The 576,716-nt window shown below is 38.6% G+C and overlaps 5 protein-coding genes and 1 long non-coding RNA gene across 9 annotated transcripts; 2 read left to right on the top strand and 4 right to left on the bottom strand.

Annotated features, from left to right (window-relative positions):
• The first annotated feature begins 102,346 nt into the window (after nt 1–102,346).
• LOC124154553 (cGMP-specific 3',5'-cyclic phosphodiesterase-like) lies at nt 102,347–406,675 on the top strand. Of its 2 annotated transcripts, XM_046528363.1 has the most exons (23): nt 102,347–102,436; nt 156,310–156,394; nt 225,681–226,308; nt 258,449–258,993; nt 299,499–299,832; nt 344,830–345,137; nt 349,522–349,770; nt 366,922–367,065; nt 372,912–372,983; nt 383,557–383,595; nt 384,546–384,677; nt 397,434–397,592; nt 398,053–398,155; nt 400,616–400,742; nt 401,156–401,261; nt 401,450–401,593; nt 401,711–401,890; nt 401,983–402,136; nt 403,864–404,009; nt 404,250–404,333; nt 405,048–405,198; nt 405,336–405,403; nt 406,017–406,675. In XM_046528363.1, the coding sequence occupies exons 4-23, from the start codon at nt 258,634–258,636 to the stop codon at nt 406,467–406,469; spliced, it is 3,513 nt and encodes a 1,170-aa protein (XP_046384319.1). In that variant the 5' UTR covers nt 102,347–102,436; nt 156,310–156,394; nt 225,681–226,308; nt 258,449–258,633; the 3' UTR covers nt 406,470–406,675. The 2 variants fall into 2 exon arrangements, with proteins under 2 accessions (XP_046384319.1, XP_046384320.1); XM_046528364.1 differs by lacking the exon at nt 383,557–383,595.
• On the bottom strand, nt 372,919–375,552 carry LOC124154557. Its single transcript, XR_006863955.1, has 3 exons — nt 375,422–375,552; nt 375,177–375,335; nt 372,919–372,990 (listed from the first exon to the last, which is right to left on the bottom strand). It is a non-coding gene; the product is annotated as an uncharacterized LOC124154557 (long non-coding RNA).
• Nucleotides 406,464–441,666, bottom strand: LOC124154556. Of its 2 annotated transcripts, XM_046528368.1 has the most exons (6): nt 441,602–441,666; nt 441,156–441,439; nt 440,657–441,013; nt 440,060–440,331; nt 437,525–437,702; nt 406,464–407,215 (listed from the first exon to the last, which is right to left on the bottom strand). In XM_046528368.1, exons 2-6 carry the CDS (start codon nt 441,234–441,236, stop codon nt 407,075–407,077), a joined length of 1,029 nt encoding a protein of 342 aa, XP_046384324.1. In that variant the 5' UTR covers nt 441,237–441,439; nt 441,602–441,666; the 3' UTR covers nt 406,464–407,074. The 2 variants fall into 2 exon arrangements, with proteins under 2 accessions (XP_046384324.1, XP_046384325.1); XM_046528369.1 differs by lacking the exon at nt 441,602–441,666 and having other exon boundaries at nt 441,156–441,595.
• A 10-nt stretch (nt 441,667–441,676) lies between these two features.
• LOC124154555 (fidgetin-like protein 1) lies at nt 441,677–460,739 on the top strand. Its single transcript, XM_046528367.1, has 13 exons — nt 441,677–441,857; nt 443,350–443,486; nt 444,562–444,843; nt 445,019–445,278; nt 452,284–452,435; nt 452,580–452,603; nt 452,688–452,841; nt 454,220–454,328; nt 454,469–454,586; nt 455,159–455,273; nt 456,328–456,456; nt 457,143–457,334; nt 459,166–460,739. The coding sequence occupies exons 1-13, from the start codon at nt 441,721–441,723 to the stop codon at nt 459,286–459,288; spliced, it is 1,932 nt and encodes a 643-aa protein (XP_046384323.1). The 5' UTR covers nt 441,677–441,720; the 3' UTR covers nt 459,289–460,739.
• On the bottom strand, nt 460,553–480,597 carry LOC124154554. Of its 2 annotated transcripts, none has more exons than XM_046528365.1 (18): nt 480,410–480,597; nt 480,246–480,337; nt 479,832–479,986; nt 479,621–479,751; nt 479,392–479,527; nt 478,858–479,182; nt 478,164–478,345; nt 474,903–475,080; nt 472,022–472,288; nt 470,844–470,953; nt 470,603–470,749; nt 470,160–470,445; nt 468,677–468,765; nt 466,872–467,058; nt 466,013–466,285; nt 464,293–464,417; nt 463,027–463,143; nt 460,553–461,426 (listed from the first exon to the last, which is right to left on the bottom strand). In XM_046528365.1, the coding sequence occupies exons 1-18, from the start codon at nt 480,498–480,500 to the stop codon at nt 461,252–461,254; spliced, it is 3,066 nt and encodes a 1,021-aa protein (XP_046384321.1). In that variant the 5' UTR covers nt 480,501–480,597; the 3' UTR covers nt 460,553–461,251. The 2 variants fall into 2 exon arrangements, with proteins under 2 accessions (XP_046384321.1, XP_046384322.1); XM_046528366.1 differs by having other exon boundaries at nt 478,864–479,182.
• Nucleotides 480,598–483,600: 3,003 nt separating this feature from the next.
• LOC124154552 lies at nt 483,601–508,039 on the bottom strand. Its single transcript, XM_046528362.1, has 3 exons — nt 507,949–508,039; nt 499,537–499,746; nt 483,601–486,018 (listed from the first exon to the last, which is right to left on the bottom strand). The coding sequence occupies exons 2-3, from the start codon at nt 499,741–499,743 to the stop codon at nt 485,050–485,052; spliced, it is 1,176 nt and encodes a 391-aa protein (XP_046384318.1). The 5' UTR covers nt 499,744–499,746; nt 507,949–508,039; the 3' UTR covers nt 483,601–485,049.
• Nucleotides 508,040–576,716: the final 68,677 nt, after the last annotated feature.

Here is a 576,716-nt window from a genome sequence, read left to right as displayed (position 1 = left end):
TATGATAAGGTTTGAAAATGATGCCCTCTCTATTACTCTGAAAGACGTATTGTTTCAATGGTTCACAAAATCTAAGCTAGCGCGTAAGACTTTGAGTCTCGAGTAGCCCTCAAACCAATAACCTTATAAGAGGAATGTTCTTTGTTTGCTCGTATCAGTTTTTTGTATTTTTTTTTACGAATCGCGCCGCCATCAATCTTCTATATTATTTCTACTGTATAGATACCTTTTTCTCAACTTATACGCAACCAAACTCTACAAATGAGGTACCAAAATGCACAGAGTTTATCGGAGAACATGCGACGGCATGTATTACTTCCTAAATATTGCTATTGTTTCCTAAAATTGGCTTTTAAATTATTAAATAAAAACAAACAAAAAAAAATCGGTAAATATTCCTGACGGTGCACAAACTGATACATTTGTTCATTTGCAACAATATCTCGCATTCTTTAAATAACTTTTATCAAAATACGGCTGATTCCACATTCAAGTCTCCTGTTGATACGTAAGTATGAGTCATCATGTGCATTTAACAGAGGATAGTGTAATTTCTTCCAATGTTGTGATTAAAGAGGTCCTCTGACCTCAATTTGTACATGAACATTCCAATTAAATTAGTACATAAGACCCTCCCTTTTTTTCTACATTTTAAAATTAGAAACGCGTCTATCCCTCTGTGGACCTGCATTGAAAAGAGCGGGGGAAGCCCGCTGGGAGCGGGCGCATCACGCTCGTATTATTTTAATTTGAACTCCGATAAATATATTATGCCCTGCATCCAAAATGCTAGGTATCTAGTGGAAACATTGTGTGGTGGCAAATGATCACGTACTAGGTTTACGAGGCAGGCAATAGAAATAAACCCAATCGTTCCCCTCCGTTAGTCAGGAAATTAAGATTAAGAGAATGTAAAAATTATGCATATTATCTTCTCTTTCTGTCAATGATAAATCTAAAAGCAACCAGTGTTAATAATTTATTCTGGACCTCCTCCTTTGACGCTTTACATTTCGGGTAGCATGGATTCCGTACTAATGAGCATACATGTATTCCGAAAACGGTAAAATATGCAGTTGTACCACCTAAATAAGCCTTTTATCATTAGAAAATATCAGTATTAAGTGGATCCCAATCCAATCTGTGTCAAAAGTGTGATCTTTGTTCGGTCGTATATTTTTTTTTACGAAACTCGCACCAAGAGATATTTATCGCGATCACGTAATTTATGATGATTACGTTCTCGGTGAGACTTTCCAAATCAGCATGATGCCGTTAATCTAAAATTGACTATGCGATTCAGGATTTCGTGCAATAGGTGCATTCAATTTCATTTTAATTTGAACATAGTTTAAAATATTATTACCCGTATGGGAGTATACCGTATCTCGCTGGAGCAGTGTTTAGAACATGGGGGTGGTGCTAATTATGACGCCTGGTATAATTAACAGTTTCCGAGCTGAATTAATTAGAAATTTATCGACGTAACGATAGGAATGCTATTCATATTTGCGGTAAAATTGCCTCCCCTTGATAGTGAATTTGGTGCGTTCATCGGATTGTTGTTTTTGGGGGAAGTTTAACCGAATTGTAATTACTACCTACAATTAGTAGTTATAAAAATCATTTGCAGAAAAAATTTACTCCTTAGACTTGAGAAAACAGTTTTGTAATCAGTACAGTTCAACGAGAAACGATCCCATCGTCACGAATGTATATACACTTTTTTTGTTTTCGTTCACTCAGACGGGCACTTGTTACTTACGCTCAAGTCTGGAGTTTTATCTTCCGCGCGTTAATACGACGAACCATTTCTTGAATTGGTATGAGATCCACATCTCTCGAAGGAATTGGATTTTAAACTCTATATTACTGCACCCGGAGTTCATTCGAGGGGAGATTATCCTAGTACTAGATTGTCGGTGGTTCTTTCGTAACCATTTCCCTTCTTTAACCTTCAGAACATTTTTTTGCAATTGTCTGCGCCGTAAGGACCCGTTAAGGAAAAAATACTCCTGAAAAATCAAGTCTCTTCTAATTTTTTTCATTTTTTCATAGGATCTCCAAGAGTAGTTTTCGAAAAACACGAGGGATCTAATTAGGCAGGGACCACTTCCAGACCAGTCGAGTCTTCATCCCGTGTCAGTTTGCACAGTATCTCGGGGTAATTGAGAGTTTTCTTTTTTTTATTAAGTAATGGGAGTTGGATCCCTTCTCGGGCGCTGTGGTGGAAGGCAAGCTAAGCGGTTTTTCGTCGGGAAAAACCTTCTCCGACTCCATCGTCCGGAATGACCGAAGGAATTATGCTACTTCGCTTTCGCTCCGTTTACTACCATCTTGTGGTGGTACTTTTTTGTTAAAAAAAAAGAGAATGAAAATAGAAATAAGCCAGTAATCATAGAAATTAAGTCGTTAATGATGATGAGGGTCTCGAAATCCGTTCTAATGTTTGCGAAAGTAATTTTAGGGTCTCGTACTTTCTAGAGACTTTCCAAGTCAGCATAATGCCGCTAATCTAAAATTGACTATGCGATTAGGGATTTCGTGCTCCAGGTGCTAATGATCGCATCAACTCGGTGCGAACGACTTCGGAAAGGCTGGAAAATATCGGGTTCAAAGGAAAGGTTACCTTTGCCACCGCTTTGATCCCCTTCCCACAACTATAAAATATTATTACGCGAGCCAAAGTTTTCCTCGTCAGCATTTTTCTTCAGCAAGTATATCTAGTGAAAGTGGCGATGGAATTTTTCAATATCCTTTTCGAAAATACTCTAAAATATCATGGCATGCTAACAGAAAAGACCCTTATTTGCGAAAGAGGTCGGAAACCTATCTCCTAAAATGCTTCAGGGACTGTCAATTAATTGCTTACCTTGTTGCCAAGAAAACACGAAAAGTAGGTCTTTGCCTCTCATTAGGTAAACAGAGCACATTCTCTTTCATTGGTAGCGTGTACCTTGCTCCAAAACAAATTCATCGCTTCTTCCAAAAACATTTTTCTTCCAACTTATCAACCTCAGCAGTTTGTATCGCCTTTCACAATTTTGCTCGGTTTTGTTTCATCCCTGCTATTGCTCTGCAGATGCTAGGGGAAAATATTTCCAATCATACAAGATTACTTATGTCCTCAAGGATTAATCATAGAGCTTAATCGGTTAAGGGTAGTTACATGTATCAATTGAAATTTAATGTATCGTAATCAATATTTTTCTGTGGGGTATCTATGTCTTAGGTAATATTCACTAAGGTTTTGAAAATATTTATTTTATCCCGCATTTTTAATCGTATGATGGAGTTATTTCTCGAACGAATGGTATCACTTGGCTATTATAGGAGGCGAAATCAGAGGAATGCGGTGATAAATATTCTTATATAAAAGTTCACATATCATTATAATACATGTTCCTGATTCTTAAAATACGTGAGTGCTATTTATTAATATATATTGTTTCTTATTTTTTTAAATCATGTCGAAATTTCAGACGCTTTTTATAGCTTCTGAAACAAGACCAATGGCGTCAGATTCAATGTTAGCGTGCTTCTTTATTAGCTAGAACTCGTGAAAATTTAGCATTTCCAAACTTTTTGACAAATCCACGTTACTTCTGCTAATTAGATATATACCTCTAGGGAAATTTCTATAACTTTGGCGATAAAGCCAAGCCAAAGTTTGTTTGAATCCCCATTTTTTTAAGGCCTAATCCGCTTTGACTTGATACAAATGTTCTTAAATGATTCTTCTTCCTCATTGGTGTGGGTATTCTATGTAACAAGTGAGAGTTGGTGAGGTTTTAAAAATCGTCTCATCTTTTCAAAATATATCCATAAATCTGAGGGGTTCTTAGGATGAACTTCAATCACTTCCCATCAAAGCGAAAATATTGCATACACTTGACTTATTTAGTGTATTTCGAGGCATGTGTATCCAATATTTTTTTAAAAATTCTCAATAATTTCATTTGATTTCTCGTAAAGAACAATGAGGGTACAACTATGACCTCAGAAACCACAAAAGATAATGCGTCTATTTCATGAATTTCCTCAATCAAAGAATTACCATTCGTTTTCCATTGCAATTTTTCCCCAGATTAATTTTTTTAAATACCATTCGCATTTTGTGTGACATATTTGAAAAGATTCAAATGGAGCGGAAGCAGGCATTATTCTGATGAATATTTGATTTTTTGGAGATTTTCGAAAATATGTCCGAAATTCTTAAAAATGTGAGAAAAATACACCTAAATATTGAAATAAATTGTATATATTATATAGTTGTATATAATAGTGTATGTTATATAATTGTTAATAATTGAATATTTTGATTGAGATATTTTAATGCAAATTATGCGCCTTTACCTGGTAAATATTAAGTTAAGCGTATTGATGAAACTGTTAATAGTAAACCCTGTTGAAGAAATGCTAATGCACGCGGAAGACGACTGCGTGAAGCTGTCAATGCCAAATGATTTTAGGCGCCAGTGACTGCAACCCTCACTTCTCTCCTTTTCCTTGCATATTTCTTTCCTCCTTTTAAATGATAGTTTTGCGTCAGGCTTTGTTTATCCTTCGCCATGACGCTCTTCATTGAACTTACCCATTTCACCTTATATTATTTCCCTCTCATGCTCGGCGTGCTACAATTGTTGAGTATATTTTTTGACTCCTCCACCGTAATCGAATTTTCCCAGAAAACCAACACGCGTGAGGAACTTCAGAATTGAGAATAGAAATCTCTTCACGATTGTTTCACTATGGTTTCAGATATTGTTCGTCTTTTTTATCATTGTAAACAGCAAATTTAAACTAAGTCTGGCGTAAACTGTGCCCTAAAGGCTTATTTGAAAACAATTGTCGTCCCAAGAGCAGATGTTCATTCCTTTTAGAGTTGAATAGGTCACAGCTTGAAAAATCATCCCAGCGGTGGAAGCGCAAGAAAAATTCAACAGCTTTCCCTCAGAGGGCTCCCTTGACAAGGGGACGTTCACGCGCGCGCGTTGAAATTATATTTCCATTAATCCTAAGGGATCATCAAAAGTTTAATGCGAAGGGACTCCAGGGAGCATTAATCATTTTGAAGTTGGGAAGAGAGCGAAGGGAAATTGAGTTGGACAATTGGATGGATATACTTGCATCCGCGGACGAACATTCTCGCGGATTGAGAATGCGCTCTGTACTGCGAAGAGGAGTTTGGCCCGTGTCCAGGGGTGCCGACTTACAAAAAATATTGGGGGGGCCCAAACCGGGGATCTTGCCCCAGTAAATTTTATAAGTAGTGAATTTTAAGTTTTTAAGCCTTATAGAAGAGTCATATGATCAACATTAGAACCCTGATCACTCGAATCTCGATATCTGGACACTCCGGGGAAAATCGACAAGCCTAACACATTTTTTCCTCACATCTGTAACGAATTTTTGGGGGGGCTCGGGCCCCCTCAGGCCCCATGGAGTCGGCGCCACTGCCCGTGTGGAAGATAAAGCTATATCCTTCGAAAATGGATGAAATTATTTGCTCTCAAATGGTGAACGTCTAAGGAAAAATTGCTAATTACATTAATGGGCAGCATTTTCGTATGCATGGTAAACACTTAGATGTAATGAAGGATCTATTTTTTCTAAAGCGCAATTGAAAGCAAATGCTTTTCACGTGTATCATTTAAAACCGTCTTTCCGTCTTTGTTTTTTTACGGTAAATGGGCGCGGTGTAAGGATACAATTAGGCAGGTTTTGCTCTAGATACTCTAATGCGGTGATAATAAAGCCAGATTTAATGTTGTTATTATCATCGAAGCGAACCTTTGCTTACACTGAAGGCAAATGTCATTATATAGAACTGTAAAGTTTATTGTGTCTTTAAAAAAACAAACGGGACCGTTCCATAAAAAAATACAATCCATAAAAGAATCATAAAAACTACATTATTTAGCATGTTATATTTCATTGTGGTTCCATAGCGTGCATATCAATCAATTTCTCTGGGTACCAAACTTCAGCCTTTTCTGTACACGTAGAATCTAATTTATCAGCAAACCGAGGAGCTAACCATCAGAGCTTAACCGATAGTTGCAAGGAACGATTTTATGAAACCGGAAGTTGCAACGGACGATTTTATGGACCGGGAAGTCTAAAAGATTGCTGATCAACTTGTTTTTACTCAGTGACTCATGAGTCATTTGATTCACTCGGTGATTCAATCACTTTGAACGATCAATTGATAACGACCCATTACTAGTGGGAATGCAAACGCTCTAATAATGCCGCGGCACAATTCAGGCGATTGTTAAAAATCAAGTTCGTTTGGATCATTACTCTTTCCATCGCATATGGACCACCGAAACTACTGGCAAGGGAACTCCCTCAAGCGTCGTTCTCGATCAGATCTCGTTCAAATTTTGCTAGTTGATTGGACAACAATGCACCGTTTGTGCTCTTCATCCTGGCAACGGTATGTAGGAGTATTTTTGTGCTGTAGGTTGCATAAATGTAGCCGTTCTGCTGTTACTTTCCGTCGCTAATAACTAGAAAAGGTATTGAGCGTTTGATAAAACATTATTATTGCGGTAATCCGTAGACGAAGTCTTCGCGCAACTGAACAAGCTTCGGCAGTTAGTCCGGAAAAATAAAAAATCAGGTTCCACTATCTTACTTCGGATTTTTTTATTCTCAACCATTAGTAAAAAGTAACTCTCAACAAAGTAAGTCAACAAACCCTTGACTACCAAAGTACATAGTAATTTTTCCGTTGATAAAAAACGGCATTTTCCGCGAAGATACGAAATTACTTATTTCATAGAAATCTTAACAGCGTTTGTTCAGGGCCAGATTTACCGTAAGGCAAAATAGGCACGTGTCTAGGGGCGTCGCAGTCCAAGGGGCGCCTTCTGTTAGGCAATGATCTGTACTGGAGGCGCCTCGAAGGGCACCGCCGTCAGCAGTCTTGTTATGTGGGTTCCGTCTGCCTGCAGGTGCCCTCTTTGCCTCTTTTTAAATATTGTTTAAATAAAGTGTTATAGTTGCATAAAAGTTAAACCGCTTCATGTAGTTTTAATGCAAGATTTTTTTTGTAAATTGAATTGATTATGTTTTCCCTGCATAAAAATCCAAGCATAAACTTCGTTCTGCTGTCAGCCATATAGCTGTTTATTCCTTTTTCCCGAGCCTTTCCTCATGCGGGTGGCTATGCCTTATCATAAAAATCGGGGAGGGGTGGTGGGCTCAAGTGAGGATAGGCGCTCAATGAAGAGGTGCCTATAGCGTAACTTTGGGTAAATCCGTACCTGAGCGTTGGCAATTGAAGCAAACATTACAGCTCATGGTTACCCATTTCCTATCACTTAGAAAAATTTAAACGAGACCTGGCGGTGACACTTGAGGGACTTTCCTTGTAAGAAACGGAAGGCGTTATTTCCATTTTTTCGCTTTTGTATTCGGTCGCTTTTGTGTGTATGTGCGCGGTGCGAGGGGCGAGTGAGTGGGGATACACGTGTATTTAATTTGCGCGGCTGAGAGCGAAATGGTGTTTGCGCAGCAGTCCTCCTTTGGATGAATGAGCGCACTCCGCTCCATTCTCTCCCGCTGAGAACGCCCTCTTATTTGCACGCGGGGGGGAGGGGAGCGGGGGGTTGTGGGGGGGGGGGGGGGCGCCGGGAATTAGCCACTCCCGATTCCCATCTCGATTTTGTCGACAAATCTCTCATCCCGGTCACGTAAGGCCACCTCCCCCCCCACCAACCGGTCATATTCCTTCTTCTCTCGATCCGCCATCAGCAGATATCTCTTCTCCTCGGTTCCCTTTCCCGCCTCTCTTGTGCTAACTCTTATCCATCCACCCTATACTACTCCATTTATCCCAGCTTTTACTCCATTTCTCCACAATTCACCACAAGCCTTTATATCTGCCTCACTCCACACCCAGCCACTCTTGAATATGAATCACGCGATCATATTTTTTTCGGCTAAAGTACGGTAGTTGACGTGTTTGTTATAGAAAACCCTAAATAACTCCACTCATGTCATGTCATGTCATGTCATGGAAAATCACCAATAATGGGGGTTGTTGATGTCGCCAGAAAAAAGCGAGAACACGGAAGTTCATAGAATCTTTTGTACTTAAGAAGAATAAAGAAGTTAAAAAAACAGTAAGTAGTGATAAAATACTTCATTCTATCGCTACAATACGATATAGTATCATTTCGTCAGTTTTTCCTTGCAGTCACCAAATTTAGGATTAATCTCTTGTTTTACATTCTAAACAATACTAGATATGGACGATAGCGCTGCAATAACAATTGAAATACGTGCGATTATAATGGTGATGATTTCATTTAGGGATGGTTACCACTTCTCGCTCATTGCTTTTATCAATTTATTTTTAATTGTTTCTCCATTACTACCATTCCCGAGAGTAACGCTTTCAAAGGCCTTTCAACGTAAGATTTAAACAAATTGCAACGTTTAACGATCAAAAACAGCCATCCTCTGTATAGGGGTAACCAAATCAGGTGGGACTCGAACCCGCGACATTTTGTTGGGTAGGCGAGGATTTAACCCCACTGCAACTGAGTCATACTTACAGGGCCATCAAAGTATACTTTGTCGGTAGAGTAACCTCAATTCAATCACAAACGCAGACTGATGTGATGCTGTGAATTGAATACACAATAAATTTTAAATATCTGGCAATGCGGCTAATTAGTGGAACTTCTGGCTTTTCCGCTTTTTAAATACTTAATGTTATCCTAGCCACACGCCCTATCTTTTATTGTTTTTTTCAATGGATAAAAAGCTGCAATAATGAACTGAGGTGGAATTTAATTATGATATGAAGTTTTCCCCAATGAGAACCGGCGCCTTGGTTGGTGGGAACGTCAATTAAAATGTATATAACGGCGAGAATATTTTTGGACACCTCGTAAATTTAATTTTCTTTCCTTTCCCCGGGAATTTTCTTCGGCTGGGAATTCTCTCCCCGGGCTGAGCTCTGTGGAGAGAGAGATGGTTGGTTGTTCCCTTCACCCTCAACTCACCCCATCTCCTCATATTCTCACCTCTCTCATCCGCTCACCGCCCCCCCCTTTAGGGCGATCGGGTTTCCCCCACGGGCACACCTACGCTTAACCTTTGAGGGAGACAGTGGACCCCTGGTGTCGCCCCTCCCGAAAGAATCTTTCCTCGCCGACGGAGTCGCTCGCCGCTCATTTTTTCGACGTAACGATCGGCTTGCTTTGTGGTTCGAATTATTATCGAATCCGTGGTCGATCGTTTTCCATTCGATTTCGATTGATGACGATACCTTTGCGCTTAACTTTAAATGATGGCATGCTGATAAACATAGGCGGATCTAGGCGGGGGGGTCACGTGCCCCCCAGACCCTTAAAAAATATGAAAGATTTTCAATACGGTCCCATTATCATTGCGTCCGTTTTGTATTACGGGGTATCCTTGTGCCCTCCCAGAACAAAATCCTGGATACAGCCTTGCTTGTGCCCCCCCCCCCCCCAGAAAGAAATCCACCCTTGCTGATAAACTCCTCTCAATTGAAGCCCTCTTTGTAATTGTGCATCTGGCCATCAGTAGAATGAGCTCGAGGAATGCGCTCGATTAAAATATATGGGAAATCACGCAAATTTGATTTTTTTCTCATCCCATACATTATGGATGAGGTTGTGACTCGGAAGATAAATTATTTGGATACCCGACCATAGTTTTTCCTCCTCAAAATGCACTATCCTTTCAATTTAGTTTTTCGAATTTTCCCATTTAAAATGCATGGCTGTGGCCATGCATTTTAAATGGGAACAATAGAGGCCATGTTTGGTGTATGAAAAGAGCCCTAGGAATGCGCTCAATTTAAATACATGGGAGATCACGCAACTTTGAATTTTTTTCTCAGCTCATAAATTTGGGATGAGATTGCTACTTGAAAGATAAACTACCCGGATTCCATACGATAGTTTTTGCATCTCAACATGCACTAAAATTTCAATTTAGTTTTTCGCATTTTTCTATGGTAGTCGGCCTTCTACTGAGAGCTTGGACAATAATCAGCTTCAACTGCACACATGCGCGGTGCATGGAGACAAGCCTACCATTGTTTTAATTTCGGAAAGTAGGCGGTTTTAATTATTGACGATCCATGGCACAAAACTGAAAACAATGGAATACTGGTTGCTATGCAGCACGCATGAAAGTAGCTGAAGTCAGGCTGAATTTTGTCCGGGTCCTGCAAACATGGCGGACTTCCATGTATTTTAAATGGGAGAATTTGAAAAATTCGATTGAATGAATAGTGCATTTTAGAGTGAAAAAAGAATACCGTATGGGAACATACATGCTATTGGGAGTCGGTCATATTTGGGAAGGCCCGGTTGGGCTCATATGCATAGGGATCAGCATTCAATTGTTTTGTATTCAGTTCCATTTATGTAAATTATGTTCTATCGATCACCGTGAGCTATGAAAATGGGATTGTAGAAATTGCCCATCGAATAAGCCAAACTGTAATGTGGGTTAGCGATTCCTTAAGGCTTATGAAATGCTGGAATGCTATTTTGCAATGCTACCACTTGACCATAAAGTGGGAAAGACTTTTAATTAGTTGAGGAGAGTGCTGCGAATAACATCCAACCGATTTCCCTTGGTTTTATTTTTCACAGGAAGGGCAAACTCCTCCGAAGCGCTTTAACTTGCCTTTCCTTTTCACTTCATCGGTCTTTCACCGTGATGTTCCGTTTCGCAGTCGGTGTTAACTGGCTTTTCACGTGCGCTACCAAAAGTGTGACATACGGCCGTAGAACGGGGTGAAAAGAAACATTGGGGTGAATAGAAACGAAACTTCTTTTTTTTATGTATAATCTATTTCCTAGATAACTATGGGTAAATAGCGGCAACTATTACTTTTTTTAGATTGGTACACTTTTGGCTGAAAGTGAAATAAAGGTTTGTTTGGTTGGCAGCACTGGTTCCTGTTTGTTTGTCATGTTGAATTTTATCACGTGATTCTTGTTTTTTAATCCACTTTGAACTTTCCAGGTAATTCAGAATACGTGGTGTTCTTAAAAGTAAATAGCTGTAAAAAACATAGTTTAATTATTCATATAAATGATTCAGGCTTATTTTAAGCTTTAACTTTAACAATATTATTTCAAAAATTATTCATATTTTTTAGGTTAGGTTTTCAGAATTTATGGGGTGAATAGAAACAAATCATTTTTAGTGTTTTACTCACCCCGCAAGAAAATTTTTTCTAAGATGACCGGTCTGATCTCAGAATTTATTTATCATAATTTAATCGAGTTAAATACGGTAATTTACCGGTATTTTTTTCTCTCTATAATGTTTTCAATCTGGTGGGAATCAATAACAATCAGGTAATATGATTTCTCCTTGCTATTATTTATTTCCGTTAAGAAGCGTCAATATCCGTCTCAATTTTATATTAGAGGCAAGACAACGGGGATTTTCGACTCGTTCGATGCCGTTTTAAGTCGTCTTGTTTATGCCTAATGATTTAAGTGTTATCCGTTTGTGAGACCACGGAGACACTTGGAATTTTTTGGACATATTTTTTAACAAAGCATCGAAGTATTTCTTAGCCTTGATACGGCACAGGCAAGGCAAACATCAATTGAAACTAATGACTTTTAGCATATATTGACGTGTTAGCTGTAAATGAATTGCCGTTTCTCATTGCAAATATGTGCTATAAAAACTGGCTTTGCATAGTCTATTTCTACAAGTTAGCGTTCGCTCCACTGCCATAGCTCACCCAGCGCGAATCGTTGTGGCAGCATAGGCGATATCCGATATCTGAAATAGTTTTTTAATTTGGTTGGAAAATGATTGCGTGATCAAATTTTCCCCCTATGGCGTGTGATGTACGCGTCATCGTCATTATCGTGGCAAAATCACCGATACTCCTAATATTCTCCTTTAAATTTGTGAAAATCCTAAAATATTTATTGTCAAGTGAAATTATATTTCCATATGTTCCCAAGCTTTGGCATTTTGGTAAATTTATTTACTTTTTACTTATCGTGCCATCAAAAGTGAATCGCGTTCACTTCGAAGCAATGTGTTGTATCGTTGTAATGAAATTTGATATTATTAAGCCATTTTAACTGGAGGACTACATTGGGCAGACCCCGGTCTGTCTCGTAGAAACATGATGTTTGTTGCCACTTTGGAAGAATTTTTATCTACGAAATTGTATTTGTTTTCAATTGAGCGGGAAGATGGTTTAAGGAATCAAAAGTGAGCTAGATGAATAGCTTGCGCGGAGAAATGTTACCCGAGAGAATTAGCGATCAGGATGGGAGTGTATTTTTCATCTGGATCACAGCTCCACTGCAACCGAGGATGCAAAAAAAAGGAGCGGGGCGAAGACATTTTCGACCTTTTGATAAATGGGATCCGAATGAATACAGTTAAAACTTGCTTTTTTTGTCTTCATTGTTGTTTTGGATAAAAAAAAAACATCGAGCGAGTTGGGATACTTCCTCTGAGATGTCCTTCTTTCACTTTCTTTTACTTACCTCGAGGCGTTCCTTTTTCGTTTTTTTGTTCATTCCCTTCCCACCGAAAACAGAAAAAAATGGCCTCTTACATCGGGGATTTATTATATAGTTAAAAAATTACACATGCACGAATTGGCGTGACTAGGAATATCCTTTGGGAGAGATGAGATGGCCTGGGGCGGGAAAATTAAAAAAAAATGACATGCAGGAATATACATTTTATATAATTTTGGCACTAAAAATTTACATTTAAGCAGATGCAGTTATTACATTTCAAAATTAGGCAATATTTTTAAATAACTTTTTCATTTCTCTGAGGCTTTGTGGGCGGGGGTAATGTATCCCCTCATTCCCCCCATTGTTGCGCCACTGCATGCACGAACAACCATAGGGACCACCTACGCAGGCGGGACTTGAATCCGCAACCTCTTGTTTTAACCTCAACTTTATCCCGCCGCCACCGAGGTCAGCGAACCGTTGATTTAAAAAACCGGAGTTAAGTTCCAATACATTTATTTTGTCATGGGGGCTGAACACGGAAGACACCAGTTCGACCTTTTGAAGCTTGACTCACGCTACCACTTACGCCTGAATCACACGATCATTTTTTTTCGCCGCGAAAGTGATCACTATCGCAATCACTAGAGTGATCACTCGCAAAATGATCGTCGCCGACAATTGTTTTTCGCGATCGCGATGAGGATTCCCATCGCTATTTTTCATGACTCGTCCGGTCGCTTTTTCCGTCGCTAAAACCGTCTCTAAAACCCCATATCAACCGATCAGAACGCATGACCGTATGGAGCGATTGCAGCGCAGCGTTTGACAATTGTGGGAACGACATAGATAGGGTTTTCTTCCGCGTCAGGTTGTTGGTTGATTGACAACAGTTTCGCTGGCTGCCCTGCCAGCGAAACTGTTGTCAATCAACCAACAACCTGACGCGGAAGAAAACCCTGGAGAAATGCAGAGATCAGACCATCGCCGCGGAAACCTACGCTCTAACGACAGATAAACAAACACGCTACATATTTTCGTGATGCTGGTCCTATGACAACGAGCTGTGATATTGGAAATGATGCGAAAAGCGACGGCGGGAGTGACCGCGTGATTCAGAAAAATGATCACTAGAGCGATCGCTTTTCGAGACGGGAAAAGTGATCGCGATAGTGATCACTTTCGCGACGAAAAAAATGATCTTGTCATTCAGGCTTTACATAGCGAGCATTGCAGTCGGTTTCCCTAAATATTTCCACTGCGTGGCAATGAGTGCCGAGCGATCCGTTTTCAAAATAAATGTTTGCCAGACAGTATTCGTGATCGTGAGGAATTGCATTGAAAAGTTAAGAATTTGACTGATAGTTTCATTTCAAATACGAATTTCGGTTAATGGCCGTAGTTATATTTCATTACTTCGAGAATTTCGGATCGTGCGTATTCGCCACAGTATTCGTGATCGTGAGGAGTGACATGGCAAATTTATGAATTTGACTGATAATCTCATCTCAAATATAAATTACGGTTAAAGGACCTAGTTATAACTCATTTCTTTGCGAATTACGTATCTCCCTGCCCGTCAAGAGTGGCAACTTTTGTAAATCCATGTAAATGAACGGTAGGTTACAACATACTTACATTCCGCCTATAGAATCCTCTATCGTAATATTCGTGCATTTATTGATGATTTTTTTCCTTTTAATTTTCGAGAGCCTGGTGTCCTAATGGGTAGAGCGGAAGGCTGCTGATGGAGGGTGAAGCCTTAGGGCACCCCCAATCAAAATCCTGGAAGTGCGAGATGGCCCTGGGAAAGGGACTGCTGCCCCCCCCCCCCCGAACCCCGAATGCGTGATAGGTTCACGCGCCTGTGACTTTGTATGGGGTGATCTCAAGGGAACAAGGCAGTGATCGTCGTTGCACAGTGGTCCGAAATCGGAAAAAGCCGGAAAAAAGTCCAAAATAGCGTTTTTTGAGGTAGAGACTTGAAAATTGACGTATATGCTCAAAAATATTTGATAATCATGAAAAAATAACTTGTTTTTCATAGATATCCTCCGTTGCTAAGATACAGAGGACCAAACACGACCAAATTTCCAAAAACACGCCCGATTTCATTTTTCTTCGAAAAACTTGGAAGTTAAGCTGCTCGTAGAGTTTTGGAAGGATTTTAATGTAGTGAGTGAAAAACATTATATTCCAGTAATATGGTACTTTATCTACATTTTCCATTATTTTTAAATATTTTGGTTGATATCGATGTGGTATAATGTCGCAAAATGTCCCAACGCGTTGGGGATCTTCCATTATTATCGTACCGCGGTCCTCGCTCAATGTTTTGGGAATGACGATTCTCAAGATTCCATGGCACCACAGCAATCACCTCAAACCACTAGCCTTCCTCCTCACCACATATTTCTCTCCCACTTTTCTAATCACTACCACCTTCGCCCTCAATACCAGTGGAACCACACACGAATTCCTGTTATCTCTAAGATATCTACATGAATGAGGTGCCATGCATGCAACCACCACGATGCGCAGCATGGGGCTGGACAAATGAAAAGCAGTTCTTCTTCTTCAATAGGACCGTAAGGGACTGGAATGACCTACCAGCAAAACTATTTGATGCCCTTTCCGAAAAATTTAAATATTTTTACAAAGCGGTTCAAGAAGTATGGACCAAGGGTTTTTTACAATGTTTTCCATTGTTTTTGTATCATATGTACATGTTACCACCAGGCCAGTGGCCTACTTGTAACAATTTAATAATAATAATTGCACACCAGTCATTCAGAATTTATCCTAGCCTTAAAAGGAAACGCGCTCGTTCCCCAGACATACAGTGCGCTTTTCCGAAAGTAATGCAATTATTTATTTTAAAGAAATTTTGTTACAGTATTTGCACTATCACTTTAAATTATTCAAAGCACTGCCCTTGGACTTAAATATATTTTTTCCAGCGACTCTACCATGACCCGTAGGCTCTTAGGAAGGCTTCTTCGGGGATCTCTCACAAGGCCCTCGTCACGACTGATCTGATTGTATCTCCCCTAAGGACGAAAATGGGTTCATTTCAGGGCTGCCTTAATCTGAGGTAACGGAGAGAAGTCTGCTGGAGTGACTTTAGGACTATGGGGGGTAGGGGCAGCGTTTGAACCTCGTGTTTTGCCAGAAACTCGCAGACTCGTAGAGCGTTGTGGCAAGGCGCCTTTAGATTATTATTCAGATTATTAAAACCACTTGTCTGTTTCCACACACGTTTATTTACACCGACCATGGTTTCGGCAACTTGTGCCGTTATCAAGAGGCCTTGATAATGGCACAAGTTGCCAATATACCTTGATAATGGCACAAGTTGCCGAAACCATGGTCGGTGTAAATAAAAGTGTGTGGAAACAGACAAGTGGTTTTAATAAATAATCTGAATATCAAAGATTTCCACCGTATCACGCCGGACACTGTATCTTTTATGCAAGACGCTTTGTCGAGATGGATTTGGAGGTAGCGGAGATTTCCTTTCTCGTCCTGATGACCCTATATCGGAGTCTTTTTAGCACGTACATATTATAGGCAGCATCAATTGTCTGTCCTTTATAAACAAATTCCTTATAGACCACTTCTTTGCTGTCTAATAAGACTATGAGTAATAGGGTGGTCCTTATGTTTCGATTTTTCTAACTTCTTTCGGGACGCCCCCTCATTTTATGCCAATTGGTGTAAAAACATATCCTATAAAATATTATTGCTATTGTATAACGGGGAAAAGTACCGCATCGCACTCAAAAGTTGAGAAATTTTGGTATTTTCGGCTGTTTTTCGGATATGAATGGCGTTAAGAAGGAGCTGGTATTTTGTGAAAAAATGAATTCAGTGCTCATTGAGCACTGAATTCATTTTTTATTTGCTCATTCTTGCTATTTTGGGGATTTAACTCATCCCGGCCCCTCTTAAAGGCCTTAAACCACATCAATACTTGTGATTAGAGCAGAATAGAGTCCCCGTAAGCCTAAAGAATAATTTTGTTTGTATCCTCAAGAGATTTTTTCATTGACGATTCATTTTTTTGTGACACGGGTGATCTGCAGAGGTTTACAATAACTGACGTTCTGCCGCTTCCACAACATGTATAGCAACGAATATGGTATCATTTAAAGCTCAGCGTTGACTCTACCTACTCCAAGTAATTTGATCCCACTTTGACGAATATGAGCGGCTCAGGAAATTCAATTGCACTACTTTCGGAACGCACCCTATAGACCAAGCGCACAGGACAACTACACGGGGGTCAGACACGGGGGGGACAACTACACGTTAGCGTGGTAAGTGATTCATGCAGGTAGTTTGTTTAAACAAATACATATAATAATTTATTTACCAAAAATGCTGAGCCTAATCTACCCAGTTCAAGTCAAGCTATCGTAGAGCTAAACCATTGCAGGAATTATGGTCCCTTATTGTACGCGGGAAAAAGGAATCTTAAATCTATCGGTTCTGCAGTCTAATTCCCTTATCTGATCCAGGTGATCATCTTCACTATAATAATAAGGCTTTCTCAAAATATCTTGAACATCAGGAAAATATATATGTAGAGATTGAGTTTACCGGCATGAACTTGGCTCGATATTCAACCCCTTAGGACGATGGCAGACTTGGTCATCGAAACGTTGGGACCTGTGGCCCAAATATACACCCAGTGGGAAACCCGAGAACTATTTATGCATCAGGAAAAAAGTATTCTTATTGAAATTAGTCCAAATCAGCGCTGTTCCTCATGCCGCGGGACTTTCAATGGCGTCCGTACTACGTGTCGTGTTGCCCGCTCACCCCTCGCCTGCACCCAGTGGTGTCTCTTCCCTTTAAATTTAAATGCCGCTTCGCGCCCCTCATCCGTATTTACTCCGCGAGTTTGCAGCGAGCAGCTTTCGGGAGCGATGCGGTTTCGTACGCTCACGCGATGATGGGAACTATTTCGCCGCTATCGCACCCGACGCTTTCTGGGCCATCTCTCCTTCCGCCCGTCACCAAATGATAAAATCCCACACAACACGCACACCCTTGTATTATTGTGGAAGGTCCTTGTGATTAGAGCCCTGTAAAAGTGACGGAAAATTCGCTGCGGTGGTTTTAGCCTCCTCCTTCAAAAGGTCAAAAATCGGTGACAGTCACAGTAGTAGTTTAAATTCACGGGTAGCTCTGAGCTTTATCGAATTTTCAATTTTTGTCGGATTTTCACCAAACTTAGGATTTTTCACTTATTCAACTTTCTAAAGAACAATAAATATGGACGAAAGCGCTGCGACCATATCTACATTAATGGTTCTAACCACGGTCTTAGAATATGAGAAGGTCTGGACACTCTCCGTTCAGGCATGGTCATTTAATGAAGCCGTTTCCCGTTGAGGCCGGTAGGGGCGCCACCTATCCTGAAGGGCAAGTTTCCTACGTATCTGTATACGATACTTCAGTAATTATGAACTAATTTATGGCAAAAATGAATATAAACACATCGACAGTGGTTACTAGTTAACAAGTTCATATGCACTTAACATCTTATAGCGAAAAATACCTAGAAATCGTTCTCATACGTCAGTATTAATCAAATGGAAGGCGTTGGATTTCAGCTTCGTCTGCTTCCATACCTTTGTAAAATCAGTTACAGCCATAACGAAAGATTGTCAGCAGTTAAAACCTTATGTAGTGAGGAAAGGTATTTTTAAGGATTATTTATAGCTATCTTGTGGTAAACGTTAATATAAGTTGTCATAGAAGCTACGTACGCACCATTGCCTCTGAGCCCATCGGCATGTTTCCACGGCCTTATAAGAATATAGATGTTATTCCTTGCTTTCAAACACTACTAACAAATATAATATCAGAAACGCAAACGGCTTCTTACCAAGGCAGAAGTGAAATACTTCTTATGAAGTGACGTATGTTAATGTTTTTAATCTCCTGAGTCTCGATCAAGTGATAATAATAATGGCAGGGCACAGCAAACCTAAAAAAATGATTCTATCCTAGGGACATTTTGCGGGTATAGAATAGGCATATTTAATCGTTGAACAGGGTGAATAATTTCCGGAAGTACCATTATTACCGTTAAAGGCTATTTTATAACGATGCTTGCCTACTCACCAAAGGAATAATTTGAGATTTAAGGAAGTAAAATACCATATGAAAGATAAGAACGAAAGAGATTTTGCAAATAATTTCCGAATAAACTTCCACGAAAACAGTGCAATGGATATAATCCGATTTGCGGATGTCTGATCACTTTCAGGTGCTGACAAATCTGAAATATTATCCCTCGCCCAAAAATAAGATGAGTAGTACGACAGAAACCACAGGCTAATACTGCTAATACGCGGTAAATGTACTTTTCATGAGAGTTGCACGCACCATCGATAACAGCTGCATTAAAAGAAATCATCGAAAGAGGTATTAAGAATGAAAACGATTCACATTTTTCCAACGTATATAATGTACACACACATCAAATCTACATTTCCAGAATGATTACACAATGCTATTGAAACTGAGATTATTTATACAATCAATGCAAGGTAATGTCATGAAAAATAAATTTTAAGTACTCACAATTTAACATTTCTATTAATTCTTTCTATTACTAATTTCTATTTCTAATTACTAATCATTCTAAGAGATTCGATTTAGTAGGAGAGAATGATGAATAGTTGATGAAAGCCGTCGCACATCTTGAATTTTCTCAGTGTTACTTCATCCCTCCACTGTGAATAACATTGACCACTGGAACAGCAGAACCTGTAATTTAAAATATGTATAAATTTTGGAGCTTTAGCACACCAAAAAAAGGAATCGTACAGCTATTTCATCGCTTCTCAGGGTCCTTGGGGACTCTAAAAAGCGAAATCCCCGAAGTCTTGTGGCCATAACCAGTGGTGCAACGCGGTACCACACACGTCCACGGCATTTTCCTTTTTTCAGTAAATCCGCGATATATATCCATGAAATATTAATGTAGAACAATAATGAAATAATGCAGAAGACTAGCATTCGAAAATAAATGAAAACTAAATCTTAATTAATTACAAAAATGACTATTTCCACTCACCTGTAGTATGCGCTCAACAATACGGAAATTAACTTACCCGCTAATTCTTGCCCTCCAGAATACGTGGCGCCGCCCCGGCAAACGTGCGGCAGGTTGAGGAAACGACTTCAATAAAAGACCATGGGTTCCCAATGGAGTGGGATAGGAAGTGTCATGGGGCTGGTTCTAACATACTTATCCTAATAAGGAAATGGATATACCGTGTGCATCGGCTTTCATATCAGACGACAAATGACGATCGGATCAACTAGCGGCTTAGCAACTCAAAATAATAGTAAATTAGCCATAAACAAACTTTTAGTCTTCAATACAGAAAGCTCGAGGCTTTTCTTTGCAGCTACCGTGTTCCATCGAGGGTCAAAACCAGGCCTTTTACCAATTTATCACCTTGTTATTACGAACTTTCCCTGTCAACTAAAAGGATCCGCCATTAGCCGCAATGCGATACCACAATCTCTGCAGTCTCGGATTGCTCCCTACTGCCATCTGACGTCCAGCTTTAAAAAAGTGAAACTACAAACAATGAAAGCAGAGGGAGCTCGATGGGGCTGGTTAAATACTGATGGTTCTAAATACGCGGTTATCTCTGACAAAAAGTCACGTCTTCAAAGTAGAAGAAAGAGTCTCGCCTTCAAGAGGGCCGTGTTACACCTTGAGGACATTAAATTAACACCGGGGTGGTCGCGTGTTGATTCGTATCTCTTTTGCTGCTTTCTTTCCTCTTATCTGTTGGAGTCTCCCATGTTTCCGTGTTTTTATTTTGCGAGTCGGTTACCGCTATTTTTTTATTTTTCAAGTGTGCAGGATCTCTGGTGGCGGAGACACCGTCGAGGGTGTACTCCTGCTACACTCTCGAGTCTCGCGCGCGCGGTCGAAGGAAAACTGAAATCCCGCGCTGTAATAATTATAAATGTAATGCCTCAGCCAGTTATTTCGCACTTCTTGAGTCCTCGCGTCGACCCTTGAAAAGCAGAAGAGTTGGCGCAGCTCTGCTAAACGGTCCGTCAGGATTGTGAAGGTGCCCATCTTTTGTGTATGTTTAAAACGATCTCCACATCCCTTAGAGCCTCCGCCACCTTCCCAGTGCCAATTTCTTTTCCGGGAAATAACGCAGTAAAAAGGACTCAGTCCTTCAAAACCTAAAAATTAGTTCACTAAAAGTGGTACATGCACGTGTGACCTTCAAGTGCCTTATCTGAGCTTAAAACTTGACATAAATTTGTCTCCACTCTTTCGGGTATTTTCTGCGTTGATGCTGCTGGCGACTACAGTTTCGCCGGCGTTCCATTAGGCGTATTCAGGTCGAAGTGGTTATCGCTGCGATTATTATTGTATTGTCTTTTATTGGTGAGTGCTGTCTCCTAATTGGTCCGCTGTTTAAGGGATCGTTACTGTTTACGCGCTAAAAGAGTAGGTAAAACGTAAAAAATATTTAAATTCAAATTAATTATTGGACTGTCTTGTAAATGCAAATCAAATGTGCAAGTTGACACTACCAAGACACATGAGGGTGTGCAACAATCTGCTCTACCTGGTCGCCACCAACACAAGATAAACAAAGCAAAAACGAAATGTTTGATCCATCCAATGGTAGGCAAACGAGCGCGATACAAATATCTTGGCGGCAACACGTTTCTATGCTTCTTCCAACAGTGATGGAAGTGATATCCATCCTCACGGTCGAAGAAGCTTTTCTGTACAGAAATTAATAGCAAACCAAATAGGGCATGGTAAAGACGGAAATTGGATATTAACCCGCGGGTTCGTGTTCCGCCTGATTAGGTTGCTCCTATTCAAGGCATGAGTGTGCATGGAAGTTCATCATAATTGAAAGTAAGAATACCCTGATGAAAATGCCTTAAATGTGCATTTTTCGGGGGAGGAGATGATAAATATGCTGAGCAGGTAGAGAATAAAATAGGCAATCACTTCTATTTTTTGACAGATGAATGTTAATTTGTCGAAAAAATACGGTTTAACAACGCACTTTGGAAGACCACAAATACCTTGTTAAATATGCAATTATGGTTTTATCGACGCTTCTCGCATGAGCCGTTGTATAGATGTATGTGGATTTTCACACGAGTAACCGAAGTCGATATATCATGCTTTTGGGTCGAAGTGGTTCGAGTGCTGTAATTGAATGATGAATTGCCGAGCATGTTAGCGAATGTCAGCGAGTGAAAACATGGAGTGCTTCACGCGGGGTGAATCACGAGTCAAGTTCCGCCAGGAAGTGCGAGCGAATGGGAGACGCGCGATAATTCGCCGATAAGCGTCATGTGATGGGTTGTCGCCTCCAGGCGCCAGCGAATAGATACGAAATCGGCTTTTCGATGCATCATAGCCTTCGATTCAGTCATGTAACTCATTGACCAACCAGTGGCGGCTCGTGAGTCAAATGCTGGGAGGGGTCCACTCACTGGGGGGGTCAACATTTTTGAATATTATGTGTATTTAAGAGAGTTTTTAAGGCAATCTAGAGACCATTATGACTCACTAATGCACAAAACAATCATCAACACTAAAACACTAGCAATCACTAACTCGATTAACTCAACTACAACTAGGCCTATTTACATTAAAACCATTTACACATAATAAGTCAACTGGTAACCAAAACAAGGTGTTCTGCAAAACTGCAACACCAAGATTATACGGCCGCCGGCCGGCGCAGCGATGTCAATTCACTAGATACGTCGCTCTGCGCATGCTCAGGCGGCGTCCCAAGACTTCCACAAGGCACAAGCTTAGACGCGTCATAGCACCAGCAGGCCCCACCATTACCACTCTCTTCATATAACAGCATGGTGATGGATTGGGACGTTCTGGCCAGCGCCCCGCGGCAACAAATACGAACTTCTCGATCTATATTTGCCTATTTTTCATACATTTTCGATGTATGCGATTGAAAAAAACACTGGTTAGATGTATAACTATAATGGAATGGGTATTTAATTTTTTTCCTTTTTCAAATCTTTGGGAGGGGCGGCGTTCGAGAGTCCTTATGGGCAAGCCGCCTCTGTGACCAACTGAGGAGAGCACGAGATTGAAGTTCTCCCGATGGAAATTACCGCTGACCGAGGTGTCCCGGGTTTTAATCTCGGTTGACGTCGTCGGACACCCCTGTAAAAATAATCCTTGAAGTGCGAGGCTGCCCAGGAAAATAACTGTCTCAGAGTGAGTTCCACACGCCTGTGGCTAAGTTCGGTAGAAGCCCCTGTTTTACCAAGCGATTTCTTACCATATGCGTCTGCTGGAACAACTAATGCCACCCTGGATAAATTATGCACTTACATCTCGCCCCTCACTGAAAATATTAATGCTAATTATTTCACTTAGGCTACATTTACATTGCTTGAGTTAGCGTTGATCAGAGCATGATACGTATGTAATCAGAGCTGAGATGTAATCTACTATGAATAGGGTGCGATTAATCGTTGAATTTGAGTCATTGTTACATTTTAGTTATCAAAAGCGCGCGAGCGAGCTTTAATTCCGCGCGCGCTTATCGAAAGGCAGTTTTAGCTGAATTAAACTCATCAATTAGAGTAAACGTTTGTTGGAACATATTTATTTATGCTTAAAGGTTCCTTCATTAAACATTTTAATCATGAGTTTGCGGAACTGAATTATATTTTTGGCTAGAACTTTGGTTTGACAGTTTGTACTCCCTGCTTGAAAAAAATATTGACAGCAATCGCATCATGCACAGAAGCAATATTAACCCTAGAAGGGCACACTGGGGTCCAGTGGACCCCAGGAGTTTTTTTCTTTGCTGTAACTTTTGTAATGCACAAAATATTGAAAGCTCATACCAATGTAAATTTCCTTTTATATCTTAGTAAAAGTTTCTAGTGTGTGGTGATTTTTTGAACGCGCTTATTGCTTTATAATTTAATGTTGAAAATGGTCTGGGGTCCATTGGACCCCAGTGTGCACTTCATGAAATTTTTTTGAAATTGCGAAAAAAATTAACACATTTGTTTATTGCCTTTTTTGCTGTAAATACATTTGTTGTAATCGTATTTATACGTTTATAGTAATTAAAATCTCATTTATCATTTTTTATCACTTTGGGATATTTGAGGACATCAACTTTTTTTGTGAAATATCTTGGTTTCCTCTTTTGCAAATAGTTTAGGAACTTCGGAGTGAAAGGCGTACGAACAAACTTCAATGGAATTGATTGTAGAGCAATAGTTTTGAACATATATTACTCATAATAGTAAACTATTCATCAAACATTGATGATTGAAATCATTTGGAGATCGAAAGAGAGAGCGAAATTTGGTTTCGGATCTGCCTGGATCAAAAGGAGCAGCGCGCGACGTCAAAACTCCCCGGCAAGCTTGGGAATTACTGTTGGATAGCGCTTTACGAAATAAAATAATGACGCACACAAATGAGGAAATACAACGCCAGCGTCAAAATGTCACAATTCTTCAATCGTACCACGGTGATGTAGATGTTGAGGAGATTGAGGCTTTTTTTGGACTTCCATATTTTTCTGGGGTGCAGAAGACGTGCCACACAAATTTGTATGAACTGTGGTCAACTGAGTTTGGATCTACGTTGTATCAATGCACCATGTCTCTTCACCGATTCCTGTTTTTGCTGTCAACCTTGCATTTTGATGATAAAAATACGAGAATGCAGCGCAGAACGATCGATAAATTTGCACCACTTCGTGAAATTTGGGAAGGGTTTGTAGATAATTGCAAGAAATGTTACACTCCTAATGAGTATTGTACTGTAGATGAACAACTTCTCGGTTTTTTGAGGCCGTTGCCCCTTTCGGATATATATGAAAGGAAAGCCAGATAAGTATGGCATAAAAATTGAAATGATGAATGATGCAAAAACGTTTTACATGGTAAATGCCTATCCTTACATAGGAAAAGTAGTTACCAATCCAGATGAAACTGTTCCGACATATTATGTGCGGACATTGTCAACACTAATTCATGGCACGAATAGAAATATTACGTGCGACAATTGGTTCACTTCTGTTGAGCTTGTAAAGAAGATGCTAAAAGATTATTCAATAACGATGGTGGGCACCATTCGTAAAAACAAGCGTCAAATTCCAGTGGATTTTACAAGAAGCTGTTGTTCAATCTTCACGATTTGCCTTTGACCCTGACATGACCCTGGTGTCTTTCACACCGAAAATAAATAAAATAGTGCTTTTGTTGTCATCTTTTCATTTGGATGGAGCTATAAATGAAGACAATGGAAAGCCCGAGATTATTTGCATGTATAATGCTACTAAAGGAGGAACAGACACATTTGATCAACTGTGTCATGTATATACAACAGCCAGAAAAACCCTTCGATGGCCAATGCGGATTTTCTATGGCATGCTAGACCAAGCTGGTATGAACGCAATGGTTTTTCACTCTCATATTGATAGTAATGAAAAAATAAATCGGAGAACAATTTTGAAAAACTTGGCTTTGTCACTCATCAAACCTCATTTGCATCAACGAATTTTGAAAAAAAACCTGCGTTCTTCAATCAGGAATACTATTGCGGAAATTTTAAAAATTTAAATATCAGCAATTGATAAACCTGAAATACTTCACAGCAAAATACGATGCAGCTTATGCCCAAGGAATAGAGACAGAAAAACAAGAATTATATGCTCATCGTGCCGCGCTCCGATGTGTGACGAGCACCGAAGTTATCTCTGTGTACTACCTGTACTGGAGTGAGAAATTAAAAAAAAGCATTTTTTTCTAAAAATTTATATTTTACCTGTAAAATAAATAATAAAAATGTACATTTTGGAGCAATAGGAAGTCCTAAAAAAATTTGTGAAAAAAAAATTAAAAAAATACACTGGAAAATTTTGTTGTTTTCAATTGTTAATATTAATACGTTTTATGGAAAGAAAAAATATGACACATTTTTTTACATAAACTACACAATGTAATACTTAAGCTGTTAAAACTATTTGTCTGTACATCTAAAACATTCGTAACAGCAAATAAAAGTAGGATTGGTGACTTTCTTAAAGAATTTTTATGTCTTTAGAATGAAAAATATTGTTTTACTTTCATTTTAATATGTTTAAATAACTTATATTTACATATTTGTGTAAGAAACACTTCTATTATTGATATTTACTATATTAATAGTAAAAAAATATCAGGGGGTTGAAATTAAAAAAATTTAAAGTTATGGGGTCCGCTGGACCCCAGTGTGCACTTTATGATTGAAAAAATAAGTGTGCACTTCTAGGGTTAAAAATTTAATCGTGATTGTAGTCTTAATGATTACGTTTTCAAAGAGTAATTTGTAATTGTAATTTACAACAACTTTTACAGCGTAATCATTATCGGACCCAAATAAATTTTTTCTAATCTTTTCCCGTAACTGGAACTAATTTCTTCTTGAGAATAAATGAAAGTTATAGTGGAGTTTAAATTAGTTGCCGTGGTGACATAGGGCCCGAAATCCATTCCTAAGGACTTATATATTTGAAGGGAACTCCGATCCATTCTCTGTGTATCGTGAACCAATCGAAACCCTTATCTAGGATATGCCGTGGATCTCTGCGTGCCTACCATTTAGATAAGGCCACAGTCTATATAGGGTTTATCAATGTAGAGCGTTCAGTAACCAGCTACAGGTATAGGTTTAGAGAAAAAAATCATGTACCGGCTATAAAAAATAAATTTTAAGGGAAGCAGTATGGACATAAATAAATAATGTGGCCTGAAGTAATCTTTCATCTTTGTTCTGACCTGTGACTAAGAGCTAGGGCATCGTAGAATCTTTATAATCGTATTTACAGAGGAGGATAGCATGGAGCTTGTTTGCTGCAAGCTATCGCACGGGTTGTGGTCTTTTCTCACGGGATATCCTCATCCTCTGAATTTGCCCCTCCCTTCCACTATCCCTTCCACTCTCTCTCGAAATCCTTTCGCATTGGAGGGAATTTTCATTTCAGAAATGTATCCGCGTTCTTCAATTCTGCATCCTATAGATTTTAGACTCCAGATTTCCATGGACGAAATTTCCTCTAAAAAACTACTACGGTTTATTTAATAGATAATGAGAATAAGTCGGCAAAGCTGCTCTTTTATTTTGCGGGGATAGGAAAAATTAAATTCAAAGCCAAATTTAACTTATAAATTCATAATGAATTTGTGTGAAATTCCACAAGGTAACGCCTAAATCAATTTCGTTTTAACTATTATTGTAGCAATGTCAAGCGTAGAAATTCACCTGTTCGCGATAAACGTGCTTTGACTTCATTTATTTCATCGTTACTATGTCTCTATGCGTTCCTCCCTTGGTCTGTCCCTGCCATGGCAACGAGAGATATGACAGTAAATAGTAAGCGATCATTTTCCTTTCTCCAAGGTTCTTTCATCTTCAATATCGCCGGCATTTTTCGGAATGTATGTGATATGTTTTGTTAGTACGAATCTTAGAGAGTCCTCCATAAATTAGAAAATAATTTCCGGAACGATAAAGAAACCCAAAATTTCCTTTGATTCTTCCATGCTCGAACACGATTCCCTCGCCCGCAAAGCCAGCAGACATTCTTGACGGAGCACCAATCTGCCTCCTAGATCAATTACCCATCATAATTTGGCGAGAAAGTTTCTTTTTGAGTAATTTTTAAATCCGCCAGGATTTTCCTCCCTCCAAACACAAAAAAACAACAAATGAAAGCATTTATCATTGGTCCACTCTCCTCTCTCTTGAGAGTTGGGGACCGCGTTGAAAACCCCAGGAGGAGTGATGGAGGCACTTTCACGAAGAGAAATAAAAGGGAGAGGAAGGGAGGATTTAAAAAAATAAATAAAGAAAACTTGGGTGTTGGGTGAGAGTGTGTGGTCCTGAATAAGAGGGATTCAGCTCGGAGGAGCGCTCGTAGCGCCGCGCGTAGGCGCGCCGGAGAAGCTCGCACTCTCCCGAAGAGCGACACACGCACCATTGATTTCGTCAAAATAAGCCTCGGCTCGGCAGCACGGCATGCAGAATGCCTCTGCACTACAGCTGTGTCGTTCATGAATGAATCTTTCAGTTTGAACGATTCATTAACACGAGCTGAATGAGTTGAACCTTTATTTTCTGGTGACATCGTTCAAATTAAGCGAAAGCGTTCGTATCGTTCACGATGAGTCCATGGATTTGTTACATTTTAGTGATAGTAATCCAATTGATGATATTTAAACTTTGCCAAATTGAATTTCAGTATCTTCTGGGGTTTTCAACCGTGTCCGTTATTTATATTGCTACTATAAACAACGAACACGGTTGGAAACCATAGAAGATACCGCCATTCATAAATCAGCGCACAACACGTGGAAGCCTTAACAACAACGTTGTTCTCTAGTTTTCAGGGTTTGCTCTCGTCGATCCAAATAATTATTATTTTTTTCCTTATCTTGACCTCGTTTAATTCATGTTAAAATATTTCTTGGAGAGTAGGTCAAGAGTAACATAATATCAATACATATGTACAAAGTTACGTTCTGATGATGGTTTAAAATAAACAGATACATTGGCTTCAACTTTTTTGAATAACATACGTTGATCTACACTCCAAGAAATATTTTAACATAAATCCAAATAATTAAACGTTCAATCCAAAAAATGGTGAATTTCTACGATTTCGTTCATTGTGGACGATTTGAAGAATCGAATCATGAATAAATTCACATGAATCGAATCCTAAAACTGAACCGATACGCAAAACCTCTACTCTGTACCGGAGGAGTAGCACGGCGTGAGGTCCACGGGGTCGGTGGAGGGAGGGGGGAGGGCGGAGGGGAGTGGGGCGGGCGATTCGTATGGGCGAAGGCTTTCTCACGCGTCAAGAATTCCAATCAAACTTTTGAAACGGAAAGGGCGAAAAGGGGGATGAGTGGAGGATTTGTATCCCCGCGTATGCTATACATTTATTTATTTTTTGATTCGAGCGTGAGGAGGAGGAAGAGGGGGGGAAGGAGTTTGTGGAGGGGGAGGGGGATGTGGAGGGGAATAGGCACGGGGCACGGCGCCCGAATACGGCATTGCAGAGGGAAGTCCCCACGGAGAGACAAAAGAAATGCCACGGCGTGCGCGCTTTGCGAAATTTTAATTCGCGCGCGTGCGTAACGTGGTGTTGTTTCTGGAACGCGTGCGCGACAAAAGTGTCGCCAGAAATAACGTTAAAAAATGCTTTAGAAATCCATTAGTAATTAGAGGAGGCCTCTTCTTGATCATCAACATCGCGGATACGTGCCCTTTAGCTTAGCTGGACGTTGATCTCAAGAACAGGTAGTTACTGTGACGTCAGACGGGTTCTCCCCACATGTATGTTTATTACTATTAGTTAATGAGTTTATTGGAGTGTTTTGCTCATGCCGAAAAAATTAAAATGTAATTTTGTAAAAATGTAATGTATTTCTAATTTTTCAGCACAAGACCTACTCCCCAAGAAACTCATCGACTTTTAAATAAGGAGTCAATAAAAAAAAACTCATTTAATTATTATTGCTATCTAACGCCAAATATGAGCGTTCCTAGTTCCCAATGTAAAATATAATCATACAATTCAGATACTTCAAATTGCTTCCTATCGCGTCATTAATTAAATGTTTCTAAGGACAACTTTTTTGCCTAATTGTCTATATCAAAGAGCATTTTTTAAATTATTCTAATCGGTTTTTGAATCGATTATGTAATCCATGTTTCCGCAAAAGGTAATACATACTTTTATTGAATCATTAACACGATGAAAGCTCTCCTCAGACTTCAGTCTCTTTACAACTTTCTTTTTCATTTATTGCATGCAAGTTTAGAAATCAACTTTTCTTTGCTGTTCACGTGACATAATGGTGCAACGTAGATAGGGCTAGCGATACATAGATATTCGCGAGAGCTGGAAGTTCTCTTTGCATTCAATCTTCTCAGCTTTGGCAACCCAGAGTACAAATAAAGAAGTGATAGTCGCTCTAATCCTGTCAATTCCTGCTCCGCTTTAAGAACAGGTTTCCTCATTAACCGCATTTTCCAACATTGAAAAGTATACATCTATGTATCATTAGGTTTTTGAATAAGTTTTAGCATCTTTGTTTTGGCATGGAAATGGTAAAATTAGTATTTTTAGCTTTCCGTGCGATGAGATTAATGTTAATTCTTATCATCATCAAATATTCTTGGGAAAATATAAAAGTAAACATTTATTTAAATAGGGTATATGTCGGTCCAGCTTAACGGTTAAGAGCTAATTTTTCTATGGAAGTAATTGGGAGGTCACGTGTTCTGAATGTAGCCACTAAGTTCCTCCGTTGGAGGACGAAATGTTTGGATCATGTTCTCCTAGAAACTTTTCTCGATTTCCGGGTGGAAGCAAACACGGCGTCTGAGGTTGCCAACTTTTCGCGGTAACTACGACTTTACGTATCATTCGACGCGCGGAATGCAATTGTACTTTTACGTATCGCATTGATTACTCAGAAAAATTATCACCAGAATTTTAACTCGGCCTCTCGGGATGAGAAACAGAAATGAAGCCGTTATGCATTAAACATGCATAAAATACAATGTAATGAGGTTCAGTTGCACATCTTGTGGTACCAGTGAACTAAACACACTGGCATAAGTGAGCCAACCAAAATAAGAGAGGCAAATGATTGACATATCAAATGCTAAATAACGTCATTCATAATATTCATCATCACTGATTAGCAGTACTAAGATTGGTTTTAGGTAGCTCTCCACATAATTCTCACATCAGCTAATCTTTCACACCTAAGTATTAATTCTCTTTCACTCCCTTCTTTGCCGATTTCATTTATTTTATTCGTTGTCTTCCTTTTTCGTTCTTGCCATCCACTTACCCCTCGAAGATAGCTATTATGCCTCAAGATATATCCAATGTGGTTGTTCCGTCTTTTAATGCTTTTACGAGGCTTCTCTTCTCAGTTACTCTTCTTCAGACTTCCCCTATACTTACTCGTCCAGTCCATTTCATCCGCATCATTTTTCTGTGGCACCACGTATCGAAAACCTCAACCCTTAATGTGATTATTTTGCAGTCATTGATTAAAAATTATTAGTTAACGGCCGTACTCTGATATCCTCCGAACGTATAGTATTCTAATACTTTTTAAACTTTAAATATTCCTATTTATTTGGTAAAAAGTCAGAGTACGGCGCGCAAAAAAAGTCCCACGAGCACTCCTTAGGCCATAGGTAACATAAAACACACGTTAATTTCGGCTCTTTTCAGTGAAAAACAAACGAATCTTAATGAATACCGCCTCGTGCCTGCTCACAGTCAGTGCAATTAGTCGGAATATTTACCACAGCCATGGATTCCAATGGTCATGGTCATATAACTCTCGCTGTAACGCGCCCTCTATGGGGAAGTTACGACATTGCTGCTGGGGAGCGGAAAGCCCTTGGTTAATGGTCTCATCAGAATGGACCCATAAATTGACGCTTTATTGCTCATCAATTTAAAAATGAAAAGGGCCAATTGCGATTAGTGATTTTTTGGGAAAAATTTGAGCTCGGAAATTTTTTTCAAATCCTGAAATATTTTTCCATCCTCCTCTCTGTTATGATACATAATTTACTTCTGTCTAAATTGATAACCTATTATTGAAATGCATTATCAGAAATATTAAAGTAGAAATTCAGCACTGGGAAATTGATGCATAAATATTTTCTGAAATTTGTAAATAACTTTATACTTGGTGATAACTGCGCATTGCTTTATTTTCTTAATTGGAAATTTTTGTTCGACCAAGCGTCATCCTTGGGTGCAAATTATTGTATTTGGATATCAGAATGTTGCATATATTAGGATTAACATTTTTTTGTTTACATGGTTTTTACTGAGCCTCTTTTTAGTTAGCAGGAATAAATTACGAAATATTGAAGTATCCACCGAATTACAGTGTCATATTTACTGTAACTGTTTGGTAAAACTTTGGTACATAGGCACTACTTTCGTATTTCGAACCGTGAAAATCTTTTTAACTGACTATAAAAATTGCTCCATTGATTTCTGATTTCATATAGGGTTATTGCCGTGGCGCTCCCTTGGACAAAACAGTGATGTGTCCACATTTCAGCGAGCTTGAGTTCCTAAAAAGTCTTAATGCTAGAAACAATTGTATAGTTGCTTGCCAATATGCTTGTGACGTTACGTATTATACACAGAATCGGGAAACACATGCGCGGAATGAATATTAATTAATTATCCTAATCCATTGCATTTAAGTATTCAATTTTATTTAATGAATAATTTCCATGTAATATTGAGAACTATGCATGTACAGGCATGTCTAAGGGGTGGTAAGAGGTTCAAAATAGGTAAAAATGAGACTGTAATATTAATTGTTTGTCCTATTTAGCTCGCAAGGGGATAATAAACGATTTTAACTTCTCCTGGTGAATACTATTGATGAATTTTTCTCGAGTTCTCAGCCAGGTTAATTCTGTCGTATAGGCCGACGTTTCGAGAGACGACTTGTCTCCCATCTTCAAGGCCGTGTTACTCTTTGAAAGTCCAATTTCACACTAAGAAGGGACTAATCGGACTTTCAAAGAAAGAAACGGCCCTGAAGATGGGAGACAAGTCGTCTCCCGAAACGTCGGCTTATACGACAGAATTAACATGGTTGAGAACCCGAGAAGTATTCATCACAAGAGGATAGAATACTATTACGCAACTGCATCATATACCATTTAGACATAGGCATTTGTATACGGTGTAAAATTTTCCAATTCCAGGGTTTTACGTTGTACGTTCCTAAATTGAATGTCCTCAGAGCAGAGATCTGAAGTTTGCGAGAGATCTGAGTCTGGAGTATGAGGCGTGATCACGACACATTGGGCAAAATGGAAAAGGTATGGATATAAAGCGGTGGCGCTTATGGGTGACGGAGAGATTTTTAAGGAAACATTAGGCGTGCGAAAAAAAGGACGTAGGTGGGAATGTAACACGGCATTTATGAATTTTTCGTGGATTCGGCACAATCACTATTCTCGCTCCCTCCCCGTGTACAGTAAGATAAAAAAAAAGAAGAATCAATGGCTGCCGGAAATTTCCAATCGCCTTCCCTCCCTTCCTTTGTCCACGGACGAGGCCTTCAATATCGCGCGTCCCTTTTCTTTTATTTCTTTTTCAGTGGACGTCCGCGTGCGCGAAAGAGTCTCATTTTTATTTTCCACTCCAGCGCCACCCAGCGTTGGAGGGAAAACGGTTGAAAAATAGTGGAGCCAGGAACGGTGGTAATGGGAGGCGACTATCCGTGCGGGCGCTGCGATTTTTTGATTGAATGCCGTAATGTCCTCGTTAGCTGGTTTTTGTGTAACCACTGTCCGTAGCGCGTTGGCACCTACTCCGTGCGGTGAAGAAATTCGAGCTACATAGGCTTTTAATGCACGGGGTCAGACTATTTGAGAAAGAGGAAGAAATTTAAGCGGAAAATAGGCGTTCAATGACGATTAAAAAAATAATTTAAGCATTATTTTATGCCTCTCTTTTTCGAAAGCAGAAAAATTGATTTTTCAAAAAAAAAAGAAGAAAAATAAAATCTCGCGATGGGGAATGTTTCGCTTCTATTTGGAGAACCGGGCCTGAATATTTTTTTTTAACCGGAGTGTTTTAACATGAGCACAAAATGGGTTTCCAAGGTGAAGGGCACATGGGAAGGGTGAAAGAATGAAATCACAAAATCGTCACTCTTTTGTCTTTTTTTTTGTACCCTCTTTTGGCGTCACATTTTGCATCTGCTCTTTCCCTTATCCACTATCGCTCTCTCTCTCTTTGTCTTTGTATCTCTCCCTTCATTTTTATATATTTTTTTCTCTCTTTCCCCGCTGAACCCAGTCAATTCTCCCAAAAGTACGTTCGTTCCCTTGGGGATGGAAATGGAAAAGGGGAGACGGGGGGGGGGGGGGGGGGGGGGGGGTTACGTACGATAATTAGCATCCATTTGAGCGAAACGGATCGTTTGCACACAAATTTCGGCTCATCATGAAACGCCGCCCCGGATTTTCGATGTGCCGGATGAATTTCGGTAACCTCCTTCCCCCATGGGACCCAGGGCACATGACGTGTGGTAAAAAAGCGGAGAAAACGCAAAAAAGTATGAATTTTAGGAAAATAGCTTTTTTTTACTCACCTCACCGGTAAATTTTTTCAACCTCTGAAATTTAGGCTTTAATCAGGTTTGCGCTTGGCTATAATGTCATTGACGGGAACGACGGGCCTACTTAGCATACACGACCATTATGTTTTAGTAACGGTTAGTTAAACGGATAATTATTTGGTATTCTGGGAGAAAACAATATATTTGCAATGGAAGGAATGAGTGTAATTCTTTTTCATTCTCAGTTGCATTGAGTTGCCACCAGCTTATCTGCGCTGCTTATTTTAAATGAACTGTTGCATCTACGTGAATAGATAGAGTCAATATATTTGCTGTTAAGTCACAGGATAAGGGATAATATTGTGAAGGTGTGGATGTTTTTGAGAAGATATTGAAGCTGAGAATATTAGAATTCGCATTTGTGGGAGATCACAAAGCCATATTTTACTCGGTGTAAATATATGAATGTTAAATCGAAAGTAAAAACCCACATAAACAAAACACTTTTTGAATGAACCTTTATCGGCCAATTATAATTTGAAAAATTAACTGAGAAAGTCTGAGCAGGGGAAGCGTTTACTTTCTCTTCTTAAGCTATATTTTCTGTACATATAAGCCACACGAAAAGGAAAATTATGGTGCGTGCAAATAATACCACTGAAGAAGTGAAGTTTTTCGCTTGAAACTATAAGGACTAGAAGGAAAGGTGGCTCGGTGGTGAGGAAATTTTAACATATCTTTGAAATAATTGCAAGCAGCTGACACTTGTAACCAAGGCATTTTGATTTTTGAAAGATAAAAGATGACGAAAATTTATTGTAGATAATCTTTCGGGTAGTGCCTCGCTGGAAACAAGGATTACTTGTATTGATATGGTCGCTTGGATACTGATCGCAACGTGATGTAAGGTCGCGAGTAGTAAATGCATGAAATTTATTTACAAAATTAATCGTCTTGATTTTTACACAACTCGTGATTTGTTTCACCGAATGTTTTGCATTATTATGTTACAAATAGAATTTCTGCGAATAAACCGCCTTCCCGTATACATTTGAATATTACTGTTATTTCCAATATTATGTTACAAAGTGCATTAGATAGTAGGTAAAGTTTTATGAAAAATTTGATTATGACGAGTGATGGACAAAATTATTTTATTTTTTATAATCATACCTCTGAAAATAGCGCAATGTTGGCCTATTCAGTGGCAGTAAATTAAATATAGCAATGAAACATACACGAAATTCCATGTTCTTTGCCCATGGATAGGGGAAACCTACTCAAGCGATACTCGCTACCTAAGTGGGTAAGATATAAAAACGGAACTTTAGTGTTAACACCTGCTAAAGGTCATTCTTTTTGACTTTTTATTCCATACTAGCGAGAAAGAAATAGTAGGATAGCACAGGTGAAGAGGGAAAAGAGGTTTCCAGCGGGAAAGAGAGAATTATTCTTAAAAAAATAAGGAGAAAACGGGAAAAATTAGTTGGCCACATTTTGAGGCATGACGGCGTGATGAAGACAATCGTAAAAAGACAGGTAGAAAGGAAGAAGGGCAAGAGATGACCCCGAATGAGTTACATAGGACAGGTTATAAAGGATCTAAAAGAGAATAAATATGTCATTATTAAAAAGCTAGCGGATAGGAGCACTTCGCCAAACCAATATTACGATATTCGACTTAGGAATAGTCGTTATTTATGTTTTTCAACGTAAATATGTAGCATGATATTTTCTAAGTTAGCTTAGAAAATATCATGCTACATATTTACCGTTAATTATATGAATTAAGATTTATAATTCAAGGCTTTTGCGATTGCTTGCTTCTGCCTCATTTATCATCATAAGATTTTTCTATAGCAACGGAAATTGTCCCTGTTTATATAAATTTATTGATAATGATATCATTTTACTTATGCGGGGGGAAAATTTTTATATTGGGTATTACTAACGACCATGAACTTAGACGAAATAATATGTGATTCAGCACCCCACGGTTTTGCCCTTATTTATTTTTCTCTGGATAAACGTGGGAAAATTACTGGTTGTAGTACCTATGATACGGAAATAGAATAATTGTATTGAATTCACTGAATATCTAAACACATATGTTTAGCTATTTCGTCATTTACAATAATCACGGAGTCCCAACGGGCTTCAGCTTCGGTAATAGATTTTTGAGTGACATCTCCATCCCAAAGAGCTGGATAAAATAAGTGATCTTTCAATGTTTCCTCAAAAATAGAGGATCAAGTTTTTATGAAAAAACCTGGGAATTGGTATTCTTTATCCTTTTGGAGCGTTGAGGTGAAAACAAATGAGGTCTATATTAAAACCGTTTCATCTGCGGAAGAGTTCGTGTGAAATAATCGCTTTTGTGTCACGTGATTTTGAAAATAGAACGGAGAGCATACACACTTTTCAGCCAAAGAAATGGATGCGTGAATGTAATTTTGGTTGCGTTACTCGCAGGATATAGGATTTGTACAAGAGCAATTCGTGACTTAAGTGCATTCCTTTCCCGTTTCGCAGAATATTGTTCTCGTTTTTGCACGTGAGTTTTATGCAAAATTTGGAAATCAGTTTATTTTATTTTCTTCCATTCTAATGACTTGAATTACTGAGTTTTCGATACATTTGTTTTAAAATGATCGCATGTCTTAACTTCACTGAAAATTCACATGCATTTATTGTTATGAATCATATTCTGCAATAGATATTAATAATCTATCCATAAATATTTTGTCTGCCTACCTGCAGGGTCATCGAATAAAAAATATATCAAACTACTATGTTTACCTTTCCTCCTTGGATTTAATTCATGAATTGTATTATGTTTTTTGTATAAGCACAACATTGTTTATTCTTCCATCAAAATCGAGAATTAGAGCACCTGTGAAGTGAACCTTGAAGATTTGAATTGAATTTACCGGCAGTTTGCTTTAATGTTGAAACTCATCCTTGGCCTTTGTATAGTGAGCTTGATTAAAAGCGCTATTATAAAGTCACTATCTTGTTTGTTTGTTATTCGTTATTTAAGTACTTTATTGACTGCTTGCCTGTCCTTTCGGACAAAATATTTCCACTTCAAATACACTTTTTTATCGATTAGATATCGTCTTAGAATTATCAGTATGATTTAGAAGCAAATAGCAAATTATTCTTTGGCAAATTCTGTTTTTTCGAAGGGAGCATGAGCCGCCATTTTATCAATTTATATTTGTATTAATCGCTTGGCTGCAGCTTAAAGTTTAAGAATTTAATTCTTTCATGACCCTCATAATCTAACTTATCCATCCCTTCCATAGCACAAAGAAATAAACCACAATTCACTAGCCTGTTACATCTCACCTGTGTTTTATGTGCCATCTGTTGGTAAAAAACCACGAAAATCCCTGCATATGATTTCAAGTGCTTATAATAACTTCAGAATGAACTCTTTCCCGATTTTATTTTTCCTGTAAGCTTGATGAAGCTCCTCGAATTTAGCGCCACATTTTCGTATTCTTTAGGTCGTTGGGCGAAAATGGTAACACATCAAGTTGCTAGGGGTGCGCGCGGCAGCGACGGATTCAATTGCGGTTTCTTTTGTGTGAGGGGATGAAGGCCGGACGGCGTGAATGGGATTTTGGGCGGCGCGTAGTGAAGAGAAGGCTGAGATACAGCGGGAGAATCTGGAGAGAGCGAGAGAGAGAAATGAATGTGTTTTTCTCCCCTGGACTCGCGAATGCCACAGGAGGATTACATCCATCACGTGACGTCACTCTCGGAGCCCCCCCCCCCGGAAAAAGGAAGAACCCCTTTCTATTGGTGGAGGAGAGGAGTGCAGTGCTCCCGCTCTGGCGGTCCCACCCCTTGCTCGGCCAGGTCGCTCCTATTTTATCCGAGATTTTCTCTTCCCTCCCTCCTTCCCTCAGAACCCTTACCCCGGCAAGGGTACACATTTGACTCCAGCCTTCACTCCATTTTCCGCTGAAGGGGAAAATCTCTCCACCTACATCCTGTTTCAACTGCGCACGGTTTTTAAACGCTAAACATAACTCACTCTCGGGAGTTCCCCGAGGAGCGATGCCGTGGCCGAAAAAAAAATGCTTTCATTCAGCGTTTTTCAGCATTTCGTGCTTCGGTTTCGTGGTTTTTTGCTCCAGCCGACTCTAATGAGAAGGATTTGAAAGGATGATGGGTAAAAAAATGACTATAATCTTGAAAAAAATAACTGCTACCCGCATTAATTATAGCTGCTCACTATTTTTTAATCTTTTCTTTTATAAAATTCCATCGCTTAGGCTGAGATTTAGGCGATTGAAGTTAAAGGCTTTATTTCACTACCGAAGATATATTAAAACCTCTAGCTTTAAAGAAGTTATTTATTTTATAATAATTGCTTTTTAAAGTTATCATTATTAGTCTAGCACATTTTCAAATTTAGGTCGTAAATTATTTTGATCGAAATTCTCTCAGACAGCTTGTTTTTGAAATCTAATTATGTAACGCTGATCCATGGTAATAAGTTTTATTTTATGTGAGATGGTGCGGGTTATTTCTCTGGCATATTTTACATGCGGCTTACTTCAGGATCATTTGTAAAAAATTTCACCGATTTCAGCGTAATTCATAGTAGACTTGTAAGCTGAAATCGCATAAATTTCAGCGTAAAAAATTGACTTGAATGTAATTTGGACACTGCTATGTCTTCATGATTCATCTTTGTGCTTTGAGATGCGCGACTGCAATAAGTATCGGCATTGTATGTTCCAAAGATGATTGTGTAACTAGCGGCTAGTGTTTTGAATTTGCAAATGACATAAGAAAAAGTGCATCGTATACGGTATGCACTCATTCCCCAGATTAGATTTGTCTTCACTCACTTAGACTCACAGCTAATTCATCAAAGCGAGAGATGGAAGACTATCTTCCTATGTACTTTGCAAATGTACCTGCAAGTTATCAGCACATGGGTACAAAACGATCGACTTTTAAAGTGTAGGTATTGTAGGTGCCATGCAAACCTTGCAATGGATGAACCATGCATGAAAAGTGCCTCAGATTTCATCTCATCCTTTGTGTGAATTTTATTTTTGGGAGAAGTGGAAAAACTTTTATGCAAGATTTAAGTGAAAGCATTACTCGCTTCAGGTATCCCAATACCACGGATATTTTATCAATGAGCATATACTATTTAGGATAAACGTATGAAAATACGAGGTGTATTCAGAAAATAACGGGAATTTTTAAATTTTGCGGGCTTGGAGAATACGTTGTCAATGTTTTTATAATGCTGGTATACATGTCCGTGGAGTATGATGTAATTTTTAACTGCAGTCATTGTTCACTTTGCATGTGGCAGCCCTTAAAATTAGACGTGTTTTTATGAGCTCGGCGAGTTTCGATTGCCAAAAGAAATGGATCAAAGAAAGAAATGTTAACAAAGGTGTTAAGTGAATCTGCTATGAGTAAAACAAGAATTTTCGAGTGATATTATAAGGGTTTTTACGATAGCGGCGAAGAAATTGAAGATAACAAACGCCCCGGACGCCCCATTACACATTAACCCCCCACCCACCCCACAACACATTAAAAACTGAAGAAAGCTCGAAAAAAGTGAAAGAAATGAATCTGAACATCTAATTTAATGAATAATTCATGGGGACTGTTTTGAAGTCGACAACATAAATGTAGATAAATAAATGTATATATTTTTCAAATAACTTAAATTCCCGTTTTATTCTGAACACGTCTTGTATATTTTTTAGATCAGTAAGCATGACACGATCATTATGAATTTAAGTTTTCATGCTCAAAATAGTGAAAAATTATGTTTTGTTAAATATCATTACACATGCCAATTACCTAGTGTTAATATACGCCATCATTCTCGCGTTGTTGATCATATGCTCGGTATTATTTACCCTGATTTTATGCAAGGAGATTTTAAATATTTTACTTGGGAATAGCCAGAAATGATAAATTTGGGTGAAAAATCGTCTTTCTTAAACAATCAACATGCTGGACTTGATTAATTCATTCCTAACTCATATCATATTATATTTTAATTATAATTCTGAATCGCTATTGATTTCAGTTACATTTGGGAGAGATCCATTCTTATTTTTCCTCTTTACTTGTTTAAGGTCTTTTCGTGGTTTGTATACCTTTATCGGAAAATTAAAGGAATTAACGATGCAACCTTGCCTTGTAGCCAATTTCACCCTGATCGAATAAAATTTAATTAAGTTTCTTTTCTTCATATTCTAGCAACGAAAGAACAATTCAAATCTGTCGGTCCATTTGGTTTGAAGATAACTATAATTCCTGTAGTTTTTCAATTCTTTTCGCCTCTCTGTTTAATTTGGTGGAAAAAAATAATTGAGCCAAATCATTCGACGTGCTTTTTTTGGTTTGCTTTTGATAAAAGGTTGGCCAACCTTCGGAAAACATGTGAAATGGAGTGAATGTGAGGTAATTTACATTCCATGAATTCAATCTTACCGTAAATATTCCGCAAAAAATTTTATTTACACCACCGGTTACAGTGAATTTCGCATATCATCAGGTCGAAATACCAACTGACGTAAATACGAAATGATTTGAAATCAGTCATACGAATGAAAATTTTTGTGGTAAATATTTAGTGACTTTTCATTACAAATATGTCATAATTTCACCAGAGAAAAAATAAATAAACTCCCTATCATTTCTATAAACTCCCTAAAATTTACATCGGAAAAAGAAGATCTGCGTACTTTTAAATTGACCCTCTAATTATTAATGTCAGAGAATGAGGGAGTTAAAAACAGCCATCGCCATCTTTTGGCATGGATGAAGCTCTCCGAAGCACGTTAAAAGGTTCGAATTGCGGTTGGGATGGTCGCGTACATTTATATATTTATTGATGAAAAAAAATGAAGGTCGCGCCCGCCGCGAGCTCGCGCCGTCCTCGTGTCGAGCCAGAGTGCATTCCCATTCGTCGATTAAACGCTGCGCCTCGTTCCCACGCCTCCCGCTTCGCTTATGTTTTCATCCGCGGGTGTGTGTGTGTGCGGAGTACAGTCGCTCGGATTTCTTCCTATCGATCGTGTTCGATCAGTCGTCCGTTCCGGACTAATCGCCAATACGTTGACAGCGGTTCCCGAAACACTTCGTTTCCCACGCATGCACTCCATTAAAAAGAGCGAATTTTTTTCAAAACTAGCCAGGCTGGGGTGAAAATGTCCTTTTGGCACCCTTACCTTTTCCCTCTAAAATTCAAATTTTCACTTCGGCCATTTATAAAAGCAGATATTCAGCCTTCTTTAATCCTTTTACTGCCAGCCTATTTCAGGTGGAATGTACGAAGACTGCAAAGGCTATTTACGTGAATTAGCAGCATTTCAGATTTAAAAAAAATTCAGCTACTTAATTTTATTTAATACGCATAGATTTTTCCCAATTCTTGAGATATATCTATTTACATCTTATAACCATAGATAGATTATGGGGGCTTACATAAACTACAGCCATTGTAAAGGCCACAATCACGAAAAAAGTGAAATAATTCGGGCCGATAAATCGGCCCCTGGCAGTTTTCGCACTACCAGCGAGGGCCAATATATCGGCCCGGTGGCAGTAAAAGGGTTAATGAACCTGCCTAGCTATCACAAGCAATATGGAGAGAGAGAAAAACGTTCCAAGAAAAAGAGTTTTTTTCCGACCCTTAAGCTTTAGGAATCATCCTGGGGACGTGCGAATATTGAGCTATCAATTTTGAAGGTATTTGCTGCGGAACATTGTGCATTTTATGAACTTTCGGCAGTTGACTGGAAGGAAGAGGAGAGAAATTCAGACCAATTCATTTTTTTCAAATGTAACGGAAGGTCATAATTTGAAACATTTCTTTGGACTCTTGCCTGAGGATTGCAGGTAAAGCGTGAATATATTTTTTACCTTCAGGTACTTTCGATTAATTCAGTTTTCTAGCTTAATTCGTTTTATCATCAAATACCCACAAATAAGTTTGTTCAAATATTGAGGAAGTATATTCTAATCATTCATTTGCTGAGACTGCGTATCTAATGGGTGGGTTAATGTTTGAGGTTATAGCTGAGGTTCAGAACGCATTCGATGAGGGAGTCAAAATTTATTTCTAGTGCAACATTGCAACTTAAAGTTTCACCATCCATTGCTGACGGGGAATATTTGTGTTCCGCATTGAATTTTGTTATTAAATTTATAAACATTTTATCAGCGTGGTAATGTTTAGACCTGAATATGGCATGTAACATGAAATTCTTCATTTTTATTGTTAACAAGCAGGCCTCCCGGCGTTGTTCGGGGAGGATATTACCCATAGAGGAAGGATTTGTAGTCAAAGGAACAAAGCAGGTATGTTGACGGTATATCGAAATCGATTTCCGTATACCGCGCATGAGATCAGCTAATACCCACTCCACAATCACCCCATCATAATGATTATATTCCTCCATCGATTATTATGTGTGTCCGTATGTACGTTGACCAAAAAAGTCGTGTGAACGCATACCCCAGCTTAAAGAGGATTATTAGTTAAAGGTAGAATGCTTTGAGTTGTTTTCCCTTTGATCGCGTCAAGAGTTCAACCTATCCGGCAGGATTTCCAATTGCAGAATTTTTTTGACGTGACGTAACACACGGTAGTGAAAAAACGAAGCGCAAAGGACGCATCGATCGCAACTGAAAGGATCACTATAGAGTTTGGGAGCATGAAATGCACTTATGTACTCACTTTGGTCTCAATCCGTGCAGCCGTATGGAAACGCATAGTGGACAGGCAAACAGATATCCTCTTTTATATTTATAATATAATATATGCTTTAATTGTTGATATCCATTATAGAAAGCTAAGGTATTTATTTTTCAAGATGTATGTATATTTGACATATTTTATCTGATATTTTTCGCGAAAGATTTTTTATTCAATTTTTCACCCTACCGCGCTGCTATTTCTTCTATCACGCACTAGTCACCCTCAAACCTAATCTGGTGGCTATTTTGAAAGTTCGAGACTGGCTCTCTCAGGGAACGGGGTAATTTGACCTTACATTGCCAGGGCATGACATTCTGCAACACCTGTTTTTATCTCGCTGACACGACTCACTCGTTTCTCCCCTCTCTCACGTGACATCGAGATTGAGTTTTTCGTTTCCATTTTTTACTCAGCGTCCTTGCCCTCACCGCGAATCCTTTATCGGCCCCTGAGGACTGGGGTACCTACGCAGGTACCCATTTTGCATTGACTCACTCCCATCAATCCGGCCGCATTCTCCGGAACGTCCCCACTGAATATTAGTCGTGCTTCAATTAATAATTCATGGCTGGAATGAACGGTAGGTGGCAGGCGTGCACGAAGAGGTGAATCTTCATTGTCGATCGCCGCAGAGAGGACTTCGTTCGATCCAACATCGGATGTGTGACATCTCGGAAGTCGCGAGTGCATGGATTGTTGATTTCGTGCATGTCCCCAAAAAGGGCGACCGGAATAATTTGAGTCGTGTTCGCGGACGTTTTGCTGTGGAAAACGTGGAATATATGATAGTGAACTTCTGGGATAAATAGCAGTTCATGTACAGCTATTTTCGATGTACGCCACATGCAGTACTTGTTGGCTGTTGAATGGATAGTCACCTGCAGTAAAAATACGCACATCGATCAACACATGTATTCGAAGACGTGGCACTTGTAAAAAATTGAAAGCATCACCTGAAGCAGTGGCTAGATAACAAGATAATAATAATAATAATAGTATACTTATCGACCATAAAAGACTATGAGTACTGATTACTCTATCAATACCTTTAAACAAATTTTCATAGTATTGTCATAGCTTTAGAATGCAAGCTGCCGAGGATATTAAAAATAGAATTCTTTTTAACTTCGGAATATTTGACTTGGTCAGTTACATCGGAAGGCGTACATCCAGAATCAGTAAACATAGTCATCAATTTTTTAACGAACCGCTTTTATGACCTTAGCTCCATAATATGTCATCAGCTGCAAATCATTGTGCAATTTAATTCATGACTACCACACGTGGCTTTATTGTGTGTCTAGGATAATTGCTAAACACCGATCCTACTGCAAAATCTAAAATGAAGTTATCCATACAGCAATAAATACGAAGGACCCTTTTTGAATGTTACGTACGACCTCTTTCACGGTTTTATCCGCACTTCACGTTGCAAATATGAAAAAACTTGAATTAATGTGCCTTTCATTCTATCATAATATTTTTCATCTTTTGCTCTGAAAAATTGCCTAATTTTGTTTTTATGAATATGGAATCTTTTATCTCAATTAATTTTCTGAGGAACGCACACCTATCTGGGTATATTTAGGAATGAAAACCAAATGTGTTCGATATCGTAATTATCCGATCGGAGAAACTCTCGCTTTTTGATGCGACCAATCATTAGCAGTTCAATTAAGGCATTATCCTGCATCAAGCACTGCAATTTATTTTGTCATTCATAATGGTGTTTTTCTTTTGGTTGCGTAACTGCTTAATTTTATGGATATTGAAACGCTACGTTGTTCATCCCTAATGATGAGAATGCTGAGATGGATGGTGGGTGAAACAAGAAGAGATTATATATTTATAAGAAGACGTTCATATATTTACAGAAAGTTTTTTTTTTGTCAATCCGTATATGTTCCGTTAATACTGCACCAGCAGTGATAAATAAGGTATCATTTTTAAACGTTGAATCACCGCTTTTTGACAAGAAATACAATGTCACTCTTAAATCTCACTATTAACCCATTAGCTGAATTAAAAGTTTCGATTTTTCCATGTCGATTACACGCACGAGGTATATCGACTCCACGCAATTTTTGTATTCTAAACTCCAAAAAAAAAAAGGTTTAAAACCCCGTTAAATCCATAACTTAACCAAAGAAACGTCACATTAGCAAGAAATTTAAAAAATATAATCTAAGAAGCATGGAGAATTTTAAAAGTTCTCTAAAAGAGGCATTATGTGTAAGGAACTTAAAGAATTAACGTGCGTAACGAATAAATAAAAACTAGGTAACCTGTGCGAAATATTCGCCCCTAGTTACCTAGTATGACAATAAAGGAGGGGGTAAGAGTGGTTGAGATTTGCTGTGGAAAGATTTGCCGAAACAGGTAAAAGACACTGCATCACAGGAAATATTTAAGAAAAGGATTGCCACCCACCTACTTTCTGGCTACCCATGAACACTGATCATGTAATTTAATAATCATTTATCTGCTCATTGATGTGATTAATACCTATTGTTGTGTTAGAAGTAGTAATCTAGTTCTTGTTTAATTTGTTAAGCTGAATTTCCTTTTTTAAGGTTGTGTTATTTATTTCTTGTTATGTTTAATGTTTGTTTTTCTGTTAGAGAAAGAAATTATTCTTTTCCAGTTTTACTATGTTAATTCCAGTTTAATTGTACTGCTCGCCATTTTAACAATTTCTATGTTCCAAAGGAGTTAAGACTCATAGGGAAATAAAAGAGTTAATTATTATTATTATATTGAAACGAAGGCGCAAGAAGGAAGGATGCAATTGTTCGGTCATGTTTAAGGAAAGGATGAAGTGTATGTGGGAAACAAAATTCGAAATTTGCAGGTAGAAGGGGAGAGAACGAGGGGAAGACTTTAAAGAAAATGGAGGGATGGTGTCGAGAATGATTTGATGGAGAAGGGTTTGACCTAAAGGGATGCCCAGGATCGAGTGACTTGGAGGAGACTAGTTAGGGACAGCGATTCCCCAAACGGGAATAACTGCAGGAAAGAAGAAGTTGTTCAGGGTTGCTCTATTGCCTGCGAAGGCAGAAATCACTAAATTCAGGGGGGAAAAAATTATATTCTTGGCTGGTACTGGATTCTTTGAATATTTTTGCTTTGGAAAACTCCGCGTCTAGGAATATGAACAAAAAAAGACGAGTGCCACGAGAGGAATTTTCTCATATTTTTTCTTCAATCGAAGCAGCTCCTCGTGTGCTCCTCTCCGCGTAGCCTTGCGACGGGAGTGCTGGTGGATGGGTGATTCGGAGCGGCGGCTGCAGCGAGCGAAAGCGAGGCGAAAAACCTCCTCGAGTCTCGCCCGAACAAAGAACGCACCCTGAATGGTGGATGTTATCCCTACGCTCCTGCTACTGCTGCCGCCTACTTTCATTTCATACGTATTTCATTTTTTGTGGAACATGGAAGGACTTTCTTTTAATCCGTAGCCCACTTTGCGGATGTTTTTTTAAACGCCTTTCCACTTTTTTTATACGGAGATCTATTAAGGTTCTCTCTTACTCTCTAAGAAAACCTTAATAGATGGAAAGGATATCAGTTTCAAGAAATCGAAATGATGCATATTTTTTAATCATGTGAAGCAATGATAATATGATTGAGGGAAAGGGAAATTAATAGAATCGATGTGTAGCATATCATTCTAGGGGCCCGAAACAAAGTAACCTAGCGCATCCTGAATAAAAATGCAAATATTTAGCTACTGATGAGATAATATTAACTAAGGCCATTAAAGGAGTTCATTAAAAATGATAGTAATTTCAGATTCATAAAAATCAATGTGAAGCGATTTTTCGGATTGAAGGAAGCATGCATTGAAGATATATATGGTTTTTTTTTAGAGTGGCTACTCTTGTAGGAAATCAGGGGATTCCGTTGCATCTGAAAAGTGGCTGGAAAAATGAAATAAAATTGAAAAAAATTATTTCATTTTTCCATGATTTTCTGTGTTTTTGTTAGCCAAAATATGTTTAATATGAATCAAATAAAATCTACGAATACTCTACGGCCGTTTAGCAGTTGAGTGAAATAAATCGCCAAGGCCTTTCTCTCAAATAGGCTAGCAAAGGGAATGCGGATGGAAAAAGGATTGGGTGGGTAAAGTTCTCATCTTATTACGCGTAGATATAGCTTGGAGATCCCATGTGATTCAAATGTTTCTCTCTGAGCGTTGAAATTAAGTTTTATCTCGAAAATTTACTCCTTATTTACCTCTTTACGCTTTACCGCACGAAATCAAATTTCTATTTCATGTAAAAATGAAAATTCGGTTAAATACATATCATCAAACTGTCTGAAGAAAGATCAAAATAGTCTGGGAAAGTCAGAAAATGATTTTTTTTCGTAGCGGTCTCCAAGTTAAATTTGGGGTTTGAACGAGTGGAATCGGGAGGGAATGAAATATAAGAAAGATTGTAGATTTAAAATGGGGTTTGCGATTTTCGGCTTGTAGCCGTGTCCCCCAACATTGTTTTCCAAAAATATTGTGAAATGTATTTTTTTACTACGAGAAAGCAATTTTATTTTATATTTTTTAAAAGATAATTTTCCAATAAATATGAAGCAAGAGTTATGCATGATTTTCATTTTTCTTTTAGGTATTCATGTACTTTTTTGTGATTCCTTTTATATTTACTTTAACTGTGTTAAGTGTTAAAGCGTTTTCTGAACTTTTTCGAGGACCTATATTAGTCCATGGGTCGAATGTTAGAGGAATTTTCATGCTGCTGCTCAGTCAACTTTTTTCAGACTCATTAACCCTACTCAACAACGCAACGCAACCTTATACATATTTCATTATATTCCGTATCATTTTGCGCAGGCGAATTGCTATAGGCACAAATTTTCGTAAATAGCAAATTCTCTGTGTTCTTTAAAACAATATTACTTTACATGGTTGTGAATTTTGAATATATTTACATTTTATAAACATTTTTTCTATGTTTTATCTTCAACTCATCAATATAATCAATTCAACTATGAATGCGAATATATCTGAAATAAACTGTACTTATAATTAATATTGGCGAAAAATTAGTGCCCATACTAATTGTTCGTTAGTTCATTGACTGCTGTGCTTGTTGTAAATAAATTCATCTTCAATGATTCCTTAATTATCCCGTGTGCGGGGACTTCCTTCATGTTTTTACGCAGCTAACCCATAACTCAATGTATCGTAGACCAGTTGGGTGTGAGGGAAATAGAAAAAGGAGAATTCCAGCTCGATGTTGGATGAAAAAGGAGCACGATGGGTAAAGACAGCTACATTTTTGCTCGGGAGATGAGTCGCTCTCGAGTGAACACGGCATCTGCATCAGTTCATGCACGGCTCCTCCGTTGGAGCAGAAACAAGGCCGCAGAATTTCGTTTACTTTCTCATCCACCCCTCGCTCTCATCGTTTCTTTTGCCGACGAAATCCCTCGCCAGCCTCTTGCCTCGAATAGTCGCTCCCAATATTGTGACATCATCCGTCAACTCTGCGATGGAGCGCGTCGAAACACCTATTAACTGCTAGCCTTTGTTTTATAGATCCGCTAGATAATGTGCTCTCATCTGGTGCTGTGTACTATAAATATAAACATCGTTCAAGTTCGCAGTGGAGAATGACAAATATCTTCTATATTATTTCTACTGTATAGATACCTTTTTCTCAACTTATACGCAACCAAACTCTACAAATGAGATACCAAAATGCACAGAATTTATCAGAGAACATGCAACGGCATATATTACTTCCTAGATATTCCTATTGTTTCCTAAAATTGGTTTTTAAATAATAAAAAAAAAACAAAAACCGGTAAATATTCCTGAATTTAACGGCGCACAAACTGATACATTTGTTCGTTTGGATCAATATCTCGCGTTCTTTACATAACTTTTATCAAAATGCAGCTGATTCTACATTCAAGTCTCCTGTTGATACGTAAGTATGAGTCATCATGTGCGTTTAACAGAGGATAGTGTAATTACTTCCAATGTTGTGTTTAAAGAGGCCCTCTGACCTCAATTTGTACATGAACATTCCAATTAAATTTGTACATAAGACCCTGCCTTTTGTTTCTACATGTTAAAATTAGAAACGCGCCTATCCCTCTGTGGACCTGCATTGAAAAGAGCGGGGGAAGCCCGCTGGGAGCGGGCGCAGCACGCTCGCATTTTAAAAATGAGTAGACACTTGATTCGATCAAAAAATCCTGCGTAAATGCTGCTTTCGCGAATAAAGCTGAAAAATATGGTACTAAGCTTGGTACCCTTATTTTTTTGCAGTTTAACTTTCGTCCATCTTGTTTTCTTCCATGAAATATTTGTCTCCGCTGAAATATGAAACTTTCTATCTAATATTTGCTTCAACTAACCCAAGAAACCCGTACAAAATAGGCAAAGTACGTAAATATTAATAATATTAAAATAGCTACTTTTACTTGTAGAATTCGAATGAATAGCAAGCAAGTTATTTTATCCGCTACCATTTTGGCAGTATTTTTAAGCTAAGTAAATATTATATATTCAGCCAAATGGAATTGGGAGAAACGTATTTTAAATAAAGTGATGCTTTTTGAGAGTAACTCATTCCTACTCTCTAGTGAGCAACTATTGTCGGAAATTCATCCTAGATATCGAATAGCTATGGGGTTTTATTTTTCAAGAGATATCTCTCCGTGAGATATTGTTTCTATAGTTGTCGGAACTTTTTTTAACAAAAAATTAGAAAAATTTAAAAGACTCGCTTATTTTTAGATCACAACTGCCTTCTCTTCTGCCCCGATTCCACGGAGAAAACCGATGGTATTGTTTGCTTTCCTATTAAAAAAAAGAAAGACTGAATATTTTCCATCGGTATTCATGCAGATTTCTCTTGAGCATCCCCACATTAGTGGGCATAATGTTCAGTGAAAAATTTCAGAGCAAGAGTTGGGGCACTATTTGCTACGAAAATTATGTTTCCAATAGTAATTTTTCCTTCAGTGGGAAAGAATACTTATGTGAAAGGATGGAGTAGTATTTATATATAGCCGTCTTCAAATTTTCGTAATCATTGCTTTAAATTGCCGATTTGTAATCATGTAGAAAAATAAATGTTATTGTTAATAAAATATTGGTTGAATAACAGTGGGTGATGGTTGGATTTTGAATATCAGGAATATAAAATACGGAGAGCTGCAGAACAGCTTTTAAATATTGCGGATTATTCAACGCCTCTTCATTATGGCATATCCAAAAGGATTCACTTAATACTTTTGTAGTAACCGGGCACTCCGTGCATTTACACTTTTGAAAATCATAATCTTTCGATGATCCTGGAGGGTTCATTCAAGAACAACTGTCTTTTTTTTACAAAAAAGTTTGGAAGTTTTGCATATTATAGTACGCATGCAAAATTATACGGGAAAGAATTTAACTATAGTTATTTTTGACTACTTATTTTCCGGGAAGTTTTGGACCCATATTTTGAAAACTTCTTTTCCAAAAAGAAAACGATATTTTCTGCGTAGAATAAAGCGTAGCGATGTTTCATGTGTGGTACGATGCATTGCCACTTCAAGGTGATAGTGGCGAAAACTTAACTATCGGAATGCGATGTGAAAGGACTTAGATTTTCCATTCTGATATACGATATAAATACAAGCATCGACATGAAATCAACAAGCGATGCGAGATTCCGTGATATGTAAACACTGTAGCTATGTGATGTGTATTCATGGCCCTATAGATATATAAGAAGAGTGTTATTTGCTGTAAGAATTCAATACACGCGGAATGAATAAAATATTTGAATGGAATGAATTTTGGTTTGTATGCTGTACACCGTGTTGCTGAAATTCAATGCAAAGTTGTGCAAGATATCTTTTCAATCGAAGGTTATAATGTTTTTACAAACTAAAGTGTTCTTATTTAAGATTTTCACGTCTGATTTGAGTCTTGCTGCTTTCAGACCACACTCTGAAAGCAATTTTAAGATTCATAAGTAAGAATTCAAGATCCCAAAAGAGATATCTTGAGACGTGCCGTGAGGGTTCAATGCGATCGTGAAGTCATACGAAGTTGAAATTAAAATGCGCCACCGTCTCACTCCAATCTTTCCATCGATGCATCCGTCATGTTCTGATGTGGCATGCAGTGCTCATCGCAATGCGATTTTCTGATTCGTATGTCGCGCCCTCTATCTCCTCCCCCTCATCTTCTTGCGCACCCCCTTCCTCTAACCAATCTTTTGATTTCCTCGCCAATTCCACTTTCAAAGCAATTCATCCCAATATGAATCCCTATTCTCTCCAGTATGTGTCTCCTTCCGTAGAACTTCACTTTAGATTTTTGGTTGAATTAGGGTCGCGGATGTTAGCGGCACTCTCTTCTTGTAAAATTTTCGTCAATTGAGAGAATGAAAAATAGCACGCCCCTGCTCAAGATTTCCACACGAATCAGGTCATTTATTACTTCGCGACTGCTGAAAGGTTAAGGCATCATCAGCCTCGTGGAAAGGTTTGCTCTGCAGCTGTCATATGTTATCTGATTTTCACTTCCATTTTTACGGTAGTGATTGAGGACCATTATGAGTAAAAAATTATTGTGGTTTATTTCAAGCCTGCCCGGTGAACGGCGGTGAAGTTAACATTAATTTTCATGAGAATAAATTTCCCTGGTTTGGGAATCGAACCTTTGGCTTTCCGAGAAATTGCACAGACCACTACGCTATCCAACTTTAAAAAGCTTCGTTAAAATTGGCATGGAATTAATCAATTAATGTGAAAAAACCTAATATTTTAAGTTATTCGGGAAAAATATTTAATGTGCAAAAACCTTTTAGAATGATTTACGCGTTGGTGCAATAGTAGAGATAATTATACGATTATGTTTGGAAAAATATTCAAATGAAACAATTTAAATTTAAAAGTACACGAAATCCTGTAAATTATATGGCAAAAATGGAAATATGTGTACGTACGTATACAATGAAAAGAATCTTCGGGAAAATACTTCTTGAACTTAAATATAAATACTGTTCTTTCAGTTGACTTTTTATAAACTTGGATTTTAATTTTTCAATACAGTCGACTTTCTGTGTATCCGCAGCCATGCTATTTATAATTCACCGGCGTCGACTCTAAAACTTTTAGAAAGCTTATCGTAGTAAATTCGACAGTTCCTACTCATGAGACAGAAGAATATAAAATCTTCCAATGCTTCTCAAAGCATACCTTCAATTGAAGGAACGGGTCTTCATGGGTTTTCATGTTCAATATTTAGCGAGAACTCACATGGAAACACTTTTTCCTCGCTGAGTAGCATAATGAAGTCAGAACGTGCTAGAATAGACGATAACCATTATGACTCGACGATGTAGAAGTGTTCGGTCTAACTTTAGTGATTAATTGAGAAAAAATGAAAATTGGCGGTAATTATTTCATTACTATTTAGAGTTTAAGAGTACATGCTGCCGAAGTTATATGCTTCTAAATTTTGGGGCTAATGCTAGAGTAATTGAAAAAATTTTTGGCGGTGGCAATGCATAAATAGTTGAATGAAAATGAATGTAGTAATACATGAAATAATGGTAGTTTCTCTAGATGCTCTTTTGCACAAGAGTGCCGAGTTGTAATGGAAATTATGGATTACATTATCCTTTAAACAGAAAGAGCGGGAGAGCATTGGGTCGTCGGGTTTTCCAATGGTAAATTAATTTGTAGACCTCATCGCTCACATAAAGAGGCACTAAGATATACACTGTATCTTAAACTATAGGTTTAAAATATGGAATGACTTTTAATCATTTATTTCTCATCTTCCGCAGTCATTCTGTCTTTCATAATTGATAAAATATTATTCCCTCATTGTTCATGATGAATATGCCTTTAGTGTACACATAATGCGAGGGAATGTAATATGCCATTATTTTACAAGTTATAGTACCCTGTGGATTAATATTAAATGAAAGAATTTGTATGTATCTTTTTTAGCTTCGTTTAGCCCTCTGTATGGTTTCCTGTTTTTCTTGCAACGTAAAAATAAATAATTTAGATTATATTAAAAATGGGATAGAGAAAATTTCAATTATTGGACCGAGAACTAGGGTTTGGTGTAATGATACTTTGATCTTGAAACGGTTTTATGCCTAATTTTCTTTTATAAGCTTTCTTCCGCAGGGTCGGCCCTGTCGTATTTAATTGCATACAGGTATGATGCAGCCTGAAGCCAGGAAATCAAGTCCTTGCAGAAAAAAAACTTATCCCCATCCGCTCCAGAAAAAAAACCCATTTTCCTCCTGAGTTTTGTTATTTGCGAAACTTAGTTCTCGAGTGTCGCGAACGAAGCGGATATTTGTGATTTCGCTCCGTATATTCCGAAATCTCCGTTTACGCTGCAGCTGTCATCGAGAAAAATGGAAATTTTCGGATCTTGTGATCGCGCTCGTAAAAAAATTCTCGACAGAGCGTATGACGCTAACGTGTAGCTCAGACGGGTGGCGAACAGTTTACGCTTCATCCGCGAAGTAAAAATCTCCGCCATCGCCGTTCCCAGTACTCCTACGTCTCCGTTAGACGAAATTTATATCGCCTTTCATCCGTTTCTAACGTTCACTATTTATTGAGACATCTTTGATAATTATGAGTACTTTTTTAAATATCGTAGTATTCGGGAATTTATATCGGTGAAATGTTGCGCAGATTATGAGGGAAGAGAGATGAAAATTAAATATTGCAGCAACTGCTACCCAGAAACGTAGAGATATTTATTAAGAATCCTCATATCGTTCGCACGAAGCGATTCCAAAGTATCTCTCACTTAATTGTTTTATTTCTATCCGATTATAACTAATATATTCTTAGGAGACAGATGTTATTTCTATGAAAAAATTAATTTCCAGGATTTTGAAATATCATTCAGTCTAGCTAATATTAAGCAATTGTTATAGCTAGCTATTCTAAGTTGAAAAACTTAATCAATTAAAGATAAAAAATAAGGTTTCGTTATGCTTAATATAGAACCTTTTTAAAAATGGATTATTTTTTATGCCTCTAAAAGTTTATTTTTCATTCAATCCTGCAACTTCGACTTTTGCCTGCTTATGTAGATTAGCACCACTTCACATGCAAAGAATATATTTAACAAAAATTATTGATAAGAGAAAAGGCCTGTGATGAAGGTGAGCTATTTTTATCGTTGGACCCTAAAAGTGGACTATTTTATTAAAATTCAGAAGTTAAGCCGTAAAAAATACTAACCACTTGACAACAGATCAATGGAAACGTTTGAAAATTAGAGCGATAAAAGGAGTCTGAGTGAACCGAGGGCTCAGGTAACTTTTTTTTAAGATTCCCACCTAAAAGCCGAATTCATTTCAGTGATCATAATTTATGAAAAAGTTAATGAATATAACCTGCTTTTTTGGTAAAAATACGTTCTAATTATTTAGGAATGTTAATTAATTAGTTGTATTCATTTTCGAAAAGCTAGGTGTATTTATTATTTGCTCAAAGTTATACGTAAGGCCATTTTTAAACGATGTGAAATAATTTTTAAGGAGAAATGGAGGATCTATCACCTATGAATCGTAATTGCATAAATATGAAACGGAAGGATGCTTCAGAATTGCGTCGTGTCTACAATACAAGGATTCTTAACAAATGGTTCGACGTTTCTGGGTATCCGTTGCTGCAGTATTATCGCTATTCCCTTACACAAAATGATATGTTGAGGATTAAATTATGCATTGTTATTATTTTCGCCTCTGTTATGAGAGCATTTTCTGTTGCAAATGTTGATTCATTTATGCCGCAAATTTGGCTATTCTCACTCAGATAATTAGTGTTACCATTTGATTTTCCTCCTTTACATTTAACCTAATGAATCTAAATGTCGTAAATAGTATATGTAAGTAAAGTGTCTACCACATTCCGCCTATGTTTTTTCTCTGTACACTAGTTGATTGTGAGCTATATTACAGCGGTAGTGAAGGATTACCTGCGAGAAATTTGCATTTTTTTCTGCGAACGGCAAAACAATTTTTCTTTATTCTTCCTCTTCTCTAATTCGTCCTCAAACCTCGTAAACAAAACAATCTCGAGTGTAGTTGCTCTGAAATGGCGATTGATTGACTGTTAATAGCGAAGCTTGATGCATGTTTTTTATATTTTTGGGGTAGTTATCATCCCAGTAGTTGAATTGGTAAAGGGAAAAATTATCCATTCACAGCCGATGAGAGTGAACTCGGGAGAAAATTAAAACATCAATAAATGTCGCGGATGATATGGCGGATTGATATTTTATTTTTGCTCAGTTAAACTTTCCAAGAAATCTTTCCGAAGTTCGTTTTTTCTGTCCAACTTTTATTTCCTACCCATTACTGAGGTACAAATACTCCTCGAATTACCCTTCTGACTTTTAAGTTTTTTCTACATTGGGTACGTGAACCTGGCCACTCCGAATGGGAAACCAGTAAAATAAGCCATACAGGATCCTATGAATTTCAACCTCTCCCCCATAAAAATTAACACCCAGTGGACCCGGGTTCAAATCCCGGAGGTGGCAGTGATTTATCTTAGGCTTTCCGATCCCTGCTGGAGTGCTATATGGGGGGGGGGGGGGACTTAAGGTGCAGGACTCCGATCGTTGGATAAGAGGTCAAGCCGAGGTCCCTTTGTCGCCTCTCGTCAAGAGCCGTTAGCTAATGTCGACACCGGGTTTATCTCCACCCTTCCTTCCCAACCTTTCCCTCATCGGGCAAATGACTATCAGTCGGTTACCTCCTCCAAATGCCATACCGTACGAAAATCCTGTGTCATATTTAGAAAATGACGTGATAACGGTGTATATTCATTCATGCATATATTTCAGTATATTTATGCTTCATTTTCACTCACGGATTTCCATTGGTTTATATAATTGTGTACATCGAAATTTAGCGGCTCTGTTGTCATATAAGCAATTGAATGTCGTTTTCATGTCGTATGTTGACTCATAGAGGTCTCTTTTGATGGACCCTAGAGATATCATGCTAATTTTTATTTAAGTTATGTTATTATAATTATTCCACTCACTATAAGTGAGTTCGAGTTTGAGAATTCATCCAAATAACAATAACTATGTACCCGTTTAATGTATTCTAAGATAATTATCTTTCTTAAAATTGTACTGATTTTGTTAAATAAGCTGTGAGATGCAGCCTCTTGTGTTTCTTTCTATGTAGCCGTGAAGGTGGAATTCATTAAATGTTGGCAAATAATGATATTTTTAATCGCACATACGGACAAACTACACTCAATATTTTTAATAGATAAGCCTATGAATCAAGAGGTCGAGAAGGAAGATGCTGTGTTATACGAAAATTAGCTAAAAGTATCGAAGGGCTTTCATTCCAGCTTCTTATTACGGTCGCATATACGGACGGGTCTTCGGGGCGCTCTTGACCCTGATAGGCCCTCAAAAAATATGAAAAAGGCCTCCTCATCACTCTTTGCGAGGGACATTAGCCTCTTCACATTAGCTGAGATGCGAATTGGAGGGAGGGGACCCATTGAACGCCTTGCGGGGTTTCATGGCGGGGATGCCCGATAAAAATGAAAGGACGCCGCCGCGCCTTTTGTTTCTCTCGCGGCGAGACAGATGACGCTGATGGGAGGAAACGGAAGGACAATGATAGCCAGAGGGAAGGGGATGATGGGTCGTGAAATTGAACCGGGAAAGTGGCCGGCGCATATGGGAGCAGTCGGTGGTGTACTTTCCCGATCGAGTTATTTATCTAATACAGTTTTCCAGGCATTTTCTAGTTCTTATTACCCATATCTATGAATTTGAGTTCTAAAGTAAATTATGGTTGCCATTTTCCGAATGTACATGTTTTTTTGTTTATTGGGGTAGTTTTAAAGTTTTAAACTTTAGCGTTCAAAAACGATTCCAATTACAATTTTACGGTTTCGAATGCAATGACAATGAAGTATAGTGTCCTTCGATTTAACTTTCTTCTAACCTTCTATTTGGTCTATTAAAGTAACGTATATCTAAGTATATTATAATTTAAATTTAAAAATAATAATAGTTCGAGAATATTTTGAATAATGGGCTTCCTCGAAGAATGCAAAATACTGAATTTTGGGATAGGACTCATAATTTGATCACAAGAGTGAAACATTCAGGAACTAGTAACATATAGGACGAGGATTTAAATAAAGAAGTAAATTTCCACAAAATTTTAGTGTTGACCGATTTCGACATTTTTGTTGTTATGAAGCTAAAATAAGCCTCTTTCAAACCTCTGTGTATTCAACCATGAGGTGGAAGAAGAGAATTTAGGGGTGTTTCAATAAAGGTTCAAAAGTGTCAAAATGTACCTTGTTAATGACACAAAGTGTCAAAATCAGGTCGGTCACATTAAAACTGTGTGGAAATCCATTAATGTCTTTCTCATGCCATTGAAATTATACATTTCTGCAAAGTTTTGCCGGATACTCTTACATACGTACCTAATTAGCTGCGAAATGACAATCGCGAAGATGTAGCTGCGTACAGCGCGACGAAGGGGGAGAGGAGGATGAGGGAGGACGTCACACATGCTCGGAGCGCAGCAGATGCGTGGGGGAGAATGAATTGAAAGCGAAGGGAGGAAAAGAAGAGAAGGGAAGAGGGAGAGAGAGAGAAAGTAATAATTGAGAGGAGAAGCTCATGGGAGCCAAGCACGCCAAACGCGGTTGCCTGGGGGAAATCTGCAGCGGAGAACCGCTCTTCTGGTGTCATCTTCCCCTTTGTAGTTGCTGCGGCCCGGGGCTGTTTTGGTAATGAGGAAGGTGGAAGAGACAAGAAAGGCGAGGAAGGGTGAAATGGGATGGAGGGAGGGAGAAGGAGGAGAGGAAAAGAAAAGAAGAAAATATAGAAATAACGTCGTAGCTATGATGGCAAGAGGGGGTGCATTCGAAATGTGGTACTCCTAAAGAATAATGAAGATAAAATGAATCGACATAGTAAGAAATGAGGAAGTGCTAAGAAGAGTGGGAGAAAAGAGAAGAAAGAAATAGTCAGTAGATTAACGGAGGCGAAGAGGAAAAAGAAGCCTCCTGGGAGGGGGGGAAGAGGAGTCTTCTAAAAACGTCAATGAGGAGACGGGGCATATTAGTTGGCCACATTATTAGGCAAGATGGCCTGATGAAAACAATCGTCAAAGGACTGGTGGAAGGGACGAAGGGCAAAGGACGGCCCTGAGTGAGTTAGGAAAGGTTATAAAGGATGTAAAAGAGAAGAAATACGTCACCATGAAAAGGCTAGCGGATAGGATGGAGGCATGGAGAGCTTCTTCAAACCAATGTTAGGATTTTGGCGATTGGTGATGGTGATAATGATGAGAGTAATTTTTATGACAACATTTATACCACCCAACTGGTTTCCACACTTAATGTGTCCTTCTCTCTAGGGTACAACTCCTATGAGTTATCCGTAAAACCCTAAATCGCTGCAACATCCTCATCATCATAAGTCAGCAATCCTGAGATTGGCTTGACGCAGCTCTCCATTCCTATCTTCTAATCGCTAGACTTTTCACACTGATGTAATTCTTGTCTTTTACATCCTAATTAATAATATGACCAACCAGGGGTGGTCTGGCCAGGTCGGCTGGTCGGCGATCGTCGTGGGCCCCGAGCTTAAGGGGCCCCCACAACGCTCGCGTCTATCGTGTAGTGTATCAAAATAAAAGGTATTACAGAGAAAGAATACGAGTCCTAGAACCAAAGTTTTTTTTTTAATTATAAAGTTCTACGTTTTCATTAGTAGCTTCATGTACAACGTACTAAATGAGAAAATATCATATAAAATAAAAAAATAAAGGTGTTAGAATATTAAAGAGAACCTGGCGCTTATTTGAAAGGGCTATTCGAAAAGGTCATTTTTGAGATTTTTTTTAGATTACAGTGCAGTTACATGGAAAAAATTCACTAAATAGTTAATAGAACCATAATACATTATTACATTTCATAAGTTGTGAAATAGTATTTTATTTTTTCATAACTTTTATCTAGGTTTTTTTTTTTTAAGAGCCGGAATAGCGTCAAAATTGATTTCCAGGTATGCTATTTCCTAAAGTTTTCCGGGGGAGGGGGGCGGGATGAGGAGGAGGGCCCCATAATGAGTCTCAGCCGAGGGCCCCCAATCACCCCACACCGCCCCTGTGTCCAACGTATCTCATTCGGGGCGTCCCTTGCCCCTCTTCCCATCCACCAGTCCGTCGAAGATTATTTTCACCAGACCATTCCCTCCGCAAATCCTTTAACCGGATATAATCCTTTAATCTTATACTCTCCACCGTTTTGCGAGGAATAGGTCCCATCATTGTGGCCAAAGTTGATTGTAACTTTCCAGTTAAATTAATTTAAACACAAAACTGAAGCAGTTACCTCATCTGATGATTAAATCACATTAAATTAATCACATTGGTGCGTGTCATTTTGTTAATAATGACCATTGTTAGCGACTCTTATAGAATTTGCGCAAAATAACCATCATAGGTCAACAATTTGAAGATTTTTTCGGTTTGAGCGTAATTGAAATTTTTTGTGCATTTTTCCTGTAAACAAGCACTAAGAGCAATGGAAAACAATCACTGGAGGTTGAGACGTATACATGAACCACTGTTGCCGACTCAAGAGTGGGACCCCCCCCCCCCTATGAAGGAGCCAGTATGAAGAGGACACGGTGGAAGGGATTCATTCGGCGTGTGTAGCAAGTCCCGAGTGAAAACCGCCCGCGGTGGGGGAGGGGAGACGGCTGGCCGAGGATTATGGTCGGCCGGACACGGTGTCCCAATGCGGATTCAAAACAGGGTCTGGCGATCGGTCGACGAGACGTCCCCCGTATTATGTCCGAATTGCGGAGCGACAGACAAGCGATGTCTCTCCGTGGTAACCTGTCTCCCGAGAGCGCACATTCTGGTCTCGCATGCAATCCGTGATCGCGTCTCGATGGCCTCTGACACGATTCGATATGTCCCGAAATAACTCCTATTTCGGTGATGCTTTTGATGGTCGCTTCGTTCCCGACGGATAGAACCACGCTGAGGCGCGGGTATTGTAGCGACAATTGTGATTTCAAATGAATATAATACGCATTGAAGGAAAGAAAAGTAGCTCAAAATGTTACATCTTTTTTTTTAAATGTTTGATGAGAGCCAAGTCAATTAAAAAACCGTAAAAAGAAGCCTTTCCAACATTTCGATTCATTTGAAAATCATCTTCATGGATAGCAGTAGGTGGAAAACCAAATGTTCATTCTAATGCAAGTATGTAACCTAACATCGACTCATATGCAAAACCGCGGAAAATCAAATTTGAAAACTGTTACCTGGACAACCTTTTTAAGTAAGGCACGTGCTGTCACAGAAATGCATTAAAATCTGATGGATGCAAAATTAAAACATAACACTCATAAAAAAACAACAGCAACATTTCCAACTGCAGATGCGTCAAAAGCCATCCCTAGAAAAAAAGGAGTGTTTAGCTCAACCTTTTCAACAATAATTCTCAACAAAAATTCTGATGAGGTGGAAACCGTGATTTTTCGTCAAATTTAATGATTCTTTTTTTATTCTCTTAAAATTACTCATGCGAATGGATCATAAAGCCGTGCTACCATACATTTATGCGCTTTTTTATGATGTATTTTCCTGCAAGGGGAGAGAATTTAGTGAGTCATGCTTTGGTGGCAAAACCTTGACAAGAATATAAATGAAAACAGAGAATATGTCATCAGGAAAATGGGAGTCAACAACTTATAAATGGGTATTCACTGTCCATTTTTAAATTTGCTAAATTGGTGCAATTTCCATAAACTCATGTAATTTCTACATATAAAAAGGATTCCGGTTTTATGATGTGATCCGGAGAATGAAATGAAGGCGATTTAAACGTAAAATAAGTTAATTGTCTATTCACATTCGCCCTGCAGAAATTTTTTTTCTCTCTTTGGAACGATACGCAAAATAAAAAATTTCCACACAATTCAGAAGCAGAAATTTTTGAAAAAAAAATGAAGAATCGTTAGCGATAATATTTCTGGAAGTCACTGTGAAACCTATAAGAGCATCAAAATCTGAGGTAGCGTTGGGGCAGAGAAATGAATGTAAAACCTCCATTTCCATAATTACTGCTTGCAGGCTCCCTTTAGTTCCTGGCCGCCGAATGTTAAATAATAGAGTAACATTAAACCTGGCCCTTAATTATTTATTTAGAAAAAGGAATACTTAAAAAATAAGATGTAGGCTGTGGAAGCGCTCAGTAATGCAAAAAAGCAACGAGTCCTACCATGCAGTAAAATATCTGATTAAATATTCTAAACCAAAAGTGCACTCCTGATGATATACAAATTATCAAGTAATTGGCGACGATAATGAGAGATCAGGAAGATGAACTGAATATTTTGATGACGAGCGCAATAAATTAAGAATTATCCCTAGGGGTAGGAGAGCACGAAAAAAGTCACTCGAAGTGCACCAGTGTTGTTATTTGTAATTTTCAGTTGGGTGCGTTGGTTGGCGACCAAATATATTCATGTTCTATCTGCAACAATACCTTTCTAATCTTATGCTCATTAAATGAAGTGTCGATCGATTTGAAGTCATACTACACAGGCCAACAATGAAAAAACCTTTTTACTGAAAATACCTTATTCTTATGTTTTTAAAGTTGCTGAATCCAAATATGATGGGTTTAAAGTTGTATCAACCACCATTTATTCACATTTTACAGTTAAATTTATGAATCAAGCAATATTTTTAGAATTGAACAGCTTTTTTATAGTTAAATAAAATTAAAAAAGTAGGTCTAATGAACGAAGATTATGGGGGATTACTGTTGGTACTTCACCGAGAAGTTAAGCCAGCGATTCATCGCAGAAAAAGCTACACAAGAAGCTTCAAGGAAAAAAGGGAAAGAAAATGTAGACCAATTCCAGTTGACAAGTGAACCCTGTATTATCACGCTGTAGTAAATACAAACAATTTTATCACAATGTAGTGAACAGTATATACAAACTATTTTATGATAAAACACAGTGTTTCATTGATTTCCCTGTATACCGTATAGGGGTATTAGACTAAATATTAAATACATATTGCTTGGAAACTATGCGTGATATAAAAATACTAAGGCCAGGTTTGGATTCGGCACGTAAAAATCTATGAAGATCAGCTATTAAAATAAAAAAGTTTTCAATCATAATTTTTTTGTTGGCCTGTGTTATTATTCATTTACCCTTAACCAGTGTCTTGTATAAGTTCACGTTAAGAAATAACACATTCCAAAATGTAGGAGAGGAAATTATTTAGCCTAGGAGAAAAAAATATTACCTATAGCTACTCGTTGCGAGAAAATATATAATTTCCAGCTGTTATTAACGGATTGAAGTCGATAATTTAGGGAGGCTTTGATCGCAGCGTGACCGTTCTGAGATCCTCGGAATGAATGGCTGACTATATTGAAAGGAGTTTCCGGAGGCTTAGCGAGCGAAAGGGATAATTACCTGGAACGCAAGGCAGCGAGCCGTCTCCGGATTAGTCTCCAAAGTTTCCCAGCTATTGCTCAATTCTCGAATCTTCCTCATCGTTGTGTAGCGAGGTTGAACGGGGAGGCGGTAACAGGCTGCCACCGACCGTAGCGTTCGGATTAAGACCCTCTCCCTGAAGGAATGGCTCAAGGAGGAAGGGTCCCCCACTATCCTTCTCCAGAGCCCCTTATCGAAATAGGCAGGGAGAGAGAGAGAGCAAAGCGTGGATTGAGAACAAGCCGAAGGGAATCTTCATCATAGTGCACGAAATGCCATTTAATGCTTGACTACTTTAGAGGGATAGCGGATGAAATTTCAGGTGGCGTTTTTCTTGTTCTCATTACTGGTCGCGCCGTGGGCGCGTACAGAAGCTGTCCCGGTGAACCAGGCTCATTGTGTGTAGTGTATTGCTTGCGTTAGCAGAGGCTTTAATAAGTAAAAAAAATTAAAGCATTAATCGGAGCATTTGTTTGACGATTGCATACAGAATTATATGGAATAGATATACAGAGATAGGTACAATAAATGTGAAAAAAAATCCGTTATTTTTCTCTATTGACGAATTCGCTGACCCCACGACTGTAGGATCCAAAATAGTATCAAAGGCCGTGTTTACTGGATGCATTTATCCGTGCGAGAAGGTGGAGTGCAAATGCTCGGAGAGATGGCAAAATTAGAACAGGGACCATTTCCTGGACCTGCATTCGAGTATATGCGCAATTTTGGGTGTTAAACGGTGATGATGAATGTGTTCCATTGGTAACTTTATCTATACACTCGGGTAAACGATTCGTGTAAACGCGCCTAAGAGGTAAGAATAAGGAAATCACCTGTATACATGAATTTTGTGGTGAATAACCCATGAAAATCACATCTAGGCTAGATTAAAACTCGTGGCGTCTAGATATGCAGAAAGAACTTATTGCCACCAATGAGAACAAAAGTTATGGACATTGGGGATATGGAGAGCGCATCCGACGAAGATGACTGTAATCATCCGCCACTCTCCAGTTAAGTGAATCACGTTGTTCTTATTAAACATTGAAAAGTAATTTAAGTGAAATGGAATACAGAAATTTATTGACAATTAAGTGTCAGTAAAGCGTTGTTTTTACAATCCCAACTCCTTGATAAAATTTAGTTAAGCATATTATCCATTAAAAATTTTGGTAAATGGTTTCGATAAGTTTGTGGAAAACAGTCTTGGTTGTGATTTATGGAGGAAATTCAAACGACCGTAAGTAAAAGTGCATCATTTGTGTTGACGAGGAAATTTAAATGGCAGAGCTTGTGGTTAGCTGAGTAATTTTTTAGGTGGTAGCATGATAAACCTGATTTCGCGAAGAATTCCATGCATCTAAAATAGGGCTTAGGAATTGAATGGAGAAAAATATGAATGTGAAGGTATTGTTAGCAATGAGTATATCGTGATATTTATCATATTTAATATCATAGCCGTAGCATTAGGCTATGGCAGTCGAGATTTTGGGAATAACGCATATATCACATATTGTAATATCAGGATGTTCCGCTAGAAACTGGACCAGGGTATTTTCATTAGTTTGAATAAAATATATTAGGCAGAAAAAAATATTTTTTTATGTGAGCGCAGATGTGGAAGTGACGGGCCGAAAAGAGAAGAAATCAGTGCGATTCCTCGAGGACCTCTCAGCGTTGCATTGGGCGAAAAAAATCTCAAGTGTCCGAGATGAAAGTAGGATAGGTTGAATGTGGGTCAAGTAATCGAGAATTAGGGAAAGGCCGGGACGATTTGGGCGTGCAGCGTGCGGGGAATGGATTTTCCGGAGTGCTGGCAGACGGTTGGCCTTATGAAACGTTGAAAAGGAAAAGGTAGGGAGGAAGTATTCGAAGGGATGAAAAGGGCGAAAGGTCGTCAAAATTTTAAAGGAGAAACGCAGTGGATCCAAAAACTGAGGAGCAATCAAATCCACGCCTTTCACGCTACACGCTATCTTTTTCAACGCCCGGATAAGACTAAAAGTATATGCTTATAGGATAGGATAAGACTAAAAGTATATGCTTATCCCAGTCCACGGAAAACAATATTTTTCCAGTATTAATACCTCTACCTAAGGTTATGCGGTATTTGTGAAGTATCGCGAGCTAGGAATGTGAGACTCAACATAGAAGTAGGTGGGCAAAATCTCGAGCAGTTAGAGAAATTCTACTATATTTGCAGCAAATTGAAAAAAAATGGACACACCAGTAGTGAACTATTCTTTGAATCTCGCAATTATTTCGTCTTATAAAAATAAGATGAATAGTATAAATGATTTTTCTTACTAAAAACACACTTCTGGATGCAGTTGGAAGAAAATAACTCAATTATTTGGAGCCATTTTAAACAATGTACTGTATATAAATAAACACTTTAAAATAAGTAAACAATGTAATCTTATATACATTATACTGAATTATTACGTGGAGCTTAACGTGAGGATATTAATAGCTATAATATTGTTATAATCACAGTCTGTTACAATTTACATATGTCATTTGCAACTGGATTTAGCTCTTTGCTAGTTCGACTGAAGTTACCGTAAAATTAGGACCAATTTAACAAACTTTCAGAGTTATGTGGTCATATAAGACACGGTCTCCAGCGTTACTTTGTGGAACTGCTTCATCATAAAATAAAAATGCTTTATTCTATTCCACACTTTATTTTAAACCTGATGATAGCATGATATGCAGAAACCCGGTTCGTGCTATTTACAATACAGTGTGGAATAGAACAAAGTATTTTTTTATTTTACGTTATGTGGTCAGTTAAAACCTATTTTCAATCAAATGTATTTATAATACAATTTTTAGAAGCAAAATCTCAATTGCAAATTTCTCTTAAGCTCTCTATTAAATATTTTATTTTTATTTCAGTTCCAATAGAATAAATTTTGTAGGTATATTCAACATGCATCTTTGAAACTAGAAGGTAATTGTAAAGAAGGAATCAAAGAAGAGAGGAGCGGAATTCAAAATGTCCTTGGTAGAACTGCTCTGCAGCCGACATTCTACACCTCTAGATTCAAGGATAACAAAAGAAAGAGACTTACAAGGCTTGATCCCATGTGAAGTCATTAAGGGTGGAAGAAGTGTCAGAATTGTAGGCGTTGGTATCTATAAATAAGGATGACTAATAATTATTTTAATATAAGAATAGCGATGGTGTAAAGATATCAAGAAATCAATACATTTGCGTTTCCGTGATGAGTTTTTTCTAAAAGTGCAATGAAACGGCAGCTGAAGAGACATATGATACGTAGATGCATCTCTTCCCATTCTGTAAGGAAGCAGGAGTTCCTGAAACTCCTCGATTCCTCATATCAAAAGTAAAGGCGACCCTTAGATTACCAACTGGATTTATTCTCTGAGCTCAGATTACACCATCGCTCAATGATCCTCCCCTTACACTGCCACGAAATGGTTTGTATTCTGTGGTACCCGAATGAATAAGCAAGGAGACGGAAAGCTAAAGTGGGCCCGGTTGGAACACGCGCGAGACTCAGGTGCGACTCGCCGGCATGAAATTTTGACCAGACCTAATCGTCCGTGTCGGTGGGAAGAATATTGCGTGCTTCCCGCGGACACTTCCAGACTTTTGGGAGGGAAGAAAGGTGTGAGGGAACAGAGAGGGTCCAGTTTATAAAATATTACTCGTGCGTGACGCAAGGTGTAGTGGTTAGGCGTTCAGAATTATTCAAGGAAGAAGACGAGGGCGACGTAGTGTGGTGGGCGAACGATGAAGAGAACCGAGGGAATGGCGGGCAGAAAGAAGGACATTGCGCCGCTGGTGAAGCACATGCAAGATGGGACGCAGCGGAAGAGCCTTGCAAAGTCGACCATTTGTCTCCAGGAGGGATGCTCAATTTTGAAGGCGGTTGAGTCGTCAGGATGGATGGGTGGCAAGCGTCGAGGCAGTCGCGATGTTATCGTGCTTGGGACGTACATCACGCCTCTCGCATTGGACGAGGTGGTGCTGACATCACTGCGACGCACCCAGTGCGCTTGAACTAACTTGTGTCTATTGCGAGCCCCAACCTAGTACACTTGTCTTCTTTATTCCGCAAAAATGTTGTAAGATTGCAGGGTTTTAATTTATCAAGGGCCTTTATCCCAGTTCACAACAAATTAACTTGGCGAAAACTGATGTATTATGAAGCGTACGAATTAAGGATATATTCTCTCAATCTCAGCACAAATCCCGCATCAATCGTGGAATATGTTTTATAGTTCGTAGGATAGTTTTTCATGTCTATAAAAATTACCTTCCTTAATAATAGTTAAATTCAAGATAAATTTGAGATTTTCTAAATTAATGGCCATCGTGAGTCGTGTAACGCCATTGTAAACTGTTAAAGACGCCCTTTTTGAGCTTTCAACTCCATAGTTATACCAACTACATCTATATAATCTACATCATACACTGCAAGCCACCTCTGGGGTGTTTGGCAGGGGACTAAAGCCAAGATATCTTGTAGTGCACGGGATTGTAGCGTGAATAAATCTACTAAGAAATTATATTAGATTAGTTCGTAGCTATGGGGAGAAAATTAGCAGTGGAATTAGTTATCTAGTAAAGTTTATACAGGAAATTCAGTTTAAAAGTCAGAAACTTGGTGTGCATGATGATTGGTGCGCTGAGGATTCTAAATTTTAGTGTAATAAAAATATAAAATCATACTTATAAATTACGTACTGAAGAGAAAAAGCTCGGGTTTTCTTTGATATGCGATGGTTTAGAGAAATGGTGAATTTATCCCTAAATAAGGAATTTTGTATTTCCCGTAACTTAGGCTACATGCTGAGATGATTGAAATAGGGGAAAATTATTCATGGCAGTAAACTGGCGACTATTAGGAGAGAGAGCCAGTTTCAAATTCTCGCCGACATGATTCAGCGTGAGTAAATGAACTCTCCAGTTAGTAATATTTGAACTTTTGGTAAATTTCGGAGTTTGCTTCCGTTTTCCTTGAGCTAAAATCCACGAGCTTGGACTCGAAAATAAATTTTTAGAAATTGATCACGATATTTTAGCTTGAATATGTTCCCCTTGTATCTCATATCTTAAAAGCTTACGCATTAGAAAATAAGTAAAAGGTAAAATTTTGAAATTTTGAGCGTTCATTTCCTAGAAATTACGCAATTGGAGGAATAATTAAAGGGCTGCATACCTCCTTCTCGACTTGTCTTAATTGAACACCCATTAAACGCGTAAAGCTAATGCCATCATCTTGAAATTTTCAAGGTAAAATGAACTGAAATTCAAAACTCATCTTCAAATTTTTTTTTGCCGGCCTCGGTGGCGTCGGGGTTAAGTCCTCGCCCACTGACCCAAAGGTCGCGGATTCGAGTACCGCCTGGGTAAGTCACCTCTATCCTGGGAATGGATGGTAGTAAAAATCAGAGTGGACGTTCCACATTTGCTTGTATCTCATATTTTAAAAGCTTACGCATTAGAAAATAGGTAAAAGGTAAAATTTTAAGGAAAGTAAAATATTGAAAATTGTCAATTTCATGAGCCTTGAAAATTTCAAGACGATGTCGTAAATATTTAGCGATTAATCCGTCACAAAAAAAATGCCGGCCGAGCATGAGCGTAAACGTCCTCGAATAAACTCAGACTGGAGAAAATAAACTTCTTGAAGTAAGTATTCGGGAATAGGGTAGTTTCCTTCATCAAAAAAACGAAAGGCATTGATTGCGATTCCCCACCATTAGTGTATTCATAATATAAAAATTATTTGGTTTTAGAAATACCGGATTAGACGAATGGCAATGGTCAATTTTATCCTCATTTAAAAAAGGCCAGATTGGCACCCATGCTATGCCACCCCACGTGACGTCACAGGGATCTAGATTCTATACGAGTAGATAAGAGTTTTACATCGTCTGAGATTACCAATGCATGCATGAGGCACAGAGCTCAGGGAAACATGTCTCAATAATCACCCATTAAAATAACCTTCGGAAAGTTTCCTTCGTTTGATAAGGTATTAATAATCCTTATTTAAGCCAAGCGCTACCAGCTAGCAGGGTACTCTACTACCTGCTAGTATCCTGCGTCGTATCAGCGCTCAAAGCCTCGCTCCAAGGTCACCTCACTTGCGGCAGCGGGAACCAGAACGACGTCACACGGAGTTTTCCCAGCATTCATACTTAGCCGTCGCGTTTTTGCGCGCTTGAAAATTTTCACTTTACATTTAATCGCGAAAAATAGATATCGTCATTTAAAAATCTAAAAGCGTGAAATACGCAGTCCAGGAGTAATAATCTTTCGATTTAGGCAATAAAAAAATAATAGGAAACCACACTATTAAATTAAAATTCCAAGTCGCCACCAATATTCGCTGCTTGCACCCTTGAAGTTTTTAAGACCCAACACTACTCAAAGCCGAAGTGGCTCCGATCGGGAATGGGCGTTCCTTGTGGTAGGCTGAAGACGTCCAGCGCGTTAGTGGTCTCCGAAAGTGGAGCGGTAATCAATCAGGAGGAGGCCGACGCGTGTAGTATCTGCTAGAACCCCGCTGTAACAACCTCGTATCCCGCCAGGCCAGGAGCAATATTCGGAGCGCGAGTGTGTCTCGTGACCTCGGCTCCATCGCTGCAGAATCGTGCCCTCAGCGGACCCCATACACTATCAATTTTCCTTTACGGTCGAACGTTCGGAGCGGTGTATTGATGTTGGGCCGGCTCCTCCCTTCCAATTCTATGGTTGCTGCAAAATTTTTTCTCATTTATAAATCACCTTTCGTGTGAGATAGGATGTAGACATGGATCTCACAAATCTCCCATTTACTGCTGACCTTAAAGATTGATGAGAATTTATTGGGAGAATTTAACGTTTGAAGTTCCTTTTTATGATGAAAGTCTAAGATAGAAGTAATAAATGCTGGTTTTCATCTGCGAAACATTTTTTTCACGAAAATTAACAATACATTTAAGGCGCAAAGTATTATCAAACGGTTTATTACGATTACCTTAAGGTTTCTATGTGTGTGCTGGAATATTAACCTGGGAAGGAAGGGGATATTGAAACCCTTGATAGAGATAGGGTATCAAGCTCATTTTAAGGGAAAGAAAATAGATTTTTAGAATGAAATCAAGCGATTGTGCTGAGCAGCCGAAAGCTATTATATATCAGTGAGGATATTCGGTTGTAGGCACTATTGTAACAGTGGATGCTCTTATTAGCTAGTAGATAACCAATAATATTTTAGTGGAAAATTTTAAAAACTAACCGAAGAGCATTGAAGACTTGTTACGTCATAATGATACTTTTGCAATAATGAAGCAATCCTATGGAATGCCTAATAGGCACCATAGTTTTTGGTAAACTTGGGATAATTTAAGAACATTGATGCATCGTTTTATTTACTCCAGAAAAATATTAAAATTTAATGCACCGCATGTGCCCAGCGCCGAAATATTAAATGTATTAGCCACTGGGATGAAATATTAGCCGCGAATAATCATTTGACCCAGCTGGAACTCGAACCCAGACTTCTCGTTTGCCCGTTTTAAAACTCCTTGTTCGGTAAACCCAGTAAGAAATTTTCCTAAGAGGAAGATGGATTTGCGGTGTAATTGGTAATATACTTGACCTATCCTACCCAGCATATCCAAGGATTATTATTTGAGTATTTCACTATTGGTGCATGTTTTCTAACGTACGCGTGAATGTGCGCGTAATTTGAAAAAGGTATCTTCAAAATTTATTTTAAAATTTTACAAATGTCTTATATTTCTTAAAACAGAATAAGAATAATAAATAAATGTCAATTTATTTATTTATTTAATACATGTTGCTACAAGTAGGCTATCGCCTGGTGGTAACACGAGACTTAATTAAAAGCCTCTAACCTTTGAGCGAAGTAAAGGAACAGAAAATACAAACATAGATTACTACTAACAAATGAAATTTGGACCAAATAACCGTATTTCCAACGTTCCCTAATGAACCACAATGACATCAACCATGAATCGAGGGAAATTTATATATAGCATGCGTGCAAAAACATTCGCCTTAAATAAGACTACAGAACCATAACGGTAGCATCAATTAGTAGAGACCGGGTGGCAACAAAACTTTAACGCTGCCGGACTTGTTTATTCCACTTGCGACATTTTTCGTTTGAGTTGATTTAAACTGGCGTTCCTTTGAAAATACGACCCCTCCACCGTTTGCCCCTTTACTCGTGAGGAGACGATGTTTGGGGAGAGACCCAGTGACGACGATGGTCAGCATTCCTGAGAAACAAGAAGGAAATGAGGTGAAAGGCATCCGAGAGGACCCGAAAGAAAAGAGGGTGATGAAAGGGAGGGGACTTTTATATGGTCCGCTTGAACAAAGGAGAAAGGCACAGGGAATTATTTAAGGGAAGACTGAAGGGACTCGGAGGAGTGTAAAACGCATTTGTGCGTAATGGAAGTGTTTTCGAGGAGGAAATGAGCGTAGAAATCCCTCGGTACCTTCCAAGGGATTAAATAGATCTACACACAAAAAAAACGGTGCAAAACAGCGGATTCCTTGAATTATTCTCGCCAACAAATTGTCCTGGGGAATTCGGGGAGCGAACTATTAACTAGGTCGAAGCCGTTTTTCTTCCTTCACGTTGGCTCGGACCGAGAAACTGAAATCGGTGCGGCAATTGTTAGAAAAAACGTATTTCGAAATCGCTAGCCTTTTGTTAGGTCGCAAATTTGTACAATAAGCACGAATAACCGTGCGTCAGATAGTCTTGGTAAATTTGGAACAATTTAGTTGGTGATCCAAATAGCCAAATTTATGTTACTATTTGCATTTTTATTTTTTTGTGAGAACAACAAAAATTCATAATTAAAAATAAGTTAGCTTCAATAATAAATATTATCAACAGTTTCTTCACCTGTACATATTGCATTATTTGTGCACGATGTTCCCTTTGAAGTTATTTCAGCACGACGCATTTCGATGTAACAGCGACACACTCTAGAGAATGTTGTTGTGACCAGTTGTTACGAAATATTGCAATACTGTCAGTGGAAATATTGCTATGTCTTATTTAACTTATAAATTGCGTCATAGTTTTAGCCTCAGATTTATCAGTTATCAGTTCTACATGCCGCAATTTCTTCCTTCTGACCTTGACCTTGGTTTTTTTTTCAAATCAAGGCCCAACACCCCGAGTTCATTTCCTTTAGGACTGGGAAAGACGGTAAACTACGGAAATTTCAAAAGTAAGAAAAATGGTAGCGTTAATCCGGATTAAGTTGTTCTGTCTTCTTCTCAAGGTTTTCAAAACACTTCCCCTCTCTCACGTTATTCTTATAAGTTCCTCATTACTCAAATGATCTATCCATTTGATCTTCATCATTTGTCATTTTTATCATGCCGTTCATTATTGAAGAATTTGAGCAGAAAAAAAATTGATGCAATGGGGAATTGACTCCAAAATTTACTAACTCATTATCAACCTTGTGGTATTCCATTATAAGTTTTATTGGATATTTCTCTATTACTTATAAAAAAAGTAAAAAAGTAAGTATTAAAAGTAAGTGGTATAAGTAATAGTGAAATATCCAGGAGAACTGGATGTACTCCAACACCCATCTATTGATAGTACTGGTTGATGTGTGGAGTAGCCAAAACAATTGTCACTATCCGCTAGAGGTCGTGAGGTACTATGGCGAACTTGAAGACGAGGAGGTCACCATCGCGTCACGATGGTGAAATAAAAAGCACGAAACGTTGAGACAGAGTCCCGTCGAAGTCGTGCGTGATATGGGCGGCCGACTTGCTATTCCTCACGGGTGCGACGCAGGAGATAGCGAAGGGAGGGGAAGGGGCGTGGGGGTCTCCCCTCTCCCCATATAGAATGCTCCCCACGGGTCCCTGTGGAGATAATGGCTGAGAGACACATGAGGGAATGAACGAATGCTTGGACGGATAATATGAGGAAAATGCAGACAGGGTAAGGAGCTGGCGCCGTTACGGGAATGAGTCATCAGCGGCGATATTAGACAATCTGAAGATATTTCACCGTGCCTTAGACGCTCTTAATTGGAACATGGCATCACCGCGGAGGAATGGAAATATTGAGATGGCTCTATACCCTGATTGCGTTAAGGGTTCTTGAAAGGTGAATCACGAATTATAAGCAATTACTAACTCCAGTGGACGTGCAAACTCAAATTGGATTTTTGGCCTCGCGAATGAAAAATATATCACCAGATTTAATACTAACGGTCAATGTAGTCTGTTAGTTTGTACTAAATTTTTTCTATTCTCCCTGTGTAGCCTCATCGTGTTCTCTCTATTTATAAAAAAACAGTGATAATAATTGTTCACCCAGGAGTCTATATTAAACTATGTTAACTTTACAAATCTCTTCCTAAGAAAACCTCTCCCCCTGAAGTATCCATTTATTCGAAAAAATTTTTCTTGAGGTGTTGTGCAAAATTTACCCTTTGGGAATACACCGATCCTATTTGCAATATATGCAATGGAATTTTCAAAATTTGTCCTGGCCCATGTGGAAATAATTTTGGCGCAGTTATTTTTATTGGGCCATAGGTAAACAAATTCATAACCTCTCTTTGAAAGTATGCCTTGAATTCAACTTAACTTTTCATGAATAAGTCAATACCATTAATTAATTGGCTAATTAGGACGTTTTTGAAAGCGTCAATTATCATGTTTCTTGTAAACTTGTTCATTTACTTAATTCCGGAGTTCACTTGATGGTGAAAGACGACGGTCCTCTTTGACTACCTTCCATTGAGGATACATCAAGCGGTCATCCACGAGTTAAAAAAATGAGCTTCGAATTTCCAATAGTACTCATAGTACCGAAGTCAACGCTAGACTCTCCTTTGGTGATAGTTCCTAAATTGTTTCAGGATATCTCTGTCCTGCGTCATCAAGCGAACTGAAAATTAAATTTTATGGATTATTGGTGTCTTCAATCACGCCATAACTCTTGGCATATTCCAATCCTGCCAGGTGAACGGTGGAGATATTCACATTTATTACCATGAGAATAACTTTTCTTGGTCAGGGAATCGAACCACTAACCTTTGGCTATCCTGGCCACCGTGCAGAACACTACGTTATCTAAGTTCCTTAATCCGGTAACGCCCGAATTAAAAAGTTTCTGAGATTTTTGTGGTAATCATGCATCTTAATGTCTGCTAAATTCTGAGTCATTTGGTGTAAAATTTATAAAGGCATAATTACATAATAAAACCTTTGTATTAACAGTACATAAGGCGTAAGTAAAGAAAATCGAAATGCTTATTCTAAAAATTCCGTTTTTTTGGGCTACTTGATAATTATCAAATTTCAAACGGCTGTAAATGCCTTAATTACAGCTTTAAAACAGGAAACTTTTCGGAAAATGTCACTAAAAATATTCTTATGAGTTCAAAACTCTCAAAAATCTTAATAAATTACGGTAAATGACAAAAAAGTTACGTTTAGCACTGCACTACTAGCCGGTACCATTTGGTACCGCTAGGCGTTAACGGGTTAATACCCATGGCACGGAAAGCTTAAGGTGCGTGGTTAGATTCTTAGTCTAGGGGATATTTTTTTCCTTTGGCAGTTTTGATTTGAATGCCATTTTTGTTTATCTATTGGTGACATTTTGTTTATTATTTAAAATATTTCGAGATCGGACCCCGCATAGTGGTGTGTGGTGATATCTGCTCTCCCGAAAACCAACCTTTCCTCCTCTGCGTCTTATAACTTCCTCCCCGGCCTTCATCTTCTTCCACCGAATCCTGATGGCGCCCCCTCCTCCATGAAGGCATCGTAGCCCGTATGCGAGGAGGCCTTTGTGACGTCCATTCGAAGACTTGGGGATTCCGGCCTCGTCCGCCCGCTCTAATTGAAAGAGTAATCCTGGCGTTAATGTGCGTTGGGTGGATGCGTATGAGAGAGAGAGAGAAACAAAAGAAGGAGGGATAGCTACGTAGATATGAATGCTGGACAGCAGGAGAGGGAGGGGGGAAGGAATTAAGCCCGCCACGTAAAGAATGCGATGCTAAGCTAGGGGACAGCAGCGGACGTTCGCTATGCGACTTGGCTTCGCTGGCCGTGCATTTTTTTTGGAAAACTTGAGGAGGAAACAAGTACGATTAGGTTTAAATACCATATTTCAATCAATAGTAAATAGTTATAAATAAATAGGTGATAACAATATCATTGGTTTATGCCCTGAAACCGGTGTATATGGCCGAAAAATAATTACTCTGATAATGACCGTTAAATAGTTACTATGGCATCATTTCAGTCAGTCAAACAATCAAAATGCTTTATGCGCAGTTCAAATTTTGTATCACTAACTTAAGAATGCCATGTATACTATGACACTTACATGACCTAACAAGGGAACGTAGGTACCCAAGTGCTATCACCAGATCGCGCTCATCGTGTTAGAAAATGGAATTTTACGGGATTGGTGTTTTTGCTAGTGCGTTCAATGGGCCATGGTGTTCAAGATTTCATCAACAGAGAGTATTGCATTTTTACATGTATATGACAAAATTGTTAATCTGGATGTTAAAGAAAATCTTCCAATCACTGGTGAATGTGGTTTATTTCAAGCCTGTTTCGTGAAAGACGGTGAATTCCACAAAATTTCCACGAGAAAACCATTCCTCTGGACCGGAAATCAAACCACGGACCTTAAGTTATACCGCTAAGCGCTTTTAGCGCTGGAATGGGGTTCACCTTTTAGTAGTGGCTTCTGGGAAGCCCATATTCCCCTGCGTTGCCATCAGTGATGGATCACAAGCGCCTAACATCTAGCACCATTGGACCTTGGTAAAAATTTCCATGGGAATTCAGCGACCCGGATTGCGTGGTGGTCTGCGCAGAGGCCCAACATTCCAAAGGTCCGTGGTTTGATTCCGGGTTCAGGGGAATTTTTTTCTCTAGCAATTAATGTGAAAATTAGTTCTGTCCTTGCCGATATCTATGAACTTTTACGTGAAGGATGACCATGTCACTTGGGCTCAAGCAACGTAGGTGGTATCATGCTCTCAGAGAGCTCTCTTTGGTTCGAACAACTGGGGTCGTTTGCACCGGACGTGATAGTGAAAGATTTAACATAGGTCATATAGCAAGAATATTTCATAATTAATGGATTTTGTTCAATTCTCGGTAATTTTTTAAACAAACCAAGCATGTTTCTAAGCCAGCCTCCAGCATGGGAGGAATAACTTCGACAACTATTTAAGAAGATGCAGAAAATACCAAAAATAGTGATTAAGCATAATTAAACGTCTTGAGATAGTTCAAGCCATATTGCCGACGAATACATCTCTCGGTTGGCATCGCATTCTGTGTGTGTGGCAGTCTTAATGGAGCTATATAGCAGAGATAGAGAGGGGGGGGGGGGGAGAAAGAATGGCAGGTCTGGTTTGTGTGAGAAGAAACTGGGGATGGGGGAGAGGGGCGAGGGCCGCATATAGATGGCAGGGGTGGCCATCCGTGGAAGAATGTCGACGCATATGCGTCTCCTACTATAGTGCTCAGCGTGCCGGGTATGGAGAAAAATTATGGGCGCAGAGAGCCGTGACTTCTGAGTGGTGATTACGCCTCACAAATGCAAGGCGTGGATGGGAGCAACTCGGGCAGCGAGAAGGCTAACGTTGGTTCTAAAATCTTAACTGGAAGTCATTGCATGACGCTAGGTTTTAAAGCATAGGGCTAGGCTTCAGCCTTGAATTTTATGGCGTATTCCATAATTTGGAATTTTCAAGCCTCATCTTGGATTCAAATTTTCTTTGAAACTTATTCATCACGACCGTTGTGTTCATATTTTTTCCTGCATTGAATTTTTATGTTAATTTGATATGTTTTGTGCCAGCAGTTCTTCCGTAAATAATTTATTTTAAAATTCGCAATAAATGAAGAATATCGAAGACATCGAAGACTTTTTTGTACAATGATTATAAATTGAATGTTTACAATATGAGACCAGCTTAAACGAGTACTAGAGTTTTCAGAACATACTATGATGACATCGTGAGTCGAATACTTTTCTGAACTCGGTCACTTCATTTGTGTCATTCCATGTGTGCCTCAATTACTGGAGTAAATGGGTTGGAAAAAAGGACTACATTTGGTCAGCAGCATGGCAATTAGGTCTTTTTCCTTAATATATAAGGTAAACAAAACTAGGGTGCTATCAGGTGTGATGATTTTATGTAACCCCCAGGCCATTATATAGTTTGAGCTATTCTTAAAACTTTTGGGTGATAAAATCGAATATTCAAATTATGGAAAACATATTAGCTATTCGTTCTCAAAGTTTCATAAATATATAGCGTTATTTAATGCCATTAGCGAAATACAACATGTAAATCTAGAATATTATTCTCTACCCGAAAAAACTTACTTAGTGCAATCTTTATAGCCAATGTTTCTTAGGAGGCGTTTAAAAATGGAGCACATAAAAAACTAATACCTAGAGTATAGACCAAAGAAAAGTATTAGGTATATGTATATGGTGCAAAAAAGTTGTTAGATAACGTTCCAGGTTATTTAAATCTATCATAAGGGCTTAGCTTTTCATATATTTATTAAAATACTATACTTCTTCTATACTTATACTTTACTTATTTATTTTACTATTAATTAAATGAGGTCAAGATAAGAAGAAACAAATAAAACCAATACCTTTAATGTAAGTGGAGCTTAAGCAGATCGCATGAGCTAGGACTACTTTTGGCTTGCTATCATATTTTACTGAACTCGTTGTCGTGTTTGAAACGTATTAAATTCTTGGAGGGATCAGTAATATTTAGCTTTTAATTGACCGACATATTCATCAAGGTAAGCAGTCGAGAATTCAGTCCTTAGATTTAATTATCTAGCATGTGTCGTACAGCTGAATGGAGAAGTATAGCTACATGTAGTATATGGAGAATTATAATTTTATTCAGCAACTTTATGACTATGAATATGATATACATGTAGGATGTAGAGCAAAATATATGTAGGTTAATGGATTTTTTGTGAATTTAAAAATTAATTTACTGCGAAAACTTGCGTTTGTAATGGCTATATTCTTATCAGCTTTTTTCCTACTTTTACTGTTATCCGTGAAGTGGAACGTCACTTTTAGCTTGCTCGCAAAAAAACTTAGATATTAAAACTGGCAGCATGCCAGATCTGCAAGTCCTCTTAATCTCCCGAAATGAGCAACCGATAAAAATTAAGAGGGGTCGAGCCAGATTTGTGCCATTTATAGTAGGAGTGGAACGTAAAAAATGTTTTTTTATTGTTTGCACTCAAAGGAGGAAAGATATTTTGGCTCTCTCCCTATCGCTTGATTACCACTGGAAACTTATTTTTTTATTTCCTCATTAAAGATGTTTAGCGCTTAAAGGTATTTCCGGTGATGGCTTCAAATTTAACCTTCCAAAGCATTCTTTTCATTCTCATCATTTTACATGGCGACAGATTTCACCATAATAGTGAGCGAAGTGTAAGAATCTGTATATTATCAGAATTTATGCGATACATTTTATTTTATATTTTTACTAATCTGAATTACTCCCGAAATAGCTCGGTGAGGTCTTTACATCGGGAGTTTTAACAATTGATGATCACACACAACCATATTCCGGAAGGGGTAACCTATCCAGGCGGGACTCGAACCTGCAACCTTCGGTATGGCAGAAGAGGGCTTATCTCCGGCGCCACGGTAGCCGACAATTAACGATCATGAATTAAAAGATTGGTTTGACACAGCTCTCCACTCAATTCCGCTCTCAGCTAGTCTTTTGACACTTACTTAATTCTTCAGCTGTACGTGAACATCCTTCATCATATGCTTTATGTATCTCATTCGAAGTCCACCTTTATAGTTCTTTCCCTCCACCTGGAATTCAACAGGAATTTTCATCAGACCATCGTGTCTCATGCAAGGCCGATGTAATTGTGTTGTATTCTACTCTAGGTTTTCAAAATACATCTTTTCTCGACTACTCTTCTTAGAACTGTCAAGTTACTTACACGATATATGCATTTGATCTGCATGATTCTTCTGTAATACCACGCTTGGAAAGCTTCCTAACTTGAACTCTCCTCTGCTTTCGTCGTCCATACCTTGCTCAATAGATATCTTCTCAATAACTTTGGCGAACATGTTGCTGGTCTAACGGTCCTAAAATCCTCACATTTCTCTTCTCTCTTCTTTTCGAGGATATGGCTAATGATGTTCTTCCCGTTGTGTCCACTTTGTGGTTGGTTTTGTGGAGCTAAGTCTTTACTTCTGCACTTCAGTTGAGTTTTGCGAGAATATCGTCAATTCCACATGATCTATTCATCCGTGGATCCTTTATTGTAACTTCATATGCAGATATAATCAACTGAAGCCCACATAGTATCTCTTTTCGACTTCACGTTCCTTACTTATAGGAAATTTCTCGTGTTTCATTTAATTATCCTTTTATGCCTTTGATGGTCTATTCATTACACAAGACTGGCCTTCAATACGGCAATTTGGAACGACAATTGTGGTTTAGCAAGATTGATTGTAGTTATATAGCGTTTATGCACGACCCCGCTATCGTTTATCCCCTATTAATTTCTTGCAGCCCTTTCCCATTACTTGGCCGTCTTGATAAAGGTAGAAACCGCCAGGGGGGGGGGGGATTGTGCAGAACTTCGCGGAGGAGTTTACGACCTCTTTCATTTATTTATTTAATCCTTTTTTTTTCTGCTCGTAGAAAATTCATTCAGAGCTCATTCCCATCAACCCAATATTCAGATACACGCGGGAACGCGGGAATCTACAAATTATAGGGGCGTTACATAAAAATATCTACTTGTCACAATTAGGATAATATTTCAACCTCATATCACTTGGGTATTTTGCATTAAATACCTTTTGCAAGACTGAATCCAAAAATATTAAAACGTTCTGCGTTAAGTTTGAGTTTTGCCTGGTGAACCGAGGAAGTCATGGTGCCTATTCAAATCGGAGAATGCTTAGGTTATTCATTTTAAATATGCCATACAAAATGATTTTTAATGCTTTGCTGGTATATAAGAAAGAAGAAAAAAATTCAGAAAATTTCTTTATTCCTTGAAAACGCGACTTATAACACTGAACAATATTGAAAAAATATTTGGAAGTGCCTCGAAAACATTGGCTGTATTTGTATTCGTGTGTCTTTGATTTATTCAATAGTTAGTTGAAATTAATATCACTGTCATCATATCGTAAAATTGTTAGTTGGGGATACATTTCAGTTTTATTTTTGCTCATCGCAGTTCTGTATGTCTTCTCAACATTTATGCGGCCACCCCTAAATATTTCGTCTTGTTAATGTTTATCTTTATGCAACGCAAACCTGTCAAGGTGGAGGGATTGGTGGTATACGCGCCTGTTGTGTAAACATTATTTTCTCCTTCATTAAGATATAATTAGTGAGTAAAATAATTTCATAATGAGTGGTATAAAGAGTTATGTTGTATTCTAAGCAATGCAAGGCCTGTTACTTTATTCGAGAGAAAATTTTGGTTTTAATTCTGTAGGTACTCTTACCACTTGCAATAATATTGCGTAGCTAATGAACAAAAAAATATTACCAAAAATATCCGCATTTGTTGTATTCAGTATTTAATTTTTAAAATACTTTTGTACGTATTAAACGTATTTTTTTTGAGAGAGAAGGAAATGGTGACTCTGAATGCGAAAAAAACTACGTGTTGAACTGAAATTACACGGAGCGAGCGCGGAAATATACCAGTGCGCTGGATTATTGGGAGCTCAGTCTACGTATGTAGAATGGAGAAACAAGCCTTTTCTCTCTCCATGAACATGGTAAAAATTCCGAGTTTAAATTCAAGAGATTGCAGCCAAAAACGTGAGAAAAACAGGCATCTTTAAACCCGAATCTTCCCTCTAGCTTCAGACCCTTCGTACGCGACCAGGTCAGAGTGGGGGGAGTGTAAGGAAATGAAAATGCATATGAAATTCCTCCTCTTCACCGAAATTCTTCCCGGGGGGGTAAGAGGTCGCTGTGTTTGTGAACCGAAAAAGGGGAGAAGACCGAAAGGGGTGGTGGGGGGGGGAGGGTTAGATTTTTCTTCCGGGGGTGTGAAAGAATCGAACCATTCCGAGCGACGGAAGTCTGGAATTCCGAACACCGAAATTCCACTTCTGGGAAGGATGGATCCATCCACCCCCACCCCTATTTACCCAGCCTGAACCCACCCCAACAGAAAAAACAGTACGCCTTCGCATTCCTAGTCACTTTTTTCTTCAGACAGACCTTGAAGTAATAGAATGCAAGCGCAGGAAAGTTGTAGGAATTATCTATGTACTTATAGAATACAGTAAAAAATTATTTTTTAAAGAATGAGTTAGTATAATCCTACCTCAATAACTTAGTTTATTCCCACTAAAGAGCATCTTCCATCAGGCAAATCCTAATGCTATTAAATGATATAATTTAACCGAGTATCCACCGCATGATGTGGAGTATTATACTATAGAATCCGTTATTAGAATGTTACAAGAAATAATTGAAATGCAAATGAAGAGTATTTACTTTTACTATTTTTTATGTTTAATTTCTCGAAATAATTGAGAATTACGACATATCTGTTGGATAATGATGACGAAAATGTCGCTTGATATTCCGATGGCAATGGATACGTCTCGTGATCCATTGTGGGTGGACATTTCACGTTACTGCGCAGCTCATGAACCCGATCAATAATTTTTGTCGCGAGAGTAAGAGTATATTTCCTTCATTTTCATATTGACGACATTGAACAAGTAAATTCCCTCCCCCTTCCTTTTCCCATGGCGTGTCAGGGAAGGCTGCTGATTGGCTGATTGCGTCGTTTTAATTTAAGCAATTGGTTTACTTCACTTCAGGGAAAATTTCATTCTCATCTTTCCTAGGAATCACAATGGAGAATGCATTTTATAATTTGATGATATGCTTAATTTGATTGATTTCAGAAGCTGACTTTTCCCATGCTAGTGTTAATGTCGAAATTTTTTAGAAATACCGTGATTAAATACTGGCTAATTTTTGAGAATCCATATGATTTAAATGATCTAATGTCTGGTGATTTCCCAGTGAATTGCAGTGAAGATTTCTCGGGTTTCACATCGGGTAAGGGTCTCCATTTCTCCTTCCAATGTTTCGATGAGCGATCTCCCATCTTTCTCAGGGAATCAGGAATCAAATACTATGCTTGGGAGATGGGAAAGTTGCAGATCAAAAAGTTGGAAGGAGAAATGGAGCCTTCTGGTATGACACAGCCTCGATCAGACCTCTCTTTGCAGTAGTACAGTACAGTCTCCGTAATCCGACCTTGCGGTAATCCCTCACGTCCAGTGTACCGGCGTTTAGGGCTGGCGACCTCCCTTCAGTTAATATGATTTCATCAATTTAAATAACAGATTTCATATAAATAATAAGTATTTGTTTTATTTTTTGTAGGTAGGTGTTCGTCAGTTCATAATTTGCATGAATATTTCGTTACGTGACCCACTGAATCGGAAAAAGAAATGTTCTTGCAGAGTCACACTAGTGTCCACGGTTTATTCTGCATTTGTCGACCCAAATCTTTATTATTAATTTAGTTATCTACCTTGACTCACACCCTATGCAGTAGGGAGAGTTGATGTCACTATATGTGTTGCATTGCAAAAGTATTCCTTAAAAAGCTTTTTGTGCATTGAACTTCTTTCTCGTAAGTTTCCAATTATTCGGTGTTTTCGGTAATCCGGCTATGACACGGATTCATATCTGTCGGATTACCAATATCGCACTGTAGTTACTCCGAGTTTGATATCATCAAGGGAAAACATCGTGAGTCACGTGACCCATTGTTGGCAACGGCGCAGCCAACCAACTCACTCCGCGTATTCCACTAGCTGCGCGTCCCTTCCAATGCCATCTCCGCCCCTTTGTTACAACTGCCATGTCCTCGTTCTCCATTCATCCCCTCGGAAGGAAGCGAGCGAGTGTAGGAAGGACGTGACCGGATCAATTTGTCTCCCTCTCTTTTCGATCGGTTTTATCAGCGGTGACGGTGGCGGAAAGAGAGGAAGGGGTGGAGTGGAGAGAGGACTGTTCAGCGTGCACGGTGGAGGCACACACTCTCTATTTAAAAAAAAGGAAGGAAATAAAAGTGGAATGATAAAAAAAAGAGGCCCTATCTCCAGCGAACCTTTTTCTCCCCCCTCCCTTTCTTTTTTCCCGTTAACCTTTCTCTCTCTCTCTGCCTTTTCCCTGCGAGCACTCACGGCTCCCTCTGTTTTCCCCCCATACGAAAATAACCCCTTTTTTTCGTCAACCCCCTTTTACCTTTTTCCACGCTCTGCCGCCACGTGTACCGAAAGGCAATTCATTTCCAATTCGCCCACCTTCCTTCCTCTCTTCTCGTCCCTGGCAAGCTTCCATCCGTCTCCTCTTTATCTTCGAGAATTAGGTTCAAACCCGCCCGGCGCATGCAAAACACAGCCATGCGCGGAGTCAGGGATTGAAGGGTTGAAAAATAAGTGAGAAGTGGAATGATATCTAGCGTTGCATAACTTGAGAGTCACTCGGCGAGCCAACATTGCTGTTAGTGCCATGTATTTCATTGCAAATAAGATATGTGTAGAACGCGTATCATAGACAGTTCTTTATCATGGAGGTGACGATATGGAATCTGAGAAACGAGTCATCCTCCTTGCTATTGATACTTATCGTCAATCTTGAGGTACTATATTCAGCACCTTTAGGTAAAATGTTCAATAGCATATCGCGCATATCAAAAAAAATTATCAGAATTACATGGGCCAACACCATCCCATTAACATAATGGAAATGTAAGCATTGAGTATGTTAAATCGTAAGTCTCGAAAACCGTGATCACGGATATCGAATACTTGGATGCATTGGATATCAGCTATTTCTATATTTTTTCTTTGTAAGCTGACACATGGACGATTTTTAATCGATAAAATACAATATTAATTGCTATAGCATGAAAAACCAATTTATCTCCATTAAAATCGTTCTAAATAAGAGCTTTCTACTCCTACCTACGTGCAGGCAATTCCACTTGCGCTGCAGTTATTACCTCAGAGTCGTAGAATTATAAAATATTTAACCTCAAGGAACGTTAATACTTGCTTTGAAAACAAAAAGTTGGCATCACCCCGTAACTAGTCGATAAAACAGTGTAAAGGTCTCATATACACTATTCCTCATGGCGTAATGACCATCACTCCTCTATTTCGAGCGTTCTCCGCCAGGTGGTGTCTCCCTTGGCTGGAATCGCGAATAAGGTTATGCAGCCACAGAGTCACACTGGGCTCACGCAGTAATATTCGCGTGGATCCCTGAGTGTATGTGAATAACTGGGAATGAGAAGGTAGACGCAGCAACAAGCGACTCACTCTGGTATCCGCACTACGAACTGCTTCTAGTACCAACGGAAGATGTGCAAAGTATTATCAGAAAAACCACTCAACAAAATTGGAAGACTCGGTTGATAACGATCGAAGACAACAAACTTCGCGAAGACAAGTCTGTAACATCTGCGTGGTAGACTTCCGTGAGGAATGTCCACCGGGTGGTAATATTTGTAGCTCGCCTGGGGATAGGCCGTTAACGCATTCGTACCTCTTCATGTAAGTGAAAATTCAGCCCCAATGTGGCCTGATTGTGGTTGCCTATTAACAGTGATCATCTGACGGACTGTGAAAGATATACGGTACTAACGGGTGAGTCAAAACCTCGGGGGAAAGCGAGCTGAAGTGCTAGGAGATAGCCCCGAACGTGTTAATTGTATGTCACTCGACTTATCAGATTTTTTCACTCAACTGAACTCTTTGATTAAATATGATTGCAACTATTTTTAATTCGTTACATTATTTTAGGAGCAGAATTTATTTTTTTATAAGGAGTATTTTTATTATTATTATTTTTTATTACTACATGCAGGCAAATGGTAGCTTAACTTGATAAATTCTTTCTTCCGAGAAGTCTTCTGCCATTGGGTCTACTATTTAAAACCTGTTTCATTACGGTGGTGCAGTACATTCTCAATATGTGGCTCTGCTATTTTAAACGGTTGATTTTAATTGTTGCAGTTATATGCGGATTACTCTAAATTCCACAAAGTTTTCTATTTTTTCTGATTTTCTTCTGTTTCATGAATAGGTCCAATTTTTTTCTTATTCGCATAGAAATTGGTGACCTATCCGACATCTCTTGCGCCCTCATTACCTCAAGACTCGACGGCCTTTCACGACTTAAACCTCCCTACCATTTGCAGTCCTACCGTATCCAACTCAACCTCGTAAGCCGGTAGCACAAAGGTAGCCTGCAGCGATGGAAAAGGGATCAGGGAGAAGGGAAAGCGAATAGAGGGATTGGATCCAAACCTTAGCATTGTTTCCTGAATTTCGTTTTCCCTTTCGGGATTATTTGTATTCCATCAGTTGGCATCTGTCTCGGGGGTGTTTGATGGCTGCGGATTGGGGAAAGATTTGCCATATGCATTGCCCCATTTTAGTTGTATTCTCCGAAATTTCTTTTATTTTTTATTTACTTTTTACATCACCTACGAATTGCTATTTGTTCTTGAACCTTTCTCTTAGCTTTGCAATCGCATGAAACGAGAAAGAATTTTCTGAAAAAAGAAAGAGTCTTACCCGGCTTAGGTAAGAAACACGGGCTCAAGGAAGAAACTGGAGGTTTATGCCCACAGTAAACAATAAAGGTGGTCATTCTGATGAAAAACTTGTGCTATTTACTGCGCGTTTAACCTATATTTGCGATCCACTCCCTTAATTTTTATTACTCTCGTTTTTTCCCCTTTTTACACGCTTTCATTTAACTCACTCTGTCTGTTTGTTTGTATGTTTAGTTCAAATCTCGCAATCGAAAATTCGACCACTTTCCGACTTCCAATCGATCTGAAACTTTACAGGAAGTCGTATTCCCGGTGACAATACAATATTTTACCTCTTTCGAACATCTAAAGTGTGTATTTTGATTATTACAAACGTATTAATTTTAAATATGGAATTTTCAACATGGCGGATTTTTTCGAAAAAAGACTAAAAAGTAGAAAATAAATACTTATTTAAAAAAAACTTTTTAAAAAACACGCTTTTATTTTGCTTGGAACAAGTAATAAAAAAATATTTCAAAAATGGACTAAAAAGTAAAAAATAATTTTTTATATAAATAGTTCAAAGAACCTGGGTAATCCATAATATTTTCACTAATAAATTATTTAAATGATAATTCAAAGAACCTGGGTAATCTATAATGTTTTCACTAAAAATAAAAGCGTGGGGGCCTCATTATATGGTGTCATCAGGTGTGTTCTAGATATAAAATGTAATAGAAATTTAGTGGAGTAGTATTTTTATGTAATGGAGTAATATGTTATGGTGAGGCCCCCACGCTTTTATTTTTAGTGAAAACATTATAGATTACCCAGGTTCTTTGAATTATCATTTCAAAAATTTATTATTGAAAATATTATGGATTACCCAGGTTCTTTGAACTATTCATATAAAACTTTATTTTTTACTTTTTAGTCCATTTTTTGAAATATTTTTTTTATTACTTGTTCCAAGCGAAATAAAAGCGTATTTTTTTAAAAGTTTTTTTTTAAAGAAGTATTTATATTTGAATGTGATTGAAAATGATGGGTCAATATCGGGCCATGAAGCCACTCTACTTTCTGACAACCCTTATTGAACAACTGTACTTAAATTATGCTCAAAATGTAATCAAATGCGGGCGTAACCATTGTGGCAAGGGCAGGATTAGCTTCCCTTCATTATAATTTATGCTGATGATACATTACAAGAATGATTGGACAAATCCAGAAAGAGATTTTAAGCAGCGGCCCTTCCCACCTCTGTGGGTATTACAACCAGCTAATTCGACGATGTTTGGTCTCGATATGAAAACAGTCGTCATATTGTATTAGAATTCAATTATTGGCAACATGTTTTATAAGCCTGTGACCATGTATCACTATTTTTAAGAGACAAGAAAAATGCCAAGTTAGTTCAGGCGGACCGAAAATCGAACCAAAGACCCCTCAGCTGAAGCGTAATATAAAAGATGAAGTAATTCTCTCCCGGAGAATTACTTGCGTGAAATCTTCACGAGATTTCCACAGATTTAATTCGTTGTACATCACCAACGTTTCAACAAACGACTCGCATCGTCATCTGGGTGAATGAATGAATAATTTTGGGTTTAACGTTGGTGATATACAACGATTTCAAAAGGTTTTTATCCCGAGAAGACCTCATGCAAAGCGTAAAGTACTTTTTATCCTTATGGTCTTTATTTAAAAAATTTTAATTAAAAAGATTGGAAAAAGTCAGGAATTAATTTTTCTGGTGATTTTAACATCATTAAATTTATACTTAGAATAATTGCACTTGACGTTGGATTGGTCGATTGGTCTAAACAGTGAATTATATTGCGAATTTTTGTTTCAAATGTGCACCTTTGCGTAACTTTTAGTCCCCTCACTTCCCATATTCGGTAATGATCGTTGTCTCGTTGAAATAAGCTATCGCAAACGAACACAGTAAACCTTTTTTCTATCATTATGGGAAGGCTTCGTGAAAATATGCCTCGAGTATCTTTTCCCAAGGAAAAATTATTGTCAATCACCACGGTTCCGCAGTGCGACTAGCTTAGTCGAAGATAACATATTACAAGGGTAAAATATCCATCCCTCTGCACTTCTACTGGTAAATAATAAGATCACTACCAATGGAAATCTTATGATAGCGGACCGGTCGCAATAGTAATACGAAAGTATGTTCACGACGATATATTATCACCACGATATGACTATATGGACAGTTCAATGTACATAGTAGTATGACGAACGATCGGAAAGTTCCGAGGACAATCAAGAAGTAAGTGTTGCATTTTCATTTGATAAATAAGAAGCGATATAAGGAATAGAATAGTTGATTATATACGTACACTGTTTGAGACTAAGTCCGAAAATTGTCAAACCAAGATGGCGGAATTCTGACCACGATTAAAATTCAAATACAGCTCCTCCAGATATTTACAATTTCCTTGTGCGTGGTTCACGTCCTGTTCTTCTGTCCACTCCGCAACACTCTCGTCAGCTTCACCTGTTTTTCCTATCTGGATTACACTATTTGAAAAGGAGAGACTGTGCCTTTATTCTTAAATAATCCGAAACAAATTCCTAGAAGCCGAATATCGCCCCACCCATTTCAGCTCTGCCTGGAACCAAGAATTTTCGTAACAATGTATCCAACCGACGATGATCGAAGTTCCTGTCCTTGGCAGACTCGCGCAATTTTGTTTTCCCTTCCCTCAGTGGTAGTCCCTTTCCATGGAGCGCAGTCCCTCCCATCTCCTCCCCCTCGCCCCGGCTACTCGACGCTACCCATACCCCCTTCCCCACATATCCAGCGTTAACGCCGGGAAAGTGAAATAGGCGACGCGACGCCTCCTGGAGGAAAAGAGGATCATGGTAATGAAAGCGAGAGTGTCTCCCAGGCTGCTTTTATCTGGCCTGCCCAACCACCACCTCCTCTCCTGCGTCCCTCCCAAAACCCCACCCCAACCAACGCTTTAATTTACCACCGAATTACGAGGTGGTGTGAGGGAAAGATGAAGAATAAGCGATAGCAGATCTTATACAAATCCTACGGTTTCCTAAGGTCCTGTTTTATTTCTCGTCCCCGTGTAATGAAAAAAAGAGGATGTACGTTACCATTTTATCCTCGATCCTTTTAAGTTGTGTGTAGGTACTCCTGTCATAAGCCAAGCAAACGCTACGATATATTTGAATAGTTTTTCTCATTATTGTTAACTACATGAAGCAGCCTTCTGTAAGTCTTCCAAAAATGACGATCGCAAATGCCAAATGATAACAGCGCGTGAATAATTCAAGTGTTTATGCTTAAATTTTTTAATTGAATTGCCTATTATCATTGTTATGAAAGCTCCCACGTTTACTCAAATTTAATCAATAAAATAATAAATTACGAAGTTTAAAGAGGTTTTGTCTCTGAGGTGAATAATGAATTTTTCAGATCATTAAATGAAACTGTAGGAGTATGGTCAAGTATATCTCGGGCGTATTTGTAACCGTAGATTATATCCTGGCCTATAGTCCTGGCCTTATAATTAATTATTTAATGTAGAAAAAAATGACAGAAGAGAAAAAAATAATAGACCAATGAAATGAACCAATCTATTGTCATTCCGATAATAAGACGCGGTGAAAATTTCAATGCAATCATTCCAACTTTGAATTATTAAAAAATTGGGCCGTTAACTTGCAAAATGTGGTATAAGAAAAAGTACATCAAAGCCAGTATAAGAACCTCTGTACATATTTAGATCTCCATGATAATTCATGGCCACATAACTCCTGTTATCAATATATAGAATGATTCACGATGCGCCCAACTTCCATGTAAGCCTTGTACAACATAGCACAACTTCCTTTATTGCTTGAATAGTATTTTTCTGATGATTTGATATTCAAAGTAGTTTCATATTCCCGTTATTGACATTCGTGATCGGGTAGATAAGGGGTAGGACAGTTTTAAGGAAACCGGTAAACAAGGTTGAAAAGTGAGAAGCCAGATCCGTTAGCCAATCTGCTTTGAATGGCGGGAAAGATGTGAAAACAGAGAAAAAATAAATTAAAAGTGGTAGTGGAATGAAAACTAATCCTCAAATCAAAAGAGAGACCAGACCGTAGAAATATGAAGAAAAACAAGATTGTTTGGAACATTTTTTGGGGAAACGGATGGGAAACGCATGCAAAAAATTGTCGTCAGTGTAGCTATCCCCGACGAGAAAGAGAGAACAAAAGAGAGTCGTAACGCAGTCTGATTGATGGAGACGCTTAAGGGTAGGGACCCAAGAAAAAGTGAATCGCGTCGGCCGCTGCTGCGTAGATCAACGCGGATATATTTGTGTGGCTTAAAGAGGAGGGTTTAAGATTCGAAGGGGGCATGTTGGAGTTAAATCTACTTACTACCTTGCGTAAACAGAAACTTTTAATAGGTGAAAGAGTTTTGTTATCTAGGAAGTCGAATTACCAACGATGGGCGAAGCAAGAAAGAAATAATCAATAGAATAGCACAGGCGAAGATGGCTTTCTAAAAAAAGAAGAATCTGCCTACAGCTGTAAGTTCAGATATAATCTTATTGAAACAATAGTAGATGGTAGCGTGGAGGGGGAGATGGGCTAGGGATGGTCCCAGATGAGTTAGGTCAGGTTTTAAAGAATGTAAAAGAGAAGAAATACGTACATGACTTTGAAAAGGCTAGTGAATAGGGGATAGGAATGTAGAGCTGCGACAAAACAATCTTAGGATTGTTGACTTATAATGATGATGGCACTAACTCAATAGCGTGTGGCAGGGGATGTTAGGTCACCAGTCATTACAAAACAATAAGAAGAGATGCTCTTATTGAGTCCCATCTAGCATTTATTAAAGTCCTTTATAAATAAAGAATTCATATACTACCTATACATCTAAAATATCTCTTTTAATTTATCATTTCTGTCTGGTCTAAAGTATAGTAAAGTTCTGAGATTATGTTCTCCGTGTAGATCTGAAATATTTTTAAATAATCCGGCAATCTAAGCATAGCACTAAACCTCCAAGCCTCTAGAGGCTACCAGTCTAATTTCTGTTAAAACTGTGTAACGCTAGCGGTTCGCCTGTAGCATTTTTTGACGAGTCGTACCACTTTCCAAGTCTTTGTATTTTTCCAAGCTCACGGATTAATCCCTTCTTCCTTCCTGACTAATTCTTCTTCGAATGAATCAGGAAGGAAGGCCTCCTCTACACAAATATAAATGCGTGCCAAGGTCTTGAGAGAGAGTACGCCCCCATTCGGAAGAAGGAGGAATGAATAATAGGGAACAGGAGATTGATGAGAGGCTGGTGTAATAAGAGTGACGTGTAGTTTCCTGAAGCGTGATTTTTTGGTTGAGAGAAAGGACACCAGAGTGAGGTTGCCGTGGCGATGAATTGGAAACAGGATGATAAATGGAGACGGAAAGGGTCCATATAGGATTACGCTTTCGTCTTCCATCAGATCAGGAATGAGAAAGGCCATAGTATTTGCGCTGTCGGGATCCACAGTTGGCACATGTACACACGTGTGTCAATTTTTACAGCATTTAAAAAAAATATTTTTATAATAAGGAAGTTAAAAATATTTGTTTATCCAACCTTAATCCCTTAAAGTTACTCAGTTAGATGGGGATAGCTTGTTGCTTCCCAAAATTCAATACATACAGAGTAGGCGGAGTAGATCGATTCCAGAAAATAACCGCAAAAGAGGTTTATTTGTGCATATAGTTTTAAGACTTCCCAAAAATTATATACACAAAAAATTACATTGGTTTCGTACATAGGAAGCTTTTGATATAAAATTCTGTTTCAAAGCTACCTTCCCAGAATGTATAGTTGCTTGTTTGTCTAAAGAAAAATAGAATAGGTTGTAATTAAAAATTACTTGAAGCTCAGATTTTGAATGAATCAAATAGAGATACCATAAATACGAAATAAATAGATAATATCATTAAATAAATGATCTATACTTGACTGTGTAAATAGCTACACCGCAGTCATTTTCAGCTATTTATTTTTAAAATTATTATGGGTCTTCATATTCTCTGGTATCAAGTTATAAACCTTAGGCCCTGTGTGGAGAACTTCTTTAAAGAGGGATATTTTTTTTTGATGTTAATAAAATTTGTCTCTTATATTATGTTTTGTTGTTTTTCAATTTGTATTTTAATACGAACTCTTGAGGATTAGGTCCTAAGTGAAAAATGTATTTTCCGACGTTCGGAAATTTATTTTCCATTGCCAAGGCCTACTATATGAAGAGATGACAGGAACAATACATACAAAAGTGGTCCAGATATTTGTACTATTTTATATTTACGTTAATTTTGATTGTATATATCTCAATATATTTTGCTGAAGCCATATCTGTCAGTTCTTTTATTCCATTTTTTTTTGAGTTTGCATTTATATTTTTTACAATTTTTGGTTCATTGGAATGTTTTTCCAAGAGTTAAATTAGATAATTTAAGAACATAATAGGTTTATAGATGTCGTTAGTATTTTTAAACATTTCAAATTATACAAAAGCAAAATGAACGTACCTACTGCGCTTTGAGCTTTTTTTTCTTCGTTTCTCCGTCGATTCAACGAGCCGCGGGTGGCGAAAGAGAACTGAATCTACAGGAGGCGGAAGGAAGAGGAAGTGGTCTTTTACGGCCCTTATTCTCACGAGACGGTTAGCGGATCCTCCAAGACCAAACACCATTCTTCGCGACGATAAAATCTCTCCGGCCTCCGTCCGATACCTGATAGAACACGCGTTTCGTGGAAATCCTCCACCGTGGTGGATAGCTCATCGCCACTCGGCGGGGGAGCCCTCCCTATCCCATCTACCCCCTGCGCTCTCCCCCGTGGTGCCTGCCTGGCCTCCGACCACGGTTCCCTTATCAGCAATCTTTCTCATCATCGAATATCACTCTCTTCCCCCGCTCCGTTCTCCCCTTTCGGTCGGTGGCTGGAAGCGGCCCCCCACGGCAGAGGTGAGTTGAGTCCCGAACGGGGCGCCCCCGCCTATGCCCCCGGCTAGGAAACTTATATTTGTGGTGAGTGTGAATCGGAAGAAAGACGAAGTTCTTGAGGACGGAAAAAGGCACGCCTACTCAGTCTTCTATAATATTATTACCCAATTGTTTACAACTTTGTTATGTCCTTCTGAAAGAGTTGCCAAGTTTATATCTTTTTAAAATGATGATCACTTAGTATTTTCGAAAACAACTGGATATTCGTTTGGAATGATAGGAATAAAAAACATTAAAATTTCGTATTTTAGTTTGGGTGACTATATAAATCTTGAAATACGTTAATAATGAAGTGAAAAATAAATGCATAAAATTTTAAAACTAAAATCATAAATGTATTGAAAATAATAAAACTAAAATGAATAAACTTGAACTTACCAGAAAATTTAAAAACCATAACAATGAAAAATTTAAAATATTAAGCCATCAACAGGAAACAGAAGAGAGACAACAATGTTTTTTTTAAAGAATGTATGTGCCCTTTTCTTTACCTCCCTTACATCTATTGCTGTTAATTTTCGGGCATTACCATATCTGCCGTGGACGTGAGCTTCCTTGACGCGATGCCATTTTTTCTCTTGTACTTACTCCTGTTCCCTTCGTCTTTGCCCTGTGACGTAATCCTCAGAAAAACCTCCCTCTCACTATTTGGACCTCCCTTGGACTGAATAAAGCATGATCCAGGAACCCTTGCTCTCCCGGCGAGAAGAAGAAGGCAGGAGGGCGTAAGCAGTTATCCCATGGGGACCCGTGCCCGCCTTATCACTCTCTTTTCTCTTCGCTCCTTTCAGCGTGTGTTTCTCCGCTGGGGAAGTTGGCGCCCGATAGCATCGATATATACTTCCTCCTGCGACCAATTTCCGCTCCGATTGGTCTAAACTGCGTTGGTATAAGCGTGAAGGATAACGTTTACAACCCTGAGCTGAAAGTGGAGGGTTGTTTCAGGCTTAATCTAATGCAACTCTAGCATATAAATAAATCGTATATCTTAAATAATTCAAAATAATTGAGTGTAGGTCGTTAGTTTAGGCAATTAAAGAATTGTTTAGAGAGTTTACAATAATTAATCAGCCCTACAATAATTGTTATCTCATGCGATACCTATTTAAAAAATATGAGTAAATGTCAAACATTCGTTTATGTATACATATAAGGTATATTTACGTTTTATTGCTATTCAACCCTGGATCATTAAACCTTTGTCATTTTGACGACACATTTTATTAAAAATACAAAGTTTTGGATAATGTATTTAGCAATAAAAAATTACTCATTTTATGCCATTTTAAATATTTTCCCCCTACACCTTACATCCATTTTTTTATAAATCATAGCAAAAATAATTAAAAAAATATTTTTAGTGAAAGACCTATGACTTAAAATTTTAAATTTATATTAACTATGATAAAACTTTCAGGTAACTGCTTTAAAGCACAAAACAATGATTGAAAGGTAAAAAAATAGCGTCAGCAAAATGACGAAGGTGTAGTGACCAAGTGACTCTGAGTCAGGTTTAGTAATCTATGGTTAAGGACTTGTATTGGTGCTTGTAATTGTATACCCCGACGTCCAGCTGTCGTCTATTGTCATGTGAACAGTTGAATATCGTAGCAACTTATGGTATTTTGGAGGAGGCGGCCAACAGCTGAGGGTATTTGCGCCATGAGGGAAGGGTAGGTAAGGAAAGGTGGAGAGAAACCCGGCGTCGGCATTAGCCTGCTCTTAACGAGAGGCTCCAAGGGGATCACGGCTTAACGTCTCATCCGACGGACGAAGTGTTTCACTTGAAATGACCTCTACTCATCGTTCAAGCGGGGATCGGGCAGTTTCTGAAAATTCTCTACCACAGCTGGGATTTGAACCCGAGCAAAGCTCTAACCACCATACCAGCCCGATCCCCTTGAATATCGTTCTCGTGCAGCAGGTAACATATTAACTCATAGAGGTCTCTTTTGCTGGTTCCTAGATTCACCATGCTAATGATTTTTAAAAGTGGTATTAATATATGCATTCCAGTTGCTATAAGTGATGGAGGATGCATCATAATATGATTAGAAATAATGGTGTACTATATAACAAATGCTTGGTTAATTATCCCTCTTAAAAATTTGTCAAATATGTTTAATAAGCATGACATTGTACCCTAATTTGATGATTTTCCTACGTAACCCTGAAGGCAGAATTCATTAAATTCTGAAGCGTTCGCAAAGAATGATTTCGAAGCGCAGGAGTCCAAACTTTCAGGTATTTTTCATAGAAAAACGCAGAAGCGCCAATGTAATACGACTTTTTCCCATCTGGCCATCGAAAAAAGTATGAAAAAATGATATTTCATGAATTAGTTAAGAGAATATCCATGCTTGCAAATGAGCTCTTTAATGCCAATATCGCGGGATCCTCTTCTGATCAACTGTTTTCTTTCGTTCGGTCACAGTGCATCGCGCCGGAGTGATTTTGTTTTGCTCGGGAAACAGAAGTGGTTCCGTTTCCTTCAATCGCTCCCTCATCGTTAGTGAAGCGTCGTTAACTCTTCCGCTGAGGGCTTATCACACACGACTAAGCGGTGATGTGAAGGAAACACTGCCTAATGACACAGAGATGAAATCTCATCCTCATATTCCTCAACGAGGAGTATGCGCGTCTCGGTAACTGTGCCATCGCTGCAATTTCTCCGAAATTTTTCAATTATTTCAGTGAATTATTATTTGGAGAAATGTTGTTCAAAAATTTCTATATCATTTATCGGCGAAGTCTGCCCAAAATATTGTTCTAATACGACCTTTTACAACAATGATATGCCTTTTATTTTTTACTTGTTTCACGTCTGCACGGTGCATGTTTCAAATCAGAAAATTAGCGACGTATCAAGGATTTAAATATCGTGTTGACGCTATACCTTGATAAAGTGTAAATGGAATCAAAAAATATTTTCAATCATTTGAAAGAGAATTTCGATCGTTGAAATTACCCTGTCAAACTTTGGATATCAATTACAATTGCAATTAAAATTTTGAAATTCGCCAGCTGGCTTCTAATGCATAAAATGTGGATTTTTTCTTTTAACTACTTGAAATACCACACGAAGCAGTAAATTCTCTAGAAAAGATGTCACCTAAGAAATTTTTTTAGTGTGATTACTAGGGGAGCTATTTTTGCGAATTTCGAAATTTGCGAGTTCAGCCAAATATGATTGTGAAAGTGGCTAGATGGAAATATTACGCATATTATTTAGGCTGATTTTTTATCTTTTATTACAAATATGGATACGAATATTGTTGAAAAAAACTTTACTCATAATTCCTATTTGCGATAATACGGCGAATTTAGTAATTACATGACCTAGATTTCAATGGAAGTAGTTAAAATGCATTTTAATTTCTTATCCAAAAATCCACTTGAATACAGTATAATTCGTTCTAAGTAATTTTTCATGAGTGAATAAAGGCCGTTTCTATTTAAGGAGATGAGAATTTTTTTCAGACCTTATGATTTAGTTACTCGCTTTGTTTGAATGAGGGGAACTTTTTCAACTCGCTTCTATATTTGGAGTTGAAGTTTAATTTAAAATATAAACTCGTTTTATTTTCCTCAGCGTCATCCTTCACTTGCAGGGTAGTTGGTAATTTTCGTTGGACTTTACGAATCAAATTCCGAGTCGAGTCAGACAGTTGTTCCAACCAGTTTGGTCCATTTAACTCTCTCTCTCGTCAGGAGATTGCTTAAGAGTTATTCTTTTGCAATTGGCTTGGGAACGGAAGAGGAGGAGAAGGGAGGGGGAGGAGCAGGACTGTACGGGAATTAGTCGGGGGAAGTTTGTAGGGTAGAGGGCAGGCGTAGGGTTGACATGGATATCACGGCCGGGTGACAAGGGATGCGGCCAGGGTTAGCGAATGGAAATGAGGCAAGCCTGGTAAGATGAAGGGGACTTAGAGGACGCATAGAGACATGGAGAATATCATAATAGAAGAATGCTTTACGGAATGTATAGATGTATACAGGTACCTCCGTCCAATCCGGTCTCGATTGGTGACGGAATACTCGCTGAGAATTACAATATGATCCTGAAATGTTCAGAGTGGAGAAGACCCTGTTTCAAATTTGCCTGTTTCTCAAATCTATTAAAATTCATCTAAGGACATGATTCAAAGGAACAATTTTCAACTCCGAGATACCGGAAAATGTTGACATAGATTTTCTTCACACACCCTGAACATTTCAAGATTATAGCACTCAACCATGGTCGTAACTTGAGTTCCGTACCGCATAACCATCGTCTGAACGTACTTTGGTTAACGCGATATCTGTAATTCGCAACGCTGCCACTTAGCCGTAGTCAGCGCTGCTGGCGCGGCTGAAACCGGAATAAGGAAGTAGAAAGAGATGGACGACCGGATCGTTTCGAGTCATTGAGTGCGAAAATGGATCGAGGATGAAGCTTTAGCGAAGATAAGGTGATTTTTAAGGAAGATAAGTGAAGAAATTTGTAGTATAATGCAATTTATTTGGTCATTTACAACCAGAAAAGTTTGAAATCTTCGGCACACGAGGGCAGCACTCGGTTTCCACGGCCTAGAGAATGCACTTTGCTTGTTACCCAGTACTAACCGAAGTGGTATGAACGAAAAAGCAATGATGTGCAGTGGCGCCGACTCAATGGGGCCTAAGGGGGCCCGGGCCCCTCAAAAATTCGTCATGGGTGTGAGGAAAAATGTTTGGCTTATTGATTTTCCCCGGAGTGTCCAGATATCGAGATTCGAATTATCAGGGTTCTAATGTTGATCATATGACTCTTCTAAAATGCTTAAAAAACTTACTTAAAGAACTCACTACTTTAAAAATCTCCCGGGGCAAGATCCCCGGTTTGGGCCCCCCAATCTTTTTTGTAAGTCAGCATCACTGATGATGTGTGAGCAGAAAATCACCGTGCTCTAACGAACACGTCCAACCTTAGCTACTGAAAAAGTAAACAATAAATACAGCAGAACATTTTACCATACTTCTGGGGAATGAATACCAAAATAATAAAAAATGTTGGCAACACGACTATCCAAACTCGCGAGGAATTTATTTTCCGTTATTTCTGAACACACCTCTTGCGTCATCTTATGGGATAATAGGTTGAGGTTTTCCTGGATGTCACACGGCCCTGAGCATTTAAGCACGTGGTCTTTTAAGCGGGACTAGTGGAAGGAGAAAGGGGGGAGAGTTGAGACTGCGGTACGCGGGAAAAAAGGGACGTAAACTAGGTTGCAAACAAATGGAAATTAATCCTGCCGTGTGAAAATGAAGCATCTTTTTAATTATTCATGCATATTAACCTTGTGTCATCCCTTCTGACATGGAAATTCAAGATGCAAGAAAAATCCTTTTGAAAATAATTGTAGATTTTTCACTCGTTCAAAGGCACTTTGATTAGCAAGCACCCCTACCTACCAAAGATTTTAATTACGTTTTAGTTAATCTCCTGTCCAGCTTTATGAGTGTTTCCCCCAAATTCTTGGTTGCCATGAAACAGTAATCCTTTATTCATAAAGCTGCATTATTTAAAGAAAATGTCTCTAAGGCTATAGAAATACCTGAATACCATGGCCTTCACTATTTTATAATCATTTCTTTTAGTAAAGAATTGATTCGGACAGCCACATGGCTTAATTTTGACTTAAGTATTTGCGAATTTCGTTTGTTGCTTTTATTCTGTAAAGTTCATCGGAATAACTTCTAAACCTTCATTTTTTCAAATTTCACTATCATTAAGATATAAATTGACTTCTCACACTCATATCACATGCATTTTTTCAAATTTGCATTAATATTTTTTTCAACTGTTTTAATGAATAGGTACACGTGCAAAACTCCGTAACCCACTTTGTTGGAGCGAATTTTTTGAATGTCGGAAATGGACTGTATGGCGTGGGAAAGATTCATGCACGTGGAAACACGGGTACTCGTGCGTTTAGTACTGAGCCCCTGGGGCGAAAGCAAACCCTAAACGCCCTTTAGCCCGCATAAACAGATTCTAAAGCTGTAATAATTCAAAGGCGGTGAACTCAAAGGATTAATTAGTAGAATTTTCTGCGAAAAGTATCCTTTTCTGGTGCTGAGGGCCTGCATTGGACGTTCGGCGCTGCTTTAAATTTTTCAGTTCACTTTAGGTCTTTCAACTTTTGTCTAGAGCGCAGCACATTCACATCATTTACCCTATGCCAGTCACACAAACTGCTATACCTGCTAATATTTTACAAAGACAATTACAACTGCGGATTTTTTCAACAGTTAATAATAAAGCTGGAGAACATGTTGCTGGAATATGGAGAAGATATTGGATAAGAATCTTATGCGGGATGCAGCCTACTGATTGTAAATCTCTAACAGGGGAGAAATTTTTTGAGAGTAATAGATTAGATTGTTTGCTGAATAGGAGGAAAACGCTATTATTGGTGTGGAAAAGTCTTTTTTTCGTGAGTAATAAGCGGAGAGTTTGAATGGAACGGCCGCTAACGGCTATGTGAACTCCGAAATCTGAGACAGAGGAGCGTAGATAGCTATCAAAAATCACTTTTTGATGAATTTGTGTGTTTTATTATTTAATATTAGTTGTGACTGGATTTATTGCCCGTAAAGTGAGTCTGAAAACGTTTGGCCTTGGAAATAGAACGCTTGCCAAAGACAAGTAAGTCAAGCGCTAAAAATTGTCGTACATCGGGATCATAACTCTATTTCTACCCGGTCAAAGAGCACATACATTTTGATCTGGATTCCGTATGGCCATATCATAGACTGCACTCAGTGTGCGTAGAGAGGAATTAATTTCTCGAGGTGTAACTTCTAAAGAACCAAATATCCTGCATTGGCATTTTTGGTAGATCACGAATCACCCTATTTTATTGACCCCTTAATGAATCTAGAGTAGCATTTTTCGTGTGCACTGTTGCTATTATTGCAAAAGGTCCATCGTTGCATAACCGAGTTCAAAGAATTTTTCGTGCGTCATATGCGTGTATAGACAAACGTCGACAGATGTTGTCCGACAAATGTTGATTGATGCTATGGAAACAGTCCCCTCCCCCTTCTATATTATGTAATCATTAACGGTGCTGAGTAAGGAGAATCGTCTGTTCAAATTTGCACTACGAAATGTAACCTAAAAGTTTCCATTTTTGTCCGCCAGTCGAATCATGGATTGCTAAAGACAGGGCAAGATGAACGTAATATTAGGCTTTCAAGTGTTCGTCAATGACAGCAGAATCAGTTAAAATAAATGTACTCGTAGCTTCAACATTATTTTATCTACCCAGGTATTAGTTAGCTGATCTATTTTTGATGTAAAATAGAGGCTTTCTCAGAAATCAATGGCCGGTTTTATAATGTCTTGTTAATTTTTTTGTGAGATTATAAATAGCAGTTAATGATGGCGACCATTTTAGGCCAAATAATTAACTAAACGTCATTCTAAAGTAGTTGGTTTATTTTAACTTCCAAATATTCTCAATTTAAGGTTGCGAATGCACCATGTTCCGGTTAGAACTAAGGCTCCTTGCACAGTGTACAATGTACACACACTGAGGTATTTTATCGGCCGTCCACATTCCAATAGTAAACAATTGGAGGGCATGAGTGCTTGCACACTGACCGACCACGCACCAGCGGTCAGTGGCGGATCCAGGATAGGAAAAAGTGGGGGCTAAGTGGGGGTAATCTCCCATAAGTACTGGGAGTCCGAAAAATTTAACATTCTATCTAGTGTAAATTGGATATGCAAGGGGGGCTATAGCGCCGTTACCCTCCGCCACTGCCAGCGGTTAGCAGCCGGCCATTGCCATCAAGGTGAAATAATTTGTATTTCTGTAACCGAGGAAATCATCCACATCTACATAATATCCCGCAAGCCGCCTCAATAGGCGTGTGGCGGGAACTGTTGGGACACCAGCCGATTACAAATAAAAAGGAAATGCTCTAACGAAGTTCCGCATAGATTTTTAATAGTCCTCTATAGTTCGCGGGAAAAAGGAATTCCTATGCCTATTAGTTCCACAAAAGATCTCTCTTAATTTATCGTTTCTTTCGAACCTAGAAATACCTACAGTAAGTTTCAAATATGATGTTCTCAGTAGGGTGGGTTTTGAACCCTTTGGCGGAGAGCAGAAGGAGGCAAGCGGTAGTAGGGATACGCAGCGAGGTGAGGGGGGGATGCTTTGGGGTATAAGGATTTCCCATTTCGTGCTCCTTGCTCGGGATTAACTGCCGGTGGGATCCGAGGAGCGTAAGCTTGTTACGCGAATCGGGATGATGGGCACCGCGGCGGAGGAGGCTTAGCGCGAGGCAGGCGCACTTGGAGGAGTGCGTGCGAAGAGACGATAGCGGAGCCAAGGACCTTCAAGGAAATCTCGTGGGTGACGGGATTTCATTTTACGGGCTCTCTTCCCAAATGGAATCCAACCGAATGGAACGAACAGCATTTTGGTTAACCCTCAACATTTTTCCCAAAAGCTTGTTGATGTCTCCATCCTTTTGAAGTATATCTTTCCAGCGTAGGTGAGCAGTGAATATTTCTCGGGCTCCCGCTCGCGTTAAAAACTCCATCGTCGCCAAAATTTTGAAGAGCGCGTTGCTGATCGTCTTTAAGGCATGCATAGAAAGACACGAAACTGCTCTGCCACGCACGAGGCTTTTACGGCAGGGTGATGAAAGGAGCAATCGACCAATACATGCTGAAAACTGTTAAAGCTTCTTTCTTTTCCTGTTTTTATTTTAACCTGCAACGCGTTTTAATACGCTCTACCCTCACGTATGAAAGCAACTGAAACGATTATTTTAAATAAAAATTTCTGGGGAAAGCTTTGACGAAATTAATAAGTATATGGTGAATTACACCAGTTCCTTTTGAATTTTATAAGCTAATGATGGGTGAAGAGATTCCTTCCAGGCGTATGTGAGCACTGAATGTTTCTCGGGCTTCCGATCGGGTTAAAAACTCCATCGTCACAAACTTTCGTCTTTAGGGCAGACTAATGGTGGGATCGAACAACCGGGCTTATACGATTTTAGGATTTCACAGGGGTCAAGCCGGATGTGATTGGTGGATATGCTTAATAATTTTTCATGCCCAAAGCTTCTTTGACAAGGAGTTGAAAGAAACAACTGAGATCCTGCTGACAAAAAGAAAAAAAACTTTAACCGAGACAAGGTTCCAATTCAGCCAATCGTGGACCCAAATCATTTGACGGCGTCATTTAATTTGGGGACCATTATTGTTTACCTCCAGTATTTTTCTCAAAATACTGTTCATGTCTCAACCCTTTTAAAAGGCTTCCCTGGCAAAGTGAAGTTGAAGAATCACGTCTTTTCGTGTTACTCTCCGCGTTGGTCCGTGATACTGGGACGACTGTTTCAATAAGATGTAACAGTTTTATTCAAAAGAGTGAAGTGAAATTTATTAAACTTACGTGAAGAAGCTGCCCTCTACGCAAGCAAACTCTTATCAGAGAATCCACTCGAATAGAAAATCGAAAGACGTGATTAGACAATCTCAACTCTTTCTTATCCAACGTGAAATTAGCATTATCTCCCAAGAATCCGCCTTTTTTTGTGTTCATTTTTTGTGTGAGCAGAGAATTTTTGTTCAGAAGCGGTCCGATCGGTATTCTGAAGCCGATTGCTATCAGACGAAACTGTCGTCACAAACAAATCCCACGCAGTGAAACCTAGAAGAAATGGAGATATCTGCTAATCAATGCCGCGGAAAACTGCGAGCCAAAACGCATGCTATTTATTATTTTCTAATTATTAGCGTGACTTTATGTTAATATTGATGTCTTAAATCATGGAAGCAGCGTATTCTAATTTGGTCATAGAAAGAGAGGTTGAATCGTTAAAGGTTTGAATATGCGTGTTAGAGTTGAATCTTTAACATATTTTTTTCCTATTTTCGTATTTCCGTAACTTGTGCAACGATGGAAAATGTGTCACTTTTAAATTTTGATTTGTCTTTCAAGTCAAACGCATGGGTTCATTAAATGCAATGGTGAAACAAATAGCTACAAAATAAGTATTTTTTTACTTATTTCGGAAACTTAGGAAAGTCACAATTTCTACAATAAAGGAAATCGAAATGGATTTTCGTTCTGGCGCCATCCGCAAAGACATATCACAAACTTTCTGGTGTGCAAATTAGGTACTATGCTTCATGCACTACATCCCACGCCAATTATCAAGTATTACAAGCCACGCCACCTTGGATTCAAGTACGCCTATGATTTTATATGGTTTATCCTCAATCCCTTGCTCTCTTTCTGGGCTATAATTATCCGTTTCCTTTTTCCACTAGTAGCCTATAGCTGAACGTTTTCATATCTCATTGGTACAAACTTAAATAAATTATTTCTCCGTATGAGAGAATCTAATGATTATTTCTTAGTATTTCATCATTTTAACTAACTAATGTCCCGGGTTTGAAAGTATATATTTTTCAAATTGTTTGTTCTTGAAAAGGCATCATTTTTCAACAGCAACTTATCCCTCTAAATTAACTTAGAATTTCGAACCAATCGGTATACACTACAATTTCAGGATTAAAGATGAGGTAAATGTTCTAATATTTATTTATTTTTCTTTTGCAGGATTGTGGAATGGCCCCTATCATCTAGCAAAAGGAGCTCATGTGCTTCAGCCTTGCTGCAGCTCTTTATTCGAGTAGTACTCTGGTGTTGTTCCTGCCCACTGTGAATAACATGGTGAGTTACACTGTGATTTCTCTTTGCCTATTATGCTTTCAGGTAGTGGTTTATCAGAGATGCTCATTGGTAGAATAAGAGTGTCACCCTGAACCAAAATATTTGATGTTCAATCCTGTACTACCAAGTTGTTTCCACAAGTTTTGAAAGCCGTCGTTTGCACCACGTTCCGAAGATTGGGTTTATTCCGTTGAAAACACAGGGTAAACACCCGGAGTAACACCAGAGAGATACTTTCACTCTTGCAGGGAGGCCTACTAACAAATCGTTTAAAATAATTTTTGCATTATTCGTCAAATCTTGATTATTTTAAGTGTTTTTTTTCGATATAGAATTCGTGAAACTGCACCCATTCGTGAGACGCCACTATCGAGCTTGCTCTAAACATATAGATCGGAGATAATGATAGAGCTGAATTTAATAAATTCCTATAATTTGAGCTGGAATTGAGCGTTTTAAGACTTAACAGATGTACATTATGTGCGAAGGCCAAAAAAGAAACCAGTATTTCATATATCAAGTAATATTAAGGAAATTATTTTAGTGTGAAGTCAAATACGTAACTAAAATGAAAGAGATAACCTCGTAAAGTTATCGTTGTGTCCAATAATTCTCTTTTCCGTGATATATAAGTGACTGCATCAAAGCTACAATCAGCTAGTATATATTGTTGCATTATAATTAGCAAAATTATTCAGCAAGGTATTTAAATGCCTCTACATTTGCGTGACGATGAGATTCCAAAAGATCAAGCAATTAAGATACTGAGATCGCTGATATTACCAGGAAAGAGGTTGATATTACATCGACGAAGTTTCAGTGCCAGGACGAATGGGAATTCTGAGACATTCTTTCACTACACTCTCCTTTACAGAACTATATGTCTCCACTTAATTTATTATCAAATCAATAGCTAATGTGTTACCAATGCTATTTTTATAGTTTTCTTCCTTATTACTACGCATTTTATAATGATTGGATCTAAAGCTTGGTATATTTTTAACACTGAGTTAGAGTTATATAGGTAGTTACGGTATGCACCGCTGCTATCGTTTTCTGGGCGTAGGGTATCCGAGTGTATCTAAATCATAAGTCAAGCCACCATCCCATCCTATGTGATGGAGATTTCCAATCCCCCGAATTTATTACCGATCAGAGATATATATTTCAGTATATTCAACCTTCGCAAGAAAAGGATACAGATTTTTCAAGAGTTTGAGGGCAAAGAAAGTGTATAACTTGGACGTTGGCCAGGGTTAGAGAGAGGAACTGGCAAAGCTGGTTTTTGCCCTTGCATTTTTGGCTGTTTTCAAGAAACTGACTTGGAAAATTCATTCTTGAAAAAGCATTGCCATGAACAAAAACCTACAGGGAAGGCTTGTTTGCGAACAATTGTTAATGCATAAAACTGTATATATTTTCTGATCGTGGGAAAAATTTGTGGCAAAAACAGTTTTTCGTTATGGTGTCAATTAGCAAATATGGTTTGTATTTCAAGAGACAGAAGAATATGCAGTATAATTATTGCGTCGATATGTATCCATTTTTACAAATAATTGTAGGTATTTATTGGATTTTTCGAGTCCCTTAACTCCTAAAAAATATCAAAATACGTCCGAATGTAGAAGGAATGCTTTAAATAGCAAAATAGTGAACGCTGTCATAAAAGTATATTTAATGTGATATCGAGTATACGTTTCCCGATTTTCTTTATCTACTCTAAAAGCCTTTTTTTGTGCATTGAGAGCATTATATTCACAACAAAAAATCCCCTTTTGCAGTAGTTTGGTTTCTATTCAATGAGTTTTTCTGGGGTCCGAAAACTACTTAGTACAATTATTGTTTGACATAAGGCGATGTTACTGCTGAGTTTTATTGTGATTATGAAAATTGACGAATTAGTCGTTTGAATGAATTGGTGGCGCTCAGTGAGCCATCAACCCTCTACCTGTTGGTACCTCTGGGTATGTAGAGGATCAGTCAGAGTATGTCTGTACATTTTAAGATTAGCCAGAGGTGAAGAAAATTGAGCGTGGTAAACTATGTGTGCAATTTATGCTTCCAAACTAACATAATGTGACCATGATAGAATGTAGGTCAATTGATATGGTGCATTGGAGGATGAATCCACGGTAAAGTAACTCAAACGCGGTACCTCTGTATTTGAAGTCCAATTTCTGTCTACTTCACCAGTGGCGATAACGAGAGACGAAATAAGAAGGGTGCTTTGGATGGTACGAGGACGGAAGAGGTGCTCTATGTGGTGCTCGGAGGAGGTTCGCAAGAGCTATGGTTATTTTTGTCATGACAGTAGGGAAGTGAAAAAATGAAGGGGCGAAAAACCCGGCGTCGGCGTTAACCTTTATTCAACGAAAGTCGCTAAGGTGATCGCGGCGTAACTTCCCATCTGACGGACGGAGTGCTATACTTTAGGTGCCCTGCACAAAGAACTCAGGTGGAAATTGGGCAGTCTTAAAAAACGATCCGATACCGCCGGGAACCGGACTCACAGGGCGGAAAGGTGCGATGTACGTATTCACTTTAATAGGTTCCGAATTTTGGAGCGAAATGGGGAAATGAGTTATTTTAAAAAAGGGAAACCCGTTTGGCGTGGTAAATGAATGTAAAGGGAAGCTATGTGTGAGAGGGGCGGAGGATAAATGCATCCGCTCAAGATACGTTGAAGCACCTCACTCCTAAATTTTTGGAAGGCTTTTTATGATATAGTTGTCGTGGAAAGATAAAAGCAAAAATTTATAGATACCATCGTAAGAGACCCCGGTAAATTGTGCGATTCTATCGGTATAATTGCACCCACGGTTGCCATCATACCAACCCGATCCCTGAGTTTTTCGAAGCTAGCATCACCACATACAAATTAGGAGTTATTATTATTATTCTAAAACTTATTGGAATCCAAATTATTCTAAAACTATATGGGTACTCGAATACCTGGGTATTTTATTACATTAGGCACAGTGCTACTGCGACGTGCGATCCCTATCCACCTCACCATGACGGCAGGTATGGAGAGAAGGGTGTTTCGGAGGATACAGGGTTCCATCTCTTGTGCCCTTGGAAGGGTAGAGGGAGGAAATCACTTTTGGGAGGAGAGAGAGAGAGAGAGGGGAGGGTGTAGGATGGGGAGGGGAGATAGGGAAGGGGGGTGAGCGGTTCCTAGGGAACGGATCGATGGCCGTTGGCGTTTCATTCGAAAGATGGGTCCCACACTCTTCTCCCTCTCCCTGCCCCCCTCTCTCTCTTCTTCCTCTTTTCTCCCTTACATTCCTTATCCGTTTCCTATTTCAGTCCTCCTCCACGAGCTCTTTCCTGTTCCTTCTATTTTCAGACTCGAGAATATCTAATTCACATTGTATACGGTGCAGAATCAAATTCTTGGGGCAATGAATTTCTCGAGGCTAACTAGGTGCTATTTTGAACATATTTTTTATTTATCCATTCAATATATTGCTACAAGTAGGCTATCGTCTGCTGATAACATATTAATTTAAAAGAAAAAATGTGAAGGTATGTATAAAATGAACCTACCTGCTACAAGCATAGTAGAGGAACAAAAATACACCCATAGGCTGAAATAAATACACTAATACGAATGCAACACTACTGAGAATGAAATTTGAGAAAATAAACCAATTTTATACGCTCCCTAATGAACCAGAATAAAATAAACTCGAAGACCACTAACTCGTAAGAGTTTTAATGGTTGTGGGTAAGAATATAAAACTTTCTTCAGGTACGTCATTCCACTCCTTTACTCCAGTTTGGGAAAAAGAAGGAAATATTCCAAAGCACGAAATGTATCAAGGGGCTATGCACACAGTCGCGCGCACAAATGCACTCCCTGGGTGGGATTCTCCCCACGAAAAATCATTCGGCTACGCCGGCATTTGAAACTGGATCTCCCAATTATCGGTGAAGTTTGCTACCTATTTTGTTCGGTATAAATATTTGAAATCCGCCTTGAAAGAAGATCGCTTGGTATCTGGTAGCATACCGGACAGACAATCGGGAGATTCTGATTCGAATCTCAGTTTAGACGCGAGTATTTTTCATTATGAATTTCACAGTAAGCGGATAAAAGTATTATAAAAACACTAGTCAAAGTTAATTCTACTCGATTCAAGTTCCACTGGTCGAAAGCTCAGATCACTACCCGACTGAGTATATACGGGCATCTTCAAATAGCATGTTAGTAAAAGCTGTCTTTTTTATTCTTACGGACAAAACAATACTTAGGGTCATTTGGCGTTTTATGTTTTTCCCGTAAAGCTTTTTTCATGCATTGGGAGAATTTTATTCTTTGAAAAAAAAAATCGACTTGTATTTCAGTTTTTGCATTACCATTCAGTGTGTGTCTCTAGGGTTCAGACAATAGTTTATACAAGTGTTTTGACGCAAGGATTATGGTGAATTTTCGTGTGTTTATGAGAATTTATAAATTTATCATGTTGCAGTTAATTGTACCCATACAATCGCAATTGTGACCGCGGTCTCCCTGGATGGCATCAATAAATTTGTTTTTTTTTCCTCGCCACAACATCTGCACCATAATTAGTCATTCAAATGATCTGGGGCTTCGTTTTTTGAATGTATCTCCGTGTTTTTTCTTCACCGGATACATTTATTGTCCTCAGATTTCTCCTATTACCTCTCTTTACATCAATTTGAAACTTCAAATGGGCCCCCTGTTATTGAAATGACTCATTATTGCACTTCTTTCCACAACTGGGATTTAATTATGTATAGTGAATACTCCTATCATAATAGGTTCGGACTTTCCTTTTATCTTTCTTCTAACGCAATTCAATTGTCTTGTATTCATCCATTATGTAGTTTTACATTCGTGAGTACCACTTTATTGGGCAGAAAGTGAGGCCCTCACAGTGCTAGGCACTCATCAGGCTAATATCCAATTTATTTTGAACGGTACCGACTATTTGCACACATATTCATTCGCTTGTAATTCTTAAAGTAAAAATAGAATAAGATAACGTTCATAAAATCAACCTAGTAAATGTCAACATCTCCTTTTTTATATTGATGCAATAATTTTCAATTTATATGCGTTATCTTTGAAAAAGGTTTTCTTGATGCTGTGAGCCATTCTTTTACTTGGAAAAATTGAGCATTAAAATTGCTTTAGCTCTCCAGTTAGGTGTAACTGATATCTTTACCTTTTCTTCTGGCTATATGTCACATTCACTTAGTGGTATAAACCAGTAATTGTGTAGTTGAACTTGTTATTATCAGATGTTTAGGATCGAAAAAAGATCAGAAAGATGGTAATTGAATTTTAATAAATTTAATGGGTCTCAATCATTCATAACTCATCAAGATTGTCAATTTCGTGGAATTACACCCGTATTTGGTTGGGCTAGGCAAACGCGGATGATATATCCTTGAAAGCATGCAACCCAATGTACACGTGTTGTATATCCTGCGGTAACGCAACCCACAACACGTACAATTCCCATCTCGAATGTACTGTAAGGTATACAGTTCTTGTCAGAGCGTTTCTATTTCAACAAAACAATTAAGGTAAGATCGCACAAGGATTTGGATGGAAGAGGATTTTATGGGGTCGTATACCATGGCAAGAAGTGGGAAAGGACTTCTGATGTCACTCGTATCTAAATCACTTTCCGATGACAGTTTATTTCCCGTGATTGTATTTAACAGCCTTACTTATGCCATCCACATATCATAAGAGGGATGTTGATCCATTCTTGAAACTAGTTAATGCGGTCATTATGTGACACGAAGGAGTAATCTTGAGTTTCTCCTCACTCTGAGAGCATGTCTGCCCTCTTAATTTTTTCAATGGCCCTATGGATACCTGGATTTCCGTACAATCTTTTATCATTTAAGGGAATAAGTTATGGAGGAGATGAAAAAGCATGTTTATTAAAGAATGACGGGAATCGATTTAGGTTTCATCTTTTGTGGTAGGACGAGAGATCTAAAATCGTTAATGATATCACCGTGTCAAATATTTTAATATCCCGTCTCTCTCTTACCAGAACTTGATGATAACAGCAACGTATTAAAATTATTGAAATGATTTTTTTCTAGTTTATTGGTATAGAAAAATCTTTTATTTGAGAATAAACTTTGACACACACAATTTTTCAGCTCCAAGTATTTTCTCGCAGATAAACGATGGATTTTCATCGCGTCCATTTAAATGGTCAAGGGAGGTTTTCTGATGTTGCTACTATATTCTTCAGAAAGAGCAAGCAGAATTGTCCTTGCAAGTAGCGTTCTTTCAAATAATTAAGCTCAATTTTTATCTTTTCCAAAGTGTATTATTCCATCCCTTCTTCCTCAACCTTCATTTGGCTACAAAACTTAAGAGATATAGTGCATTGAACTTATTAAAATCTTCCCTCCACTTAGAAGTGCTCCACCGAGATTTGGAGCGAAAACTATGCTACTTAAAAGTTCAAAATTCAGTCTCAAAAATGGTCTTTATCCACTTCCAATCAAAACATATAGGCTTAACTTGCCATGTTATGTGAAAATTAACTTATAATTAACGATACTCTGAAATCTAACGATGCAATATTTTTTTTAGCCTACGAAAAATGTTGGTTAAGACCGGTGTACGAGATAAGATACGCGCGTATTATAAAGGACTATGTTTCTATGCGCCGGGAGTCCCCCTCTCTCCAAATCACCACTCACCTGAATGTCGGGCTCCCGTCTATGGCTTCTCTGGGCAGCGTGCGCTGGAGACCCTTCCAGCACGACGACACTTCACCACTACCGATCACAGCCAAAAGCAGGGAACAAAACAACTTTCAACAACTACACTCCCGCCCACACGTGCGCGCAACAAACATCAAATCAAGTGAGTTCCGGTTATAAAGTAGGACTCCTTATGGCGCGACCTACCAGAATGTGAAATGATTGTAAAAATAGGGCATAAGTTGCGCTCTTATAAGTGAAAAAATAGGCACTTCATTTTACTATAATTTTGGCAATCTGAGAATAAATACTCATTCAATACAAATAGTTTAATGTTTGGATCAAACGCTTCAAGATGTACGAAGTTAAAAAATAATGCATTTAATTTTCCTAATATCATCCTTCCTAAATTCAGTTTTGCAAGTCTATGATTGTTATATAATTTTCATCGGTGATTTGGAAAACGTTTTTGGCGATGCATTAATTTTATCCAAGTACATCATTAACGAAACCAAATTCTTTTACAATACCCTCGGAAAGTATAAGTTTTTAAATTTTCTGTGACGGCGTAGTAGCTTGCTCAGCCCCTTCCCGGGGTCAGCCATTCCCCTCCGTATCATCCCTTTTTATCCTTCCCCCCCTCTTCCTCTCTGTTCTCTCCCTCTTGCTTGGCCGTGTAACGGACGGACGGAAGAGGAATGCGTTGTATTTGGGACACGCGGTCGGTGGTGGGTGGGAACGGGGGGAGTGAAGGAAGGGCTGGTTTTCAAGGGAATATGAGGAACAGTGGCGGTTTCTGCGGGAGAGGATGATTTGAGGGGAGAATAGGCCATGGTGAGGGGTGGAGGGATGATAGGAAGAGCTGGATTCCACGAACTGAAATGGTGGATGAGCAAGGAATTCTGCCTTGGAGACGGAGAATGGAGAATTGTTTGAGTGTATTCTGATGGTGAAATGAGGAAACAAGGAGGAAAGTGGAGCATTGGGATGGCACTGAATGAGGTTTAAACGAATGGTATTATAATATTGCCATTTATTATTGGTTAAGCCTTACTACAAAATTAGAAACATACAATTCAATACTGAATAGTGTATTCTGTTTATCTTTTTCTTATAATTTTGTTCCAGCAACTCGTATCATCATCAATCATTATACGAGCCATTAAAAACTCTGATCAAGTATCCTAGGTGATAGTAAGCAAATGTATCTTAAATGGGAAATTAATATTTTAATATGTGTAATTAAAAAAATAGAAAATGTTTTTTGATTAAAAACTAAATATTTGAATGATTACCTTGATTTTATGCGGGATTATTAAAGTAGTGAATAAATGAACTGAAAATAATTCGTAAAAGACACAAAATATACATGCGACTGAGACTGGACGCTCTGAAATTAATTACAAGACTGGTCGTAGACCCTAACACGACCCTCTGCAACGAACATGTATTTATAAAACCTTCTCACCTCCTCTCAGTGTCGCTGTATTAAAATTTAACCAAAATTAAATTTTTTCTTCCAATGTCTATCATATACATGCCTTGATTCAGTCACTTTCTTTGCTATATATTGTTTTCACTATTTTCATGTACTAGCTGCGCTAAAAATTCCTATTAAGGTTATTTTATACTTTTAAGTATTTTTTATATTCAATTATACACGTTATTTTCATAATTATTCATTTATAACTGATGATACTCTATACAGTGCTTGAGCCAAATTATTAGAATAGTGCCAGTTATCGTAACGAGTAGAATACGTCCTATATCCATGGTGAAAATAAAAATTGCTCAAACAGTTTGACCTCGTTTCTTGGAATTTACTGATAGATTACTGAGAAAACATACATTTTTTTAGTTCTTGAGAAGAAAATCGTGAGGAAAAGACGCAAGAGAGAACGTGTCGAAGCCGTAAAAAAAGTATCTGAGCAAGCCATTTGGAGCGAGTGTGATTACCAAAGTTTCGAAGCTGATGAAATTCCACGCCATATTAGCGATCACCTTACTCGCGAAAAATGCTCACCGCAAGCAGAAATTCATTCTCAGCCTACATACTTGAAAGCCTGAACCCCAATCACCTCATCGAACCGATCCTAGGGATATTGGGATGGCAGAAGAAGATGATAATGCCGTTGAATCAGTATCCGTTCCCCAATCCGTCGCTCTAACGAGGAAAATACCTTATGGAGCGAAATTTTTGTTACGACCGGCTTTTAGAACATATTAGCAATAAATATAAATGAAGGACAACGAAAAAATTAGGTTCGTACTTCATGGAAGGAGTAGTTCGTAGAAGAAATTAGCGTGGACTGGATGTCATCTATAATTTTTCTGCAGGACTATAATATATTACCGCGCTTAAGGTTAATTTTCGTTACGCAGAACTTTGTACCAAATCACGAGTGATTCAGATGAGACAAATCTGATGGGAGTATTAGTATGAGAAGATTCATTTTATTTACATCAATTTATTCCCTCTTGATCCCTAACCTATCTCAAGGATTTTAACCTTTTCATCACTGTGTAACCCTAAAACTCTCTCGGTAAGTTTCTTTTTTGTATAGATGACGTTTGATCTAACCACATACGTGTGAAGGGCAATGGTGTGCTTTAGGGACGCGGGTTTCCCTAGGCCACGTAGCATTTCGTGGATTTTCATTAGAGGGTATCTTAAGGCTTGAGCATTTGCTTTTTATATGTACACTGCTGGTGTCCTAACTCCCCTGCCGCAAGCCGTTTTTGAGGCTTTAGGGGTAGCATGGAGATGTAGATGAAGGTTTTTCCCGGAATTTGTAAAAGGACCCTTCAATACACCGTCTCTCTCTTTCCAGGACTTGATAATGCTAGCAACGTATTAAAATTACTGAGATGACTTGAAACATCAAATGCGTCCCCAGCTATTGAAATGACACACTTCTTTCCACAACTAGGAACTAATTATGTATAGTGAATACTCCTATCATAAGAGGTTCGGACTTTCCTCTTATCTTTCTTCTAACGCAATTCAATTGTCTTATTTATATCAGTAGCCCAACACTTGACCATGCTCCGCATTTATTTCACGCACAATTCGCATCTGAAAAATGAAATTGACAAGTTTAATACACACGTGAAATGACAGCCTTTTTCCAAATTAAATGTGTTTTACGGTTCCTATAATAATCGCCACCTTAAGAAAAACCTTGAGTCGAGCTGTTTCTTAACCGCGTTGATTTATTTTTCGGCGTTCCATTCCCAATTACATATTAAACTCACGTTATTTTTCATTTCGGGGTGTCTTCTTCCGCGATTAATGGTTGGAACTTACAAAACCCACAAGAAAAGTTATGAAAAAAACAACCACGGCGCTGCGCATTCCAATTTTCCTCGCTGATTTTCACGTTTATTCAAAACCAACCAAACCTCACTGTAATTTAACCAGCTTCTGCGATATGTTTTATGTGAACGACGCCATTAAATAATGGGTTCTTGAATCTCACGCTTTTAGGCTCCGTACGAATGATTTGCTGCTACTTCTTTTTCCATAAAACGACCTTTAGTCGGTTCTTTATTATCCTTCTCTCGTTATCACTTACTTTCCTCTAATTTACCGCAAGCCACCCTTCCGTTAAGTACACCATGTATCACCGATATGAAAGTCTAAGACTTTCACTGCAATTATATGTTTTATGTAATGAATTTTCTTTCTATTTTGTGTAAAATTATGCATCTGAGGAGGAAATGCGGTGTAGACGTTACAGCTAATGCGATTGTTTGTCACTTTAACCAGACCCATGTTCAGTTTTTTTTTGTCTACATGCCATTTTTGGTTTCTAACCTCTGGCATGCGCGTTTTAGTTGATTGTTGTCCTGTTTTTAATCTGAACAGGCGGTGGAAGTATGAAAAAGGATAAAAAAATGTTTTTTAAAAATAAAATGTTTTGGAGGAATATCATTATAAATACACTGGGAATGCTCTTTACTTAAGATATGGCTGGTAAATGCTTGTCATACTCATAATCATCGTAGATAATTAAATATATCAGTTTTGGAGCAATGAGGATCTAATCAGGCACTAATACTCATTTCGAAAAATTAATTTACCATAAGTTAGAGCGTTATTCCCTACAAAAATTTGTCGACATTCAAATGATAGTACATGTTAGACGATTGCGGTTCGGAGTCAAATCCTGTGCAATGAGTTTTCCAGTTTGAAATAACCATGATGCAAACAATTTTCTGGTTGGTCTGAGTAATTATTCCTGGTAGATTTTATATATTTCATCTGAATTTAAGATGCAAAAGTTTATTGAGAGGAGAAATGTAGGTCATCAAGGCTACTACCCAATTATCGGCGTCATTGGAATTTTAGTGAAAGAAAATGTATTTAAATAGAAATTTTGTGCTTGAATATAACCGTAATAAAGTGAATTAAGTTGACGATGGTCACTTTATAATGGTTTTGAGGACTGCTGGATGAGAATACTTTGTTTGTTGCTATTTAGCCACCCAAGAACGGGATTGCATGCTATTTTGTCTTTCGATTACAAATATAGGAATGATTGCTGCTCCATTTTTTGCCACTGACTTTCGAAGCGAATGAACGTTGGATGCAAACTGTATCTTTTTGATGCATCACCTTTAAAAGCATTGAGTGCGAGCCGAGAACCAAATGAGGTAGCAATCACCTGGGGTGGATGTCAGCCGAGTCACACTGCAAAAGAGAATGGAGGCATGATGAATGAGTCAAGAGATGATGGTGAAAAATAAATAAGCTGATACCATTAACAGGACGAGAGCTTAAGAATTGTGGAAACATTTTAGGAGTAAAAAACCAACTACAGATAAAAGTTAATTGGTTTTATCCATTCCCTTGACTGACTGAATTTCTACAAATTACGGGAAATACTTTCGCAAAATCTTAAACACAATCGCTAATGCTAACTCTGCTAAGGTTTCGAACATTAATTCTTGGAGTTAAGAATATTTTTATCAAAAAGTTGCCTCTAGCTATGGCTCATATGATGAAATACTTTGAACAACTGATTTTATTTTTAAATTTTTATTTGATTCTTAAAACAATAGCAAAAAATATACAAATGCAAAGGTACTTCTTTCTGTGCCACCATGGAAATCAGTGCCTATACATACAAAATCCCAGTTACCATGTGAGTTGTCTTCAAGCTATATGATAAGTATCGTCCGGGTATTTAAAATACCAAAGAGATTCAATTAAAAAAGTTATCTCATTTATGAATAAATTTCCGAATGCTCTCACCTTAATTACGGTATACTACACATTATAAAGAATTTAATGGACTTCTCTAGTTATGATTTTTTGAAATCGCATCTCAAACCTGAAAATACTCTTACCCCATTCTCATCATACAACGTGCGTATAAACATGTAAGAATGAACATTAACATATGTGTCGTTTGACGAAGATATTAAGTGCTGTGGGAAGCATGGTAAACTTAGATTTGTGGCACCTCATATTCTCAATAACCCCGTTTCCAACCAACGTATGTTTAGGTTGAACTCGAATTAAGTCAAGCGGAAAAGAGCCGAAGTCGATGCAAACAACTTTATATTTATGGTAAAAAAATTTGAATAATTATCCGCTTCTTTATTCCATGAATTAATTTAAAAAAAGCATAGATGTCACACACAGAAGACTCACACATCCGCAGTGCAATTTTTGTAATTAAACGTTTTAATAATTAATTAAGCGCAATTAAACGTTAATTAAGCGTTTTGAACCCTTATGTCCAGAATAATTCAGTCGTATTCTACCCTATTTTTTTCTTTTATTACATTATGATTGGCAATTATTAAAGACTGGAATTCTCCAAGTTGCATCAATTTATATGAAATTTATTCTTCCAATTCCACCCAACATCACCTGACCTATTACTCTTTATAAGTTCCTGATTCATCGATTTACATACGTATGCTTTGGCGCAATTTAGCATTTTATCACTGAAAATTTACTTTTAACTCATGTGTTTACAGGATGAAATAAATTTATTTGCAAATTTAGAGGATAATCACCTGCATAATTCCATTAAAAGTCCATGAGGATGCTCTCACGGTAAAAAAATCCTGGAAAACAAAAGGGAATACCAAGTTTTCATCGTGCTAAAATTTTCATGGAACTATTTTAGAAGAGAAGATATCCAAGCGTTAATTTTATAAGCACGGAGGAAAGGTAGCGAATATCAGGTATCAGATAAAGCGGAAGGCTTCGTTTAGTGGAGGATTGTTCATGTTAACTATGAAGAGTAGAACATCTTTCTTTAGATTCCACTGATAGTCAGTTTGACCAATTATTCGATAATTAATTCAAGTAGGCATATCTTTTATCCCTCATCACGATTAGTACTCAGACATTAAATTTAGAGCAGGCCTCTGAACTATCGTGGCTCAAGAATGACGCCACTTTGAACTATGCACAACTAAAATCAAAATTAAACCTTTTTTGAAATACCATTCTGCTCCAGATCAACACTGTTTCATGTCTAGTCGTATATTTAGTAGAAATATTTGCTACATGGAAGACACTCAATATGTTCTGTGGGATGTAATATTTCTGTCGTAGGTCTTTGGTGCATGTTATTTCTTTCTGTTTTTGTTAATAATAATAAATAATTTTATTACTCCACACACAAATTACATGACAATAGCAAAATTGAGTAATTTTAGATAGCCGCGAACCTGTTAGAGGGTACCATCCAAAATAATAATACATTATGCTTTACATATAGTGTAGCTCATTTTTTTACCTTGATAATCTATACTAACAAAGCTTAAGTGCGTGCATGAAAAAACAACTAAAATAGTGTTTATAATTCATTTACATCAATATTTTATAACAATATTTGTTCTACACTTTCTTTAGTGAGAAGCCAAGAATGTGCATTTTGCAAAAACTTTTTCAAAGACTTTGAAATAAAGCATGACTGTGGTAACAAATTAAAAACCTTTGGTCCTACGTACAAAAAACATCTTTTACACAAAGTCATATTTGGTTGTGGTATGGGCACACTTATTTTACGCAGGGTAAAGGGAGAAGGCAGGGACTGAAATATTTTAGAGTTGCCACTTCTAGCATAAAAACATCGTAAGACCTTATAAACATGTAAATGCCTCAACGGAAGCAAACGCAAATGAAGAAAAAGTGGGAAAGATCTTTCAAATCTGTCCTTTTTCAAAATAATACGTACAATTCTATTTTGTAAAAAAACGGCAGGTTTTAAGGAGTTCAAATATGCGCTACCCCAACTAAAAATGCCGTAGCTTAGTCTGGTATGTACTTCTGTACTAGTCTGGTCTTTCTTTTTTTTGTAAAGGATTCTTTTTTTGTAAAGATAAAGGCTTCCAACTGAGCAGTGTCTGGAATGCCATAATTAATCGCTACATCCGCACACAGCAATAACCAGGCAATCAGGGATATAAATAAATAAATAAGTACTGTAAAAAAGTACCATTAAGAGTAAACCCAGGAAGTCGATGGCAGACTCAGCCATTGAAACGTTGGGAGAATTTACCCAATACCACACCCGGTGGGAATCCCGAGAAATTTTTCATCATTACTTCTTTCTTTATTACCGTGACAATCAGAGTCTGAAATAGTAAATCAAACGTAGTGAATGAATCCACTGGTGTTACCCATGTATGTTAATACTTCGTGGCTACACACGAAACTTCCCCACAAGGTGCAGCGACGGATCCTTGGGACGATGCTAGCCGACTGGAACAAGTGAAGGATGGTAAAAGGGATGGCTCTCCGTCTCTCTCCCCGCGTGCGGAAGGCGAAAGGGTCCCTATGGGAAGTGTTATCGACGGAAGATGGATACGTACGTGGCAGAGGTCGTAATGAAGGTCCCCCGGGAGATATATACCTACCCAGCGAGCAAGGGTGGAACTGACCGCCCGGAGGCGTAGGGGGGAAGGGGTTGGAAGAAAGGAATGCCAGACGAGGGAAAGGGGGGATGATGGTTTCGGGGGAAAAATGCACCGCTGAAGACGAAGGGGGTGCGGAGACAAAGGAAGGGAGAGCGGCGCGCAACGTTGTGTGCGATGTCGGTGGCAGATCGATATACTTTACGCCCCCCGCTGTACGAGATTCCGACTTCCTCGACGACCAACTTCTTCGACGCTCGGTATCGAGTTAAGAGCATTCCAATGCCTCCCAGGGGCGTGTAGCCCATCTTTAAATCGTTGCAGGAAATATCTACCCCCTCAGCAACCTACCTCGATGCGAATAAATGATAAAAATGTTTCATACCGCGAGAGAAATGAAATGTAGATATTCGAAGCCAATGATTTGGATGACGATCAGATACTTTATTGCTTCCCAAAGGAAAAAGGCCTTCTCTCCATCTTTAGCTGATAACAGGCAGGAAGGATAAATTTTGAAAATTAATTTTATTGTCGATTGAAATACAATTTGTACAAAACTACAATAACTTTGACATTCTTAGATACAAGCATCCTAATTCAAAATTTATCGGAATACATGATGAAATATAACAATATACAGCACTTCTGAAAGTTATCATTCCCATTTCCATTTGATTGAAAGACGAAAGAATTTTAGTGAAGACATCCCTGTGTGACTTTTGGGTTTATTCTTGTTAACAAAGCACACATAACGCTATTATCGATAAAAATGGTCAGTTGAATATAAATGTGTTTGGGTGGTGCTGTTTATGAAGAACATCCGTTAAACTTTTAGTAACATTTGGTCGTTATTATTGATTCTTATTTATTGAATGTAATGTAATATGGTGCTTGTAACTGCTCAGGTATATCAAGTACATATTTGGAAATTTTATATTGGAAATTTGGAAAAAATGAAAGTCTCTCATATACCTAGAGATTTTTGTATTTAGGTATTTTGTATTTATGATATATCCATAGTCATTCAAATTTCTAGATTTTCCCCCATAAGATAATTCCCGTCGCTGTCCTCAACTTTCCTTCAATATTTCATTTAGTAAAGTAATACACTTTTAATGACGCAGCACTTTCCATCGCAATCCCATTATGCGATTTTCCTGCTCATTTTCCCAGACACTTGATCTGAAAATAACCATTGTAGTAATTAGAAATGAGTGGATTATCTCGGAGCTTTTGATAAAAAAATATAACAAGCAGCATTATAAAAATATGACGTCGAATATTTCGTTTCCTGTTGGTAATCCAGCCGAAACGAAGTACCCCTTTTTGTAAATATCTGGGAGACTTGGAGAAAAAAGCATGCATCTTCTAAGGCGCGGCGCATAAGCTCGGCAAACAAATGTTTCGCGAGATGAGATCTGCGCAAAAGCATGACTCACACTGTTTTTTTTTAATCTGCTTGCGTGGTCGTATAACGCTGTTGCCTCGACTGGAGTCTCTCCACGGAAGATTTATGTTCTTGATCATTGTGTAGTGTGTTCGCGTCGCAGTGGAGAGAGACGTTGTGTTGCGCGCGCGGAAGGAAGCTACCGCCCGTGATGACGCCACAAAATATCTCCCAAACCTTCCGCGGCCGCAATTTTCATTTCGATCGTGAGTGGAGGCAGAGAGAGAGAGAGAGAAAGAAGAACCCTTCTTATAAAGGATTCGATGCACACAGCGCCAACAGCAGCGGAGAAAGAGAGAGGGAGGGGGGGGGGGGGAAAAGCATTTGCAGCGGGCATTCAATTCGCCCGACGAAAACCATACAGGAAATGAACTCGGTGAATAAAAGAAAAAGCGGCGACCATGAATTTTGACGGGCGTTTCTCCTTTAAGCTCCTTTTGTTATGAGTTTGTGTTTTGATTTCACCAAGGCTACGTGAAGTGTTGGAGGTTTCGGCAAATAAGTCAGTTTAAATTCATTATATGATCACCTCGACATTCAGGGGGATCCCCTTCCCAATAAAGGCTGCTGTAAAGTTACTAAAGCATCTGTGGCTTACTTGTCATGCAACCGTACTTTTACTGCGTAGCATCTCTTGAAAGTGGAGGTGGTGATTTTTTATGTAGGTCTTTATTTGTGCAAATAACCCTTCTAAGCTGGAAAAAATCGACTATATTAGATTTAAATATTAATATGATTGTTGTTTCTACCAATGCGGTTGTTCATTGTATTGAAAAAAATACGAGAGAGAGTCATTCACAACAGTAGTGAGATTCCCAGGTGTTTTTTTTCCAAACACAGCTATTGAATAAATGATGGAATATGTCCGGCACTTCGCCTTTCTTTCTCCTCTTCGTCAACCTCACTTTATCCATTCTTCTCCAATACCTCCAGTCTTTTCTCGTCCTCCTTCCTCAGTGTTCATGTTCCCACACCGTAAAGCGCAACAATCTAGATCAGACTCTTCACTTGCCATTTCTTTAAAATTTTACATGACGATCCTCTCATTAGGTTCTTCCTGTTTAGGAACACTTCCTTTCCTAAGGCTTTCTCTACCTGATTCCCTCCCTTCTCTATACATTTTTCTCTAATGTGCTGCCCAAAAACTTGAATCCCTCTATCCATTTAAAGTTTTTGCCCAACTATTTTTATCTTGAATCTCCATAAAACTAAGCTCTATAAAACCGCCTAACCTTGGTCTTCATGTGATTATCTTCATGCCATACTCCTCGCAACTCTTGTGTAACGCACCCACTAGAACCTGCAGCCCCCTTGCTGACTAACTAATTAACGCCTGATCACCCAAATTAATATCTTTTCCTGACCTAATGAAAGTGGTGCGAGGGTGACACGCAGATTACTTTTTCCGAAAATTGATGTGTGATGTATTGTCATACGCTTTTGGCATTAATCACACTAAATTTTGATACAATAATTTATTTAATATATTTTCCAACTCGGTTATTATTCTTAAGTTACAGTCAAGGAGAGAGATGGCCGAAGCCTCTCCTTTAAGTTCAATTAAACTAGTCGAAATGAGGTGGAATAATATGATAATTAAGTTAAATAAACTTTATGGTACCGTCCACTTTTGTATTGCGAACATTCGCGACGTGTTTTGACGCATAGGGACATCATCAGGTCGGTTGGATGTTATTATAATTTAATCGGCCTGGTAATGATGCTATGCTTTGTGAAATTTAACTGTGATGAAGTGGGCAGTGCGATAAGTTCCTTTTAACTATTAAATCATTGAATTTGAATTTTAGTTCACCTTGCGAATTATACACACTTTTATAGCACTGTTCCTATTTTAAAAGAAACATAATTTTCAACTCACTGTTATATTGCATTCAAAGAGGAAGCGATAGACAGACCAGCTTCTTGAATTTGATCAGAAGCTCACCTTGTGAAATATTTACTCACTTTTGGGAAAAATTTAAAACATAAAAGAAAAATCCTCGCATTAATTTTGTCCCACCGAGTCACACCAAGGAGTTGATATATTTAGGATTAAATTGCCGAAGTGGGAGGGTGTGATTGATGAAATGTGGGCGGTACGAGGTGGTGGAGGAGGGGTTGGAGCCAGTGCGGATGGATGGATGGGTGGTTACGCCCAGGTGCCGCGGCCTGGGAAGAGAGGGCGCGCCGGAGAAGGAGGCCGCCTCTCCTGGGGAAAGAGGAAGACCGAGCCACCGGGTGAAGGATCGAAGGGGATTTTTTTCGTCCTTCAGGGCTCTCGTGGGGTGGACGGGAGGGCTTTTAAAGCTCAGGGGAGGAGGCGTGGGAGGAAGAGGGGGTGCTGGAGATGTTTGAATGGGTGGTGTTGCGTGGCTGCCTGTGGCATCATGGGAAGAGGATGATGTAGCGACGACGCCGGGTGGCCGTTCGTTGGGGGCAGAAGCAGAAATGAGAACCCGGAGAAGGATGAGAGGAGGAGCAGAGGTGTTTGAGAAGGCCGTTGAAGGGAGTTGGAGAGGCGAGGGAAGTTCTGAGGGGTACGGAAAAAAGTGGATACTTATATGAATAAATGTCTTTTAAATAAGGATATTTGTCTGGCGAAATAATTATTTTTCAAAAAAGGTACGTTTGGAACAAAAACTTTTTTCTTCAATGCGCGGAAAAGTGTGATAAATAAGAGAAGGATGGCAATTTCTTGGGCATCTAAAGTTGTGTTGCATCACTACCAATTAATCTGGGCCTGCATCAATCTGTGGTAGTTGAAAATATTGTTCAATAATATCACCAACTTTTGACCTCCCTTCTTTTATGTCGTAATATCTGACTTAATGGCATTAATGCGTTTGATTTAATAGCAATAATGGCTAGTGAAAAACTGGTGGTAATTTTCCCATTGGCCGACATTTCACCGATCAGTTGACGTTCCAGAGGGAAAATAATCATGAAGTTAACGTCCTCACTCATTTGATGTATCCATCCTCAGCTTACTTCGATATTTTTGTTACCGGGTGTAGTGTGTTGATGGAGGTCGCTTGTGGCATGGCAGAGGGTGATGTAGCGATGCCTGGCCTGTCATTTTAGCCGCTATGGGCAGAAAAAACGGTAGCCCAGAGAAGGACGCAGAGATGGGGAAGGAGGAGATGAAAAATGAAAAGGGCCAGGGAGAATAATTTGCGTGGTGAAGTGAGCGAAAAATTGCAAGCGATCGTGAGAAAACGGGAAAGGCGCGAACAAAAATTTGAATAGTCACCAGGTAAAGGATTTCCTTCTTGGATGAAACAATGATTTTCTAAATAATCGGCAGGAAATAATCTCCATATTTCCATATGTGAGAATGGGGATGAGTGGTAGACTTTGTATACTAACGAAAGATCGCTTTTCCACGGTGACAAAAATTTCCTTTCTCCTTGGTTCCTATATTCTGCGATTCATAAACATATTTTTAAAGATTTTCTCAGCGAATTCTATTTTACCCTTGAGTTGCTGACCAAGCAGAATGTGGTAGAATTTTCGGCGCTGATAACTGGAGACAAAATTGAGATCATTGAATATATTTAATATATCCATTTCTGTAGTCAGACGACATGCCCAGCAGATGGAGCATATCAAGATTTCGTTCTCGTTCATTTCTCAATTAGTTAATTTATTGGTAAATTTCGATAGGTGTGACGTGGAAGAAATAACTTGCCGTCGGTCTTGGCATTTTACATTTGGACATATCATTTGTGGATATGGAGAGGTTGTTTTCCAGGGTTAGCTGCTGTTTTTACTGATTCATAACGATATGAAAATGACGTTTTAGGTTTTGGGGTTCGGAAAGTTAACCCGCATTTAAACCTGGAACCTTTAGATGGGATTACCTGAGCCATCGAATTTGAGATCATCAGTTTTTTTAAGGTTATGTCAACTGCGAAAAGTTAAGTAATTGAATTGGCCTCGTAGATTTTCTCCTGTAGATCTTCATTTTCTATAACAATGAGTCAAATATTTTACCTAAATTATATAATCGGATATTATGCAATGAAAAAGCATTAATTACTTTTATCTACCTTGTATTGCTACCGATAGATGTGGTTATGACGACATAAAATCATGATATCAACAAATATTTAAACAAATTGCGAAAGTAATCAATTTTATCCATAGTTAGAAAAATTACTGGGGTTGCAAAATTAGAAAAACTACTGAAAAATTACTAAATTAAATAAGAAAATTTACGTCAAAACTTATTACGAGCCATTTCGGCCAAGACACTTACATTGGATGATAATGTCATAGTAAACAAATATCAACGAATTTCCTGACATCGTTTCCTTCTGAATCATATTTTTCTTGGGATGAGAACTCAGTGCAAATGGCATATTTTGCATTCCTGAGCCTCAGTGCTTATACAAAAGTAGTACCATGTATTTCTGTATACTTCATTTGTTTGTTTTAAATATGCTAAAATATTTTTCATACTTCCCTTAGCGTACTTTTTAGGTCCTGGATAAAATAAGTGAAGATTTTCAGCCATCGGGAGACCTGCGATACAAACTTAGAGCATGTTAACAGGAGAAGAATCGAGACGCATCTGCTTTAAGGAGAAAAAAATGGAAACCAAGAGATAAGGGCTTTAGGGGAATCCATGCAGAACGTTAATGGTGAGGCCCTCCGGAGTAGTCGTTCAGGAATATGACGATGTCTTTCACCGAGTTAAATTGAACGAACCTACCTGAACCCTCTCCCTTATCCAATTAATGATAACCAGATCTAGAAAAATGAAGCACTTACGTCCGCAGCTCACTCGTATAACGACCCTAAGTTATCAGATAAGGAAGTCAGTTATCCACAAGGCTAAAAAAGGGTACCCTCCGTGTGCTTCTTCATTTTATCTCAATTCTTTTGTTTTTTTCTTAAAAATTTAGTTCTGTGCTTGCGGGTAGCTTCAGACTATAGATTCCCTTATAATTTTTTTCCACCGATTGGCGGCTGACGTCAAATCTTCTTTTTTTCGCTTGCTGTCTGCCTCACATTGCCAATAACGTGTAAATAGTGATAGTTGGGTAAGCATTGTTTGAAAGAAGTGACTATTTACGCAGTCAAGAGCACGGGTGCAGAGTTATACAATGACGATGAAATTCGCCATGAAAATAATCATTTGGCTTAGCCGGGATTCGAAGCCGAATCTGCCGGTTGGCGATCAGGTAGGCTATCAGTTGTACCAACACGTCCATCGGAAGATCCGGGTTCGAATCGTGGCCAAGCGAAATGATTTTTTTTGTGGCGAATTTCATCCTAGGTGTATATGGTATGGCAGTACAATCAGGGTATGCATAAAATGCTCATTATTATGTTGTTGAGAATTAATTTTGACCGCAGCTTTACAGGGAAGTAATATTCTCATGCGCAATGATTGGAAGAATGGAGATCAATTATAACCTATAGTCAGTCATTCGTGGAAGTTTGAGGTGACGTAGTGATGGTTGCAGCAGCTTTTTAAAGATCAATTCTGAGGCCATGCCAATTAAAGTGGGTAATCTTGATCATCTAATTGAAATTTCAGAACCTAAGTGAGGTTTCTCTTTTCGTGCCTCGTTAATGAGCCGCTACGAGTAATTATTTTCAAAGCCTATTGCTTTAATTATTTATAAAGCCTATTTTTCTGTTGATTTGGAACCGTTGAAAAAAAAACCAATTTGGTGTAACTCACATAAAGGAAAATTATGTTCTCAGATATTTGCAAAGCGTGAATTATTAAACCTCTTATGAATGAAAAGTGAGTCGTTAATTTTGTCTTCAAAGAATCTTGTGAAAATGCTGTGCTGATTTTCATTCTGTCTATGTAAAACTTTAAATTGTGCAATTTGTTAAATAAAATTGCATGTAAATGAATAATTTTATAAATAAAAAGTCAAGTACTAATAAAATAAGGCGAAATGCCTTTTTACGTAAGAGCAATTTTGAATTCGTAAAATATTCATCGTGGAATTAACAATGAGAACTTTATATTCCCAGAAAAAGGAGGGACCATCGGTCAATACTTGTACTCATTACGAAGTTGCCTACTTCTAAAACCCATGTTTAATTAGATTCATTGTATTAGTGAACATTCATAAATATTTATAATTGTCTAAGAGATAACAAAAAGCAAAGAGTGAAGTGGGAGAAAAAAAAGAGAGAAAAGCTTTGGAGTATTTGTGGGGCCCAGAATGTTTATTCTATCGTGTGAAACGAGAGCGAATGATGTCTTAGGGGAAGCTTTGCTGTCCTATTTTATTTTTGAGGGGTGGATGGAAGATGGGTGAACCAACGACAAATGGTTGACTTTAGTGCGAAGGAAAAGCGATGTCCTCAGAAATGTGAAAGAGAATCATGAGAAATTTCTCATGTGTGAGGAGATTGAGTGAATGCATTTTGAGATTCACTAAATCTTCTCCTTTTTAATCTAAAGCTCTTATATTTCTTCTAATATGTTTCCTCTGTAATATAGATATATACTAAATTATTCAAACGGTGTCTCGATAAATAAAATTGATCTTAATTTTACAATATCAATTTTATAATAACTCGCTAGGATGACTCATTGAATTTTTTTCTTTTCCATTATTCTAACCTACTGTCGGCGTCAAAATGATGTGCCACTGTACTTAGCAAATTTATATCTGGGCTTCATTTATTATCAATTAAAAATATTTAAAATGGCGTATTATTCATCATTTTAGCATGTACTGAAGCCCAGATATAAATTTGCAAAGTACAGCGGCACATCATTTTGACGCCGACAGTAGTAAGGTTTTACTTTAGAAATTACTAACCGCTGGCAAGTTTTGTCTTTGAAAAACTGAGCACTTACCTTTTAATTCGAGGAAGGTGATGGAGGAAATTCCGCATTATGAAAGTTATGAAGAGGACCAGGAATCAGTGCAACCATGAACCAATGCATTTGCGCTCACTCTGCAAAATGCTCAACTTCACAAAGCTCCAGAAAGAAAGAATTCCGACTGCGAGGAAAAGGAATCTCTGACGATAGTTTCGAAGGAAATCGAGAAAGTGAGGAGGAAAAAAGAGACAGAGAATAGAGAGAGAGAGAGGAATAGATTCGACAGGGAAATGGATTGAGGGAGAAGAGGGAATTGGGAGAGCAAGGTCAGATGGAATCGAAATGGTCGTGAAGGAGGCAAGGTGAGCATTGGCTCAAGGCATTGGCTTTTGAGGTACAAGGGTTTGCGGAGAGAGAGGGAAATTAGGTGGGGAGAAGGAATCGGATGAGGTACACTCCTGGTGAATGCTAAATGCATTCATTTAAAATATCAAGAGTAGGTCGCCAGTTTGGGCGGTTAAAAATTGATTCTTTGCCAACATTTACAAGTTCCGATACTCTGAAATACTGGCTTTCTTTTCACTCCACATTCCCACCCGCGCCTTTCGTAATAATCACCTACTACACCAACTGAAATTCCGTCTTTCTCTCTCTCAGAGATCACTTTTTTACAGAAGGTTTTCTCGATTTCCTCCCTAATTCTTTCAGTACCATTTCGAGTACTCACCCTTCCCTGGATCTTTCAATGCCCATCAAATCATTCAAGAGACAGCTGCGAAAAGACATCTTCTGAATCTTTTTTTTGTTTAATATCCTTTTTATAGTTTATATTTGTTAAAGCTGCAGATTTTAAGTTGTCTATTCAATGTAAAGGCCGTTTTGGCAGTTTTTGAATGATCCAATAAATAAACATTTCGCATTTTAATGAATTCCATTTCCAGGACAATGTAGAAAGGTAGTTCTCTCCATATTTTCCGGGTTAGCTGCATCGAAGTCGATTTTCGATGACGTTTCGTAGCTTATGCCAGCTACATATCCGTATTAGGTCTGGGTCACTCAGACCTGATCTAAAAATGTGACCTACATAGGCTACGAAACGCTATCAAAAATCGACTTCGACGCAGCGAACCCGGAAACTATCGAGAGAACTGCAATCCAGCGCTGCGAAGCCTCAAGTGGAAATATAGAAAGGGCATCAAATAAGCCTGCATCAGATATCTCATTAAGCTAAATCGGTACAATTTTAAGAGGGGAAATTTATTTAGCATTTTGTTTAAAGGGTAGATCATTTTGCTGCTTCATATTTGGATGAATCCTCCAACACTTATAGTAAGTGGAATTAGTGTAACGAGCGTGCTGCGCCCGCTCCCAGCGGGCTTCCCCCGCTCTTTTCAATGCAGGTCCACAGAGGGATAGGCGCGTTTCTAATTTTAAAATGTAGAAAAAAAAGGCAGGGTCTTATGAAAAAATTTAATTGGAATGTTCATGTACAAATTGAGGTCAGAGGACCTCTTGAAACACAACATTGGAAGTAATTACACTATCCTCTGTTAAACGTACATGATGACTCATACTTACGTATCAACAGGAGACTTGAATGTAGAATCAGCCGTATTTTGATAAAAGTTATTTAAAGAATGCGAGATATTGTTGCAAATGAACATATGTATGTTGGTATTTTATTGGAAAGCACTGGTAGTTGTAAATGAATTAAATGCAATAACTCTTCATATTTTAAAAGTTTTAGTAGTACCGTATTTTAACTTCACACACATAAGGATTGTTAACAAATACAGATCAATAAACAATCTTGGTAACCAACCAACAGAGACAAAACACAACTGAAAATTACAAATGTCAACACCCCCCCGTAATTGAAGATGTGCTGAAACAGCTCTTTAGCATTTCCATCAAATGAATTACAAATTTTTTTTTTTAAATTATTTTTAAACCATGCCTAAACCTCTCATACATTTTTCATGTTTTATACGATTTAAGCCCTTGGTAAGTATGTCAGCTGTCATTTCCTCAGTGGAGAGAAAATCTACGTTTATATTACCGTTTTCTACTTGTTCTCTAACAAAATGGTATTTCACATCTACATGCTTCATTCTATCATGGAAAACAGGATTTTCTGCTAACTTGAGAGCGCTCTGATTGTCCTCAAAAATAGTAATAATTTCTTGTTCCTGAAATAATTCGGAAATAAGATGTTTTAGATGAATAGCCTCTCTAGTAGCCTCGGAAAGAGCAATATATTCTGCCTCACAAGACGATTGGGCAACACATTTTTGTTTTCTACTACTCCAGGAGACTGGTCCACCTGCACAAGTGAAAACATATCCAGAGTATGAATGCCTATCATTTAGATCATTTGCAAAATCTGCATCAGAAAAACCAAAAATAGGCTTCCCAGTGCATTTGTATGTGAGTCCCATTTCCATAGTACCTTTTAGATAACGAAGTACCCGCTTGGCCATCTTCCAGTGTATATCTGTATGCTTCTTATTAAACTGGGAGAGATAGCTAGTAATGAAGGAAATATCTGGCCGCGTGTTGACGGAGAGATACATGAGAGTTCCAATTAATGACTGGTACGGGACATCTATGATATCCTTACCCTTCTCTTTCATTTGACTAACGTCAACTGGGGTCGAAACAATCTTACAATCTTCCATGCCAAAACTCTTTAAAGCATCTTTAATGTATTGTTTCTGGTCTATCTTGAATACTCCCCTCTTCTCATCTCTTGTAAAATTCATTCCCAGGGCATGTTTGATCTTGCCAAGATCCTTAATGACAAATCTCTTCTTCAATTCTTCCTTCAATTTCTTCTTTTCTTTCTCATCATTGGAGAATATAAAGAAATCATCAACATATAATGTAATAATAACTATTTTAGTTCCAATATGTTTAAAGTAGACACAGGGTTCATGTTTTGATTTAATATACCCTATCTCATACAATAACTTGTGAACTGTTTTGTTCCAAGCACGACTAGCCTGCTTGAGTCCATAAATAGACTTCTGTAATAGACAAACCTTCTTCTCTTCACCTACAGCTATGAAACCTTCTGGTTGTGTCATATAGATGGTTTCATCTAAAGTGGCATTTAAAAAAGCAGTTTCGACATCCAGATGTTCAACATCAAGATTCAGTTCTGCTGCCATAGCCAACAGCAAACGGATAGTTGAACCTCTGACTACCGGAGAAAAAGTTTCTTCAAAGTCTATACCATGAGTTTGAGCAAAACCTTTAGCAACTAAACGAGCTTTGTACTTGATGATCTTACCACCATTGTCTCTTTTCAATTTGTAAACCCATTTACATGGTATTACACTTTTATTTGCAACTCGCACTAGCTTCCAAGTTTCATTTTTTCTAAGACACTCTAATTCCTCCATCATTGCTTTCATCCAATGCTCTTTGTCTTCACTTTGCATAGCCTCTTCAAATGTGGTAGGTTCTTTGTCAAAGAAATTTTTTGCTTGTAAAACAACATGATCAGGAAATTGTTTCTTGTTACGTACCCTTTGAGGATATCTAGGACTCTTAGCAGTTTCTTGAACATTAGTCCCAGCTTTATCTTCTGTTGAGTCTGCATTTTCACAAGGAGAATCCAAAAGAATTTTAACAGCAGCCGCAGCTTCATCTTTTGTTGAATCTGCATTTTCATTGTAAGAATCCAAAGGAATTTGAGCATCAGTACTGCTCTCACCGGAAAAATTATTTTCTAAAAACACAACATCTCTAGCATGGACTACCTTCATATAATTAGAAAGATCCCTAAATTTGTAAGCTTTCTTATTCTCACTATATCCTACAAATATATGTTCCTTGCTTTTGCTATCCCACTTCTTGCGTTCCTCCTTTGGAATATGTACAAAAGCTCGGCAGCCAAATACTCTTAAGTGTGTCAAGTTGGGACGCTCACCTGTCCATTTTTCTTCTGGAGTCATTCCTGTAACGGATCTATGAGGTGATTTATTCTTGAGATACGTAGCAGTTCTCACAGCTTCTTCCCAAAATGACTTAGGTAGTCTGGCACTATGCAACATGGAACGAGCCTTCTCCACAATGCTTCTGTTTCCCCTTTCAGCAACACCATTTTGCTGAGGAGTACGGGGTATGGAAGTCTGGTGAATAATTCCTTCTGACTTAAGATAATCTGAGAATTCCCTATTAACATACTCAGAACCATTATCTGATCGTAAAATTTTAATTTTCTGGCCAGTTTGCTTTTCCATGAGGTTTTTAAACTCTTGAAACTTTACTCTAACTTGATCTTTTGTTTTAATGAAATAGGTAAATATCATTCTAGAGTAATCGTCTATAAATACAAGTAAATACTTATTTCCTTCTAATGATTTTACACTGAATGGTCCACAGAGGTCAGAATGAATCAACTCTAGGCATTTAGTCGCCCTTTTACTTTTGATTTTAAGAAAAGGTTCTCGACTCTGTTTCCCTTCTAGACATGCAGTACATACAGTTCTATTTTCCTCAGGGGCGTAATCAACTCCATCAGCTAATCCATTTCTCAGTAGATTCATACCATAGCGGCAGAGATGTCCCAACCTCCAATGCCAAAGAGTTTGCTGAGAAGGGTTAGTTGTAGCAGCCAGGGACTTTTCTGATACCTGTGACTCTATCTTATATAACCCGTTACTGGGAAGAGCAGTCATTAAAACATTCCCTGAAATACTACAATCATTATCATGAAAAAATTTAGCACCTTCTTTCGTAAATACTACAATAAAACCTTTTGAAACACATTTTGACACAGATATAAGATTTGTAGCAAGATTAGGCACATGAACAACTTCAGAAATACTACTAATACTGTTGTTGTTATTACTTTTGTGAATCATGACATCACCTATACTGTCACTCTGCAACTTACGTTTATCAGCACACACAATCTCCAAACCAGAGTTACTTTTAACATTGAACAGAATATCTTTATGAGGAGTCATATGGGCAGTTGCCCCGGAATCCACAAACCAATCATTTTTATTGCTTTGAGCACAACCACCAACACCTAAATCCGAGAATAAAGTGTATTGTTTCTTGTGTAGCTGCTTGTGGGTTGAACTCGATGTCTGTGCCGTTTTCTTGGTCTTGTTTGGACAGTCTGGTTTTTTATGGCCGGGTTGGTTGCATCCATAGCAGACGATACCATCTTGAGAGTTGTTGCGTTTCGGGAACTTCTTTTTCTTCGGAATAGTTCGAGACGCATTGGATGCAAATGCAGTCTCAGTTGCACCATCATTTTTGGACATTTCATTTAAGAGTTTAGTTTTCACCATGTTCACCGTTACTTCAACTCCTGAATTCTCGAGTGCCATTACTAGGGGGTCGTAATGTGAAGGAAGACCTCCAAGCAAAATAGCAACTAAATCCTCATCAGGAATCTCCTTCCCAATATCAGCAAGCTTCTGAGCGGTATCCATTACGGCAGTTAGGTACTCTTCAATGGACGTATAATCTCCGAGGGATAACCGGTACAAAGTCTTTTGAAGGTTAAGTCTCCGGGCAAAACCCTTATCTTCATATGCATCGGCAAGAACTTTCCATGCTTCAGCAGCTGTTTTGCATCTTCTTACATGTATGATAGCGGAATCGTCCACGCACAAACAAATCTTAGCTAGGGCACGCTCATCCTTCCTGGACTTTGAAGCAGCATCAGTATGATCATCATTTGGGTATCCATCAACAGCATGCCACAAGTTTTGATCTATTAAATACGCCTTCAGCTTAAATTTCCAAGTTGGATATCCTTCACGCCCACACAACGGCTTAATGTGAGACGATATACCGGATGCGTCAGACGACATTATGAAGACTTCACTTACTTCTTATAATTTACCAGTGCTGGGCCCATAACCTCTGTTGGTATTTTATTGGAAAGCACTGGTAGTTGTAAATGAATTAAATGCAATAACTCTTCATATTTTAAAAGTTTTAGTAGTACCGTATTTTAACTTCACACACATAAGGATTGTTAACAAATACAGATCAATAAACAATCTTGGTAACCAACCAACAGAGACAAAACACAACTGAAAATTACAAATGTCAACAATGTCAGTTTGTGCGCCGTTAACGTCAGGAATATTTAGTTTTTGCTTTTTTTTGCTTTTTTTTAATTATTTAAAAACCAATTTTAGGAAACAATAGCAATATTTAGGAAGTTTTAGCCGTCGTATGTTATCTGATAAATTCTGTGCATTTTAGTACCTCATTTGTAGAGTTTGGTTGCGTATAAGTTGAGAAAAAGGTATCTATACAGTAGAAATAATATAGAAGATAATAGAACTTAAAAAAAATCTAAGCATGATTTTTCTAGAAAACACCAAAAGAGACATCTGTGGGTCAACATATTTAACAAGAAAACGACGTTTGAACAACTGTAATTGGCAATTAAAACGACGGCGCGCACTTGGTGACCTCAGGTTTTTCCACAGAATCATGAATGATCTCTACAAGTCTATTGACATTCCCCCAATGTTCCCCCGTGTCCCTTCCCGTAAATCACCATGCAACCACCACCATAAGACTTCCTTTCTAAATCTCTCTTCCTTTTCATCTCCCTCCCAAATTACAAAAAAGAGCAGACAAAGCGGTCATGCTAGTGATAAAAATACGTGATATCTGAGTTTATTTATAGAGTGTTTTTTGTTATTTATTGTTTTACTTTAGTATTTAACCCTTAGTTCAAAAATCCAACTTAAAAGGTTTTCTTGACTGTTTTTGGATTTGATGCCAATAAATAAACTAGTATTACGTTATGCACAGTGATTTCCTTTTACCACGAGTGGAACTTGGGTTCAATTTCCACTGCATGGGTAAACTTTTCTGGTAAACCTGTTCTCTGAGTAGGGTCAACGAGTGCAGTGAGCTCTATAGAACCGGCCCTTGTTCCCTGAGCCGCATTTCGTTTAAAGTATGCTAATGCCAGAGGGCATCCTCTCCCCTCTTCAACACTTGACCCTTCGCCCAAAGCCTCATATTTATTCTCCCTGTGTGGGGCACTTGTTCGTGCGAGACAGACTGGAAGTGAGAATGAGGAGGAACGAAATGCCTTTAGGATAGATGGGTGTGTGCGTTTTTTATTGGAAGGAATAACCCTACTTGTTGAAATAGATATGGAAGGTGCTATGGTTCAAAATTGTTTCCCAGCAAATGGTGTGGTGCCACTTGTCCTCTTAAAAAGAGTTCGAACTGTTCTATTGTTGCATGTAATTCCAAGGCACCGCAATTGAAGATCGAAATAATAATCATATTCTATCTTCTTAGATGTTACTATCACGGAAGTTTGGTTGCTAAGATACCAGGACCTTGGAAGCTTTTTCTAGGATATAGGAAACGCAAGGAATGTTAATAACACCGAGCCATACACCCTAGAGGTGGCTTTCAGGGTATTACATAGATGTAATCTTCCATGACTATCATTTATATTCTCCTGGTGAATCGAGTATTCGTTTCTTCATTTATTGGGAATGTTTTTAGAGCCGTTATACCTGATTATTGACACACATAAGTATGCTATATATTAATTTTGAACAGCGTTTATACGGAGCAATTGTGGAGTAGTATAATTACAACACAATCTATACTTTTAAAGCATGCGTATGTATTATCGTTAATTTTAATAGATGTTCATTATTTCATAAGTTATGGATTGTAAGTAAAATATGCTGCATGTGTAATTTTACTTGATCGTTGCGAGGTTAATTTTTTCTAAATTAATGCCTCCGCTGGTAATAAGAATGAAATAGAGTCAACTATGGTTGATATTGTGATATTTTTACACGGAAATCGCCAAACACGACTGCTAAGTATGAAATGAGTTGTTGATCTTTAAAATTTCAGTTTAAGGTAGGTTTTTATGCTAAATCCCTTCAATAGATATTCAATGGCTTCAGGGTAGAGAATATCATAGATAAGGCTAATGTTGGCATCTTCAGTTACGGACATTTCTGTAAGAATTTATTAAATATATTATTATTATTTACTCCAAGCCACGCGAAGTAGGCAGCTGACAGTCTACGAAAACAGTCTCGTAACAGAAAAACTCGTGCTAAGTTTATCTTTAGTGGAGAAAACATGGTGGTGTACTATTATGGGAATTCATTGACTAAGCTTCTCATGCTAACTTCAATAATAAGAGGTAAGCTGCCTTTCCTATCTGGTGTTGTGTAGAGGGCCTTGGTATTCGGAGTTTTGTGGTGGCTATTGTAAAAGAAATAGGTGAATGCATTTTTCATTTGACCCAGTATGCTATTAATTCACTGTTAGTGCACAATATTACTTCACTTAAAATAGAAATTAATTTTTTATGCGTCAAACAAAAAATGGCAAAAGTTTCAGAAGAGAACTTTCGAAGTGTAGTCACGCAGGAATATAAGATTAAAACTGCATGCATGAGATTTAATTTATCACCATGCAAAACGGAATATTAATGCCTGAGTTTCTTTATCTCTAAAAGTGTATGTTTCGCACAAATCTTTAGCCTATTTAAATGCTAATTAATTATCATCCCTTATTGAAGAGATGTGGGAGCGTGGTAGCGTAATTTTGAGTGCTTGGCTGCTGATCGAAGAGTCCTGGGTTCAAATCCCGGCTGAAGGCTTGTGACACCCCCAAAACCAAACGATCGAAATGTGAGGTGACTCAGGGAAAAAACCGTTTCTCCGGCCCGGAATGTGTGAAAAATTCAACACCATTCGCTTAGTCCAGGGTGAGCTCTACCCTCTCCAAACAAAACCAACCCTGAGCGGCTGAATTGCGCAGATGCTTGGAATTGCGGATTTTATTAGGTGACCCTAGGAAGCATGCTTCTCTGGTCTTCTTTCGTACATGACACGGGTAAGCCGTGATGCAATCGTATTGTTTCTGGAAAATCCATCATATCCGTCAACGCACGGTATTGGTTGTTTTCCCACATTTGTTAAATGCTCGCTTTAAAGGCGGCGAAAGTCACCTAAAGACGAAGGTCAACTGGAAGGTTTGGGAGGAAGAAACGGTAGTGGTGTAGAGGGCGCGTGTTGTGCGAGGCGAAGATGAAGAAGGTGGTGTAGGGGAGAAGAATGGTTGGTTGATTCCTCCGGGAGATTTGGAGCACGAGAGAGAGAGAGAATGACTATTTTTCCCCGTTCGGTCGTAGGGAAAGGTTCGGATTATTTTTTCTCTCTTTATTTTTTCTCTTTCTTTTCGCGGCCACCCCATCCATTCATGGGGCGGACCGATAGTTAAAAGGTGGGGGTGTTCGGGCGGTCTCCCTCCCTCAGATAAGACTCCCTTACGAGCCAGCAGGGAATGTTACGGCGCCGTAAAAATACTCCCAGCCGCTCTCGCACCCGCGGGAGATACCTACCTACCTACTGCTCCCACAAAAATACTCCCGTATTTTTTTTATTTTTAGTTCCTCTTCCCTCCGAGCCGTCCCAAAAATATATTATTTTCTCAGCGGCAGCACGGGCGCGATTCACTCGAAAGACGAAGAAGGACGTCGATGTGGTCGTTGGGCCAATTGTTGGACTGGTCCACGAGGTTGGATTCCGAATCCGCCGATGCATGGGACAAAACCAACGATTGTCATGCGGTTATTTTTTACTGTTTACCATATATAAGAAAATATCGAGAGTAGGTCAAGAAAAAATGAAAGACTTCCATAATCTTAGCGTATGCTTAAACAAGAAGGAGATTGAGATTGTCCTGTTTCATGTATTCCTCACTTAAAAACAATCAACCACCATTCACCATTGACTTCTATCTCAAAAGAACAGCATTGCCAAATGTTGTAACTAGAACTGAGCCCTACTATCTGGATGTATCACATTATCGGTCCTTTTCAAAAATCATTTACCGTTGCTGACTTAGGAGCATGGAACAACCTTCCTTAACTAATCAAAGACTCTCGCATACCAACGTACCGGCAGAAATTCAGAACAAAATTATACTTGTTCGTAATGAACCCAACCTAATTGGCAATTTTGACGCTGTAAAATCATGCATGTATCTTCTGTACTGTTGTTGTATTCCTTTTCTCTGATATGTTTCTCTCTTGTGACAGATTTCAAATTATTAGTAGACTAAGGCATAGAACTGAATGCTGAGCTTTAAACTGTTTAAAAAATATTCCAATCGAATGTATTTATCAGAGAAAAAGAAGTTATTATATTGTACATATTCTTTGGAATATTGTTATTCCTTATTTAGGGCTACGAAGAGTGTGTTAATGAATTGAGTTAAGCGTTGAGAAAAGTACGTAATTCTCACAATTATAAAACGTCTGTGTTTCCACTAACAATTTATTGTTGACGACTATTTTCAACGAGTCATTTCTGAGGAAAACAAAAAAAAGATAGCACTATCAATGTGCAGATCATGTTTTGCTTTGAAATTGACGATGTAGTTGCCAAAATAGTCGGCAGGGTGAATATTTACAGAAACCGTGCCTTATTGTTTTTACAACGAGAAAATGCATTAACGTTAGGAAAACGAGAAATGTGCGTAGTGGATATGTTTGGAACGAATTTCTTAATTTTACTTACAATAATGCTCGTTTCAGCTCATATAGCCATCAAGAGGCACAAAAAATCTATTTCCCAGTGTTTCGTATCCGATGATATAGATCTGAGTTGAAACACGTTGTGTGTTTCATCAAATTATGGAAAAGATCTTATAGACTGTAATTCATGGATATCTTCCACTCCATCAAGCCCAGATCTGTTGGTAGGAATAAATCAATTTTATTGGCATAATTAAGTCACTTGCTAACCATGCAATGACAAACTTATGTAAGCATTGTTTCTTTCGTCGGGAAGATGTGAAAACATTGCTCGAGTACTATACTTCCGATCGGTACATGATCGTAATCTAGACTTTCTAATGTGGGTTCAAGAACAAAAATATGGGCTAAGAGAATGATGATGGTCAATTAAATCATTATTGCTTTCTTTAATATATTTCGAGGGATTTCCATATTGTTGCGCTGATTTTTATTTTAACCGTGCATCTTTTGTGCTATCTTCATAACCAAAATAATAATTTATATGAATCCGAAAGACCAAATTTAACAATTTTCCATTGATTGGATAGCTTAAATATTTATTGAGCATGGTGTAGGCCATGGTGGTTGTTCGAGGTGCAGAATAAGTAATCTATGATGAAAGAATTATTTCGATTCAATGAAATGGACGAATACGTCTGAATTCATTACGGTAGCGGCAGGATTCAGCACGAGCGTATAATGACGTAATAACCACGGCATGAGTCAAACACACGGCCATCTGCATCACCTACGAGAACGCCGTCCTTCAGATTAACCAGGCCACCTGGAAGATATCCATAAGAGACTTTGATTTTTCTACGGACGATAAGTGCATACATTTCCACGCTAGCTATGAGATGGTTGGTGACATACATTCAAGATAATTATCCTCCCTTCCTCCAAGCTATAGAAAATTGGCAGAGTTCTTACCTCAATCTCGGCGTCAAGTAGGAGCTCTTGAAATGAGATAATTATGCTCAATAGCTTAAAATGAGAGTGTGCATTTGCCATTGAGATATTTGAGAAAGTAAAAAGGCCACGTTTTTTTGTAATTTTGTTATATTTTCCAGTAATTGTCTTCGTAAAATTCAAATATCTGTTCATTGAATCGAAGAAAAAACTATCCATGAAATCTATGAAAGGTATTAATTGATATTGCACTGCAAATTATAGCATCATTTTATATGATCATCATCATGTCAGCAATTCTAAAATGTGCATTAAACTGTGCACCAGCAAGGGTATGCGAGACAGGGGTAATACCCTGAGGGGTATGCTCTGTTCCCCGTAATTTTTAATGATTACATCGACAAAGCCATCGATGAAATGAAAGAGAAGGATTTGGGTGACAAAATCAGTTTTGATACTTCTTTTTATTTATTTTTTTGTGAGATATGATAACATTTTGAGATTGAATTTACGAATGATTGGTTATAAAAGGTGTTTTTTTCTAAATCAATGACTGATTCCGTCTGAAATATATAAAAAAATAGATGTTGCGAGAAGAGTGTCATGAATATGCATTGTGAAAAGCTAATTAACGGGTCAATGGGAATTAATAAAAGCGGAGATCGAAAAGGGTAATGACTTAAATTAAATTTTTAATGATTCCAATTAAAATTATCTAATGCTCAGCACAGCGCACAAGCAGGGACTGCCGTCTGCTATCTCAGTAACTATATTTTTGATAATAATTTTCTACTCGTTCTCTAAGGTTATATTTTCTTTTGAGCCCTCATTTAGGAAATCTAAGAGATTATGATGATGTACCAATTAGTGTCCTTCATGGTCTTTCATGACCCGAAGTAGTGATTTGATTCAGCTTGTCTTACGATGAATAGGAAGAAGACATTTCACATGTAGATGCAATTTTACGTTTTTTCTATTATATGTCTGTTAAAAAAAGACAGGATAACTGTGAATATCCTAACAAATGCTAATAAGAGTTCAGAACTCTTCTGCCCAAAGCTGAATGTACTCGATATTAAAACTGCGATAGTTGAAAAAATCGTTGGATAATTGAAAAATTGAAAATGGCGTTTCAAAATCGCTTAGCAACTAATTTATGTGACACGTTTTTAATCCTATCCTAATCGAAAGAAAAAACTTAACAAACTCTTCTAACAATGATGCTAACGTAGAGAAAGTGAAGATTTTCCTAATATTTCAACGAAGGAAACAAATCGATTTTTGTAAATAACCGCTCGTATTGAAGAGGAGGAAAAACTGTGGGAGGTTTTGAGAGGAGGAAATGCAACAGAAAAACGCTTCATAGATGGGTGGGGAGGGTAAAATAATTACGGGAATTCTTTGCAAGCCGTTGATCTCCGGAAGAGAGTGGGTTTTTTTAGGGTGGTATGGGTTTAAAACCGTTTAAATTGGATTAGTGAGGAGCCTCTGGGGCATGGATAGGCAGTCTCGAAATGACCTTTTCCCCTTCTCCGCAGTGGCGACGATGGTCGGGGGGGAACGGAGATTCCGGGCTCGGAGCCACGGCAAGTAGAAAGAGTGGATCAGTGGACGGGGGCTTCGGAGCAAAATTAAGAGAAGCAAGCCATGATGCAATTTGAAGCGTATTTGTCCAAAAAAAACAGTGAAGCCTTAAAAAAATTTCATCGCACCTCTTACTCCTTCGCTTGGAACATAAACTTTTACCCATACATCGTCGTTCTTGAAAAAAAAATTCAACTACCTATAACATGGTAAATTAAGATATCAGCAGCGTTATTGAAATCTTTTATTTTTTGCACAAATCAAATTTACAAAGGTTATAGGTAGAATTGTCCTGGGTAATTGCCCACGAAGAAAAATCGGGAGCGATGACACATAAGATTATTTCACAAATAAAATTAACGGTAAATTTTTACAAGAGGTACAATCCGGATTTCGCCTCCAAACCTTCACTTTCCTGTAGTATTTTTGCCTCCTGATTAACGTGGTGACATTCATTCCTGGCGGAAATTAATAGTTTTCGAGATATTTTAACTTTTATGGATAGCGATTTTCGGGTTCTGCGCATGCGCGGCCATATTGGAATGGCGGTAAATGAGTTTCACGGAACATGTTTGAAATTGTAAACAAGGGAAAGATATCCCTAGTGATGGTCCAATACATAACAAAGTGGGAGGTAGAAGTGGATAAATCACTTTCTGGGCACATGTACGGGCTGGTCAACTAGAAAAAAATATCCTTCGAGCTGGTCCAGTTGGTAAAGTGGGTAAATCACTTTCTGGGCACATGTACGGGCTGGTCAACTAGAAAAAAATATCCTTCGAGCTGGTCCAGTTGGTAAAGTGGGTAAATCACTTTCCGGGAACATGTACGAGTTGGTCAACTAGAAAAAAATATCCTTCGAGCTGGTCCAGTTGGTAAAGTGGATAAATCACTTTCCCATGACTCTTCTTATATTATGATGGTAATGTTTGCGCATGCGCAGAAGGTGAGTAAGTGAAGATCGTAAATGGCGGCGCATGCGCAGAACCCGAAAATCTCTATCCATAAAAGTTAAAATATCTCAAAAACTATTAATTTCCGCCAGGAATGAATGTCACCACGTTAATCAGGAGGCAAAAATACTACAGGAAAGTGAAGATTTGAATGCGAAATCCGGATTGTACCTCTTGTAAAATAATACCAAATTAACAAATATTTTATACACAATTGTCCTGCGTAATTACTTACGAAGAAAAATCGGCAGCGACAACGCGTAGCATTACCCCACAAATCAAAGTAACGCAATTGATAAGTATTCAGGACGAAAAGTCGGGAGCGACGAGGCTTACGTCCGAACGTCAACTGTGACGACCACCGAGAGTCTCTATCGGTGGTCGTGCACCGGTTCGCGTCGTCAACAAGAATTGTTGTCCATTATTTGAGTCCCATTGTTTTTTCCCGTGGTCAAGGTGATTTTTTACAATATTTTATTACTTATATTCCTAATTTATTCTTACTTTCACCTACCCGAAAACAGCACATTTAAGGCCTTTATATCAGGAGAGTCTAACAATGAACATAATTGGATTATCACAAACTGCATTATCCAGGATTGGGGCAACTTACCCTGGTGGGACTCAAACCCACGACCTCCAGTTAGGCAAGCTACGGCTTTACCCCACTGCTAACGAGGCTGACAAACTGTTAAACTGCAAAACGTAATGAAGTACTTAATAGCGTCATGGGACTGTTATAACTGTCCATGCATAAGAGGAACCTTACCTGTACCGTTAAACTGTACCATCATGTTATGACCTGTAATTTATATGATATATAGCAGATCATAACTATGATATAACAAGCACTAAAAAAAATTTCTTGGTTTAATTCGTGTTAGTTCAGTACATGAAACAGTTATGTTATACGATCAGTAGACCTGATGATAGCGCTAGGCGTCGAAATAATTTTTGAATAACAACTTTTTGCAATTAAAAATGGAACAGTAAAAAAGTTTTATTTTATTCAGTTTGCAATCCTTGTTATTAACGAAATCAAAGCACTAGTTGTATATGGTTATATAAGATGGTGTACTCCACTCCTTTATTGAAAAAAATCGGGTAAAATCGAACTTCAATAAAAAAACGTAACACTTAAAAAAATGACAATCATACTGCTTATCTTTCGAAGGCATTACTAATTTAAAGAATTGACCGCAGATTATCCAGCAGTTGTTAACAAACTTTGAGGGATAACTCGAAAATTCACGTGAATGAGAGAGAAATTATAAGGGCAATTCGTTTGCTTAAAGCGATATGTTACGATAACTACAGATTTCAGAATGTTGTGAGTGATGATAGCCAATGGACCTTTCTGGAATTCCTTAGTTCTTCCTAGTTAGCTTAGACAATGCAGTGATGGCTATGGAATAGAATTTCGAAGTTATTTGTTTTTATTATTCTACTGCTTATGGCAGGTTTCCATGGAGTTTTGTGTATGCAGAAGTATTCTGGTAGTCTCCCCTTCCCTCATAGGCTCCCTCTTAGGTCTGAATAATGCTCACACTCTATCATTGTATCTATAAATCCTATTGTTTTCCCTCCCCTTCCTCCTAATCGCTAACAATATTTCTAAATATATCAGTAAAGTATAATATATATCAATAGGCTAATCTCGAACAATATTTCTATCACAAAATTTATTTTGCATTCACCGGAGGGAAAAATAATATTTTCTTATCCCATTTCATTGGATACTTGCAAAAGGTCAGGGTTGTATGTCGTAATACGAATGTTTGCTTTGTAATGCCGAGTCACCACCGTGAAGAGAAAATTGGCGAATGCCCCAAAGACATAAAAAAAGATTTGTTTTCCAATTGAGAAAAAAATTAATTGCCTATTCGTGATATGAACTCACGACGGAGCTAAATTCAATGAACTATCCTTTGTTGTAGCAGAAAACGTAGTGATTACCGAAAAAATATTTTTTGTTTTATTTTTTTGTTAAATAAAGAAAATTTGTTAAGAGATGCGTATTGATTTATATTCCCTGTCAAAAATTGATTTGAAATTGGTATCAGTCGAGTGATTTGCTAAAATAATATTCACATATTTTGTTAATCTCCGGTATTATTTCAACAGTTTCGATGAGGGAATGCAGTGAGGAATTTGCGAGTGCGTCGTCAATAAATGCTTTCATATTGAAAATTCTGCGTGTTTTTTTTTCATTCCCGAAGCAATAGGGAGGGAATATAGACGCCTTCGGCCATGCGAATGTTGAACCACACGAAAAATGTCGATTAGTTGAGGCGACAAAAACATTCAAATCTGAAACTGCCTGCGAGAATTTGAATATTTTTCTGTTAAAAGTTAATCTTTGTCTCCGCCGTCCCTATTTATGGCATGGACCACCTCATCCTCTCCCATTCGACTTACTGATATGAAGGAAAGCATTGATGATATGATGTGACAATACCGTAGTAGCCGTAGTGGTGATGCAAATACCATCTGGCCCACAAATTGAAATCAAATCGGTCTGGTAGTTAGTTTGATTGTTGGCTTCCCACCTCGTTGGCGTGGGTTCAAATCCCGATGGCAGAGATTTTATGGAGACTTCCCGATCCAAGATTGAGTACCTTGTGGAAGGAACTTCAGGTGTAGCACCCCGCCCGCCGTTTACCTGTCATCCCCTTAGCAGTGGTGTCTAAGACCAGGCAAATACCGACGCCGGTTTTTTCTCCACCCTTGCTTCCCTAACCCACCCTGATCAGTCTGTCGCTTTCTTCAAACACAAACCATCTGTCTGCTATTGTGTACATCTATGAGTAAAAGGAAATAAGGTTACTGATCGCTATAAAAAATAAAACCAAATCATTTCCTCATCATGTTCCATATTCGTTGAGCGGACAGTAACAGGCATCTATGTACTTTGAAAATGTGGTGACACTAGGGTACGGGAGGAAAGGAAGAATGTTCAGGGTGGTGACGGATGCTTCCCTGTGCTAGATTCCTCGTGTCTGCGGATGAGGTGCTGGTGTCTTTTTTTTCCTGGTGACCTCCGTCCCTATTCCTAGGGCATCCTTCGATTACCATCGGTTTAATTAGAATGAAAGAAAATGTCATGGACCTCACTTGATTATGAAGGAAAAAAATCAAAACGCGCAATGCAGTGGATAACGTCTTCAAGCGGAACCTATTTTTAAAATAACTTTCATTTATGAATTTGATTCATAGTTTTCCGCGGCGTTGATTTGCCGATGTCTCCGTGTATTATGTGTTCCACCGCGTGGGATTTGTCGGTGACTACAATTTAGCCCGTTTTTCAACCGGCATGCTCAGGTCGAGTGGCAGGATGAGGTTATTTCGTCGACCTATATGTGTAGGGCACTATCAGGCAACCCGGCGTTGCTCGGGAAGGATAGTGCCCCGGGAAGTGGGAAACTTGGAATTCATGGTCACATGGCATGGCAGGATTTTTAGGTTCAAGGAAAAAAGCAGGTATGATGATGATGATATACATGCATAGGTAACAACAAGCAATGGAAAAAACGATTTCCGTGTACCTGTACAGGATCAGCTTATACCCCGCTCCACTGCATTTATCGTTATATGTGTGTCCGTAGGTGCGTAGACCTTCTGAACGCATATACCAGCAAAATGATTTGCACCGAGAGGACAAATAGCAGTCTAGAATCCTCTGAGTCACGTTTTCCCTTTAAGTTTGTAAAGAGGTATGCCTACCCGGAAGGATTTCCAACCGTAGAAGTTATATGACGTGATGTAACAAACGGTAATGAGAAAACGACGCGAAGGACGCGCCGAAAGTGGCACAACAGGGTTCAAAGGCATGAAATGCACCTAATTACTAACTTTGGTCGAAATCCGTGCAGCCGTATGAAAATACATAGCGGACAGACAAACCGACATCCTCTTTCATATGTGTAGTTAGATGTTGGTGCCATTTCCTTCACGTTCGAAGATGATTTGCATACGAAAATCGACGATAACAACCTCATCCAGGCACTCGACTTGAGGACGCCGGTCGGAATACCAGCGAAACTGTCGTCACCAGTAAATCCCACGCGGTGAAAACAAGAAGCCATGGAGATACTTTCTATTTACGATTGAACGGTTCGTTTATGATATCTCGCCGGAAACAACAAGTTTAATTTCTCTCATCCACATCCGCCTGAAAGAATCATACAATTTGTAATCGCTTCCCTCACGATTATAATGCGAAATACTGAAAACTAAGGAGGCCCGAGCAGGGAATGGTGGGTAGGATGAATGGGAATGGATGAGAAAGGGTTGTTAAGGAGAAGGGTGGTAGAAGATGAATCAAAGAGAGGGATAGAGAATGCCTCTCTTCTTTCAACCTCGAGGGTGCAAGGAAAGGGTCCTGATGAAGAGAAGGGGTGAGAGGGGGGGTTGAAAGGGCGTCCGAGAAAAGGCGAGGAAATAAAAAGGATTCGGAATGAGGAGAATTGTTTTCAGGGAGTGCAGATGAGGGGAGAGAGAGGCCAGGGGCCTTGGAGAGTGGGTGAAGGATTAAGTGAGGGGGGGGGGGGGGGAGCGATACTCTGGGCTGCGTCCCCTTCGGAGAAAATGCGAAGAGACGAGTGGGTCAAATAAAAAGACCCAAGGAGGCGGGCTAGGAGGGAAGGGTTAAACGAAGTGAGTGGGGGAGGAGAAACGGTTGCTGCGCCCTCCACCCTTCTTTTATTTCATCTCCTAATCTCGATCATTACATTAATCACTATTTCCACCTCCGAATGCCCAAAGTTCCCACGTTATGATTTAAAAATCCCCATCGGTATGCCATTTGGGAGGAGAGGACCGACAGATGAGGTCATTTGCACAATTAGAGGAGAATTGAGAAGGAAGGATGAATGAATGAAGTTTATCTATACTCCTGCTTTCCTCATAAAAGCAAATAAGAAACCATAGGACAATATCTGCTCAAATAATAAAAAAAATGCTTGGCACAATTCTCCTGGCAATATGAACCCACCGAAGTAAAATTGCACGAAGCATAAAATGAGAACATACAGCAATTATCAGAAGAAAGAGAAAAAACCATAACAATAACTCAGATAATTTGTAATAATGCTATGTGGAATATTAGGAGTCCAGTGAGGCCTCCCATCCATGACTTCAGGGAACCAGGCATTTCGTCGATGTGCAGTGAAAAATTTTTATTTGGACAACATTTGAGGGAAAGATCCACAGAGAAAAAAAATCATCCGCCTTGACCGGGATTCGAATCCGTATCCCCCGATTTACGGTCGAGTGCTTTAGTCAGTTAAGCTACCGCGGTGGCTCTTGACTAGTTTAACACATCGTAGTAGCAACACATCAATGTGTTCTATGTCCGGGCCTGCTCTCCGGCTGTGGCGCTGTGCGCACGATTTGGACTGCTTGTGGCATAATATGCTCAGAAGTCCAGCAACCCCTTGTACGGTAGTGTGAAAAAATATCAACAGGATCCTTAGTAGCTTAACTGGCTAAAGCACTCGACCGGAAATCGGGGGATCCGGGTTCGAATCCCGGTCAAGGCGGATGATTTTTTTTCTCTGTGGATCTTTCGCACGATTGTGCATTGCGGGTGACTCCCGTAAAAGTTGGTTCACCGTGGCTAGTCCCGGTATACTTTAAACTATTTGAGGGAAAATTGTAGAGCGTAGCTTAGATAATTTGCGTGGGAGACGTTTGCTAGAGGTTTCTGTAGTCCAAGTGATGAGAGACAATGGGGATTGCAGGCAGCAGGGACCTGAATTAAAAGTGGATTAGGAAGCGGATTACCCTTGGAATGGCATTTCACGGTACATAAAATGAGAGTAGGCGGGGCGTGTAGTGGAAATCCTCCTTTCCTGAGGGTCCCTCAACGGTGAGTGTATCCGCAGGTGGGCGGAACGGTAAACGAATTGCAACGGGGTTGCATCCCACACACCTATCCTGCGAGACCGGAGGCTTTTTTTGTTAACTGTAGTTAAATCTGGAGACCGTAAAAGCGTTTTATGGGCAAAGTAATTGTCGCTTGGACTCATTACTCTCTGGAACGTAGCTAAGGTGATCTGCAATGTTGTCTGTTGGCCACTTTTTTCTTACACACTTAAAGATTCAACCCTATGGTTGGTTTAGATAGATGAGTAAAACTATAAAAGCAGGTGGTTATCAAAGTTCACGAGAAGAAATTTCACACTTATGGTCATATTAAAACGATAAAGGCTGAGAATTATCGAGATTCAATATCGACATCGAAATTCAAAATAGTAAATAGTCCGATGTATCGTAGACTTACCCTTGTGCTCACCCTTAGGAGTCCGAAAACCGTTCTGACGAAATGAAGAAAATTTTACCTGTCGTTGAAATGGCTTTGAACTGTTTGACCTCAAATTTGGTTCACAAGTGGAATATTGATCATAGAGGAACTATTTTAACTTGAAAGATTTTGAACTGTTTGCTCGCAAATTTGTATTGCAAGTGTCATATTTATCGTAAGAGAATCATTTAAATTTGATCGATATATTGGCCACATTTTCTGGGAAGGAGTGTTGCTGAAATTTCAAACGAAAGGAATGGACGAAGAAAATCCCGCAATAATGTCAAAAAGAAAAAAGGTTTTTGTCTTATTTCATGGACGTGGGATTTGGCATTCACCAATTATGTAACATCTCTCGGTACCTCGGATATCACCTGTCGCCCGTGAAAAGGTGAAGAATTTACGTTCCGTCCATGAATGAGACGTAATGGTGATAATCCTCACCCTCTCCTCCGTTTTCTCGCCACTTTTCCACCCATCTCTCGTCATTTTTTCCCCATCGCTCGTCCGCCTGCAATGCAGCAGCAATGGCCTCCGGATCGTCGGAAACCCCCCCCCCCCCCCACGAATGACAGTTACACAGCCATTCGTTACGCTCCGCTCGCGTCTCCTATTGGTCCTATTTATTCCCCCGTCCTCGGGTGTGTCACTGGGACTCGCGATCCTCCGTCCAAATCCGATCACGTCGATGAGTCGATCGCGCGGTCTGATGTTCGTTTTTTTTTTTTTTTAATCCTGCCGTTTCTATCTCTCTCTCTCTGTGTCCCTATCTCTCTCACTCGGATATTAAACGTCACGTTTTCATGCTACCCCCCTATCCTAAACAACCGACCGAGTTGACCTTTTCGAAAAAGGACTTTAATACTCGTTATTTTGACAGTTTCCCGCGGACGTTTCCACTAATTACCCGAGACAAATTGCCTTCCTTTTTATTCACGCGTAATTTTTTTGGTCATAAACTCCCCCCATTTTACCCTGTTGCTATCCGATTCCACGAATGTCAACCGCATAATGCGTTGGATTAAGATGATTACGTGCGCGATATCCCCTAACGAGCTTATTCTCTCAATCAAACGTTTCTCTGATTCACTCGCAAAAAATAGACGATAGTGCGCTGCTGAAACTGATGGATATCTCCTTTGGTGATTTATTCCCAAACAACGATATGTTGTGGAATATTCACTGCAAAATAAGTCTCGTCGCGACTGCGGAAAAGCATTTATTTCGTTGAAATACCTTAAGCCTGGGCTATTTTTATCGTAAATCCATTTCCGGAGAGTTCATTAAAAGGACGAAAGAGAGACGAAGGAGACAGAAGAACAAACACTGAGTTACTGAGTACATATTTAATATTATTTTGTGACATACGCATTACGAAACTCTTTATCTGCTATGTAAGTGTATAGGTATGTTTCAGAGACAAGGATATTGTTTCAAACACTCCAGAAGATTTCATTTCTCTTTATGCAATTGATTTTGAAATAGCTTTACAGAAAAAGTAGGCATTTTCCTGAAAATGTGAGAGTATTTAGCGCTAATGAATTTTTTACTCCGGAAAATAGCTTAGGTTTAAGTATTTTACGGGCGATTAATTAATTCATTCATGCTTGCAGTAACACATGAAAGATGATGTACACAAGAAAGCTTGTTCTTGGATTTTATTCCATCAGCTAGGGAATATCCAATAACTTTGATCGATGCATATTAGAAGCGGAAAATACTGTCAGATACGAAAGCATACATTCGTTATAATGGAATCATCGGTGAATTACATTTCCCTCATGAGTTCAATACTTCCAGGTCTACCAGTTACCCCTTCAAACGACAATGATGACATTTTATGGCGAGTTCCTTGAGAGGAAATTTTGCAGTGATGACTGCGTTTTTGTTGTAATGCATCAACCTCCTTTAGATACCAAGTCTATTTCAACCCATTAGAGCAAAAGTAGATTTAGCTTAGCTATTACACTTAACACACGGTTCACGAATATCATTTGAAACTCATTTATAACGCTCTAGTAAATACGAGGCTAAACTACGGTGTATTTAGTTGGGGTGCAGCTTATAAAAATTCTATAAGATCCATTGTTGTACTGCAAAAAAGGCTTACTAGAGTAATTTAAAAAAATAGCTGTCTTGAAAGTTCCTTTCATTTATTTTGCAGTATAGGTTTGCTTCCCTTGAGATATCTATTTATTTACAAGGTTCTATGTCGATTTTTCATGAGAAGTGGAAATACGGGGTTATTATTATACAACCGTCCTTCCTTCACCCTACGAAGATCACATATTACTTTACCAAGACCTAACCTTACGCTATGTAAACGTTGTTTCTTGTTTATAGGCCCAAAAGTGTATAACTTATTACCTGACTCACGTCTGAAATCAAAAAATAATAACGCATTCATGAAAAATATACAGTCTTGGTTGTTTAGAATGCAAAGTATGGAGGATATTTTTCTTTGATATAATAAAATGTAATACATGTACTTACTTACTTCAATTCAAATGCTGTGCCAGAAATGTTTCCATGTCAGCATGACCCTTTGTAAATGATGGTAGGTAGCCATAACACAGGTTGTCCTTAATGGATACAAAAAGTTACTCCTTTTTATGTAACAACAATTCTCTTAGACTACGGGAAAACAAATAAAAGGGAGTCATGTAATGGAAATTCTAGCCCTCGGTCGTATCAACCGCCGCTTCCGATTTTGCGTCCTGAATACTAATCAGTTGTGTTTGCAAAACGTTTTTATTTGAATTACGAAGTACGAAATGGTACGTGTCGTCACTCCCTCATGTTTTTAACGACTAATTACCCAGGACAATCATGTATATAATTTATGTTTATTCAATTTGTGAAGTAATGGTACGTGTCGTTTCTCCCAAATATCTTCGTGAGTAATTACCGAGAACAATTTCGTTTGTAATTTGTGCAAATTTGATTTGTGTAAAAAAAGAAAAACGCTTCATACTGCACCCATCGCTGCGCTGCGGCCATTTTTGAAAAACGATTCCTTGGTGGCAACATAAGACTTGTTGGCATAACAAACTGATCCCGAAAAAATGATCATTTGGTGGCAACATAAGCAAACTTCAATGGGCCGAACTGGTGTCTCCTCCATGCAGCCCCCTTGACGCGATGAATGAATTGGAAAGGTTTTTTATTTTGATCAACGAGAAAGGAACGCCTCGAAAAAAGGAAAATAAAACGAAAGGAAGAAGCCTTTGAGGAAGTATCCCTACCCGCTCGATGTTTTTTCGAACTCAAGACGACATTGAAGACACAAAAGAGCAAGTTTTAACTGCATTCATTCGGATCTCGTATATCAAAAGGCCGAAAATGTCTTAGACTCGCCAGTTATTTTTTTTTTTTACATCTCCGGTTGCGGTGGGGCTCGGAATCGGGTGAAAAATACACTCCCATCCGGGCTGATTCTCGCGGGTAACATTTCTTCCCGCAAGCGATTCATCTAGCTCACATTTGAATTCTTCCACTTTCCTCTTCCCCCGCTCAATCGAACGCAAAAAACAACTTCGTACTAACGGAAAGGGGAGAGGACCGAACTTCATCCCGAAGAGCGCGACCGCGGAATATAAATCATTATTCCGCAGCGGAAGGAATTTTTCGCATCCGTCTCGGAGCGAGCGAGAGAGAGAGAGCGAACTGCTGAACTTTATGGCCGTTTTTACGGTGAGGTTTTACTCTGGAGGAAATCCTCGGATCCGGGCTTTCCAATCCAAACGTTCAAACACGCCGACGACCTCCCAGGGAGGGACGGCCTTTTCCGTTCTTAGTTGATCAGCTTCCCCGTATAGCAGAACCAATGTCCAAGTTCGATCAGATCCTCGTGAAAGAGGAGAAGAGTCTCATTCATGTGTTTGTTTCGCGTTTCCAGTAATCTAGGGTTTCAATATTAATTCCTATTTATATGTTAAAATATTTCCTAGAGTTTAGAGTCAACGTATATTATGCAAACAAGTTATAGCTTGGTTATAGCCAACGTTTCTAATTTTGACATACCTTAACTTTGTACATATTTATTGATATTATGTTACTAAGGTATTGCCACACCTAGTTACCATTAATTTTGATTGTTTTTTGATCTCCTATTTATAAAAATGAATTGATTTCCATTCTGTCTTCAAAATTAAAATCGGAGAAGAGAAGTGGGAGCTGGTTGTTGTCACGATTTAATATATGCACGGTGCTGTTTTAATCTTAAAATAGAAAGTTTTGTTGTTTATCTGTTTGCAATTTATATGTTTAATTCTCTGAGTTACCATGTGCTATGTTTGTTGTTGATTTATAATATCAAAGTTAGTTGGTAAGAATGCATGTTCTTTTAAGGTTGGAGTTACTAATTTATTTCCATCCAGCCTGAAAGCTAACGAAAAATAGCAGATAGAAAATTGCATCAATCCCGCTCTACGGTATGAACTAGTTCAAAAAGAACGACAGAGTGACTCAAATCGAATAATTTTCCCGTATTTTCATAAGTAAAAGTGAGCACTTAAAACCAATTCAGCTCTCAATGTTAATAAATTGGACTAAGGTGCTATGGTAACCAACCCGCGCATGCCATAGTTATTAAACATCCCCAATTTTTATTCAAAATGGCTTAAGAAATAACTATCGATTGGACGACTCAGTTTTAATAAGCCTTAGAAGGCAAAAATCGTGAAGTTTACACTTCCCACTGCTTCCGGACATGATAAAATAGTAAATGGCGTTCCGAACTTCTCACATGTTTTATTCCCATGTTTATATCCAACGTTTGGATACGCTCTGTTTTATGTTCGACTTACCTATATTTCGGCCTCGGTATGAAAAAAGTCAACTTCCTGTCCGTAACAGAAATAAACTTACACATATAACTGAGAAAAAGCCAAAATTATAAAAATTCACGACCCCAATCATCAGCTAACTGGTCAATGTAAATATATTTTTATGAGTTTATCGATAGCTGACCAGAATTTTAATGAGATCAATTGAGTTATAGATTTGAGTTTGTATTAAAAATATATATTTTAAAAGTTGCGCAACTACTGAAAGCGCAATTATTTTTACTATGGGAGCAAACACTCTACGCCTTGAAATTGATTGTATCCCGAAGTCATTCTCTTGTTATAGCCGTAGTAAAACTAATAAATTTGGCAAAATGCATGAGTAACCTAAGAAATTATTTTATTTACCGAGACGGAAATCCTTAAGTATTCGTGAGTATATATTAATAATTTTACTCCACACACATAACAACTATAATGCTTACAACATATGTTGCGTAATGTAGGTGCCCCTTTGGAGAAACTCCGTGTTGGAGTCACCGAATCGTTTTCATGCGAAAATGTTCTTCAAGTGCGTCACTACACAACCAGACAGCAATATAAGTGCTGGCAGAGCCGCAAAAGAAACTTGCCCGTTCTGAGAAACCAAGAAATCCAAACTTGTATATTAATAAAAACAAAGGAAACATGACATCAAGTTGACTGACACTGCTCTGAACACAAATATGTACCGTTTTAAACTCTATCCAAACAAAGTCGACACACTGTCAACAGCAAACACCAGCATTTCGCACCTCTACAATATTTAAATAATTTTTTTGCACTATTATTAGGATCAGGCAAAGTAAATACATCTTTTGGGTCACAGGAATGAGTAGCTTTGCTTAACTCATTTTTTTCCTGGTAAAGGTGTATTTAGGAAGGAATAGCTACAGACCTCATGCACTGTAGATGTTTTTCTTTCACCACAACGATTATAAAGACCCATTGGACCTTAAATACAAATAAATGCCTCGGAGGTAAAATATTATTTGTTGCGTAGCATAATGGAATACAACCAAGTTGTGGGAAATGATAAGAGTGGAATTGATTGAATAGTTTTACGATAGTGGAGAATACGACAAATAATTAGTTTAGTAATACGATACTTTCGTTCGTTTATCCAGCAAATACCGATCTGTGTACTCACCTATTTTTGGACCACCGTGCACGAAAAAGTTACGCACACTACAACGAATAACTGTTTGACTTCCCCGAGCATTGGCACGGTATTGGACGGTAAACTTATGTCTTTCACGGAAACACAAGCATACACTTACACAAAAGCGGAGAATGTCATTTACATGCGTAGAGGCTTTTGAGATAAGACTCGAACAGAGAAATGTCAACAGAGATACCTGTTATTCGATCAGCAGCTCTTGGAATCGAACTCTGAAAAGAATTATGATCGCCAGAGCTAAGTCTACGCTGTTCCGCCACAACAATCGGCACTCGACCAATCCTGCCCCTCCAAATGCTGAGCTTCAACGGCCACTTCAAATTTTTAATCAGCAGCCTTGAGACATGGCTAACGAGACGGAACGCGAAACTTCGGCTGCCTTAGATTTTGTTACCCGCGCGGAAAAATCCAAGAAAAGTTCATTCATTCGTCACCAACATTGTTTAGAAGAAATGATTGAATATTTTATTAAATTATATACTTTATGTGGTACCGTGTTTTGGAGGTTGAAATTTATACCCTGATCCCGCTTGGGTACGCCATTTCTTTCTCCAGGATATTTGCCCACACGAGCGGTTCGGATAAGAATAAAGACGATGGAGGTCCTTTCGATTTTTTGTCTCCGTCGAGGAGGAACGAGCACTGTGCCCTTGGGGGAGCCAACCGCCACGCAATCAATCAATTAGTTAATCAATCAGCCTGTCTTCTCCTTGAGCACCCCTCCCACCACAACCATTCCTCCGGTCCCTTTAGCACTGCTGCTGCTGCTGCCGTCCTCGGAACAAAAAAAGCAAAGAACTTCACGGACGGAGACATCCTTTCCTACCGTAGAAATAAAAAAAGAAGAAGTAGCGAGCACGTACCCTTAAAACCCCTTGTACATCAACCCCATCTAAATCCACACACCGGCGGATAAGCCCAACCGTGTTCTCTCTTCTCTACCGTCCGCAAATGCCGCCTATGCCTTCCCACTGCCTCCTTTTACCTCCCCGTGACAAAAGCTAATACTGGTCTTTTTTTCTTATCCGCCACACCTTAACTCCTCGTTTCGCCTTCACTGTTGTTTTTTTGGATAATAAAAAGGTAGTACAAACCTTGAGGAAGAAGCAAGGTGTTTTCCTATTCATTCGTTTATTCAGGGAATATCTATCAGCATGTGAACACCCATATTTCCACGAATAACTATACGACTTCACCGCGTGTTGGACCATAAACTTATATCCTCCATGGCTATTCACGGATACATTGTGCGGAAATGGTCAACTACGTTATTTTGATACGATACTTTCATCAAGCGCGATGATTCATCTATAAAACAATTTCCAGTTTTAGTGAGACTACCAATTCTTGATAATTTCATTTTACTCCATGTTTTCAGGTAAGAACACTTAAAGCAGTTCAACTATTTGGACATCAAATTGGAGGAAAACGGATACACCAGTAAGCATATCAGGAAGAGAATTGCATTGGCCGGGTAGGGGATTATGAGAGGATAGTTATATTATAGTTTAAAGAAAAGGCAAATAAAGAGGCTGATCTAGAGAGTAGCGTTATAGTTAATAAGCCCTTTAAGAATTTATTTATTTATCACAATAGAAACAGTTTACATTTTCCTCTTCGCCAATTTTATGAAAATTAGCGTAAAAAACGGCCTTAAAAAATAATCACAGAGAAAATTATTCCGTACCACTCCTAACAATTTGCCTCACTGCCAAGGAAACGGTATGTATTACCTTGTCACTATGCACAATAATAGTCGTCGGGGTGATCACGGTCAAGGCTAACACCAAGAATGACCCAGCTTCCTTGGTGATGAAAACGAACTTCCGAATCAGTTGAAGTGAAGCTGGCCACAGGTCAACACGCCAATCCAATAGCTCCGTGCGAAATACTTCTACGCATGATCGCGTGAGTTGAATTTCAAGTAAAAGGACGGGAAAGGAAAGCAGCGCTAGAAATTTCATTAAAAATTACACCATCAAATATGCTATTCATGCAACCGCGTACACGGCGGTCTACTGAGATTATATAGGGTTCCCTCATGTATCAGGTGGATTCGAGGCCAAAGTGCCTTGACTTTAAAAAGAAAGAGTCATATTTTAATGGGAATATAATATAAGATGTGAAATTCACGTTAGTTATTGAAGTAAGTATCTTAGATTATAATGTGATTTGCGTTACTTTATTGGCGATAAAAGTTAATCAATTTTATGTGATCTAGTTCGAAACTTTGTCCAAAATCGTGTATTGTGCGTCACTTGGTTTCAATTCATTACTATGAATATACTTTTCTAGGAAATGTAAATAAAAATATTTAAAGATGTTATTATTTCACTTGAAAACAGATTTTCGTGAAAACACGTAACAAGTATATTTTCTTAAAAGTGGTAAGGAAATCACTTCTGTGGTAAAACTTCCACTCTGAGGTGGATACTGTCAAGACCGAAGAGATGTTTGAAGCAGCACTTCCCATCGATGGTGGTATGTTATGGTATTTGGAGGAGGCGACCGACAGCTGAGGTCATTTGCGCCATGAGGGAAGGGTATGGAAGGAAGGGTGGAGAGAAACCCGGCGTCGGCATTAGCCTGCTCTTGAAGAAAGGCGCCAAGGGGACCACGGCTTAACGTCCCATCCGACGGACGGAGTGTTGCGCTTGAAATGTCCTCCACACAACACTCAAGCAGGGATCGGGCAGTCTCTGAAAATTCTCTGCCACTGCCGGGATTTGAACCCGAGCTCGCCGGGTGGGAAGCCAACACTTTAGCCACCTCACCAGCCCGAACCCCCGCTTCCCATCGATTGGGGGTTTAATTCCCAAGGTGATCATTTATAATAACTGCAATCAAACGAGTACTAAATATCCAGGTGTACTCAGTGATTTAGTTTTTATCGAATAAAAGTTAAAAATCTGAGAAAAATTCCTAGAATAATGTTTTTTAAAAACACTTTCTGAGGAAATGTCATGCACTCTTATATAACCTCTCCATCCTTGCCATTGTATGCGAGGATAAAATCGTTGTTTTTAAATTCCTATGAGGAACTCTTTTCTTCCGTAATGGCTTCGTGGTCTGGAATCTAAATCTACATCTACACTATACCCTGAGAGCCACCTCAATACTGTTTTGCAGGGGGTAGTTAATCATCAGCATGAAGCATGCAGGAGGATTTCCATATGCACAACATATGGTCATAGAAGTATTCCGTATAATACCAAATATAGGTCCACAATCATGCGAAGGCAAAATTTGCCAACGGTGAGTAATTCATATAGTAAATCCAAACGTGGTTAGAACAAAGTAAAAAGATAAGCATGCAATACGTCACTATAGCGAGTGACGCCGTTAATTTTATTAATCGAGAGACCGTTGCTATTCTCAATAAATCGAGGAAAATGTTACATTTTAAATATCTCTGTCTTGCAGTCTTTATTCCTTATTTTCTTCTATTGATCACGTTTACCTAAGTTCAATGGTAAACGAAAAATATTTTGTACGTCGTCTGGGAAAAAATCTTCTCCGAATTTACTTAGTAAATTTAACATATGCTTTGACCTACCTTCCAGGAAAAATTCCCATTCTAACTCCCCTAGCATATTGGACACTGCACACTTGACCGTAATAACTTATCACGAATCTAGCCGCCATGCACTCTTTGCTATTGACTTCAGCTATTAGTTCTGCTTCATGAGGGTCCCACACGCTAGCAGCATGCTCCAGGAGTCCATACTTACATAACTTGCCAAAGTGAGGTAGCTTATCTCTGTGACCTTTCAGTGGCATTTACCGAGAATTCTTTATAAAATCCCCAGTTTACGGTTGGATTTCCCGCATCCTTCGCGTATGGGTTTATCCTACGAGAGATCCCGAGTGATAATGACCCCTAAGTATTTTACGCATTCATCATAGTCGTGAGTGAAACCGGCAAAACCCCACGCAGATCGCCGGGTATGAAGAATCTATCTATAAATGGCGGGGTGATGCTGCCTACCTTGAATTTTCTCCCCAGATTTTCACGCACATGGTCAATCGAATGGAAATTTTACGCGGAGGGATTGGATTCAGATGTGCGTCTGTGGCCCTCTTCATTAAAATTGAGCCATTCATCCACTTTCATCACCAAGGTAACTGGGGCGTTATTAGCCATGGCCCAGGCCGTGATCATGCCGGTGACTACTGTTGCCGCACAAAACGACTATGTACCCTTTGCAGTTTCCATGGCAGTGGGACTCATAACCTCAAGTGGCTCAGAATAAATGTATTGTCTACTAAAATTAGGCTAAGTGTGGGATCCTCATGGTAAAACAAATATTTGAATGTTTGAAAATGTTCAAAGAAAGGTAGCCAGGTATACTCAAGAGAGTGAATGGTTCGCGAGCTCACTTCATGGAATGGTGAAATGATAGGATCAAAAGTAAACTTATTTATATTCCACTCAGTATGAAATATAACAAATGTTAAACTTTTAAGAGTAAATTTTCCTTGATTATGTCATTTTGGTACTTAAAGGAGCGTTGGGAACTGTGTTATTGGTTGAAATTTCAATTTTTATTGGGTGGTATTCGAGTAAGTGTATTATCTGTTCTTTACTTAGCTCTTAGGCAGATAGGCTTTCCATTCAATTATTTTACTTCTCATGTTACCTCAAGGAGATAGTGTACTTGTATCGATATGCACTAAATGCATAAATTATGTTCTAATGCTTGCGGTATTAATTTTTTCAGGTTTTTTGGGAGACCAGCAACATCTTGCTATGATAGCCATGCACCGCTGCTTTTGAGGAACGCATGTTGCGGCTTTAGTCTGACGGTAAGAAAAGCCTAAATTTTATATTTTTTCTATGCCCTTCGTGTTATTGTGTATTGTATATGGTAACTCTCATTCATTACGAAATTGATACATCGAACGCATGAGACCTCAAAATATTCCATTAAACTTTTGGGTATGTTACTGGCCGTTATTCTGTTTAAATGCTTGTAGATGTATAATTTCCATTTATCGATTATACTGTGCAATTCTTTATTTGATTTTATAGGCATGACATTTCTTCGAAAATTGTTCATAGAAATTGCTGCATTCTTTTAATAATTCCCTCATAGCCATAGTGATACGTATTACATAAATGTAATCCAAGTTGTAGACCTCAAAATAATATAATGCTTAAAATTAATAACCGATCGTCAAAAAATTAAAAATATTAGTGATATTGACGGGTCCAGATTAAGGCGCAGGCTACATAGGCGTCTATGGTGCCAAATATAATGAATACCGTACGAAAAAGAATCATCTCCCCCCTCTAGGCCCCCATTACAATGGGCGTCAGTCTTTACCCGCACTCGTAGGGCCCGCGGCACAGACTGATCATAAGTTTTAACAGGTCCAAATCTGCCCCTACATGTGGTAAGATGGACATTAGTGGATATTTAATGGTGCTTAAAATGTTCTTACGGATACTCCGGTTCGCAGCATCGGTCACCTGATCTGCGACGCCAATAGGGTGGTTTTCTAATACTTTTTTATTGCCTAAATCGAAAGATTGTTACTCCTGGAGTACGAATTTCACACTTTTAGCTTTTTAAATGACGATATCTATTTTTTACGATTAAACGAAAAGTGAAAAATTTCAAGCGCGCGAAAACGCGACGGCTAAGTAGGAATGATGGGAAAAAATCCGTTTGACGTATTTCTGGTTCCCCCTGCCGCCTTATGAGGTGACCTTGGGGCGAGGCTTGAGCGCTGATACGACGCAGGATGCTAGCAGGTAGCTGAGTACCCTGCTGGCTGGTAGCGCTTGGCTTAAATAAGGATTATTAATACCTTATCAAACGAAGAAAACTTTCCGACCTTAGCCAGTTTTAATAGGTGATTCTTAAGACATGTTTCCCTGAGCTCTGTGCCTCATGCATGCATTAGTAATCTCAGATGATGTAAAACTCATATCCACTCGTATAGAAACTAGGTCCCTGTGACATCACGTGGAGCGGAATCGCATTGGCGCCAATCTGGCCTTTTTCAAAAGAGGTTAAAATTGACCGTTGCCATTCGTCTAAACTGGGATTTTTAAAACAAATAATTTGTATATTATGAATACACTAATGGTGGATAAGGAATCGCAATAATTGCATTTCGTTTTCTTCGATGAAGGAAACTACCCTATTATTCTCTTCAAAGGAAGATAGATTTGAATAGGAATGCAGAGAGGGAGTCGGAGTCGTCCTCGCGACTGAGAGTCCGAAACAGGGAGACTGCATAGAGGAGGCCCAGTTCCATCCCACGGAAGGCTGATATCTGTTGCCACTCCGGTCGCATTTTTATCGGTTTTCAAAAATATCCGCGGCGCGGTGATGAGTGCAATGCGATCCATTTTTTCCAATATTTTGCATTATAATATTTACCATTGCAAGGAATAGCATTGAAAAGTTATGAATTTGATAAATAACATCATCACGTGATTAAATTTAGGTTAACTTTCCTTATTATACCTTATTTCCCTGTGAAACTTGGATCAATATGTCCGTCAGCGACACGAGGGGCGACTTTTGTGAACCCATTTAAATGCGCAAAACATTAATTAATCATAATGTTAAAGGTTAAACTTCAACCGGAAGGAGCTTTCCTCAGCTACACATCCTTCCGCCAGATCTCCTTGTTGTGTATGACTCCAGGTATTCTAGCCCCGTCGCAAGACTTTCTCATCGGCCTTCGGAGACTTAATCATCTTCCAGCCATCTTCCTGAGGTCTTGTGTGCCAACTCGTTTGTCAAAAGCTTATACGGGCGTAAAGAGCGTTACACAGATATTAAACGATTCAGGCTGGGAGCTGATAGAGACTCAGAGGGTACCTACGCCCTAGACTTAGATTTCTTGACCAATTGAGAATAGGTATCTTTCAGGGAGACACGGAGAAAATCATTTTAGGTCCCCACTATATTTCCAGGTCTAGCAGAAACGATAAATTAAGAGAGATAATTTGCCGATCGGGTAGGTGTGGGAACTTGTTTTTCCCCTGAACAACAAAGGACTTAAATAAATGTAGGCGGCACTTCGTTCGAACATTTTCCTTTTATAAGGGTCTCGGCTTCCGGGCGTTCCTCCGCGTTGAGTTGTTCATATGTGACGACAGTTTCTCCAGCCATGCTGATGGCGTCTTCAGGTCAGAAACATTATATACAGACTTAGCAACAGTTTCCTTGTCAGTGGCTAGGACGTAACAACAATCAAATTTGACACGTATAAAAGCCATTTTTGAATCTATGATTTCAGTGCTTCTGAGTTTCAGTGCCAGTGTTTCAGTGCAAGCACTTCTGACCTGAAGACGCCATCAGGATGGGTGGAGAAACTGTCGTCACCTATCGACAAATCAACGCGGAGGAACGCCCGGAAGCCGAGACTCTTATGAAGAAACGCCGCGGAAACCTCAGATGAAATTTTCCTTTTTTTTCCTGACGGCTCTTGTCCTAACACCCCTCGTCACACACCTATCGAGGCGACTTGCGGGGTAGTATGTAGATTCAAATGAACCCTTCTGAGTTTTTACCAGAAATTCACCCGATTCATTCAATCAGTGAGTGGAGCATAGATGCACACAGATTCTTGAAAACGAAAGTAAAAGTTTCTTACCCGAATTAAATCTTCATAACAACAGGAATTGGACAAAACAGGAGCAACACTAGCATGTGGATATGACACGAATATAATTTTTTCTTTCCCTTAGTACGGGAGATAACAGCAGAAAAGTGAGACTAGACTTATTCACCCCTTTTCCTTTTACGATCTCTTTTTATATTCCCTCACTGCTTGGTACATTATCACAATATGCATTCCCTATTGTCATCTCGTTAATGTTGGTGAAGCAGATTTGGGAAGCACTTGATCGTGTGCTTTTCTGTGACAAAACTAAAATTAAATTATCAAGACTTAACCCTCTGTATTTCTCTCTACCTTTCTTTTTATAACAACTTCCAGCGCAGAGCGCTTGAGTTTTTTTTATAGTAAAATACGTATGATATCCGTCGTAAAATCACTACTCTCCCCATGTTTTATCAAAAGGAGCGAATCGCTGAAAATAAGTCCCGAAAACACGATAGCAATGGGATCTTTATTACAAATCACTATGGCCCATCGGAAAGTTATGGGACGCATAAACTTCCTACCAATCGTTATGGAGTGAAATAGATTCCATAGTTGTCACATTTACAACATGAGAACGCTGGGGGCTCGTAGAGGACAAGGTGACGCAGTGCGAAATTTGGCAAGGGAACCCGCCCCGCTGCTGGAAACGAACGACAGTAAGAATCGAATCTTTCCTCGTGTGGACAAGCGAGCAATGGGCTCCCTGGAGAGGTTCAGTTTGTCTCTCGGCGCCGCTGGAGAGAAATATTTTGACGAGACCGAGGATAGGGAGTGTGAGAATGGCTGCAAGAGAGAAAGATAGAGAGAAAAGCCGGCCGGGCAGTCAGAGTGCTTTTATATAAGAAAAGAACTATTCGGAGTGACTGAAACCTATTCATAGTTGCCACTTGACTACTGACCCAACCACCACCACGTGGTATATGATTTTGAATGAAAAGCTATGACTTCGTAAAATTCAATGAATTTATTTAACCCTCTGTTTGTCGATGTATCTCCATTTGCCATGCACGATTGGACCTGGCTATGTTAAGAGATCACCACGTATTTCTTTGCACTTCGGGCGAAACGAAATCAGGATTTACGTACTAAACTTACCGTTTATCATTCATTTGCTCTAATAACCATGCGAAACGAATACAAATAAATTAAACGGAACAAGCTTGTTAGAGTCAGTGAATGATTTGTAAATTTAGCGAATACTTAAAATTCGTAATTTATTTCGTCAAATATCCCGCCATTTTTTATAATTAAGTTGAGCTGCTAATTGGACTGCGTGAAAATGTGGAAGGCTGCATTATTCGAATGTCAATTAAAGCTGCGCAGTTGTTCACTGTGATTAACCTGTCTTCGAACATTCCCGAAATTGCTGATAATTCCCCTTTTTTTTGTTGGCACAACTTTTGCCTTACTCTCTCCCTATGGTCGACCACGAGCAGGATATTTAGGCTGCGAATGATCATTCACCTGAAATTATATACGCGGCCCTTACTTCAAGTCTCTGAGCCTTGGGCTTTACACATCCCTATACTGCTAATGGATAAAATTTTGTCTATTTAACTTGTACAGCTGTACTATATTGTTCCTGGTATAGTGAAATTCAGAGTGGCTCATTGCGGTTATCTGCACCAAAAGTTCCATAAAATCTCTAGAAATTGGGGCCATATTTTTGATTATTTTTCACAATCATTGTTATTTTTTTATTAGTCCTGCGGCCGTTTGATTAGCATCATTGCCCCCCCATAATTTCAGAAGTTTTTCAACGGGCCATGAGTTGAAATGAGTACTTATGTCACTGTGAGAGGAGGATCTGAAAGGGTTTTCGCTTCGTTGGTGACGTTATGAGGGGATCGTCCCGTCACCCGCGAATATCGACCGTGACTTGAATAATGTCGACGATAACTCAGGCCATCGAAGTGCCACATGCCCAAACATTATAACAACTGGGTTCCCCTCCGCCCCACGATATGGTTTGTTCAAAGAGGCGGTAGATGTGATGGAGAGGGAGGGGTTGAGAGGTGCATGGCAGGGGATGGCCCCCTTTTCATTTTTTTCTCTCTTTTCGGTGGGGAGAGACAGGAAGGATGAAATATCTCAAGTGCGGTGGTATGATGGAGTGAGGATTTTTGGAGAGTGGGCCCATTCATTGTGTGTCTGGCTACAAGCCCTTTTTTTCTCCCATCAGCGGCAAGAAGGTTTAACTCCACGTCGTCGTTGCTCTTTCCCTTCTATTCTGCACCCTTCTCTCTTCCTCTCTTTGGGGGATGATGTCTCCAAATCCCAGCAGGGGAGACAAGTTCTTCCTGCGGATCAGTATCCATCATTTCTTTTTCCGACGGGAGGCACCGATCCGCACCGTTTACACGATAATTTCTCCCATCCCGAGTGTAATCCCGATAGTAACAATAATAATGAAAAATATTAAATTCAGTCAACGTTAAAAAAAATAATTAGTTGAAAATTTTCATTCTATCAAATAATATTATCAAATTATCCATATCCTGACGCTCCTAGCAAATTATGTGTTTTCGCGGTTGCGGGAAAAAACCGCACGGGTTTAAATCTTGGCCTGTTGCCTTTCATACTGTACGATTTTTACCGTGCAAAAAGATTATTATCAACAGTAGTGGAGACAGGTCCCGCACGACTGAAATTGTCTAGTGTGTAAGTGTGCATTTGTTTACGTGGATCACTAAGCAGAAAGACGATACGGTAGCCGTGTGGCCCCAGTGGCACTGGACGGCTACAATGCGGCTAAAAACCGTGCATGTGTTTTAACCGTACAATCTGAGAGGTCTCGTACACTTCTTCAGTGGACTAATAGGAAAGGGCCCGTGCGGTTTCTTCCCGCTCGGGCGAAAACGTGTAACGTGCAAGGAGCGTGAGGCAAATGTAGCTTCGCACCGTGAATGGGGAGAGTAAACTTTACTCGAACGGAAACTAATCCCGATATTATCCAAAAGAAAGGAATCTCTCTCACCATTTTTCCTCTCCTTTCCTTTGTGGTAATGTTTCACCATATGCTCATCAAAGTCCATCTCTTTGCTCATTCGAGAAGCAGGAGACCTAATCAAAGTCCTTTGGAGTCAGTCAGTCCATTTGCGAATGCATAGAAGTGTGACGCTGCTTCTTGTGTGGGCGATTTCCTGCAGTGGTTTTTTTTCCAATAAGGATGACAGTCAATGGTTTTTACCACGTTTGCTAACATCTTTTGGCACTTGGTAACTTTGTTAGCTTATAATTTTATTTGTTGATTAAACATGGAACTTCTATGTCTCTTTATGTAATTTCACTGCGTGTAATTTCATGAGCAACTTCATTATGTATTTAACTGCATATATTTCATGTTTGACGAGGGGTTAGATGGAAGATGGGACTTTCTATCCCCAATTTCGCCCAATAAAGACGTTTTATTATTATTATTAAACCGACATTGCCGATCCCTAAATCACAAGATCATATTTCCACCTCTCAAAGTGACAGCTCCAGCGATAGCTTTTCAGGGACCGACAGAATGATCGCTCGGCCCATCATTTTCTGAATCACTCATTCATTCACACCGTCCTTTTTTCCATCGCTTATTCCGTCACTTTATCTCATTCAATGAAAAGACATGCGTGGCGTTACAATCGCTGCTAGCGACCGTGCACGTTTTGCATGATTGTGGGTTATTCTTGGATTATTTTGGAAGCTGTTAAGGTATTGAAAAAATGTGTGGAGTCAGGAATAAAAAATAATTGCGATCGGTCCAGTGAGTGTGATGCATCCTCTTAGTTCCTCCTCATTCTTTCGCTTTCTTTTGTCCTTTGCCCTCTTTAGAAATCGCCAAATCCCTAACCATATGGAGAGAGAGCGCTTCCTGTGGCCTTGGGGATCAGTGTCATCACGATCGCGTCGAGTCGAGACTTCTTTCTTTCCCTCAAATTGGCGATCTCCAGAGTGGAAATCGGATTTGAATCGATCACTGCGAAACAATTTCCCATCATCCACCTCTCGATTTCTTTTCCATCACAACGGAGAAGCTGATCAAGTAGTGCTTATTCCTTTTTAGGTTCCTCGTTTAAATTACGATAAGGGTGTATGGAAAACATTCAGTATGGAGTCAACAATATAGAGAATTACCTTCTATCATATTACCTACTATTGATCGCAGAAAACTGCTTGGCACCATAGAGCATTATGAATGATGAATATGAGCAGTAATTAGTACCCAACATTGATATCCTAAGGCATTAATTATAATTTAATTTTACAATCATTGATTTTACTAAGGATGGCGTCAATGTGGCTGGAATTGACGGACTTAAACACTAAGAAAATGATATTTGTATTAGAAGCCATGTTTCTTCTTTATCTGTAGTTATTCCTATTTCCTTACTCGTCGCCTCCAAATTTCTCGATTCTGGGCATGCCTATCCGTAAAAAACTCTTCTCTCTCAAATCATTCTCGGCACATGCCCAAATTTTTATGTTGGCACAACTTTTGCCTTACTCTCTCCCTGTGGTCGAGCATGAGCAGGATATTTTAGCTGCGAATGTTCATTTACCTGAAATTATAAACGCAGCCCTTGCTTGCCTCCGGGCCTTGGTAGCCTTGTAGTTATTGTAGCTATAGTTGTTATTATAGCTATATTGTAGTTGTAGTTGTTGCTCCGGGCCTTGCCTCCATATTCTCTTCGGTCTCCCTATCGTTCTCTTCCTTTCTACCTGCAAATTTCGAATTCTGTTCGCATTCTCTCTTCCCTTCTTAAATATGCTGCGCTATAGCAATTAATTGGTACGATATAACTCGTCCACTTGCCATTTCTGGCCGACTGTCATCTATTTATTTAGTTATCATAAACATAGTTAAAGGTAAAATTCCATATATTTTCCATATATCCCCGTATAGGTGTGAACATAGAGTATTTGAAGTCATATTTAGGGGTGGAAAACTTAAGCGGAGCTACTAATTGGCTGAAGTGAATAAGTCCACACAGGAAATCTAAACGCCAATTAAATGTTGATGGAGAAATATCTCCAAAACAATTTTTTTTGGCTACCTTAGGAAATCATCAACGGTGAGGGGGACGGGGTAAATTCACCGACGGCAAAGCTGTAAGCACAATTAGTGAAGCCCTCGGCGGGTAAACACCTGCTCTTGACACCATCCATGATCAACTCATACTTTAGTATGTCTAGCGTAGAAAAAACTAGCACAATTACGTTATTTAGTAGACCACGGTGACAGGACCTTATTTGATGCCTTAGACTACGCTAGGCTGCGTGACGGGATGGGAAAATTGCTTGAAACATCCAAGTGCGCGTTGGGATATTTACTGGCGTAACTCTGGCTATAAAACGGAACGATCTCGATAGGTACTGTTATCGGAGCGATAGCTAGACTTTACCCCACGGTGTGTAGCAGTTGAATATTCAATAAGGACATCATTCGTGATGACCGTCTCGCACGTTCCGACCCTGACCTGAGTAGAATAGGTGTATTCTCTCCATTAATGAACAGCGTAGGGAAGAAATATGTTGTATTCTATTATCACGGTATAAACATAACTCTTCGCACTTGACACGACTGTAAAATTTTACTTTCAAAAGATATAGGTAGTTTTTTTCCGATAATATTGAATGTCTTAAAAATTGAGAATTTTCACGGAACTCTGATACCAGAAGCAAATACTGTAGTAATTGAAGATAGGTGTCTTAATTCAATAAATTTATCTGTATTACTGATTAAATTATTCAATTTTGATAATTATTCATTGGAATCACGCGCGATGCAATAAAGCGCTCATGTATTGAGAGAAAAATATAAAAAATTATAATATAACTGGAAAAATGTAGGATTCATAGGTTTATAACTTATTGTATAAGCACTTTTTGTATGTATAGTCTGATTTTCCGCCATTTGGTATTAGCTATCATCATATAGCAGTTCACACACGGATTTGGAAAGCAAGAATCTCCGCCTGTATTGCTGAGACTAGCAGCATTTATTCATCCATTCTCATGCCTAATTCGCTCAGATATATTTTATCGTGGCTGCATTAGAATTATTAATTGTTATTCTCAACTTGTCCCTATCATATAAAACTATTCTATCTTGAACTGAATATTCTTCTTAAAATTGATCTGCATTTTTTGAGGTGAGTTTAAACCTAACAGAATATTTATTTGCCTCACTTCCGCTCAATTATTTGACAGTCAATTTGCAAACAGGAGGTAAGTTAGAGTGTTTAAAAAATCCGCAGGAAGTTATAAACTCGGTGTCAATGACACCGCTTGAGTACACGACAGATTCCTGTGCCGTCAGATCACCTAGTATTAGAACCGAATATGCAGCGAATTTTACAGGTCATAAATAGTGCATAAATAGCTACCCCTTAATTGATGAATTGCTTTCATAAAAAATGTTTTTATTAATATTTTGACAGGGTTTGAAAAATTGAAGTAATTACCAACGCAGAGTGGTTTTCACATAAACTCTTGCTCCTCGATCATCATTGGCGACGGAAGATAAAAATTCTTGTCCCATTAGCAGTGAAGGGCGAAATAGTGATTATGTACGCTTTTCCCTTGCATTCAAGAGACGCTGCAAACTTTTCTAGTGGACGGCTATCAAAGCCATTTCATTAACCCAAAAGTTAATGACTGAGAGAGGAATAATGTTTTCTCCGAATATATTTTTACGATCCATGTATGTCATGGATTAAATTTTATATTCAGAGTGACCAACCCCATTCCTGCATTCCTCTCTATATCTCATATCAACGGATAATGCTGCGGTATTTTTTTTAGCGTTTTGGTTGAATATACTGAATAAATATCTAAACAGTACCTCGCAAGCCAGCACTTAAGGCGTTCGGTCAAGGGGTTTTAGGACTCTAGCCGCACACTAACAAAAACATGATATAAATAATAGGAAATGAGGGTAATGAGTCCCACCTAGCATTTATCAAAGTCCTTCATTGTTCGGGAGGAAAACGAACTCGTATACCTCTATTTATCTAAAATATTTCACTTAATTTATCATTTCTTTTGGACCTAGAAATGTCGTGATATTATTACATACGTTTGTTTACAAGAGTCGTCTTCGTCCAAATTCCGTTAAAAGAGAAATAAGATGAAGTTAAATACAATCTGTCGTTTTCCCGGTGTATTTTGTCGTGGTTGGCTATTCTGGTTTCCACGATGATCTGATTGTTGCCGGCATTGACTGTTGCCATGTTTGACGGCGTTGCTGGGCACGATAAGCCCTAATAATGGAACTCGGCACAAGACGTTTCGAAAAGGTGACGCGTCGGCAATCGTTGTACATCTGCATACTACCCCGCAAGCCTCCACAATCGGCGTGTGTCGGGGGGTGTTAGGACACCAGCTATTACAGAAAAGGAGATACGTAAACATAGGAGAAGTAAAAACTACATCAAATATTACCAGTGTACTAATGAGTACTATAATAATCTTTAGTACTAACTTAAATAGCCATTGTTTGATATGCAGAGCGCATGGAAGTTATTAGGAAAAGGGATATTTACAACTTTGACAGAAGGAAGGATGTTGACATACGGGAAAGGTTAGTTCATTGTCTCTTACGCCGAACTCAAGAGGAAACTTGGAAACAAGAGGAAACCATAACGGGACAGAGAGAGCCGTGAGTTATTTATTGTATAGATGCTTCGTATTAATGTGAATCTTAATAATTAGTATTATTATTACTTTTCCTCTTCTCTTTTTGACCTTGTTTAATAACTTTTTATGATATTTCTTGGAGTTTAGGTCAATAAAAACCAAGTTATAGCCAAAGTTTCGATTTATTTAAAATCATCCTTAGGGATATGAAATAGAAAACAAAAAAAACGCGATCGTAACATTTTTATGTAAAAATATTGTATATCGTTGTATGTTGTCATCTTTGTATTTTATATTGTTTCATGTTTTCTATTTCATAGCCCTGAGGATGATTTTGAATAAATCGAAACGTTGGCTGTAACTTGGTTTTTATTGACTTAAACTCCAAGAAATATCATTTTTAAAAATCTTAATAATTATGAGAAATTCTCACCATTTTCTTAATTTTATGAAAATATATTACTACGAGCGTGATGCGCCCGCTCCCAGCGGTCTTCCCCCGCTCTTTTCAATGCAGGTCCACAGAGGGATAGGCGCGTTTCTAATTTTAAAATGTAGAAAAAAAAGGCTGGGTCTTATGTACAAATTTAATTGGAATGTTCATGTACAAATTGAGGTCAGAGGACCTCTTTAAACACAACATTGGAAGTAATTACACTATCCTCTGTTAAACGCACATGATGACTCATACTTACGTATCAACAGGAGACTTGAATGTGGAATCAGCCGCATTTTGATAAAAGTTGTTTAAAGAATGCGAGATATTTGCAAATGAACAAATGTATCAGTTTGTGCGCCATTAACGTCAGGAATATTTACTGGTTTTTATTTTTTTGTTATTTTAATTATTTAAAAACCAATTTCAGGAAAAAGTAGCAATATTTAGGAAGTAAGATAGGCCGTCGCATGTTCTCTGATAAATTCTGTGCATTTTGGTACCTCATTTGTAGAGTTTGGTTGCGTATAAGTCGAGAAAAAGATATCTATACAATAGAAATAATATAGAAGATTTTTGGAAATTATCAAATAAATAACTCAAAATAAAACAAAATAGTTATCCATAGCCATCTCCATATCCAATGTCAAGGATAACTCGGATGCATCACTGTAACTGAAATTAACTACGGTCTGTGATTCAGTTTGTAAAGGGCCCACTCAAACAGATGAAAACTCGAGAAATTCTTATTCGACTGAATGGGGTATTACTGTTACAAATGATGGTGTTTCTTGTGCATCCCGAATTGAGAGGAGCGCAGAATGTCTTTCGCATGGAAGGGTGGAGCACAGTGGAGGACTATTCATGATTATTACTTCTCTCCCGTTCCGGTTTTCGCATGCCTCGCCTTGGGAAAGGGAGCTTAGAAGGTAATCCCCGCGGGGTCTGCCATTTAATTAGTTGTACTGTGCCTCCTTTGAAGTTCACCGCAGTGAGGGTCTAACTAGCAACTGTGTTCTTAGTTATCGTGGCCAAAACAGCTGAAGTTATGGGAGCGCATAGCTCTAACGCTTAACGTTCTGCAAAATTTTATTTGGAGTAACAATTCCGACTTATTATTCTGCGCTTCTTCTCGTGTACCTAACTTTCTTAGGAAGTCGCTCCTCAAACTCCTTTCCGAGATTCTTTTGCCAGCGGAAATCTAGTACTTATTCATATATTTTTTCTTTCTTTGTACATGTTAATTTTGAAGGAACGATTTTATGCTTTGAAGGTGACCATTTGCTATATTATGCCGTTCAAATCAATAAGAACATGGCTTACGGAAAATAATTATTAATTTTAATTTAATATCTTTATTTTGGTAAAATATTCGAAAAAGTTGGCTTTTACTCTAATCTCATCTAAATTTAATCTAAACTACAATCCTTATTTTTATGACGTTAGCAGCGTGCATACTATTCTAGCAAATTAAACGCTTGAAGATCATATTATTTTTGCATGGGATTAGAAATAAATATGACAATTTAAACACTTTTTGTTAGTTGTTTTGAGATTTCGATTAGTTCCACGAAGTAAAGACGATAACAATTAGGAAGCGTAAAGAGAATCTTTGGGCACGTAAAAAGAAATTGTCATTTTGTTGCGATTGAAATTTGACAGCAGATGGTAAATTCCGTCTCCACTAGTGTTAATATTTAATGGAGTGGTATTTACAAAATCTTGCATTAATTAATGGACACATATATTCAAAATAATTTCAGTAATTAAATCAATATTCGAAATATTTGGTTTGGCAAGATGAAGTTTCAGCTCTTGAGTTTCTTTCCGACCTTCGTTCTCTTTTGAGGAAAAAGAGGAAACATATTCTCCCTTTGTACATGATTACTAACCGTCTTTCACGTTGATAATTGAATTGCATCGAAATATGACCGATTTCACCATTTTGCTGGATTAACCTAATTTTGTACTTCCGAGTAGTACTGTAGAACGGGGTGAAAAGAAATATTGGGGTGAATAGGAACGAAACTTCTTTTTTTTATGTATAACCTATTTCCTACATAACTATGGATAATTAGCGGCAACTATTATTTTTTTTTAGGTTGATACACTTTTGGCTGAAAGTGAAATAATGCTTTGTTTGGTTGGCAGCACTGGTTCCTGTTTGTTTGTCATGTTGATTTTTACCACGTGATTCTTGTTTTTTTTATCCACTTTGAACTTTCCAGGTAAGTCAGAATACGTTGTGTTCTTAAAAGTAAGTAGCTGTAAAAAACACAATATAATTATTCATATAAAAGATTCAGGCTTATTTTAAGCTTTAACTTTAACAATATTATTTCAAAAATTATTCATATTTTTTAGGTTAGGTTTTCAGAATTTATGGGGTGAATAGAAACAAATCATTTTTAGTGTTTTATTCACCCCGCAAGAAAAATTTTTCAAAGATGACCGGTCTGATTTCACAATTTATTTATCATAATTTAATCCAGGTAAATACGGTAATTGGCTACCTGCTCAATTTGATTACTTACAATTATGTAACGTCTTTTGTTTATGTATTGAATTGAATCATTATGTTGAGAAATACATTTTTATTTATCCATTACAAATTAAAAATACCATATTTAACTGTTTCCATTCACCCCCGATTCGTTTCAATAGAAAAAAACATGAAATTGAAGTACAGTTTCTATTCACCCCCATATGCGGGGTGAATAGAAACACCATGTTTCAATTTTTTTTCTTTAAAATCAGGTAAAATTTTAAAAATTAAATACTATAAACAAATAGGTCTAACAGAGACCTATGTTTGGACAAAAAATTGTTTATATGGAACAACTACAAATATGCAAAATTTCAAACCAAAGTTGAAAATTGTTTCTATTCACCCCGTTTTACCGCATTCAAAAAAGATCTTGAGTTCTCTTAAGAGCATGTTTAGGTATATTCTATGGTCAGTTGAAGCCTCCAGGCCAAGTGGAAGTTATTGGAATTTGAATGAGATCAGATGATGAAAATTGCATGCATGCGTCTTATTCAGGATGAAATTGTTGTTTTAGGCCGAGACGCAATGCGCCACTTCAGAGCAACACCGTCAAAAAATATATCTACTATATAATTAAATGTAGTAGGTTATAAATTTTATATCCTGAATACTGCCTCTGAATTTCACCGGCTAGTATCCACACCAATTACGAATGTTTCCATGTATGCATATGGACACACGAAAGCTAATTTCGCCCCGTTTGGCCGTGTTGTATTATTACTTAGTCTATTTGCGTATAAACCATCATACAGGCAAAGAATACAATATGTCTAAGCTACTGGATGTAAGATGGAGGCTCTTTGAGTTTCACTTATGAATTCATTATAATTAGAAACACCTTCCATTTATGTGTACTCTATATAGATACTCTCTTCTTTGAAACGTATTCGACCTACAAGGGAGGAAAATGGAAAACCGAGGGGTTTTCGCCTGCTAAAATATAATACCAATTGACTGCTAGAAAGAAATGTATCGCAGCCATCCATAATGGAAGAGGATAGTTCACTGCTAAGTGATAAGCTGTGAGTTTTCAACCCTATGTTTCTTCGCTTAACAGTGACCTAGATTCGGTGCAATAAGAAGTCCAGCATTCCTTTGCTCGCATTCCATGACGAAACAACGCTACAAGTTCTTGCAACAAAGTTTATCGGTTCTCATTGGGTTAACGGTGGTCCTTACTTTGAGCTGATACAGGCATTTTGCAACGCGAGTTTGTGGAAGTAAAAAATCAAGTACTTTGGGGGAGCAGGAGAATAATGGTAGCATAATGGTAAAAATTATTGAGAAATGAAATTAGTTGCCAAAGAAATTCAAAGAATTCAGAAGTTTTTGAAACGACACATGTCATTTTGCTGTCCAAATATAATACTTTTACGTCTTTCCCTTACGTCTCAGCCAATAATTTGCATAATTCACCCCTCCAAAAAAATGCGTTGGCTTCCAGTTTTTGTTTCAGCAAATCCTGCATTGCTCTTTTTGCAATTACTATGAAAAGAAAAAAAATCATTAAAATAACCCGTGCGGCACGGCTATTTTCGGAAATTTGGTGAGTCTTTAGTGATATCTGACTAACGTTTAAGTCTATCACGTCTTTAGAGAATTTCTTTAAGGCATGGATCAGTACACGATATGGTGACGAGATGAGAATATGAAAAAATAAAACTTTGGCTTTTTTATAAATGCCATGCGGAATGAAAGGGCGGCGAGGAGAAGATGGTGATGCGATTTGGTGGTCTGAGGGAAGCCCAGGGGATAGGTAGGGATGGAATTCGGAGAGGCCTCTGCCATGGAGGTATATATACATATATATATATGCATATAAGTCTCATAAGAGGAATAAGAGGGATGGGGGCATTAAAGGAGACGGAGTCATCGTGAAACTTAAAAAAAGGTGCCATCACTATGTGCGCAAGATGGCTAAAAATCGCATTTTTTCTAATTCCTTTGTCAAAGTTATCCTTTTCCTGGCAACGTTTATTTAATTATCCCAGAACTGACGACGATTGCCAACTCTTCGGTTCTACGAGGAAATTGAGGGATCAAGAAAAGACAAACATAGATAGGTAATTAACTGATAAATCATGGCTTCAATTTTGTAATATCCCCAGGATCATTGACATAGACTATTACCCAATAGTTATTGTTACATAACTCCCCATGCATTTACAAACTACAAATTATTATGCTGCTTTCGGCAACCATTTCGACTTCGCTCCGGTTGGCGTTTTCAGGTCGAATAGGTTCATGCCGTGACTGTTTTTTTCGGGCTAGTGCTGTTCCCTGCTTGGCTCGTTATTTGGGTGATCGTTTATTTGCGAAAAATGCTGATAAAGGTGCTGGAAGGTGATATTCATTCCCACGGTGGTTGTTTTGTGTATATTCGAATATCTCAGTGGTATTTCGGAGAAATTTCGGAAAGTGCCAAATTTGAGGGAGGTTAAATTATGTGCAAAGACACATGGCTAACGGTCTCGCCCTAGCAAGCGGAAAGATGGAAAGAACAGCATCTGTATATGAAAAACCTTGAGTGTAAAGGCAAAGATGTAGCAATGAGGATATGAGAAGGGCGTTTAGGATGTATGGTTAAATCCTTCGTTGATTCCAGCCCCACTTAATTCTTCTCAAGCAACTGCAGGGCCACTTTTTTCTAAGCATGCCTGCGGTGCTATATCCCATCCATCATTCTCTCTATTCAGCTTATTATATATTCAGACTCTTTCAACGGGGTTGCCTCGAAGAAAGCTTTAACCTGAAGATCAAGAGATTGATGTGGCGAAGAAATTTCTTGAAAGACTAATGTCAAACTATAGCATCAACAATGATGTTTTACAACTTTGGTGCCTAGGTGTTAAGATGTGAAAATTTGAAAGGGTGCTATTTGGAGTAGGCATTTTCAATACAATGCTCGAGTTCGTGAATACTGTTTTATATCATGAATGATGGGATAAGTTATTGATATTTGATAATTTAGGTAATAATGCGTCAAGTTTAACCGCCAACATTTCGCTATTTTAATTTAGCATCTTCAGAGCCAAGTAAAAACAGTGCAGTGGAAAAAAATGAATTAAATTAAATTAGTAATTGCGTGATAAATTATTAAACGCAAATTAAAGAACCTTCAGTTTTCGTAGCGATTATTTTAGTAACCAAGTAACATTAAGGTGACAAGGTAACAAAGTAAACAAAATTGACCACCCTAATGCTAAATTATTAGCCTCGTATTTTATGTGATTTTCTTCTCCCAAAAAATGTGTAATTCAAGTGCTTTTGTTGCCTTGTATTACTATGCTGATCGAATCGAGTAATTAGATTAACATGGGAAAAAGACTGGATGAATTCGCTTTGTGGTATCCCTGATAGTTTCATACTGCTTTGTCTTCCGAGAAAACCCATTGTTCGGTGATACCAATGCGACATGGCAGACAGATATTTGGAACGTGAAACAGAATTGCTTATAGGGCAAGCACGTGCAGTCGCCATTGAAGAGATAATGGTTGAGGGATGTGATTACACACCGGGAACAACATGGATTGGGAATTAAAAAGTGCGGAATTTAGTTTTGGTAACGGACAGAATCGCCGCCTATTGTGGGTGGTTTGCACGTCCGGAATGAAGATGAACACCTTTAATAAGCACTCTGGGGGCCGGGTCGTTCCGAATATTGAGGTCAGCGACGGAACGGGCGACCGGACGCAGCCAATGGACTCTTTCAACCGGAGATAAACATCTAGAGCTTCCCGCGCCATTTGCGATTCAAAGGGTTGAAGAGGGAGAGAACAATTAACCTCAAACCGCATAAATTTCAGGTAAATGAGTGGGAGAACTTGCTTCTCTAAATGAGGGGTAATCACCCTGATTCATGCCCTTTAAACCCCATGTCTAGCCTTCATCTAGATATTGCCCCGCAAGTCGCCTCACTAGGCGTGTGGTGGGGGGTGTTAGGACACCATCCGTCATGAAATAAAAAGGAAATGGTGAAAAAACGAATTCCCATATCTATCCGTTTGGAAAAATATCTCCTTAAATTTGTCCTTTCTGTCGGACCAGTAAATATAGCGGCGTTCTAATATGATAGTCTGCGTGTCACTTTAAAAGATATCTACTCTCAATTGCTCATGTAATCTTAGCCCAGTGCATAGCCTCCGGGTCTCCAGCCTTAAACGTTTCACTTCTGTGCAACACTTTCCAAATATTGGCAGGAAAAGGAATGCTATAATAACAGAGATAAAACAAAAAGTATTGCGATGAGACAGCATCTCATGGGCTGTTGGTTTAGATATGCAGTTATACGTTACTCGATTCAGGCAATACGACACGAGATACGTTTCCGGTGTAGCTAAATAATCATTACTAGCAGAATAAGTGACCGCGCTGTTTTATTTTTATGTTTCTTTTTTCGCGCATCCATGTAACTATTATTATCCTATAAACCTTCGCTAGGGATCTATGTAAAGGTGTTGAATGTGATCGGAGACTTTTCTGACTTTTCGGGGATTTGGAACGTTTTCGAATCTTTCATTGTTCCTGGGGCTTTTTGTGATTGCCCAATCAATTTTTAACTTATCAAACAGGGAGCCCAAAAGACTCAAGTACGAAGTGACATCGGCAAAAGAAGACATTTGAATGAACAAGTTTCCCAAGCGATCTAATGTCGCAATTTTGAGCCGTAGAGTTTCAAAAAGTTAGACAACGTCGTTTACCAACTCCAAGAAGGAATACGTGACCCATTTTTTAAATAAAGTAGACAAAAGGAAAGCTACTTTGCACAAGCCCTTCGTCTACACAAAGCAATAGTAACCATCGATCACTATCGCTTCAAAGGTTGTCAAAGGCTACCGTCCGCAAGAAGGTTGATTCTCAAAAGATGGGCTTAATGTAGATGCTTGACAGATTCTGAAAGCAGTCCAAATACATTATTTAGCATAACTTTCATTCAAAAAGGGACTGTGAAGGTGAATAAACATAGTCCTATTCATGCACGAACAAAAGCTCGAATATCACAGTTTCAGAATTAGTCGGTAGAAAACTTCACGAAGCTTAAACGCGATTCTGTGTACCGCAGTAAATACGGATTAAAAAACTGAATATTCGGGTAAGTATTGCAGTAAGGTTTTAGTATAAATGTGTGGTTTTAACAAGGGGGGCCCTAGAAATTGCCCTGTTTAGTTCTCGGTAAGAGGACTTACCGACCGAAAGACAAACAGTGCCGTCGCGTTTCAGGCCCTGCCCTGGGGGAATTGCAGTGATATTCGCACTTTCCTCCCATCCATCGCCTCCTCAACAATCACGGCGATACTAACCCCCATGGGCAATAAAGTCCCGAGCAATTCCACCTCTCCACCTGGCAATCCGACGCTTAGCGCGTCTGATAACAAACAGCTTTGACCGATGCAAAGGACGCTTCGGGATTTTTCTTAATTTGATGTGCGAATTGATTCAATTCGCTCCATATTTTAAGAGTTGAGAGCATATATTGAACATTTATGCAGAAATTGATGCGGGAAAGGGAATAAGCTAGGATCAATCATTTGGGTTTTATGATGTAATGCGTTTACATCGAGAGCCATCAATGAAATCAGATCAAAGGCATGGATTTGGGTGTCTATATCCACGGAAAAGGTATTAGTGTGCTGTTATTTGCTGACGGCATAGGAGTGATAGCCGAAACAGAGAATGATTTTAAGAAGACTTTGATAAATATGGAAAGGACAGTGGCCTGATATCAACTGAAAATTGACAAAAAAGACAAAAATAATAGCATGCAGCAAAGGAGAGGAGACTTGGACAAAAATTAGACTAAGAAAACAAAAGTGTCAAGAGGTGAACCTTCTCTTCAACTCTCATTGACTACTACTACTCACTAGAAAATTCATTAAATACCTTTATTCTTTTGCAAATGCGGAATGCAAGAATAAGCAAAATTCATCATCATCATCACTGGTCAACAATCCTAGGATTGGTTTGACGCAGCTCTCCACTCAGTTCTCCTATCAGCTAATCTTTTCACTCCTACGTATTTCTTCTCTTTCACATCTCTCTTTACTTGTTCCATATATTTTGTTCGAGGTCTTCCTTTTCCATTCTTGCCTTTCACCTGTCCTTCGACGATTGTCTTCATCAGGCCATCATGTCTCAAGATGTGGCCTATAAGGTTGTTCCGTCTTCTTATTAAGGTTTTCATGAGGCTTCTCTTCTCTCCTACCCTTCTTAGGACTTCCTCGTTACTAACTCGGTCGATCCATTTGATTTTCATCATTCTTCTGTAGCACCACATTTCAAAGGCCTCTATCCTTGCTTTCTCCGCTGCGGTCATTGTCCATGCCTCACTTCCGTATAGGAGCATACTCCAGATGTAGGATTAAAGGAGGAAATTTATGGTAAATATTTTAATGGTGCCTTTACACACAGTGGACTCATATCCATGTGCCCTTAACAAAATTACATAAAAAAGTTTGCATAAATATATTTACATATCGACTGCAAAACTATCGGCCTCCGCTACTCCAAGAAATAGAATGATCAAACGTTTTCCTTCCTTTTGGTTTTATTCGTCAACTGTATTCATTCATGCGGGAAATACGAGATACATTTTCGTCGAAAGGCGAATGTAGGCGGAAGAGTTGAGAAAGAATATTGCTCCATCTTTCCCTGGGCGAGAATGCGTAAATATAAATACACAGCAAACAAATATTCACGCAGGGGAAGATGTGTTCATATAAAATAAAAAGTTGTTTTTTTCCCCGCTTGGGCGCCTCTCCTTCTACGTTTCCAAGTCCTCCCCGGCCACCTCTCCCGCTCCCGCAGTCATTTATTTCATTTCCTCTTCTGTCGCGCACCGGTTGCGCCTCTTATCGCCCCCTTCGTCCTCACCCCAACTCCACCCTCATTTAAACGTGACAGCAAAATGGCCTAAGGTGTTTCGAGGAGGCGACCTACAGCTTAGGCCATTTTCGCCATGAGGGAGGAAGGGTAGCAAGTGAAGGTTCGAGAGAAACCCGGCGTCGCCATTAGTCTGTTCTTAACTAAAGGCCCCAGGGGAATAAAATCGTGGGTTCATAAATCCAGGTGCCCTCAATCGGTTCATTCGCGAGAATGGGGCAATCTTCTCATTAATTCTTTCTTTTCCAATCTGGATATGCTTTGAGCAGCACTTGGAAACCTGTGCTCAAGACTATACAAAAGGCTAGGCAAAAACCATCACGCCAGCCAATCAGAGCATGCCGCTGACGACAGCCAATCAGCAGTCACCTGACCACCAGAGTGACTGTATATGCAAGTCAAAATTCTCACTCGACACTCAAACCCTCTGCTTACAGATATATGGAATTATGACCCATCAATTCCAACAACATACAAACTGCCTCAACAAATAACTCGTCTATGAGTCTTTCCTATGTCTTTCCTTATTGTAATCTTAGTTAGTTTTTGCATGTGCCTTTTCAAGAATTTTTGTTTGTAAATAAAATAAATAAAAAAATGCTTAAAAAAAACAAATAATAATTCAAAAAATATACCTGATACTTGCAAAATGAAAAATAAAAATAATATTATCAAAAACCAACAAAAGAAATATATAAAAAAATAAAAGTAAGTACAAAAAATGAAAAAATGTTCAAAAATCATTTTTAAAAAATTTAGAAATTAAATAAATAAATTTTTCGTAATTGTATTAATTGTTCCTGTTAAAAACAATGTCTAGATATCAGTTTCCGCTAACACAAACACAACACTACACGCACAACATATTCAATGGCGCAAAGTATTTATTCAACTGTTTACTGGCTGGTTATGGTGATATGGTCACCGGTACAGCAGGTTAAACGCGCCTTCGGCGCGGCCAACTGATGAGATCACTCGACACTCACAGCCTTGAGGACGATGACCGAGTCGGACATCGAAACGTCGGCAGATATGGAGTCCCTGACCCGGTGGCGACCCCGAGAACTCTTCACTAAATTAATTCTTTTATTTCTAAATCCTCTAACAAATCTCCGCTGAAGCTGATGGTTTGAGGCTGTACGCGACGCGACACGAGAGTATTAAAAAGTGGACTGTATTTTTCATTATGCGCCGGGAGTCCCACACCATCCAAAATCACCACTCACCTGAGTGTCGGGCTCCCGTCGATGTCCTCCTCAGGCGGCGTCGGCTCGAGATCCTTCCGACTTGACGACACATTCACAACTGCCGTTCACGGCCAACAAACAACCACGAAAACAATACATTTAAACAATTAAACACGGGCGCCCAACAAACAACAAATCGAGCGAGTGGCGATTAAAGCATAGGACTCCCAATGGCGCGAACAGAGGCGTTACTTTATGGAATTTAGTTATATTCAATGATTATTAAACCATGTTTTTCCACATAAAATATTAATTAGATCACTACCCTCGAAACCATGGTAGTGGTCTAATAAATATTTTATGTGGAAAAACATATTTTAATTTTCATTCAACAAAATCTCCGCTATCGTCAGGATTTCAACCCGAACCCATAGGGTGGACCACACCATCCCGATACCCCTTAAAGGACTCAATCATGGCAAAGAGGGAACTGAGGATGGGTGTTGTTGGTTGTCGATACTGGAAAGAGGAAGAGATTGGAAAAGGATCGAGTTCTCCTGATGTCTTTCACACCGTACGTCCAGAGGAGAATAGAGGAGCATGTCAATGAGAACCTACTATGAGTTGACCACAAAGAAAATATTGAGTGAACATTTTCATGCTTAATATACAAGTAATCACGTGTGAGGGTGGACTCTACTACCGAGTAATTTAAGTATATAGGGAGTAGCCACGGTGATAACTGTACGGAGTCACCCGCAATGCACAAATTGTGCGAAATTTCCACACTCGCTCTCTGGCTATGGCGCAGTGCGCACGAATTGGGGATTTCTAGTCGCATAAAATGCTCGGCAGTCCAGACCATCTTGTCCGGTATAGTCCAAAAACTCCCACAGAGGGGAAAGACGCATGTGTAGCTTAACTAGCACTTGTGCGGAAAACGGGGGATCCGGGTTCAAATCTCGGTCAAGGCAAATGAATTTTTCGGTGCAGAATTTTCGCACGAGGGTCAAGGAAGGAGGGAAAGTCAGGGAAATAAAACTTGGGACTGCAAGTCATGGAAATTCCAAGAAAATTAGATAATGCATCAGGAACTGATCTAAGGTTTCCTTATGTTGTATCATTGCTTAGAGTATATATCCTTGCACTACTCCTGATAATGTTACAGGACACAGTGATTTTGGTACCCTTTAAAATGGGAGTATCCTTGTTTATGCCCCAGTCAGTCTCGAAACAGGTTGGGTTTAATAAATGCTGAGTGGAAATTATTAAGTCGTTATTATTTCCATCGTCATGACAATATTTAAAAAAAAATTGAGCCAATAACTATGGAATCAGAATTCATTGAAGCTGTTTCGTGTACAAAATGTAACATATGACCCGTGGAAATTGACCTTAAGTTGAAGTTAATTGAATCATTTGAAATATGGGTTCGCTTTTAACGGAATAAACGCAGGCTTCTGGCGAAGGTATTGTCCTGAAAAGTTGATAAAACGGGAAACCCTAAACCGCCTACATTTTGTGTGTACCCTCTCCTCCAATCATGCTAGACGAAACCCTCAAGTGATCCGATAGACCTCCGGAGGGTCGACCCACACGGACAATATCAAAAGGCCTCTCGCTCTGTGCTTGCCCTTTTGACTCATTCGTATCAAGCGCAGCCGAGGCCTAATGTGGCTTCCCACGAGTCATATAGCGAACAAATAATGCACACACAGAACACTCAACACGGCCCTGGAAAGCGGCGCGCATTATATTTATCGCTGTCAGTATGTTTCTCTCTCTCTCTCACGTCTGAGGGGAATGTGGTAATGAAAAAAAGAAGATAATTCTGTGAGACTGGTGCATGTTTTATTCATCCCTCTTATAAGCACTGCAATGTTTCCCTCGTGTATTTGCTCCCCATCGTATCCTCGCCTCCTACTTTACTTTGGCGCCTTGTCGTGAAAATGCAAATTTAGTAAAAGGCCCACATGTAAGCGAAAGGGTTTCGCTTTAATGTCGGATGGAAGTTAAAAATGTTTCTCCTACCTGTGAATTTATTTTTTTTTTTACCGAGTGAGAGTTTAAACGCGAAGTGGAAAAGTGTGAGTGGAAGGTGGATGAAAAGAAGGAGCGAATCGACATTTTCGACGGAGAGAAAGCGTGCGAAGGAGGCCGCGTTCATTTTAACTCTTGAATTGAGTTATTATTTTTTTTTCTCCTGCGGAATCGAGGCAACTGAAAAGGCGTTCGAGATGTAATGTGCGACAAGGCCTCCATTCGAAGCCAGATAGGCATGAGGGGGCAAGGAGGGGTAAAAAGTCGGGTGAAAAAATTGCACCCAACATCCACGCTTGATATTCTATTCTATGACAGATTTTTTTGTCGTATGTAATAGCCTGCAAATAACTATAGGTTGCAACTTGCTGTAAAAAGTTTTTAAACTGATGCATGGCTCGATTTTTGAAAAATATTTTAAACCTGAGAATTGAATGCGTGAATCAATTCGTGAATAAATACAATATTAATGAGCGTATGAATAAAACTATTCAGTTTTTTGAGTATGATATTTTGATAATAGTTATAAAAATCTACACAACTGACGCCCTTTTAAGTTTATACAATTCTTAATTCACTCACAAGCTATTGGAACAGTAATCCATATCCAAACAGAGAAGAATCCATATTACCTTACTAAACATTCAGTAAAGTCAATTTTTTATATTGTCGTTTACTGCATAAAAAATGCACAACGCTAACATTAGGTCGATGCGTAGAAATGGTATATGAATGTAAATGTGAAATTGTATTAAGTTGTACGTCCCCGGTAGGAGGAGGAAAACTGGTGGCTTACGAGAGGGTGGTTAGGAATGGTAGTTAGAAGTTGGAAAATCTGTGAAAGCCAGCGAAGAGGGTTGGGAAGTAGTGGGATAGCGCATTAATATAAGGGATGAAAAGAAGCCCGCGGGATAAAGTGAGGATGCAAGGGGAATGAGAGGCGGGCTGGAAGGGTTTGGTGGTTTTAACAGAGAGCCAAGGGCGAAGAATCTGGTTGCCTTGGCGCGCGGGAAAATAAAGGATGCCAGTGGGAGATGGGGTTATAATTCATCCGTTAAGAGGGCGTGTATCTTCCGTCGCACTTTTTCTCTTCTAGTGACGCATTTGCATTAAAAACTCATCTCATGCGATTATAAGTATTTTTATTAATCCCGATCTCAATCTTCTTAGCAGCTTAGATTACTTTGAACGGAGACACGAGATATAAACGTCGTAGCATTGCGTAGAACCCCATTTTAAATAAATAAATAAATAAATGGTAGAACTCTTCCCTTTTATCAAAATGAGCTAAAAATTTCCTACTGACATGGATTTACCTGATTTTTATGATTGCTTATAATTACATCTAAGTGTTTATTGTTCTGTTAAACTTATTCTTTCGCCCTGATGACGAGAACGAGTTGCCCGTTGAAACTGATGAAACTGAAAAATAAAACGGCAGATCTCTTCCTTTTCATCCAAATCACCTGAATCTTTTCGACTGTCACTGAGCATCCTAACTATTGTGATTGCTTATAAATACATCTCATCGTTTATTGCTCTGTCAAACTTATTCTTTCACTCTGATGACGATGAACGAATTGTCCGTTGAAACTGATGAAACTGAAAAATAAAACAGTAGATCTCTTCCCTTTTAATCCAAACGACCTGAATCTTTCCGACTGACACTGAGTAACCTGACTATTGTGATTTGTTATAAATACATCTCATCGTTTATTTCCCTGTCAAACTTATTCTTTCACTCTGATGACGATGAACGAATTGTCGGTTGAAACGTTGGTAATATGCTACAAATTAAACCTGTGGAAATCCCGATTATACTTCACGCAGGCGGTAGGGAACGTTATTCTTTTCTTTGGAATGGAAGGGGGGGGGGGGAGTGGTAATGGAGTAGGAGAGGCTCGAGTTCCCACGGCGTCCGCACGAGCATGCGTGGGTGGGAGGGGGCGCTTTCCTCCGCAGTTTCGCTCTCTTTTACGGCCCTCTTCTCGAGGCTTGATTATGACTCGGGAGCACCGTCGTCTTCGCCCCTGCGCCACGGGTTAAAACCTTGCGAGGGAACTCGAGCAATAAAAAGGTCCTGCGGAGGGAAATGGTTCGCGTCGCTCTCGTTGGCGTTCGTTGTTGTAGGCAGGCAGATGTTTGTGGGCGCGAATTTTGCCGCTTCTTTCAATCATGCGTTCCCGGCGACAAAAGAGCCTACGGCGTGGCATGGTATAAGACAACCTCTCGCTCTTCAAGAATCGCGTGTCGCTTTTAATTGGCTCCCTCCACGGAGTAAAATATCTCATTGCATATCTCCGAATTTAACAAATGATTCGCTTGCCTCGTTAATAGTTCTTGGACATCGGGTTAACACGTAGTTGGGTGAAATATTACAAATTACATGCCACTTCCATAATATGAGATCGAACTTGAGATATGAACAGGATTGTGTTAAGGAAGAAGGAAAATAAGGAAACTCCTGGAGTTGTCAAAATCTCGGGGCAAGATTAAATAAGGATGTAGTTAAATAATGAGAAAAAGGGGCCGCAATACTTTCAAATATGGCTAATGTAAGACAAAATTTTTTAATATGCCATTGGTCTATGATAGGTCATCATAGACCAAGACGCAGTGATCAAGTGAGGGGATAACAAGCGTTTAAATAGCAATTTTTTACTAATGGTAATGGGAATACGAAAGGGATTTGTGTAAAGGCCGTATCACACTAGCGACTGCGACCGCCGCGGCGACTGCGACTGCGGCTGCGACAGGCCCGTCGACCAATCAGAGCGAGGCTGTCGCAGCCAATCAGAGAGCTCTATTTCAATCTCGCACGCTTGCGGCAGACGTGTTTGTTTTGGTTACCGTAGCTAGGGAAGTTCAAGAAGGCTGTGAGATAACGCTGAGATAATTTCGGATTTTTAAAGTGAAGATGGAAGCCCAGCATATTAAATATTGGACCCGAGTACACAGGTGACTAATAATGAAGTATGTTTTAACATATTTTAGGAACAATTTCAACAATTGCTGCTCTCTATCCATTCTTTGGGCTTTCGTAAACAAAGAAGCCACAAGCAGAAACGTTCATACGTGCGCATGCGCGACCGTGGCGTCGGCCGCAATGTGTGATGGGATGCAGTCGCAGCCGAAATCGCGGTAGCAGCGGCGGTCGCAGTCGCTAGTGTGATACAGCCTTAAAATCAGCTGATATGAGGTATTATTATCCTATTAGGGATTTATTTCATGTGATGATTCAACGAGAGATTGTTAGTATCAGTAATTCCAAAGTTTCTAACTGTGATACTAACTCCAATACCCGCGTCACCGAATTAAATGTGGGAGGAAAGGGTAAAGTAGATTTTTCCATACATTCTAAAGTTACTAAAAATGATTACCTGTGTTTTGGAGGAGTTGAAAATGTTAAAAATACAGGCAATGTTTGGAGCTATAATCTCCTCTTTACCTCATTAACCCATTATAACCCAATGTTGCTTCTAAGCAACGTCAAAAATGTATATATAATATGCTCTGTTTACGCATTCTTTTGTATTGTTAATTTCAATGACGAAATATTCACCTGCCACGATAATGAGGAACTTGCATGGGTCGTAGATTGCTCTGAAAACTATTTTGAATAAGTCAAATGGATACATTAGCTCGCAAAAATACCTTCAGTTTCTCCATTCAACATCAAAAGAAATAAAAAAAATTGCATTTAAAATCGAGAAAATTTTCTCTGAGCCGACCACTGCGCGAAGACACCCGAGCGTTGCCGAGGCCAGGCGTGACGTCATAGGTGCCTAAACAACCGTAGGGAGTAGGGAAATACGCTGAGCGCATGGTGTAAAATTTGTTTTGAGGGAGTATTTAGCCGCTCATCGTCACTTTCACGTCGAATTCACAGCAAAACAGTCTGCACACAATCCACATGTGAGATCACGAATCGGTTCCGCTGCCAACACACACACAAGCTACAACCTATTTCAATAATATAGGTAAATCCATAAACAATATACTAGCATATACCATAAAAATATAGTGGGAAATAGGCAAATACTCTTATCAAAAACTGGATGTCACTATCACATTCTTATATTCATCACGTACAACTTACAATAACAGAACTCGTTATGATGAATACAACTATTTATTCACTGATTTAAACCCTTAAATTAGCCAACACAGGTGACATTTCTCACTACTATTCGTTGAAATAATGGAATAACAAACTTCACACACAGTTTTTATTTCAATAGCGTGATCGTGAAATGTCATATCTACGGTGAACAACGGAGATTAGCACGCCACTGACAATTTTTACACCACTGTTAGACATTTATCGATAGCGTAATAGCACTTTTTACAATTCAATCACGATGGAACACTAATAACTCTTGGCCGATATTTTTCAACCTTGTCAAACTTTGTGCATTACAACCACTGGCACTGTGATTATTAGCAGTAGCTTAACGGGAGATGTCACGTTGAAAATAACACTATTTTGGCACAAAAATGTTCCTAGATGTCTCCAATCAGCGAGCAAAAGTTGCATTGACTGGAATTCACCCCATAATACATGCACAGACAGTCCTAAACGACGAATTCTCCGGTACCTACGAATAAACGGATGAAGTTATTGTATATACAAGCTAAGCGGACATTAGTAAACATCAAAATCGTTCTAATTACATACTTAAATGAATGATATGCCGTCGATAACATCAACTTACAATTAACGTATCCCCCTTCCAATGGCCGTGGCTCAGACTCCTACAACGATGTTATTTAGGTATTATCAAATGTTTGGTTTAACTGCTCCAGTTTTATATTTTATGCCTTTACTCAGATATTAATATTATAAATAATGCAAAATACGAGGGCTTCCAAGCCTCTATCGTCGGATATTTATCTTTAAATATAAAATAATCAACACGTCTAACAAACGAAGCTCTCACAACTGCTGGCAACTATTACAAACAATCACAACAATAGCTTCGCGTGATGTTTAGGCACCTTTGACGTCATCGAGGCTTCGTCGGCAGTGGCTTGGGGGGTGAGGGAGTTTTTCCCGCGCTTTAAAATTCGTTATATTTATCATTAAATATCTCGCGAAGGAAAACTCAGATTTACATGCGGTTTTCTTTGTTGTATTCAGAAAATAATTTTCTGTCCGCCTATGAAATAAAAAAAATTCATGCAAGTTCCCCATTATGATTGATTGAAAAATTTTCAAGTTTTCATAATGAAAAATCTTGAAATTTGAATTTCCCCAAAAGTAGCTCTGGGTTAGAAAGGGTTGTGGGCCTTAAAAGGAACAGTAAGTCACCCAACGAAACGCCGGAGGTTCAGTAGGTACCTGACCCGGTGCGTAAAGCGAGGGCACCCTTATCTATTTATAGCCTTGTTTGTCTATGCGACTTCTGCTCTATGAAGCTCCCGGAAGTTTTCGCTCCAAGTCGCATGGTTTGAGTTGCCTGCTCCGTTTCTTGGAAACTGGCGAAATGAGTTTTCGAAATTTCTCATGGAAATGTTTATTTACAGTATACTTTATTCTCCGTCCGCTATTTTCTCGGAGAAGGCCTCGCCGCGACCACTATGAAGGCATGGAATATGCGGAGAACCAATATCGTGGCGCAATATACCCATCACGATGATCTCAAACAACTTCACTCATAAGATAGGAATATTTAGCTTCTGAACTGAGATTTTGAAGTAGAGGCGAGATTCATACCTTAAGAAAGCATTCATCTGCTGAGTTGTTTTAAATTTATAACTTGCGGATAAAAATCTCGACAATTAATTTTGAGATATGCATCTCGAGCGAAACTATTGGAAAATGGTGTCACTTTAATTTACTATATTAAGTTGTTCTCTGGGTCCATTGGGTAAAAAAAAGAGAACCAAAGTTTTTTAAATTAATGAAATTATTATATTCGAGGCCTAATGATAAATTAATATCTACATCTACATACTTCCCCGAAAGCCGCCTAAAAGGCGCTTTGCAGTGGTGTTAGGACACCAGCCATTTGCACATAAAAAGGAAATGCTGTAACGAAATTACGACTGCCGTCTATTAAAGTCCTTTATGGTTCGGGGGAAAAAGGAATTTGCATATCTAACCGTTTGGCAAAATATATCTCTTAATTTATATTTTCTGTCGGACCTGGAAATAGGGTGGGGCTCCAATATTATATCCTCCGTGTCGCTCTTAAAGATATCCATTCTCAATTGTTCAAGCTATCTAAGCCTAGCGCGCAGCCTCCGAGTCTCCAGCGGCTCCATGTCTAATTCGCTTAACATCACTTGGTTACGCTGTCTGTACGCCCGTAGCAGTTGTTGACAAAACGCGCAGCCTTCATTTGTATTTAATTCAGTTCACGGATTAAATCTTTCTGCACTGCATCCCATATGCTCGCTGCATATTCAAGATGCGGTCGGACGAGTGCGAAATAGCACCTTTCTTTTACTTTCCCATCCGAAAATCTTTCCACAATACGCTTGACTAATCCTAATTTCTTCAGGGCTATGCCGAAAATATTCCTTATGTGTGTTCCCCACGAGAGGTTCGAGGGTATCGCAACTCTTAGGTACTGCAATTGAATAGGTATGTTGAATGAAAGAATTTGGAAGGAGGTTCTTTCGTTGGTAGGTACTTCAAAATTTCATCAGCAATCAGAATTGGTTAGGCTTTGTCAGCAAAAATGTTAAAGCAACATAAAATAAAAGGTATATTTTAATTTTCGAGGTGGTATGGCCCCCATTTTATTTTCAAAAAAATTATGCACAAATATTTTGGCTGTGATTTAGGTTCTACCAAACTAATATTGACTTAGGTTTCTACTCACTAGGCCGTAAGGACAGAATTACTGGCGGCTCATAACGCCTATCATCAACGGCATCATGCTCAATTTGTTTGTATTTTTATTAGGCCTGATCTCAACGGTCTCTGTAGCATCAGGTTAATTTTAATCGATGCATGGGGTAGAAATTTAGCGATGTGTGGAATCTCATTTAAAAGAAAATAAATATGATAGAGCTCCTCCTTTTTGTCCGGAATACCTAGATATTTCTGGCTGATCAGGCAACCAGATTGTTGTAATTGTTTATGGTTACATCTCAACGTTTTTTGTTGCAGTTAAACTTATTCATTCACCCTGATGCCGATAGACGATTTTTCGGTGATATAAAACAAATTAAACCGGTGGAAATCTCGAGAAGACATCACGATAGAATGTAGCCGAACTAGGTTAATGCTTTGTGATTTTTGCTCGCTGCCCCCGAATCAAAGGGTAATTACGTCACCAGATGCCCCTCTTCTCTCCAAGGATATAGATTCTTCGCCTCCGTGTACTATCCGGAGGCAGCCGTCAATATCCCCAGCTCCATCACAGGCTCAATCTTCGCATTGGTCCGCTCACTTACCCCCTCGTATATTTCTCCCGGGGTCGCTCGCTCGCTTGCTCAATGCCTGTTGCCCGTAATTTATCTTCGAGACGTCCTTCACAATTTATCACATTTATCCCAATATTGGATTTTCTCATCCCTTCCCAAACCCCTCCCTCCCTCTCCTCCCAAGCTTCCGAAGATTTCTCCTCGAACGGAGCATGAAGCTTTGCCATTATATTTAATGATTTCACGGATGTGCCTTTCCTTATTCAACTCTTTCCCGGCTCGGCGATTAGTCTCTCGCTTTGTATTGATTTTTGTGCGTTATGGAATTTCTTATTTTTCTTTTTAATTTCTTGCGACGCTTTTAGCAAAGCTGGAGCCGCCATTTTCCTCTTAAATTCGACTTGCTTCAGGATTAAGATTTTGATACGTATTATTCCATAGAAAATGTCACGATTGAAGGAATAAAATATGTATTTCAAAATTTTATATTGAAGAAAAGTCAAAGAATTTGGAGTCACAAATGCACCAAAGAGCAAAATGTGGTGCGGAGATGTTAATAGAAATATGTTTTCAACTTGCAATTAGCTTCGTCGCTCCTTTTCCAGTGTACTTTATGTTCGCAGACGCATTCATTGTATTCTCTTAGGAGGAGGCGACCGGTAGCTTCGGTCATTTGCGCCATGAGGAAAGGATTGGAAGGAAAGATGGACAGATATCCGGAATCGTAATTAGTCTACTCTCAACGAAAGACGGCAAGGGCACCACAGGTTAACGTCCCATATGACGGCCGGAGTGCTGTGCTTGAGGTGCCCTCCACAAAGAAGGGATAGCACAAACAGAGTAAGATTATGGGGTATATGATGACCACAGATCATAGTGAACGGTTTACATGGATTTCATCATTTTAATTAATTTTCGGAATTAAATTCTATTCGCCTGTGTCCGCATGAGGTTTTTACGGTTGGTGGAACACTTCATCTCGACTCAAATTAAGCGTTGAGCTAATACGAGGCATCTTTTTAAGTAAGTACCGTTTTGACATAAAAAACAACATGTAAATTTTTTCAAAAATAATTTATTAACTTGAAAGGCCATACTTTACTTTTCTACATAATTCCCATTACTATTGAGGCATTTATCGTATCTTGGGACCAGCTTTTGTATGCCATCGTCAAAGAAGCTTGCCGCCTGATTAGACAGCCACTGCTTCAAGGTCGTTTTCACTTCGTCATCATCGGAATGGCGCTGTCCCGCCATTAAGGGTGTGTTGCTGGTCGATTTTTTTACTTGCGGCGACACAATCAATGCAACAGCGTACTGTGCGACTTTACAAAAACTGCGCCGCGCTATTCAAAACAAAAGGCGTGGCATGCTAAGTGCAGGTGTCGTTTTGCTCCACGATAATGCCCGTCCACGAACAGCAAATCGAACACAAGACCTTATCACTTCTTTTGGCTGGGAGCAATTAAACCACCCTCCATACAGTCCCGATCTAGCGCCGAGCGACTACCATTTGTTTATGCACTTGAAGAAGCATCAGGCGGGTCAGCGCCATTCCGACGATGACGAAGTGAAAACGACCGTGAAGCAGTGGTTGCCTAATCAGGTGGCAAGCTTCTTTGACGATGGCATAAAAATGCTGGTACCAAGATACGATAAATGCCTTACTAATGGGAATTATGTAGAAAAGTAGAGTAAAGTATGGCCTTTCAAGTGAATAAATTAATTTTGAAAAAAATTTACTTGTTGTTTTTTTATGTCAAAACGGTACTTACTTTAAAAACATGCCTAGTATAATGCATACGCAATCCCCGCTGAGCGCAAAGGCTGAAAAGACTTTGAGAGCGTTGAATCCCCATTATTTTTTTCTCCCATGTATCTCCACGTGCCTTCCTTCCTCTCGCCTTGCGGGATCCCTCCGTGGGATTAATAGTGAATGAGGATTCCTGAGGGGTTCTCGTAATTATGCCTAGAGGGAGAATTCGTTCCGATTCGTAAACGCAGGGCGTAAAAATTCACTTGAATCTCTTCTAAAATGTAGCGGCTGTAATGCACATCAGACACGTGCGCTAATCCACTTTAAAGTTTTTACTTTGTGCCATCGTCTTCAACATGGCCACAAGTCAGCTCATACAATCAGCATCGGCTTTCTACTGAAGTATATGCGCTTAAAAGGTGGTGTTAAAATATCCTCTTTCAATGACCAATTAATAAGCCGTGTTGACCTACATAATGTCCCGCGAGCCACCTCTTAGAGTTTTTGTCTGGGGGCGATCAAACACCAGCATGCAGAATGTAAGAGTATCCCACCATGCACAACATAAAAATATTTCGCATGATAACAAAAAATACGTCCACGTTCATGCAAAGGCAAAACTGGCCAACTGTCAGTAATTCCTATGGTAAATCCATGCAAGGTTAGAACAACGTAAAAAGATAAATATGCTATGAGTCGTCCTAGCGAGTGACGTCATTAATTCCATCAAACAAGACGCCGTTGCTATCCGTGATAGTATCATCATATTTCCTCGTCTCCCCGCCCTTATTTCAATTCCCCTCACATTTCCCTGATTTCTCGCATCGCTGTAAACCCTGTTATGTACTACTTCTTGAAAATCTACAAAAAATATCAAATATTCCTCGAGATGATGAGCAAGTGCAATTGTCCTACAGCAAAAGCGTTACGAACTTGATATTGTATATTTGCGATGGCATTATTTTTCTTGAGGGAGCAATGGTCATCGATGATCCTAAGTGGCACCAGTTTGCCAACGATTGGCTTATAATTATGTAAGCTTTATCTGGGAACAAGTAACATCGAATGTGGGAGGACCATGCCATTAGGTATCAATATTTAAAATAGGCTGCTTTGATATTGAAATAAAGTCAGAGAAATTTATAAAAATAGGTCTTGAAATCCGGAAAAAGGTGAGGGAAATTGGAAATGCGAGATTCCTGGGAAACCTGCATACCCAAATAAAGGTGAGAGCACAGTGAGATTCATGGGAGTCTTCGTTTCCATGTATACCATCTCAAACTCTTAAGTTAACTAAGACATTGAAATATTTTTTAATATAAACACACACGACACGTTACGTTGCTGCAGCAAAATTTTCAAGTGCTTTTTGCTGTGACAACGAAAGGTGTCATGTGAAAATATATTCAGAGGTAATATTGCAATGTCTTACTTAAATAATATTAATAACTATCTCCGCATCATGCCACATATCATACTAGATGTCACACTATACTTGAAAGTCCCCAGATGATGTGAAAAGGAAAGGAGACGTTTTCTGGGAGACAAAGAGAATAATATGAGGTCTGGAGAGAGAAAGAGGGAGGTGGAGGAAGGGAAGAATGCAAAAGAGAGGGAAGGAAAAGGCGGTGCAGAAGTGGAGAAAGATCTTACGATGGGAGAAGATATTACACTACTCGAGGAAAAAGAAAGGAGATGACTGGAGATATGACAGGGATGAGGGGACGGAGATGAGGGACGGAAGATGGCAGCGGAGAAGGAGTGGTTGAAGTGGTGGAGGGTGGAGGGAAGAAAATTTAATAAGGAAACAAAGGAAATGGGGCGAAAAAAAGCCGGCGGATGGCGTGGAGAGCTTGATGCGTTTCGGGAGGGTCGCATCGAGAGGTCGAACGGGACAAACGAGGGTTGATGGGCGCAATGGTCGGGGGACGCACGCCTCTTGACGTATTGGCCGCGTGGACGAGCAACCAAGTGGCTCTAAGGAAAGGACGCAGAAATCGAATGAGATGGAGGAAATGCCGTGGAAGTACATATATAATTTTTATTGTATTATTATTTTTCGTGCTTGGGACAGCCTTTTATTTGAAGATGACAGGATATTGAGGTAAAGGGAGCGAATATCGAGATATATTGCATGGATGATTTAACACATCAGCAACAATCCATTTTACAATGATTATTTAGAATTTTTGCTGGACAGAGCTTCTTTGAAACCAATAACTCCGTAACTGTCAACTCAATATGAATTAGTGAAGCAGCCTTTTACAAAAAGTATTGGGTGGTTATCCCATCGTAAAGTCTACTGATGTCGATGTGATGAACTAAATATGAAGTGTGCTTGTGATCGTTGAACCCTCACACATTTCTTGCTATGTAGCCTTGGTGGTGGAATTCAATGAATCAGAAACGTGGACATGGCAAAATAGAATGATTTTTTACCACCTAAACTATGGTAAAATCGATATTTGAATTTTGTTTAAAAATACAGTCTCTCTTGCCCGCATTTTGTGTACCATCATGTACCTTTATTTTCATTATCCATATATTATCAAAAATGTAAGGAATCTTTCTCATAAGGAATGATAATATCTTTAGTAAATAATATAAACGGTAGTAAAATTTGTGTGTAAATTAATACTACATATTTTTATTTTTTCGCAAATCATGCTCACATATAATTGAATTAATAGATAAAAGAGTTTTCCAATTGTAATGGAATCTAGTCTAAATAACTCAATAAACCTCTTTAGAAATTGCACTGGGCCAAAATGCTAAAGATACTGCTAGATTTTCCCCCTGCGGGAATTTTTACAATTTCATAAATTGTCTCTTTTCATCCACTCAATGAGGAGCCTTGGCTTTGACTGACTCCCAATCGTATGGTCAAAGAAAGTATGACACATGAACTTGCAATTGCCAGTTTCTGAGAATCGAAGACGATCTAGACTACGTTTATTTGTGGAGATGTTGCAATTTGATAAGATAAGTTTTCCAGAAAATAGGCAACGGGATGTCTTATGAGGTACTTAAGCTGATTTCCATTCTTCGCTTTCATCGGGACCGACTTCATTCTCTGACTATTGATAGTGAAAATAAAAAAATGTAGGTTTCTTGAAGTGTCTTTAAGTGGTGATTTTAATTTACTCGAGTGAGGAAAAACAATATTAAGACGGGAAATTCTTTATTTCAGTCTAGTGGGAGTGTTAAAGGGATGGAATATTACAGTCTACAATTTTTAGATAAATTCTCACCTTTGAATGCGCCCGTAGTTCTGCCACAGAAAGTATGAGGCCTTAACTTGCAATTACTAGTTTATGGGAATTGAAGGCGAGCTAGACAATGTTTTTTTTGGTAATTTTGCCATTTTATTATCAATAGATAAGTTTTCCAGAAAATTGGCGAAGGAAAGTCTTGTGAGCTAGATAAGCGTATTTCCATGCCGTGCTTTGATCGGGACTGATTCACTTATCGGTTTCATGTTCTCACCTTTGAATGTGTAAATAAAAAATATGTTGGTTGCTGTAAGTTAGTAATAAATGGTGCTTTGAATTTACTCGAGTGACATAAAAAAATAGTAAGTTGGGAAATTCTTGATGGAGTGTTACAGTGATGAAATAATACAGTCGAAATTTTGTAGATATATTATAATGCATCAAAGGAATTGTATAAAAGAAAAACTTTAATGCCACTTGACACCATTTTATCTTTCTTGATCTCTTACATATCAATATGGCCTCTTTCACAACAATCCTTTGTCTTTCCCTCTGTAACCAAGGCGCCAACTTAACGAAAAACACTAAAAAATAAAATAGTAAACACATCAAACAACAAATGAACTTCAGAAAATGAAACACATAAAAAGAATGGAAGCGTATAATATATAAAAGCATTTATAAAAGTGCTGTCGGTCATTCAAAGTACATGCATCAGTTCTCACCTTTTCAAATAAGCCCCTTATTGGCCTCGTTATTTTGGGGAGAACATAGCCATTTTCAAATCCCATTTGAGATCGTATTAGAAAGTCTGTGCGTTTCGTCTGAGGAGCGTCGCCCGAATTCCCACGAAGATTCGGGAATAGAATTGTGCGATGAAAATAAAAAGGTGGAGATGTTTTTCTTAGAGGCGGGGTGAAGGGCAGGCGAGGCGAGAAGAAGCAATCTCCTTAAGTTTGCCCCTTCCATTTACCACCCTCCCAGCGCTTGTCGCTGTCACCCGCTGAGACTTCAATTTCTTTCCGATTCGCAAATTGCTTCCAGAAATAGCTCTAATATCAAAAGGGAAATAAATGGAGCCTCTCCCCTGATTTAGATTCATCTTCCACAAGACCCCAATTTTAGGTGGGGTGGATAAAGTTCCCAGATTCAACACCTCTTTCACGCAAAATGAACGATTTTTAACCAAGATGGGTCACTACAATTTTTTTCTACATGTTTAATTGATTAATACATCGTTAATATGGAATATTTTTGGCACCATGCTCGAATAAATAGGTCAAACATTTTATGTTATTGTTATGCTGACAGAAATCTGAAGTTATATCAGAACATTGTAGAAATTTTGGACTAGAATTGTATATTTAATAAAGCTTAATCAATGTCAAAGTTCATCTTGTGATAAAATACGAGTATTAACATATGAAATAGCACCTATTATATGTTTGCTCTTCTTAAATTTTGTCGTATTTGTCTCTCATTTAAGGATTTTTTTTTCACGATGTATTGCAGATATTTTGGTAGTCCCCTAAGTGCACTTCCACTTACGCTTCACAGATTTTGGAAAATAATGTGTACCGTCAATATTCTTGCATCGTGATTGAAAAAATAGGTCAAAATATTTTGTTCTGATTGTGCATTGAAAACATTTTGAAATTATATCAGTAAATTGAAAGCCCAGCCTTGTTAAACGGTTGCTTTTTTATCGTGGCCACTATTGCAGGATCTTTACATTTTTCACTCGCTTCCGTATGTTCTTAATCCTCCTATTACTTTTCTCATGAAATGGTCCTAATGCCATTCAAAGATCTTTGTTTTTTTTAATTGACACCAAGAATGGAATTCGCCATGAAGGAACCATTTGATTCAGCCGGTATTTGATCCTGGATGTCAAATGCAGTGCTTTGTTTTAAAAAGTAATGAATTCTCTTTTTATTAGTTTATCAGGCACCCAACTTCAGATCCGTGCAGTCGGACTGGTTATAGAATCCTATTTCTGTTTTTATCCTTTATTTGAATTAGGGGGCAGCACTGATACACACTTATTATTTTCCTATTAAATTAATATGATAAATAACTTGCTTCACTACCATAAAAGGACATATCTTCATTTTCAAGTTATCGCTCCTGTTTCCCAGTGGCTACTACGTTTCTTTATGACCAAAAGATCCACCTTGTGTTCCCACTGGTAGTGCAACCTTCTGGAAATTGGAAGAATCTGAGATATAATTCCAGTTTGGCAATATTTTTTGTATGTCACATTCTTCAAGCTCCTCAATTTCTGGCTTTTTTTCATACTTTACCTTAGTTTCTTTGCATTTTCTAGTGTTTTTTGTGTCCTTTGTTTCCCATTTTGAGAAATAGTATTGATATGGCTACTGGCGCTTTACTTCCATTCACTAGAGTAGGTAGTGAAAACGGATGGATGTTTGTAGGACGTATTTCATTTACCTCACATTGGCGCAACATTTTCAGCCAGGAGTTTGCTAAAATTTTCCCAGTCGAGAATATGAAATGTTTCCATTAAATCTGGATCCAGCTGCGAAGGAGAAAGAGTAAGGAAACGAGTGAGACAAGGGCGTTCTCTGTCTCCAGTAATCTTCCATGTTTTCATTAAGAAAGTTATCATCGGAATGAAAGAAAAAGCTCCAGGAATGGAAATCCACGGTGATAACATTAGCATGCTGCAAATTGCTGATGACGTAGCAGTCATAGCAGAGACTGAGAGGCACCTGATGATTTTTTTAACTATGGAAAACATAGTGACATGATATAAGCTGGAAATCGATGAAAAGTAGGCTAAATTATCGATCTGCCGTAGATGAGAGGAGGCGAAGACTATCTTGAAACTAGGAAACCATAAACTTGAGGATGTAGAGGAGATCTGCTACTTGGGTAGCCGAGTGACCAGTGATGGACGGAGCAAGTGTGGCGTGACGTTTTTGAACCAGATGTTCCTAATGTTCGCTCTGTCAAGAACGAGAACTCTTTCTTCCTGTCCGTGAGAAAAATGAAAAACTCCACAAAAAGCAAACAAAACGAAATTTCAGAATCAATTAGGAAATTAATTTTCAAAAAGTTAAACAACGAGTGAAGCAAAAAATAACATTCGAAAATGACGAACCTTACAAATGATAAAAATAGTAAAACTCGGCCGGTTTGCGGCAATTGTGGACGAGAACTTTTTACAACGCAGGTTGAAACGCAAGAGGGAGACTTGGATCAGTTGGGATTACATCGAGGAAGGGAAGTAGGTCCTCCGTGAGTTATGAAAGGAGAGGAAATTAGGAGAAGTGTTGCTTCCTTGAGGTGTCAAGACAGCGGAGTGAGGTGGCACGGAGCTTTTACCGGCGATGATTGGCTAACTCCCTTCAACTGAGATATGGAGAAGTCTTCTCAGAATTGTCCGGGTGGGCTGGAACTCCGGGAAAAACCGATAGTACGGCAACACAAAGGAGAAGGGTAGTTTGAATAATGCCACAGAATTTAGGATTTAAATTTCATAGGAATAGGCTTTCAATGTTTATTTTTCTGGCTCTAAGAGCTTTTTCTTGGATTGTTTCCCTAAGAATGCGTATTAAATATAATAAAATATCTATCCATATGCATAATTTAGTCATGTCCGACTTCTTGAAGCATCTCGGCCGAAGAAACTTTCCAGCCACCAGCCGTAATGCTTTATCGCCGCTCAAACAGAAGGAAATGGTGAATCGTTCCATGGTCATCTGTCCGCGTTTGCATTAAAGTTTGTTAATTGCATAGGATTATGATGAAAAAGGTTAAAAAGGCATTTAATAATGTCATATCATCCTACTTTTAGTTTAACTTTTTGTGAAGTAATCATTCACTATTACTATTCTTATTTTTAAATGAAAATATTTTGTTGTATTTTAATTGAGTGTTAATTCCACATACATGGTTTTGTTTCTTTTTGTCTTTTCTTTATCTGTGAACGCACTCAATATGTACTTTTATGGATAATTTTATGTTTACACACTCCAGCCGGCACCTGCTGACAAGCCTTGATTGGCTTAGCAGGACCGTGAGGATATATTGCTGCTAATGTTATAAAAATCTTTTTTTTGTTATATTGGTTAAAGCAATTGTTTTGAAACTACTGCTGTTATTATCATTATAACACATTATTTATTAATATGTTAAATCCTTGGCAATAAAGCAGAGTTTGTAAAAAAAAAAATGAAATGAACGTGACAAACAACACAATCAACTGCTATAGAAAGGTCCTATCTTCGTTATTAAAGTTTTCACTCCTTTTGGCCAGTCCAATGGCTGCTACGTTTTTTTATGACCAAAAGTTCCTCCCCAATACTTCTCCTCTGGAGAAATATACACAAGAATTTATCGCGCGTCGGAGAAAGTTCAGCTCATTTTCTCATTGCCTCGCCAAAAAGTTATATCCAGCCCAACGAAGCAAAGTCGACGAAAGGGAGTGAAGAAAACGGCCACTTATGACAGCTTATATAAAAACCCTCTCGCGCCAACTTTCTTTACTCCCTCCTCGGGAACAACCCTTCGAGAAGATAATTCAACAGTCATTGTTCGACATAGGGGTGGAAAAGATTCGACCGAGTCTGGAAAACAAGATGAATAGGCAGAACGAGTGAAAGAAGAAAATAATAATCATAATAAAAAAAGAAGTTTTCAGTCGAAGAAAGTTCGTTTCATTTTGGAAGGGACACACATTTTTCTATGGACTTTTCTTTGGGATACTCGAGCGGTAATATGCATGCATACACACGTACTACAAAGCTCGCGGGTGGAAGAATGAAGAATTTGCGATGTGGTGTGAAACCTCTTGTGGGGAGCCGTCGAGAACTTTACTTGCGGGATGCACCGAGAATTATTGCCCTCTAGTCCGACTGCGGGAGATTTTTTTCAACAGCCAAACAAGCTTCTTTGGTGGTTATGCTGTGTTATGATGAGTTCACGAGAGGAAAAATCTTTTCAACTAATGAAGACGTGTTGGAAGTCTATGCAAAGAAAATTCGATACGAGCCGCAGCGTAGCGAGACGGAGTTTACGTCGCAGCAAAAAGACCAGGGTTATTCTGGTTCTTTCTTCGCTACGAGTTAGGTACAGATGTGATAATATTATTGAATGCAAGCTGCCATGTGAAAACGTGTTGACAATTGGTGTTTTTTTATCCAAATTTAGCGTAGCGATGTTTCCACCAATGGCAGTAGTCGCCAACATCAATATGAACAATTGTCTGCTTCATTAACATCGATGTCTCCCAATGACTGTATAGATTCATTATTTCCTTTGAGAAGCAAGTATAGGAATGAATAAGTAATTGCACCAACGCCAAAGTTTATCCCATAAAAAGGAAATTTCAATACTCGTTACAAACGTTTTCCGCGAACGGTGTACGAAGGGGTAGCCTGAGGCTTTTTTATAAGAATAAAAAAATGATCAGTGATCATTCACGCATAATTGTGTTCAGGTTGAAGTCAAGAATTCTAAGGTATTTTTGGTGCATCTCTTCACTCACTTCTCATATGAGTCATTCTTTTCAAAGTTACGTAGTACAGTGGACCCCGCTAATCCGAACTAATTGGGATCGAACCCTGTTCGGATTACTTTAGCGAACGCAGTTCACAGGACCGCGTTACTGGACAAAAAGAACTATACTGTACAAAACAAAAGGTTAATTTTATTTTAAATGAATTCGCCTCGGAGCTATTCGGATCAAGCGAATGATTGGATTAAATGTGTTCGGGTCAGCGGGAATCCACTGCACTTCTCTTTTATATGCTTCATCACTTATTCCAAATGTGTCATGTAAAGATTTTCATTACCACTTTTGCCATCCACGTGCCCTTCGATCAATAAAAATGTTGTATTATCGTCTTCATTTGTCAGCCATGACTCCTTATGTGGTTATTCATTTGTTCCGTCTTCCTCCTTCGGTTATATCATTTGATTTACGTTTTTCATTGGAAGTATTTGAAATCCTCTAATATGTATGTTTGTCTGCCCGCTATGCGTTTCCATACGGCTGCATGGATTACGACCAAAGTTTGTAAATAGGTGCATGCTATGCTCCCAAACCCCGTAGTGGTACTTTCAACAGCGTTCGATGCGTACTTTGCCTCGTTTTCTCATTACCATTTGTTACGTCACATCATACAACTCATGCGATTTGACATCCTGCCGGGTAAGCACACCTCTTGACATGAAAAAGGGGAAAACATAACTCAAAGGATACTAATTTTACATAGTAATCTTCTTGGTGCAAGCCTTTTTGCTAGGATGAGCTGGTCTACGCAGGCGACGCACACATTACGATCAATGTTGTGGAATATGGTATAAGGTGATCCCGTACGTGGTGTATGGAAATCGTTTTTTCCATTGTTTACTGTTCACCGTCTTACTTCATTCTGAGTTCAAATTTCCGCACTTCTCTGGGTACAATCCTCCCCGACAACGCCGGGTGGTCTGAAATTCTAATATAATTCATCGAATAACCTTTTTGACCTCTGTGGAGGATTTTCACGAGTCGACCGCTGAAGAGGCGATGGATAGTATGGGCGGGACTGAAGTGCGGCGCCGTTCGTCGTCATAGCCGATCGTCCCCCGACAGAACGTGTACGGGAAGTTTCACCGCTCGCTTACCCTTATTCGACGGCGCCGTGAGGCCCCTCTGCGAATAGAATATTGAACCTCCGCGCCGGCGTTTTGCGATTTGGCTCATTTAGGGGGCACTCTGAATTCACAGCAGTGTTCGTCGTGGAACTGGCCAAGCACCATTGGACGTCTCTTCAGCACATTAAGCACTTCCCGTGGCCTCTCTCTTCCTCCATCGAATTATTCCCTGCAGCGCCTTCCTTGGGAGTCCGACCGCGCGTCTTGAGTAGCCGAGGATTAGAAGAATGATAGTTACAGGCACGAATGTTACGATTGCCACAGCAAAATGCTTGTAAAACTAGGAGTCAATAATAGTAATAATAACTAATAATTAAGTAATCTATCACAGCTTTGGCAATAAACAGTGATAAATACAGCATCCAAGGTTATATTGACGAAAAGAATTTTATGGTTTTACGATGGCTGAGAATGATCATCAAATGCTGAGCGTATGCAACCCACGTGCCACCCAAAATCTCTGCCTGGGGTGCCGCGCGCTCACTAATGGTGCGATATCCCGGAAAAAAATGGCAGTCTAACGACTCGTTACATTACCATTACATTATCATACCATTAATGTATGTATATATTAATGGTAACTAAGTTCGGTAATAACTTAGTTACCTACTATCAATGAACAAATATGTGCAAAACTATGGTATGTCAAAATTCTTGTGCATTCCCTTCTCATTTTTTAAGTTATGACGGTTTTAAAATAAACCGGAACATTGGCAAACAACTTTTTTCATTATATGACCTATAGTCCAGGAATTTTTGATCATAAATTAATTATATAATAATGGTTTCTCTTAAATTTAGTATTACGGATACAATTATCACTGAATTCCCCAAAAAACTACACAATTTGACATTTTTCAAAAATCATAAAAATTACCGTGCATCGCGATTCATCGATAGTCATCGATCATCGAATCCACTCCATTCTGCGATCGTAGAAATCGTAGATCTAGATCGTAGACTGCAGCTCCTCACCACAAAATCAATTTAATAAATAAGTCATCGTACAAGCCAACTCTAAATAATCACGTTTCAATGCCGCTCCAATGTCGACTTTCTTTACTTCACCATTGAATGAGAATACTTTGATATTGGTGCCATGGATTTCGTTCGACCGTAAATCCTTCACCAGGCTGTTCCCGCACTGATGAGTTCTTGTTGAAAACACCTGGTGATGCTGAATTTCCCCAACCAATATTTCGGATCGTGTATAAAAATATCCAATACATTTCTTAGGGGCTTCCACGTCGCCTTATGAATGTGAAAATGATTGTTCAGGTTCTCCAGCACGAAGACATTTTCCCTCTTGTTCTTCTCTTTTTTATATTTGGCGAGCGGGATATCGTGAGGTGGGAGGTAGGAAAAAGCCTCTTTTCGCAGAAGTGGAAGGAATATTTGAAGTCTTCTGAATCTGGGAAATAAATGGGACCCTACCGAACGGAATCAGGTGTTCGGTTGGTTCAATTTAAATTAAATGTGCCAGCTGAAAATCTTAGTAAGATGCGAACTGAACACTAGCTGAGCATTGACAATGTTTCCCCAAAAAATGCAATATCCACCGTATAGAGTAATGCCTCTATAGTTGGAGAAATTGTTTGGAGGAGAGTTAGAATAAATTCATGTGGTCAATTAAATTCTCTCACGGGTTGAAGGACTAGTGGGCGCATTTTGCTTAAAGATTGGATCTTAAACCTGAATCATACGATCCTTTTTTCCATCCCACAGAGTAATAGGTTCAAGCGATAAGTTTTTAGGGACCAAAAGAGCAGGGATTGCAATCGAAACCGAACGAAAATCAAAACCAGTAAAATTTCAATAGTTTCGTTCCCGGGAGCGAAATGTAGAAACAAAACAAAATGGATTGGAACCAGTGGAGCTAAACTCAGGGTCGAAACGAAATCGGAGTCAGAACTACTTCGGGTCGAAACTAAAATAAAACTCTGGGACGAAACGAAACACAGTATCGCACTGGAGGGACCACCGGCTTCACCTTCGAACAGTTTATTTTCGACGCACACACCGGGTACGAAGTGTGGTTGATTGTAGAGAAGAGGTTCGGCCTACTGGCATTAGGTGCATGGGCCAATCGTATTATACCATTAACAGGAGGATGGTGAACACCAACTGGCCATTCGATTTTTAAGCTCAATTTTTTAGCCTCCCTACACGTGTGTCAAACGTAATGGTTCGAAACTATTCCCTCTTATCCCCCTCCACTCAACTTCTGGGATCGAACATAACTATGAGCAACGAAGTTTCGATTGATTTAGTTTCTTCCCCGGGAGTAAAGTTTCGTCTTGGGTGGAAACTAAACTCATTGGTGATTTTAATAGTTGCGTGTAGGAACGAAACTAAACTTAGGCCTCGTACTTTCTTTCGTTTCCCTCCGGGTCGAAACAAAACATTTTCGTTTCGTTTCACTTGCCATCCCTGCAAAAGAGTAATCGCTCGACCCATCAATTTCTGAATCACACGTCCTCTTTTGCCCACCGTCCCCTTTTACATCGCTAATACCGTCAATTTCCTTATTTGTAGCTTCCATTCGATCAAGATCCAAGCGTGGCGTCACAATAGGGTGGTTTCCTTTTATTTTTTTATTGCCTAAATCGTAAGATTATTACTCCTGGAGTACGTATTTCACGCTTTTAGATTTTGAAATGACGATATCTAATTTTCTCGATTAAATGAAAAGTGAAAATTTTCAAGCGCGGAAACGCGACGGCTAAGTATGAATGCTGGGAAAATGCCGTGTGACATCGTTCTGGTTCCCGCTGCCGCAAGTGAGGAGACCTTCGGGCGAGGCTTTGAGCGCTGATGCGACGCAGAATGCTAGCAGGTAGCAGAGTACCCTGATAGCTGGTAGCGCTTGGCTTAAATAAGGATTATTAATACCTTATCAAGCGAAGAAAATTTTCCGACCTTAGCCAGTTTTAATAGGTGATTATTAAGAGACGTTTCCCTGAGCTCTGTGCCTCATGCATGCATTGATAATCTCAGACGATGTAAAACTCCTATCTACTCGTATAGAAACTAGATCCCTGTGACGTCACGTGGAGTGGCATCGCATGGGCGCCAACCTGGCCTTTTTCAAATGCGATTAAAATTGACCATTGCCATTCGTCTAAACCGGTATTTCTAAAATCAAATGCTTTGTATATTATTATATGCTTTATATATTTCGTTTTCTGTGATGAAGGAAACTATCCTTTTGCTGTTAATGACTGTGAGTTCTGATTGGCTGAAAGACGGTACCAGCGATGGTTTCAGCGATGGAGAAAGGGCCGTGACGAATGAAGGTAAAAGGGATGGAATTTATACCCTTGAACCATCGCGGAAAATAACTTTGTTAAGTGGTCATTTTTCCGCCATCATTGTAGCGATCGCGGGAGATATCGCTATGAAGGGACGAAAAAAATGATCGCGTGATTCAAGATTAATTAGCTACTTCTTGATGCATCGAATGGGGAGAATTTTACTGTACGAGATTTATCTTTACTTTTCTCTACTGCGGTTGAGAATTGGTGAATGTTCCGGATGCACCCCTTCGGGGAGATTGGAAGTGGGGCAGGGGGAAGGAAGAGAGGGGAGTCGGGGGAGAGAGAGAGAAGAGAGTGGGGTGGGCAGGGTTCCCCTGAGATTGGCTCTTTTGCCCTTCTTCCACCCCGATGCCACATCCTCCTTCTCCACATCAACTGTTCCTTATTATTCCCTCGGGTAGTCTACATGGACCAGACATGATACAACCAACAGAGAGGGTGATCGGTTCGGTACATCCTCTAGACTGTTGGCTTCCCATCTTGTGGTATCGGGTTCAAATCTCGGCGGCGGCGGATGTTTTTTACAAACTTCCTGATCAGTGCTTTAGTGCTTATTGGAGGGAACTTTAATAGTAATAACAATAATTACAAACGTTTATTGTCGTGATGGATTGATATTGTCGAATCGTCATGGTGATCGGTTTGATATGGCGGCTAGATTGTTGGCCTCCCACCCAGTGGTATCGGGTTCGCATCTTGGCAGTAGCGGACATTTTTTACACACTATCTGGTCCGTAATTTAGTGCTTAGTGGAGGGCATTTTAATTACAATTACTAAATACTTTTATTGTCGTAGACCCAGGAGCTACTGAAGACTTTACAGAAAGAAACATTCAGCTTTCTTATACAATTAAAAAAAAAACAAATAATAAATTCCAAATAACTGCAGCTTTAATATTACATAAAAATAAATCATTGTACATAAAATATGGTCACAACAGCAACAGTATCATACAGTTAATATTGAAGATCTAAAGCTTAAATAATACATTCAGCAGAAAATAAATCGTAGCTTCCCCATAGCATCAACAAATTCCACTGAATATACAACTTGATATGAAACATGAGACAGTGATGATCTTGCAGCAGAATGGAATTTGAAAGAATAAAATCGGCAAAATTTTTAAAGGATAGAAGACAAAATGTCTGCACCGAGAAACATAATAGTATGCACTAAAGACATACCACGCCAGTTTGCCATTTACAGTAATTCCACATTTACTCTCACACAGGATGAATTCACAGATAATACATACATAGAGTATTTTTAAACGTTGATTAGTGCCATGTAATGTAGGTCTTTAAAAATTAAATGCAAAGTTGTTGGCAAACGTTTCCCTATATTTACATATGCGCATTCAGCAGGTTTTTTTTCAATGAATATGATTTGTATAATGTAAACATCATTACAGTACATTAAACAAATCATATTCATTGAAAAAAGCCCTGCTGAATGTACACATAAAAATATACGGAAACGTTGGCCAAATATTTTGCATTTAATTCTTGAAGACCTTCACTCCATGACGCTAATCAACGATAATACATAATATAATTAACGCAGAACGAAAGGAAAGGGGGTAGGGGGAGGATATTGGAATGAGAAGATGAGGGTGGTTGGTTGAAGCTGGCCTTGAGCTTTCGTGTGGGAAGATCCCAAGGTTCATTATCGGAATTTGAAGTCGCTTCGCTGAATGTGGAGGCACCGACCAACCTCCTCCCCCCGAGTAGCAGTTTTGAACATCGGCTTTAGTCGGGCGAGATCATGCGATTTAATAAGCCTCCCTCTTCCGGTGATTCATGGGTTTAATACAATCTCAGCTCTGCGTTCACGTGTTTAAAGGCGAGTCCGCTGGCGCGTGCATCTCCGGAGATAGCGAGGCGAGCGCTCCGCCTATCGGATTCCTTTTTTTTTATCTCGCTCACAAAATAGGTACCGTGAGAGTTTCGTCGAAGTTTCGTGGATATGGGACTCCTGAGGCGAGACTCGATGCGAAAAGAGCGTGGTCCAAGCTAGGCGCTGATCGTATTTTTCTATGTGGTGGCTGTGAAAGAAGTATGGAAAAATTCTGGCGAATTCTTATTTTCTGAAACATCCAAGACTGGGTTCTCTCTCTTTTTAATCAAGTCGGTCGGAAAACTTGTTGTATATCTTTTTGCTTGCATGTATGCAGCGCCTACTTTTCAGTATAGGGGGCAATAATTATTTATCCGTGAAAATTTGCGGTGAATAAATTGTAGGTAATTAAATATTCTCTCTCGTTCCTGAAAACTAAAAACAGTTTGATCTATAAACTCTGCTCTATTCATGAATTTTTACATTCATAAATTCACCTGCCGAAATTGATTTAGTTACGAAAATACTCTAACAAATTAGCTTCAGTGGAGGAATTTTGAAATCCTTATCCTTCCCATCGAGAGAAAAACGTAAACATGAATTTTAATTCCTTTAAATTTCATTTTGTAGACATTTTTGGAGCTATAAAATTTTATCACTTTGCCCGCTTTTTCTCCGTCTTACCTAACACAAATTATGGGAGCGTGGTTACGTTTCGAGGGGAGAAAGGCACTCATTCTTAACCGTGGTTATAATTGTAACCCGGGTTAGCTGACAATGCCTAACCTGTAACACGCAATAAAAATCCTAGCAGCAGCGCTAGTTCTTTGATTCCAGCTAGTCACATGATCTGTCACGCTTCCACTCATTGGGCCATGACATTAATGTCAATATTTCCATTCTTCACCGCCGTGTTTCTCGAAAATACGATCTTGTTGCGCGGGTTAGTTTTGTTCCACCTGGAACGCTGGTTGAGTAACTCATCAATGTCCAACCACTGCATTATTTACGTAGTGAAAACAAGACATTACCTGCCACTGGCGCCAATAAATCTCTGGACGGTGCAGTGCTGTTTCTCTCGACTGAATGAAGGGCCTGGACAAACAGCAGCGTATCAGCCAAAGTGCCAACATTCATGACTCCATCCGGAAGCCACGAGGGAAAATTAAGCAGTCGCCGTTATGAAGCTTAGGGAGCAACGGGAATCATCCTGTTGTTGATGCGTAGTTTTCCGCGGCGTTGACTAGATGATTTCTCCATGCTTCTGGGTTTCACCGCGTGGATTTTCTTTGCGACGACAGTTTCTCCGGTATTCCAACCGGCGTCTTCGGGTCGATGTCGGGATTCAATGTTTGGTGACTTATATGGTGCATTCTTGGCGCCAATTTTTCATGCTGTTTCACGCAGACGACGTCGGTTGGAACACCGGAGATACTGTCGTCGCAAAGAAAATCCACGCGGTGAAACCCAGAAGCACGGAAAAATAATCATTCTGTATTTCTGAATTTAACCATACTTTTCCCATTTCAATAAGAGTACATTTTAGGAGCAGCAGTAGCTAATGCAAAAATGGAATTTGTGACTCTTATAATGTTCCTTCACTTCCAAAAATTCACGCCAGTTATGATGAAAAATTTTGATTGAATTACTACCTGATTTAATTAAGAAAGACCTTATACCCTCAGTTCTAATATAAGGTATAAATAATATAGTACCAGCAAAGAATAAGAACAAAATAATGCTCCATGAATTCACTCCATAAGAGAAGGAATAGAAGAATATCTTACTAAAGCACCAGTTTAAGTGACTGATAACGCCACTTTTTTATTAAGGTAAATAAATTGCATGAAGTGAAGTAAAAATAGTTCAATAAAGTATTATTCCAACACCACTCAATCTCATAAAACCTACGAGGATTATTCCACCTCGATTCAAAATACCTTCGTCCCTTAGCATATCAGATTTCGATGAAAAATTCTATATGAGTCCGTATTAACCTCAGATTCAACGTCACGAGAACGTATTGCGAAACAAATATTGTGAGTTTTATGTGAATTTTAATTTTTTCGCATTACTGCCAAAAGATCGTGCCCTTAATCACATAATTCATTCTATTTCATCACTAAATTGCCATAGATCCATGGTTTACGGCTTATTTAAAAGCTAAGACTTTGCGTAAGACACTGAGTGTATGGTGAAGTTCGTTAAGCTGCTCCCTCTAAAAATTGTTTTTAAACTTTTCTAAAATACTCCTTCTCAAAACTTTTATTCTAAAATCTAGACTCATTTGCCTTACTATATCAAAAATAAAATTCATGGCAACTCATGAATTATTTTTAGAAAATATTTAAACATTAAAAATTTTCTCCTTTGTTGCTTGAGATTGGATTTTCAGCGGTCAATACGTTGACCTCGTTTTTATGATAAAATAAATGCGTCACTTTAAACTTGGTAAAGAAAACATCATAAAAACAAAAAGCTCTGTTAGGAAAATTACGAAGAGCCAACGCAAAATGATGAATAGTTTTCATATATCCGATGACTTTCTCATCGCCAACACTGAAATGTGGATGAAATCCCCTTCCTAGTGATTTAAAAAAATGTCTAGGTGGAGTAAATATTGAACTATTTTGTTTCTCTACTGTCCAATCAATCATAATTGTTTTTACTCCTGTCTGAATTGGCTGGGAATGCTTGCTCTCGCTTCAATCACAAGCGTTTTCAGTGCCCTGAATGGAACTTTGATAAAAGGAGCATCACGGTGATTGGTGAATGGCATATTGATGAATGGATGGATGATAGTTAGTGTACTTTCCCGTCGTGAGATGATCGAGGTGACGTGCTACTCTTGGGTGAACTCATTAATTATCTGCACCCGCTGATCGTGCGAATGCATTATACACTTGGACCGATGCCAAGTTTTTTCAATGCCAAACCTCGTTACTAACGATCGATACCCATGCCATCATCTATCCGATAAATTTTCAAAGTGCTTTCATTTTCGTGAACAAAGATGAGCAGCCAAAAGTGTTACATGATGAAAAATTGACATTATTGAAATAGCTTTCTATTTTCTGCCTTAATTGTTGATCTATCTGTGATTATAACACCGGTCTCGGAGGCGGGAGGGGGAGGGGGGGATAAATTCCTCGGCTGCCAAACCGAAGAGCGCGGGTTTATTTCTCTCGTGGGTAGTCCCTAATCTAGGGCATTGTCCTACGTTCTTATTCGTTGCTTCCTCCGCTGCTAAGGCCTTAACAGTTCTACAGAATTTCAGTGTTTTTCAACCGTATGAATGAATAATGATGTATGATAATGTATGAATGTATGACACTGTATGAATGAATAATGCTCGGGTTTTGCACTGGATGTTGATTAGGATGTGTTGTTGATCTGACATCGTTATCAGGGCTAGGGTCTTTGGAGAGGATTGTTGACTCAGCTTTCGAAGCGTTGGAACCAGTTACCCATAGCAACGCCCGGTGAGTAAACCGAAAATTATTCCTTCAGCCTTAACTGAGGTGTTTCCAGGGTGGTGGAGACAAATAAATGAATATTTGACCCTGTGAGTCCTATTAAAAGATAAAATGTAAGTTGTACCCACATTAAAGACATCTTAGGAGACAGTATTTTCATAGTCAACATCGAATTCATCTATACCTTGATAATATAGCCTTCGCCACATATTCAATTGCCAGTATTTTTTTACTAGTATCGAGGCAGAAGATGGCGAAAACTACAAAAACATGTAAGTTTTATCGAAAAATGCTGTCGAGCAAAGGTACTGATAGTCGCGGAAAAGCGGATCGGACTTCATATCATGTGTGATCTTCCATCGCTCACGGAGTGTGTAGCCAACGCTCTAGCTGCCATAGAAACAGATCCCGGGGAGAAAAAAGTGATTCAAAGCACAAAGAAGAACAAATGAAAATCGCACTCAGCGTTCTTTCCCTCCAAATAGCATGCCATACCGTACCAATCGCGAAAAATATTTATTTGTATCGGATAAAAGTCAATACTCTATATTCTCGACGTTGGAATCGGTGTAAGCCTAATTATTTTAATTAACAGCTGAGAAGCGCGGAAGCGTACGTCTCCGTGTTAGCGAAAGGAAAAAAAATAAACCTTTCTGAGAGGGGGATGGGAAATTATTTTTTGTCCATCCACAGGTGAGCCCTCTGAGGCTGGATACTGTTCACTCTCCGTTTAATTGATGGCAGGACGACGAGCGATCCAGGAAATTAATTTTTATTACTAATTTTCGACATTTTTTTCGCCCTCTCTTTTACATGCATATTTTTTTTGTCCCTCACAACTTTTATGTCTCCCGTGATGAGAGGCCCATGTCATCGAGTGACGAAAATGCTTGTTGAAGAGTGGATTTTGCGGGATGTACTCGAGAGATTACGTAAGCGGTTCACTTTTATTATTTTTTTTGTTCCGACCCTGCGTTCATTAGAATATATATATTGAATATGTTTTTACACCCCTCGACAAAATATCCACCAGATCACTCTTTTTTTACTGATTAACATCCTCCACATCGAGAACCGAAGGTTTTTTGATAGAGATTATTTCTGTAGTGAATTAAGTAGGAGAAAATGGGATTTAATTTTGTGTTTTTTTCCCTCAATTACTATGCTTATCATATGGTCATAAGGATGAAATGAAATACCAACGCCATGAAAATAATACACCCTCAATTGCATTTTTTCAGGCATGGATTCGTGGAATGTATGATTTATTTTAAAATAAAAGTAGTAACTCTTGTTTTTCCACGGAGATTTATAGCAACACGACTTGTTTCGAGGAGGATTGCTACCATCAGGCACCTTGGTAATTCAAGCGATCGAAAGACATTTGAGTGGCAAATAAACATGATGTCTCCCATTACCAATGTGCCTGATGATGACGATCATCGTAGCAGCTTAGATCGTAGTGAGTTTTGTAATGGCTACATGTGGAAAGCAGCAAATGGCACCCGATGTTCCGAATCTCTAGGCAACAGTCATCCTTAGGACTGAGTGAGCCTGTGAAGTCTGGAAAAGTAAGGAATTTTCATATTTTAGTGGCTAATAGGGTGCCTCGTTATTCCCATTTCCTTCTCCGAGCAAATCGTATCATCAGGTAAAGCGGCCTTCCTTCGTCGGCCTACCTTTGCCGGCCTCGGTGGCGGCGGGTAAGAGTCATCGCCAGACAAAACAAAGGTTGCGGGTTTGAGTCTCGCCTGGGTAAGTTACGCTTATCCAGGGCATGGATGTTTTTGCACGCTTGATTGTTAAATGTTATCAAAAACCCCGATTTGAAGGCCAAATAGTGCTGTTTTCGGGGGTGTGGAGATAAAGAAAATAAATAATAAAGTATTACCATTTGAAAACTAATTTAGGAAGCACATTAGGGTGTAAGGAAGCCTTTTATGTATATGGAGGGTAGCACGTTATAAACAGAATAGAAAATCCTCAATAACTTCTAATATATAAGTTGTCATGGAAAAAAACAATAATTGTTGCTCTTGTATAGTTGTTGTTGTTGCTATTGTTGTTGTTGTTTTTGTTATAAGTAGAATAGAAAACCCTCATTACCTTCTAATATAAAAGTTATCATTAAAAAACAATAATTGTTAACAAACATTGTTGTTAATTTTGACGAAAGATAGAGTTTCCTAATTTTTGTACGTCAAAAGATTAAGAGGACGAATAAAGAATGTGAATAAACTGTTAGTAGTGATAAGAAAATTAATTCTATCGCTGAATTACGATACAGTGTGGTTCCGGAACTGTGTGCTGAAGTGAATTCAGCTTCGGTGGCGGCGGGGTAGAGTCCTCGCATGCCAATCCTAAGATCGCGGTTTCGAGTCCTGCCTGAGTCCTGAAAAGATGGTTTTTCTGCATTCTTTCGGCATTTTCCCTGAAATTTCAGGAGTTGCGAGAGACAATAACATTCTCTACTGCTCTTTGTTCCGAGGGGAGTGGCCACCCTGTTACGAGAGCAACATAGTATCTCTGAGCCATCAGTGGAATTGCGTTGGACACAGCTACGGTATTAAATACTTGGTATATCTCTTTATAAAATAATAATAGAATAACTTTATATTTCCATTTTTCTTATCCAGGATATGAGTGTTTGTGATCGTCCCACGTTGCTATTCGTTAGATTCCCCGGATTTAGGCCTTAAATGCGCTGTTTTCGGGGCAATGAAGATAAAAAGGAGGAACACGACCTGAGGTCCCGAAAATGCGGGGGAAGGTCAATAGCGATTCCTTGATGTTTGCTCTCTCGATGAAATTTTGACGAACAATCTTTAAGCTTCTCCAGTGTTTGGGGTTCGGGGGTGTTTCGGGGAGAGGAAAAGACTGCCGATGTATAAATACATCGGAAGCAGAGCGGGAGTAAGCATCAGGGATATCAGCGGCCAGGGACGCCACTGGTTGCCGCCAAAAGTGAACGGGGGGGAGCCGAGAAGGGATGGCAGCATAAAGATAGGCGGGCATCGTTTGGCGGGAATGGGGCCGGAAGAAGTAATAAGTGGCCTTGTGGGGAACGTTTCATGCCTTCAAAAAAGATTACTCGATCTCCCTATAAGCGCTCAAACCACCATTTTGGTCTCTCTTCAGATTTTTCATGCACTTTTAGGGTTCCCAGTTGATCCCTGCGAGAATATTGAGATCAAGGCCGTGAAAGAAAAAACCGGCATACTGCTTGCCTTTTTATATTCGTCTTACTAGGAAATGCTATTTTTCCCCTCGATCAAGAACTTTGGCGGTCGCAATTTTTTCTGAATATCCTCCAAATTTCTTTTGTTCTGACCTCTCTGATAAAAAATATTTTGCATGAATTTTCTCAATTTGTTTAAAAAAAATTTAATCTATTAGTTAAAATGTTTTATTCGACATGTTTTCATTTTATAATTAATGTATAATATTTGACCACTCTTTGTTTATTTTACCACACATCTTTAAATAAGCCTTTTAAGCCATTAAATGAGTCTTGAAAATGTAAAATAAATTTCCGAAACCTCGGCAAATATTTATTTTTTTATAAATGATCTGAATCTCAAGATTATTTATTTAAATATCCTCTATGTTCGTTTCTTAGTCTAAACACACGGAGCCATGTTGTGGGAAAAACTTTGGTGGCTCTTTCATCATTTACACTCCGTTTCCTTTTTTCTATTATCACTGTCCGCACTGGCTGACACCACCTCGAATTTGATTTTTTTGATACTCTCGTACATTAGTGTCTCAAAGCGTGGTTCCTCTTAATATTGTGTTGCAAATTTTTATCCAATTATGTAGAAAAAATTAACCTTCTTGAAAATTAAGTTGATACATCATATTAGAGTTTTATTTTTACAATATTCAAATTTCAAAAAGTTAAAAAAAAATTTATTCCTCTTCTAAAGGGCTGATGGGAAATTAAATTCATATTTATTCAGACTTCAGACTAAAAATTGGCATGATTTCTGAAACTCAAGAATTCATCCTACTTTTGGGGGTATACTCTGTTAGCAGCGGATCGTAAAAAGAGCTTGTACGCGTGGCTGATGGTTCATGAATATTACTTGATATCACTACAGAGGCATCAAGTATAAGAAATGAAGACCACTCTTTCAGTCTCATACTACTTACTTCGATGCTCGCTGCTGAAACTTTTATCCCTATTTGCTTTTGAATACCTCTACTTGTTCACGTTGTTAGACATAAACAAAAAATGTTCAAATGTTAGTATTTAATGTCTGACAATGTGACATTTAAAAAAATTTATAGCTACCAGCCAGGCAAAAAAAATGTTTTAACTTTTACCAGACTCAATAACTACTCTCAGCAGAAGTTTTTCGTCCGTCTAATATAAAAGTGATAAGGCTCTGATAAAAGAAAGTCTTATGAGTATATTTTTTCACAGAAGACTATAAGGTATTTTTCGGTGGGATTTATCTTATGGTAACTATCACTAATTTTTTCAGTTAATATTCATACCAGTACTCTCCTATCGGTGATTAATACAATAGCTGACATCGTAATATCGTTTTCTAAGTTAATAAATGTTGACACTTAAAATCTAAACATTTTAGATGCATATAAATTCTTTCAAATCTAGCATTATTATAACCAGATAACATGAAACCTTATCAAAAACATGAAAGACAGCTTCATTTAAAGTTTTTAAATGTTTTTTTTTCTGACTAAATTTTGTTTATCGCTGCCTAGTTTTCCACCTTATTCAAGCTGCTTGGGAATCAATTTCGCTGAAACTTCAGACGCAAAAGCACTTATCTTAGGTTAAATTTCAAAATCATAATTTTCCGGGAGTAAAGTAAAATGGTCGCGACTGAGAATGTGTTGAGGGTCCACCAGTCAAAAAAAGTGAGGGTAAGATATTGGAACACTAGGGTTTCTAATTTACTAGGGCTAATTTTGAGCATGGAATTGATTTGAAATTTTTTTTCTATGAGAAAAAGAAATAAGTAAATTTGCTCTCAGGTGAAATATATCGGGTTATCTGGATGGAATCCCGAATAAAAATATCTAAATGTTACCAGCAATTTTGAAAGAAATATTTGGTTACCATGGAAGGAATTCAATTGGCGCTATTTCAATTTTTAAACGAAATGACTGCTTCGTTCTGTGCCAGCGTATTGCGAATTTTGACAAAAATATGTTGAACCAAAATTACGAAGAGTTAATAAAATCATTAAGTTCCTCGTTTGATAAAGTACTGTCCAAATGAAGTTAACGGGAGTCATTTAGCTACCTCATCAGATGAATGTATTAATTCAAGTAAACATCAAGAGGTACTCTAAGCATTTCGCCACTCCAACCATGAATATTATGCAAAACTTTATATCGGAGAAATAAAAATATATACTCCAATCATTCTTAATTTAATAATCGGTAGAGGAAGTTTCTACGGTTTACCAGCATGCATTCTAAACTTATGTCTTGTTTCCCATACTTTTGAATGTTTCTGCATTAATCTTTGTAGCATTATCTATGAGGCAATTGTTGTCCAAATATGCAGACTAATTTTTTCTCGCCTAATCTTCCATAGAATATTTTGATAAAAACTTCGTTACTTACATGGTCTCCCGCTATATTGCATGAAATTCCAACTGAATGGCAGGGCCCATAGTAAGGGATAAGGTAAACAAGGATATAATCTTTAAACAAATAAAAAAATACGCTGGAAAACATTTTTTATTTTCGATATAAAAGGTATTGAAACCTTTGTAATCCAGGCATTCACGTGGGTCAAAGAACGCTGAGCTGCCTTGTCCTATCGTTGCCCTGAGGTCGTAAGGACAAATCCCTGGTAAAACGGCTGCGTGCGTGGCGGTCCCAATGAGCCATCGAATTTCCTGCCTCTGGGTTTCGAGTCGTCCTTTGCCCAAAAAAAATGGCTCATTATTAAATTCCCAAACCCACGCCAAAACCAAAATTCTGCCTACCGCGTGGAGAGTGCTTTTTCCAATGGACGACGATAATGATACTCAAATAAGATATCATAAATGTCGCCATCTTCGCGACGCTTTCTATTTTTCTTTTTTTCTGTTCTTCTGCTCTAACCTCGTCCCGGGAATTTCCCTTCTTCCCTGGACACAAAAGAATATTTCGGGCTGACAGGTGAAGATGAGGAAATGATGGAGAGGGAAGAGACGAGCAGGAAGGAAGAGTGAGTGAAAGAGAGGAGGGGGCGAGCGCCATATCTTTTTCCATCGTCCCGTTATCTTTAATGAGGCAAAAGGGGACGAGAGCTTCAATGGCGCTAGTGTGCACATTTCTACAGAGAGAAAAAATGATAAAAAAGTAATTAGAATGAGTTCGGGGGACAATATTTTTTTTTCGTATTGCTGGTGAATAGAGTAGGGCAAGGATGTCTTTTGTGTGCGAGGAAGAGAGAGAGAGAACACAGTATGGGAGAAATGGGGGAAGGAATTGAATTGAACAAAGGACGGAAAAAAATACTTTTCTTTTTTCCTGCCTACTTTATCCGTCCTCGCGGAACGCGCTCATTTCCTTGCCGTGCAGGATCGATGTGTGACAAAGGTGTCGATGGTAGAATGGGAGGAAAGGCAAATAGCATTTCTCTGCTTCCTTTTTCTCCACGTTCTTCGTCACCCCTTCTTTCTCTGTTCGCTTCGCCCGCGCACTTCGCTCCTTTCCCGGAGACGAGAGGTAGGGTGAAAGTGGAGGAGGATCTCAAGGAGGGTGGAAAGTCTGGATACACCCCTTACATATATATATACATGCACAGAGCCCATCCCTTTCGTCCCCCGAGGAACGGTGAGGGTCTTGGCAGCTGCGAGGAGTCCTATGGGCGCTGAAATAACAAACTCCCGTGTCCCACAAGGCTCCGGCCTTGGACCGCCCCACCAACTTTCCCCTGGAGTCTATTCTTCTCTTTTCTTAATTTACCTTTAACCCTGGGTTAGCGAGTGAAACCCTTAGGGCCGATTTTATGATGTCTGGTAAACGCTAATCATAAGGTGATACAACTTTACCTAGAGGTGGTTGAAAGTTATAGTTAGCTTCTGTACAAGATCAGACTTCAAGCTAACTAGAACTTTTAGCCACCAAAAGGTTAAGTCGAAGGCTGTATCATCTTATGATTAGGGCTGACCAGACTATAAAACCGGCTCTTAGATACGATTTAACTTTATAGTATTGCCATTCACTTTATATATTTTGGTGCCGTGATATTACCGTGTTAATCCATCTCGTCGTACTGTTCACGTTTATTGTACTTCCGGTTCATATTTTTTTCCTATATGAAAGGTAGCCGGTTAAGTAAGGTTTATGAATTTTACTTTTTTTTGCATAACATGTACTCGAAACTCAGCATTCAACAAACTGTCAATTGCAATCTGAAGTGAAAGCATACATTTTTAGGATGTCCTTGATTCATATTCAGGGGTAGTATAACAAGTTTAAAAGGATTAAATTCAATTTTATGCCCTTACATCACTGTATAGGTGTTTTAACCCGAAAATATTACGTTACAATACAGAAATTTCATTCAATGCGGATAAAAGCATCAGCCACTTTATCCCGTAGTACCCTTATAGCCTGACATTCGTTTTGGGAGAAGATGGCATGGTGGAGTAAGTGATAGCATACCTGACCGGTAATCGGGATTTCGGGTTCAAAAATGATTTTTTCATCGTGAATTTCATCCTCAAAACTATATTAAAAATCCTCGTAATAATCGTCATTGGGGGAACCTGTGATCATTGCAGACATTATTATTACTATTATTATTATCGTCATCATCTTCTTCTCTTTTCCTCTTTCTTCCTTGCAAGGTTTCTTCACAATGAACGGACCAGGTGAAGTTCAAGTGAGTTTTGCGCAGTTAATCTATACATAGGAACCGTTGGACAATATGACAGGTGTCCATGATGACTGAATTCTTTATTATTTTTATTCTATAGTTTATTAAGTCCGTTTTACGCGGTGTTTCCTCAGAGTGCGCCTTAAGCGCTCTTCTTCCCCAACATCCATAACTTCATCCCTCTTCTGTCCGCCCTCTCCTACCTCCCCAGGGAGGGAGAGGTGAAACCCTGAAGGAAACACACCCCTTCCTCGATACCCTTTACTCCAAAGGCTATACCTTTCTGGTGGTGTACTCGGGAGCTGGCGCGCCTGGTAACTTAAACCCTCGGGAAGGCACTCTTTGAAAGCTATCTCCTTCCCACTGTCCCCTCCTTCACCTGTGCCACCTCGCCCCCTACCCAACCTATCCTGCTCCCCCCATATACCCTACTTTACCCTGTGAGACGCCATGGTGAAATCCTTAGACCTGGAGGACCTGTACAGGGCAGGATATCAAACTCCAGTATGGGAATTAGTTTGGGGTTTGGTCGATTTAGAATGAACCGGAAAATCAGCGTGAGGCTTTGGACCGCACAGAGTTGTAGTCATTTATTACATGCGCTTTTCTACCGTGTTTTTTTTTGCAACAAATTCGATTCATGGGAGAAGGCATCTTTGGATGAAATAGATCATGGATGAATTATAGTACTAACAAGAAAACTCCAAAAAATGCAATATCCTTGCATTTATTGCCTCACCTAGAAAATGTTTACTCGAAGCTATCAAATTCGTCTATCTATATAACTTCGTAATTCTTATTTTGGCCCATAATATTCTAATGTAGCATGGAGAATGTTTCAGATACTGTATGAAGCCCACTGCGTGAGACAGAGTATTTTCTTTTACTTTTTTGTCAGGCCTATTAAGCGCGAATGTCGGCATTCTTCTATTGTATCATCAGCAGCCTTGAAGTACCGCAAACCGGATACTGTTTACCTAATAGGCGTCGGACAAAGACGGTATTTGTAACGCCCTCGTGTTACCTATAATTTTACGCACTTCAATGAATATGTACACAATGTATGCCATGGTGGAATTAGTTTTTCGGATTTAGCGGCTTTTTTTTATTTATTGAAGTCTTACTCACTCACTCAGTGTATCAACCCATATGTGGTTTTGAGAGGTCAGGGTAGAGTTCAACTCGAACTAAACCCGGTGAATTTCCCGCATTCAGGATAGGATGGCAGTTTCCCTGAACCAATTCGCATTTCGAGGATTTTGATTGTGGTTGCGTTGGATTGTGTAAGGGATTTGGACCCGGGTCCCGTTTCGAAGCCTAATAAATGATGTATATCGCAGGAGATAAGAATATGCATAATACGAGTGATGATACTGTTAAATTGTATTCCACATCTAACCAGCCCATTTGAAGAAATAAATAGGGGACAGAGAGTGAAATTGAACCGTGTATTTATGAACGAGGGGATATTAAAAAGCATTATGGATAACGAGGAAGGAAGCGTGGAAGGTTGATAACGGGAGCAAGTCTATGATTGGGGTGAAAATCGAGTTACCGTGTGCTATAATGGTGTTATATAAAACAATTGATCATAAATTGAGCAAATGCGTGGACTGTTCATCAGTCAACAATCCTAAGATTGGTTTGATGCAGATCTACATTGCGCTCTCCAACCCGCTAGCTTTTTCATAGTGACATATTACTTCCCTTTTACATCCTTTATAACCTGTCATATGTAACGCATTTGGGGCCGACCCTTGCCCTTCTTCCCTTCCATTTTCACCAATGAAAATCAGAGATACACGCAAAATAACTCGTATTTACGATTTCCGTAGAATCACTTTAATCAATTATCCATGGGTATACCTGAAACATTATATTATCTTTGGTAGAACGAATGAAATTTAGAAATTTTCATATTAATATTCGTGAGTGGGGCACCTGAGTGATTCCGTTTTTCGAACTAACTCCCTTAACTAGCCTACGCTTCAATTACATATTCTGTGAAGAGAAATCACCACTAAGGTTTATCGATTAGCTATTTCTGGCATATTACCTACTCGTTATATTCGTATTATAGTGGTATTCCTTACATCGCTTATAAGTTTATAATCCCTGCCTCCATTATAAGTGTTTTTATTAAGCCTGATCTCAATGGCCTCCTTAGCAAGCCTGTCCCAGAAGATGTTGGAATGTAAATAAATTTGGCACCATAATATTTTATCTTGTGATGCCTATTAATGCAATGCTCAGCCACAGTAGAGTTTGCGGGCTGTCCAAGTCTAAAATACCTCCGATGCTCCCTAAGCTTGGTAGCCATCGTTTCACCAGTCTCTACCTCGCACAATTGGCCACATTCGCAAAAAATTTGGTAGACGCCAAGGGTCGTTGGCCCATAGTTTTTTTCACCTTCGCCAGTTGGTAGAGTTGAGTAATTTTTCATTAATGAATCCTTATAAAACCATTATTTCTTCGCTTTATTCAATGGGTCTATGGAGTTCCGGACGTCTTGTTTCGCGGAGGACTCATCTTGGCGTAATTGGGGCGTCGAACTCTGTGCGACCCTCGGTGCGCCTCTTGAATTCGTAATCTGGGATCCACAGACCCTCCCTGCTTTCTCCCCTCCCACCCCAACCTTCCAGTGCTAATAGCTTTAGCCGTCTACGCGCAAATCACTTAAGCTGCTTCCTCGTCCTCCCCGTTTCCGGAGGCTGCATCCACTCCCTTCCGAAGCCCATACGTTTGAATTCTTCCCGATCGCGTCGCTAAGGACGACACGCCGTTTAAAATGGGCACTGTAATCTCTTGGCATCGTTTTTTTTAATACCGGCATTTTTTTCTTTAAAACATTGCGTAACGATGCGATATTTTTATACAGGGTTATCATAAAATGTTGGTGCGATTTTGAACATTGTTTAATGAGAACAGAATTACATACAGTTTATGTTCCATTTTAAGTTTTAGAATTTGTCGTCTAAAAACAGATTTTTTACGCATTAAATAATTCAATATATGCGCTCTTAGTCGCTCGACAAGAGAGGAATCCGGTTCTGACATTAGTCTAATCCTAATAAAAGGTTCCAAGGGGACCACGGCTGGGCCACGTCCTAAGCAACGGGGTGCTGCAATAGAAGTGTCCCCCTCAAGGCACTTCAGCAGGGATCGATCAACCTCTGAAAAATAATCACAACCGCCGGGATTTGAACGCGGAACCAATGGGTCGGAAGTCGGTACTTCAGGCGTAATCTAATTTTGACGCTAAAGAGGACACATTTTTAAACATAGAATAATAATTTCACAAAACTATTTATTGGCGAAAAATGGATTAACAATTTAATTTTTTCGGAAAAGCGACTGACACTGATAAACCGATGGTTGAAATTGTTAAGAGAACGCATATCTCTTATTTGACTGGCATTTTTTATTTATGTTTTGCTAACTAAAAACTCAAGCTATCATCATGAAACACCGGGGATATATTTCTTGTCAAAATTTTCGTAAATATTTTAAATGATGCAAACCTTGCCTTGTTATTTAATCATATGTAAAATTTTGTGCATGATATATGCTAAAAAGTTTTACTGCAATTTTTCTCAATACAATCCGAAAATTTCAAGATGATAGCCAAAATTTCAAACAAGCGTTACGTAAGGAAAAAAGACAAAATGTGATAGCTTGAGCGGGTTTGATGCATCCTCTTAAAGAGCTCATGTTGTTAGAAGGAGGCAAATATGTTTCTCACGAATGGATGAAATTTTGGGAAGAATATATATTTTATACTTGATTATATCAAGGCTTATTTTAAGCGTTGCGGATTGGATCCATACTGTAAAAGAAAAGTCGATTAAATACGGTCATTTGTCGATAAATGGTGTAATCATGGGGTAACATTGGACTAGTTCCATTCAAATGCTTAAATCCATCGTTTAATTATTTGGAGTAATCAGGAATTAGTTAACTTTCCTCAAACTTTATTGAAACCCAATCGGTGTCAAAACCACCTCTTCATTATTAACAGTAAAACTTCAACAATTAGGGAATATTTTGAAGTCGTTGGTTTTTTATGAATTATGTGGAAAACTGCAAATTTTCATATCTCTCGGTATGGCAACAGTGCTATCACAAAATGTAGGCCCAACATAGTTGAATTGATGAATGTGTTCATAGTGCACTTGATAGACATTTCTTGTTTCGTATATACCATGACTGGAATCCTTGTCGATCAAGGTAACCGTTTCCTGTTTTTTGTATTTCGATGCAAACCCGGACGATCATATGAAGAGGTAGGTACATTTTTTGGTTGTGTTAGCACTAAAAACTACTACGAGTAGCATAAACTTCACAAATAATATCCATTGGGCCACATCTTTGTCGCGGTGAAAATGCATGGAGTCCACAGGGGTCATAGGATCGTCCTATGACCCCTAGAGCGGGTCTGAGACGATTCCTTCTCCATTAATCCCGGTAGGACATATGGAAGCGAGGCTTGGACGTTGACAGCAGCAGAGAAGTCAAGAGTGGAAGTATTCGAAAAGTGGTGCTACCGAAGAATGATGAAGATAAAATGGATTGACCGTGTAAGTAACGAGGAAGTGCTAAGAAGAGTGGGAGAAAAGAGTAGCCGTCTAAAAACCTTAAGCAGAAGACGGGATAACTTAGTGGGCCACATTTTGAGGCACGATAGCCTGATGAAGACTATCGTTGAAGGACAAGTGGATGGAAAAAAGGGCAAGGGACGGCCCCGAATGAGTTACATAAGACAGGTTATAATGGATGTAAAAGATAAGAAATATGTAGCTATGAAAAGGTTAGCGAATAGGAGAGAGAAATGGAGAACTGCGTCAAACCAATACTAGGATTGTTGACTAATGATGATGATGAGGGCCACCCATGCTATATTGATGGAAGGATAGGAGCCAGACGAGCGATAGTCCACGTGATGGTGTCACATTAAGAACTCAGTTGGGATGGGCGTGGAAAACCTTACCAACTATGTAAACCTATCTTAAACGATGGAACGTCGAATCCAAAATCCGACCTGAAATGGCCAATGTACCAAATATTATTAACGCCACAATGTGAATCTTTGCATGAATTTCGCTTGAACTTTTATTATTGAGACTTCAAAAGAAAAGAAAATAAAGGCTGCATACTGCAAAACAAAGAGATTTAAGTATTCATTCTTTCCTCGTACTATTAAGGATGGCAACAGTGTCTCGGTCAATAAATATAATGGCGTCACTAGCTTATACAATTCATTGCATGTTTTTATTTTTACATTATTCCTAACTTGCATGGAATTTTTGTTGGAATTACTAACTGTTGGAAAGTTTTATGGATGTCCACGTATTTTTGTTACCATTTTTATCACCGTGTGGTGTGCATGTGGGGATCCTCTCGCATGCTGTATGGTGGTGTTTGGTGCCCCCTGCCAAACGCCCAAGAGGTGGCTACCAGTTTCAACACTGCCTATTCATTACAACGAGTGAAACTCCAGCAACAAAGGAAGCTTGACCTGTAGATATATTTATGCTCATTTCTATCCCACGTGATCCCAAACGGGATGATATCCAGCGCTTCACATTGAACCAGCGTCTAACTTCTCCATACGAGAAAATCGGTTGCGCCCCTAAGCCGGGTCTCCGCGCGCCTCATAGAAGCGACACCATTTTTCCTCATCACCCTCTCGCCCCTTTAATGTTCCGAGACGAGAATGGGCGACCTCGCCGCTCGGATAAGAGACGATTTTTCCCTCCCCCACTGTCTTTCTTACTGTCCACTCCAAGGATATCGCCTTCCCCTTTTCCTTCTACATACGCGCACCCTCGAACAACCCTTGTCCTTCGGATTAATACCCTTTCTTTGCTCCTTTCGCTTCGTAAACTCGGTTAGAGTCCAGGCTCACCCAATATCAGCCTTCCCTCCAACTGATGTAAGACATCCGCATTTATGCTGCTCAGACCGACACGATGCATCCATTAAAATTATCGAGTGCAGTTCGTCATAATTGGGTGATAAAAATGTTTTTGGTATTTTTTTGGAATTTCATGAATTACATCTTCTGGGCAGCATATAAGGAATTACAAGAGGGTACAACACCTAAATATCATTGCTTATTTATCAAAATCGATGCCATTTTATAAAGGATAATCGCCAAATAACTTGTTATATGGGTGCATAATCATTTCTGCTACATATTTGGATGGATAATTTACTACTTATATTATTATAGTATTCTACCGATTAAGGTAGGTTTCCATGGAGTATTCGAGAAGTGATCCAGGAGCCTTTCTTTCCTTCCAGCACTGCCTTCTTTAATTCATTGTAAGGCCTACTCTCTTTCAATCTATCCAAAAATCCTATTCTTTTCCTTCCCCTACCTCGTATCCCCAACATTCTACCCTCCAACACCATTTTCAACACACCCTCACCGCTAAGCACTAACTCCGTCCAAACCTTCTGTCTCCTGCGTATCTCATCTAAAATCTGCCTCTCCTCGCCAACCATATCCAGCACTTCGTCATTCCTTTTCCTCTCCGTCCATTTCACCCTCTCCATTCTTCTCCATACCCACATCTCGAATGCCTCCAATCTTCTCTCGTCTTCTTTCCTCAGTGTCCACGTTTCCGCACCGTAGAGAGCTACACTCCAAATCAAACTCTTCACTAACCTTTTCTTTAAACTCTTACACAACGATCCTCTCAGAAGCTCCTTCCTGTTCATGAACGCCTCCTTCGCTAATGCTATTCTCTTCCTGATGTCCTTACTACTGTATCCGTTTTCCTCTAACGTACTGCCTAAATAGTTGAATTGCTCAACCTGCTCAAGTTTTTCACCACCCACCTTTATCTTGAGTCTCACATTTCTCGCTCGTGATGCTTTACAAAACCGCATAACCTTAGTTTTCTTGTGATTAATCCTCATCCCATACTCCTCGCAACGTTCGTATAACGCATCCACTAGAGCCTGAAGCCCCCTCGCTGACTGGCTGATCAAGGCTTGGTCATCCGCGAATCTAACTGATTTGAACATCATTCCTCCCACTTTTATCCCAGCTTCTAACTCATCCCACGCTTCCCTTACCATCTCTTCAGCGTACACGTTAAAGAGCAGCGGCGATAGAGGACAGCCTTGCCTCACACCTCGGCCAACGCTTGCCCACCCAGATTCTCCGTCCGCTATCCTCAATTGCGCAGTCTGGGCCATATACAGATTACGAATCAGTCGTCTATCCCTCCAATCTACACCTATTCTCTTGAGAATATCCATTAACTTTACCCAGTACTACTTATATACGTGGAATAAGCATAATATAAGCCATGATTTTTTCCATGAACCACTAAAAGAGACCTCTATGAGTCAACATTTAAACGTTGGCAAAGAATAATTTTAAAACTGACGACCTACATTCAACATGTTTAATGGATATTAAAATCAAGAGGTCGAGAAGTAAGATTCTGATGTGATGATGGTGAGCGTCGTGGCAAGCTGTGAAGGCGGATTAAGGAGTGCGGATCATGTATTCTGGGTCTGGTAGTGGCCCCAGAAATGCAGAGTTCCGTTGTTCAAATCCTAGCCCGAGGATATTTTTTTAGGATCGTTCCGGTATCAATAGGGTAGTTTCCTTCATCAAAGAAAACGAAAGGCATTAATTGCGATTCGTTACCCACCATTAGTGTATTCATAATATACAAATTATTTGGTTTTAGAAATCCCAGTTTAAGCGAATGGCAATGGTCAATTTTAACCTCATTTGAAAAAGGCCAGATTGGTGCCCATGCGATTCCACTCCACGTGACGTCACAGGGACCTAGTTTCTACACGAGAGAATAGGAGTTTTACATCATCTGAGATTACCAATGCAAGCATGAGTCACAGAGCTCAGGGAAACGTCTCTTAATTATCACTTATTAAAATTGCCCAAGGTCAGAAAGCTTCCTTCGTTTGATAGGGGAATAATAATCCTTATTTAAGCCAAGCGGTACCTGCTAGCAGGGTACTCTGCTACCTGCTAGCATCCTGCGTCGTATCAGCGCTCAAAGCCTCGCCCCAAGGTCACCTCACAGGGCGACAGCTGGAACCAGAAATACGTCACACGGACTTTTCCTAGGATTCATACATAGCCGTCGCGTTTTCGCGCGCTTGAAAATTTTCACTTTTCGTTTAATCGCGAAAAATAGATATCGTCTTTTAAAAATCTAAATGCGTGGAATACGTACTCCAGGAGTAATAATTTTTCGATTTAGGCAATAAAAAAATAATAGAAAACCACCCTATTGCCATAACGAGAGTGAAGTTCACGGAATCGGTCCGATTAATGCGAGGTGGAGGGCAACTGGTAACCACCACATTACCTTCCCTGGATGATAAAACGTTGTATTGAGAAGATGACGTGATTGTATCCTTCCTGGTTAAATATTCCCCCGGTGGTAAATAATCCCCTGATTGAATCTCCGGGTAGAAACTGCAGTGAAGAGTACATCAGCCTAAGGAGTCACTTAGCTCAGCGTAGACACTCAGCGTATTAATTACCTGAGTGGATTCCCGAAATTAATCTATACCCGGATATTCACGACTTACACCGTGAAAGTAATCCGCGATGGTCTAACCACTCAAATGGAGTGTCGAGTAGTACGGCAATGACGGTGTGAGGATTGGATATTTTCAGGAGGCAGGTCGCGTGTAAGCTCTTTTGAAAACAGTAAATGATCTATTGAATGCAATTTTTTCGATCACTGTAATTCCAGAGAGGAAAATACTATAGTATCACATTTTCTTTAAAAAATACGCGGATCAGTAATGGAGTTCATTATATTATAAATTTGGTGCGAATTTTGGGTATTCCCTCAGGCTATGAGTGGTTTCACCCCACCATATATCCACCTCAACAGCAAGCCCATATCGATGGCTAAGTTCTAACAACACGTACCTCAAAAATAGCAACTTTTCAGGAGAGCCGAAAAACGATCAATTTTTTCTAATTGTACGCCAAAATCAAAAACCAAAAATTCATAAAACTGAAATAGAAGCATACATTTGCCAACAAAGGTTAGTTTTTTGCTTGAATTTTATTTTTAACATTATTACATTTTCTTTAAGATGCCGGTGTCAAACCGGCCAAATTTTGAGATACGTGTTGTAAGAACTTGGCCATCGATATATTGTCATAAACATGTTAAATTACAAATTTTTAGGCTTGGAGATGAAAAATTTTCTAGCTCAATCTTTCTTCTTGGTTGATTTTTTGACATGAGCCACTTTGCCGTTTATAAAACGGATTATCAGTTTTTATTTTCACCTTATTTTCTCGATTACGATCAGAAAGTAATGGCTTTGATGTCGTATTAATAATCCACTAGCGCTTAAATGCAAAATAAGGGTTTTTTAATTATCAGCATACCACTGAAGGAGAAGCATGGTTTACTCTCATCGCGCCTCAGTGACGTTGATGTATCAAAATGTTAAAATATGACTTTGAATATATATATCTGTCAGTCAAAAAGTATGTATTTTAAGAGAAGAAGTAGGTGTTATACATTCTTGTTTTCCGGTAAAATTGTCATCTATCGCAGCTGTAAACTTATTTTAGTGTGCCCGAATTTTTTTGTATCCTGTTATTTCGCCACCTTAAATTTTTGAAGCGGAGATAACTCTCAATTTGTTTTTTATGTTGGGATTAATGGCAAACATATTTATTTCTTCCCCCATGTTATATTTAACGTTGTGACACAGTACTTTCCAAGATGGCAATATATTTTTAAATATATGATCTAAGAGCGTAGTAGCCTAGTGGATAGAACGCTCGGCTGTTGATCGAGGGGTCAAGGGTTCAAATCCCGGATGAAGCCTTTGAACGGCCCCAAATCCTGGAAGTGCGAGGTGGTCTAGGTTAAGGATCTGGTCCCTCTATCTTGAATATGAAATGAACACGCCTGTGTTAGTTTGTCGTGGACTTCACTGTGGCCTATTCAAAGCGAACTTCGGTTTGAATCACAAAACGATGGTCTACCTTCCAAAATATTTCGTCTCAGAACAAGAAATAATCTTGCATTCAACATAGCCAACAATCATGTTTAATACAGCAGCCCGAGCGCGGATTCGCATACAAGACTCCTCCCCACCCCATACAAGACGGAACGGCGACCTCCAAACAAGGGCTCAACCCCTGCGAACTTGTCCTTCGTCGCTCCATTTTTTTTCGTCCCCTCCCCCCTCCGTCATCCCTCCCTTCTAAACAGTTTCCTTCTTCTTCCACAGGTGGCGCCCGGAGCTGTTCTCAACGACGACCCTTTCACGCATCTCTCCCGCGGAGGGTGGCCCACGTGAGGGAGGAGAACAGCCTCCTCCCACCTGTCGTCCCCCGACGCCGCACGCATCGCCACCGTCTTCTTTTTTTTTTAATTTCGCGACGAGATCGCTGCTCGTCTTGTAAGCTATAAGGTGAAAGAAGAGGATAGGAGGCTCTCGCTCCCGTTTCGTGTCGAGCTACCAGCTGCTGACTGCTTCCTCTTGAGGAACTTTGTTTTTTTTAAGTCGAGGTATCCCCTCCGGAGGTATCTCTTGAGATTTCTCCCATAGTGCCCAGTGGAGAGTTTTGGGAGTGACTTAAGTTGGAGTGTAATATAATGGGTGCATGTGGCCCCGTTGGTGGCGGCTGGGGAGGCCGCAGCCGCCGCCCCCACCGCCCGCTGGACTTCCGGGGGCCGCAGGCGGAGGCGGGGGTGCGGGGGTGGGACGATGCGTCGAGGCGCTTGGGGGCGCCAGTTTAGGCGCAGGCCCCGCGCCCCAACTCAGCGCGAGAGCGTCCGAGGAAGCGCCCTTCGTCTTCGAGAGGCAGTGCGCTCCTCAACGCACGTACTCGGAAGAGGGAGACGACACCGCGCAGGTAAGGAATATGGATTAACACATGGTCTTATGCAGGGGCGCAGCTAGGAATTAAGGATGGGGGGAGGGGGAGTTTAAGGTGCAACTAAGGGTGAGGGTGTGTGTGAGGGTACGGAATACCCACCAGGATAAGCGGCAGGTGCGATATTAATGAATTGCGGAATTTTAAGATAAATGGTTCAAAATGGTGAGTTTTACGGCTTTCTGAGTGATATTTTATTAATCATTACACTATTCTATTAGTAATATCAATCCAATTAAGTAAAACGAGCGTGCTGCGCCCGCTCCCAGCGGGCTTCCCCCGCTCTTTTCAATGCAGGTCTACGGAGGGATAGGCGCGTTTCTAATTAAAAAAAGGCAGGGTCTTATGTACAAATTTGATTAGAATGTTAATGTACAAACTGAGGTCAGAGGACCTCTTTAAACACAACATTGGATTATTAAATTGGAGGGGGGTATATCCCCCTTAGACCTCCCCCACTGCTGTTATATATTTAAATTATTTATGTGAAATGTACTACGTTTTATGATTCAGCATGAAGGAATTTCACGAAGTCACGCCTCAGACTATCCATTTTTGTGATGCTGTTTAATTCTAACCTAATCCGTATATTAGTTTATTTTTTAAGCTGGTATAAGTAATCCCACTTGTTGGAAGAGACGGGTGCGAATCGTAATTCAATTACCCACACCTACTCTCTGTAAATAAGATGCATAGTATGATAATAGTAAAACTAGAAGGATAATGAAGGGATATTTCCAGTTTTACGTCGTCGAAAAAATTGCTTTTCCAAAAGACTTAATCCTTTTTTATGCTGGTAGGAAATGTATTTTACTACATTTTGACACTATTACCACTCAGTGTAGCAATTTGACCACAGAACGTTATGAGAAATCTGGTTTATGAATGCACTACCAAAATATTTGAAATGACAACTTAAGTAGACCGCGGGAGCGACGCTTCTAAATATCATCGAAGTCGCAAGCGGATATTTTTCTGGGTATAAATGGGTTAATGCATGTCGGATCGAAACTTTAGCATTCTCCCCAGTTTGAAATCAGATGTCCTTATGAGGAAAAAGGATGCAGAAAAACTTATTTTTGCATAATTTTACCTTTTTTCATCATGAATGGGGAAGCATGGTAGCGTAGTGGGTAGAGCGGTATGCTGCTCACCATACGTTTACGGGTTGAAATCCCTAGAGGAACCCTTGGACAAATCCTCGAAATACGAGGTGGCCCAAGGGTGTATCGTTATTCAAAATCTTGCTTTAAATGTATTTAGTCATACATTTGGTGGCAAACGGGTGACAGCTCACTCATTTTATGCCATATTTTCAACAGGAGATAGGGGTGATTTTTCAACCTATGTAGCACGGAGAAGGCATTCGGCACCACTGCCGCAGACAAGTTATATGCCCTTGAGCTCGTAAACAAATGATTGAGTAACGGAAAGGGAGAAACTAATAGCAACATAACTAATATTTGGTTTCATTTTCGAATTAATTAGACTGTAGTACAATAGAATAGACATATATTAATATTTTCACAACTTTTTTAACGGAAACTGTTCCCGTTTTTTAGGGTGATCGAGAAAATCACCAACACAGGTACACGAAATACATAAAAGTTGGAAACTGAGAGCATATTAAGCAAAGATGTTTTTTCTATACTGCTCTTAATTTCGTATAAAAGTTAATGACTCGTTTTAACTGTAGAGTCATAGAAGCTGGTGCTTAGCTCGACCACTCTAAAAAGGGTATTTTTCCCGTTATGACTGAGATAATAGTATTGAAACGCGTTTCAAATATTAAAATGCGGCAAAATAAAATGCAGTGCCTAAAGAAGAGGTTACTCTGTTTCGAAATGCGGATGGTGCCTATTTGACATATTTAGAGAACCTAACTAACAATAAGCGTAATATTTTTATTTTCCATAAATGATATTACAAGGGCAGCTTGGAGTTAAGAGGATTCCTCACTCAGTGATTTAACTCGTAGGTTGGCATGGATAGGTGAGGGTAGAACTCTCCCTGGACACTTTGTCTGACGTGTTACATCACAATCGTGGTAGACCTTTGATCCTAAATGTGCTGATTTGATTTTGATAATTCATTTTGCATTTCACTCGGTTAATCTACTTTTAATTCGGGATTTTGCCGACCACACATCACATCACCTTTTACTGATATTTTGGCGGCGCCAAATGTGAAAATGAGAGCGCGTATTTAGGAAAGAAGCGATTAATAACGGATCATCTCCCAGTAACACTTGTGACTGGATTTGCATTAAAACTCAAAACGGTTGCATCACGATGTACAAGTCGTCCCAGCTGCGTTATTTCATGTTTTAAATGTTCAAGTTGAAAGAATATAACGAGATGTAAAAGTTAATACTTTTTCGATAGTTCCTCCGCAACAAAATCCTTTTTACATTCTGCGATAACGCCGATTAAAAACAAATGAAAAAATGCATCACACGAGTATTTACTGCATTCTTTATATTTCAAAGATTTGTTTTCTCTCAAGATCACCCATTTTTTGCTCGATTTTTTTTATTTTAAGTACCAAACTTCCATGTCATTTACAACACGAATTCGATTTTTTGAATCTTTGAAGCTTTTATTGGAAAAATATTTTTTCAATATAGATTTCGGTCCCCAGGTCTATTCCATTATTACCTATTTAATTCTGGGTGGTGGGCAGTAAACGTTTGTTGGAAGTAATAGTTTGGATAATTAAAATAATTGATTGCATGTGATGTATTTATTCAGATCACTGATTCTGAAGCTGCGATAGAATTCTCAAAATTTCAAACCATGAAAACAGAATTTTTTTAATGCATTTAAATAATTTATTCGGTAGAATATTTTTCAGTTACGCAAACTTGTTACTGGATGGTGCAACAATTTTATGATTCGATCAAATAGACTATAAATAAAGCTACAGTTGCTGGTGGTGTCCTCCTTTGGCCTCGAGTTTCAAATAGTGAGTGATGTCAACTAGAAAATATCTAGAATATCCTATCCACAAATTGGCGAGCAAAATTCATGATCGGTCGAATTTGATTACCACTTAACGAATCAGATTGGAAAAAGTAATTTTATTTTACATTGCTTCACCAGGTACTTTGGTTATCGAGTCGCCCTTGGAAGCCATAGAGCGAAAGATATTTTTTTCTTAAGTAATTACTGAGTAATTCCATGTAAACGTGCATTCGTTCACCTTATGTACAGCTTGCATCAAATAACGTCGAATATTTTGCAAAAAAAAACCTCCAAAGCATTCGCGTTATACTTGAAAAATTAGGCTATTGGCGATTTTGATGTGGGCCTGCGAAATGATTTCTACCTCCGCATCTCATTGGATTAAATCGTACCCCATTGACTAACAAAATGTCTTCACCCCTCACGAGTCCAATCGTTGGGCTAACTTAACTACGGTTGCTCATTCATGCGCCCCCTATCCCGTTTTTCACCGCATATCCACCGATGGCCCTTCTCCAGGACGCTGCCCCTGCTGTGGCGTTTCCGCCCTGCCTGCAAACCGTCGCATTTTGGTCAATTTCCAATGCAAAGCAAGGAAAGGCGGCCAGGGGATTCGGGAATGAGTTCAGGAAGCCCTTGCTTTTGAAACCTCTCTCACGCGGGCGTCGAAATGTCTGGCCTTCCAAGCCCGGCGTCGTCGGCCGCCGATGAATGTGGATGAGGCTGGTCTCCGTCGATTATAATCTTCAAAAGGGAGCCCAGTTACCGAGGAGCATCGCGGACATTAGCATCCCCAAAAACTGAGCCCGTGGGTGGCATGCGATGGAACTGGCCCGAGGGTGCTGAATATGCCGTCCGAAAACGTGTCGGCGATCTCTTTTCCTTTACATTATTCAACGTTTCGGAAAACGCAGCCGAGTTGTATGAACTTCTATAAGGGCTCCCACAAGGGCAGAAGAAATTCATTGCCAATTCTGCAGTGCTTTTAATAAAATCAGCATTGATGTAAGAATGGGAACTTTGTCTAAAATATAAACAATATTTACAAAACTCAGGATGGTATGATATTTGGAGGAGGCGACCGACAGCTGAGGTCATTTGCACCATGAGGGAAGGGTATGGAAGGAAGGGTGGAGAGAAACCTGGCGTCGGTATTAGCCTGCTCTTAACGAAAGGCGCCAAGGGGACCACGGCTTAACGTCCCATCCGACGGACGGAGTGTAGCGCATGAAATGTCCTCCACACAACAATCAAGCAGGGGTTAGGCAGTCTCTGAAAATTCTCTGCCACTGCCGGGTTTCGAACCCTGGCCCACCGGGTGGGAAGCCAACACTCCAGCCACCACACCAACCTGATCCCCCAAACTCAGAATGTTTTTCGTGCTTCCTCTCGGGTTATAAACTTCATCGTCGCCAATTTTTCGTAGAGCGCGTTGCTCATGACCATGAGGGCAGTCTGACGCAGCGGTCGAACAAACGGGCTCATATACGATTGTCCAGAGATCAAGCCAGATGTAAATGCTGGACGCTTCTGATAATTGGGTTCCATGAATGGCTGAGTTGGAACGCTTGGTCTCAGTTAAAACATTTTTTCCACTTTATAAATACAATTTACTGTTGGATGCATCAAAATTTTCAAATTTTTAATGATCTTTTCGGCAAAACATATAAAAACGTTTGAAAAGTAACTTATATTTTCACCGTTCCGTCAAAAAGACGTTGGGTATAGGTTGTAAATATAGGTTGTCAATTTGTACATTGTAGTGAGCATTCAGGCAACAATTATAAAAGCGTAAAAAATGTGTGTGTAATAGAGATCGTTAGTTATAAAAAATTGATGTAACACTATACATTTTTTTCATACCTTGAAGATGGTGGAGGAGTTCGTCCGTGACCTTTTGATGGGTTTTGAGAATTTTTTGGAAGCAATTCCCCATCAAGACTTTTTACCTTTTTCCCGCGAAAAATTTGTGTTGAATAGTTATATTAAAATGATAGGTGTGCGTCAGCATCAAATTAAAGGGAGGCTGAGAATATTTTGCAACATTAACAGCCCATTTGATACCTTTATTCCATCAATTGAAGTACCTATTTTGCTTTAATATAACAAAGGAGAGGTGGAAGTTATAGTTGGACCGCATATTGAGGGGTGAGAGGATTCAAAAGAACGTGGTGGGAAAAAAATCGTGAAAGGTGTTAAAGAAACGTAATACATAGATGAGGTAAAAACCTTTTCCATTCTTTTTGACTAAATATGGCTAATTTCATGGCATAAAGGCGCTGATATTTTTAAGTCAAACTTAGGCAATATTTTATACCGTCTCTTTCTACGGGCAGATGAAAATTAGTGCCTCGTTACGACATAATGTGACGACTTCCCGGGATCAAATTGCATTCTTCTTGATCCTTCTTGACAGCCCTAGCAGGTGCGGGGCTAGGGGCGAACCTTCAGTGCGGGGCCCTTCACTTAAAATATTAAACTCTATACCCCATCTACAAACTCGAGCATTTTGAATTCCTACCACTCTCTGGCTAAGTATGTGTTCCCCTCCCAATTTCAGACTTCGTAATTACGCCGTTATGATACCATCATTTTTCAAAATATTATTTTTTGTCTAGCACGGACTTAACAATACAGTAATAGTTGAAATTGCGTTTTCTAAACTATCGTATATTTTTTTTCACGAACGCGGGGCCCCCCAAAGCGCGGGGCTTCTTGACCTGGATTTGAACCAAATAGAAGCGTTCCTTTGCATCATGCAGCATTCATTTAATTAAAGAGCTTTTTTATCCCTCAGGAATTCGAGGTTTATGTCATAGGCTAAGAAAAATGTGTGTAATACTGAGCGGATAGGGGGTTTTGAAAACAGGGTAGAATTTTGGGTAAACGAGGGAGAGGAAGGGAAAGAATGGTATTTTTAGATGTAATGAAAGGGCCTTATTATAAATTGAAAAAGGAAGTCAAATGGAGAGATGACGGAATGTCTCTTAAAAATTCTATGCAAATCTACCTTAATCGGTAGGTAGACTACTTCAATAATAATCTTAAGTACTTAGAGTAATATCCGGTTTTCAGCATGATCAGGTGTTGATCAGTTGGTCATCAAGAGGGCTGCAGGTTCTAGTGGGTGCATTATACTAGAGGTGCGAGGAGTATGGCATGAGGATAAATCACAAGAAAACGAAGGTTAGGTGGTTTTATAGAGCATTAAAGTAGTTGGGAAACTTAAACAGATAGAGCGATTCAAGTATTTGGGCAGCAAATTAGAGAAAAGTGGATAGAGAAGGAAGGACATCAGGTTGAGAATTTTGTTTGGAAAGGAAGCGTTCATAAACAGGTTATGGAAGGATGGTTATTTAAGAGTTTAAAGGAAAGGCAAGTGAAGAGTCTGATGTGGAGTGTTGCGCTTTACGGTGCGAGAAAATGGGCACTGAGGAAGGAGGATGAGAAAATACCAGAGGTATTCGAGATGTGGGTGTGGAGAAGAATGGAGAAGGTGAAGTTGACGGAAGTTGGAGGAAGAACGGCGAAGTTCCGGTCATTTTCCCTGATTATTCAATAACTTGTTTGAAACAACGTCTGAGAATCTTACTACTGTTGTGTATGACTCGCTCTCGTATATATCAATACAGTAAACACCTACACGGCCAGGAACAACAAGAATTTTAGGATTAAAGTGTAACGCATTCATTTTTTTCAGCGTAGTATGGTTATTTGCACGAATAAAGGACTACATGAAAAATGGCCTCATGGACTTTCAAGAGATGATACGCCGAGAAACTACAGCGGCATCACAAGTAAACCACAGAAGCTTTATTACCTTTACAGCAACATCTATCGGGAGGAAGTATCCCCTTGAACGTAGAGGTGAACCTATTATGAATTTAACTGACTTATTTGCCCCAAAACTCCAACACTTCACGTACCTTTGATGAAATCAAAATAGAAACTCATAAAAAAAGGAGCTTGAAGGAGAAACACCCGTCGAAGTTCATGGTCGCCGTTTTTCTTTATTTACCGAGTTAATTTCCTGTGTGGTTTTCGTCGGGCGAATTGAATTATCGCCGCAAATGCTTTTTGCGAGGGAAGAGTGCCAGAAGACTTCTTAAATACTCCGTAGAATCCTACTTTAATCGGTTGAAGACTAATAAATAGTGGAACTATATACAATGCGCCAAAGTTATTTTTACTTGCAAATATAAGAATAAAAAGGCGTTTAACTTGTAGCTAATAAATTCGTATGTGTTGAGTTGTATGTCAGCGTATGGTTAATTTTCCTACAGCTGCATTCTGAAAGGTGTCAAATCTCAATTTAGTTAATTACCTAGGAACACCCTGGGTGAGATCCAAGCCTAGATATTTCACAGATGACTGAAGTTAATGAGAAAGCGAGGTCAGGACAGGGGTAAGGCCTCGTTTCGTTACACTGACCTATAAATTTGACTTTCACTCACTGGAAGACGAATCTGTTGATAAACTCTCTCCTGCCCTTACTCTCTTTTAGGTTAAGATCCAATAAAGCCCTTTGCAATATGCGTAAGGTATGTAGATGCTTTAAAAAAAGAATGTGGTCATAGAAAGTCCCTCACTCACACTAGTTACTCATGCCAATGGCTGGAAGGAAACACTACTGTGGTGATGGCAAATGAATATAGGTGAATAGAAATAAATAGTAAAAGTATTCACAGAAACTTACTTTACATATGTTGTTAGCTATTCTGGCAGATATTGTGATAGATATAATCTGGGGTCGTATACTCGGCATCCTTAAAAAAAACAACTTAATGAAGTTGAACTTAGAATTTACTCCGAGGGCACTAGATCAATGGTTATTTGTAGAAAAATTTTGCTAGTATTACAATCAGAAGCAAAATGTCAAATAAATTTAGTGTTTACTTTGCAATTCGCTCAATAATGTTTAAAAAATCTAAAAAAAATACCAAAAACCAGCCATATTTCCTGCGATATGAGAAAATTATTCGCTGAAATACTAATATTGAGTCTTTTAAAATTTGGCCGCCAAGGCTGGATTTTTAGGAAAATTAGAAAAAAATGCTTGCTCTTTAAATGTGGATTTGAATTAAAATTACCGAAGACGATTACCATTCCGAGATCTTAAGTCGTTATTTAGAGGAAAACAAAACTCGTTAAACATGTCATATGATACAGCCCTCAGCTGCGAATGATATTTTTGAAGTAAAGTTTTTCTGTCCGGAATTTTCATGTTCGGGTGTACCACGGAATGAATGAGAACTATTGCATGGATTGAAAGAATCTGGAATGGACATAAATAAGGCTGAACATAATGACGAGCTATTGAAATCCATCCCTTTGTTAGTACTCCGTCTCATACTTCGTCCTGACTCGAAACATAGATGGTGCTTTTACGGAATTATTTTATTTTATTCCTAGCATAGTTTCACAACTTTTGGTAGAAATGTACCAAATAGCAAATAGTATTCACATAAATGGACATCAAAACAGCATTCCATACTACAGTTCACACATCAACACATGGGGAAAAATGTGATTTACCAAATATCAGAGCGTACCATTTCAAGATAAGAATTCAGGCGATCCATTTCTTTTGTCACTAAGTTTGGTTATCGTTTAAATTAGTATTGCAGAAAAAATACGTATCTGTTCAATGTAAATTCCATCTCGCATTACCTATCTTTGAATAAATCGTATCATTATTCGTCATAAGCATAGAACTTTTGAGTAGCACTTATGCCACGAGGCTATAGTCCTACGAATTTCTTGACCAATGCTACAAATTGAAGGATATCATCTGCTATCTGGATAATTCTGCTAAATACCTTGGTAGCTTTAGCTAAATTTGAAGGTATAAAAAGATACTACGAGAACAGCCCACCCATTCATTGAGTGCAAAAAAGAAAGATCACGCAGTGATGTAACAGAAACCTAAGCGTTATTAGTGCTAGGATTTGCTAAAGTCCATTGACTCTGTAATTGGTCTTTTCTCTAAAAACTAATCTCATTTCATTCAATCATATTTTTTGATGTTCGCGCTCATGTGCAAGCTATGTAATGAATGTTGTGTGCAATGAAAAAAATGACATTTTAGGAAGAAGACTCGAATCGATGGGATGAAGCAAGATAGCATTCATGAGTTTGGACCGCCCTATCTCGTGAGGTATTCTGGGAAAATTACACTTTACGGCTTTAACCCAATTTGAGGGTGCCGGGTGCAAATAGCAAAGTGCCGGTAGGCAAAAAATGAATACTGTCGTGGATGGCGAAGGCTCTCTCATGGAAATGTGGCCGATTTAGTTCCTTGGCTCTGAATTCTACCACGCTTGGGGAATGTTTTCTCGGGCTAGTAAGGTCGATATAATCATTTTAGTCAATGTGCCACCGTTGGTGAAACATTTTACTAGCTCATATTACCACTTCGTACTCAAATAGAGTACGAAATGGTAATATGAGTGTGGGGATGGGATTATTTGAATAAATGAACGAGAAAGAAGAAGAAAGGGAAAAAATAAATCAATTCAAAACAGGCGGCAAAAAAGCTTCAAATATATTTACTTATGTTGATATATAGCGGAAGTCAGAATCGGTAGGGTATAGTATTTTGAGGAGGTAACCGAAATCTAAGGTTATATGCTCAATGAGGGAAGGGTATAGCGAAATCCTTGCTCTTAACGAAAGAAGCCAAGGGGATCACGGCTTAACGTCCCATTCGACGGTCGGAGTGCTGTACTTTAAGTACACTCCACGAAGCACTCAAGATGTTACACATAGCTTTAAAATGACTTAGCCACTAACTATGTATCCTTATACTAAGTAATTCTGCCATATGAGTTATATTTTCCCCGAAAATACTAATGTTTATGGCTGCATAGCAACCTGGAAAACAAAGTAATTCACCTGGAAATCTCAAGTATTTTTTTTCTCTAACAGTGGCCACCTTGAGTAGTATCTTATCAGGCAGTTTTTGATAAATCTCTGCAATCGCCAGGGTTTGAATCCGGACCCACAGGGTAGGAAGCCAACGCACTAGCCACCACACCTATCCGATCCTCGGAAAATAGAATCACTGCACCCAGTGTTCCTTAAATATTTGGCTTAATTCGTTGCTTCGCTTTAAACGAAATGGAAATACATACGATAATTTACAATATCATTTGACCTCATGAGCAACTAATAGATTTTTACGAGCTGCCAGGACTTAATGTGCTCAGATTTTTACGAACCTTCCGTATTAACGCTCATTTATATCCCATGTGCTACCAGACGGAATACTCTGTGCCTGTATTCATGTTAATAACGATATTAATTTCCAATTTTGACAATTTGTCACTTGCATGCCAGTCTTCATTCAATTAGATGACTTAATACGCTTTCCTACGAAGTTATCATCAAAACGGTTCCTGGCATTCATCATATCATTAAAGCAGTTCTCCTGTCATTCCCGTGAAATTCAGATTAAAGAAATGAAAAGATAGTTACGTAGATGGGAGTTTGTCTTGTCACCCTTCCTCGTAAATTTTCATTTTTTCGCCTTTTTTATTTCAGGATCAGTTACGTCATAATCTGGTGCCTTATGGTAGGCTTACATCGACGATAAATGATTAGAAAAATCTCTTAGTATCGTTTTAGTACGGATTGGAAATTTTAATCAGGTACTTCTTTCCGCGCATCCAATAAAATGAAGTCTGAGATAGTGTTAGCATAACAATGCAACCTAATGCATATTTTTTTCGTAACGAACGAGGTAAAATCCTTTCTAAATTTTCTTAGCAGCACCTGATCCTTCACAACTTTGAACAAACGCCTTATTTTCCTCGCTCGATAAATTTTGGCTGTCTTAATGAGAGGACGCTTATGAAAGAAGCGAAATTCAAGTAAAGTACGACAGTTTACACATTCTAAGGCCCCGCTCACCGTAAAAGTCGGAAATCACCTCCGTTATCTCATTTAACAAGGTCGAAGCAATAAACTGTTAAGTTTTGGAGCATAATATGGGTAAGGTTTCAGACCAGAATCAGCTTCCTCGACGGCGTGTATCTGCCGGCCGAATGCCTAAAGTAAATATTCAACTCACACAAAATCTTTGAGCTTAATTAAACGAGATCTTTGAGCGAGTATCATCAATGTGATTGCGCAATCTCACCCATTTTTAGATGTTTTCAGGCAACTATAATCACACGTTTTCGTCCGACCTTAATTATTTAATGTCTTTAAAAATCTAGAGCATTAAATAAAATGTCCAAAAGTCTGGATGCACAAGAAAAACCGTTATCATCGTAACTGCGAAGTGTGTCCAAAAAAAATGTTTGCGTTGCCATAGCTCAGTAACTAAGGAATTGCGACCCCATTTTTATGGGCCAAAATTGCTTAAAATTGTCTCCCCTAACACCTCCTGAAGTGTTGCATTATCCTCCTGAAACAATCTGTATGTTATGATTAAAATATTTTGCTCTTTTTCTCTTCCGTTGTAATTAAATAATCTGGTTTTATAATAAGTATGAATTTTCGTACTTTTCTCACGTTTAATTCACGCTGGTGTCATCAGCTTTTAGTGGTGATCATCTTGTCAGTTGGAAGACGCATAACGTTTCCGATATTTTTTTCCACGAAAGATAATGTTTCATAATAGGAGAACTAAGACGAGAGATTCTGTGAAAAACGATCTGTAATTGAAATTCATCCTAATGTCAAATTTTACATCTCCACACTAGATATGATGTAAAAAATATTTTCTGAGACTTTGGAAACCTTCAGTGGTGTAAGTATTCAAAATTATGTGAGAGTACGTTTCGAAATAATTACAAAAATTAAATAAGTCAAATATGATCAATTAAATGATGTTGCACTCTTTGTAGGAAGTGCACATTCCAAAATTAAACCTATTCCTCCTCTTCTTATTTTTAACCGTAGGCCTTTTTTCCAAACTTCCCCAATTTCCATTCTTCCTCTCCAGTTGAAATAACTTTAATCCTTTAAATTATTGTATCCATTATTTGCAAAATGGGCTGTTGATGATACAAGTGAATGTAATACCAAGGATTTTGAACTAGGTTAATCCAAGAGGAGCCGTAACATTTACATTTAAAATTGCCTAAAATACTTCGAAAAACTTGACATTTACGTTATGACGCTCTCTTTTTTGTAATGTGCAAATAGGACAATTGTACTTTCCGCGTTTGGCATATTCAACGTGGTTTCCACCCCCTGATGATAGTGAACGATCTTTCTATTTATAGTTGGTTGCCTGTCTCATAGGCACATCTTAATTCGTGTGCTCCTCGTATTATCTCGCTAATTTTTGCAGATCCACATTGATATCAGGCTATAACACTGATTTCTTCATTACTCGTATGGTGCATTTTACACCAGATGTTCACTAATCTTGGCGCTTGGTTGAAATTGACTCATTACGCGCTGTTTTCTCATCGAGAAGGTTATGATGAGATGTGTTTCCACTTTCCCGGAGACCGAACACACTCTCTTTCCTACGGTTCATATCTCGGTCTTAAAACGGGCCCACGTTATCGGCAAATAAAATCCTCTTCACTCTCGTCCATTCGGTCATTATATACGCTCGGCAATTATGACAAAAAATATGTCCGCAACGTCGTGCGCGAGGCCGTAATTTTCATCGTCCAACGTAGTTTCCCTCGTGGGTTTCCCAGCCTCGATGTCGTCAAAACGAAGGTGAAATTAAGGGGTTGCTGTCTGGAAAGGAGGGAAGAGAGAGAAAGAGTAATGTAATGGGAGACAGTATGCGTGGGGTTGGGAGTGGTCGCTTATTTAGGCCTCTTTACTCTCCTCCCTCCCCCATTGGCTGGGAGGCGTGTGAAGGCATATGATAGGGAGGGGAGGGGCGTAAAACGGAGGTAAGCAATCTCTTTAAGTCCTCAGAGCTCTTTATAATCCAAGGCGAGGTAATCAAGGCGCATTCAGCAGGGAGAGGATAACGGTGACAATTCCTTCCTCGTTAGCTCTCCTCGACACTGAATTAGGGTCTGATTCCTCGTGGGATACATCCACATCTAAATAATGCCCTCTAGGGTGTTTGGCAGGGAGTGATCAATCATTAGCATGCAAGAGGACCTCCACATGTACACCACACGGTCATAAAAATATTGAGCGTATAAACAAAATATATACGTCCACATTCATGCAAAGGCAAAACTTGCCCACGGTTGGTAATTCCTTGGGAAATTCCCTTCCTGGGAAAACCCATGCAAAGTTAGAAAAATGGAGGAATAAAAGCATGCAATGAGTCGACCTAGCCATTGACGCCATTAGTTTTATTTATCGAGGCACCGCAGGGAGCCTTAATAGTACGAAGAAAGATTGACATTTTATGTCTCTCTGTTTTGCAGTCGATTCATGGTTATGGTTTGAGGAAGGTTTGCATGGAGGTTTGAAGAAGTATTCCGGCCGTCTTCCCTCCATGCATGACCTTCCCTCTCAGAAACATAGGGCAGGTTATGAAGGATGTAAAAGGGAAGAAATACGTCGCTATGAAAAGGCTAGCGGGTAGGAGAGAGAAACGGAGAGCTGCGTCAAACCAATCTTGGGATTGTTGACTAATGATGATGATTTCGATTATGTATTAAGGGTGGAGATAAATGCTAATAACTACACCCTTGAACTTAATGATCCAGCACCTATGAAATAAGATAAACACATCTGAAAACAAGTGCGATTCTTTGTGATGATACTGAACATGTCCTTAAATATTTTGAAATAGCTATTAAAAAAATACATTCAAAGGCCATTTAATTGCCTATGGTTTTCCCGAAATACTATCTAATGGAACACCTAAACAGATTCTAAGGAAGTTTCTCATCCACCCATTATGACCGTATCCACCCCCTATGGGGGCTGCTTTTCAGTCAGCAATAAAATATTCAGATTGCTGCAAGCGTCTCACAAATCCTATAATACATCCACGGCCTTAACTGGGTGCATGATGTTGAGGGACAATGTTGAGGGACAAGTGGATGGCAAGAATGAAGCAAGACGACATCGAATAAAACACACGTAGCAAGTAAAGAAGAATATGAAAGAGAATGAATACGTTTGTGTGAATACATAAGCTTACAGGATAATTGGGTGAATTATTTATTAAGGTAGGTTTCCATGGAGTACTTAAGAAGCCTCCCCTTCCTTCATGAACATCACTCTACAATTCATAATGAGACCTATTCACTTTCATTCTATCAAAAAATCCTATTCTATTCATTTCATTCCCTCGTTTACCAAACGTTCTACCCCCTAACACTGTTTTTAACATCCCCTCCTCGCTCAGTACTCGCTCCATCCATACTTACTGTCTCCTGCGTATCTCATCTAGAAGCTGGCTCTCCTCACCCACTATGTCAAGCACTTCGTCGTTCCTCCTCCTCTCCTTCCACTTTACCTTAATTATACTTCTCCATTCTTCTTAACACCTACATCTCGAACGCCCACAGTCTTCTCTTCCTCCTTATTAATTCTCCATGTTTCCGCACCGTGAATCGCTACACTCTAGATCAGACTCTTAACTAGCCTTTTCTTTAAACTCATGCATAACGATTCTCGCATGACCTCTTTGGCAAATTTAAAATAAATAACAATATTTTCGTTTCCTCCTTCTTCTGTTAACCTTTAAGTTCCCTCCATGGCTTTTACTTCATGTTTCACCCCATCCCAATTGCCTCCGGGGGGATCTGAACTCTTCATCCAAATCTTTATTTACTTTTTAACCTGCAAGCCGACTCAATAGGCGAGTGGCTGGGGATATTAGGACACCAGCCGTTACCAAATAAAAAGGAAATACTCCAACAAAGTTCCACATAAAATTTATTAATGTCCTTGATTTTTCGTTAAAAAATCGAATTCTCATACCTCGCTATTCGGTAAAATATCTCTATTATTTTATGGTTTCTGTATGACATGGAAATATAGTTAGCTTCTAGTTTGATGTTCTCCGTGCCACTCTTAAAGATATCTATTCCCATTTACTCAACCATTCTAATTGTAAGCCCATCTAGTCTCTAGCGGCTCCCATCCTATTTCGCGTAGAAGCTGAGTATCTATTTTTCTTCTTTCGTAGCAGTTTTTAACGAATCACGCATCTTTCCTTTGTATTTTATTAAGTTCACGGATTAAGAATTTCTGCTCCTTTCCCTTACGACCCTATAAGATTCCGACGTTGAGTTTTCATTGTTTAGGGCTCCATTATTATCTTCGCGGGCGTTCTATCTTCTGAATGAACTCCCATTCTTCCCCTTCCGCATCGTCTGCGGCCGTCGTCTCCGCGGCGTCAGCGCGTCTGGACGCCTTCAGGGCGTGAAGGTCACACCAGTTCACCTTTTTTCCTTTGCGAGACTGTCTTTTCTGCAAAGGGGATGGGAGGATATAAAGGAATAGTACGGAAATTTTAATGCAGCGGCAACGGTGTCGTTGAAATATGGACAGCATTTTTATCAATTATTTCATTTGTTACCCCCACCTATTATTCTGTTCAAATAACCCAAAGAATATTCCATAAATTGTTGCCTTTGATTGGAGGTGGGTCATGCCACATATTATACAACGCCAACTTTGAAATTCAAAATTATTTACCTTCGCCTAGAGCTAATTTAAAATTATATAGTTTACAGTATATTATTTATTTCATGATTGTTTTTTATTAGAAAGATTCACTTTCATCTTACATTTTTGATGCCTTGGTATGAAATCACATAAATGCCAGAGTGAGATAAAAAATTTGAAGGTAACATATGTTATCCACTCATTAAATGCTCTTGACCTAAGAATTTATAATGATCTGTGGACTTGTATATTTTTACAATTCCCCTTACTTTAGACTCACCGTGGTTGGCAATCTATAGTTGGATTTATTGCTTTTAAACCATCGCAACGAAAGTTGTCTCTGTCTTGGAAGGTTACTCGGCTCAACAACCGTATCACATGGCTGTCGATGTTTCTATAACCGAGTCGGATGTGTCTTCAGGACATGACTTCCAACGTTCGATAACACTGTCGTCAGACCAGAATATGGGTACCGAAAAGTCTGAAGCCATGTCGGCATTTTTCTCATCCTTCTTTATTCGCCCCATATATACTATTCGAGGTCTTCCAATTCCGTTCTTGTCATTTACTTGTCTCTCGACGGTTGTCTTCATCAAGCATCAAGTCTCATGATATAGCCGATAAGATTGGTCCGTATTTTTATTAAGGTTTTCACGAGCCTTCTCTTTTCTCTTACTCCTCATCGCTAACTCATTCGTTCGATTCATATGATCCTCATCATTCATTTGCAGCACCACATTTCGAAAGCCTTAACCCTTGACAGATACACTACTGTGATTATCCATGCCTCATTTCCATTGAAAAGAAAATATAAATTATGATAAATTCTTGCGTGTGTATAAGTTTGAAATTTCCGCCTTAAGTAGATTATCTTTTTTGAGGAGTACTCTCTACGCCTGGACTGCTCTACTGATAATTTCTTTCTTGATTCTTCCATCGCTAGTTATTTTGCTTCCCAAATGAACACTATTAAGTCACCTCTTTCAGTTTATGTTTGCCTACATTAATGCCAGTCTTGACTTCTTCTTGTTAACAAAACTTTTATGTTCTTGGCGCAATGAGTCACTCTTATGTTAAAATTCATTATGTTATAATAATATTAATAATAATGTTAAAATTTATATACAGCATTAATAATTAAATATGAGTCACTCTACCCCTCTTCTTGCATGTTAGCATTTCGCTTCCATTTTGAAAAACTCTGAGAGGCCCTTAATTTAAAATATGAGTCAGTCTATCACACCTCTTGCATCTTCGCATTCTTTCGAAATCCTTCCTAGAATCATGATTCAACCCGGTTCAGCATGGTGGGAATGTGTGTATAAGACATTGTTAATGGATCTTCTGTTCCTTTACCTGTGTGCGTTTGTCGAGCTTGAATGCTCGGACGAGTTCGTCTCCACCCTTTCTAGAGAGAAACAGCGTGAGGTGGTGAGGAAGAGCCCCCTCCAATTCGCATATCATCCCCGCGCTCCGCGTTCCTCCATGTCAGTCGACCGAGGAAGAACTAACTTCCTCGAGCTGCGGTGCTCTTTTTCACAATGGTTTACGTCTGAGGAGTTTGGTGCGCCAAACGACCCGTGCGCCACGTGCGGGAATTGCGTCTTCCTGCGGAACTAAACCTCCCCCATCTATCCGCCTTACACGGTCGTCGCGTGATGACATTGTGAACCTTGGGATTCCTGAGTACCCACCCGGTTCAAGTGAGAACGGGGATATCCTTGAGTATTTTCAAGGAGAAAAAAAAATGAGAACCAAGGTCCTCATATTCTGCGGAACTTAAACGCGTTTTTCTGAATGAAATAGCGGTAGTTGCTACGTAAGTGGCTATCATAATTGATTTTTATTTTTCGTCGTCAGTAATAGATATTTTCATGCAATTTCACCATACTGTGTATGTAATGAATATTTGCACTGAATAAGCTAATTAATTAGTTCAGAATGATTTTCATCTCAAAAAATTAATTTAACCTTCACCAATGTCGTTTCAAATTATACACTTTAAGTTCATACCTATTTTTGAAGTTTTAAATAACTCTCTTATAAATTAAAGAAATGCACTAAATACCCTGTCTTTATCATGATTTATTAATTTCTTATAAATATCTACAATACTAGTCAGAGCAATATATGTCTATCTGTATAAAAGTTTAATATCCGTCGGCACATACATGTTGGCAACGATTTTTTGGGAGCTAAAAATCATTTTTCTGAAATCGCCACGCATATGTCTCTGAGATTGAGTCTTCAGGTTTAAACGTTTGAGATAAGTTTTCGATAGCACCTGTGCGTTGAGAATGAATTCATTTTATGTCGAGTTACACCGAATATTTGGCAATTCAGTCACTTCATAAGCCTACAGCGATTCGCGCAAAAGGTCTTTTTAGCTTTGAAACTTTAGCTTAATGGCTTTGCTGACACACGCTTCTGCAATAGTATGCGTCACTTCTCCGGCTGACGATGTTTCTGAAATGGAAGAAGAAACGTTGGCCATTCTTACTGACGTGGGTAAACTATCTTTTGGATATTGAACACCACCCGTGAAAGTTTTTATAATCTCATCATACTTCGAATCGGTTCGTAGCTCGTATCCGTTTACGTTCGGTTCGTATGCCATCTCATTTCGGAGTCCTTCGTGCGCCTCTAATACTAGCAGTGAAACTCTTGCGCAGAGAGGAGCACGGTGTACGACGATGCGATTACGCGGCAGAGAGTGCTGTCGAGGCTCATAATCAGAATTCATTGCGATGCGCGAGTGCTTACCTGACTGACTCGGGCCTGCAGGCGGACGGATGAACAACAGCGGGAGTCGCCCGGGGGAACGGGCGCTGTCCATCGGGAATAATGAAAAGAGATAGAGTAGGCAGCGCGCGCAGGGAGATGGGAGCATGTGTATGGGTAGATTAGTGCATTTGGAGCACGGGGCATGTTCCTCTTTTGTTCAGACCGAGCGATCGATGAACGGTTGACTCTTTCGCACTGCATGCGTAACTCTTGACGCAGGCAGTTATCGATAATTAAATCTCTCCTACTTCGGTGGAAAAGTTTTGATAGATTTTCCACGTTATAGGGTGAATTCTTCCATTTTCAAAAGCTCTATATACGTTCATTAATAACAAAAAGTTTACGAGAAGCTGGTCATGCAATAGTTTTAATGAAAGGGTAGTGAAGAGTCTGGTATGGAGCGTAGCGAAATGGATAAGGAGAAGTAGACGTAAAGGAGGAGGAACGACGAAGTGCTGGACATGGTGGGTGAGTAGAGGCAGCTTCTAGATGAGATACGGTGGAGACAGTAAGTATGGATGGAGCGAGTACTGAGCGAGGAGGGGATGTAGAAAACAGTGTTAGGGGGTAGAATGTTTGGTAAACGAGGGAGAGAAATGAAGGGAATAGGATTTTTTTTATAGAATGAAAGTGAATATGCCTCATTATGAATTGTAGAGTGATGTTAATGAAGGAAGGAGAGGCTTCTTAAGTACTCCATGGAAACCTACCTAAATAAATAATCTACCCAATTATACTGTAGGCTTATACGTTCACACCTACGTATTCCTTCTCTTTCATATCCTTCTTTACTTGCTTCATTTATTTATTTACGTTAGGTAATTTAATAATCACCTCATATAATATTACGGGAGCCAGCATGGGAAGCAGAACGCTTCATGGTCACCTTTTCTTCACCTCTATAATGTATTTTATGGCATTGAAAAAATAGCATTCCCAAAAACCCAAGGGGTGAGCGGTGTAAAAATACTATTTTTTTATAGAGGGACAAGAATTTTGAATTTTTTTAATTACCTAGGATCAGAAGCATATCCATACTATAATAGCTATTGTTCAATTCATGATGGAATAACGTTAGGGACTGTAGTTACCATTGCATGTTAGCAGATAGCAGATACTTCATTTAATTTCATAGGGTATGAGAGTATTCGTTCATAATAGTAAATATAACTACCTACTACTAATTTGCTAAAAGTAAGAGAATTAAGTTAATAATTTAGTTTAAAAAAAATAAAATCAAGTTGTTACTGAAACCTCGGCGTATAGGACCTCTCCTGGTAATCCGATATAAGATATTTTTCAATTGAAACATAGGACGAGGGACTGGGTTGGTGTGGTGCCAAGAGTTCTGGTTTTCCACCCTGTTGGTCTGGATTCAATTCCCAGCGGTGGAAGCGATATTATTGGATCCACCCGATCCCTTCCTGAGTGCCTTGGGGATAGCACTTTGAATGCAGTACTCCGTCCGTCGGATGGGACGTTAAGCCATGGTCCCTTGGCACCTCTCGTTAAGAGAAGTCCAATGCCGACGCCAGATTTCTCTCCTCCATCCCTCATTGCGTAAAAGACCTTAGTTTACGGTCACCTCCTCCAAATACCGTATCAACATATATAACGAGAGGGCTATTTTTATTGCTATTTTCATTCCATGCAGCGGCATGTCATTGTAACGACGGCTCGCCCTCTGTATTCCTCCCCTGTACCTCGCCCTCTATCTGTAACGAGTCTCGTCCCCGTGGACCACATCCCCGATTTCCGTCGTCGCATTCCCGCGAAGTCCTTTTCAATGGCTGTTGCAATGCCGTCGGGATGGCGATCTCACTTTTTTGCTTCCTTTCGTTTCTGGATCGATCCGCGGTGTGCGTCTGTGTGTGTGTGTGTAGGCACGAGGAGGAGTTTCGCTCGAAGAGTTTGGTGTCGATTCTAGGAATTCAGGGCTCAGAGAATCTTCGTTTCTTCCAAGGTCCGGGTTTGAGGTCAGGTCCTTCCCGAGTGCCTCCATCGTAACTGCACTGGGGCCGTCCAATTTCAGCGCTGAAAACCCTGGACTATCCGGCTCCCAATTATCCGATGCATGGATTATCCGATATATTTTATTCACTGTATACATTAGATTTCAAAGTATGTTCTGGAGTCAGTCCTAATGAAATAGACAAAAACCATTAAAATGATTATGAAGACGTACACAAATGTGTGTGCCCTGAATATTTTCCACATTAGGAATTAAATTGCAATATTCCTGTCGCTTTCATATTATTCTCCATTATCCGTGATTTTCAATTGTTTGGGCCTATCTTTACGCTCATTAGTACGGAAAATCGAGATTTGACTATAGGTATTCCACTATGGAGTTGCATGAAGGATTTTTTATCGATAAGCATCACTTAGTAACAATATCTTATATTAAATCATCACAATTAAATATGCCCTATGGATTAAATGACGCAAGATATCTTTAGCGCATCTCATTAGCAGCGCATGAAATCCATATTTCACCTGAATTACGTCTTGTCCACCATACAGTCTTTCAAGAGGAAAACTGGGGTGGAAAAATAAAAAACATATGAATAGGCATCTAAAACTATGAATTAACCGTGATAAGTGCATCTTTTTATTTACTCCGTAGAATAATTCTACAAGTCTGGATGAATCGTTCGAAGTTCGCGATGGCGAGATACTGTCACGTAACGGAGAGAATGCGCGGCATTAAAACGTGACGCGGAGGTGGAACTCGATGCGGGGGGATTATACTCCTCCTTTTTTTTATTATTTTTTCGTTCGTCGTTCGACTCCAAATGGTCGCATCAGTGTCATTCCTCTTCCGTGATTTGGAATGGCTCCTTTCGCAACCTGTTCAGCTCACGATTGTCCAAATTCCCGCGACAATGTTCGTAAATTCTTCCGATATCATGCGTTCCGGTTTTATGTCGGATATATCTCCGTCATGGGTCATCTGTCTCGTGGATCGTTCCTGCAACCGTGTCACAGAGGTCTGTGTCCTCCTTTGCGGGTAATTTCATGCTTCTACCGATCATTCTGACGCGAAATGAGATCGCTGTGTCTCGTCGCATCGTTGGAATGACCAGGATCAATACGGGGAATTTTTCGAGAAAGCCGCGTAGAGAACTCAGAATCGCAGGAATATGGGGTGTAAAATGAAATCACCTCTACGCAAACAAATAAAACACTGCACTTTAATATGGCCGTCTACGTCATCGCACTGTCAAAAGAAGCCGGCTTTTGCGTCGCTTTTTCGTGGACGAAGCAATTTCGCCAGCGTCAATTGGCGCTAGGTGTGTAATATAGCCACTGTGGAAGAATCCACGTTCCATAAATGCTATCGCATCAAACCGAACAACCATGCAGTTGATGGCAACGTGAAAATCATTCAAATGATACCCGATACTTCTTGACCTGAATTTAATATTCAGGCAAATTCAAGCGTTTCTTTGCTTCATGCTGCATTTAGTTAAGTATTTAGAGTTTATGTTTCCCACAGGAATTCAACGTTAAAGTCATAGGTTAAGGAAAAGGTTTCGACGAAATTTTTCATTTTCATTCATCTTCCGTCGATACTTTGACTGAATCTAAGTAAAATAAGCTGTTAAATCGTGGAAAACTGAAGACGTGGCTTTTTTATATTGTATTTTATAAGAAAGTAACTAATTTGAAACAGTCATCTAAAAACTGGCTAACCTCATTAAGTAACAGTTAGTATCAGCAGCTGTGCAGGATTGATCAAAACTTTAAATGAATTGTAGCCTTGGGTAAGAAATTCAGGGAAAAATCGTGTCGAATAATTGTGCTAAGACGCTTAATTTTGAGGATAGTGCCGGATTTTACCGCAAAATAAATTTCTTGAAAACTTCCATAAGGAAAACTGTAATTTGATGCTGCAAGCATCCAGATAGGTGGTGTTAAGCCAGGGTCCCACGGTCCGTTTTTCCGTAATGTATTCATGAAAAATCATGAGACGTTTCAGAGTGACAAGGCGCAAGTTTGCAAGCAAATATTTGGGGAATATCTAAAGCATAGAAAATCATTAAATTCCTCATTCAACTCGGTCTCCACGTCCATTACCACCAAATCCGTTCTCTACGTCCTACTCCCACACCCAGTGGTGTAACTAGGAATATGCTTTGGAGGGGGGATGGGGTGGCCTGGGGTGGAGACCCCCAACCCCTTTTTAAAAAATGATATGCCTGGATCATTTTTGCACTAAAAATTTAACTTTAAGCGGATGCAGTTATTAAATTTCAAAACTAGAAAATAGTTTGAAATAACTTTTTTATTTCTCTGAGGTTTTGGGGGAGGGGATGTATCCCTTCATCCCCCCCAGAGTTACGCCACTACCCACACCCTTATCATATGGCCACATCTGCATGGAAGATCCGCACACACAAATTCGGACCTGAAGCCTTGATATCAATACACAACTTTCCCTCACTGAACGAATGTCATTGTGTGTCCTCATTTCCCTGGAGACGGTGACCAATTCGCGAGTGGAAACGTTGGAAACCATGGAGATAATGACTCGGATGGAAACTCGACAACAATTCCTGGATAAAATTATGAAATTTAAGATCAAATATTTACAACGGCCTAATATATATACTTTTAAAAAATTCAATATGATAGCATAATTTCTAGCAAAGTATTCCGTCACCAAAAAAAAGGCCGGTCGATCAGCAGGCATGCGTCCTTCTAACATTCATCTGGATCTCAGTGAAACAAATAAGAAAAATACTCGAAGAGGAGCGTAAAAGGATATTTATTTGTTAGTATTACATCTCCTCAATATATCCGGCGGGTAGCCGTCATTTTTCAGTCGGGTCGTCAGCCGGCGGGTACGAGTTGTGTCCAGATAATAACGGGAATTTTAGTTATTAAAAAAGAAATTTAGTGATTTCTCTACATTAATGTTGTTGCCTTCGGAATTGTCCCCCATTAAGTATTAATCAGAATATATGTTCATAACTATGTTTTTCACATTCTCCGTCTTTTCATCGCTTGTTGTTGTGCTGGGGCGTCCTGAGCGTTCATCACCTACAACGTCTTCACTACCATCTTAGAAACGCTTATACCACCCTTAAATCCTTGTTTCACTGATAGTAGACTCACCATAAGCCTTTTTTAACGTGTCATTAACTTTTTTACACTTTATTTGCTGATAGCTTTTTGCTTCGCAATCATTCTTTTGTCCATTTCTCTTAACAAATAAACGTCGACGATCTCATAGTATCACGTCTAAAATTGGCGGCTGCCACAGACAGTGTAAACAGTGAATACAGCTGAAAACGTTACCATAATTCATGAGCATGTTTACCAACATGATTAAAAAATAAAAATCGCACTTTCCAAAACAGCGAAATTTAAAAAATTCTTGTTATTTTTTTTTAACACGCCTCGTATATCCTGCGAGTGAATTCAGCTCGAGAAACTCCTCCCGTAGCAAGGATTTCATATGCGTCCGTGAAAAGGACCGCGCTGAAAATATGAACTATTCAGTACAAACGTGGCGTCGATCCAGAATCCTTTACCGCGAGCCACTGTTTCCGGTTTTCCGCGGAATGCAAGCTGCGCTCCTGCCTCAAAGTGTTTCTGTAGGTAGGTGACCTAATTCCGCCGTGGGTGCAAAGTCTAATTGAGGTTTCCCGTGGAGTCGAAAGAAAAAAAGGATTAGATTTTAAAGACTTACCTTTGGAGCAGGATTCTCTTTAGTAGGATTTCCACCGCTGTTCTTTTTTGTGGCAAAGTGGATACATCTGTTTCAGGGCCCTATCGTTGTACGAAGTGATTGTTGCACACAGCCACACTATTTCTTTATTCTTCCGTTATTTTATAGGAAAGGCTATCTTTTTAACGTATTGCTTTGCATACGTTGTTCATCCCTTTGATGGAGTAAAAGAAAAGAGCTGAATCATCGAATTAATAATTACCTCCTATAATCGTGTTCAGAATTATATTACTGTCACTAGTTTAGGATATAATCTCCAGTGAAGTTCTCAAAACATTTACGAATCGAGAATTGCGTTGGCTATATTTTCTCACTCATTTCAGGTGATAGCTACACGTGTGCGTTTTTTGAATCCCTATTATGCTATGGTAATTGATTTTTTCAAGGACCTCCTCAAGCCCGTAAATTTTAGGTGCTATAGTTATTTTATGGTTTGGTCGGCTATTTTTTTTCGCGACAAGAACTAATATTGTTTTCTTTTTGTGTGCCGCAATGAACAAAATCATAACCCTGTTTATTGTTGCTTACTACATTAAGGTCAGGTAAGGTTATAATACCAAGAATATGCTAGAGATCTCTGCATTTATTCAGGGTTTCTTGAATCCCTATTATGGATCTGATAGGTGCCTTCGACCTGAAGACGGTGGCAGGATAGCCAGCGAAACTGTTGTCTACAAACAAGCTGACGGGGAAGAAAACCCTGAAGAAATGCAGGGATCAAACCATCGCCGCGGAAACCTACGTTCTAGCAATATTATAGAGATTTCAAAATTTTATTTTTAGGCAGGTCTAGGCAAATATATTTTTCAGAAAAAAATATACTAATAAATCATTGATATAGCACGTTATTTCATTTTCCATCCTTACTAACTGGTTGTAGTTCAACTTTGACTTCAGGCATTAAAAGTTTCTTTAATCCAATTTCCCGGAATCATAAAACATGAAATTTTCTCCTGAACCGCATGCATATTTTAAAAATGATATTGATATTCTATCGCCTGACAATCTCCTATCCTATTACAAATTATTTTTTGAAAAATCGAAAATAGAGACTTATGCATTATCATCGGATCTCACTCCATTTCCCCACCGGAAACTTTGGCGGGTTCATTTCAGAAATGGATGCAATTATTTTTAAAATCTTTTATGACTATTTATTGCATATTCACGGGGGAAGAAATTAATCTCCCCCGGCAGTCATTTCTCTCATTCTATTCCATCTATTAAATTCGTCCAGAATGAACGCCTTTGCACTTATTATCCGATAAATTCTAATCTTCTTACCTCTTGAGATATTAGAAGTTTCCTGCTCCACCTCTCCTCCTCTTAACTTATGGAATAAAATATCGAGTTCGAATTGGAAACGCCGTTCCTTCTTCCGTCATCAATCCACCTGTCTGCCCCCTTCCACCACATGCCACGGCGCGGAGGAGACGTCAGTATTCAAACTTGGCGAGGCCGTTCGCCGACGGGAAGTTTACAGAGTTCAAGTAAAGTCTTCGACGCCGTCATGCTTCCCTTCTCGCAAAGTTTTTAGCTCCTCGAATACTTAATTTGGCCGTCGACTACTCTGGAAGGGAAGACGTCTGACGCCCACTTCACCCTATACCTATGTACCGCTGTCTCTCCCTACTTCCCCGAAGCGAACGCACAGTTTTCAACGCATCCTTTCCTTCGACTGTCTTTACTCTGTCGCTTTGAAGGTGCGACGTCGTCTCTGCACGGCTCTTATGGGTCGGTAAGATTGGAATGAGAAAAACTGCGTGATTTAAAAACTGGCTTATTGAAAAAAATTGTAAAAAATTAAATCGAAAACCAAAATAAAAAGGCAAAATAAAAAAGATTTTAAGATAAACCAATATAAAAGCAATATAAAATTTAATAAAGAGGAGTTAAATAAGCTTTTCATCACTCGAAGGATAGGGTAGTTTCCTTCATCAAAGAAAGCGAAAGGCATTGATGGCGATTCGTTACCCACCAGTAGTGTATTCATAATATACAAATTATTTGGTTTTAGAAATCCCAGTTGGGACGAATGTTAATGGTCAATTTTAACCTCATTTCAAAAAGGCCAGATTGGCCAAAAAGGCCACTCCACGTGACGTCACAGGGATCTAGATTCTATGCGAGTAGATAGGAGTTTTACATTGTATGAGATTACCAATGCATGCATGAGGCGCAGATCTCAGGGAAACATCTCTTAATAATCACCTATTAAAATTGCCTATGGCCGGAGAGTTTCCTTAGTTTGATAGGGTATTTATTAATAATCCTTATATAAGCCAAGCGCTACCTGCTACCAGGGTACTCTACGCTACCGCCATGCTCGGCAGCAAGCAGCCTGCATCGTAGCGGCATTCATAGCCTCGCACCCAGGTGGCCTCACACAACAGAAGCCAGACGTCACACGGGCTTTTCCCAGCATTCATTACACTTAGCCGTCGGGTTTTCGCGCGCTTCAAAATTTTCACTTTTCATTGAATCGCGAAAAATAGATATCGTCATTTAAAAATCTAAATACGTGAAATACGTACTCCAGGAGTAATAATCTTTCGATTTAGGAAATAAAAAAATGGGAAACCACCCTATTAAGTGCGAGGGTTGTTTAGGTTAAGTAGAGATGAGTGTGGAAGAGTCTGATATGTCAGTAATGATTGGCACCCACGCTTCACCCTGCGGAAGATGAAAGCTGATTACTTTTTATAGCATTCTATACTGTTTTTATGTATGCTTTTAAATAATAATAATTATTACAGTAGGCTGCATTTTCCGGGTTTCACCGCGTAGTGGTTGCGTTGGTGACAACAGTTTCTCCTGCATTCCAGCAGGCGTCTTCAGGTCGAAGTCACTTCGACCTGAAGACGCCTGCTGGAATGCAGGAGAAACTGTAGTCCCCAACGCAACAACGACGCGGTGAAACCCGGAAAATGCAGCCTACTGTACCAGCGCACCGCGGAAGCCTTCGCACCAATAATAATTATTGTATTTTTTAATAACCGATTATGAAATATAAAAAATTAAAATTTGAAAAACAAAATTTCGGAATAGACTAGGCTTGAACTCGTTTCCTCCGACGTCTTTCATTGTCAAAAGTTCGAGAAGAAACTGACGCCATTTTTTGATAAAATTTTTAAAAAAGGCTGCCCGTGACCTTTCCGTTTCTGTCACCGTCCATGCCTAACAATCACAGAGATGCTTACTCCGGACCGAAGTTGCGATGATATACTGGAGTATGCCATTTTCCGCAGTAATTGAGTTTATAATGAATATTGCAGATATATCTTATCCCGAATCCCTCACATTCATTATAATACCAATTACGGTAAGCAATCTCGTTGCCACTGTGTTATCGCCTAGAAATCGGACCCATCCAATTCTCGAGCAACATAAACAAATAAATAATTGGTCGAGTAATTATTATTCAGCCTTGGAAGTTCAACATTTGAGGATAAAACTGAGAAATAGCGATGGAAAAAACGCGAATATTATTACAGAGATAGATAGGCCTTCAATAGGCCTCTAAATGTGTTGCTACTCACCAAGCAATTAAATGGGTTTACACAAGTCGCCACTCGCTTCGCTGACGGGCAGAGCGATCCTCATTTCACGGAGAAACGACCTTTTATTAGGGCTGCTAATCCTTAACTGTGTGATTTGTAAAATACATGACTTTACAATGCGAATGCGACACGCGATTAAAAAAAAAGTACGTAGAAAAATTGAGAATAAATGGATTGCTCTCACCTTATTACCGCGCTGCAGAAATTTTTGAAAACTGACGGGCTCGAAGTGGCAACGAAAAACTAGCATCAACGGAACGGGCTGGGGTCTTTCTGTGTAGTCCCTTAGACAAGTGCAATCGAATATAAAACCACAACACTATATATGCTTATAGGGAGTTGGAAAGAGTGGAAGCATATAACTCGCTGGAACAACAACACAAGAAAATTAAAAAATATAATAAAATGGCTGTTCCTGAATTTGAAAAACGTCTTTTCTCTTAGGTATATAAATTTTTATGAGAAAAAACTCACAAATTTTACCATTATGTAACAAACTGAAAAATTCAAATGGGGACCTCGTTTCGATAAGGCTACGACCAAAGCTTTTGAAGAATTATTTTTTATGAGATTTTTGGGGAGGTGCTGCAGTAAATCTAAAGACTTCGCGTATAAAACGTTTGTTATAATAGAATTAGTCAGTTTGAGAATCTCATCTGAAAGGGGATATCAAACAGCTGACAAAAATTCAGCGCATAAATGCAAGATTTGTAATAGAAAGGTTTAAAAGGAAGGCAAGTTTTAAGACATGTAAAAAAAATTGGCCTTGAGATCATTATAGTCAAGGAGGAGAGAAGAATGAGTTAAGGTTATCTATCAAACATATGTGAATAAAGTGATCCTAAGTGGAGTGTTCCATAAAGCAGGTTAAAAATACCTAGATATTTGGCGAAGAAGGATCATAATTTTAAGCTAGAGCCTCTGAGGCAGCTCACAAATACGCTGAAATTTTCCTTCCTACCTTGGGGAATAGAAGACTATGATGGTTTACCGGAGGAAATATGGAAGCCCTTCCCAATTAACACTCGGATTTTCATGACGAGAATGAATTGTAAGGGCCTTTTGTGTATAGCATTTTATATTTTGGAATTTATATATTTTTGGGTTGTATTTTACCACCCGACCACATGGTTGACTTGTAACATTTTTTAAATAATACTAGTAATAGTAAAAAAAAAGTTTATCATCAAGTAAAATAGAGCTTGTTGTTTAATTGATTTTTCAGTACCTCAGATAACATTGAAAAAAAAATAGCCGGAAAAGTAACTAGTAGGTACCAAGATTTGGCAGGAGAAATAAAAATAAAATGAAACTTGAAGCAGGATTGCGGGCAGGCAGGTTTCATAGCACTTGTTGTAATCTGTGCTAATGGTATCGCCCCATAAAATTTCAAAATAGTTTTACAATAAACAATCTGAATCCAAATACATATATTATACTGCAAGAGGCCATAATAATTTCAACTTGCCAAATTGCGATAACATTTCTCAACTAAATACAACAGAAAAGAGTTTTTCTTCCCCTTAAATATGTTAGAAATGGTAATAATCCTAGCTTTCACGTACCGCTCACACTTAAAATCGAGAAGACAATTTCCGGAAATCTGAGAAAGAACCAAGAATTGGTAATAGAATATAGAAGTATATCTAACAGGTTTTCATAACGCTTATTAACATCTCTGCAACCAGTATCGTCCAAAAGTAATAAAAAATAGTTTTAAAATACTCTATCTAAATCCAAATACATATATACTTATCCAAATTCCAAAAGGCCACAATAATTTCAACTTCCCCCATCACGAGAAAAGTTTTCAATTCACCGCAAGAGTAAAGAGTTACCTTGGTAATAACCTGTACTCTTTACAAAACAATTAATGAATACCGAAGAAAATTAAATGAAAAAGATAATAATCTTTATTAGTGTCTTGGAGTGTAAGTTTATAAGAAATGAATGCAAAATGTTTGGCCAGTGTTTCGGTGAGTATATTTTTATACGTTCATCGGGCTTTTTTATATTAAAAATATTATTCCTTGCAAAAGAAAACCTTGATGAAGGTATAAAAACTCACCGGAACGTTGGCCAAAGATTTTGCATTTACTTCTTAAATACTCACATTCCAATGCACTAATCATCTTTAAGAATTGAGATAATGAGTAAGAATTAAAAATTCAATTTATTAAAATATAATCTATTATCTAAAATATAATTCTATAAAATATTTTTTTTTAAATATGAAAATATTATAATGATTGCAATAATGAATAACGAAAGATTCGTAAACAGTAAAGATGCGAAGTGGGAAATCTCCCGTTAACTCCGAATACCGTTGTGCAGAATTCGAGTCCGTCCGTGTTGATATGCGCCCTTAACAGAAACGGCGAATTTTATATTCCGAAGGCGCGGAGCGAGCGGCGATCCTGCTTTTCCCGTTCGATTGGAGGATTAGCCGCGCGCTGGGGCGCGGTGGTTAGGAGGTGTTCGGAGGTGCTTGCTGCTGGTGTGGTAGAGAGAGAGAAAGAGATCTGGACAGAGAGGAAGACAAATGAAGTGGGCGTTGCGGTGGTTGTGGGACGGTTTGAACTAGAAGAGTGAGTGGCTTCGGAAGGTATCGAGGGGGAACCGTATCCGGAGAGGAAGATTGATGAGAGGAGGAACCTGAGGTAAAAAGGAGCGAAAGGGGAGATGAAGCACCTACCTACCTCGGACTCGGCGGGAATTGATTGTGGGGTCACATGTATTTAACTCTTGTGCTTAAACTCGAATTTTTTTACGCTTGTGTATACCGTGTTATCCGAGTGCTTAATTAGATAAAAATGGAAATATTGGTATAATATTTATTTTTTCTGTATATCTATATACGTAAAAGAAGATATCTGTTTGTCTGTCCGCTATGAGTTTCGAAACGGCTGCATAGATTGCGACAGAAGTTAGTGCATGAGTGCATGTCATGCTCCCAAATTCCATAGTGCTACTTTTAGTTGTACCCGACGCATCTTTTGCGTCATTCCCTCATTATAATTTGTTACGTCACGTCATAAAACTTCTGAGGTCGGACATCCTGCCGGGTAGGCACACCAATTGACGTAAATAAAAGGGAAAACGTAACTCAAAGGATACTACACTCATCTATTGATCTTCTCAGTGCAAATATTTTTGCTGGAGTTCACTCGACGATTTAGATCTATGCAGGTGCGTGCACATAGCGATCAATGTTGTGAAGCGGGGTGTAAGATGATGCTGTGAGCGGTGCGCGGAAATCGTCGTATCTATTGTTTACTGTTCAGCGTCATCCGCTCACCGTCTTTCTTCAATTTTGAGTCAATCATTGGGTGAATGGGGGGGAGGGGGGGGAGTCAAATTTTCCCACTTCTCCGGGAACTATCCTTCCCGAGCAATGCCGGGCGACCTGCTAGTATGTTATACATGGATGGAGCTAATATTAATTTTCAAAGAATGTTCGAGAACTGAGTAGCCATTTTGCTGGAAAAATAATGGCCACGTGCCATCTTCCTATTGCACAAGGCTAGAGAAGTTCAAGCCTTTGACCATAACATGTGCGGTATACTGAAATATTGGCCTCCTCTATTAGATATAAATTTCGCAAATTGGCGTTTTTTTTACCTTTATAAATATGGTTATACCTGTGTTCTATGATTATAAATTCCCAGAAGAATGTGAGGGAGATTATTATGAAAAACTTTGATAAACATGACAAGTGGATATTTCCTATTCTGATAAAGATAGGGTGTGTGGAAATCCAAGCCAATTATAAGGAAAAAGTCTTCTCGCACCAGGCAGAATAAAATTGCCATAATTGGCATTAGTATCGGCGGAAATGTAATCGTGAAGTGGGGAAAGATCAGATCAACTCAGCTCTAAGATGCCTTTAAACTGTGTTTGCTAGATGTACTTACCGGTGCAAGTTAGTGGCTGGAACAAATACTCGGGGATGCACGAAATTTGATTAGGAGCTATTTATTGGGCAATTATTCGTGTATTTCCGCTTTTTTAAGTATTTAAACGGTGCAATTTTGATGGTGAATGTGTTGACACATGTATCCGCGCGGGTAAATGAATCGTGTAAACACACCTCGAGAATTCTCTTACGCTCATTATTGTTTTATAAATATTAAGTCTTGATGCGTAGGTCCTTTTATATAAAAAATATATGTGACTAAGTTTCAGAATTTATTTCCATTTTCAAGGCTTATTCTATGATCAAATGAGAGATGTAATAAGTACAAAAGCTGATCTAGCATTAAAAATCAATTTTGTATTGCAAAAACATCAAATATGTAATTTTAACAAATTCATTTAAAATTTAAAAAATTCAAAACATTTCGTGTGCATTTCATTTAAAAAAAATAATAAGCCTTGAAAATGGGAAATAAATTTCCAAAGTGCCGGCACATATGTTTTTTATTTGAAAGGACCTATTTCATTTTTATTAGAATTAAAAAAAGGATGCCAAGAAGAAAATAAATATGATAGTTATTGTTTGTGTTACTTTTTTCCAGGGACCCAGTGTCCCTTGCATGGACGCCAACTCCGGGTGCTGCCGGAGCCATCTGCCCGCTTCCCTGAGTCCGAGTAGGGTGCCACCAGTCTTGGTCCAATCCTCGAGAGAAGGAGGACAAAAGCAGTGTAATATAAGTTCACTCGGAAGGAGAAACCGCACCGTCCATCTTCCGCCCCCACAGTCATGGACGAGAAGGGATCGGCCGAGGTGGAGGGCGAGGGTGAGCCGGAGGAGGAAGGACTTAAAGGGTTGAGGAACATAGGCAAGATGGTGGACGGTGAGGTGAACAACATGGCCGACGGTGATGCCGCCATGATGGCTGACGGAGAGGCAAGCAAGATGGCGGGTGGCGGCCATAGCGATAAACAATGCAACAATGCCAACGAGCTGGTGGACGGTGTTGAGGACGGGGAATTGCCCTTCGGTTGCAGGAAAGGTTCCGGGACGTCCCCAATAGAGGGAGCAGAGATCGGAGGGACCGCGGAGAACGGCTGCATAGTCCTCACGAGGCCCGAATCCAAAGGGTGCCTCCGACTGGATAAGGTAAGCGCACTCGCTTTCAACTTTCATCCCTCGAAAGATGGGTCGCCCCACTCAATTTTTATCATTAGAATGCTGATTTCTCCCTTTCCAGGTTTATCTGGAGTATATAACGCGATTCACTCTAAGTGCATTTTCGTGGCAATTCTAGTGTATTCCTCAGACGACTAAACTTTGCCATCTACTGACAATAGTAGTTTCCGCCTCCTGGAGTAAAGGAGTGACACTTTGAAAACTTCGCATCAAATAGGAGTGCTTCTCAGCGTGGTTGAAGTGTATTTCTCGTTGTCGAGAAAAATATGATTCACGCGATTCATGATCTTGTTTATTTGATTAAATGGCTCTATTTGAATCAAACATCTGAAAGCGGATGGGAGTTTCGAATTTTATTTAAAGGATAACGGTAAAGCGAGGAAATTTATGGAAGTCCTGCTGCTTTTCGTGAAAGTATAAAGATTAAGTTGAATCAATCTCACTTTCAATAGGGTGGTTTCCTATTATTTTTTTATTGCCTAAATCGAAAGATTATTACTCCTGGAGTACGTATTTCACGCTTTTAGATTTTAAAATGAAAATATCTATTTTTAGCGATTAAATGAAAAGTGAAAAATTTCAAGCGCGTGAAAACGCGACGCGTAAGTAGGAATGATGGGAAAAAGTCCGTGCGACGCATTTCTGGTTCCCCCTCCCGCCTTGTGAGGTGACCTTGATCGAGGCTCTGAGCGCTGATAGGACGCAGGATGCTAGCGGGTAGCTGAGTACCTTGCTGGCTGGTAGCGCTTGTCTTAAAAAAGGTTTATTAATACCTTATCAAACGAAGAAAACTGTATAACTCCTATCCTCTCGTGTAGAAACTAGGTCCCTGTGACGTCACGTGGAGTGGAATCGCATGGGCGCCAATCTGGCCTTTTTCAAATGAGGATAAAATTTGACCCTTGCCATTCGTCTAAACCGGTATTTCAAAAACCAAATAATTTGTGTATTATGAATACACTAATGGTGGGTAACGAGTCGCAATCAATGCCTTTCGTTTTCTTTGATGAAGGAAACTACCCTATTGTGGAACCAATTTCTTTCCAAAACCGTTTATGACTCTGTAGTGTGGTGGTGTTTGAAGAAACAGCTTAAAAGTTCAGAAGCGTTTTGAAATAGCATAGGTAATGGAAAAAACTGGCTGCCACTAAGTAACATTGGGGGGCTGCGGATGTACCTAAACTAGTGCTCTGGTGAACCAATTCAAAGAATTTCCCTTAGTTCAGATTTGAAACCAATGAGGTATGTCATGCACTGTCAAAACTTGAAGGGTTCGAGATCAATTTATTTTAGTTATAATTTATCTTTGAACAAGGATCACAACGATTTTCCTCGTTGTGTGATAAATATAAGAATAGTCGACTAATTATTAATATTTCCTCCCATTTAATAGTTGATATTGTTGCATCTACATTTTCTAATTATAATTAAATATATTTCCTTTTATAATAAAGTAAATTTTATATTCGTCCTTGGGACATGAATTCTTATTTTACAAGATATGTGTGAAATCGTAATATACATGAAGAACGAACTCGAACGCGCATATTGTCTGAAGAAGACTCCACATCCAAGTGATTTCATACCCGATTTATGTGCTGGTAAGCGAATGCTGAGGAGTGGATGGGCCCATGTGTTTCGCTGCGCGGCCGAGTAGTGGGAAAGCTGGCGTGAATATTTTAGAATGCCTCTGGAGGAGATTCCACATCTGCTGCTCTAACACTCGCGAGATGGGATGGTATGCAGTGCCCACCACCTGCCGATTTCCTCGGTCGAAATACAACCGCACTTATATTTTCTCATTCATGTGAAGAGTCTGATTTGGAGAGTAACGCGTTGCGGTGCGGAAACATGTACACTTAGAAAGGAGGAAGAGAGAAGACTGAAGGCATTCGAAACGTGGGTGTGGAGAGGAACGAAGAAAGTGAGGTGGACGGAGAGGTGGAACGACGAAGTGCTGGACGTGGTGGGTTAGGAGAAGCAGCTTCTAGATGTTATTACGAAGTATGGATGGAGAGAGTAGTTAGCGGGGAGGGGATTTTGAAAACAGTTCTCGAGTGAAAACGCTGAATAAATGAAGGAGAGGAGGGTAGAGAATAGGTTTTTTAGATTTAAGCTGCGTGATAGAGCATCCGATCGGCATTTGGAAATTTCTGGGTTTGAGTTCCAGTCAGGCCGCATTTATATCCGATAATAACTTGCTGCAAATCACTGATTATTGGAGAGTGTGGTGGCGCTTGGTAGTATGCTCCAAATATTCGGTATCTCTAAGACCGGAATATACTGTATGAGCATTCATCTACTCAGCATTTCTTAATTGATACCATATTATTATTAAAGTAAGTATTCCACCGATTGGGTTAGGTTTCCAACGATTACTCAAGAAGTATTCTTGCAGTCCCTTCATGGACTTGCCTCTTCAGCTCACAGTAAGGTGTACTCCATCTATCTGAAAATCCTATTATCTTCCTTCCTCTCCTTTTTGTACCGAATATTCTACCCTCTAATACTGTTTTCGACATCCACTCCCCGGCTCCTCCTCCTTAACTGGCTAAAGTACTCGGCCGGAAATCGAGTGATCCGGGTTCGAATCCCGGTCAAGGCGAATGACTTTTGAATGAATTTTCGCTCAATTGGTGCATTGCGGGTGACTCCGTAAAAGTTATAACCGCGGCTAGTCCCGGTATACTTAAAAAAAATCCACTCCCCGTTTAGTACTCGATCCATCTATAATGTCTGTCTCCTCCGTATCTCATCTAGAAGCTGCGTCTCCTCACACACCATGTCCAGCACTTCGTCGTTCCTCTTCCTAACCGTCCACTTCAACTTCACCATTCTTCTCCAGACCTTTTACCCGAATGCTTCCAGTCTTCTCTTGTACTCCTTCCCAAATGTCCATATTATCGCGCCGTAAAGCACTACACTCCAGATCAGGCTCTTCACTAGCCTTTCCCTTACTGTTTTACGTAATGACCCTCTCGGAAGCTAGTTGACAAATTTAAAATAAATGTCAGTTTTTTCTTTACTCTTTATATTTTTCCCTTTTCAGTACCCTCCATGTCTTTTACCTCATATTTCGCTGCATCTCAATTGCGTCTTCCTCACAATTCCCCTCACACACACATCTCAAACGCCTCCAGTCTACGGCGCATGCCACATCTATATCTTTCAGCTTCACCCGTCAGATCTTGTGCCAATGTATCATTTCTTCGCAGACGCCTGTTAGATCTTGGCTCCCATAATCTTCCGAATGAGTCTCGTGGCATAACGTTTGCGGAAGAATGTTTAAACATTCAGCGACGCCCCGGATTTCCTCTTCGCTCGAGTTGCTTGCTTCTGCCAACCCTCCCTCGCCTCCCTTCATGAATAAAAACCTTGACGGAGACAAAGACGGCGAAAGAATGATGGTGATGTACCCTTCCTCTCCAAACCCCGCCCCCCCCCCCCCCCCCCCCGCGAAAGTATAATCGGGGGTCTTTCCGCCTTCCCTCCTCGCCAACCCCTTCCCCAACCCCCCCCCCAAAGTCAAACTAGCCCCATCTTACGTTACTCCTTATATATTCCGGCATTTTTGTTTGAGTTCCCGTCCCAAAAACTTGCCCGGCCAACCAAGACTCCAGTATCTCCTGGGAAGCTGTGGGGCCGTGTATTTACAGAAGCGGGTTACCAGGCGCAGCCAAGGACGATTATGATGATGAGTTATCTCGGGCGTTTCCAAGTTCATTTCCTTGGATGCGGCGCCATCTAATTAATCCCAGCCACCACGATCCGCCTAGAGGCGTATTTGAGTTGACTCCAAGTGCTCTCCAAGTCTTAACTCCGGCGTAAGTAAAGTCTGAATAACACCATCATTTTTTGGTCCTTCACGACCGATATCTCCAGAGACCGGTCCAATGATGTCAGGAAAATGACCGTTTCACGCAGTGATTTTTCAGCGATTGCCTCAGGGATGGAAATTACATCCCTTTTTACATCACTCGGCACGTCTCTCTTTCCGTCGATGAAATAGTCGCTCATACCGTCTTTCATCCAATCAGAACGCACGGACAGCGACTGTAACGACACGCTTGGTTTTTAATTGAGAGACAGTTGTAAGTAAATACAGAGAGGTACGGTATACCTAAGCGATGCCAAAGGGACAGTGGGAATTAACAAGTGATTCAGAAAGCGATAGGTCGAGTGATCACTCTTTTGGCCTTTGAAAACCTGTCGCTCGATCTGCCACTCTGAGGGACGGGAAAAATGTTCGTGTGATTCAGGCTTAACACTAGCATACCGGGAAATTGGAATACCCCAAGAATGCCGGGATGGTGTCATTATGACACCCATGTTCTTATAGCAGTGTTATGTTGCAGATAATTTTTTCTACGTCGCTAGTGTTAAAGCATCATCTTCATTGTAATATTTGTTTTTTGTTCCTTAATATTTTCAAAAAAATAATGTTCTTTGTGTGTCGTCGTGTGTAGTATATATAAAAGTGTGTAGTGTATAAAAACATAAGTGTCGTCGCGGTAAAATTTGGTTGGTTTGAAGGAAAATCATTCGCAAATAGAGCGGAATATACTTATCTCACGAGCTAATAAATTTTCGAAAAAATTATAAACAGCTGATATTTATTGAAATTATGCAAAACATAAACAATCATGAAGGTAATATATTATTCTAAAATACTAATTTGGCTAGTAATAATCAAACTGCATCCGCGAAGCACCTAAACCGAACGAAGAAATGATCAAATATACTGGGTGTCAAACTGACACCCTCCGGCATTCAAGGTAAATTTGATTTTTTTATGCCGGAAAAAAGAGAGAGGGGTATCCCTAACACTGTCGTCTTATTGAGCCTTAAAAATGATTAAAAGTTACGAAATATTTCATTCTACAGCAATCTTTAAAGGCCAGCTTTTTAAAAAATGTTCGCGTAGGGTATCAAAATGAGACCCTTCGGCATTCTAGTGTTAATTAATCTCAGCACCGATCGCACTCATCCGCCTGGAGGCGTGTTTGAGTTGAATCCAGGCGCTCTCTAAGTAGTCTTGACTCTGGCGTAACTAACACAATTTCCTCCTCCGTGCATCTTCTTGGCCGATGACGGTTATATCACTTTTTTCTTTGCCCTAGTCATGGATATCCCCATCGGAAGTACCTCTCATGCAGTGCATTTTCCTACTATGCTTCCGGAGAGATGGGTAAAATTAATGGGAAGTTTTGAAGCGTGGAGCTAGCGAGAGAAATAGATCTCCTCTCTATTTGCCAGAGCGTGTCCGACTTGGTGTTTTTTTTCGGAGCACGATTTATTACTGAGATGGTGTGAATTGAGTTGGGCAGTTTATTCTTCCGAGTTCGCCATGAGTCCTCATTTCTTCCTTTCAACTTGCGGCGACTTCCATGGATTCGGAAATAATGCGGTATCGCTAAAATGAGTAATGACCAGTCGAGTCATTCCGCTCAAGTGCCTTAGTCGAGATATAATATTGATTTTTATTGTAACTCAATTATTCTTCTTAATTATACACGATGTTGTTGTCTCTTTTAACTCAGAGTCCTCTAGATTGCTCTCTCAACACTACTCTCTCATCATGTCTTTAACTTATTTACTCGCTTAGCTCGCTGGGGGGGCTCTGCCCCCCCTAGGCCCCCCCGAAAAAGGCCTTCGGCCTGTTATGCTCACTGTGGGAGGTCTTACACTTTTTGTTTGCTACTTGTTACTTAAGGATCGTTTACTTTTAAGCTGGCTAACTTAGGTATAAGCAATATTTCCACTTTCACGTAAAACGAGCGCATGGTACGTAGGCTACAATGTGAATGTAAATATTTATAAAGAGAAACGTTTTTCTGAGGGGCTAAAAAAGTAAAATAAATTTCTACGAGTTTCTCTAACTTATTCAATTCAAATACAAAAAACGTTGAGACCACGTTCCACTGTAACACCCAATGCATACGTAATATCATAACATAACGACTTTACGAATTACAATGAAAAACACGTTTATTAATTATTTTCCACAAAACAACCAAATTCTTGATATACGAATAAGATGTAACAGCTGTTCCCCTTCGTAAGCGAATTACGTTGGGACTGAATATCAATATCTAGAAACAAATGCGCCTTAGCATGAATTGGGGCTAGTATAACGAATTTTATCGAAATATTATTTATCGTGATCGTGAATGATTTCACTTCAGAAATGCCTCTATTTAAAGTTTTAATGAATCGGGATACACAAATATCTCAGCTTTAATATCCAAAACGCAATGCGCAATAACTCTGGTGAGAACGGAGTGAGTAACGGATCACAGCCTTTGGTTTACAAGACATTGTGAATGTCAAGATTTCGATAATTTTCACAGTTGAATAACTTAGTCACTCAAGGAAACGTGATTAACGCAAGACAAATAAATGAATAAGAAATACCTTTATTTGCACTTATCTTCCATATTGTATTATTCACTGCCTATTCACTCCTGCAGCTCACGGATAACATTGTACATTAAAAAGGAAATTAACGGAAAAAAGAACGCAAACAAAAATAAAAAGTTATCACCATCACAAAACACGATAATATAATCATTTTTACCAACCTATATTATGTAAGACTTGTTTAAAAGTCTTTCTACTACAATCGTGTATCGCCAACAAGATACGAACTATAGTCAACAGCACGAATCATATTTCTAATATGGCATTTAGAGCACTTGTTAACTTTGAAATTAATAACCACCACACTCTCGATGCAATATACCAAAAACAACAACTAATTACTTACCTTACATTTCTCCGCTTTTCATTTGAATGCGCTTTGATTTAAACAGATGTTTGTTCTTGCGGAAAGAAGACGCAAAGAAATAGACACTTCAATTATTACTTTCTTAATTTCCTACCTTATATTTATCAGTTTTTCGTTTCATTTTTATCTTCTTTCCCAATTTAGCTCCTCTTGTTTGCATAAACAAATATGTTACTATGATAGTTCGTTTGTATGACTGCCGCGCCGCCATTGGAATTTGGTGGCCATTTTTTGAACTAATCCTCATACACTCAATTTTATATGAATAGACGGATAAATAATTGTAAATTTAGTGTTTTCATAATTTTTCCTGGGGTTTCAGACAATTTTAGAGGGGGTCTTCATTAGACTTTTTGCCGTATCTCGTCTCGTTCACCCCAAACATTTGTATACGTGAATGAATGAATGAATGAGTGGTCGTTAAGGGGCTTCATGTTATATTGATTCAACTGCACTGGTAACTAGTCAACAACTTTTTCTTACCCTTGACAACCCTTTACTTATTTATAAACTTCAACACTAAATGTTGTTGATTTAAATTAACATTTCGTTAAAATAATTACTGTTAACTTCGACAATTTTAGTGGAAAAGAATAGCTCCATTTCACTTTGGAAATTTCTGTCGCCTACTTTTTGTTTTCGATGCATAGTCACTACTCCCGCCCTGAGGGATGCTTCACGTTGAAGGCGATCATCATGAAGCCTCCAAGCGTTCATTTTGTATTGACGAATGAAAGTGACAACGTTTAGAGAGCTGATGGATCTCCAAATGAATCGTGCAATGAGAAATTTATTCTTTGAAGCAGTGACGAGAACACGAATGGAATGTGCGGAATTCCACATAGGGGAAAGATCATTCTCCCTGTCCGGGATTCGAACCCGCATCTCTCGAATTGCGGAGGGGACTGACGTCTCGGTAGCTCATCAGGCTAAAGCGCTCGGTCGGAAATCGAGGGATTCGGGTTTGAATCCCGGTAAACACGAATATTTTTTTCTCTGTGGAATTTCGTACATTTGCGAATGGCAGGTGACCCCGCAAAGTCAGCACCGTGGGTGGACCCGGTAATACTAGAACGATGGAAATGAACAGATTCTGTGGAAGTGAGCTTGGATTTGCGATCTGAAGGCACTCTCTTATTGAACTTCTGAAAATATACTCGTGTTAGTGTAAATATGTGACGTAATCCGGATTGGAGCCAAAATTCGGATGTAGGTATAAAATAGCCTTGCTGGACGGGATCAGAGACGCTGTTGGAATACATCAAGCACACGTTAGTAAACACTAAATCGTAGGGATGCAAAAAACTACTCGTCGCGAAGATTTCAAAGCCCTCATGGAATTAAATCATTAACATTGGTGTGACCAATTCGGAGTAGATTTAAAAAAGGCAAATGCCATATTAAGATGCAAGTATTCCTATAGGGACACTTACGGGAGTTATCCCGGTCGATTTAAATTTCGAATGGTTGTTTTCTATTGGTTATTAATTCTGCCGGATTTGTTGTGTTTGGAATATTTTACTCCGACGGCTCACTTGGAGGGCACGTATCATCTTTGGAGTGAAAATATTCATAGGCAACAAATTTCGATCGTGTTGCAGCCAATCGGAATCAATCAATCGGATTGGGGTGCTCTCATAAAATTAAAATAGCTATTTTTTTATATGTATCGATAATTAAGTAGACGTTATTATGGTTTGCAAAATATGACTTCATAATTCTCAATATTCTTGTTACTACAGAGGTTCAAGATTCGCGAAAATCACTAAATTCTTTCGCGCTACAAAAACGTCCTGTGACGTCAGAGTGTGAGTAAGCAGCTTCGCTCCATGGCAATTACAAACAGTAACGACCATAAAAAACAGCTACGACGATACTGATTCATAACATTAAGGGTGTGTCAAAAACAGTTGCGAATGCTTTTAAAGACTTTTAGATACACGTATTGCGCGATGGCTGACTCCGACTTCGTGAAGGCGCATTCTAGGAACATTTTGAAGGTAGATTAATTCATGGTCACTTATTTCTTCTCCGGCAATGAAGATTTCGCGGTGTTGAGAAACCGGGAAATTGTAACGTAAGATAAATTAAATAACTATCTCGTTCGATAGTAATCTAGAGCTCGTTTTGTATCTCATTTAACTACTGTCACTTACTCATTGCTTTTAATGTGTACTGGGTGAATATTAGAATATGTGAAGTCAGCGTTTTGAAGAAAGAAAACGGAATATGCATGACGCCGATTTGCTTAGCATTCCTAAGGTGTGGAAGAGAGACAATCGTTGATTCAGCAGTTGGATTGGTTAAGTGAAAATATATTTGAGCATTTGCATGGTTAGGGCTAAGGTGACACCAGAACGTGAAGTGAGAACAATAATCTTATACAGTAGAAATCGCCGTTGATGAGGAGGGTGAAAAATTAATAAGCGCTTTATGTTAAGACTTTGCTGCATCTTCCAGTATGCACACATTCTTCAAACCTGTCAATAGGGTGGTTTCCTATTATTTTTTTATTACCTAAATCGAAAGATTATTACTCCTGGAGTACATATTTCACGTTTTTAGATTTTTAAATGACGATATCTATTTTTCGCGATCAAATGAAAAGTGAAAAATTTCAAGCGCGCGAAAACGCGACGCGTAAGTAGGAATGAAGGGTAAAAGTCCGTGCGACACATTTCTGGTTCCCCCTCCCGCCTTGTAGGTGACCTTGATCGAGGCTCTGACCGCTGATAGGACGCAGGATGCTAACGGGTAGCTGAGTACCTTCCTGTCTGGTAGCGCATGGCTTAAAAAAGTTTTATTAATACCTTATCAAGCGAAGAAAACTTTCCGACCTTAGCCAGTTTTAATAGGTGATTATTAAGACATGTTTCCCTGAGCTCTGTGCCTCATGCATGCATTGGTAGCCTCTGACGATGCATAACTCCTATCCTCTCGTGTAGAAACTAGGTCCCTGTGACGTCACGTGGAGTGGAATCGCATGGGTGCTAATCTGGCCTTTTTCAAATGAGGATAAAATTTGACCCTTGCCATTCGTCTACACCGGTATTTCAAAAACCAAATAATTTGTGTATTATGAATACACTAATGGTGGGTAACGAGTCGCAATCAATGCCTTTCGTTTTCTTTGATGAAGGAAACTACCCTATTATTCAGTATAAATATTTCACGTTGACTAATGATAAATGAACATGTTTTGCTATGAAAAAATAAATTGTAGTGAGAAAAAAATTTCTGAGAGATACATAGATTATTCTAACACTGGGGCAAACAGTCTACTGGCACCACGTTAACGTTTTGTTTACTGGACTCTGACGTCACGTTCAGCCAACATGGCGATGGGTCGTTTGAAGCGCAAGATTACTATACGATATTAAAAGTGGAATTTTGCAAATAATACGCAAGTTAGAGAAAAACTGCTTTCACTATAATTTTTTGCGTGGAGGGTACTTTCTTATTGCATAATCATCCATTTTCAGTGGAATTCCCCATTCCGTTCAGTGCCAACCACATCCTCCCGGTTTTCACACGATTTCCTCAAATTAAAGTGCTGGAGATTGGCTACACAGCGGTTGCTTCTTAAAAAATATTCAAAAAGTCCTCGATTTCAAGTGAATATTTATTTCAAACTACTGCATGAAACAAGTAACTTCGTGCGCGGTCACGTGCTTGGTTGCAAGTTATATACACCAATGATGACATTAGTCATAAAAAAATTTGGTTTAGCCGGGATTCAAACGCGAATATTCCGATTGCCGGTCGGATTTGCTCGACCTTTATCTCCCATAGTGCCATATTGTGCACTTGAGACGTCAAATTTTTGTGCGGTAAAATCCAACCTGAGATTCGCCTTGGGAGAAGATGGCTTAGTGGTGTAATCGATGACCCAACGCAAACGGAGCGACTATTTTGTAACCACAGTAGGGAATGAGTTGCGTCTGCAACCAGTTTGCAACTGAAACAAAACTTCTGTCCGCACACGGGTGTAATGACAAAGGGCTGGTTGTAAATCAGTTTCATCCATTGTGCAATCAGTGAAGTGTTTATTTAGTGCGGTACGTGTTGTTTTTTAGCCCTTGCCTTGGCCGTCAGCGCTTACTACCACAGAGTCAGGCGAAGAAGACGTTGTGAACTATTATCAATACCAAAGACGTTAGATAGTTTGTGTTTGTTTAGGACTTCATGCTTCTCTACTGCTCCAACGAGCTTCATGTTGAGTTCTTGATCATTAATTTTGAGATCGACACTATACGGCCGTCGAAATACCACCAAAACACCACGTGGTCTAGTGCAACTGAAGTCTGCAATGCAACTGCAACCGCGGGTCCACGGTTGCATGTGACTGGTTTCAGACTGGTTTGAGATCGTAACAGTTGCAAAACAGTTGCAAAACAGTTGCGCGCGCAACTGGTTTGCAACGATAGTTGTAAAACAGTCACACCGTGTGCGCTGGGCCTAACGGTCAGGTGTGACTTTCGTTGGACTACCAAGCCACATTCTCCCATGTTGAATCTTAGGCTGGGTTTTTCCGAAGAATAATTAGATCCGCGTTCGAATCCCGGCTAAGCCACATGTCTTTTCGTGGTGAATTCCATCCTTGGTGTGCATAATTATTTTTTCTTCCTTAAAGCTTTGGTCAATTTGACGTCCAAAACCACCATGTTACGAATCAATCTCCTGCATTCGGGTTCACTAACTTGGAATGCGACACTTGAATAGCGGGCACGTGGCTGGCCGGACTCCGACCGCATCAGTGAATCCTCGACTCACCCCCACTTGTCTACCGCTCCCTGTTCGATATCCGCTTCTGCTATTTCCCCCCTCGCCTTCATTCCATGCAGTTTGCATCCCTGCGGGAATAGGTTCTGTCCATCGCAGACACCCATTTCCTCGTCGAGGAGTGAGGCAGTCAATTTTTACCGACGTTGTCGAAAAAAAAGGCGAATCCTTCGGCTATACCTCCCTTGATCGATAAACAGGTTTACTATCGATGTGCGCGTCAGCTAATTGGATGGAATCACGCCGTCCGTGGGCTGAAAGGAAAACCTAACCGAATCGGGGTGCATCCAGGCCCGTTTTCGGCTGATTGCACGTCCTCCCTCTCTCTCTTCTCTCTCTCTCCGTGTGTTCAACCGCCGCGAACGTATTGCCGTGACCTCATGAATAATCAGCGCTCATTAATTGCTTCTAAATTAAACCCCGCTGATGGGATGGGAGGAAAAACGTTTAAAAATTCGGTTAACGATTTAAATTCACCGGGAAACACCTAGATAGAGTGCGATACCTCTTTTTTTTGGTAAAGCCTAGAATCCGCGCTTGCTGCGATACTTTCAAACCCAGAGAATGCATTTAATCGGAGCTTCCTTGATTGCACCCTACTAATCTGAAACTGTACACCCAAATTTTCAAATTTCGATTCTTATTTAAATTTCATGCTCAAATATTGAGATGAAATAAGGTTCCAAAAGAACATATGCTCATGACACCTTCACAAATTTTTGCTCGCGATAACTAAGAAAAAAATCGATTATAAAGCCGATAACAAGCAACAACAAAAACTACCATTTCGAAAAATAACGAATTTTAAATTTTATCCCAAAGTATATTATTATCAATTGAAATATGACGACATAAGATGATGAAAATGAAATTTTTGAGGATAGTGCAGGTAGAGTGATTATTTCATCAAATGTATGGATCCACATTCCCGTTTGGTAGCAACAAGTTCTTTAATATTTTTAGAAATACGAGGGAACTGTTAGCATGAATTATGTGGCGGTAAATGATTGTGATTCAGGCTTTATGCTCTAAAAGGATCCCACCATCTGATACCGATATATTATGATCAGGAACACAAGGCCATATCGCGTTTTCCATTTGAATCTCTTCTCAAAGCTAAGGCTAAACAGCTCCTTTTTGGAACAATTTATTACTGCGCGGTTGTATGAGTCACGGTTGTAAACTCTAATTGCACCATGAGTTATTATACTTATCTGGTTCCTCGCAATTAAACTTCGATATTTTTTCAGCATGAATGAAATGTTGGCAAAAAGCCATTTCTGAGATGAAAGATGCTTTAATTTTTATCAATTTAAAAAAAAGTAGAAGCACCTACTAATTCCAACGTGGCAATATATGCGCTTCCTATTAATTGTTTATAACAAATAAAAAGCCACCAGATAAAACTATTGATCTGATATAGAAGCAATGGAATGAAAGAGCATAGAGTAATCTTTGAAAACACAAATGTATCCCTCAAAATTGGTTTTGAGAAAGCCAACGCCGAGAGTTCAATAGACATGTAGAATCAGTCTAAAGGAATTTTTTCATGCTTGTAATCCGATTCGGTGGCCCATTTCCTTCTGTGATTACGATGGAAGTCACTCTTGGATCTCGAATGGAGCTCTCTGTTGCCGAACGAACTTCACTTTGCGTGAATATTTATGTCTCGGTTCGACGAAAATGACCTGTGAAGGTTAAAATTGAAACGAGAGAGTTCATCCAAAGGGAATAAGAGGAGGAGGCACCAGTCCATCCCATAGAAAGTTGATTTAGTTACCACTTTGAGCGCACTTTAATCGGTTTTCAAGAATGCCTTCCGCGCTTCAGTGAGTGGAGAGCTATCCATATGTTCTCAATATTTGCAATATAATGTTAACAATCGCGAGGAATAGAATGGACATTTAATGAAAGTCCTCCGGTTTCCATGGCGTTAAAGTTAAGTCCTCGCCGGCCAAACCGAAGGAAGAGGGAACCTAACTTTCGATGAACAACCCAAATTATAGGTTATTTCTCCGAGAAATTTGAATCGCTCTGATAATTAGCGGCGCAAGTGGCGACTTTAATAAGCCCATTGAAATCCGCAGTGGGTGATATCGTATGTAGAGGCCGAATGGAGAATCCTCTGCAGTAACATTCGTGCGTTCATCATTATCGCGTATCTATGGAGTAACGAAGTGCAGTCATGAACGACACTAGAATTATTTAAGGTCTCTCTCACACAACTTGACAGTATTATCGGAGCTCACTTCTCAATCCTTCAATTTTCATATTTATCACAAAGTGGTCAAAATATACAGTTTTCACAAATAAATTGCTTGAAATTCTTTCAGAAACCGGAGGGGGTTAAATTTTGCCAAACGCATTGGTGTGGAAATTTGTCTTTTCCCCGAGTAATTATGGAAATGCCATGCGAGACTCAGTACAAACGTTTTATTTTTATTTTTCCTTTTTCATGCCTGGTGATCTTTCTTACGCCTTCCGCCACACGCCCGTCAAGGCAGCTTGCGGGGTAGTGTGGAGATGTAGATGAATTTTTTCATATGCACCAGAGGTAGAAAGGAACATTATTTTTAACTTTTTCTTGTTCTTTTGGCTTACGGTTGATGTCCACTCGCCTATTATGGCAGCGTGCGGCGTGGTATGCAGATGTAAATGAATTCTTACGCCCGCACCAAAGGTGGAGAGAAATTTTGAAAGAGACGCCTGACCCTGTCTCTTGCCGGGACTTTCTTGACCATTAGAAACGGTGCTGCTGTTTTTCTCTTTCTTTTTAGTCATGCATCGCCCGGGAGGAATACGTATGGGAAGCACGCAAAGAAATTAGCATAGTAAATTGTTCGCTCGTCCCGCTAACGTTCCAATGTCCCGTGATGCCATTATGCATCCAAGAAGTGGCTAAGTTGCATCCGTAATAACGCTCGCCCTTTTGTGGTGCTAATGTCATTGCGTATTCATTCACGTCTCGTCGGCGACCGACGACCGTGGTCTATTACCCCCCTCAATGCCATGCGGTGTATTTTTTGTAATTAATGATCCAAAATGGTCATCGGTGAGACATTTTCCTCCATCGTGGAGTGCCAAGTTTTTTTCCATTCGGAAAGGCCAAGAATTAACGAATAGGAGAGAGTTTCCATGAGATCTTCGCCAGCTAGGTAGACGATGGGTCTTTAAACTACCTTCGAGGTCATCTAGGTACTAAATTTCTACCGAGGGTAAACTAGTCTTCACTATTCTTATGTTGTAATTTTTGAAGTTTTAGTGGGCTATAAAAATATAATACCTCGTTGTAGCTCCTATTTATCATGTGTGTGGCTCCAATTTAGGAACGTGTTCTTTCCAAGACTTATTAACATTGTAGTAAAACTTCAATGGTATGAAACAACTTTTCAACGCATTACAGCACTATTTCCGACAATAAACAGTAATTATGTATCGAAAATTGGTTTTTTGGATTGAAAAATATACTGAACTCAAAATATTTCTTTTAGAAATTTGAGCATGCAACTCCTACTTAATAGCGAATCATGCTACTACGTAACTAGTATGTAGTAATACCATACCCAGTTGTTTCTCTTAAGGGTAACGTATGTGATTTTTGGGGCTAAAAAATTGAAAAAATAAATCATAAATTCAACCTCCTTTAAACATTTCTAAGCACGCAACTCAGCCGGAGAACAGGTTGTGATTTCATTTGTTGATATTGGTGCATCACTGAGACTCCCACAGAAAAATTGATTCCGGATTAGGTTTGCTCAACAGTCGTATAAAATGCAAAATCATGAGAAACGTTGCAGAAATTTGGAGTGTTACACAGTATAGAATAATGTTGCGCGCTACTCTGTGATTGGAGGTATCTTTTCCACATAAATCGCAGATATCTATGCATTGAAATGAGACCTCTACGTTTATTAGCCGCGATGAATTTCACGAGGAAAACTTTTTCTCAAGAAAGGATTCATTTACAAGTGGAAGAAAGGTCGCAAAACTTTTATGGGGCACTTTACTTAAAATTGGAATGGATTGCTCGTAAACACTTCCCACGGATGCGGTCGCAACGCAAATTCTAGACCATAAAAAAGTCGTCTCCGCGGAGTTAGTACAAAAGGTACCTCCCGCGCTTCAAAGCGTAGGACGGGGCGAAATTAGCTTGGAAATGCCTCTCCCGAGAAAGACCAGTTTCGAAAAATATAATCCCTCGTTTGCCCAACTGGCAAGTGGATTAATGAGGCAGGTGAAGATCTCGAAAAGGACTCAATGACTTAGAAAATAATTTTCCGCTTATTCATTAGCCGTTGGGAGTAAGACAGATGCGAAGGCTGAATTGCAATTAGCCCCATTTGCTTGATTATAATGAAACATAGCTGTCTTCAACTGCCCTCACGTTTTTCGCTTTGCTGAAAATTTCCTTTACTCACATTGAGCAATTATTGAGTCAGCTCATGGGATCCTTATTAAGAACTCATGATAAGTGATCGCTTTCTCAAAGAGCTACCATTCATTCGTATGGATAATTTCGTCTACTCTGTAATCCGTAAGCAGGTAGAATGAAGAAGTAGAAAAAAATCAGGGAGAAATTTTCAAGAATCAACTGCCAAGGCTGTGGCAAAAATGTCTTATTAAGGAATATCTATGTTTTCTCTATCTTTTTATATAGTTTTATCTATAAACTTCTTTCATTGGTGCCTACTCGTTTTTCAACAACGTAATTCTCTGATGGTTTTTTCACTGTCCTATTTCACGTTTCAGGTGATTTTCACACTAAAGTATCAAATCAAAACATAGTACATGATATATAGGTTCTCAAACGAGATATAAAAATAATTTTGAGACATTTCTACAGAACATACCTGTTACCTATACCAGAACATACCATGCATAAATAAAAAAAATCTCTAAATATTGAATGCCATCTAAGATTTTTGTGCTTAACCAAATCTTGTTACCGTTTAATTCAGAGAAAAATGTCAATTATAGGACGTTACATAATTTAAACAGTATGTACTAGGAATAGCATATTTTGCTCTTTGCTTACATTCATAGCTGTTAGTGAGGCGAGGTCCATCCTATAATATGCATGGGCAGGGGCGGATCCAGGATTTTTTTCTGGGAGGGGCACAAGCAAGGCCGTATCCAGGATTTTGTTCTGGGTGGGGCACTAGGATACCTCGTAATACAAAACGAACGCAATGATAATGGGACCGTATTAAAAATCATGCATATTTTTGAGGGTCTGGGGGGGGCACGTGCCCCCGTGCCCCCCCCCCTGGATCCGCCTATGCGCATGGGTAAGTTCTATTAATTGATATATTTGTGTTTTCCCGATGCACGCAATCTTTCACGTTAATGAATCCCTCGAAAATTGCCATTCTTAACACCATCGTCTTATGTCCATCTTATATCCCCAATAATTCGCTTTCAACTCAGTTCACGTCAGCTCAACGTAAGAATGTAACTTTTTCATTCAGTCTCCCTCCGATTCCTTTTGAATTTGGCACTTGCCTTTCGAATGGTTAAATTTTTATGAGAATGCAATAATGATATACGAGCGTGCTGCGCCCGCTCCCAGCGGGCTTCCCCCGCTCTTTTCAATGCAGGTCCACAGAGGGATAGACGCGTTTCTAACTTTAAAATGTAGAAAAAAAGGCAGGGTCTTATGTACAAATTTAATTGGAATGTTCATGTACAAATTGAGGTCAGAGGACCTCTTTAAACACAATATTGGAAGTAATTACACTATCCTCTGTTAAGTGCACATGATGACTCATACTTACGTATCAACAGGAGACTTGAATACGGAATCAGCCGCATTTTGATAAAAGTTATTTAAAGAATGTGATATATTGTTGCAAATGAACAAATGTATCAGTTTGTGCGCCGTTAACGTCAGGAATATTTACAGTTTTTTTGTTTTTTTTAATAGTTTTTTAATTGTTTAAAAACCAATTTTCGGAAACAAAAGCAATATTGAGGAAGTAAGATATGCCTTCGCATGTTCTCTGATAAAGTCTGTGCATTTTGGAACCTCATTTGTAGAGTTTGGTTGCGTATAAGTTGAGAAAAAGGTATCTACACAGTATAAATAATATAGAAGATACTAACGGTAGAGTTTTCGCAATCTGCACCCGAGCAGCTGTTATTTCTCATCCTCCGTATCGGTTACGGTACACGCTATGCAGAACGCAAGACGATCACCTGGGCGATCGTCTGGGCACATTTCCAGCCGATGCGCGTGACACACGTAGCGAACAGTTGAGCAACGAGAGGAAAAATGCGCAAGCAGTGGGTCGCTAGGTGGCCGATGCCTCTCTCCTTCTCTCCAAGCCATCCAAAGAGAATTTATTGGTTTCTCACTGCAATGACAAAGCAGTTTGAAGCAGGGATGGCAAGTGAAGCGAAACGAAAATGTTTCGTTTCGATCCGGAGGGAAACGAAAATACGAGGCCTAGGTTTAGTTTTGTTCCCGTACGAAATTCTAATCACCAAGGAGTTTAGTTTCAATCGGGGACGAAACTTTACTCCCAGGAATGAAACTAAATTAATCCAAACTCCGCTGCTGATAGTTAAGTCTCGATCCCAGAAGTTGAGTGGAGGGGGATAAGAGGGAATAGTTTCGACCCATTACGTTTGACTTACATGTAGAGAGGTTAAAGCATTGATGTTAACAATCGAATGACCAGATTGCATTCACCGCTCTCCTGTTAGTTGTAAAAATATGAGTGCCCCATGCATATAATGGCGGTAGGACGAATCTCTACTTCATCCTACCACGCTTCGTACTCGGTGTGTGGGTCGAAACTAAACTGTTCGAAGGTGAAGCACGTGGTCCCTCCGGTGCGAAACTTTATCTGCGTTTCGTTTCGTCCCAGAGTTTTAGTTTAGTTTCGACCCGAAGTAGTTTTGACTCCGATTACGTTTCGACCCCGATTTTAGCTCCCCGGGTTTAAATCTATTTCGTTTCGTTTTGACATTTCGCTCCTGGGAACGAAACTATTTATATTTTACTGGTTTTGACACACGCTTAGTTTCTATTGCCATCCCTGGTTTGAAGGGGACGGACAGATAGAAGAAATAATTAGTACCCACGGACCTCGCATCGATCCGTCACGCTTTAGCCTGAATTATACGAGGATTTTTTTTTTTTCGTCCCTCAGAATGATAGCTCCAGCGATAGGTTTTCAGGGACGAAAAGAGTGATCGCTTGACCCATCATTTTCTGAATCATCCAGATCATTCCCTTCGTCCCTTGTTCCATCGCTTATTTCGTCATTTTCCATGTTTACAACTGTGAATCATTAAAATTAAAAAGATGAACTTTGTGCTTTCACATTAATATTTATTCACAAATTTACGACCATGGTTTCAACGTTAGACGTTGTCATCAGGCGATGTTCATGTGATCATGTGAATGAATATTAATGTGAAAGCACGAAGTTCTTCTTTTTAATTTTAATAATGAATCGCTTTCACCAAGTTACGGCTCAAACAATCAACTGTCAATCAATTAAAATCCAAGTGTGGCGTTTCAATCGCTGATGGTGGCCGTGCATTCTGATTGGCAGAATGACGGTCCATCGATGATTTCAGGGACGGAAGGAGGGACGTGCGCAGTGATGGGAAAAGGGGTGGGAATGCCATCCCTGGAGCCATCGCGGAAAATTATTGCACTGAAACCAGTGCTGCAGTTGGACTGGTACAGGCCGGTAAGGCGTACCCCATGAAATCCACTCTCGTTATAAGCGTACCGGTGAAACTACCTTTTAAAATCTGTAAAAAAATAGTCCTACTGTAAGTTGTCCAATGGATTTCATAAAGAAAAAACTGAAATGATTATGTGCTTGTCCAGAGTTATGTCGTGGCACAACTTGGAATTTATGTAAGAGTCGGTGTTTGATATTTCAATCGCTGCCGGATGTATAACACATCTTCAGCTGTTGGAAATTTTTGGCGAGTTCCGCCTAAATTTTTTTCCCAACCACAGCACTGACTTAAACGGTATGTTTTCCGTCATCATTGGAGCTATCACTCGGAAGGGACGTTAAAAAATGATCGCGTGATTCAGGCTCAACAAAGCCATATTTATTTCTCATTAAATATTTTAAACCTTCCTGAAGGTAACACTAATATTTCCATTTTTATGAGCAAGTCCATTGCGCCGATGCAATACGAAAATGGGGATTTTACATTATAATAAAATTAGGATCGACCACTAAGACATACCCAGGATGCAAATTATGATGGGGATGGAGGGGTTGATAAGCCATCGTTCCGGTCGTGACAATTCAGCACGGAGAAAAGTGCATGAAACCGAAATGTATGTATAATAGTAGCACTGCTTTGTTAGTCACCTGAAAATGCGAAGGAAAAAAGTCTGAAGGTATAAAAGATGCAGTGTCCAGCGTGATATGGTGGAAATCTTTGATATTCAGCTTATTAAAACTTGTGCCATTGTCAAGGTGCCTTGACAATGGCACAAGTTGCCGAAACCATGGTAGGTGAAAATAAAAGAGAGTGGAAACAGACAAGTTGTCTTAATAAGCTGAAAAAAGTCTGCTAGGATTTCTATGCTTTTCTAATAGGCTAAACATTTTTATAATAATGAGTTAAAAACGACCCCAACGATTATTTCTCGCGAAAATATTTGTTATTGCGTCTATGTATAATTTAAGGAATTTTTCCTGATTTCGTGGCTGTATCTTCAATAGTTTGGGTTGTGCGCTGAAGAGTTATCCGATCAGTCAGTTAACCAGGACACCTTCCTTTTCACGAGGTGTGTTCAGAAAATAGTGGGTAATATATTTTAAGTTTCAAGTGAGTTTGGACAGTCTTATTGACAATTTTTTTTAGTTAAATAATAATAATAATAATAACATAACTTTATTCCATTTATATTCAAATATATTACATTAGAAAACACTTAAATATGTGTGGAATTTATAGGTACCACTTATTGAATAGTTTTGGGGCTACCATCTTATACTTTTTGTACAGGTCTGGTGCAAACATGCATGAAAATTAAATTTATTTCTTTGCATTCTGTGATTTTTTTATCTTACCGATTGCATTTATTTGTGCTATTTCAAAAATGTACACAAGGATAACAAACTTTCTTACATAAACGCATAATTACATACATACAATATACCTTTTATTGAAAAAGTTTTTATGTCACTTTTTTTGTGTCTATCACCCTGAGGTATGATAATAATTTCAACTTTATTCATTGTTTGCTTTGTCTCTGGCAGTCGTTAAGGTTACACTTATTTTTAAGAGCTCGTCGATTTTCGACTCACACGTCATTGCTTGTTCGTAGAATTTTATTTAGCTAAAATATGGCAAAGCCGGTCGTAGCTTTTGATAAAAAAATATAAAATTAATGCCTCTGTGATAAAAAAACTGCTAAAAAAACGCAGATTAGCGTTGAAGAGTCATAATACTCGTTCATTTATTTTACTTTACACTTTCATGAAAAAGTACGAAGTGTGTTCAGAGTATAACGGGAAATAAATTTTTAAATTTCTCGAGGGTTTTTTGAGTGAAATTATCAATTTTTATATTAGAACTCCCATGATAAAAGGTTACTGGTGCATACATTGTTTACTTTGTGTGTAGTAGCTGCGAAGTTAACGCGTGTTTTCATGAGATCGGCGATTTTCAGCTCATACTTCATTACTTTTTCGAAAAGTTTTGGCCAATAACAGTACTATAACGATTCCCCAGCCTCCATATTCGCCAGACATGGCTGCGTGTCTTTTCCCTATTTCCAAAAATAAAGAGGACCTTAATACGTCGTCATTTCAGCCGTCAGCATAGATAACATTGGAATAAATCGCTGACAGAGCTAAATTCTATCCCAAATATCGAGTAGAAGAAGTGATTTGTGGATTCGAAGAAGCGCTGGCACAAAAGCATAATATATGACGGAGCTATTTTAAAGGTGACAAAATTAATGCCAAAAAAATAAGTTTTTTTTTTTAACTTAAAATATCCGTTACATATTTTCTAAACACACTTCATACATGAGATTACAATTATTTTCTTGTAAATTTTTCAGATTTTACTGTGGTTACATGTCAGTTTTCTTGGGTTCTTGAGAACGTTTTCAAACTTAATGAACATTTATCCCTTCCTGCCCTTCGCCGGTCGACCTACTGCTCCATCTTGCAAGAGGTCGAGGCAAGAATATTGCAATCGAGGATTCTCAAGTACCTTTGTAAACGCTAGCACCCACCGCGCATTTAAATGGGCTTACAAAAGTGGCCACTTGCGTCGCTGACTGACAAAGTATTCCGAATTTCACAGAGAAATGTGCTATCGTTAGGACTATTAACCATAATTTATATTCCTAATGATGTGGTCCATCAAATTCATATCTTTTCAATGCTGTTTCTCGAAAGTGAATGTACGCTACTGCAAAAAAAGATGAAAAAATGGATCGTACTGCATCCATCGCCGCGTTGCGGATACATTTGGAAACCGATTAAAAAGTGATAGAAGAGGCAACAGAATCCAACCTTTTATGGGATTAGCCCTCCTCTATGCGATCCACTTGGGTTGAGGTTTGAAATCAGGAAGCCGAGATGTCTGAGAAATCTACATTGAAAAGTTTTCTGTATTGGTTTTCGTCAAAGATGGAAGCGGTATCCGTCGACATCCTTGATGAACCAGCCCTATCAGAGAAAATAATTTATTTATTTCCGTGACCCCCTCGCCCATGGGAACGTTGGTGTACATAACTCTTTGTAGTTGAAAATGAAGCCATAAATAAAGAAAGAATACAAATGCAAGTTAAATCCATAAATTGCGGACCGCCGATACAGTAAATACTATCCAATACGACATTAATTTCTCAATGATGCATTCCTTCACGAGCAGTTTGCATGCATAACACGACACAAATAACTAGAGGTGCGTGAAAATCGCGAATACGATAAATGCGACATAGATGCGATGACAGGACTTTTATGATATTTTTACGCGAATTTGCCTTCTAACCGGCAAAATTCGTACATTACGTGCCGAGCGCAATTTAAATGCTCCGCCGACACCGTTTAAAGCATGTGAGCGTCTGGCCAGCCACTAGTTGGCTGGGACTCTACGAGGGCCCGCGAACTACAAGTGGACGCGGGCAAGCTACACTTCCGTCACTATATGTCTTATTCCTTAATTTATTATTGTTCTACAACATAGTTATTTAAAATATTCTGTACTTTTTTATATAACTGTGTTTCACTACATTTTATCGTCATCTACCTCATTATGAAAATAAAAAAATAGACGCTACAAAATGCGATAAACTGTTATTGAAAGTGCGATAAAATAAAAATGAAAGTGCGATTTTCACGTATCTCTACAAATAACACATCCCACATCATAATTACTATATTTCCGGCATTACCAGTACATACTTGGTTTACCCGAAGCCGAGATATCGAGAGTCGATCGCTAGAATCGCGTTTCGGAATGCTCTTACGTTTTGTGAATATTGTAGGTGCGGCATTAGCTATCGCAGTATCAGGTCACGGCCGCGTTCGAAGCAGCGGGGGAAGGCGGGGGTGGCGCCCGGTCGTCTGCTCCCGGCCACTGCCCCTCGGGATTGGCGCCAACGGCAACCACATTGGCCGTTGCATAACTCTCTCGTCTTGCCCAAGGCGAAGCCCAAGAGAATGGCACGAGAAATGCGGGCGACCCGGAAATTTTTGCGTCCCGTATAGCTTCCATTCAAGTGGACGTCTAGCTCCTCGTTGAACAATGGACAATGGCAGAGCATCCTTGTATGTCTGTGAGGGAGACACCGAGTCGAGGAATACCAAAGTCATCTTCGCGATTGCAATTTCTTTTTGGCATCCTCTCCGGAGAAAAATGAAATTTTCTTGATTTTTTCATTCATTCGTGAAATATTTTCAGTGATTTTCCCATGTTTTTGGTGTGTTTGACATGTTTTTAGAACTCTGCGATCATATGGAGATTTACCTCATGACTTGGCATGTTGGGACTAATCCAGAATATACTCTTTGTTCTTTGCCGTTGTATAATTTGTTTTTCTTTTCTTTGCACGGCGTGTAAACCAAGGACATGTAAAGCCTTAAATATTCTGATACCGATGCGAGATCTACAATTTCTGCTGTATTGTGCATCCTAACTGTTCGCGAAGGAATGTGCCATAGTGCCGTTTTTGTTTTGTTGGATAGTCTCTATTGTATAGGTGTCGCGCACAGGGTGATTATGTTGGGATTTGTATTAATTTCCAAGTTTTATGCATGGGTAAATTTTCAATTGCTATGAGTAATGCATAGTTATTTTCTCATGGGTAAGGGGCTTACGAAAATATATGAATTATCATTATTATTTTTCTGATACGACTGGTTCATCAATGATGATGAGCTGATGGATACCGCTTCTATCTTTGACGAAAACCAATGAAAATTTTCAGATGCTTCACCTACCCAGCACCAATTCTAGTTTCAAATTTGACTTGTTTCTGAGGCCTATATTTCATAATAACAGAGAAGTTTATGGTGTTTCCTTGAATTTTCTCATTTGATTGCTTTTTTAATCGATACGTACTCACAAACGACACGAACCATCCAGTATCGGTTTCTTTTATTAATTAATTTTCGCTGCTCATCCTACTTCATCTCTCATTCGAAATCACTATAAATTTTGTCTCCCTCGCGCAATGACTTCAAATTGGAAAATTATTCATTTCATAACGGTTTTTGCCACCATAAATCCTGCTTAATTTTTTTTCTTTGAATCCTTGGAAACATTCTTCTATATCGGTCCTCAATATTTGTCCATCCTAGAGAGAATTTATTGGTAACCTATATTTTAGCCCCTCAACCCTTTATAACCCAATGTTGCTTCTAAGCAACATCAAAAATGTTTAAACTTTCAGCTCTATTCAGGAAATATCTAAAACACCCATTATTTTGTAGTGTAAATTTTAATGATGAAATAGTTAGCTGCCACGATAATTATCATTGAGTGTAAAATTTTCTAGTTTTCAAAATGAAATATCTTGAAATTTGATTTCTCCCAGAATCAGTTCTGGGTTATAGAGGGTTAATAACTGTCATTCAATTTGGTATCGTTTCTGTAGTCCAAAATCCGGGAGAAAAGAAGACACGTGCATCATAGGAGAATGTTTATCAATAGTATTCTATTTGAAAATGTGTGCCATAAGCCATCTTTCCTCAAAATTATTTTCGTTTTCTTCAGGTCTTGTAGTTTTGTTGATTCCATGCTTTAATAAATCTCGGCTTCCATGCTTGTAATAACGAACATATGTGATCTGAATTCGAGAAGCAGGCAAATAATTGGGCAAACTGATATCTTCAGATTAGTAATAAAAATGGAGTTAGATACGTTGAATAAAAAATGTGAAAAATAACTCACGGCGTTGATGTTCACTGTTCCAGAATTCTATACTACCAGATTAATCACAGTAAGCTAATAACAGTAATCACAGGAAATAATGGTCTACACTAGAATTATTCTCTTGTTCACGATTAGATATTTTAAAATACTCAGAAGTTTGTTGGATATACTCTATGTTGTAGCAGAATTATTGTTTTCACTTTTACGCATGACAAAATGTATTCTTATACTCGGTTTATTTATGTCACAAAAAAGTTTGCCTTTCGGAATCATAACGATTTATATGTATACGTCATTTGTGTTTAATTGTTCAGAGCAGCCAACGAGAGATGGAGTTGTGAAAGTCGAATTCAAAGCCTCGAGAGGGAAGCTTCGCGACTGCCTGAGGGCTTATCCGTCATATGTCACGGTCGCGGCGGAGTGAAATGTCACCCATCTTCCCGTCGCCTTAATGCCAGCTAAGCTGTGCCTTAATCGCTTTATAAGATGACAAATAAATCCTCCCACACGGAGAAGTGTGACCGAGAATTTAGCGTGTCAGGATGGCTTAGTAGGAATATGAGTGGAAAGATCGGCGGTATGTACATTTTTCTCTCTGATTTAGGTAAGTTAGTAAAGTGTCTAAGTTACAGTAAAGTGTGTTTCATTTGTATGGGGCAATTGGAGCTGGAATACCAAGAAAATACTTCGGGTACCTACATAAATATGAATGGTTTAAAAAGTAGTTTCGATTTCATTGAAGAATAAACTTGCTTTTTTTGCGCAATAATTGGTTTTACTTCGTCTCGAATACTTTTTTTTAATTTTACACTCTGGTTTTTCCATTCACGACATAATTTTAGAGGATCACATTTTTGCACTTCGAGTCTTGTCATTCGTTGAGGTTTTTAGGTTAATTACAGAAATATTACTGATGGGTTACTATTTGATACCTGAATAAAAATGTAACGAAAGGTTTTTAAATGAAAATTCTTTCGATGGAGTGAGCGTAGCCTGCGTACTTTGAAACTGCGCCTTTAAAAGAATAAAGCTTCTGCGCTTTAATAGGTGCACCTGGTTCTGTTTTTATTAGGCATAGGAAATAGAAAATCGATGGTCAGAGCGTAATTTTGACGATTAAAATGATTTTTTTTACTTTTTTTGATTTCGGTATATGCTGAGTCATTTAAAAGTAACGCCCATGTTGAAAGAATATCCCCCGGAAACAAGGCTATCAGACACTATCAATGAAGTATATCTCGGTATGAAGCATGTTGGGTTCAGAAAGAGGATATTAAGCCAACCTCTAGACCAGTCTATTTTTCCGACGGATTATTTGCGTAAAATTTATACTTTCATTTTGAAATTTACTGGATAAGAGGGTTAGACTCTATTTAACATTATCGTGTGAATAAAATATTAAAACATTACATTTGGGAAAATAATTATGAGATATAAGTAAAACTTTCCAAATTTAAAATCCAGGCAAACGTTGAAAACGGTTTATTTTACATGCCATGAACATTTTAAGACGATAGTGCAAGTTTAAAGTAATCCGACAGCAAGAAAGACTAATTGAGTGAAAGGTATGAGTCCCCTTGACCATGCGATTTTTATGTTTCCCATCCGCGTAATTACATCAGATTTTATGATTTCCGATTTTCCCATCCGGAAAGATCGTATAATTAAAATTCTCGGAAAAAGCTCTGGCTTTAAGGCAAAAATGTATGCATATGCAGCGATACCAAAAATCGAGTTGCTCCGAATTTTGCGGTAGAATAGCCACCGAGGGCAAGAAAGAGCTCGATCGAGGAATTAAATTAAGCTAAGCCATAAAACGGAGCGGAATATGGAAGAGAATTCCATTATAAAGCCCCGGTAGTGTATCTTTATGTATCTAACTGAATTTAGACCCAGTTGAATCCATGAAATGAGTCTAAAGCGTATTCGAGAATAATTAACTTAAGGAAAAAAGGCAATAACACGAGTTCATGCAATTTCCGGTGTACGTCGGAGTTTGTTATCTGAATGCAATTTTTTCTGCTCTGAACAGCCAAGTTTTGATCGTGCCCCGTCCAAATAAAACTTCACTGGCTCCGAATGAATATACTTGGCTGCAGGATATGCTCAATGAATGTTTCCCTGGCTCAAAAAGAGGATGGAATCTTAAATGAATCGGGAAAGGAAAACGTCGGAGGCCATTTCCCCCGGAATTGTTGATCAAATGGAGTTCTTCATTTTCTGACGGAAATCTCCCGTGAATGAATCTTTAATTTTTAACGAGCGCCTCATTGCACGGAGACGTGGAGCATTTGTTGAGTGAATTTTAAACGATTTTGAAGTAACTTTGATACTCTTATGATCAGAATGGAACTGGCTTTAAACCAAATGGATTGAAAGCACAGCATATTACTTAGTAATTTGAATTAATATCCCGTTTACTTTCCTTACATAATAGGTACTGTGATTTAAGAAAAGCGTTATTTTGTATCATGCTAAGAACCAGATATACTTAACTCTGTAGAATCTAGTAAGTTATATCTGATTTATTTGAGAAAATAAGTAGGCTAAAATGTTTTTTAATAATATGCAACCATGCAAAAAATGAAGTACCTTGGTACAACCAACACAGAGAATTTAAATTCCTGTATTAGTTTCACTTCTCGCTTTGCTGACTCTGTCTAGTATTAAAACTTTAAACCTTAAAAATTAGTTTATTGTTTATTGCAATGACCAATCGTTATTTTGATGATTGGTATTAAGGTGGGTTTGAAAGTAGGTAAAGGTGGAGAGAATCTTTGTGATAACATTATATTAGCGATCTCTGGGGGAATGGTTCCAAAGCTTTCGCATGTATTCATGTTTACATGGCAATCTCATTTAAAGCCAACATTTCCAAGACTTCTAAAGAGATGATGAGGTCTGGATATTATTCAGGGTGGCCACGTGTCAGAGAAATCAGGAAAGTCAGGGAAATGCCAAGAAAAAATGTGTCACCTCTTAGAAAAAATGCAAAATATTAGGGATTTTCATCTCTCGTCAGGGGAAGTTCTCAAAAATTAAATTATTGGTTATAAATAGAGAATAATTATAATTAAATAAATTTACTAACTATCTCTGTAAATATATGATAATACAATATATTATCATTCTTTTCGCTTATTATTTTTTCAAAATTACTAAATTTTAGTCGGGATTCGGACCCAGATCTCTCCATTACCAGTAAGGCAAGCTATCAGTTTCTCCGCCAAGTCATCCTTTTTTGGGCGAATGTCAGACTGGGTTTAACGAACAAAGTATATCAAATCCACGCGGTGTTACAGAAGACAAAGGTCCTGGTAATCGCATACCTGACCGACAATCGGGAGACCCGTGTTCGAATCCTGGCTAAGCCAAATAATTTTTCCATTGTAAATTTCAGCGTTGGTATATTTAACTTTGCACCCGTTCGCGTGATTACAGACAAAGTTACTTGTTTCACGCATACCTTAGCAATCAGTAAGAACTTTCCAGACTTGTATAGATATTTACATTTTGTCTATCATCTTTTGGCACAACGGTGGAGTTTAAGAATGATTACTCAAAGAGCTACTCAGCCCTGAAGTGCGAAAAAGCTCCTAAGAATACAAAAACTGTGAAATTGGCTGGGATGCAAAACCACTCACTACGCAGTTGAGGAACACCGTCTCAACATCTGAATGAAGTAATGGAAATGACGCAAATTGAAGAATTGCTGGCTTCCTATCTGAAGGATTCAGGTTCAAACTTTGAAAATAATTCAAAGAGGACAAAAGCGTGCTTGATCTCTCTAGGTGGCTATGGCTTGATTGTCTTAAAAAATTTAATTTGATCCGCGCACTGTATGACTATTCAGAACGTCCGAAAATGTGGCGTAGTACGAAATTACTACGAGGACAATTCCCCAGAAAAAATCACTAGTTTTCAAATAAAATTAGCTGATATCCTTTTCTCGTAATTTTATAAATTGAATTAAATATTCCGTTGTTTAAAATATTATGAAATAGCAATTGCTACTGTGAGAATTTTGTAGATTAAATGAAATAAATTTTACGATCTTTTCCACACTTCTTTCCAACGATCTTTTCCACAGTCGATGTGTATAAAAATATAAGCACCCTGATTTTCGTATCGTTGTCTGGTTCCTCCGATTGCGACCTAGTCTACTTAGATTTTAAAAATACGGGATTGAATGGTATCAGTGTAATTGGTTCCTATGAATCTAAAAGCCTCTAAAATTTCCCGTTGATGTTTTCAGTGACAACATCGATATCTTCTTTCCGCTTACTTACTCGTTAGGATTTGACGCAACGCGAAAGTGGTCGCATCCGTGAAAATACTACCGCTCGATGGAGCAAATTGCGCATAATTTTACCTTTGTATGCTCAGTCAAGCTGATCGAGTTGGCGCCTCCGTTCTTATTGGTGTTCCAAATCGATTACTTCCACGTCGCTATGAAACACGCGTGATTATGTATTAATAATTATAATTTATTTACTACTACATTTTGTTTTTACATATGTATACAAAGGGAAGTTCTCAAAAATTAAATTATTAGTTATAAACAGAAAATAATTATAATCAAATAAATTTTCTAACTATCACTGTAACATATATGGTAATTCAATATCGTATTATTCTTTTCCCTTATTTATTTTTTCAAAATTACTAAATTTTTTATTGATTATTTTACCGTTTTAGTATTTTCTCGAGTGTATTTTTTTGTATTTGAAATACACGCAAATTTGTAACGGGGTCTACTACGCTATCCTAAAAATTTCAATATTACACTACTGTCAGTTTTACGCATGTAATCCGTCAACAAAAGACCGTTCGAAAGGGAGGTAAGCGTTCTCTTGATGTGATAGTATGTAAAGTTGCATGATGTAAGTCTTCTTACATTTCGTGTAGAGTAAGCCTCCTGTTATTACATGACTTAGAAGTACGATAGAACCCCGTGAAAAATTATGCACGATTTTTTTCGTCATTCTGTCTTGACAAGGAGACGGGGAAGGCTCCTTTGAAATCGGCCGTTGCTGAATTGGCCGCACTTGTCGATACCGTCTAATTCGCCGAACTGCAATCGTCTTTGGCCCGACTCAATGAAGAGGTCGATTGTGGCGCCGCGCCAGTCTGTGTGCCTTTACATTACTGAGGGTCGTCTAGGAATATTAGCGAATGGAGGATTCATTAATAGGGCACCCTTTTCAGCCTTTGTCTTCAGCCGCAGCCTTTGATCTCCGTGAAACCTCTTGAGTGATAGCAAGCTCAGAAGGGTGTAGCGCCCTGCTCCGCCATTTTACATCTATGCCTTCACACCTTCCATCGCCTATGACGCCAAGTATATCCCTACCATGGCTGCGAATAGTGCCAAGCTTGTTCGTAGTAGGGATACCTAGGACAAATCTTGTTTATTTATATCTGAACATAGTGTCAGAATGTAATCAAAGCATGGCACAACTACCTGAATATTAGAAGGCCCATTATCACAATTTCGGCAATTTACTTTTAATTTTTCCTTCATGATAACCTCCAGTGTACTTATACTATGCGGCATAAAAATTATCTTGCTTGCACATTTTAGTTACAGTATTTTGACATAGGATTATCTCCAAATTAATCACAATGTTTGTTTACAATGTTGATCGCAATACTACTTAACTAAACATAAGGGTGACCTTATTATCCGTTATAAAAATTTTTGAGTTCTTAATCCTCCCCTCAGTTTTGTCACAATGCCTCTAAAGCATGCTTAGACAAAATTATAATGAGATCGGAGCAATCCCACCAGGGCTGAATCGAGAGTGAAGTGGTCCGAGAAACTTGTCCACTTTTGTCACGCTGAATCACATTTTGGCCTGTCGGAGTAGGAAGTCTGCTTAGTGGTTAATACATTTGCAGCTTTTATTATGCTTTGCACCTATATTCGGTAGCTACTACGATGTACCACGTGGTACTTACCCCACCGAATGTATCTCTAATTCATAATCGAGTACGAAAGCAAAAAATGTGAGGGAAGCGCAAACATTGAACATAGTGATGAAATATGTATTATGATAATTTGGAGAAAAATTACGAGCGACCAGTAAGTACTTTTACTGTGATTTTTGAGATTGCACAATTTTCTGATGAAATAGCAGAGCTTGTATTGCCTTGGATGCGTGATGCGTGATAAATTCAAATGAAAAATCAATATTTGGCATTCAAGAAAGTATTTCTGTGAAGTTTCAAATGTCAATATATTGATGTTGAGTTTACTTTGACGGCATCTAATTTATTTATTTCCGCACCACCGAATACAGCACATATTGGCCATCTTACATCGGGGTGTCCAACAATATAACAATTAACCTACATGTGCACAAGCAGCCACGCCCTACATAAGGGCAACCTTCCCAGGTGGGACTCGAATCCGCGACCTCTTATTTGGCAGGCTAGGACTTTGCCACCCAGGCCGGCAAGTATTTGAATTTATACTGTAAAGATGAAAACTTTAAATCATATTTTCTGTTTTAATCTTCGGGGAGTAAGATAAAATTTGAATCTTCGCGTTTTACTGATGGCCATGCACACAGCCATTATTTATTTTTGGTGATTGCTGGGATGTTCGAATTAGGATATATTTTCAGAGATGTAACCCAAATTAAGAAAAACGAATTCGTTCTTGTGTTTAAGATGATACTGCTGAAGTTATCATGGAGCTGCTTAAATGATCTAGTCTAATATCAAATCTGGCTGGATGAAGTTCGAAATATCGATTGCTTAAAAAATTAGCTGAACTCATAGGTAGACACTTTAAAATCCAGGCTTTTTCTCTGCAATGAAACAGCTCGTTATTTTTACCGAGTTACTCTATCGATTGGTTATAACGCTTTGAAGTTCAAACTTTATCAGGCCTAAGCGTTAGTATTACTCGCGGAGAGCTGAAAGAATCACGCGTTAAGTTGAAGGGTAATATTTCATGTGCTTAATGGCTCTCGCAGGAGTTTAACTTGAAAATCAATCGTGGATGGAAACTTTATTTATTTGGCGCGATGGCAGATTTCTCGGGTGAAGGCCATTAAACGCGAGGCACGCTTCCATTCATTTACATTCACAACGAGTGGCGGGAGATCGTAAATTACAAAATAGCTTTACGCTTAACATGCAACGCTGGCTGATTGGAAAAGTTCACTGCTTCAATGCTGAAGCAGGCCAAGAGTCCAACCGATGGATCAATCTAACCCAAAGAATCACTTGAAATAACTAATTTGTCAGTTTAATCGCGTGGACACAGGATGAAAATAACATATGTTCGTTCCTTTAATGTAATTTAAAGTTGTTCCTCAGTTATGAAATTCAGTTCAATATCGTTGGAATCGACAAGTGATCGGCGGGCAAAACCGATCGAATGCGAGAGTTTAAAATATACCTTACTCCTTAAAAGGTAAAAAAATATAAAAATGTGATTTTAAGTTTTTATGTTTACAGTATAACTTCAATTAGATATAGTAAAAGTGCTCTTAAAATCAGTATATTGACATATGAAACTCCTGGACCTACCTCATCGATTGCCTAATATTGATTTTATCAATCGAATTAATCGCCTATTCAAGAGAATAAGTGAACTGTTTTGTCATCATAAAATTGTTCAATCTCACAAATTTTTCGTTTTTATGTTTAAAGTATAACTTCAATTAGATATAGTAAAAGTGCTCTTAAAATCAGTGTATTGACATATGAAACTCCTGAACCTACCTCATCGATTGCCTAATATTGATTTTATCAATCGAATTTATCGCCTATTCAAGAGAATAAGTGAACTGTTTTGTCATCAGAAAATTGTACAATCTCACAAATAAAAAAAAAAAGTCGTAAGTTACCAAGGTTACCAAGGCCGCAAGATCTCCCAAAATACCAACAAGTTGTGTGCTACTGATAAATAGGGTATGAAATAAGTTTACTTTAAAATGCTCAGTAAAAAGATGACGTATTTGAGAAACAATACTCAATCGTATTTTAAATTCCATAATCTCCCTTGTAACGTAGACAATGTTGCGCTTTCTATATTTACGTTACTTGGTGTGAAGGGAGGAAAGCTATATCACGACAAAATGGCGATTTTCTTTAAATACCACGCCAGTTGCAAAATGAAAATGGAAGGTCAACAAAATAATGTCGACGTGACGTGACCTGCCACGGTCAATAGCTTACTCTTTGGTTCAGTACTAGGCATTTTGAGTGGGTATTATATTAGACGTAATTAATTTACTGTTACAGGCAATTTTACGACTGAATTTCATTTGCCTAAGATCTAAAAGCCTAAAATAACGTATTTAAATATCAGTTTCATGGTTACAAAGATAAAACTAGAAATCGACATAGTGGTAATGATAGTATTATTCCAAATGAACAACGTTTGAGAAAGTTTCCTTTGGGTACATATTGGAGGCAATACGTGTCGTTGGAAAATTTTTTCATCATTGTGTTACCTGTTTTCGTTGCATTATCTGAAAATTTTATAATTTAACTTATGATTTGTGCTTAAGTTCATCTATTTCCTTCCTCTGATGATTAAGTACATTTTTTTAAAATGACCTGTTCCACAAGGGATAAGTGTGAATTGTGGTCTTTAAGGGGTTTCACAAGCAATATTGGTTTTGTGGTATTCACTTTAAATTACTGAAAAATATTTTTCATGACTAGCTGGAAATAAAAGTATAGAATTAAAGAATCAATTCACCAGATGTTTCGTATGAGGCATGTTACTGTATCGGAGCGAGTATTGGGCGTTGACAGCAACAGAGAAATCAAAAGTGGAAGCATTCGAAATGTGGTGCTACCGAAGAGCGATGAAGAGAAAATGGATCGACTGAGTAATGAGAAACTGCTAAGAAGAGTGGGAAAAAAGAAGTCTTTTAAAAACCTTGAGGAGGAAACGGGAAGCATATTCGGGCACATTATGATACATGATGGCCTGGTGAAAGTAGTCGTAGAAGGACAGGTGGAAGGGAAGAAGGGCTACGAAGTGTGGGAGAAAAGAGAAATCTTCTAAAAACTTTAATGAGAAGACAGGATAACTTAATTGTCCACATTATGAGACATGATGATCAGATGAAAACCATCGTCGAAGGACTGGTGGACGGGAAGAATTGCAATGGACAGCCTCGAATGAATTTTATGGGACAGGTTCTTAAATTTGTAAAGGAGAAGATTTATGGCTATAACCATTTCATAGTGACGTAAACTTAACATAGCTATTGGAGAGGAGAGCGGAATGGACAGCTGAGTCAATCTAACCTAAGGATTTTTGAATAATGATGACGAACGTTCTAAGAGGAGATTTTGTTGATTATAACGAACATTGAGACCGATCAGTCTAAAATTAAATTACGTGCAAAATGACTACTTTATTCATGCATATAGAGTTTCATGCCGCTACTTTGTAAAATAAAATCCTTAAAAAAGACCTTCCTCGAAACGTGTGTTTGCTACACGTTTGCGTAACTCTTACGCGAAAAATACATTTCCTTTCTTCATATCGGAAACTTTGACTTCGAGTGAAAGGTTCCGATCGTTTCCCTTGAAAATAAAACAAGAGACTCGGAGGAAAAAGCTCCTCATTTGACAAACATGAATTCAGGGTACACCCCTCTCCTTCCTTCGATTAAAAAGAAAAAAAAGGAAAGGAAGAGCCGAGGAAGTTGCCGAGAGAGACCAACTCCCGAAAGTTTACCTCCGATCAGACATGAAAAGCATTCTTTTTTTTCGCGCTTAAGGTTCTTAATGGAGGCAGCGCGAGTGGAAATATTTATGCCTCGAGAGTTTGTTCTTTTGTCACACAGTGGAGACCGTTCTCGGAAATAAAACAGAACTCGATGAAAGTTTTGAGGCGATGCAAGGGTGATTTAGGGCACGGATTCAGGGATTTATTGGATTAAGCAACTTTCGCGTGAAATTCGTCCTTAAAACTGTCGGCTGTCCACCGACGCGCATCGCTGAGTATCCTGATGAATATGTATCCCGCTTTGATTTAAATTATGGCGCCCTTTGAGATTCTTGGTTGATTGCTGAAATTTGATGAGGGCAAAAACGTTTTGAAATTCTACTGCGCAAGTTTGTTTTTATGAGATATCGGATGTCATTATAGCCAAATCTCGATTCCCCAGGTCTGAACATGGTGTCAGAAATTAATCAAGGCGTTTAAAAACTCTTCTCGGGATACCGCACGGGTAAGATTATATGAGAGCACCGAAGTTTCGGGTATCGATTCGCTACTCATTCTCACGGCTACTGACAGAAAATTTGAAGTGACCGTTGAAGCTCAGCATTAGGAGGGGCCGGATTGGTCGAGTCCCGATTGTTGTCGCGGAGGACCGTGAACCAGCGTATACTTAGCTCTGGCAATCATCACTCTTTTAAGAGTTGTATTCCAAGAATAGAACTTTTAAAGAATGGGCAGCGATTCGGTACCCGAAACGTCGGCGCTCTTATATGTATAGTCTTACCCGTGCGGTATCCCGAGAAGATTTTTTACATGTTGTTCGCCGGGAAAGAGTAAAATCATACATAATCAAGGCGTTACTACCTGAACATTAGGGTGTCCTTGTTTTCCGCCTTTAAAAAAATGAGCACTCACCCTCTCCCCATTTTTATTTCAGTTCCTCTAAAACATGCTTATGCAAAATTTTAATGAGATGGGATCATTCCTAACCGTGCCGAATCGAATGCGAAATTGCATCGGTAACCTGAACACATTTTTCACGCTGAATCACGCCTGGGCCTGCCGGTGTAGGAATTCTACGTGATAGTAAATACATTTGCGACTTTTATATTGTTTTATACGCGCATTCGGGTAACTACTGCAGTTGGTTATCTAGGAATTGCCCTTGACCTTATGAATGTATCTCTAATTCATTTTAAAATTAAAGATAATATAAAGTTGAGTTTTTATTTGTTGTATGTTGATACTCTTATTATGAAATCTTCATTTCATTAATATGATTTTGTGAATATTTATTGTTCTGCAAAAGAGTTAGGTGAGCAACAAACTGGGAGATATAATATTACATTTTAATGCAGGTACTATGCGGTACTATGAGTAAAAAATTTCTCATCAAATGTTGTGGCGTCAGAATTGTTAAAATTTATTTTATCATAAAATACAGAGGTAGATGAAGGGGGGACACCCTCTCACAACGTATTAAAAAAATGAATAGATGGTATACGATTCCATAAACATTTTTATAGTAGACAGAAAGCCATAATTTTTTGCTGAATTGATTTCTATGCTTTTATTTTTTTATTTGAAAAGCAAGTAATCAAAATGAAATGCCATGCTGAAAAGAATTTCCTCGACTTTTTCATTCATCATATGCGATAGCTATACATGGTATTGAAATACCATAGATCTTAAATGCATCCTTATTAATATCTTTCTTTATTCCTTTTAGATTAATTTACTCTTCCTTTTTTAATAAATCCCATGGTAAATTGGACTGGAATGGTGGTCTTTTTCTGGACCAATGTTATATTTTTTACAGACCGCGAAGAAATTTTTAAAATAGGAAAAAATAAATATAGCCAATTGAAAGCCGCGCCAGGCAGTCGACGCCTTCCACTTTGATCTCCTCTGAGCTTCCTTTTCTCGCTCCAAAACTGCTTAAAACTGTAATTTGGAGTTATTTATCACGGTTCAAAGATAAAAGTTTCTAAATATTCGAAATAATTTAAAGAGAACATTTTTATTTTCTCTCTCATACGTTGTTTCCTTTTTAATTAAATGTATAATTCTGCTAAATTATTACCTAAACTTACCTATTATTTTAAGTATACCGGAACCAGCCATTGTGATTACTACGGAGGATAAATACGGAGTCACCCGCAATGCACAAATCATTCCACAGAAAAATAAATCATTCGCCTCGACCTCGACCGAAATTCGAACCCGGATTCTCGTCGAGTGCTTTAGTCAGTTGTTCTACCGAAGCATCATTCTGCCCTGTGGAAATTTGTGGATTGTATCGGACGAGAGGATTTGAACTGATGAGCAAATTACGAAACTATCACGTGATTTTGCATTAGATATAGCATTGGAGCTGATATTCTTCGCTGACGAGATTGAAAATGTAGCCTCATGAGGATTCATATTGAATTTAGCTGTCTGGAGCAAAAAACAGTCGGGAGATACTCCTGCAGGCGAGCTATATCACTCATACTGCTTGTAGTTCGTCTCTTGATTGGATGATTGGAGAATTTGGTGCCTTCATTCAAAGGCTGCTGGCCAACGTTGTTGTATTTACAAGCCCAAAGACATCAATTATCAAAGCCATCTCTATAGATAGTATTGGTGGTGGTTGCCAGGCAGTTATGCTTGTTTGGTGTCGTTATGGTTGCTGTACAATTCTTGTATAGACTGAGATGGACTAAAAAATAATTGTAATAAAAATAAAGACTTAATTTGTAGAAAATATGAAAAACTGAACGATGAAAAACACCAACAACAATCGTAAACACGTAATACATATGGCAGTTTGTACTCGATCATCTATCTACCGTTGATAATGCTGCCACCATCGGGAAATATAAATCGCGAAACGCTTGCTGTAACTAACTCTAAGATCTAAGTAAACTAACTAAGAGACTAAGTAAAGAAAGAACTAAGATAACCCTGGTTGTTTTTATGCAAAGTTAACTCACTAAGTCTCGCTACGCTGCGGTGCGTTTCGGATTTCCTTTAAGCAGACATTCAACACGTCTTCATCTGTTGAAAAAAATTTCTTCCTTGCATGAACTCATAATCATACGACATAGCCACTGAAGAAGCGTGTTTGGCTTTTGTGAAAAAAAATCTCCCGCAGGCGGGCTAGGGGGCAATAATTCTCACTGCATCCCGCAAATAAAGTTCTCGACAGCTCCCCGCAGGAAGTTTCACACCGCATGAAAAATTCTTCATTCTCCCCCGAGCGAAATTTGTGCGTGTGTAACCCGTCCCGTATTCCAAGGAGCAGTCCGTTGGATCGTACCCTTTCCAGAACGAACGAACTTTCTTCGGCTGAAAACTCTTTATCATTATTATTCTTTTCTTCTTTCACTCGATCTGCCTATTCATCATGTCTTCCAGACGCGGTCGAATTTTTCTCCCCCATTCGGTCAGTGACAGTTGAATTATCTTAATGCATACATTCATTTGCACCCAATGAAATTGGAATATCTAGAGGCACTGTTTACGAGTTTATACCGTGGTATGGGTTCCGCAATCTCAGTTTGAAAATATTTCGACTTAGTCACAATTAATGTTTGTAGAGAAACTGTGAGTGCATAAGTTATAGAAGAGCTGCTGTCATAATCGCTTTTATTTCGCCGGAGATGGTCATCGAAGTTGTCCGCTCTTTCATGGCACTGCTATTAAATGTATGAACTCTGTACCTTATTAGCATTTTTAGTGGTGGGTATATCTTCGTATACACACTTTTGCTCTATGATTGTGTCCAGTTCGTGAAGGTTAGATTTCTATTGTCTGTAATCAAATTAAATACTGGTAGAAGTACAATAAATGGCCATTTTACATTAGCATATTTTTCATTAATGCAACATATCCGATACTATATAGTTTTCAGAAAGTAACCGTGGTGATCGATAATAATATTTTTTATCCTGGAAAAAATATTTCGGACATAACTTCGCGAAGCCTATAATGTATTTTTATGTATCAACGAGTAACGACAAAAATTTTACCAAAAATTCTATATCGAGCGTATTATATTGCCAATGCTTTCGACAAAGTAGGCAGGGCTTATCCTACCCAAGCACCCCCATTCACGCCACACTTGACTCCACGCTCGGAACCAGTGGGGCCCTCTCCAGGAAATTCCAACCTCTTGAGGTGCAGCAGGCTTCCGGATTGTCCTCTGCGTCGATTCGCCATCGTGAGACAGTTTCGCCGGCGTTGTAGCACTCGTCTTGAGGTTTGAAGTGAAACCTGAAAATACCTTCTGCAGCGCCGGCGAAACTGTCGTCACGAAGATGAATCGACCTCGAGGAAGACTAGATGCGCGTACTGCACCACTCCGCGGAAGCCTCCATCAACAATCCAACTAGGGATGCGTCGATTCCAAATTTCGATCCTCGAATCCACCGATTCTCGGGCACTGAATAGGAATCGAGATTCGATCGCCCGAGTCGATTCAGATTCCATCAATTCCTGAAAGATATACATTTTGAAAATGGCTATAAGCTTGGGGCATAAAGGCCGCCAAACATCATAGCCATTGTGCACTGTGCATTATTAGGTTAACAATTTATGTCTGCAACGTGTTGAAGTGTTTATTATTTCATTAAAGCTGAGAACATTGTACACACTATAATACGTATTCGCCATTTTTAATAAATATTCTTTTTGGGTCATTTAATTGTCTTTGTTATTTATTTATATCAGTTACTACCGAAAAAAGCACAATGTGGCCTTTTCATCGGGAGTTTAAACAATCAACAACGGACAAACAAACACACCCATGCTCTTGAAGGGGAAACCTATCCAAGCGGGACTCGAGCCCGCGACCTTCGGAATGGTAGGCGAGGACATATCCCCGCTGCTACCGAGGCCGACTGTTATGTTATTCTAATCAGTTATTACATTTTAATGATAGCAAATCTACTGAAAAATCAATATCCTACCTGTTAGTATGAATAAGAATCGATGGAATCGGGAATCATTTAGAAAGAATCGGAATTAGAATCGAAAAAAGTGGAATCGACTCATCCCTAATAGGGTGGTTTCTTATTATTTTTATTGCCTAAATCAAAGGTTTATTACTCCTGGAGTATGTATTTCACGCTTTTAGATCTTTAAATGACGATATCTATTTTTCGCGATTAAATGAAAAGTGAAATATTTCAAGCGCGCGAAAACGCGACGGCTAAGTAGGAACGATGGGAAAACTCCGTGTGACGTTGTTCTGGTTCCCGCTGCCGCAAGTGAGGTGACCTTGGGGCGAGGCTTTGAACGCTGATACGATGCAGGATGCTAGCAGGTAGCAGAATACCCTGCTAGCTGGTAGCGCTTGGCTAAATTAAGGATTATTAATACCTTATCAAACGAAGAAAACTTTCCGAACTTAGCCAGTTTTAATAGGTGATTATTAAGACATGTTTCCCTGAGCTTTGTGCTTCATGCATGCATTGGTAATCTCAGACGATGTAAAACTCCAATCTACTCATATAGAAACTAGGTCCCTATGACGTCACGTGGAGTGGCATCGCATGTGCGTCAATCTAGCCTTTTTCAAATGAGGATAAAAATGGACCATTGCCATTCGTCTAAACCGGTGTTTCTAAAACCAAATAATTTGTATATTATGAATACACTAATGGTGGGTAACGAATCGCAATCAATGCCTTTCGTTTTCTTTGATGAAGGAAACTACGCTATGGCAACCTCCTTGTCTGCACCCGATCACCTCTTCAGCAGTGCTAGTGCTGCCGTCATCGGCCATTGGATTTGCGAATACAATGTGTACTTACTGTGTTTCTTTGTGTTCTCCCTTTGCAGAGCGATGGCACGTCGCCCTCCGGTCGCCTCCACAAGAGTTCCTCGCCGAGCGGGGGCACCAATGAGGAGGAGGAGGAGGAGCGGGGCGGCGGCATTCGCGAGGTGCCGGCGGCCATCCCGCGCGGCAAGCGGGACTCGGTCACCTCGGAGCTGTTCCACATGTGGCTGAGTTCGCCGTCGGGGGGAGTGGTGGCGGACGGCGGGGGCGGCGCGTCGCGGGCCTCGGGCGGCGACGCGGGGGCGTTGGCGCCGGGGGGCGAATGCAGCGGCGCCTCCCAACCCAACACGCCCCCAACACCACGGAAGAGGCGCCACCTGGATCACCTGGACGAAGGTCAGACGAATTTCTGGGATTTTTTTCATTGGGGAACCACAGATATTAAAAGGTTCGCAGTAGGGTAGACTTCCGTCCACGTTGTCATTTTGATGGCGACGTTTCACCTACGGTGCTGAAGGTGTCCTTAGGCCAGGCTGAAGTGGACAGCGCTTCTAACGTGGTCCAATCTCTCTAAGAAGGCAAGAGAAGAAAGTCCAATCTCTTCGTTCGCTGATGAGTTCCCGCCCCGTAGAGGCGGTAGAAGTTATGTACTTTTGCGGACCTCAACGACGTGAAAACTTTTATCAGAAACAAATATTTACAGTTAAATTGTATTAGGCTGAACTATGTGGAAATTAATATTCGAACATGAAAGAGGTCAATCGTTCGAAACATGTCGTGCGGACGAAATAAATCTGTGGAAATCAACGAAGTCTCCTTTTCATTTTCGCAGATATTTACAGGGTTCATACCAGATTTGGAAATAAAAATAGCAACAAGCGCGCAGCCTCCGAGTCTCTAGCAGCTCCCAGCCTAATTCGTTTCTCAACTGAATAACACTTTTTGCTCGCCCGTAGTCGTTTTTGACAAATCGTGCAGCTTTCCTTTGTATTTTATTAAGCTCACGGATTAATATTATCTATGCCAGATCCCATGTGCTCGCTGCGTATTCAAAGTATGACTGAACGAGTGCGAAGAAGAGACTCTCTTTCACTGTTTCACTCGAGAATATACCCATAACATTATTTGCGAATCTATCTTCTTCAAGGCTCTGCCACAAATATTTCTTATGCGCGTTAACCACAATAGGTTCGAAGTTCTTGTAACTCCCAGGTACTCCAATTAAACCGTCGCCTTTATGTTTACGCAATCCACAACATATTCATGGGGATACTTGATAGACCTCTATAAGTAGTGTACCGCCGTACATTTACTCAAATCAAGTTCGATTCCCCACTCTTGGCTCCACAGATAAACGTTGTTTCAATCAGATTATAGAATTTCAAAGTCAGATCTCTAATTCCTTGATAGGTTGCAAAGTCTTCAGCAAATAAACATTTTACTGCTAATTCGAGAGCATTGGCCGTCCATTTATATAATGAACAAAAGGGGGCCGATTACGCATCCTTGTGGGACATATGATGTCATTTTAACTACATCAGAACCAATTCCGCCAAGTACTGCTTTTTTCTTACGAGGCGGGCGATGGCTGAGATAATTTTAATAAGGAGGCCAATAAGGAGGTAAATGGATTGGGGAAAAAACCCGGCATAGTGTCCATCGGCAACACATATCACGACGAAGTTTCCTACGAAAAATATCTTCCACCTGCAGGACTTAACTGAGGGTCCTCGGAATGGAAACTTCACATCATCTGTTGCCTTTATGTTGACACCATCCTAATAAACATGGAATTCAGCATACAAATGGGGATTATTAGACGAACTATGTAAGAAGTGTACAGCCTTGAATTTGCTCAGATTAAGTTTCAGTTCCCTTTCTTTCCTCCGCGCATAAATGTCGTTTTGTTGCTGCATACAAGTGGAAAGTCTCCGACCTTGTCTCTGTCCTGGCTACGCGGCACGAACTAGACGCTACTTGACTTCATATCTGCTACTATTACTTACTACTGCTTGAATTTATCTCACGGTTAACCTCAATACAACTATCCATAAAATTCCTGTGTGTGAATACTTTGCGATTAATACGAAGGAAGGGAAATGTTTAAAAAATCGGTCGGGAAATCAGGTCAAATTACATGAAATTGAAAATAAAAAGTAGGTATGAATCCTGATTTATTTGCACATGATACCTCTCCTTAAATGTATTATATATTTTTTCCTGGAATTAATTATTCAAATATGAAAAAAATACATTCAAGAAGCTCGCGTCAACCCTCTGTTGTCTTAAGGTCCACAATTCGCGATTTTCAATTAATAATCTCTGCTACCTTTCCTCAACTTCCACCGTTCCAGAATCTCTTAAGCTACCTTCACTTTATGTAACAAAACAGTGTTGTACAAGAATGTTGTACAACTTTTTGCAATGGAATGCAGTTTTTCAAATTAGAGGTGCTACATTATATAACAATGATATGCAATAATGCAATTTTTTAGGAATGTACATTGGTAAACTAAAAACATTACATAATATTTGGTATATAACATCAAAAATGTGTTAAATAACTGTTACATGTTTCCTATTCACTGCTGGTAAAGATCAAAAGTTATATGACAGTTTCATATAATTTATTTGCAGTCTAGTTTAGGCGTTTGAAAATTTTTATATAACTTTGTTTATTTAATATTATTTTATGACAGTGTTACATAGTGTAAATGCGGCTTCATGTGTTTAGCCACTGTGTGTGTGTTTCAGAGAATCCGTTATCTTCCTTTTTCTACTTAACACCCTTTTTTGAAAATAAATATTTCTAATGCGTTCTTCTTTGCTGAAAATATTCTGCGAGCAAATTTAGGTACCATTTATCAATCTCTTGTATGTATTCTGCACTTACAAAAGATGCCCCTATAATAATCGATTTACAACACTAAAGTCTGGCTGAATTATCGATGATTCCGAAGGCAGCGAAGAGGCCTCGTATCTGACAAGGAGTATTTGGAATCGGACCAGAATGAGATTCTCGTACCATTCCTACTCCGGTCTCTCTTCTTTTTTCAACGACCTAACGATCCCAATTGTCTGTAGCCGCTTCGAAATCACGCCATAAAATATGATGACGTATGCATCCAACTTCCTCTCCCATCATTCTTGCCCCCGGAAAATAGAGGCCCCTGCTTCCCTAATGAACGGGGATGTCTCGTAATTGGGTCAATGACCCCTATACATGTCCCCTGCATGACGCTAGTAATAGCCCCTGAGCCCACGACAGGATCCTAATTTCTCCTCCCTCCCAAACAAACTGCCTCGTTTTCCCGGTTTAAAATTCCTCCCCCATGGCGCAGATATATATGATGACATTCTCCTAATGGCGTGTGTCATTATCCTACAATTAGAGCCATACGTTTGTACGCACCTTCGCATTAATCTCTTTTTACTCTGCTGTCCTATGATATATATAAAATCCACTTCCTTCCACTGACTGACTGATTTATACAAATGTTTGGGGTGTGCGACGGAAAAAAGTCATAGAATCGACCCCCTCTAAAATCCCTTGGAAAAATTGTCGGAACACAAATTTTCCATCTATTCCTATCATTTTTTATTGCTTTCCTATCATTCCATCAACACTATCCCCAGTTGCCAACTGCCTCCTGCATTTGGGGGTCAAAAAATTCGATTTTTCAAAAACGTCCTTTTTCGAATCTCGATCACGTGATACGTGGAGAAACCAATTTTCATACCGAACGGAGCACTTTTACTTTTTGATCAAATCGTGAAATTTCACAATTTCGTGAATTATTACGCGAACAACGAAGGGAGATACGAAGTTGCGTCAAATGGTTAAAAAAAATTGTAAGGACTGTTAAGAGTATTAATAATTAATTCCATATTTATAATGCGTTTTCTTTGCTGAAAATATTCTGCGAACAAATTTAGGTACCATTTATAAGTCTCTTGTATGTATTCTGCACTTACAAAAGATGCCTCTATACTAATCGATTTACAACACTAAAGTCTGGCTGAATTATCGATCATTTCGCCACTCAAATTCCGAAGGCAGCGAAGAGGCCTCGTATCTAACAAGGAGTATTTGGAGTTCTCCGCTGTGCACCCTCATTGTCTCACCCGGTAATCGAAAAGCCATTTTGCCGTGGCTCGCCATTTTCAAGATTCATAGTTGGGCCGCACAACGAATCAAATGTGATGGATTGAGGGAGGACAAACCTTTTTCCTGTAGCTCCCGACCCCTTTCGCAATTCATCCCTCTCCTCCCGCCCTTTCAGAAATTCAAATCCGATCACTTTTCGTCAACACCTAAGTTACACTCTGAAGTTGCGGGTAAGTAGGCCGTAAAAAGATTTGATCGTGCGACTCCCGCAAACAAACGAGCGTACTAGCCCCTTTGATTCCAAGAATACCCCATCATCGTCATGAGTCAACAATCCTAAGATTGGTTAGACGTAGTTCTCCACTCCTCTCTCCTATCTGCCCTAACACCCTTTTCATAGCGACGTAATTCTTTTCTTTTACATCATTTATAACCTGTCCTGTGAATCTCATTCGGGAACCTCCCTTACCCTTCTTCCCTTCCACTTGTCCATCAGATGTATTTATGAGTTCATACGTTTCTCTTGCTGATAATTATATACACATATGTATCTTTTGTTCTACTCTAACATATATTTAGACGCATTCTATAAAATCAGATGTATTTATGTGTTCATACGTTTGTCTTGCTAATAATTATATATAGATATGTATTTTTTGTTCTACTCTGTCATATATTTAGTCGCATTCTGTGACATCGATGTATAATGTAAATCTACTTATTCTTGTAATATTTCTGACTCTATTATATTTATAACCATGTATGTTCCTAAGGGACAAACTTGTCCCGGAATAATAAATTTAATTTTCTATTATATTCTATTCCTTCGACGATTGTTTTTATTAGACTACTAAATTATGAGCCATGATGGCATGATGAAAACAATCGCAGAAGGACGGCTGGCAAGGAGGAAGGGCAAGGGATGGCTCCGAATGAGTTAAAATCAGAATAAAAAGAATAAGAAAACCGATGGACCAATGAGAAGACGCCTGACTGCGACGGATGTGTAAAAAAGACGGTCGAAACCTCCTCTCTGAACTACATTGGCCTGAAAAACCCTGCTGCAATACCGGAAAATCTGTTGTCTACAAGGAATAACACACGCGGTGCATATCCCGTTAACCTCTCCGCTGAATCCCCGAAGGTATTTACGGAAGGAACCTCGGCTCTAATAAACCCTTTCCCTGGCCACCGCGTGATTTTATCCCTGTGGCGGATTTATTAGGCGCTACCTCTTCGGTGGGTGGAAAGGTAGGAACTCTATGGGAAAAAGCGTGAGGCTAGCCCCAACCCACCTTTCCTTTCAATACCTCACCGAAATCTCCCGTCTTGAGGCTTAAAGGGCTCCACTGGTGCGGTTGGCTCCATACTTAAGTGATATCAGCGCAAGCCAAACGGAAAACGTAGACTAGCAATTCACTTCCCTTGATCCTTTTCAACACGGAGAGTGAGATGTTCCCGCTGAGGTATCGCGAGCCGTAGGTTCGTTTAGAGGATTGAGTTTATATATATCCTTTCAGCTACCTTGTGACTGAGTAACAGGATATCGGTATGCAATACGGTCAATCTAATAATTCCACCTTTCTTCCCACAGTGAGGCAAAAATTTAGCTGAAATGGAGATTCCTTCTTTTGTTGGAAGTTTTGTCCTCTCATTTTCTATTTCCCATTCGATGATTTTATTTTTGTAGACATTCTTGTGAATGCAATGTTATAACAAACCCCACCTTCATGATATCAGGGAGCAGTACAGATATCCACACATAATGCTAATATTCCATTGAGTGGAAACTAAAAGTGAAAGTAATATTTTATATATTTTCAATTAGAATAAGATACGGATTCCTAAAGATAGCTAAGACTTTAAATATTATTAATTAACTCTAAGGTTTTAAGGGTTCCTTGGTTCTACTTGGTACCTATCAATGTTCATTTTTTCCAAAAATCTAAGAGGATAGCGCTTCATATTTTTCATTTCTCGCTATCCTCAAGCATTGGTATGCAGTGAAATGTTAAATATAATTTCATTGAAGCTTATCCTCGTTATACTTTGCCACAAAGCATATCAGAAATTCGGGGCAAGACAAGTGTTTTCCCTCCACGTTTTTAAACTATAACTTGGTTCATTTTGTATTGTGGTGTAACGATGGCCCATACGATTTTTAGGACACCAATCACCATAAAAACTTTCATGTGAAGGAGGTGCCAATGCATAGAAGAGGTACATGCATACACGCGGTGAACATATACTGCAATAGATAGTCACAAAATGATGCATTTTAAGATTCGAATGCAGCATCTGTATGATGAAATATTATTATTTAATTAAACAAACTGCCTCTAGTCGACCATGTGGTCGGGTGTTAGAATTCAGCACAAAAATACATTAAGTCGAAAATATAAAATACTAAATGCTAAAAATCCCTCAAAATTCAATAAGTTTCAGCCTCGTCATATAAATGCGAGTATTAATTGGAAATTTATCCAATATTTTCTCGGAAAAACCATTCCAGTCTTCTATCCCTAAGTGTGGGAAGGAAAATTTTAGCGCAGTTGAGAACTGCTTCGGAGGCTCTATCTTAAAAGTATGATCCTTCCTCATCAAATTATTATATCCTTTTAAACTCTGATTGGTAGATCCTCACCAATCTATACTTTAAAAATAATATCTGATTATCACATATAAATTCACTCTAATCTTTCACGTGTCAGTTTAGTTTATGTGTCGATCTAAAAATACCTTATGCATCGACTCCCGCTTCCGTTTCAGTAGAATTTCTAATCAAAAATAGTCGAGGAACTGAGAAAATTAATAATTCTTTTTAATCTTAAAAAATGTATCGAGGAGAATTTTCTTTGGGGTACATTGACATAAGAACTTATACTTGAAATGTCAGCAAAAAACATATTTGGCTTCTAAAAAATGTTTTCATTACTGTAAAAATACATGTGTAAATAGGGTCAGGCATTTGAGGATTTAAAAAAAACATTACTAAAGCATGGGAACCTTTTAATTAGAATCCATGTTCGTATTTTAGAGGAATTAAGTCAGCAGCGAGCACCATTTAATTAAACAAGTAACTAAAATGAATGAATTAATTCGATAGCCAGGACTTCGTCTCCACCGTATTATTCTTCGTTAACTTCATTTTCGTTTCTACACACTGGGTAAGTCCTACTAGAGTTAGCGAGCAGTTTCGCAACCAGCCTTAATGAATAGGTATCACATTCAACGCTTTGTCTCCATTCGCAGCGAAGATTCGCACCAGCTATATCGCCGCTCTTAATCCGCGATGAAACCCATTGTGCCTTACTTCTGCATTAAGGAAATCCCTAAATTGCATTTCTGTTCTCCGTGGTCTCTGCATAAACCGCTATTACCCAGAGGGAGAAAATTGACCTTACTCTTTATTTCTAACCTCGGTAGCAATGAATAACGCGGTCCAAGCTTCGAAAAGACTAGATGAGCGGGCCGAAATATCACTCATTTTCCCTCTATGCCGCTTTTAGACGAATGCGACACTACTAGTCACTGCACTCGTTTTAAATTCTTCTAAAATGTTTCATGCACATCAATGAAAACTCCTGTATAATAATATTCAAGGGGGAATTATATTTTAACGTCAGTGAAATATTCTTGCGTTCTCTTGCGATTTTTTTCTGAGTTAATTACAGAAATAGCGGCACAAGCATAGATAGTTATTTCCCAGACACCAAGCTCTTTGCGTTTTCATTGTTTTTAGTTTCACTTTTTTTTAACCCATTTATGCCGAAGGTTTGAAAAATGCGAATTTCACCCTGATTTTTACATATTGTCGATAGAAGTACGTATGAAAACAATATCCGAAAGTAAAAACAATGTATCTCTTGCCAATCATTAATTACGATGTGTTCCAAAAATGGAACACTAGGCAAATCCACTACTATGACGTACTCATTGATAGCATGCAAAAATTTGATTCAGACTTTTATTAACTCACTATTAAGAATGATATCCAGGTGAACATTTAACATACAAGGATACATTGCCGTTTTTACATTGAAAAGTGGTATTTTTATGGTATTTGACAAAGCGAGTTTGCTTTCCCTGCTTTACATTCTAATGATTCATGCCGTCATGACGTGAGTCAAGTTTACGATTCATAGATTTCATGGTCTCCCTATCCCACCAGGCTCAGCAGAATTACCGTATGTCTCTATATAGTGACAGGTCACACGGCGACGAAATTCAAGAAGATCCATTGGCTTCACATCGTTTATTTTATGCAATTGCCAAGCATTTTGTAAAGCCAGCTCAAAGCAGAATAACCGGAGGGCTCGAGTACCATTTCTTTCCATGGTTTGATGCTTGATACTTGTCAATATTTTAATCAGCTCGGAAAACACCTCCCATATACTGATTATATACCTTGATTGAACTTGGCAGAGTAACTTGTATCTTTTTTTCTGCTTTTGAGAATAACGACTGACTGTTCCGAAGGATTGACACCGGCACCAGAAGATGCAACAGTTACAACACTTTTATCATTTCATCTACAAACAATATTGCCTTTTCCATCAATTCGGTAATCGAATGTGCCCCAATCTTTTTTATTTAGGGTAGCATCAGATAGTAAATGAGGTTTGTCTACGCGATCTTTTCTCGCTATGCCAGTTGCTTGGTGGCCCATTGAATGAAGTTTATCAAGGAGTGCAATGCTTGTAAACAAGTTGTCGAACACAAAATGGTATTTACCGGGATGCTGCGTTGTGAGTGCCTCAGTGAATTGAAAAAAAATTGAAGCACCTACACCATATTATTGGTATTGAGTGTTCGGATTTTTTCCTTGATAAGGTTGAAACCAGCAAATGTAGCCTATACGCACCAGAATTTATATCTAAACCGAATAGGCTTACCCCGAATGAACTGTTTGCACCTGTGACGACCAAAATAGGGAATCATGGCCTAATCAAAGCTGGAGTATATTTCATGTGGTACAAATTGCGTACATCTATCATTCAGTTGCTCAATGAGAGGTCGCAGCTTGGAAAACTTGTCCGTGTGGTTCAAGTTAGAATTGTCAGCAAAATGCAAATTTGAAAATATTGTTTCAAATCGGTCACGTCTCATTGCACCACTAACTAGAGAATAATGCCTATCTGGTCTTTGCTCCCAAAACATATGTCGTCTCGGAACAGAGACGTAGCCACTCAGTAAAAGTATTCCCAATAAACACCAACAGTCAGTTCAAGGCTCACTTCAATATCCAGCAAGAGTTCTAAATATCCTGTAGGGATTTTTCATTTTCGTGATTTGTTCTTCTGAAACTCTACCTCCTACTGGCTGGGCAGTCAGATCGGCTTTCTTCCTTTTGCGCACAACTTTGGTTACCTTTTTTCTTTGAGCAAGAAGAGGTTGCGGCGAAGCAGAAGCCGATGCACAGCCATTTTCAGTAGTATCACCATCCGGTATCAAAAAAAGGTAAAAGTTCTCGTCAGAAGAGTCATGAATGAGATGAGCAGAAGTGTACAGCAATTAACTGGGAAGATTATTAATTGTTCCACATCTAATTACTTACTTGATTTAAAATTAAAGTGAATATTTCAGTGCGCCTGAATGCACGTATAGTAGTAGTGGATTTGCCTAGTGTTCCAAAAATGGAACACTGTTAAATAAAAGCTTTTAACTAAAACAAAATACGTTGTTTCAAAACTTTCTTCACTAAGCACTGTAGGTTAACTATTACTGAACATGCAGGGAAAAATTTACAACATTTGGGCGTAATGGCAAATAGTTATTAATATAACATTATAGATGGTCCCAGAAAAAATGCCTTGAAAAAAAAGACCGATATTTCTCAACATACTGGCTGCGATGGGTTGGTAAAATTGACCAAATCTTTGCGCCTTATAATACAATATATCTTTTTAAAGAGGTACAGAAAGAAAAACCGTGGCATATTTGTGTATAATGAGTCGTAGTCATTAAATTAGAAAGTCACATCAGGTGTTCCAAAAATGGAACACTAGGCATAAACGGGTTAAGCTGGACGTCAGATGGTAGGAGGGAGCAATCCAAGACTACTCTATTGTATTTCATAGCGGCTTATGGCGAATATTTGTAGTTGGTAGAGGAATTAAATAATATCTTCTTGATAAATTGATTAAATGTCTTGTATTTTCCCCTGAATTCTCCGCTGGCTATGGAGCTGCAAAGTAAAAGTACAAACTATCCGGAGGGATCACTAAAAGTCTTTTTCGAGTCTAATGTAAGAGCCTTGAGGTATTCAATGCTTACCGCATGGTTAAACATTATATTCGTTGGTGATATATTTATGTATATATTGTTTTAATTTCATTTATTGATGGATGATTTTACTGTAATTATCTATCTGAAGCAGAGGTCATTGATTTTAACCAAATATTGTGAGTGAAACGTGTGATTAACGATAATGCCCATTTGACACAGCCATAATTTACGTCTTTGCTGGCGGTATTATTCTTCTGTTGGAAGTTAAAATATTACGAAACTCCGTGAGTTTAAATATAATTCGTCTGTCAGTAGCCTCAAATGGACTGGTGGCGCCGCGCCGCGGTCGACTTTATACCGGTCTTACTTTGTATTTACGAAATAAAATTACGGTATTCGGAGTGATGCTGGATCTACAAATGAGTCATTCATTTCTTGAGGCAATAACGACTCGATGAAAATGAACCGTTACCATGGAAGTGAGCCATTACTTACGCGCCGAAGGACGGTCACTTATTGAACTTACTAACAGTGCCAGTATTTGGTTAAACGTGAGACGCCATCCGAGTTAGAGCCAAAATTCGGACATACCCTTCGCGTCTCACGAGGAGTATTTGGAGAAGAGGGACATTACATCATGGCGAGGAATCTGGGGGCAGGGTGCTCTGAGGGCCTCTCTTAATGGTCCCCGCCAGCTCTTCAGAGATGGAGAAGTCGAGGGACGACCAAGGGTGAAATTATGAGGTTCAATGGGAGGAAGGGATGGATTTTTAGGGGATCTGTTTGGGAGGCCTGATTGCGATCCCTTATCCTCTAAGGGATGAAGTGGGAACTGCGTGGCTAAATACCTCCACGTCAGCGGTGTAGGCGCGCACGAAGGGACCCACCCTTAGTCTCGGCTTCCAGCTTACAGGGGAAGATAGGAGAGTGTCACCACCAGATCGTGGTCAGACGTCGCAGTGTGATTTATATATCGATGGCTAAGTTCTAACAACACGTATCTCAAATTCGGCCAGTTTGAAACATGCATCTTAAACAAAGCGTTATAACATTAAAAAATAAAATACAAGCAAAAAAACAACTTTGTTTTCAAATGAATGCTTCTTTTTCAATTTCATGAACTTTTGGTTTTTAATGTCAGTGTGTAATTAACAAATATTAATCGTTTTCTTGCTCTCCTGAAAATATGCTTTTTTTGAGATACGTGTTGTTAGAACTTGGTCATCGATATGTACTTACGAAATTATTCTACCAATAAAGGTAGGTTTCCAAAAGTATTTAAGAAATATTCTGGCAGGTTCTCCTCCCTTCATGATCTCCCCTCTTCAATTCACAGTAAGTATTCTCCATTCCGCTCTCCGATCCGCTAGCCTTTCCATAGTGACGTAATTAATCTTTTTTACATCCTTTACAATCTGTCCTATGTAACTCATTTGTATCCGTCCCTGGCCTATCTTCTTTTTTCACATGTGCTTCTATAATTGTTTTCATCCGGCCATCATCGTTCATAATGCGGCCGCAGTAATATGGCATAATGTACCTACTAAGCTGTTCCTTCTTCTCCTAAACGTTTTCAAGAGATTCCTCTTTTCTCCCGTTGTACTTACCACTTCCTCATTACTTACACGGTCGATCCATTTTATCTTCATTATTCTTCGGTAGCACCCCATTTAGGATGCTTCCACTCTATACTTCTCTGCTCCTGTCAACTTCCAAGCCTGCCTCCCGTAGAGGAACATGCTCCATATGTAGGATTAAAGTGTTTCCTCCTTTCTCTACTTGTATTTGTATTTTCAGCTATAAGTAGATTCTTTTGTAAATAGGTTTCCCATCTGCGATTTTTTACGGACTATTTCTTTCTTGTTCCGGCAATCGCTGGTTATTCGCCTTCCAAGGTAAAATTAGATTATTATCGTACGTTAATATCGATAATGGAAGCATTGTGCATTCCAGAAGCTGATGGAAGTCAGCAACTTCCTCCTACGGGGCAACTTCGATACGGAAAGAGATTACTTTTTTCTATCCGCTCTAATATGTATTCAGGGGCAGCGAGGTCGCTCAGTGGTTGGCGTTTTGCTGGTGACGGAAGGATACCGAGTTTTAATTCTGGGTGGCCCATGAATGCCTTTGAAAAATACATACCCTCACTGGGCGAATTGCTCGAATTAAAGGGGGTAGAATTATTTATTACTAATATGCTTCGACTATTCTCAATAATCCGTAAAAATTGAGAAGAAATCGGAGGTTAGGAGGAAGAAATTATCGAAGAGAAACATTTTTTGACGGGGAAAACAATTTAATCCAGAAACCGAGTAGTATTTGTAAATTTTGCAGCCATTTTACTTCTGTTTGGAACCATACGCAACATAAGTTATTAAGTTCAAAATTTGTTGCCCTGAAGACCGAGAACTATTTGTTCATTTTTTGTGTTCAAAGCTTTAGCAACCCCAAGGTCGTTATAATGCAGTCCTTCATCTCTCCTTGTCTCGAGCCAGTTCCTTTAGTTCCCTGGTGTTCTTCTTCTTCATTATCGTTCTTTTTTGTCCCAAGTAATTATCACTCGGCCTTCCTCAGGAAACATTTCCTCGAATTTTTCCCTGAATTATTTCTCATCTGATTACAGCGCCTTATGCTATGGCCTATCAATCAGTTCCATTTTGCCACCTGCAGAAACTATTGTTTGGCACCTATTTAGATGTAGCGTATCGCGTACCTACACTCCGCAGAAGATTTCTCCGCTCCCCAAATTGCCTCTGGAATCGTCATATATATATGTGACCAGTTTCATAGCATTGCAAATACATATTTTTCATCGCTGGTGATTGGTCAGTCTGGTCTTATTCACTCCTCGGGGAAGAAACGAGATGATCCGTTGTATCTGGGAGTAACAATAACTTCGAAATTATCGTGGAGATCACATATAACTTTTGTTGTGTTACTTTGGTGTTACTTTACACTCGTCCGGCCACACCTTGAATATGCAGCGAGCATAAGGGATCCAGTGCGTAAGGATTTAACCAGTAAACTTAATAAAATAGTACAAAGGAAAGAGGCTCGATTCGTCAAAAACTGCTACGGGCGTACAGAAAGTGCTATACAGTTGTTAAGCGCATTAGGCTAGCAGCCTCTAAAGACTCGCTGGCTGCGCGCTAGGCTTAAATTGCTTGAGCAATAGAGAATAGATATCTATCAGAGTGATACCGAGAACACTTTATTAGAACCCCACTATATTTCCTGGTCCGACCGGAATGATTAATTTAGAGAGATATTTTGTCGAACGGATAGTCCTAGATTCCTTTCGGAGACGTCAAATAAATTCTAGTATTCTAATACAGGCTAGGCTCTTGTTAAGAGCATTTTTTTTCATTTGTTAACGGATGGCGTCCTAACACACCTATGTAGGCGGCTTTCGGGGTATTATGTAGATGTAGTAGGTGTCCTCTCGTGTTAGTTCGGGATGCGGGAGATTTTGGTAGCCGGGGTGGTTGTGGGAGAGGAAAATTGGTGTGGAAGTAGTGCTCCTCGGGGGACCTCATGTAAAAGAAATTAGGCGCATCCAAAAATAGCCCTCGAACCCACTCCCCTTCTCTTGACGCAGCCCTCTCTCTCATATTCGACGGGTCGAAAACCCATTTCCATCCGTCCCTCTTTTCCCATCAACGAAGGAAGCTGTGAGGGCATCAGTTGAGATGAAGGCGCGATACCACATGTCCGCATAATATGTAGGGCAGTGATGGTGGGCTGGAGTTGCTGCGACTTCTCAGGATACTAATGTACTGGCTTTCCTTTGCCTTCCACACCGCAGCGCTACAGTTCCTAACTTCGGCAATGCCATTTTGCAGATCCTTTGTGTGTAATCCTGCTGCTTTCACTCCAAATTTTCTCCTCCCTCTTCATTACAATGATTTGTAATATGTCCATTTTTTGCATTTCAACCTTCAGGTTTGATGTTACCTCACGTTTCACGTTCCTAACCTTAGAATCAAATCACCTCTAATCGATGCATTCTCTCGGGCTGCCCCCGCCCGAATATTCTAATAAGGAATTAGTTTACTCCTGAAAATGCCGTCATACTTTTTAATAAAATAACTATTGGAGTTACTGCTAATATTAATAAATTGGCTGTTTTCTCTTGCCTTCCACGAAGAAGCATTACAGCTCTTAAAGTAAATTTTCGACGCCGGCAGTAATGTGAATGACGCTACGCCGACCGCTCCACCTTCTCCCACATGAAAAAGAGCTGCTTCCCCATCCTTCGGAAGTGGGAATGCGTAAGTTTTTGGTGACCCTCCTTCGACAAATCACGGCTTCTTCACAGGTCTCGGTGAATTGTTTCTTCTCTTTTACATCCTTCATAACCTGTCCTATGTAACTCATTCTATAACATCCCTTGCCCTTCTTCCTTCCCACGTGCCCATCTATGATTGTTTTCAAAATTCCTCATAATGCAGCCATCTAAGTTAAAGTTGGTGGTTTGAGGCGTTACTGAGTGGAACTTACTCATGATGAATAAAAAATTAAACTTTGTTTTTCCACAGAATATATTTATAATTACACGACCATGGTTTCGACGCTCCGCGTCATTCTCAAGCGACAAGTACAGTCGCTTGAGAATGACGCGGAGCGTCGAAACCATGGTCGTGTAATTATAAATATATTCTGTGGAAAAACAAAGTTTAATTTTTTATTCGCCATCTAAGTTGTGCCGTCTTCTCCTTAGGTCTTACAGAAGACTTCCTTTATGTCCCACTCTTCTTAGAACTTCCTGATTACTTGGTCGATCGATTTTACCTTCATCATTCTTCAGTATTCATGCACATCATTCATCCTCGCTGAGATAGAGAAAAATGCTCCATACGTAATGATCCATAAAAAATGCTCCGTCGGATGCATTGTATCCTAACGCATTGTATTTTCAGCTGTAAGTATATTCTTCTTTTTGTAGATAGCCCTCCGTGCCTGTGCTATTCTGCTGACTTTTTCTTTCTCGCTTCGTCCATCGTTGGTAATTCGGCTTTCTAGGTAATTAAACTCTTTCACCTCGTCAACCTTTGGTTTTTCTAGCTTAATGCTTGTCCTAACCTCCTCTCTTTTGCTTAATACTGATATCTTAGTTTTATTTTTGTTGATTTTCAGCTCATATCGGGCCGTATTTTCCATATTATTGTCAAAGTCTTCTTCAAATAATTCTCTATCTCGGCTGTGACTGTTCGACTGATAAGGTTTAGCGAGTAATAGTAAAGTATTTTCATTAGTGCGAGTTTGAGACGGTAAAATCCCGTATTTCACCTCAAACCTAAGAATAAGAGAAGTGTGGAGCAAGTATAAACTATTTTAACCCACACAAAACGGCATGTTGTAAATCAATGATACATCCGTTCATTTATTTCTTTTTATTGAGGGTGAGTATTTTTACTAGTATTTTCCTCTGACGAAATCCATTTTTGAATCTTTCATTATTTGATGAAAAGTGTCTAATCGATTAAATCAGTTCATTTTGTTTCTGGAAAACTAAAGAATGAAAATGAGGAAGTTCGACGCACGCACGGGGTTATATTTCCCTCCTAGCCTCGGATTTCGATAATGTTTATTCATGGAATGAAGGAAATAGAAATTCATGATGAATACTAAGATGTTGATTGATACTGCAAAATTCATATGCTAAACCGTGCTCAGCTCTCGATATGAGGCTCATTAGTATTGGATATTCCATTACTAAGTCCTATTTATTAATTCATGGTCGTAGTCATTAATACCATAATCGAGGAAGTGTGCACACCCAAACGCTGTGGTTAGTACTTGCAGTCATCCTTTCCGGGTAAGATATATTAGTGGGTCACTCAATATGCGATGGAAAATTCAGCCTCACCTGACTTTCATGACAGTATTACCTCCCAAAACCATTTTTAAATGGATAATACGTACGATAATCGGTTGAAAATTTTATTTGAAAAATTGTGGAATAAATTTATTATTGAAGGTGATCTTATTATGGCTTTATACTGTAGGTTATCTATTATTTGTGGCGGTCAAATATACTATGAGCAACTTCAAATTTTTTTATAATTATTAAATCGACTGTACACCCTGCGACAAGATCCTTTAAATAATGGCAATTAAGGAATTTAACAAAGCTGCTCTTTTATATAGAAAGACTCATAAACTTTGGTGCATTATGCATAGAAAAATGAAAAGGTATCCGTGAATGTTCTCAGAATGAATTTATTTGTCGATGAATTGGCATCCGAAAAAAATTATTAATCAATAGTTATGCAATTTGATCGTATTTTCCGTATTGAGTTGAGAAATAGTGTTGAATTACTTTTATAATATACCAATATCTGTTTCGCAAAACTTTTTCCCCAATATTTTTCTCTATTTGGGGAATCAACCATCGGTATTTTATATTCGAAGAAGTAACTACTCTTACGCGCACACGAAATAGATCTCTTTATTATCCCTTCATGGTGGTTTTGCCGTCTCCTCATACTGCCACCGCTCATTCTCCGTCTCCGTGGCTTTTTGACGGATGAGGTGGTGGGGAAGGCATCTGACTGACTGATTGGCGACTTCACCCTTTACCCCCAATCCTCTCTACCCCCCCTTTCCCAACCCCTCCCCCTAACATCCTCTCCTCCCCCCACTTCTTCCACAAGTCTGTCTGTCAATCGATAAGATTTCCCTCTCTCGAATGAATTTTGCGACCGATGAGTGGAGTTGGGAAGAGTGAAAATGGAAAGTAGTTGAGGAGGAGAGCGAGGCAATTTGAATTTGCGCTTTATTACCTCAAGGCGAAAAAGATTCAACAATCACATCCCGCCTTAGCAACCACATCGAAAATGTGAATGATATCGTGCGTAAAATAATCACAGCATTATTTCCATTTTCTTCACACTGAAAATAGGTATCGTTATAATATGAATACAGAAAAGGGCGCAAAGTATAATGGACGATTATTAATGAAATATTTACAGCCTCTTAATTATATGTTAATTAAGGATACGTGTATTTAATACTATTGGAGATATTAGATGGTATCGATATATATTTTAATCGATATTTTTTAACACTAAATCAATATGGATAATAATGAATGATATGTATCATTAGTATATTACTCTCCAAGTGCACTGTATGAATTTAATTTCCGTAGCGACAAAAGTGATGCTGCTGTGTGCAATTATAAAGCGTACCAAATTATTGAAAGGCAATTTGAATTTGTGCTTTATTACCACAAGGTGAAAAAGATATTTTAGAGTAAAGCCTCCTAAACTGGTGGTCTCTTATGCGGCTTATTTTCAACGAGAATCAAAGCACATATCAAAATAGATTGTTCCGGCGAATTATATCCGTGTTCTCCAGATTACCACTGGTTGAATTCGTGGTATGGTATTTGGAGGAGGCGATGGATAGCTGAGGTCGTTTGTGCCATGAGGGAATGCCATGGAAGGAAGGGTATAGAGAAACCCGGCATTAGTCTGCTGTTAACGAAAGGCGCCAAGGGGATCACGGCTTAACGTCCCATCCAACGGACAGTGTTGCGCTTGAAATATCCTTCACACAACATTCAAGGAGGGGCTGCGCAGTCTGAAAATTCTCTGCCGGGATTTGAACCCAAGCTCACGGAGTGGGAAACCAACTCTTGCCGCCGAAAAAATCCCGATCCCCACTGGTTTAATTCGATTTATGTCACCAATTCTTATACGGGTGATTCATCAATCGTCATCACTGCGAATGTATAAGTTTAAGAAAAACCTTTATTATTCCCCCTGATGACAGAGAGTATGAGGGTTCTAGGCGAACCCTTCGAGGATACAACGCACCGGGGCCGGGAACCAAGTCCGTGGCTTATACGCCCGATCACCCGGGGAGGGGCTTTAGAGGAAGGGAAAAGGAAAGAGGCTCCGCCGCGATAGGAGCCCGACGACGCCTCTGGGAGAGGAAAGATACGGAAGGAACGGGACGGGAGAAACACCTCAACGCTATAGTAGCGAAGAGGGCCCTAATATTAGCGAAACCAGGCAAAGCCACTAATATTGCCAACAATTTTGGTGAATTTTCCTATAAGTGAGAAAAATCCTTCGATCAAATCGTTGGGAAAAACCTGGTGACAATGGACGAGTCGTCCGTTGAAACGTTGGTGATATATAACGAATTAAACCGATGGGAACCCCGAGAAGACGTCACCGAAAGTATTCGCCAGAAAAAAAATAATTCAAAACCATAATTACATCCATCCCTTTAAATTCGGTCACCCTGCCCGTCAGCGACGCGAGTGGCAACTTATGCAAACCTATTTTAATTCGCTGTGGGAGTAAAAACACATTTAGAGGCCAAATGAAGATTCCTCTGTGGTATTATAACATTCGCGAATCAATCGAAGGAATATTCTAGACTTTTTTCAAACTGAAATGTGTATAACCAATTTACAAAAACTTATGAATCCTCTCATCCCTTACATCCACATCCTACCTCGCAAGCCGCTTCAATAGGCGTGTGGCGGGGGATGATAGGACATCAGCCATTGACAAATAAAAAAATGCTCTAACGAAGTTCCAAATTCCGCCCAGCATGTATTAATGTCCTTAATTGATGAAAAATTTCTCTGGATTCCCACCGGGTGTGGTATTGGGAAAATTCTCCCCGCAATCTCAAAGTTTGTTATCAATGTGTATTCGTGTATTTGGATTTTGTGGAGAATCCAAATACACATTGATAACAAACTTTGAGATTGCGGGGAGAATCAACCCAATACCACACCCGGTGGGAATCCCGAGAAAATTTTCACCAATCTATACGCCGGGAAAACCTAAAATTTTTAAGTCCTTAATTGTAAGGGGGAAAAATTATTTCCTATACCTATCCGTACGGAAAAATATCTCTCTAAATGTATGGTATCTGTTGGAACTGGAAATATAATGGGTTTCTAGTGCAATAATCTCCGCGTAGCTCTGAAAGACTGCTATTCTCGATTGTCCATGCAATTTAAGCCAAGCCACAGCCTCCGAGTCTCTTGCGGCTCCGAGCACAATCTGTTTAACATCTGTGTAACGCTTTCTGTAGGCCTGTAGGAGTTGAAATGTTAACCTATATTACACCACCAGGCCACCCGGGGTTGTTCGAGAAGAATGGTATACAGGGAAGTGGGAAGCTTGGAACTTGAATATCTAGATCACATAAGATTTTTATGTTTTCCCTTTGAGCGTGTCAAGAGGTGTGCTGTAACGTCGCGTCCTTGATGATGGATGATGATCCTACTGTTTTTGAGTTTTATGCATTTATGTTTGAATTGTAATTTTTTTTGTATGCATGTTTATATTTATATTGCTATTTTGGGAGTTGAGGGCGCTATGGTGATCGGAGAGTAATTAAATTGATTGTAATGAAGAGAGCCATATTGGAGGCTGGAGAGAGAATAAAGCTCCAGAGAGTATAGAGGTCTATTATTGTTAGAGATTAAAAAAAGGGTTGCGACTTCACAGTGCCTACACGGCAGGATGTCTAACCGCAGAAGTTGTATGATCAGCAGTAACGAAAGGTAACGAAAAAACAACGCGAAGGTAGCGGCAAATGCAACCGAAAGTAGCACTACGTGGTTTGAGGGCATGAGATTCACCTATGTACTAACTTATGTCATGATCCTAGCAGCTTCATGGAAACGCATTGCGGATAGACAAACAGACATGCTCTGTTATGTATGCATAGATATCCATTAAACACAAATTACAAAGGCAATTCTCCTGGGTAATTGCTCAAGGAGGTAAATCGGTAGCGACGACACGTACCATAAATTGACAAATCAAAATAACACAAATTATTGATAAAATTGTCCTGGTATTACTCGCGAAGACAATTCGGAAGCGATGACACCAATCGAATGAAAACAATTTGCAAAAACACAATTGATAAGTATTCAGAACGAAAATGGGGAACAACGACGCGTACTTCTGAACACCTTTAATTTCAATACAATACTCCCCTTATAGTTAATTTTCGCGTCGTCAACCAGTATATTGTAGCCCATTATTGTTTGACTCCCATTTTTTTCTCCTGTCGTCAAGGAGAATGTTTGAAGCCTTTGTAATCCAGTTTGAATCCCACCAATTCAATTCATTATTCCTTTATTTTCAGAGTAAGTCAAATCTGTGTTGGTTGAATAAGTCGAATTACACAGGCCAACAAAAAGATTTTGTTTGAAAACTTTTTTTATTTTAATAGCTGATCTTTATAGATTTTGATGTGCCGAATCCAAAGCTGACCTTAGTTTTTTTGTATCACCCATAGTTTCCAAGCAATATGTATTTAATATTAAGTCTAATACGGTATATAGGGAAATTAATGAAACACTGTGTTACATCATAAAATTGTTTGTATTTACTGTTCACAACATCGTGATAAAATTGTTTGTATTTACCACAGCGTGATAATACAGGGTTCACTTGTCAACTGGAATTGGTCTACATTTTCTTTCCCTTTTTTCCTCAAAGCTTCTTGTGTAGCTTTTTTCTGCGATGAATCGCTTGCTGAACTTTTTGGTGAAGTACCAACAGTATTCCTCATTATCTTCGTTCATTAGGCCCACTTTTTCAATTTTATTATAACTATAAAAAAGCTGTTAAATTCTAAAAATATAGCTTGATTTCATATATTTAACTGTAAAATGTGAATAAATGGTGGGTGATACAACTTTAAAACCATCATAATTGGATTCAGCAACTTTAAAAACATAAGAATAAGGTATTTTCAGTAAAAATTTTTTTCCATTGTTGGCCTGTGTTATTGAACAAAAATTTCCCTTTCGTTGATAAAGGGCATTCGATGGGACAAAATGGTATGAGTTTGAAAAAAGAGGCAAATTTTAATGGTTGATGGGTTTCTTCATAATGCGGTTCACTGATTGTCGGTGGAAAGGATTTTTATTTGAGGACACAAATCTAAAAATAAGCTATAGGGAAGGCCTATGTGAGTTAGTGTATCGGTTATCCGTGGACTTAGCGTCGCCCAACACGACCCAACATTTTCATCCGCCATTCCATTGGAGAGTGCGAGCGAAGCAACGAGGCGTGCTGAAAGGAATCTATCGAATTTTATAAATTTCTTCTCCCCCCTGGCGGCACTTCACAACCTTTCCCTCGTTACCTCAACCGCATACCAACCGATAAAGTTTTTTTTTATCGTGTCTTAATTTTTTCCGGTTAACCTCACTTAGCATTCCAGCCCTGCAGAAAATAAAGTAGAGATCTTTTTCCATTCATTCTCGCCTTTTATTGTCGCTGCTCAACCGAGGGCCAAAGTCATTCAAGCGTAAATGTTAATCGCAGAATCGGGGTTTTTTGGTTATCGATAGTTGTTTTTTTTTTCCTCCACAGCTCCCGGATTGATGGCTCGTTGAGCAACACCCTTTGCCCTTTTTTTCCGTAAATTACCATTCCAATCCTCCACCACCCCTCAAACCCTCGGTTCTCAAGGAGGTTCCGCTCCTCTATTTTTTTCTCTCGAATATTCAAGCACAATTTCCGAGCGTAAAAACACTTGAAAGGAACCTGGCGTTTCTTTACAGGATATGACAATTGGACATAATAATAATTTTGAATTGGGACAAAATCTAACCACTTACTAAGCAAGATCATCACCATCAGGGGCGCAGCTAGGAATTAAGGCTAGGGGGGGGGGGGGGGGTTTCAGACGCAACTAATACTGAGGGGCTTGAGGTATTGCATATACCCGCCAGGGTAAGCGGGAGGTGCGGAGGCCATCTGTCGGAAAAAATTAATTAAGATAAATAGTTCAAAATGGTGATTTTTACGGTCTTCTGGGGGATATTTTATTAATATTTACACTACTCCATAAGTAATATTAATCCAATTAAGTAAAACAGATTTAACTAAAAAGTTTCTATGAGCTCTGGGGGGGGGGGGTTTATCCCCCAAACCCCCCCCCCCCCCTCCCCCGCTGCGCCACTGATCACCATCACTGGTCAACAGTACTTAGATTAGTCCACTCAATTCGGATCCAGTCAATTAATTAGTTTTAACAAATTGAGTAGCACATTAGAGGAAAACAGATACGACAGTAATGTCATCTTTGCGACCCTATTTCGAAATGAAGAGGGAAATCCATGAAGGGAGGGAAGGCTACCAGAATGCTTTTTAATTACTCCGTGGAAACCTACCTTAATCGGTAGAATACTTTAATAAATAATCCAATCAAATCTCCTGTCAGCTTATCTTTTTACACCTACGTATAGCATCTCTTTCATTTCCTTATTTACCTGCTCCATATATTTTATTGGAGGTCTTCCTTCTCCACTCTTGCCATCCCTCTTCTTGTCCATCTATAATTGTCTTCATCAGACCATCAAACCTCAAGTTATAGCCAAAGATGTGTTATTGGTTTTGTGAGACGTCTGTGCTACAATCAATATGTTAGTACTAACTGAAAAGCAGCCCACAAACGGGATGGATACGGCCATGATTGGTGGATGAGAACCTAAAACCAAATTCACTAACTAAGGATGAGAACCTTTCTTAAAATCAGTTAAGGTTTTTCATTAGACAGCATTTCGGCGAACTATAGATAATTAAGTGTACCTAAGAATGTGTTATAGTAATTTCAAAATATTTTAGCAAATCTTCAACATCGTCAAGAAGAATCGCACTTGATTTCAGCTGTGTTTATCTTATTTCATGATAATGTTAGTCAAAGATGTGCACAGAAGTATTTATCTCCACCCTTTAAGACATAATCGAAATCATCATCACGGATCAACAATCCTAAGATTGGTTAGACGTAGCTCCCCATTCCGCTCTCTTATCCGCTAACTCTTTCATAGGGACATATTTATTCTTTTTTACATACCTTATAACTCATGTGGGGCCGTTCTTTGCCTTCTTCTCCTCCACCTGTCTTCAGAAAGAACTTTAGGATTCCCAGCAGTGTGTTCCAATCCATTTTAGCAAACGCCTTCTCTAAAGCCACGAACGCAACGAACGTTGGCTTGATCTTTTTCATTCTCTTTTCTATGAGCAGCCTAAGGGCCAATATTGCTTCCCTTATACCTTTGTTTTTTTCTGAATCCGAATTGATCCTATCCAAGTACCTACTATTCTGCTCTTCGTTCTATTCTTCTATAGATGGTCTTTGTCAGTACCTTCGACGCATGTGTTTTCAGGCTTATGGTCCTAAATGTTTCACAGCTACCGCTCATTTCCTCTTAGGAAATAGGATTATAACGTTCCTCTCGAAGTCCTTTGGTATCTCCCCTTCGTAATGTATTTCACTTAAGTTATTTACAGCTGGTTTAACGTCTGTCCTCCTGCTGTTTTAATTAGCTTTGCTGAAATATCGTAGATGTGGATTAATAAAATTTTGTGGTGGAGTCCACCAGTTGCTTTCCTTCACTCCTTTGTATTTTTTCCGAGAAGTACCGACGCGAAGAGGTTCGCGAGACCAGCCGACGAGTTCTCTAGTGGTCTTCGCGGCGATAGCTCGCCGGAACGAGCTAGTTCCGTGGTTGAGGGTGTGGAAAGATAAGAGAGCACGGGGTGAGAGAAGAAATTCGTCCCGGGAAGGACCCCTGAGTTTGCCCGCGAGAATACTCTTGTCGACGGCGGCGCTACCTAGAGATGTGCCGCAATAGAATAGAATAGAAAATGAAATTTATTATTCCGGGACAAGTTTGTCCCTTAGGAACATATATGGTTATAAATATAATAGAGTCAGACATATTACAAGAATAAGTAGATTTACATTATACATCGATTTCACAGAATGCGGCTAAATATATGACAGAGTAGAACAAAAAAAAATACATATGTTTATATAATTAACAGCTAGACAAGCGTATGAACTCAAAAAACCATCTGATTTTATTGACTTTATCATCAGCACAATAATCAGTTAACTTTAGCATTGGCACAATAATCGGTTAAGTTACAATATTCAATTTACATGTAGCAATATTTCATAATACTTTTTTTAATTGTCTTACTTTTTTAGATTTTATTAAATCGCATGACAATTTATTCCATATTTCGTAGGAGGTGATATAGAAAAATCTAGCGTAAATGGATGTTGTATGGTATGGAGAGTTCTTCCATGTTGCGTGTCGGGCGTTTATTTGCTTTAGCATTGTATTGTATATTTTTGTGTAAATATGTGGAAGTTCAATCGTAATTAACATCGCAATAGGGAGTTTCGCGGAACTGCTCCGACAGGTGAACAGCTTCAGGAGACTATTCCGTCGGAATGGTGTTTCCAGCCACTCACCAGACTCATTTAGGGATTGAAACAACCGATTCCAGGCTATGCCCACTGTTCATATTCCCATGCCACATCATTCGTGTTAAGCTTGCAGTGAAGACTCAAACAATCCTGTACATTACCTTGCAACATTATTTACTTCGTGGATATAATAAACAAATACAAAAACTTTGAGTAATTTATTTTTTACTGACAATTACACGCACAATACAGTAGTTAATACATAAAATAATAAAAATTATGATGCAATGAAAATTTATATTGAACTTTTAAAAGAAAGAATAGCAGTTAAAAGAGCTTAAATGCAAGACTTTATTTAATTATCCCAAAATATAGGAGTTTGAGTTTAAAAAATCTATTTGTTATGCTTTTGATGACGTAAGTCTTAACCAGGGACAGCCCTCGGAGTCAGAATCGCTGGAGTTGTTGTACACGTGTTTTAGCGCGCAATTGTGTGAGCGCTTGCCGTTCGCTCTACTGAGAGTCGGAGCAGCTATTTCTTGCAAGTTGTTCCGGAGCGGAACTGTTCCGATAGGAAACTACCTCCGTAAAGACTATTCCATACATTCGGGCACATCTACAGCGCCGCCCGCACCCTACCGCTTAAATATTCGCATTTTCCTGTAAAAATTACATTAATTTTAGAAAAGGCGCTACTAGGCGCAGAAAATTTTGCCCGGCACATTTTTTTAAGACTATTATCCACACTATTGCGTTAAAATTACATCGGAGCCCTGCAGGACTTTTTCTTTAATTCGAACAGAAATTACGTTGATTACAAATCTTGTTGGCTTGTTGTCAGCAAAGAGATTCTTCAGAATAAGTATAGACGTTGTACTAATGCTGCATTAAATATGGAGAGAAGTCTGTTTTATTCTTATAGTCATCGACCGATACTGGAAAATAGTGACCTCTCCCGAATCGAACTATTTAGGGATTACAATGGAGAACAAAACCGTGAAAACAAACCGTGTAAACAACGATCCATTACCTCTTTAATAACCACATTTCCTCCTTCTTTACCCATGCTTACTTATTTGACTTTTGTAAACGTCGGCCGTCATGGAGAACCTGTCGCGGTGGAAATCCCGAGTAACCTTCCACGATACAGTACGCCGGGAAATCCCGCGATCATTATTAATAATAGTCTTTACATATCCTGAAATTTTCAAGACTTCAGCATAAGTTTTCAGCGAGTAATCCGCCGCCAAAAAAGAAGACCAGTAGGGCGTGCTCTCAGGTGAAGGTGTGAACGAGGAGGCCGTGGGCGAGAGTGGAGAGTTTCGAGACGAGGGCGGATTCTGTGCAGCTGTCTCTTCTCTCTCGGAGGAGAATTAACGGTGGGCAGGAGTGGCCTAAGAAGAGTGCCACGCGCGACTTGAGTGGGGAACTACAAGTGGAGGGAGGAGGGTTAGCTATTGTTGTACGCGAGGGATGAGACTCTTCTCTGACGCTAATCTTCCAAACTGATCTCACCCTCAAAAGAATACCGGGAACGTTTCGAAACGAAGTGGAAGAATTTTAAGAGTATAAGCTGAGAAAATGAGTTTGATGAGGTAATCCGAGATGAAAAAAGCGAGGAGATAATTTTTAAATTTATTTATTTAGGTATTTTTTGACTTTTCCGATCATTTAGTCGGCGAAGAGTTGAGACGGGGAAACAAATTTATTTAGACTCGTATTTAACGCGAACTTCTCTATGGAAGGGTGGCAATTAATAGAAGTAGCTGAGAAATAAAGGTTGGAAGCTCTCGAGATATGGTGTAATAGAGAAATCTAGAACTAGATCTACAAAATACCCCGCAAGCCGCCTAAAAGGGGTGTGGCAGAGGGTGTTAGGACACCAGCCATATACACATAAAAAATAAAGTGCTCTAGCAAAGTTGGGACTAGCGTTTATTAAAGTCCTTTTGGTTAGGGGAAAAACGAATTCCCATATCTATCCGTTCAGTAAAACATCTCTCTTAATTTATCGCTACTATCGGACCTGGAAATATAGTGTGGCTCTAATACTATGTTCTCTGTGTCGCTCTTAAAGATATCCATTCTCAATTGTTCAAGGAACGATGAATATCAAATGGATAGACGGTGTGCGTAGTAATAATAATAATGTCTGTAATGATCACAGGTTCCTCCAATTAACATCATTTTAATATAATTGGATAGCATAATTAAAAAAACGCCCATGATCAGGCGGACTCGATCCCGCGATCATCGGTTTGGTAGGCAAGGACCACGCCGCCACCGAGGGAGTAATGTGGCATGTCTAAGGAGGGTAGTAGAGAAGATTTTTTAAACATTGAGTAAAAGACGGAACAATTTAATCGTTCACATTGGCAGACACGATAGCCTAACCGAAGTTCTCGTTGAAGGACAGGTGGAATGGAAGAATGGCAGGGATAGTAATGCCTTGGATGAAATACATGGAGAGGTAATGAAGAATATAAAGCAAAATAATAATATGGAATTTTAAAGATTAGCTAATTGGAGCATTGGGAGGAACTTTGCGTCAAGCCAATCATTCGCTTGATTATTTATAAATTTGGTTAATTATGATAATGAGAGTCTTCAGCAGTAAAACCGTCCTTTTGAATTCTTCAGTTAGCGGTTTAGCCAAATAGGGTTTAAATCGTCATCTTCGCGTGTAAATTGACAGAACGGTCTATATTGTTAACGTCAACCTTGAATGAATAATAATTTGATATCTGTTCGCGGATCCTCATTTAGGCTTCCACTGTATCACTACTTTTATTGATGAATAAGGCTACGATCTAAATAAATTCTTTTGATGCGAAGACGATTTTGAAGTGGAAAATTAACGTGAAATTTTGGGAACACGCAATAACGAAGTCATTTGTTAAAGGTTTTCGTTCGCTTTTTGTCCGTATTTTATTTTAACCATGAATCGGGGAGGAAGACATCTTTGGATGAAGTATAAAATGGAACGGGTAATTAAACTTCGCAAAGGACACTGAGGCAGCTAAAAATCCACTCGACTAAATGTCGATAGCATGCGGTTAGATTTTCAGAAGACTGGTAGGTGGCGTCCATCATGAACAAAGTCAACAATCAGATTGGCTTGACGCTGCTCGCCATTCCTCTTTCCTAGCATTTTCATCGTATCGTATTTCTTCTCTTTTACATTCTTTACATCCTGTACTATGCAACTCAATCGAGACCATCCCTCATCTTTCTACCCTTCCAACTGCCCTTCTACGATTGTTTTCATCCGGCCATAATGCCTCATAATGTGGCCAAATTAGTTGCCCCGTCTTCTCCTCCAAGTTTTTAGAAAACTTCTTTTCTCCCAATCTTCTTAGCACTTCCTCAGTATTTACCGCACTATCCAATTTATCTCGTTCATTCTTCAGTAGCGCCACATTTCAATAGCTTCCATTCTTAACTTCTCTTCACCTATCAACGTCAAAGCCTCGCTACCGGTACGGGTGCGCGTTGATTGTTTTAAAAACGCCTCACAGCCATGATGCTAATTTTTCGTCAAGTGTTCAATTTAATTTTTCGCTTTATTTTCTATTAACCAGCCGTAACTCTATCGTTTCCTATTTCGTCTCCATCTTTGAGATTTCTTCCGTGTCATACCGTCCTCTCGGTACGAAGTCAGGGGTTTGATGGTTAGCTTTATTGATGATTTCGCGAGTGAATGTACCCATAATTGTTGTAAGTCATGCGTTTTGAGATTGAAAACAAATAATAATATGTCTCGCAGTGTAAGTCAATCTTTTTGTTATTATGATCCACTATGATTGGGATAAAAACTGACACATCAGTAATTAAACATTTGAATCAAGAATGCAAGCAACAGAATAAGAAACGAGGATAAGGAGTGAATTAGATCAGATGGAGATTAAATATATCTTTACCCATCAGCTTGAAGCTATATAGTAATAATCCCCGTCGTTAATACCCCTTCAAACATAAAGATCAGTGGGCATCTGTGTTGCTATCTTACGCGTCAAATCAAATTTTTCCAAGTTTTTATGGGAGTGAATTTGGTGTTTTTAAAGAAGCTGATTGCCATATCCGGCTAAATTAAGTTTAAACATGACTCGAGAGCATGATTTTTATAATTGTTGACTTTATGAAAAGATTTAACAAAATGAAATATAAAAAACGGTACAATTCTGCATGAATTCAAAACGACGCGGCACGTCATCATCTGGTTATAGGCGGGATAACGCCCTCGATTCCCAAACTATAAGAGGCGGGTTTGAGTGAAGCCCGGGTCAGTAATCACCACCTAAGGCATGGACGCTTGTGACTGTCCGTCTTGTCAAATGTAAGAAAGAATTCTTCCGTCCTAATATCGTAATTTTCATGAATACGCTATGTAATTTTAAATTGAAGGTGATTACTTTCAATTCCTATTAGTAGTAGCGATTTTAATACTGATTTTCTTGCCTTATATTTCATTCCATCTGTTTCCATATTTAAACTATCCGTAGATCTCAGCAAAATGGATCAATGATATGATTTCCATGATATTTGTATTTGCAAAATCATGGAAATATATGAAATGTACAAATATCATGGAAAAATATGAAATATAGGTTATTACTTACTGAATCTTAAACATCAGGAAAAAAGTTTTAGCCTTGACATTCGAACTAGTGCGAAATGTTTTTTTTTTACGCCCGTCGAAGATAGTTGGATTGATTAATCGTTATTCTATTTCCATGCTTCCTGCGAATGAAACTACTTCCATATTTCTTTTCTTAATCATTATGTCATCTCTGTGTTATTTAGTATCCGTATTTTTTTAAAACTGAATGGTGTCCCGTCTTTTGGGCTAAATGATCCAATCCTTTTCTTCTTCTTCTTATTATAATGAAGTGCGTATACCTATTAAAATACCTCGCAAAATTTCAGCTCGCTCAGTTTCTAATTTCAATATTTTTTATGTACTATACTACTATACGCGGGAATTTTAAATATTTTACTGCAGACGCTTTCAGCACAGAAAAATATGCTTCTGAAGGGGCGATGCTACCGCTTAAACCTGCTTACACCGAATGGCTGATGAATAAAATATTCGCTGAAATATAACGCTTTCATCTTGGCTTCCTCTACATTTGTCAAAGTTCTACCCGATTTGACAGACATGCTTGGATGAAATTCAATAGCTTTGACCGATTACAGATTTTATTCATGAATAAACCTTATGAGGAAGAAACGGAATTCTAAAATAAATCATCGCGCGCGAACAAGCTCTTTGTTGAAAGTCTTTCTCGCTATCTCTCTCTCCCAATACTTTCGCTTACCGACTGAGATCTAACGATAACTTTCCTCTTTATTGGTATTTTCTCCCCTTGTGTCCTCTGAATAAAAAAAAGAGCCAGAAATAATCAAATATATTCTTCTCCTGAAGAGAATTCCTCGAAAAAGGCCGTGTTTAAAATATCCTGACTATTTTCTCTGGGTGCCGAGGTACTATCAATTGGTTTTATTGTACACTTCTATAATACTAAGTTTCGTAGTTATTCATGAGCTTGTTTATCTCAGGCTAAAAATTCATGTGGTAAAATGTTTACTGTTTACGTTCCTAAACCGATTTCGAGAAACCTGATAAAATGTTAGTACGAGTAGATGCTGTAGTTATACCTTCTATCAAGCTGGAGGACGTTATTGAATTATTTTTATCACAATATACTACAGCTTTGCAGCGTTGGCTATATTTGGATTTTATTTTAAATAATTTTTTTAATGTGGCGTTTTGCCGTACTAAATGTGAGGATTTTTCAATTTGTTTTAGTCTATGTAACTGTTAAATAGAAGTTATAATCACAGGTAGAGCTTTTTTCAAAAGTTTACAGAATGGTGAAAGGAAAGCATCTGTTTTGGACGCCGTGTAAGGTTTCTAGCTTAGCTTTTACAGCAACAATATAGGAAAATAAAATTCACTTTGTGCTTTCCACCCTGAACAGATATGAACACCGACCATAGTTCGATGCTGTTATAAAATTACCAAGGTTTTATACGCACACCGTGCTAATGATATGAGTATCGAAAATATGGTCGGTGTTAATAAATATTCAGTGTGTAACGCAAAAAGCGAATTTTATTTCCCTGTTTCTGTTTTTAAAAATAAAAATGCGCGTACTAAGAATTACTGCGTGTATTGGTCCTCCTTTTTCAGCAGATTAGGACTAAAATACGCCACACATGAAGCATGTTTCTCCAACGAGACTTGGACGCTGACAGATGCTGAGGAGTCAAGAAGGAATGCTATCGAAATGTTGTACTGCCGAAGAATGAAGGAGATAAATTGGATCGGCCGAGTAATTAATGAAGAAGTGCTAAGAAGAGTGGGAGAATAAAGAAGCCTTAAAAACCGCAAGGGGAAGACGAGGCAGCGTAGTTGACTACATTATAAAGCATGATGGTCTGATGAAGACAATCGTAAAAAGACAAGTGGAAGGGAAGAAAACAATAGAAGTTTCCCAATGAGTTACATAGGTTAGGTTGTAAGGATGCAAAAGAGAACAAATACGTCATTATGAAAAGGCTAGTGGATAGAAAAGCGGAATAGAGAGCTTCGTCAAACCAATCCTGGATAATTTTTTACTTATAGTAACGAAAACCTTAAGGTTTTATTACCCATCAAATATTGGGTGTACGCAAAGCAAAACGTGATCGTGATACAACTAAATATTGATCACAATCGCCAGAAAAGAGGTACGAAATTACCGCAGCCGTCGACGCACCCAGAAAATAACGCAGGCCAACAATGAAAAAAACTTTTTCACTGAAAATACCTTATTGTTATGTTTTTAAAGTTGCTGAATCCAAATATGATGGTTTTAAAGTTGTATCACTCACCATTTATTCACATTTTACAGTTAAATTTATGAAATCAAGCAATATTTTTAGAATTTAACACCTTTTTTATAGTTATAATAAAATTGAAAAAGTAGGTCTAATGAACGAAGATAGTGAGAAATACTGTTGGTACTTCACCGAGAAGTTCAGAAAGCAATTCATCGCAAAACAAACTACACACGAAGCTTCAAGGAAAAAAGGGAAAGAAAATATAGACCAATTCCAGTTGACAAGTGAACCCTGTATTATCACCCTGTAGTAAATACAAACAATTTTATCACAATATAGTGAACAGTAAATACAAACAATTTCATGATGTAACACAGTGTTTCATTGATTTCCCTGTATACCGTATAGGGGTATTAGACTAAATATAAAATACATAATACTTGGAAACTATGGGTTATACAAAAAACTAAGGCCAGATTTGGATTCGGCACATCAAAATCTATAAATATCAGCTATTGAAATTAAAAAAACTTTTCATACAAAAATTTTTTGTTGGCCTGTGTAATCATTCTGCAATGAGTAAAAGTTAATTGATTTTGCTCTGTTAACCACTGAAGAGCGTCGAGTTTTCACTGAGTTAACCCGAACCTTAGCATAAAGGCACGGCGTGCGACCACCGGATAGAGGGTTGTGAAGAGGGTATCTGCGTCAAACCAGTCTTAGGATTTTTGAATTACGATGATATAGATGGGGACTAAGTTGTAAGTATTATGACGTCTGAGTCAGAGGTGTTTGTATCTGTGAGAGTGTCGGCTGAAGCCCCTTGAGCCGTATACCTGGCTACGTGCCGGACTCTAACAGTTCCACCCTTTCGGCCTCGCACCCCTGGGAGCCTGTGCCTCCACCACTGACCCCATCTGCTCTCATAAGGGTGCGCCCTCACCGTACCCAGCGGAAGGTACGGAAGAGTGATAGAGACAGACTCGTTGGGGTTGGAGTAAGATAGGGGCGTCCTGGATAAATTTAAAATGAAAATGAAAAAGTGGTACAAACTCGTTAGCGTGCGGAGGGCGGGTTCATTACGAGCACGTTGGAAGCATAATTGGCGAGGGAATCCGGGCAGCAGGAGTGTTTAAGCTTAGAGGCAAATGGGGGTGAAATAGGGTGGAAATAATAATTTTTCATAAAATATAGAAAGGGGTGAAAAACGTACATATATCCGTTGGGGGATGGCATTTTTTTAAATTCTGCAGAGCTAAAGGTCGCCCTAATATATCTTTTCATCTTCCGGTCGGTTGCCTGACTCATACGTTATTCTGTTAACTTTTTAATTTTTTATCACTTTACCGGATGCGGGACATTAATCCTCGACAAACACAGGATCTTACTGCGAGGAATTGTTTTGTCGCTGGTTCGAGCAAAATAAAGAAAAGTCCGTTTTCGCCACGACTTCACTTTTTTCGCTGTAACGGAGACCCCTAGTATCTCTTCGGATCTTCCGGGACAATATTTTTTTATTTTTATAGGCTCCCGGAAAGTTTCAATTTCGACAAATTTATTCTCCTCTCTCTCCGTCACCTCACTCACTTATTCATACGTGGGGAACAAACGCGGATGTCACCCTGCATGGGTGTCTGCTGCGTTCAGATCGAGGGAAGGTATTAGGTAATGGTTGCAGGTTAAGCTTTGAAGCGTCTACAGACTCCTTTATACGCATCTGCGCGTGGGTAACATTGCGTTTCCTACGGAGAAATTGTGATCGACGATCTTTGCTCGAAGCGCTGAGTGAGGTGGATGAGGAGAGAGCGCTTCTAGGTGAGATGCGGAGGAGACAGGAGGTGTGGAATGAGCGAGTACTGAGCGGGAAAGGGATTTGAAAAAGTGTTAGTGGGTAGAGTGTTGGATAAACGAGAATGAGATCTTATTTTAGAATGAAAGGAAGTGGCTTTATATTGACGTTAAGAGAGAATTCCATGAAGGTAGGAGATACAGCGAGTACCTTACTTTTTAAACGCTTCATGGAAACCTACCTCAATAGGAAGGATACGTAAATGATAGATCTTTGGTTGTCTCTAAATACAGCTAAAAATTATGGTATTTGGAGAAGGCGACCGATAGTTGAGGTCATTTGCGCCGTAAGGAAGGGTGCAGAAGTAAGGGTGGAGAGAAACCTGGCGTCGGCATTGCTCTTAACGAAAGGGGTGATCCAAGGGATCCACGGCTTAACGTCCCATCCAACGGACGGAGAGCTACGCTACCCTCAACAAACAACTCAAGTAGGGGTATGGAAGCCTCTGAAAATTCTCCACCATTGCCGGGAATTGAACCCGGACTCACGGGTTGGGAAGCTAACACATTAGCTACCACAACAACCCAAACCCTATCCAAATCCAGGGAATCCAGACTTCTTAGCGAAATCTTCATGAAAAAGTGCTCTTCAAAATGACTGCATAAGCCGTAGCCACTTCATAGTTTACTGTTTTCTGCAAAAATAACTGAGAACGCATACTTTTGGAATGAAAATCACAAAGTTAATGTTTAATATTTTTCATGTACAAAGAGCCTATGTTGTATTCAGTTGGGATAAAATGAAAAAGCAGTACACTTTGCACCTACGATGAAATTCCTCTTGAAATATCAATTTGACTTAGCCAGAATTCGAACCCGAACTTCCTAATTGTCGGTCAGGTATCGTATCGGTCACACCACCAAGCCGTCTTCTTTCTAAGCTTATCTCAATATTTCATCCTTGCTCTATATTTGGATCTTTGCGCTTGACTACGGACCAAATTACTTCTTTCATGCAGTGCTTTTGCAAATTTTACTTTCACGCTAAAAAAAAAACCAGGCGACATTTTTCTCTCCGCATTCCTTACTCCCCTTTCGTCGAGGCCCTCCTTATTTGGTATGTCACTGAAATACTTCCTCTCTGCCCACCTTTCCACTCAAAGCCTCACCTCGACACCCGGTCCCCTGGCGGAGAGAACAAGACCCTCTTCCTCCACACCTTCCTCCCTGGCCGTCAGAGCCCTCTGTGCTTGAATAATTCGATCAGCCGCGCGCACCTGGTCGAGTGTGACCCTACCTGGGCGCCACCGAATCGCCATGGAGAATTGATGAGGCGAGCCATAGTACGTACCTTCCCTCCTTCTTTCTCTTTCCTACTATCTCCCCCCACTCAACCCCCAATCGCCTTTGACATCAAAGCTGGCGAGAAAGACGCGAGGCTGCATTTTTCTTATTTACGCATTTTTTTTCGTTCCAACATACACGCGCTACAACCCAGACCTGAAATCTGATTTTTTTTCCTCCTCCGGAGATTCCTATTTGCTACTAGTGCGCTAATATTCCTCTTTCTCCCTTCCTTTTTTTTCTTCCAATCTCTATCATATTTCAATTGAAAGAAAAGGCAGTTGCACTTTTTTCACAATTGTGCCAACTGATTTTTCTTTCAATACGTCGAACTTCCACTAGATTACGCCTGAATCGGTTGAACTTCTACCTTCATCTCTTAATTCAAATCTTTCTGAGATTTTAGAATCAAATTAATGCGGTATCAGTATTTTTTGTCTTGAGTTTTTTTATCCCGTGTCGTGATGGAGCGAAATAAATTGCAGGTTCAGTAGTTTATTGCCTTAATTGAATGCGTTGGGCATCGTAATGCTGAAGCTTTAACAGTTCATTTGGCGCCAATACTTCTCATGATACAATAACTAGATTCTATTGATAAAACAAAGTAACTTATCCCGGTATAATCAAATAGTCATTCTTTTCGAGTGCATCTTTTTTGTGTGAATTTTGTGTGTCATAAAATCAATTTGAGTTATACTTACTTAATTTCGGATTGATTTGGGAGTTAAACATGTTTTATAGCCACAAACCTTTGCAAAAAAAATAGTATAAAATTTTATCTATCATAACTTAAAAGAGTTGCCATGAAGTCAATATTGTTCCTTATCTTTTATCGTTGTTTAGCTTTCAGAGATATATTTACAGAATACGACTACTCAAACATCTACATCTACATAATACCCTGCGAGCCACCTCTATGGTGTTTGGCAGGGGGGGATCTATAGCAAGCACAAATTGTTTCAGTTGTGAAATTTTTCCGGTCGGTATGGAAATATAAAACCATAGAAACAAAGAAAAAAGGAAAGGAAAACTCGTCGTAGTTACCCATATTGCTGTTACACTAACGATTTGGATCGATAATCGATGTCCTCGACGAAACAGGAAAGATGGGGAAAAAATGAATCGCGTTTCCAGGAAAGCAATAAAGCCACTTACGAGCACTGCATCATTAAGAAAAGTGGCTTCATCCTGTTTCTCTTTTTCACACAAAAAATAACGAGAGAAAAATAGACTCTTACGCAGTGATAAAACCAGATGTATCCCCAGGATTTCCAGGGTATCAACTCTACTCTCATAGCCGTGTATCTCATGAATTTTCCATGTAAGGTCTACGTCATTTTTACGTAAGCCATTGTTACACGTAGGTAATTTTTTGCATAATATACGGACATTTGGCTTGCGGCCCTGGAGATAATCAAAATATTATAAGCTAATTTTTATCGTATTAAAATATAATTTATAACATTGATACCATAATATCCAGCTTACGGAAAGGCGTTGAATGTCAATCATCGTGATAACTACTCATCAACGAAATTTTTGAACGTATCTCATTTCATTCTCTCATGATTATGTAAAATATAAACCATGATGCAATGCGTTGACTATTAATTGATATAATTTCATGCATTGACGTCGCTCATTTGTCTGGTTTGAAGTATCATCAATTTAATTGGTGCACGGAAGTGATGACAATCACGTCAATGAAGTAGACATTTTAATACCTCCACAATAAAGCGCATTGAAATGTTTCTCCTCATGTCTTGCATCATGAAATTGGCCTTGAAATTTGTTGGATAACTGCTAATAAATCGTGAGAGAAAACATATTGTGATAAATACAACTTCGATTGATTGTTTTGCTGTAAGTATAATAAATAGAAATCATAATCCAGTATTTTTTATTCATCAGAGAGTTCAATTTTACAACATTTATAATTCATAAATTCAATGATGAAGTTTAAGTAAATTATTCTTGGAATTTGATCGTACGTTGATCGTAGAACTGCGTTGAATGCTGAAATAATTTCTGTCGAACTCTTGGAATCGCGAAAAATTTGCGAAGTTTTCTCAATACAATAAGACCACCCATGAGCATATTTTAAATATGAGAGTAGAATAGGCATATGGGGAAGTTTTGATTGCATATGACTCGTTTGAGCGAAGAAAGCAACGAAATTATTCAAGGTTTTCAGATATCCATGTAAAATACGGAGCTAAACGCTCCATAAAATGAACTGTATTTTTATTTTTCTAGCGCACATAGCTATTTAAGTTTTATGGCAATCGTAAATCAGTTTAAAAAATTTCTTTTGCGGAAAAAACCTTGGTCTGATCTTCCAGGAAATCTTCTCCAACCCTGTAAAATTTCCTCAAAGTTTACCTCTGATCTGCCGAAAATGAGAATTTTTCTGTTTTTATTTTATAATCAGCGAAAAGGATGACCATGAATAATTATTCCTTTGACTAGCCTCTCCTGGATATGAAAAAGCTTTAATGGATATCCCTCGAGTCCATAACAGCATTCCCCAAGTGTTCAAACCGCTTCCAAGTTAATCCACAGGGCGAACTTCCAGCTTTGAGAAATACTAAGTAAACTAAGTTTGTGTTCCCACACCGGACGTAGTTCCTGCCTCCTTGTAATGCAGGATGCTCCATGCGTGAGAGTATATTATTCCTCAGTTGCCGTAGATACAAGAAGACGCAATATTCTTGGTTGGGGATATCCTTATGCCTTAAGACAGCGGTTCCCAACCTTATTTTCCTCCCGCACCCCTCCATTTGTAAATGACTAATGCTTTACCCCCAAAAATTCTACGTGCACATTTTGTATACACATTACCTCGTTAAGAGATACATAGTTCCTGGCGTCCGCCATTACCGATTGTTTCAGCGTACCCCCTACTGGTTCGTCTCGGACCCTCAAAGGGTACACGTACCACAGGTTGGGAACCGCTGCCTTCACAGAATACGCTGCGTATTAAGCATTTTAATTTAGCATCAGTGATAAACTCCATCTCTATAAACTGCAAAGTAAAGTTACTAGTACGAGTATATTAATTCTAACGTGGGGGTATGTTAATAATGGTTAGCATAGTACCTCAAGGTTTCAGAGTATTATGGAAAATTATAATGTAAATCAAAAGCGGTACGAGAGCTTCAGTTCCATAATTTCAGAAAGTTCTTACATATTCATTAGCCTCTCTTAGACTTGAAAAAGCTATCTTTTCTACTCTACTCTAGCTATCCTTTGAGTCCAAACAGAATTTCTCAAGGGTAAACACTTGGAAATTCAACGATAGAGTTTATGCTTGATCTCGAAAGCGCTTGTACTATGACATAAGTATTTCTGAAGGCTCTGCAGAGAGCTTTTCGCGTAAGTGCTCCAAATATAGAGGAAATATAAAGATATGGAAAATACACAGTTGGATAAGTTCGGCGCAGCGGTTAGTAATTAGAGTTATTTTATTTCAATAATAAACTACTAAAACAATATTTTGGTTACCTTGTCGGTATTTTCAAATAAAGTACGTACTGAAAAATAGATCGTTATGCATCAGTTTATATTTATTCCTTTCCGAAAAAAAGTGACGCAGAAAATGTGCAAAAAACCACCATTTTGGAAATACTAACCAATTTTCAGCAATGCTCGAATAGTGATTGTCAATGGAATGACCCGTAACAATGTTCGTTCAAAGGTTTCCGCGGCGTTGAATGGATAATGGTGAAGAGTTCTCGGGATCGCCACCGGGTCAGGAACTCCATGGCTGCCAACGTTTCGATGTCCGACTTGGTCAACGATATTTTTTGCACATGGTATTTTGTACATGGTATTAAGCTGTGAGTCCTGAGGACAATGACCGAGTCGGACATCGAAACGTTGGCAGCTATGGAGTTCTTGACCCGGTGGCGATCCCGAGAACTCTTCACTAAGTCCATACGCCGGGAAAGAACGAAATGTTTCTTGAATGGATAAATTCAGCATATTTGGGCTCCGTTTGTGTATGTTGACAAATATTTACAAAAGTTTGAATCAGATTTTTTTTATTGTCCACCTATCTGTTCCACTGAAGTCCAATGACTGCACTACCTGTTTCTATTTGGATTTATAGACCACAGAAAACTAAAATAGCATTAATTTTGCCACATTAATCCTTCGAACCAAAAGCAATTTTCACTTCACATTTTCAAATGCCGCTCTTTGCTAGCATTATTAAAGTCACCATAATTATGAGTTTTACCGAGAAAAATCCTGAGTATTTTTCGAGCTCTGAAAGTCCTTGTGACAGCACCAGTGCTTATGCTACCACAGGACATGAGAGGATGTGCGAGCGAGTACCTAGCTAACTAGCTCCCTCCCGCTCTAAGCGGCTGCGTCAACTCAAACTTTTCCTCGTTTCCTCGAAGGAAGGAGGGCTTCGCAACGAAGTTTCCCTAATAAGCCACCACTCCACTTCGTCTCTATGCTCTAAGAAGTGGTGCGTTCATATTTTATGAATCATTACTTATTAAAAGCTTTTTGAACTCTCGGAAGCCAAGTTGAATTTGGGGATGTGATGTGTGCGCGCGTGTCTGTAAGCGGGGGGAGGGGGGGTGGGAGACTGTTAGGAAGCCCAAAGGGGTGAAGAAGGCGATAGGGGGGAGGAAAGGGGTTGGGAGTGAGTGGGGAGGGTGGAGGGAGGGAGAATTTTTCCACTTAAGAGTGACCTCCCCTTTGGTCTTTTTATCCTTACCCTGATTTCTCGCGCGCGTGGGTCCAATTTTTGTTCCTCACTTTGCATTAAACTTAAATGAGCCAACCCCTTCTGTGCTTTTCCGAGATTGGGTAGGGGGTTGAGGCTGGGGTGTCAAAGGTCTCGTTGGCAGATTAAAGGGTCTGGGGAGGAGGAGTGCAAGGATCTTGCTCTAAGATGGTGCGCAAATTTTTAGCGGTATACTCCCGTCGTCCTTTTTTTTCAAGTCCCTTCTCTCTCACTAACCTCTCCCCCGCCATATACGGTAGTCGTCAATTATTCACTTCATTTTTTCTTCTTCTTCTTCTTCTTTCCCATTCCTTAGCGAAAGTTTTCCCGACCCAAAGTTGGGCGTGGTCGTCTTGAGACGTTTTTCTAGGAATCCTGTCCCCACCCAAGGGACATTTTTTGCCCTCGATTGGAGAAAATGAGACGGGGAACATAAGAGAAAGCCAAGAAAAATAAAATTAATCATATTTTTTTTAAGTTCTGCCGCCTTGTGCTCAATCAAATGGGGGGATTGGCTGGCTCGGGGCTGAATTATTGAATCGGTCGCCTAATTGACGCCCTGTGCTGCCCATTGAATTTCAAAAAAGGCGCGCTCTTTCGTCGGCGAGGAGCGAGATATTAAGAGGGCGCCGGGAAATTCTTTTTCTTCTCGGCGTTTGCGGATTTACACTTGTTTGAACACGAGAGGATTCGGGTACGATTGGTCTCCGTCTAGAGCGATTTCCAAGGTAAACGGTGCCTAATCGAGAAAGCTTTGTGGCGATCATAAGAGAAAAAAATATACGCTGCCTTACTTTTTGATTTTTATACCTGGATTCAGACGTCGAAATACGTGCACAATACCATCAGCTCCACCTTCGGTGGTTTATTATCCTAATTCCCATTCATGTATGAAGTATTGTGACGATTAAAAAATAAATTGTACAGCTGTTCTCTTAATGCACTAAAATACATTTTGCTAATGGAAAAATTTAGTTTCACTGGAATTGAAGCTAGAAAATATCATGAACTCATGAAATACCGTAATTAGTGTCTTAAAAGATCTTAGTTAAGTGTTCTTTTCAAACCGAGTTAAACGATATTTATATTTATTAGGTTAATCCCTACAAAGTGCATTTTATTCCATACTATCGTAGAAAATGTCCAAAACGCCTAATGTATCGCAGTTTTTATCCTCTCATTAATATGCTGCGAATTCTTTTGTGATAGGCTGGTTAAATTTTTGTGCTTTCTTCAAAAATAAAGTCTTTATTAACAAAAAAAATCAATCAAAATATTCATACTTACAAAATAAAAAGAATCTTTAGTTCTCCGTTAAGCCGTTAAGGACTTGTAGGCAGGTAAATAATGCAAATATATAATTTTAGCAGCATTTTCCATTTTTTACTTACAGTACCCTATTGCATACTAAAGAACAAAAACTATACAATTTAAATACCTAGCATACAATATTGTAATTTTATTATAATGCACTCCAAAATAACATTATCCAACCGTGTTTACATATTTATCCGTATTTCAACTCAATACCGTTTTCATATATCGTGAATAATGTCATTCTTAAATCACAATCTTTTAATTTTTACATTAATTTCGTTTTTTCGTAAGTTTACTTAAATTACGTGGTTAATTATTGATACTTCTGGTACTACCACTTAGAATGTGTTATTTCTATAAATGGTATATTTCCTAGGTACAAGATTTCTAGCTGCCCTGAGATTTTGAATCCCTCTTAAAGAATGCGTTTTTCGAAAGCTGTCACGGGGAAAGCTATCTGGCATAATTATATTCCTGTATAATTAGTTTAACCTTAAAATGCCTAAATTTTTGTGCACATGTTCAATATAAATTCCTCTAATATGTATTTTAACATGCAAAATTTGATGAACTTATTTTTTTATTAATTATTTTTGGTACATGGCATTAACATTCCCCCGTATTGTGAAACCATGCTTGATTTAATTCTCAGTTAAACCATGGTACGCCAATTTTAAAGCAGAAAAAGGAAATTACCTATTTTGCGATACATCTGATACAAGTTTTTGGTAATCTAGAATTACTTTCAATGACATTGGCTTTTCACTAATTATGCACGAGTAACAGTAAAAGGAAAAAATAGCCATTAACTCCCAGGATACTTCCCAGCTTAGTATAAGTACTGGTTTAACTTTTAATTTCAATGAAATTTATTGAGAACTCTTGTAGAATCGGCAGAAAAACCCATTTCGCAAGATCTCTTCTCGATGATAATTTGCGCGAAATACGCGCAAAGAGTTCGGTAGAAATTTTGTGATACATCTGATACAAGTTTTTAGTAATCTATAATTAATTGAAATGACCATTGCTTTTCACTAATTTTGCACGATTTACAGTGAAAGGAAAAAATAACCATTAACTCCCAGGATACTTCCCAGCTTAATATAAGTATTGGAATAGCTTTTAATTTCAATGAAATTCTTTGAGAATTCCTGTAGAATTGGTAGAAAAAACCCCTTTCGCAAGATCTCTTCTCGATGATAATTTTCGCGAAATACGCGCAAAGAGTTCGGTAGAAATATAAAAAATGTAGGGGCGGGAAAGGCGAGCGACTGCAAATAAATCCCTCGAGTCTTGACTTTCACGGCCAATTTATGAGGCTTTTCTCTTCTCGTTCCCTGTTGATCTTCCAGCTCAAAAGCAGCTTAATTTGCCTTTGATAAATGGGAGAGAAGGTAGTCATTTTCTACAAATGCGAGCCTCATTTTTTTCCACAAAAGTCATTTTTATTAAAGCAACCAGATAATATAGCCTGTAAACACATTTACCCTCCCAAGAAATTATGCTTTTCCACCGCTAAATCGACAGACTAATGCTCTGGCTTGTAGTTTTATCTCTTCGTAGAGCGAAAGTAACCAGCTTCCTACTCAGAAACCGCGAAAAATCCTCAGCCTTAGATAGTGCTCCATAAGAGTCCATGGGTCTAAGCAAAAAATATTTTCTGATTATTCCGAGAATCTATAAAGACTCTACCATCTAATCAAATACAATACAGAATTTGTATTTTATTTTTTTTCCTGGCTTCCACCAGTATTTAGAAGAAAGGAAACAGCTTTATGGCAATGAATATATCTAAGAGGGGAATGAAAATATGGCTATATTTAATGAAAATGAGAAATAATGAGGTAAAAAAATCGAGCTTTATACCTCAAGTGAGGTATTTTAACTACTTTACAAGTTCAAACTCTCATCAAACGTCAAAAATTAAGACTGAAATCCATTCAAAAGCCAAAAATTCTACTCGATACGGATTGAAAAAAGTACCGAACTAGAACCACCACATCAGTTTTCTATTCCATATATCAGTATTACTGTGTAATTAAATACGTTATAGCTATTAGTATAATTTAATTTAAAATTACTAGAGTGGGGACCGTTGGAATATCCCCGCAGGCAAGAAAGACTCCATCTTAATGTTCTGTGAAAATACAAGTCTTCCAGGTTTTCATCCGCGTCGCGTCGCACAGTGGGCTGAAATCGAAAAAAGCTGGACAAAAGTCCAAAATGACGTTTTTTGAGATAGAGATTTCAAACATGGCGTAAATACTTATAAATGATTACCAACTATAGATGTATGTTCCATTTTACATCAATACGATCCGTTACTGAGATACAGTGGCCCAAACATGACCAACTTTTTAAAAACACGCGCGGTCTCGTTTTTCTTCAGAAACTTTTGAATTAAAGCAGGTGGTGCTGCGTTGGCATGATTTTTATGGAATAAAAAACGCAATATTCCTTTGACTTGATGCTTCGCCTATACTTTCCATGAATTTTGAAGATTTTGGTTCTCACTTGACTGGTTTTACAACGCAAAATGGCGGACCCGTTTTTCACGTGAAATTTGACATAAAGTAGACATTATCTTTCGTTTACCAAATATATAACTCGGGAAACTCACATCACGGTGTAAAGTAGAGATTCCTCAAGAATTCTAAGCAGAAATCTTGGAAAAAAGTCTGCGACGAAGGAAATGAGAGCGATTTTTCGATCGCGAGTCAAGGCTGAGCTACACGCCGCGGGACCCTGAGGCTCGGTAACCGAGGTCGATGTTTCAAGTTTTTTGATACTTTATTCTTGAAAATCGTCATTTTAAGCACAGAACCCAGTCATTAATGACCTAAACACTATACTGATGACATTAGCAAGGATTATGGATCGACCGAATTGACCATTTAACGCGTTACTCGAGTGGAAATGCTTGGGATTGGATATTTGTCGGAACCATTCCATAAGAAATATGCGTCCGGTATTACTTAGGTAGGGTTAAAAGATTGAGTTGGCATACTAAAGAGAGAGAAAAACAAACTGTTTTCGCGAACTTAATTAAATTTTAACACTAACACCTCAATGCATTTTTTTCGCAATGTATGTGATAATACATGTAGCCCTGACGATGGTTTAAAGTAAATCGAAACGTTGGCTATAAATATTATAACATGTATTAAAAGTGGTCAATATAACAAGAGAGAAAAAATAATTAAGTGATAATATCGATATTTCAGGAAGGTTTTGAATTTAAATCTTCCTAATAACTAGTCAATAATGAATTTTTTAATCGACTCTAATTTTTACCATCTTTAACATGATTATGTAGAATACAGATATCGATGTCATGCGTCCATTATAAATTAATATACTTTCAGCATAAACATCGTTCATTTGTCTGGTTTGATGTATCGTCAATTCAATGATCCACTCAAATGACGCCAATCATATCATTCAAGTCTAAAATTTAACAATGCGCTCAAATGTATCGGAATATTTCTCGTCAAGTCACGCACCATTTGCGTATAATAATATTTACATATCACCTTAAACGAGTGTGAATTTTCCGGGTAGTGGTTGTATTGCCAATATCCCAATTATTAAGGAACTATTTAGCTCCCTAACCTCTAGAAATCCGGAATTTCAGCATCAGAAGAAACAATTATCTTCACAAACACCATAATCCATTGGAATGTGTCAAGCCAGCAAGATCTTTATTTACTACTTCTCTCTCTGCATCTTTTCCCATTTTGGGTCTGCAGTTCTTTATTAGTCGCCTCCAAGTCACTTCCCTCTCCCTCAAATAATTTTCGACACAGTCCCTCCATCTCCTCTTTGGTCTTCCCCTCGCCCTCTACCCTCCTACCTGCAAATTTGAAATTCTATTCCCCACATACTCGTCATCCCTTCTTAAAATATTCGACCGAACCATTGCATCTTTCCCTCTTGCATCTTCCTTGAGGTCTCAACCACTCCTGCCATCTCCCTCATTGCCTTATTCCTAATCCTATCTCCTCTTGTTTTTACCATCATCCATCTCAGAAAAATCCATTTTCTTTTCAAGGGCATTCTCAGCAGGCCAGGTTTCTTTTCGTTGTGACAGTGCTAGCCGAACAAAGGTTTTCTTTAGATTTCCCAATGTCCTGTCCCTAATCCTGTAATTAAATGCTGCTACCTGATACTTTTTTTTCCAATTTCTCCACCCTACTTGCATGCTGTAACCGTGCAAATACACCAAAGGATGAATTTCGTCATGAAAAAATATTTGACTAAGCCAGGATACGAACCCGGATCTCCCGATTGCCGGTCAGGTGTGTTAACCAGTTACACCATCAAGCCAATTTCTCAGAGCGAACTTCGGGATGGGTTTTACCGGACAAAAATTTGTTCGGTAAATTCGATATTGTTCCGTAAAACTCATCCCGAAGTTCGCTCTGAGAAAATGGCTTGGTGGTGTAACTGGCAAACACACCTGACCGGCAATCGGAAGATGCGGGTTCGAATCCCGGTCAAGTCAAATATATTTTCATGGTGAACTTCATCCGTTGGTTTATTTAACTTTGCACCCGTGCGCGTGACTGCGTACAAAGTCACTTGTTCCTGCAGTGCTATGACAGTGCAAGTAACCAATTTACTTTCAAATATGACGGTGGCCGCACAACGGTTTTATATTATCTTCCCTTGATCATGTTCCCAATCCTGCAATCACATAATCCTCTTGATACTTTCTACCAGTTTATCCACCCATCTTCACCAATTGCCACCCGCGAAATAAGAACTCAATCTGCTATTTATGAAAGTAATCTCGATCCCCTCTTTCTTCTTATCGCAGGCGAGCTTTTCATGGAATTGGTGCGTGACGTGGCCACCGAGTTGGACCTGGACGTTCTCTGCTACAAGATCCTCGTGAACGTGGGGCTGCTTACCTCGGCCGACCGCGGTTCGCTGTTCCTGGCGCGAGGCCCACGGGGCGCGCGCTCCCTCGCCGCCAAACTGTTCGACGTGAGCGTGGACACTCCGCTGGACGACGCGCTCAGGAGAGCCAGGCAGCACTGCCCTTACAGAATACCGTTCGGAGTGGGAATAGCAGGGATCGTGGCGCAGACGAAGCAAGGGGTGAACATCAATAACGCTTACGAGGTGAGGAAACGTCTATTGTCGCCGCCATGCACACTTGAAATGATTCACGGAAACATACGGTGGCTACCGCATTTTACCCTCATTACAATGTTTAAATTAATACGTACTCAAATAATAGTATTCTCTTTATACCATTTGAGACTGAGAGAACTAGGTAAAAAATACAGCCTGCTGTAAAATTACAATTTTTTATTTGAAAAAATAGCTAACTGGCTGGAATAAATGGAAATTAATAGGAAATGTAAGTATCTACCAAATCAAGTATCACATACAAATTAGATATTTCTCATTCAGTCCGCTGAATCCCATTTTATATAAAACAAAACCATATTACATATTTCGGCTAAATAAATGTACCGCCAATTATATTTAATGTAGACACCATTCCATGTTTATAAATTATTAATAATTTTTAAAACAGTAAAACCATGTCTACTTCGTCATTCCATGCCCACTAGTCAACGTAATTCCTACTCATTCCCATGAACATTTTTGATCAATAGGCATATAGGAAAAGAATTATTTTCTTCCTCTCTCTGCTCTGCCTGACCTCTTGCATAATCCTGCCTAAATGCGTTCAAGTTCAAGTTCAAAAGTTCAATTGGACATTACCTCGACGAAAAGGCAAGTTCGGCTACAAGGCTGTCGCATATCGTTTCTCTAAATCCTGTGCATGTATGCAATATAACTTTCACAAACGTGCTCTGTGTTGCATACTCCCATGGATATTTTAGTGTTGTTCTCGTGAATACCGGGAATAGATGTTTTTTCGCATGATGGAAGCTATATCCTAGTGGTTACTTCGAGTTAATAAAGTTACCGACCTAATTTTTAAGCCTTAAAAAATTCTGCGCAATGTTAAATTAGTCCATTAAAGCGTGTTTGGAAGGCGAATTAGGGGTACTTGAAGCCCTAAAACAGATGCATGGCCGATGCTCTAGCGCATCCATCATGGACAAAAAAGAGTGGCGCATTCAATTCACGTTATCATTCTAATTTATCGAGTTCTGACACGAATAGCTCATGGAGCTTATTTCATGTTTAATTCAGAAATGGACTCATTGGTTATCTGATCTCATTATTTAAAAACTCATTGGTTATATCATCACATTAATATTTGTTGCTTAAAGCTGGTAATAAACCGTTTCTCTCTACTTCGAGTAAAAGAAGCCTTTTGCCTAAGATTTACCACTAATGAAACAATCAAATTAGCTTACTGCATCGAATCAAAGTTAATAGTATTGAATCAAAACAATAATGCTAATAATGCTCATAAAGGTCGTAGATGATTTGTGGCCATGTGCTCGTTATTGAAAATGACGTGAGATTAACCTTACAAATTCATGCATATTGCAAGTTATAAAGGCATAATATTTGTCTGTTCATTTGCTTTGAGACATTATGACTTGAATAAACTTGAAATTAGCGTATTTGTTTGTTTAATTAGTTATGCAAACATAATTGTGGAATTTACTTCCAAAGTAAGGCTATATAATCCTGGGTTTGATGAATGGGATTCAAGAGAAAATTACTTAGGCTCCCTTTAATCATACTTTTTTTTAAATACATGAGATATTGTGACCAATAATAATTGATTTTCCTTTTCAACTAACGAGCTGTTAACTAGAACCGTCTATCTAGAACTTTCCGCCACCTTCTACTAAAAGGAAATCTGATCAACTTGTATCAAACCTTAGCCATACGTTTTTAAACCAGCTATCAGGGAAATTGGTAGCGGTATTTTAAATTTCAATCATTTTTTTATTGATTACAATTATTTGTTTACCATGTTAACAAATAATTATCTCTTAAATTTGGAAATTTATTTTTCTCCTGAACTGTAGCGACAGAAGATCTCGCAAAAGAAAGTAAGTAGAAATGTTACGAATTTCAGTCTAGCCAAAAATGAAGTTAGTTACACAAGCTAATTATCCGAAGGCAAATAGCGTGCTGAGCAAAATATTCCAACTTTAACAAGGTACAATGCAATGGAAGCAGAAATAAATCATTTTTCAAATCGTTCAATGCCTTTAAATTCCTGCATCACGTTTAAATCATTATGGAATTTTAATTGAACACCAAGAGTTCTGAAAAAATATACTTCATATATTTCATTTATATTTAAATTGGCCAAGGATTTTGCCTCTCAGTTTTTAAAAAAGCCGTTGAATATTAAATATGCCGTAAATAAATCATTAAAATGAGAGTGGGAGGGGCACTTAAGCCTTCAAGTATTACTGGCAGTGTTCATTCAGCGTATTGAAACCTCTCTTTCCAATTGAACGATGGAGTTGCCTTTAAATTAGGTTCGAAGAAAAAAATGCTAATCATATATGACGATGAATATTTCGTTCATATTCCAAATTCACTTCATCGTGTGCCAATAAAAATTGTCTCATTTAATTAATGCGCTTACGTACACTCTGTCAATCGTGTAATTATGTGATCTGACGTATTTTTATGAAGCAATGTTGCACGAAAATATTTTTAAATCAATTTTTTTATGTTTCGTCGCTTTTGGAATCGTTTTGGTATTTTTGAGTGAATCCTAAATCAAAATTCTTTGATCTTTTTCCTTCCAACACTTTTATTAGACGATATCTCGTATCTGCAAATCGATCGCGCGCTATGTTTTATTTTTGCCGGCTTCATACTCATCCATCACGGAATTCTACGTGTTATGTGGATGTCAGAGTGTCACGGGCTTAATCCTACATATAATCCATAAAAACAAAAAATTGAGTGGGAAAATTTTGGAGTCATAATTTGAGATGATCCTTGTCAGTAACGACGGACGCGTCGGCGGTTGCGGTTGTCAAAACAAATCCCTCTCTCCTTGTTGTCACGATTCTTTCTGACAGTTTTTCATTAATCACATGCATTGAGTAGCATCGTTGGAAGGTTAATCGTATAGAATTGTCTCTCTGGGAAAACAAGACCAGTGTGGTTACCCGGTAACACCGATCCAGAGACACGGGTGACGATACTGAGAGATTCAATTTATCAGTGATTCAACCTGAAGGTTGGTTTGGTTAGCTGAGGTTAGTGCTTACCCCGGACCAGGATATAGGCGTGCGAGTTCGCTCATTCAGGTTAATGAGGGTCAGTTCCTTTCCCTGAGTCATTTAGTACTTTTTCTCATTTCGAGATGTCCGAAGGCTTCACCTGGGATTCGTAAGTGGGACCCCTCTATCAGCAGCCAATGCTCTACCCACTAGACTACCTTTCTGGTGGTTATCAACTGTAAAATATTTTAAGAGCAAAACATCTAAATGAATGAATATTGAGGTTCTATTGCGGTCGTGGAATTCCCTTGAGTTTACAGGATAATATTTTTTTCGAAAATCATCATTCATAGAGTATAGATATTTATTTTTTTGCGTGACTGAAGGCCATTTGATATCGGGCTCATTTTTAGAGATTTTACCTATATGTATACATGCTCACATATGTTGGTGTTTTGCACTCCTCCGTTTCTTCCTATTCCATGTCAGTTATATGGCGTCAATTTCATTTTTATTCCCCATATCCTTCATGATCTTCCCTAAATTCATCGCACTTTGAGTTCTTCTTGTAGATTTTCCATTGACTTCCCCTAATTTATGTTGTACCCTATAAGTAAGGCGATTAATAATCCTTATTTCGGCTATTCTTCTGTATAACGCCTCGTTTTTCACCTTAACTACCCATATGTTCTTCAATATCGTCCTCTTACACCTGGTCTGTTACGAAATTATTTCACTTGAAGCACTTGCACGGCAGCGGTGACATTACTGCCCTGTGTCTGCTATGAGGCAAAGATCACTTATGAGAGCGCTAAACGTTTGTCTGAAATATCCACACGACGCAGTCTGTGAGAGACCAGAAAAATAAATGAATGAATGAAGTTTACTTAAGCTCTGGGTTTACGAAACTCCCCTAAATCCCAAACATCAATACCCTAAATGTGCCCGTAACCATAACACAAATCCCAACTAAATCTAAAACCTTAAATTCTATGGCTCAATGGATTACTGCAAAAACATTTATTATTTATTCCATTTTTTGAAACAAATTTTATGCGAAATACCCAACAGTTGGGCAGGAAATTATGTCATATAACATCAAAAGCGAACACCACTCACACTTTGGGTGAATTTAACCTTTATTTATAAAACAGTGAGTCGGCCGCCCTAAAACGAGGCGAAAGTATCAAAGAGTGTCTAATTTTTGCAGGCAATAATTGTAGGCCTAATAATTAATTGCATAATTCAAGCCTCATTTGTATTTTGAGGAATAAAGTTATTGTAATGTCAATATGCTTGGGACTCCAGGGGATAAGGGCCATTCTTCAATAAGTCTAATTGTTTGCCATGCGTTTCTAAATTTCTCTCTTCGCTCTCAGGACTCTCGGTTCAATCCCGAGATGGACGAGAGGACCGGCTACATGACCAAGCTGATCCTGTGCATGCCCATCTGCAATCGGGAGGACGAGGTCATCGGAGTGGCGCAGATCATCAACAAGACGGACGGCTCGGACGAGTTCACGCCGAAGGACGAGGAGCTGTTCCGCCGATACCTCACATTCTGCGGCATCGGCATCCAGAACGCGCAGTTGTTCGAGATGTCCGTCTTGGAGTACCGCAGGAACCAGGTGAGAGCCCATCGTTCGGGCGGAAAATCCTGTCCGCGGTCCACCCTGTCCTTTCTGAGAGATCTGGCGGCCCATTCCCAACTTGCTAGATTCCGACCAACGGCGTCGTCCTGCCTATCGAAACTCAAGTCACCACTAGCGGAGCTAGTGTCGGTGACGTAATTTTCCAATATGGCCGACGATAAACAGTGAAGCTGTAAGTTGTTGTAATGGGCTATTCGGGCCTGGGAAGTAGTTTATAGTGTGGTTGTAGGGAAGAAAAGTAAAAAAATGTCTGCCAGAGTGATTATAAAGTTTGAGGGGATGGCTAGGTATTTGGGAGGGAATGTAGGATCGCGATGTGTAATTGAAGGGGTTCTCCACGCAACCACGCGAGCCTCGTGACTAATAACTTAATTAATAGCTTCAGATGGTATTCTAACGCAGCTAATACTATGTTACGATGTAAATAATTATATCTAATACGGCTAAAAATTAAAATATAGAGATAAAAGTCTATGAAAAAGGTTCTAAATCTAAAAAAACTGCTCAACGCCACTGAATCTCGACGTGCTCCTGCTGAATGCTAATAGGGGTATTCCTCAACCAGTACTTCCGTATTCGGCCGCTATATAGCGTCTCTCTTGTCTGTAACCTCGAATACCCACCCGTCCGCCGATGATTAGGCGGCCAAGCAGGCATAGGGAGGCAGGACGGTCCGGAAAGAATGGTCGGCCGGATTTTCAGCGGTGGGAATATACCGCCAGGTCACGTACCGTGACTGATCCTTTACTATTCTTAGAAACAACGTTACAATTTCAGTTACATAGAAGAGCAACCCTCTACCTTTGTCCAAAGCAAAAATTACAGCTTGGTTCTCACAGTAAACATTTATGTTAACAAATTTGGGTAAAACTGTCATCGCGTAGATAGCCGCCATTAAAGCGGCCCACGCTTCCGCCTCAAATATTGACAACTGTTCCGGGAAGCTCCAGATCTCCGTGATGTCCTTGGCAGGGATGGTCCAGGCTACCTGGAATGGTGTAGCATCAGAGAAAGCATCGTATGTTGCCGTATGCGATGAGAATTTACGTGGCGCCAGCCACACGTTCTCGTCTCAAAGGATGTTAGCCCACTTGGTTTGTCGCCTAGCTACATCCTTTATCAAAAAATATGGCAACTTTCTAATATACTCGCTCCAACTTATAAATCCTGCAGCTTTACGAATGTCTTTTTGTCTCAAACGTTTCACAACACTTAATATGTAATGCCAACTCGTTTGTGTTTGCAATGCGAGAAAATTCCCCTCGATCAAAAATCGAACCACGGACCTCTGGCTGTGGGGAATCAAATACATATTATGTGTTATTATCTCTATCGTCTTATGCTTGTGGAAGTTCATTTCATCGTTAATGAAATGAAAAGATTTTTTTATGCCACCCATTTATTTTTAGGCTCGACTAGTTTCGACTCAATGGCGTCATTCTCAGGTACAGAGGTACTAGAGGTGGAAACTGAGTCGAAAGTAGTTGTGCCTAAAAATAAATTGGTTGAATACAACAATGATTTTCACTTCATTAACGGTCGTATATTATAATTTTCATACTTTTCTTTAAAGAGATGGTTCTTTTTATCTTAAGCATGGATCATTCACGCTTTTAAGTCCGGTGAAAGAACACAAAAACAACTAAAAAGTTAATAATTCCGACCCGTTTTTCTATTTATCTATTAAAAGTATTTTGATGTGAGCATTATTTTCATTGACTCATCTGGAATCATTAATGCCATTGCATTTCCTGAATTTTGGTGCTTGTTCACAAAGCAGAAATCAGGTTAATCCTTGCGTCTGCTCGAATTTAAGGTAATCAAATGGAATTTATTTGCCACGGACGTCCTACGGGTTTTTTTTAAAGACATTTGCATTCATTATACATGATTATCTATCGTCAAAATACTCTCTTTAGACATCTCATACGTAGCCATTGAATCCGTTGCATCAACTAACTCCATGATTTTTTTAAATTAATTATTTCTCGCCGTTATAATGAAATATGTATTTATATTACTTAAGAAGTATTACATGAACTAGTTTTGAACTTGAAATACACTAGATAGACCATCATTATTGGAAGAGGACCTTTGTGGCAAATCAATGATTTTTGCATCAGTAAAGTGTTACTACTGTGTTGTAACGAATTTAGGGAAAAAAGGACTTAAAATCTAATTATTTAATTAATAAAGCACAGAAATTCACCGCATGCAAAGATGACGGTATAATTTTGGAACGTCATATAATAAAAAAAATTAAGGTAAAAATTTAAATGCAAATGAAAAATGGAAGCGAAATATTTGTCCTTCTATTCGAATGGGCTAATCAGAAGCAGCTTTTCGCCGCCTTTCCTCAGCTAGCTATACTTCTACTAATTGGAGTTCATTACCACAGGTAATCGAATAAAATGATTTTTTGGGGAACAGTGGCTAATATTGAATTTGTCATCGGCCAATGGCACAATTTTATTGAATTACAGAAAAATTTTGAAACGCTATTGAAGTGGGACCTGTGTGCTTCAATTTTGCCCAAACTCAATCGGGACTCGCACCGAATTGTGCTTAAGGCGCAGAGAAATGTTGGAAATTGACCCTTCAATCAATTAAGAAGACGCATTCAGGCAATATCGGCTTCAATTCAACAGTCGAAAAATCAATTGCACGATTAAAGTTCCCATTCTCGTATTTGTATGGTCGAATCGTCTTTAGAGACAAGCCAATTCAGGTACTTACACCAACTAACCCCTAAATGGTCAAATTATGCCTCTGATAACGATAGTCTGCATTTCGCGCCCGTAATCACCATAAAAGCCATTCGAATATAGAAATTACGCCTGATTGTAAATTTGATAAAGTGCGAGATAAATTGGAGAAATCTAGTTACCGTCGACTCACAAATTCCTCTGTGCGAGCGCTTCTTATTACCATTTACAGTGAAACTGAATTTAATTCGTGCATAAAAAAGAATAAATAGCTCTCTTTATCAATGTATCTTGATTTCGCAGTTTTATTAGCACTCAGAGATTATGAAAGGCTTGCTCTGAAACACCTTTTAAATATTTGCTTACCCTTTTCTTCTAATTATGAGTTGCACGATCACCGCTGGCAGTTTTTATGAAAAAGTTTAAGAAGAAAAGTATTCATATCTCCTTCGATACATATATTATGCTGAAATTAGAATAAAAATTTCGGAATCATCTTAATTATCAACCCAAAATAAAACGTTTAAATGCGCAAGAGGATTGTATATTTAAAACTAAACAAATCCATCATATATTATATTTTTCAAACTTATTTATGCTTGTTACATTTTTCCATCACATCAACTACTTATCAAGTTGACAATTTAAAATGGAAAGAACTTCATGCAAATAATATTAGATCATCATGGATAGCCGCAAATTTATCATAACAAAAACTTGTCGTTCTATCTTTTTGTGAGTAGTTTACTGACGATTTTTGGGGAATGGTCGCGCCATGAATACTAAACTTGATCGGCGTTCGGAGGAATTGTTACACGTTAAGCCTTGTGAATTCCCTTATTCATTTGCTTTTCCGAGACAAAGTAAATCGATTTCTTAAGGATGATGTATTTTTTCGCCAAGATCATTTTTTCTGATCTCAATTTTCCTTCCTGCTTCCATCATTGCTTACCAACTAAAGAAGAGTGATTCTTTCTCAGAGTGAAATGTATCTGTGCCCTTCAGCGTCGCATACTCTCACATAAGAGACTAGCCATGAAGCTCTCCTGGACAGAGGGTTGGATGTAGCTAACACAATGGTCGAGGGAATGCCCATGGCTATTAAATGCCATTCCGCCATAAATATTTTAGGGGCTGGCGGCAACAAACGAAACGAGAGGCATAACAGTTATTAGGTAGTAAAAGGCTGCGTGAATGACTTTTCGTCGCCAAGTGGTTAAAAAAAATATTTTACGCTTTCCTTATCTTGATTTATCACCATAAACTCAGTCGCTGCTTGCCCTTGCCACTTTTAAATAAATATTTCGCTCTTGAGGGTGAAAGTTTTCAAAAATCCGGTAACATCTAAAACGGTGGTTATTTGAAAATTCCAGCAACGAAAATAAACAAATGATTTTAACGCACATGATGACGTACAAAATAATGGGACCAATCAAATAGCACGTACCAGAATTGGAAATGAATTGAAAAATTATATTCATTGACAAGATGTGGAAGACAAGAAGAGACTTAACGTTTTTATTCCCCTTCACTAATTTTCATACTTATCGTGGGTAATGTCGTCTTATATACGGAGAAAATATATGAGTGAGTCACCAATGAAAGCTACCATTTGTATCAAGTACTTCTTTCTTACATCTAACAAAATTGCGAAAACATAGTGTTATTCTCACGAATCTTTGCCACTTGAGAGCGGGAAAAACTTTTATCCTAGATTTTGATGCTGATAGTCTCTCGTTAATTACTCGAAATATGATTTTTTCCTCTTCCTCCGTCACATTGGAGAACGAGAACTATTTTAAATTAAGGAAATTATAGACAGAAAAATCAATAAAGGCTGTATTCGGCAACAGAAGACAACTGAAAATCAAAAATTATTCTAGAAAATTATTAACACCTATTATCGCCCAACACTAAAAATTGAGTAGAATAAGAACACACTACGTGAAGCTTCCAGCTTCACAGTCGAAAATTTTTCTTTTGGCCAGCTTTTTATTTTCGATTTTTTGACCATCTAATAACTAATTATAAGCTACATTTTGCGTTCAGTAAGGTTATCAAGTAAATTTTGTGAAGTAATACTCATACATGGTTAAAATATCTTTGTATTTTGAGTTCCAAATAGCATCCTTTTTCCATCATTTCAACTTAGCGGTACAGCAGCAGTCGAGATGCGATCTGCTTCACTGACAAATGTTTTGAACAAATAAAAAAACTGGTGATTCCACGTCATATATCAGCTTAAAATTAGCAAAATGAAGACTAACATAAAATTATGCAGCAAAATGGAAAATGCTAGGACAAACATTAGGCTAGGAAATAAAAGCTGCAGGGGATGAAAGAGTTTTGTTAGCAAAGAAGCCGAATTACCAACTATGGACGGAGAAAAAAAGAAAAGGTCAGTAGAATAGCACAGGCGAGGAAGGCTTTCTTAAATAGAAAGAAGAATCCACTTACAGCTGAAAATACAAGTATAAAAGTGAGGAAAAAATTCATCAGCTTCATATGGAGCATGTTACCCAACGGAAGTGAGGCTTGGATGCTGAAAGGGCATAGAAGTCAACAGTGGAAGCATTCGAAATGTGGCGCTACCGAAGAACGATGAAGATAAAATGGATCGACTGAGTAAGTTATGAGAAAGTGCTGAGGGAAAAAAGAAGTCTTTTAAAAACCTTGAGGAGAAAACGGGAAGCTTATTCGGGCATATTATGAGACATGACGGCCTGATTAAAGCAATCGTAGAAGGACAGGTCGAAGGGAAGAAGGGCAAGGGACGGCCCCGAATGAGTTACATTGGACAGGTTATTAATAATGTAAAAGAGAAGAAATATGTCACTATGGAAAGGCTAGCGGATAGAAAAGCGAAATGGAGAGCTTCTTCAAAGCAATCTGAGGATTGTTGATTTATGATGATAATGACTATTCCATGTTAGGCTATTAGTTGAGTATCCTCAGTAGAACCCTTGAGCTCGTTCCTCAGAATCGATTCGCTCGTGGCCGGCCCTCCACATAGCGAGTGAATGAGTGGGTGAGGGCACGCTCTGTTATACGAGATCCGGAAGAGGTGAAGCTGGAGGCGTTGGCTTTGGTCGGGAAAGGCAGCGCGTCCGCGGAAGCGAGGCTTATTTTGCTGCGGCGTCGTCGTCTCCCTTGCGTTGATTCAAGAGGCCGTCTCCCCACCGCGGCCCGTTTCGCTTTTGTTTACGCGTGGTCTGAGCAGGTGCGAGCCATTGGCCATCTCGTAAATCAATATGGACGTGAAAGAGTCGTCGGCGGTGCGGAACATTTAAGCGTCCTAAAAATACTTTATGAATTTGGTTCCAAGGCTGAGGGAGGATGCTTAAAAAGGAGCTCAGTTTAACTTTTCAGCCTGCTGCTGGTTTATAAATAGGGCCTGCGCATCCTCGTTTCTCTCTTGTCTCTCGGCAACCTTTCCCCCTCGTTCGCTCATGCGAGGGATCCTTTTCTAGAACTCCGCGAGTGTCATATTTTCCCTTCTAAATTAACACGGAGATTTACCGGCGGTCATTTCCCTATCAGCAAAAACTTTCCTCTCCCTCTCTCTCTCTCTCCCTGTGTTGGGTAAATGATTTTGAGACGAAAGAAATGAATAATAATACATCTCGATAAAAATAGATGCCTCATGTAAGTATATGTTATAGTATTAGCATTCGATATTTACGTCAGTGATGAAGTTTCCAGTTCCAAGTTTTAAACACTGTGATTGTGTTTGTAGTGAATACATCCCGTTTGTAGCTCTTGGTTTTACTTTGGAGATGCATTTTAGCAAATACTTTATAGCTTTAGACGCTCCAGGTGCATAAAAACAAGTTAGAAGAGTTATATTGATCGGAACATTAAATTCATCTGCATGTTTGATTTTTAACTTGGCTGGATTTTAATTGAAACTTTGTTATTTTATCCGTATGTTTCATTAGGCATCGTTGAGGTTGAAAGATATTTTTTTTTACTTTTAAACAAATTGACTCTTGACATCTTAGAACATCACCCATCGTCAGTGTGCGTGTGTTATGCCCTAATTTGATGTCGTTGGCGGAGTAAGTTTTCACTGTTAATAGATTTTGAAGTTTTCTTCATACTGCTATAAGCAATTAAAAGCTAGACTCATCTATGGTCAAATAAATAAATTATAACTTTTTAAATTCCACACAACTTTTTATCTGATAAGTCCCAGCTGGTTTCCACACTTTTGCGTCATTCTCAAATAAAATAAAACTAGTTTCTAGTGGCGATTGCGTTATTTATCTAAGGCTTTTTAAAAGATTTTTTATAATTTTTAAATGGATTTTATTCGTTTCTCTCAATTGAGTTAAGCGATTTATTGGTGTTTTTGTTGCTTACTTCACAACGTGCGGGAGAATAATGTTCGATTGTATGCATATCTTTCGCTCTTTCATGACAAAACTTAACTTTCTTCCCACGGCGATCACGTCAAAATACCAAATATCTAAGGTAGATAGAAGGTAAATGATAGGGCTGTTAAGGAAGAGATTTTGGCCAAAGGTGAGTCTACGGGCTGGGAATGAACATGGTCAAATATTTTCTGGGAGGTGGGGGGACCGAGACTTGGTGGAGAGGGTAATTGTTAAGTGGCATCAGGTCAAACTCCTCAGTAAAATTCAGCTTAGCACCACCTGTAAATATCTACTTTAAAATTGGACACATGGATAAAATGTAATAAATGATTAGCAAAAATTTTTTTTTGTCCCCAGGGGTAACATTTAGAGGCATTTTCTTTTTTATTAATTATTAAAAATAAATTATTCAAATGAACAACATGATTGATTGGTGTATTCGATGTCTACTCACAATGTGCCGAAGGGGATTGATCGATTGTGAGCAGATTTGTTTTCCCCCTTCATGATATATCTTATGGCTGGGATCTGGGTATACTTTCCTCTCCCACTACCTGGCCTTTGTTTACCTTGCTCTCTTACATCGTCCTATCCCGCATCTCGCAAAAAAATCTACAAATTAACCCGCACACGAATCCTCATTCCTTTATCTCTTTGATTGCATCCTTTCCGCTCTGTGATACACCGTTCTTTTCCATTTGCGCTTTCGCCCGTGTTTTTTTTTGCAGAGAAGGGGAAAGACATTCTGTGATATCTGAGGTAAACCTGCGGGCACACCTGCATAACATTAGAATATTTTTTTTTATTTTTAGATGGAAGAAAAATAAGTTAGTAACTGATGAAAATGCCTGAATAATTAGCTAAATCTCTCCGGTCCTTGTCATAACATACTCATTATTCCATAACTCTTGGCTATCCGGGGAAAGAGTTCACAAGTGCACAGTCGTGGCTTCTTTATCTACATGGTACCCCGCAAGCTCCCTCAAAATGCGTGTGGCGGGGGATTTTAGGACAGCAGCCGTTAACAAATAAAAAGGAAGTGCTTTAACGAAGTTCCGCCTTGGATTTATTATACTCATTGTTCGAATTCCCATACCTATCCGTAAGAAAAAATACCTTTCTTAATTTATCGTTTCTGTCGGACTAGTTAGTTGTTAGAGTTTCATCTGTATACGTGTCATAGTTACATTGTTGTTGCCGATTGTCGTTAACAACTTTCATTATACCTATCCGTTTATATAAATACTTTTCTTAATTTATCGTTTCTGTCGGACTAGTTAGTTGTTAGAGTTTCATCTGTATTCGTGTCATAGTTACATTGTTGTTGCCGATTGTAGTTAACAACTTTCATTTGTTTGGATAAATGAATAAAAGTGAGTTTCGTGCGGTGATCAAAGAGTTGATTTGAAATATTTAACGCCGAAAGAAATAAAAGTGGAGCTGTATGAAGTTCACGTTACATCTGCTCTTGTGCTTTGCAACTATTTACAGTCGGGTAAATAAATTTTAACGCGGCCGTACATCTAAAAAAAAAATGAACATCGTTTCGAGCACCCTGTGGAACTCTACCCCCGAAACGATTGACAAAATCCACAATATGGTTTTAAGTGGCAGGAAAATCAAAGTGCGCGATATAGTTGAGGCCGCATGGCATATCGCAACGCACAATCACTTAAGTTTGCACGAAAAATTGGGAGTGAAAAAAATCTCGGCAATATGGCTGCCGCGTTTGCTCTCAGTGGAGAATAAACGAAATCGTGTGGTCAACTCAGAGGCTGTTTTGGCGCCACAATCATGATGATTTTCCACGTCAATAAATAGCTTTTTATGAAATATGGAAATCATCACTGCACCTCAGGGGCAAAAACAGTCGAAAAAATGGAATTCTGAAGATGAACAGGCTCCAAAGTAAGCGAAGATGGTGAAATAAGAGATGAAATGAAAGATGGCGGTCAGGGGGGCTATACTCGAAATGTTAGTCGTGCACGACTTCATTGTCGTGTGCGAGTCACGTGGTACGGAGCCGAGCGCTCTGGCCATTTGGTATGCTCGAGCTCCTTGGAGACGAATGCGACTGTCTCGTGCACGACTCCAGCCGAGCGCGGACAGTCGAGTGGTCGAGACCCCTCGACTTACCCCTCGAGTGCAAGCAGAGTGATTAGTGCTCATCATAATTAATGCATAGTTGCCGCATGTGCTCGCAATTGGAATGCTAGAGGAGGCAAAATTAGATGCTTAGGATTCCACGAGTTTAGAATTCCGTTTTGGAAAAATAAATTTCTTTTAGAACACAAGAAATTCGTGCGTTTATACCGGCTGAACAAATAACTTACAGCGGACTTAATCGACGGCTTATGAGGATTTTGCGGGAATCGCCAAAATTTCGGGCATTGACGTATGAAACGAAAGGAGTGCTCGTAAAACATTGTAGAAGATTGTCTACATGCCATTAGCTTTGCCTTTTATGTGATAATTTTATTCTCCTGCAAGGAATTTAATTGATATAACACTATTTCTGAGTTTTGGTCTACATAATTCCAAAGCATTTAAACGCCTAAGGTTCTTACGGCGCTTCGCTTTTATACTAGAGGACCTCACCAGTCATTCGTTGGACAGGATGAGTACACTGCTATGTACCAATCTACGGCTGGCAGATGCATTACCGATGTGACTCATGCCATAAACGCGCATTTAAGGGTCCGGTTCATGTATTGATTATTGATGGTGGACTATTCTAGGGTTGATTTTAATATATATTTATCTTTATGTATACTTGAGATGCTGAGGCGAAAACACTCAGTGTAATGTTGGTTCCGGTGGGTCACTTTCAACCTACGATTTATGGCATTTCTAAGGCAGAGTTTAGTGATTACATTTAAATGGAGAAATAGTTGATGTTAATTCAATTACAGTAAAGGAAAGAGGGAATTTCATTCAGCGAAGCGAAGGTCTATAAATTAATGCCTTTTAGGAGTATTTTCACGAAATCTTGATGACGATAAAAACCAGTTCAGCACTTTTCGGCCCATGCTGACGATTTTAAATTATAATCAAAGACGCTAGAGACTTTGGAGCGCTCTAGTTGTATGTTCTTTATAGTATAAATGATTGAGCAAATACATGAAACGTAAAACTTACGTAGTGGGAGCAGTAATTAACTTTGCCAATATTACGATATGCGTTCCAATAGTTTTAGGTATTGTACATTATCTATATTCCGTCATTTGTACGAATGTAACGTATTGCTTCGCTTTTAAATTACCTTACAAGAGGCGATAGGTATCTTTGGTTGACTATTGAAGTTTGGTTCCGAAATCAAAATATAATATAATTAAATTTTCAACCAAAGCGAATGGGATGCTAAGTGGGATTGATGCACTAATATTGAAATATGTTCGTGGACATTTTGATCACTTTCTACTTGTCTTCAATACCCTTCGTGAGCAGCAGAGAACGGGATTTATAATGAAAGTAACAAGAGGTCAAGAAAACAGAAAAAAGAAAATCTAATGAAAGTAACTTTCCTACCTTCGTAAATACCCTTGCGAGCATTCGTTCATGGGCACAAAAAGCACCGCTACTATTGAAAATGCATATTGCTACCACATTTCAAAAGAATGCAAATGGCATCACAAAGATCCTCACACTCATTGACGCTGGTACCGGTGCTCACGAATTTCGTTTCAAGCAATGCTGAATTTACTTCACCATACTAACCAAACACCTTACGGGACTTAAAAATAGGTTTATTAATTATAAGACCATTGAGTACGTACCGTGTATTCCAACGGAAGAAAGGGGCCAATAAACAGAATGATTGCCCGAAACAAGGAAAAGTTTAATGAATTATTTGTCATAAAACTACATACATTTCATTTCAACACGGGAAAATCTTCATTCCTTCAGCGGTATATCACAAATTTACACTGATCCAGTATATTTAGTCCGAGTCATATCAACGCTAAGATGTTTGAAGTAACATGCAAATGGTAACAAAATGCAAACATTAACACTTTCATGAACATCGCACAAGAAATTGATATTATAAACCGTAAAGTATGTCACACGAGTTCACAATCACAACACTAGCGATGATTCCTTCTATGACATCCACGTAATTTATGCTTTCGTCAACGAATGTATTTAAAATGGCCCAAAATGTGATTTCAAGCGAAAAAAAGGTTTCCTAATTAAATAATTAGCCTTTTGGAAGTCGTGGACTTACGGCGAACAATGAGGCAAACGATGTAAACAACCGTGGCTGAAATTGAACGTACATTGTTACAATACTAATAAAAATAATTTTGTCACTACTAATCACAAGAGTATAATCATTACAGGCTTAGGTAAACAAGTACGTAGCACACATAATCCTCTTCAAGGCAGTTATACTCTAAAATTCCGATATATTGAGCACCAAAAGTTAGCGATATTCTTCCATCGACGACTGTTGAACCCTTGAATATAATCGCTTATTTACTTAGGCTAGAAAAAATCCGATAGAAAAACAGAAAAATCTCCGAGCACGAACCACATCGCACCAACTGGAGTAAGAAATTGAGTCCGCAATGTAATTAAACATCGTAAATATCTTACAAAACTATGATCAACTCTTTTTAACTTCTTCCCGGGCTGCCGAGTATTCTATGGCGTTTTCGGAGTCTCATTTGTCACATAAATTTGCTGTTGCTATTTAAAATTACCTGTTGTTTACTTCTCGAGCGCTCGTTTCTGCGACGTTGCCACTCACCCTTCATGTCACTCGAGCGACCTATGTCGCACTCGGCCGACTTCGTCTCAAGCATACCGATCTGCGCTCGACTCGGGATACCACTCGACATCACCACTCGCTTCGTTGCCGAGCACTCGGATAAGTCGAGCGGTTTCGAGCATAGACCCCCAGGTCACGGCAACGACATTTTGGGATTCATGCGGAATAATTGGAAATTACATCGATTAATTAGAAAAGAGAAAAGCGATAACAGGAGATTATTGCCTCGTTATTGGACCGGTTGAAGGTAGAAAGTAAGAAAATCGTCCTCATTTGAAAGAGAAAAAAGATAATTCTTCAATTACACAATACACGGTTGTATACAGTTGTATATTAGGTATTAGCCAAAATTACGAATGATAACGAAGAAACGAAATATAAATTGTAGTTGCTTTAAAAATATACATCTAGATTTCTTACTCATTTTCTTTAATGCCAGAGTTGTCCGATACGAAAAAAAGACTGAGAAATCGGTGTTTAAAGCCTTTCCAGACAGTGTGAAAAATAAGCACGCGATAGCTAAGCAATAATTTTGCCTTGTACCTTCTATGCAATGCCTTTATTTCCTATAGTTATTTTATTTCGTTTGTTGGCAAAAAACAATATTTAATTGCCCTTGGGGTCAAAATTGGTTCATTGGAGGAAGAAAACCAAGAAAGAAAAATATTTTGGAAATTTGTTGAACTTTAGTTTTTAACCGAGAATTCCTCACCTGAAAGTTGAGAAATTCTGATTTATTATCAAAAATTTCTAAAATGATCGATAATGTGCCATTCTTTTCCATGCTTGGCTCGAAATTTTTTTTAACAAACCTCATATTCTGAATCAGCCGACTAAAATCCATGCACTGAGGATAAATTCAAAACCACCACTAAAATTACAAAAAAAACGACATTTTTGCTGGACTACCATAAATTACTTCAAGCAAGCATATATAGGTAGGCATTAGATTAACTAAACGGCTGCTTAATCTTAAAATGAATACTCGGTTTGAAAGGTATTTTGGCCTTACGATGTGAATTACATTACCACGAACGGTTGGAATTAATTCCGAGAATTCCTGAAAACTCATTAGTCGAGTGGAGAATTACTCACACGAAGCATTTATGTGGGTAAGAAATCAAGGAACCTTTCGCTCGAGATTGGCACCATCGGCGTTATCAGGGATTCTGGTATTGATTATATCCCCACGTGAAGGGATTTTGTCCCCGTAATTTCTGAGCGACAGAAGTTATATATGTACTCGACAGCGACGTGGGGAAACCAATATCGTAATTATTTCCCAATTAAATCCAAACTATTCCACACCATGCGCAAAGTCTCCTCATTCTGAGTAGGGGTTTATTTTTCATGGAATCATGGTGAAGCAAGGTAGTGAACTTCTACTCATCCGCAAGGTTATGAGGACGTATTCCTACTGATCTGTGCATTCTATTCGGGTTTTCACCGCGTCCGTTGTGTTTTGGCGACGACAGTTTCGCTGACATTGCAGTTAGCGTCTTCACCCTTCATCCTGAAGACGCTGTCTGCAATGTCAGCGAAGCTATTGTCGCCAAAACACAACGGACGCGGTGAAAACCCGAATAGAATGCACAGATCATCTAATCAACGCCGCGAAAATCTTCGAACCTACGTATTCCTACTGCTCCACTGGTCCTTTTTCGGCGACGTGGTATCCTAAACTAGCTAATTATATAGTCCCGAAGGGAAGAAGATCAAGAGGAAGACCGAAGAAATGATCAATGGATAACATAATGGAAGATTTAGTGAAGAGTTCTCGGGATCGCCACCGGGTCAGGAACTCCATAACTGCCAACGTTTCGATGTCCGACTCGGTCATCGTCCTCAGGTCTGTGAGTTGTTATATTTAAAAACAATCACCGAGGTATCTGATGATTTGTTCCTTAGTTGTCCGTCAGTCTCTACAACGTACACTAGGTCTGATCCTAATATGTTTATTTCCCTGGGCATCGCACTCACAGCCCTGATGACGATGACCGAGTCGGACATCGAAACGTCGGCCGTTATGGAGTACATGACCCGGTGGCGAACCCGACAGGGGCGCAGCCAGGAATCAAGGCTGGGGGGTTTAGGTGCAACTAATACTGGGGTGTGTGGGGGTATGGAATACCCACCAGGATAAGCAGTAGGTGTGAGATTAATAAATTGCGGAATTTTAAGATAAACGGTTCAAAATGGTGAGTTTTACGGCTTTCTGAGGGATATTTTATTAATTCTTACACTAGTCTATTAGTAATATCAATCCAACTAAGTAAAATGGATTTAACTTACAAATTTCTCTGGGCTCTGGGGGGGGGGGTTTAACCCCCCTCTCGCTGTACCACTGGATCCCGAGAACTCTTCACTAAGTCCATTCGCTGGGAAAGCACGAAATCTTTCTTCATAATGGAAGATCTGCAGCAAATGGAAGTCCGGGATGATTTGAGGGAAGTGAATGGCGGGAAGAGGATAAGGGTGGAGAGCATTGGTTTGGACGTCGCGCTGTCCACTGGGATTGATCGCGTCAAGTAATTAATTCTTCACGCCCAAGAAATAATTGCGAGGAGACCCTTCGCATAGAATATAAAGTAATTAAGATTAAAACCGACATAATCAATCACCATAGTCGTCATCATCTACAGCTCTACACTTCGATGTGGGAATTGACTTCCTCTATTCTCTGCCGAAATTTAAACCTTCTTGTTGCTTTCTCCCTCCATCTTGTAACTCCCACTGCCTGAAAAATCTTCCTCAACACCCTGTAGCCATCTCTCCCGTCGTCTACTTCTTTTTCTGACTCATTCCACCTTGCGATTAAGAATTAGCTTGGGCATTCTGTCCTTTTCCATCCTTTCTACATTGACCAACATGACAACTGAGGTGACATGGCAAATATAACGATTTTCTTCCCTAATATTATTTTTTTATCTCCATGTTCATTCTAATCTCCTTGTCTTATTTGGCTCTAGATTTTACTAATGATCCTTCTTCCAAATTTTCTTAGTGTTTTTTTCATCCTGAATTGATTACACCCATATCTCAGCTCCGTAAGTTATAACTGGCTAAAGAGGATATAATATTAATCCTTGCATCAATACAAACTTCCGTATACTGCTTCTCCCGTTGCGTGTAAAATTTCTGAGTTATTTTGAAAGTCACTCAGTTCTCCATCTTATCACCTCGTAATCAATGCCGAATTATCCAACGATGCAGATTCCCTCGATAGTAGCTGGAAAGATTGATTAAGTTTGGGGCTCGAAGGTTTTGTGAAATTAGATTTATTTTGGCAACTTTTCTCCAGTCTTTGCAAGAAGTTGCGGAGGAATTTTAACAGGCTGAACATTCATAGTAGTGTAGTTAGTAGTGACTTCCAACTGAATGATAGCAACAGCCCGCTTCCAATAGTGACTTTCAGAAGTCATTTATATATTTGCTTGAAGTCGATCGCTGAAGATAAATTGCGTAAAATATTGTTAATTAAAAGCCAGTTTAAAAAGCTTGAGACTGAAAGCAAGCCTGCCGGTTGCTAGTTACGCGCTACCGTTTGACGCCGAGGCAACTCAACTGTTCTTGGTACTTTTATGTTTATGTTGCCATTGAATCACTGCAAAAGGTGCACCATTAGTTTTAACATGATGAAATACGAAAGACAATTCGATGCAAGTTAGTTTCGCGAAATTTGATCAGCTTTGAGGCCACGTATTTTTTTAAAGTAACCTACGAAAAACTGTTTATGTAATATATGCACGAATGAATTGACAAAAACTATGCTAAGTTCCAAATTCCACTAAATAAAACATATTTGATGTTTTGTCCAGCCTTTTATTTTCGAATTAAGTCCACTGTGTGACGCCCTAGTTCATCTATTCATTTTGCGAAATAAATAATAACTTTTTCGTCAAAATGTAGGTACTTAAACTTAACGGAATTTAAAGAAATGATGTGGGCCTGAAAAATTTTAATTTGGTTGTGTTTAATTGATTTTTTTGGAGTTGCCGGTTAATATATTCGGAACTCTTAAAAAATAGGGTCCTCTTTCGTTAAAACCGCAATATAATATATATAAAAATGCATTTACTAAGTAGAATTTCACTTTGTAATTAAGCATAATCGAACTAGATAAATTAAAGTGCAATTTTCGGAGTTGTGGATGAATGATGGTGCTGCTTTCCTCAAGCAATCGTAAAATCAGGTTCTTTAACATTCAAAACCGTGATAAAAATCATTAAAAAGGGTTTCTTATGGTAAATTTTACTTTAAATTAACGAAAAATTGAAATGGAGATATTGAAGTGTAATTTTCGGAGTTGTTTGGTCATTGAAGTTGCTGCTTCCCTCAAGCACCCACAAAATCACGTCCTTTATTGATGAAAGATGGGGACCTAAAACAAAACTGAAATTTGGTTGCGATAAATTAATATTTTTCAAATTTGTTGAGTTGTTAGTGGATTAATACAGTCGGTACTCCTAAAAAAGGGTCCTTTTTACATTAAAACGTAATAAAAAAGTATCTTGTATGATGTTAGGCACGATATGGTGGAAGTTCGTAATATTATCAAAATGAGACATTGCAATATTTCCACTTAAATTTATCAGTGCACAACGCGTTTCGTCGTGAATATCAACTTGATGATGATATTTGTAACGACGAAACGCGTTGTGTAATAATAAAACTAAGTGGAAATATTGCAATGTCTCATTTTAATAATAGTAATAAAAAAACATCAAAACGCGTTTCAAAGGTAAATTTCACTCTAAAGTAACGTACAATTGAGCAATATAAATGGCATTGTATTTAGATTTTCAGTTTACCTTTTCATTATTTAGTTATTTTAACCCAAACTTGAGGGTGTAGACTAATTTCTGCGCCGACCAACAGTCTGCGGCGACAGCCCGCTCGCTCCGGTCTATTCGCCTTTCGACGACTCTGCTCCGCCGACCGTTTCCGATCGATAGCCCAGGAGAGGAGGAGGTGGTCCTCAAAAAGTTCTCCCCCGTCTCCCCTTCTCCTCCTCGGACGTTTCTCCCGCTTGTCCATCAGCAATTATCCGTAAAAGGCAGACGGGTTAAGGAGGGGGAGGGGGGGGGAGACCTCTTGTGACGCGAAGGGATTGAGGGGTTCTCCCCCCAAGTGGATTTGGAAGAAAAGGGTTCTTCTCTCCTCAGAACTTGTCCTAACTCTCTGCTTTTGTGTTCTCTCTCTCTCTCTCTTCTTCCATCATCTCCGTCATCGGCCTCAAACAACGCCGCCGTAAACACCGCACACAACAACAAAGATCCTGCTGCACCTGGCGCGGAGTATCTTCGAGGAGCAGAACAACTTGGAGTGCCTGGTGACGAAGATCATGCGGGAGGCGCGGGACCTTCTGAGGTGCGAGAGATGCGCCGTGTTCCTGCTCGATCTCGAGTGCTGCGAATCGGTGAGTGAGCCATTTCATTCAATTGCCTCCACCCCATATCTCTCCCATGAAAATTCCATTTCCCATTATTAAATAGTAAACTGATTAAAGTGAAGAGTAAAAGGACGAGGCTTTTATTGGAATTATTTAATGGCAGTGTAATATTAAAAATTTAATAAAATATATTGGAAATAAAAAAAATCAATTACCATTTGCCCCCATTTAAGATGAACAGACGTTACTTCCAAAAAAAAGCCTTTGCATACATATCTTATACCATATACTTTTAATTTTATGCCTAAGCAATTGAGAAATTTAAAAAGAATGTCAGAAATTATAAAGAAGTATCAAGGAGTGGTTAATTAATGATATTGTGAATTTGTAATCCCTTAAAACTAAGCACTATATTTATGAATAAGTTACATTTCTGTGATCATTTGTGAATTTTTTTTACTTATACCATTTATACCATTGCAATATTATGTTATACTATGGCAAATTTATTCATGTTACAGGTTTAAAAAAAAAAAAATTCCAATGACGTGTTTTGAGTTCTGTTTTATGTATGTTAATATTATTTTCCACTATGTAACATGCCGCTGGTATGAATACTACGGAACCTTCTGATAAGTCACGTGGCTTAGAAGGTCCTGATTTAAAAATGTAGTAAAGGCAAATTATAATGTAGTTATTATCAGCTAAAAAACACTGTGTTGAGATAAATTGATTAAAGATTTATCTGATATTGACTGACCACTTTCTAAAAGTTTTTCACTGGCTTTCTTAAACTTTTAATAAAATAGAGTTTTGAAAATTTATCAGAAAGTAGCCAGATTAAAAATAACTCACATACGGGTGTATGCCGCGTGTCGTAAGGGAGATAGCCCCGGCGTTTCGCGACCGACTGCTGGTCACTTTTTCAAGGGAATAATGTTAGGATTGGGTTTTTGCTGCCTTTTTATATTTCAGGTGGGAGGGGTGGGCGGAGGGTGTGGGGAGTTAGGACTGGAGAGGGAAGATAGCGAAATGTTGCGGATGACTGGGTTCCAAGTATTGCTGATTCTTAATCCGGTATCTCTATTGTAGTTGTTCTTGTTTTTCTTCATTTCTATGGCCTCGCGGATGAGTCGGGTTTTAAAATGTTTTATCCTGGCGATGACTCTTGATAGCTACAAATTCTTGAAATAGCTACAAATTCTTGAAATTTATTTGTCTCAGAAGAGTGTTCTTGTAGTAAGGTCTGTTTGATCCTAAATGGGGTAAATGATACTTAATGGATCCTAAAAATTTGCTCAAATGTCATAATATAAAAATTTATCAACCTTCAATTTATTAATGACACTATACTTTATACACTTTTTTTCTTAAAATGTGAATTTGTTATTTTTAAATTTCCTTTTTCAAACAAAGACGTTTAAAAGAGCCAACGAAAAAATATGCGCTAAAAATTCATCGTTTAAGCAAAATTATTGGTTTGGGTGAGTCGCTGAACTCACCGGTATGGCCTCTTGCGCTGACACTAATTTTTGGAATTGTGAAATTTTTTCCGCGGATTAAATCATGAACTGGATAATTACACTTCTTTTCTTCTTGACCCCTTATTTTTATTTAAATATGAATTCTTGAGGTTAATATTATCTACCAAATAATCATTGCCAACGTTTAGGGAATAAATTTTCTATGTTCAATATTCATTATGATTATAGAAAGATGAGTGACAATAATTACTAGATAAAAATATTGTTGCTCTACAATTATTTCTAATAAGCCTTGAAAATAGAAAATTAATTTTCCGAAACCTTGGCAGATATGTTTTGCATTAATTACCTATATACTGAGGGTTCGTACCATATAAAAACTATACAAAATGATTGGTGTAGGACGAGGCTTATTGGAAATCCATGAATCTATGAAATAAGAATGTAGACTGAGCACAATTTTCAAATGAATGACTTTTATTTGAATCCTGAAATACACGTTCATTTTTTCCGCCCCCAGGGTGGTAGCGACAGGTTTTCCAGGACCGAAAGAGTGATCTCGCGACCCATCATTTTCTGAATCGTTCGGTCATTCCCACCATCCATTTTCTATCGCTTATTCCGTCACTATCCGAATTTAAAATTTTCACTCGATTGAGAGCTAAGGGTGGTGTTGCAGTCGTCGCTAGCGGCCGGTGCGTTTTCATTGGCCGAGAGACGGTACCAGCATTGGTTTATGCGATGGAAAAAGGACGCGCGGAGTGATGGAAAAAAAGATATTTGGTTTCTCATCCCTGGAGAAATCGCGGAAAATTCTTATGGGCAACGGTCGTTTTCACGCAAACACGAAAGCGATTGCTAGCGTTCAGAAAGGACGAAAATAATGATCGTGTGATTCAGTTTTAAAAGTCAACACGTTTCACTGCACTGTTAAATTATCAGAACTCTCTCACTCATCATCGGAATTCACAACTCGTTAAGTCCTGATGATGTTACAGTGTAGTGAAACACGTTGATTATTAAGGCGGTTTCACACTGTCAACCTAACGTCAAATTCCGTTCAAGAATCGTTGAACAAGCTTCCTCGAATGGTTATAACGTCATTCCAATCGTCATAGCTGCGGGCATGTTGTCTTGAATGCTCTTGAATACCTTCGTTTCCATTAAATTCGTCTTTTCTTGAACGGTTCTAATTTCCATTGTTCTCGAATGATTCTGAAGCGTTTCGTTCAATCAGTGAAGGTTTTTTCAGCCTTCCCAGCGTTCCCTTGGAGATGGGATGAGTGTCAACATCATGGCCGCTTGTAAGACCTTATTAAATTTTGCGAATATTTAAGGTGTTTAGATGAAAAAACCACCACATGAATCAATAAAAGTTTGGTACCGCAAGAAACTGATACAAATTTGTTGCCTGTAATTAAAATTATCATTATAATTCTCTCTCGGTCTAGCTATACGTCCTTCCTTCCGTTATATATTCCTTCGTCGTCCGTATTGACGATCGTTATTTAAGTAAATTCAAACTTTCTACAATATAATGAAAGGCCGGTAAATTCTATTCAAGATCTGTTGAACAATCACTCTTTAAAGACCTTCTCGAATGGTCTTGAATATCATTTTAACTGTCAAGACGACTTGTTCCACGTTCAAGACATCTCCAGTAGTGTGAAAGATTCTTTTAGCCTGAATCACACGATCATTTTTTTCCATCCCTTCCGAGCGACATTTTATCTACATCTACATAATACCCCGTAAGCCTTCTAAAAAGGGTGTGGCAGGGGGTGATAGGACATCAGCCGTTTACAGCTTTAAAAAAAATGAAGTGCTCTAACGAAGTAGGGACTAGCGTTTATTAAAGTCCTTTATGGTTCGGGGGAAAAACGAATTCCCATATCTAACTGTTCGGCAAAACATTTCTCTTAATTTATCGCTTCTATCGGACCTGGAAATATAGTGTGGCTCTAATATTATGTTCTCTGTGTCGCTCTTAAAGATGTCCATTCTCAATTGTTCAAGCAAACTAAGCCTACCGCGCAGCCTCCGAGTTTCCAGCGGCTCCCAGCCTAATTCGCTTAACATCTGGGTAACACTGTACGCCAGTAGCAGTTTTTGACGAAACGCGCAGCCTTCCTTCGTATTTTATTCATTTCGCATTCGGTTGAGGTTCGAATCCCGGCTAACACAAATATTTTTTCACAGCGAATTTCATCCTTGTTGAATTTAACTTTGCACCCGTGAGCGTACTGACTGCGTACAAAGTTACTTGTTTCATGCAAAGTGCTTTGAGGTCAAAAGTGGTTGATTTTGTACCATCCTACTCTCATATCTAGCGGAGTGAATGTTATACATTCACCTGTCTAGAGCCCACACGAAGTTTAAACTGGCCTGCCATTCATTTTAGATGACGGCGAGTCGAGAAGGATTTGCGAAAGATAAAAAAAACTAAAATTACGCCAAGTCCGAGGCTCGAGTCCACGAAGCAGTCGGTCATGGTAGAGCGGGATAATTAAATGAGCGGAAAAAAGTGGACGGCACCCGAGAGAAGAAAAAACGCATGAGAAATGTTGAGGCGTTGTCTCGCGATCCCGGCTGGCTGTGACGTGTTTCCGCCTCTAATTGCGAACGTTCCATTGAATCGTCTCCGGGAATCGTCTGTCTCCTTCACTCTCCGAATGGAATCCAAGTGGTGAATACGAATTCATGAATAATTTTTCGGATTTTAGGGAATTCTCTCTATTTAACTGCTAAGTTTTGAAGGTGCAAAAAAGAAGTTGGCAGAAAGGTTTCATTACGGATTTTTCTAATCCTGAATTCGTCATATAGCGCTCTGAAGAGGAATATTTTATCAGCTATCATCCATATTTTAAACTCAGTTATTTATTCTGTGACCCACAAAAGCATTTGAAGAATATTTTCTGATATGTTGGGTCCGTTGTCTTCGACAAACTTTCTAGGGATTGCATTTTAAACTGTCTGGCATTTTTTCAGGTACATTTTAATTCACACGACCTGTTTCAATACGGAATGTATTGAAACCGGTCATGCTTCATGTTCAATAAAAAGCTTTTTAAATTTCAAATATCATATGTGAAATTTACAGTTTTTTTATTTATAACACTTGTTAAAAAGTTACGGTATCATCTTTAAACTTTTCAGGATCTATATCATAAATTTGAAACTTAAACCTCAGCATATTTATAGTAATTTCTTTAAAAGTACCTGAGGCAGTAGAGATGTAGCGGAATGACATCCTGATTTAATGAAGTGCAATCCTTCTTTTTCGTGCAATCAGTAACTTTTTTATTATTGTTAAGTCCTGACCGATTAATGCACCACGACAATAAAACATGGTCCGGCAAACGGGAGCGATGCACCTCCCTCTCGACCGGTCATTTTTTGTTACGGAGAACTCACGTAAAACTCATAATTTATTTTCAAGCTAAACTGACTACACAGTCCCTTTCTCAGTGTAAATGAAATGTTCTCTAACAGAACGTTAGCTTGTGTATTATTCACTAGATACATCTTCCGATAAATCTACTATGTTACGATTTATCTCACTTTATTATGAGAGCGACGGGCGATGTGTGCATATTTTAGAGCTAAAATCAAGAAAATCAATTAATTAACTTTAATTACAAATCCACCTTTAATTTAAATATAGATTTAAAAAATCCGGATAAATAAATGTATTGTAACCCATTAGTACTTATACATAAGCTTCGCCTTGACCTGACAAACATGTATTTAACAATTCAGAAAATTAATTCTAAAAAAACATTCTCATGACGGAGGAATAAAAACCGAACACAAGTATAAGTAAATAAAAGCGTGGATTATCGATTACACAACAGGTTCCTCTGAAAAGACTAAAATAACGCCAAATTCTTTGGGTTTCAAGAACTTAACTACAACTACCCAGGTACAATATTAACGTTTAGTATAAAAGGGTATCTAATCCTTGTCTATGATCTAAATTTCGTAGAATCATGAATGTATATTATTAAAAAAAATATAAATTTAACCTAAAATTTTGAACAATAATAAAAATTAAAATAAATACTACTAACTTATCAACTTGATTTAGATGATAGGTAGAGAAGACCCTGCTCAAAATTTTTCTGTATTTCAAAAATATAATTTTTGCATGTTATAAAATTGTGAAAAGGTAAAATTATCATATTTGAGATACGGAAAAATGCTGAAAACAGTATGCTTAATATACCCTGAGAGCTACAATACGATGGCATAAGTTTTAAGGGAACATTGCGGCACCAAAAAAGGCCGAACCAGGGGATAGTACGTGTCCTCATTAAGTAAAATGTGTCTTCGAAATTTTCAGTGATGGTTTTATGGTTTGGTTTTCCTCACGCGCTGCTTTTCTTCCAGAGCCACCTGGAGAAGATCCTGGAGCGTCCCGGAAACGCCGTCCTGGAGAGGAAGCCGCTCTGCCGGAGAGAGGTGAGTGCTGGAATGGGAAGGAATAGGCCCACGTGCAAATAATGATGTAGATAGACGAATCTTCATTAATGCATGGTATAATAACGTGGTCAGATGATTAGTTAAGTAATTTCTCATTCAACGTTTCAGCAAGTGTATTGCATTCATCTGGGTTAAAAGACATAGACTATAGTAAAAAATATAATATAAAGTTGGCGATGAAAAAGGATATAAATTCCTTTTTAAGACTTAAGGCTTTAAATTGAAAATTCTATGAGGCACAAATTTTTCCAAATATCAACAAGCTCCTGAAATGTTAAATAAATTGGCAAACAAGATAAGCAACTATTGAACGGTTGAATTATATTTGAAATAATAAGTTACACATGTTTAGATTATGGGTAAAAGCTTGGTCGAATTTTGAGATTGAGCATTTCAGATAAATTAATTAACATTTTTAAACGTATATGTCACGATGACTGGTTTTTAGAATTAGACCACCTTCATTCATAATTTTTCATACATAAATGAATAATACAAAGTCCATGCTTAAATATGTGCATTCATGGCTGGACGACTATTGATGAATAAATGGTAGAAAATTAAAATGAATTTCGAGAATCACGGCAATTTTTTCAAAATTCGCATGAACCGCAAATTGTTTTGCAACATTCTCGAAGTATTTAGCCAAAAATAAATGTATAAACCCATGTAGAAATTGCCAAAGAACATATTTTTTGACATTTCAGAAATTATTTTCCATTTTCAATTTGAAAAGATGATATGTAATATAAATACAAGATGTGGTTAGGTATTACAAAAAAAATTATTCACTTAAAATTATAGCTAATAGATTTATCATTTAATTACGAAATTAAGAAAATATACGTGACATACCCATATGTAGTTGTTTAGTTTCTTAGTTTCTGGGTTACAATATTATATTTATTAACATCGATTAATCGATCGATCGACATCGATTTTGATTGATTGGATTACAGTGTATTTTGCTTAAACCATACATGTCAGCCAATTATTAAAACTTTTTGTGTGTTTGCATACATATACTATTTCTTTAAATTATCTTTTTGATAAATTACATACTGTATCTAAAATTACGGTGTTATCAAAATCGACAGCTTGATTTTCATTAATTGCATGGCCAACTAGTGCGCAGAACTGTATGCTTTTTAAAAAAGATGATTTGTGTTGTGAAATACTATTTTTTTAGATTTTGAGATGTTTTATTACAAATATTACCGCGGAGACTGGAAACCATCCATCGTATAGCATTTCATAAATAACGCGTCACCATGGCATTTAGCTACAATCATTTACATAAGTTTTTTTTGCTCATATTTGATGGATCCTAGGAATTTCTCTTAGGAATCGCAGCCATTATAATTAGTTGATATTGGCTCTTAAGTGGTGAGGTATACGAATGTATCTTATTTACGCTCCGAATCTAAGGTCGAATACCTTTCATTGATGAGGAGTGGAGGCAAAACCCTAATTGCTGGCCAAACCCCTTAAATTACAAAATATAGAATTAGGGTTATTATATTTCTTTTATACTTGACTCCTGCTTTAATTTAAGTTTAAAATATGAAATCTTGCCGTTTAGGTCCGAAGTCTTATGATTTCATATTTCCTTGATCATCGCTAACTAGAATTATTTTTATGCGTAAGAATATCCTGGTTACTGTCACAAAAATTTTTGGAGGAGTGACATTGATATTCCCTTAGCAGCCACCCGATGTCAACAATCACTTCACCCAACGAAGATAATGTTGTTATTACGACTTCACAGACAGCGACTACTGAGAAAAAAGCTCTATCAATGGCAGGCGAAAATGTGCCCCTACAGAAAAAGTTTTCATTGCATGACTTTATGTTCAAAAATGTCTAGTAATGTCCGAGTGACTTTCAAACAGTGAGTAGGTTCCTGCATGAGTCTTCTCTAATAAATATCTCAAAATTATCTGCTACAATATGTTACATTGCAAATTCTATTCTTACAAGGATTCTTCCCGCCACTTAATCTTCTAGTGTAAGATTTTATGGTTATCCTAGAGTAAAGGCGAACTGCAATATACGTAGGAGAAATCGAGTACGGCAAACATAATTAATTTTATCTCTACCATGAAGTTGGGATCTTCACGGAGTACTGGAGAGCTCGAAGTGATATCGTTTCCTGAAAAGAACGATTCCTACCCAGAGCAGCCGGTTTAGCGCATCCACGTCTGTTTACTGATGATGCACACAATGCTGGTTTTCCGGCACACGATGCACCGCAATCCATCATCCCGATGAAGTTCCCGTCCTTCTTGGATGTCGTCCTCCCCCTTACCGAAGTCCACTCTTCTCGCGGCCCTTAGGAAGGAATTAAAGAAATAACTCCTAGCTATACTTGTCTGGGTGACAGGGAAAGACAGGGTGACTGGGTGGAAGGGTCTTACACAGGTCGGTAACAGTCGAATTTCATCGAATGGCCAATTTTTGTCGGATTTCCTCCAAATTTAGGATTTTCCACTTATTTCAAATTCTAAACAAGTATACTCATGGACGACAACAATTAAATTAGTTGTATGCATGGTTCTTATCTTATTGATAAAATGGTGCATCGTTTACTTCAGCGTCCATAACAGATGACAAAAGACGATCAAATCAACAAGCATCTATGTGATATGATATTATTTCATATAATAATCCGTCCTTATAAATTTTATAACGTTCGAGTGAATGGATATCGTAATTTTGGATAATGGTCGTAATTAATGGATGTGGGTGGGTCGGATTATGTTAGTGCAGGTTGGTTCGGGGCACACTATTTTACAAAAGATACTATTTACTAAAGGACACTTTTGTACAACTTTGAGGTTTTTCTTTTGGTTCCATCATCATTGTGCCCCTTATTAATATTTTGGAAAAAGGATTCTAACTTCAGGAGTGAATCGATTCCCTCCTTTTCGCTGAACTCCGTTTTTCAATTTCAGTTTGATTTTCTTCACTATCACCTGTATCTACATTTAAGAGCTGGTTTTATAATATCTGGTTAGCCGCGACCATAAGATGTTACAGCCTTAAACTTTATCAGGTGGCGACTGAAAGTTCTCGTTAGCCTAAAGTCTGATCTTACACAGAAGCTAACCAAAACTTTAGACCACCTATAGGTGAAGGGCTGTAACATATTATGGTTGGCTAACTGGACATTATAATGCCGGCCCTTGGTGTGTTAAATACTTTATTCACTCCTATTTTCAATGCTTTTCTGTGTTTTTTTTTTTTATTTTGGATATGTAGTGGAGGTTTCCACTCAGAGTTTCTTAGTCTGGTCGCTGACCGGGAAGAAGGATGACTGCTGGGGTGATTTTGCATAAAGATGATTGGAAGAATCATTTCGTTCTGGAAAGATGGTCCGGAATTTTTGTACTTACGGGTTCAGATACCACAGTGCTATATTATTTTATCATAAAAATGGTAAAATTTCCTTTATTTCGGCACTTCAGGATAAATTTTGTCATATACGTCAAATTTTGAATTTCGTAAAAAGTTGTTGTGTGCCTATCGCATAGTCGGTGATCTAGCTCCTCCTGATATCACCTTCTTAATCTTCGAAATCAGCACTCATTTACATGTGTTTGCCACGCATTTAAGTTACATTTCTGTGAAAAATACATTTTCTTTCTTCATATTGGAAACTTTGACTGATTGTGAAACGTTCCGATTGTTTCCTTTGAAAAAAAACGAACGTTGACTTGTCGAAACACTGCTTAAAGCGTGTGACTTTGTACTCATTCACGCGTACAACGTCACATGCATGCTTGCAAAGGCACATACAATGCACAAGTTTTATACACCAACGGTGAAATTTGCCATATGAACAAATAATTTGTTCGGTCTACCCTGGCTAAGATTCGCTTTGGAAGAAGATGGCTTGGTAGTGTAACTGGTAGCATACCTCACGGACAATCAAGAGATCTAGGCTCGAATCTTGGCTAATTGTATGTTTTTTTTCATGGCGAATTTCAACATTTGTTGACTTATGATGAAACCATGGTAACTGTTACGTGAAAGTAGGACAAGAAGACGTATGATTTTGCCTTCCTACTTGAAGTTGTCCATCCACAGCCTCTAATTTTCCCAAAAACGGTCGTTTATTGCCCTTGACGAGTGTACCGAGGCGCTGTTGACGAGGGTACAGCGCTCTAGTCTCTTCTGAAGCGTGAATTTTCGCAGAAGTTCGGCCTTTCGCCGCACGAAGGCGGTTATTTTTTCACCATGACTGTATGCATGTGCACATGAGTAAATATTCAGGGTGTGTGAGAGAAAAGTGGCAGACCCGTATCTCGACAGGTTTTTTTCAACACACCTCAGTCATGAAACGGGCAAAGAAATAAACTCGAATGTGAATTCTCCAGTGAACGGTGTATGCAGTACCTCCTGTGTGGAAGTGGCGTCGAGGAAGATGAAAGTCGGTTTCGTTCGAGCTTGAGAAAAAATGACGCAAGGAAATTGGGGAACGTCTGTGGTCATTTTGAGTCATGAGTGAGATGCCGCATGAGCCTAGGAGGGAGAAAAGATTTTGAGTTGTTAATAAAAACTGCCAAAAATACTCCTTTGGGGCCTAGTATATAAGCGCAAGTCACGCCGACAAACTCGTACCTCTAATCATTTCGCAGCTCAGATTTTCATTATTAACCACGCAACTATATATTGTTATTGAACTTAAATATTATACAAATCATGGCTGATAAATTATACCCAACTTGGTGATTTTGGCTGGGGAAAAACTAAATTAATAATTCAAAATACTTTGAAAATGTGCCGTTGTTGGAACTGATATGCATTATTTTCTGATTGAATACATTGCCATCATATAAAAAAAATATTTTGTCGCAATATTAATAATCTTTTCATCCATTCAGCTGAGACAATTACAGTGAAATATATTCAAATAAATGAATCTAAATGAGCAAATTAAGACATACCTCTATCAATGCGTGGTTATCCCATAAGAAAAGCACTTGGGCAAATAAAATGCCATTCGTGGCGAATGATTTTTTGATCCTGCAATCTCCAGTTGTCACTACTACTCTCCACTCACTGCAAAAAGGGTCGAACGAACAAAAATTACAAAATAATATATCAAAAATCGCATTTATTTTTAAATATGAATGAAATTTACCAACACGATCATTTAAAGAAATAGTCAATATATGTAAACACACAAAAAAGTAAGAAAGCATCTGACATACATGATTCAAACAAAATATATTATAATTTAAGAAATCAAAATTGATGTTAATGTTAAAAATATATAACTATAATGTTGTAACATTGCGACTTGAAAAAAATAAGCTACCAAATAAAAGGTATTTCACATCAAATATCTTGGTCTGTTTTTTAAATTAAAAATCCATTTGCTTTAATGTAAAAATAATTTATAATACTTAACCACCCTTTGGCTTTATTGTATATCTCATATTTTCATATAATAAGCCTTGAAAATTGAAAATAAATTTTCTAAACGCCGGAAAATGTTTTTCATAAACGACATAAATCATATTTAAATGTGAACAAGAGATCAAGAACAAAAGAAATATAAAATTCGCATTGCTGGTTCAAAAATTGCAAGTAATTTCAAACGGGGATTATTCTATAAAAACTAAGGAAGGTATGTTTTTCTTATAATAGGGTGGTTTCCTATTATTTTTTTATTGCCTAAATCGAAAGATTATTACTCCTGGAGTACGCATTTCACACTGTTAGATTTCTAAATGACGATATCTATTTTTCGCGATTAAATGAAAAGTGAAAATTTTCAAGCGCGCGAAAACGCGACGGGTAAGGAAGTCTCTCCGTGTGACGTATTTCTGGTTCCCCCTCCCGCCTTGTGAGGTGACCTTGATCGAGGCTCTGAGCGCTGATAGGATGCAGGATGCTAGCGGGTAGCTGAGTGCCTTGCTGGCTGGTAGCGCTTGGCTTAAAAAAGGTTTATTAATACCTTATCAAACGAGGAAAACTTTCCGACCTTAGCCAGTTTTAATAGGTGATTATTAAGACATGTTTCCCTGAGCTCTGCGCCTCATGCATGCATTGGTAATCTCAGACGATGTATAACTCCTATCTTCTCCTATAGAAACTAGGTCCCTGTGACGTCACGTGGAGTGGCATCGTATGGGCGCCAATCTGGCCCTTTTCAAATGAGGATAAAAATGGACCATTGCCATTCGTCTAAACCGGTATTTCTAAAACGAAATAATTTGTATATTATGAATACAGTAATTGTGGGTAACAAATCGCAATCAATGCCTTTCGGTTTCTTTGATGAAGGAAACTACCCTATTCCACCCGCATATTTTCCGCCTTAGAGGATAAAAATATTTATGCTATATTTGTTTGCAACAGTATTTATTTTTTATTATTCCATTTCGCTAGAGCTGTATATACGCAAGAGTAAATATTGAGGGTGCGTGAGAGAAAAGTGGTAGATCCGTATCTCGACAGGTTTTTACAACACATCTCAGTCATTAAATGGACTATGAGATAAACGCAAATGTTTATTCTCCCGTGAAATTTTATAGAAAGTTTATTATTCCGACATATATTTGTTATAATAAATGCTACATTGAAAAAGTCATAATGGAGAAAATCGCATTTGGTCCGAAATTAACCAAGATTTAGTTGTAAATTCTGATGTTTTTGTCCGATGTTGAAATTCATGCTGATAAAATACGATATTTATATTGCCCATTAATGGTTAAGTTGATCAACGAAAACTTTTTGGCAGTCATGCTTCGAGAAATAACTTTTAATAGAAATGGTGAAGTAATAAGGAAGATGCGGGCACTATTTTATTAGAATGCAATGAGGTAATGCTAGCCTTGATCAACATCAAACGGTGACATTAGATCTATAATTTCAAATCAGCTTTTAAGTTACCATTTTCAATATTCAATGCTCAAATATATCCGGGGGAATTAATCAACGCATTTTCGAATTAATTTCCGGCTATATTTAATCTCAATGTGTTTCGCAATGCAAATCCTGTAATTTTGGCGAGTTTTAGAAACATTAAACTTTCAAAAAATAATGAACACGTAATTGATATACTTGAGTGATGCAACGTTCGTGCTTGTCTGCCCTTTGATTTGATACGATCGTCGAGGCTGAGGATAAATTTGTCAACAACTGGAATATAGATGTCGTTGACAAAAATGTCTAATTTACAACTCATTGTACTGCAGTAATTATGACTAAAATATTACTTATCCAAATACCCCTATTGAATTATTGAAGATAAAGCTTTTTATTTGTATAAAAATTGTGCCGCGGTTTGTATACTCCGTGCTCCTATCTTTAATCAATTCTTCTTTCTCTTTACAACCTCATTAACTGGCGTCTTTGCACAGATATTAATTAGAACTACAACAGTGCAGATGGGAACTACTGAGTAATTTAACGGTCAAAGATGATTTCATGAAAGAGAAAAAGTTATTTCATAGGAACAGGAAGTGTGTAGCGAAGCATTCTGCTTAGAGCGTTTTACGTTTAGGATATGAGACAGAAAGATTTTATTAGGGATACCAAACGAAATGAGGCATTGATGATTTAGAAGTGGAGAAGATTTTTTAATACCAGCTGACTAAGATTGGGAAATAATGAGGTGTTGAGATGACTGGAAGGAGATGGAGGACTGATGAAGACGATTAAAACAAGGAAAGCAATTTTTGTGGAAATGCGCGAAAAGTATTTGTCAGAGTTACTCATCCGCTGCGGAACGTCTTTGCAGATCAATGATGCAATTTATATGAATTCTCGAAACAAGATTTAATTCACATTTGCAATGCTTAAGCCTGAAGGCCTGGTTCCACGTTACATTAACACGAACAAGTGAATGAATAAATGCATGAACGCGTAAATAAACACGAAAATGCACCGTGTCACCACCCAACTTGTGCGAATGCATGAACGGAAAATAGAACGTGCTCTAATTTGGTTCATTCATTCGAACATGTTCCGTTCCGGTCCACAAAGGTCATTCACGCAAACAGGCATCAACTCGTACGTGTTAATGTGCCGTGTAACCAGGCCTTTACAAAAGAATTACTTGAAGGTGGATTCAGTATTTTTTCACCTTCCAGGCACAGAAATGTTGCAACGGCATTTATTTTTAAATTGCAATTTTCTCGTAAAATTACCATAATTTGGTAACCATGATTTTCACCAATGCTGTGGTGCATAATCTCGGAGATCTCATCCAAGTCTTGCCAGGGCGCGGAGGTTCAGCATAAGTGCCAGCCATCTAGCGGAATTCCTTTGAACCAAATATTCAATGTATCTCCCGAGTCATCTATGAAGCCTTTACTTAGAATAGTGAAATCTAATGGAGTAACTTTCAAAGGTTGTTCAAATATTCATAAAGTTTTATTTCCTTTAAATGGTTTGCTTCAAATTTCTAGAAACATCTCATGTGTCTTGTTGAGATTATCTACTTTCCGAAATCGCAAGGTGCAGGACGTTAAAAAAGGCGTACGTGATCGAAGGTGAATAATCCCCAAAAGAACAATTCAGCTCATCGGAAGAAAATGATCTTTTATCTTGCTTCTTGGCGTTCCTGCTTCAGATCTGAATAACTCGCACACGTGGTCAGCCGTTAAAATGGCTGAGTACCCTCCTCTTTTGTAGCTAAGCTTGTGTTTTTATAATTTTACATCTTTTTTTTCCTTAAAATGTTCCCTAGTCTCATGGAAACTTTTATTTCCGTCGCTAAGCGATACTTAAAGCGTGTCGCCCGAAGCTACTCGTCTTGATAAAAGGCTTCTTCATCGTGAAATTTATCGTTGCATGTAAGAGGCTTCTAAAAATGATATTTTTTCGAAAAGCACCTCGGCGATGATCTTTAAGCTTTTGAGCGAGATATGGATCTTCTGAAATACCCTTCGAAGTCACGTTACCTTGACCCATTTTTATACAAAAAAAGGCATCTCTCGTTGATGCATGTTCTAGACATCGGATTTCGAGTCTTGGAGAAATAAGGCAGATGGGGTTGGAACACTCAAGCAATCTGGTCTGTACCATCGAACCTTTTAAGCCCTCTTCTTATAATGGATTGTTTCTGGCGATTGGCTTGGATCCAAAAGTATCGCAGCAAAAGAATGTTCTTTTGAAACATTCTTTGTCGTCGCGTGATACATTTTTTTGTATAATTTACGTACCATCGCAGTGATGCAAAAAATGGAAATATACAGCCGTCATAATAAAATCAAAAGTAATAATTCTTCCCCAATTTTGAATTCTTTGCCTAAGTTTTGCATATGTTTAAGCTCATAACGGTAAGTAACCTTAGTAAGAAATAATAAGTCTGTGTAATGATTTAGCCATTTCTTGCTCAACTTTTTCAGCGTGATGGCAGTAATAACGGCTTATCAATTTTACACACAACTGCGAAGTTCATAATAAATTCCAACTCCATTCACATAATGAACTTTTCTTGAAATATCACCAAAATATTTGCAAATCGGACAGATTTATAAATGTTCAATCACATCACCCTCTAAAATTTCAAATACATGTAGCTATTGCACAAAAACTTAAGAGCTCTAAATTGGAGTGAAAAAGTTTTTCACGAAAAAATCTTTAAATAATTGAGGATAATCTGAAAAAAAATCATTTTCCAAAAAAAACATACGTTCTATACTTCACGCAAACAACGCTATATATTCACATACTTAAAATTCACTAAATAAAACAGATTCATCAAATTTTCATTTAAAGCCCCGAGGATTATTTAAAATAAACCGAAACATAGGAAAATCACTATTGAATTATTTTGCCTAAACTCAAGAACTTAGGATTTTTATAATAGAGGTCCAGAAAAGAAGAAAAAAATCAAAATATTTACTTCTGGTTGGTGATATACGAATGTTGTAATTGAATTATTTACTGTACGTGAAGCTAACGGGATGACCGCTTCTTTACCAAAGCATTTATAATATTTTAGTCTTAGCTCATGCCACGTTTGTCTTCTTTTTAGCTAATTTACAGGCCATTGCTTGGTTGCAAAAATAATGGGTATGTAATGGTAACATCACAAGTACAATGAAATAAAGTTGTTCTTCCCAATTGCGCATTCTCTGCCAAATTTAAACGGGTTTCTTAGCGCCTACCTCAGCAAGTACTAATAACTATCTTGAAAGCCTTTTAATGCTAACTCAATTTTTATCACCACATTGGAAATTTAAGAACTCTACTCAATTAAATGATGTATGGAAAAAGTAAATTCTTCAATAAGTTGGTATTTTTAGGTTTAAGTATTGGATACATCTCAATGCAACCCACGGAACCAATTGACATTGAATTGGTGAATGAAATTTTCCCAGAAAAAAATTCCCGAGTTTGCCTCTGGTTGGTGAAGTACTTATGTAGTACGCAAATTATCTGTTTTATTTTCAGCTAAGGGTATAATTATCACCATTTCCGTATACAGGTATTCATTAACAGTCTAGTGAATGTTTACGCAATGCTATTTAGACCTTTGATTATGAATGAAATTTATATGTTTCATATGCTTTCTTATTTTCGTTTTCAGAGCAGCAACATTAACGTGGACGACGTATTTCAAAAGAGGGTAAGTAATACTTATCTCTTTTGAGCTACGTGAATCACAATTTAATCTTCATGCCAACTTTTATTATTTAGTGTTTCCAATATTCCATTTTCCTTGCTGCATTCGGTTTCCGCGTTTGTTTTCGAGCTGGTTGAAAATTTAACTGATGACACTCCAACTATGTCAATTTTCAGGTGTCTTTGATTGAAAAGGCGGTAATGCTGGTTGACGGTGTAGACCACCTTGCTTTAGACCCCCACTTACGTTGGAACACCTTTGATTGAAAAGGCACCTCAAAATTGACATAGTTAGAGTGACTTTCCGCTTATTATGTAAAAGTGATAAGCTCTCAAATATTTTTATATGATTCCTGAGTAAACAACTTCTCATTCAAGGATTTTTCAATTCGCAGTTGAACCAATTCCAAGGATCACATTTATTTAAAAACTAACAAATTAACAATGCTTTCTCAAAAAAATATCTACGTGCAGTTTTAAGTAACGCGCGAATCTAGAAAAATTTATGTTCTTTAATAATTAATCTATTCAAATGGCCAACGATTGCTGTATATATATCATATAGTTAATATCACTCGTATTCTGTTCATTTAAATCTTCGTGACAGTCCATACAGAGAAATGTCAAAAAAAATTCATTATTGATTTTATTCTGGGGTATTTATGAATGATCATTATCATCTGATATTATTTTGTAACTTTTTCATAAAGTAACTTGAGGATTAAATAATAAAAATTTTCATATAAAAGTTCGGTCGGATACCGCTGTCCAATAAAGTGATGGTTTTTGTCAATAGTCCCACCATTTCCGAAACTGTTTTCAAAAATTATTTTATGCATAGAGTTGAGTGTATTTCAGCTTTTTCAAAGCGTAAAAATTACATATTTGTTTTTAAATCCACTCAAGAGTAAAACTTTTTCTGTTACGTTCGTTTATTCTCCATTTTCTTCACAGGGCGTCCATTTCCAAACTGTTTTCGAGCTCCGAGCCCAAGACCAAGATGGCCTACTGCACCGCCCGAGTGCCGAAGACATCCGAAAGTCTAGCCTCGCGCAGATAGCGGAGTACGTCGCCGCGACAGGACAGGCAAGTTAGAGGTTTTTTTAGCTGGGAAACAAAAAGCACAAATTTCATGATGAATATGAATGAATGCAATTATAAATTGTAATTGGTAAATCGGACGAGACTCAGCTGGATACGAACGATCTGCTTTTCCGGGAAACTTTCCGGGAAGCATCGTGGGTGACCATCCCAGTGATGCCTCATTCACATTACGATTGTTCCAGCGATTGTCGGAACTATCGTGCATTCACACGACGATTGTTAAAACCTGTGCTGACATCTAAAGTGAACAGGAAATTGACGGTTAGCAAAGCTGTTGAGGTATGCAGGGACAAGATTTTACTGTTTTCAGTGTGTATTTACCGAATAATTTTTCTTCCGCCCATATTCTTCCTTCCAAGGACAAATTGATTAAAAAAATAGAGCTTCTAGAGCTTTTCGTCTTTGTCTTGTCGCTTCCTTTTCCGGTCTCCCAGCGCCTAACCATCGTTAAGTGGCAACGTACGGAACTACGTCAACTATTGTGAGGACATGCATTCACACGGCTAGTTCGGCAAACTATTGTTAGGACGATCGCTCGGACAATCGTAATGTGAACGAGGCATGAGTGCTGGCGAAATGTTAAGGGCCACGAATACTACAAAAGAGGATCCTCAAGTCAGCCGCTTAATGTGTTGTCACCCACCGCGCATTGAAAGGGGTTTAGAAGAGTCGCCACTCGCGTCGCTGACGAACAAATTGATCCGAGTTTCGCGGGGAAATAAGGTATAATTAGGGGTGTTAATTTATAAACATGACAATGCGATCTATGAAAAAATTCATAGCATTTCAATGATGTTCCTCGCAATTAGATACATCATAATGCAAAATATTAGGAAAAAGTGGATTGCATCGCACTCATCACCGCGCTGCGGACATTTTTGAAATCCGATTAAAATGCGACCGAAGTGGCAACAGAAATCAGCCTTCTATGGGATGTAACTGGGCTTCCTCTATGAAGTACCCTTGGTATGGCCACTGTAAAATTGTGCGACGCGCTGCGACGTTGTTCTCCCTAAACATACCTCTTGCTACGCGCATCAACGAACAACATAAACGGATGGCATTGTTACTATCCGCTTTGCACCTAAAACCATTCAGTTGCACGAAGTAAATACTCAACGGTAACGAATCTACAAGTCTTTGCTGCCGCTATTACGTTTGAATTTATAAATAAAAATTACTGTGGAGTTCCGCTAGTTTGAGCGTGTTTAAGCCGGCCATACGCTTAATCCGCACAGCCCCGAGACGAATCAATTTGCGCACTGTAACAATAGGTGACAATCTAACGGAGAGTAACAACTGCCGAACGTGACAGATGCGCCTAAAGGCCATTTTACACGGGACATGGAATTGCGCACATTGGAACATCATACATTTCTCTTTAGGGCGTGTAACTGTGGGAATATATGAACCAAAATAAAATAGGAACTATTTCGCCATCTCACGTTCATGCATTCTCGCACGTGTTCTAGACTTCTATAAATTCACCACTTTACACGACACAATTTTGACTGCGCCTTAGTACACACGTCAGATTGTGCTAGTACTATCGTTTTCAATAACATGTAGACACTCGCGAGCCCCACTTAAGTCATGGGCTCGGGTCGGTGAAAACTTGGAGGGTTGGAACTCAATGCAAGCTGCATCCTTTTACTTTAGGTCGCCGACGAGGCCGGACGCGGATGCCGCCGGACCAGCAAAATGGGAGTCAAACTCCAGTGGCAAAAGCCCTAACGGATGGAATGCACGGAAGAAACTCGCGTTCACTCACAGGTTGGGCCTTGGGAGTGTTTTCTTTCGGGCTTCGCGGCGAAGGCTCTGCCTCTCCGTAGATTCATATTAGGACTCACTGTTTCTGTCGTACGAAGACGTGGCTCCGTTTTGAGTAAGGTTATTCCATGTTCGGTTGTTGCGATAAACTTCTGGGAGGGTTCGAATGCGTTTTAATCATACCTTTTTTTCATTTTGTCGCAGAGTCATTCTCAACATCAAGAATAGATACAGGTGACTCAAGAAAAAGTGTAAATTGGATATTTTAAGAGTAAATTTTTTAATAAAATTACTCCATCTACGTTAACACATTCATTTCTAAACCGATTCATTCACTTAGAGGAAACAAGCAAGGGAAGTAGCTTTGGTTGTATCTACATGTCCTTGCGACTAATTACTGCCAAATCCCAGTTAATTAAATTTCCAACTCATAGTATTTACAATATTCAATAACTAACCTGATAAATTCGTAGTTGAAATCATTTTAAAAAGCGTAGAGCATGAGAAATTGAGTGTAGTGCGCCAAAGAAGGGGTGGGGCGAGTACAGTCTCGTCCAGTTACGCGGTCCAATGCTCTGCGAAAGATTGTGGTTCGTTCTTCCGTTTCGAACGGGTTTCTTTTACCATAGTTTCGACTAATCTGAACAGTCAATTAGTTCGGATTTGTGGGATTGCATTGTATGCTCTATTGTATGCCCACCTCCTTCCAAAGCTTCAGAGAAATAGCAACAAATATTTTAAAGCTATTGTCTAGTTTTGACATTTAATAACTGTATCTGCTTAAAGTTCAATCTTTAGTGCAAAAATTATGTAAAACGTAATTCCATGCATGTTAATTTTAAAATATTTTACCTGATTTTGGCTGGGGGAAAGGGTCGCCACTCCAGGCCATCCCATCCCTCAAGGCATATTCCTAGTAACGCCACTCACTTCAAGACTATATTAATTATCACCAAAACAAAATTTGTTTCGATCGTTTCGCCCTAACAGAACCAAAATATCATCTCAAAAGAAGTGGCATGATCCCTAAAAGAAATCGTCAATTGGGGAATAAATTTCAACATAAATACTTGACAATTACTCTGTGCATTTACTGTTGCTTCATCATTTTTAGTTCGTAGAACATCTCACCCAGATTCAGTGGCGTAACTATGGGGGGGATGCGGAGGATAGATCCCCCCCCCCCTCAAAGCTTCAGAGAAATTTTTAAAAATATTTAAAACTGTAGTCTAGTTTTGACATTTAATAACTGCGTCTGCTAAAAGTTAATTTTTTAGTGCGAAAATTAAGTGAAATGTATTTCCAGGCATGTTATTTTTCAAATATTTTCCACAACAGGGGTGGGGGATCGCCACCCCAGGCTACCCCCCCCCCCCAAAGCATAGTCCTAGTTACGCCACTGCCCAGATTCATTTATCTTTTTCTATTCATTAAACGTCTCACCCTCTTTTTTAATCTTGGCCACCAGGAGAAAGTGTTCTTAAATAACCTGTTTACATTCTCTATAAAATCGAAAGAAACGATATTTGCACAATTACAAAGAGGAAAAATATCTTTTATCCATTTGTAATTTATTAAGTCGAAAATATTCCGTGAAATTGAGTCGTCGAAATTTCGTTTTCAGTTGCCAACATTGTAATACTCCTCTAGATAGCCATGCCTTATGCAGCATCATTATGAAACCCACAAGATATCGCGAAGGCGATTTTCAGCTAAATTTGCTTAAAAATTGAAGTGCAATTAGGATTTTTAAAAACTCCATTATTGAAAACAGGAAGTTGGCAATATAGTCTGGTGTTCTTAAAAAATGGATTCTGTCCAAATTAGGCCGGGTTCAAAGAAGAAAATCAATATTTTTTAAGGGTTTGTTTTTGATAGGTAGACACTAGCCGTGCGTCTCAAGATGATAGAAAATCAATAAGGGATCGACCGTGAAGAGCATAATTTTATGTTTTTTTCGAAATTTTCTATTCCAACGACTGTCAAATATAAAACTATCTCGCAGGTCATTTAGTCCCATTAAATTTATACCCTTGCGTGAGCAATATCGGTCAGCTGTACCGCGGGAAAGTAGAACCCTGCCTTTAGACTACCTAACAAGGACGCTTTAACTTGGAAATGCGAAGCCACATAAATAATGTAAACGTCTGCAATTGTGAGAGAAAGGTTTTTAGTTAGCTTATTGCATTGAAACAATACAGGCATATTTCTTTTATTAATGTGATTTTGGAATCATTAATTATCACGAGGCTGTTTCATCCGAGGCACGAATTTTATATAAGAAATGTCAGTCATATTGAGTCAGGTTCGTACAGGGAGCATTCCTTAGATCCTCCCTCTCCTTAGAGCATCCCTTCGCGTCCAGCATCTTTTAAGTAAATATATCACATTCTCAGGATATAATTTCGTTGAACCACGTTTCGATAATATCTTCATAAAATCACTTTGAAGTCACATGGCCGATACTTCCGTGGAATATAACGAAGTGATTATTATTTTCAAAATATCCTTTGAATAGTTATCTCTTGCCACTCGTATCCAGGGCAAGGAAAATTAAATCTCTTCCATGGAAATCTCGTTTCAGTGCATTTGCGGGTGATTCTGTGAATACTCAGCAATTGTTACCACTAGAACTACATATTTTTGCCCCATCTGATAATTCAAAATATTCTCCCCCTACATAGAGTTTTTCAGCCTACATCACGTTGAATTCTGACATGTTAATAAATAAAAAGGTTCCCAGTTTTATGATAAAATTTTCCACGAAAATTTTTATTTCGCGACGAGCATCAATATATTTTACGTTATCTTCATTTGACTTCTTCTCAAAACATTTCGTTTAAATATCGTGGAAAAGAAGTAACTTAACCAACCCCGTCCCCTCAACCTCGTCTCCCCTACTTGCCTGTCCGCCAGCGTACCAAAATGTTTTGAGAAGAAGTCACCCGAAGATGGTACAAAATGTGTTTAAACTGGTCGCGAAATTAAAGTATAAGTGGATAATTGCCGGTGACTTAACATTAATGCTCACTCTTTAATAATGTTTTTAGAATGGTGAAACTTGGTGGATTTCAATGAATTCTAGGATATTTCATTTACGGAAAAAAATTGGCGATTGCACAATTACTTTTAGAAAATGATTATTAAAAATATCCCTTCCACCTTATGGAAGTTCCTCATAACATACTTATATCAGTACTTCAAGGGATTTCTGCGTAATTTTTTCATGTTTTGGTTTTGTTTAAAAATGTTATCCAAATTACGTGGTTATCTCCATTTTTATTACTTGTTTCACTTTCGAAATGTTGATATTACGACCAAAGTTCCTTGAATTTAAATAGCAAAAAAAAGTCTTGGGTAATTTTGTGCTTGGGTAAATTAAAGTTGGAAGTTCGGAAAACCTCAGTGTTTTTTTTTCCTAACATCACCCAAAGATACCGTAGAAATTTTCTTCTCTGTCCAGTGTGTCTTGCTGGTTTCGTACGAATGGGGATGAAGCCTTTCATAATAACCCAAAATTTTATCGGTGCGCTGTGCTGCAATTAAAATAACTTCTCGAGATATTACTGTCTTTTCCTCTCGACTTAGTCCCAGAATTCAGCGAGGAGATGGTAGATCCTACGCTTATACTGCCACAAAGTCTTTTCGTAATCTAAGTGCTAATATTATACTGCAATTTAAATTTGAATCATAGTTTCATACGCAGTTTTGTAAGATTGGTATGATAATGAGACAGATAGTAGTCATGTGACGTTTCCCCCAAAATTCATGCGAGAAAAACGATTCATTTAAGAGTATGACTTAAAGATAGATAACTACATAACTTTTCTAAAATGCTCAGCTAATACCCCTTGCCATACCAACCCCTAGAGAGAAATCGGTATTTTACTCGGGCCCAAAATCTTAATTAATTAAGGGTATTCACAGCAGACGAAAGGAAAAATATTTGTTGCGACGAAAAAAAATCTTCCTAATCCAACCATTTCCTCATCATTTTATAATGAACAAAACGCGAAAGTTGCCGTCCACTTTATGAGTTGATGACGTCATTAGAGGCCCGTTTCATTGACTTGATCAGGGAGTCCCATCATTGACCGAAAGAATCGCTCACCAAAATGTAAATTACAATGAAGGACTTCTGGGCGAGTGAAGGACTAACCGAGAAGCGGTGACCCGCACGGCAGGAGTGCGTGACGTCATTGATTCGTCTGCAAAACTGGTTAATAGCTCGCTCGCGTGAGTGGGTAGAGAAGTGAGGGGCGAATGGAAAAACGGAATAAATACGACCCTTTTTTTATCGTTCGAAAAATCTATCACAACCGACAGTAAAATGAAATTAGAGAATCGTTCACGAGGCCATGTTTGCCGAAATGCCGAGTGAGTTTCAGTGATGAGGACATCACTGAAACCGCTTTGTAAAAGCGTAGAATCTAGGAGGAGAATTCAGAATGCCCTTTTAATGAACTTTTCCCCGAATTCGCACAGCGCGCGGTCGATATTGTTTTTTCACGCTGGGTGGGTTGGAAGTCAGTCGCTTCCACTTGGGTTGGCGAATCCTGGACCCATCCGAGGGAGAAAAAAGAGAACGGACAAAAATAAATAAATGAAGAGCGTCCCTGCAACTCCATTGTTCCGTGAGGTGTACGAAAATTCTTGTAAACGCAACCCTGGTCGGTCGGAGTGAGAAGGATTTGATATTTTCCTGGTGGACTACTGATTGTGAGATGATTTCTTTCCTCGGGCTACCGGCCGGGTTAGATTCGCAGTTTCTGCCGACGCGACGTCTTGATGGAATACTTTTCAATCGTCCTCAGGGCTGGTGGATGAAACGAGCCCATTATTGATGATATGCCGAGGGAACTTGTTCCGTTATCGTTTGCATTCAATTATGAAGAGTGGGGAATATTGTATCACGAAATTTCAACCCTGGACAGCTGATGCCAGTAGGAACAAAAATTACTTAAGATGTTTAGGTCGAAAACTCACAATTTTTAGACTAGAAAAACTGTTCCAAGCGCTCCGATAGGCCGCGAGTTTGCTATGCAACTTCAGACCAGAAACTTTGACCAGGTGATATAGCCCTTTGCGTAACCGATTTCAGCCAAATTCGACAAATATATTTTTCTCAATTTTCTTTCTTTCTTAATGAAATATTACCTCGACCGATTTTTTAGCCTGTAGAGGGGGTTGTATCTTCAGCGTATAAAGAATTAGGAAATCCGAAGGGGTGGAATTTGTTCTAGAAGGGGTGAATTTGTCAAAAATAGATTTTTAAATTATAATTATCATGAAATTTACAAATATTTACGTTTAAATTTTACATAAAAATGCAATAATTATCTTCATCCACTCAATTCCTTAAAAATGAGCTATTGCATTTATTTTTATTTTCATTCCTTCCAGAGTCAAGACGCCTAATACGAAGACGTTATCCTAAATGTCTACATTGTCCCACAAGATTGCAATGTCTTATAAACCATTACTTGAATGACAAAAAGACTTTGGGGTTGTTATATTGTAATATTGTTATTTTACAATATAACAACCCCAATGATATTGTAATCAAATGAAGACGATTTGCCAAACTTGATCGAAATCGACAACCCTAAGTGTCAATTTTGCCAATTTTCTCTTGAAAATTTGAGTGGAATGAGAGTTTTGCGAAAACGAAGTTTTGCGTCTCAAGAAAAAAATACAATTTTGTGTTTACTCGATCTTTACGTAAAAACTTCTGCATTGCGTACGTGCTTCCATCGCTGAACTAAAATGAGTGGTAATGAGTAGTGATCCCAATCGTTGAGACCACACGAATCAAATAGATTGATGAACCGCGTATTCGAGAAATACAGAGGTGAAGTTGAATGCAGTACACTTGAAGAGACCTTAATACGTAGGAGAATCTATCTAGAGATTACGGACAGCGGGTTCGTCATAGACAAAAAAGGTCAAATGGAATGGAATCCTCCCTCGAGGAAAACCACGGCCTTTAATCATTAGGCAATTTCAAAGGTAAGTACATACATATTTTAATGAAAATAATCACATGCACTTTACAGGAGTAAAAATATATATCAGCAAATAACAAAGTATGCTGTAATCCCTCAATGGATCTCTCATATTATATAGTTACGATTGCTGCCTCTTCAGCTTCAATAGGCTGGTAATTTGCTGGTAGTTGTCTTCTAAGAAAATAAATGGCGTCTGATTCGAAGCATGTTTATTCAGCGATGAGTCACCATGGTAACCTAGCGGACCTTACCAGGAAGTTTTCGCTGCTATGGAAACTGAAAGGGACCAATTTTGACGGCGATGATGACGCCTATTGAATTGCCAATGCCGTCACCACAAGAAGAAGACCCGAGACGTTGAGTTATTGTGAAAATTGCTCAAAAAATGCGATTGTGGTCATAAAAGATCTAAAATATCCTGGCGATGAAAAACAATCGAGAATCTTTGGCTCCGAAAATACACGTTATTGACGAAAGAGGAGTGACTGGCCTGAAAATATTTCTTTGCTAAGTCCCCCTCTTACTGTCTAGTGTGAACGGAAACTTTAGTGTTTTATAAGAATTAATAATGGAAATAGATGTCGGCGTTATAAATGAACTTCTGAAGTCATGCAACATAGTATGCCAACATGTATGATTGGCGGGAGCCACTGCGAGCGAGAGAAACTCCCTACCTTTCTATGTTCCCGGGTTTATTGTGCTTCTTGTTCTTCAAAAGAAAACTACCCTATTGGAAAATTCTTATAAGAAAATTTCTTATAAGAATTGGGCACATTTCTCATAAGAAAATTTCTTTTAAGAATTTTCTCATAAGAAAATTTCTTGCAAGAATTTTTCTATAAGAAAATTTCTTATCAGAAATTGGGCGTTTTTCTTATAAGAAATTTTCTAAAAAGAATTTTTCTTATAAGAAATTTTCTAATAATTATCAATTACAAAATGTTATTTATAAGAAATTTTCTGATGGAAATATTTATTATAAATATCATATCATCACGCTTAAAACACTTGCGCAAAATTCTATAAAGAGCTACATAAGATTTACATCTCAACTCAGAGTACAAAGTTAGCATTATACCTAATTTAATCCAAATATAGACGCCTAAATCTGGTATACAGCAAACCTAATGATTTCCCATGTACCAAATGTAGATGTCTATCATTAGTGTGCATCAAGCAAGGGCATTCAAGCTCTCTAAAGTTCACCTGACTGGTCAGACAAGACGAGATACCATAGAGGTCCTTCAGGTCATGGGTTCTGCATAGGGTTAACGTCCCCACATGTTAAAAGAAAAGCTAAAAGCAATGAAACCAACGACAGCCTAGAATGATGGTCTGATAATAGAATATGACTTTGGCAATCACTACGCTATGAAAGATAAAGGAATTGCAATATGGAATATGATTAAACCTGGAAAATTGAAGAAGCAAATGAAATAAAATTCAAGTTCGACTTGGGATACTTCATGAAATTATACGGGAAAAAAAGGAAAAATTGATAAATCAAATGCATATGAGCCAATTTTTATTTAAGATACCAGAGAGAATGACCTGTACATGCAGATTTGGATAGATAACGAAAGAGATAGACAAATTAAAATGGAATTTAATGCCATTCGGAGAAAAGTATACGTAGAATATGGCTAACAATAAGTGCAAGATTTAGGGAAATTAATGTATTTTTCATAAAATAATAATTGTGTAGATGTTATTTAGGTTTTATACTCATACAAAGTCATTCTCATTCTCTTCGGAGACGACTAAATCACTCATTTTGTCCATGGAAACACTGTTGTCATTTAAAGTTCCACTTAGATATGACACAATCTGAAAAAAAATTTATATCTATCAAAATTAATGATGAAAAGTGTAAAATTCCACGAAACTGTCTGTTTAAGGTAACATGATTTTAGGAATGCCAGGTGTGTAAGACTTACGAAATGAGGTCAATGCTTTATTTTTGCTCGAAGCACGCGACTTATTTCATTAAACTTCTATCACAAAAACATAATGAATGATTAACACATAAAAGCAATCCCTAGCAACCTAACAATCAAACAAGGTTTCCATGTGAACTTTATCCTGCAACGTATGCAACCGTAGTATACATCGTGGTTATTCGTGTACCATATCGAACTTCCATCGGTTAAGTAATTTGTACACCCGAAACAGGCAGATTTTATAAGTCTACAATTTTTGGTGTGCTCTAAGGGATATATATACTAACAAGTCGCATAAAAAGAAGCCTCCGCTTCTTGGAACCATTAATGTCAAATACCATGCTGAAAACGCCATAAAGTTAGCAGAACATTACTTAACAGAGAGTTATACATAATTTCCAAAAAAATCTTATGAGAATTCCTTAAATAATTATCAATTGCCAACATAAGTTATGGTGACTTAACGCCTGCCGGATAAAAACCTTAAAGGTAAGCGACCGGCACAAAATTTATATAATAGGGTGGTTTCCTATTATTTTTTTATTGCCTAAATCGAAAGATTATTACTCCTGGAGTACGTATTTCACGCTTTTAGATTTTTAAATGACGATATCTATTTTTCGCGATTAAATGAAAAGTGAAAATTTTCAAGCGCGCGAAAACGCGACGCGTAAGTATGAATGCCGGGAAATCTCTCCGCGTGACGTATTTCTGGTTCCCGTTGCCGCCCTGCGAGGTGACCTTGAGGCGAGGCTTAGCGCTGATACGACGCAGGCTGCTAGCGGGTAGCCTAGTACCCTGCTGGCAGGTAGCGCTTGGCTTAAATAAGGATTATTAATAACTTGTCAAACGAGGAAAACTTTCCGACCTTAGCCAGTTTTAATAAGTGATTGTTAAGACATGTTTCCCTGAGCTCTGCGCCTCATGCATGCCTTGGTAACCTCAGACGATGTATAACTCCTATCTTCTCCTATAGAAACTAGGTCCCTGTGACGTCACGTGGAGTGGCATCGCATGGGCGCCAATCTGGCCCTTTTCAAATGAGGATAAAAATGGACCATTGCCATTCGTCTAACCCATTATTTCTAAAGCAAAATAATTTGTATATTATGAATACACTAATGGTGGGTAACGAAACGCAATCAATGCCTTTCGTTTTCTTTGATGAAGGAAACCACCCTATTCAGAGTTCTTATAAGAAATGCAGAGTTCTTATAAGAATTCCTGTAAGACTTATAGAACCCTATTGGAATTCTGTAAGACTTATAAGAAATTTCCAATAAGCGAAAGGCTTTAAATCTATTTGTTCCTCTGACCCTTACAGGGGTGTACCAGTGGGAGTAATTCTCAAATGCATGGCAGAAGCTTTACCACTTTGGTTTAAGCAAGTAATTTTTCCTATACATATGGAATTAGCTTAATTTATTATAAGTGTACACCTCACGTATAACTAATAAATCCATACTTTAATTGTAAAAAAACTAGGTACTTATAGCTATTCGAAACAGACTTAAGCCAACATTACTTTGTGTGATGTGTATTTCCAGTCATGAAATCACTAAAAAATTACTAGTATGAGGGAAGAATTACCTCTTTTGATGAGCATTTAGATATTCTTAACCTAAATGAATATGTACCTACATTAATTATTATAATGGTAAGTGCCCAACAGCCTCATGATCAAATTATAAGTGAATGAGATGTTTTAGTATTAAAAATGTGTGGTGAAAAAGAACTTTATTTCATACTACAAACATACATTTGGAGAAAAACTAATTCTAAATGCATTATTTAGCTCAATGCAATGTACTTTTAACACTCATCTAGCATCAAAATAGGCAAGTTTAGGCACTTTAGTAATGCAATCATGCAATTATATCATTCTTCAAATTGTGAAATTAATGAACATGTTTCAATGATGTAGTACATACACTTTGTAGGATAACAATGAGGGCCAGTTGATGTTGATTGCTCAGTTCCAAGGCAGTGGCTAGATAAATATTTCCAGGGAAGGGTTCATTACAGGGCAATTTTGAGGCCTACCTATACAAACATAATAGCAGACCTCCTAAATTTTTCTGATGAGTTCTCTTGAGACAGTCTCGCTGAGAACTCTTCACTATTTTCCTATATGTGTATGATCAAAGGAGATGATTGAGCTATCCCCAGTCAACTTTTCTAACAGCAGGCCATCTAATATCGATACCTTCACTGCACAAACGCTCAACAATCGCCCACCGGATCAAATCCACTCATCTAGGAACCGAGCAATATGTATGTGCTCAGCTGGCAGTAGCCGGAGCATAAATGCTCACCTCCAATTCTCAAAGCTTTGGAGGTGAGAGAGGTCAGCCACTGCCAGCTGAACGCATGCGTGTTAGGTTCTTAGGTGAGCGGATTTGATGCAGTGGGCAGTTGTTGAGCGTTGATCGATATGTAGACATACATATTTTAATCAACACCTATCAGGAAATCTCAGATACATCCTACAATTTACACCTGTGCCTGAGAGAGATTTCTAAAAATTATAAATTTCTTACTTTTTGTTGGCATTTATGTGATGAAATAAAATTTTGAAACCTTGATTTGCTTCAGTTACCATGTGGTTATAATTTATGACAAAACAAACCCAAAATACTACTTTATGACACATATGAAGGGTGTGGGGGGTGGGGCCCTTTGTGAGGCAGCCCACATCGCCTAATATTGCAGAACTACAATTGTACCCTTTTATATATCATAGGATGGCACATTGTTGTTTGTATGCATATTATAAGTTTAAATAAAACTTTCTTAAACTTTGCATGTGACTTAACTAATTGTCATTATGACAATTGTAAAGGTAGCTAAATATGGACCTATACCTTTTGCCCCCTCCCCTCCCTGCTGAGTTTTTTCTGTATCTACTTCTGAGATACATTCACCACTGTAATGATCATGTAAGAGTACACTTGCTGCTTCACGTTCGCATTAATTGCTATCATACAAAGGTAACTTTATGAACATCTTTCATTACTCAGATTTTAAACATTGGAGATGTCACCACATGGATGGGACAAGAGTTGAGAGAGGTATCGGAAGAAGAAGGTGATACTGGATTTGTTGCAAGGAGCCTTCTTTGCATGCCAATATCCAGTGGCCAACACGACTTAATCGGTGTGGCACAACTCATAAATAAGGTAAGATTTGTGCTTTTGGGGAAAAGAGGTATCAGGAAAACATTATCTCTGACAATGAGTAATGAAGAAGAATTCTGTCTGAATTTAATATCCCTGTCAATGCAAAGATGAAATTTTTTATGAGAAAAATATTTGCCTGTGTACCTTAATTATAAAGTTTCTGTTGAGACCTTCAAGGTGAAAATTCAGGCAAAATGTTTAAGTTGACAAAAGAATTATCTGCCTACCTCTTAAATTTTTAATTGGCACATTAATCTGCCTAAGATAAGGTAATATATGATTTGAAACTCATTGAGCTAAAACATCGACCTACAATATGTAACACGATAACAGCCTTTTGATCTATCAAGGGCACAGTGCCCAATATCCTCTTGATGTACTGACGTGCGAGGAAAAAATGTGCATTTCAATGTGATAAGCCTGATTTCTTGAAAAGAGAAGAAAAAACTTTTCTTTCCAGGCTAGTGGACATCCCTTTTCTGACAGTGATGTATCCATCTTTGAGGCCTTTGCAATATTTTGTGGACTTGGAATCCATAATACTCAGATGTATGAAAATGCATGTACGTACAACCATTCTTCTCTCGTGATAATATTTTATTCAGCCTTGAAATTCTGGGCACAGTTGTGATTTCCTTGTTCCAAAGGGAAAGAAAATATACAGATCATGTATACAATAGACCCTTGATTTCTTGTTGCTTAAATGAAACTTTCTGCACGATGTGCGAGTTGGTCAATTTCCCCTTACATACAGTGCTCAAAAGTCAACTTTTTCTAATGTAATAGAGTTGAACAGCATATTGAATAATAATAAACAAAGATATTGCATTCCCCACTAATTTCATTTGACAGCTCACAACACATGTTTTGATTGCCTCCGATCACTTGAAGATTCCATCACTACGGTACCTGATGATGATTGCAAGGCAATCGAAACACATATTATGAGCTGTTGAATGCGAAGTATGAGTGCAGTACAATATCTTCTTTTATTATTTCAGTGCTCAAAAGCCACTTGGGAAGGGGCATTTTGCTGCAGCCCATAATGCTCCCACTTTTCCTCAACCTTCTCATTTTTTAAATAGATTTTAGAGGTATTATTCTCTATATATTACTTTTTACTGGGATATATGCACTAATGATTCAAGTTTAATGGTTCTTTAAACTCTAGTAATATGAACTAACAGGGTCAAGGATCGCCAAAAAAGCTCACTCAGCTGGGCCAAGGCACATATAAGACCTGCAGTGAAGACAATTTTAACCCTTTGTTAAAACTTTCGCGGGTGCTCGTCATTATGATTAAAAACTTTTGGGCTATGTCGCCGCGTCAATGCTTTGGGTGGCCCCAACGTTTCCCGACCGATGCTGGTCGCTTTTTCAAGGGATTATGGAGAGATGGGAATTTAGGATCTTTTATATAGGTGTCTGTGTCAGGGGGTGGAGAGAGGGGAGCCGGAGGTTGGGGGAGTGGGTTGCTGCTTGTTTTTTCTTATTACTGGTTGCCAAGTACGGCTAATTTTAATGCCGGTGTCTCTGTTGAAATTATTCTTATCTTCTTTGGATATTCGTCGATGATGTGGCCAAGCGCTGCGTATTCGGCTACCGCGGATTTTGTTGATTGCCCCAGTCGAATCGCTCTCGCATGCTCTTCTAGCAATAAAATAAAATTCGCGTGCTCCTACGCAATAAGTGACCAGGAAAACTTTGCCAAAGAGAGACGGAAGCTAGAGGCCATTCTACGGGGAAATGGATTCGACGACAGAGTTATTTCTCGCACTTTTAATAAAATCATCAAAGAGAACGAAATGAAAAACAACACCGCAGAAGCCGCGAACTCATCCATAAATGACCTCAGCGACCAGAAGAAAGCCTTCCTGCCATAAATTAAGGGGACGACTGACGTAATAGGATATATCCTACGAAAATTCCAGATAAGGACAATCTTCTCGCCTCACACACAGATAAAGCATCTCCTAAACACCGTCACGGATAGAACTCCACTACAAGTGGAAGGAGTTTACCAAATTCCTTGCCAGACCTGCGGGAAGAAGTACATCGGTGAAACAGGCAGGTCGGTCAAAACACGCCTAGAAGAGCACGCGAGAGCGCTTCGACTGGGGCAATCAACAAAGTCCGCGGTAGCCGAACACGCAGCGCTTGGCCACATCATCGACCTCAAGGAAGTCAAAATCCTTGCCAAAGTTAAAGGTTTTAAACAGAGACTCGTCAGAGAAGCCATTGAAATATCCAAAGAAGATAAGAATAATTTCAACAGAGACAACGGCATTAAAATTAGCCGTACTTGGCAACCAGTAATAAGAAAAAACAAGCAGCAACCCACTCCCCCAATCTCGGGCTCCCCTCCCCCCTCCACCTGACGCAGATACCTATATAAAAGATCATTAATTCCCATCTCTTCACAATCCCTTGAAAAAGCGACCAGCATCGGTCGGGAAACGTTGGGACCACCCAAGAATTGACGCGGCGACATAGCCCAAAAGTTTTTAATCATAAAATTTTAACCATTTGTTGAATTATTCATGTCTCCTCCATAGTCAGTCCTCTCTCTATCACTCCCCTACTTGCTCTATCCTGCCCACTTCTATTCTCCTATCTCCACTCTTGCACACACCCCCAAAACAACTAGCTCTCCAACGGAATGATGAGGAGAATTTAGTTTAGTACATAATTCATGTTTTAAAATGCTAGGTACTAAATGTAAACCCTCAAATATAGTTAAATGAGACCTCCTAAAAAAATTCAGCAGCACACTTTTCCTCACCAAAGCTCCACATTTGGTCACCCCAGGTGAAGTTTTATTATTAAAAATGCTATGAGTTAGCAACTAACTATGTATTCAATATTTCAATTTGATTTTTGGCGTAAGATCATACATTTGAGCTACGTATTCACATCTAAAGGAGGTGTTTGATCCATAATTGATAATTATCTATTACTACTGTAAAATCAACCACACTCACAATCAGTCAAAACATTGATTTACTTTTTGATTTTCAAATCAGGTAAGCTGATGGCAAAGCAGAAGGTGGCTCTTGAATGTCTTTCTTATCATGCTACTGCATCTTTGGAAGACACAGATAAGCTGAATCAAGATCTTATTCCTACGGCTGCAAAGTATAATTTGTACAGGTAATTTGATTAAAAACCAATACAAGTAGAAATTGAGAATCATTAATATATGGTAACAAAAGTTCTTGCCTCAAATTAAAATGCTAAAGTCTTTTACCTCTCGCCTTGTATGTATTCATTTATTGGCTGAAGTCTGAATGATGCTATCATTCGATCACGCTCAAATTGTTTCACTTTACCCAGTGCCTTACTGGTTTTACATTCATTCCCTATCTTGTGAGCAAATCACCAGTTTCTGGAGGGCACCCCAATATTTAAATGCAATGAATGTTTAAAAATTGATGATTACGCAAGATGATCAGAATTGTTGATGATGATACCAAGCATAATTTATTCCAGCAAAATACAAACTCTATGATTGAATTAATGAATTTTTCACATTTACTGAAGCAATACCTCTTTCTTCTTCACAGTTTTATGTTTAGTGATTTTGAGCTCTCAGATGATGACACATGTAGAGCTACAATTAGAATGTTTATGGACTGCAGTCTCATTTCTCAATTTCACATTCCATACCAGGTATGTCTACATGCTTTAGTTATCTTTAAACATAAATGACTTTTTCCTTACTTTTAATACTTGTAAGTGCCAGAAACTAGTTCATTATCAACTGAAATTTCATAATTAGTAAGTACTGCATAATATATGTATAATGCCATGTAAAATAATTATCCTGTTTAGATAAACTGATTTCCTGCTTTCAACAGGTCCTCTGTCGCTGGGTACTTAGTGTAAGGAAAAACTACAGGCCTGTAAAATACCACAACTGGCGACATGCTTTAAATGTTGCTCAAACAATGTTTGCCATGCTCAAAACAGGGAAGATGGAGAGGTTCATGAATGACTTGGACGTAAGAAGCATTTACATATAATTCATTCATTTTATAATCAAGCTTTTTTTGCACATCTGATTTCAACCGTAGAATTTGCAATATTAAAAAATGTATGGAACGACTTCTTACTTCTAGATACTGGGGCTGTTAGTGGCATGTCTCTGTCATGACCTTGACCATCGTGGCACCAATAATGCATTCCAGACTAAGACTGAATCCCCATTGGCAATACTTTACACAACAAGCACTATGGAGCATCACCATTTTGACCAATGCGTGATGATCCTCAATAGTGAGGGAAATAATATATTCCAAGTGAGTTGATGCATAATGTAGCTTTGTGTGAGGTTGTATTCAAAGATGGTGCCAACAGACATTTTAACAATTATTTGGTACTTCCCTTGCAGGCTCTTTCTCCAAAAGATTACCGGAGGGTGATGAAGATTGTGGAGATGGCTATCCTCTCTACCGACCTAGCCATGTATTTCAAGAAGAAAGATGCTTTTAGGGAGTTGGTAGACAATGGTGAATTTGACTGGCAGAGTGAGGAGAAGAAAGAATGTAAGTAAGATACATTATTCCAGTTTAATTTTTCCCTTTGAAACGGGTACTCAACAACCCTATTTTTGCTTTCCCTCTCACATTGGTCCGCAACTTACCTATCTAGTAAACTATCCAGTGCAGTTGAATCTAAAACAATCACTATGAGTTTTATATTCCGTTATTCCAATTATTCATCATAATTGGATGTCCAAGTTGAAAAGAATGTCTTTTAACTGAAAATGAACATTATTCAAGATGAGGAGGCTTAAAAAAAATTTACAGTGGGCTCGTTCACTAGTTTTTTTTATGTCTATTGTGATACACTTAAAAATGAAGACCCATAATTTTTAGTCCCTTGCATGCAGAGAAGTTGATAACATCACGCACTTTTGCCAAAATTTCAGGCGTCTCAGTCAATCTTTTGCCTTGGAACTGGCCTTATGTGGATCGTTGTTGCTTTCACCCTTGTAAGCAATTCTTTCTCTCGATGAACGGTTTTACCTGAATGAGTGAAAATCTGTTTTCTCAATGTGCCATAAACTCATTAAAAATGGTGGTATTATTTTATGCTCAAAAATTATAGTAACAAGATACCTCCAAAATTGGTGAGCCACAGGGAAAAATCCATCAACGAGGGTATAACAGTCATAGTAATAATCAACTAAATTGTTGAAATATTTACCTCTGAAGCCTTAGGACGACTAATTCTAGATATTTTTTTTTAACTAATGAGGCAGCTATTTACCATTCGGAAGAGGCCATGTTCTGCAGTCTGGGAGGGCCTTCTTCCGTGGGGAGGGATGTAAGAACCTTCATCAGGCATTTGCATATATGCCATTAGTTCATATAGAGTCAATGAGCTTGCATTCCCCATAAAACATGATTTGGCTAAGCTTACAGACTGGTTAGATGGTTGACTAAAATCATATTTTGGGTGTAATTTGACTGATAGATTACTCTTAGACTTCACTACTGATACCATGTCACTACTGAAAACAGAATTGTTACAGTGCGTTATTTTGAAATTAATAGGATGATCTACACAAAAACTGAGGAGCCTATGCTTAGGTGGAGGCAGGAAAAAATCCTCACCTTTCAAACCAAAGGTCATATGTTTGAATCCTGCCTAGGTAGGTTGCTCCTTTCCAGGTTGTGGGTGTACGTGACTCATAAATTGAAACCCTCCACCTGATGTAAAGGTCGTTTTACGCAGGGCAAGTCATTGTGAAACCTGACATATTTACGATAGGTGCAATCAATATTGTGTCGTGTAAAGCGTGAATAGCTAGAACACATGCAAGAATGCATTTTGGGAACATAGCCCCTGCTCTAACTCCAAGTTCACATTCTCGCAATTTCAACGTTTTCAGTGCTAACCTGTGCAATGTCCATCTTTATATACATACCAGTACAAGACCATACCGATATTTTTGGTAACTTTCGGTAGGGCAAGAACCAGTGAGAATTTTCAGCTGCAACTGTTGTTCCACAACTCATCCATCACCAATACCATTTTGTCACATCATCCCTAATCAGGACTAAGGACGTAATATCCAATAGTTTCTACACAATTATTAGCCAAGCTTTGGTACGGTATACGCATTTCCTTTTGATTTCTCATTGCATAGACAGTTGGGCACCCCAATAACTTGTGAACGCTCTCATTTGTAACAATACCAGTGAAAACATATTATGTATCACCGAAAAAAATAACTCATGCCTTTTACTCTTTTTTACTTGATCAGTGCTTTGTGGAATGATGATGACAGGCTGTGATGTTAGCGCAATAGCTAAACCATGGGAAGTGCAGCACAAAGTTGCCAAGTTAGTAGCTGATGAGTTTTTCGATCAAGGAGACTTAGAGAAATTGCAGCTCAATCAACAACCAGTGGTAACTATCCCCATTATGTAAAGCATGTTTTCAGACTTATTACATAAAGCTGTGACAAGAAGGCCAACTTCAATGCTTATTTTCTGCTATATTAAATAAATTGTGCTATTAAAATGCAAATTATTTTTTGATGCATGTACATAAAAAAGAGACCATACCGATATTTTAGGTTACTTCAAGTCGGGTAAACAATTATCATATCTCATTCTAATGACTGTGGTACATTTTCCAATTCCACAGGCTATGATGGATCGTGAACGAAAAGATGAGCTCCCGCAAATGCAAGTTGGATTCATTGATGTCATATGTCTTCCTCTGTACAGGGTATGTTGAATGAGTAAACTGTGTTTAAATTATAAGCTGAGTTTGGAATCCAAATGTTGAAGTACATGCAGTGATAACTCCACCATCCAATCATCCACCGGATCAAATCCAATCATCTGGGAGCTCAACAATACGGATGCCCTCAGCTGGCAGCAGCCGCAGTACAAACGCTCACCTCTAAGTCTCAAAGCAAAGGAGGTGAGCGTTTGTGCTCTGGCTGCTGCCAGGTGAGCGCATGCATATCGTTGGTCTCCCAGATGATTAGGTTTGATCCAGTGGGTGATTGTTGAGCAATTGTGCAGTGGAGGTATCGATATTCATATCACTGAAACTAAAATTGAATGAACCTTATATAAATTAAATAGTTAACCTATCTATCCTTACCTGTTGTATTTATATTGCAACAACTTCTGAAACAAAATTCCTCCTATGACATCCTCAAACACTTTTAATAATTAACTTAACGGTTGGAGAAATAGTTTGGTTGAGAACTATGTTAAGTGTTATGTATTTATATTGATTGAAGCAAGAGCATAGGTAAAAAATGAAAGTGTATGATTATTGCAATCTCCCTACTTCTATGCAACAGTTTGAATAATTACCCTTCATTAATTATAAAATGCTAAAAAACTCTCAATGATTTTCATAATAAGTAGAAAAAAATTGAAGGGAAGAGAAGATACAGAGGATTTATAATCTATCCTAATTTTATAGGTGTTATCAGAAACCTTTCCCTGGATTGAGCCTTTACTGAAAGGATGCCAAGATAACCGCCAGCACTGGCAAGACTTAGCTGAGAAGGTTGAAATGGGTCTAACTTGGATTGATCATGATACAATTGACAAGCCAGTGGAAGAATTTCTCGGTAAATATGCAAAATAAAATACATTTAGACATAGAATAAACCATAGGAATTAGTTACTATGCACTACAAATTGTCTCTATAGTCAATTATTTTGATGCTTTCATAAGACTTGAACTCTTCCTTTTGTAAAATTTCAGCCAACTCTGAGGTTAAGGATATAGAATTCACAGTGACAACCCTAAACTGTGCCCATACAGAAAAGAAAGTGAGTATTAGTCTCAAAGCTTTGTTAACAACTAATAAAAAGGAAAATGCTATGTTTAAAAAAAGCCATCATTATCAGTAGTAACCATATGAAAAAAATTTATCATATTTATTTTTCAATACACTCACAGGTACATACAAATACTAAAAACATAATATGAAAATTACATCACTCAACAGTAATAACAAAAAAAGTGACAGCAAAAAGAGTCTTGTTTTAGAACTCTCAGTTCTCAACCATGATTGAATCAGCAGACCCTCTTGCCAAAAATAATACCATGCACACCTGATCTGAGACATAATTGCCCTATGTAGTATCAACTGATAGCATATCCTAGCAGTAAATTGGTAGCTCACTAACGTAAAGGTATTAACTTTTTTTTCTGAATACAGAAGAACGTATGTGTACTTAGCATACTGAATTATGTATCACTTACTTACATACAAGAGAGAGAGAATTCTTAAAAATAACCAAATGGCTGAGTATAAGTAAATGCAATATGTTTAAGAAACTAGCACTTAAATTCTACAGATTTAAGAAAAGTACTGTGGGGTAATATGGAATAAAAATATTAAGAGAGCATATTTATCTTTCCCTTGTTTGAAATGCCAAGACGACGGATGCCATATCCCGGCTTCACAGAGGGTCCAAGAGATCCAACGGAAGCGGGCCCATCCACCCCTCCACAGCAATCTCAACGCTCAGCCGGCTGGGTAGTTTGAGGGCAAGGAGTTTCGGCAAGGCCGTGAGGATAGCTACGGGTAGTGGACTCCAGACAGCCACCGCCGTTGCACACCCTTCTGCAACCCTCACTACTTCCCTTGAGGGGGATGGTGGCGCAACAACGCAAGGGACAAAGAGTGGTGAAGTGGTGGCAACCGTGCAGGGGGACGTGGGACAGAGTGCCAAGGGGGAGAAGGGGGACGCCACGACAGCGTTCCCTCTCGTCACACCCACCGCACAGCAGCAGCCAACCTCCATGAGGCGCTGGCTGCCCCCGACGAAGCCGGGTCAGGCCAAGCAGAAGGGACACAAAACAAGGAGCAAATTATGCAGTCTGTTTTAGTCGAGTGAACTACCTTTATTCTGTAAATAGTGTTCTTTAAAAAACAGAAGGTTTCTTTTTTTTCTATTTAATGCATGTTGCAGCACCTGCAATGAACAAATCTCAGAGGAAGAAGAAGGAGAAGAACAATAAAAAAAAGCAATTGCAAGGCTGTGAAGGACTGTGAGCCAAAGTACCTGGAAGTTAATAGTGGAAGGGATCATGAATGATTGTAAAAAAAAGTGCCAAATACGTCATTCCTCAATAATTTTGAGAGATTTTTGTTCATAAATAATAAAAAGATATACTTGGGGTGTACAAGGAAAAAGTACAATTTGCCACTTCGGGGGGAAGTTGTTTTTAAGTCCTTCTTTGTCACCTGCAATAACTTTTTGTCTAGTGAAGAATTATTACAACACAATTTTAATCACAGTCGGGTCTGTAAATAAACCCATAAATGATTAAGATTCTAATACAATAAAATCTCACTAAGAAAGTGTTGTTGAGTCTTATGCCTTGACTTGACATTTAACATAAAAAAACATTCACATTGAATGGCTAATGTATGTATTCCCCTTTGTTCTAGAAGTATAGTAATAATTTGCTCTTTGGCATCGGGTGCTCCATCAAAGCTTGGCTTGGGCCTTCTCAGCCTGAGTTATCAGCCCCAAGCTCGCAAGAAATAAGTTTAATTCACTTATATATTCTTTCTGGTGTTGTACAAAGTGACAGACGTGGGCTGAATCCTCCCAGCATTTGACGTACACCTAGCAAAGAAAGGGCAAATTTTAAATGTATAATTCTCAATTAGATGAAAATAAAATGTTAATCATCCTCTATACTATGTCTTAACAACAAATTGCACTTGAGCTATACTTTCCACAGCACAGTAATACTTAAATTTTCATCAACACTAATAAAGACGACATACACAAGGAACTAAAAAATATATTTACTTAGATAATACAATGAATTCAAAAATGCCAGGTCGTTCAACATAAATACCATCAAGATAACTATAAATATAAAGAAGATAAACAAAAAATCCAATTAAACTTTTAATAGTGTTATGAAACATGAATATTTTACTTCAGTAAAAATAACTTAGCATCTTCTTAAAGCATTTTAAAGTTGAGGAAAAGCTAATCAAAAAGACATTTACATGCATAGAATGAGTGAGATTAGACATCTCCAAAATAATAACACGAAAAACTAAATGTTCCAAGTTAAAGGATCCATCACTCCCACTAAAACCTTTTTGTCTCTTTTGCCCAGCATTACTTGTTAAAAACTCACAATATTATCTTTGAATTTACTTGGTACATTTAATAATGGTGTGGTCTATGTCAGTATTTACTTGGATCTCAATTCTGAAAATTTTTCCTCTAAGAAAATACTGATGCAAAATTTTCATATTTAAGAAGCAGAAGATGAAAGAGATTCTTGATTAAGTATTATATTCTCTATATATACCCTCAAGATTTCAATAAGATGGCGCAAGTTTTTTAAACAATTAATAGGTTGGGAAAAGAGACAAAATACAATTGATCAAGCAAGTTCCTTCTTATATTTCTCTATCATCCACGGGTGGTCAAGAAACCTCATGGGACCTTGGCTAGAAGCACTTGAGAGTCACTAATTTTATTAGTGAATGGAACTGTATTTTTAATTCGAAGCTCCTTTCTGTAGGGGGCCATTTACTTATGCCAGACCACTAACCTGACTACCCGAGCTAACAAACTTCAACAATATTATTGATAAAATGGAGATTTAGGAGGTAACATTTTTGTGAATCAATATCCCTGAAATTTAGACTATTTTCAATTAAAAATAAAAATTTAAGAAGAATAATTTACCAAGCTTTCTCATTTCCTTTATGCAACCATTGTAACTGATTGAATACCAACAGCATCAAGACAATATTCCATGAAATGTTAGATATAATAATTGTTCACATATATTATTCAGAAATATCCTTCCAGTGATAATAAGAACACAAACAATGGCAATGAGACAAAATTTTCGACTGTAATGGCAGACAGAAGACATTATTTACTTACAGAATTGTCAGATCCAGGACTAGTGGTAACTGCCAATGATAATAGTTCGTGTATTTAGCAATGCAAAGAGAGTAATACTGGGTACCCTTGCATTTATTTAGTTCCAATTAGGGTATTTCATATTTCCTCAGGGAATTTTTGATGGATTCGAAAATTCTTTTGTAGTTCATCCAGCTTCCTATTCAGTAATTCATATTTTATCCAGCAATTTAAAAAAAAAATATTTTATATTGTCTCAGGATTTACAACTAAAATGCTAAATTAGCGAAGAAAATTTTTTTAAATTTCATCTCTGTAGAAAACTCCCATACTCTTCAAATATTAAATTACTATAAGTTGTTTTTGTGGTAATTAATATTACACCTGAAATTCTGCCCTCGTTGCCAGAACTAGGTAATCACCAAGTTGTGGCCCTACTTTTAGAGGGCAAAAGAATTCTTAGGGTAGGTTTCATAATACGTGGTTATCGATAACAATAAATTGATACTGCCTTTAACTTTACCTGGCAGTGCTCGAATGTTTTGGCTAGCTTCTGTATAAAATCAGAGTTCAAGAAAACCAGAAATTTCTAGCCTCAAGATTGACTTTGATGTGAAATGAATGAAACCTTGAAAATGACATAGAATGTCAAAACCATATATATGTGGGTATAGGAGTTTTATATTCAAGTGTGGAAATTACCATTTGTAGTTTATATTTTATCATGAATATATCGCATTTCCACCATGTGAAGCCTGGAACAATTTCATTCTACCAGGTAAGGTTGTATCATCTTATCGTAAGCGCTAACAAAAAATTTAAAAAGTGGCTCTAAATGTAATCTTCTTCACCTAAATCTGAAGTGAGCATAATTCCCCCCTGTTGCATGCTATTGACGAGAGTCCGTATCACCGAATGCGTTCGAACTCTGTGAGATTTAGATTTTCAATAGAATAAAGTACGTGAGAATTAAGGTTCGCACAACAACTCTCCTGACTTTCTATGGAAATAATATGCCCGATAGTGGAAAAAAAAAACTAACATTTCATCCTGCGAGTCCAGCAACCCTCATTGCATCTCTCTTCCCGATTAAATATAAATTTCTACATCGCCCTTGAATATGTCCCCCGCCGAAGGTAAGTCGATAAGCGTCTTTGAAACTGATAAATCAAGATATTTATAATTAGCCAACAATGCCATGTGTGGCCTTAGAGAAAAAATATCTAGCGAATCATATTAATTTCTTATCTTTCGGACTGCTATTTTCACAAAGATTAATTCACATGCGGTCTGATCCCGCAAAATCGGGGAGAACTAACGCAATCTGTTACCTCACTCATCACCTGGGCAACACACAATGCCGAGATATCGATGAGTCCGCTTATATTCCAAGCTGTGATATCAACATTTGAATATACAATGATGAGCCATGGATGAATGGCTTGAGGTGAACACGCCAAGAGGACTTCGATCGGGAATTCCCTCCCTTATCGGACTTCCTCGAAACTCGAACAAAATTTTCCCCGATCGCTCTAGAGTTGGATATGACAGAAAATTGACAACTTGGGGCATCAGACTGAAACTTCATTCACAGAAAGGCAGCTTGGAGTGACTTGAGCTTACGACACTTACGACAAAGACGAAGATAAAAAAATTTCGTTATTCACTTGAAGAAGGGGCACATTTTCTTATAAAGGACGCAGTTTATATAGAGCGGGCAGGGGCGGTTAATCGGCCCCCAGCCTAACTCGTTTGACATCTGTGAAACGCTGTCTGTTCGCCCGTAGAAGTTTTTAACGAATCACGCAGCTTTCCTTTGTATTTTATTAAGTTCACGGATTGAACCTTCCTGCGCTGAATCCCACAATCTCGCCGCATATTCAAGGTGTGGACGGACGAGAGCGAAATAGTATCTCTCTTTTACTTTTTCATCCGAAATTCTTCCCACAACACGCTTGACGAATCCCTGCTTCTACAGGGCTCTGCGACAAATATTTCTTTAAAATGTTACGCCTATCTAATATCAAACGTGTAAAGTTGCTCTTCCTAAAATACGCACCGGTGGATTTTATTATTAATGGTGTAGAGGGGAGGGGAAGAGACAAAACACAATAACCCCTCCCCATCAAGCAGTACAGCCCTTACTTAAACTACGCTCCGCTATCTCTAATGAGACTTCAAGACTCTCTCCACCAGTCATATTTTGTGTCATTTACGATATTCTTGATAATGACATGATTGTATAAACCCAGAAAATCTCTATGGTGATAGGATAATTTTTAAGAAGCGCTCCGTGGAATTTATAAATTCAGAACCACAAAATTATTTATTCCGCTCCTCAGAGTGATAGCTATAGCGATAGGCCTAAGGGACCAAAAGAGTGATCGCTCGACACATCATTTTCTGAATCACACTGCCATTTCTACCGTCCCTTTTTCCCATCGCTAAGTCTGTCACTTTCCGCACTACTGTCTACTTCTTTCGTACCACTACTTTCCGTACAACTGCCGTTCAACTAAAACCCATTCGTGGCGTTACAACCGCGGTTAGCGGTCGTGTCTTCCGATTGGCTGAAAGGCGGTACCAGCGATGGTTTCAGCAATGGAGACAGGGACGCGCAGAGTATTGAAATTAGGGATGGGACTTCCATCCCTAAAACCATCGCGGAAAATGACTGCGCGAAACGGTCATTTTTCAGCCATCATTTGAGCGATCGCAGGAGATATCGCTCAGAAGGGACGGAAAAAATAACTTTGCGATTCAGACTTAAGACGAAGAGATTGCGTGAGAAATAAAACATAGGGAACAAATAGAAAGGATAAGACTACAAAAGGCAGATAAAGACGGTCACAAGGAACATCAGGTAGCTACAGGAAATAGCTTTGGAAATGGATAAATGGAGGGCTTAAGTGTGACAATCTCTTCATCATATTTCTTTTGTTCTTGACCTCTTTTTATAATTTAATTAAAGATGAAACGTCGTGTTTTTGGCTCCTTCAAATTAAAAAACATGTGGCGATGTTTCGGAAATTAAATTTCAAGGCTTTTTTGTAGTTGTTTAGTTTGTCAAACCACAAATATTACTATGTGCGGTCACCCTAAGCGCATTTGAATGGGTTTCCAAAGGCTACCGCTTGCGACGCTGAGGGTAGAGCTATCCGAATTTCACGGGGAAATAGGCTGCAAATAGAGATTCAGAGTGACTAAACAACTTTTAAAAATCCTTGAAAATGGAAATAGATTTTTCTAAACGCCGGAACGCATATTTTTTATACGCAAGGTTCTAAACCTCAAGATTTCTTATCTATAAAAATCCGAGGATTGTCTAATGAACATAATTTTTAAACAAGTATTAAATCACGAGAAGAATGATGAGGATCATATGGGTCAACCAAAAAAGTACTCGGGAATTCCTAAAAATTGTAGGAGAGAAGAGAATCCTCGTGAAAGCCTTGTCAAGACCCTAATCGATCATTTTTTAGGGAAAGATAGCCTGATGAAGACAATCCTCGATGGAAAAGTGGAGGGCAAGAACGGAATAGGAAGAATTCGAAAAAATATATGGAACAGGTAAAGCGGGTTGTCAAGCAGAAGAATTACGTACAAGTTAACAGGAGAATTGAGTGAATAGCTGCGTCAAACCAATCTTCGCATTGTTTACCAGTGATGATGACGATCCCATGAAAACATAACAAAATAAAACTGGTACAGCGTATTTCACCTTTTATCCCAAAGCGAGGGAGATAGCCATGTGGATTGACAGTTCTCAATAACTTACGAAGTCATTTAATGTCATGATTAATGTGCTAACTAAGGAATGATTAGATGAGTATTTCAACAAATGGCCAGGCCGTCAACTGTGTCTGATGAGCGCATAGTGAACAATTCATTGTCATTGTTTGCAATAGAGAAATTGCATTTACAAGGAATGTCACTGAAAAATTATGACTTCGATGGATTATATCACCTCGGATTTAAAGTTCGGTTAATAGCCTTATTCTCTAACTACAGCTTATTTTCTCGTGAAATTCAGATCGCTCTACCGTCAGCGTCGCCAGCGGTGACTTTTGAAAACACACTTAAATGCGCTGGGTGACAGCATATTTAGAGCCGGTTTTATTAGGACTGGTTAGCCAGCTGTAGAGAAAGCTCTATCACCTTAAGGTGCTAACCATAAAGATAATACCACCTTCAGCTTTTCCTGGCCCCCTCTATGTAAAGTTAAAGGCCGTAACATCCTACGGTTAGCGTTTAATACACATTATAAAACTGACCCATAGTAGCAGGGTGGAGAATCCTCCTAAAGTAATATTTGTTCTTAGAACTATATTTTCCTCAAGTATAAAACAATCCGTTCGTTGCCACCACGGTCGTCCATTGGTCTAGTTCGTGAGCGCAATTTCCCAATCGACACAGAAGAAGTGACATTTCCTCACATCGACGAGAGGATTCACGACGCGACGATCAGTTCTAAGGTCACGACGGAGCGGCGTATTTACTTCTCATGAGCGACAAATGACATACGCCACAGTTGACTGCGCGAGGCGATAAGGTGAATAACAACCCATCGCCGCGGATCGCAGTATCACTTATGCCCATTCATGCCGTCCTCATTAGTGATAAGTGAAGTCAAAGGAGCTTAATTGAAATTAAACGTTTCTCTGGCACTTTACCACAATTACTTTAACATCACGAAAAGTTTAAATACTTTTTTTTGTATCATCTTCATTTACAAAACGTATCGAAAACGGTTGTGAAATTACCACTCCCATCCAGGTTCCTAATTCCGGATGCACCGTGAGGGCCAAAGATCTAGTGCCAACAGCCTCGGTACAATTGCCTTAGATAGATTCAGGAAACTGTATAGCGCAAAGGGTTACGCAGTGGCCCGAAAAGCCAAGATTCCGTGGTTCGACTAACAGTCATGAGGCATATTTAATTTGTAAATTTCACCGCCGTTCACACGGCAGGCACGAAATATTACATATTGTTTGAAGTTTACTTTATTCAGTAATCACGTATTTGACATAGTAATACATCAAGGTACTCTACCCGTGAAGGTATGAAGGTTTACATGAAACATTTTACGAACCAACCCGCCCATACTCAACTACCATCTTCAATACACAACAAGGACCATTCCCTTTCATTCTATGAGTGCATCCTATTCTCTCCTTCCCCGCCCCAACACGGATTTTAGCATTCCCTCCCCACTGATTAAATACTCTCTCCATCCATACACTCTGTCTGCTCCATATATCCTCTATTTTCCTCTCCTAACTCACCACGTCTGGTATTTCCTCGTTCCTTCTGCCCACTTCACCTTCCCCACCCTCCTAAATACACGCATCTCATCCGCGCACTGTCTTTTCTCGTCCTCTTCCAATGCTCGAAACAAGTAATTAAAACGTGGATAGAACAGAATATGAGGTTTCGCAGGAATATTCAATGCTACGATAATCCCTACCTACTTCAGGTGGAGGCCTGCATTGTAGTTTGGAAGTGAGGGTACTTCTCTACGGAGGGTGTAAAAAGAAATCGTGGAAAACGTTTTTACACTAATCTTAGCCAACCTCTACCTTGATTACCTAACGAATATTACCTTTCTACTCTCCTAGTCTAAGCTAAAATACGAAATTCTGTGTAAGATTAATATAGATAAAGAGGTCCATGATTGCAGAAACCACGTTAGAACACGCATAGGAAAGGAGTCGATATATCCATCCAACCGTATATTTTTTACAAGCTATTTAACTATAACCATCACATCGACAACACTGTGAAACATGATGGTCTGACCTTCAAAAACTTCATTCGAAGGACAAGTGGACGGCAAGAACAGGAAAGGATGTCCTCGAATAAAATACGGTAAAGCATGTACAGTTAAAGTGATCAAGGATGTGAAAGAGAAGAACAGGTTAGAAAGAAAAGATTATGTGACACGAGCATTGAGAGCAGAGCTGCGTCAAGCGACGCTTGTTGGCCACTGATAGTGATGATGATGCTTCAATGACCAAAACACTTTCCATTACTCTCTTGCAATTCTACGCTGGCCAGGATCTCCTGCTAATTTCAGCGTACCTCGAATTCGAATCATGGATTACGATGAATTTTGAAGAAAGGCGTTTGAATTCAATGTAGATGATTCTAAGTATATTAGGATGGATTCCTCAAAGATTAGGGGCCACACAATTAAATCAACATAATACCCCACAAGCCGCCTCAATAGGCGTGGGGCAGGGGTATTAGGACACCAACCGATAAGGGTGCGTCCATTAATTACGCGGCTTGGTGATCTTAGTGATTTTTGGACCTCCTCGTGAGATATCGTGAGATTTGTCTCGACCCCCTCCCTCTAATCTCACATGACATTGTTCAAAATGCGTATTTTCAGTGTAAATCCATTGATCTTTGCTTCATTGGGTTGGATCTATAAAAAAACTATTATTTATATTTAAGATTAGTTAAGACTAGTATTTATTATTACGTTTTGCTCAATGCTACCCAGTTTTCTCGCGATTTTACACAGTATCTTGCGAAAAAAATTACGTGATACTTGCCAGGACACCCCCCCCCCCCTCTCCCTCATATGAGACTGGGTGAGAATCGGCTTCACTCCCTACCTCCCCAAAATGCCTCAATTAATGGATATCCCCTAGCAATAAATTAAAGAAAACGCTCACACGAAATTCCTCTCAGCATTTAGTACTTGATTGTTCGGTAGAAAACGAATTCCCATACTTAACACGGTCGACAAAATATCTCTCTTGATTTATCGTTTATGTCGGACCTTGAGGGCTTTGCACAAATATTTCTAGTACGTGTTCTCCACGATAGGTTCGAAGTTATCGTAATTCTCATATATTTCACTTCATCAGGGTGGTTTCCTATTATTTTTTTTATTGCCTAAATCGAAAGATTATTACTCCTGGAGTAGGCATTTCACGCTCTGAGATTTAAAATGACGATATCTATTTTTCGCAATTAAACGAAAAGTGAAATTTTTCAAGCGCGCGAAAACGCGACGGCTAAGCAGGAATGATGGGAAAAGTCCGTGTGACGTATTTCTGGTTCCAGCTGTCGGCGTGTGAGGTGACCCTGGGGCGAGGCTTGAGCGCTGATACGACGCAGGCTGCTAGCAGGTAGCAGAGTACCCTGCTAGCAGGTAGCGCTTGGCTTAAATAAGGATTATTATTACCCCAACCAAACGAAGGAAACTTTCCGAACTTAGGTATTTTTAATGTGTGATTATTAAGAGATGTTTCCCTCAGCTATGTGCCTCATGCATGCATTGGTAATATCGGACGATGTAAAACTCCTATCTTCTCGTAAAGAAACTAGGTTCCTGTGACGTCACGTGGAGTGGAATCGCATGGGCGCCAATCTGGCCTTTTTCAAATGAGGTTAAAATTGACCACTGCCATTCCTTTAAACTGGGATTTCTAAAACCAAATAATTTGTATATTATGAATACCCTAATGGTGGGTAACGAATAGCAATCAATGCATTTCGTTTTTTTTTGATGAAGGAAACTACCCTTCTGTCGACTTTAAAACGATATTTAAGGGATACGAGCGTGCTGCGCCCGCTCCCAGCGGGGTTCCCCCGCTCTTTTCAATGCAGGTCCACAGAGGGATAGGCGCGTTTCTAATTTAAAAATGTAGAAAAAAAAGGCAGGGTCTTATGTACAAATTTAATTGGAATGTTCATGTACAAATTAAGGTCAGAGGACCTCTTTAAACACAACATTGGAAGTAATTACACTATCCTCTGTTAAACGCACATGATGACTCATACTTACGTATCAACAGGAGACTTGAATGTGGAATCAGCCGCATTTTGATAAAAGTTATTTAAAGAATGCGAGATATTGTTGCAAATGAACAAATGTATCAGTTTGTGCGCCGTTAACGTCAGGAATATTTACCGTTTTTTTGTTTGTTTTTTTTAATATTTAAAAACCAATTTTAGGAAACAATAGCAATATTTAGGAAGTAAGATATGCCGTCGCATGTTTTCTGATAAATTCTGTGCATTTTGGTATCTCATTTGTAGAGTTTGGTTGCGTATAAGTTGAGAAAAAGGTATCCATACAGTAGAAATAATATAGAAGATGGGATCAGGAATAACGCAAGGAAACCTTCACGTTTGACAACACACCGGCTCCAAGCCAAATCGAGTCCCTTTTCACGTTTATTCCTCACGGCGACGATCGGCCATCGCTCCAGAAATTATGCGACACCGCCTCCTCCGCTCCAGTATTCTTTGGTCGCAAGCGCGCGCATGACCTTCGGGAGCAAAGAGCAGCCGCGTATGCATACGTCACGATCCATTGTGTCCGAGTCGTACTTTCCCCCACTCCCCCTCCACCTCTGCTTTCGCTGTCTCCCTATTGCTTTCTTCACGCGACCCCACTGCGCGACGCATACCGCGAGACCCAAGAGCTCGATCTGTCCTAATGAATTGAAATTGACGAAACAAAAACGTAGAAAGCTTTCATTTCTTCAAATAACTCTTCTTCGTACAATTAAATATAAACCAACTTTCTTTATTTCTTTGGAATTAACATCAACACGCAAAATAATTCAACAAAAGCGTACGCATCAAAGTTGACAAGATCAAATTTTAGATTTGCCAGTATTCGATAAATAACAGAGCCCAGCATTGAGTAACGTTTGAACAATTCCGGCCAGATGATCAATTGAAGTGTTTACATGGGAAAGGTAGTAAGTCACTAAATGTGAATTTTACAGGGGACGAAAGAAAGAGGTTTGCCAACATTGTTAATCTTATATTAGTGTACAAACTGTCAATCGAAGCAACTGAATATTGTACCAATCAGTGGCTTAACTATGGGGGGTTCAAGGGATAGAGCCCCCACCCCAAAGCCTTAGAGAAATAAAAAAAATATTACTGCAATTGTCTAGTTGTGATATGTAATAACTGCATCTGCTTAAAGTTAAACCTTTAGTGGCAAAATAATGTAAAATACTTTTCCAGGCATGTAATTTTTTTTTTAATTTTCCCGAATGCCTGGGGGGGAGGGTGGCCACCCCACCCCCCTCCCAAAGCATATTCCCAGTTACGCCACTGGTACCAATTGACTTTCTACTTTGTCTATGCCATTGGCATGAGCATGTACCATCTTCTCTATGAATAAACGAAATTTTGATTTGTTTCTGACTTACTACGTTTACCATATCAACGCTTCAATTAATGACGATAGTAATAATTATTCATTTCTTCTCTGTAAATGAAATCAAGACCAATACCAGCAGAATTCATAAAAAACCTTTCGCAGGTTCATCCGGAGGGAGGGGTCATTTCGCAAAGAGATTCAATTGGAGGGGGTAAACGGAAGGCTATACAGGGTTCCCACTCTAACTACATTATAAAATTCACGGTTTTTTCCAGGTTTTCACGGTCTAAATGTCATCAAATTCACGGTTTGTAGATAAGGCATTTTAGGCAGAAATATTGATCACACAACAATCATCGGCCGCTCGTTAACTACAAATGTAACAAGCACAACAGATACCTTGAATGCAAACACAGCAATGACAGTGCTATCTCTCATGACGTCACCCATCGTTAGCAAAATTCATGTCCGGCTAAAAGGGTGTGAGTGGGAAAATGGAGAGAGCAGGGAGGCAGGGAAGTGAAGAAGTGCCTGATTTTTTGCCAGGGTTAACGTCTTCCAATCGCAGGCTTAAGGTCAATGTGCTGTCATGGCACACACGGACCAATTAATAGTTGCGCTTTCGAATACACGTGTGCAGGTAAACGCGTGGACATTGCCTGCACGTGAATGACCTTGAAACATGATTGAAATATCGTTTTTTTTTTCTTTTAACCCGTCCATCGTTGTTCTACAATCAAGTTTGAGAGATTTTTTAGGTTTTATGACGAAATTCACGGCTATTTCCAGGTCTTTTCACGGTAGACGAAATTCACGGCTTATTCACGGTTTTAAGGTTTTCACGGTTGAGTGGGAACCCTGCTATATAACCCGAGAAACTCGGGGGGGAGGAGGGGAGGTTTGAACCTCTCCCGTTGGAAACGGCACAGCCCGTAGTAAGTGAATAACATATACCTTATAGAGGCTTGACGAAAGAAAAAAATATTATGACAATAACTGTTATTTTTTTCCTTTTAAGGCTAACGCGTTTATCATCGTGTGATTCGTGGGACATACACACATTTGGGCAACACATATAGGAAACATTTTTGTCAGACCCTTGAAGAAGCTAGGATTAATCAAGCTGGTTGAGAGAAGATTTTCGGATGAAAACGTAATGAGAGGCGCTATTTCGCGCTCGTCCGACGACAACTTGAGCATGCAGCGTTGGAATCCAGCGATGCAAGACTTAAACCGTGAACTTAATAAAATACAAGGGAAAGCTGTGCGATTCGTCGATAACTGCAACGGGCGAACAGTGAGCGTTACACAGATGTTAAAGGAATTAGGACCGGAGCCGCTAGAGACTCGGGAGGCTGCGTGCTAGGCTTAGATTACTTAGGCAATTGAGAATAGACATCTTTCAAAGCGACACCGAGGAAATCATTTTAGAAACTCATTATATTTCCCGATCCGACATAAACGATAAATAAAGAGAGATATTATTATTATACATTGCTGCAAGTAGGCTATTGCCTGGTGGCAGCATTAGATGTACATGAATAACAAATGTGTACATACCAAGTTTCTATCTATCTAATACAAAGTTTAGAAACAGAATAGATATCCATGGTAAAAATAATACACTAATTCTAATCTATTAGCGAACGGATAGATATGGGAATTCGTTTTTCCCTCGAAAAATAAAAGACTTCAGTAAATGCGACGCTGACGACGCGTCGTCTTTTCAAAACATCTAGAGTCGATTTCCACCCTCCGCTTTGATCGCGCCCAGCAACGTCAACCATGGCAACTGTCAACGTCTGCAACAATTACATCATCATGGAAACCCGAAGAGCATACCATGACAATATACATACATCGGGAAACAGCCATTTTATACTTAACTTTGTCTCATATATCTAAACGGAATTATCTATACTTACAATTAGTATTAATCACTACAGGTATCGCAAAGAGGTAGTGTATGTGTAAGTGCATTTCTTATAGGCATCGCCGTGGAGCGGGGGAGGGGAAAATTAGCTGACCACCGGCATAAGCCTGCTGATTAGGAAATATGCAAAAATCAACGTCTTAATCATGGTGTGGAATGTGGAATAGTAAACATAAAACGGACCTCATGGCATAAAAGGTTCGATACTCATTGTAATTATACACCAATAGATATTTTAGATATGTATTCATAATTTGCTTTAATCTGTTAAGTCGCAAGTATCATGCGCAATGTGCATACAAAGGACTAAAGCTGCAAACTTTCAGAAAGATAAACTGAAGGGGACACAACACCGCTAGGGTGTTATAGCATAATAGTAATTACGACACAATCGTCATCGTACGTTGTTCCAATTTTAGTTTCCACGATTTGCGAAACAAACATCTACTTTCATTTCTCGATTTCGATATTTTTACTCGGCAAATTTCAGCATTTTTCTAAGATTTTTTTCCGGAATTAGTTCAGGCATCCCCATAAATTTCACAACGCTTTAAGAAATCACAAAACTACCTAAACTTTGACAATTTTTTAAGGACAGGGAATTACATTGGGCATTTGATTAGGAACAAAAATTAGCTTGAAAGGTAGTACTTACGCATTTTAATGGCAAAGTTTTTTTTTTAATCCCCCAATACTGTTGCTTTTTGTTAAAAATGACTTATACACAAGTAAATAAGCACGAAAAAAATAAATTTGTCCATAAAAGAGGCAAGAAATTTTTTTAAACTCCCATATCTTAAATTTACCTTAATTTTCTTCGTAATATTAAATCTTACCTTAATCTTAAATTTACCATATCTTAAAATTACCTAAAATATAACCATGATCACCATTACACTCACACAAACTCACACACTCACACAAACAATGATCACATTACACCATTAGGGACATCAAACAAATGGGGAAACGATTTTGTTTTTGCAGTGTTTATGATTTATTAAATGTTTCAATGCAATAGCCATAACTTCTCATTGAGACCTGAGTTAATTTGAATACAATGGCTCCTCAATAACAATTAACTCTTCCTTCGTTCAACTTCGCACCAAGCTAAAAAATGAGTGAGTGACGAAAGTATGAGTCTTCAGCAATTGTTTCGCATACCCAAAGTGGTAAACTGGTAAAAGGTCATCTTCGTTAAGATGTGGGATAGTATGCCAGACATGCATCGTACGAAAACATGTGCTTAAGAATGCAAAGCATTCAGAATGCGGCGAAAATCAACCTAAGAAAATCAGTAAAAGTTTTTAGGGAACTTTGAAGTCCCCCTTCAGCACAACTGCAGCATTCGGCACGCAACTTATAATTGGATAGAGGGATTAGAGATGCGTTTTTCGCTAATCTTTAGACACGCGAGGGGCAAGGAGGTAGTTGTCCACTTTGGCTATACTCGTTTCCAGTTCGCTTGTACGGCGCTGGTTGACTCAAGCCATGATTTCTGTCACGGAAAGGAAATTGACACACAAGATACAGGTAACTGAAAGCTATGGTTAAAAATTAACCAAGTACTTATGTCAATGGCAACGATAGTAATTCAGCTGTGATAACTCCTACATCGCCTTTGCCATCACCTCATGATCCACGTAGAACCCATATTCGTAATTATTTTATAATTTAAGATATAATACCGCTTTATAATTTAGAATACAATACGCCGACAATCTCTATTACTTCCCCCTGCTGGTCCGAAAACATTTTTGATTTTTCTGTTTCACTACGACATGACTCTTTAAAAACCAGTTTCTTACTTGGCATGGTTTTGCATAAAAACGAAAAGCTTGTTGGCAACATATCACCTCGAGGGCATTAAGAAACACCGAAGTGGGAACGAATCATAAAATATTCACAAAAATGTCCGGCGCATTTAAGCACCCCTGACAAAGGTAAAGAAGGCTAAATTCGTGGATATTTACTATCACGCATGCATGTACGTATCCGGCATTTTCACTGATTTCCAAGCTAAATAGGAAGCAGGCATTTCTCGTTTAAGACTTTACCATATACGAGCTCGCAGCACAATGGAATTTTTCCGCAGCACAGTTTATAGCATAACCAAATTGATACTTTTCGCGGAAATTGGGTGATGAATATCGATGGATGAGTTCTAAGAACACGTATCTCAAAAATAGAAACTTTTCAGGAGAGCAAAAGAAACTTTTAATATTATTAATTGTATGTACATTGAAATTAAAAACAAAAAATTCATAAAACTGAGGAAGAGGCATACATTCGCAAACAAAGAGTGGTTTATTGCTTGAATTTTATTTTTTTAAAGTCATTACACTTTGTTTGGGATACCTATCTCAAACCGGCCAAATTTTGAGATACGTGTTGTTAGAACTTAGCCATTGATATGGACTTTTTGCTTGTTTCACTATAGTTTCTCACGTAAATACCGATCATCATGACCATCGGCCACCTATCCGAATATTGGTTTGACGTAGCTCTCAACTCAATTGGGTAGTTTCCTTCATTAAAGAAAACGAAAGGCATTGATTGCGATTCGTTACCCACCATTAGTGTATTCATAATAAATACATTATTTGGTTTTGCAAATCCTCGTTTAGACGAATGTCAATGGTCAATTTTAACCGCATTTGAAAAAGGCCAGATCGGCGCCCATGCGATGCCACTCAACGTGACGTCACAGGGACCTAGTTTCTTTACGAGCAGATAGGAGTTTTACATCGTCTGAGATTACCAATGCATGCATGAGGCACAGAGCTCAGGGAAACCTCTTAATAATCAGCTATTAAAACTGCCTATGGCCGGAAAGTTTCCTTCGTTTGATAAGGTATTAATAATCCTTATTTAAGCCAAGGGCTACCTGCTAGCAGGGTACTCTGCTACCAGATAGCAGCCTGCATCGCAACGGCGCACATATTCTCCCTCCAAGGTCACCTCACTCGGCGGCGGCGGGAACTAGAATGACGTCACACGGGCTCTTCCCAGCATTCATACTTAGCCGTCGCGTTTTCGCGCGCTTGAAACTTTTCACTTTTAATTTAATCGCGAAAAATAGACATCGTCATTTAAAAATCTAAAAGCGTGAAATGCGTACTCCAGGAGTAATAATCTTTCGATTTAGGCAATAAAAAAATAAGAGGAAACCACCCTATTGTGAGGCTAGTTATCCGTCACAAAAAATACCGATCGTGTTGGAGGTATGCGATCTCTTAATCCTATGAGAATGATTAATCATTCACTTTTATTTCTCTTATGTAGCAAAAGTTGTCAGATTTGTGTTTGTTTTAAAATTGGAAACTATAATAACTACGTACCCTATTACCCTACCACATAGTCTTCCGCTAAAAATCGCCTGCTCAGCATACCTCATCCGTGGCCTACCTCTGCCATTCTTCCTCAGATCAACGTATCTCATAATGAGGCTGATTAGGGTGTGCCATCTTTTGAAAATCACCAGCTCATATCTAAAATGTATCTGACTGACTACATATTAATGCTACCAGCAATATATTTTATCTTCATTTTACTTTTATTAAAAAATCTCAAGGTAATTCTGAAATAAAGCTTGAGTCATAAAATATTATACAAAGAAAATAATATTATTAACGTATTCTAGCGACTAAGATCGGTTTCCATGGACTAGGTACTTAAGACGTAATCTGGGAGCCTCTCTTTCCTTCCAGCACTACCTTCTTCAATTCATAAAACTCCCTATCATTCTATCTAAAAAAATCCTATTCTTTTCCTTTCTCTACCACGTTTACCTAACATTCTACCCTCTAACACTGTTTTCAACATCCCCTCCCCGGTAAGTACTCGCTCCATCCATACCTTCTGTCTCCTCCGAATCTCATCTAAAAGCTGCCTCTACTCACCCACCATGTCCAGCACTTCATCGTTCCTCTTCCTCTCCGTCCACTTCACCTTCTTCATTCTTCGCCACACCCGCATATCGAATGCCACCAGTCTTCGCTCGTCCTCATTCCCGTGTTTCCACGTTTCGCGCCGTAAGGAGCTACTCCAAATCGAACTCTTCACCAACCTTTTCTTTAAACTCTTACATAACGATCCTCACATGAACTCCTTCTTGTTCCTGAACGCCTCCTTTGTTAATGCATTCTCTTACTGATTCCTTACCACTGAATCCACTTCCTCTTACGTGCTGCCTTACTAGTTGAATTGCTCGACCTGGTCAAGTTTGTCCCTACCAACTTTTATCTTGAGACTCCGCCAAATTAAGAGGAGAAATATGAAAATGGAAAACGAAACTAGAGCCACTGATAGCATAGTTACTACGCTATTCCCAAAATAAAAAAACGACACCTCTCCCTCACTAAGCTAGTTAACCCATTCGTATTTCCCCACCAACTTTTATCTTGAGCGTCACATTCCTCGCTCGCGATGTTTTACAAAACCGCATTACCTTGGTCTTCTTATGATTAATCATCATCCCATACTCCTCGCAACGCTCTTTTAACGTTCCACGCTCAACGCATACACTATCCTCGGAACATGGACATCCTAAGAAAATAAAATAAAAACTGTTCCTAAGAGACGGATTTGATAACGAGTGAATAAAGAATTAAGTCCCAACATGCTTCGAGATAACAAATATTAGAATCAGGAAAAAACATCGGGAGCGTGGAGATTATTCATGAGCCAACCACGTCCAAAATCCAATTAATTTTAAAAATCCAAAGAAAAAAACTGGCCACTCCAATAACTGCTGCCAAGGAAGAGAGGCATACGCAATGACAGCAGAGAGGAAGAATTCGAAATGATGCGTCACAGAAGAATGACGTAAATGAAAGAAAGCAACGAAATTAACAATGAAGTAGTTCGAAATAGTACCTAAGCGAAATGAATAGCTTTTAAAAGAATAGGGTAGTTTCCTCCATCAAAGAAACCGAAAGGCATTGATTGCGATACGTTACCCACCATTACTGTATTCATAATATACAAATTATTTCGTTTTAGAAATACCGGTTTAGACGAATGGCAATGGTCCATTTTTATCCTCATTTGAAAAGGGCCAGCTTGGCGCCCATGCGATGCCACTCCACGTGACGTCACAGGGACCTAGTTTCTATAGGAGAAGATAGGAGTTATACATCGTCTGAGATTACCAATGCACGCATGAGGCGCAGAGCTCAGGGAAACATGTCTTAATAATCACCTATTAAGTGTGCGAAAAATCCACAGGGAAAAAAAATCATTCGCCTTGACCGGGATTCGAACCCGGATCCCTCGATTTCCGGCCGAGTGCTTTAGCCAGTTAAGCTACCGAGGCGTATCACCGTGGCTAGTCCCGGTATACTTAAAATCACCTATTAAAACTGGCTAAGGTCGGAAAGTTTCCTTCGTTTGATAAGGTATTAATTAACCTTTTTAAGCCAGGCGCTACCAGCCAGCAAGGTACTCAGCTACCCGCTAGCATCCTGCGTCCTATCAGCGCTCAGAGCCTCGATCAAGGTCACCTCACAAGGCGGGAGGGGGAACCAGAAATACGTCACACGGAGAGATTTCCTTACCCGTCGCGTTTTCGCGCGCTTGAAAATTTTCACTTTTCATTTAATCGCGAAAAATAGATATCGTCATTTAAAAATCTAAAAGCGTGAAATACGTACTCCAGGAGTAATAATCTTCCGATATAGGCAATAAAAAAATAATAGGAAACCACCCTATTGGTAATTTCCATTGATTTAAGCGTGAGACTCCGCCAAATTAAGGGGAGAAACATGAAAATAGAAAACGAAACTAGAGCCACTGATAGCATAGTTACTACGCTATTCCCAAAATAAAAAAACGACACCTCTCCCTGACTAAGCAAGTTATGCCATTCGTATTTCCTTTCATAGTTTTAAAATAGAAAAGAAAAAATATTTTTTTAATAGGCTGGGTTATGTAGTGTAAGTGTAAACAAAGAGATAACAAGCATAAACATAGTACAACGTGGGAGGCGGAACTTAATCTTGGGCAAAATCTTGAGGGTAAAACGTTGCGCTGGTGCATACAAAGTAATAACAGACAGCTACAGAGCTATTATCGTACAAAGGTCTCAAGGTCGAACGAAGTCGCATCGCTTACGCAAAGCAATGCATCCAGGCTCATTCAACACTCGACAAGAAATGCGAGACCGTCACTACAAACCACGCTGTTGTGACACAGCGGAACTGCGTCTTTCCGCGCGAGAAGACTATACATACCACGCAAGAGAAAATCGAGAAGATATTTTCATGAAAACGTACACGATGCATCCCACGAATAAAAAAACTTCACAATTATAAGCATTATTAATGAAAAATTAACTGCACTCTTAACATATGAAAATTAAATTCAATGGAGTGCCTGCTCTATTCCACTCATGACCAAGGTGACACACCAAATATCAACCTTATATTTCCAGGCCCAAAATATTTGTAATTTGTTCTGGCTCTTTGATATTAAGTACGTACATTAAGAAAGGTAGATCTTCACATGAGATAAAAACGTGTTTAAGAGTCGAGAAATAACATTAAAACAAATTTAGTAGATTCGCATTAGAGCTAATACAATGGTAAGAGTTAAAAACATACTGAAATTTTCAGGGATAAAAACATTTCCTTGTCAAAAATCGTAGGTGTGCCAAGTGATAAAAAAATTGCAAAAATCGCTGGTAGTGAGGTAAGTAACGCCATAAAGGCTCTACATCTACATACTACCCCAAGCCGCCTCAAATAGCATGTAGCGGGGGGGTGTTAGGACATCTGTCGTTAACAAGTAAACAGAAAATGCTCTAAATAGGTTCCGTCTATCATTTATTTAAGTCTTTTAATGTTCGGGGGAAAAACAATTGGGGAAACCGTATACCTACTACTCGAAGTAAGTAAGCGTTCGGCAAAATCTCATCTTAATTTATCGTTTCTGTCGGTCAAGTAAATATTGTAGGGTTCTAATATGATGTTCTCCGAGTCGCTCTGAAAGATATCTTTTCTCAATTGCTCAAGTAATGAAAGCCTAGCGCGTAGCCCCTGAGACTAACGGCTCTCACAACCTAATTCGTTTAACAGCAGTGACAAGCTTTCCGTACACCCGTAGTAAGTTTTGACGAACCGCGTAACTTTCCTTTGTATTTTATTAAGCTCATCGATTCATTGTTTCATTCTGTAAAATGTAATACGGTGTAGGCAGCTGCTGGGCACTTGAAATTTCTATGAGAAATCCAGGTTTTTCATCTAAGTACATTTAAAAAGTAATGATGCACCACCCGAAAGACACTTATGGAAAGAAAAGTTGAAATACATTCCGAAGGAGTATGCGACGCAATTATGAGGATAATTAACCACTTCACTTCCGCAGCAAATATAATTTTTTCCCGCTCTGTTTTCACATCTTCCCTCACATTCCATACCATTCCAGACGCAAATTCCATGGCTTTCCCTCCACTTTCAATTTTTTCCAGACGAGGGACTACCTTCACTATCCTCCCAGGGTTCGTGCTAACTTTCCATTTTCCAATGTGATAGTTTTAAATTTTACTTTTCAATTACTTTCTTACTTTCAATAACTTTATATTTGAGATAGGGCCAAATTTTGAACAAGGTCTACCCTGATTACCCTGCCTATTTCAAAATGAAAGTATAATTTTTACACTAGTTGTTTGTCACTAAACGAAGCCATCCAAAAAAAATTTCCCTCATTTTCAGTCCGGATTTCCAAAATTTCCCTCTTTAACTTTTATCAACAGCAAAGCCGACGTAATTAGGGATTTGATGAAAAAATACAGATAGGTTTGTTTGAATGTGGGTACCCATGGCGGGCCCGCGGGGATACTCTCTCGAAAGGCGGGAAATTCGAGGTGCGAGACTTACTTAGACGCCGGCGCTTCTTACTAAGGGGGGAGGAGAGAGGGGAGGAAAATGAGGGAGGAGGCAGCGCACGCCGGGGTGAATCAAAAAGAGCAGGCCAAAATCTAAAAAAAAAATTAATATGGAAGTTGAAACAAATTAGTGCATGATTTGAAGCATGTCGCTTTTCAAAGGTTGCTTTTTTAACTAAATCGATGACCTCAAAGTTGAAGAGACTCGAAAAAATTTCCCCCATTGAACCTCCTTGGAAATTCAGCATATTAAAAATTAGGGATGAGTCGATTCCACTTTTTTTCGATTCCGATTCCAATTTCGATTCCTTCAAATCGATTCCCGATTCTCGATTCCGATTCCATCGATTCTTGTTCCTTCTAACAAGTGGGATTTTGATTTATCCGTAGCATTGCTGTCATTAAAAGTTAAGAATTGAATGGAATAAAATAACTAGGGATGGACGGATCCAGGATTTTTGGAGCCAGATCCTTCGAATTGGATATTTTCGAATCTAAATGCATTTTCAAATTCCTGCCATTAAACAAAGTCATTATTCAAGTTTATTGTGGGTACATACAATCAATGGAATGCTTTTTAGATTTTCATACACATTTCAATATTTTTATAAATTAAAAATTATTTTATCAGCTTTGAAGTTGTTTTTTAAAAACATCTTTACATACACAGGGCCTAAACTGTTACGCTTGGGTTTGGAAATGAAAATAGGAAAAATCTTAGGATGAACCACTGACCAGTGGCGTAGCGACAGGATCCCCCTAAATATAAAAACACAATTACTTCCCTTCATAAAAGGGAAAAAATATTTAAAAATTATGAATTTACAAAAATGAAAAAAAATGAATCTTTGAAAAATGAAGTTTTTCTATTATGAAGGGCGTTAAAATTAGTTTGAAACCCTCTCCTTTGTACCCTGTTGTTTAAAAATTTTCCCCCCTGGTTTTGGACCCCCCTTAACAAAATTCCTGGCTACCCCCCTGCCATCGACTATGGTGAGGTGGATTTAGCACATCCTCGCGATAATTTACGCTACAGTGCACGCACACGGCATTCATTGGTTCTCCTTATCTCAATGGAAATGTTTATGCACAATGAAAGACATTATTATCGATGTATCATTAAATTGAATTGCAACTGCTCAATTAGCAACAGAATTAACAGTATTTAAAACGGCATTAACGTCACGTGCGATGAGGTGCTCAACCGCTCAGCATGAGGAAGGAGTGGGCAGCAGAAGCGCGTAAAGGAGAGGTGGAGGGGAAGCAGCAGTGGCGTAGCTAGGAATTTCAATCGGGGGGGGGGATACAAAGCCAGGGGGGGAAATTTTTGAAAAACCGGGCACTAAATAATGGGTTTTAAACTAATTTTAACACTTTTTATAATCGAAAAACTTAATTTGTTAAAGAAAAATTTTGTAAATTCCTGATTTTTCAATATTTTGTTTTCTTTTGTGAAGGACAATAACTGTGTTTTTATATTACGGGGGGTGGGGTCCGGACCCTCCCCATGGCTACGCCACTGGGAAGGAGTGCGTAAAGGAGAGGTGGAGGAAGGAGCACACTCCCTCCATATTTCAAACAACAAGGCTACAAATGAGGGAGTCGGATGAAGAAGTGAGATCTTGCTTCAGTGACGTCATTGCCTTCAAAGCGAAGCCGGGCGCGCTACGTGATACATGTAGTTGGCGTTTCTGATCCGTCTCTAATTGTTTGAGGGGTTAATGCTGCGCTTGTTTCTTTGAAAATTGTGCTGTTTGGACAATGTTGCATATCAGGAAAGTGTAATTGTAGAATTGTAGATAGAAAACTGAGTGGCAATCAATTAGAGCTGAAAAGCTATCAAGATATCTTCGGGCCCAGAAAGTCACTCTCCTAACATTTGTCGTCTAGAAACGGAGAATTGAAGCAGGTAGGCCAAAAAAGGTCAGTTGGTGAGACGAGTTAGGGATGAAACACGCGTCAATTGTTTTCGTGTGATTTGATATTTTCCTTATAAGACAATGATTTTTGGTCCGTGTGATTTCGAATATATGAAAAAAAACAACAGAGGCACGGGCTGATGGACGGCCGAGGGTGGTTTTCTGAAATCTTCGACGTTGTTACTTTTGACGTGGTTATTATCCTACGGCGCTGAGATTCCTCCGATGATTGTTCAATCTCTTGGGAAGAGTCACACTAGGTGCCAGTCGTATTTTGCCTTTTTTATTTTCTGGCTGAAAATCCTGGCCACGGCTGAAATTCTACTCGCAACCTCTGCGAGAGCTTTCAAACAAAACGGTTCATGAGTAGGACAAGAATCGCATACGACGACGCATTCGAAGAGAAAATAAAAAGTTACACACATAAAAAAACCCGCTCTCAGCGCGTATTTGTAAGAAACTTTTTTCACAGGAAAACTCGCTCTCTGCACGTTTTTATTATCATCAGACTTCAAATATCATTCGAAAATAAAAAAATATATTTCGATCTATTATACTTTAAAATTGGTGATCCAGATGAATTCTCCGAATGTGATTCATAATCGCAATAATTTGATTTGCCGTTTCCAGCGGTTAATAAAAGAGCGGAAAACGCATGCATTGCTTCCCGATCCCGAGGTTTCCAATTTTTTTTCTCCAAGAGTTGCTCATGAACACGAGGAATTTCAGGGTTCGTCGGTCTGTCGCTCTTGCCGACATTTTCATGTTTCCGAGGCCTCTTAGGCATGTTCGTCGCAGCACCCGCGTGCCAGGCGTATTCTCCGCGCGGGCAAGGCTGACACCGCGGCCGCTTAGGTGTGTGGCAGCCTTTATGCCCCCAGCTTATCGTTTATGCTCAAAAAATTTATCTTCCTGGAATCGATGGAATCGGAATCGTCTTTAGGCGATCGATTCTCGATTCCGATTCCGCGCCCGAGGATCGGTGGAATCGAGAATCGACATTTGGAATCGACTCATCCCTATTAAAAATGATGGTACAACTTTTTTTAAATGCGATTAAAATAAACAATCACAATGTGATTACACGGTTTGTTATTGTCAAGGCTCATCAACTTTCACTGCTAATTTGCTTAATTTATGATCGATACGACAGAAAGGGCGGACCCTGGTTTTCGTCGAAATTTTGTGTTTGTGTAGGATTATAAAAAAAATGATTCCGAGTTACCTCAAGATAGAAACACCACATATATAACAAACATTAGGAGTGTGAAACGAGAGAGACGGTTGACAATAACTTGCGTTGGACGCGATGGCTGGCCAAAAAATATCTTTGATCATGCCGCGCAGTTCCAGGCTGCTCCCTGGACACATGCACAAAAGCATTTGAAAGATATTTTGCTAAGCTATGTTGCTATTCTTATTTATTGATAATTGCTAAGTTTATACCCTGTGTCTCAATTAAAACTATTTTTATTAAGACAGGTTTTTTTTAAATGTTCTCCTTGGCAAGCCTGTTCCAGAAGTTGTTGGAACGGCAGATAAATTAGGCGCTATACCAGTTTACCTTGCGGTCAATGGTAATAATGATTCCTTACGATTGCCTACTTAAGGCGCTTTGCGAAAACCATATGTGCATATAAAAATATGTTTATAACGTCATCGCGCGGCAACCAATAACGGTTGCGACCCCAAAAAGTAAAAAAATGTTTTCCATTACTTCTCCTGAAATGTGGACATTTTTCCCCGAAACACCCAATATAATCAGAAAGAAGAGAAAAACAGGAACATGAGCCGAACTGCGTGACCAGGATAGACGACACTGCAAGCCAAAATTAGGAAGAGAAGGGTGCGTAGCGGCCAAAATCCGCTGAAGCCAGAAAAAAGGACGAGTTTTGCGGAGGCTGCAGCCAAACCGCCGCGTAACTACGATTCCCGACCATCCACCGAAACCTTCCTCACGGTCGCCCATGTTTATCTGCTGCCTGGCGCTACGTCACCAGCGTAAGGATTCGTCAACAACAGTCGGCTCGCTCCGGAAATTGCCCCACGGACGGCTTCAGGAGAACGGTTGATTTAAATGAGGATCCAGCGAGGAAGGAAGAAGGAATATCTTCTGCCTTAAAACCTCAATATCTGCTCTTCAAAAAGACGTGTTTACAATATGTATTTACCCGTGAAAGAACGTGGCGGTTTAGATTTTAAAAAATAAGAACACTGGGCTGTTTCCTGGATATGAATTATAACATTTTTTGTGTTTACACGATGCAATTTTGATGGTGAATATGTATACGCATCGATACCCGCGGGCTGTTGCTTCTCGTAAACAGCCTGAACTATACGTTGTCCACCATAGTTTCACAAAATTTTGCTGCTCCTCAAGGTTTCAGTGAGAAATCATAATTCTAAAATACGCTTAAAACGAAGACGATGCTCGTATATAGAAGCATAGGAACAACGTCGATTAAAACTAGAATATAATCGCTTGCACAAAAAAAATAGAAAATATGATCGCTGCACCTTAAGAATTAAAATTAAAATATACCGTAGGCACTGTTCCGTAAACAAAGAGCTGTTTGCAAATGCACTCAGTAGTTGAAGTAGAATCACGTAAGAGAAGTTGAAGTTGGAAGTGCGAAGATTGACCCTTGAAGTGGCCGAAAGAGTGGTAATAATGATTTCTACCAATTACATACTTTTTGGGGTTTATGCATTGCAAATGACAAATGCATTTTATTCTACTTCTTTAGCTCCCAGAGTCAAGATCAATATTAAAGAAAATATTTTGTTTTTTTCTGTTAAAATATCCCAATATAGAATGAAATATTTTAACATCATACAAGCGATACATGTAAAAACTTGTTAGTTACCTAAAAACAGGCCTTTTCCCCCGCAGGGCACCTTACTTCCAAATATGTTAATAAATGTTGTATGAATCCATTATTTCTATGAATAAACTATTATAATTATCAGTATTTTATAATTATATTGTATAATAAGATGTTTGCATTTTCATCGGCAAATTTATTCAGCAAATATAGAAAAAGAATTAGTTCAAATATAGAAGAAGAATGAGGCGTTTAGTCGCGATGGGAACCGCCTTAAGGGGCTATGGGTCAAGATGCAGCGGCGGCATGGATCCGAAGGGGAGAATTCTATTGCCCCCGCCTCCCCCCCTTCCCACCCTTTTCCTCCCAATCAACAGTCGCAATACCCTGTTCCCGGACCCCACCCGCCCCTCCCCCTCTTCCGAGCACGTTGATTGAACCTAACCGGAGAGGATAGCAGCACAGCCGCCACGCGGAATCTACCGGCACTCGGCAACATCACTCCCAATGACTCAACGAGCTAAATTCAGCCGTGTCAGCTATACCCACACACCATGGAAGGCAGTACACAAACTATGCACACGACTGGCAGCGTTGGAGAGTAACCGAGCAAAAGTACCTGAATCATCACATTTTAATTACTTAGATGATTTCTTCAGAGAGTGCCTGATCCCAGCCATGGGCGGAGTTTTCGCGGGGGGGGAAAGGGGAACCTGCCCCCCCCCCCAACATAATGATAATTTGTCTGAACTAATTGGCTAAGGAATATACCCCCGTTTTAATGGGGAGTGTTCCATAGCCCCTAAACCCCCGACAGGAATGCTGTCCCCCAAACATAAAACTCTAAACTTCGCCCATGATCCCAACTTTGTGGAAGACACTTCGAGTACAGTACTCCGTCCGTCGGATGGGACGTTAAGCTCTGGTCCCCTAGGCGCCTTTCGTCAAGAGTAGGCTGTTGTCGGCGACAGGTTTCTCTCTTCTATTCCTTCTCTACCCTCACCTCAAAGCGCCATTGTCCCAACACCCTCGCAAGTGTCTTGGTGTCCTCATGGTATCCCAACACCCTCGCCACAAGCCTATTGAGGCGTCTTGCGGAGTAGCATGGGGATGATATTGCATTTTGATCCATCAACAGATCATTCTCGATGGCTATGACTACTATCAGGGAAATACTATTCCCACTACGGGGTTTGATACGCACGAAAATCACTTCACACTAACATTGAAGGGCAAGGGCATTCTTATCTCCGCATTTCAGAGATAACTCACCCGGATACTCGCTTCGAAAAGCAAGAAAAATGTGCATTTGTCAGCGTATGCATTCCTTATCTACGCTTGAATATCAAATACCAATGCAGCTGAGTAATTAGATCTAGAAAGGACCGATAACGGACAGAAAATAACCTTGAAATGAGACGTAAACAGGTTACCGGCACGAAGGGGCGGATTCAGGGCGTCCTTAGTAAGGGGGCGAATATCGGATGAAAACAGAATTCTTAGTTCAACTCGTACGTATGACATGCAAGTCATAGATAGAAATGTTTCACTCTCTATACTGCATGTTTGGCTACTGTATTTCAACTTATGAGGTTCATAAATGTGCAGTCGTCTATGACAGGTAAAGTTATCTATAATTTTATTTGATTAGGGGATAGACGTCAGAATTCGTCGGTTAATTAAGGTACTTATACAATTTTAAAACAAGCACAAATCTGACAACTTTTGCTCGATAAGAGAAATAAAAATGAATGATAATCATTCCCATACGATTAAAAGGTCGCATACCTCCAACACGATTGGTCTTTTTTGTGACGGATGCCACCATCTTGAATTACCACCATGGAATTATGCCACCATCTTGAAATTTTCTTAGTGAGCGTAGTAGACCCCGTTAAAATCTACCTGTATCTTAACACTTTGACGGTCATTATGACCGGTATGACTGGCTGAAAGTCAATGAAACTTCCCGGCACGCCATGGCGATCATAGTGACCGGTCACAAAGCGATTGAATCCAGGGTATATGCAGGGCCGGCCTTAGGGAGGGGCGACCGCCCCGGGCCCCGCGCTTCGGGGGGCCCCGCGTTCGTGAAAAAAAATTAAAATATACGATAGTTTTGAATCAAGGTATCATAACGACGTAATTACGAAGTCTGAATTTGGGAGTGGAACACATACTTAGCCAGAGAGTGGTAGGGATTCAAAATGCTCGAGTTTGTAGATGGGGTATAGAGTTTAATATTTTAAGTGAAGGGCCCCGCACTGAAGGTTCGCCCCTAGCCCCGCACCTGCTAGGGCCGGTCCTGGGTATATGTTACGCCAAGGGTAACCGGGAGAATATGTTTTGGTATGGACAATGACTGAAGTGGTCATTATGACCGAATTAGCTAAATATTGAGTGAAATTCACGTTAGATTCAACGTAATAATATCTCTACGTAAAATGAATCATTAAAATATAAAAAAACTACACCTGAGAAGTTTATAAAATGATAAAAATTTAGATAAGTACATACGAATGTTGACATCGGTTAACTTTATATACCTACAAAATTTCGAGATGATAGCATAAGTTCTTAAGCGAGTAACCTTTCACTAAAAGAGACTTGGTGACAAATACTTGAAACTGCGCTCCTCAACTTAGCGAACGCCATTGATTATGTATCTGAAGCCGTGAAGATAAGTGTAGACAAGTGGCTTTAAGATATTGATCAGTCGTTTGTAAACTTTGGCGAGCCATTATATAAACATTAGTTTATCTTTTCGACTTTTCCAGATATTACGGGGAAGGGGCAACTCTCCCTTCCCCCCCACCCACCACTTTGCCACTTTCCACAGGAATGAATGGGTCTCATCAGACAGCATTGCAAGGGCTTGCTTTCTAAAGTTGAATACACGGCAAATCCCTCGTCTCCAGTGGCGTAGTCCGTACCCCTTCCCCCCCCCGAAAATGTAAAAACGCAACTATTTTCCTTCAAAAATAAAACAAAATATTGAAAAGCTATGAATATACTATACATTTATTCAACAAATGAAGTTATTTCCACAATGAAAAGTGTTGAAATTAGTTTTAAACCCTCTACTTAGTACCTTGCTTTTAAAAAAATTTCACCCCTGGTTTTGGGTCCCCCCCCCCCCCCCGAACGAAATTCCTGGCTACGCCACTGCTCGTCTCAATTATTATTGTTTCGTCTATCTCGTGCTATTAAATTCAACACGATATTTGGAGTAGAACAGCGATTACGAGGGTAATACCTCCTTTGTACAGTCATAGAGGGAACCATTAACGACGAGTGATGGCTGTTGACGGAAAATTTCTATTTTGTTCACTATCGATCTGATTAAATAATTATTCGCCTGAGTAACGAATATTGCCGTCAAATTTCATACACATATTGGCATTCACACTACCATCCGTCTCGTACTTCGGATCTAATTGCACCACGCAGAACTCAAAATAGTATAGGTACTTTGCCTAGCCCAAAAAGAATCAAATGGACCTCAGAATCACCACAATTGATGTATGTATAGTAATACTGAGCAAATAATTTTGGTGTCCGGGGAAAAATAGGAAAATTCGTGGCATCTACATAAATGAAAACTGAATGTCGTTTGAAAAAAATCCCGTATTGCCATAGCTACATTATCAGATAAAACGAACTCTTTTCATTTGTTAAGCCATGGGACTTCAAAATGAATAAACAACATCCAAGACACCACACCTAGGTCGTTATTAATATGTTAGTATGTTAGTTAAATCAGGATATTTTAGGGTATTATAATACTAATGCCATTATTCAGGATATCTAAAAATGATTTAACGTCCCTGGCAACGCAAATGCACTATATTGTTGTCGGATGGAAGGAAACCCAAAAGATGGCCAAGCCAGTATCGCGAATCGGTCAAAATAATTCGTTTATGGGTGTATCCGCGTTCTTCACCGTATCGCAGGCACGTAGCAAGGCAGAAATTAGGCGGTGCATATGTGATGTGCGGGTTGCCTATTCTATCAATTCGCACTCATTAGAAGACCACACTTTTCATTAGGATAGCTATAGCATATTTCGATTGCATAAAGCTAAAAGGTAAATTCATAGTTCATTTTTGGTAGACATTATGAAATGTAAAAACATCGAAAAATGGAATGTCCGTGGATAGATGCCACAGGGTAAGTAGTCTCCTCAGCAGATTTATCGCGAGTAGGTAGTCGCCGCAAGGGAGAAAAATATTTCGCGTGCGGCTGAGACTCCCAAAGCTCCAAAAATGTATGGATTTGGATCAGTCTTGCCCTTTGGGCAAAAATTATTACAACTAAAGGGGCGAAAATGAGACCGCAGAGTCCCCTGTGGATTACGGCACGTTACGCAGGTCAGTGTTTACGGCGTAGTATTCAAGCAGGCTATATTTAAGAACGAAACCGCGAAGAGTACAAGAAAGGCAAACACTCCGATGCAACCCAGAAGCGATCTACAGCTTTGAGAGGGGAATTTCGTAACAGGCTTCATTACGAACGCTTTGAATACAATTGTCGGCCGTTCGGTTTTCGACAAATCACTCTCTCTCTCTCTCTCAAGGAAGTTGACTGCGAAGACTGTATACAAACCATGAGAACGCGCGAGCTCCGATACCATGCGAAATGACCTGCCTAACAATGAGGGCGCATTTAACAGTGAGATTGTTTTAACCCAGCTCAAACCGAGAGGGACGAGAGAAAATTTGACATTTCCGATGCATTTGCGGCACAAAACTAACGCAGCGTAATGTATACCACGTAATGCCAAGAGTTTTTATTTTCCATAAACGGGGCCGGACGATACACATGTGCATTTTTAAAAAGGGGTAATTCATAAAAGCAGAGCAACTTTTCATTCTAATAGTCCAAAAGGAAAATTGTGTTCCTTTGTAAATCTACCTATCCACCTTTAAATAGTAGTATAAAATGTTGCAGGGGGAAATGGACTGCCGTTCTATATGGGTAGTACCGCATGTTTTTTTAAGTCAACACCACTTAGCAAAATGAAAATAATTAGGATATTATGCTAAGGACATGGCTATGGGCGAAGTTCAGCATTATGTCCAGCTAAAAAGGTCTAATGTAGTGCTCTAGTTCCCATGGAGGCGGGATTGATGGAATGTGTAGCAATTGCGCACCTATCCCAAAGAAACACTTGCAGAAAACCCTAAGACTCACAATTATTACCCTATGATTTCATTGATCTCATAAAATAAGTCATGCTAACTTAAGTATTACATGCTGAAATGGAAGTTACCAAAAAAGTACTTCTTGAAGAGCAGTGCAGACGCAATGGTAATTCATCAAAGACTAAGGCTTACCTTGACACCAAGAGCCTCCCAGTCCATCTTCACACTCATATTGCTCTCAACAGTTCCAACAGGATCAGCCTTTGACAGTAGAAAGAGTGACGGAGACCTCACCAGTGCATTGTGAAACATTTGACTAGAACGTATGTAATGACATGTAGCTGCGTCATGGAATGTTTTCAGGTGGTACCTATAAAAAATAAATCAATATAATGATCGTTAATTGCAGCAAAACTATTGTCATGACAGTTAGCGAAAAAAAAAACAGTCTCACATAGACTTGGTTGATGCAATAGTCCAATTTTCCCTCTTATGCAAAATTTAATGAATGTGTACTAGCATGTTTTTTGGTCTGTCTTGTTGTCATTTTTACGTGAACGTTTCCCTTAGGGAATGAAATAAAATCTAAGAAAGAACGTGTCATTTTTTGTACATGCCGAGTTAAACTGGAACCCAACAGTTATAAAAAATATTATCAGAAAGTAGGACACTACCAACAGCATATTGAACACCTGAGTTTTTGATAAGGGTTTTAAGAAGATATAATAATAACATTAATACATTCGGAGCTAGGATCAAGCTTAAATTTAAATCAATGGTGCATTAGAGTCGATGGATATAAAGAGACAAAAGGCCATAAGACTGATAGTGAGTGAGACAACTGAAACCAGGAACCAACAGATCAAATAACCACATTATAACATACATTTTTTTCTCTATGATAAGAGTGTCTTAGTTACATAAGATTTGATGCAATCCAAGATAAGGGACATCCTTCACATGGGGCCACAACAAAAAGCTGGAAGTAATCATAGATAAAGAAATTAATTTGAACTGAATACTTTCCACGAGAGCCATCAAAATCACACCAAGATACGACCTTGCGATTCAAATACATGCAATAATTATTATATGTTTCCAAAGTTATACACTGTGCATCGATGTTGAAGAATTGAATGACAGCAAATTTATCGCAAGTAATGAAATTTGACAAACTTATTATAAGGCACTTTCATATGATCCGTCAGAACTTCTTATAATAAATAAAATGATTAAAATGACCCACTGTTGACTTGAAGGGGATCATTAATTTGGGTGACATCTTCAAAGAATATTTCACCAAATGCAAGACGGATAAATCAAACTTTAAGAAGACATCATGCTTTTACTTCACCATACTTCAAAATGGGCTTCACAATTGCAACTATAAAAATATACTAACTGTAAATTAATGATAGAAAAAGCCGACCAACTCATTGGGGGAGGGATAATTTGATAAAATTACAACTGGAAGACTTTAAAAAAATTTGAGGACAAAAGAAGAGAACTTTCCTAAAAATGCGAGAGAAAGTATGTGCCATATACCAATAGCTATAGTTAAAAATATATCATGCAATATGGGCAATGAATCTTTACAAGAATTAAAAATAAAACTCTGGAAAAAAATGGATATCATGAACAGCTGTACCTAATGTACTGATCGCCTTGAGATAAAAATCGCTGAATCATCTTAAAACTAGAAGACATAGCAATAAATATAATTTTGCAATAAGATAAAAACTGCTTTCTGTTATAATACTTGAATGAATACTTTCACTCCTTACAAAGGATATCCCAAAAATAGCTCAAATAATAGCTGAAATTGAGATTGAGGTAAACTTTTACAGAAATGGCTCAAGTGAGAAGAAATTCCATTGCTTTCTCTCCATCACTCATTACATATTTTTTACCATCCCTGAATACATCATTTACCCAATCAGAGCTGAAAGATTCCTAATCAACACACTTGAGGTGACAGCATAAATGATGGAAAAAGATAGGGGGAAAAATCATGTAATGGAAAAAATTAGCTTTTGCTGTGACTGTCATAGTCCCTGAAAAGCTATCATTTGGGTGATCCCTTATGAGGTCACAAAAAAGACCACATAATTCATACTTCACCCACTTCCTCCATAAAAACAGTATTCACATCTCAAGTCAGTGAATATTGACCAAGATTAGTCCCTGAAAAGCTATCATTTGGGTGATCCCTTCTGAGGTCACAAAAAAGACCAGATAATTCATACTTCACACACTTCCTCCATAAAAACAGTATTCACATCTCAAGTCAGTGAATATTGACAAAGATGGGCATAGCAGACGATCCACAATTTCAGACTACCCTTTGTGGAGGTAAGTAATATCATTTTGAATTAGGTAACTCACTTGGTACTCTTGGAACACTATATCCTCATGATATATTAGTAATGTGAAGGAAGTTGGATGCATTATCGCATTTGGTAAAGTTAAGAAATATATCACAGAATTAACACATATTTACAACCAATTAAAATTGATAGAAACAATCCACCCGCCAATAATCTGATGAAGAAGGAAAACTATGACAGTATAGAAAGTATTCACCAAGACTTTATGTATGCAAAGACAACAAATAAATCCTAAGGATAATGTGATGAAGCAAATAACATTCAAATGGATTAAATGACTGATCTAAATGGCGAATAAATAAATTTAAAAAGCAATAATCAAAACGTAAGGAGAACTGACCTGGTGTATCTCTCCAACCCTGCACGCAGAACAGCATTTGTGGGAAACATGGCACGGGAAAAACCAATAGGAATGTCTTGCATGTCTGCTGCACTGTCCCAAACATGGCCCACAATGCGGTCCAGTATGGGCTTATAACGCCCCTCTTTATCATCTACAATATAACGTAGTGCTTCCCCCCAGAGGTATCCTCCGATGGAGAATCCGTGTAAAAACAGAGTGGAGTAGCTCTGGTTGTAATGTAAAAAGCTCACCAACTCTCCAGCAACGACCTAAAACAAGAAACGACAATTTTTAGAAACAGGAAGCAAGAAAATGAAATCCATAGAAGCGAGGCAAAATATAATCTACGAGCCTGCAATTTTCAAGGACGTCAAGTTCTGCAAGGCATTTTTAAGAGCGGAGTACACCGAAGCGCTGCATTTACCTTTCAAATTGTTAACCTCGACATGACTGAGTATAGTTATCGTTAAATACAAACTAAACCACTCTCATCAAATTAATGATGAGCGCAAAGAATAGTATGACTTTCCATTTACCCACAACATACAATACAATCGATGATTTTTGCAACAAAAAAACTGAAAAAAAACTTACCTGACTCCCTTTCACCGGCCACAGTAACTGCCACGGCGTTAATCTCACAGTCAGCACATCAAAACCATAGTCTAGGTATAGTTTTGCAAATTTTTGGATATGCTTCGGACGACTCAACAACCATGGCAGAAGAACTACAAGGGACTTTCCCGGCGGAGGATTAGCTAAGACCAACTTCCGCTGCAAGCCTACTTTTGGCTCTTTTTCATTAACTTCAGCTATTAGACTTATTTTTTCTTTTCCAGGGGTAATTAAGTCCATGGCTTTGGTTAAGTGGCTCACGGTATAATTTCTTAGCGGTGTCCATGATTGAAAAATTGCACATGCCGGGCGGGGCGAAGCGATAGTTTTAAAAGGCTAGAAAAAAAAACGATGTTAGAGTAAAATAGCTAATATCACACAATGATTAAAAGAATAACTGCGACACCAAGTGCCAAAACCCCAATTGTTTCAGAAACAGCTGATTATGTAGAGAAATAAAAACACAAAAATAGCTTACCGTGACAGATCTCTGAACTGACATCCGGCCAAGAGGGGTAATACTGCAATTGATTACGAAGACTGTTCTTAGGAGAGTCATATTGAATTTACCATCAACAATAAGTCAGCTGATGTACTAAATATTATGTTGTTATGTTATGTAATACCCAGAACACTAAACACGAGGAAGACACCACAGCTACAAATGGCTCAACATATACACAGGATAACTGGCCGGGAACCCATCGTTCACTAAGAGCCGAGTGATGAGTGATCACCCGATTTACGTCCGCAAGGAGTGCGCTACGGTACAAAATGCAATGCCAAAGGTTAATCACCAACCCGACAAGTAACCGATTCTAAAAACCTCTCAAGAGTTATATGTCACAAAGATAAAACACTTGAACAAATTTCAAGGCTCTGAGTACAAAAATTAACAAATAAAACCAATAAAACGGAACTTACAATCCGATTAACCGGAATAAAATTTGTACAGTTGGAGAAATTTTCGAAACATAAGAATAACGAAAATATGAAGTGCGTCATGCGCGTCTTTGTACAAAATTGAGCGCCAGATTTTTGGAATGGATGAAGAAGCTCAAACTAATTTTCTCCATTATTATCAATCACTCCTATACCAGGATAATGGCAGTGATCCATTTGAGAGTGCCAGTATTCGGAGGAAATGCTTAGCCTTAGCATTCAAAGCTTCCCTGGAATTGTAAGGCTTTTTAATATTTTATGAGAGCAGCAAGTGGTGCAGATATGTTTGCTAGGTTTGCTATTTGCACCGGCGTTGGAGCATGTGAAATTACCTGTTTTTCATTACATATGGAAATCACTGTTAGTTTTTAAAATTTCAAATTATGGAAATAAATTCAGCTCTAGCCTGCGCAATTCCGTGTCCCGTGTTAAACGGCCTTTAAACCCCCGTTATTTAGGACACAATTGTGAATCGTGAATTAAGCGTTCAGAAATGGATCGGTATTTGTTTATTAAGAGTACTCTCTGTTTGACCCTGAAGAGTTAAGTATTTGCTCGTTTAATTTAACGTTGAAGTTTTGATAAATTTTTGGGTGTGATGTGTGGCTATCAATTGCGGAAAATTATTGTTGACAAACTCATCTGTGTTGATTTCACTTTATTTTAATCCTTCATCCATATCAATTTGACATTAATATGTACAGGTTCACTTACGATATCTCATATATATGTGGGAAATTATATCATGCATGTTATATTTTATGGCTATAGCCATGTATTGAGATTCCCATAATAGCGTAATGGTTGGTGCAGTGATGGACAGTTAACCATACCATGCGGTTATTTTTGAATAAACAAGCCTATGTAACCCTGCTTGATGCTTTCATATTGACCTTGTTGTGAGGGTATACTAATGTGGACGTCTTAATTTTTTTGTATTATCGAGTAGCTGCAGTCATTGAGTTGAAACAAAATCTGAAAAGCTTTATTGTCCTAAATTTCCTTTGAGATCCAAGATTTCTGAAAATTTCCATACATCACATCAAACGTGAGGCCCATAAATAACCATCAAAATGTTGTCCCTTGCATCTGCTGCATCTTACCTTTATGGATGACTTGATTTAAAATCCGGTCTTGAAATGTGGTAGGCATCATAGTTGTGCCGCTACAGAAGTTGAGCATTTTTCGAGGGATTAACCATTTTGTTTTTCTTGAGTTAAGAAATCAAACATCCCACTTTCAGCAGGAGAATCCGGCCTTTTTAGCTGACATCCTGTTCTGTGCCGGACAACATTTGAGGAATGCTTTTGTATTTCTTTTGCAAGTTAAAAAAACATCTTATTTCTGCAGTGGCATGCAATTCTTCTGCTTTCATTTTTAAAATTTTCCACCAATTGTAAATTGAATGCACAATTCCTCCAGTGGTTAACTTCTTCTTTCTCTGCAGAAATTCCCATTACAAGTTGCTGTTCCTTAAGGAACAGCAACCCGTAATGGGAATTAGTAATTACTAGTCGCCTCTGAGTCACTCCTCAATCCTGGGCATCCCTTTTAGTTCAACCAGAGAATTTTTTTTTAAACACAGTTGAAAAATTAATTATTTTAAGGAGGCAATTACGTAAATAAGTTATTCGAATTACAATTTCCTTTTCCATCCTAGACATTAGTTATGCTTTTGTTTCATGAAATAGTCGTTTAAACTATTCTATGTATTTCATTGGCTCTATTAGTCAAGACAGTGAGCTTACAGCAGCTGTCTTAGAAGAAAACCTTGATTTGTACTCTGCATTAGTGGATAGCAGGGGCCCTGGCAATGTGGACAATTATTCAGCCTCATCTTTGGCTCTGGCTTCTAACTGTAGAAATGGTGAGTGATATTTTATGAAAAATTCCATTTTCCTCACAATCCAAACAATCATTTCGAGTACCCAGGAACAGTCGGGGTTGATTAGGGGCCCTCAGCTAAGCCTTAAGGCCTGGTTACACGGTGCATTAACACGTACAAGTTAATGTACGTTTGCGTGAATGATTTTGGTGGACCGGAACGGAACATGTACGAATGCATGAACCAAATTAAAACAGGTTCTATTTTCCGTTCATGCATTCGCACAAGTTGGGTGGTTACACGGTGCATTTTGGCTTTCATTCTCGCGTTCATACATTTAGACATTAACCCTTACGTGCTAATGTATCGTATAACCAGGGCTTTAGGATGGGGCCTTCATTACCGAGGGATTCAGGTTTACCCCCCAGAAAAGTTTAGGAAATTGCATGCCTGGAAAAGGATTTTGATACTATTCTGGCTGTAAAAAACTAGATAATAGTTAATAAATGAGTAGCAAATACAGAAGAAAAAAATGCTATGAAAAGTGAGAATTCCACAGCTTACAAAGTTTAATGATGTGTCATGGTTCTATCATGTACTTAGTACATTTGCTCCTTGAAACTGCTCTGAAATCTAAAAAACTTCTGAAATAACCTTTTCAAATAGCCCTTTCAAGAAACCTTCAGGTTCTCCTTAATCTTCAGAGACTTTTATTAAATTTATTTTTCATGTAATATTTTTACTCTTAGTATGTATGTTGTAAATAAAGCAACTCATAAAAACATATAATTTTTTAATTGCAAAAAAAATTTGGTTCAAATATTCTGAGCCTTTTTTTATGACACTTTTCTTATGCATACCTCACTATGGATGTGAGGGTAGTGGGGGGCCCCCTGAGCTTTGGGCTCTCAGTGATCGTCAACCTGGCCAGAACGTCCCTGCAGGTACCTATACATCATTCATACTTGAGAGAATGACTATCACTTAGGCATGCCATTTTATGAGTCATGCCTACCATAATTTATTCTTATGTAGGTTTCTGACGAATACATCCTTGTCTGTTCATCTTCTTTGCGTCTTGCCTTGATTAATTTTCTTGTATTTCTAATCTTTACAGAGTGTTTGCAATGGAAAAGTTCTCTTAAAGAGGATGTGGAATTACCAGAACCATTAAAAGAAAGACTGCAGTGTAAATGTAACAGAGTCAATAGTGAAGAATTATCACAGCTATTTGATACTTCACAGATAAATTCAAAAAATAATTATCATTTTGCTGTGAATTCCTTCTCAAAACCAAGTTCTAGTGTTTCTTTTGATTTAGGAGAGGAAATATTGAGTGGAAAGAGTATATCAAATGGCCCATGTACCCAGAAAAATTTTCCTCCGGCTTCATCAAATGGTAAAGCTTTTCGTTTGCACTCTTTTTGTTCTTTTCTTGATTGGTTCATTTTGGTGTAGCTTGTGGGTGTGTATGTATTACTTTATTTTAAATGATCCAATGCACAAATTTTATTTCATCCTGTAATAGCTTCAGGTTTTAATACTGACTATAAGTATATCTTATGCTATTACAGTGCCCCCAAAATGGCCAAGCTGCTTTTCTGTCAAAGAAAGTCCCTCTTCATCAAACAAGCGGGTTTTCAGTGAAGTCCAGCAGTCCAACGTTGTTAGGAAATGTGAGACTTACCAAACTCCTTTTTACACAAATCCAAACAAAGTTCAAACCTACGGTAATTCAACAGAAGCCAGAAGTGACTTCAATCAATCAATTGATCAAAGAAATACTCCTGCAAGACCTGCCCCTGGTCCTTTCAAGACGGCTAGAGAGGAGTTGGTGAGTTCATAACGATAATTTTTTAAGCTAAATTAAATTTTTCTGTCATACTTTTGGGTAATTGTGAAGTGTCAGTAATAATGTCTTATGAACATTGAATTATCAAGAGGATCAGGGAGACGTGGAATCTTATTCCCAAGAGCCTTGGTTTAAATACGAGAAGATTTTGTTCTGGCAATTGCATTTTAAATTTTTTACTCTATTGCTATTTGGAGTTCCTACTCTGCTGCATAAAATTGCACCTGATATGGGCATGCAGTTATACATTTCCTGGTTGTTATATTCATTCTGCAAAAGCTCAGCGTGAATGGTCTTCAAAACCTTCTGCATTAATCATTGCATTCAAATAAAACTTTGTAAGACTTATCATAGGACGTATTTTAAGTATGATACCCTTCTGTTATTCTGTGCAATTGAATTTTTACGAAAACGAATTTCTAGCATTAATATTAACTGAGATAATGATTTTCTACTTGTTCAGTGTATTATATTCCTAGCTGTCTAAATCTTTTAGATTTCAGTTGAAAAGTGCAGGACTGAGGGTGGACCGAATTGGATTCTTCCATGTTTTGTTATTTACTTTATGTGTAAATGTATTTGTTCACAAAAATATAGCCAATACTATTAATTTACCGCAAATGTATTGTACTAGAGTTACTATGTATGTGAAATGAGTCGAACGACTGAGAAGAGGTTCCAAAGAGTGGGCCATATCCCTCGCTAAGCTGGATCTCAAGGAGTAGTAGCATGCTTGAGTTTATTGCTTGGTGGTGACATGGTCACTTCCCATCCCCTCCTTCGGATATAGCCAATTTTCATTTATTTGCATGGGAAAATCTGTGTCACCATTGGACAATAAGTGACTCTCAAATTAAGCTCTGATAGGGGTGGCTGAGCCATGATCTTTTATACGCAACCATTCAAGGTATTACTTGAAGACTGAAAATGACCGTATGATTCATCCTTAGTAAAAATTTCCCTTGGTTCTCAATACTTACTTTCCACTGGCACGCCACTTGGCATTGCTTGGGAAGGATATTGCACAGGGGAAACTTGAAAATTGAAATTCATGGGTACATGGGAGGATTTTTAGATAGTGGAACAATGCAGGTATGATGATGTAACAATGGAAAGTACGATTTCCGTATACTGGACAGAATCAGCTTATACCCCACCCCACAACATTGATCGTTAAGAGCGTCCGTACATACATAGACCAAAAATGTCATGTGAACTCATCCCCCAGCAAAATGGTTTGCAGGTACCCCTTTCCTGACGGTGCCTACAATTGGAAAACGTTTTACGTGCTACGAGTAGCATGAGAATATTTTAAACCCCTCTGTACTGAGCTCTTTTTTGGGTTGGGGTTACCCTGGTATTTTTGTCCCTCGGATTTGGGACCCAGCTCAATGGGGCACCCATCCCTTACCCTGGCCACTGGACTACACCCTCTAACCCTATCATAGCATGAATCCACGGTCAACTTATTGCTTTACCAGCATTTTTTTCAACCAAACATTGTATTTGATTTTCAATAATTTACTCCTCTAAAACAATTATTAACATTTTTTTAAGCGCTGTGGAATTCTAAATGGATTTCTAACGTTAATGACAACAAAGTTAGTAAATAAAAGGTAATAAGGCTATAAGTCCGGAAGTCCATTTTGTTAGTGTGTTATTTTTACGTTAAAATTTCATTTAAAAATTGCTTACACCCAGAACAAAACAAAGAATTAATTTCAAAGTACAAAAAATTGTTGTATGCAACAAAAATATCATTGAAAAAACTATTGACAATATAACCACTTCTCAACAGATTCCTGCGGTGAGGATGATCATGAATGAGTGGGAAGGTCGGGCTTTATTGCATGGGGAGTGGCCCTAAGGACTCACTAAGTTGGGTCTCAGGCCGGGCCTGAATGCAGCAGACAATAGGGTGGTTTCCTTTTATTTTTTTATTGCCTAAATCGAAAGATTATTACTCCTGGAGTACGCATTTCACACTTTTAGATTTTTAAATGACGATATCTATTTTTCGTGATTAAATGAAAAGTGAAAACTTTTAAGCGTACGAAAACGCAACGGCTAAGTATGAATGCCGGGAAAAGCCCGTGTGACGTCATTCTGGTTCCCGCTGTCGCAAAGTGAGGTGACCTTGGGGCGAGGACATGTGCGCCACAAGGTGCAGACTGCTGATGCAGGCTGCTAGCAGGTAGTAGATTACCCTGCTAGCAGGTAGTGCTTGGCTTAATTATGGATTATTAATACCTTATCAAGCGAAGGAAACTTTCTGACCATAGCCAGTTTTAATAGGTGGTTATTAAGACATGTTTCCCTGAGCTCTGTGCCTCATGCATGCATTGGTAATCTCAGACTATGTAAAACTCCTATCTACTCGTATAGAAACTAGGTCCCAGTGACGTCACCTGGAGTGGAATCGCATGGGCGCCAATCTGGCCTTTTTCAAATGCGGTTAGAATTGACCATTGCCATTCGCCTAATCTGAGATTTCTAAAACCAAATAATTTGTATATATTATGAATGCACTGATGGTGGGTAATGAATCGCAATTGTTGCCTTTCGTTTTCTTTGATGAAGGAAACTACCCTATTGCTACCTCAGCGGTCACTTCCTTTCCTTCCATCAGCTAGAGCCTACATCTGCTCGTTTGCATTGAAAAATCCACAACAGCTATGCCCAACGTCAGGTGTTATGGGTTTGAAAATTCCCGTCGGCTCCACCCTACGTCAGGTGCGAAAGGTCTAGGGGAGTGTAGAATCCTTTGAGTTATGTTTTCCCTTTGAGCGTGTCAAGAGGTGTGCCTGCCCTTCAGGATGTTCAACCTCCGAAGTTGTATGATGTGATGTAGCAGACGATAATAAGAAAATGACACAAAGGACGTGTCGGACACAATTATGGTCTTTGAGAGCATGAGATGCACCTACGTGCTAACGTTGGTTGTAATCCGTGCAGCCGTACTGAAATGCATGCACAGTCAAACAGGCATCCTCTTTTATATGTACATATATAGATGGAAAACTGAGTTAATTATTGCAACTTTGTATTTAACTAGGAATATCTTGCTGACATTTGCCCCCTCCTTCCTTTCTCAGTAGTCCTCTCTCTTGCTGCATGACAGGCGCAAAAGGACTTGTTATGGGGCAAGTACCCAGGGTGTAGGCTGTGGGGGCTTCAGACCTCCTTCCCCCTAATTTTTTTCGCTTGTGGTGACTACCTATAATCCATTTTCTAGGTTACCACTAACCTTGGAGCACTGTGCCATTCCATTTTGTGATGTCGTTATATTTCGTTATGTCTGCCAAAAACAAATTCTGGATTTAACTTACAGAATTTTTCTAGCAAAATATATTGTTTATTTAATGAAATCTATGGTTTTCCAATGCTCGCAGATTGGCAAAAAATATCAGTAAAGGTAGGCAACCGGCATACCAACCTAGCTCCCCGAGAAGCAAATTTATGCATATCATTCTGCATTTTCATGCTTTTATGAGGTTGAATGCCGTCAAAGAAATGAGTTTCTTAAGAATAAAAGTTTCTTAAGAATGAAACAAATCAAAATCCAAAGTGACTATAGTATTACTATGATATATTCTGGGTACTTCTCTTGATGTGACGTCACCGCCCAGTGGTCTTAATTTAAAGAAACCAACACCTGTTTCTCATTGCGATAAGTCAGTAGCTTCTTGAATGTTTTCTCCCAATACCTTTTTCGTCCCAGGCACGAGTCGATAATGATTTCCGATAAAAATAGCCAGATGATTGGATAGTCAGTTTTAGAGTGGAAGAAACGTGTAATTTTATCTTCAATTTCAATAGGCTTTCGAAATTGATGATCATTGTGACCTTGTGGTACACTTCGCCCTTCTAGCGCGCACGTGTGTGAACAACCAAAAATCGCCATTTTTTGTGCCGTCCAGTGGTCATTCTTTCCTCTCAGATAAGTCTTTATTAGGAAAAAATAAAATAATAGGAAACCACCCTATTGCTAATACTTTTTACAACCGGCCGGTCATTTCGCTCTCTCCTGATGAGTCGCGCGTAGCTCCCTGGCAGATTGATAAACATCCCTATAGGTATTGCGTGTGCATAATTTGGTGCAAAGCAATTTTTTTTACTCTAGGGAAAGTTTCGAAACTACGTCTATGTTTTTCGCGGCGTTGCAATAGAATGGTTTTCCATTTTTTCCGCGATGCCATCATGGTGCACGTCACGTTTCCCCGGCTGCACTCTGCAGCAGGGGCACAGCCAGGAATTAAGGCCGGGGGGGTTTTAGGTGCAACTAATACCGGGGTGTGTGGGGGTATGGAATACCCACCAGGATAAGCAGTAGGTGCGAGATTAATAAATTGCGGAATTTTAAGATAAACGGTTCAAAAATGGTGAGTTTTACGGCTTTCTGAGGGATATTTTATTAATCCTTACACTATTCTATTAGTCATATCAATCCAACTAAGTAAAATGGATTAAACTTAAATATTTCTCTGAGCTCAGAGGGGGGGGGGGGTTAACCCCCAAAACTTACCCCCCTCGCTGCGCCACTGCTCTGCAGTAAGCTTATTAAATTTCTATTAACGCTTTCTTATTTGCGAAAAATCCACAGAGGAAAAATCATTCGCCTTGACTGGGATTCGAACCCGGATCCCTCGATTTCCGGCCGAGTGCTTTAGCCAGTTAAGCTACCGAGGCGTCATTCTCCCCTGTGGAAATTGGTGGACTATACCGGACAAGGTGGTATGGACTGCTGAGCATATGATGCGACTAGAAGTCCAGGTCGTGCGCATGGCGCCACAGCCGGAGAGCAAAGCCCGAACTTTGAACACTAGAGGTGTTCGCTCTGGACTTATGAAAGTATACCGGGACTAGCCACGGTGATAACTTTTTACGGAGTCACCCGCAATGCACAAATAGTGCGAAAAATCCACAGAGGAAAAATCATTCGCCTTGACCGGGATTCGAACCCGGATCCCTCGATTTCCGGCCGAGTGCTTTAGCCAGTTAAGCTACCGAGGCGTCATTCTCCCCTGTGGAAATTGGTGGACTATACCGGACAAGGTGGTATAACTGGCTATAACGGTAGCTTAACTGGCTAAAGCACTCGGCCGGAAATCGAGGGATCCGGGTTCGAATCCCGGTCAAGGCGAATGATTTTTCCTCTGTGGATTTTTCGCACTATTTGTGCATTGCGGGTGACTCCGTAAAAAGTTATCACCGTGGCTAGTCCCGGTATACTTTCATGCTTTCTTATTTTCCTAGCGGGATTTGGAGAGTTGGACAGTGGAATAATAAAGTGATACAACATCGCCTCTTTCAAGTTTTCGTCAAAAACGTAATTAGAATCTCATGGAAAAATCATTTTAACCGATTCAAGGCCTCCTGTGGATTTTTGCACTTAATTGATTTGGACTCCTAAGGATGGGACCATGAAAATTTTATTATTTGGGGAGGTACAATTTGGATTTGAGGGGCTGTGGGGCTCTATCTCAATAATAATGAGCATGCATTTGCATTTTAGGTAACTTAAATTAGGGGCCAAGTCAAGTTAGGCGACAGGCTGAGAGGGGAGAGTACAGGCTTAAGCCTTACTTAAATTATGTCCTTTGTTACTACGATTCCTGTACCATCACATTTTCTGGCCACAGCAGAGGCTGCAACCACTCCTTTGTTGAGCGAATTCCACTTATTGAGAGTTATGGAGATTTGAGATCCTACTCTCTACCAAACTGGGATTAATAATTGGAGGAGTCAAAATTTTCATATTGGTTTAACCCATTTGCTTACTAAAGTGTTAAGTCGTCCGCTAATTTGGTCCTTTCTTACAAAGGCAGCATTTAGCCATTTCCAGGTAAACAGACCAAAAATAAATATTATTTCTGGCTTAGCAACTCCCAAGAAATATGGCAAGCCAATGGGTTTGCTAAAAGCGTACTTATGAGGTATTTGGCTTCCGATCAGTCAAATGTAGACAATATCTTTGTAACCTCTTCATTTATTGCCTGGGTTACATTAACCCAAAGTCAAGATCCTAGCCACATTGACACATCCTTTCTTTTAAGTTCACCAATTTTAAGCTATGTTTGGTCCAGACTGAGGTGAATTAATTCATACCTTAGCTGAGGTGCTTGTTACCCCTGTGTTTTAGCGGAGAGAAGGTTAAATGGCCAAAGGAAAGGTCTAAATTCTTGGGCACCATTCAAAAGCCTTTACCATTCATTCTTCTAGTCTTCCTTTTTTTAAAATTTTTTTCTTCCTTAATGACTCCAGAAATTGAGGCATAATTTTATAAAACCAGTTCCTCAATATTTTGGCTGCATGTGAAAGTTGAGGTGGCTTGAAGGTCAGTGTGTGGATGTACACCTTGCTGTATTTGTCCTTAATTCCTTATACATTACTGTTTTGCCATAGTTATAAATTCAGGGAAAAAAAATAGACTGGAAATCATGGATAAGTTAGGGAAATTGGAAGCATCATTTGTGCACAACTTCTTCTGTACCCCCTTCATTGTTCATCTGGGTCTTGCCAGAAAAAAAACAGCGATTCTTAATAATTTAATTTTTTAATTTTTTTTTATTTTAAAGAAATAGAACCACGTATACTTGCCATTTTATAGTGGCCAGGTAATAATACATAAATTAGAGGACGAAGACGCAATACAACATGTAGAAAACAATAATTAAATTTACAAAAACAAAAGTACAACAAGAAACTGCAGTGACAGACTACTTCGGTGACAGATAGGATAGGGAAAGGCTTATGAAGGATTTCAATGGAAGTGCAAAGGGGTCGATGTGTGGAGGGAGTGAGTTCAACACAGAAGTAACGCGGTAGAAAAACAAACGTTTAGTAAGTGAAAGTCTAGGAATGGGCATGTGGATTAGCGGATGAGAACGGGTAGGGCGGGGTGGAACTTTAAAATTGATAAAAGAGAGCAATGCAATTGATATCATCAAGAGAAATCTCTCACTACCACTTTTCTCTATTGAACAGGGAATCCAGAATCAGAAGAAATGGTCACGTGGCGGTGGACATAGCAATGGCAGTAGCAGACTGAGTGCGGTGAGGACTCAAAAGTATTTGGGAAACAGGAGGCCTGTAAATGATGATTTCGTTCTTCCTGTTCGAAAAGAACCAGGGCAAGAGTAAGTTAATGACTCATGTGTGCAGTGAATCTAACCTTATGTTTGCTTAAGTTTTGTATTCCTGAAAAATGTATTGTTTGCATTTATTTATTTTTAAATGTTGTTGTAGCTTTCATTGTAATAGCATCATTTTTATTTTTACAGGAAGGACTCTCACAGTTCCAACAGGTAAAAGCTAAAAAAGATTCAATTACGTGTTGCTAGTTGGCAGCTAAAGGTATAATTTTCATGATTTATTATATCCTTTGACAGACGTCCTCATTCTCCAGAAGTAGTGGAAGATGAGAGGTTGAAAGGAATTGACCCAAAAATGGTGGAACTAATTCAAAATGAAATAATTGACAGTGGAACTCCTGTGGACTGGAGTGATATTGCAGGATTGGAGTTTGCTAAAACCACCATTCAGGTAATGAATGCAGCAGCATGATGAAGTTGTCACTTCTTAGTATGCAATATGTAGAAGTATGTTTTTTACAGGAAACGGATTTCAAAATGGACATGAAAGTTTCTGCCTAGTCTAGACCAATGAATCAGAAACAGCATATTTGAATATTTTCTGTGAAGGTCCCTTTTTTATGAGAAATATTTCAGTATGCTGATTTTGATTCCAAGCTGATATCAATGCTCAAATTGAGCTTAAAAAGGTGCAGAAGTTTTTCATTGACATCTTTATTGTCATATTACATAGTTGGTGTTATGCTTTATTTCATTAGCTGTATTCATAAGATAGTAAGGAAATGGTCTTTTAAGGGATGAGTTTATTTATTCATCTTAGCTTTAATGAAATCCAAAAATAAAAAAGGAATGGATTGAATTAACATTAAAATGTCTGTTTTCCAAAAAATGGACTAAGGATGGCCAAGTGTATTCATGAAATAAAGAATATACAGACTGTCCCAAGGGTCGTGTGTCATTTTTGACCTGTAATTTAGTAACTTTCCATTGAGCAATGTTCATGAAAATTGGCACACTTATGTGGAAAGGTCCTAAGTTTTGTTGAGTGTAAGCAAAATTTTAAAATTTTGACCATTTGACCTCACAATTTGGGTCCAAACCAAAAATTTGAATTTGCCTTTTGGGGTTTCAATGTTAAAAAAATCGAGATAGAAAAATGTCTGAATTTCATTGACCAAGATGTCAATTCTTATGGTTTCGGACCCGAGAAACCCGAAAATAACACTTTTATTTACGAAAATTCAACCGTTGACCCAGTAAGGTCACCGTCAAGGTCATAAGGGTGGCAAAAAGAAAGGCATACCGACAAAGGTGTCGATCTATGGGTTTTATAGGGTGCCCTAGTCATTGGTATTGTCCAAATAACCGTATTATTCACTAATTGACCTCCGAGGGTCACAATGGGGGTCAAAGGTCATAGAATTAAACGTCGGTCCATCATGGCAACCAACGTGTCAAACCGTAGGTTTTGAAGGGTGCCAAAGTCGGTTAGGCAGTTCATAGATCTGTGTTGTTGGTTTTTTGACCTCGGAGGGTCACAATGGGGGTCAAAGGTCAAAGAATTACATGTAGGGCCATCATGACAACCAACGTGTCAAACCATAGGTTTTGAAGGGTGCCAAAGTCGGTTGTATATACCTTATATACCTAAAGTGTATATACCTTAACAGAAATTTACTTGATTTTGGCGCCATTGATTTAATTTCTTGGGAAACGTAATTAGATGATATGGTTGTATATAATGCAATGTTCATGTCGTAATAATGTAGTATGCTAAAACCTAATGACTCACTACAGTTTTCTTCATGCAAGAATACTTTAATTCCCAGGAAATTGTTGTTTGGCCTCTCTTACGGCCAGATATATTTTATGGGTTACGTGGACCGCCTAAAGGTATTCTGTTGTTTGGTCCCCCAGGAACTGGGAAAACTCTTATAGGCAAGTACTACACATAGCCATAGTTAATATTCTAATTTTCATGACCACTATTTAAATCTTGGGATTTTGTTGATACTGAAAGTTATGAGTGCTATTCAATCAGCATATTTCTATGTTTTGGCTTCATCATTACATTCCAGGAAAGTGCATTGCATCTCAGTCCAAATCAACTTTCTTCAGTATTAGTGCATCATCACTAACATCCAAATGGATCGGTGAAGGTGAAAAAATGGTCCGAGCCCTTTTTGCTGTAGCAAGGTGATTAATTTGTGCCTCAGATTCCTATTTTAATGATGAGGTGATTGTGTAGAAGCGAACACGAAATAATAAAAGATTTTATGAGTGACAGAAAATTGTTACATGATGTCCTTTATGATTTCGTTTTCTATACATCTTTATGCACACGGCATTTAGCACCCTCAAACATTTTGCATGAATTACCTAAACTGAATCCAGCCATTATAATAAATGCCTATATTCTCTACTTTTAGGCTAAAAATTCTTCTAGTATACATCGTTCCCTTTCAATATTTTTTAAATCAAGAATACATGTCAAAATTTACAGTCATTAAATAAATACTTATTGTATCTAGTAATGCCTTTCATATAGAATTACTAATCTGCAATTTTGTTAGGAGGAGCCAATTTTTACAATCTATACACTGTATGGAGTCTCTATTGTTGTGTTTAGATGTTGTATGATTTCATGAAGGGATGATAAATTGTCTGCTACCAATATGTTTCTTCTGAATCCTCACCTCTTGAATCAAAATTTACACATTTGTTTTCGAACTTATGATTGCTGTGAAATTGGTTTCCTCTGCTTACAGATGTCATCCCCCAGCTGTTATATTCATTGATGAAATTGATTCCCTGCTCTCCCAAAGGAATGAAACTGACCATGAAAGTTCTCGTCGGATAAAAACAGAATTCTTAGTTCAGCTGGTACGTATGTCATGGAAGTCATAAATAGTAGTGTACATATAGTGTTTCATTCTCTAAGGTGGATATTTGGCTGTTTTTGTAACCAATGGGATGTATAAATGTTCAGTAGTATATGACAGGTTAGGTTTTCTTCAAGTTTATTTTACTAGGTCATATAGGTTAGTTTTCTTTAGTTATTATGATATACCATCTTACAACGAGAGCAAATCTTCCCACTTCAGCTCATCATAGAAATAAAAATGAATGATAACTATTCCCATAGGATTAACACGTTGCGTACTGGGGTATTTAAATATAGAGGGACGACGTACGTACTTGGGTAGAGTAGTTGAGATTGAAAATATGTGCCAATTTGGGTGATCTGCCTTTGGTATAAACATGGTTAAAAAGCTAATGTTTAAAATATAACTTTACCTTATCAAAGATAGCAATATGTCCATTCATAATAAGTAGCAAACAATAACTGAACATGTACAACCAAAAATCTTTATTATGCTTTAAAATTGTACAAGTAGACGTGCCCAAATGGCGAGAATATACGTCATCAGTCCGGAACGCTCGGAAAAAAAATGACAAGAATTCTCGCCATCCGTACGCAACGTGTTAAGAGGTTGCATACTCCCTATAGACTGGTTGTCTTTTAAAACAAATTACAGTAAACTTAGGCTATTATCTTGAAATTTTCAGGTTAAGCAAAGTAAGCCGTGTTCAACATTTGTGTGGATCTCAAGCACAAACATAATTGCATCTGAGAAAATAATTAAAAAGTAAAATCATCACATATGAGATGCCAGAAAGTGTTGAAAACGGTCTACTTTCTTTATAACCCTGATAATTTCAAGGTGATTGCATTGATTTTGAGTGAATAATTTGTCACTAAATAAGACCTGTCGAGCAGGAAGTATCTATGCACACTCATAATCATCTGATGATCCAAATGGATTTATGTAATTACATTGGTTTGATAGTTTAAAAAATGTTTGTACACATGAAGTGAGAACAAGATGTCATTGACTGTATATTTTTCTGATGATAAAATTGTGCTTTTCACTAGGATGGAGCAGCCACTGCAGAGGATGAGCGGATTTTGGTGATAGGTGCAACAAATCGTCCGCAGGAGCTTGACGAAGCAGCTCGCCGGCGTTTAGTAAAGCGTCTTTACATACCATTGCCTGAACGAGAGGTATGGCATTGAATGTTAATATAAAAATTATTTTATTGATACCTTTAGAAGTTTTTGTACTGAGGTGCAGTTTTCGTGAGCCTTGCTATTAAGATGATTGCTAGAAATTGTACATGTCATAAAATGATTGGCAATCCATTTTTTCGATTTCTTCTTTTATCTTCTTTGCTCCTTTAGTGGTGCTTATTCGTGAAAAGGTAAACTTAATTTTACTGCCACCTTATGTTACAGTCATAATTGATATTCTTTAAAAATGCTACTTCGTTGTCGTTGAATATAGAAGAGAGAGATGAAAACAATGGATATCTGAAAAGCTACTGATAAATTAATATCATTCTTTACAAAATTCACTAACTCAGTCTTACCTGTGTAGTATTCCATAAAAGGTTTCTAATATAATATAATATCATGAGCTACTTCTTACCTATCATGAATCAAAAATCATTTGACCATGAATACATTTTAACATCTTCATTTTTAATTTAAGACATCATTAGTGTGTATACAGTTCAGGAAATCACTTGATGATTAAAAAAACACATGATGCTCTTTGCTCATGAAACTCTTTGAGATAATATTGCCATCACTCATAGTTTTTTCCTTGAGGGCACATTTTTAAGTTTGTGAAAAAATTTTATTTTCTCAGAATGCTCAATGGTTAATTTTTCTTGAATCAAAATTTGAAGGCAAGGCGTCAAATTGTGGTGAAGCTAATGTCAAACCAAAGAAATAGCCTCTCTTTGAGTGACATTGATGAAGTGGCTGATTTGACAGATGGCTACTCTGGAGCGGACATGAAAAATCTTTGCCGAGAGGCGGCTTTAGGACCAATCCGTTCTATCAAGTTTGAAGACATGGAGCACATACAACCTGATCAGGTTAGTTAAATTAATTCATAACAAATGTAGAAACTTAACGTAAATGCAGTCATTTTTCATTATCCAGGGTGCACAGCCAATCAAAGCAGAAAAATTCATGCATAATTCCTGGTTTTCAAGGGAAATTTTACCTTTACGATTTTACAAAATTCCAGGTTAATCTTAATGTGATTACTGCGATAGATTGGAATTTTAAAACCCCCAAAATTACTTCATTGCTTTTAAATAATGTTATATTTATGCATTATTGTATGTTCATAATGTATCGGCATTATTCATATTTATTCAGTTCGAGCCAAGAAGCTGCGTCGACCTCATAAGTAGATGCTGATGTCACCTGGCATTCTATTCTTCATATCTTTTAATCTTACTTGATTCCAGAGTATACATTTCGATTCTGTGGTCTTGTCTCATATTCCACGTTTCGATGCAGCTGTTAATATTCCATTTAGCTATTGCACTAAAAACGACAAACTCATTATAGGCCAGAAATAGGTGTTGAACTGGCAAAGTTTTATGTGAAATAAATTTGAAACAAAAGATTTCGAAATTCCAGGTTGGAGCAAAAATACATAAATAACTTGCACATAATTCCAGGGACTAAAAGTTCACGCACAATTCCTGATTTTCCCGATTACTGGAAACCCTGTTATCATTATACATTTGTAGGGAAGAATATCCCACAAATTTTCCTGGAAAATGTGTCCATAAAATGGGTAGCATAAAATTTTCCTTTGATCTGTTATAAAGAATGTTGCAAAGATTGAGGTGCTAATTTTATTTGCTCTTTGTGTTCTCTTAAAACCGAAGCTAGTATGAATTCATTTTACATTTAGAAGATAAACTAGTGAAACAATATAGCCTTCTCTAGGTAAGTAATTAGAAACATCGAATCTCATGTAGACAAAAGCGTGCAATAATTATTTCGATTTTGTGCGTAGAGTTGGATTTTCAAGTCCCCTTTACTTGGTGATTGTATGTGCACGTATGGGACTATTGTGCTGTCTTTGGTCTTCTCCAGTAGTCTCTGTTCTCCTTAAGTAATTTATATCATAAAGCTTTTAAGTATTTGGATGGTAGATTTAAGTTTGGGTAGCAAATTTGAATCGCTAATAGAACAAGTGGCAAAACAGTTCTATTGAGCATTACATATTTTACAATGTAATTTTTTTATTCTATTGAATATTTAATTTACCCTGCAGTACTATTGTGCTGAATACCATGATCTTGTCATACCATTTGGTGTAATTCCAAAGTATAGGGAATGATGGTAATAGATCTTGAGATTGAGCAAAATGTAGAAGTGTTTGTCGTAAAGCCAATGAAAAAAGCAATTAATACATGTATCCAAAATGATTTTTTAGGCTGGGTAGTCAACCGTCATCAGGGAGGAGAATGTGTCTTGACCAGTCCTAGGGCAGTGGTTGCCTTGCCAACCAAAAAACCGTTTTTGGAGATGTTAATTCCTATTTAAATGGCTGTAGGAGATACACTTTTAAATTTCATTTTAACCACTTAGCAGCTCCAAAAAATTTTGTTTACTAAAATTTCACATTTTAAAGGCTATACATACTTTCACCTCTGGTTTATCTGCATAGCAACGCAACTGATTATTATCAAATATGTTGAAACTGGTTGCAAAAGTAAATCCTAAAAAATGTGGGTATTAAGAATTTAACATTGAATTCCTTAATGAAAAAGCTGCTTTGCTTGCATTTGTGCCATTGTAAATCTTTTTTAACACATTTTTTTTGGTTTCTTCATTCCAAAAGTTTAAATACTAGGCAAAGGGAATGAATCTTATCTCCTGTGTAATGTTCTTGATTTACAGGTAAGGCCTGTTATACTGGCAGATTTTAAAGCAGCTCTCAGTCAAGTTCGAGCTAGTGTTTCATCAAAGGACTTGGATCAATATATTTCATGGAATAAGCAATATGGAAGTGGAGAGGCTTGAATGGTATCTGATGAAATTAAAATGAATGAATACTGCCTTAAGTGTTTGTTTCAATAGGAGCAGTCTCCCTGCATATTTATTGTATCTTCTTAAAATGTTTATACCAATTGTAACTGAGTTTATTTTTGTAAATTTAAAACCACTTAAGAGGAAGCTTATTTTTAAAGTCTTTGCTCAATTGCAAGTGCTGTATTGTTAATTATTATGTATACTACTCAATCCTCATGTAATTTTTAAGATTAAATATTACATATGAGTCTCAACCATTGGTTAATTAGATGTAGTAAGAGATAAGGAGACATGATCAAATAGCTCACTTAAGACAGGTGATGTCAAAAGTATATCTGTTGTGAAATGAAGGTCTCAAGTCCTGGAAGTATGGTAAGCATTGAAAATTTCATCATAGCAAAATAAACTCCATGCCATTGTTTTTAGATGTGTAGTATTTCTAGCATGCTGAAAGCTGTGAAATTCAGATGAATTTTCTTGAAAAAAGAAGTATTAATATTCAATAAGGAATAAGATCTTAATATCACACACGATTTTTCTCAAAATGAATTTTTTTTCGAATTCTCACTTTATCTTGCTTGATGAAAAAATCTCTGCTGCCACAGCCATTTCACTCAACCAAATTTTCCAGTCATTCCCTTTTTCTGTACTACCTTTGATGTCCCTCAGTCATCAAATTGTTAGCACATTTTAGGTGAGGATGTTCAGAGATTTCATCTGGATACATATCATCATCAGATGGGACACGCTGATCAGTAAATCAATAGTTTACCCAGTAGACCACCACACCTTCCTACTTATGGTGCCTCTAACTAAGTTTTAAACCATAAATCATCACTCCATTGATGTGTTCTTAGCATAAGCTAAGGGTTGATGAAAATAACCAACAATTTTATTCTAAGCATAGTACTTAATTTATAGATGATTATGATATGGAGGCTAGTCTCAAATCCTCTGGAAATTGGTGCTCTGATACCATAATATAATTTCATTTTCATTCGTATTTGAAACCTATTTATCTCAAAAACATTGACGATGCAGTGAAAATGTATCATAATACTGACAGATTCTCCCTTTCAATACAAATTTAGCATATAAGAACACACATGGAAGCAAATGAACCAAAACAAAGCATTGATATTTTATCTATGATCGGTTAATTCAATTATGTACCAACAAAGTATGAAATCTTGCTCTTGGGAAGAATTTTTAACTGATGCCGAAGAAACCCCCAAAATAAAGAAAACTATACAAGTATAACTGATACAGTTTTACTTAAAACTTTTCATTAGTTTTTATTGCTGTGCATCTGATAAGCATTCTTGATGGTATCTAATTTCAGTATAAAGTAGAAAATTTACATTGTATAATTACACCTCATAATATTCCAATGATGTCAGAGGTGAGGACTAACAGCCCTGATATTTCCTACATCCTCTTCTAACTTCAGATAAAAGCAAACTATGAAGAACACTAAGCATAATATATGCTCCCTGAAGGCAATACGTTAAATACAATCAATGATAACATTCAAAATAGTTCCATGTTTACCTACCATTTAAATGCCATAATGGAACAAAGAATTAAATATTACCCATGAGACAAAACAATTTCAAACAGCATCACATTAGCTCTTAACACAGCCTGCTTTAGAACATTAAAATGCTATCCTAGCTAGTGACATGATGATAGTCGCCCACCTCTGCACTCAATTATAAAAAATTCTATAATGTCATATGTGACTTTTTAAAATCTTTCAACTTTCAGGTAACATCTTCCTAATATTCACATTTTTAACATTGTGATAAACTGAAAATGTGCACACTTATTTATATAACAATAGACCAAACAAAACAAATAGATATTTTTTCAAATATTGAAAATATCAAACTTATTCATATAAATCCAAATAAATGAATTCTCACCTAATATTAAATTAATCACAATGGGTAGCTTAATACGGCTGAGGAGACATTGGATGAGAAACTTCTGACTCTTCACTCAAGTTTGAGTCGTGAGGCACAAATCTTCTCAGGGCACTGGTCAACAGGAGCAGGGAGCCTTGCAGACCAGCAGGCAAATGTCTCTGAAGCCATGTACCGCGGTACTGCTCAATATGGGCTAGAAGTCTGGAATACAAGGATTCACTCCATTCACATTTCTGGCAAACACTTTTACTAGAGATTTTTTTATTGCAAATACTTTTACTGAGATCAACTCCAGAGAAAATGGCTTCCAACTGCCAAATGGAAGGATTTTAACTCGTGGTTTGTTTAGGATATCCTCTAAATTCATGGCATATAATTCAAGCAGTATACCATGTTTTCAAGGCTGAGATTTTAATATTGCCCATGTTGCTTCATTAAATTTTTTATGTGAATCATTGAGATTTTTTATAATTTTTTTCATACCTGGATTAATCATGCATTAAGGTAGATCCAAAGACTTTTATATTTAAGTAAATGCATAATAATTAATACAAAAGAGGGTAATAAAAAGCAAAAGAACATTTAGTTTCACTGGAAACGCTTTAGAATAGGAATTTTCAAAAGACTAAACCAGATACATATACTGGGCTATTGTGTAACATATTGAGGCTGCATTATTTTGACATGGGATGCCAATTGGTCTCAATATTATGCTCCTCTGATTCTGTGACTCAAGATAGCAGTCCCCAAGAGGAATTTCGGCCCGCTTTATAGCATTGAAAATTACACCAGCATTTGGCAGGCGTAATTCCTATTGAGACCCCTTATAAGTACATTTTTAACACATGGAACGTTGCACTCCAATGTTTCCATTTCAAGAGACATTGAAAATTGCACATTTTAAAAACATACGATGCTTTGACTAAATATGTATCATATGCAAAATTTATAGTGAAGTAAGACATTTTCTCCAGGTAGAAAGTAGAGTAAATAGGGATCACTCGGATCCCATCTAAATCTGAGAAGAATATTTAATTAGATTTTTTTCAGGTATCAAAGAAGATAGGGAGATATCTGGGCCAGCAATTGGGACATTAATTTAAAAGTTCGATCAGTTTGATTTTCATCACCTTCATGCCACCTTATTGTGGATCCGCAATTTGGATCTTGGAAACTAGTTTAAGATCAAATACTGTCCCATAAAACATCCTAAATTTCAAACTCTTTGAAATCATAAATCAATATGTTAAAAATACATTTTAGCCATTATTCTCTCTAATAATTACATTTTTCTTTATTATATATCTGAATTACTCAACTTATATTCTTTACCCTATGATAATTCTCATATTAACAACGGATTTTGCTCAGGCACTATGTTACGCCGTTGGAATCAATGTAATGTATTAAGGCCTAATGCACAGAAACAAAATATGTATGCATTATTCCAAAAGGAAAAAAGAGGTGTTGGAATATTACATCACCAAGATACACATTAGCCACAATAGGCTTTAGCATTCACCATATACTCTGATTGGAATACTTACTTTCAGTTACATAATTTGCCAACTGTTTACAAAAATCATCATACATTTTCATAACAGTTAGGAGGCCAACTAAACAACACAAATCAAACAAAAAGAATCAAAAGATGCGTATACATATGTTGGCCATGGTAAGTAGACCACTTATAATTAGCAAATATGCATGTTCAACAAAAGTACCCTTCACAGTGGTATTCAACTGGAATATGGAAGGCGAAAAATAGTAAGGCACAATTATCTAGCCAATCAATACTCACTTGTTAGCTATATCTGTGCGGAATGTTGGTGGAAGATTGCTGATGCCAAGGTTGATGACAGAGAGGCCCATGTTGCTGTTAGGATTTATTCCCACTCCAACCAAAGTGCGACCAATCCTGAAATGATTCATTTAACATTACAAAATCTAATGACTCAAGCAAGGCGGAAAGGAATTTGTCCTATTGAAATAATAAAGTACAATTTTACACAAAATTAAATTTTGCTGACGCCCCAGAATATCATTCAAATGTCAGGGATAGTAAGAAATACAAAATAAATTCATGCACAGAAATACATTAAATGATAAATTAATGTCTTAAAAGAGATGATGCCAAAGAAATTATTTCCCAGTGGGAGGAATTCCTACATTCCATGCACTAAATGTGTTGATATCATGAACAAATTTTGATTCAGCGGAGAGGTTTACGGAGTGTGTACCGCATGTGTCCATTATTGTATAGAAAAATTTTGCTGTCACTGCTGGCTTCTTCAGTGACATCACAAAACTCTCCACTGAATCTTCACCATACCATAAAAGCATACACAAAGATGAAAAAATTCTGGTTGGCATAATAAAAGTAATTTGTGATATGCTGTTACAGTGCAACCTCGATATAACGACACCCCACGGTGCACTAATAAACACTCGCTATAGCGAATTGTCGCTTTACCAGAGGTGGAGCAAATAATAGCCAATATACCTGTTGTGAACAGATATACAGGAACAGGAGTGGTGCGGCGACAGATAAACATCTATCCGATAAACGTAAGCATAAATCCAGGCGAAAGGCGATGTTTTTTTGCATCACTAAATTTCCTTACTCAAATAACGACTAACTATTCAAACAATTTATAAGCGCCGCACTGAATAAAAATCATGCAAAACATTGTTTCGTCAATCATTATTTTTATCGAACGACAGTTTACCACATAAATTTGAGACTGAGCACTCCATTAACTTCATTTCTAACAGATTGCCAGCAATTACAGAGGTTAAGGAGTCTTGATGAAAGTCTTCCAGCGGTGAAACCCTCGCTATGGCGAGAGCCAACACCGAAAGGGTCTCGTAAAAACGAATTTTTTAACACGCTTATTATAGGATCAATTGACGGTGCATCGGCTATCTCTCGTAATAGCGGGGGTGTCGCTATAGCCCGTACTCGCTTTAACGAGGTTCCACTGTACATAAAATCCACAGGATACATTTTTATGACAATATTCATGATATTATTTTTTCTTTACTCATAATAAAGAATTAAATTTACCTGCAGGCAGTTAACATTAAATCTGCAGCCAACTGAAGCTCTTGAATGACCATCTCAGCAAAAGAACAGCTAAGCTTGGCCCGGAACAAATTATTCTGACATTTCTTGATCTGCTTGGTTACCCTCTACAAAATACCACAAATTAAAACATTTTTTTACATTTATAAAACATTGAATTGTAAATACATACATACTCTATTGCAGTGCAAACTTCAAACACCATATTTTTACAAATCAAAGACAAGGTACTTTTCCCTCCAAATTCCTGCAAAAAAGTGGCTCAACTTACAATCGGATGGAAAATTCTCAAATTTAAAATCAGGTTGCATAACCTTAAATTATGGATACCCGAGTTTGTGTCTAGATAGCTTTGAAACGAAAACCAGTGTTGCAAATAGCAACACCATAGTTTAAATGATTTTTTTTACATTTAAAAACAAAAATACATTTCTTAGCATCCGGAAAAGATTCAGTCCGCACCGATTAGACATCAGGTGCACTCCAAAATGCCAGCAAATTCACCTTTGATTTTGCTTAGAAAAGCAATCATATGTTATCTGTCTTCACCCTACATCTTGTGAATAGATAGTGATTTCATAAATATGACTTCAAAATCTTAATTCTGAAACTTCAATAAACCATGAGTTTGATATTGGTCAACCATAACTTTTCTTGGTAACGAAAGATTTCAGAAAAGTGCACGTCACACAAATGTATACCTTGATGGTGACAGTTGCCCAATTAGTCACTCAATTACTTGCACTCAATCATTCTGGACTAATCCATAAGCAGGTGTACTTCATACATTAATGGAGAGGGGCCCAGTTCTTTTCACTGGGCCGTTTCAAATTTAGGTGGTATTGTAATACCACTTCTTTCGTTACTTTAACTGGGACATGCCACCTGGATTCATGGCAAGGATGGAATGACTTCATAGGCAAAGAGGATGTTTAATACAATGGGGTAAATTCCTATTTAAAAGGTAAAATCATTAATTTTTCTATTTCTGCAAATTAACTGTCTTTCATCCATCTTGAACACACATTCTCACTGTTAATGAAACTAAATGCTGTAATTTATTTCATGATAATGTAGACAAAATACTCCCACTTCAATAAGATTCCATACTCGAAAAAAATACGACTGGTATAATGTACCATATTTCTCCGAATTACCCACCAAATTGAGGCTTCACTTTCGGGAAAAAGGGATATTCAAATAAATACCGTAATTGGCAAGCCATTATATCAATTTGGAAACTAAATAAAATTGAATCCACAGTCGATGAAGCTGCATAAGGGACGTTACACACTCTACAATTGAGTAAGATGTGCTTAAAATACACATAGGTGATATTGTTTAAGTATTTTACATTAAAATCACAAACCAAAACACGAACCTTCACATAAATATGGATTGAGAATTTGGAATGATGAGGAATTTGAGGCCAATACCTTCAAATAAAAAGGTATTGGTTTAAAGTACACTAGGACTAGCCACGGTGATAACATTTACGGGAGTCACCCGCAATGCACAATCGTGCGAAAGATCCACAGAGAAAAAATCATCCGCCTTGATCGGGATTCGAACCTGGATTTCTGGTCGAGTGCTTTAGCCAGTTAAGCTACCAAGGCATCATTCTTCCCTGTGGATAAAAAGGTATTGACCTCATACTAGACCTATGGTGACTTACTCACAGTACAGAATTGATGTGACTTACCCCAAATAAATCTATACTGAGGTTTTCAAGGTCAACGCCATCTGGATCAGTCAACAAACGGTAGAGGGTGGAATTTCCGCCATTCCCTCCATTCGACCCTTCTCCTTCCTTAGGCGGTAAATCAGACACATCTCCAGCGGGTTGACCTCTTCCAGCTCTCACCACATACGTCTCTATGTGACCCAACTCAACAACTGTTCTACCAACAACATGGGCCGAGTCCCGGAAAACATGGGCATCCAAGAGATCGGCTAAAGAATTATGGAGGTAATCCTTGAAGGGAAAGAAATTTGACAGGTCATTTCGAGATCATATGCCATTTCATGAATGGTATAGACTTTCGCAAATTTTCTCAGATAAAACAAGAAATGTGTAACAGCTAATTCAATTGAACGACTTCTTGGTACATTTTATCATAATGAAAACTGTACTAAACTCTGAGCACAAATAATTGATTCTTAGTAAGGATTTTTTCCCAATTTCCTCACTGGTTTCTAATATTTGTTCCCACTTTTTCCAATTTTTCCTATCAGCCAAAATAGGTACAAATATCAAGGAAGCTAAAACATCGCACGGATTCTCAGGAACTGAATCATCATGCACAATACTGAACTCTCAACGCAATTCATGAAACTTTTCTTGAAAACTGTTAAGTTAAATGTTGCACAATTCCTTCAATCTGACAGTGAAGAGAATTTCAGAGGAGCACTGAATAGAGCAATATTTTAAGTACATATGACACAAAACTCAAAATCTAAATTAAACATAAAACAAGAGACTTGACTACAAAATCATTTGCACCATCACACACATTTCAGTTTTAATGCTACTGTAACAGAAACTTAAGAATATATATTACCCAATGGGTGGCTGGATTCCATGACAATCCAGCAGTCATGACAAACCCAGGCCAAGCAAAAGGATGTGGAGTCAGATGGAAAGAACCAGACCAATGAGCCACAACAACACCCAATGAGTTGAGTTCTTTAGAAGCTTGTACAGCACGGTAAACATTACAAATAGACGCTTCAGGACAACCAGCAAAACTGAAAAAAAAAAATTAAATAATTTTTCATGCCTGACATTGAGAAGAATACATTGTGCAAATATTATAACCCTTAAGGCCGTTTTACACGGGGCATGGAATGCGGGGTTAGAGCTGCATTAATTTCTAAAATGGCGTGGAATTGTGCGAATGCATGAACGAAATTAAAACGGACTATTTTGCTATCTCACGTCCTCGCATTCTCGCATGTGTTCTAGCAATTCACCGCTTTACATGATGCAATTTTGATTGCGCCATCGCATGTACGTCAGATTGCGCAACTGCGTGTACCATGTAAAACGGCCTTAAGAGAACTAAAAATAGCAGGTTCCTTGCTATTTCACTTATCAGCATCAAGTTCAAGTATGAGATGAGCATTGTAAGACAGCTGATTTAACGTTAAACAGTAAAATAATCCCAATGATATGAGGCTAATATTAATTAATCAAACATTAGACCAATAAATCATTCCTCCGAAGAGATGGATGCCAAAGAGGTGACTATTATCAGGATGGCCAGCAAATTTATTAAGGTAAATCAGAGTTCTACCATTTGCATACCTTTTGATGAAAAGACAGGGATTTGATTTACTTTGTTCCAGCATTTCGATCACCATGAATCCAACATCGGGGAGACTGTTTCAAAGCATATAGTTTACATACATAGTTTGCACAACCAACCACTTCCATCATCAAATCCTGAGGTTGGTGCATACCCACTTCTTCATTTATTGTACCTTATAGATGATATTTTGAGTGATATTTTTCATTGGAGGCAACATTCAACAGGGCTCTCACCATCTCAAATTGAGAAAAAGGACTGAATGTCTATTCAAAGTCAACACCCTCTTGCCGACTGTAGCCTTTTGCAATCAGGTATGCTTTGTATTGCTCAACATTGCCATTTGGTTTACGTTTCTCCATTAATCCATGCATACCCATCCATACTCTATCACTTTCTCATTCCAATCCCATCTGGTGAAAAAAAAAGACTCAAGGAGCCTATCAACTCTTTGAATGAAACTCTGCACGCATGTTGCCATTAATTTGGTTCAAATTTCCTTCACGGTCTCACATGAAAGCATAAGCTCTTGATCATTCAATGGATTCATGATGGTCAACTGAATTATAGAATCCTTCACGTTGATTGACTCTTTGTTGTAACCATTTTCATTCCGGGTTAAATTTCCTGTGATGATATCCATTAGCTTCTGATTTTTCATTACCAGCTGCATCTGTCATTTTTATCTGGACCAGTAAATTCAGACCTACAAGTTTTTCAATTTTTCGCTTTGAAATCATCATCAAATATTCAAATATCTGGCATTTTGATGATACATAGTAAATTTTGAATTTTGCATGCATTTTTTGATTTGCAATACAAGTTACACAGGCAAGATTTGGCAACATACTTAAGAAAGCACAAACCCAATGTACTACTTAAATTACAGTCAGAAATTTCAAGGATGAAGAGGGATTGCCTAAGAAAAAGTGCCTCCCTGAGAGCAATTTTTGGTAAACATTCTTCCTATACCAAACTTCAGGGAGGTCAAAAAGAAGGAAATTCCCAAAGCTCAGTATCTTTCTTATTCCACATAAAAACCACTTGGGCAATCTTACCTATTCCAACTAGCAGTTCCAGGGCAAAGAAGAGGCATATTCCCCTCCTTTTGGAATTTCGAGCTCCATTCCAGAAAGTCATAGTCTGCCTAGATGCACCCAGAAAGATTAAAAGGTTTAGAGTTGAAGTATGATGCACAAATTTCCAAAGATGAAATTTATTCACAGCGCATAATGAAGCCTGTATCAACATTGTAAAACCACTAATCCATTTCAGAGAGATTGATGTAGCAAAATCTTATGACTATACATATATGTACAGATACGAAGTTCATTTTCATGATAAGAAAATGTCAAAATAATCCATTATTTGTGATGAAAGGTAACTCATGACTGTCTATTGTGCAAGCTTTCAAAGTTCGAAGCTTGTAGCTAATTTATTTGTTGATCAGAAAAAAGTAACCGACACCCGTGGCATTTACGTATTTCTCCGAATATAGTCCCACTCTGAATATAGTCCCCCCTTCCCTAATTTTGATGCTTCAGTTTTTAGACAAATTTAAAAAAATGCATAGGAATATAGTCCCCCCTTAACTTTTGCCATGGGCATTTTTGGAAAAAAATGGAGGATTATATTCAGACAAATAAGGTAAATTATGCCGCGCGACCGGCCGTGTACCAGCTGTACCACCTGTGTACCTTTATATCTGTATCACCTATAAATGTACAAGCTCCAACTAATTTCTACAAATAAAGATAAATTTTAACAAAAGTCGAATATTATCATGTGAATGCATATGTCATGGACAAAGTACGCCACGTGCCCAGTCAAGTAAAAATATCAGACACTTGAGCCTGATATTTTTACTTGACTGACCGCAAAAAAAAAATTATGGGTACATGCCTCACCACCTCTCAAATCTACCATTGACTGATCTGATCATGTTTATATATTTCCATCACATCCTAAACAACTGGAATTACATATGTACCTCATATGAGGCCTTTGTCAACCAATTCATTCACTCTGTCAGCACTGATATTTATAAATAAGATCTAGTTCATACACACACACTGAAAAAACTGCCCATATCACCTGAACAGTTTTTATGTCACACTTGCACTTTTAAAAGAGACAACATATTATAACAATAAAATGTCTAAATAACACTCCAATAATTAGATGGGAGGCAGGCTAGGGTTCAAAATCAAAGCAAATATGTACTGCATGAATCCTAGACTGTTAACACATGTACTTGTAGGAAAGTTATCACAGGCTATTAAAAAACTTCTTTTTACAGCCCCTCGGCCTTTCCTCTTCCATTTCCCATCATCAAGAGGAATGAACAGCTCAGACTTAGTACTGTAACTCCATCTTTGATGGTTATAACTAGAACACACATAAAGGTGTAGTAACCACAAAATTTTTTTGACTGCTACAAAAATAACCTTATCAATTAAAGTGGTTAAAGAAGTACCATTTTTGAGCCAAGAACTTATCCATAATCCTTGAAAAAAAAAAGCAAAACACTTGCTGACCTACCTGAAAGCCATACTCAACAACAACAACATTAGGCGGTAGGGCAGGTGACCTCGGCTTGTAATGGAGGGCATTTCCACAGATCATGAGGGTAACCGTGTTTGGCAGTGAGAGTAGGTGCCACAGCTCCTGAAGACCAGCTCCGCCTCCGCCCACCATGCTCTCGCAGTCGTCCTCTTCTCCTTCCTGAATGGAGCCATCCTCCCGGCAATGGTGGCTCGGACCGACGCTTCCCGCTCGGGATGGATTAAACAGCAAGCTGCTCAGTTTAGGTCCAACGTGGACATACCTAGCAAAGATAGAAAGATTTCATATTTTTGTCATCTGTTCACTATTATGCCTCTTATTATTCCATATTTCTCTGGCAGTTCACTAAACGGTAGGCAAAAAATGACATAAGTGAGCAAAACACAAGGAATCTTAATAGCATTAAACTAGATAATCACCTGAGAGTTGGAAATGTGGACAAAATTTCTTGGAATGAAGGCCACATATCAGCCAGATCTTCATAACACAGATGACTATCAACCTCTAACACGGGGACAAGCTCAACAAAATGGTCCTGGCAGTAACGATCAATGGTAACCATTTCACTGAAAATTAAAATGAAATGCAAACATGAGGACTGAAAAACAACTATGACGCAGAGATGTAGAATCGCACAGAACTTGAACTGAATAAACTCACCTCCTTGAGTAGCAGAGCTGCCATTCAGAGCTGGGTAAGAGCCTGGTGTATAAGTGTAAGTGGCTAACCTTCATAGACGACCAGAGGTCAATCATATGAAAGAGGAAATCCTGAAGTATAAAATGAAAAAAAGTCAAGAAAAATTTTGTACAAATCAGCAAACAGTCATGTACTTATGTACCAATGACCTCTTCAAATACACCTCCTTCACAACCTCATGTAACCACAAATACGATGAAATTTTTTACCCTTTTCTGCAAGTGGTCATGTATAAGGAAATATGTAGTTAAGTTTCCATCGTTCAGAGGACATGGATAAATTACTACTTGAAATCATTAAGTTTTCTACGATAAATCAGAAAATTTTCAGAACAATTGAATGAAATACAAATTGAGACAATTTATTTTCCTTTGGAGGCACAAATGCTCTCCGAAATGGAAGTCACTGAAAAACTGCATTTACCCGAAAAAACAAATGATCATGAAAATTAACTAGGAGGGGTAGCCAACTTTTACATGGTTCCAAGTCTACATAGAAGGATGAATAATATCAAGCTTCATCAAAATCTGAGATATAGGGTGTCATAGTTGGATCAACTTTCACAGTGTGTCCCACTGGCTATTTGCAAAGTGAGGGATGTGCAAATATGAAGGCTACAATTACTGTCCTTGCAAAAAGTCAAGATATATAAGAGTCTGAAGTCTTGTGGCTGGGTAATTACTCAATTGGTCACACTGAAATAAACTGGAAATGAAAAGAAAGTTATTTATATTTTTTCTCGGCATCATCATCCTTTAATTATTTTTATCTGGCCTCGTAAAGCAGGGGCTGTTAGGACACCAGCCGTTTAGATATGAAAAAGCAAATGCACCAGCAAAATTATGACCAGATTTTTTCAAAGTCCCTTATGGTTCGAGGGAAAAACGAATTCCGTTCGGCTCTTATCTATCTGTTCGGCTAAATATCTTTCTTAATTTATCACCTCTGACGGACCCAGAAATATAATGTGGCTCTAAGATGATGTTCTCCGTGTCGCTCTCACAGATATCTATTCTGAATAGTTCAAGAAATCTAAGTTATCATGCATACCAAGTCTAAATAAAAAATGGTGGTATGAAGACAAAATGGATGGGATGTGGTACATTAATGACTCTATTGCAGTACATCACTTAACATACCAAAGTTGGAATACGCCCTCGAGGTGATATGTCCAGCAGAACACCCCTATGCCTCAGTGTGGGCCAATCTTGGATGAGCATGGACTGGAGGCCAGAGACTGTGCCGCCCCTCGCACCCTCTCCATGGCTCTCCCCAGACTGTTCCAACTCGCTACTCCTATCCACGTTGTGTTCCAACACCTCCCCATGATGAGAAAGCCTTAGGAGCTGGACAAAGGTGCATATAGCATAATGTAAGCCGGCAAGGCTTGATGCTGACATTCGTACCTATGGGAAATGGAGATTATACAGAAAATTAATCAGCATCATACTTGCAGCACTAACATGACTGTCAATAAAACATTATTTATGATTACAAACATAAAATTAAACTTCTAATACCTATGCTTTCAATATTAAAAATAACATCAAAATCACTAATCAAATCTCCCACTGCATCCCTGCATTCTCATCTCTAACAGTTCCTAAATAAATAATACACTTTTTCAACTGTGAAATAATTAAACTTTTAAGAAAAACTACAACAATAAAATGGCAATAGGAGTACGGGTGACTGAAAATTACTGTAATTATGTATTTTGTGATGGTAGGAGAAAAAGAAGCACCATAAAACAGGTTGTGCATCGTGACGACATTAGTCCTGAGACATTACACATGAGAAGGACATACATCAATGCTTAACTTAGGTATAGAATTTTTATATTTTAAAATTTGCATTCATCTTAAGAAAAAAAATAATTTGGATGGATGAGGCAGATACTTTGTGGGTATACATTATGAGTAGAGATGGGTCGAATAGCAGATTTCTCGAATTCGAATATCGAATTCGAATATTAAATCATACCTCGAATATTCGAATACCTCGAATTTCGAATACCTCGAATTTCGAATACCTCGAATATTAAATGATGAATGCTGGAATGTTTGACTCGGTTGCCTATGCAGCAGGCAACACAAGATTTTGGGGAGTAATTTTGATTTCCTTAAAATGATTCGAACAGGAATTTAGCTGATTAATGAATAATTTAATTTTATGGAAACAATTGGGCATATAATTAATTCAGCTAACATCGCTTTACCCCCACTCCTGCTGCCAAGTGCTAGCTGACAATCTGAGGCATTTTGCAAAATACAAGCTCTTTTCCACCGGATTTTCTTCAATTATTTTCAGTCCATCTTTGGGAGTTCTCACGAGATAAGAAGATGAATTGGAATTGCTATCAGGGAGAAACCAAATATTCTGAGAAAATATCCTTTTGTCTGTGACTGTAACAATAAAGATTTATAGCACCACTCATAAATTGTAACTTGATATATGTTTTCGGAAAAAAATACCGCATCAACTCCCGAGAAGCTCTGCTGCTCATATCGAGTTTCGCCAGAATGCAAAGTCTCCGTCGTGTTTTGACATTTATTTCTTTGCGTAAAATGCTTAAATAAACTCAGAAATACGTCGTGTTTGGTCTTATTCTTTTTGAAATTACGCGCACATTACTAATATTTCAATTCAATAAAGGTGTAACATCAATTGACGAAAGTCATTCTTAGACACCCTTTGTGCTAATAGATGACTCATGCAGCGGTTGACCTCCACAGAAATGGGGAACTTCGAAGCTGGTAGGAAAAAAAAGGTCAGTGGGGGAGGAAAGGGAGGGCCCGAAACACGTTTCTATTGTTCTCGCGTATTTTTTCGAAGCTAAGGTCTTCGTAATATGATCCCTGCGCGAGCTGTGACCTTTTTTTTATTTTGAAGAAGAGGAAAGCCTCAGAAGGGGGGCTAGTGCTGAATGGAGAGGGATACCGGACCTTGGGAAATGCGCTAATGTAAGTATCCCACGGTACTCACACAGCAGTTGACCTCCAGAAATGGGGAACTTCGAAGCAGGTAGCCAGAAAAAGGTCAGTGGGTGAGAAAAGGGGGGAGGGCGTGAAACACGTTTTTATTGTTCTCGTAACTCGATATTTTTTTCGAAGCAGGGGTCTTCGTAATGCGATCCCTGCGCGAGCTGGGACCTTTTGTTTGATTTCGGAGAAGAAGAAAGCGTCAGAGTGGTTGAGGCGAGTGCTGAATGGAGGGGGATAGAGGATCGTGGGAAATGCCCTAAGGTTGCTATCCCACGGCACTGAGTTTCTCCTGGTGGGGGGAATCGGGGCTTTTCGGATTTTTTTAGCCGACTATTTTCGGTTCCCCTCGTCGAACACTTTCACCGCTAAAATCCACGAATTTGATGCAATTCGTCAACTTGCGTAAAACGGCGCTGCGAGCACTAAATGACTACAGCTCTCTACATTTTTCCGAGTCACTACCAACGACGTGCGTGCGACAGTGTATGACGCGAAATTCAAAGTATTCGAGGTATTCGAGGCGGTACTTTTCGCATAACTATTCGAAATCTCGAATATCGAATACTTTCTAGTATTCGAGGTATTCGAGTATTCGCGGATACTATTCGCACATCTCTAATTATGAGATATGAAGTAAAACACTTTGCACTCACCACAAAAAAAATTTTTAAACTACAGTCGACATGTTTCACTTCACTGCAGCATTATCAGTTTCTTGGTTTAGTCTTGATAATTCTGCAGTGCGGCGAAACATAATGACTGCAGTTTAATAAAGTTTTACGTGGAAAGTGCAAAGTGTTACACTTCATATCTCATTAAGAAAAAAATATGCAAGATCAAGGGAAAAATTTCGATTTTTTTATAAAAATAATTTTTTCTTTACAAGTCTGCCTGAAAATGGGGGTGTGCAGGATATGCAACTAAATACAGCATATTTAAACCATATTTAAAAGATATTGTCTGAAAATACTGTATAACATGAGCTCGGAGGTATGCCAGTGTCTCCCTCCACAGTGCATACAAGCAAAATTATTACCTTTTGAGATGTTATGTGAATTTGGTAGGAATCAGGAGCAGCAAACAGAGCATCATTGACAGTGCACTCCACTTGACAGTGACTCCAACGCCCACACGATGGCTGCACGTCTCCAATCTTAACATCATGGCCCAGAGCCAACAGAGAAGGCCGACTAACATCCCACACATCGAGAATGCTGAAAGTAAAGCAAAATATTAATGTCACATCCTTTCACAAGAAAGAAACTTGTATCTTTTCAACAGAATAGAATTATTTTATTGGTTAAAGTGGATATGTATTCACAGATATGTATGATGTCATGATACAGTAAAACCTCCTTACATCGTAATGGAGGGGACCAAAATTTGGGCAATTTGATGTATGGAGTTTCACTATAGAGAGGTTTTAGTGATAGGCACCATTTTTTCATATCCTTCCCGAATGAAAGGCACTACTGTCTTTTAAACCATTGTATTTGTGTGTTAAAACACACATGCATGCATCAGCAAACATATATTTATTATTTAATAATTACAGAAAGTGAGTGCTATCGCTTGAGTTTTACCATGATTCGAGAGAAAATGATGTGATCTCTCTCAATTCAACAGTCACTTAAAATGATTGGGATAGTTGGATACCTTTTTTCTTATTTGCTGTTAGGTATGCTCTCATATTGAACAAAATGGCCACAACAAATGATTAATGTGAAAATTACACCATAATAAGATACATAAGAAAAAAAAAGAGTGAAACTTTATCGCTGAAAACGTCATTCCATGTACGTAATCACGGCTGCATTAATGGTCTCTTGTTGTCTTGGTACGATTTGTGGAGGTAGTTAGGCCGTCTCGGGGGTATCTCCTTGGTATGATAAGTGGAGGTTTTATGATATAAGGAGGTTCACTACAAAGAGGTTTGCCTACAAATTTACATGTAAATCAGATGGGACCATAGGGGTGGTATGATGTATGGAGGTTTATGATGTAAAGAGGTTCACTACATAGAGGTTTTACTGTATAAAATAAAATTACAACAATTATAATTGAAAAAAACAGCAATCATACATTGCATAAACGATAACATCACTTCATAAGTTGAAATATTGATCCATAAAATTGAAATAATTACTCAGGAGGTATTTGCTTTAGACAAATTTAAACTTTCCTGGCCCCTTCTCCTCTCTCTAAGGACCTGGTTCCATGGTACATTAACATGTTCAAGTTAATGCGTGAATGCAAGAATGATTTTGGTGGACCAGAACAGAACATTTACGAATGCATGAACCAACTTAAAAGTACATAGTTCAATTCTCTGCTCATGCATTCACACAAGTTGGGTGGTTGCTAGGTGCATTTTTGAGTTCATTCACGCATTCATTCAGTCAAATATTAACTCATATGTGTTAGTGTATCATGTAACCAGGCCTGAATACATATTTGGATAGTCTAATATATAAAATTCTTTTGTCACAGTTTTTGAAGCCAAATTCCTCCAAAACGGCTGAACCAATTCCTAGGAAATTTTGTGTGTATATTGAGTAGGTCTTAGAATAGAATGTTTACTATTTTTCATTATTTTGCAGGGCCCATGAGGCCCTGGATTGGGCCCTGAATCATTTCCATAAGAAATTCAGATAAATTAATGCCTGCAGACCTTTTTTCTTTTGCATATTTAAATTAGTGATAAGTCAAATTTAGTTGAGACATATACCATTGAAAATAAAAAAATGCACATTCTTTTTCTTGCATTGATTTTCATTTCCCACAAGATAAACAGTGAATTTTGCAAAAATATTCATAACAATGCTGAAATTTTAGCGTTTTTGGCTTACTGTCCCCTTGACGACCGTCAAACGCTTCTTTTATTTAACTGTAATAATTTGTTGAAGAAAGAAATTTGAAATTTATTTAGTAAGGTAATAAAAGTGCAATGAATTCAAATATTGAATTTTTTATTTTTATTTTTTTTTATGGGTCATCATCGCTCACCACGCGCAATTCCTCTTTTAGTCTCAAACCAAATCCCCACACTCATTCAATAAATTAATTATTTTTTAACTACCGAAATATTTACTAGAAATAATTTGTGCCACAAAACATCGTATTCTGGGTCTGCTAGTTATTCATAAATCCTAGTAAAGTAGTGAAAATGATATAAAATTTATGAGAGATTCCCATTCAAGATTTTCATTAGCAATAAAACTCAGAAATTTGGAGCCATTGGCAGTCCTGCAAATTTGAGCCTGCAAATTTAATGAAAGGCTATTGTCAACTTTTTTCCTGGGTTGGCTGGAAAAAGAAAACATTAATCAGTTTCATTTACACGCACATTGTTTTAAGAGCACCAGTTATCCATGTAAATGATAGTATTTTGAGCAGTAGATTACAACAGAATAGCTTTGTTACACCCAACAATATAAAAAAATAATTACTGCATATAGAATACTCTTAAATTTTTATAATCTTTTTAGGTTATTACGAGCGTTATGTTTGCATACAGAATGAAAATAAAAAGTTACTTAAGAATAGACTCACAGATCAATGATGCTTGGAGTATATAATAGATTATGTATATCTCCTTCAGCAATTTTACGACACAATTAAGTTGATATCTATTAACAAAATTTAGATTAACAATTATGAACAAAAAAAATAGATACATCAATACAAATACAGCCAATTTTCATAGACATATTACTTTCATGTTTTTCACAGTATTGCAAATATACACCTGGGCCAACTTTCAACATCAAAACATGCTTTTGGCAATTCACAGATATAAAATGCCTAAATACAAAGTTTGAGTTGCTCTACTTCAGTCAAACCCCTTAATAACATATTTTTTGAGAGCATGGAAAAAGTTTGCTGTTCTGAGGTTTTTGCTACACAGGGGGTAACCATTTCCTATGAACCAAGATGAAGAAATATTACTTAAAAGTATCACCTTGTTGGAAAAAATGATTATTTGGATAAAGGATAAAAATGATCCTTTGGTTGTTAAGGAATTGGCTATCCCATTTCAAGTAAAAATCTGTGCTTTGCGATGGCAGTAAAATTAAATATGTACACCCTTAATCAACCCAAGCTTCGACAGACTTTCTGCTAGCATGACTACTTACTTCTATAGCTAATTACATCACAAATGAAGAGGGCTAGATTGCATTTTCAAGTTTCATTACTTCATTCCAAAGAAGAAGAAAATCGACTCAATTCTATTCTCTTTCATTCGATTTATTATATAATAATTGCAATGACAGAAAAAATAATAGATATACATTACCGATGCATTGAGATATTTCCTTGAATGATTGATATATGAAGTTCTTTCCCAGGGTAGAAGTCCACATTCCCATCAAGTTCAACAATACGCTGGGGTTGAGGCCAAAGAAGATGGCAACTACCGTGAGTCACCAAGGGTCTCACCGGAGTACTCATATGCGTACGCACCAGATTCTCAATAACCTGCAAATAATTTAACAAATATATTGATATATAAATTTCAATACTAGCGTACAATAAACAAAAATGTATGTGGAACAGACATTTTAATCAAATAAATCTGAAAGTTGATCATGCAATGAAACTGGATTATGTTTTAATGCTAATCTATGCCAACACAATTTACATCCACCATATCAAAAAGATAACATGGTCAAAGATGGCGGGATTATAGGCATTAAGTTGAAACATAAGTTCATATTATTAAGTAAAGGTTTATGCAAAGAAACATAACTAATATCTGGGCTAGTACTGAAATATTTAACCAATATTTGGCCAACTAAATACAAACATGTATTGAGCTCACAGCTATAAGAAATGAATTCATTACGCAAAAAAATGATGGTAGGAGGTCACAACAGACATTTTAGTGTGATACTCACTTGCCAATCATTGCTAGAGCTATTAATCCACAAACTTCCACCAAAAGCATATTCAAGATAAAAGACAACTACTCATAGTTTCACAACACTGACCATCACCTGGTCTATCCGTGGGCTTAATTCTAGTGAGTTCTGCGAGGCGTATGGCGGGGCTGACACAGGGGCCAGCGGAGAATAATGCTGCAATGTTGAGCGAGACAGCCTCCTCTCTGCATTGTGCACAAGGGCACCCACTGAGTCTTGAAGCATATCCCTTCGGTTGTTTCCACATGAATCCACTGAAGTGCTTCTCTTGGCCAACAACAAGGAATGATTGGATCCTTGACCATTGGCCAGGTGAGCTGTAAACCTCTCCATGAGGGCCATAAGCTCTGGCTTGCCAGAGGCAAGATCCAAAGGAGTCTTCCCAGCAAATTTCCTGGCAAGAAATGAATATATAACTTTTAAGTAGACAGAGGTGATTACTGCCAACCACATTTAAAAAATTCAAGAACTACATCACGAATTCTTCAATCATTCATGTTTCATGGTGTGAATGGTTATTTCTTACAGACCACATAAATTTGAAACGGCTAATGCAAATGAAATTGCGTCAACTGAATCAAGGGTTCCAAATAAAATCATTACCCTTTCAAAGCCTGTATCAAAGGGTTAGCCCCGGTTTGGAGAAGTTCCTCCACAATTTCAGCATCTCCACGAGAAACAGCATCATGCAATGGGGTAGCACCAGATGCATTCATTGCATTAGTATCTGCACCCCTATCTATAATTAAAATAATGGTTACCAATACCTGTAATGATTCTATAGCGACCAAATAAGCCGTAGGAAACTCCAAGTAACATTAACAAGACATACCTATAAGGCACGACACAATGTCTCGATTACCATAGCACGCAGCCCAATGAAGAGGAGTATTCTTGCTATCTTCACTATCCAAGGAGTTAATACATATTCCAGCAGCATTTAACTGACAAACTCGCCCGACTCTGCAAATTAATATAAGTTAAATAAATCTCCTACACGTTTAAGGTAAAAAAATGCATCACAGAATATCTATAAAACTGACTCTGAACTTGCTGTGGCCCTGAGAAGTTCATCGACGTATATTCGACGCATATTTTCCGAAGATATAATGTCAATAGCGTTTTCTCCATTTTCATTTTGAACACCAGGATCAGCACCACAAGAGAGAAGAGTTCTGACCACGTCACCTTGATCAAGCTGCAAAGAGAAGATAACTAGTGGCCACGTAAACGATACTGGGGATCTCGAAAAACCCCCCCGAGGTTGAAAACCGGAAATCTATTTAGTACCAGAAAGTATTACACATATACAACAGATACATACCAATAGAAAAAATTGGGCTAGCCTAAAATATATTAGTTTCCAAAGAATGCAGAAAGGGTTCACAATTCCGTAAAGAAAAATAATGAATCACACAAGGCATTTAGCGAACAATCAATGTGTTTATTAGGTTTACCTTAGTCGCTAGGTACAAAAATGTTCCATCTTCTAACAGAGGCCGGTTTAAAACACCTTCTTTGGTTAAACCTGATTCATTTTCCACTTCATCTGCCAAAAATTAAATTGGTTAGTGACCCAAACAAACCACAAACTAATTGAGAGAAAATTGATTACACTTACTCTTGTCACAAGCTTCAAGTAAAGTTCTGATAATGTCGGTCCTACCGAGTTCAATCGCCGTTTTGATGTCATCGCAAATTTCCTTTAACATTTTCTCATATTTTCAGGCTATTTAAAATCACTCGGATGACATTACTACCTAAATTGAACTAAACGCCTTCAGAATCATGGTTCAACGGAAGACTGCTTTCTTCTGTTATTTTGCCAACAAAAAAATACTGCAGTCATTTGTTATTTGGTGGCAATCGGCGGTCACTTCGAACCCAAGAAATGAGGGGATATTTTCAAACTATCCAGTGTTATTGCTCCTCCTTCTTATGGTTGATGATGTTGGCCCGTATTTTGGTAGAATAGGGAGAAATTAAGTTGATAACACTGCTAATTTTTTTTGTTTTCTCGTCCGGAAACACCTTATAAAATTACTTTTAACTGACAGCGGCTTACTTTCCCATCAAGATATCCCTCCAATGGGTGACTCTTCTTTCGATGAAAATTAGTCAAATTGGAGAGGAAGTCAGTGAAAGTAATATTTGCGATGCCAAGAAGCTACAGAATATGGGCGACATAATTTCCCTTCTACGGTGCTTAGCATTCAAGTGGTATTTCTGACACAATAATGTTAACTAAAGTATTTCTGAAATCCCAGATAACCTTTATTCCAGGAAAAGGGACAGGCGCGGACGAAAGTTCAACCTACTGCGACCCTCTATGGATCGACAATATCTAATCTAAGGGTGCGCTAGACAGGTGAGTTAAATTTTTTGGGACATCAAAAGTAATCACAGTTCGCTAATTTATTCAAAGTGGACTGTGATTGGCACCCAATACAAGAAGGATCCCAGATTAATACACAAAACAGTTTTAAGAAGGAGACGAGTTATCTATTTCAGGATGATTTAATGGTCGTATTCGGGGTCGGTATATTTAGCCAAAAAAAATTTTTGCCTATAAATAAATTTTAAAATAAAATGTACAATATCGTTTAGAGCGTCACTTCCCGTCGCGGTGCCTTTTACATGGATACAAAGGGGATAGTATATGCAACGTAGCGGTAAAGAAAGTTTTTGCAACTATTTGCTACCCTCACCTCAGCATTGATTTACCTACAATGATGCAATGCGCTGACGCGGGCGGCGGCGGGGCTGGCGCGTGGTAGGGCGCGAGGAAATACGATATTTAATGGGTATTATCGCATGAAATTCCATATTTTATTTTCCATAGCAAATATATACCTCATAAATAAACATAAATTTTCATAAGTAGTACATTTTTGCGTCTATAAATGGTTTCCAGTTGACGTTCATTATTAATTACGTGTGCCGATGCTCTCCTAAAAATAGTCTCCAGAAACTCCAGCAGAATTTAATAATTGCGGAACAAAAGTAAGCAGCTGAGTATATAGTAATCTACAAAAACTGAAATGCATTCAAAACAAAACAAAATTTCTCATAATACTAATCCATCATGTACTATCGATTGGACCGATTAGTTTTCGTCCTCACGCGGCACATTGATCCTCTGTCTCCTCCGTAACGGCCTCCTCAACCGCATGCAGGGCAAACGACTGACGAAAGGGCATAAGCTATTTATTGCGTCCACCGGGGAAACACAACCACAGCTATCTGTACACTAGTAATAAATTGCACTTTGGCCACCGGGGATGAACGGAGTACACCCTTTTCACCCTTCACATGCGAATTTTCTTGGAAAATGAAGATAAAAGCATTACGAACCTAACCCTGTGGAAAACCCAAATTACTTTTAAACATCGGTTGTCCGAAAATTTCGCGCTAAACTTCAGTTTTACTAATTTTTCCCAATGAAAGACGTTAAAGTGAATTATTTCAATCATGAAAGAGGACGAGTATTCTATACGTTTTGAGAAGAAGACTGCAGGAATGAAGAAGAGAGGCCCTAGAGTTGAAGTTTGAAGTTGGTGAAGCGTAGTTCATTACCGCTTTACAACTTTGTTATTATTTTTGGTGTAACTATGGCATTGAATTTAGCTATCGTTGTTTTTACCTTAAAACCACTCGGCTAAGAGTTAAGCTAATATGAGAAATTTCACGTGTTTTCAGAAAAATTTCTTGGAGGTGGAAAAGGACCTATGTCTTATTGGACTACTTAAACAACAATTTAAAGTTAGATGTGGATATCAATCCAAAAATTATGCTAAAAAGCTTTGCGGAAAAATGACTTCCCAGTACATCCAATTAGTATATGATGCTGGATTTGTGATGAGTTTTGAGTTATATCCATATTCCATAGTTCAATATGTAAATAAAAACACTACTTTTGAAGATTAAACACAGTGCGCTGAAATTGCCGAAAACAATTATTTGAGGAGTGCATAGAAAGAAAACTGATGCATGGATCAGACATCGCCAAGTAGCTGCCCTTCCTTTTGGCCGCTTGTGCGAGCAAGCAAAGAAGACGAGTGTTTGCCAGATAACGATTTTGAGTGTATTTAGAATTATTTATTAACTATAACTGTGAAGAATAAGGACAATTGTAGTTTTATTGTTGACGGTTAAAATAAACCCAAGTGAATGGAAAATCTCATTAAAAGTACTGTACCAAATGATTTGCCCTGTAATTTGATCTCCCACTGCGAAAAGAACTTATTGCAATAAGAACATTAAATTTGACGTTTAACTTGAGTTCGTAGGGTTATGAAATATTATTTATGACATTTCAATGCTTGTATTATTGCCTTCATTGAAAATTGTGAAATAAAGAACCCAGTTTAAAAGTGCTTCCGAAAATATACTGCAAAGCAGATATATTTAAAATGTTATTCTATCCTCCTTCTAATTAAAAATGACAGTTGTGTCTCGATTAATTAAATTTATGGCGTCACTCGCAAGGACGACTCATTGTATGTTTTTCTATTTTTAATGTTCTAACCTTGCATGGATTATAATGAGAATAATAACAAACCGTTGGCAACTTTCACCTTTGCATGAATGTAAACGTAATTTTTCTGTCATTAGGCTGATTATTTTTATGACCGTGTGGTGTGCATATGGGATTGGTCTTGCATCCTGCATGCTGGTCATTGGTCACCCCCTGCCAAAGAGTATGATGTAGGTGTAGAATTGTTGCATTTTGTCTTTGCAGGGAAATGAAATTTTATTCAGATCAAATGATTTACTTTAAACGCATAATATGCGGAAAAAAAACAATAAATCTAAAATATACCCGTTTATTTCCATAAAGATGTACAAACGAAAATATTTTATACTTAGATAAAGATATAAAAACATGCAAATACAAGTTGAAAAATACAGCCTCACCATTTTCCCATCATTTTTACATTCTCTATTTCAAGAGAAACTCTTTCGGACGGAGATTTTTTTGAGCGTGGAAAGTGCTATGAACTTTTTTCTCCTGCATTTTATGATTTAAAAATCAGAACTTGAAATGGCAATGTACAAAATATACGAGTAAAAATATTAGCAAACAGTGCAGCTTCATTACGAGATAGCCCTTTACAGAGAAATTGCGCAGTCAAATGACTGGTTTTTTTTAAACAACCATTCAGTTCCCGATATTAATACGAGGAATGATATTCCTAGAATATCAATTATTACCAAGGACTAGGTTTAAATATTTGGCATTAGTAATACTGGGAGCGAGCTTGGTGCTTGAATCGCTCAAATGAGATCATTAGTTACAACTTAAAATCAATATTTCAAGGCCTAGGAAATTGGTTCTTGCGATCTAGGCGTCCACATGTTCACAGTGACTTGCTGCAATATAATGTCAACTAGAAACACATAAGCCCTACATTCACGCCAGTGTGGGCATTGATACTTGATAGCTTATCTATCACATGCGTTTATTATTTTGCATTCTGATTGCTTTCATTTTTGCAGTAACGCCAGTACCAGGTTCTAAAGAGTTCAATCGAAACCGATTTTTCAAATGGGTGTCGGAACGTCAGGCCCAAGGAGGTTGCAAAATACCTCCTTGGCCAGGCCAGATCATGCGATGCATCCTAATGGCCGCCGTCCAATGATACAAAAATACTACCAAGTACATTGACAAGATGATGGAATGAAGAACTCAGGCATGCCATATCATATTCTTTCAGCATAAGGGTTTTAAAGGGTAAAAAAAACTAATGCGTAAATAATTGAAAAGATAAATTAAATGTTCAACGAGAAATTATAGGGCTAATATAAAATTGAAGTTGATAGGTGGAGGCCATTGGGATCCCTTTACCATCCTCGGCCATTTTTCCAAATAGTTGTTTTCATGTCTTTTCGTAATGATATCAACCTTACAGAAAGCCGCAAATACAGTTATTTTTTTGATTTATGCCCAACTGACTATAATCTTTTTACCACCCAGATAACCCATTGACCGCGAGGAAATCCCCCCTTTCGCCAACAGCACAATTTAAGCACAGTCCCAACATAAAATATCCATGGCAAGCAGAAAAGTTTTCGGTGGGGAAGGAGAGGGAAGGTCCATTTGGGAGAGTTCACTACGAACATTACCCCAAAACTCAGGCGAAGAGAGGGAACGACGGTTTAAGCAAGAACGAGGTGCGTCTACAAGCGAGTGAGTGGCTTTAGTGAAAGATATTCTAAGTTTGCATCAAATGTAAACATAAAACAGCAACACTTTTTACTTTAATAGGAGAAATAACCAGGGTGAGACGCTACGTCAGGATTAAATGGATCGATCCCGCTGGTCTCAAACGCTGGAGTGATGCAGTTACAGCGAGCAGCACACGTGAAAGCGTAACCGAACAGAGTTGCCAAATCTTTTTCCTTAACCAAGGATTGGTCTCTGGTGAGGTGAAAACTGTCGAGGGCCTGACGGAAATACTCTCTCAAGACCCCCAAAAAGGTCAAGGACAGCGGCTTCATCTTGCACGGAGCGCACTTCGGGAAAGCCATCAGGGTGATGTTGTTGTCCCTGGCGTACTTGGCGGCCCAGTAAGAGGACACGAGGGACCGCTTGCCGATTAGGAGCACAATCGGATCGTCCTTGGTCGGCTTCGCGAACTCGATGACCTGCGCCAAAAAGAAGACGAACGTGGTCAAATTCAGGGACCCGGACGCGTCGGCTACGGCTGTGGTGCCCGGCGGCGCGCCGGCGATCATGTCCGACGTAACGCAATTGAGTGGGAAGATCATGAAGGGAGGGATGAGGTGTCCGGTCGCGCAGCCGCAGCTAAGGGTGGTCGCGATGGCGCATTGTCCGTCCGCGACGTGTTCGGATGCAGCGACGGAGAAGGACATTTCCATTACGTGGTAGATGCGACCGGGCTTCAAGCTCCTTTCCATCCTGATCTCGCCCAGAACCTCGAAAAAGCATCCCACGGCCTCCCACGGTCGGTACAGTCTCCGGCGTCCCAGCCTAAAGGCGTTCTGCTGCATGAACGTCCTGGTCCACTTGGAACTGGCCATCTGCTTGGTTCGGCTGAACTGGTGCGGGATGCCATCCCTGTCGGCGTATTCGTAGATTATTCGACGGCAGTCGTACCACGTCAGGCCCTGTGACAATTTGTCCATCTGGATCAGCAAAGCCTTCAACTCCTCGCCCTGCTGGGCCGAGAACGTCACCTTGAACCGGCCGAAACCGCCTGGTTGGACCTATAAAGAAAGAGAACTAAAATTCATGTATCCAGAGGTCATTAGCGTCTTGAGGGAATTGTAGGGAAGGAGGAGAGGAGAGAAACGTCGTCGGCAACAGCCTAGTCTGTAACGAAGGGCGTCCAGGGGATCACGGTGGACGATTATCCTCTGCCACGGCTTAACGTCCCCTGCGACGGACGGAGTGCTATGCTCGAAGTGCCCTCCACAAAGCACTCCAGCAGGGCTGTCTCTGCTAAATCTCCGCTAGCGACGGGATTTGAACCCAGATCCACAGACAAGGAATCCATCCCTCTAGCAACCACACCAACTCGGTCCCCAAAAAGTACTCTAGTAGAAAGATTGGTTTACCGAAATGGTATTGGAGTACCAACATAGGTAGGTACTCGGTTACACAGAAAGGTAGATACTCGAGTATTTATGCCCTCGTCCGGGAACTCTAGAGGAGTACATTAATACACTATTAATTAAACCAGGGGTATTGACCAGCCTGAGGCAGACACTTAATATCTCTTTGAGCTCTCAATAAGCATGCATTTGTCTGGGGTCTTAATTACCAATACGAGTTCATGGGCACTGAAATACCAGTCTAAGGACTCCATCCTCTATCTGGTACCTAATATCTCAGCGATTATCTGAGTGCCGGAGTACTACCCGGGCACTCGAATGCATTTGGCGCACCTAATCGGGAGTAAGCAGCTGGAACATGGACGGATAATAATTGTTTTCTTCGCGGGACTGGAAGCGCTGGACTTTTCGCATCGTTTAGAGATTATTAAATGCCCACTTGCGCTTGAAAGCCAAATAAACACGATTATTTGCACGAACTGGGGTGGGATCCGCTAGAGACTCGGGGGCTGTATGCAAGGCTTAGATTGCTTAATCAATTAAGAAAAGATATCTTTCAGAGCGACACGGATACCATCATCTTAGAGCTGCTCGAGATCCAACAGATAAAAAAGTAAAGTAGATATTTTGCCGAATGATTAGTTGTGGGAATTCGTTTTTCCCTCTTACAATTTAGCTCTTTAAAAAAGGCCAGATTGAACTGAGGCAGTCTAATCACTAACAACGTGTTACAAGCAAACGGCTGGTTTCCCTAAGCCCACCGCCACACACCTGTTTATGGGGTAGCACTAAGATGTAGATCTATGGTTACCATATTCCGGAAGCTAGGAGGAGGGGTCACTCCCTTGCCACCCGTTCAATGCGTGCCACCGCTGAGCGAGATAGAAGAGGCTAAGACTAGGATTGATAAAAATCGTGATTTTAACTAATAATTTTTGTTGATTTTTTTTATTTAAATCGAGTTTTTACGAGTCCTCCAGAAAAAATGTTATTTAATTAAAGAATAAATTGTTCTATACTTCTATAATGATCTTAAAGAATTTTTTTCACATAGCCAATGGCTTTTCAAGGAATTTTAATGTTCAAATTTGGTTGCAGGCAATTTACTGAAGTTGATTTACTGCATTATTGAATGTAAACATGTGTCCAAGACTGGCTCAATTGGATTTCATTTAAGCCAATTTTAACTGACAGAAACATATTACCTCTCATGGTCTCATGCATATGTATTTCTTCCATTGGAGATAAATTTATTGACTAAAGTACTTAGTCTTCAACCTAGAGGGAAGTATAAATACACTGCTAGTAAAATTAATATAAAAATAGCATGGGAAAAGGGCATAGACCTATCGTCATTCAATAGTTATGATTTATCAACGCGGCCTTTATTTGCTGAGTGCTATATTCATTACTGCATTAAAATCTTAATAGGGTCACAGATTTTTCCCTGAAATTTTCACGGTAATGTATTGGTAAACATATCAACGCTATGTTCATCTTTCGACTTAATTTCACTATTCCATCAATCAGTGCGCCCATTTCTTAAGTTAAAGGTTACCGGCAGTCACATAAATGCCCAAGTATCAATTACAATCTAATTAATTGAGAATAATCTACTTGTCTCTTTGATAATAGGCTAAATCATTAGTCTCTCTAATCCCTGATAGTGGGATAAACCATTTGCAATCGGGTCAACCAGAATGAAGTTATTGATAGAAACTAATTATTTGGGTAGCCTATTGGAGAATAATTGGTTGAGCTAATAAGTGACATACCTGAATACTTTCCTGCTACTCTGAGTTTGATGTGGCGTTCAGTCAAGAGAGGGTAAAACATACATAGGGCATAAAAATGCAAATGTGCTAGTGATTCAAGAACATATTATTATTATTATAGTATTCTACCGATTAAGGTAGGTTTCCATGGAGTACTATAGAAGTGATTTGATAGCCTCCCTTTTCTTCCAGCGCTGCCTTCTTCAATTCACTGTAAGGCCAACTCCCTTTCAATCTATCTAAAATTCCTATTCTTATCCTTCCCCTCCCTCGTTTCCCTAACATTCTACCCTCGAACACCATTTTCAACATCCTCTCCCTGCTAAGTATTCGCTCCATCCGTACATTCTGTCTCCTCAGTACCTCATCTAAAAGCTGCCTCTCCTCGCCAACTATATCCAGCACTTCGTCATTCCTTTTCCTCTCCGTCCATTTCACCTTCTCCATACCCACATCTCGAATGCCTCCAATCTTCTCTCGTCTTCTTTCCTCAGAGTCCACGTTTCCGCACCGTAGAGAGTTACACTCCAGATCAAACTATTCACTAACCTTTTCTTTAAACTCTTACACAACGATCCTCTCAGAAGCTCCTTCCTGTTCATGAACGCCTCCTTTGCTAATACAATTCTCTTCCTAATGTCCCTACTACTGTATCTGTTTTCCTCTAACGTACTGCCTAAATAGTTGAACTGATCAACCTACTCAAGTTTTTCACCACCCACCTTTATCATAAGTCTCACATTCCTCCCTCGTGAGGCTTTACAAAACCGCATAACCTTGGTCTTCTTGTGATTAATCCTCATCCCATACTCCTCGCAACGCTCGCAAATTCAGAAAAAATCAGCAAGTGCAACTGTTATATGGTGCCTGAGAATTAAAATTTGATCAGGGATTTATCTTCCTCCGATGAACGTTACACATTAGTCATTCTGATCGTATCCCTTCTCCGTGAGCCCTTAACCAGATGTAAGTCATATACATCTAATATAGGTAATGTATACGTAATATGATCTGTGATACGCAAATTAAAAGCAAAATATTTTTGAACGTAAATAGAGTTCTTTTAAATATAAATAATTATAATAATAAACGCAATAAACGTTTTTCTTTCTTCCATTTCCTGTGTCTTCATTTATGTGACTAAGTGCATCGCCTTCCACTAGTACTACCCAGCAGAGATAGCATGATTGTTTTCTTCATCCCATCCAGTGGGGCAGCCAGGAATTTTGTTCGGTGGGGGCACAAAACCAGGGAGAAATAAAAAAAACTGGGTACTAAACAGAGGGTTTTAAACTAATTTTAACTCTTTTCATGATTGCAAAAACTTCATTTGTCAAAGAAATCTTTTGTAAATTCATGAAAATTCAATACTTTGTTATTTTTTTCTCTTTTATGAACCAAAGTAACGGCGTTTTTATATTTCAGGGGGGGTTCGGACCCCCCGAAAATCCGCCCTTGCTACGCCACTGATCCCATCCCACGTATTTATTTTGAGCTGACAAAATGGCTACTCTCTTCCAACAGTAAAAATTGGCGTTTGCCTGAGAATTTTTCTAAATAATAACTTCAATAACTTGGTCTCAGTGACACTGCATTGTCATCATGGATGCAAAACAGAGGTAATATGTATTATCTATCGATTTTAATTGGCATATTTCTGTGTCATAGTTGTATTTTCTGAATGCCGACTGAAAAAAAATATATTTTAAATGCTCATGCTGTATTTATTCACATGCAGCATCTGGTATTTGAATTCCACAATCATGATAACAGTAGGGGAAACAAGCGAGGAATGGCACAGTGGAAGGCATGGGACAGCTCAAATTTACCTCTCTTAATTTTTGTTTTTTTAGCTCCTTACATGCATGGCAAGAAGTAGCTGCATTTCCTTCTAAAATGGCTCCTGGCTCACTTCTCAGAATGTGAATAAAGAAGAGGACATCGGTTTCCACACCAATTTTGGTAACTTTCGTGAGATGCTTTAACTTTAAATTTCTTTTATTTTCATAATGACTTTCTCTCGCTGGAAACACTGATGATAATGCATGTCCTTTGAGTTTATAACTAATAATTTTAATAGCATTTAGTTGTTTTTTAAAACCTAATCATGCACGTGAAATACAAAATGGCCCTTAAGGGAGGTCTGGGACATTAGGTATGGGGGAGGAATGGGACAGTGTCCCACTCCTTTCTAGCACTCTTATCTTTTTAAGTTTTATATTATAAGGCATTGTAATTTTTAGAATTAGGTAATTATGCCTAGTGAGTGATCCAGAATAGCACCAGTGAAAAAATCCATATATGGTACCAGTGCCAAACTGTACATTATGGAAGCTGTTAAGATGGTTCATGATGAAGGCAAAAGTGTGAGAGATGTAGCAAGAGTAAAGAATTCATCAAAATCTGCATTATTAAGAAATGCAATGAAAGCATTTGCTTCCAAGGTCATTAATAGTGTAATTTTTCAAAGTAATCTGATATGTGAAATGGTTTTCCTCTTTTGTACTACTCAGGGAAAGGTTGTAGTAATGAGCATGATGATGGATATAATGTAAAATTCACGCGAAAAGGGGGAGCTAACTTAAACTTTTTCTTCTCAACAAGAAGAAATTTGTTCCATAGAGAAAAATATATCGTTCTGAAAATGAATTCTCCAATTTTGTTTGAAGGCACTGAAAGAGTGAAATCCTTGTTTACATTAACTACTGTCACCATAAAAAGTATAAATATGATCAGATTTAACTAGAATGTCTTCTATTTATGTATATTGAATGAATCATTTATTTTTCCTCGCCATTTTCGCGCATTTACATTAGTCTCCCATTCCTCCCGGAGTGAGGGAGGACTGGGACAAATGTCATATCGTCAGAAAATGATAAGTTCCACAGTACTCACGGAGCATAATTTCTTGAGGAATTTTCTGTTAAATTTAGATGGGTCAAGGCCAGTGGCGCAGCGATTGGGGTTTTGGGGGATAACCCCACCCCCCTCAGAGCTAAGAGAAATTTTTAAGTTTAATTCATTTAATTATTTGAATCTCAGAAACCCGTAAAATTCACCATTTTGGACGATTTATCTTAAAATTCCGATTTGTTAAATCTCGCACAAACTGCTTATCCTGGTGGGTATTCCATACCCCCACACACCCCGGTATTAGCTGCATCTAAACCCCCCCCCCCCCCCACCCAAGCCTTAATTAATAGCTGCGCCCCTGGTCAAGGCAACTAAGGGTTGCATAAAAATTTATTTGGGCCGCTAATATTTTCACAAAAATTGTATTCCAAAATGTGTCCCAGTCCTCCCTAGTCTCCACTACATTCAATTTATTAACGAATAAATAAAAATCGAAATTACATACACTTGGCTTCCTTTTATGCCTCTTTAAAAATAAATCATCAAAAAACAGCCCAAGGCCAATTATAGAGGACTCACAATAACAAATAAAACACTTTCCAAATAGTAAGAAAAACGTATACAACAGTGAAGAGCATAATATTCAACAGTATTATCAAATAAACAACGAAAGAATGGTAGTGTTCGTAGGGTGGTGCTAGGAGTAGGGGGAAAATTACGATGGAGATGGTGCGAAAGAGAAGAGGAATGAAAAAAAGGATCAAAGTTTTGAACACATTTTGAATAGGAATTAATGGAAGAAGGTAGTCTAAATAGAAAAGAACGTTTATAGACAGAAAGGCAGGGTGTGAAACAATTAAATAGGTCACTCGACCTCGTCTTGCGAAAGGAACACGGAGCGGGAAAATACAGAGAGGGTCAGATGACCTGTATTTACCATTAATAATATTTGAGACGAGTCTCCTGTCATTGAGGACACGAAGATCAGCCAGAGTTACAATACCAAGAGAGGATCTAATCATATCGAGGGAAAAATTTCGAAAAGGCTCGTGGCGGTAGCGCACAACGGAGAGGAAAAAATTCCACGGGCGTTCCAGGAGGATTAATGATGAATGCCCAGATTTAGCTGCAGGATTCCTGGACCGGAGAGGTATAGGAAAAGGAGAAAGTGCGTGGAGCAATTAAAAATAATTTTAAAACAGAGAACACTTGTTGAAGTCGTAATGTATGTATTGTACCTCACTGTCATTTGGAGAGTGTGCCTAGCCATAGCCACCTAGAGAAAAGGCCCCGTCACAAGCGACGGCTGAGGCTCTGACGTCACCACGAGAAGTGCTGTGTTGTTCCGGCTGCCGTTGGAGACCACTTTGTTTACGAGTGTATTTACGTTACGTTTTACCACATTTTAGGAACTTTTGTGGTGTTAGTTGGTGAAAATTTAAGTTTCTGAGGGTAGTGAAGTTTCCTTTATTATTGAATTTCATTCGCTGGACTTCATAAACGTGTATTTGTGAGGCCTTTTTGTTAAAAAGTTCCTTTCACGTGTGTAGTGCCGGCATGCGAAGAAAACTCCACAGGAGTGGACCCGAGGTTCAAGTTTTTAACTTTCCAAAAGATCCTGAGCTGAAGAAGAAGTGTATATTAGGGCGGATCGGAAAAATCGATTTTTTTCAAATCCATCTGGCCCAATGAAAAAAAGTTGTGGGACCGATCAAAAATAAGGCCTGAAAAATTTGAGACCTCTAGGTGAACCCCTGACCCTCGCTCAAATGCAATTTAGGGGGGGGAGGTCGAAACTCGAAAAACATAGTATTTTATGGTCATTTCCTATAGATTTTGCCGAGTTACTGCCCTTTTGGGCAAATATTTCATGCATTTTGACGTATCTGCCACCGTTTAGCCACAAAATGCCTAATTTGAGTCCGCGTCCGCGAAGAAAATATTCCAACGCCCACGCAACGTCGCGGATACAAGAGCCGCAGGCCGATCCCCTCCCCTCCCCGCTCGCTTCTACCCCTCCCACGCCTCCAATACATCAAAATTCATCCCGCGTATGCTGCTAGGAGGTCGTTTATCTTTGATAATATAAATCGGAAGATGGTAGAAGGTAATAAAGGAAGCTTAGTGAGACGACTTGTCGCTTATTAGGCGCCTCCTCGGGGTTAAACAAATCGATGTTACCAACTTTCAGAGAAATGGTGAAATAGTTTTAGATCCGAGAACGCAGGAAAGGAGCCTACGGTCCATGAAAAGGCCTCTCGAGTGGCTATAAAGTGGTGCTAACATCGGATATGCGCTCCAATTTCGGCTTTGTCCGAAAGATGTGATTAAATGGATTTTTGGCGAAAGCCGCTCGCGTCCCCTCCCCGCAAGCTTCTCCCACGCGCCAAATGCACAAAAATTCACACCAATTGCGTCTTACTTCGTTAGTCTAAATATTTAATGTTTCAGTATCGTCTGTGGAGGAACAATCACGAAAGAATTTTTCAATTAGCTGCTTTCCAATCTGTATTTCTTATGTCAGTGTCATTCCTCGTCTTTCGCTGTTGTCAACAAAGTTTTGGTGAATTTCTTCACGAATCTCTCGTCCGTATGTATAATAAAAATAAATATTTAGCTTCAAATTTGAACGTTCATCAATAGGTTTTTGAAAATCCACAGCACTAAGGTCAGATGTAGCCGGAGGTACTGTGGTCTCTCTCCAATATGTCATCAGCGAGTAGTCCTTAAAGTTGATATTAAAATCCAGCACTTGAAAAATCTCGGATCGGCCGCCAAACTCATAATTGCAACAACGCAAATTCGGTCCTTAGATTGCCCTCCCAACGTTTATGTCGCAAATCTAAGTCAACTTAGTGCAATTAGCAAATAGACCTCTGTAAGGGATGAAGTATGATTTGATGCTTTCCCGGCGAATGATGTGGGTAAACTCTTCTCGGGATTCAACGAAATTTATCCCTGATGATGAGCCCCGAGTCGAAGTTTGAAACGTTTGCCATTATGGAAAAATTAACCCGGTGGGAATCCCGAGAAGAGTTTACTCACATAGCAAGGGATGTTGGAATTATGCTTGTAGCATAGGGATGATGCCTCCTTTTCGGGCGGCATTCACCATCGCATTCAAATCCTTTTTATTTTTGTGTATCTAATTTTCACCCGGAAAGGAATCGAGAATCGTAGATTTTATAACTTTTGCTAATCCTCCGACGGGGGAGGCAAACCCAAAAGTGGGACCCTGTTTCTTCAACTAACATCACACATTCCCCTCTAAACTTGGATTGATAAGTGCTCTCGCCTTTTTTATCAGACAAAAGTATAGTCATTCACTCCATAAAAATATAGCCCTTTGATGACACCCTTTGATACCTCTCTTTTCGTATTCACAATAATTAGCATCTTTTTCTGTCTACGTAAGTAATTCTTGCAAACTACCTTGGATGTTTCTGTCGAAGTTATGATTTTTGCGTCAACTAAAGTTACGGGACGATCATTGCTGTTTCTTGGTTCTTGCATATACCTCTATCACATTTGGCAGACGCATTTTCCACGCAGAAGTTCCAGTTTGAGCTAAGTCCTGAATTTTTATTTGATGAGGAACGTAGAGGTAAAAATCGGATGATTTCTCTTCAGTTTAATTTTCTTCGGATGAATTGATGAAGAAAATTTTTGATACTATTTTCCCATACAAGAATTGACGATGTCAACTCAACGCTCTTCGACGATTCCCTTTTTTTTCCTCAGTTGTTGAGTTTCTTTAGGACTCAATCTAGCAGCCATCATCTTTAGTTTCGTCCGCTGGTCTCTCAACATACTTCATTGTGGGGAACCTTATGCTCCTTCTTACACTTACACGCAAAATATCGCATAATTTCAAATGTTCTTTCAAAAGTGCTTGAGTTTTGTACTTCAGCAAAAACCCTACTTTTGGCCTATTTGCATTTTCCGTAAGTTTTAGTACTTCCTGTTGTACCGCTAAATCCATTTAGTCACACTCATAATGGAAGGGGAGCGTCACCATAGTTCGCACACCTTTATAGCCACTCGAGAGGCCTTTTCATGGACCGTAGGCTCCTTTCCTGCGTTCTCGGATCTAAAACTATTTCACCATTTCTCTGAAAGTTGGTAACATCGATTTGTTTAACCCCGAGGAGGCGCCTAATAAGCGACAAGTCGTCTCACTAAGCTTCCTTTATTACCTTCTACCATCTTCCGATTTATATTATCAAAGATAAACGACCTCCTAGCAGCATACGCGGGATGAATTTTGATGTATTGGAGGCGTGGGAGGGGTAGAAGCGAGCGGGGAGGGGAGGGGATCGGCCTGCGGCTCTTGTATCCGCGACGTTGCGTGGGCGTTGGAATATTTTCTTCGCGGACGCGGACTCAAATTAGGCATTTTGTGGCTAAACGGTGGCAGATACGTCAAAATGCATGAAATATTTGCCCAGAAGGGCAGTAACTCGGCAAAATCTATAGGAAATGACCATAAAATACTATGTTTTTCGAGTTTCGACCTCCCCCCCCTAAATTGCATTTGAGCGAGGGTCAGGGGTTCACCTAGAGGTCTCAAATTTTTCAGGCCTTATTTTTGATCGGTCCCACAACTTTTTTTCATTGGGCCAGATGGATTTGAAAAAAATCGATTTTTCCGATCCGCCCTAGTGTATATGGGGGATAAAAATAGACAATTTCACCTCGACGGAAAACATTAAGGTATGTACTCTTTCTAGCTGTAATTATTTGGATGTAATTTCTAGGTAGATGTGTCTTGGGGATGTTGACAGTACCAAAAGTGGTGATTTAAATGCAGAAGCGGCATTTCAATTGGAAATTCTTGTATTTTAGCTGAATGTTTTGTATTATTTCGTTCAGTAAACGTGAGGTTGAAGGAGTTTCTTGGGAATTATAATATAGCTGCCAAGTTTATAGCATCGAATATTCTTTATTATCTTGCCCTCTGCTGTGTTATGCGTCTAAAAACTCAGCAAAACAGTGCTTATTTAACTATACTTTTGTTACTCATAGTTGAAAAGCAATGTGAATTATCTACGAGATAATTTATATGCTTAGGTATTTTCCATGAAACTACCAGTCTTTTATTTTTGGCGTAGTAACTTATATTAGGGGGTAAAGCACATAAATTTCTAGGGTTCTTGGGTTCAAATTAATTTCAGCTTATATATAATTCCGTAAGACCAACGATATTTACTCGATAAATTGCATGGAAAGCATCTAATCATGAGAAATGCATAAGTCGCGTCAGAAAGTTATGTTTCTATACTATGCTATACTATGTCATTGGTGTGTCTGAACAACCGTGAATGAAAATTTGCGTTTTTCTCTTACAATTGGTGCAATGAACCGTAATTTATCTATGCCCAGCTTTCATCATCTTAAATTATCTTATGGTCTAGTTTTAATTTTTTTTAAATCTTTAAGGTACATAATGATCTCCTATATTTACTGGCCTAGTCATTAGATATCTCTCATGCAGAAATGCCTAAACTTGGAAATGAAATAACTACTTAGTAATTTTCATGACTTTTTCTTATTTATTAATTTTAGTCGTGTGATCTTCACTTCTCAGCGAGTGACATCAGAAAAGAACCTGTGGCCTTGCGGGAGAAGATGGGGAAGATAACTCGTGTTGAATTAGAAGTGTCATAGGAGGAGGGTCCCATTACTTCATTTGAAACTGTCATCTAGAAGACAGAATGTCATAGCGGTTGAAGTGACATAAAGGACTATGGTGGATTTGTTTTTTATAAGTGGTTCATGTGACAATGGAAATTCATCTGAAAAACTATTGAAGATAGTTATTGTGGCTTCTGCCAGTGCTCTTTTAAATGATTTTTTTCAAAAGAAAATACCAGTATTTGTTTCACCAAATTAGTTCATCGTAATAAGAGAAAATTGTAGGTATTATTTTGATTGACGAATGGAAATACAAAATATTTGTATTTTACTTCTGTGTTTTTTTCTTTCCTGCCGCCAAAATTCCTTGTGGTGATTACTTCATGCATGTTAAGTAAGATCTGAGGTGTGATTTAAGAGATGTCGTGTTCTTTATACAAATGTGAATGCTGGTGATATGGCAGGACTTCCAAATTTTTTATTAGATTGATACATCTACTGAAGTGGGATTGAAACTTTTGCTCATCCCAAATAATATTTCAAATACTTAAGCTCCTGGGACGGGTACGTTTTATTAGCCGACGCTGGACTATACGTAAATTTTGGCTTGCATTTTGATGCATTCGAGAGTTATAATGGCAGATGTGTCAACGATACCAAATTTCACAAATAACTATCATTGAAAATCTTATTTCGTCAGGCTCTACGGTAAGATTTTCATAGCCCATGGGCATACCTAATTTAATGTCAAAATAAAGAAGAATCCACTCTTAAATAATAGATCCATTTGGGACTTTGTGTGAACACCTTTTACTCTGCCATAAAGAAATTATTTATATAAGGGAAGTATATGGAATGCAACCAGGTTTAATGAAATACTTGCCATCACCACTTTATGCTATCGAATTTCGAGACGGTTTTATGTTGAATAATAAATGCTCTTTGGATGCAAAGAGCCTTCTCTACATAGTTATTTCAGATTTTAATATTGTTATGTAGTACTTCTAGTTCACAACGACAATTTATGAATTAGTTATAAATAGTTTTTTCTTGAGAACGGCGAAGTTATATGTTACGTGCCGTAAGACGTAATATTAACGAATAACTTTGAGATTGAAAAATATTTTTGTTGATGCGTGTCAGTATTTTCTCGGAACCCGCTGACTATTTTCTTATTGACTGAGTAAATTAGGTATCAATTATCTTTTCACTTCGGCGGCTAAACCAACGTCGCAGACAGCACCACAACTACTTCTGTTCTGCCATGCTCTGGCGGTAGCACTTCAATGAGTGACGTCACACGCCTGTGAACGGGCCTTATCTCTAGGTGGCTGTGGCCTAGCACAGGATTCGAAGGCTTCGCAACCGGTAGGGTTCCCAATGAGCATTGCGGAACGATGCAATATTTGTACTTCAGTGCGCTAAACAAGAAAAGCGAGAGTTTGAAGAGATGAAATGGTTAAGTCCTTATGGGAAGCCGAATAACCAGCAATAGACGGAAAATGAAAGAAATAGTCTTTAGGATACCAGTTCATGGCATTATGCAGAAATAAGAATCTGCCCACCAACGTAAGAAATTGATACGATAGGATTGAGAAATTTATTGATGCTAAATTCTTAACGTATATGTATATGACAGCGACGTATGGGCGAAGAGATTAGAAGAGAAATTAAGGATATAGGTGCTCGATATGAGGTGCTAAAGAACATTGATATTGATCCAATGATTCGGCCGAGCGAATAATGAAGATTATCCACCACCATTGCACACCCTTTCAGATCTTGCTAAAAATTTATGGCCAGTAGAAAAATGACAATGATGTCTTTGTGACTGCCAGATTCCTTGACGGCAACCTCACGTACGAATAGAAAGTCTCCATGAAAACCTTCATAAACAGGTACATATCCCAAGCTACAGTAACACAAGGTTATTCTCTGACTCCACCTTCTCAGAGTCTCTCAAACCCTTAGGTTAGTTTCTTATACGATTCCATTCGGCACGGCACGTACCTATTCGAATCGTTTTCTGTGGGGTCCGATAAGTGTGAGCAGATGTGTGCGGCATTTTTGCGGTACCTGATCGACACCGCATATCACCAAATACCTCCACGAAACGTAGCAAGGTAATTTCGGCGCAATGGAAGTGTCATAAAATAGTAATAACAGAGTTAGACCGAGTTCAAAGAAGAGCTGCCCGGTATGTGAAAGATCATTACGATAGTCTTGTTAGTTTAACAGACCGCTTAGACAAACTCGGATCGGCATCTCTGTCAGACCGTAGATTTTAAAATAGACTAAACCTTTTAGATAAATTCAAGATCAGTGTCTTTTCTAACGAAGTTAGCCATATCTTACGGACGCCAACATACCACGGAAGATCAGATCATATAAATAAAATAAGAGAGATAGACTGAAGAACAGACAGATACAGAATGTCTTTTTTCCACGATCAATAAGAGATTATAACGGCAGCGTTGGAACTCATAGATAGATTATATGACTTGTAGTGTAGCCTACGAACTTACATCAAACTTAATGCATGTTTCTGAATTTTATTATTATTTCTAACACCATATGGTAGTATAATTTGTCATTATGCGTGCGTTTTTTGGACCGTGTGCTGTGCATGTGGGATTCCAGTTGCATGCTGGTGATTGATCACCCTCTACCAAACACCCTAGAGGTGGCTCGCGGGGTATTTTATAGATTTAGATGTAAGATAGGAATCCATTGCACTTACCATAGGAACTGGTTACATTCTAGGAATAGGTTAATTAGTTCTCGACTGCCGCCGAAAACGAATCGGAAACGTAACGCGCCGAATGGAATTGTACATTGTGCGACGAGCCTTAGCGAGGTAATATTGGTGAAATGAAGCTGTCATAAGATAGGAATTCATTAGACTTACCGGAGGAACTGGTAGAAGATACTTGTTTTGGTAGCGTCGCCTGAGGGTAGTTTCCGGGATATCAAATTGTTTTGCAGCTTCACGGAAAGGCACGTTGTCATTGGCAACTGCTTCGACAGCGGAGTCCATGTCCATTTCATTCCAAATCCTTATCTTCATCTTCTTCACCTTCTTCTTTTTACGTTCATTGTTCTGGATTCCCGACATGTCCTGAAAAAGGTAGAATATGAGAATGCAAGTAAAGGTAGTATAAACGGCATCATGCTGATTGTGGTCTGAAGTGGTATGTAACACTGTTGGCCTCACTTCATTAAAAAATTTGTTTTATATGTACGGAATTCTAAGGAGACATTCGGCATCCTAGTCAGGAAATTAAAAATTAATGCATCGCAAGGAATATTTTCCGTTTAGGCATTCCAAAATATCGCTTATTGTCTACAAATAAAAAAAAGAATTCAATCGACGGGAATTTGCACCTACATTTCTAAAATCCAAATTTGATTCATTGTCTCAAATAATTATTACCGGTTCAAAATTACTACTATCTTGTATTATTACTTCCCTGAGAAAGGTTGAAGAAGCATTTTATAGGTGGGGGCAAATCATGGTAACGCAATAATGAGCAATTTTTGGCAGCGCTGACGCCTTCGCCTAGAAAAAAAACCCATATCTGTAGAAGTAGCTGATAAAATGGCGATAAAAAGAGTGGGTATTTTAGTTTTAACACATAAAAATCCTTTCTCTATCTTTTACAAAGAATTGAAGCGTTTGATATTTTAATCCTCATGCTCTGAATCTGTCTTTTCCGGCTGTGTTCTTCCACTTGTTGATTATTGGTTGCCCATAAGGTCCTCAGCTTGTCCCACGAATCTCAAAGGTCTTGATAAGCCTCTTAATTTCTTCCTTATCATTATTAAAAAAATCGTAACCCCTTCTTCCGTAGTCTTACTAATAATGATAGATAGTCTTTCCCATCTTAAATATCATTAATGGTAAATACAGATCATTTGACCTTCTTTCTTTTTGTGTTCCTTCGCGCACGACGAGGTCGAGTGGCCTATTTCATTGTTTCACCCCCCCGCCTTTCTGTCTCTAAACGTTATTTTCTATTCAGACTTCCTTCTTCCATTAACTCCTATACCGAATGTGTTCCAAATTTTGATCCTTTTTTTCAAACCTCATCCATCTTGCACCGTCACTATCGTAATTTTCCCCCTATTCCTCGCACCACCCGATGAAATTTACTCTTCTTTGTTATTTATTTGTTAATACTGTTGAATATTTTTTTAAATTGTTGGTTACGTTGCTTAATATTATTAAATTGTTTCCCCTGCTATTAAGAGTCCTCTGCAATTGGCCTCGTGCTGTTTTTGGACTGGATTAAATAAATAAACTTAAGGAAGTTCCTTTACTACAACGGCGCGCACCGGCAATTTGATTCATTAAGCCTCTTACCATTCTCTTGTCCCTCAAATATAATTAGATCCTCGCCTCATTTTCCCCTTCCATCCTTCTGATCTCCAACTCACTCACATCCCCAATCACCCCCGCACAACACATTCCGCTTTCAGCAAGATAGTCACACAAAATCGGAGGCTATTAGGGAATGTCACCGGTCATATGAACGATGGAAATTTGACATGCATTCATTGATCTGCTCAATGAACGGCAAAATGACCCAGTTTTTGGAGCTGTTGGCTCAGTTTTGTGCGTCGCTGATAGTCTTCCGCAACATGGTCCTTCTTTCATTTCACAATTCTGATCCTGCTATAACGATGACATTATCAAGCTAAATTACGAATTATGAGATTTGTTTATTTGAAGCGTAGAAAAAAAGACAGCGGAGAGTTGAATCATTGATCCTGAGTCCATAACCTTGCGATGAAAATAAATTTATATCACAGCTATTAAGGAATGTCACCGGTCATATGAACGATGGAAATTTAACATGCATTCATTGATCTGCTCAATGAACGGCAAAATGACCCAGTTTTTGGAGCTGTTGGCTCAGTTTTGTGCGTCGCTGATAGTCTTCCGCAACATGGTCCTTCTTTCATTTCACAATTCTGATCCTGCTATAACGATGACATTATCAAGCTAAATTACGAATTATGAGACTTGTTTATTTGAAGCGTAGAAAAAAAGACAGCGGAGAGTTGAATCATTGATCCTAAGTCCATAACCTTGCGACGAAAATAAATATATATCACAGCTATTAAGGAATGCTATTAAGGAATGTCACCGGTCATATGAACGATGGAAATTTAACATGCATTCATTGAGCTGCTCAATGAACGGCAAAATGACCCGGTTTTTGGAGCTGTTGGCTAAGTTTTGTGCGTCGCTGAACGTCTTCCGCAATATGGTCCTTCTTTCATTTCGCAATTCGGATCCTAAGATTACGATGACATTATCAAGCTAAATTACGAATTATGAGATTTGTTTATTTGAAGCGTGGAAAAGAGAATTCAAGGGACAGCGGAGAGTTGAATCATTGATCCTAGGTCCATAGCCTTACGATGAAAATAAATACATGTAGCATACATCACATGCAGAGGTATTTATTCGTTATATCACAATTACATGGTAAATTCAGTTTAGGCCGAAACGACGATTGTATTGGAAACAACAGAGGTCATCACAAGAAAATACCGGGAATCCTTCATTGAATCCTTCACTCTAGACACTCCGTACTATCTACCGAAATCTGATGGGTCCGACTCCAGCATCGTAATATTAATTCATTACGTTTATGCATTAAGATTTTAGTCTTTTACGGTCATATCTTAAAAATAAGTACCGGTAAAACGGGGTGAATAGAAACAATTTTCAACTTTGGTTTGAAATTTTGCATATTTGTAGTTGTTCCAAATAAACAATTTTTTGCCCAAACACAGGTCTCTGTTAGAACTATTTGTTTATAGTATTTAATTTTTTAAATTTTATTTGATTTTAAAGAAAAAAATTAAACATGGTGTTTCTATTCACCCCGCAAATGGCGGTGAATAGAAACAGTACTTCAATTTCAATTTTTTTTCTATTGAAACGAATCGGGGGTGAATGGAAACCGTTAAATATGGTATTTTTAATTTGTAATGGATAAATACAAGTTTATTTCTCAACATAATGATTTAATTCAGTACATAAACAAAAGAAGTTACATAACTGTAAGTAAACAAATTGAATAGGTAGACAATTACCGTATTTACTAGGTTTAATTATGATAAATAAATAGTGAGATCAGACCGGTAATCTCTGAAAAAATTTTCTTGCGGGGTGAATAAAACACTAAAAATTATTTGTTTCTATTCACCCCATAAATTCTGAAAAGCTAACCTAAAAAATATGAATAATGTTTTAAATAATATTGTTAAAGTTAAAGCTTAAAATAAGCCTGAATCTTTTATATGAATAATTAAACTGTTTTTTACAGCTATTTACTTTTAAGAACACTACGTATTCTGACTCTGGACTTTTTGGCTGACCTGGAAAGTTCAAAGTGGATAAAAAAAAACAAGAATCGCGTGGTAAAATTCAACATGACAAACAAACAGGAACCAGTGCTGCCAACCAAAGAAACCATTATTTCACTTTCAGCCAAAAGTGTATCAACCTAAAAAAAATAATAGTTGCCGCTATTTACCCATAGTTATGTAGGAAATAGATTATACATTTAAAAAATAAGTTTCGTTTCTATTCACCCCAATGTTTCTTTTCACCCCGTTCTACACTTAACTGTAAAATAATGAAAAAATATTGCCTCTTGCGAAATTTCACTCCTAATAAAATACTTCGGAAAAATGTCTGAACGTATTCAAAGTGCTCTTTCATTATTAATTCAAATGGAAATTCCATCCTCGACTATCGCAAAATATAAATATATGTATAATAAAAGCGTACTGAAAAAGTCGCAAATCAGATTCTTCACATAACACACAGCTTCGCTTAAGTCTTGTTTAGTCTATTTTGACGCCCGGAAGCACAAAGGAGAAACCTTTCATATACCTGCATTTTCCTAAGCTTCAAATGCAACTAATTTAGTCGTTTATTAGGGGCAGGGGGCTGGGTTCAAGTCAAATCGTAATTCGAATAGTGTGAAGAACCATAGTAACACTCAAGCTCAGAATTTCCTATCCTGTCACGAAAGTACTTATAGTGATAATCGTTCGAAGCAATTCATTAACAAATAATGGTATGAAAACAGCATAAAAAATACGAATGACACTAGTAAACAATTTTTGCACTAAAATTGCAATTACAGTACCTACCGTAGTAAGAGAAAACCTTTTTAGCAGTCCAAGCGTAACGAACAAAAAGCGAGTCACCCGAATGGGCGAAGTCACGAATAGCATAAACTCACAAATATTAGTGGCTAAGTATGCATTAAAATCAGACGCACGTACTTCCCCAGAAATATTCTACTCCTTACAACTTCGAGACACTCGTAAGCCTTAGTTCAGCGAAAAAGGAGTTGTTTAAAAAGACTTTCACTGACGGAACTTAAAACTTATGAACGTACAGATTCCTTTTTCGACATCTCGTCTATACACTGTAAATGCCACTTCAACCACTCACTGACTCATAAACTCAACTCATAAACTCAACCACTCACTCATAAAAATGTTTGGGGTGAACGAGACAAGATACGACAAATAGTCATGGAATCTGCCCCTAAAACATTTTCTGAAACCGTAGGAAATATTCAAAAATCAAAACACTAAATTTTCTATTTGCTACCTATTCGTTTAAAATTAAATACGGGAAATAGATTTTTTTTAATGGCCAACGAAATCCAATGGCAGCGCTGCGATCAATAAAAGGAAGGAGAAAGAGAGAAAATCATAACAATAGATTTGTTTATGCAAACAAAAGAGGCAGAAGTATAAAGGGGAACGTAGGAATGAAGAGGAAGGAGGTATAAATAAGAAGTGAGTAAGATAAGGTAAATTTAAGGAACAATTTAATTTTTGAAAAGTCAAATTCTTAATGACTTGTTTCCATCTGAACAATAATTTGTTTGCAAAAATCAGTATTGAAAAATTGATTGACCTAAAATTTGCAATCAGAAGTGAAATAGGAAAAGGAAAAGTAGAAAAGAAGAAAAATGAGCTTAAACGGAAAATGGAGAAAAATAAGGTAGGAAATTTACAATATAACTTTTTAAAAGTCAAATTCTTCATGGCTTATTTACGCAAAATTTTTTATTGGGATCGCTTTAAATTCCATATCGCAAAACAGGGTTTTTCTAAGGATTTAAAAAATAAAATAAAATTTCTACGAGCCAGACCGAGTCTCTAAATTATTTGCTTCATATACAACAAAAACGTTGGGCGTATGCTCAACTATAACATTGAATGTGTACGTGAAATAATTTAAAATGTAATTCACTGGTGTTCAGTAGAGGTAGAAGTAGTAGTATTTCGTAACTTCATTAAGTTGTGACGTTAAGAATAAAATTAGTGCCATAGAGGAAGATGCGCTCAGCAATTTTCGCTGAATATGAAGCAAGTAATTATGCCAGTCTCATAGAATTTTGTTTTAGTTCCGTACAAAAACGTTTTTTTGGGTGAACCGGAGTTGGAACCCCTTCTTTGCCAAATTGGCGGATTGGCGGCGGTTTCTAGAACTATTTTCTGGATAGATTTCTTCTTTGTGATTGGCTAATTTCAAAGCTTCATATCCCGCGCGTTATGGTTACTTCATTTTTTTCAACAAATCCCGGATTTATTGTGACTCATTTATAAAACGTTCGGATTAATGTTTTTTGAAAGAGGTGAAATACTCTAGCGGATTTTTCAAATTGTTGCCTGAATACGGTCAAAAGTATTTGATAGATTGGTGAATGAAAGGCGGTTTCGTCGTCCAAAATCGAAGTCAAATTAGTTGTTTTTTTCTGTAAAATTATAAATTTCTTATTAATTGTTTCTTTTTGGTGTAAGTAAAAATAAAATTTTGTATTTAAATTGTATTTTTACAGTAATTTTACATATTTTTCAAAAAGTTTATCGTGCGCCGACCAAGGGGTCCAACTACGGACGCGCCGTTTTTTTTTAAATACGTTTTACCAGAGAAAGTGGAACTATTGCTTATTTCTAATCTAACCATTAAAAAAAACAATCCTTTAGTAACAAACAGCAGAAAAAATTGTAAGAACTGGCAGTGGCCATAAAAGCCAGCCTGCCTTTCCTGGGCGGATCTGGGGGGACACTGTGATCACGGAAAAGTATGCAATTATGAATACTTGCATAAGTATACATTTGGAGGAAACGTAAATAACTTTACGTCAAGCTGATTAAGCCCATTTTAAAATGGTAAGCATGGCACATAAATCCATAAAATAATATTTCAACAAAACAACTAAGTTGTGCGCTACAAAAACCGCGGCCGCGGAGGCGAGGTGGGGGGGATCGCGCCTCGACGCCAGCGCCATTCCAACTTTTTCTGACGGGGAGCATTGAAATAAGATTTTATCAACATTTTGAGCATGTCAGAGAACGATATGAGCCGGTGGCGGAGTTTTGGTGACATTTTATGACGTCGCATAGCCAAAATGTGGAGGTTGACGACTGTCAACTTTTGGTGAGATTCCCGAATAACCCCCGCGGATCTGAATCTGTAAGAACCAACTTCAATACCTTAGGCACTGTGTCATTTTACCGTGGAATATTTGCACCTAAATCACTTTCGTTTCAATTCCGTCGCAAATACGTATCTACCATTTTTTATCGGCTTCAAAACATATGACTGCATTTAGGATGCTGGTTTGAGTAGGTACTATCGGCGTCAATATATTCTAGGAAGAGTTCTCAGGTACCCCTCCAGATTCAGAGGTTATTTCGTTGTTCAACCCCAGGACCCGGTGGGAATTCCAAGAAATCTTCCGACAGCCAGTCGCCGAGAAAATCAAAATCCTGCAAACAAAATAATCGGAATGGACCCTTCACAGCTGAAAAGTATAATTACACAACTTTTAAAAACAACCGAATGCAACAATTTGGCATAATTTTTGCTCAAGATTTTTTTGTTGTTGTTCAAAATCTCCTAAGTTGACGGTTGTGTACAAAATAGTTGGAAAAAAACAATAGGCATCCCGCGCAAGCGCATATTAAGCGATTTCCAACTGCAATACACGATTAAAATTACTTCATTTTAGATCATGTTATCATATTGCACGCACTCGTTCAATGGAAAGATTTTTGTTTTTAGAGACCATTGTTGACAGTTCATTCAATACATTGTAATTCCTCCTAGGATATCAACGAATTGAGTAAAATCAGCGTTGAATTGTCTTCCTTGGAACAACTAGTCACAAATTCATGCGACTAAGTTCGACAGTACTCAATGAATAATTTTAACCGTTGGATAACAGGCTCGTCCATATGAGCGTCCATATCTATCACCAAAAATCTTTCTCTGGGAAATTTACTACGTATTCGATAGAGAGGATTGTTTTAAATTTGACGATTTAAAGAGGAGAAAGACATGCTAATTCGATTACAAGAACACACGAATCTTCTTGGGATATCAGGGTGAATGCGCGATTTAAATACAGCGGGTAGGTTTAAATACGTTCAAAAATGCAGGAAAAACAGATTGATGAACTAGCAGCGAATTAAAACACAATACAAATCACAAAATGGCTAACTGTACATAATCGTAAAAATATATCATCGCTATCGCTAAGAAGATCAAGAACCAATTATTCACTTCGTGATTAAGTATAATTTTCGGTAACAAGATGACATTTAAAATGACAGCAACGGCAATAAGATCGTGCGATTCTAAAGGCCGTTTTACGCGGGGAACGGAATTGCGCAGGTTAGAGCTGCATTAATTTCTACAATGGAGTGGAATTGCGCGAATGCATGAAGGAAATTAGAACAGGGGCTATTTTGCCGTCTCGCATCCACGCATTCTCGCATGTGTTCTAGCAATTCACCGCTTTACACGACGCAATTTTTATTGCACCTTCGCACGTACATCAGATTGCGCAATTCCGTGTACCGTGCAATACGGCCTTTACAGTCAAAATTCAACGTACATCCTATTTTTTTTTAAATTGCTATGAAAACCTTAATAAGAAGACGGAACAACCTTATAGGCCACATCTTGAGACATGATGGCCTGATGAAGACAATCGTCGAAGGACAGGTGGAAGGCAAGAATGGAAAAGGAAGACCTCGAACAAAATATATGGAACAAGTAAAGAGAGATGTGAAAGAGAAGAAATACGTAGGAGTGAAAAGATTAGCTGATAGGAGAACTGAGTGGAGAGCTGCGTCAAACCAATCCTAGGATTGTTGACCAGTGATGATGATGATGATGAAACCCCAACATTTCATCATTTCGTAATTCACGGCAAATCACATGACACAAATATTCCACCACATGACAAGATAGCACTTCACTCACTCCGATGAAATCGGCGGCGATGCGATGTATCTTCCCCAGCACTCCTTTGGAACACCACTTCCGACTGACGCTCGCCAGCAGACTGCGGCACGCTCTCAATGGTTAGTCCGTCCCGACTAACAACCAAAACGTATTGCATTTGTCACCTTAGTAGAGTATGACTTGCGAAACCTCCTCCAACCTCTCCTCATACCCTAAGATCCTGCTCCCCTATGAGACAGGAATAAGCAAAGAGAGATAAGAGGGCGGAAAACTCTGCATCGGCAACCGATAAGCAAAAATTTTTGAAATAAACAAGCGACTAACGCCCATTGTTTTGAGTGAAACCCTGAGCGCAGCGTATTATTACCACGCCATATGCTGATTCTTAGAAATTCTCGGATGTTATGATGCTCTTAAAGCTCGTGCATTACACGAAAGCGATAATAAACTAGGATAGGAATACAGTCAGCGAATAACATCCGTTACTGACGAGGTGCAGGTTGAAGCAAGCAAATACATATGGAGATAAGAACGCACAAACAGGGCCGACTCAAAGCAAAACACTTACCCGGGCAAGCTGCGGTTGTGCCGCCCCCCCTACCGGGGGGATTGGTATGGAATACCCCTCAATTAAACGGTGTGTCCGGGCGTTTTGTGGCCCCCCTAGCTACGTCGCCCGGGTTACCGGCCCCGTCCACGAAATATTTTGACAAACAAAATTTGAAGGAATAGATCGGCAAAGGGTTTTCGTACAGAAAAATTGTGCGTCATATTCACAGAGAAAAAAATCGCCTTGACCGGGATTCGTACCCGGATGCACCAATTTCTGGTCGAGTGCTTAAGCCAGATGCGCGATCGAATTCACCAGTAGACAATTATGGACAAGGAGGTATGGACTGGTGAGCATATGATGCCGCAAGCAGTCCAAATCGTGCACACAGCGCAACAGCCGGAGAGCAGGCCCGGACTTGGAACACATTGAGGTAATTTGACTAATTTTAAGTATACCGGGACTAGCCACGGTGATAACTTTACGGGGTCACCCTAAATGCTAAAATTGTGCGAAAAATCCACAGAGAAATCCTTGACCGCGATTCGAACCCGGATCCCCCGATTTCCGGTCTAGTGCTTTAGCCAGTTAATGTTACAGTGGTGATTAAATGGTAAGTAATTACACATAGAAAGAATTTTATCGTTTACTCAAAGCTGAATTTACCTGAAAGCAATTCATCAAACGAATTCGGTTGATAGAAAGGAAAGATGAGTTACCACGAAAACCCTCATCCAGGCATTATCTTTTAAGTTCAAAATGAGAAAGCACTAAAGTTGCCGCCGACTTTTCACGAGTTAGTTACCTCATGAGTGTTCTCATACATTTACTCGATCAGGAAGAATCACGCAGTGAGGAAATGAATCTTTCACCGGAGTGTAGACAACAGCGAATCACGCGACGTCCATGCATAAGATCAAGGAATAGCTTAAAAGAGGAGATACACTCGACAAGAAGTCGTGACGTCATCGATCTACGAAAGGGTTGAAGGATTAGATTTTTTATCGCAATAAGCTTAGAAGTAGTTGCCGGATATGAAAATGGGAAAATATGCGTAATGAAATCCGTTTTAACGCCAATCAAAATCAACAAGAAAAGAAAATTCATCAATGAGCCCATTGCTCGCTGCAATAATTCGACCTTATCGAATTGAATTTACCAAAGACGATGAGGCAATTACAAGGGAATTCAATCGACTAAAACCTGCTTATTACTCCAACACACACGACTTTTCGGCTGTAATCCTCCCAGCGAGGCAGATTTGAGTTGGAACAACTGTCGTCTGGGATTCAAGCAATTTATCTTCCAAGTCGCAATCTCCTCCGAAATGCATGAACTCAGGAAAAATCCAAGTTGTGGGATTTCTCATGTGGATGGAACATAACTTTAGAGGTCCTTCTCAGAATGACTAGCTTAAGCATTCTATTTTTACGAGGGATCGGTAGTTAACCAGCCATCATATCAAGTTTTGCGATGAAAAATATTGCATTTGCATTTTTTTTAGGCATCTCTAATGACGAGCTAAAAAATCGAATGTTAAGCGGTTAGGAAAGGTTGGCACACACAAAAAAAGTATGGAAGCTTAGGAAAGTTGAAAAAATAAAATGGGTCTTTTCTAGGTTAAAGCTTCTGGTAAATACTTTCATTATTTTCCCAATTTAATTTAGCTTGATAAATTTCATGGGCTTCAATAAAAGTTATATATGAGTTATATCTGGACACAGTATCAATATCTGAGGCATGTCATACTGGAAAAACATATTTTTCACCTGCTCTTCAATACTATGGAGTACTTAAGGCAAAATAGTGATTGAAATACTAAGGATTTCAATCAGTATAGATCTGGCATGGATTTTGAATTTGGGGAAGAAATCGGCGAATGACTTCATAAGTAACGCACAGAGAAGAACCGGTGGTCGTAATTGAAGCTACGGATTTTAGATGGAGTTGGCATCTACATGACTTCCTCACGAAAAATTTTAAGTATATCACCGCGAAATAAATGGCATTGTATTTCATGAAGTATTAGAAAAAATATCCATCTTTAGCAGAGTAATATCGATTAAATGAGCACCAAAATCCTTGACAAGAAAAACATATCTCTCGTAATTTACTGAGCAGATGCGCATGAAATGCTAATGTTTTTGGATCCGCAAGTATTTTCGTTAGCGTAAATTGACAAAAACTCATCGATTTTGTACGCTAGAACGTGATTCTTGGTTAGTAAAAGAACTTCATAAATTTTTAATTAGATTGATTATTCAAATCCAATTGAAATGTCCGAAAAGTCAATCCCACGTTTTCAAAATTCGCGTGAGAAAAAAATCTTGAGAGAAATGTTTTTTTCAAACATTTCCTGCGCATCGAGTTCAATCGGGGAAATTTGCGAAATTTCTTTTCAAAATCTACGGTAAATTCTGTTTATATACACCATTTATCAGAGCAGTATTATTTTTGAACGCAGTAGCAGGGAATCGGTGGATCCAATATACATTACAAAGCTCATGTCCACACACAACTCCACTACTTAGTACCTGATATTAAATATGATTAACGGCATATTTATTTCTTCATAGTTTTTGGGAAAACAAATGTTTCACCTCTTTGTCATGTAATCTAATACCAAATTATATTCACTAACAGTACCTATGTGAATTTCATTCTCTCGCTTTACAGAACTGACGCAAAATTCGGGCATCGTTAGATGTTCTGGTGGAGATGTTCGGCGAGGGACGACGAGTAAAAATGCCTGAATAATTCTGGTTTTACGATATCGGCAAAAAAATTTTTATGAAAAATAACAGCGACGGTTGTTATTTTTTCTCAAAATTATATTTTTAGTACCTGTGGTTGATCAATACAGCTACTCAAGAATTAGGGCACATCTTTATTTTGGTAAACACTGCATCATGAAAGTGAAAGCGCAATAACAAGGCAGTAGACAGACACTTATTCGGGGAGAGGGGGGATTGTGGGAAATCGTGCGATTTAGAGAATATTCCCCAAATGAGGTTTCTGGGGGGTTTGAACCTATATACTACCGTGCAAACTGTGTCCTTCTTTACTAGAAATTCAGAATCTCGCTATGATTCCTAATCTAGAGGCAAAATGTCAATTAATATAACGGAAAAACCTCGGATTCATGGGACTTTCATTATTTTTGTTTACTTTTTTTTCCTTATCTTAACCTCGTTTAATTTATGTTAAAATAGTTCTTGGAGTGTAGGTCAACGTATGTTATGCAAAAAAGTTTTAGCCAACGTTTCTGTTTATTTTAAACTATCATCAGGGCTTAACGTTGTACATATTTAAACGATTTTACATATTTATTGATAAATATGTAAATATAAAAATGAATAAAATAAATATGTAAATATGTCGTCCCTCGCCGAATTCTCATCTTCACCAGAACATCTAACGATGCCCGAATTTTGCGTCAGTTCTGTAAAGCGAGAGAATAAAATTCACATAGGTACTGTTAGTGAATATAATTTGGTATTAGATTCCATGACAAAGAGGTGAAACATTTGTTTTACCAAAAACTATGAAGAAATAAATATGCCGTCAATCAGATTTAATATCAGGCATTATTTTAACATGCATATTTTTGTTTACATTAATTCTTTCTTTGAAAATTTTCAATGAATTAAGATATAAACATTTAAAAAATGTTTTTATCGTTTGTAAATGTATTATGCGTCACATTTCAACAGGTTGCAAAGTGAAATCTTAAGTAAATACTTACCTGTCCTTACTAAATAATACCTATCTGTCAAAGTTGAAATTTAACCAAAGAATGAATTAAAATACATTAGGTAGATCGTATGACAATATGCCCTCTATTGCTCTTCGCTACAAGCTCCAAATGGCATGTCTACGGTTAATCCATAAGAATGGTGAAATCATTCATAATAGTATTAAAACTTAGTTCTCAATCAATATATAAGTTTTTAATCATTTTTTCATTTTACAGCGCTCCTGGCGAGCTCTATAAGCGTCTAAGTTAACGGAAAACACGTCCAGGCTCCAAAAGGAAACTCGAAAAATATCACAAAAGTGCGTCGACATTTTCTGAATGAAAAATTGGACGTTCGACGATGCAAATCATCGGATCGATTTGAATAATATTTGTAAATAAATTAAACTCATTATGCACCGTAGTTTAAATGAACAATCAATTCTCCAGCGCAAAGAATTCACGAGCTAAATTCATTGACCATAATCCATGAATATTGAAACCGTAAACCGGTGATGAGACTGGCTTCTGCGAGAAAAATATCTGAATCACGTATAAGCGCTTCCCCGCAACCGTCTGATTATAGTAATTTCCATCAACCCTAATTTTCCTAACAGCATTCAAATTACGCACTCCTGAAATTCAAATCAGCTTGAAAACGAAAATTATCAGTTCATCACGAGTTTTCCTTGTCTATGGTTTAAGATACGGACAGAAAGATCGCTTTGGGTTTTAGCGATTTCATCAAACGTAAAATATGACGTAATTCTTTTCCGGCGAATTATTAAGGTGAAGTCTTCTCGGGATCTCCACCGATTTAATTCGTGGTATGGTATGGTATTTGGAGGAGGCGACCGACAGCTGAGGTCATTTTCGCCATGAGGGAAGGGTATGGAAGGAAGGGTGGAGAGAAACCCGGCGTCGGCATTAGCCTGCTCTTAACGAAAGGCGCCAAGGAGACCACGGCTTAACGTCCCATCCGACGTACGGAGTGTTGCGCTTGAAATGTCCTCCACACAACACTCAAGCAGGGATCGGGCAGTCTCTGAAAATTCTCTGCCACTGCCGGGATTTGAACCCGAGTCCGCCGGGTGGAAAGCCAAGGTTTAATTCGTTGTATAAGCTATCACCAAAGTTTCGACGGGCGACTCGTCCATTGTCATTAGGGTGAATGTATTGTTTGATTGAAAAAAACAAGTTTAGATGTAACTATAAACAATTTCAACTATCAGGTTATTCTGTTCGGCTGGAAAGATATATGTATAAACTCTTATCGGGATACCGCGTGGGTAGGATTATGTAAGAGCGCCGACGTTTCGGGTACCGACTCGTTACAAGCCGTGGAGTCGAGCCTCTTACATAATCTTACCCATTCTAACGGTTACATGGCTTGTAACGAGTCGGTGCCCGAAACGTCGGCGCTCTTACATAATCTTACCCGCGCGGTATCCCGAGAAGAGTTTATACATGTTGTTCGCCGGGAAAGTGTAAAATCTTGGAAAGATATAGTCAGTCCGCATAAAAAGGAGGAGTGCAATAATTTTTTTTATTTTCGTTAAAATGGATGTCCACGCATTGCTAAGTTTATACCCCGTGTCTCAATTTTAGGTGATTTGTATTAAGCCTGATCTCAATGGCCTCTTTAGCAAGGCTGTTTCAGAAGTTTTTGCAGCGGTAGATTGGCGCTACCCAATTTTATCTTGTGTTCCCAAAGATGCTATGCTCAATGCTCATCCACAGAAGACTAATCGGGCTGCTCAAGTCTAAAATGTCATCGATGCTCCTTAAGCCCAGTCACTATGGTTCCACCGCTCTCCCCCACGTAGATATAGCCTTAGAACATATCTAAACATCATCATATCAGGATAATATCATTTCATCGCATCCCTAAACACTGCCCTCTTCCTTCTCCTTCCGTGATAACTCTAAGTTCTTCCTTCAGTTTCCCCCCTCTTTTTTGAATGCCTTGAATAGTAATGTAAGCTCTGCTTCTTGCAATTCGGCGTGTACGCTGTATATCCTTATCACATGCCGTAGGTAAGGCATGGAGTTAGGAGGAGGTTTGTTCTCAAGGAGGCTAGGAGTGTTAGATATGTAGACTGTTGCGAGAAATCTGATGGACGCCAGTGGTCGTTAGCGTTATGCGTAGCAAATTGCGCAACCCAATACCTACTCATCTTGAGTAGTGATCAAAAATGACAATACTATTAACTTATTTGAAGAGCCTATGATTTATTAACATGACATACTATTATTATGAGATATTTGACATTAGCTCTGAGATAGTAAAGCAATGGTTGGGCTTTAACCCTGGAGGAGGGTAGAGTCGCATTATTGTCCTCCGAAATTCCTTTAGATTACTCAATAATGTTTATGAACGGTGGATATTATTTCGGAAGCACCCAACGTTAATTTATATGTATCCATTGAAGCAATTATTTTTCTCTGTAAATACATTTTTGACATTCAGCAAAATGGTTTTAACGCCTCAGGATTTATTCATTGCTCGCTTTCGATGAGGAAAAGTGGCACTTAAGCTGTAGACTTAGTGTCCCTCCCAAACGAATTTTCTGCCATTTCTACATGCCAGAATATGGTCTATACGTTAAAGGAAATGAACCAAATCAAACGGAAAATAATGGTAAGGCTTTTTTTTAATTTCATTCATTTTAAAGCACACGAAGTACTTCAGCAAATCCAATTTGCCATTTGCATAAAACAAATCGAGGGCTAAGTTCTAACAACACGAATCCCAAAAATAGCAACTTTTCAGGAGAGCAAAAGAAAAGATATGTATTTTGAATTATACACTGAAATTAAAAACCAAAAAATCATAACTCAGAAAAAGAAGCATACTCTCGCAAAGAAAGAGTTGTTGCTTGCATGAATTTTATTTTTTAAATGCCGTCAGACTTTTTTTGTCTAACCAAAAAGGCAATTCCACTTCTGTCATTAGGTAGAAAACAGGAAGGGGCATGGAATTCATTGATTTAACTTCTAAAAATCCAGAGATTTTAAGAATTGGTGATGGTTTTAACATTTGTAATTTACCCAGGGTTATTGCATATTTGCATTTATGCGAAAAAAGAAAGCACCTTTTCATTTAAGCAAAAAGGCGATTATTCTTATGTCATTAGGTAGAAAACATGGAGGGACATGGAATTCATCGGCTTCATTTCTAAAAATCCATACAATTTAAGAATAGGTATTGGTTTTAACATTTGTCATTTGCCCATGGTTATGGTATATTTGCATTTAAGTGTAAAAAGAGGCATCTTTTCATTTAAACAAAAAGGTGATACCGCTTATGTCATCTGGTAGAAAACATGATGGGACATGGAATTCATTGGTTTCATTTCTAAAAATCCATAGAATTTAAGAATTGGTGATGGTTTTCACATTTGTCATTTACTCCTGTTTATTGCATAAAAGTATATACATTCGCACAATGTAACATCATCTTATTTAAACAAAAAGGCGATTTCACTTATGTCATTAGGTATAAAACATGAAGGGACATTCAATTCATTGGTTTCATTTCTAAAATTCCATAGAATTTAAGAATTGGTGATGGTTTTAACATTTGTCATTTACTCAAGTTTATAGCGTATTTGCGTATGAATATTGCATATGAATTTATGAATATGTGATTGTTTTTATATTTTTCATTCACCCAAGTTTATGGCATAATTGCATATATGCTTATAAATTAACTTCTCTTTTTTAAACAAAAAGGCGATTCCATTATGTCATTAGGTAGAAAACATGAAGGGACATGGAATCCATTGGTTTCATTTTTTTAAATCCATAGAATTTAAGTATTGGTGATGGTTTTAACATTTGTCATTTACCCATGTTCATTGCATAATTACATATATATGCGTAAAAAATTAACATCTTCTCATTTAAAGAAAAAGGCGATTCCACTTATGCCATTAGGTAAAAAATATGAAGGCTCATGGAATTCATTGGCTTTATTTTTAAAAATCCACAGAATTTAAGAATTGGTGATGGTTGTAACATTTTTCATTTACCCATGTTTATTGCATAAAAGTATATACATTCGTACAATGTAACATCATCTCCATTTAACAAATAGGCGATTTCTCTTGTACTATTGGGTAGAAAACATGAAGGGAGATGGAATTTATTGGTTTCATATCTAAAAATTCATAGAATTCAATATTTGCTTATGGTTTCAACATTTGTCAATTATGCATGTTTATTGCATAACTGTAATTATGCGTATATATAGTAACATGTTCTCATTTAAACAAAAAGGCGATTCCACTTTGTCATTAGGTAGAAAACATGAAGTCGCATGGTATTCATTGGTTTCATTTCTAAAATTCATAGTACTTAAGAATTGGTGTTGGTGTTAACATGTGTCATTTACCCACGTTTATTGCATATTTCATATATTTGTGAAAAGTAACATCTTCTCCTTTGCACAAATAGGCGACTCCTCTTATTTCATTTGATAGAAAACATATAGGAACATTGAATTCATTGGTTTCATTTCTAAAAATCCATAGAATTTAAGAATTTGTGATGGTTTTAACATTTGTCATTTACCCATTTTTATTACATATTTGCGTAGAAAGTTACCTCTTCTTCTTTTGAACAAAAATGCGATTCCACTATATGAATATGTGATTGTTTTTATATTTTTCATTCACCCAAGTTTATGGCATGATTGCATATATGCTTATAAAGTAACTTCTCTTTTTTAAACAAAAAGGCGATTCCATTATGTCATTAGGTAGAAAACATGAAGGGACATGGAATTCATTGGTTTCATTTCTAAAAATCGTAAGAGGGCAATGCCATTAGGTAGAAAACATGAATGGACATGGAATTCATTGGTTTCATTTTTAAAAGCATGCGAATCCCATCTTCGGGTTTCTCTCCACCCTTCCCTCCCAACTCTTCCCTCATGGCGCAAATGGTCTTAGCTAGCAGTCGCTCCCTCCTTAGCCATACCTACAGCATGTGATAAGGAGGTACACGCCGAATCGCAAGAAGCAGAGCTTACAATGGTATTCAACGAATTCAAAAAAGAGGGGGGAAATTGAAGAAAGGACTTAAGAGTTATCACGGAAGGAGAAGTAAGAGGGCAGTGCTTAGGGATATTATGGAATGATATTATCCTTATAAGATGATACAGTCAGACCTGGAACTAGAACGTGCATTTATGAGCGCAAATGGGTACTCGCCTGCCGTCTTTCATGTGAAATATCATTAATCAGTCGACATTAGTTTTTTAAAAGGCCTGCTCTCGACCAACACTATCCTCAATTTTTAACTTGAGCCACGTATGATGTTTTCAGTTTTTAAATCCCTCGCGATAAGCATTGGATAGTGTTGAAAACATAGGGCTTCTCCTACGAAACTTCCAATCAACAGTGATCGGCATTCATTCCCCACTAATCCACTCCACGACCAAATTATATCATGTCGGCTCATCTCGATTGTGTCCTTGCGTGCAGCAAGTTAGTCAAAGCTAACAGGTGTTACGGAATAGATATGCATTGTGAGAACAGACGTCTGAATACAAAGGAAAACGCGTGTTTTTAGCGGGGAACAAATTTGTTCCCTCCATAAGTAAATATAGACACTGTGCTGGATGGCAACTTATCATTACCTCCTTCTGAAGTCTACATCAGAGGTAGAAACCCAGGAGCGACGGAATAATAACATGGAATCATCTCATTGCCTCTGCTTTCAACGGACGAACTGACATGAATCGTATGGAGTTGAAGAAATTGGTCAGAAGACAGGTGCGAGGTGGCGTCCGTGGTTCCTCGAACACTGAATTCGATAGCAGTAGAATAAAAGCTATAGGTATTTATGGTATAACTAAAATTTAGTTTTACTTAGTAAATCCACATTGATAATAACGATGTCATGCACTAGCTTAGTTACAATCAGTAAACGAAGCAGATCAAAAAAGTATGTCAAAACTCTTGTTTCTTCTATTAAATTTACGTAAAATTGAATTTTTTTCATCATTGTAAAAACGTAGTAGAAATCTCTCATGCTTTCATGTCTCAATTTTATGTAATCATATATATATAGCCCCGAAGAAGCTATCAAAAAATTATCGAAACGTTGGCCAATAAATTTGCATATTATTCTTAGACCTATACTCCCAGACGCTAATCAACATTAAAACTTCAACTATTCCAGCTTCATCTTCGATTAGGGAAAGTTTTAGAGGAATCTCTCAAACACTTATTTTAACATTCGCAACAATAGGCAATTACAATGTTAAGTTTTTACAAATGTCTTAAAGTGTTTGTTCGGTCAACACTAGTGTGCGGCGATGGTTTGAATCGATTGGAGGAAGGCCGAGACGTTAAAAATATGGTGGAATTTCAAAGGTGAGCAAAGAGAAACGTTCCGATAAGGCATATCAGGACTAAAAGCGTGACAGAGATGATGAGAGTATTCGGATGGGAGAGTCTGCAGTGCAGAAAGAAAAGAAAGCGTCGAAATGGCACTTGAAGATGTTGCTGTAACAACGAAACGAGTCGTGCAAAAATAAATTCAGTGGAAATATTGTAAAGTCTTATTTCACTAATAAGGAAGAATGAAAGTATACTTTGCGGGTTATGGACAGAAGTGAAGGGAGAAACATAATTTAGCGAGCTCCAAGAAGAGATTAAAGAGTCACCAAAAATGATTATATGTTCAAAGTGAAACAGAAATAAAAAAAGATGCTAAAATATTCTCATTTCTCAAGATTATTATTATTACATGGACTCATTTACCTATATATTTGTTGAAACCCTAAACTTGTAACATGCATCCACTCAAAATGAATGAGAAATACTTCCATAAGCATTGATGAGGGGAATTTATGCAGTTTTATCGGAAAAAATAATATCTATATTTATGCTTACGTTTCACGATGTTTTTCATTTCCCACATTTTTTTTAAAAGTACAACTTACATGATATCTAGAGATACGTGAAAATAGCACATTCATTTTAATTTTATAGCACTTTCAATTACAGTTTATAGCATATTGTAGCATCTATTTTCTTCTTTATTTTGATAATGTAGCACGTAGTTGACGACAAAATGTGTTGAAACACAGTTATTTTAAAAATACGAAATAGTTTTAATAATTATGGGGTATAACAATAATAAATTAAGGAATAAGACCTAAAGTAAATAATTAAAAATTACTTTAGCAGCCTGAATATCATTTACACTAGTTGAACATCAACATTGAACAAGTTTCAAAACTTTCTTCCTTCAACCGGTAGCGTCTGTCAGTCACAACTAGATTGTACTGGCTGAAAAACCTCTCTGTATCCAAGATGCTAACTGTTTTCCAGATTGTGTTGAGGGCAGCATTATCAAACTCAGTTATTTCTAGTCAGATGGGAAGAAATATTTGCTTAACATCGCAGAATCTACTAGGGTTCTCTCTCAAACTCTCCAGTAGCTGCCGATAAAAATACAAGTAACCATCTATGAATCAGTGAGGCTCAACGTCCAGTGGCGCAGTGAAGGGTGGGCTCGGCAGTAAATTTATGAATTTTGCCATCGAAAAGTCAAATTTTTCTGTTTAAATATCATAAAAGTCCAGTCATCGCGCCTCTGTCGCATTTATTCATGTGTATCGCATCAATACCGCATTTATCGCGTATGCGATTTTCAAGTATCACTAATGATATTTTTTGATGGAACCCTATAGTTCTACCTTGCCTGTGCTACATGTGCAAACTACCACGCAATCCGCCTCAGTAGTCGTGTGGCTGTGGGTGTTAGGACTCCACTCGTTAACAAATATAAAGGACGAATTTCGAATTTCCCCCTGGCATCAAGTAATCAAAGTCCTTTGTTTCTACATCTACATAATACCCTGCGAGCCACCTCTAGGGTGTTTGGCAAGGGGTGATCAATCACCAGCATGAAGCATGCAATTGGATTCCCACATGCACACCACACGGTCCAAGAAACGTCACGCATACTAACAAATTATACTACCACACGCTGTTAGAAATAATAATAAAATTAAGAAACATGCATTAAGTTTGACATAAGTTTGTAGGCTATACTAGAAGTCATATAATCTATTTCTGAGTTCTTACGCTGCGGTTATAATCTGTTTCTGATCGTGGAAAATAAGACATTCTGAATCTGTCTGTTCTACAGTCAATCTCTCTCATTTTATTTAAATGATCTGATCTTCACTAGTATGTTGGCGTCCGTAAGATATGGCTAACTTCGTTAGAAAAGACACTGCTCTTGAATTTACCTAAAAGGTTTAGTCTATTTTTCAATCTACGGTCTGACAGAGATACTTTTTTGCACGGGGGAAAAACGAATTTCCATACCTATCCTTTCGGCAGAATATCTATTTTTAATTAACGTTCCTGTTGGATCTGGAAATATAATGGTGTTCTTATGATGTTCTCAGTTTCGCTCCGAAATATATCTATTCTCAATTTCTCAAGCAATCCAAGCTTAGCGTTCATCCTCAGTCTCTCCAGCAGCTCCCAGTCTTAATCATTTAACATCTGAGTAACGCTTTCTGTACACCCGTAGCAAGTAGGTATATCATTATCCAGCTTTACAGTATATTTCCATGCAGTTTCGCCCCCCAAAAACGAATTTATCACATAATAACTGCAAATATTGGTCCTTTATCGTCACGAGTACACATTATGTAGTTTTTTTAGTAGTAAAATGCTTCATTATTTACAATGCTTACAGATGATTCGAGATCTCTCACGCATGTTACATGCAAGCCTATATTAGTTCATCAAACATAATTGTAAATATCATGGGTTTTTCTGTCCGCCCACTTTGAGGGACTTCCCATGAAAAATAACAAACAGAATATTGAGAGGGGTTCTACTGGCATACGCGCAAAACTACTTCTTATAAGAATAGTATCCGATACATTGATTTCGTATATCTTCAACCCATATACCCTACCGTCATGGTAACAAGGAATTTCGCACTTCGTCGTTTTGTGCAGCAAAAATACTCCCCATGGTGACCACAGCCAACAATGCTATTGCGGCCTTGGTGATGAAAGCGCACGGATGACTCAGTTTCAAGTAAGCGGGCCACTGACGCTGTCGTCAAATCAAATCGCAACGTGAGAAATTTTTCCATATTCTAAGCATGAATTAGTTCGTGTAACCCCGAGAAAATGGACGCGAAGGGATTGCAACGATGGACATTTCAGTGGACACAACAGCATCCCACCATTTTGACATTCGCGGCGGCCTGCGTGGGGTTTTGCCCGTTTCCCTCACGTCTCGCGTGAATGCCAGACCACGAAGCCATCCCGGAGGATAAGAGTTCCAGCAGTATAAGATTCTTCTATCGCTGTGCAGTACTTCAAGTGCCCTCCCCACCAGGGGCGCAGCTAGGAATTAAGGCTGGGGGGGTTTTAGGGGCAACTAATTCCGGGGTGTGTGGGGGTATGGAATACCCACCAGGATAAGCGGTAGGTGCGAGATCAATAAATTACGGAATTTTAAGATAAATTGTTCAAAATGGTGAGTTTCACGGCTTTCTGAGTGATATTTTATTAATCCTTACACTATTCTATAAGTAATATTAATGCAATTAAGTAAAATGGATTAAACTTAAAATTTTCTCTGAGCTCTGGGGGGTTTATCCCCCAAAACCCCCCCTCGCTGAGCCACTGCTCCCCACATCACTCAAAACGAGAATAGGGCTATCACTGAGAAATCCCTGACGCCACAGGGATCCGAACCTGGGTCCCTCAGAGTGAGAAGCCGACACTCTTGTTAGCGTTGAAGCTGAGAAAAGTAGACTTCTTCAGAGCAATAGAAATGGAGTAAAGCCAAAAAAGTAACCCGATCGCCCTCACAATCGGTTTACCTCTGAAAAATTAGACCTGCGTTGTGAGAGATTTCAATGCCTGAGTTCCCAATGCCATTGATACTTCATTGCTCAAGGGAAGAACGGTGCCAGATTCTCAGTGAATTCATAGTACACCTCACAACAATTACTTACGATACCATTACTTTTGCTTATCTACATAACAAACTAACAGACCGTTACTAAATTCTTGGTCTCCGTAAATTCAAAAGTAAAAGGTATTAAAAATATTAATTGGAGAGTGTCAATGAATTCATGGAATGCCGTTTGTAAATATTTAAACTATTACGCTTAATGTACACCATGTATGAACCCATTTTTATTTATTTATACGTTTCGAAAGGGAAACTTGACGAATCCATGCAAATATACTTTTACTTACGGAGAATAGAAATATTATTTTTTATCACCAGCATCAGAAAACCAATATGGATAGGGCACGCTCGTATAATGCGATCATTCACGGAATTTTGTGATTTTTTAATGCATCTCATAAGAAGCTGGGAAGACTGCGCGCACAATTTTTCATATGCACTCCATATGCCATTTTTTTTTAGAGATACATAGCTACCTTGTGCAAGATAATTTGAATGGTCACTCATCGTGTAAAACGACTTTGAGGTTTGCAGTTAATGATTACTCTCAAGGAGCCTTTTGAAGGACATACCGACCTTGAACCCGAGTTCTTGGGGGCTCATTCGTTCTCATCCCACGGTCACTGGGAGCGAAGGCCTCCTTGTCAGGATAAATTTACGTTTACTTAAGATTAATTTCGCGATTCGGGATAATAACACCCTTCAACGCTAATTTTTTAATTCTTGAAACCACATGTAAATCGCTCCCACTCGCCAAGATTTGTTTTTTTCCCTCGTTATCCTAAGCGACGACCTCCGTTAAGACACGGACGGCACTTAAGACCTACCCGGGAGAGAACTTGACCGCGGAAATCATCATGGTCGGACGACGACGATCCGAAATGTATGAGAAGAACCCATTGCACAACTTAAGCGCGCCAATCTTGGAGAGGAAGCGAAGGCAATTTATCACGACGAATTGGAAAATTAATACGAATCGGTCGAGAGAAGCCAATTTGTAAGATTACGCTTTACATTTCGTCGGTGGTGATTTTCGGGCTTCGTCCGTTTATTTTTCTTTATCTCCCTCCCATTATTTTTCGGGATGGCCCCCAGTGATTGCGCGCTAGTTACGTCGTGGGGAAAAGGGAAGGGAAGTGGGCATGTCAGACGGACGAGCGAAGGGTAATTAATAGAATCGCCAAAACTACTTGTACTCTAGTTACTGAAGCTGAAAATCAGCCGTAGCCTACGAATTCTTTGAAATTGCATCGATACTTGAAAATGAGGTACATATAACGCTCATCTTACCCTCAACATCAAAAGATACATGATCCCGACTGACACTATTAGTTTGTCAGGGTTGAAAACTACTCCTTAGCGAATAAATCCAAAAAATATGATATAGAGTAGATAGCTCTTGAGGCTTGGTCCAAATAAGAGATTATAGTTTCACGGCCAACATTTCGCACAATTTAATTGGCTTCATCACGGCTTTGTAGTTAATAATAGCTAAAAAATAAGCTGTATAAATTCAAAATAAGCTAAAAATGCTTGTTATGCTCATTTTTAAACTTAAATGCTAATTCAGCAACACTAATGACGCCAATATACTTGCGCGTAACGTTAGCAGTGAAACTGTATTATCTTATTTGGACCAAACCTCAACAGCTATCTACTATCAACAAAGATACATTGGTCAAAAAAGATTCATTATTTATTAAAAATGAAAGTTTGAGCATTCTATTTATATAAAAATCTAGTTTAAACATGAAGAGTGGACAATTTTTCATCTTTTCAAGTATGGTTTAAGACAAATTTGGACCTTTTAACCCTTGATAACCTTATTAAAAAAATTCAAAATAGTTTTCGTGGACTTGGAATATTGAGGAGTTGGACGCAGAAAGTAGGGAAGGGAGAGATCAACTTTAGGAAGAAGGAGAAGAGAAACATCAAGTATAATAAGGGTATATCATTTGAGATTGATTAAATTTATAAAAAATTATTGAATGTTAACTATAAAAACCAGAGCGTAATCATGGAAATAAAATTATTTAGTCGTCGCAAAATACTTTTGTTGGATCAATTTATTATGTAACAACAAAGCTGCCAATTTTAGTGACAATAATACCAGACAGGGATACCAATAGTGCAGTAACATGATTTCAAACAACTATTTAGAAGCTGTACTAACTGAATATATATGTAAGTCGTTAACCATAAAAAAATATGAGGGATAACAGGACCGCCGAGGCGATGAGGGGAGGAACGTATGAGGATAAACAACATAATTTATACAGATCTCTGCATTTTTCTCAGAGACCAAACCACCATCAAAGAAACCTTCGTTCTAACATCATTTATATAGTTTTACTGGTGACAGATGAGCCCTCCAGAATGGCTAACTTCTGTCAGATTTTCTAACATCTATTTATTTACATCGGTTTCTATAACAGACGACATCAGAAGATCGAATCAACAAGCGCCCCAGCGACATGAAATAAAATAAGAGTAAATGTACACTTTCGGGTGGAAAATAAATTATCTGGAGCTGGGCAAATGATTTTTCGAGAATACATTTAGGAACGACGAGGAAACACGTTTATAAAAACACCATGCCCCGATCCCAGTCAAAACCCAACCCACCCTAGCATAATCCGAGCCACCCACATCAAACTTTCGATATTCATTCGCAAGGATTTCATATAATTTATAAGAACGAATTATTGCATGAAACAATGCCTTATCACTTTGCTGCTTGTTGATTTGATTATCTATTGTCATCTGCTATGGATGCCGATGTAAACGATGCGACATTCCTTCATTAGGATAAGTACCGTAAATACAATTAATTTAATTGTTACCGCAGCGCTTTCGTCCACATTTAGGATTGTTTAGAATGTTAAAGAAGTGAAAAATCCCAAATTCGGTGAAAACCCGACAAAAATTGGCCATTCGACATAACTCGAATTTTACCAAAATTTCGAAGTTATTTGACTCGCTTCATGCATAAGAGAATTAGAGAAAAGTAAAATATCTTCAAGCAATCCCTTGAGTAATTACTTGGAATTTTTATCTGCCTTATTGAAAAAATACAACTTCCAATGGTTACGATAATTTCGAGTATTTTTCGTGCGCGAGGTATTTCCATTGATTTTATTGTAGTGGGTGGTGTGAGTATCAAAAGCTCTCCATAAATTATGCAGATCATTTTTTTCCTCGTTCTTTTCTATTTTAACTTTTAATTTGCATTGCTTTCTCACAGTTAACATTGACGCCAAACCATTGGTTCTCCGCATCATCTTATCATCTTGGACACCTCTTAAATGATAAGTTTAAATACTGTACTTTCGTTACAATGATTTTTACAGCCGTGAAAATGCGATGATGGATATTGGAATTGTCTTCAAATCCCTTTGAGTTTCTATCATTCACTTTCTTTCCTATCCCGGGATATATTATTATCCTATTAGAACACCGCGGAACGAAGAAGGTTTCTCTCCAGGTTTTCTCGCGTGATATTTCATTTCAATAATTTTTCGAGTTAGCTATTCCTTTACTCCAAGAAGGATTAATCGAGTAATCTAAACTAAAAATTCTTGGAGAATTCTGAATAGATCTGAGATTCGATAGTAACCTAACAACAAAATAAACAGAATGCCAAAGAACTAACGCCGTGTTGCGCATAGACATTTGTAGGATGTGTAGGATGGGGTTAAACGCTTCTTGGCCGCATAAAAATTAGCCAACATGAGATCACGTGACTGTTACTGTTTTCCGGAGTTCCGGTGAGTTACCCACTTGTTTACATCCACATTTCCCCTACTAATCTCATTTTCCACGTATTCAAATGAATATTAGTGAGTTGATATACCGAATGTACACGAAGTTGTTTATTAATACCATATTACCAAGACCGCTGAGTAAAAGACCAATAAAAACCCTGCGCTAGCCATGTGATTTAATCTTGCTTTTACTACTGCGGACTCAGGATAAGCGTTCTAAATTAATTGTAATTCTAATGCTTTACATACGAAAGCTGATTTTACATTTAGAAAAACATGGAGGCCGCGTGTTTCAACGCAATTACGATTTGTCAGATTTTAGTACTTAATAATGATCTCTCCAATGGACATAATATTTGGAACTTCTTATCTTTGACTCGTAGAGGTGGATTTTTTGTTGCTGTTTCCCAGAAATGAGCAAACACTCGATTCGAATTTTAGTGGTCAGGGTTCTGTGTGTCATGCGCGTGTGTGAGTTATATTTTTGAGTGAGTGAGTGAGTTAGTTTTACTATTATATTTCAAGGTTGTCCAAAGTTAGCCACATTTGCAAATAAATAATAGCTAAGGAAACAGTTTTGTACTATTATCGTTGGAGTGCTTCCGGAAACCCTTAAGCTTCTCAGAAGAACCTAGGTTTGCCTCATAGACAGCCTCTGCAACTCCGCCCATGGATTTTCCCACAGAGGGTACAATGGTTGGAGAAAAAAAATGCACTTCGTTGGTGGTGACTTTGAGAGGAGGGGGGGGAGGGTGAAAGGTCCTGAAGGTATGATTTCTAGAAGAGGGGCAGGTGGGGGTTAAGTGGGGGAGGTGGGCGTGGAAGGAGGCTTCGGACGGGACCCTTCCCCCTCAAACCCCCTGAGGGTGCTAGAGAAGAAATCTCTCCCCTCCCCCCTTGGGCCAAATCATGTGGGGTCGCCCTCCAACGTCAGCCAATCCACACAAACGACCGGCTGCCTCTCAAAATGTTCCGGGTCTCGAAAAAGCAAGCTCCGCGCAACATATAATTAAGCGTGTCTTGATCCCTGAAATTTATCGGACGTAAATCAAGGCGATGGGGAAAGGAAAAACAAACAGAGTCCGAAAACTCCTTGGGAGGTTGGAAAAAGGGGGTGGGAGGGTCCTGAGTGGGGTGGGGTACATTGGGGGAGGCGCCAGCGACGATTAAGGGCCGAATAAACATGGCGGATCAGCCCGAGGGTGGGAGGGGTCTGCGACGGGGGTAGGGGGTGTTACCGGAGAATTGGACCCACCCCCTCGAGATGCAGTGAACAATGATCCAGTTGAAATGAAAATCCGCCGCATCCCGCGAGTATCTCGACTGGGAAGTCGGCGGGAGCTCGGCCGGGAGACGAAGACGGCGATGGCCCCTTTAGATTCACCATACACACCTGAATAATGCCCGAAAAGCCAATGCTACGGATAACTTCCTGTAATATATGTAAATGGAAACCTGTTACCAAGAAGCAGAATGTTTTGTTTATCTTTTCGAATCGGATTGTCACTAGTTTATGTCTTCTTGAATGATGAATGAACTGAGCCTGTGATCGTTATTATAAATTGGCGACGGGGATGGGATGAAATTGTGGCTACTGGGAAAACTAGAAAAGAAAATTTTAACCACCTGGAAATGGTATTGAGAGGCTAACTTAGGCGGAATTTACTCTAAACTAAAGAAAAAGGGAATTCTTCCTGACTGAGATTATGTGTTTGGGTCATGTGATTGACAAAAAAGGATTGCATAAGGACCCGGATAAGATTTTGAGGAAAAGGCATGCAGACCTGATAATAAGAATTGGTGAGTTTTCCAGTGACTTTGAAAGTAAAGAGGGATGTGAAACAGATTTCAACAGAAAATCTGAATCAAATATTTTGAGTGGGCCCCATAGACTGTCTAACCACCCGACAAACTTGATTTGTGAAAGTGTAAAACTATTAGTTCTTTCGCCATAATAGACATGGCCATTTATTCTCATGCATAACGTAAGTTATTCTAACATTGATTTTAATTTTTAAGCTAGTGTTGGAGGGGAATAATGTATGAGTGGGTTGGAAGCTAAGGGTTACAAGTGATTTTTTTCTCAACAGAGTTAGGAGAAGTTAATTGTTAGAAGAAATACACAAAAACCTGGTTGCCATGGGAAACGAGTGAGTCTGTTCTGTTGTGACATTTAAAGACAATCTGACATCCAGTGGAAAATCAAATGCACTACTAAACATCTAATAGATCTCGTTTGCTTTATTTACCTAATTTCTGTACCTAACTCTGTGTAGGAAAGAAAAATCACTATTACTCCTTGGCTTCCAACCCACTCATAAGTAAATGGATACCTGTTACCAAGCAGCAGAATGTTTTGTTTATGTTTTGGAATAGGAATGTCACTACCCAGACAGCACAGAATCCTCCGTATCTAATTAGTATGCATATAGTATCCATTGACGAAAAGCGACGGAGCGGAAGTCAATGGATACTATCTGCATACGAATTAGATACGGAGGATTCTGTGCTGTCTGGGTAGTTTATATCATCTTGAATGCTGAATAAACTGAGCCTCTGAGCGATATTATACTTCCAATTGCTTTCAGAGGAAGTAATTAGTTGTATGACATGTGGCACGTATGTGATGGTAGTTATTAATACTGGTTAAACAAGACATTGCAATATTTCCGCCGCGTTTATTCCGCACATCGCTTTTCGTTGACACAACAATATTTTGAAATGTCAATGTAACAACGAAATTCGTTGTGCAAAAATAAATTCGGTGGAGTTGCAGCAATTTCTTGCTTAAATATTAGTAGTGACCAGGTTAGAGGGTGCTTCGGCTACTGAGTCCATTTTGCACCACTTAGTGATCGGAAAAGAGCAAAATAATAGTGCATAGTAAAAAACGAGTCTGGGATTAAAATAAAATAAAGAGAGTTGAAATTATATTTTATTAAAGAGGTCAACCTCCAATACTGGTCCGTTTAAAAAGTCACAAAATAACTTCCTCATGTTACACGTGATCAGAATATTAAAACTATCACGGTCCTTGTGTAAAACACAGAAATATTTTTGGATTTCTCCTCGTCAATTCACCTCTGCCGGAGACCTAATCGGAGCCAAAAATCTCACCTAAGCTGCACGTCATTATAAATTTATTTTATATCCCACCCGATAAACATGACTATGGTGCAGATAAAAAGTCCAAAATTTTTATTAAAAATTCGTCAAAGTCGCAAAAACTTTGAAAACTCCCCACAATTCCAAGGTAGGTACCCTCTTGAATATTCGCGGAATGAAAGTTGTAATAATATAATAAAATAATTTTTAATAAAAAATATTTGCAAATTATAATAAAATTTGTCATTGTGAGTGGTCATGTGTACTTTTAGAGATTAATCTTGGTGTCACCTAAAAGCAAATTATTCGTTTTTTTTAAATAATACTTCAATTGATCACGAGCATATAAAGGTGTAATTTATCTTCACTTCCCCGAAAATAGTGCCTCCAGGGCCTTGGTAGAGGGGAATCTAAAGAATATCATTACATGACGGCCACAAACATCCATGCCCTGGATAGAGGCATCCTACCCAGGCAGGTCTCAAACCCGCGACTTTCAGTTTGGTAGGCGAGGGCTGCATCCCGCTGCCACCGAGGACGGTATAGCACAAATGTTAATAATGTGTGTGTGTGTTTTCATTCTAATCACCGCAACTGATGAGATTTAGGCAGCTCGGTCGAGAATATTAACTGCAAAACATGCGTGTTGAGCTAAATATCTCATTGTCTGCAAGCTCCCCGGGTACGGTATAATGACATATTCTCGTTCCAGGTTAGATGGTTCCAGGCCGCCAAACTGAGCGACCCTGATTCATTCTTTAAATATCATCGCAACCAATGAGTCTGCTATAAGAGTGCCATTTTTCATACCGAATGAAAGACAAAAATTAGAGTGGTTAAAATTTTTCAAAGTTGCAAAGTTTCAAAGAATTCAGGTACCCACTCTACAATGATAAATTTAAAGAAAAAAATTGGGGATATTTACGATAAAATAAGTAAATGAGCGATTCACAAACCTGACGACTTTTCACATTAGTTTCTGTTACTACTGCACGCTTTTCTAGAGTTTCACTAACTAGTAGTTTAATTGCTTGCCCTCATGTTCGTGTCCTCAGCACTCTCCTAGTTTCTGGTCTGACCAGGTGTCGTTGTCCTCAGCTTGTGACCGACTAGCGATCGCGTTTCTTTGAGCTGCATGGCCTGGTGTATCACCCCGTGCTACACACCATGGTGGTGACTTGCACGGTACTTCTTAGATGTAGGAATTATCACTACGTATCACTGAAATTCAGTTTAAAGTGTGTCCGATATCAAAGCTGCTTTATTGAAGTACATTGAATAAAATACAGTCACGGCTTGAGGAGATACGTACTCAATTTATTGCAAATGAGACTACGATTGCTATTTTGCACAATTTATCAAACGGACCTTGAATAGACAGTTCAAAATTGTATCTGGAACCGTATTATCAAAGTTGTTATTATGTTATCAATGAAAAATATGCCAAAATTAACACCTTGTTGCTAAATACCGTTTAGCTGATTTATTTGAAAGAACGATGAAGAGACCAAATTTTCCTCAAAGTTTAGTGAGACGAAAAACCAAATAATTCGTATTTTGACAAATATTTCAGTTGATTACGAGAATTTTCGGAGATAAAATGTTGATAATATTTGTTTTCATATAAAAGAGAATACACCCTTAGAGGAGTGTAAGGAGGAACCAATACGGGCTAGACTCTAGGCCCGCAAACAGAACCACACTGATTTTTTACTTTAAATCTCATCGCAACTACTAATTCTATTAAATAAGTCCCAAAATGACCCAAATATCAGGAATCAGAAACCTGACAGAGGTGTTTTTACAAATAGCGTGCTAATAATAAGTTCAAAGAATGTGCCCGAGGAACGCACCATGCTCGTTGTAATTTCTTTTTGGCTGAGGATCAAAAGCGCAGATGGTGTTTTTTATCCATAGAGATAAAAAACAACTTTTGCGTTGTTTTCTCATATAATTTCCGCTGAATTAATTAAGAACATCATAGGATTTTTTATTGCCACAAGTAACGTTCCAACAATAAGCTAAAGGTAGAATGAAACGATGAGAAGCTGGCTTGTAAGCACAAAACCCAAATTCTAGTGAGTTACTGTTAAATACTGATCAGAAACAGATGATAATCCATTCTTAGTTCTTGGAAAATGCGCATAACAATCACGCAATCTTAGTTCTTCAAAGACACCATGGGCCACAATTTTTAGTAGTTAGCAATTGATTAATAGCACAGCTGCAGCATAAATTCAACGATTTAATTATTCAAAACTTAACAAGGTGCCCAACAGATAAAGCATCAGACTAAAATTTAAAAAATTTCAGGTTTGAATCCTGACAGGGTCGTAACTTGCTCCTTAGACTATTTAACGTAATACACTAATTGAATTTGCGTGTATCCAAAAGTTTTAGGCTTTGCTATTTCGCACTTCTTTATGTAGACGTTTGTTGTAGCCATTTATTTAAGGCACACTTTTACAAAATAAAATTGGGAAAATTATAGTACTATGGTATTTAAAATAATAAAAAAACATGTTTTCATTCGAACCAAAAAGATGAAAATAGAACACCCTGTCTTCGCCCAAGGTCCCTCGTTGAAATTTTACAGTAAAAAGACTAAATATTCGTCACCAAAATCGTGGTGCGTTTCAATTTCAACATCTTAAATCAAATCCTTTCTCTGATATTTATTATAATACTATGACTACAATATCAAGCATATGAAGTATAATTTATTTCACTCAAGTGTCAAATGTAAAGCGGAAGAGCATGCTGTTTTTAGTTTTGAACGTGTTGTCTTAAAATCTGTCAAATTTAAATGAAGGAACTTGGTCAAGGCAGGATGGTTTCTTTCCTTCTCCTAAGTTAGAATAAACACGTGAGTTTTTTTTACGAATTATTTATTGTAATATTTTCATATTATGTCTTAATAAGAAGAATGGTGAAGATAAACACGTGAGTTTTTTTTACGAATTATTTATTGTAATATTTTCATATTATGTCTTAATAAGAGGAATGGTGAAGATAAAATGGATCAACCAAGTAAGTAATGAGGAAGTGTTCAGAAGGGTGGGAGAATAGAGAAATCTTCTAGAAACCTTCAGGAGAAGACGGTACAGCTTAGTTTGCCACATCATGAGGCATGAAGGCTTGATGAAAACCATCGCATAGTAAAGGACAGATGGAAGGGACGGCCCCGAATGAGTTACATAGGACAGGTTATAACGGATGCAGAGAGAATAAATACGTCACTAAGAAAAGGCTAGCGGATAGGAGAGAGGGATGGAGAGCGACGTCAAACTAATCTCACCATTTTTGACTTATGATGATGATGATATTTTTTATGAAGATAAACTTTCGCAGACAGCATATTTATGGACGAGGATAGCCGACCCTTTCCATGACAGTGACATGTTCGTGCCGCATCGTTAACGGTCAGTCCACTATCTCCCTTTAAAATGTTTCCGTATTAACCTGCACTTGATCTCAGAGACGTTGATACGGCCCATTTACTTTAATTATAAGCAATTTAATTAAAGAAAAATTATGCTCATTGAATTCATCATGGGTCGACTTACTGAAGATTGGTTTGACACATCTCTACACTCAATCTCTCTTCGGCTTTTCTTCTAAAATTATCGTAATGCTTCTGTTCACATCCTTCACTACCATTTATAACATCTTGGGCCTCTCTTAGCCGTTATTTCCTTTGCGTTGTCCTTAAAGGCTATAAGTATCATAAATAAAACTCGTCATATGAATGCAGGCGCAAGTAATTGGATTGCAATTAATATGGCCATGGAGTATGGTACAATTTTCTCTCTGATAAATTTATCTCATTTGAAGGTTGATAGAATTGCGAGAGGAGTGAATCAGGTCAATGACGATAAAGCACACGAATGAATCATGTAAAAACAGATTTTATATACAATAAATCGTATAAAAAACTGTACCCATTATCCTCAAAATAATTTATTCATAAATATTATATTTTTTTATTATAATTAATTCATGAAACCCTTTTACAAGCCATACTTTTTTGCATAGGTATTAAGCATCTAAATTTCCATCTTTACGAGTCGGAAATATCACAGCAACCTAAATTGATTGCGGAGCAGACTAAAATCCCCTAAAATAGCAACTAAAATGACGAACCATTTGCATCTGCGGATAGTACAGACTGTCCCACAGGTCGTGTGTCATTTATGACCTCTAATTTCACTATCTTTTCCTCGAGCAATATTCATGAAAATTTGCACGTTTATGGGAAAAGGTCCTATGTTTTGTTGACTGTAAGCGAAATTTAAAAATTTTGACCTTTTGACCTCATTATGTGGATTCAAGCCAAAAATTTGCATTTGCCTTAGGGGGGTTTCAAAGTTTAAAAAAATTGAGATACAAAAAAGTCTGAATTTCATCCACCAATATGTCAATTCTTAGGTTTTCGGACACGATAAAACTGAAAATATCACTTTTCTTAACTAAAATTCAACCGTTGACCCAATAAGGTCACAGTCAAGGTCATAGGGGTGGCAAAAAGAATAGCATACCAACAAAGGTCTATCCATAGGTTGTAAAGGGCGCCCAAGACATTGGTATTGTCCAAATACCCGTCTTATCCACCAATTGACCTCCAAGGGTAATACGGAGGTTAAAGGTCATATAGTTAAACGTCGTGCCATCATTACTGCCAACGTGTGGAACCAAAGATTTTTAAAGACTGCCCAAGTCATTTTTGTAGTTCATAGAACCGTATTGCTGATTTTTTGACCTCCGAAGGTCATAATGGGGGTCAAAGGTGATAGAGTTAAACTTCGAGCCATCACGACACCCAACGTGTGAAACCATAGGTTTTAAAAGGTGCCCAAGTCAGTTTTGCATTTAATAGATCCGTATTGTTGATTTTTTTACCTCCGAAGGTCACAATGAGGGTCATAATATCTCCTACTTAATGACTGTGAGGAAAAAATTAGGTATGATCTCATATGAATTAAGAGACTAGGTTTCATGGGCTACCTATCATAACTCGACAATGAGGAACCGACCCTACATCATATCTAAGACTGGCGTAAAACGACAGTGATAAACGGTACGTCAAAGTATTCATTGCGTTCACCATTATCAAAAGTCAAAAATTATACGATTGGTTTGACGCAGCTATTCTCCCCGCTCTCTTGCCAGTTAATCTTTTAATATTTGCATGTACCGTCTCTTTTAAATCCTCAGTAATCTGTCCTATGCAGCTCATTCTAGCCATTCCTTTGTTTTTCTCTCCGTCCACTTGTTCTTCCCATGATTGTCTTCATCAGGCCATCATGCTTCATAAGTGACCAATTGAGTTATCCCAGAATTTTATCAAATTTGAACGATGTACCGTCCAGAGTAGTCCTCGTCCGAAAATCTGGAGGCTATTTTTCTCCGGAATATTTCCCTCGAAAGAATTTCATCATGTTTTGAATGCAAAAGTTGTGTAGTCGCCTATCTCCGGGATTAACCTCGTGGTATCCCTTTGTCTCCAACAATGCTGTACTGAAGCCGTACGTAATAATGCACACTGATTATCGACACTATGCGTCGTTACCCATCACATACAGGAGAGATCATTTCGAAGCATCGTGATGAACGGCAACGATCGAATACAATTTTAAGCGCTCAAAAAAATTATGTAAAACCGATTTTGTCAGTTTTCTCCCGACCTAATCAAATAATCTGCAGCATGCAATCAGCCCAAATCAATGCACGCTTTACCCAAACCTTCGGTACCAATTTACCCTCCAAAATTCAAAACAACGGGACAAAATTCCAATGATTGATATGAAAATCGCTCTTTAACTAACTTTCCTGTCATATTGAGGCCGGTGATTTTCCTGAAAGCCTGAGTTATTTACATTACCGGAGCCCAAGCTAAGCACGGAAAAATTTAGCATAAAAAAACTTCTCGAGGAAATTTGGCCATTATCATTAAAAGAAGTCGTCCCAATGGAATTCTCAGAAAATAGCCAGAGGGTAAAACCCATGAAAACGATTATTTCCGCGCTCAAAGGCTGTCTTATTGGTCGAGTTGATTGACTCATAAATTTCTTATTCATTTCCCCCCATTCCGCAAAGAGTAAGGCGAAGTCGTTACTGCGAACACTCATATTCTGGACTGGTCTCGGCATAATTTTACCACTTTTTCTTCACGATGACGAGGGACCAAAGTAAACATGCGAATAATGGAGCACTATTAAGTATGACAAATCGGTAAAGGCGACCCATCAAAAGGATTTTTTTTTTTTATATTTTAAAATCACCCAACCCATTTTGATGATCGTGACGTTTTTTTTTCAAGTCAAGCGTGACGCAAGATTCACGTGAGGTACATCCCGTTTTAGCCTGTCTCAGCGGCACGATACACCCCGAGTCAAAAAAAAAAAAATTTCGTATCCGCACTAAAAAAAAACAAGAGAGGTGAGTGGGAGTGGCATGCTTCGCAGAGTCACGTGATCCCTCCACTTAAAAAGTCTCTCGACCACCCAGAATTAATTTCATCGCAGAGAAAGATTCCCGGATGAATAACGGAGGGGACGAAGCCTTGCAATCACGTTGGATGGCAAGACCCCCCAAAAAAAGTCGAAATTTTAGACGAGATCTTTTTTTTTTTCGAGAAAAAACTTGGGTCGCTGGAGCCTCAGGGAGAAAATCAAAGATGGTTGGGATTGGGGAGAGGAATTAACTGATTTCGTAACAAGGGTTAAATCTGAATCAATAAACAGCCGAAAGATTTGAGTCAATTCTCATAGAGCTGGATTTCTTCAAAATAGAGAAAATGTTTTTGTTGTTGACAATTTTAAAGAAAATTTTGTCGTAATACAACTGACGAATTTAAAATTATTAAAATGGCTACAATAGTTCTTAGGATATTATTTATTCATTTATTATAGTACTATCGATTAAGGTAGGTTTCCATGGAATACTAAGGAAGTGATCTCAAAGCCTCCCTTTCCTTCCAGCACTGCCTTCATCAATTCACTGTAAGGCCTACTCCCTTTCAATCTATCTAAAAATCCTATTCTTTTCCTTCCCCTTCCTCGTTCCCCGATCATTCTACCCTCTAACACCATTTTCAACATCCCCTCCCCGATAAGTAATCGCTCCATCCATACATTCTGTCTCCTCCGTACCTCATTATTATAATTTATTTTATTTATCTTTACCAACCTGAAAACATCGCATTTAATGCATTTAAAACGAATAAGAAACCTTGGGCGATTACAAATGCCCATGCCATGGATGTTTGCAATCGTTTACGTAGCTAAGCTAAGACCTGCAATTTATGTACAAGTATAGCAATCAATGATGGAAAAAATTGCAATATTTCTCTTTTTTACATCGTTGTGAGAATGAAATAAATATAAATAACCTGTCATCGCAATTGGAGAGAAAAGTATTAAATTTCATTTTCTTGGATTTTGTAGGAAAACCCGTAAGGACTAATCGAATCTCATCCGGCGGGCCGACTCCGTAATTCAGGCCATGAAAATATAAGTGAATATGAAGAAAGGACGTCGTAATCCACATCATTAATTCAACCAACCATAGTTTTGATGACGAACGTCCTAACCAGATACACGCAAGAGAAAAAAAACACACAGGAGTGTACACGAAGGTATGTAGATTATGAGTACACACACTTTTTGTTTCCTTGTGTTATCTTAACAATTGTTTTTTTTTGCTATGCGCTTGTCCCTGCTAGGTTCAAAATCAAAACAACAATCGATTGAATGGATAGTGTGGAATAAGGAAGTCCTTTTTCTCCAACCACAATTCAAATTAAAACTGACTAGCAATTTTCCACAAATATTTTTATCCACACAACCCGTCTGAATGCATTTCGATTTACTGGTCGTGGTAATAAAAATATTTCTCGAAAATGGCAACAAAGTTTTAATTCGCAATAGTTCTACCAGGTTAAGCCTGAATCAACTCTTAATATCTATCCAAAATAAGTAACGAATTCTCTCAAGTTACGACTGAGAAATCTATCTCCATAAATTTAACTTTTTTGCCCGTAAAAGTCTTCGTTTGAACGTTGCTCCGCGGGGTTTTCCCTACATTCTAAAGTCGCTTTCATCATAATTAAACTATAGCTTCAGAGAAATGAGCTACATTCGCATGAATAGCATCGAGAATTGCAATTTCCCATTTCCCATCGGTATGCACGTCGCGGAATTGAATCGCGGGATGAAATTTTATCAGCTTCCATTACACTTTTTTAAATACAAGAGAGCGTGGAATGCATCTAAATTCCTTCTGCGTATTTCAAAACCAACGCTTCATTTCAAGAGTTAATCATTCAAAATGTGTTGCAACCTAATAATGATGAAGACAAAAATTGATTAACTGAGAAAATGCTAAGAAGAGTGGGTGAAAACAGAAGTCTTCTAAAAACCTTCAGGAGAAGGCGGTGCGACTTAGTCGGCCACATTATACGGCATGATGGTCTGGTTTAAACATTCGTCGAAGGGCAATTGGACGGTAGGAACGGCTTAGGGCGGCTCCGAAATAGTTATATAGGATAAGTTATTAAGATACGTGAAAGGGTAGGAGAAGAAATACGTCAAAAAGAGGTAATTAGATAGGAGAGCGGAGTGAAGAGCTTCGTCAAACAATTCTTAGGATTGTTGACCTATGATAATGATACTGAAAGTTTCATTTCCAAAATACGAATATATTACGAATACGAATTCGCCTTCAAGATGCATACAGAAGGGAATTAGAGGAGCGGTAAAAATATCCCAACGGATGGGGATCCATTATATAAACGAATCACTACGTCAGATTGCTAACTTCTACTGCAATCATTTGCAAAAACACGCAACAACATGGTTAGGAACTGTAAAAGTTTCTGTAAAACTGCATTCATTTTATTTACATACCCCTCAATACGTACTCATAAATAATGAGCATACGATGGAGCATAAATTGGAATGAGGAATATTTTGTATGTTTCCTATTTTTCCCGGGTTTATGGGTGCTCTACGCTGCCATTCGATTTCTCCTCATCCCCACTTATGCATTCTGCTCGCACATGCTTCATTACTTGCAAGATATGGTTATGCCTCATCTCTAACTTCTATTTCTACCATTTACATTTTAAAAAAGGGTGCAATACCATCCCTTTAACCGGTACTTACCAGATATGCGACCCAGATCGAAACAAAACCGATTATTACGGGTTTGCTAGGTACAAAATTACCCAAATTATGGTAAAATTGCAGACCAATTGAGAAATTATAAACCCGTTAAAATACATCTTCGGACCGAGGAAGGAAAATATTATTCTTAAATGATATCATTTTGGATCAATCTTTTTGAATTAAGGAATCTGTTTTTCATAATGCTATATTCATGATATAAAAAGACGATAATGTGATACCGCAAGCAATCTTGGTATTGTTGACCAAGGATAACGATGATGAAAGTTTCATTTCTCAACAAAATAGCGAATATGTCTGTAAAACTGCATATATATGAAAAACTAACTTCAGGGTAAAATACCAGCATAAAATTATGGATAATAATTAATTTCGGAATAAGTATGTAAAACTCATTAATCAAAGCAATAATGCATGTATAAACTAGGCATTGCATTGACTCCATCCTCCGATTCTGCTTACTCAGAATATTGATCAACGTAGGCGCCAACGGTTATCACAATCCCACATTGCTAACGTGAATTTCAACTATCAAAGAAAAGGAGCAGTTTCACCCTTGCGAGAAGTGCTAAAAATTGTGATACGTAATATTTAGCCCATCATAGAGTTGGGCTAAGTCAAAAATTGTTCAACCAGGCGTTTAAACTCCCGCAATGGAAACCTTAAGTGCATTAAAATATTAAAAATATGTACTTTATATTGGCAGTTCGTAGCCAAACCTAGTACTTGTGGCCATACCCGCCGAGTGCGACACGTTGAGGGCGACACGTTTGTCTTAACGAGTCTTTGTGCCCCTTAAATCACACTCGCAATGCACTTTTTCTATGACTTTCGATGCCGTGTCTTAACGAAACTGAATACAATTACGAATAATACACCCCCAACCAGTACATAATCTGGTGTATATTTGTAAGAAATTCGTTACACAAGCTCACTCACTTTCGCTGCTCAACTCGTATTCTGGATTCGCTCATCCTCTCCCTCAATTCTCGCCACCTGCAAAGAAGATAAGGAGATGGAGAGCAGTATCAGAGACAGCGATGGCACGGGGTGTATAAGGCCCCCATTCGCTTAAGGTATCGCATGGATGCCATTTACTAGATAATCCGTGCCGTCAAGCATTGGGTACATGGAACTATCTAACAAAACGCAATTAATTTGTATAAATAGAGGATATTAGATGAAGAAAAGGAAAAAAAGGCATCATAAATAATAAGGGAGTGTATAAGTAGTTGGGGAAACGGCAGCGGATTCAGCTGATGGCGTCTACTTCGCGATACATAGTGGTCATGTTGTTTCCTATTCTTCACCGAAAGGTAAATTCGCGTTCACGAAGACGTTGGAAACGCAGGTAATGCTGATTTCTAGAGACAAGGTCTTCATAATGATCGATTGCTTCAGGGGCCGTATTTAGTAGAAATTTGAATTTCTCGAGCCACGAAAGTCACGTCATTTTGACGCCGAAATGACGAACGCATCTAATTTTAATTTTTTTATTTTAACTTTTTTTTATTAATTTTTTTTTAATTTTATTCTCAAACCACCGAATACATGCCATCTTATATCGGGATTTTCAACAAATTTAACAAGTAAACATACATGAACACAATGCCCTGGACAGAGAAAACCTACCCAGGCGGGACTCGAACCCACGCCATATCCCCTATCCCCATACGCCAATTACCCTACAAGCCATAACAAGGGGATTTAATAGGGGGTGATAAATCGCCAGCGTGCAAGAGGAACCACTCATGCACACCACATGGTCATAAAAATATTACGCAAAGGAACAAAAAATAAGAGCACATTCATGCAAAGGCAAAACTTGCTTGCGGTTAGTAAATCCATCCAAGTTTAGAACAATGGAAAAAAAGATAAACATACAATCAGTCTTCTTAGCGCCTTTATTTTTATTATGCGAGACGACATTGCTATCCTTAATAGTACGAGGAAAATCAGATCAAAGTGCCAAATGAGATACTAGAGTATCGCAGAAGTTGAGTGGTTAGAATTACGAAGATTTTGAGGTTTCCATCCTAGGAATGGCACGAAGGGGACTCGCTGAAGAGGCGAAGAAGTTAGAAAGAGACGGGAAGTATGGGAAGAAGGGGCACAAATGGAGAGAGCACACAGCGAACACCGAGCCGCGGCAATTAAATCTTTTCGAGAGCGCGCAGGAGCATACCCTCCTCGGAGACTAAAATCCCCCAGCATTCCTCCTCGCCATTGTCCCCGCTCATACGCCTCCTCGCGGGTAAGCGCGGTTCCTCCACAATCGAATGCATTTCATGCTCAATCAATCATTCCAGTCCTCCTTGTGTACACGTACGAAGTACATGCAAACACTCGAAAGAGTAGAGAGAGAGAGGGATTCAATGGGGTTTTGTGGCCCGCATGCTTCTCGAGAATTATTCTTCTGATTTTTTTTATCGACTCTTTTTTGTTTTGTTCATCCCCCTCTGAAGCCTCGCCTGCACTCAAGCAATCACTAAAGCATCCTCGAGAGAAGCGGAGTCTCTCATGATTCTAATTTGTTTTCGGATTCGAAGAGAAATGCTCTCGTGGGGAAAAAAAGTAACAATTTCTCTTCCTGTACATGAAAAATTTATTTGTTAAAACATCACCATAGAGAACAAATTTTATTAGAGCAATACAATGTTTGAATGAAGATCGCGCGAAAGGCTACGGTCTAAACCACCAATACAGATGAAATTTTTCTATCTCAAGGTATTATTTCGTTCTTCAGGCTGGCGTTTCCTTACCTAATACCATAATATCAATAAATTCTATTATCCCCCATACCCTTACACGCTAGCCAATATTTTCTTAAATCCCCGGTTCAACATCTTTTAGGCAGTTTTTTTTTGCCTGCATAAAAATGTTATCACCACACTGTCCCCGTTAAATATGAAGATGTAGCCGGCATGTCATAAAAGACATTAAAAGCGGTTGAAGTGCGATTTAAGCCAGCTGTAGAGGTAATATTTTAAGTCAATGAAAGCCCGCAGGGTGCGTGGTAGCCATAAGGGTGGAGCGCTTGGCTGCTGTCCCGGATTCAAATCCTGGGTGAAATTAATTTCAATAACTCATTATTAACTAATAATAGCTTAATGATATATTGAGACAGAGAAAATTCATGTTTTGGCGGTTTAGGTCATAGCCTTTCACGCTATCTTCATTCAAGTATAGTATTGCTCTAACAAAATTTGATCTCTATGATGATGTTTTAACAGATAATTACACATCGAAACCCGGGTCACGTTATGTAAAAAACTGGTTGTATAATAAAATTTAACTATCCAAGAAACCTAGTTGAAATATTCGGTCACCCCGACACAAAATCCTCGAATTGCAAGGAGGCCCAGAAAAAGGAACCAGCCCCCTGAAGGCGTGAAATTCACATCCCTGTGGCTAAGTTCGGGGTGAACTCTGCCCTCACCTATGAAAACCAACCTTCAAATTGCTTCACTGAGAGAATTAAAAACCAATGCTGAAAGACGAATGATAGCAGCAGAACTAACAGCCAACTGCCGCACATACTTTTATGAAATTGAATGGTTTCCTACCTGCCTCGGTTTCTTTCACGGAGTTTACTTCTCAATGCCATGCTTAAAGCTTTCGCGGCTCGTGCTTATTAAGAAGTGACCAGTGCGCATATGGCGCATTAAAAAGTTACACATGCGCACGGCCTGGTGTTTCCGATTTTCCCCACTTTGTGACCGACCGCTGGTCACTTCCTCGAGGGAATGGTGGCGATAAACTCAATGGTTTAAGGCTTAGTTTTGTGAAAATCCATTGTAAAGAATTGAGAAGGTATGGTACGTTTTCACACAATTTATTTAAGACGACCGGTTTCGTCGCAGAGGCGACACCTTCAGGTACAGAAATTGTTATTTTTGTTATTACTTTGTTGTTTAATTGGTTTGGAACGGGGAGATAGACAAAACGCAACGAACCTATGGGAGAGTGACCACAGGAGCGATTTTGTCCCGGAAATCCTCCACCTTGAGAAGAAGGGAAGAAGGATGGAATGCTTGGAGGAGTTGGAGATAAGAAAGCACATTTGGAATGGAATTTTAGCTATTGAGAATATTTTTGTCAACTCTTGGAAATTCCCCTGAAGTTGAGTAATGCTCCAACCCCACCGCAACCCTCCCCGACCAACGCGTTATAGCAACCAAGTAAACAACAAAATTACTACAAAAATAGCAATTTCTGTACCTGAAGATGTCGCCTATGTGACGAAACCGGTCGTCTTAAATAAATCGAGTGAAAAAGTATCATACATTTGTAATTATTAATGGTGATAGTGTTCGGCACTGCTGAATTTTATTTCTAGACATATGCCATACACTCGTATGTTACTTTTTAATTCTCAATTCCATATTAAATCCCTCTTATCCTCCATCCCTAGACGTCTTCTTCCATGATTCAAGGATTGAGCTTACAAATAACAGAGATGGAAATTATTACCGTTTCCCAAGAAAAACAATGACTTCGACGGTGCATGTTACATAATTCCATGCAACTATTCCCGTAAATTCAAAATATAACGAACACCACGCTAATGTTGGTACTAATTTCGACTGGTTCCTCGCTACTTATATATATGAACTCTGCCACTGACGAATGGGTACACGAATATCACCCTAACTGTTCCTCGAGGATAATATATTGCAAGTTTTTTTCCCATAAACCGACCGGACGGATTTTTGGTGTCCAGTGGGAACCATATACTGATAGAGAAAGAGGTTTATGAAATTTTGCAGGAGTCTCCAACAACATCACTTCGCTGAAGACGCAGTATACCCTGGGGAGGCAGATTCGCCGATAGACAAGGGTAAACCTGCGACTCTGCTTCGGTGAAGACGAGGGATTTAAAAGAAGGGAAGGACCTGCTGAGGGACGAGGGTCATTTCAGGGGGGAGAGACATGACTCTTTAGGAAGTGTGGCGTGATGAGTGAAGAACAGTTGCGGAGGGCGTGGGAAAGATGGAGAAATATTCTAGGCCGCCATGTTCTATCCTTGTGCAACGGCCAGAAGGACTCTGAAGATGTTTGGGTAGGCTGTCCCAAAAAAAAACGTTTTTTTTTTAATTTCAAAATCGTCAACCGGATTTCAATGACCCTCGGGTGTACAAGGATAGCAACAAAAAAAATTTCGAAAAATTTTAAATAATTAATGAGCGATAGGCGACTAAATATCAACACCCTTATTTGTCATACGATTTCGCGAAAACTGTCAAAATTAGGGTAATCATGGTATGTTATGACCCGTAGGACTAAAATTTCAACGGTTTTTACGTATCTATCACCATTTAGGCTTTGCGGCCCGCGCAGCCTGGCGCCAAGAGTCATAACACGGGTCATGACAAACCCTGATTACCCTAATTTTGACAGTTTTCGCGAAATCGTATGACAATTTAAGGGTGTTGATATTTAGGCGCCTCCCGCTAACTAATTATTGAAAAATTTTCGAAATTTTTCTTAGCCTATCCTTGTATAGCCGAGGGTCATTGAAATCCGGTTGGCGATTTTGAAATTTAAAAAAAAAATGTTTTTTGGGACAGCCTAATGCTTGGGCCCTCGAGCAACCTCGAGTAAGTAAAAACATTAAACTGGAAAAATAAAAACTTGAAGAGGTCATTGACTTATGTTAACTAGGAAACCGAATAACCAAAAGTGGACGAAGCAATAAAGAAATATTCAGTGGAATAGCACGGGCGAAGAGGCCTTTAAAAGGTTTATTTGAGGGATGAAAATGCTACGGCTGCAAAAGTGGAGCAACGTAAAATATTCCCGGGTAAAAAACTACAGAAATGAAAGGAAAGAAGCCGAAACCGCCGCTAAAATAATATAATCACAATATTTAAGGTGGCATATATGCTATCAATCCCTAAATACGTATGAAATGAAAAATGAAGGAGGGATTAACATACTATATTTTAAAAAGTAAAGTAGTTAGAAAAACATATTTAATACTTTTAAATGACACTCACAATATGTTTGAAATCAGTTTAAAATTTTCCCCGCCAAAAAAAAAAAACATCTTATCTATTGGAGAACCAAACATTAATAAACATTACGATTGATTTTTGTGCTCAATGAGGACTTTAATGGGGTATATATTAATAATATACAAATTATTACGAATAATTTTATTGTTCTATCACATCTGAAACACAGTTTAAACATAATTTGATAAATTAACACCAGCAAGTATTTCTGAAATCACATCAAAATTTCACAATTGAAAAAATATTAAAATGTATGCACTAATTATAGAATATTAGAAGTTAAATCACATAAAATAATAAATTCATAATCCATTGAGAAATCATAAAACAGTCATAATACCGACTTCATGATGTGGAATGCATTTAAGTTCAAATATTACATAAAATTTTCTTAATAATTCACAGAGTCCTATTTCTAATAGTCGTTTCCTCAGCTTATTCTTTTATAATTAGCTAGCTGACCCAGGGAACGCCGTGCCGCCTAATTATCAATTAGCAGTTTAGTTGCTCTAATTATAAACCAAGAGAGGCTGCACTCATTTGAAATTTTTTTGGCTTATTATAATAAATTAAGAAAAACATTTAATGAACTACAAAAATACGCATTTTAATGGCGTTTTAGAAACATATTTCTCTATTAAATCTACACTGGGTAGACCGGGTCGCGGATAAGCGGATTTATTTCAATGAATTTTCTAATTATTATGTCTTAACATAGGAAATTTAAGACATTGTGGTTTTATAAAGCAGTTAATAAAGTCATAATTTTATGCATTCAGTTCTTGGTCCATTCGCGTTTTTAACCGTAAAAAAAGTTTTTAGATCCAAGTCTTGCCCCGCTCTTGGAGCAGGTTTACGCAACGCTAGACCCATGATTGACTGACGCTCAAAATCTCATGAAAATAGACCCTAGAAGAAGCATTAATTCTGTGGTGCGCTAGATATAACTCGGTTCGGTAAAGTGCACAGCGTAAACCAGCCCCGGTGCCCGATGAGTAAACGTGCCCCGATCTACCCTACACATTCGGCTTAATTCATTTGAGTCAAGTACCTTCTCATATACAATAGTTTTTGTTTTTATTTGTCGGGCGGAAGAAAAAATAAATCGGATGATTTACAAACACGTGAACATGGATCATATATATTTGACCATGAGAAAAACATAGCGTTTATAGATTCAGAGCACAAACAGAGCACCTTATGAATTGGTAATCGTCATCGCGAATGCAATACGACTTGAAAATTGAATTCGTTTGAACTCAAAGGGCATATCAGTTTGGATCATGGGAATCCTCGGAATGAGAACTTCCTCATTTTTGAATTTTACATTGAGTGCAATCGCGTGAATCACATTGATTATCACTTTTTTTCTCAATCACCAAACGCGTTCCTAGTTTTGGTTGGTTTGGATTTCGAAGCATTGTGAAAACCGAACCTACCTTCAGCTGTTAATTATACCGTGGTAAGCCACGTACTTCTAAGTAATTTAAAAATTCAGATGGCTAGTTGGTAACTTCGTCTTTGTTTGTTCCACAGCCAATAGATTTGATTTGAATTAATGCAGAGTACTAACAATGTGATCCTGACTTACCAAGTTTCAGTCATCCACATCTTTGTTTGTAGCCGTCAAAATTCCTCGCTCAATCAACCATTTGTGCTTTTTGTGGTTATCAATCATGTTTGTGAACACTTTGTCGATAAGCTCATCTTTCGATGACACGAAATTCTCCTTCTGCAAAACTTCTGAGGAAATGAAACCATTCCGCTCGATTCGTCAACAAGTACTCGGCCATTACTGTTAGTCAACAATTACTTGGAGTTGTTTACACACACGGTAGAGATGTTTGATGACATCTCAATTAGAGCTGGGCTTAGCTTGAATTAAATTATTTTAAAATTATTTTATTATTTTAAATATTTTTATCTATTGAAATATTTTCAACATCGTTAAGACGCTCAGCAATTAAATTAGTTAAAACAAAATAAAATCATAGTGTCGACCAACTTGATAATTTTTGCAGTGTTACCAACTCCTAAAAAAGTAACCCTAAGATCAAGGTATTTTTTTCGTCAACTTTCTCTATTTTTAATGTTAATTCTGTTATCCTGGGCTGAGAAGAATCCAAAAATAAACGAATATAATTAAAATCGGTGCAGCTGTTCTCGAGTTAAAAATGGTATAAATAACACGATTTTCGGCTTTATTTTTCATATACAGAAGATTGATTTTAATTATCATCTCATGAAACGTTCCTAAGGCAAGCAATGTCTTTGGTAATTGATTGAATATTTTGGGTACATTCAATTTCATTCTAATTTCGCCATTTTGTTATAATATCTTTGAAGTTCAGGGTAGTGTACACTGCTGTTGTGCGTTGTATTAAAAACCAAAGCGATCACTTCACTTTTGAGAAGATAAATTATTCCCTTTAATAATACCTCGTGAAGAGACCTCAGGAGCATTGTCTTGTCAAGTCAAGCACGAAGCCGAAAATTTTCTTTGTTGGTATATGGGTTGCAACACTGATGAGCTATTATTAATTCACACGCATCGCAAAAACGACACATTTAATTAAATCAGCTAAGAATTTCGGTTGCATTGTCCTGTAAGGTAAATTGGTCGTAAATTATTGACGTAAATGATGAAATGTGACTATAACGACAAATGAGAGGTCAGAGAATACATATTCTTGGAAAACTGGTCTCATCATGTTGTTATTTGTAATTTCTGGTGTGTTCTATGTACACTTCTTTATCACCGATGTTTTTTTCCTCTTTGGTTGGCGACCAAGAATATTTATTTATTTACTCTCAGCAACAATACCTCCCTCTGTAATGTTCTTTAAATGAAGTGTCAATCGATCTGAATTGAAGTCCACTACCAAATTCCGAATTCGTTAAATACTTTGAGGTCACCATTACCCGGGATCTTTCGTGGGGTAAAAACATATGTGAAGTATGCGGGAAAGCTAACCGTAAACTTGGTATTGTAAAAATAATTCTCGGTAAATGCCCAAAAAAGGTGAAAGAAATAAGCTACCTGACTCTAGTGATGCCTCTCTTGGAATATGCTGCTACCGTGTGGGACCCTTACGAGGTAGGACTAATAGCTGAAATCAATCGAGTACAGCGCAGGGCGGCCAGATTTTTGATGAGTTGTTACGACAAAAAGTGCAGCGTTTCCAGTATGTTACACGAGTTAGGATGGGAATCTTTACAGGAGCGTAGATCGAAGTATAGGCTTAACTTACTTAGGAAAATCGAAGAAGATATTTTGTAAGACGACGTGAATCACATCCTTCGTATACCGTCGTACTGTAGTAGACGTGATCACGAGAATAAAATAAAAGAAATACACTGCAAAACAGAGAGATTTAAAATGTCATTCTCCCCTCGTACTATTAAGGACAGCAACGTTGTCTCAATTGATAGGATTAATGGCGTCGCATGCTAGGATCACTCATTGCATGTTTTTTTCATAGTTCTAACCTTGCATGTATTTGCTCTAGGAATTACTAACCATTAGCAATTTTTTTTATGAATAAGCATGTATAATTTTGCTAGTATGTGTAATATTTCTATGACCGTACGGTGTGTATGTGGCGGTCCTCTTGCATGTTGCATGTTGGTGATTTGTCGCCCCCTGCCAAACACCCTACATCTACATCGACATAATACCCCGCGAGCCGCCTAAAAGGCGTGTGGCAGGGGGTGTTAGGACACCAGCCGTTTACAACTATTAAAAAAAAAGAGTTGCTCTAACGAGGTTGGGACTAGCGTTTATTGAAGTCCTTTATGGTTCGGGGGAAAAACGAATTCCCATATCTATCCGTTCGGCAAAACATCTCTCTTAATTTATCGCTTCTATCGTACCTGGAGATATAGTGTGGCTCTAATAATATGTTCTCTGTGTCTCTCTTAAAGATATCCATTCTCAATTGTTCAAGCAATCTAAGCCTAGCGCGCAGCCTCTGAGTCTCCAACGGCTCCCAGCCTAATTCGCTTAACATCTGGGTAACACTGTCTGTACGCCCGTAGCAGTTTTTGACGAAAACAGAGAAAACCCTAGAGGTGGCTCGCAGGGTATTAAGTCGATGTAGATGTAGATGAAGACTTATTATTCATTGACGTTATTACCAGTATCTCCCATCGGGAATATAAGTTCACGTTGAGAAACTAACACATCAGCAGAAGTAGGTATCGCATGCAATCGCCAAAAAGGAAATAAATGTCGGGGGGGGGGGGGGGTGAGGGGGGGTTAGCTGAAGGTACCAAAGCCCCCCAATCCTCCTGGCTACGGGTCTGCACCTAGCGAGAAAGGGATCAAAATAATTGATACCTCGAAATGGTTGACGATTTTCTACCGATTTTGGCAATTAATCGATCTATGTTGTAAAGACGACGAAATTGAGCAATCTGTTTTACCGCTTATAACAATATCACCTCGATATTGAAGATAATCGGTGGAAAACACTCCGGTGAGATGTAAATTAGCAGCAGTTTGCCGAGGCCAATAATATCGAGATGGCAAATGACTTCCCAATTTCGTCATTTATTGATCATTCGCGGCCGGGTCATTTTAAGATTAATGACCGAAATTAAGAGCCATAAAAGGCAATCGTCCGTAAAAATGTCACCAACAGGAATGAGTTCCAATGAAAGTGTAATAAAACAAGGAAATCATCAGTAATGGGAATAATTTTGCCTCCAATACAACCCAGCCTTTAGTGTTCAATTCTTCAGGTTGGAAGAATCGTCAAAAATTCTTCTCACTGCTACAATTATTGCTATTGCTTCTCTCTCCTCCCACGGCCGTTCAGTGTTTAACAATTCCCTGGGTACAAAATTTATTGTATCGAGTGTTATTTTTCTGTAGCACTTCCGATAAAAATACAAATACAATAACGCCTACCGTTTTTATTCAGAATTGAAGAAAAATCATCATATAAGTATCAATTTTTGGTGCTTTTTTCATTTTTAATAGGCCAATCTTCTTCTCAAAAGAGACCATATCCTTAGCCCAAATTTAACTTGTATTCCATATTTCGTAAGTGATTTGTCTTGCAATGCTTCCAATATAAATAACAAAAGATTAAGGTAAATCTCAGCGACCCATTTTCATTTTGGAGCGAAGAAAATACATTAGAATTAACTAAGTAAAAGAAGCTATGTTTTATTTCAAATTTATTGGCTTGCTGGACCCGTCATCCTTCTAAAAGAAAATTTTAAGCTTATCGTAGCGTTATGCATTTTCTCAAGTATAATTTACGGATTGGCTAATAGGAACTCCGAGCTCGTTGTTGCTATTCCTAATGACGACGAATATTTAATAATTGACCGTGAACATGTACATATATCAATCTGTTATTATTTTCAACACTATTTTCATGAATGTCAACACTTATGCGCAGTAATCATTTTCATCATCATCATCATCACTGGTCAACAATCCTAGGATTGATTTGACGCAGCTCTCCACTCAGTTCTCCTATCAGCTAATCTTTTCACACCTACGTATTTCTTCTCTTTCACATCTCTCTTTACTTGTTCCATATATTTTGTTCGGGGTCTTCCTTTTCCATTCTTGCCTTCCACTTGTCCTTCGACGATTGTCTTCATCAGGCCATCATGTCTCAAGATGTGGCCTATAAGGTTGTTCCGTCTTCTTATTAAGGTTTTCATGAGGCTTCTCTTCTCTCCTACCCTTCTTAGGACTTCCTCGTTACTAACTCGGTCGATCCATTTGATTTTCATCATTCTTCTGTAGCACCACATTTCAAAGGCCTCTATCCTTGCTTTCTCCGCTGCGGTCATTGTCCACGCCTCACTTCCGTATAGGAGCATACTCCAGATGGAGTAATCATTTTATTGTGCCTAAATTAATTAATTCTACCTTGGCCATGGCATTTTTATCTTGTTCACCAGTTTTTAAATTGATAATTGTGATTGAGAAGGAAAAATAATGATATCCGCACCTTTTATTTTATGTATTCGCCACCTACGTCTTGAGCCATTCGCGACGAAAAATTGAAGGCCTTAACCCTTTCGCGGATAAGTCGATGACGTCGAGAACTCATTCCGAGCGGGTTAAAGCATTTCCCCTACTCAATGAAATTGTGCTTGGGCCTCACTACTATGGTCACTATTTGTTTTCATACACAATTTTGTCGTACATCTTGGCTTCCTGAGCGGTATTAGCGACAGGTGGCCCAACCATGGCACTAGACCAGCTCAATCAGATGTCAAAGGAAGTTAATCTTCAGAGGAAGAATGTGACACATGTTCAATGGATTTTAGAAATTCATCTCTCAACCATTTATACACCTAAATATGAGCTGAATGTCTGAATTGATATTATTTAACCAAGTTAAAGAGTCCTGGCCCATGGGAAGAGGGCGTCACCTGGATTTGGTTAAATAAAGAACAAGTCAAGTCACTTTGTTCATTGTCGTTTACACTCTGTGTAATCGATCCCTTCCTTTAATGAAAGATTCTCCCTGAACTTGGAAATGAAACAAAACTCTCATGACGTCACCAACTCATGGAAAAGTAGACACCAACTTTCGCGTTTTTATATTATGAAAGAATGCCGGTGCGTGGAATTTTTTTCTGTCGAATTCTTTCAATACATTACGAGGTAAGAGTTATAATTATTATGGTCAAAGAGTAGGACCCCATTGCCGTCCTCACATAGTTCTCTTGAAAGTCGTGTATTGAGAGTTAGGAGAGAGTAAAAATATTCTTCAAAATAAGGTATGTCAAAATTCTTGTTTCTTTTTTTTATAATTTATGAACCATTGAATTATTTTTACTTCAAAAAACATTGTAATAATCTTTCATACATTCATGTATCAATTATCAAGTAAATGTGATAACATAGTCCTGATGAAGATATAAAAATCATACCGAAACGTTGGCAAACAATTTTTATATCATTCATTTCACCCATACTCCGAGAAGTTAATCAACATTTATGAACTTGAAGTGTTGGTTTGGAAATATTTCTTAACTTCAAAATAATTTAAACGTTTCGGCGAATTAAATTAACGTTCATCAAGGCTTATATCATGATTTATTAACGAAAAATTAATTGATTTAACGAGTGATTGATTCCTAACTACGTATAGAATATCCTGCGTAATTCATTGAATTTATCATAAAGAGACATAGAGTAAGCCCTGCGAAGGTGAATAAATACACCGTAACTTTGACATTATTGTAGGATAAAATTTATTTTCTGAAATAAAAACTCCAGAAAGGGCACAAAAAACTGAAAAAAATGCTTGATAAATAGATAATATATGTAGTCCTCCAGCCTAGTTTCTCCGGTGCTATGAGTTCTGGTGCAAAAGAGCTTCAAGGGGTGGCTTCGATTGAATTGGAAATAATTATACAAAATGTCATGGAGGAAAACGGGCCTCCTCAGCATGGGCCCACGCATTAGACTTCGGATGACTCGACTTTTTGGGGCTGTTATGGATCCAGTCTCGTGGCGCAAGAGCCAAATTTAAATTACTCAACAATCTTGCAAGCCGATTCAAAATTAATGCGTAACCCATTCTATTTCTGACTGAAGGAACAATGGCTTGTCTCTTCAAAAACGTCATTCGTCGCCATTTATTTATGAATTGATTGAACGAAAGGACAGAGATAACATCTCTACAGCCGCTTCAAAGTTTCTTGTCATCATAAAGAAATCTAGATACTTAACTAATGGCATTTCGATTTGAAAATTGGAGAGGAGTATTTAGACTTTCGAATCCGCGAGGAAATTTGTTTCTACGTACCTCGTAGATTACAAGGTCTTCCCGGCCAATCTGTTATTAGCCATAGGTAAATTTTAAAATTAATTTTCAAAACATTTTTCACAGCAGCATAGTGGCCGTCGCCAATTATCACAAAATCTGTGTTATTTGATAGCAGGTGAAACGAGACTGCAGGGAGGGATCGCGGGGTTACATTCTTGGGGCAGGGTCTGTACGCGCAAGCTTTTCACCTCTGCGCCACGGTAGGGGGAGGACAAGGAAGGAGGCGCCGCGCCGCCGCGATGAGAGCCCGATGACACTTCCTGGGATAGGATAGGGTTGGAGGGATAGGGAAGATGAATTCCTCACTATCACAGAGGCGGGCGGGTCCTACCACAAGCGAAACCATAGTTTAATGTTTCTACAGACAGGATAAAAATTTCCTATGAGGTTGGAAATTTCTACGATTTACCGTAGATGTTATTTGATAGCAGTGTGCCTGAATGCAATGTTCATGAAAATCCAAATAATGTGAAGAGTAAAATGTCACGGAATCGTGATTTTCATCCAAATTACTCGCACCCTACTCCCCAAATTGGTCCACCACACCCGTCCCACTGCACTAAATTTGGCTCGCCCATCTGTCAACATTCTCCTTCGCCACCGCCCGCAATCGAATCCCTACATTGAGAAACGTCACCCCTGACGCTATGCTTTCCTTCCCTGTCACGTCTATCATATCACACCGTTTTGGTATTTACTGTTTCCTAATCAGAACGATCGTTACTAACTTTCCAAACATCTCCCACTTTGTGCCGTAACAACCATGGCCCATTTTTAGCTAAATAAAACCTATCTTAAGTGCCGCGTCAGAATTTATGAATTCGTGGATTTGCACATCTGGGGAAAACGGATACAGCAGTAAATACATAGGGAAGAGAATTGCGTTCGCAAAGGAGGCGTCCATGAGCAGCAAGTAGTTTATGAGGCAGTTTAAAGAAAAGGATAGTGAAGAGTCTGATCTGGAGTGTAGCGCTTTATGGTACGGAAACATGGACACTTAAGAAGGAGGGTGAATGAAGATAGGAGGTGTTTCAGATGTGGGTTTGGAGAAGAATGGAGAAGGTTAAGCAGACGGAGAGGAGGTGGATCGACGAAGTGCTGGACATGGTGGGCGAGGAGAGGATGAGATACAAAGGGCACAGAAGGCATGGATGGAGTAAGTACTGAGCGGAGAGGGGATGTTGAAAACGGTCTTAGGGAGTTGGGTAAACGAAGGAGAGGAATGAAGAGAATAGGATTTTTAAAAAGAATGAAAGATAGTTAGCCATACTGGGAATTGAAGAGGAAAGTCCTAATTTGGAGATATACCGCAGCATTCTGCGAAATGATGCATATCTGGGGTATAACGCTTCATAGTGCGGAAACATTCACTCGGGAAGGAGGACGAGAGAAGACAGGGGGCGTTCGAAATGTGGGTATCGGGGAGCATTGAGAGGTCGAAGGGACGAATAGAAAGAGGATCGACTACTGTCGGCGTCAAAATGATGTGCCGCTTTACTTTGCAAATTTATATCTAGGCTTCAGTGCATGCCATACTAATGAATAATACGTCATTTTAAAGGAAATTTTATTCTCAAATCCGATTTATATTTTGCTTTAGGATTATTTTAAAAATCAAGACAAGCGGGTGCAATAAATGACTCCGCGCACCATAAAATTAGCCATTTTGTCAACTTCATGAACTTTGCAACTCAACCTAGGGAACACTACTACGTCTACAACATTCATCTTCCACATTAAGTTGCAAACATTAATGTAGGTTAATAAAATGGCTTTTCGTATTTTTAGAACGCATCTTTTGTTGTAAAATAACGAAAATGTCTAAACATTATCTGGTCCTGCAGTTTACCCCGAAAGAAAAAATAAAATTGATAGAAACACCTCTTAATTTATTTTCGATTTACCTATGATCCATAATCTATAAAAATATTTATATTTCAGGATGTTAATAACTTCTATTAATGCCATGTTGCCAAATGGGGCTGCGCCGGGCCAGTGCCTGTTACCAGGAAGCAAAGTTTCGCGCGCAAGACGTGGCAACGCAGCATTCGTTCGTTCCGGCGTATTTTTAATGCCCATATATAATAATCTATACTACATAACAATCATGTATTTTCGAATGGTTGGGATGGAGGGAGTACTGAGCGGGGAGGGGATGTTACAAGTAAGTTTACGGCCTGTTCACACGATACATTAACACGTACGAGTTAATATCTGTTTGCGTGAATGATTTTTGTGGACCGGAACGGAACATGTACGAATGCATGAACCAAATTAGAACAGGTTCTATTTTCTGTGCATGCACTCGCACAAGTTGGGTGGTTACACGGTTGGCGTTCATTCTCGCGTTTATACATTTAGACATTAACCCGCAAGTGTTAACGGAGCGTGTAAACAGGCCTTTGGAGGGAATTACGTTGGGTGAACGAGGTAGAGGAAGGAAGAGAATAGGATTTCTTGGTAGAATGAAGTGGAGCAGGCCTCATTGAGAATTGAAGTGAGACATCCAAATGGGATAGGCTGAGCTACCTCGCAAAACGCTCCTTTTAAGCCTACCTTAACCGGTAGCGTACTTTAATAAAACATTAATTAAGGCCTAATAAACATTTCGGGCCTCCCACTCCCAGCTATGGGAGTTTTCCCCCTTTGTCTGTACGGGCAATACCACCGATCCGGGGATTGAATTATTAGTAAAATTGGACATAGCAATATTTCCAATGAGTTTATCATTATTTCCAGTGAGTTACTCCAATGTCCAATTTTACTAATATTAAGAATTTCCACCACATCGTGCCTCGCATCCTATGGAGATTGAATACCGTGGCATGTAGGTAACACGTCTGGAACACAGAATAACTTTCAATACGAGGGTTAATCGGCATCTTCTCATGCTACTGAGATTGTGACAGCGAAATCCGAGATTAAGTTATGGCATAGGTTATGGGTATGATGGTTCTTATTGGCTGATTCCGACAGTGTCTTTATTTTATACAGAGAAACCTCTGATCCCGGACACCCTTAACTTAAGGGCATTATTTAATTCCCCTAGTACTCAATTCGGTAGATTACTTTAACGACGATCAGGTATTCGCAAACAGACTCGTGCAAGGAATGCCTAAACTGTCCCACACTGCAAAATGATTCCCCCATTGTAAAATTCCTTAATCGGTAGATTACTTAGACAATAATCAGGAATTCGCAAATAGACTCGAGTAAGCAATGCCTAAATCGTACTCCTCTGCTAATGCATCAACATTCTTTCGAGACATTCCCTTTAATGTGACGCAACGCTCACTATAAAACATTCTGAATCCATCCCCGAAGTCTCTCAAGCGAAGAAGGAAGAATTCGCCGGAGGGTTTTTTTCGATCCGCGAAACGAGATGTCACCAGACATTTAATCTAGGCCACAAGACTGAGAAAGAGGAGAAGAAGAAGAAAGCGGATATAAGAGGCGGAGATGCACGTGTTGGTGTGAAAAAGAAAATAGAATGATTAAAAAAAATCCTTTATCCTTTTCTCACTCCGCTCCCGTGGGACTCAAATAAATAAAAAAACGAAAGGACGAAATAAGTAAGTAAGCGAGCAATCCCATTCCGAAATGAACTCCGCTCGACAATGCATTCTTCGCCATCTCAGCTGGAAGACGATCCGATGTGAATAAAAAAAAAGCCCTCATTGGCTACCGTTTTTCGCGCTCCATTCCTCTCAGCTTGCGATAGGATGCGCATCCATTTTCCACACGTCTCGCCTCTTCTGCAAAGAGGACCTCTGGACCGATTTTTTCGGTTGAACTCGCTCGGGGAAAAGCGGCAGAGTCGTCGTCAGCCTTTTATCATCATTCAACAACACCTCTGCCAGCATGGAGGTGAACACTCTTTGACGCCTCCACCCTTTTGTGAGTCCCTCGAACGACGTCTTCTGGACAAACCATTTCCGCCAAGCCGCCTGTCCGCTCTGCTCAAACTCTCTCCCTCCGAAAAAGCCCCTGGAGAGAGCACACATCATCCCCCCCACTCCTTCCTAATCCCTTTAGAAGGGAGACTACCCCCCACCCCCTTCTCAGTTCCTAAGAACTCCTCCTGATGGCCTCCACACGCTAGAGCTGTGTCGTTCACGAAGGAATAGTTCACTTTGAAAGATTCATTGGGATGAGTTGAATCTCTGGTGGAATCGTTCAAAATGAACTCCTCACCCCCTTCTCAGTTCCTCAAGGCAGTTTTACACGGGGCACGGCATTGCGCAGGTCAGAGCTGCATTTATTTCTAAAATGGCGTAGAATTGCGCGAATGCATGAACGAAATTAGAACAGGGGCTATTTTGCCGTCTCGCATCCACGCATTCGTTCTAGCAATTCACCGCTTTACACGACGCAATTTTGATTGCGCCTTCGCATGTACGTCAGATTGCGCGATTCGGTGTACCGTGTAATTCGGCCTTAAGAACTCCTCCTGATGCCCTCCAAACGCTAGAGCTGTGTCGTTCACGAAGGAATAGTTCATTTTGAAAGATTCATTGGGATGAGTTGAATCATGATTCTCTGGTGGAATCGTTCAAAACGAACTTAAAGCGTTCATCTAGTTCACGATGTACGATGAGAACACGAATTTGTTGAAATCACACTTACATATACATGCCCCATAAGCCGCCTAAATAGGTGTTTGGAGGTGGGTGCGAATGATCGAAATGAACGGTAGTTGCAATTTTCCACGAGTATCCTTTTATTTCAATGCGTCGAACTTCCGCTATGTCACGCCTGAATCGGTAGAACTTATTCGGAAAGCTAGCATGGCATATTAGTCAAAATTCTACTGGCTTTTTTAGTGAAATTCGGTAATTAATATATTTGTCTAAAAGTGGAACTATCTTTTATTTCAATATGTGGAACTTCCACTATATCACGCCTAAATCGGTTGAACTTATTTGGTGTGAATGACAGTAATCCAATTGCTACAATGATATTCAAACTTAGCACCGTTGTTGGCCGAAGTGCAAGCTCCTTTGTGAACTCATCTTCTGTTGTTCACAGCGCTAGTAAAAGTTAAGACAAAGAATCAAATGTTCAATCCAAAGAATCGTGAGTTTCTATGAATTCGATCATTATGAACGATTCAAGGAATCGAAGCATCGTATAAACGTCATGAGTGAAATCACGTCAATCGAATCCTCAAAATGAACCAAAACTCGCACTTAAACTCCACTCCAAACCAAAGGCGACGCTATGTGGGAGATCTACCCTCGCTACGTGTCCTGACATATCCCAGACAGATATCCACTACCCCGTAAGCCGCCTAAATGGGCGTTTGGTTGTTGGTACCTACACTAGACGTTTCTCAAAAATTTCCTGTCGCTCCAACTTGAGAACTCTCGTAAATTTCTTCATTTCAGCAGTCCGTGACCGCCTTCCTAACCTCCATAATTTCTCTCGCTCTAAAATAATTCCTGCCCTCTGATTGGTCCCATTATCCAACCATAGGAGGGAGGAATCTGCGTCAAACCAATCTTGGGATTGTTCACTAATGATGATGAAGGAATATTTATGATCTTTCTTTCATCCACACTACCTTAAAAGGTAATTACCGATCCTCTGCATTACTCAAATTCTTTTAACTTCACATTCCCACTCGAGCTTTCCGAAACAACCACCTACTACACCAACCAAAATTCCGTTTTTCTCATTCGCAGAGGTCACTTTTTTTAACGGTCTTCCTATCTTGTTCAACAGCATTTACCTACCCTTCCCTGGATCTATCAACGCCCTTCGAGACATTCAAGAGGCAGCTTCCAAAAGTCGTCTTCCCTTGAATCTATATTTTTTATCTTTTTATAGCTTTTATATTTTATATTGTTAAAGCTGCACAGCAAATTTAAAAAAATGACAAATCTGGCAAGCTAAGGGAAATCAGTTAATTTTCAGATGCCTGCAATTTGGATAATGATAAGACTAGATGTTTAAATTGTTTTATCTTGGAGTGGTTTCGTATTAATTTCACTAAATAACAAAAATAAAGTTTAAGGTTACATGAGAAGCGTAATATAATTTGAACAATTGCTTAAAAATTGTGTCAAATTATGTTCCAACTTTGAAAATTTTTTTTTAAACTCTGAAAAGTGATATAAAAACAAAAATTAAGTTAATATTACACACGTTAATGACAAATCATTTAAAGCGCCTCCAATATTGTTGTATTTTAATAATATGACTTAAAATACGAAAAGAAAATTTTTTTTCATATAAAAAAGGGAAAATATCTCAAAAACCATCTTCATAAATGACCAAGATCGTCTACAATGTTACAGAAACAGTCAACATTGAAGAAAAGCAAACAGAGTGGGGATTGTTATTTTTGTTTAGCATTTATGATTATTTAAAAGTTGAATGCAAGCTTTAAATAAGCTTGCTGGCCTAGTGACGATTGACAATGCTAGTACCTAAGTAGTATAGATCAGTGTTGTACCGAAACTAATTTTTTTACGTCCTATGCTTTACGGATATTCGCGTTCCTTCCTAATCTTGAGCTGTACCGTTCATGCATTAGTTTATTCGGAATCAGCATACATTGCATGCCGAAATTCTTGCTAATTTACCCCTATACCTCTAATATCTTGCACCCACTTCCTTGCCACCTTCTTGATTAAAAATAACAATTCATTCATCTTCAGGCCTAAAGCCGTGTTAACATTTTGCATTTACTCATTCAAGCGCTTCGCTCGACAATATACTCGGGCAGATGCATGGAATTGGAAGAGGGACTATTTATTTCCTTGACAAAATTCGTACATTTGAATAATTTAGGGGTTAACGGCATGGAAATTTGATGTTGAATGTGCTTGCGCATATATCCGCGCCGGGAAATGCACCGTGTAAACACGCATTTAGAAAGAAGGTAAATATTCCGCCATATCAAAGCATAGATAGTACCTATTCTTAAGACTGAATCACAAGATTTTTTCCGTCCCTTCCGAGCGAGAGGTCCAATGATGGCGGAAATTGTCCGTATCTTGCAATCATATTCCGAGATGACGCTCCTTTTTCCGCAACTAAAACTGTCTGTAATCGATGATTATTAAAAATCATCATTATATACGATCATTATTGCGCATCATCATATTAAATTATTATATGTCATCATTATTTAGATTATTATGATTATTATTTAATTATATCTTGGACAGCAAGCTTATTTAAAGCTTGCATTCAACCTTTAAATAATCGTAAATGGTAAACAAAAATAATAATCCCCACTCTGTTCGCTTTTCCTCAATGTTGACTGTTGCTGTAACATTTTAGCCGATTTTGGTTATTTATGAAGATGGTTTTCCAGATATTTTCCCTTTTTTACATTAAAAATGTCATCTTTTCGTATTTCAAAGCCATATTATCAAAATACAACAATATTGGAGGCGCATTAAATGAATTTGTAGATGTAGCATAGCCAATCAGTACGCATGGCCGCTAATGGCGATCGTAACGCCACGCTTGGCTTTTGATTGGATTACAGTTTTTAATACGGAAAATGACGGAATAAGCGATGGAAAAAGGGACGGTGGGAATGATCGTGTGTTCCAGAAAATGATTGGCCGAGCGATCACTCTTTTCGTCCCGAATAACCTATCGCTAGAAGAGTCAACCTAAAGGACGGAAAAAATGATCGTGTGATTCAGGCATTAGCACGAGAAAGCACGCAGAGAAGACGTGGGTTACTTTAACCAGGGGCGCAGCTAGGAATTAAGTCTAGGGGGGGGTTTCAGGCGCAACTAATACCGGGGGGCTTAGGGGTATTGCATACCCGCCAGGGTAAGTGGTAGGTGCCTTCCGCCGGAAAAAATTAAGATAAATTGTTCAAAATGGTGATTTTTACGGTCTTCTGAGGGATATTTAATTAATCCTCACACTATTCTATAAGCAATATTAATCCAATTAAGTAAAATAGATTTAACTTAAAAATTTCTGTGAGCTCTGGGGGGGGTTTTATCCCCCAAAACCCCCCTCTCACTGCGCCACTGACTTTAACAGTTCTCTTGCTTAGCATCATCGCCTTCTGTGCGTGGCAGCCTTCCACGCTGTACATTTCTTCTTCTCGTTCAACAGGCCGAAGCAACCACCTCCACGCCACCACATCCACTGGCTGTCAGAATAAGGGGCGGGAGGAAGGGGGACCTCAACTTGAACTAAAACTCTAATAAGGCTCGCCTTGGCAGAACCAGTGACGGGAGATTAGGGGGAAGAGGAGTTGGAGAAGCGGAGGAGGGGTTGATGGGAAGAGATGTGAGGGAGTGTCGGATTTCCATCCTCAGGAGAGAAATGATTGAAGGGGTCAGCCAGCTCGAAAGACCTCACCCCCATCTACCCCTCTGAATCCCCACGAGGGGTCAAAGTTTCCTTCACACCCGGTCCAACATGTCAGCTCTCCCGCCCGAGAGCAACTCTAAAGGCCTGGTTACACGGTACATTAACACGTACAAGTTAATGTACGTTTACGTGAATGATTTTGGTGGACCGGAACGGAACATGTACGAATGCATGAACCAAATAGGGTGGTTTCCTTTCATTTTTTTATTGCCTAAATCGAAAGATTATTACTCCTGGAGTACGCATTTCACACTGTTAGATTTTTAAATGACGATATCTATTTTTCGCGATTAAATGAAAAGTGAAAATTTTCAAGCGCGCGAAAACGCGACGGCTAAGTATGAATGCTGGGAAAACTCCACGTGACGTCGTTCTGGTTCCCGCTGCCGCAAGTGAGGTGCCCTTGGGGCAAGGCTTTGAGCGCTGATACGACGCAGGATGCTAGCAGGTAGCAGAGTATCCTGCTAGCAGGTAGCGCTTAGCTTAAATAAGGATTATTAATACCTTATCAAACGAAGGAAACTTCCCGACCATAGGTAGTTTTAATAGGTGATAATTAAGAGATGTTTCCCTGAAGTCTGTACCTCATGCATACATTGTTAATCTCAGACGTTGTAAAACTCCTATCCACTCGTATAGAAAGTAGGTCCCTGTGACGTCACATGGAATGGCATCGCATGGGCGCCAATCTGGCCTTTTTCAAATGCGGTTAAAATTGACCATTGCCATTCGTCTATACTGGGAGTTCTAAAACCAAATAATTTGTATATTATGAATACACTAATTGTGGGTAACGAATCGCAATCAATGCCTTTCGTTTTCTTTGATGAAGGAAACTACCTTAGTGTCTATTCTTGGGTGAGGAAGGCCATTTAAATGATACCAAAGCCTGAGAAGACGCCGCGCCGTGACTTGGCGATTGGGCCGCCAACGATTATGCCTCTCATCTCCCGGGGCATAGGCCAGCGCCGGGAAATTTAAAGGTGGAGATGCGAAGAATGAACCTCGACTTATTACAAATCAGCGAAATGAATTGGTCTCAAAAAGGATACTTTAGGATGGTAAGCTACAGAATGATACACACAGGGTCACTATAAGGTAATGCTGGAGTAGGGATAATGACTTAGAAAGAGCGCCGGGTAGTATGTGTTTGAAAAGCTAGCTGAAATATAACGAGAGGATAGGAATGATGAAGACAGAAACCAAACTCGTATCAGATTATGAAGACGAAGAAGTAGTCTAGTAGAAGACGTCTACCAAGATACAACATAAGTAATGAAACAGTTAAGGGGGAGGAAAATCTTATTATTTCAGGTCACTAGAATTCCGACGTCGGCGAAGGTCAAGACGGGATTATGACAATAAAATATGGATTGAGAAACCAAAATGCTAGGTACTGTTACTATTAATTTTTATGAAATTGTGTTTTAAATTTTACTTTTTCATATTTTTCAAAATGTTGCTTTTTTTCAAAATCATGATTATTTTTCATTCCACCGACTTTTTTCCCATGAAAATAATGTTTTTAATTGTATCAAATTGAAATTTTCACCTAAAAATTTCATGGAATTGGGCGGAATTGATTTCTATATAGTCTCTTGGTAGTTCGCATTACGCACGCGAATGGACCTTTGCACACTGTTGCGACCTCCTGGATTCAACGATATTTTGCATTCCACCACTGGGCGTGCACGAGAGATTTTCGGGGCTCCTGAGAAATGCAGTAAAAATTGAAAAATGCGATGCGTCCCACAGCGTGGGTTTCCGGTCGGTTTGACTCGCTTTCCTCCGCCTCCTCTCCTACCATCCACCAACAGACCATTTCGTCTCCCCAGCGCTTCTTTCATCTCTCGCTCCCTTTTTTTCACTTCATTCATTCATCCGCGCACAACTGCAGCAGCAGCCCAGAGCGAAGCACAAAGCAGTCGTCTCCAGCGGGGGAAGGGGGGGGGGGCGACCAGGTCCTTTAAGCGGTCCGGCACACACCACTGCCTTGCCCTGCCTCCCTGGACCTTTTGTGCCCTCTTTGGCCTTCACCACCAAAACGAAGCCGAGAGCGTGAAGTTCTTCATGCTGTCCTCCTCAAATAGCCGAAGCGGCTGCCTCCTCTCCCAATCTTGACCCTCCCTCCGACCCAGTAAATACCCCCACGGACAAAATGGGAAGATGGGAGAGAAGAGAGAAATGCGTATGTAATCGAATATTCCGCCCCAACACCCTCGAATTATCCGCGCCAATATGTCCCACGGAGCGTGTCGGAAAGAGGGAAAACAGGGCGAGAGAGAGGATTGAGGTCCCCTTTATTCATTCTTTTATATCCTCACAGAGAGAGAGAGAGAGCGGCATGCTTTCATCGCGGGTGACGATGTTTGCGTGTCCTGTTAAAGTTCCGCTCGACCCCATAAGACCGCAGTGGGGGATAATCTTTTTATTATATTGTATGGAAAGGCGACGAATACCCTCGCCTTCCCTTTTCGCACTCCCGAAAATTTCAGGGGAATCAAATTGATCCCCGTGGGCCGAGCAATCAGTCACTCACTCACTCAGCGCTTCATCTACATCTACATAATACCTGCGAGCCACCTCTAGGGTGTTTGGCAGGGGGTGACCAATCACCAGCATGCAGCATGCAAGAGGACCGCCACATGCACACCGCACGGTCACAGAAATATCGCATATTTACATGCTTATTCATAATAAAAACTTGCTAATGGTTAGTAATTCCTGGAGCAAATACATGCAAGGTTAGAAAGAGGGAAAAAACATACAATGAGTCATCCTAGCGAATGACGCCATTAATCCTAGCAATTGAGACAGCGTTGCTATACTTAATAGTAGGTACGAGGGAAGAATGACATTTTAAATATTTCTGCTTTGCAGTCTATTTCTTTTCTTTTATTCTCATGATCACGTCTACCGATGGTAAACGAAGGATATGTTTCACGTCGTCTGAGATAACATCTTCTTCGAATTTCCTAAGCAAGTTAAGACTATACTTCGATCTACGCTCCTTCAAACCCAAGTAAAGGATGGTTTGAGTAAGTGAGGGTTGATCCTCAGCGTAAGCAAAGGGAAGAGCGAGTTTTGGCTTCCAGGATGCATCCAAACAGGATTGATCTAGTCCCCAACCCCACCACCATTCCGCAATAGGGAGGACCGCTGATAGGTCGATTCACAGAGGCGAGTTTATCTATTTAGTGTGAGAATGTTAAAAAGAAAAAAATGAGAAAACAACTTGAATTCCGCATTAGTGAATTCAAAGAAAAGAAACAACAAATTGAATCAATAAAAAAATAAATACCAGTTCGGTATTTCATAAAATATAAACGACATTGAAAAGAAAAAAAATTAGTCAAATCTCAGTATGAAAAATGTGTTAACCTGATTTTTTATGCCACCATATTTTATCCCAATGCTACATTATTCAATACCAAATTGCTAGATTTAAGTTTACTTTTTCAAACAAACTGCATTAAACTCCGCCAGCGCAAACATGTGCGCCAAAAAAAAACTCAAAGTTATTGTACACTGCCTAGTCGGGGTAAGTCACTGGACTCACCGTTACGGCAAAAGCAAACGCGCCAACGACTCAGACATGAAAATGTGAGTGATGTATAAAGTAGAAGTCGTGCTGGTGAAGGTGTCAGAATTTCATTGGAGACTGTTGGTTTGATTGGTTTAATTTACTAAATTTTCTATCTTTCGTCATAGTATAGACAAAGAAATGCCGCAAATTTTTTATTCTAAAACAAGAAATGTAGAATGAAGAAGAAAAGAAATACATAGATAAGAAAGATTAACTGGACTTCAAAAAAACATTTTTGTATCAAATTAGGCGCAAGTAAAGAGGCCTTTCACTAATGCAGGTTCTCAGGAACTTTTAGAGTGTTCTACTCTTCATATAGTCCGAACTAATATCGAGCTGTCACTCCCATTCGTCGTCAATTTATTATCCAGAAGATGAAAGCACAATGCTCAGCACTACCATTATGTAAAAAGCATTGCTTTTAGTTTTGTTTACGGAATGACTCGCTCCAAATCCCAGCATTTCGCGGCAGCTGGCTGCAATTTAAAATGTCCTACTTTTTCTTCCTCATCCCTAATGCCTTTCTATCCACCTCAACCCAGTAAAATTTTGCATCTCAAGACTGTCTTACCAGAAATCAAGATACTTTCATCAATATGTCTTCACTGTATGCATTCCTGGTTGCAGAAAAAAACATTTTAAGGGAGTCAATCTATCCACTAACACCTTGTTCAAAACTGAAGTTCCCTAATTATTAAAATACAATAGTAAAGAGTTTTTTTCCCGAGACCGAACAATATTCGCTTTAATTTCGCAGCTGAGGCAACGGCGCTATTTTTTCTGGAAATAGTAGCGGAGGAGGACACCAACCATTGCAGTTTGCGATGAAAACTTTATTGATGAAAGATTTCTTTTTTCCCGATGCATTGGAAGCATAAATAATCTCAGATTTCGTACCAAATCAGGAGCAGGAACCATAGCAACAAACAAGGCTTTGAACAAAGAGCCAAAGAGGCTGGCCAAACTTTTTTGCTGGGAATTTAACGAAGAATGATTTTTTGCAGTGCGCTTTGTACAGTAAAAAAACAGCATTTTAAGAAATATAAAATTGTCACTGTATGGAGTGAATACCCTTACCTCACTTCATGCAGCATTCTCGCAAAACAGAGGAAACAGGAGAATCTTGATAAAAATTTGAATAGAAATTGTCGACTACTGTCTACTCTTGTCCTCATCACAAAAAATAGAAGTCTGACAAAGCGAATAGAAACTAGAAGCCTTTATTTCTCTGTCAGTAGGGGTAAAAAAAAGTTCCGAGTGAGGCATATCCCAAAAAATCTCAGAATCCTGCAAAGGAACGGACAAAAAGAGCATCCGTTAATGGGTCAATCCATATCCATCCACAAATTTAGCAAAAAGTGTAGGAGAGATTCTTCAGTTTCCATTTATGTCAAGGATCACTGAACTAATGGTTCGAATAACCGCAGTAACTTCAATTGAGAACAATCCACCAAGACATAGGAGGGAAATAGATTCCCAATAAAACGAGGTTCTCAAGAAATATTGAAAATTTTCCTATCATATTCCCGACTGAGTTGAGTAACGTTCCGAGATTTTTACCTCTTCCTGAAAAAATTTGCTAAATTTTATCAAAATCTCAATCTTCCTTCGAGATAACATAATGACGTGATTGAGTCTACGGAGTGTCTCGGAATCCTATTTTCTTTCAAGTTAGGGGATGAGTAGGGCCACTTGATTCTCGCGAATGCAAATTCTTGCGATCACATTATTGCTTGGAGTTTTTTAATGTGTCGCTAAGGTACTAACAACATCGAGCACACGTTTTGGGATACCATTTCATTGATTTTTCATGATTTTTTTGCCACAAAAAACACTGTAATGATGCCCTTCGTATCCGTCAGACATGACTGCGGGTGACTTTTTCTTAATTCCAAAAATAAACATCACATAGAAGCGCCGTCGTTTTCAATTCATAGATGACATTAAAATGAAATTTTTATATAATAATATAATATATAATTTATTCCATTTACAATCAAATATTACATTTTAGAACATACTTAAATAATTTTGGAATATATAGGTACCCCTTTGAGTAGTTTTGGGGCTACCATCTTAAACTTTTTACATAGGTCTGGTGCTAGCACACATGAGAAGTAAAATTTCTTTGTATTCAGTTATTTGTTCTATTGCCGATTGCATTCATTATTACAAAACGTATTTCAAATATTTGGACAAGGATAACTATTTTTCTTCTATAAACGCATAAATTGCTGACGGAGCTGAAGGCTATCCCAAAGATCGAGTTTCAGAAGTGTTTCGAAGATTGAAAGAAGCGCGGGCACAAGTGCGTAATATCAGAGAGGAGAATATAATATAATCCTCTCTGATATATCCTCTCCTATATATCCTCGGTAATATCTAATTTGTTCTAAAATCTCTTTTGAAGGCCAAAATTAATGTAGTCGAATTAATATTCATTAACCAAATAAAATTGTAATGTATATTTTACAATATAACAAGGTAAAGCGTGTTATTAAATACCTGGAAATGTTACAAATGTTTACAATATAAGTCATCCTGAGACACTGGCTCAACAGGAGGTGCTTGCTACTATGGGAAAAAATAATTAGGAGGAGGAAAACGCATTAATTGATCAGATAAAATTGACATATTCTCTGGTTAAGAAGAAATTAAAACTATATTTATCAGTTTAACAAACACAAAGAGAGATAACAGTCCATTACATTAAATTATAGCTATTTTCAAGTAAAAGCTTCTTACAAGTGCTTTTTAATTCCGAAATTGTAGTTATGTTTGGTACTATTCTAACATCTACATAGTAGTTGAATCATTTCGGTACATTAATCTCAGCATTCTGTTTCCATAATCTGTGCTTGTCTTTGGAATATTATACAATTCTGTACTCAACTTCATTGTACATTTTACGTCATTTTTAACGTAAATATGTTTTCAAAAATCTAAAATTCCGGTAATTTCCTGAACACGCCTCGTATGTACATGTGGATGTCCTTCCGTGGCCCACCATTGATTTATATAGCGAGGAGCCGTGATTCGCTCGATGGACGATGATTTTTTTATTCACCGACTAACCAACCTCTTCCTGATGCTGCTTCGACACGCGTCCCGCGCGAAGAGAACAGTTGGCCAAGTGGCGATTCAATTCCCTCGAATTAGAGTCACGCTTAGGGCCAATGAATCTCAATTGGACGAGAAGCGCTGCCTCGAAAAATCTCTTGCCTCCGCTCATTTGAGTGAAAAGTGGTCGGAGAAAGAAAAAAGTAGGCGAACGTAACAAATGGTCCGCCCATTACAGGAGATACGCCCCGCGTGAATTCTGTAACGCTGCCAGCTGAGAGCAATTAGGGGGAATGGGACACCGAAACGGCAGGATTATGAAAAAACAACTCTTTGGCATCGGGACCATAACCTTCCCTCGGCAGTCGGCCAAAATTGAAATGAACGGTGGAAGTCATTCATTCCTCATACCTACACACGGCGGCGTTGCCAGAAAAACGGCCCGTGGTAAGGGGTATATACTCCTATTATTGTCACTGAACTATTAATAAAGCTAATTAATGAATACTAAGTATAGTGATACAAAAAATGATATTAATAAATAGTAGAAGCATCATTTTTACGTTAATTTTCAACGAAATTCTCTATAATATTTGTAATTATTGTTATTATTACACATTGCTGCAAGTAGACTATTGCCTGGTGGCAGCATTAGATATATACACATGAATAACAGTACCTATCTAATACAAGTTTAGAAACAGAAAAGACACCCATGGTAAAAATAATGCATTAAATGTAATCTCATACTACTAAGAATTTAACATTGTCCCAATAAACCAAATTTAAACAATCCATCAATTCTAATATAGTACAAATAACAAATGAACATTGACCTAGTTAACTCAATATCACACTCTCGCTTTTAAACCACTATGTAATTAACCAATAAGTGCCATAAGTTAAGTAAGTACTAACCAATAAGTTAATATAGCCTTACAAAGGAACGGGGCGGCAACGTCTATCTAGAGAAAACATTGATCAGACAAGCCGTTGCTATAATTCTACCGCTAAATTGAGACCTATATATTTGAGATATTCCCACGTCTTTTGAATTTATTTTGAACTGCGAATTTTTACTTTGAATTATTGAAACCAAAATACTCTCGCCGACGGATTTTTTTCCCTTGCCAATTTACTCACTGGTGTCGATTAACTTTGCTTTTCTACAAGTGAGATACCTTATAAAGTACTAAAAATTCACATTTGAACTTCATAATGGAATAAAAATACTGAAATATGTTCTAATTGTGAAGGATTTCTGGATTTACTGGACGAGTATAAAGTTATACATCTCCAAAGTTACATATTCCACCGCCAAGTAAGGAAGAAACGGAAGCATATGCGACATTATTGCGACAGACATTTTTTCTTGGAGCAGAATTCATGTGCTTTGCTGTTCCCCTGGACAGCTCTGACATTACGGGTTTCTTCACTTTCAATTACATCTCCGTATTACCCCGCAAGCCGCGTCATTAGGTGAGTGGCAAGAGGTGTGAGGAAATCAGCCATACATGAGTAACTATGATAAAGAAACGCTAAGGCCTGTGCGATTCGGTAGGATGATCTGATAGCGCCCAAAAATTTATTACAGTCCTTTATTTTTCGACGGAAAAATGAATCCCTTAGAAAAATTTTCAAAAATGAAGGTCCTTTCGGCAAAATACTCACATCATAATCGTGTCTTTCGGGTCTTGAAACATAACGATACCTCCACTGCAAAAACGTTCAACAATCGGCCACTGAATTAAATCCGCTCATCTAGTAGCCCAACAATGCGAATCCGCTCAGCGGGCAGAGTCGTAGCCACCGAGAGACAAGGCCTACGCAAGCGAGCTGAGACACAGCCCTGAGCGCTGAATTGTGACGTCACGAGTCGTAGGCGGACGGAGGGAGTAGCGAAGACTGCCATTGACAGCGCCGATTGGTGGGGAATGCGTAAGAAAACCAAACGATATGTGAACAGACATTTCTCCGGCTACAATTTTCCTTATATAATACCATATGTACTTACATTTAAATGATGTTAAGAGTAAATCCCTACCTCGGGAAACATAATTGTTTCGAATGGACCAACGCCTTCGCCGAAAAATCTTCTTTGAAGAGAAACAGCTTGCTTCCAAATGCATTCGAAACCTCGAGAATATCATTAAAAGTCTTATATTCACTAAAACATTTTTTACGCATCAGCGGTACTTACAACATAGAAGTCATAGGATTTTTACATCCTTCACGGGGCTTCTATTTTTTCAGCATCGCTGCATTAAACGATGATGAAATAAAAAAGTTATGTTCTTACACATGCGCAAGATTAGGATAAAACTAGATTGTGCTTCTGTTAAATTACATAGGGATTGTTTTGATTAGACCTATCTGCAAACTATAATTTCATGGCAATTTATGCACTTTATGGGGTGAATTGTAACCTTTTAAGAAACGGTGACTAGGATTTGTCACTTTAAAGTACCTGGGGAAATTATTTTGAATGGAAAAATACCATGTCCTACCTGATAACACAGAAATGTAGCATATAATGCATTCAGTTGGGAAAATAATAGTTTTTCTTATTGATCCAGTTGTTGCGAATACATTTAAACATATGGACAGAGTCAAGCCTTTAGAGTAATGGTCAAGTATGGTGAGAATGATGTGGATAAACTATACTCAGCCTTGATGGATTGGTGAAGAGAGATACTGCCTTCCTGTTGATGGATTTGTTTTCACTTATAACGCAAACCACATCCAGACCAACTTTTTCGAGACCAATGATGACTTTCTTCAGAATATCTTTTAGAACGCAGGCTGACAGAGTACTCACAGGCAAAATATGGACAACATCTTTAAATGAATATAGAAAGTTCTCTACCGCGAACACATGAGCACTAGAAGCTAAACTGCTGGAGTTATGCAGGTTCTACTATACATCAGCCCTTGTAGTTAAGAAGGGGTTTCAAATGAACGTCATCCTTCATATGGGTGATATAACGCTAGTGGCTCTGTAATGAGATACCGATCGGTGCTTCACGTAAGATAGAAACCCATGCTCATTTTGCTCATTAATTGGACCAACTTTAAAAGAAGAGCAGAGCCTTTTGATAGTAACTGGATGTGGGAAAACCAAATTAACAGAATTGAGAACAAATTTATGAACTTCAGGAGATACTAACAAAATATTGCAGAAAATACAAATATGTCACAGATGCACCTTACTTACCTCCTTTTCTTGAACCTACTTACCTTTTTTCTGGAACAAGGGACATTTGTGATTTGATAAAGTTATTCAAAGATTAATTTACAGAGTCTTTAATTCTGCATTCTTCCAATAAAGCTACAATATCGCTATAAATATTTACATTATTTGTGGAGTTTTTAAATTCTATCCAACACATCATAGGTACTTTTCATACATGAAAGAGGCTTGAAAAAGTGGAGTGAATTTGCCTATTGCTTTTAATTCCCTTTTTAAGTTGTATACTTTGATATTATTATGAATTTATATAATGAGTAAGTAATAAGAGGTGGTGCGCACTCTTCCAAATGCTTTAATATTATAGCACACGGCTTCACGACCACAGCCCAAAATGCTGAATACTTATTCATCTTCACCAGAGAATTTACGCTCCACCGAAAGAGCTTTCTGAGTTTCTAGCTTTTTCTAAGCCATATATGCTTCCTGAGTTTTCAAACTATCAGCTAAAGCAGCTTCCACAGTTGCACTTTCAAGACACTGTTCCCTCATTGATGGCGCATCCCTGGTCTGCTCTGAAGTGGTAAGGTACCCAGGGCAATCAGGGAAGATCCTTGGCATGTCACAATCCCTCAGTTTTGGGCTGTTCAATGGTACAGTCAGCAGTTTTCCTGACTTCTCATCGAAGTAGGAGCTTTAATGAAGCACATCTTCAAACAGAAAATGCCGGATACATGCCTTAAAAATAGAGATAATTTTATTGGTAGACGGAAAATCAACTGTATTTCAAGTGAGGAATACCTTCGTTTACCTTAAGGGTGTAGTAAACAAGACTTAAATAATTCGCTTTGCACACAATGGTAGTTAGATTAACAATATTTGATCTGAAATACCAACTTAGACATGGGCCTTATTTATCTCGCTTGTTGGTAGCCCATTTATTCATCCCGAGCGTTTCACATGTTTCCATAATTTATTAACTACTGAAGAATCATTCATTTAATACTCTCGAAGACTTTAAGATTTCACTCTCTACACAATCGTTCTCAGATTAACACGATTATTTAGTACATATTTCCTATGTAAGAGCTACTTAATGCAAAAAACTTCTTTTCTAAAACAGTAATACTACCCTATGCATGCGTAAACATACAAATAATGTAAAATGCCATCGTAGGCATGGGTCATATTTATTACACAAGTAGGTATCCCATTTATTCACCCCGAGTGTTTCACATGTTTCCACAATTAACTAATAACAAAAACTATTCATAACACCCTCAAAAAATCAAGTTCTTCTTAATAACCGCACCTTAGAACACGAGGATAAGCGCCGTATTCTATTTAGCGTTGATATGCGAGAATTTCAAAGACATTTAAGTACTGTGAAATAATTAAAACCATTAATTATTCAAGCTATAACGCAAATAATATTGAAATCAACCTGCAAATACACTCGAGAGTAGAATTGTTTCAAGAAGCCAATAACAATTCGTCTACCGGTCAATGCTTGTATCAAATATCTGTTTAATTCACTTTTAATGACGATCAACATTTACATATGTAACAATAATGCATTATACTAACATTTCCCTGAATAATCACGCCTTCCAAATAGAAAGAAAAAGATAAAAACTCACCTTGGAATATTTCGTCGGCTGGAAGTCTTTTCTTGGAATGGCAAGGTTCGTTTCTTCTTCGTCTCTTCGTCCATAGGAAATTTGAAAACGCACACTTTCGTTTCCTCCGTGTATTTTCCTTTGCACAGAGGCACACAAAACTAGTACACCATTTCTTGAACACTTATATTCAATACTGTTGCCCACAAAACCATCGCAAAAGCTTTCAAACTCCAAATAACTTAGCGTTAAACAACCCAATCATCATTTTCACCGCAATGGCTTATAAATATAAACAACTTCAAGCATTGTCGGAAGGCGTGGTTGATAACCTACGGCTCGTGACGTCAGACAATTAGAAGGCATCAGCGCTCAGGCATAGCCACCTAGAATACAGGTGGCTATGGCTCAGGCCTTGGCTGAGAACGTCGGTGACGTCAGGACGAGTGGGGTTACAAATGTTGTTAGGGAGTTGTTGATGGAAGGATAGTAGCATTGTCGAAGAGATAAACAGAAGTCGCTTGAATGAGTGAGACGTGAAAATAAAAATAAAATTTGAAGAAATTAAAGAGGTTTTTAGCATTGGTTCGTTCTGCGGTAGCAGTGGATGTAACTGAAGTTCTACTAAAGTGTAAAAAGTGGTGTATTAAGCCTAACTACATTAGTGTTTCTGCTGCCGAGGAAATTATAAGACATAAACATAAGGTGTCTGTTTTCAATTTCCCGAGCGATCCAGAAGTTTGAGAAAAATCCATTCGTGCCATTATGAGAGAAGAACTTGAGCCAACAAAGAGCAATAAGGTACGTATCGTATAATTATAGAGGTATTGATGAAAGTGAGTTCAAAAGAGTTTTAAGTTTTGTTAAAGTTGCCTACTTATTATCTCGATGAAATTACTGAGTTTAAATTTGAAGGGCATGAATCGATGGATACTTTTAAAGTCTCCTGAGTGATAAAACATTTATTAAACGTTCCTGCCTTAGTTATTGGAAGTCTTTTCGTAATGATCGCAGTGATGGAAAAGTTATTCATTGTTAAACAGGAAATTCGGCATATTTAATTTAGTCATGAATCCCATTCGGTGGATCGAAGTATATCATTTAATTCAGATTGATATTGCTTTAAGCTATTACTGAAAGGTTGTTAATTTGGTAATAAGTAAAGGTAGCACAGTGAAATTACTCCAGGGCATAAAAGGTCTTTGTTTTAATGTCACCGTTTGATGTGAATGAAATATTTTCATGATTTAATATAAATATTTACAATTAATCTTGTGGGTTATTATAATTAAAGAGATGAGGAGTTGAATAGCAACATTCATTTACTACAAAAAAATTAGAATTTCTTTTAATATAATTGACAGCAGTCCAAGATTTCCTGTACCTGAAGTGTGTAAATTATTTTCAATTTATTGTTTGGTGGAGTCAAAGGGTGTAAATTTAGTCATGCTTGCCAATGATTCAAGTACTTACTTAATTGATTTGTGAATGAAAAACTTTGCTGTTTCTACAATTTGGAACTTTATTTTCCTGACTAGTTTCGATACACTGTATCATATTCATAGGACTTACTTACTTAACTATAAATAAAAGAAGCACGGCCGTGATATCATTTAAACAAATATAAAATAATCCAATTGGTTAGAGTAGCATTTATTAATAGCTTTTTTTATTGGAAGGCTTATTGTATTGATCGCATCGAGAGAAAAGTTTGCTTCCTAGTTAAATATTTGGGCAATTCGTCAAATTTTATTTATTCATGTCTCCTATTTGGCGAATCAATTCTTATTAATTCCTGTAAGCCATAATTCTCGATTATTCATAGTTAAACTAATATTGTTGTCGGTGATTGTTTTTCGGGTTCATTCAGCGTGGTCTCATATTTTGAGGACGGCAGTTTCGAGCGCGTTCCAGCTCCCGTCTTCGGGTCCAAATGATTGGACATTATCATTGATTATCATTTGGACCCGAAGACGGATAATCAATGATAATGTCCAATCATTTGGACCCGAAGGCGGATAATCAATGATAATGTCCAATCATTTGGACCCGAAGACGGGAGCTGGAACGCGCCCGAAACTGTCGTCCGCAAAATATGAGTCAATGCTGAATGGACCCGAAAACCAATCACCAAATAACTCACCGCGGAAGCCTCCGTAATAAATATTGTAGTTATTGGTGTCCCTACACACGCCTCAGTTTTCTCAAGGTTACAAATTAAAGACATGAGGGGTAGAATAGAAAAATAGAGTAGTCTAAAGAATTTAAAATGCTTTAAAATAAATTAATAGTCATTCAAAATATCATGTGATGGGAATTAAGGGATTACAATTTTATATGAGCGTAAATATGTAAAATATTTAATTTGATTGTTGTACTGAGACCTAAATAGTGAATTGCATTACTTTTACAGGCGTGTGTGAAGAGAATTTTACTCCTCATGGCATAATTCGTGAATTAGAGAAGTATGATGAGAGGACAGCGAGATTACTTTCCGCACCATTGAAATGGTCACGACTGAGACGATGTGCCATCCTTACTTCCCTATTGCCCCATCTACCTGTCTTCCCAGGCAAGCATACGGGATAGCCCAGGCAAACGAAGAAAGGTGAAGGAATTTTCTGCATTGGAAGAGGCGGTGGAGGAAAGCATTAGGGTGAAGGAGACATGCGACCGAGAGAAATTTATTTCAAGCTTAGTGAATCTTGGAGAAAAGTTCAGTTTCTTGATTTGTGAAATGTTTGGACAGTGGTTCATAAGCATGACTGCATACTTGTTCCGAACACATTATCCTCAACCCCATACCTTGAATTTAGCTCTCTTTTGTGGTAAACAAGGCACGCAATGTTAGTGTTAATTTTGAAAAAGTTCCAATTTTAACACTAGGGAAGTTTAGCTTACGCAAGAATGATTATAATGTTGGAATCTTAGGTGAGATTTTCTCCCAAATGTTTTGATCTGCCTCTTCTACATCTACATACATCTACATAATACCCCGCAAGCCGCCTAAAAGGCGTGTGGCAGGGGGTGTTAGGACACCAGCCGTTTACAGCTATTAAAAAAAAAAAAGAAGAAGTGCTCTAACGAGGTTGGGACAAGCGTTTATTAAAGTCCTTTATTGTTCGGGGGAAAAACGAATTCTTATATCTATCCGTTCGGCTAAAAATCTCTCTTAATTTATCGCTTCTGTCGGACCTGGAAATATAGTGTGGCTCTAAGATTATGTTCTCTGTGTCGCTCTTAAATATATCCATTCTCAATTGCTCAAGCAATCTAAGCCTAGCGCGCAGCCTCCGAGTCTCCAACGGCTCCCAGCCTAATTCGCTTAACATCTGGGTAACACTGTCTGTACGCCCGTAGCGGTTTTTGACGAAACGCGCAGCCTTCCTTTGTATCTTATTCAGCTCGCGGATTAAGTCTTTCTGCACTGGATCCCATACACTCGCTGCATATTCAAGGTGCGGTCGGACGAGAGCGAAATAGCACCTTTCTTTTACTTTCTCATCCGAAAATCTTCCCACAATACGCTTGACGAATCCTAATTTCTTCAGGGCTATGCCGCAAATATTCTTTATATGAGTTCCCCACGTGAGGTTCGAGGTTATCGTAACTCCCAGGTACTTCACTTCGTCTGTTGCCTTTATGTTAATGCCATCCACTGCATAAACATTGTTAGTGTTGGACGAATTCCGCAAAAAATGTACCGCCATGCATTTGCTCAGATTAAGTTCGAGTCCCCACTCTTGACTCCACAAATGAACGTTGTTTAAGTCCGATGATAGATTTTCATAGTCAGAGTGATCACTAATTTCGCGGTAGATGACAGCGTCGTCAGCAAATAAACGTATTTTACTGCTAATGCGGGAGCAGAGATCGTTAATGTATATAATGAACAACAGGGGGCCGATTACGCTTCCTTGTGGAACACCTGATGTAACTTTTACAACATCAGAGCTAATTCCGTCAAGAACTACTTTTTGTTTACGATCTCTGAGGAAGTCGCGTATCCAGTTTACAACTGTTTCGTTTAATCCGCATGACTGTAATTTGTATAAAAGTTTGTTGTGAGGTACAGTGTCGAAAGCTTTCTTAAAATCTAGAAATAGTGCGTCAACTTGTCTTTTCGATTCACCAGATTTTATAACGTCGTGAAGAAAGAGCGCGAGCTGTGTTTCGCAGGATCTATTTTTTCGGAATCCGTGCTGACAGTCATGGAGGAAGTTACGTCTGTCCAAGAAAGTCATGATATTACTAACAACGATATGTTCAAGTATCTTGCCTATAATTGATGTTAGGGAAATTGGACGGTAGTTGCCTGGGTCATTTCTGTTTCCCTTTTTGAAAATGGGTGTAACACTTGCAATTTTCCAGTCGGGCGGTAACTTCCCTTCGGAGAGTGACTTCTTGAATATGATCTCTAAGTAAGGCGCGATCTGTGGAGCTAACTCTTTGAGGACACGCGCGGGTATTCCCTCCGGACCCGGAGATTTACTATTCTTATTCGATTGTAGTTGTTTAGTTATCCCATCACGTTTTATAGATATTTCTTCCATCAAATCCTCAGTATATGGGATGTCTAAATTGAATTGAGTATCGTCAGTAGTGTATACACTTTCGAAGTGGGCATTTAAAGTGTTAGCTTTGTCTATATTTTCGGTGACAAGTTTACCATCTTTATCAAATAACGAATCTACGGTTGAATGTTTTCCCTGAAGCTCTTTCGCGTACGACCAAAAGGATTTCGGATTTTCTTCGAGTAATTCACCAAGTACTTTTTTCTTAAATTTTCGCATTGCAGTTCTTGCAGTGCATCGCTCTTCTGGTAGATATAGCAGTGGCTCCTTAG

The sequence above is a fragment of the Ischnura elegans genome, chromosome 2, assembly GCF_921293095.1.
Source record: "Ischnura elegans chromosome 2, ioIscEleg1.1, whole genome shotgun sequence".
Lineage (NCBI taxonomy): Eukaryota > Metazoa > Arthropoda > Insecta > Odonata > Coenagrionidae > Ischnura > Ischnura elegans.
Note: the sequence above shows the minus strand (reverse complement) of the source record. Positions and strands in the feature narration are given on the sequence as shown.

What these genes read in the sequence shown, in the direction of transcription:
- LOC124154553 (XM_046528363.1), top strand. Translation starts at nt 258,634, where the DNA reads ATGGACGAGAAGGGATCGGCCGAGGTGGAGGGCGAGGGTGAGCCGGAG. An exon ending in ATCTCGAGTGCTGCGAATCG is followed by an intron (nt 367,066 to 372,911) that starts GTGAGTGAGCCA and finishes CTTTTCTTCCAG; the next exon opens with AGCCACCTGGAGAAGATCCT. An exon ending in GGTTCATGAATGACTTGGAC is followed by an intron (nt 401,594 to 401,710) that starts GTAAGAAGCATT and finishes TCTTACTTCTAG; the next exon opens with ATACTGGGGCTGTTAGTGGC.
- LOC124154556 (XM_046528368.1), bottom strand. Translation starts at nt 441,236, where the DNA reads ATGACTCTCCTAAGAACAGTCTTCGTAATCAATTGCAGTATTACCCCT. An exon ending in GGGTTGGAGAGATACACCAG is followed by an intron (nt 437,703 to 440,059) that starts GTCAGTTCTCCT and finishes TATTTTTTATAG; the next exon opens with GTACCACCTGAAAACATTCC. An exon ending in GGGAGGCTCTTGGTGTCAAG is followed by an intron (nt 407,216 to 437,524) that starts GTAAGCCTTAGT and finishes TTTCTTTGCTAG; the next exon opens with GTGTACGTCAAATGCTGGGA.
- LOC124154555 (XM_046528367.1), top strand. Translation starts at nt 441,721, where the DNA reads ATGGATGAAGAAGCTCAAACTAATTTTCTCCATTATTATCAATCACTC. An exon ending in GGCTTCTAACTGTAGAAATG is followed by an intron (nt 443,487 to 444,561) that starts GTGAGTGATATT and finishes TAATCTTTACAG; the next exon opens with AGTGTTTGCAATGGAAAAGT. An exon ending in GCCCTTTTTGCTGTAGCAAG is followed by an intron (nt 454,587 to 455,158) that starts GTGATTAATTTG and finishes CTCTGCTTACAG; the next exon opens with ATGTCATCCCCCAGCTGTTA.
- LOC124154554 (XM_046528365.1), bottom strand. Translation starts at nt 480,500, where the DNA reads ATGTTAAAGGAAATTTGCGATGACATCAAAACGGCGATTGAACTCGGT. An exon ending in CATTGTGTCGTGCCTTATAG is followed by an intron (nt 479,528 to 479,620) that starts GTATGTCTTGTT and finishes TTTTAATTATAG; the next exon opens with ATAGGGGTGCAGATACTAAT. An exon ending in TTCACATAACATCTCAAAAG is followed by an intron (nt 472,289 to 474,902) that starts GTAATAATTTTG and finishes CATTTCCCATAG; the next exon opens with GTACGAATGTCAGCATCAAG.
- LOC124154552 (XM_046528362.1), bottom strand. Translation starts at nt 499,743, where the DNA reads ATGTCGGGAATCCAGAACAATGAACGTAAAAAGAAGAAGGTGAAGAAG. An exon ending in ATCTTCTACCAGTTCCTCCG is followed by an intron (nt 486,019 to 499,536) that starts GTAAGTCTAATG and finishes CTTTCTTTATAG; the next exon opens with GTCCAACCAGGCGGTTTCGG.